Source organism: Carcharodon carcharias, chromosome 3 (genome assembly GCF_017639515.1).
Source record: "Carcharodon carcharias isolate sCarCar2 chromosome 3, sCarCar2.pri, whole genome shotgun sequence".
In the NCBI taxonomy this organism is placed as follows: domain Eukaryota; kingdom Metazoa; phylum Chordata; class Chondrichthyes; order Lamniformes; family Lamnidae; genus Carcharodon; species Carcharodon carcharias.
The window spans coordinates 15480257-16020261 of NC_054469.1; the positions used below are offsets into that span (position 1 = coordinate 15480257).

A 540005-nucleotide genomic window follows, 5' to 3' on the forward strand; every position below is an offset into this window, starting at 1 on the left:
GAGACTTAGAACAGAGAGACTTTTTTCCCCAAAGATTGAGAGTCTGTGGAATTCATTTCCGAGGTTGGAGGCTGGGCAGACACTACGTCCACATTCGATATTTCATTGGACTGATGGATGGAGGCAAAGAAGATAAAGGAATACTCGCTGGTCGGAATAGCCGTAAATACCCTAAAAGCTCCAAATGAACCCATATTTCTGTATAGGAGAATGCATACTGGAACTACATCAAAGCATTGACGGACTGTCGGATCTGAATCACGTAGCCTGAAGGAGTGTAAGGTATACATATTGAGTTCCTTCGCGGATTTAATAGTTGTAATTAGTCCTGAGTAGCACCAATACTTATGTCCAAGGGCAGGGAAATGCAAGTGGCCTCAACTTCTAAAACCCTTGAGCAGACAAAGACTTAATATCTGAGGCACTGAAGTAAATGGACAGCCCCTTAGACAGGTGTAGGTTGTTTAATCCCAGTTTTAAAAAGTCGTGCGGAGGAACAGATTAACTTGAGCACCTCACATCTAAAGCATCAGGAAAATATATATCAATCAGATATACTGACCTATCTTGATCACTGAACTCGAAATTAAACAAAGGACCTGGGTCAAAAGCGCTGAAGAAATCTGATACAGATACAGTTCCGACAGTGAGCTTAAAATGATCATGCACATCCGAAGCACAAACTATAGTATCACTTTTATTCTTTTGTGGGATGTGGATGCCGCTGGGTCCTTCTAGGTGGTAGTGGTCATGGGTTTGGAAGGTGCTATCGAAGGATCCTTGGTGAATTCCTGCAGTGAATCTTGTAGATGGTAAGCAGTGGTGGAAGGAGTGAATGTTTAAGGTGGTGGATGGGCTAATTTGTCCTGGATGATGTCGAGCTTCTTCAGTGTTGTTGGGGCTGCACTCATCCAGGCAAGTGGGGAATATTCCATCACACTCCTGACTTGTGCTTTGTAGATGGTGGACAGGCACTGGGGAGTCAAGAGGCGAGTTATGCGTTGCACGATTCCTAGCCTCTCACCTGCTCTTGTAGCCACAGTATTTATATGGCTAATCCAGTTCAGTTTCTAGTCAATGGTAACCCCCAGGATGTTGAAAGTGGGGGATTCAGTGATGAGTATCAAGGAGATGGTTAGCTTTGCTCTTGTTGGAGACTCCATTTCCTGGCACTTGTGTGGCACAATTGCCACTTGTCAGCTCAAGCCTGGATATTGTCCAGATCTTGTTGCATTTGGACTTGGACTGCTTCAGTACCTGAGGAGCTGAGAATGGTGTTGAACATTGTGCAATCATCAGCGAACATCCCCACTTCTGACGGTAGGAAGGTTATTGATTTTTTAAAAAATTTGTTTATGGGATGTGGGTGTCGCTGGTGGGACCAGCATTTATTGCCTATCCCGAATTGTCCTTGTTCATACATTGCTGTGGATGTGGAGTCTGGGGGCCAGACCAGGTAAGGACAGCAGATTTCCTTCCTTAAAGGACATTAATGAACTGGATGAGTTTTTACAACAATCGGCAGTGATTTCAAGACCATCATCAGACTTTTAATTCCATATTTTTATTGAATTCAAATTTCACCATCGAATTCGAACCCATGTCCCCACAGCATTACCTTGGGTCTCTGGATTACCAGTCCAGTGACAATACTGCTATACCCCATGGTGAAACAGCTGAAGCCTAGGAAACCTGCCTGAGGAACTCCTGCGGTGATGTCCTGGAGCTGAGATGACTGACCTCCAACAAGCACAACCATCTTCCTTTGTGCTAGATATAACTCCAACCAGCGGAGAGTTTTGCCCCTGATTCCCATTGACGCCAGTTTTGCTAGGGCTCCTTGATGCCACACTCGGTCGAATGCAGCCTCGATGTCGAGGGCAGTCACTCTCGCCTCACCTCGGGAGTTCAGCTCTTTCGTCCATGTTCGAACCGAGGATGTAATGAGGTCAGGAGCTGAGTGGCCCTGGCGGAGCTCGTTGCTGCTTCACCTTACACGCCAGAACCACTCGTGTGAGAACTGAATCGTGTGATTAATGCATCACTTCCTGCGATGACCTACATATTAGCATAGACAGTTATTTAAATGATTATAGGCAGAATTTTTGCCCTCGGTTGGCAGGCGGGCCCCACCGGTTCAGCGGTGGGTGGGCAGCTGAACTCCGCTGCCAAAACAGGGCCCACTGTCATTTTGAGTTATGTGCTTCCTGTGCAGGGGGAGGGAGGGAATCCCCAGCTGTCAAAGTGCGCTCTTTCACGCATGCATGCGAAAGAGCGCACTGCTCCCTGAGACAAGGTGCTGTCTCAGGAAGACTAGTGACAGTCTAAAAAACTTTAAAAATAGAAAAATTAAAAAATTATTAACATGTCCCCCTCATGTGACAATATCACACGAGATGGGACATGTTAATAAATATCACATAAAATTTATTAAAGTTTTTAAAAACGGACATGAAACCTCATCCCGCCAGTGGATGAAGTTTCATGTATTATCAGAAGCCCGCTGGGGCTCCTGGCCTGCCCGCCAGCCTTAAGGTTAGACAGGCAGGTCTTTAATTATCTTAATTAGCCTCTCAATGGCCTCAATTGGCCACTGACATGTTGGCGGGCGGACAGCTGATTTCGCTGTCCGCCCGCTTTCCTAGAATTTAAAAGGACCAAGATGACATTGGGGATTCCTCCCGACATCATCCCGCATCATTTTCCCCTCGGCAAGTGGGCCCCGCCCCCAAATCGCCGGCAGGAAAATCCTGGCCCATGTTTAACTTGCTAAGAAATACATTGTCACACCAGCAGGGGGAGGTAGTGGTGTAATGGTAATGTCACTGTGCTAGGGATTTGGAGGTCCAGGTTAATTCTCTGGGGGAAAAGCTTCAAATCCTTCCACAGCAGCTACCAGAATTTAAATTCAATTAATAAAAAAAATTGGAATATAAAGCTCATCTTAGTAACGCTGAGCATGAAACAATCATTGATTGTTGTAAAAAAACCCATCTGGTTCACTAATGTCCTTTAGAGAAGGAAATCTACTATCCTTACCTGGTCTGGCCTACATGTGACTCCAGACCCACAGCAACATGGCTGTCTCTTAACTGCCCACTGAAATGGCCTAGCAAGCTACTCAGTTGCAGCAAACCACTACAGGTGCCAGGTGGACTGCAGCAGTTCAAGAATGTGGCTTGCTACCACCTTCTCATGGGTAGTTAGGGATGGGCAACAAATGTTGGCCTTGCCAGTGCTGCCCACATTCCATGAAAGAAGGTGTTAAAGGAGATGGGACAAAGGCAGGTACGTGAATTTGAAGGGGCTAAATAGCCTGCTCCTGTTTCAATGTCCCACCCAGGACTTGATCCCATGCAAACAGTTTGAGTATGGCAACAATCACAGGTCCAACTGAAGAGCCTTTTTTGTCATATCGCTTTGCTGGCCATGGATAAGAGCAATCTAACATACATTATTAAAACTGGCTTTCAAAAGCTTTTTATTCTTTCACAGGATGTGGGTGTCGCTGGCTAGACCAGTATTTATTGCCCATCCCTAATTGTCCTTGAGAAGGTGGTGATGAGCTGCCTTCTTGAGCCGCTGCAGTCAATGTAGGTACACCTACAGTGCTGTTAGGGGAGTTCCAGGATTTTGACCCAACGACAGTGAAGGAACAGCGATATATATTTCCAAGTCAGGATGGTGAGTGGCTTGGAGGGGAAATTGCAGGTGGTGGTGTTCCCATCCATCTGCTGCCCTTGTCCTTCTAGATGGTAGTGGTCGCGGGTTTGGAAGGCGCTGTCGAAGGAGTCTTGGTGAGTTGCTGCAGCGCATCTTGTAAATGATGCACGCTGCTACTACTGTGCATCGGTGGTGGAGGGAGTGAATATTTGTGGATGTGGTGCCAATCAAGTGGGCTGCTTTGCCCTGGATGGTGTCAAGCTTCTTGAGTGTTGGAGCTGCACTCATTCAGGCAAGTGGGGAGTATTCCATCAGACTCCTGACTTGTGCCTTGTAGATGGTGGACATGGAGTCAGGAAGTGAGTTACTCCCTGCAGGATTCCTAGTCTCTGACCTGCCCTTGTAGCCACAGTATTTTTATGACTTGTCCAGTTCAGTTTCTGGCCAATGGTAACCCCCACGATGATAATAGTGGAAGAGTCAATGATGGTAATGCCATTGAACATCGAGAAGCGATGGTCTCTCTTGTTGGAGATGGTCATTTTCTGGCACTTGTGTGGCCTGTATGTGATTTGCCACTTATCAGCCCAAACCTGAATTTTGTCCAGGTCTTGATGCATATGGGCACAGAGTGCTTCAGTATCTGAGGAGCGACCAATGATGTCGAACATTGTGCAATTTTCAGAGAATATTCCCAAATGATGGAAGGAAGGTCATTGATGAAGCAGCTGAAGATGGTTCGGGCTAGGACACTGTCCTGAGGAACTCCTGCAGTGATGTCCTGACACTGAGATGATTGACCTCGAACAACCACAACCATCTTCCTTTGTGCTAGGTATGACTCCAACCAGTGGAGCGATTTCCCCCTGATTTCCATTGACTTCAGCTTTGCTGGGGCTTCTTGATATCACATTCGGTCAAATGCGGTCTTGATGTCAAGGGCAGTCACTCTCACCTCTGGAGTTCAGCTCTTTTGTCCATGTTTGGACCAAGGCAATAGTGAGGTCAGGGCCTGAGTATGTGTTAAAGTCCCATGCAAACAACATGCAGAAAGGATCATAGCTCCTAAAGAATTCAGAGGGATTTTATATAACATAAGTGGCCATTTCCCATATTGGGGTTTAATGTCTCCTTGAGGAACTGGTCCCTAGAGATCTCCTTTTTTGTGATCCTGATCAATAATTAGTATTAAATAATCCTGACCCAGATCTGTAATTTTTCTGATGTCAGGAGAAAAACTGTTCCCATTAGCTGATGGTACAAGGTCTGGGGGGTGGGAACACAGGTTTAATGGTTTGGTAAAGATATACAGGGGGGACTTTTTGTTCATTCATTCCCGGGATGTGGGCTTCGCTGGCTGGACCAGCATTTATTGCCCATCCCTAGTTGCCCTTGAGAAGGTGGTGGTGAGCTGCCTTCCTGAACCGCTGCAGCCCATGCGGTATAGGTACACCCACTGTGCTGTTAGGGAGAAAGTTCCAGGATTTTGACCCGGCGACAGTGGAAGAACGGCGACATAGTTCCAAGGAAGAACTATTCTTCCAAGGAAGAATATTTGAGGAAGAACTGTTTCTACACAGCGAGTGGTAATGACCTCGAATTTGCTGCCTAGGTGGGTGGTGGAAGCAGACATGGTCAATGCTTTTGATGGGAAATTGGATGGATACTTGAGGGAAATAAATCTGCAGGGATACAAGGATACAGCAGGGAAATGGGACTGACTGGATCGCTCCAGAGAGAGCTAGCATAGAGTCGATGAACCGAATGGCCTCCTCCTGACTCTATATGTGGAATTTTACGGTCCCCTACTGGCAAGTTTGCAGATGGGGCGGCCCATAAAATTCCCTGGATGGGAATTCCCTGGATGGGCCTTCCCTTATGCCCTCCTGCCCGCCCTGACCTGTCCGCAATTTTATAGTGGGACAAGGCCTAGGTCGGCGGCCTGCCCTTGCCCCAGTTGAGGCCCTTAAATGGGAATTTAATGTCCACCTAAGGGCCATTTCCTGCCCAGGGAGGAAGACTGGCAAGGCACCCTGCTCAGGCCTCAGGTGAGAATTGGGGGGGGACACCTCCTTCAAAGGCCACCTTTCCACATTGGCCCCCCCCCAAGGTCTGCATGCCTAGGGTTCTCCCTCCCCTGCTGGCTTCCATCAAGACCGCCTCCCCTCTCCCCACCTCCCTGGGCCTCACCTCCCCTCTCTGCCGTGAGAACCACCCCGCTCTTTCCTGCTCCTGGACTCTGGGACTTTGAATCTGGGGAATGCTTTTAGTCCCAGTTTTGGCCACTGCTGCTCCTGGCGCTGCTGGGACCACAGAGCAGCCAGCCAATCCGATTGGCCGGCAGCTCTCTGAGGCGGGTCTTTCGACTGAGTGCGGGGCAGAAGACCTGTCCCGAGCCAATTATGAACTTAAAACAATCACTAAGGAAAAGGTACTGGGAAAGCTATTGGAACCAAAGGTTGGCCATCCCTTAGACCTGATGGTTTTCATTATGGTTCTCGAAAGAAGTGGCTGCATAGATAGTAGATGCAGTGATTGCGATCTTCCAAAATTCCCTAGATTCCGAAAAAGTCCCAGTGGATTGGAAAATTGCTAATGTAACACTTTTATTTAAGAAAGTAGGGAGACAGAAAGTAGGAAACTATAGGCCAGTTAGCCTAACACCTGTCACATTGAAAACGCTAGAATCCATTATTAAGGAGGTAAAATCAGGACATTTAGAAAATCATAATTTAATCACACAGAGTCAAGATGGTTTTGTGAAAGGTAATTCATGTTTGAGTAATTTATCAGAATTCTTTGAGGAAGTAACAAACAACATGGATGAAGGGGAACCTGTAGATGTGATGTAATTGAATTTCCAAAAGGCATTCAATAAAGTCCCACCTCGAAGGTTATTTCATAAAATAAGGGCTCATGGTATAGCGGGTAACTAATTATCATCATGGAGGATTGCTTGGCGAGCAGGAAGCAGAAAGTAGGGATAAGTGGGTAATTTTCCGGAGTGCCACAGCGATCAGCGCTGGAGCCTCAACTATTTACAATCTATATCAATGACTTTGATGAAGGGGCTGAAGGTATTGTAGCTAAATTTGCTGAAGATGCAAAGATAGGTAGGAAGTAAGTTGTCAAGAAGAGGTATAGAGTCTGCAAATGGATATGGATAGGTTAAGTGAGTGGGCCAAAATTTGACAGATGGAATATAAACATGGGAAAATGTGAACTTGTCCACTTTGGCAGGAAGACTAGAAAAGCAGCAAATTATTTAAATGGAGAGAGATTGCAAAACACTTTGGCACAGAGGGATCTTTGTGTCCTGGTACAAGAATCACAGAGAGTCGGTTTGCAGGTGCAGCAAATGATTAAGAAGGCAAATGGAATATTGTCATCTATTGCAAGGGGATTGAATATAAAAGCAGGGAAGTTTTGCAGGGCATTGGTGAGACTACGGATGGGATTTTCTGGCCCCTCCCTCCGCCAGGATCGTCTGGTCCCACTGCAAGTCAATGAACTTTTGGCTGACTCTCCCGTGAATGGTCCCTCCACAACGGGGCCAGAAAACCAGGGCCCACATCGGGAGTACTGTGCACAGTTTTGGTCTCTTTACTTAAGGGGTATAATGGGAGACTGATAACGAAGGTAAGAGCCCAAGGGATCCAAGGCAATTTGGCAAATTGGATCCAGAATTGGCTGAGTGACAGGAAGCAGAGGGTGATGGTGGAGGGCTGTTTTTGTGATTGGATGCCTGTGCCCAGTGGGGTTCCACAGGGATCGGTGTTGGGTCTCTTGCTGTTTGTGGTACATGTAAACGATTTAGACTTGAATGTAGGAGGGTTGATCAGTAAGTTCACGGATGACACGAAAATTGGTGGGGTAGTAAACAGTGAGGAGGATCGCCTTAGATTAGAGGAGGATATAGGCGGGCTGGTCAGATGGGCTGATCAATGGCAAATAAAATTTAATCTGGATAAGTGTGAGGTGATGCACTTGGGCAGTACAAACAAGGCATGGGAATACACGGAGTGGTAGGACCCTGGGAAGTACTGAGGATCAGAGGGACCTTGGCGTACATGTCCACTGGTCCCTTAAGATAGCGGGACAGATTGATAAGTTAAGAAGACATATGGGATACTTGCTTTTATTAGCTGAGGTATAGAATATAAGAGCAGGGAGGTTATGCTGGACTGTATAAAACGCTGGTTAGGCCACAGCTGGAGTATTGAGTGCAGTTCTGGAATCCGCATTATAGGAAGGATGTGATTGCACTAGAGAGAGTGCAGAGGAGATTTACCAGGATATTGCCTGGGCCGGAGAGTTTTAGTTATGAGGAGAGATTGGGGTTATTTTCCCTGGAGCAGAGGAGATTGTTGTGGGACATGATTGAGGTGTATAAAATTATGAGGGGCCTAGATAGGGTAGACAGGAAGGAACGGTTTGGTGGAGTGATCAGTAACCAGGGGGCATAGATTTAAGGTAAGGGGCAGGAGGTTTAGAGGGGACGTGAGGAAGAATTTTTTCACCCAGAGGATGGTGGGAATCTGGAACTCACTGCCTGAAAGGGTGGTAGAGGCAGAAACCCTCATAATATTTAAGAAGTATTTGGATGTGTTCTTGCGATTCCATGGCATAGAAGGCTATGGGTCTAGTGCTGGAAAATGGGATTAGAGTAGTTAGGTACTTGTTTGACTGGTGCAGACCCGATGGGCCGAAGGCCCTTTTTTTGTGTTGTAGACCTCTATGATTCTATGACGCTATAATTGCATTATAGGAGCAGTTCAGAGAAGGTTCACTCGACTGATTCCTGGGATGAAGTGGTTGTCTTATGAGAAAGGTTGAGCAGGTTGGGCCTAAACCCGTTGGAATTCAGAAGAATGAGAGGTGATCTTAGTGAAACATATAAGATCCTGAGGGGACTTGACAGAGTGGATGCTGAGAGGACGTTTCCCCTTTTTGGGGAGAACCAAGGGACAAAATTTTTAAAAATAGGGGTGTCCCATTTAAAACTGAGGTAAGTAGAATTTTTTTCTTTCAGAGGGTCAACGGTCTGTGGAGTTCTCTTTTTTAATTCATTCATGGTATGTGGGTGTCGCTGGCTAGGCCAGCATTTATTGTCCCAGAGAGCAGTGGGGCTGGGTCATTTAATATGTTCAAGGCTCAGTTAGACAAAGTTTTGATCAGCAAGGGAGTCAAGAGTAGTGGGGGAACAGACAGGGAAGTGGAGTGGAGACCACAATCAGGTCAGCCATGATCTTATTGAATGGCAGAGCAGGCTTGAGGGGCCGAATGGCCTACTTCTGCTTCAAATTCTTGTGTTCCTGTGTTCAATTCATGCTCCTTAAATGGCTGGGGTGGGGGTGTTGGGGGGGGCAGCCGATATCAGTTTGGAATTGAAAACCTCCCAGATTCCAGATAAGATTGTAACTTCAAGTCAGTTACAGTCATAGGGTTAGCCGCAGAGGGGAAGAGGGTTGTGTGCTGCATAAACACCGGCAATGGAACAACTGGACGAATTGCCTGTTTCCGCTCTGTATGTTGCCTGTAATTCTTTGTAATCTATGAAAATGTAACTTCGAATACATTGAAGATATTTATGATATAGATAAAGTATTCACTTGGCGCTTCCAATCGTTACACATACATTCAAAGCACCAAGTAAACCCAATATTTACATCTAACACGGAGAATATACCTTGTACAATACTAAAAGACAAAAATAAATGTTATATCTGTTTGCATTTATATAGCGCCTTTCGTGGACTCAGTACATCCCACCCAATGTGCTTGACAGCCGATGGAGTTACTGTTGGAATGTAGGGAAACACAAGATATATATAAAACACATAAAATGTTCACTTAGTGCTTTCAGTGATTACAAATCCATTCAAAGTTCCAGATAAACCCAATACTTACATACAATATTCGGAATACACATATGAATTAGGAGCAGGAGTAGGTGACTCAGCCCCTCGAGCCTGCTCTGCCATTCAATAAGATCATGGCTGATCTGATTGTAACCTCAACTCCACATTCTCGCCACGCCCAATAACCTTTCACTCCCTTGCTTATCCAGAATTTACCTACCTCAGCCTTAAAAATCTTCAAAGACTCTGCTTCCATCACCTTTTGAGGAAGAAAGTTCCAAAGACTCACTACCCTCTGAGAGAAAAAATTCTCCTCATCTCTGTCTTAAATGGGTGACCCCTTATTTTTAAATAGTGACCCCCTAGTTCTAGATTCTCCCAGAAAAGGAAACATCCTCTCCACATCCACCCTGTTAAGACCCCTAAGGATCTCATATGTTTCAACTGAGTCACCTCTTACTCTTCTAAACTCCAGTGGATAGAAGTCTAATTTGTCCAACTTTTTCTCACAAGGCAACCTTCCCTTTCAGGTATTGATCTCTTGTAAACCTTCACTGAACTTCCATTTACATCCTCCCTCAAACACAGATGTGGACGCACCAGTGCCTTGCACAAATAAAGCATAACCTCCCTACCTATGTATTCATTTCCCCTCACAATAAAGAATAATATTCTATTAGCTTTCCTAATTACCTGCTGTACCTGCAAACTAACCTTTTGTGATTCATGCACTCGGACACCCAGATCCCTCTGCACCTCCGAGCTCTGCAATCTCTCACCATATATCGTATTATATTTAAGGCAGAAAGTTAATGCAGTATCCGATTATCAGGGGAAATGTGATAGATATAATATCATCAAATGATGTATGCACAGGCCTACCCATAGGGAACAAATCCTGCAGCTGAATGGATAGTTCCCACACTTGCCAGATATTAGCTTTTCATGGAATCGGCGAACTGTGGGCATTTAATGGGCATTGCCAGGCAGTTTGCAAGAGAAGAGGCCTTGATTGGGCTACTGTGTCACCAGATGCAGCCCATCTGGTAAACTGGAGGTGGGCGGGTTGGGTGGGGAGAATGTTTGGGAAAATTGAGATGACTGGAAAGGGGATGTGCTGGGAAGGTGGTGGTGTGGGGGGTGGGTTGGAATGATGGGGAGTGCAAATTGAAAATGGAGGTGCAATTAATGAGGGGGGGACAACTCGGAGGAGGGGGTGACTGGAAAGAGAGGAGGCAATCAATATGGGGGGACAATCAGGAGAGAGGCAACTGGGAAGGAGGGTGATTAATAATGGGGCAATTGGGAGAGGGTGAGTGACAGGGAAGAAGGAATGAGGTGTGGTGGGGGCTGGGGGAAGGGAGCGCCCTGGAAGGAAGGGTGGGGGGAATCAGGAGAGTGGATAACATAGAAATTAGGAGCAGGAGTAGGCCATTCGGCCCTTCGAGCCTGCTCCACTATTCATTATGATCTTGGCTGATCATCCAACTCAACAGCCTGCTCCCGCTGGGAAATGGGAATGGTGATGACGAGGTGCGGGGGAGGAGGGGTTAATCAGGAAAGCTTGGTAGGAGGACTGCACTTCCATGATCCAGATTCACTGAAGCATTTTTAACAAATTTACCTTTTAGATGGTGCCTATAGAGGTCCCTTTAAAGCCAACTGGTTAGGCCATACTCTGACCTGGTTTACCTGGGTGCAGCTCATGTTAGCTCTCTCTGTCTCAGCCAGGGAAACCAATACTGTGAAGGGTTGTCCCAAATAGACATTCAGGCCGCTTATTTGTAGACGCACATTGTTTAAGGCATGGACCCTAGACAGCTGTTTATTTCTGCCTGTGCCCAAACAGGTGGATTGTACACTTCAAGCTCGTATTGAGCAGTCACTTCCTGCCCATCATATTCAAGTTGCCTGAGAGACAGGCATGATGCCACTGAATTTTTCTGCCACAGTGTTTGCATCAAGCTTCCAGTAATTACAAAGCACGAGTAAACCCAATATTTCTATCTAAAACAGGGAATACATATATCGATATCTAAAGCATCAAGGGAGTATATGATCTACAGCTAAAGGCCCTTTATAAGTGCTGTCTCACTTCATCTCGAAAGCACTGAAGGAATATGAGATTTAGGTATTAAGTTTACCTGATGTTCCAAATAGTTACACACAGTCATGCAAAGCACTGAGTAAACCCAATATTTATATTCAAAGCGATATTTCTTTTATTCTTCAATGAGATGTGGGCATCACTGGCAAGGCCAGCATTTGTTGCCCATCCCTAATTGCCCTTGAACTGAGTGGCTTGGTAGGAAGGGCAGTTAAGAGTCAATCACATTGCTGTGGGTCTGGAGTCATATGTAGGCCAGACCAGGTAAAGATGGCAGATTTCCTTCCCTAAAGGGCATTAGTAAATCTGATGGATTTTTACAATTGACATCATTGCTGAGACAACTGTACAGGGTGTTGGTGAGGCTGCACCTGGAGTACTGTGTATAGTTTTAGTTCCCGTATTTAAGAAAGGATGTACTGGCATTGGAGGCAGTTCAAAAGAGATTCGCTAGGCTGATTCCTGGGATGAAGGGGTTGACTTATCAAGAACGGCTAAGCAGATTAGGCCTTTACTCATTCGAGTTTAGAAAAATGAGGGGTGATCTTATTGAAATGTACAGGATTCTGAGGGGGCATGACAGGGTAGATATTGAGAAGGTGTTTCTGCTAGTGGGGGAATCTCAAACTAGGGGACATAGTTACAGAATAAGGGGACACTCATTTAAAACTGAGGTGCGAAGGAATTTCTTCTCTCAGAGGCAGTGAATGTCTAGAATTCTCTATCCCAGAGAGTTGTGGAGGCTCGATCATTGAAAGTATTTAAAGAGGAGGTAGATAGATTTTTGAAATATCGGGGAGTTGAGGGCTAAGAGGAATTGACACAAAAGAGGAGTTGAGGCCTGGGGATCAGCCATGATCACATTGAATGGCAGGGCAGGCTTGAGGGGTTTTACTCCTGCTCCTATTTCTTAGGAATTAGTTTTCAACTCCAGGTTTCTTCATTGGATTCAAATTTTGCCAGTTGCTATGGTGGGATTTGAACCCTATGCCACCATCTCCCCATATGAGTACAGAGAATGAGCACATAGGGCTGGGTACTTTGGTCAATGGCAAATGAATGGCATTGGCTATTTCTTACACTTGCACTTGTTTGTCGGCTTTTCATGGGCTTTTGCATTGAAAATTCCTGTGAGACAATTGTTCAGAAATAACAGTGGCCTCTAAAGAGCGTGCGTGAACAGGTCAAGCAACTGTGCATCTCCTTAACCTATCAGATTAAATAGTTATTAATGAGCCGAACAGAGTCTGCACCCGGAATATTGAATTAGATACAGAAAGTAAAATAAAGAGGCGGAAAAGGAAAATTGGATTAGGAGAAGGAAAAAACAAAAAAAACTTAAAAATATAACTCCAACAATAATTTAAAATTGTTGAAAAAAGAGACACACTATCAAAGTGTTTTGTCTTCCAATCATCAGGGTAGACTCAAGAAAACCAAATTTCAAAGGGAAGTACAATTTATACTGCATGGGAAAGGAGTGCTGGTTGGCAAGTGACTCTGATTGGTCAAGATGTTGCCATGGAGAATGCACCAGGGAACAGTTAATTCCCAAGCTTTTGTTTAATTGAAAAAGGCACAATGCCTGGTCCTATTCTTTCTGTTTGCAGAGGACAAGGCCTTGCATATGAATACATGTAGCTTTTAGCAAGCATAAGTGAGCCACATTGTGAATTTGACTGATAATTTTAAATTGGTTGTAATGTAATTCATGGTACACTCAGGATTGTTCAGTAAGTACTGTCCAAATCGCAGAATCAAATCTAATGTTGAACGCTATGGGCAGAATCGTCCCAGATTTGCACTAAGTGTGGTAGCGGGCGTGAAAAAAGACGTTTTACCCACTGGCTGCAATGGCGGGTTTTTGCGTCGTATTGTTCCCTTCCCGGCACATCCGACCTCATTAATAATACTTTCATGGGAAACACCTCAGATCGCTGGCAGGCAGACTCGGACTTGCCCACCACACCATGACCTCAGCGCTTCCTCTCTACAGGCTCCATACTTAAAGTGCACCAGAGCGCAACCTACTTCATGTGTACAGACCAGGACTGCTCCAGGCAACAGAAGGCCCCAAAAGCAAAGGTGATAGCAGCCCCCAAATTTAGTGACGCCATGGGTGCCTGCTGGATGCAGTAGAAGGCCGCTGAGATGTCCTCTACCCCCCACTCTGATCACAGGAGGTCCATGAAAGTCACCACTCCGGCCTGGGAGGCGGTGGCAGTTGTGGTCAGTGCCACCGGAGCACAGAGGAGGTCAGCCATCCAGCAGGAAGAGTATGAATGATCACATCCGTTTCGACAGTGTAAGTCAACCACCCCATCAACATATACACCCACAAACCCATCACACATCCACAGGGATCTCACACCTCGAGAGGCAACACCACTAACTCTCACACACACACCTTCACATCTCCATCAGGCTCATATCCTCTGGAGCTCATGTCCTCATCCTGTCCATGGCTCCACTCACCACACAAATATTCCACACATCCTGCTCACACTCTCTGCATCTGTTTCCATGCAGGAGAAGCTGGCTCAAAGCAGTAGGGAGAGCTCCCAGACCAGGGGTGGAGTGGCCCACATTCGACCCCTCACTCACTTTGAGGAGCGTTTCATTGTGCTGGCTGGTGAGGATGTGGACTGTGCCTGTGACTACTGTGAAGTCGGCGGTGAACACCCACATGAGGATCCTGCAGCACATCAGCCCTCTCTCAATGCAACTGTGAGTGCTCTCTCTCCTGCTTTTGACTCTGCTGCCATGCACTCATTATCTCTACTTCAGTTCACGAGGAGCTCTGCCAAGTGACCAACACCCTCAGCCAGCCAGAACCTCAGCTCCATCCACATCCTCACCTCCAGCCAAGAGGACACCTCCTCCATTGAAGAGCTGGAAATAAGCAGCCTGGAAGACCCGTCACAGCGCTTACCCACACCCTCTACTAGCGCAGAGACACACACCTCAGTGGGACTTAGATCTAGAGCAGGCGCGGGTTCACAATCTGGTGATCACTGCAAGGACACATGTCCGCAGCAGGAGGAGGCAGGTTCAGCCGAGCTCCCCGGCACTCGGAGGACAGCAGGGGAAATAGGCATCTGTGAGGTCCGAGTCAGATGATGAGCCTCTCAATTCATCCTTCCAACTCATCGTTGGAGCGTCAGCAGAAGGCGGGGAAACATCATGCAGAACTGTTGGAAGCCCTCAGCAGAGTGGCACGCTCAGAGGAGTGTGCCCACTTGCTCTCTAATGAAGTGCCCACCATGGGAAGGATGGCGGATGCCATGGAGACCCTGGTCTAGCAGAACACAGAGATGTGCACTGCATTGCGTTAGCCATGGGTGAGCCCCTGCAGTGGCAATGTGAGAGGGAAACGGGGCACCTTTACGTCGCTCCAGGTGCTCCTCCTCCTCTAGGAGTCAGGCCGGGGCCCTCAGGCACCCGAAGGAAGGAAGAATATCGACTGGACACCTCTGGGTCGTCCGCTCAGGAATCCCGGAGCCTGTCCGCTCCCTCAAAGCCCCCATCTGCCTGTGGCCCCCTCAACCTCATCCTCTCACTGCAGAGGGAGGAGCTGGCCCACAGGAGGACAGCCCAAGCAAGCTGGGGCCCTCAAGGCCCTGGATTTCCAGAGGATGCACACAGAAGTCACCAGAGGTAACAGGGCCAACCATTGCACAGGGTGTCTCCACCCCTGCTGCGGATGTCAGGGCAGCACCTAGAAGAAGTGGTAGGCCTAGAAAAGTTAATAAATTTTGATCACAAGAGGTTGCAAAGGTGAACACATTTTGTCACTTAATAATCTGGAAATATACTTTCACTGAATAATGTGTAATGGTGTCTTTCAGCTTCATTTATGGCTAGTCCTCCCCCTGCATATCTCCCAACACCAGCAGTTCAGCTGTGTGCAGCCAGACCACAAGTGACTCTGGAGGGAGAAGTGTGTGTGCGGCAGGGCCTTTCGGAGTTTCATGCAATCACTCTCCCACACACAGGGAGCCTTCCTCCATCACACTTATCTCACTGTCCCGAGCATTTTCAATGCTGCCTGCTAGGGTTCACTTTCAGTTGTCCATCGGAGCTGACCAGCATCTCCACCCACCCAATGACCACACTCCCAAGCAGCACCTGTTCCCGTCCAACACGAGGCTCTGCTCACTTTCCATTCCTGCAAAATGGTAGTTGTCAAGTTTATTGTTAGCTCCCCTGTCCTTTCCCTCATCACTATGGACCCCCCTGGCATCACCTTCCACCCCCCCACCTTAAACCCTTGTCATTCCACATGAACACACACGTACCCTATCTTCCTGAAAATTCCACCTCCATCCACATTGAACTCCCTGACCTCCTCCTTTCCACCCCCAAGGTCCACGTCTGCTTCCGAACCCCCACCAACCACCCTCGCCATCGCTCCTACCACTACTGACACACCCTCACCCTCCCAACCTACTGGTTCCCTCTTCCCCCTCTCACACTCATCATCCGCTCCTCTCACAGCCACCCTCAGTTCTCTCCCCAGGAGGCAGTCATCGGCTGCACAGACACCTTCCTTGCACGTTCACTTGGACATCCTCCCCCTACTCCCTCCTCCATCCTTTCTCCCTCGTCCACCCTTACTCCATCCTCTCCCCAGACACCCACCCCTCCGAACTCCCTCCTCCCCCCAGACACCTTCCCCCCCACCGAACTCCTTCCTCCCCCTGGACACCCCCAAACCCTCGCACTCCCCCCTCTCACTGGGCATCTACCCTCCCCTGAGCTCCCTCCTCTACCCAGACACCTTCCCCCCCCCGAACTCCCCCCTTACACCTACCTTCTCACTTGCAGCATTCTCCCCTGTTACACTGTCCTCCCCCCCCATAGTCCCTCTTACAACCCGTACTCACCCCTCCCCCCAGACATCCTCCTTCCCCCTCCCCACCTCACTCCACCCCTCACCTCCCCCCCCGACACCTTTGTCACCCCTCCCAACCTCGTCCCTCCCAGGTCACCTCCCTCTCCCACTCACAGTTGGACCTTCCTCTCCCCCCTCCCCTTCGCTGATCACCCACAGCAGCCCATGGCCAAGGCCCTGATGTTCTGAAGCAGACCCGAAGCATCAATGGAGACCTGCTATTTTCTGAGTGGGTCTTTGTGGTGGAGCCGTGCCAATGAGGATCCACCCAGCCTGCGAAGCCCGTGTCCCTCCAGGGGTCCGGTAGCTGTTGGGCTCCAGCATCTTCTACACCTCGGACGTCCGCCATCTGAGCGAAGCCCTAACGGTCACTCCCGACTTCTGCACGTCAGGAGTTGTCCAGATGTGTTCTGGGTCAGTGTGTTTTCCCCCTGGTAAATCGAACGCGGGATGGGGTGGGGTTGGGGAACGATTCCGGTCGGGCCTAACTTTACAGCCCATTACCGGGATGCAAATCGGGTTCACACCGGCCTCCAGCGGGATTGGCCTTCTGCCATGGCGGACACCATCGGATGATCCCACTCGGATTTCATGCCGGCGTGAAACTGATTTCTGCACCTCACGCCGAATTGTACCCCCCCAGCCCACCATGACACCCACCACCCACCATGACCCCCGCCACCCGCCATGACCCCCGCCACCTGCCATGACCCCTGCCACCCTCCATGACCCCCGCCACCTTCCATGACCCCCGCCACCCACCATGACCCCCGCCACCTGCCATGACCCCCACCACCCACCATGACCCCCACCACCCACCATGACTCCCACCACCTACTATGACCCCCACCGCCCACCATGACCCCCACCACCCACCATGACCCCCGCCACCTGCAATGACCCCCACCACCCACCATGAGCCCCACCACCCACCATGACTCCCACCACCCACCCTGACCCCCACCACCCACCATGACCCCCGCCGCCCACTATGACTCCCACCACCCACCATGACCCCCGCCACCCACCATGACCCCCGCCGCCCACTATGACCCCCACCACCCACCATGACCCCCGCCGCCCATATGACCCCCACCACCCACCATGACCCCCGCCGCCCACCATGACTCCCGCCGCCCATATGACCCCCACCACCCACCATGACCCCCGCCGCCCATATGACCCCCGCCACCCACTATGACCCCCACCACCCACCATGACCCCCGCCGCCCATATGACCCCCGCCGCCCACTATGACCCCCACCACCCACCATGACCCCCGCCGCCCACTATGACCCCCACCACCCACTATGACCCCCACCACCCACCATGACCCCCGCCGCCCATATGACCCCCGCCGCCCACTATGACCCCCGCCACCTGCCATGACCCCCACCACCCACCATGACCCCCGCCGCCCACTATGACTCCCACCACCCACCATGACCCCCGCCACCCACCATGACCCCCGCCGCCCACTATGACCCCCACCACCCACCATGACCCCCGCCGCCCATATGACCCCCACCACCCACCATGACCCCCGCCGCCCACCATGACTCCCGCCGCCCATATGACCCCCACCACCCACCATGACCCCCGCCGCCCATATGACCCCCGCCACCCACTATGACCCCCACCACCCACCATGACCCCCGCCGCCCATATGACCCCCGCCGCCCACTATGACCCCCACCACCCACCATGACCCCCGCCGCCCACTATGACCCCCACCACCCACTATGACCCCCACCACCCACCATGACCCCCGCCGCCCATATGACCCCCGCCGCCCACTATGACCCCCGCCACCTGCCATGACCCCCACCACCAACAGGACCGGACGTCTCCGCTCTATGTTTTGAGTTTTGCGAGCACAGTCTTGTTGATTATGGTCAGTTCTCTGCCTGCTCTGAACAGCCGAAGGGACAAGCTGTTTGATACAATCCACCAGTTGTTGGGACGTACGGCCTATATACCTGGCATCACACCAGAACGGACATTCATACACCATGTTACTGATTTGTGTGGGAGGCAGAAAGTCTCTGTGGCTTTGACAACACCATCCTGTTAGTGGAGAATACGACTCATGTTCTTACTGCAAGGTGTAGCAGCATGAAACAGCAAGAATTTTGAGATGCCTTACCTTTCCAGGTCATCTGAGGTGGACTGGGCACTTTTCAGGAGTTTATGCGGCTGCCTTAGGCTCCTTCATGAGTTGGCAGGATACACAAAGTGCAACGATCTGGTCAGAGTAGCCATTCTCCTGAGGGAGAGCCCTATTTTGGCACCAAGCTCACACGGTGAGCAAATGGCTTGGGCCCTGTTTACGAGACTGCCGATATGGCCTGTCTTATATGCTGCACGTATCTAGGCCGTATGTCACAACAGCTGGTGGATCGTATCAAACAGCATGTCCCTTCCGCTAATGTAAATGATCTTGGAATACTCCAATACTAAGGGGTTATGTGCGTACTCACACATAAAATTTGTGATCTGCCTCCACCACACTCTCAGTCAACACCTTCCAAATCCTAACCACTCGTTGCGTAAAAAAGTTTTTCCTCATGTCATTGCTTCTCTTGCCAATTACCTTAAACCGGTGCCCTCGAGTTCTGGATCCTTCCGCCAAATCCCGTTCTGTGGATGTCTGGGTATTAATCATGCAAAAGCGCCACGCCCAGGATGAGGAACATCGGTTACTTGGTGAAGCTGGGGCTGTTCTCCTTGGGGAAGAGAGGATTAAGGCGTTCAAAATCACGAGGGACCTGGACAGAATAGAAAGGGAGAAAATGTTTCAATTGGCAGAAGGATCCAGAACTCGAGGGCACCGGTTTAAGGTAATTGGCAAGAGAAGCAATGACATGAGGAAGAGCTTTTTTACGCAACGAGTGGTTAGGATTTGGAAGGTGTTGCCTGAGCGTGTGGTGGAGGCAGATTCAGTCGAGGTTTTCAAAAGAGAATTGGACAATTACCTGAGGAGAAAATATTTGCAAGTTGACAGGAAAAAGGCCAGAGAGTGGGACTGAGTGAATTGCTCTTGCTAAGAGCAAACACAGACATGATGGGCCAAATGGCCTCCTTCTGTGCTGTAACCATTCTATGATTCGATGATTCTATAGCACAGAGATATTGAGTTGACCCAATAATTATGTCTGGGGCAGAACACCTGACAAAAATGTTATTTTTTAAAATTATTTCATGGGATGTGGGTGTCGCTGGCAAGGCCAGTATTTGTGGCCCATCACTAATTACCCTTGAACTGAGTGGCTTGCTAGGCCATTTCAGAGGGCAGTTAAGGATCCTTGTTGTGGGTCTGGAGTCACATGTAGGCCAGACCAGGTAGTTATGATAGCTTGTAGGGCATGTCACTAGACCAATAATAAACAACTAAAAGTGAGTTAAAATTCCACTGTTAAAAAGTGTAGAAATCAATAGCTGGTGTCAGTGAAAGTGACCATGACACCGTTGTTTTCTCATTAAAAGCCCCACTGGATTGCTGCCGCTCTGCCAATCTTACCCGATCTGGGTGTCGATGTGACTCCAGCCCCGCCCCCCAACATTGGTCGGCTCTTAACGGTGCCCCAAAATGTCCGTGCGAGCCTCTTAGCGGTACCACTGCCTTCTCAGGACAGCGAGAAATGTGCAGTGAGTGCCGGCATTGCAGCAATGGCACAGCACGGGAATGGAAATAAAATGGAAACTCTAGTCGAGGTGCCCCATTTCCCTCTTGCGTTGCCACTGCAGGAACTCACCCATGGCTCCCACAATGGAGTGCAGGTCTGCACACATCTCTGCGTTCTGCTGGACCAGGGTCTCCATGGCATCCACCATCCTTCCCATGGAGACCTTCATACGCGCACACCTGGGCACCACTTCATCAGGGAGCAGCCAGACGCACTCCTCTGACTCACATACCACTCTGTTGAGGGCTTCCGACAGCTCTTTGTAATGTTCCCCCGCCTTATGCTGACTCTCCACGATGAGCTGGAAGGCTGATTCCAGAGGGTTGTCATCTGACTTGGATCTCACAGATGCCTCTTCCCCTGCAGTCCTCGGCGTGCCGGGGAGCTTGGCCGAACCTGCTTTCATGCTCCTCCTGCTGTGGACACGTGTCCGTGCGGTGCCCATCAGATTGTGAACCCGAGCCTGCTCTAGATCTAGGTCCCACCGAGGTGTGTGTCTCTGCGCTGGTGGAGGGTGGGGGAAAGCGCTGTGACGGGTCTTTCAGGCTGCTTATTTCCAGCTCTTCAATGGAGGAGCTCTCCTCTTGGCTGGAGGTGAGGATGTGGATGGAGCTGAGGGACTGGCTGGCTGAGGGTGTCAGTCACTTGCCAGAGCTCCCTGTGAACTGAAGTAGAAATAATTAGTGCAAGGCAGCAGAGTCAAAAGCAGGAGAGAGAGCACTCATAGTTGCATTGAGAGAGGGATGATGTGGTGCAGGATCTTCATGTGGGTGTTCACTGCTGACTTCGCCATCGCCCTAGGCATAGTCCATGTCCTCACCAGTCAGCATGATGGCACACACCTCACAGTGAATGAGGTGGCTAATATGGGCCACTCCACCCCTAGTCTGGGACCTCTCCCTGCTGACGTGAGCCAGCTTCTCCTGCACGGAAACAGATGGAGAGAGTGTGAGCAGGATGTGTGGGATGTTTGTGTGGTGAGTGGAGCCATGGACAGGATGAGGACACGAGCTCCAGAGGATATGAGCCTGATGGAGATGTGAGGGTGTGTGTGAGAGTTAGTGGTGTTGTCCCTTGAGGTTTGAGATCCCTGTGGATGTGTGATGGGTTTGGGAGTGTGTGAGTTGAGAGGGATGAGAAGAGTGACTTACCCTGGTGGAACGGATGAGCCCATTCATCCTCTTCCTGCACTGGGTGGCTGTCTTCTTTTGCAGGGCGTTGGCACTCACCACCACTGCCCCCATCTCCCACGCTGGATTGGTGACCTTGCTTGCTGGTCTCCACCCAGAGCCGGTGGGGGGGTAGAGGATATCACCGTAGGCCTCCACTGCGTCCGGTAGGTGCTGGAGGGAGGTGTCGCTAAATTTGGAGGCAGCACTTTTCTTGCCTTTGGCAGCCATCACTTCCCAGCAGCTTCCTATCCCTTGAAGAGCGCCGGCTCTTTGCAGGGGCGGCCTTTAAATATGGCGCCCGGGGTTACCGAAGCCCTGAGGTTACGGCAGGGCGGGCGAATCAGAGGCTACCCCGGCCTGTTTCCTGGGGATGAATTCTTAGTGAGGTGGGAGGCGCTGGGAACAGGATGTTACAGCGTGAAAAGCCACCATTGAGGCCAGTGGGTAAAACGTCCTTCTTGCATTTTGTGCGAATCTGGGATGATTCTGCCCTGGAGCTCCATTCCGCATCCCCACCGCCCCCAACCCTGGTAGGAGGGAAAAAAATTCTGGCCAGTCACGGAGCAAGGTAAGTTTTCAGGTCACAGCTGCCATGGAAGTTCAGACTGCTGCCAGTTTGGTGCTGAGGGCTAGCAATGAAAATGGATCTATAAGACCAAAAAGACATAGGAGCAGAAATTAGGCCATTCGGCCCATCGAGTCTGCCCCGCCATTCAATCGTGGCTGGTAAGTTTCTCAACCCCATTCTCCCGCCTTCTCCCCATAACCTTTGATCCCCTTACCAATCAAGAACCTATCTATCTCGGTCTTAAATACACTCGATGAGCTGGCCTCCACAGCCTTCTGTGGCAATGAATCCCATAGATTCACCACTCTAGCTAAAGAAGTTTCTCCTCATCTCTGTTCTAAAAGGTCTTCCCTTTACTCTGAGGCTATGCCCTCGGGTCCTAGTCTCTCCTACTAATGGAAACATCTTCCCCACGTCCACTCTATCCAGGCCTTTCAGTATTCTGTAAGTTTCAATCAGATCCCCCCTCATCCTTCTAATCTCCATCGAGTATGGACCCAGAGTCCTCAAATGTTCCTCATATGTTAAGCCTTTCATTCCTGGGATCATTCTCATGAACCTCCTCTGGACCCCCTCCAGGGCCAGCACATTCTTCCTGAGATACGGGCCCCAAAATTGCTCACAATATTCTAAATGTGGTCTGACCAGAGCCTTATAAAGCCTCAGCAGCACATCCCTGCTTTCATATTTTAGACCTCTCGAAATAAATGCCAACATTGCATTTGCCTTCCTAACTACCAACTCAACCTGCAAGTTAACCTTAAGAGAATCCTTGACTAGGACTCCCAAGTCCCTTTGCACTCCAGATTTCTGAATTCTCTCCCCATTTAGAAAATAGTCTATGCCTCTATTCTTCCTACCAAAGTGCATGACCTCACATTTACCCACATTGTATTCCATCTGCCACTTCTTTGCCCATTCTCCTAACCTGTCCAAATCCTTCTGCAGCCTCCCCACCTCCTCAATACTACCTGTCCCTCCACCTATCTTTGTATCATCTGCAAACTTTGCCAGGATGCCCTCAGTTTCTTCATCTAGATCATTAACGTATAAAGCGAAAAGATGTGGTCCCAACACTGACCCCTGCCGAACTCCACTAGTCACCTTATCCCCACTCTCTGCCTCCTGCCAGACAGCCAATCTTCTATCCATGCTAGTACCTTGCCTCTAACACCATGGGCTCTTATCTTATTGAGCAGCCTTCTGTGCGGCACCTTGTCAAAAGCCTTCTGGAAGTCCAAGTAGACATCCATTGGCTCTCCTTTGCCTAACCTACTTGTTACCTCCTCAAAGAATTCTAACAGATTTGTCAGGCATGATCTCCCCTTGATGAAACCATGCTGACTTTGCCCTATTTTACCATGCACTTCCAAGAATTCTGAAATCTCATCCTTAATAATGGACTCTAAAATCTTACCAACGACTGAGGTCAGGCTAATCGGCCTGTAATCTCCCGTCTTTTGCCTCATTCCCTTCTTAAACGGGGGGGTTACATTAGCGATTTTCTAGTCCTCTGGGACCCTCCCTGACTCGAGTGATTCCTGAAAGATCACCACTAACGCCTCTACTATCTCTTCAGCTATCTCCTTCAGAACTCTGAGGTGTAATCCATCTGGCCCAGGTGATTTATCCACCTTCAGATCTTTCAGTTTTCCTAGCACCTTCTCCTTGGTAATGGCCACCATACTCACCTCTGCCCCCCGACTCTCTTGAACTTTGGGGATGTTACTCGTGTCTTCCACTGTGAAGACTGACGCAAAGCACCTATTCAGTTCCTCCACCATTTCTTTGTTCCCCACTACTACTTCTCCAGCGTCATCTTCCAGCAGCTCAATGTCCACTTTTGCCTCTCTCTTACCCTTATATATCTAAAAAAACTCTTGCCATCTTCTTCTATATTACTGGCTAGTTTACCCTCATATTTAATCTTCTCCTTCCTTATTTCTTTTTTAGTTGTCCTCTGTTGGTCTTTGTAGACTTCCCAATCCCCTGGTTTCCCACTGCTCTTCGCCACATTGTATGCTTTCTCTTTAGCTTTTCTGCTGTCCTTGACTTCCCTTGTCAGCCATGGTTGCCTCGTCCTCCCTTTAGTATGCTTCTTCTTCCTAGGGATGAATTTTTGCTGTGTCTCCCAAATTACGCCCAGAAACTCCTGCCATTGCTGTTCCACTGTCTTTCCTTCTAGGCTCAACTCCCAGTCAATTCTGGCCAGCTCCTCCCTCATGCCTCTGTAGTTGCCTTTATTCAACTGTAATACGGTTACATCTGATCCCAGCTTTTTCCTCTCAAATTGCAGGGTAAATTCTATCATATTATGGTCACTTCCTCCTAAGGGTTCCTTCACCTTAAGCTCCCTTATCAAATCTGCCTCATTACACATCACTAAATCTAGAATTGCCTGTTCCCTAGTGGGCTCCACCACAAGCTGCTCCAAAAAGCCATCTCATAGACATTCCACAAATTCCTTTTCTTGGGATCCACTACCAACCTGATTTTCCCAGTCTACCTGCATATTGAAATCCCCCATGATCACTGTAACCTTGCCTTTCTTACATACCTTTTCTATCTCTTGGTGTATCTTGTGCCCCACATCCTGACGACTGTTCGGAGGCCTGTACATAACTCCCATTATGGTTTTTTCACCTTTGCGGTTCCTCAACTCTACCCACACAGATTCTACATCATCTGACCCTACATCATTTCTTGCTAAGGATTTAATTTCATTTCTTACTAACAAAGCAATCCCACCCCTCTGCCAACCTGCCTATCTTTTCGATAGGATATTTTCCTTGGATATTTATCTCCCTGTCCTGATCCCCTTGCAGCCATGTCTCCGTGATGCCCACCACATCATACCTGCCAATTTCAACCTGCACCACAAGCTCATTTACCTTATTTCGTATGCTGCGTGCATTCAGATACAACACCTTCAGTCCTGTATTTCCCGTCCCCTTTCTCATTGTCGTCCCTTTATCTGCTGTGCTTGAAGTTATATTCCTAGCCCTTTCCAAACACTCTGTCCTATTTTGTGTTCTGGAGACTTTAATAGCCTCTCCTGGGCTCTCCTTTCTTTTCAGCTTTTTCATAATTTTCCATAAAGTTGAATCCACCTGCCCCTCCCCCCCCCCCCCCCCCCCCCCCCCCCCCCCCCCCAACATTCTAACCTGCTGCTTTGTTTCCCATTAGTCATACTTCTTGGAGTTTTACCCTTCCCTCCTCCCCAACTTTCTAGTTTAAAGTCCTGTTGACCACCCTATTTACCCTTTTTGCTAGAACATGGTCTGAGATCGGTTCAGGTGGAGACCGTCCCAATGATATAGATCCCTCCTGTTCCAATATTGATGCCAGTGCCCCACAAAATGGAACCCCTCTTTCCCACACCACTCCTTTAGCCACGTGTTTACTTCCCTTATTCTCGCGTCCCTATGCGAATTTGCATGTGGCTCGGGTAGTAATCCGGAGATTATAACCCTGTAGGACCTTTTCTTTAATTTAGTTCCTAGTTCCTGATAATCTCCAAACAGATCCTCTTTCCTACTCTTACCTATGTTATTTGTCCCGACGTGGACCACAACAACTGGATCCTCCCCCTCCCTCTCCAATATCCTTTCAAGCCGGTCAGAGATGTCCCTCACCCTGGCACTGGGCAGGCAACATACCATGCGGGACTCTTGATCCTGCTTACAAAGGATGCTATCAATTCCCCTAATTATAGAATCCCCTACAACTACCACTTGTATTTTTGCTCCCCCCTCTTGAATGGCCTCCTGTGCCACTGTGCTGTGGTCAGCTGGCTCATCCTCCCTACAGCCCTGTTCCTCATCCACATAGGGAGCAAGTACCTCGTACCTGTTGGACAAGGTCAAGAACTGAGGCTCCTCTGTTCCTGAACACAGGATCCCTCTACCTGCCTCACTTGCAGTCACACCCTGCTGACCCTGACCACTGACCGGACTTGAGGTACTTAATCTACTGGGTGTGACCGCCCCCTGATACAAAGCATCCAGGTAACTCTCCCCCTCCCGCATGTGCCGCAGCGTCCGGAGCTCGGACTCCAGGTCATCAATTCTGAGCCGGAGTTCCTCCAGCAACCAACACTTGCTGCAGATGTGGTCACTGCGGCTCGCAATGGGATCTGCCAGCTCCCACATCATACAGCTACAGCACATCACCTGCCCAGCCATCACTACTTAGATAATTAATTTATTAATTAGCGTTACAGTATTTTTTTTTCAAATTTGTTGCAGATTTCCTACCAACCAATCAGGTCACAGCTTTCCTGTGATGTCACTTATAATCTAATATCTATCTAAAGTCATAAGATCATAAGAAATAGGAGCAGGAGTAGGACATTCGGCCCCTCGGGCCTGCTCAGCCATCCAATAAGATCATGGCTGATCTGATTGCGGCCTTAACTCTGCTTTCCTGCCTGTCCCCCATAACACCTCAACTCCTTTGTCAATCAAAACTCTGTCTAACTCGGCCTTGAACAGATCCAATGACCCAGCCTCCTCTGATCTCTGAGGGAGAGAATTCCAAAGACTGACGACCCTCTGAGAGAAGAAATTTCTGCTCATCTCCACCTTAAATGGAAGACCCCTTATTTTATAACTGTGCCCCCTAGTTCTAGATTCCCCCACGAGAGGAAACACCCTCTCAGCACCTCGCCTGTCCAGCCCCCTCAGAATCTTACCTGTTTCAACAAGATCGCCTCTCATTCTTCTAAATTCCAGTGAGTATCGGCCCAACCTGCTTAACCTTTCCCCATGAGGCAACACCTTCTTCCCAGGAGTCAACCTGGTGAACTTTCTCGGAACTACTTCCAATTCAAATTTTTCTCTCCCCAAATAGGAAGACCAAAACTGTACACAATATCCTAGCTGCAGCCTCACCGCTGCCCTATACAGTTGTAGCAAGACTTCCCTACTTTTATTCTTCACCCCCCCCCCGCCTTGCAATAAAGGCAATTATTCTATTTGCCTTCCTAATCACTTGCTGTATCTACACACTAACTTTTGTAATTCATGTACAAGGACACCGCAGCATGTTTCAGTCTCCCTCTATTTAAATAATATTCTGCTTTTTTATTCTACCTGCCAAAGTGGACAATCTCACATTTCCCACATTATACTCCATCTGCCAAATTTTTGCCTATGTATATCCCCCTACAGACTAAACGCTGAATATAGGTTTCTGTTTAAATCACTGTTTAAATGTAGCATCTGCCAACAATATATTGAAGAAATATAAGCTTCCCCTGTCTCTCTCTCTCCTCCCATCTCCACCTTCTATCCTCACCTTTTCCATTTCTCCTTTCTGCTCCTCTATTTTTCTCACCTCTTCTCTCTTTATTCCCCTCCCCTCCTCGTATCCCATTCCCAATCCTCCTCCTCTATTCCTCTCATCCTTCTCAATTCCTCTTCTTTCTTCCCTTTTTCCCTCTTTCCCTCTCCCTTCATCTCCTGTCTCCTCCCGTCTCCTCTCACTATCCCATTTCCACTCCTCCTCACCTCCCTTTACCTTTTCTCTACTCCCCACTCCTCTCCTCCAATCTCCTCTCCTTTCTCTTCTCTCCTCCCCTCCTCTCCTCTCATCCCCTTCTCTCCTTTCCTATCCTCCCCATATTCTTGTTTCCCCTCTGCTTTCTCTCCTCCTATCCTCTCCTCCCCTTTCCTCTCCTACTCTTTCCTCTCTCCGCTGCTCTCCTATTCGTTCCTCTCCTCTCCTCCCCTCCCCTTTCTTCTCCTCCCTTTTCCTCTCCTCCCCTCTCCTCTCTCTTTCCTTCTCTCTCCCTTTCTCTCTTCCTCTCTTCCCCTCACCTCTCTTCTCATTCTCTCTTCTATCCCTTTCCCTATCCCCTCCTTTCTGGTCCCCTTCCCTCCCCTCACCTTTTCCCTTCTTTCCCCTTTTCCCCCTCACCTTCCCTTCTTTTTCTCTGCTCTCCCTTTCCTCTCCGCTGCTTTCCTCCTTTTTGGTCAGTCCTCTGCTCTCTCTCTCTCTACTCTCTTTCTTGACCTCTCCTCTCCGCTCCCCTCTCCCCATTGCTCTCCCTCTCCACACTTACCAAACAGACCATCAGATCTTGTCATTGAGGAAGTGACACTTGCAAGACTGCCACCCAGGTGCTGCATTCAGTGCCGAGTCCCTACAGACCCTGAACCTAATAAATAGACTAGCCCACCAACTGATGTAATTGAGTAATGTATTCATTTGCATTTCATTCTTGATGGAAAATTAGACTTCTGACCTTTACCTTTGTGAATTCGTGCTGGATTGTGTTGGGTCTAGGTTGGGGATCATTGGCTTTTCCTTTGTAGCTGTCACTCACACTTTCTAATGAGTTTTCCCAAATTGTCTCGACCACATTAATGTTGGGGTCATTGATTTGTAGACTTGGAGCTGAAACGCCCTTTTTTTTTGAACACGGTGGATACCAACCATTGCTTTTCTCACTCGACAGAGAAAAGAGGATAGGGCATAGAAATAGTCAAATTTAATACCTTTTTGCATTGTTTTAAACTGCTGTAGAACTCGAGAAACAAAGAAAGACTTGCCAGGAAGAAATGCAAAGTGACACATTTTAGTCGGAAGGAGGAGAGGCTATATCAACTAATGAGTAATTTTAAAGGGAGTGTAGGAATAGACAGACCTAGGGCTGTACATACACCTAATGTGGTATAATAAAGTCAAGAAGGCTGTTGTAAAAACAAGTATATAGGACTCCTGGCTCACAGACGCAAGGAAATTATGTTAAATCTTGATGCAACTCTGGATAAGCACCAGTTGGAGTATTGTGTTTAGTTCTGGACATCACTCTTTAGGAAGAGCCCTTACATTGGATGCAGAGGGGATTTACTAGAACTTATAAGGGATGAAAGACTTAGGTTAAATGGAGAAACTGGAGAATCTGGGGTTTTTCTCCTTTTAAAATTTTTTTCATAGGATGCAGAGGTCGCTGGCTAGGCCAGCATTTATTGCCTATCCCTAATTGCCCTTGAGAAGGTGGTGGTGAGCTGCCTCCTTGAACCGCTGCAGTCCATGTGGTGTAGGCACTCCCAAAGTGCTGTTTGGGAGGGAGTTTCCAGATTTTGATCCAGCGACAATGTAGGAACGGGAATATAGTTCAGGATGGTGTGTGACTTGGAGGGAATGTGCAAGTGGTGGTTTTCCCATGCATCTGCTGCCCTTGTCCTTCTAAGTGGCAGCGGATGCAGATTTGGAAGGTGCTGTTGAAGGAGTTTGGTGAGTTGGTGCAGTGCATCTTGTAGGTGATACACACTGCTGCCGTTGTGTGTGTTGGTGGTGGAGGGAGTGAATATTTAAGGTGCTGGATGGGGTGCTGATCAAGTGGGCTGCTTTTTTTGGAATGCTGTTGAGCCTCCTGAGTGTTGGAGCTGCACTCATCCAGGTAAGTGGAGAGTATTCCATCACAATCCTGACTTGTGCCTTGTAGATGGTGGACAGGCTTTGGGGAGTCAGGAAGTCAATTACTCACCATAGAATTCCCAGCTTCTGACATGCTCTTGTAGCCACAGTATTTATATGACTAGCCCAGTTCAGTTTCTGGCCAGTGGTAACCCCCAGGATGTTGATGGTGGAGGATTCAGTGAAGGTAATGCCATTGAATGTCAAGGGTAAATGGTTAGATTCTCCCTTGTTGGAGTTGACCTTTGCCTGGCACTTGTGTGGCACAAATGTTACTTGCCACTTGTCAGTCCAAGCCTAGATATTGTCTGGGTCTTTCTGTATTTGAACATGGACTGCTTCAGTATCTGAGGAGTTGCAAATGATGCTGAAAGTTGTGCAATCACCAGCAATATCCCCACATCTGCTGTTACGATGGAAGGAAGGTCATTGATGAAGCAGCTGAAGGTGGTTGGGCCGAGGACACTACCCTGAGGAACTCCTGCAGTGATGTCCTGGGACTGAGCTTATTGACCCCCAACAACCACAAGCATCTTCCTTTGTGCTGGGTATGACTCAAACCAGCAGAGCTTTCCCCCCGATTCCCACTGACTTCAATTTTCCTTCAGCAGACAAGTTGAGGAGGAGGTATAATAGACTTGTTCAAAATCATGACTGGGTTTGATAGCGTAAATAAAGAGAAATTGTTTCCAGTGGCAGGACGGTCAGTAACCAGAGTGCATAGGTTTAGAGTGATTGGCAAAAGAAGCAGAGGTGACTTGAAGGATTTTTTTAATATCGTGAGTTGCTGTGATCTGTAATGTACCGCCTGTAAGGGAAGGCAGATTCAACAGGAGCATTCAAAATGAATTGGAAAATCCTTGACTGGATAAAAAAAAACTTATAGAGCTATGGGGAAAGATCAGGGGAGTGGGACTGATTGATCAGCTGTACCACAGAGCCAGCACAGGCATAATGGACGAATGGTCTACATTTGTGCAGCATCATTCTACAACCCTCTTTCTACAGCACCTTTCCAACACCCCAAAAAGCTTCAAAGCTAATGAAGTACTTTTTAAAAATACTGTTACAACATAGGAAAGAGGACAGCCAATTTGAGCACAGTGAGATCCCACAATCAACAATTCGATAATGACTGTTTTTAGGTGTTCGTAATCTCCTCCAACCCCACAACACTCCAAGATAACTGCGCTACTCTAACTCTGGCCTCTTGCGCATCCCCAACTTTAATTTCTCCACTACTGGTGGCCAAACCTTCAGTTGCCTGGACCCCAAGCTCTGGAATACCCTCCCTTCAGCTCTCCGTCTTTCTACATCACTTTCCTCCTTTGAGACACTCTTTCAAACTGATCTCTTTGACCAAGATTTTGGCCATCTGACTTAATGTCTCCTTATGTGGTTCAGTGTCAAGGTTCGGCCCAGATTTTTGTCCCCAGGCCAGGAGACAGGAACCTGACCTTTAAAAATGACTGCCTGCAGTTTGGATTTTCATTCTGGGGGTGCTGGGCGTGGAGACGGACTGGAGGGGAAGGCCTGCCTCTGTGCTCCAGCAATTTGTTGATTTTATTGAAAAAGAAATTATAACAAAACACAGCTATCCAGCTCTCTCCCCTCACCCCCTTCACCCCATACACTCCCTATCCCCCATCCATGCTAGCCTATGACACCTCATGCCCCTCATAAACCTCCATGGCCCCATATACCCCTATGCCTCTCATACACTTTAAGTCCCATTACAATGGCCTTTTCTAGCCCCATGCCAACTTGATGCCAACCCATGACCCCCACCAACCACCTAGCTCTTACCCTCTCGGTGCCAACTCACCTAGTACCTATGGCAGTTCTTTGACTGTTCCTTGACAGTTTTGACAGTTCTTTGATAGCTTTGATAGTTCCTTGACGGCTTTGACAGTTCTCTGACAGCTTTGGCTGTGCCTCGGCAGCTGACAGCCCTTTGACAGTTCCTTGACAGCTTTGACAGCGCTGGCAGTTCCTTGACAGCTGACAGTCCTTTGACCGTTTCTTGACAGCTTGACAGTCCCAATGGGTTTGTGCGTAAATGTTCATAATCATGTCCACATTTAACAATCCCAAAGGGTGTCTTACCTCCCCCAAAGATATCCCGGGACCATATCCAAAGGGGTTACCTGTAGGAGGTTTACCACAAACCATTCCTCAGTAACTTCTCTAACCTGGTTCTCAGTTAAAGTAGACATCCACAGGTGTACAGGGGTTGTCATAGGTCTTCCTGTAACCAACTCCTGGGGGGAATATCCAGTTCCCTTGGACTTTTCTGTCCTGTTTTAAGCACCAGCGATAGAATTTCATCCCATTTCCCCACCTCCCCCCACCCCCCCTTTGGGCCATTAACTCTTGCCCCGGTGCAGTTTTAATTGTGTGACTCATGCGCTCCACTACCCCGGATGATTGTAAGGCACATGCCACTTTCCCTCAATCCCTAGCCGCTGTAGAGTGTGTGGCATGACCTGAACGGTGAACTGACTTCCTTAATCGGATCCCACGATGTGCGGTAAACCCCCACCTGTAAAATACAGAATCATTGCAGTATCTTGTAATCCAGAATCTTGTAATCCAGAATCACCATTTCTTTGTTTGTAATTTATCCAGTTGGAGTAATCCCTTTTTTTAAAAATATCCCACTGGGGTTGAAACACTTGTAGAGTTGGCAGCTCCAGTTCAGTAACTTGTGAGGACAGTTTTTGGTACATTTTATTTACACCTTGCTGTATCGAGCAGTTCATCAGCAATTACAGACTCATCAGTGCGAAGACCAATACATGTGATATAATCCTAATCCACGGATAAATGTTCACATTCATTCCCCAGTTCCATAAATCCTCCCACCGTGTGGTAACCTTGATATCATTTTATTTTAATTCACAGACTCATTATGTTGCTGCAAGTGGAAATATGCTTTCTGGGATTTAGCAATGCTCATTCTCTCTCAGTTCTTTTAGTTTTCTGGCAGCTCTGGGATATCATAACCGAATCTTTCCCCGTAATCAATCGTCTTTTCACCCTGATCTTTACACTTATTTCTGTGATATTGTGATGCTAAATACCCACCAATTGCCGATCACCAATTCTTGACAGGCATTTCTGGGGAAAACAGAAAGTTCTTTCTGGAGCAGGGCACAGATTTTCATATCCATAATTATATCCTTGTTCTATAGCGGTAACACGGTATTCCCCCCTCTCCTGCACATGCAGTTTGTGCCGGCTTCAAATCAACTCGAATAGCTTCCACTGTACATAGAACCATAGAAAAGTTATAGCACAGAAAGGAGGCCATTCGACCCATCCTGTCCATGCCAGCCCGAGGACACCCAGGTGCCCTTTCTAATCCCACCTTCCTGCACCCGGCCCATAGCCCTGCAGTTTACAACACTTTAGGTGCAGATCCAGGTGCTTTTTAAAAGTGTTTAGAGTTTCTGCCTCTACCACCAACTTGGGCAGCGAATTCCAGACACCCACTACCCTCTGCGTAAAAAATTCTTCCTCATGTCCCACCTACACCTTCTGCCACTTATCTTGAATCTATGTCCCCGGTTCTAGAATTCTCCACCAAGGGAAACAATTTTATCCTGTCCACTCTATCTATTACCCTCATAATTTTATACACCTCAATCAAGTCACCTCTCAGCCTTTGTTCTAAGGAAAATAACCCCAAACTATCCAATCTCTCCTCATAGCTACACTTTTCTAACCCTGGCAACATTCTTGTAAACCTCCTCTGCACTCTCTCCAGAGCTATTACATCCTTCCTGTAATGTGGTGACCAGAACTGCACACAATACTCCAGTTGTGGCCTCACCAGCTGACTCTGCTTGGAACGCCATCCTCCCTAAGAAATATATAGGGCAGAATTTTTCTCTTGGTGGGCAGGGGTGGTTGGGAAGCTGACTCCCGCCTGCGATCGGAACCCGACCGTGATTTCACACACTAGCGAGCCAATTATGGCCCGCCCAATGTGAAACGCGAGGGGCAGCGCTGAGCGCTGGCTGTGTGGGCGTTGGTGAGGAGGGTGAATTGGCCGAGCGCGAGCTTCACGCATGTGCACGAGTTAGCGCTAGACAACTATAGGGACCCCACCCGGTATTGAAAGGGTTAGTGGAGAAATTGAATTAAATGCTTAGGCCTAAGAGAAAAATACTGCAACCTTGAAGAACAATAGCATCTTGTCTGACCACTATAACAGGATGAGCCTTGAGACATTCCATGTGTCTCTCTCTTTCTTGGGCCGAATGTAATCAAAGTTGTGATAGTCAAATTATAAACAACTGCACTTGTGGTGTAGGAATGGAAATTTACGGGAACATGGATTGGTCAGTAAACTTATGCAAATAAGTGGATTGAGATGTACAAAATTTAATGATTGGTTGTAAAATGCTTTTAAGCAAGTCTTTGTGTATTCTGCTTGGAGACGGCACAATAGCTCTCGTTGTATTGTTCTCCCTTGCGCACAAGTAATAAATGGGGTTTCTATGTATTAATGATGCCTCGGTGTGATTAATCTCCGACAGCACTTCATAATCTCCCTGAGGCCTGGAGCTGCTTCAGGGAGATGAAGCGTTGTTAAAAAAAAATAAAGAAAATAAAAATGTAATAAAACATGTTCCCTCATGTGACTCTGTCACATGAGCAGGGACATTTCATTCATTCAATTGTAAAACTTTTATTTTTATTTGCTTTCGGAAACCTCATCCCGTCCGTGAATGAGGTTTCCAAAAAAATGCAAAGGCCGCTTTGCCTTTCTCTTGCCCGCCAACCATTAGGTTGGACAGGCAGTAAAAAAATTAAGGTTAATTGAAAATTAACTTTGGGTTAATTGATTATTTGATGGCCTTAACAGGCCTTTTAATTGTTGGCGGGCACGCTGCCGATTCCGGTGCACGCCTGCTGACCGAACTATCGCATGACTACGCATTGGCGTCGGCATGCTCGGCTGATGTCAATGCGCATCATTTCAGGCTCGAACGGTTTGGGCCTGACCCCTCCCACTGAGCGAAAATTTCTGCCCATAATTTCCTGAATGGAATTTAGCTTGCCATTTGGACCAACATAACTGCATATAATTATCAGGCGGGCCTGTTATCATTATTCTCAGATCGTCTCCTGTGTTATCCCACCTTTTCCCATTCGCCATACTCCCCAACTTATCTCAGAGCAACATGTGGAAAGTCTAAGGGGAAGAGTAGTATCGGACTCTGACATAAGTATCTTCCATCAGCTCATAGATTAAACATACTCCTTTTCCTTCCTTTATTCGCCAAACTTGTCGAGTCCCTCAAAGAGAGCAACTGCCTGGACAATCACCTTTAATCTCCCTCATGGTATTCCCACATGTGTACCCTCCCCGGCTTCCCAGGAATTACTTGGGGTTCGGGAAAAGCGAAATTGTGGTCACTGAGGCTGGACCAATCAAAGAAATTGCCTTTCCAATCTGGATGACCTCTTTCAGAGTATGGATGGCTATTAACAGGTGACTGATCATTAACGTTTGGGCCCACATCTTTGACTGGTCGTCAATCCAGATTTCTCCAAAAAAATAAAACAAAACACATTGAGGCTCTGTGGATGAAATTGTGCTTCTGGGCACAGGCTAGCAATTAAGGTTAAGAACATTGTCTTTCTCTCTCCTGTGGCCTCTGTTAACCCTACCACTTCTTCGTGGGAGTGAATCATCTGAGTCCTCTCCCATTAAGCCCTGTCCAGAAAGGCAAAACACCGGCAGACATATACGTTATGAATCTGTAAGAGGGTGTGAGAGTCCCTTCAGCGTATCACTTAGGTTCGGAGTCATACTCTGGATGTAACAGGAATGAGTGACAATGCCAAGTAATGCATTAAATAAAAATTTTATTGAATAATGATGATAATAATGATATGACAATTATAATTGATAATATGAAAAGAGAAAGAAGCAAAAAGAAAATAAATAATAACTTCATTAAAAATAGAAAGTGCTTTATCTATATCAGAAGAAAAGGAGAAAGACAGGTTTTTTTAAAGCATAAACGATAACCCCAACTTAGTCTATTCCACGACAGGATATTAAGTTAGTAAAAATTCCCCTTGGTATATATGTTACTAAGATTCTGAGTAGCCTTCTGGGGTGGACTCTTCGGCCAGTCACTCCGATGTCCCTTCCTCCCATAGTCTTCAGTGGGTGACTATTCCACTCCGACTGCAGCCCAAATCCTAGAAGCAATCTCTCTTTAAGCCAAATTTCTGGCTCCATTCCAGCCCTTTGAGACTTAGTTCACATTTTCTCAAAACAATGACTGGAAAAATATGAATCCTTATCCTTATTCTCCTCTCAGTCACTGAAAGGCTTTGCAGACTTCACAATCCAAGTTATTTACGCATCTTTTGTTGGTATAGAAACTAGGAGCAGGAGTAGGTCATTCGGTCCTTCAAGCCTGCTCCGCCATTCATTATGCTCATGGCTGATCATCCAACTCAATAGCCTGCTCCCGCTTTCTCCCCATACCCTTTGACCCCTTTGGCCCCAAGAGCTATATCTAATTCCTTCTTGAAAACATACAATGTTTTGGCCTCAACTACTTTCTGTGGTAGCAAATTCCATAGGCTCATCACTCTCTGAGTGAAGAAATTTCTCCTCATCTCAGTCCTAAATGGTCTACCCCATATCCTCAGATTGTTACCCCTGGTTCTGGACTCCTCCACCTTCGGGAACATCTTTCCTGCGTCCACCCTGTCTAGTTCTGTTAGAATTTTATGGATCTCTACGAGATCCTCCTTCATTCTCCTGAACTCCAGTGAATATAATCCTAAACGACTCAATCTCTCCTCATGTGTCAGTCCTGCCATCCCAGGAATCAGTCTGGTAAACCTTCGCTGCACCCCTTCTATAGCAAGAACATCCTTCCTCAGATAAGGAGACCAAAACTGCACACAATATTCCAGGTTTGGTCTCACCAAGGCCCTGTATGATTGCAGCAAGATATCCCTGCTCCTGCACTCGAATCCTCTCACTATGAAGGCCAACATACCATTTGCCTTCTTTATTGCCTGCTGTACCTGCATGCTTACCTTCAGAGACTGGTGTACGAGGACACCCAGGTCTCGTTGTACATTCCCCTCTCTCAATTTATAGCCATTCAGATAATAATCTGCCTTCCTGTTTTTGCTATCAAAGTGGATAACCTCACATTTATCCACATTAAACTGCATCTGCCATGCATTTGCCCACTCATTCAGCTTGTCCAAATCACACTGAAGCATCTGTGCATCCTCCTCACAGCTCACCCTCCCACCCAGCTTTGTGTTATCTGCAAATTTGGAGATATTACATTTAGTTCCCTCACCTAAATCATTAATATATATTATGAATAGCTGGGGTCCCAGCACTGATTCCTGCGGTACCCCACTAGTCACTGCCTGCCATTCGGAAAAAGACCCGTTTATTCCTACTCTTTGTTTCCTGTCAGCCAGTCAGTTTTCTATCCATCTCAATACACTACCTCCAATCCCACGTGCTTTAATTTTACACGCTAATCTCTTATGTGGGACTTTGTCGAAAGCCTTCTGAAAGTCGAAATAAACCACATCCACTTGCAGTCCCTCATCACTCTACTAGTTACATCCTCGAAAAATTCCAGTAGATTTGTCAAGCATGATTTCCTTTTCGTAAATCCATGCTGACTCTGTCCGATCCTGCCACTGTTTTCCAAGTGCTCAGCTATTACATCTTTTATAATGGACCCTAGAATTTTCCCCACTACTGACATCAGGCTGACTGGTCTATAATTCCCTGTTGTCTTTCTACCTCCCTTTCTAAATAGCGGGGTTACATTAGCTACCCTCCAATCTGTAGGAACCTTACAGAGTCTACAGAATCTCGGAAGATGACCACCAACACATCCACTATTTCTAGGGCCACTTCCTTAAGTACTCTGGGATGTAGATTATCAGGCCCTGGGGATTTATCGGCCTTCAATCCCATCAACTTCCCCAACACCATTTCCCTACGAATACTGATTTCTTTGAGAAATGTTAGAAGTGTTAGAATCAATCATTAAGGAGATTATAGCTGGACACTTAAATAAACTCAAGATAATTGGGAAGAGTCGGCATGGTTTTGTGAAAGTGAAATCATGTTTAACCCATTTATTGGAGTTCTTTGAAGGAGTAACTTGTGCTGTGGATAAAGGGGAGCCAATAGACGTGCTGTACTTGGATTTCCAGAAGGCATTTGATAAAATGTCACATCAAAGGTTATTGCAGAAAATAGAAGCTCACGGTGTAGGGGGTAATGTATTAGCCTGGATACAAGATTGGTTTGTTGGCAGAAACAGAGAATATACATAAATGAGTATTTTTCTGATTGGTAGGATGTGATGAGTAGAGTCCCACAGGGGTCTGTGCTGGGTCCTCAGTTTAAAATTTATATCAATGACTTAGATGAGGGGAATAAAGACATGGTAGCCAAATTTGCAGATGACACAAAGATAGGTAGGAAAGCATGTTATGAAGAGGACATAAGGAGATAGTTTGAATGAGTGGGCAAAGATCTAGCAAACGGAGTTTAATGTGGGAAAATATGAAGTTGTTCACTTCGTCAGAAAGAATAAAAAGGCAGAGTATTGCTTAAATGGAGAACGGCTGCAGAATTCCAAGCTACAGACGGATCTAGGTGTTCTAGTGCATGAGGAACAAAAAGTTAGTATGTAGGTATACCAAGTAATTAAGAAGGCTAATAGAGTGCCAGCCATTATTATGAGAGGAATTGAACAAAAAAGTAAGGATGTTAAGCTTCGGTTATACAGGGCACTGGTGAAACTACATCTCAAATATTATGTGCAGTTTTGGTCTCCTTATCTAAGGAAGGATGTAAATGCTTTGGAGGCGGTTCAGAGGGGATTTACTAGATTGATACCTGGAATGAGCGAGTTGTCTTATGAGGAAAGGTTAGACAGACTGGCCTTGTTTCCACTGGAGCTTAGATGAGTGAGAGGTGACATTATTGAAGTATATAAGATCTTGAATGGTATTGACAAGGTGGATGTGGAAACGATGGTGGGTGATCCAGAACTAGTGGGCACTGTTTTAAAATTAGGGATTGCCCTTTTAGGACCGAGATGAGGAAAAAATTTCTCTCTCAGAGGGTTGTGCGACTTTGGAACTCTCTGTGCCATCAGGCGGGGTCATTGGATATTTTTAAGGCAGAAGTAAATAGATACTTGTTAGGCAAGGGAATCAAAGGTTATTGGGGAGTAGCTGGGAATGTGCAATTCGAAACACTAAGAGATCAATCATGATCTTAATGAATGGCGGAACAGGCTTGAGGGGCCGAATGGCCTATTTCTGCTTCTATTTTGAATGTTCGTAAGGCCACTCTTGTCTTGGCATGTAGTTCAAGGGTTACTGGGGTCAAAATACAATAAAAACAGTTTCACTTTTTAAACAATGGAAAAATGTCTCTTTTTTTTAGTGGCGCATTTAGAAAAAACAATGGGCAGAATTTTGCCCTTGGTAGGCGTGTGGGCCCCACTGGCTCGGTGGCGGGCGGACAGCCGACCCCCGCCGCTGAAACGGGGCCCCCCGCCATTTTGAGTGGGCGGGCCAATTAAGGCCAGCCCAGCGGCCTTCCCGACAGGAAGCGCAGTGCTATGCATAATAACTATCAAGCTGCAATAATCTGCTCACTGACGCCCTGTTTGGGTTCCACCAGGGCCACCCAGCTCCTGACCTCATTACAGCCTTAGATCAAACATGGACAAAAGAGCTGAAATCCCGAGGTGAGGTGAGAGTGACTGCCCTTGAAATCAAGGCAGCATTTGACCGAGTGTGGCATCAAGGAGCCCTAGCAAAACTAGAGTTAATGGGAATCAGGGGGGAAACTGTCCACTGGTTGGAGTCATACCGAGCACAAAGGAAGATGGTTCTGGTTGTTGGAGGTCAATCATCTCAGCTCCAGGACATCACTGCAGGAGTTCCTCAGGATAGTGTCCTAGGCCCAGCCATCTTCAGCTGCTTCATCAATGACCTTCCTTCCATCATAAGGCCAGAAGAGGGGATGTTCGCTGATGATTGCACAATGTTCAGCACCATTCGCTACTGCTCAGATACTGAAGCAGTTCATGTCCAAATGCAGCAAGACCTGGACAATATCCAGGCTTGGGCTGACAAGTGGCAAGTAACATTCACGCCACACAAGTGTCAGGCAATGACCATCTCCAACAAGAGAGGATCTAACCATCGCCCCTTGACGTTCAATGGCATTACAATCACTGAATCCCCCACTATCAACATCCTGGGTTACCATTGACCAGAAACTGAACTGGACTAGCCATATAAATACTGTGGCTACAAGAGCAAGTCAGAGGCTGGGAATCCTGCAGTGAGTCATTCACCTCCTGACTCCCCAAAGCCTGTCCAGTACCTTCTAGGCACAAGTTAAGAGTGTGATGGAATACTCTCCACTTGCATGGGTGGATGAGTGCAGCTCTAACAACACTAAAGAAGCTTGACACCATTCAGGACAAAGCAGCCCACTTAATTGGCACCACATACACAAACATTCACAACCGTCAACACCGAGGCAGAGTGGCAGCAGCGTGTACCATCTGTGTACCAAGATCGACTGCAGGACTTCAACAAGGTTCTTTTCCAAGCCCACGACCACTACCATCTAGAAGGACAGGGGCAGCAGACACATGGGAACATCACCACCTGGAAGTTCCCCTCCAAGCCACTCACCATCCTGACTTGGAACTCCCTCCCTAACAGCACTGTGTGTGTACCTACACCACATGGACTGCAGCGGTTCAAGAAGGCAGCTCACCCCCACCTTCTCAAGGGCAATTAGGGATGGGCAATAAATGCTGGCTTAACCAGCAACACCCATATCCCATGAATGAATAATAATTAAAAGTCTGTACCATGGAGAATACAGGTGAGATAGGAACAGAACTCGGTTATGCTGCAGATTGGAAGTCATAACGAGTCGTGCCAAGTGAGAATCAGGGAAGCAGGCAAATGTACACGAATTGAGACAAAGGGCTGGATTTTCGTGGAGCCAGGCCAACTCTGGAGACTTTAAAAATGGCCTGCAGGAAACGGATATGGAAGTTCCGCCCCATTTCCAAAAGATCCTTTTTTTTGCTGACAGGAAGAATGTGGTGGGGCATGAATTGCACAGACAAGGAACCTGAGCTCTGCAGGGCCATTTGCTGAGTTCAAACAGATCCCATTTTCACTGTTCAAACAGCCTTAACCCATAGTGCGGGTGTCACAAATTTATGGAGTTGGCGTAAATTCTCTTGAAGGATGGATACAATTTGTTTAAGTGTCATGATCTGAGGATTTTAAGATCTCGGCCTTTTAAATATGAAAAGGATAGGCTGAAGCTACAAGTTAGATTTCAGAAAACGCCCTCTGCTGGATCACTTTCTGGTTCAGGTTAGAAAAAATACATTACCATCTGTTCCTGCAATTTCAATAGAGTTCTTTGTTGACATTTCCCAAGAGCTGTTTTTGGAGAGGAGGTCATTATGAATGACTGACTGAGTTTCAAAAGCTACAAAGCCCATTTTGATTGACAGTTTAAAAAAGCTTTTAAAGAATTAGCTGTCTTTGATTTGGTTACTGAAAAGAGGTGTGTTTGTTTTAATAACAGATCGAACATTTGAGGGGATTTAAAATCTTTGAATGTGTTTCATGAATGGAAGTTTTTTTCAGTATCAAATGTGTAAAAGTGAGAGCTGTACTAGATTGTTAGAAGTTTAATTGTTTTTTCATCTCCACATGGCTCCTGAGGTCTGCCCATAGTGAATTCTGTGTAAGTGGCTATAGAGGTGGTATGTTAGTATGAAGTGGCATGGAGGGGATATGGATATAAGCGGGCATGGGAGGGTGAGTAGGGGGCATGAGTTTGCATGGAGGAGGCATAGTGAATAGGTGGGGTGAGGGGGTATGAGGGATGAGAGCAAGAGAGCCAAACAGCTTCTAAAAACAACTTGGATGAATGGGTTAATGTTGTCTTACCTGACAAAACAGATGACAAAATCATGAATTTACATTTCATTATCCTAATTTACTGATAAAGCAATCAGAAACATCTTAATAATGAGTACACAAGGTACTTAGATATTATTAACAAAGATTACAAAGGCACTTTAAGTCATGTCAAATTAACTCAATATCAGCTTGCGATCATTAATCATGGCTTACGGAACAGCATCTCATCCATCAGTTAGATACTTTACAGTCTTCTAGACTCAACATTGATTTCAGTAATGCAAAAGCAAAATCCCTGTGACGCTGGAAATCTGAAATAAAAACAGAAAATGCTGCAAATACTCAGCAGGTCAGGCAGCATCAGTGGAGAGAGAAACAGAGTTAACATTTCAGGTTGATGACCATTCATCAGTTATTGATTTTAGTGACTTCAGATCACAATTATTGCCTGCATTTTTGTCAGACGGCAGGCACCAATAATGCTGTTGCCACTGACACCTCCTCCAACCCCTTCTTGCTTTTCTACTTGCCCCATTACCATCTCCTTTTGCTTTGCATCTTCATCTCTTTTGTCATTTGATCCCTCCTACCCTCTACCCTACCCTCAGACCTTTTCCTTTGCTCTACCCCTCTTCCCCATTTCTCTGCTTCTGCACTGGGACAGCCTCCTTGAAGCCAGATCCACCCACAGACGTTCAGGGAAAGCTCGTGTAAAATCAACTTTGATGGACTGGACACTGTGTCTGGAGGGCCAATAACTGTCTCGCCAGCAGGCCCTGTTTTCTCAACTTTCAAATGGCCAACGTTCTAGGGGAGGACAAAGAAAACTCTTCAAAGACACCCTGAAGCTCTTCTCGAAGCGTGGCAGCATTGACCTTAATGACTGGCAAGAGCTTGGTACCAATCTTTCAGAATAGTGACAACTTGTCCATCAAGCTGCATCTCGTTTTGAGTCCCAATGTCTTAATAATGAGGCAGGGAAGGAAAGGCTGTACTCTGAATCTGATTACATCCTGCCCCGTGGTCCCAAAGATCTCTGGGCTGAGAATCAGCCTGTCCAGATACACAAAGACCCAGGGCAGAAACCTGCAACCTTGAATAGATGTCATCCCCAAATCCAGGGACAGTCAATGATGCCAAAGGCTTGCTTGGACATTGATCTGAAACGTTAACGCTTTTTCCCTCTCCACAAATGTTGCCTGACCTGCTGAGAATTTCCAGAAGTTCCTGTTTTCATTTCAGAGTTCCAGTACCTGCAGTATTTTGCTTCAATCCGCTAATCATTGCCAATTTGCTATTGTGTTCAATGTGCAGCATAGCCACTAAGGAGTGCTGCGCCATTGGAGGTACTGTCTTTCTGGTCTTTCTGACAGTGCAGCACTCCCACAGTACTGCACTGAAGTTTTACGCCCACCTGTCTGGAATGGGACAATGAACTCACAACTTTATTACTCGGAGGTGAGAGAGTTCTACCGCTGAGTCACAGCTGACACAGCCTAGTTTCCTGTGTTGCCTCATCAATCATAAAAATGAAATAAAACAAGATGAATTCGTTAAGGCTTAATTGGCAAGGAAAGTACATGTTGCCCGAGCAGCTGAGAGATCAAACTCATTCCAATTCTAATATGAAGTGCCGTCTGCACAAACTGACAAGTTTCATTGAAAGAATTTGATCTTACTGGTTTCCATTGCATCTTCAAAAATGATTCCTTCAAACAATTCTAATTTAACTCTGAATGGTTTGGGTGATTTTACATTTCTGTTGCTCTCATGTTCCGAGATCCAGTTCATCGGATTAGGTGGGTTCAGAGACAATAGTGCCAGTTAAGTTTCCGATCTAGGGCTGGAATTTTCCAGTCCCATCCGTGACAATGCCCACCTTAGGTGGGAATGGAGGACAGAACATTCAACAATTTATCTAATAAAAATGCACTGACCTTCGTCTTCTCGAAAACCTCCATAGAACTTGTGGTACAGGAACGGTTAAATGTGGTAAGCTGTGGTACAGGAATGGTTAACTGTGGTAACTTGAGGTACAAAAATGGTTAAATGTAGTAACTTGTGATACAGGAATGGTTAAATGTGGTAACTTGTGATACAAGATTGGTTATATGTGGTAACTTGTCATAGAAGAATGGTTAAGTGTGGTAAATTGAGGTACAAGAATGGTTAAATGTGGTAACTTGTGATACAGGAATGGTTAAATGTGGTAACTTGAAGTACACGAATGGTTAAATGTGGTAACTTGTCATAGAAGAATGGTTAAGTGTGGTAAATTGAGGTACAAGAATGGTTAAATGTGGTAACTTGTGACACAGGAATGGTTAAATGTGGTAATTTGTGGTACAAGAATGGTTAAATGCGGTAACTTGTCATAGAAGAATGGTTAAGTGTGGTAAATTGAGGTACAAGAATGGTTAAATGTGGTAACTTGTGATACAGGAATGGTTAAATGTGGTAACTTGAAGTACACGAATGGTTAAATGTGGTAACTTGTCATAGAAGAATGGTTAAGTGTGGTAAATTGAGGTACAAGAATGGTTAAATGTGGTAACTTGTGATACAGGAATGGTTAAATGTGGCACCTTGTGATACAAGAATGGTTAAATGCGATAATTTATGGTATAAGAATGGTTAAATGTGGCAACTTGTGGTGCAAAAATGGCTAAATGGTTTTCCAGCAAATACATCACCAGTGGTTAAGGGTGAGTGAATAACTGACCCATGCTAAGCTTGTTGTGCCTGTACTGGCTCAACAAGTCCCATTCCCCTGTATTTTCCCCATAACCCCACAAATATTTCCTTGAAATATTTACCCAGTTCTCTCTTGAAAGCTGTCATTGAATGTCCTTCCACCAAACTTTCAGGCATAGCATTCCAGATCACTTGTTGCGTCAAAAATAACCTCTTCATTCCACCCCTCCACCCCTTGATTCTTGTTCCAGTTTCCTTAAATCTGCGTCCTCTGCATACCAGTGGAAATAGTTCATTCTTATTTACTCTTATTTGAACATTAATCTCCCCTTAACCTTCTGTACTCGAAGGAGAACAATCCTGGCTTCTCCAGCCTCTCCACCAGCTGGCACTATTCTAGTAAATTTCCTCTGCCTCCTCTCTCAAGCTTTGACATTGTCCTCAGGTGTGGTCCCTAGAAGCCTCCAGCTGAGATCTACATTGATTGACAAAGGTTTAGCATAGCTTCCTTGCTTTTGTAGTTGGTAGCTCTATGATTAAAGCCCAGTATCATATGTACATCTTTAACTGGCTTTTCATGTTATCCTGCCACCTATGAAGATTTGTATGTGACCTCCAAGCTCCCCTGTTCCTGCTCCCTCTGCAAAATTGTATAATTTAGTTTATATTGGCAGCCCTCATCATGCTTCCAAATGATTCATTTCATTCTTCTTTGCATTAAAGTCCTTTTGCCATGCGCCTGACTATATCATTCTGATGTCTGTTACAGTCCCTCGCTGTTTATTACTTTTCCAAGGTTTGTGTCATTTGCAAGCTTTAAAATAATGCCATGTCAAATGTGCAGGTTATTAACGTATAGTCAAGAAGAGCAAGATATAGTTAAGATATCGAGCCCTGGATGGCAACAATTGTCCATGTCCCTCAAGTCTGAAAAGAAGCAACTCTCTGCTTTCAGTGTTAACATTTCGAGTCCGTATGACTCTTCATCAGCACTAAAGAGAAGTAGAAACATGTGACACATTTGCACACATTTCTACTTCTCTTTAGCTCCGAAGAAGAGTCATACAGACTCGAAACTTTAACTCTGTCTTCCTCTCCACAGATGCTGTCAGACCTGCTGAGTTTTTCCTGAGTTTTTCCAGCAATTTTTGTTTATGTTTCAGATTTCCAGCATCCGCGATATTTTGCTTTGGTCTCTGCTTTCTGTTTCTCAGCCAACGCTCCATACTGCCACTGCCCATGATCTTCATTGTTAGTGTGTTAGATCAGTCCGAAGCTGCATAAAAGAGTGGGCTGGTAATCCAGAGCCCCAGGCTAATGCTCTGGGGACATGGGTTCAGATCCCACCATGGCAGCTGGTGGAATTTAAATTCGATGAATTTTATAAAATCTGGTATTGAAAGCTAATTGAAATTACCATTGATTGTTGTGAAAACCCATCTGGTTCACTAATACCCTTTTAGGGAAGGAAATCTGCTGTCCTTACCTGGTCTGGCCTACATGTGACTCCAGACCCACAGCAATGTGGTTGACTCTTAAACGCCCTCTGAAATAGCCTAGCAAGTCATCCAGCTCAAGGGCAATTAGGGATGGGCAACAAATGCTGGGCTTGCCAGCAACACCCACATCCCATGAAAGAAAAATAATTTAAAAAACAGTAAGGTTAGACTGGAGGGCTCCTTATCGGCCAGTATGGGCACGATGGGTAGGGTGACCAGATTTTTAAAAGTCAACCCTCCCCACCCCCCAACTCCGTCACGACAGGAACAGCCTTTCAGCTCCTCAGATGCAGCACCTTCTCCGTTTTTATCGTTGTACCACCAGAAACAAGTGAAGTGATCATAAGCCGGTGTCTCATCTTTTCGAAGTCAATTCCCCACCAAGTCCAGAGGAAACCTTGCTCTGCAGACATGAACAAAACGGACAAGTGTCCCCTCTCTTCCTGCTGCCTATGTTTTGCCTTCCTCACCTGGAAGTGCTTTCCATGCATTGTCTGGAAATGTAATGTCGCATGGAAGGGCTAAGTGGCACACAGTGCTAACTGCTGGGCAAAGTAGCACATGGTGCTAACTGTAGGGCAAAGTAGCACATGGCACTAACTACAGGGCAAAGTGGCACATGGTGCTAACTGTAGGGCAAAGTAGCACATGGCACTAACTACAGGGCAAAGTGCCACATGGTGCTAACTGCTGGACAAAGCAGCACATGGCACTAAATGCATGGCAAAGTGCCACATGGTGCTAACTGTGGGGCAAAGTGGCACATGGCACGAACTGTGGGGCAAAATGGCACATGGTGCTAACTGCGGGGCAAAGTGGCACACGGCACTAACTGTGGGACAAAGTGGCACATGATGCTAACTGCAGGGCAAAGTGGCACACGGCACTAACTGTGGGACAAAGTGGCACATGGTGCTAACTGCAGGGCAAAGTGGCACATGGCACTAACTGTGGGGCAAAGTGGCACATGGCACTAATTGTGGGGCAAAGTGGCACATGGTGCTAACTGCATGGCAAAGTGGCACATGGCACGAACGGTGGGGCAAAGTGGCACATGGTGCTAACTGTGGGGCAAAATGGCACAGGGCACTAACTGTGGGGCAAAGTGGCACATGGTGCTAACTGCGGGGCAAAGTGGCACATGGTGCTAACTGCGGGGCAAAGTGGCACATGGCACTAACTGTGGGGCAAAGTGGCACATGGTGCTAACTGCAGGGCAAAGTAGCACATGGTGCTAACTGCAGGACAAAGTAGCACATGGTGCTAACTGCAGGGCAAAGTTGCACATGGTGCTAACTGCGGGGCAAAGTGGCACATGGCACTAACTGTGGGGCAAAGTGGCACATGGCACTAACTGCGGGACAAAGTAGCACATGGTGCTAACTGCAGGGCAAAGTGGCACATGGTGCTAACTGTGGGGCAAAGTGGCACATGGTGCTAACTGCGGGGCAAAGTGGCACATGGCACTAACTGCGGAACAAAGTAGCACATGGTGCTAACTGCGGGGCAAAGTGGCACATGGTGCTAACTGCGGGGCAAAATGGCACATGGCGCTAACTGTGGGACAAAGTGGCACATGGTGCTAACTGCAGGGCAAAGTGGCACATGGCACTAGCTGTGGGGCAAAGTGGCACATGGTGCTAGCTGCGGGGCAAAGTGGCACATGGTGCTAACTGCGGGGCAAAGTGGCACATGGCACTAACGGCGGGACAAAGTAGCACATGGTGCTAACTGCGGGACAAAGTGGCACATGGTGCTAACTGCGGGACAAAGTAGCACATGGTGCTAACTGCAGGGCAAAGTTGCACATGGTGCTAACTGCAGGGCAAAGTTGCACATGGTGCTAACTGCAGGGCAAAGTGGCACATGGTGCTAACTGCGGGGCAAAGTGGCACATGGTGCTAACTGTGGGACAAAGTGGCACATGGCACTAACTGTGGGGCAAAGTGGCACATGGTGCTAACTGCAGGGCAAAATGGCACATGGTGCTAACTGTGGGACAAAGTGGCACATGGCAATAACTGTGGGACAAAGTGGCACATGGCACTAACTGCGGGACAAAGTGGCACATGGTGCTAACTGTGGGACAAAGTGGCACATGGCACTAACTGTGGGACAAAGTGGCACATGGCACTAACTGCGGGACAAAGTGGCACATGGTGCTAACTGTGGGACAAAGTGGCACATGGTGCTAACTGCGGGGCAAAGTGGCACATGGTGCTAACTGCATGGCAAAGTGGCACATGGTGCTAACTGTGGGACAAAGTGGCACATGGCACTAACTGTGGGACAAAGTGGCACATGGTGCTAACTGTGGGACAAAGTGGCACATGGCACTAACTGTGGGACAAAGTGGCACATGGCACTAACTGCGGGACAAAGTGGCACATGGTGCTAACTGTGGGACAAAGTGGCACATGGTGCTAACTGCGGGGCAAAGTGGCACATGGTGCTAACTGCATGGCAAAGTGGCACATGGCACTAACTGCGGGACAAAGTGGCACATGGCACTAACTGCGGGACAAAGTGGCACATGGTGCTAACTGTGGGACAAAGTGGCACATGGTGCTAACTGCGGGACAAAGTGACACATGGTGCTAACTGTGGGGCAAAGTGGCACATGGTCGTGATCTATTTGGATGGCAGAATAGGCCTGACTGGTTTACTTCTGTTCCTAATGTACCACAAGTTCTGTGCAAATCATTTTTCCTTTAAGATTGAAGTCAGTTCATTAGTTTTTGCATAAATTGTGAACTTTCTTTCCCACTGTGTTGGGATCCCCGCTGATGTTATTACTGACAAGTCAGGTCCCAGAATGGAAACCGACTTATAGACCATAATTTTTTTTATTTCCACTGTGCAGGGTACTTACTGTAACAGATTCACAGGAGTCTGCTGTTAATTTTTTAACAAAAGGATAAAACATTTATTAAGCAAGTATTACAGACAGCAAAAAGGCTGGAAAGATTTCAACACAGACACCAAGGAAAAAATTATTCAAACTCACGCTAACCCTTTTATCCCAGCAATACACTTACAGACCCAACCCTCCAGTGAAGAGCTACCACTATTTCCACACCAAGGCTAGAACTGGTTCAGTTACAAAGACGTTTATTTCCCAGTAGACTTCTGAACATTCACTAGAAGCCCTTCCACAATTGGAACCTCCCTTAAGATATCCAGAAAACTCACTCTAAATTCACAATAACTTTAACTTTAGAGCAATGCATGAGTTCCTTAACAGTCTGGCGTCATTTCCAGCCAGAGAGAGTCTTACACCTTTTCTATCTTCATTCTGTGACCAACACAAACCAAAAGCTATGTTTCTTGTCTCTCCCTGTATTTCTGTGGGTTTCTCACTGATCCCCTGTTGCTAGGCAACAGCGCAAGTTTTTTTTCTACTGTTTGTGTTTGTTTTAACTTCCCTAAACTACCAACCCCTTGGTAACCCATCTCTTTACTTCAAGTGTCGTAAAACCTCATTAAAATTACATGTTTGCAAACAGGCCCCCAGGCATGCTAGCTCCATCTCACAAAATCTCTAAACTGAACCCAAACCCAGGTTTCACCTTCCTTAACACCAAATAAAAAAAAACAAATTAAACTTAAAGCTATAGCTTGTTCCTAACACCCACAAATACAAATGCAACTTGCCTAGAATATATCTAGTTCCTAACAATTGTTTAAGTCAAATCCGAAGCTCAGCTCACAATTTTCTCTGAACCCAAGAGTCCCACTTAAATCTGGTAAATGGAACATGTGGGCAAAGAAAAAATAAAATGACCCAGATTTTTAGGAGTTGAGTTAGATTTGTGTGAATAATGTCCAAGTTATTGGATACTTCGTGGAATATAGTGAGATGAGATTATAATGAACTTGTCAATTTAACTGGACAGTATTTCTTATTATCGTCCGAATACCTTTGATCTTTTCTCTTCCCAGACGGGATATAACCTCTAGCGAAATTATCTCATTTCATTGTGACAAGGTGGAGGACACTAGCTGTGGCTTAATCTCTCTTTCTCTCTCTCTCTGTCCAGTCTTTGGCCTCCTATCATTGTGTCAACGCGAGCTTCAGTAACAGGATCTTCAGAGGCAGTCTGAGCAGGCTAGGGCTCTTTTCACTTTTAAAAAAAAAGGCTGAAGGGTGACCTGATTGAGGTCTTTAAAATTAGGCAGGGATTTGATAGGGTGAACATAGAGAAGGTGTTTCCTCTTGTGGGGGAGGCCAAAATCAGGGGCCATGGATATTAGAATAAATCCAATAGGAGGTTCAGGCAGTGGCTAGAATGTGGAACTCCCTGTCACATGGAGTTGTTGAGGTGAACAGCAAAGACGCATTTACGAAAAAGCTGGATAAGTGCACGAGGGAGAAAGGAATAGAAGGATGGGCCCTAACTTCCGAGCTCCCCAGCGTCGGATCGGGAGAGGGGGGCTGGTACCCCAAAGACGGGCTGGGGAATCCTTCTCGGAAGTTCCCGGGTAAGGGTTTGCATGGCAATTGCCCGGAAGTGCTAACTTCCCCTGGGAAATTGCCTGCTCTGGGAACCATCCAAAAACGAGGCCTAAATCACAAACTTCGGGCCCTTTAAGCTTACCTACCTTACGGCAACTAGCACCATAAAAAAAACGGGGGCCTGGCCTCCTCGAATCCGCCGGAGCTGCTCTTCGCTGAGACTGGCGAGGAGCCTTTCAATGCAGGCCTCAAGCAGCTCCGGCGAATGGAAGCGTCAGCGTAATATTCAAGGGCAGGAAAGTAGGTATTTATTTCTTCTAAATCCTGCGGGCCATCTCTTTCCAACGCTAGTTGGAAGTTATGGCTCAATATGCTGACGCGGTTAGATGAACTAGGTTAGGAGGAGACTTGTGTGGAGCATGAACACTAGCATGGACCACTTGGTCAGAATGTCCTGGTTCTGTGCTTTACAGTCTATGTAATTCTATGTATCCCCACCTCTTTCTTGTAGGTTCTTCTGCTCCCCCCCCCCCCACCCCCCCCCCCACCCCGGTCTGATGTGGACATCCCTAATTGCCCTTGAACTGTGTGTTATTCATCCATTTCAGAGAGTAGTGAAGAGTCAACCACATTGCAGTGGGCCTGGAGTCACGTGTGGGCCAGACTGGGTAAAGTTGGAAGATTTCCTTCCCTAAAGGACATCAGTGAACCAGATGGGTTTTTACAGCAATTGATGGTAGTTTCATGGACTAGCTTTATATTCCATACTTATTAATTGATTGACTTCAAATTCCACCAACTGCCATGGTGGGGTTTAAAGGCATGACCTGTAGAGCATTAGTCCAGGCCTCTGGATTACCAGTCCAGTGACATTGCCCACCCTCCCCTGCATGTTGAACTTTGATCTTCAGACCTCAGCCTATTTTCCTTATGGCAAGTTGATATGAGGGAATGGACTGAGGGTTGGCAGAAAGGACTCTTGGCCTCTCAGCATCTAGAGGAAGCCCAGGTTGGAAGTTGTTTGCCAGAAAGCTGTTTTGGCTGGGGATAGGGATGCCTCTATTTTTAATTTCCACATTCTTGATTTCAAACCCCTCCATGGCCTTGCCCCACCCTTTCTCTGTAATCTCCTCCACCCCAAAACCCTCTCAGCTATATGTGCTCCTCCAATGCTGGTCTCTTGCATATTCCCAATTCTACTCACTCCACCACTGGTGACTGTCTTTAGCTGTGTTATGACACAGCTGATGTATATCGCTGAGCAAGCCAAATTCCAGAGGGAAACCTGTACTGATCATAACCATTTTTTTGTGTATTTTGAAAATGAGGGGAAAACTACTGATTCCAGAAGCATAGAATCCCAGTAACACTTCTGGATTTTAAAAATTGAAAGATTTATTAAGAAGAAGGGAAAAAATAACTTAAGCACACATTTGAAGCAGTCTTACAAAATATTCCCCAAACAAACCCCACTTGGTCAGAACACACAAGTAAACTACTTGGCAACAGCTCCCTCATAGATTTTTAACCATAAAAATCCAGTAATATTACCCAAGGCAAAAGCTGCTGCTACTTTAGTCAAGCATACCACTCGCCTTCTCAGTCTCTTCCATTCTGCTGTGGAAACCTAAAAGAAAAATTTGGGAAGAGACTTGTTTCTGAAAACAAAGACTTTTCTGGCTTGAAATTGGATGGCTGCTTCAAATTCAAATCCTTCACAACTTTTCTCAGCAGGATGTCTCCTCCACACAGCCAACACAACTCAACTAAATATCTTTCCTTAAATATCTTTTTGTTCCTTTCATCCTAGACTCCACTGTCCTAAGCATTTCTTTGAACCCAACCTTTCTAAAATAAAAAAATCTTTCATGTTTTCCTGTTGCCTCCACCTTCAAGTCAAATAAAATTTAATAAGCTTCCCTTGTTTACTTATGAAACCTTTGTAAATTGTAAAAGTCCCTTAAACTCTCTTTGAAATTTAACAGCTCAAAAGTTAAGTCCTTACCTATCACCTAATGCAAATTTTAAAACCCAACTGTCATGAGGATATTCTATAATGTTTCTGGAAATTACTTTAAATTGGACATGTAGTAGGGTCTGTGTCTGTGAGTGTGTGGGTCTTAATTGGATTAAAGCCAGCTAGTCTAAGTGCTTTGATGTATATTAGTTTTGAGATGTAAACAGTAAGGTAAAGGGTGCATTTGCATTTTGTTGAATAAACTATTCAAAAACTGGGGGGTGAAATCTTGAGATATCAAGCAATATGTTTGTATTGCTAATAAAATTGGTACTGTGAAAGGGGTTTTATTGTTAGGAGAGGTGGAGTTCAAAGGGCCTGGTGATACAATGAGAGTTTACATTCAAGGGGAAGGCTATGTATATATAGAAGAGTTTTGTGTGTGGGTCAGAGGGATGTGAGATCTAAGCCACCTGTAAGCCTACAACTATCTGCAAAGGAAACAAATTGAAAGAAACCTCATTTTGAATTTGTAAGATAAAATGTGCTTTGCCTGGTGTCTGTTTAGGTCTATGGGTTACTGTTCTCTTGGTGAAGATTTACATAGGAGTGATTAATTTGGGGATTTGTCTAATAGTTATTATGGTAGTAATTTGTAGATGTGTATGTGTTTAATACCTTGTAAAATTAATAAATGTTTAATTTAATTTATATAAAAAACCCTTGGAGACTTGATGGTTTCATTTCTGAATTCAGAGCTGCATTTCAAACATACCAATTGAAAATATAGGTTATGACATTTGTTTAAAGTTTTCCTCTGGGATTTTAAATAACTCAGCCTTTACCAATTGCTGTGTCATAACACCAATCTATTTACTAGTAATTCCAACTTTTCCATGGTCCCTCATTGCAAATGCATGCATCTAGCATCTTTACTTTTCATCTCTCAGTTCCCATAGTCAAGATGTCTTTATGAACCTTCCCCCCAGTTTAACTAATCATGGTCACACATGCAGACGCACACACACACACACACACACACACACACACACACACACAGGTACGCACACACAGACCCACACACACACACACACACACACACACACACACTCACAGACACACACACAGACCCACACACACATATACACACACACACACACACACACATATACAGATGCACATACACAGACCCACACACACAGACACACGCCCACGCACACACATACACACACACACATATACAGACACACACACAGACCCACACACAGACACACACACACACACGGATACAGACACACACACACACACAGACCCACACACACAGACACAGACACGCACACACACACACACATACACACACAGACAGACACAGACACAAAAAAGAACACCCATCTTCACAGCTGTCGGGGTCTGGAATTCCCTCACTAAACCTCTCCACCTCTCTATCTTTCTCTCTTTTCCTTCAAAAGCAGTCCATGACCAAATGCAGCAAGACCTAGACAATATCCAGGCTTGGGCTGACAAGTGACAAGTAATATTTGTGCCGTACAAGTGTCAGGCATTGACCATCTCCAACAAGAGAGAAGCTGACCATCATCCATTGACATTCAATGGCATTACCATCACTGAATCCCCCACTATCAACATCCTGAGGATTACCATTGACCAGAAACTGAACTGGACTAGCCATATAAATACTGTGGCTACAAGTGCCGGTCAGAGGCTAGGAATCGTGCAACGAGTAACTCACCTCCTGACTCCCCAAAGCCTGTCCACCATCTACAAGGCACGAGTCAGGAGTGTGATGGAATAGTTCCCATTTACCTGGATGAGTGCAGCTCCAACAACACTCAAGAAGCTCAACACCATCCAGGACAAAGCAGCCCACTTGGTTGGCACCACATCCACAAATATTCACTCCCTCCACCACCAACGCACAGTAGCAGCAGTGTGTACCCACGACTGCTACCATCTAGAAGGACAAGGGCAGCAGATACATGGGAACACCATTTGAAACACTTTTACTACAGCCTGGATTTTGCGGTCCATCTGTGGTGGGAATCGTTGCAGAAAATTTGATCAACCAGCCAAAGGTCTGTTGTCTTCGGGCGGGAATTTCCGGTCTTGCGGTGGGCGGGATCGGAAAATCCCAGCCCATGTTAAGAGATGTTACATAAATACAAGTTGTTATTTAACAGTGCTCCAATTCTCCTTTCCGTTGGCTTCAACTGGATGCTGAGAGAACGTTTCTCCTTGTGGAGGAATCTAGAACCAGGGGGGTTGAGTTTAAAGGTAAGGGGTCTCCCATTTAAGATGGGGGGTGAGGAGGATTTCTTATCCTAGAGGGCCACTAGTGTTTGGAATTCTCTTCCCCGGTGGAGACTGGATCGTTGAATATATTGCAAAGCTGAGTTAGACAGACTTTTGATCCAAATGGGAGTCGAGGGTTATGGGGGACAGGCAGGGAAGTGGAGTTAAGGCCACGATCTTATTGTATGACTGAGCAGACTCGAGGGGCCAACCAGCCTCCTCCTGCTCCTATTTCTTATGTTTTTATGTTCTTAAGGCACAGCAGGCAACTGATTTTCTGTGAGCTCATTCCACACGACTGGGTTCTGGTATGGTCCCTCTTATTGGTGTGTTCTTGGCGTGGTTACTTGGTTACTAGACAGAGTGTAGTCATACTCTGGTACTTGCTTAACGCTTGTTTATTAGTACTACATCTAAACAGGTTATAGGGTAGGCATGTTGCTCCTGGGCCTGGTGGTCCAACCCCACTGTATCTCTCTCTCTCTCTCTCGAGAGAGAGAGAGAGAGCCTAACACGTGACCGACTGATTTCAGTGATACATCATCATCTACGTCATACGTTAGCATATCCCATCTGTTAACCCTTTCTACGACAGCTTAGACCAATTCTGCCCTCCGAAACTTTAGAGCTACCAGAGAATCCATTGACATTACCACTGGAGTTGCTTGACAGAGCAGAATGGATTGGAAAATGTGGACATAGGATTTTGCAATGGGGAGAATGCCATTAAAAGCCGTGTCAACAGGAGGCAAGGTTTGTAGAAGGGAAAAGATTTTTAGCATTAAAGGTGTTGAAATGTCCTAACAATCCTTGACAAATTTGCTGCAGAATCTACATTTTTCACATCGTGGAACATGGTTGTCTAGCAACAGGAGTTTGCCTTGAAGTGCCAAAGGATAATGCTGTGGCTGGCTGTGCTCAAGAAGCTCAAAGTTGCCTGCAACAAGAAAGAAGGTTCATTTACTTACCGCTGGCTGTAGAGTCCGCCAAGTGGAGTAGGAGTACTTCTCCAGACCCCACATTAAACCAACCTCCCACACAATCAGAGAATTGTTGCAGCACAGAAGGAGGCCATTGGGCCTGCTGTGTCTGCACAGGCTCTCCAAAGGAGTAATTTACCTAGTGCCACTCCCCTGCCTTCTCTCTGTAGCCCTGCACATTCTTTCCTTTCAGATAATCCACTCCTTCTATTGAATGTCTCGATAGAACCTGCCTTTGCCACACTCTCAGGCAGCGCATTCCAGACTTTAACCACTTGCTGCGTGAAAAAGTTTCTCCTCATGTTTCCATTGCCTCTTTTGTCAATGACCTTAAACCTGTGCCCTCTGGTTCTCGGTCCTTCCACCAATCGGAACAGCTTCTCCCTATCTACTCTGTCCAGACCTCTCATGATTTTGAATAACTCTATCAAATCTCCTCACAACATTCTCTTCTCCAAGGAAAACAGCCCTGACTTTTCTGCATAACTGAAATTTCTCATCCCTGGAACCATTCTCGTGAATCCTTTCTCCAACGCCTTCACATCTTTTCCAAAGTGCGCTGCCCAGAACTCCCAATCGCTACTGCTCCCTAACTCCCAGACTTCAGGAACCCTCGCCCTGGATCTTTATCACCAAGCCCTGAGATCCCAAACCGCACCCCATTTCCCGCCAAACCTCTGGATTCCCCATCCCTGACCTCAGATCTCCTGACCTGACCTCCGAAATCCTGACTCCGATCACTTGTCCCGAGATGCTTGCCCTTTCTCCTTGCCCCAGCCTGACCTTCCCCTGGCCCATAGAATCCAGACCTCTGATCGCCTTCCCACCGCCTCCCAATCTCTTTCTCTGTTAGTACCCAGTCCTCAGCCCTGAAACTGCTGCCAACTGACTCTATAACCTCCCCTTCCACCCACTGATGGAACCCCTCTCTCCAGCTCCAGGTCACCCTCCCCCTCCCCTCACCCAACAACTGCTCACTCCCTCTTTCCTTATTTCTACTTAACAACACACAACTACAAAAGCAGTCCTCAAGGACAACATTGGTGACCGGTAACTCCTGCAGATAGCTGATCCTGCAAACAAAACGTAAGCCCTGTACAAATACAATCTGTAATAATTAACCCATGTAATCAATATTCAGTGTCATTCTGTTTGGGCCAGTGCATCAGACAGTGACTACACTGGAAACCAGGCGAGACAAGATGAAAATCTTAGTGAATCTACTCCTCTGTGCTGGAGTAGTCACGGTGACTGTTGCCGTTCCGGTTCCGCAAACTCCACCGATGGACCAGGAAGCAGTTTCTTCTGCTATGGCTTCACAGGAGGAGGAGAGAGCCACGAACAGAACTTCATGTGTGTTCAACGCTTTGAAAAAGGTGCAGTGTGCAGATCTAGCAATGCGACAAAAAAACTGGGCCCCAATTCCACACCAATTTGCATTTACAAACAAGACATGGGAGAGCAAAGTTACAGTGAAATTGCAGAGAGGTGCATCAATTATAGTGATAATGGGGGTTTTAATCATTCTCATATAAACTGGGATAGAGATACTGTAGAGAGCAGAGAGAGAGATGAGTTTCTGAAATGCATTCAGGAAAATTTTCCTGTTGAGTACGTTTATGACCCAACAGGGTTCTGGGGAACAAGATGGGTCAAGTGAATTAAATGTCAAAGGACAATTCAGGAAGGTGGTCTGCCCTGACTTCACATGATGTCAAGAAACAGCTGAAGATACTGGATAGTGCAAAGCTATGGGCTCTGACAATATTCCGGCAATAGTACTGAAGAGTTGTCCTCCAGAACTTGCTGCGCCCCTAGCCAAACTGTTCCAGTACAGCTACAACACTGGAATTTATCCGTCTATGTGGAAAATTGCCCAGGCATGTCCTGTACACAAAAAGCGGGACAAATCCAATCTTGCCAATTACTGCCCCATCAATTACTTCCTTCCATCCTCTCGATCATCAATAAAGTAATGAAAGGGGTCATCATCAATGTTATCAAGCGGCATTTGCTTAGCAATAACCTGCTCACTGATGCCCAGTTTGGGTTCCACCAGGGCCACTCAGCTCCTGACCTCATTACAGCTTGGTTCAAATATAGACAAAAGAGCTGAACTCGTGAGGTGAGGTGAGAGTGACTGGCCTTGACATCAAGGCAGCATTTGACCGAGTGAGGTATCAAAGAGCCCTAGCAAAACTGGAGTTAATGGGAATCGGGGAAAATTCTGCACTGGTTGGAGTCATACCTAGCACAAAGGAAGATAGTTGTGGTTGTTGGATGTCAATCATCTCAGCTCCAGGACATCACTGCAGGAGTCCCTCAGAAGAGTGTCCTTGGCCCAACTGTCTTCAGCTGCTTCGTCAATGACCTTCCTTCCATCATAAGGTCAGAAGTGGGGATGTTCACTGATGATTGCACAATGTTCAGCACCATTCGCGACCATCTCCAACAAGAGAGAATCTAACCATTGACCCTTGATGTTCAATGGAATTACAATCACTGAATCCCCTACATCCTGGGGTTACCATTGACCAGAGACTGAACTGGACTAGCCATATAAATACTGTGGTGACAACAGCAGGTCAGAGGCTGGGAACCGTGCAGCAAGTAACTCACCTCCTGACTGCCGAAAATCTGTCCACTATCTACAAGGCATAAGTCAGGAGTGTGATGGAATACTCTCCACTTGAGTGCAGCTCTCACAACACTGAAGAAGCTTGACACGATCCAGAACAAAGCAGCCCGCTTGATTGGCACCCCATCCACAAATATTCACTCTCTCCACCACCAATGTACAGTAGCAGCAGTGTGTACCATCTACAAGGTGCACTGCAGAAACTCACCAAGACTCCTTCGACAACACCTTCCAAACCCATGACCACTACCATCTAGAAGGACAAGGGCAGGAGATAGAGGGGAACACCACCATCTGGAAGTTCCCCTCCAAGTCACTCACCATCCTGACTTGGAAATATATCGCCGTTCCTTCACTGTCGCTGGGTCAAAATCCTGGAACTCCCTTCCTAACAGCACTGTGGGTGTACCTACACCACATGGACTGCAGCGGTTCAAGAAGGCAGCTCACCACCACCTTCTCAAGGACAATTAGGGATGGGCAATAAATGCTGGCCCAGCCAGCGAAGCCCACATCCCGTGAATGAATTAAATAAAAGAACTCCCGGCCCAGTCAGAGGGCTCAGCAGCCTCAACAACACCACTGCCATCAGTGGCCATTGTTGACGCATTTTGACCAGGGATGAATGGTGGGACGCCCTCGAGGAAAGGTAAATTTGGTTGGGAGAAGCCAGGGTGAGGCAGGCAGGCATGGTAATCGGGAACTTGTGAGGCCGGTGATGCACCAACCACGGCATTGCCATGAGGACGGCCATCGTTGTCAGTGTGTCCCTCCGTGGGCGGTGCAGCACCCATCAAGGAGGGCTTCCCCACCCAAAACCCGCTGGGTAGCCACCAGGATTTACCTGGCGGTCTCCCCATGTGGCAGTGGGCCCTCCCGACATGGGTAAAATGGCCGAGCCGCCAAGTTTCCCACCCCCAGCAATATAGTATGGCAGCGGGAAGACGTCTGACTCTCCTCCTGACGCCTTCCCCTGCCACATTGCCAGCCCCCTCCCCACTGCTTCTCAGCACATTGGCAATGGGCTGGGAACATTCAGCCCAGAGATGAAGCTGGAAAAGGGTGCATATGGCAGGTGAAAAACAGAAAACGCTGGACAATCTCAGCAGGTCTGACAGCGCCTGTGGAGAGAGAAAGAGAGTTAACGTTTCGAGTCTGTGTGACTCTTCTTCAGAACTAAAGAGAAGTGGAAATGTGATGGAATTTATACTGTTTAAGGGGGTTGGAGCAGGTGGAGCTGGATAGAAGGCCAGCGATAGGTGGGGACAAAGGAGAGATTGACAAAGATGTCACAAACAAAAAGACAAAGGGAGTGTTAACGGTAGTGATAAGGGCTAAAGGAGGTGCTGGCAGTGGTGTAAAGGTAAGAAAGCAGAATGTGTTAATAGCAGAACAAGGGTCAGCGCTCTGTGAAAGAACAACAAGGAACACGGAACAGGTGGCCCTTTTGGGGGTGGGGGTGGGAGAGGGGGTGGTGGGGTTGGGGAAAACAGGATAGAGAAAGGGTTAAAAAGGGGGAATAAAAAAGGGGATAAAACAATGAATAAATGAATATAAATAAAATTCAAAATAAGTAGATGAAAAGTAAAAATACATTTTAAAAAAGGGATTAAAAAAGGTAAAAACAAAAAAACTGCGGATGCTGGAAATCCAAAACATCTCCAGACCATGAACTCTCTCCTCTATCTTCATCCCTTTTTTAATCCTCATGACCCCTCGACAGATGGGATTGTATTAGCATGGCTCGAGGATTGGTTAATGGACAGAAACAGGTCATTTTTGCATTGGCAGTCTGTAACTTGTGGGGTACCACAAGGATCAATACTTAGACATCAACGCAGTTCCTTTGTCCATCCTTCTCACTGCTTGCTTTTAAACCTAACTCTGTATTGTCAGCAAACATGGATATATTACACTCAGTCCCCTCATCTACACCATGGATATAAGCTGTAAACAGTTGATGTCTAAGTATTGATCCTTGTGGTACCCCACAAGTTACAGACTGCCAATGCAAAAATGACCTGTTTCTGTCCACTAACCAATCCTCGAGCCATGCTAATACAATCCCATGAACCCTAATTTTTTGTAATAATCTCTTGTGCTGCGCTTTATCAAATGCTTTTTGAAAATCCCAATACTCTATATCCACTGGTTCCCCCTTATCCACTCTACTAATTACAACCTTAAAACACTCAACAGTTTTGTCAACCCATGTTACTTCTGTCCAATCATATGATTTTCTAAGTGTCCTGTTACCACGACCCTGATAGTAGATTTTAGCATTTTGCCAACCACTGATGTCAATATAACTGGCCTGTAGTTCCCTGTTTTATCTCTCCCTCCTTTCTTGAATAGCAGGATTGTGTTTGCTACCTTCCAATCCATGGGAACTGTTGTATAAACTAAGGAATTTGGGAAGATCAAAACCAATGCATCCATTATCTCTGCAGTTTCCTCTTATAAACCCCAGGCAGTCAGGTCCAAGCATTTTGTTGGCTTTTAGTCCCATTAATTTTTCCGGTACTATTTCTTTTCCAGTGCTAATTTCTTTCTGTTCCGTATTCTCACTTGACACTTGGTTCCCCAATATTCCCAGAATGTATTTTCTGTTTTCTACAATGAAGACAAATACGAAGAATTTATTTAGTGTCTTTAACATTTCCCTATTTCCCATTAAAATTTTGCCTGTCCCTGTTTCTAAGGGACCCATATTTACTTTTGCTAATCTCTAAAAAGTAGGGACGTTTTATTTCAGCTGTACAGGGCCTTATTGAGACCACATCTACAATACTGTGTACACTTTTGGTCTCCTTGTTTGAAAAAGATATAATTGCATTAGAACATAGGAACATAGGAGCAGGAGTAGACCATTCAGCCCATCGAGCTTGCTCCACCATTCAACACGATCATGGCTGATCATCCACTTCAATGTCTTTTTCCCACACTATCCCCATATCCCTTTATGTCATTGGTATTTAGAAATCTATCAATCTCTGCTCTAAACATACTCGATGACTGAGTTTCCACAGTCCTCTGAGATAGGGAATTCCAAAGATTCACCACCCACTGAGTAAAAAAATTCTCCTCATCTGGGTCCTAAGTGGCTTCTCTCTTATTTTGAAATTGTGTCCCATGGACTCCCCAGCCAGGGGAAACATCTTAGCTGCATTGACCCTGTCTATCCCTTTAATGAGATCACCTCAGAAGCAGTACAGAGAAGGTTTACTCAACTCATTCCTGGGTTGAGGGGCTTATCTCATGAAGAAAGGTTGAGCAGGTTGGGCCTCTCCCCATTGGAGTTCAGAAGGATGAAAGGTGATCTTATTGAAACATAAAATCCTGATGAGATTTAATAGAGTGGATACCAGGAAGATGTTTACACTTGTGGGAGAGACTCCAGCTAGGTGACACAGTTTAAGAATAAGAGGTCTATTGTTTAAGATGGAGATTAGGAGAAATTTTTTCTCTCAAAGGGTTATCAGTCTGTGTAATTCTCTTCCCCAGAAAGTAGTTGAGGCTGGGTCATTGAATCTATTCAAGACAGAGTTAGACAGATTTTTGATGAACAGGGGAGTCAAGGGTTATGGGGACAGATGGCAAAGTGGAGTTGAGACCACAACCAGGTCAGCCATGACCTTATTGAATGGAGGAGTAGGCTCAAAGTGCTGAATGGCCTACTCCTGCTTCTAGGCCATATGTTCCTTTCTACATACTATCGAAGCCTTTATAATCTGTTTTCATTTCTCTCGCTAGTTTACTCTCATTCTATTTTCTTTATTGTCATCATTTTGGCCATCATTTTCTGAATACTAATATCCTTTCAATCCTCAATTCTTTTCCATTCACCTCATACCTGCCTTTACTTCTTTTGTTAGCCACATTTCCCATGGGGTTTTTAATTCCTTAAGGAAATGTATTATATGTTGCAAATTCTGAATCAATTTTTTAAATGTTTCCCATCGCTTATCTACCGTCACATTTTTGAATCTAGCTTTCCAACCCACCTAGGCTAACTTAAAATCATGGAATGGTTACAGCACAGAAGAAGGCCATTTGGTCCATCGTGTCCATGTTGGCTCTCTGCAGAGAACAGCACCACTCCAGTTCTACTCCCTGGCTCTGCTGCAAATCTTTTCTCTTCAGATGATTATCCAATTCCCCCCTGAATGCCCTCATTGAGTCTGCCTCCACCGATAATTGATTTAAAATATATGAACTAGGTTTATACACAGAAAGCAGGCTCCCCGCACCCAAGCGTCAACATTGCCTCTGCCTAGTGGACTCGCCCTGCTTTAATTTTTCTGGTGATAGCCCTTTAACTAGTATAACGCAGGACTTCCGTCCACCTCCAGCAGGAAGCCCCACCTGCCAGCCAATTGGAGGCACCAGTAGTGCCAGTGGTCACTGCCAGTACTGCAGGTAGGCTAAGACAGTGACATTCAGTGATGGACCTGGGCATTCAGGTATATTCAGGATCTTGCTGACAGGTGAGAGGGAAGCGGGAGGCATGTTGGACAGGGCAGGGTGTCAAGGGTGGACATGAGGAGGCAAAGCTGTGGGGAGAGAGGGCCCGGCAAGAGACACCTTCTTCCCTTTAACTGGTCAGCAACCAGCAAGATTAAACCTGCTGGACTGCACATTGAGCACCAGCCTCTCCCGCTGCCTGTTAAATCAGAGCGGGGGTGGGGTGAAGCCCTTAATTGGATATTAACTGCCCACTTATGGGCCTCAATTGGACCAGGGATGAGCAACACACCCTGACTCCCTCCCCCACCACTTACAAAATTGGGGTGGGTGTTGGAGGGTTGGACAGGCCAGTGGCAGGCCTGCTGCCAATGGTGCTTTGCCCCAATTTATGAGTCCACCCGTCCACTTTCCCGCCCGCAGGTGGCCCATAAAATTCAGTCCATGGTGCTAATAGGGAATATCTATACACCTCAGATTATGCACACTCATAATTCTTTAACCCACTTTCAAATTGCCGGTGCCTAATAGCCCTTGAGAAGGTGGTGGTGAGCTGCCTTCTTGAACCGCTGCAGTCCATGTGGTGTAGATACACCCTCAGTACTGTTAGGGAGTGAGTTCCAGGATTTTGTCCAATTGTGGGCCCCTTTAGAAATCAAAATGTTAGCTCATCCATTTCCCTTTCAAAATACCTGCTTTTATCTCATCCCTTTGATAATTCAAACCTTGCAGTCTGACTGGCTTCAGTTTAATTAAATTAGTCACGCACACAACACACACACACACACACACACACACACACACACACACACACACACACACACACACACACACACACACACACACACACAGGCTCCACAAGCCTGCCTACAGTAATATTAGGAAAAAAAATGATACTTCCTTTACACCATATAAATACTGTGGCTACAAGAGCAGGTCAGAGGCTAGGAACGCAGCAGTGAGTAACTCACCTCCTGACTCCCCAAAGCCTGTCCACCATCTACAAGGCGCAAGTCAGAAGTGTGATGGAATGCTTTCCACTTGCTTGGATGAGTGCAGCTCCCACAACACTCAAAGAAGCTCGACACGGTCCAGGACAAAGCAGCCCGCTTGATTGGCAGCACATCCACAAATATTCACTCCCTCCACTACTGATGCACAGTAGTAGCAGTGTGCACCATCTACAAGAAGCACTGCAGATACTCACCAAGGTTCCTTCTGAACCCATGACCATCTAGAAGGACAAGGGCAGCAGACACATAGGAAGCCCATCACCTGGAAGTTCCTCTCCATGCCATGCACCATCCTGACTTGGAAATACATCGCTGTACCTACACCACAGGGACTGCAGCAATTCAAGAAGGCAGCTCACCATCACCTTATTGAGGGTAATTAGGGATGGGCAAAAAATGCTGGCTCAGCCAGAGTAGTCTAGATAAATAAAAAAAATTATTCATTGACACTGAATAACGACAACCTTAGTTCCATTCTGGTGGGTCTCCTCTGCACCTTCTTTGGGGCCTTGGCATCATTTCTAAAGTGTGGGACCCAGAATTGGACAAAATCCTGGAACTCCCTCCCTAACAGCACTGTGGGTGTACCTACACCACAGGGACTGCAGCAGTTCAAGAAGGCAGCTCCCCAGCACCTCCTGATGGGCTATTAAGGACGGGCAATAAATGCTGGCCTAGCTATCCCATAAATGAGTTAAAAGAATAGTCTGTTAGCCTTCATTACAAAGGGGTTGGAGTACAAGAGTAAAGAAGTCTTGCTACAATTATATGGGGTATTGGTGAGATCACATCTGATGTGTACAGGTTTGGTCTCCTTTCAAAAGAACAAATAAATTTATTTTGGAGGGAGTGCATTGAAGCTTATCTAGATGGTTACCTATGTTATGGCATGGCTGATGGTAAATGCCGAGCTGCTCAAATCCCATTGGGGCAAGCTTGAAACAGCTGCCAAAATGGTTTTTGCAATTTGTATAGTATGAGGAGTGGTTCTAGAATCAGGAAATGATGTCCCTGACTAGTTGTGATGATTTTATTGTAAAGTAAGCAAAAAAAACCCAAATAAAATACAATTACACTTAAACACACAACTTAAACATGAACACACAGTGAACAGTACTTTAAAACGGTTCCACAAATCTTAACTACCCTCAGAGCTAACCTTCCCCTTTTCTGTTCAGCAACTATCCCTATAGATTTTAGGATCTATAGAAGTCCAATAATCTTTTATGACACAATGCTTTTACCTTGAGGTGTCCTCTGAGGCTGATAGCAACTGGTTCTTTCAGCCTGGCCTTGTTCACACTGTCTTCTAGGAGTTCTGACCAGCTACCCTGCTGTCTCTGGGAGAGCTAACCCCTCCCATAGTTTTCAGCATTCCCTCAAATGCATTCCTTTCCTTTGATCTCTCTATTGTTTCAGTTAGTCTCTTCAGAAATGCTTTCTTCCCAGAATTGAGCAAATCATTCTTTAGCTCTGAAACTTGTAAAAATAAACTTACCCTATCTTTACCTCACTTCATTACCCTTTTTACAACCTGCATATACCCACTTTGCAAGGGTCTAAAGCCAATTGTAGTTTTGAATTGTGTTGTTTTAGTTCAGTCGTTCTAGCTCTTAATCCAATTACAGCCTGACTTCCAGTAAATAAGAAAATATGCCAGGGTTATTACCAGAAGAAAAATATTGCAATTTCTTATTTTCTTGACACCTGGAAGGGCGGGATTATCCTATGAAGAGTGATTAAGTAGATTGGGCTATATTCCCCAGTGTTTAGAAGAATTTGAGGTGATTTCATTGAAACATATAAAATTCATAAGGTCTTGACAGGGAACAGATGTTTTTTCCTGGCTGGAGAGCCTAGAACTTGTGGGGCACAGTCTCAGCATAAGGGGTTGGCCATTTAGGACTGAAATGAAGAGAAATTTCTTCACTCAATGGGTTGTGATTCTTTGGAACTCTCTATCCCAGAGGGTGCTGGATGCTCCATTGCTGAGTATATTCAAGACAGAGATTGGGATATTAAGGGAATGAAGGGATATAGGGATAGTGCTGGAAGGTGGAGTTGAGGTAGATGATCAGCCATGATCTTATTGAATTGCGGAGCAGGCTTGAAGGACAAAATGGCCCACCACTGCTCCGAACACTTATGTTCCTAAGATGCTGATATATGACTGGATATTTCATCTGTTTGTTGCTTTAGATCTACAGAAACTCACTTAAATAGGCACCATTAGCACTGACATGCCTCAGTTCTGACTGCTTTCACATTACCAAGGCAACCAGCCTGGCTTTGCTCCTATTACCTTAATGTTGAGGCAACCAGTTGAATTTAACACAACAGAAAAACAAATGAGAAAATCCAGTTCTGCTAATACAGACAAAGGCTAATCCTTAGACCAGTCATAGGAAATTAAATAAGAAAGGCCATGGGTGATGTTTTAAACTCACTTAAAACCCATTCACTTATACAGTTATAATCAGGCTCTATATATGGTTTTCTTGCAGATTGTTCCAGAATTGACCTTTGAGGATAATTGTATGCGTTTCCGTTTTGGTCTTATCTGCCGTTTGAAACCTGGTTCACTCAAGGTAACTGACCTTTTTGTTTTCCATTGGAAATAGTATAGGATGTCAACAGTCTTTTCTCACCTCTCCAAATCAATGGTGATCATTACACTGGCTGATGTGTAGCTCAGGCTAAAAGCTACTTATTTGCATTTCTTAAGAAAAGTAAAATTATACAGAAGCAAAAAAGGGAGAGATTGCATTAAATATTACTTTAATTTCCATTGGTACGTTAACAGGCTCTCTGAGTTCAAGATAAAAAACAATTCAGAATATTTATCATCGCATTCCCAAAATCCAGAGAAGAAAATCAGTACAGACTTGATGGCTAAATGACTGAATTCTGTGCTCTAAAATTCAATGACTCTGTCCACTGGAACACCCAGTCTCCACGCACAGAAAAGCAGCGTGAAAAATACATTAAAATCTATGATTTCTGTTCTAATTCTCAGTTTGAGCAAGTTTTTTTGTTTACTAATAAATGCACATACAGCAATGACAAGGTGATTTTTTTTTTATATTTTAGCAACTGAATCAGAAAATCAAAGTTGACAGAGTGGAAACTGAGCCCATGGAATAAGAAGCCTGAGTATGCTCACTGTCACCTACGAACATAACATTCGAATTAGATGTGGCTTCATTCCCTGGGTTGGTATATAACAGCTGTTATCTGATGTGTTAATGTTCCTCGAGGTCTAGGAAGGCCACAGAAGCACTGTGTAAACAAGGGAAGAATTAATAAAAGAGTGTTTCTCGTGTACACAAAGTTGGTTTCACTTTTTGCAGCCCAATCATTTTCTTTCCCGCACAGTATAGTTTCAGCAGAAAGACACAGAATGTACAGCACCAGAAACAGGCCATTTGGTCCAATTCAGTCCACGCCAGTCTACTCCTACCCATCTTCATTGAACCGCCATTAGTTGGCCAGCCATTGTTGAAGCGCGCACTGAAAAGCTCAGTGCCGCCAGCGTGGGGGCAGGAGGAGGGCGAGCAAAATCATCAATGCTGGCGCAGGACGAGCACTGACAGAGAGCTCCCCGAAGGCAGAGAGCTGTCTCAGGGAGTTGAAGACCCGAAACCCAGGAAATTAAGCTTTTATAATCAGGAAAAAATGTCCAAGCATCACAAACGGGGACCTGAACATATAGATTATAAAAATGCTGTCCGCTGATTTCCATTTTCATTTTATTTAATCTCTTCCCACCCTTGGATGAGGTTTGCTGAAAAATGTAAAGGCCGCCAATTCATCTGTCCATCACCTGTCAGGTTGGATGTGCTACGTAAAATGATAGGCATTTGCGCCGCTCAGTTGCCCTCTTAATTGTCGGCGGGCGCGCTTCCGACTTTTGTGCTTGGCCACCAATCGAAATATCGCATGAACGTGGGATGACGCCTGTCGTTATCTCACGCGATTTCACGCCCGATCGAGTTGGGCGTGCGCCGCCCGATCAGCGTGAAATTCAGCCCTACGATGTGACCCTGATCACAGAACGCAAATGAGCTGCCGTCGGCCAGACAGGAGTCAGATATTCTCAGAAGCGATGTGAAGATCTATGGAGCTTCCTCGCTGCAGGTCGTCATCATCCTCCTACAATCAAGCAGCTATTGTTAGGCAAGGGAATCAAAGGTTATCGGGGGTAGATGGGAATGTGGAATTCGAAATACAAACAGATCAGCCATGATCTTATTGAATGGCGGGGCAGGCTCGAGGAGCCGAATGGTCTACTCCTGTTCCTCTTTCTTATGTTCTTATGTTGTTATTAGGGTCTCCATTGCGTTGCCATGTCAGGAGAGTATGTGCGCTGCCATAAACCAAACAGGTGTCAAACGTTTATAGATGCAATGTGAGGATCTTATAGCTCATGAGTTTGGAAGGTGCTGTCTAAGGAGCCTGGGTGAATTCCTGCAGTGCATCTTGTAGATGGTACACACTGCTGCTACTGTGCGTCGGTGGTGGAGGGAATGAATGTTTGTGGATGTGGTGCCAATCAAATGAACTGCGTTGTCCTAGATTGTGTCAAGCTTCTTCAGTGTTGTAGGAGCTGCACTCATCCAGGCAAGTGGGGAGTATTCCATCACACTCCTGACTTGTGCCTTGTAGCTGGTGGACAGGCTTTGGGCGGTCAGGAGGCAAGATTACTAGCCTCTGACCTGCTTTTGTAGCCAGGGAGTTCTAGGATTTTGACCCAGTGACAGTGAAGGAACGGTGATATATTTCCAAGTCAGGATGGTGAGTGACTTGGAGGGTAACTTCCAGGTGGTGGTGTTCCACCGGATCCAGTCCAGTTTCTGGTCAATGGTAACCCCCAGGATGTTGATAATGGGGGATTCAGTGATAATGCCATTGAACATCAAGGGGCGATGGTTGGACTCTCTCTTGTTGGAGATGGTCATTGCCTGACATTTTTGTGGCGCGAATGTTACTTGCCACTTGTCAGCCCAAGACTGGATATTGTCCAGGTCTTGCTGCATTTGGACATGGACTGATTCAGTATCTGAAGAGTTGTGAATGGTGCTGAACATTGTGCAATCATCAGTGAACATCCCCACTTCTGACTTTATGACGGAAGGAAGGTTATTGATGAAGCAGCTGAAGATGGTTGGGCCGAGGACACTATCCTAAGGAACTCCTGCAGTAATGTCCTGGAGCTGAGATGATTAACCTCCAAAAACCACAACCATCTTCCTTTGTGCTTGATATGACTCCAACTAGTGAAGAATTTTCCCCCTGATTCCCATGGACTCCAATTTTGCTAGGGCTCCTTGATGTCACACATTGTCAAATGCTGCTTTGATTGTCAAGGACAGTCACTCTCACCTCACTTCGGAAGTTCAACTCTTTTGTCCATGTTTGAACCAAGGCTGTAACGAGTTCAGGAGCTGAGTGGCCCTGATGGAACCCAAACTGGGCATCAGTGAGCAGGTTATTGCTAAGCAAGTGCCGCTTGACAGCACTGTTGATGACCCCTTCCATTACTTCACTGATGATTGAGAGTAGACTGATGGGGTGGTAATTGGCCGGGTTGGATTTGTCCTGCCTTTTGTTTGCAGGACATACCTGGGCAAATTTCCACATAGCCGGGTAGATGCCAGTGTTGTAGCTGTACTGGAACAACTTGGCTAGGGTTGTGGCATGTCCTGGAGCACAAGTCTTCAGTACTATTGCCGGAATGTTGTTGGGGCCCATAGCCTTTGCAGTATCCAGTGCCTTCCGCCGTTTCTTGATAGCCTGTGGAGTGAATCGAATTGGCTGAAGACTGGCATCTGTGATGCTGTGGACTTCAGGAGGAGGCTGAGATTGATCATCCATTTGGCACTTCTGGCTGAAGATTGTTGCAAGTGCTTTGGCCTTATCTGTAGCACTGCTGTGCTGGGGTCCTCCACCATTGGGATGGGGATATTTGTGGAGCTTCCTCCTCCAGTGAGTTGTTTAACTGTTCACAACCATAGAGCTTTGATCTGATTCGTTGGTTGTGGGCTCTGTCTGTCACTTGCTGCTTATGCTGTTTGACATGCAAGTAGTCCTGTTTTATAGCTTCACCAGGTTGACACCTCATTTTTAGCAATGACTGGTGCTGCTGATGGCCCACAGCGCCTCATGGATGCTCAGTCTTGAGTTGCTAGATCTGTTCGAAATCTACCTCATTTAGCACAGTGATAGTGCCACACAACACAATGGTGGTTATAAAAACAAAAAACTGTGGATGCTGGAAATCCAAAACAAAAACAGAATTGAATTACCTGGAAAAACTCAGCAGGTCTGGCAGCATCGGCGGAGAAGAAAAGAGTTGACGTTTCGAGTCCTCATGACCCTTTTTGAAGGGTCATGAGGACTCGAAACGTCAACTCTTTTCTTCTCTGCCGATGCTGCCAGACCTGCTGAGTTTTTCCAGGTAATTCTGTTTTTGTTTTACATTGGTGGTTATCCTCTATGTGAAGGTGGGACTTTGTCTCCACAATGACTGTGCAGTGCTCACTCCGTCATGTGCAGATGCATCTGCAGCAGGCAGGTTGGTGAGGATGAGGTCAAGTATGTTTTTCCCTCTTGTTGGTTCCCTCACCACCTGCAACAGACCCAGTTTGGCAGTTATGTCATTTAGGACTCTGCCAGCAACAGTGCTACCAAGCTACTCTTGGTGATGGACATTGAAGCTTCCCCACCCAGAGAACATTCTGCACCCTTGCCACCTTCAGTGCTTCCTCCAAGTGGTGCTCAATCTGGAGGAGGACTGATTTATCAGCTGAGGGAGGTACATGGGTGATCAGCAGAAAGTTCCCTTGCCCATGTTTGACCTGATGCCATGAGACTTTATAGGATCCGGAGTCGATGTTGAGGACTCGAAGGGCATCTCCCTCCATACCACTGTGCCGACACCTCTGCTGGGACAGGACATACCTAGGGATGGTGATGGTGGAGTATAGGACATTACCTGTAAGGTATGAATTCATGAGGCTCTTGCTTGACCAGTCTGTGGGACAGCTCTCCCAATTTTGGCAGTAGCCCCCAGATGTTAGTAAGGGGGACTTTACAGGGTTGACAGGGCTGTAATTGCCATTGTCATTTCCAGTGCCTAGGTCAATGCCAGGTGGTCTGTCTGGTTTCATTCCTTTTTTGTAGTGGCTTCTTAGGCCATTTAAGAGTCAACTATTGACAATGGTTTCATGGTCATCATTGGACTTTTAATTCCAGATTATTATTGAATTCAAATTCCACTATCTGCCGCGGCAGGATTCGAACCCAGCTCCCCAGAGAATTACCCTGGCTTTACTGGACTACTCGTCCAGCGACAATACCACAACGCCATCACCTCTCTGATATCACTATTCCTTCACTGTCGCTGGGTCAAAATCATGGAACTCCCTCCCTAACAGCACTGTGGGTGTACCTACACCACATGGACTGCAGCGGCTTGCCACCACCTTCTCAAGGGCAACTAGGGATAGGCAATAAATGCTGGCCCAGGCAGTGAAGCCCACATCCCGTTACTGAATAAAAAAAAAACTACGCTATCTGAGTGGAGGGGAAAAAATTTGGCTCAGGAAGGCATTGAGCAAGCTGCCTTGAAACAGATTCACCCCTCAAATTATGACAGAGGAGATGTCATTGCCGCTTTAAATTGCTGCCTGTGGTCCCCACACTGGCCCAAAATGCGCAGGCGCGCTACCGTTGCTACCCAGGTGCTTCCCTCAGCAACGGTGTTGCCGCAACCAAACTCTACTGTCAGTCTGAGCTTTGACCGTCAGATCAGTGAACCAATGGGAGCGCAGAATTGGCAGGCTGTCTCCACCTTCAGCCAATAGACGTCTGGAGAAGGGAACGGGGCGGGACATCCGCTAGCAAGTGTTGTTCCCCGATCGGGAGGGAGAGAGAAAAGTTGGCGCAGCTGAGCCGGGGCCGGCCCGGTGCAGGAGGAGAGAGAATAACGGCTAGTAACAAGCCCAGGCCTCCGGGATGGACAACAGCAACGTCGAGGAGACGGCGGCAGCTCTTGTGAGGGAATATCTGAGCCGCAAGGTGGGTTCGCCGGCAGCGGAGCGGCTCAGAGCCAGGGAGAGAGTTTTGGTGGGAGGGAGATCGAGGGAGATTAGGGGAGGGGAGATTGGGGAGGGGGGAGATGGGGGGATTGGGGAGTGGAGGGGGAGAGAGGGGGGAGGGAGATTGCGGGGGAAGGAGAGGGGAGAGGGATTGGGGGAGGGGGAGGGGATAGGGGATTTGGGAGGGGGGGCGGGGGGTGATTGGGTGGGGGAGGGGGGGCGGGGGGTTGATTGGGTGGGGGAGGGAGGGAGGGGGGTTGATTGGGTGGGGGAGGGAGGGGGGGGTGATTGGGGGAGGGAGGGTGGGGGGAGGGAGGGGGGGTGATTGGGGGAGGGAGGGTGGGGGAGGGAGGGGGGGTGATTGGGGGAGGGGGGGGTGATTGGGTGGGGGAGGGAGGGAGGGGGGGGTGATTGATTGGGGGAGGGAGGGGGGGGTGACTGATTGGGGGAGGGAGGGAGGGGGGGTGATTGATTGGGGGAGGGAGGGAGGGGGGGTGATTGATTGGGGGAGGGAGGGAGGGGGGGGTGATTGATTGGGGGAGGGAGGGAGGGGGGGGGTGATTGATTGGGGGAGGGAGGGAGGGGGGGGTGATTGATTGGGGGAGGGAGGGAGGGGGGGGTGATTGATTGGGGGAGGGAGGGAGGGGGGGGTGATTGATTGGGGGAGGGAGGGAGGGGGGGGTGATTGATTGGGGGAGGGAGGGAGGGGGGGGGTGATTGATTGGGGGAGGGAGGGAGGGGGGGGTGATTGATTGGGGGAGGGAGGGAGGGGGGGGTGATTGATTGGGGGAGGGATTCCACTATCTGCCGCGGCAGGATTCGAACCCAGCTCCCCAGAGAATTACCCTGGCTTTACTGGACTACTAGTCCAGCGACAATACCACAACGCCATCACCTCTCTGATATCACTATTCCTTCACTGTCGCTGGGTCAAAATCATGGAACTCCCTCCCTAACAGCACTGTGGGTGTACCTACACCACATGGACTGCAGCGGCTTGCCACCACCTTCTCAAGGGCAACTAGGGATAGGCAATAAATGCTGGCCCAGGCAGTGAAGCCCACATCCCGTTACTGAATAAAAAAAAACTACGCTATCTGAGTGGAGGGGAAAAAATTTGGCTCAGGAAGGCATTGAGCAAGCTGCCTTGAAACAGATTCACCCCTCAAATTATGACAGAGGAGATGTCATTGCCGCTTTAAGGACTGGGGGGTGATTGATTGGGGGAGGGAGGGGGGGGTGATTGATTGGGGGAGGGAGGGAGGGGGGGTGATTGATTGGGGGAGGGAGGGAGGGGGGGTGATTGATTGGGGGAGGGAGGGAGGGGGGGGTGATTGATTGGGGGAGGGAGGGAGGGGGGGGTGATTGATTGGGGGAGGGAGGGAGGGGGGGGTGATTGATTGGGGGAGGGAGGGAGGGGGGGTGATTGATTGGGGGAGGGAGGGAGGGGGTGTGATTGATTGGGGGAGGGAGGGAGGGGGGGGTGATTGATTGGGGGAGGGAGGGGGGGGGGTGATTGATTGGGGGAGGGAGGGAGGGGGGGGTGATTGATTGGGGGAGGGAGGGAGGGGGGGTGATTGATTGGGGGAGGGAGGGAGGGGGGGTGATTGATTGGGGGAGGGAGGGAGGGGGGGTGATTGATTGGGGGAGGGAGGGAGGGGGGGTGATTGATTGGGGGAGGGAGGGAGGGGGGGTGATTGATTGGGGGAGGGAGGGAGGGGGGGTGATTGATTGGGGGAGGGAGGGGGGGTGATTGATTGGGGGAGGGAGGGAGGGGGGGGTGATTGATTGGGGGAGGGAGGGAGGGGGGGTGATTGATTGGGGGAGGGAGGGAGGGAGGGGTGATTGATTGGGGGAGGGAGGGAGGGAGGGGTGATTGATTGGGGGAGGGAGGGAGGGGGGGTGATTGATTGGGGGAGGGAGGGAGGGGGGGGTGATTGATTGGGGGAGGGAGGGAGGGAGGGGTGATTGATTGGGGGAGGGAGGGAGGGAGGGGTGATTGATTGGGGGAGGGAGGGAGGGAGGGGTGATTGATTGGGGGAGGGAGGGAGGGAGGGGTGATTGATTGGGGGAGGGAGGGAGGGGGGGTGAGTGATTGGGGGAGGGAGGGAGGGGGGGTGAGTGATTGATGGGGGAGGGAGGGAGGGGGGGTGAGTGATTGGGGGAGGGAGGGAGGGGGGGTGAGTGATTGGGGGAGGGAGGGAGGGGGGGTGAGTGATTGGGGGAGGGAGGGAGGGGGGGTGAGTGATTGGGGGAGGGAGGGAGGGGGGGGTGAGTGATTGGGGGAGGGAGGGAGGGGGGGGTGAGTGATTGGGGGAGGGAGGGGGGGGGTGAGTGATTGGGGGAGGGAGGGAGGGGGGGGTGAGTGATTGGGGGAGGGAGGGAGGGGGGGTGAGTGATTGGGGGAGGGAGGGAGGGGGGTGAGTGATTGGGGGAGGGAGGGAGGGGGGGGTGAGTGATTGGGGGAGGGAGGGAGGGGGGGTGAGTGATTGGGGGAGGGAGGGAGGGGGGTGAGTGATTGGGGGAGGGAGGGAGGGGGGGGTGAGTGATTGGGGGAGGGAGGGAGGGGGGGTGAGTGATTGGGGGAGGGAGGGAGGGGGGGGTGAGTGATTGAGGGAGGGGGGGGTGAGTGATTGGGGGAGGGAGGGAGGGGGGGTGAGTGATTGGGGGAGGGAGGGAGGGGGGGTGAGTGATTGGGGGAGGGAGGGAGGGGGGTGTGAGTGATTGGGGAGGAGGGAGGGGGGGCTGAGTGATTGGGGGAGGGAGGGAGGGGGGGTGAGTGATTGAGGGAGGGGGGGGGTGAGTGATTGGGGGAGGGAGGGGGGGGGGGTGAGTGATTGGGGGAGGGAGGGAGGGGGGGTGAGTGATTGGGGGAGGGAGGGAGGGGGGGGTGAGTGATTGGGGGAGGGAGGGAGGGGGGGGTGAGTGATTGGGGGAGGGAGGGAGGGGGGGCTGAGTGATTGGGGGAGGGAGGGAGGGGGGGTGAGTGATTGGGGGAGGGAGGGGGGGGGTGAGTGATTGGGGGAGGGGGGGGGGGGTGAGTGATTGGGGGAGGGAGGGAGGGGGGATTGTGGGAAGGGGAGACGCGTGTGTGATGGGGAGGGGGAGGGAGGGGGAATTGGGGATGAAGGGGGTATTAAGGGGAGGGGGCATTGGGGGGATTAGGGGGAGGGGGAGGGGGGATTAGGGGGAAGAGAGAGGGGGGCATTAGGGGGAGGGAGGGGGGAGGGGGTGCTTAGGGGGTGGGGGAGGAGAGGGGGTGCTTAGGGGAGGGGGAGGAGAGGGGGTGCTTAGGGGAGGGGGAGGAGAGGGGGGATTGGGGAGGAGGGGGGATTGGGGGGATTGGGGAGGGGAGATGTGTGTGGGATGGGGGAGGGAGAAGGGGGGATTGGGGAAGGGAGAAGTGGCGGGGGGGGGGATTGGGGAAGGGAGAAGTGGCGGGGGGGTTTGGGGAGGAGGGAGGGGGGATTGGGAGGGAGGGAGGGGGGATTGGGGGAGGGAGGGGGGATTGGGGGGAGGGAGGGAGAGGGGGAGGAGACGGGGGGATTAGGGGGAGGGAGAGGGGGGATTAGGGGGAGGGGGGATTGGGGGATTAGGGGGAGGGAGAGGTGGGGAGGAGAGGGGGGGATTGGGGAGGGAGGCGAGGGGGGGATTGGGGGGAAGCGGAGGAGGGGATTAGGGGGAGGGGGAGGGAGAGGGGGGATTGGGGGAGAGGGGGGGATTGGGGGGGGAGGGGGCATTGGGGGAGGGGAGATGGGTGTGGGATGGGGGTAGGGAGAAGGGGGGGATTGGGGAAGGGAGAAGTGGTGGGGGGGATTGGGGGAGGAAGAGGGGGCGAGGATTGGGGGAGGGAGGGGGATTGGGGGTGTGGGATGGGGGAGGGAGGGGGGATGGGGAGAGGGGGGATGGGGAAGAGAGGGGGAGGCAGAGAGTGGGGAGTGAGGAGAGTGGAGAGAGTGGGATGTGGGGGAGGGGAGACGGGGTGATGGGGAAGGAGGGTGTAGGGGAATGGGATGGGGTGAGGGGAGGAGATTGGGGGGCAGGGAGGCGTTGGGCAATTGGAGGGTGGGGAGGGGGAGGCGATTGGAGTATTGGGGGAGTGGAGAGAGTGGGGGTATTGGGGGCATGGAGAGAGGGGGGAATTGGGGGTGTGGAGAAAGGGGGGTATTGGGGGGGTGGAGAGAGGGGGGTATTGGGGGGGTGGAGAGAGGGGGGTATTGGGGGGGTGGAGAGAGGGGGGTATTGGGGGGGTGGAGAGAGGGGGGTATTGGAGGGGTGGAGAGAGGGGGGTATTGGGGGGTGGAGAGAGGGGGTATTGGGGTGGCGAGAGGGGGGTATTGGATGGCGAGAGGGGGGTATTGGGTGGGTGGAGAGGGGGGTATTGGGGAGTGGAGAGGGCGGGTGGGGGTATTGGGGGGTGGAGAGGGGGGGTATTGGGGAATGGAGAGGCGGGGGTGGAGAGAGGGGGGTATTGGGGGGGTGGAGAGAGGGATGGTATTGGGGGAGTGGAGAGAGGGGGGTATTGGGGAGTTGAGAGGGGGGGTATTGGGGGGTGTGGAGAGAGGGGGGGTATTGGGGGGTGTGGAGAGAGGGGGGGTATTGGGGGGTGTGGAGAGAGGGGGGTATTGGAGGGGTGGAGAGAGGGGGGAATTGGGGGGGGTGGAGAGAGGGGATATTGGGCGGGTGGAGAGAGGGGGGTATTGGGGAGTTGAGAGGGGGGTATTGGGGGGTGTGGAGAGAGGGGGGGGTATTGGGGGGTGTGGAGAGAGGGGGGGTATTGGAGGGGTGGAGAGAGGGAGGATTGAGGGGTAGAGAGAGGGGGGATTGGCAGGGTGGATAGAGGGGGGATTGGGGGTTGGAGAGGGAGAGATAAAGAGGGGAGAATTGGGGATCGGGGATTGGGAATAAGGAGAGACAGAATCACACAGTACAGAAGAGGCCCTTCATCGAGTCTGTACCGACACTTGAGAAACACTTGACCTACCTACTTAATCCCATTTGCCAGCACTTGGCCCATAGCCTTGAATGTTATATGATGTGCTCATCCAGGTACTTTTTAAAGGATGTGAGGCAACCCGCCTCCACCACCCTCCCAGGCGGTGCATTCCGGACCGTCACCACCCTCTGGGTAAGAAAATTTTTCCTCACATCCCCTATAAATCTCCTGCCCCTCACCTTGTGCCCTCGGATCCTAGTCTCTCCTACTAATGGAAACATCTTCCCCATGTCCACTCAATCCAGGCCTTTCAGTATTCTGTAAGTTTCAATCAGAAAATATTCTATGCCTCTATTCTTCCTATCAAAGTGCATGACCTCACACTTCCCCACGTTGTATTCCATCTGCCACTTCTTTGCCCATTCTCCTAACCTGTCCAAGTCCTTCTGCAGCCTCCCAGCCTCCTCAATTCTACCTGTCCCTCCACCTATCTTTGTATCATCTGCAAACTTAGCCAGGATGCCCTCAGTTCCTTCAACTAGATCATTAATGTATAGAGTGAAAAGTTGTGGCCCCAACACTGACCCCTGCAGAACTCCACTAGTCACCGGCCACCATCCTGAGAAGGAACCCCTTATCCCCACTCTCAGCCTCCTGCCAGACAACCAATCTTCTATCCATGCTAGTACCTTGCCTCTAACACCATGGATTCTTATCTTACTGAGCAGCCTCCTGTGCGGCATCTTGTCAAAGGCCTTCTGGAAGTCCAAGTAGATACCATCCATTGGCTCTCCTTTGTGTAACCTACTCGTCACCTCCTCAAAGAATTCTAACAGATTTGTCAGGCATGACCTCCCCTTGATGAAACCATGCTGACTTTGCCCGATTTTACCATGCACTTGCAAGTATTCTGAAATCTCATCCTTAATAATGGATTCTAAAATCTTACCAGGTCAGGCTAATTGGCCTGTAATTTCCCGTCTTTTGCCTCTCTCCCTTCTTAAACGGGGGGGTTACATTAGCGATTTTCCAGTCCTCTGGGACCCTCCCTGACTCCAGTGATTCCTGAAAGATAACCACTAACACCTCCATCATCTCTTCAGCTATCTCCTTCAAAACTCTGGGGTGTAATCCATCTGGTCCAGGTGATTTATCCACCTTCAGACCTTTCAGTTTTCCTAGCACCTTCTCCTTGGTAATGGCCACCATACTCACCTCTGCCCCCCGACTCTCTTGAACTTTGGGGATGTCATCCTGTCTTCCACTGTGAAGACTGACGCAAAGTACCTATTCAGTTCCTCCGCCATTTCTTTGTTCCCCACTACTACTTCTCCAGCGTCATTTTCCAGTGGCCCAATGTCCACTTTTGCCTCTCTCTTACCCCTTATATATCTAAAAATACTCTTGCAATCTTCTTTTATATTAATGGCTAGCTTACCCTCATATTTAATCTTCTCCCTCCTTATTTCTTTTTTAGTTGTCCTCTGTTGGTCTTTGTAGGCTTCCCAATCCTCTGGTTTCCCACTGCTCTTCGCCGCATTGTATGCTTTCTCTTTAGCTTTTATGCTGTCCCTGACTTCCCTTGTCTGCCATGGTTGCCTCATCCTCCCTTAAGTATGCTTCTTCTTCCTAGGGATTTATTTTTGCTGTGTCTCCCAAATTACTCCCAGAAACTCCTGCCATTGCTGTTCCACTGTCTTTCCTTCTAGGCTCATCTCCCAGTCAATTCTGGCTAGCTCCTCCCTCATGCCTCTGTAGTTGCCTTTATTCAACTGTAATACCATTACATCTGATTCCAGCTTTATCCTCTCAAATTGCAGGGTAAATTCTATCATATTATAGTCACTCCCTCCTAAGGGTTCTTTAACCTTAAGCTCCCTTACCAAATCTGCCTCATTACACGTCACTAAATCTAGAATTGCCTGTTCCCTAGTGGGCTCCACCACAATCTGCTCCAAAAAGCCATCTCGTAGACATTCCACAAATTCCTTTTCTTGGGATCCACTACCAACCTGATTTTCCCAGTCTACCTGCATATTGAAATCCCCCATGATCACTGTAACCTTGCCTTTCTTACATGCCTTTTCTATCTCCTGGTGTATCCTGTGCCCCACGTCCTGACTACTGTTCGGAGGCCTGTACATAACTCCCTTATTGGTTTTTTTACCTTTGCGGTTCCTCAACTCTACCCACACAGATTCTACATCATCTGACCCTACATCATTTCTTGCTTTCGATTTAATTTAATTTCTTACTAACAAAGCAACCCCACCCCCTCTACCAACCTGCCTATCTTTTCGATAGGATGTATATCCTTGGATATTTAGCCCCAGTCCTGATCCCCTTGCAGCCATGTCTCCATGATGCCCACCACATCATACCTGCCAATTTCAATCTGCGTCACAAGCTCCTTTACCTTATTTCATATACTGCGTGCATTCAGATACAACACCTTCAGTCCTATATTTCCCGTCTCTTTTCTCATTGTCGTCCCTTTATCTGATGTGCTTGAAGTTATATTCCTAGCCCTTTCCAAACACTCTGTCCTATTTTGTGTTCTGGGGACTTTAATAGCCTCTCCTGGGCTTTCCTTTTCAGTTTTTTCATAATTTTTCATGAAGTTGAACCCACCCCCCAACACGCTAACCTACTGCTTTGTTTCCCATTAGTCATACTTCTTGGAGTTTTACCCCCCCTTCTAGTTTAAAGTCCTGTTGACCACACTATTTACCCTTTTCGCTTGAACATTGGTCCCAAATCGGTTCAGGTGGAGACCATCCCAATGGTACAGATCCCTCCTGTTCCAATACTGTGCCAGTGCCCCACGAAATGGAACCCCTCTTTCCCGCACCACTCCTTTAGCCACGTGTTTACTTCCCTTGTTCTCGCATCCCTATGCCAATTTGCACGTGGCTCGGGTAGTAATCCGGAGATTATCACCCTTGAGGACCTGTTCTTTAATTTAGTTCCTGGTTCCTGATAATCCCCAAACAAGTCCTCTTTCCTAGTCTTATCGATGTTATTTGTCCCGACGTGGACCACAACAATTGGATCCACCCTCTCCCTCTCCAATATCCGTTCAAGCCGGTCAGAAATGTCCCTCACCCTGGCACCGGGCAGGCAACATACCATGCGGGACTCTCGATCCTGCTTACAAAGGAAGCTATCAATTCCCCTAATTATAGAATCCCCTACAACTACCACTTGTCTTTGCTCCCCCCTCTTGAATGGCCTCCTATGCCATGGTGCCGTGGTCAGCTGACTCATCCTCCCTACACCCCTCTTCATCGACACAGGGAGCAAGTACCTCTTACCTGTTGGACAAGGTCAAGAGCTGAGGCTCCTCTGTTCCTGAACACAGGATCCTTCTACCTGCCTCATTTGCAGTCACACCCTGCTGACCCTGACCACTGACCGGACTTGAGGTACTTAATCTACCGGGTGTGACCACCTCCTGATACAAAGCGTCCAGGTAACTCTCCCCCTCCTGCATGTGCCGCAGCGTCCTGAGTTCGGACTCCAGCTCAACATTTCTGAGCTGGAGTTCCTCCAGCAACCAGCACTTGCTGTAGATTTGGTCACTGCGGCTCACAATGGGATCTGCCAGCTCCCACATCATACAGCTACAGCACATCACCTGCCCAGCTATCTCTACTGAGATAATTAATTAATTAGCTTTACAGTGTTTTTTTTTTCAAATTTGATTTCCTACCAACCAATCAGGTCACAGCTTTCCTGTGATGTCACTTTTTCAGTTTTGGCTTCAGTTACTCTTTGCCCCGAGGTCACCGCTCCGGTGCTCCTCTCTCCGAGTCTGCTCCCTAGAGACAAGGCCGCGAATCCCCGAGGTAAGCTAGATTTATACTCACTGCTCCGGTGCTCCTCCCTCTGAGTCTGCTCCCTGGAGACAAGGCCACGAATCCCCAAGGTAAGCTAGATTTATACTCACGAGGTGTTCCTAGATTTATACTCACCGCTCTGGTGCTTCTCCTTCCGATTCTGCTCTCATGATTTTCTCACCAATCAGCTGCTTTTTCTTTAAAATCCACTTTCAGAAGGCAGGTCTGGTGCACTCCTGAAGGCACTGCCTCTTCCTCTCTTTTTTTTAGGTTTGAGGAGGAAGGAAGGATGGAATTGCCACAGCAATGTAATGTCAGACAATCCACTAATGCCTCTGCTGATTTGCTCCCCTTGTATCTGCTAAAAGCCTCTCTTTTCCTTCTCATCGTATCCTGAATATCTCTGGTCATCCATGGTTCTCTGGGCTTGTTACTCCTTCCTATCACCCTAGAGGGAACATATTGAGCCCATTTTGAACTGCTCTTCTGTAGATTTCCCCACAAGTAGCTGTTCCCAGTCTATCTTGGCCAGATTTTGCCTTATTTTACTGAAATCTGCTCTCCCCCAATCCAAAACATTTTTTTGCAACTTTTCTTTGCCCATAACAAGCTTAAATTGTACCATGTTGCTGTTGCCATCACTAAAATGCTCCTCCAAACCACCTCAGCCATCTGTCTGGCTTCATTCCCCAGAATTAGGTCCAGCACTGCGCAGTCCCTTGTTGGACCCTTTACATATTGGCCTAAAAAGTTCTCCTGTACACATTTCAAGAAATCCACTCCATCCAAGCCCTTAACACTATGTCTATCCCAATTAATATTGGGAAAATTAAGATCATCACCTAATATAATTACCCTATTGTTATTGTTTTTACACACCTCTGCAAATTGTGCACATATTTGCTCCTCAATTTCTTGCTGATTATCTGGGGGTCTATAATAAACACCTAACAATGTGGCTGCCCTTTTTTATTCCTAAATTTCACCCACATAGCTTCATTCGATGCCTTCTCCAAGATATCGTCTCTCCTTATTGTAGTAACTGACTCCTTAACTAATAATGCAATGCCTCGTCCTCTTTTACCCCCTCCCCTGTCTCGCCTGAAGATTCTTTATCCCGGAATGTTGAGCTGCCAATCTTGCACCTCCCTCAAGCATGTCTCAGTGATGGCTACTATATCATAATTCCACTTGTCAATCCTCACACTTATTTCATCCGTTTTACCTGTAATACTACTGGCATTAAAGTAGATGCCATCCAGCCTTGCCTTACTTTCCTGAAACTTGATGCAGCTGTACTCCCTCTGACTTGATTGTTTTACTGTGTTATGAATGCTAACATTCCGTGTCCCCTCCCCCTGCTGAATTGAATAAAACTCCTCCCAACAGCACTAGCAAACCCGCCCGCAAGGATGTTAGTCCCGCTCTGGTTCAGAATGTAGACCGTCCCGCTTGTACAGGTCCCACCTTCCCCAGAAATGGTCCCAGTGATCCAGGAATCTAAAACCCTCCCTCCTGCACCAATTCTTAAGCCATGTATTCATCTGCACTATTCCCCTATTTCTGAGCTCACTAGCACATGGCACTGGGAGAAATCCAGATATTACAACCCGAGAGGTCCTGCTTTTTAGTCTACTGCCTAACTCCCTGGATACGAGACCTCATCCCTCTTTCACATTCTTCATCGAGGTTTGATACAACTGAGTGGCTTGCTAGGCCATTTCAGAGGGCAGTTAAGAGTCAACCACATTGCTATGGGTCTGGAGTCACATTTAGGCCAGACCAGCTAAGGACAGCAGATTTCCCAGATGGGTTTTTTTTTACGACAGTTGTTTCATGGGCATCATTAGACTTTCAATTCCAGATTTTTATTGAATTCAAATTCCACTATCCCACAGAACATTGCTCTGGGTGTCTGGATTACTAGTCCAATGACAATACCACTACACCACCGCCTGCCCGAGCAGGATAATTAGGAGCAAGAGTAGGCCACTTGGCGCCTCGAGCCTGCTCAGCCATTCAATGGCTGATCTGGTTGTAAGCTCAACTCCACATTCACCCTTACCCAGGATAACCATTCACCTCCTTGCTTATCAAGAATCTATCTAGCTCTGGATTATAATATTCCACTCTCTTTTGAGGAAGAGTTCCAAAGACACATGATCCTCTGAGAGAAAAAAATTCTCCCCATCTCTGTCCTAAATGGGCAACCCTTATTTTTCAACAGTGACTACTAGTTCTAGAGTCTCCCACATCTCCTTTCCACATCCACCCTGTCAAGACACCTCAGGATCTTATATGTTTCAAACAAGTCACCTGTTACTCTGCTAAATTCCAGCAGGTACAAATCTAGCTTGTTCAACCTTTCCTCATAAGACGACCCTCCCATTCCTGGTATTAGTCTAGTAAACCTTCGCTGAACTGCTTCCAACACATTTATATCCCTCCTTAAATAAGGAGACCAATACCACTGTATACTGTACTCCAGATGTGGTGTCAGCAATACCCTGTACAACTGAAGCATAACCTCCATACTTTAGTGTTCAATTCCCATTGCAGTAAAGTATAACATTCTATTAGCTTTCCTAATTACTTGCGGTACCTGCACACTAGCCTTTTGTGATTCATGAACTGGGACATCCAAATCCCTCAGCATCTTGGGGCTCTGTAATCTCTCACCGTTTAGATAATATGCTTCTTTTTTCTTTTTGACAGTTTCACATTTGCCCACATTATACTTCATTTGCTGGATCTTTGCCCACTCACCTAATCTATCTGTATCCCTTTGCAGCTCCTTATGTCCTCTCCACAACTTACTTTCCTACCTATCTTTGTGCCATCAGAAAATTTAGCAAACATACCTTTGGTCCCTTTGTCGAAGTCATTTATATAAATTGTAAAAAGTTGAGGCCACAGTTGATCCCTGTGGCACATCATTTGTCACATCTTGCCAACCAGAAAATGACCCATTTATGGCTACGCTGCTTCCTGTTAGTTAGCCAATCTTCTGTCAATGCCAATATGTTACCCTCTACACCATGAGCTTTTATTTTCCACAATAACCTTTGATGTGGCACCTTATCAAATGCCTTCTGGAAACCTAAGCACAGTACAGCCACTGGTTCCCCTTTATCCACAGCACCTGTTACTTCAAAGAACTCCAATAAATTGGTTAAACATGATTTCCCTCTCACAAAACCATGTTGACACTGCCTGATTACCCTATATTTATCCACGAGGGGACATAAGTTCAAGGTGAGGGGCAGAGGTTTAGGGGGATGTGAGGAAAAACTTTTTTACCCAGAGAGTGGTGATGGTCTGGAATGTGCTGCCAGGGAGGGTGGTGGAAGCGGGTTGCCTCACATCCTTTTAAAAAGTACCTGGATGAGCAGTTGGCAAGTCATAACGTTCAAGGCTATGGGCCAAGTGCTGGTAAATGGGATTAGGTAGATAGGTCAGGTGTTTCTCATGTGTCGGTGCAGACTCGATGGGCCGAATGGCCTCTTCTGCACTGTGAGATTCTGTGATATGCTTTTTCTTTAAGTTTGATGCTATCTTTCACTTTTTTAGTTAACCGTAGATGGTGCGTCTTCTCCTTGGAATCTTTCTTTCTCGTTGGACTGTATCTAGTCCCCCCTGTATCCTGAAATATCCCATTAAATGTCTGCCACTGCAGAACCAGTGCATCTTTGTGCTGACTTTGCATATGCTCTTGACATGCCTTGCATTTCTTGACGATGACTTCAATGTCACTGTTGATACCTGGCCAATAGTCTTTTCTTTCTCTTGTCATCCGATCTATGCCCACATTGAGTGAGGATGTTGTTGAAGAATATCAAATTGCAAAGATTCCGGTATGATGACGTTCCTGCCTTTAAAAATGATTCCCCTGGAGATGCCTCTCGTCCCGATAAGGCCAAAATGGTCTCATGTTAGTGGATGTTCTGAATTAAATCAGGCCATCCTTCAATGGTGGTTTTCCATAGTTTCTGTAGTGTGGAATCTTGCGCTGTTTCTTCTTGTAGCTGCTGTTATTTGCATTGTGCAAAATGTATCGGATCAGTTGACAGACTTGCAAGCGTGATGTCGCAGCTCCCTTGAAACTGCAAATTTTGTCAAAACATTCTGGATATTTCTGTTACGTCGTGAGCCGAGGTGATAGGCATAGCTTCTGAGGTTGATCTGCCATATGAGGTCTGACTGATTCCATGGATTGTCACCAGTGTGAGATCATGGCACGTGATGCAGAACAGTCGTGACACTGAGGAGGATTGATTTACTTGCACTCCAGGACGAGGCTCTGGCACATGGAATTAGTGAACCCTTGTACGCTGAAATTTGCACAGTAGTAGGTCTCGCCACGGCTTACCATGTCTGTGGATCTTTTAGAATCTGCAAGTTTGTATGTTGGCACTTGCCCCTGTTTCAGTCTTAGCCAATAATGAGTAGTTACCAACTTTCATAGGGCAGATCATTTGAATCTAGGCAAACGCTTGGATGGTGTCATAGCACCTAGGTTTTCCACGAGAGGGTCCCATGTAGCAGACTGGTCAGAAAAGTGAGATCCCATGGGGTACAGGGGAAGGTGGCGAGTTGGATCATAAGTTTGGTCAGCGCCAGAAAACAAAGGGTAATGGTTGATGGATGTTTTTGGTTGATGGATGTTTTTGTGAATGGAAAGTGGTTTCCAGTGGCGTTCCACTGGGCTCAGTGTTGGGGACCCTTTCTGTTTGTTGTATATATTAATGATTTGGACTTAAATGTGGGAGGCACTGCTGCTGCTAATGGTCTTTTCTGCCACATGCCTTGCAAAATTGCTGGAAAGCTGGGCATTTTCTTGGTGCATGCAGCAGACAACATCTCCCACATGTCTTGCTGTGTTTGTGTGTTCTAGTGAATGCGTCTACAATTGGGGTGGTACCTGTAAGCTTCATCGACCTGTGAAGATCGCTTCATATTTGCGTACACCTTGAGTAGTTCTTGATGCTATATGTTTTAGGCTTGTCTGGCAGATCTTTTTGGAATTCTTCCCTGAGAGTGGATGAGACCACCAACTCAACAATTCTGTCTGCTAGCTCTGTGTTTGAAAAATCACAGTACAACCCTTTTCTCTGCATCTACTTATGAAGTGGTCTATGGATTCTGTAGGCTATTGTTGAAATGACATGATCTGTAGTCAATGTCATGATCTGTAGTCAATGACTATGGAAGTAAACCTGATACTGAACTGGTCTTTCAATGTAGTCAGACTTTCATTCCCAATAAACTGCGGATGCTGGTTGAAGGGTCATGAGGACTCGAAACGTCAACTCTTTTCTTCTCCACCGATGCTGCCAGACCTGCTGAGTTTATCCAGGTAATTCTGTTTTTGTTTTTTCATTCCCAATTGATGGGTGAATTTTTATGGCTTGCTTGTCTGTTTGAGACACACCTGAATCAAGGAACCATAGCTCTGTAAGCTTTTTAAACATTTTGAATTCGGATAATGGGCTAGCTAAATCCCAATTCAAACTGGAGAATTTCGTGGACATTTTGACAATATCCCTTTGAGTTTCCTTCTTTTAAAGTACCTGGGATGAGTGTCGCTGTAGCCGCTTTTGCACGTTTCCCAAAGCACTATCTGTTATAATCGCAATCTTACCTGGCTATCTGGGGGAAAGGAAGTGTTTGTTTCTTTTTGCTTTTCTATCTTTTTCACCCTGTAGGAATCTTACTGTAATACAGGGAAAGGAGCTAACTGGTGAGTATCTGGTAAGTGGTTAAGGTCTATTCTATTCTAAGGTTTAAAATAGTATAGAAACTGGAGGTAAAGTTCATAAAATATATAACAAAGCAACATAAATAAGTGCATAATATAATTAAGTAATTAATTAAAACATTAAGGATGGCAGGACGGGTGACGTGTCAAGGCTGCAGCATGTGGGAGCTCCTGGATAACATTGTGATCCAGGGCAAACACGTCTGCAGTAAGCGTTTGCGGCTTGAGGAACTTCAGCTCAGAGTCATTGAGCTGGAGGCTGAGCTGCAGACTCTGCGACACATCAGAGAGGGGTAAAGTTACCTGGATGCTTCATACCAGGAGGCAGTCACACCACTTAGGATAGGGTCTTCTGATTTGGTCAGAGCTGATAGCCATTTTGGAGACGTGGCTGCAGGATGATGAGGATTGGGCCCTGAATATTGAAGGGTATATGACATTCAAGAAGAATAGGAACCTAGGTAAAGGGAGAGGGGTAGTGCTGTTGATGGAGCATTGCATTTATACAATTGTTAGAGGTATTGTCACTGGCCTAGTAATCCAGAGAGGGTGGCAAGGGTGCAGAATGTACTCTGGATGGGGGACTTGAATGTCCATCACCAAGAATAGCTTGGTAGCACGACTACAGACCAAGCCGACCAATATAGCTGCTAGACTGGGTCTGCAGCAAGTGGTGAGGAAAACACATACTTGACCTCATCCTCACCAATCTGCCTGTTGCAGGTTCATTTGTCCATCCATGCTAATATGTTACCCTCTACACCGCAAGCTTTTACTTTCCACAATAACCTTTGATCTGGCCCTGATCAAATGCTTTCTGGAAATCCAAGTACAGTATGTCAACAGGCTCCCCTTTATCCACCGCACATATTACTCCTTCAAAGAACTTGAATAAATTGGTTAAACGTGATTTCCCTTTCACAAAACCATGCTGACTCTTTCCGATTACCTTGAGTTTTTCTAAGTATCAAGCTATAACCTCTCTAATGAATAGCTGGAGCCCAAGCACTGATCTAGGGTGGATGCAGAGAACCGATACAGATAGGGTATTTAAGAAAGAGTGTGTATAATTTTAAAGTTAAAATTAGACCATTTTAGAGAAATGAGGAAGCCCTTTTTCATACAAATGGTATCACCTAAAAATCAATTAGGAGGAACAGTTGGAACTTTCAAGGCCATGGAAGATTTGCATTTATAGGACGTCTTTTGTGAGCTCAGCTTTACAGCCAATGAAATACTTTTTGAAATGTAGTCACTGTTGTAGGAAAATCAGCAGACAATTTGCAGATAGCAAATTCCCGTAAACAGCAATGTGATAATGACCAGGTAATCTGTTTTTATGATGTTGTTTGAGGAATAATTATTAGCCAGGCCACTGGGAATAACTCCCCTGTTCTTGAAAATAGTGTCATGGGATCTTTTACATCCACGTCAGGGAACAGATAGGGTTCCAGTTTAATGCCTCATCCGATTCCTATGTTAACATAGGACGATTGTCTGCCTGGGCAAAGAATACTATTGGTTAGGGTCAATAGAACTGTGTCTCAACATGAATTCCATTTAGCGCCTCAAGCCTGTTCTGCCATTCGATTAGAATGGTTGATCTGTACCTTAACTCCATCTATCTATCTTGGTTCCATAACCCTAAATACTCTTGACGTACAAAAGCCTATCGTCTTGGTTTTGACATTTCTCCCAGGGTATTAAGTTGGTGTTGTGTGGTCTGTGCCAGCTCAAATTTGAGAGATCATTGTAGACTTTTTTTCTCCTTCCAGTTATTTTTTTCTTCATTCTTTCATGGGATGTGAGTATTGCTGGCAAGGCTAGCATTTGTTGTCCCTTGAGCTGAGTGACTTGCTAGGCCATTTCAGAGGGTAGTTAAGAATCAACCACATTGCTGTGGATCTGGAGTCACATATAAACCAAACTGGGTAAGGATGGCAGATTTGCAGATGGGCTTTTACAACAATTGATGACAGTTTCCTTGTCATTATTACTGGGACTAGATTTCAGTACCAGATTTTTTATTAATTGAATTTAAATTCCCACTAGCTGCCATGCTGGGATTTGAACTCATGTTCTCAGAGCCGTTTGCCTGGGTCTCTGTATTACCAGTTCAGTGACATTATCACTATGCCACCATCTCCCCACATTTTTTCTGAATGTAGGAACACAGAAAGTAGGAACAGGGGTATGCCATGTGGCCTCTCGAGCCTGCTCCAAAATTCAGAGAGATCATGGCAGATCTTTGACCTCAGCTCTACTTTTCCCACCTGATCCCCATGTCCATTTTGATTCCCTTTTAAGTTCAAAAATCCATTGACTTCTGCCTTGAATGTACTGAACTGAGCATTCCCAGTGCTTTCGAGTACAGAATTGTAAAGATTCACATGCCACTAAGTGAAGAAATCTCTCTCCATTTCTGTCCTAAGTAGCCTACATTACAACAGTGACTACACTTCAGAAAGTATTTCATTGGCTGTGAAGCTGAGCGCACATATGGTGCTATATAAATCCAAGTCTTCCTGTGAAAGTTCCAGCTGTTCCCCCCCATTTGTTTGAGAACTAGGGGAAATAGCCTCTCAGTATCTGACTAATCAAGCCCTCAGAATCACATATATTTCAACAAGAACAACCCTCAATCTTCTTGAGTACATGTCCATTCTACTCAAATTCTCCTTATAGGAGAATTCTCATTGCATGAATGAATCTATTGAACCTTTGTTACATGTCCTCTAAGACAAATATATCCTTCCTCAGGTACAGAGACCAAAACTGTACACATAACTCCAGGTGTGGTCTCACCAAGGCCTTACATAATTGCAGGAAGACTTGCTGAAGGCTGAAGTACTGGCTCGTGGCTCGTGGCTGATGGCTATTCTGACTATATGATTGAATGTTAAGTAGGAGTCTCAAAGCTAAGCCTGCATCCTTTTTTTCATCATGCACTTTGCAGCAAGTCTACTGGGTAGCATTGAGGATTGTGTGGGAGGTGACCTTTGTGATTTGTGTGGCAGCACTGCATTGGTTATAAATTGTGAAGTATAAGGGAGTTTGAGACTCGAACATTGCGCAGAAAAAGTTCTCTCTAGTATTACTACCCCTGGATGTTGCATGTGGCAAATAACTGTGACTGAACTCTGACATTTCTCCCAGTAAGAAGGGAAAAGAAAATGTTTCTGCAGCCGAATTATTTTCTCTTCCCATTCCTGCAGGGTTTAAAGAAGACTATTTCTGCCATGGACCAGGAGCTTCCACGCACAGAGGGCAGCATTAACACCCGAAATGAACTGAAGAAAGTGCTGCACCTGGAATCACTTTACAAACAGAACAAGGTGAAGAAGGATTGTACTTAACTTGCGGAATGAATGGCAGGAGCTGGAACGAACATCAAAATCCATGCGATCAGTGATGGCTTTTGTGCACTGTCTTAAGACCATAAGACATAGGAGCAGAAATTAGGCCATTTGGCCCATCGAGTCTGCTCCGCCTTTCAATCATGGCTGATAAGTTTCTCAACCCCATTCTCCCGCCTTCTCCCCATAACCTTTGATCCCCTTACCAATCAAGAACCTATCTATCTCGGTCTTAAATACACTCAATGACCTGGCCTCCACAGCCTTCTGTGGCAATGAATTCCATAGATTCACCACTCTCTGGCTAAAGAATTTTCTCCTCATCTCTGTTCTAAAAGGTCTTCCCTTTACACTGAGGCTGTGCCCTCGGGTCCTAGTCTCTCCTACTAATGGAAACATCTTTCCCACGTCCACTCTATCCAGGCCTTTCAATATTCTGTAAGTTTCAATCAGATGCCCCCTCACCCTTCTAAACTCCATCGAGTCTTCATTCATTTGATGATACAGAACTCTGTTGCAAGCTTACTTGCAGGGGTTGCAGGGCTTGTCTGTACCGGTAAAACAGTGGCAAAATACACTTCCCACTGCCACAATATTGAAAGCAAGCTTACATGACTTCATAGAATCCCACACCACAGAATTCGGCCTTTTGGCACACATCGTGCCTCTGCTGACTCTTTGAAGAGTCTCGCCCCTGTTCTTTCCTTATAGCCCTGCAGTTTTCTCCTCTTCAAGTATTTATCCAATTCCCTTTTTGAATGCGACCACTGAATTTGCGTTCCACTGCCCTAAAGCCAGTGCATTCTCGATCAGAACAAGTTTGTTTTGATGGATAAAAAGGTTCCCTCACCAACACCATCTTCCTTTTTTTTATTTAGATAATTTCCTTAAATCTGTGCCCTCTGGTTACAGACCCTTCTAAGTGCCAAGTCCTTGGTTAAGGGTGTGATATGGTTAGAATCTTAACAGCTATGGAGCATTAAGATTCCACTTCTGTGTGCATAGCCTCTTGACATAGAGTAATCGCTTTTCAAATTAACTAGTCTATGTATTTTGTGACCGAGTCAAGAACTAGAGATAGACTACCTGTGCACCTTTCGAAGTGTGATTGTAACATTCTATCATTTAGGTTGTCCAGATGGCTGAACCTATAGCTGGTGATGAGCACATCAGGTTTTCTACTTTTCATTGTTTTCTATTTTTCATTGGTTCCCCACTCTTCCACCAGTTTTTCCAAATGTGTTTGCGATTTGTTTGTCCCTACATTCTTCAAGTATGATTAGCAAACCAAGGAACTGAATAGCGTTCAGATTTTGTATCCCTCCTGGAGTATGGGTAGATGGAAATCAATAACGGTCTTAACATGGACAGAGAAATATATCTTTTGACGACTTACTCTGCATCAAGCTAAGTGATGAAGATAAAGTTTGAAAGAGCCAAGCATGCTTTTTTTGGAGTGATTGAAAGTGCCTTTAAAATAGCAAAAAAGCATTGCAATACCCTTCACAGGAGTATTATCAAACAAAATTTGAGACTGAACTACTTAAACTTAATCTTTGGTCACCTGTTCCTAATATCTACTCTCAAATTTTGTAATAAATACATTAAGTTTTATAATGCCTCCGAAGCTCCTTGGGATGTGTCATTATGTTGAAGGTTCTATATAAAAATTTGTTGTTGTTGAGGGAATTCCAGAGTTTGGGACCAAGGCAGTTGAAGGGCTGCGAATGGAGAGGTCAAAGGTAACCAGGAACTCACAAGAGGCTAGAATTAGAGGGATGTGCATAGGCCAAAAACTATTTGTGGGTGATTTATTTTTGAGACCCATGAATGTTATACTTTGCAATGATGATTGTTGACTCAGCAACCATAGTGAACGTTGCATCTTTTTAAAAAACTATTTTGCAGGCCCAAGTGATGCCTTTAAAGACAATGCTCGAGATTATCACAAAATACTTCCTGGACACTAATGAGAACACGAAGGTTGTGGCACGGGACAATTTTCGAGCACCAGCTATAGTAAGCCAAAGAGCAACAGCAGTGCGTTTTGACAGTACCTTTGTCAATATCTACGACCTTTCTGATGAGGACAAAGGTGGAAGTGTAGCATTTCACGACATGAATAAATCAGAGCCTTGCAGGTACAATAAGTCTGATTCTGGTGCATGACAATTGCTTTATAATACTGGAAAAGTGGCCTTGATTTTCTCCATGGTAAATGGGCTAGTAACAAGAAGATGATAATGTTGGAGGTTAAATTATGATATCAGAACCGTATGGTTATAACCGCAAAAGGTTAGAATCTCTTTAGAAAAGAGAAAGCTAAGGTGATAGAGGTGTTGAAAATTATGAAAAAGTTTGATGGAGTAGACATAGAGATGTTTCCGCTTGTTGGGAAGTCCAAATTAGGTGTTCATAAGTATAAGAAAGGCACGAATAAACCCAATAGGGAATTCAGGAAAGCCTTCTTTATCTAGAGACTGGTTAGAATGTGGAACTCTCTACCAGAGGGAGTAGCTGAGGCCTATAGCATAGGTGCATTAAGAGCAAGTTACTTAAATACATAAGGCAGAAAAGGATGGAAGAATATATTGATAGGGGTTAGCTGAAGTAGGGTGGGAGAAGGCAAATGTGGAGCAAAAACATCAACATGGACCAGTTGAGCTGAATGGCCTCTTTCCATTCTGTAGATTTGTGTAAATCTTGAGGCTTATGGTGGATGAGATTTACGTGGCACCGTTGAAATATGTTTCATCAGCATGTGGCAGAGGCAGTAGTTTTCTGCAAAACTGGCTAAATTAAGGCTTTGGTAACTTGATTGCAGGATGATTATCTAGCAAGAGACATGTCAAAACACGCCAGCCAATTCCCATACTTAGCACCACCACAACTCTCCAAGCTGATATTGCAATCACAAACCAGTTTAGAGATGGGAATTATGTTGCTTTTTTTTATTCTTTGATTGGATGTGGACATTGATGACAAGGCCAACATTTTTTGCCCATCCCTAATTGCCCTTAAACTGAGTGTCTTCATAGGCCATTTGGCCCATGTCCTTGGCCCAACCATCTTCAGCTGCTTCATCAATGACCTTCCTTCCATCATAAGGTCAGAAGTGAAGATGTTCGCTGATAATTGCAGAATGTTCAGCACCATTCGCGACTCCTCAGACACCGAAGCAGTATCCATGCCCAAATGCAGTAAGACCTGGACAATATCCAGGCTTCGGCTGACAAGTGGCAAGTAATATTCATGCCACACAAGCGCCAGGCAATGACCACCCCAACAAGAGAGAATCCAATCATTGCCCCTTAACTTTCAATGGCATTACCATCACTAAATCCTCCACTATCAACATCCTAGGGGTTACCATTGACCAGAAACTGAACTGGACTAGCCATATAAATACTGTGGCTACAAGAGCAGGTCAGAGGCTAGGAATTGTGTGACGAGTGACTCACCACCTGACTTGCCAAAGCCTGTCCACCATCTACAAGGCACAAGTGTGATGGAATACTCTCCACTTGCCTGGATGAGCGCAGCTCCCACAACACACAAGAAGCATGACACCATCCAGGACAAAGCAGCCCGCTTGATTGGCATCTGTGATTCATTCCCTCCACCACCGATGCACAGTAGCAGCAGTGTGTACCATCTACAAGGTGCACTGCAGGAATTCACCAAGGCTCCTTCGACAGTACCTTCCAAACCAAACCAAACTACCATCTAGGTGGACAAGGGCAGCAGATAAATGGGAACACCATCACCTGAAAGTTCCCCTCCAAGCCACACACCATCCTGACTTTGAACTATAACGCCATTCCTTCACTGTTGCTGGGTCAAAATCCTGGAGCTCGCTCCCAGCAGCATTGTGGGTGTACCTACACCACATGGACTGCAGCGGTTCAAGGAGGCAGCTCAGCATCTCCTCAAAGGCAACTAGGGATGGGCAATAAATGCTGGCCTAGCCAGTGAAGCCCACATCCCATGAATGAATAAAAAATAATATTACTGGGTTTTTATAGTTAAACATCTATAAAGGAGTGTTGCTTGGAAGGCGTTTACTTGCGGTTCTGACCGATTAGAGAGTCTTTTAGGGGGAATGTTTTGTAAGACTTAGCTTAATTGTGTAACTGTAATCTTGTGTGCTTAAGTTTTCTTTTATTCCTGTTAACAAAACTTTTACTTTTATTTTTTAACATCCTAAAAGTTTTGCTGGGCTTCTTACTGCTGAGATCAGTACAAAACAACTCGTTTTCAGAATACAGAAAGTGGGTATGGCCCGGTAGCCAAGTTTCTCTCTGGGATTTGGTTTGCACAGCAATTAGCATTGGCTGGGGTCATAACATTACCACTACACCACCCTCTTCCCCTAGTGTTGTTCATTATGCGATTGATTGCAAGTCAGTTGCCACCTCTTCAGTGAGGATGTTGCCATGCATCAGTGACACTGAGTGCAGTCATTGTTGACAACTTCCGTTTCATCTTTGTGTATATTTTTAAGGAAAGTTTCCCATTCTCCAGTCATTTTTCCATGGTTCCAGTAGGACAAAAGCATCGCATCCCTTTTGATCATTTGGAATCGCTCTGTTCCCCTAACTGCAGTCGCATTCTAAGACATATATTTATCCAACTTCAGTATTGCTCCATTAACCTCATAGTGCCTAAGCAGCCATTATACCTCCACTTGATGTTTTGTTGAAATATACACTTGTGAGTAATTTTGTGTGTGCATAGGTCCAACTCATTGTATTTTAATATACGCAAACTGGAATAATTTGGTGCTGCGGACAAGCAATTTGTTTTTTTAAAAAAAACCTGTTCATTCATAGAATGATGCAGTACAGAGAACATTTATGCCTTGCCAGCTCTTTATATAGCACACGAATAGGTCACTTGGCCCAACTTGTCCATGCCAACATTTATGCTCTGACCACATTTCCTCCTATTTTTCCTCATCCAAATCTAACATTGTAACTGTTTATTCCCATCTCTTGTCGAGCTCCCATCTTCATCCCTGTGTGGTCTTGAACCATCAACTTTTCAGTTGACAGCCGAGCACGCTAACTTATATAATATAAAAAACAAAAAACTGCGGATGCTGGAAATCCAAAACAAAAACAGAAATACCTGGAAAAACTCAGCAGGTCTGGCAGCATTGGCGGAGAAGAGCAAAGTTGACGGGTCTGTTGAAGGGTCATGAGGACTCAAAACGTCAACTTTGCTCTTCTCCGCTGATGCTGCCAGACCTGCTGAGCACACTAACTTATTGCACCAGAGCGATATTTTTTGTATCCTTTCAAGAGACGTGGGCGTCACTGGCTAGGTCAGCATTTATTGCCCATCCCTAATGCTTAAAGCTGTTCAGGATTTGCTGTCTTCTCCGAGGATTGAACTAAAGACGTTCAGATTATGAGACTGACGTGCTGCCACTGCGCTAAGAAGCCATTTGCTAAACAGAACGCTTCCGCCCTGAATCGAACCAAGGACCCTATCAGGTGTAATGTGAAAGTGAAAGTTTCACATTTGAAAGAGCTACCTGATTAGTTGCGCTTCTCTGCCTTTCTCTTCGTAGTTATGGGTCAAAGTTGACTATATTTTATTAGCATAACATTCCTGACCAAGACTCTGTTCAATTTCTAGGTTCCCTAATGATTCAGCCGGTTTGGCCTGTATGCCAGTGCCTTCTTCCAAGACTCTACAGAGTTCATTGAAGAAGAAAGATAGATCTCCTGGTCGGAATGGGTGCTCTTCAGGAGGTGAACCAGGACTCCTTCCTGTTAACATCCTTTCATCAGATTCTTCCAGGGCCGGTGTATTTCCTGTGGAGACCAGAGGAACAAATATGGAGTCACCGAGACCACGGTCAGGTCGCATTGTACGTGGCATGATGTCTGGCCCAATCCGCACAGTACAGGAGGTAGGTGATCACTTTATCACTTGGTTGACATCCTAACAATATTCCATCTGGATCCCGGAACGTGACTACACTGCTTTTTGCTTCCTCCCTGCATTATTCTCCCCATTTCACTTGAGGATGGTGATTTTCAGTATAACACAATTCCACCAAGACTGGAAGCCCTTCAGTCATTTACCCAAATAAAGAAAAGAAAGGCTCGTATTTTTATGGCACCTTTTCATGGACTCAGGGTGTCCCACGGCGCTTCACGGCTAATAAAGTACCTTTGAAATGTAGTCACTGCTGTAGAGTGGGAAACGCAGCGGCCAATTTGTCCACAGCAAGTTCCCAAACACAGCAAGGTGATGTCCAGAAAATCAGATTATTTTTAGTGTTACTGATTGAGGGATTAGTACTGACCAGGAATGTTGTCAGGAGCTCCACTCCTCTCTATTCTAACAGTGCCACGGGACCCTTACATTTACCTTAGAGAGCAGACCAGACCTCGGGTTAAAAGTCTCATCACAGAATTGTCATAGTACAGAAGAAGGCCATTTGGACTGTTGTGTCCGTGCTTCACTGCATTGTTTCCAGGAGTTTGAATGCTGCTCAGGTCACCAAGCCACAAGAGAGATCTATTCAAGGTTTGATCATACATTATAACACTTTACAATGATGCCATCAGACTGTACCAATTCAGCAACTTTTCTCAGTATCATGTTTTATCTGTAATTCCAGACTGGATACAATAATTGCTCAGTCTGTTACTATTCCCAACTCTTTTCCAGTAAGTGTAGCAACTGTTAGTTACATCTTAGTTGCCATAGTTAATCCTCATTAGGAAGATGGAACCTATGAGAGTGCAGCACTCCCTCAGTACTGCACTGGAATGTCAGGCTAGGTTTTTAGGAACATAGGAGCAGAAGTAGGTCATTTGGCCCTTCAAGCCTTCTCCACCATTCAATAAAATCATGGCTGATCTGGTTGTGGTCTCAGCTCCACTATTCTGTCTGCCCCCCCATCTCCCCATAACTCTTGAATCCCTTGCCTAACAAACATCTGTCTAACTCCACCTTAAATAAATTCAAAAACCCTGCCTCCATGACTTTCTGGGGATGAGAATTCCACATGTCCAACGACCCTTTGGGAGAAAAAGTTTCTCCTCATTTGTCTTAAATGGGAGATCTCTTATTTTTAAACTATGTCCTCTAGTTTTAGTCTCCCCCACAGGAGGAGACACCCTCTGGGTATTCACCCTATCAAATCCCCTCAGGATCTTATATGTTTCAATAATATCATCTCTCATTCTTCTAAACATCCAGTAGGTATTGGCCGATCCTGTTCAACCTTTCTTCTTAAGACAACCCCTTCGTCCCAGGAATGAGTCCAGTGAACCTTCTCTAAACTGCTTCTAAAGCAATTATATCTTTTTCCTAAATAAGGAAACCAAAACGGCATACACTACTCCAGATGTGGTCTCACCAAGGCCCTGTACAACTGTAGTAAAACTTCCCTACTTTTACATTCCATTCCCCTTGCAATAAATGCCAACATTCCATTTGCCGTCCTAATCACTTGCTGTACCTGCATACTCATTTTTTGTGATTCATATAGCAGGACACCCAGATCCCTTTGTACCACCGAGTTCTGCAGTCTTCCCCCATTTAAATAGTATACCGCTTTTCTATTCTTCCTGCCATCACCCGATTCAAGGGCAAGCTGTGTCCTTTGGTCCTCTGAACTGGACAAGGAGCAATAATTTGTCATGGTTAACAAAGGCGAGGAGTGGGTTGGACATAGGATCCAAATCGGCAGACCAGAGTCCAGATCCAGCCTTGAGCAATCTCCGATTCCTGGTTACAGAGGTTTTATTAAAATGAGTTTAGACAGTCTTAATTCAGTTCTGATGGTGTAAACGCAAAGCAGGAAAATGCTTCTAATTGACATTGGACTGGTAATCTCAATTAGAGAGGACATGTGCAGTCCAGGCTAGACTTCTCAGTATGGGGATGGGCCATTTTGTTGAGACAGGGTTGAGGGTGTTTTATTCTTCACTTAATCAATGCTGAACCTAACCTGGCAATACTTAATGCTGAGACCAGGTGTGGTCTCATTATTACACATTTAGATTGTGTTTGATTCTCCAGCATTGCTCACTTTGATGAACATGTAAAGCTCTGGACCCAAGACCAAACACCCTTACTTCTGTACCGAGACTGTAACATTGGTGCACGTTAACCCTGGAATGTGCTAACCCTTGCAGCCCTCAAATAGACTAACCTTGCAAGATCTTACCTGGCCCTGGAGTTAGACTAACTTTTGCACGCTCTAACCCGGGATTGGAGTTAGACTCACCCTTGCTCGCTCTAACTCGGGACTAGAGTTAGACTAAGACTCGCACGGTCTAACCTGGGACTGGAGTTAGACTAGCCCTTGCATGCTCTAACCCGGGACTGGAGTTAAACTAACCCAAACACACCCAGGACTGGAGTTAGACTAATCCTCAGATGCTCTAACCCTTGAATAATCTTTTCTATTGACTTTTTCCACGTGTGCAGGATTCCTCCAAAAAGCGCCTGATTAAACGGGCCTCTGGATCTAGCCTGGCTTTACATGCAATTGAGAGCGACGTTGACAGTGGCTCTTGTTTCAAGGGGTACGTACGACAGGTTGGCACCTCGTGCGAAAGCGCTACCTGCTCTGACTGGCTTCCCGCTGCTGGCACGCTGATGGTGGATAACATGGCAGATGGCACATCTGCCCAGGACTACCCCCAGAAGAAGCACCCCTGTCTTTATACAGGCAGCCGAAGCAGTCAGAAGCCTCAAGATTTCAGATGGTACCATGAGGCAGCGGATGACCTTTGCGCAGAAAGGCTGTTGGAGCGAGAGAGAGGGCAGGTCCCGAGTGGGCAGGAGAAAAAACTGTCCTCTAACCTCAATGCCAACTTGCCTGAAAAGAGCAGGAAGGTGAAGTTTGCTCCAGATTGCATGAACATTGAGTACGAGGCAAACGAAAGCGATGTTACAATGACAGAAGATCTACATTCCAGGTACGTGCCTCCTGTTTTCATTGCTGTACCTTTTGGTGGATGAATCTATAAGCGTGGATTTGCTTAATGATAAATGAGCCAGGCACACACACACAGATTCCCAGGTTCAAACCCCCTGTTTGGAATCACCTGGGAAACAAGTGGACGCTGACACCAGTTGTGCAGCTCCTTCTGACTAAGGAGTAGAAAAACTGCAAAGAGCTTCTACTAATCAACCCTATCCTAAACCCTAATTACTCCGAGAATATATGTGTGTGTGTGTGTGTGTGTGTGTGCTGAAGCCAGTTGCTGTCCCCACTGCCATAATGAAAATCATATAATTTAACACAGACCAAGTTGCAGACCTGCGACTTTCTTGGTCCTTATCAACTGGTTCTACACTGGCAGTTGGTACGTTCTCAGCTGATATTAATACTGGCCAATTCAGATCCCAGAATGAAACCTAGCTTGATAGGTCCTAACTTTGTTTTCCTTTTAGAATTTAGAGGAAAGTTACTGAACAAATTCACAGAAGTTTGTTGATGAATTACATCACAGAATGAAACATTAATTAAACAAGGAAAATGAACTATAAAAAGGTTGGAAAGATCTCAACACAAACAGAAGAAAATGATTCAAATGTTCACTATTCCTTCAGCCCAGCTATATCTTTATAAACAAATACAAATTTGGAAAGATAAAACAATCTACTATACCTACCTTATACTCTTAATATTCACGGTAAGCATGTGGTACATGTGAACCAACTGGTGAACTGTGGTCAGACACTCCGCACTCCAAAGTAAATGACAGATGTGACCGAAGCAGATTCTTTGGATTTCTAAACAACCCATCTAGACATTTGTCACACGGTGAGCCAAACAGTCTCACTAAAACTGTGTCTTTCTCACGAGGGTTTCCAATCTCCACATTTGAGGAGCCCACCTTGGAATTCTCTCCAAATGTCGCTCCCACTTGGACAGCTTTGAGAAGGATCCATCTCCAGGGTTTCAATCTCGCCTCCCGACATTCCTTTCCCCTGGACCTTGAGTTCACTCAAGCTTCACCTTCCAAGCACACTTTCAGATCTTCGCCCTTGCCAAGCAGAACGTCACTGCTCCAAAGTCCTGCAGTAAGGAGTCACCAACCTATGGCTGCCCTTTTGGATCTTCTAGGCTCCTCTCAAACTTGCTTCACTTCAAGTCTGCTACTTGTAGCTCGGTGTCCAACTCGGAGCCTATTTCTCTACTCTTTTCTCTCAACTTTACTTAACAGGATCTGTTTCTGATCTCTGTCTTTGTCCCTCACCTGGGCCTTTCTTCCATGACCTCTTTCTGATCCCTGTTTTTGTGCCTGAGACATTCTCATGGCACCTCTTTCTGTTCCACTCTCTGGTTTGGGACCTTCTTCTTGGCTTGTGACCTTCTGCCTGGCCCCCTCCCTGTATCCTGCTCCCTGGGACACCTTCTCTCAAATGGCGCTCCGGTTCCAGGACGCCTGACCAGCAGTTTTGGGCCATTTCACTTCTCTCTTTCCTTTTCTTCTGGGCATGTGTGCAGGGCTGGTTCCTGGTCTAAAGAATGTAAAAACCGCCAACTGTGCATATGCGGCCCTTTCCGGGCTGACGCATGCATAGAAGGTCCGAGGCCCTCCAGGAACTGTAGTTCCTGAACTGCGACTACCAATTTAAGTAAGCATTTTGAGCTTCTTCACACAGTGAATGCACCAACTGTCTTATGAATGACTGGGTTCAACAGCTCCTCTTTATCAAGGGCTTTGCTGATTGCTCATGATTGATATGTGGTTTTTACACTTCCTTAATAGCTACAGGGTTCCAGCTTGGCTCAGTGGGTATCTTTGACTCCGAGTGAGCCTCAGGTTGAAGTCCCGCTCCAGACACTTGACCCCATAATCCATACTGACACTCCCATGCGGTACCGAGGGAGTACTCCACTGTTAAAGCTGCTGGTCATTCAGATGAGATGTTAAACCAAGGCCTGCCCTCTCAGGTAGATATTAATAGTCCCATTGCCACTATTTCAATGAAGAGCAGGGGAATAAAAACGGAAAATGCTGGAAAAACTCAGCAAGCCTGGCAGCATCTGTAGAGAGAGAAACAGAGTTAATGTTTTGAGTCCAATATGACTCTTGGAGCTTCCAGTTCATCACACACCATGATGGCTCCATTAACTTTAAAGAAGGTTTTTCCTGAAGCATTTTCTAATTACTTCTGACGTGACCATGGATTTGTGTAAGATGGAGTCTGGAACCGTGTCCTCAATTGAATGGGCTGCTGCATGGTCCTAATTCCCTGATGCAGAGAATCAACTTGCTACACTTCTGCTCAATTTACCACATATGGTGAGTGGCTTGGACAACACTGCTGAGGGAGGGAATTCAGCTCACATATATTCTTCACCAGGCCACTAGAGGGAGCGTTTATCACAATGATGCTAAAACAGCCTTAAGAAATGAATGCAGGTTTTACCTCAGAGATAAAAACAAAAAACTGCGGATGCTGGAAATCCAAAACAAAAACAGAATTACCTGGAAAAACTCAGCAGGTCTGGCAGCATCGGTGTAGAAGAAAAGAGTTGACGTTTCGCGTCCTCATCACCCTACGACAGTTCTGTCGAAGGGTCATGAGGACTCGAAACGTCAACTCTTTTCTTCTACGCCGATGCTGCCAGACCTGCTGAGTTTTTCCAGGTAATTCTGTTTTTCTTTTGTGCAGGTTTTACTTCATTCAACATACACTTCAATGCTACTTAGCCAATTTTACTGCAAAGGAACTTTCTTTTGTCTGAGTGAAAGCTAATGTTAAACTTACATAGAACCTTGGAATACTGTGCACACTTCTATTCTCCATCTTACAAAAAAGTATAGAGAGGCACTGGAGAAAGTGCAAAAAAAGATTTACAAGGATGACATTGGAACTGAGAGGTTATATCTAGAAGGGAAGATTGAAGTGGCCGGGGCTCTTTTCTGTTGAGGGTTGATCTGATTGTCCTTAAATTTATGAAGGAGTTCGGTAAGGTTGATGTTTCCACTTGTTGGGAAACCAGAATGAAGCGCCATAAATAGAAGATTGTCGCAAATAAATCCTGTAGGGAATCCTTTCTCTGGGGAGCTACCACCTTGTTATTGCACTCACCTCAGTTCCCTGTCAAAGCTAGAACTGCCATGTAACCCTGCTGTATATGGACCGTATGTTATTGGCATTGAGTGTGAGAAAGTGAAGCAGCACAAAGAGGAATCCCTGAAGTGAGTCCAGAAGTCTGTGATTGGTTAGGAGGGACCTGATGATTATACTTATTGAGCTAAGTATAGCTTGAAGCCTTCAACTGTTGAGGTCGCAGTGACACTAGTTGGCATGAGTTCCAGTCATGTTGGACTGAATTCATTGTTTGTGGTAGAAGGGAACAAGTGCCACCCTCAATGTGGTCTAATGTTTGTGCAGGGTTTGGTTAGGTAATTGTACAACAATTTTTGGTTAAAGCTATAGCGGTGTGTGAAATTATGCTCTTTTGTCGAGCAAAGAGCTTCGCTGTGAGGAGATATCCAAGATATCTACACTCATCTGAATCTGGAATCTTGTTCATTCTCCATATCTTTGCCCCACTATTGGAACCTGTGTCTTCAGATGCCAAGGCCTAAAGCTCCGAAATTTCCTTCCTCAACCGCTCTGCCTCTCTACCTGTCTCACCTCCTTCTAATTGCTCCTTAAAGCCTACCCTTTTTATTCTTTCATGGGTTGTGGATGTCGCTGGCCAGGCCAGCATTTATTGCCCATCCCTAGTTGCTCTTGAGAAGTGGTGGTGAGCTGCCTTCTTGAACCGCTGCAGTCCATGTGGTGCAGGTACACCCACCGTGCTGTTAGGAATGGAGTTCCAGGATTTTGGCCCAGCGACAGTGAAGGAACGGCGATATATTTCCAAGTCAAGGATGGTGTGTGGCTTGGAGGGGAACTTGCAGACAGTGGTGTTCCCGTGCACCCGTTGCCCTTGTCCTTCCAAGTGATAGAGGTCGTGGGTTTGGAATGTGCTGTCGAAAGAGACTTGGTAAGTTGCTACAGTGCATCTTGTAGATGGTACACACTGCTGCTACTGTGCATTGGTGGTGGAGGGAGTGAATGTTCAAAGTGACCAAACTTTCGTTTATCTGTTCTAATATGTGGCTCAGTATCAAATTTTATTAATCATTCCTGAGAAGTGCCGTGGGATATTTTGCTATGTTAAAGGTGCTATATAAATGCAAGTTGTTACCCATCCCTCTCCTGAGCAGCAACTTGTATCTTTATGTTACCATTTAGGAGAATGACCTGAGCATCTTAACAAGGAAGAGGAGGCTGAGCTTGAGGAAAGATTAGTTGATGTGGAAATTTTGATCCTATGTTAAGAGTGAGGTTTTAGAGAGACCTAGAAGCAGGGAGAGAGAGAGAGCGAGAGGCAGCATGATGAAGTGTTTTGAGGAAAAAGTTGCAAAGTGCAATAGCGTGTCAACCTGCAAGAACAGTGCCTTGTGGTGGAACGGACAACAAGCAGAGTCAGAGTCTGAAGGGGGAAGGCGAAGGTTGATGTGTATGCGTGACTAGTTGAATGGTGGAACATAAATTTGCTAAAGAGGACAATTTCCTCCCTCCCCAGTCCAAACCCAAATCAGTAGGTGGGGTGGGGGGGATCATGCTTCGATTGTGCTGGTGGATATGAGTGTGTTAACTGCTTCAATTTGTAGCTTGGCCACTGTGTGGCAGTATGTCCTGCGTTGTGACATTGCTGAGAGAAGTTTATTGAAAGGAGAGTAATAATGAGTAGGTTTCTGCTGGGATTACGTAGGCTGCGCTTACTGTGGAAACTATTCACAGACTGATTCAGGTCAGACACAGAATTACAATAGAAATGACAACATTCAGTCTATTGTTTATCCTCACAGAGGCAATAATTGGGATTCCACAAGCCTACCCAGTTCCCATATCCCTTTATCCTTTCCCTCAACCACCTAGCTAACCTATTCTTAAATGTTGACTCACAATCTCTGTTCCAGTCGCTAACTCCAAGACTGAATCTCACAGCCTCACAATCCATAGTTTTATTCCTATATCCCCATGTTAAAGACCCTTCAATCATTTTCAACTACTCCATTCCAACCTATTATAATATCATACTTATTTATCCAGCCACCCAAAATCTGTACTGTTCTGGTGGAGAACAATTCCAACTTTTGAGTTTTTTCTCTGTATATCCGCACCATTAGAATGAATCTGCTCCATAACCTCTCGGTTGCCTCAATATATAGGGTGGATGCTGGCTGGAGTGTACTGGAGTCAGGCTGACATTGCAGGGGTTGTCCATGATTGGATGGTGCTGATAGCTGCCTCGAACAGGACGGTGCCATGAAAGCCCAGAGCAATCCCGTTCCTTTGGTTTTTCGATTGGACATTTTCTTTCTTTCCTCTCCCCTGCACCAGGTTTTAATACCCTTGGTTACCCTCCCATTCATTCCATGCCCTTAATCCTCTCCTGGCAGTCTCCTGTGTGATAAATCCATATTCACTTCCTTCAGCCGTGTCCTGATGATTTATCCTACTTGGTGCCAGATGGGAACAGAGTTTGGGATTAGACTTGCTGTTTTCAGTTCAAAGCACTTCATTCACAAGATGTTAGTATCACTGACCAGGCCGGCATTTATTACCCGCCCCTAAACTGGCCATGAGAAAGTGGTTGCGAGCCACCTTCTTGAATACAACTGAGTGGCTTGTGTGAGTTACTCGTCGCATGATTCCTAGCCTCTGGCCTGCTCTTGTAGCCACAGCATTTATATGGCTGGTCCAGTTCAGTTTCTGGTCAATGGTAACCTCCGGGATGTTGATAGTGGGGGATTCAGCGATTCCAATCAGCAATTCAGTAATTCCATTGAATGTCAAAGGGGGGATGGTTGGATTCTCTCTGTTGGAGATGATCATTATTTGGCACTTGTGTGGCACAAATGTTACTTGCCACTTATCAGCCCAAGCCTGAATGTTGTCCAGGCCTTGCTACCTGCTTCAACATCTAACGTAATTAGTATTTAATGTAATAAAATGTCCCAAGGCACTTCACAGGAATGTTGTCAAACAAAATTTGACACTGAGTTGCCTAATTAGGAATATTAAGACAAATGACTGAAACCTTGCTGAAATGGGCAGATTTTAAGGAGTATCTCAAAGGCAGAGAGATTTAGAGAGGGAATTCCAGATCTTAGAGCCTCAGCAGCTGAAGGCGTGGTTGCCCATGATGCTGCAGTGAAAACTGGGGATGAGTAAGAGGCCAGGATGGGAGGATTGCAGATATCTTGGAGGATTGTAGGGCTGGAGGAGATCACCGAATACAAGAATGGGAATTTTAAAATCTAGGCATTGCTTTAACTAGGAGCCATTGTAGGTCAGTAAGCCCAGGGGTGATAGGTGAATAGGATTTTGTGTTAACATACGGGCTGCAAAGTGTAGAAGGGAGAGTGGGGACATAGGAGGCTGGTCAGAAGTGTTGTAGTATTCAAGTCTAGAGATGATAAATGCCTTGACATGGATTTCAACAGCAGATGAGCTGAGGCAGGAGTGGAATTGGCCAGTGTTGTGGAGGTGGAAATAGGTGGTCTCAGTAATGATGCAGAAATGTGGTCAACTTGGGGTTAAGTATGTAGCCCCGGTTGTAAACAGTCTACAGTTCAACATTTTTGAAAATGTTGGTAGTAATTGTTTGGGGGGTGGTGTGGTGGGGGTGAGCTGTTTGAGCTGTTAGAGGAGGAGGCAGTCTTCTCAAAGGGTGACTAGTCCATTTTGAAGAATAGCTGGTTGAATGTGGCAATATGGAGTCACTGGAATCCACAGACCTGTAATCCAGGGAAGAGACTGCAGCTAATCTTTATCAGGATTTATTGACTATTACTGAGTCTGGGTCAGCAATCAGAGAGATGCACTGCAGTTCTCCACAGCGACGTGTGTTTAGAATTCCTGACATTACTAAGATCAGTTGATAACATAATCAACATCCCTTCTCGATAAAAAGCCTAAACAAAATGTAGCAAACATTCTGATAGTGGATAGCAACTTTGCTTTTTTTTTCCCTAATTAGATTTCTCTAATTGCCTTAATTAGACAAATCTTGCTGCAGCTCCACTCCATGCACCATGTGTCTCTCAGATTCCCATAGTTACTTCAAATTCATTTTCTGTTTTATAATTTTTGACATCTGTGAAACTCTGCAGAAATGAACATGGTGCGTCTTTAATTCAAGACACATGCGTGCAGACAGTAGTTTAGTGGTTATGTTCTTAATCCAATAGAATGTGAATTCAAATCCTACCAGTTTAAAAAGCTGGTATCAGTAAAAGTGACTGTGAAGCTGTCAGGTTGTCAAAAATCCAACTAATTCACTAATGCCCTCCCATTTTTGGGAGCCTTCTCTTAGTCAATCTAACCTGCTTGTGACTCCAGCCCCCACACCAATGTGGCTGACTCTTAACTGCCCTCTGAGGTGGCTTCTGCATCAAACTGCTATTAGTGGTTCTCAAGCAACAACTTTATATTGTGCTTTTAGGCTTCACAAGTCTATCATCAAATAGAATTTGACACCACCGTATAAGGTAGCATTTGGACAGGTGACCAAAAGTTTGGTCAAAGGGGTAGGTTTTAACGTGAGTTGTTAAGGAGGAGAGTGCACGGTAGAGAGGCAGAGAGGTTAAGGAGGAGAGATGGGGTAGAGAGACGGAGAGGTTTAGGAGGGAATTCCAGAGCTTAACGCTTCGGCAGTTGAAGGTATAGCCACCGGTGATGAAGCACATAAAATCTGGAATGGACAAGGCCGGAATTGGAGGAATGCAGAGGTCCCTGAAGGTTGCAGGGTTGGGGAAAATTTGTCATCATTGTTGGCTGTGCCCCGATTTGAGGCTGATGTCTATTCAGAGTTGTGAGTTTCTGCTATGGGTCTTCATGTGACTGAACAGGCTGATCCTCGATCCGCAGATCTTATGGCACATGGGTGCCACGAGGTAGTTGGGATCTGGAGTGCAGGAATGGCTTCCATTTCTTTCCTTCCCTGCCGTTGCTCTGCCTCATTATTAAGACGTTGTGACACAGTGATGCAGCTTGACAGACTTGATGCCGTTCTGAACACTTGATTCAGCTCCTCCCGGTCATTGAGTTCAATACTGCAGCACTTCAAGGAAAGCTTCAGAGTGTCTTTGAAATGTTTCCTTTGTACTCCTCTGGAACGCTGGCCATTTGAGAGTTGAAAGCTCAGGACCTGGTGGGGGAGATAGTTTTTGGCCATCCTGACACCATGTCTAGTCCATTTGAAGTTGCTTTTCAGGAGTTTTGCCTGAATGCTTGTGGAACTGGCTTCAAGAAGGACACTGGCACTTGTTTGACGGTCCTCCCATTGAATCCGGAGAATGCTGTGGAGGGATTGTTGATGGAATTTCTCTAGTGCTCTTATGTGTCACTGATACACAGTACAGCAGTGTGGTGATGGCAACTACTCTGTACTCTCGGACTTCTGTTAACTTGTGGAGGTCTTTGTTATCAAACACTCACTGCCGTATATTGTCGAAAGCCTAACTGACGCAGCTGATCCAGTATTGGATCTCCTCGTCAATGGTGCCCTTTGGGGAGAAGCGGCTGCCAAGGTATGGGATGTGCTCAACATGTTCCAGAATCTGTCCTTAAGCATTTTTGGGAGGTGGAATATTCGGCTGACCAAAGGTGTGGGGCAATTTGAGTTTTGGCAACATTCAAGCACAGACCAAGTTTTTTGTATGCAGAATTGAAGAGATTGGGAGTGACTTGTAAATCTTGTGTAAAGTCGGATCAACACTGCAGTCACCCGTAAACTGTAGATCATGTATATCTATGGACGTCCGTTTAATTTTGGCATAAAGGCAGTCAAGGTTAAAAAGGTGTCAGAGATGGGAAGGGGTGAGGCAATGAAGGGGTTTGAATAGATGGAGAATTTTAAAATCTAGAGGTTGCTGTACCATGAGTCAATATAGGTTAGTGAACTAGACTTGGTGCAAATTAGGATATGGACTGGAGAGTTTTGAATGAGCTTAAATTGATGGTGATCAACAGACTGGAGCCCAGCTAGGCAAGCATTGGAATAATTAATTCTAGAGATAACAAAAGCATGGTTGGGGATTTCAGGAGCAGACATGATGGACCAAATGGCCTCTTGTGCCGTACCATAAATCTTGTGTTTCTATGAGCTGAGGGAAGGTTGGAGTTGGGTGATGGTACAGCGCTGGAAATAGTGGTCTTAGTGACCGCACAGATACGTGGTCAGTAGTTCATTTCTGGGTTGAGAATGTCCTGCAGTTTTTTTGAAATGGGTATTGGTAATTGTGGGGTGTGGGTAGGAGTGATGTTATCAGAAAAAGGGCAGTGCTCCCAGAAGGATTTCTGTAATCTCTTTTGAAGAATAGCTAGCTGGATGTGCTTAAAGAGAGTTGCTGGAATCCATAAGAGAGGAGGGCAGAGACTGCTGCTAACCTTTGCTGGGGTTTATTCACCGTTCTTGTGCTCCAGGTCAATTAGCAGAGAGATGCAGTGCAGCCCTCCACAGGACAGTGTGTTTATAATTCCTGACATTACTGAGACCAGTTGATAATATAATTAACATCCCCTTGCAATTAAAAATCCCAAACAAAAATTGCAGCAAATATCCTGATTGCAACCTTACCTTTTTGCACTATCTCTTAACTGTTTAGCCTAATCTTGCTTCAACTCCCTTTCACCCATGATGTCTTTCAGATTCCCATAGTTACTTTAAACTTATTTCCTGTTTTGTTTTGACACCCTGTGTAGCTCAGCAGAAATGTAATTGTTGCAGCTTTATTCCAGCGTGCATGCAAATGCTTTTGGAGTATAGTAGTTATGTTAGTGATCCTTAGGCCTGGACTAGTAATTCGATGGAATGTGAGTTCAGTTCCCATCAGGCGAATTTTAAGAATAAAAAGTTGGTATCAATATATGTGGCCATGAAGCCATTGTTATGAACACAGCTGGTAAACCAATGTCCTTTCTTAGGGAAGGAAATTGCCGCTTTGACCTACGTATGATTCCACAGCAACATAGTTACTATTTTCTACCCTCTGAAGTAGCCTAGCAAGCTACTGAGCTACATCAGACTCCTACCAAGATGCTTCATGCGAACATCTTAGATCAAAATGTAGCACCAATCCCCATGAGTGAACATTGAGGCTGTTGACCGAAAGCTTGGTCAGGAAGATAGGTTTGAAGGAGTGCCTTAAAGGAGGAAAAAGGGACGAGAGGTGTAGAGCAGGAATTCCAGAGTTTGGAGCCTAGACAGCTGAAGACAAAGCTGCTAGTTGTTGAGCAACTAAAATCTCAGGCCAACTACTGATGGGTAATGTATGCTGGTCATGATAGTGATGCTCACATCAAAAGTGTATCCGTTTTAAAAAAATCAGGCAATTGCGCAGCTGTGCTTTGTTTCAGAGAATCCTGCACCATTCTGCAATCATTGCTGTGCTTCCTGCTGTGTCTTGGAATGGTAACATGGCTTCAGCATCCATCCCCTTCCTTGCTCAGGGCTGAGGTCAATACTGCTGTTCTGGGATTTCTGGTAGTTGTAGGGGATTCTATAATTAAGGGAAATGGGGGAATTGATAGCATCCTTTGTAAGCAGGATCGAGAGTCCCTCATGGTATGTTGCCTGCCCCGTGCCAGGGTGAGGGACATCTCTGACCGGCTTGAAAGAATATTGGAAAGGGAGGGGGAGGATCCAGTTGCTGTGGTCCACGTCGGGACAAATAACATAGGTAAGACTAGGAAAGAGGACCTGTTTGGGGATTATCAGGAAATAGGAACTAAATTAAAGAACTGGTCCTCAAGGGATATAATCTCCGGATTACCTCCCGAGCCACGTGCAAATTGGCATAGGGACGCGAGAATAAGGGAAGTAAACACGTGGCTAAAGGAGTGGTGTGGGAAAGAGGGGTTCCATTTCGTGGGGCACTGGCATCAATATTGGAACAGGAGGGATCTGTACCGTTGGGACGGTCTCCATCTGAACCTATCTGGGACCAATGTTCTAGCGAAAAGGGTAAATAGTGTGGTCAACAGGACTTAAAACTAGAACGTGAGGGGGAGAGAAGGGTAAAACTCTAAGAAGTATGACTAATGGGAAACAAAGTAGCAGGTTAGTGTGTAGGGGGTGGATTCAACTTCATGGAAAATTATGAAAAAACTGAAAAGAAAGGAGAGCCCAGGAGAGGCTATTAAAGTCTCCAGAACACAAAATAGGACAGAGTGGAAAGGGCTAGGAACCTAACTTCAAGCACATCAGATAAAGGGACGACAATGAAAAAGGGGACGGGAAATACAGGAGGAAGGTGTTGTATCTGAATGCACGCAGCATACGAAATAAGGTAAATGAGCTTGTGGAGCAAATTGCAATTGGCAGGTATGATGTGGTGGGCATCATGGAGACATGGCCGCAAGGGGATCAGGACTGGGAGCTAAATATCCAAGGTTATACATCCTATCGAAAAGGTAGGCAGGTTGGCAGAGGGGGTGGGGTTGCTTTGTTAGTAAGAAATTAAATTAAATCGATAGCAAGAAATGACGTAGGGTCAGATGATGTAGAGTTGAGGAACCGCAAAGGTAAAAAAACCATAATGGGAGTTATGTACAGGCCTCCGAACAGTCGTCAGGATGTGGGGCACAAGATACATCAGGAGATAAAAAAGGCATGTAAGAAAGGCAAGGTTACAGTGATCATAGGGGATTTCAATATGCAGGTAGACTGGGAAAATAAGGTTGGTAGTGGATCCCAAGAAAAGGAATTTGTGGAATGTCTACGAGATGGTTTTTTGGAGCAGATTGTGGTGGAGCCCACTAGGGAACAGGCAATCCTAGATTTAGTGATGTGTAATGAGGCAGATTTGATAAGGGAGCTTAAGGTGAAGGAACCCTTAGGAGGAAGTGACCATAATATGATAGAATTTACCCTGCAATTTGAGAGGAAAAAGCTGGAATCAGATGTAACGGTATTACAGTTGAATGAAGGCAACTACAGAGGCATGAGGGAGGAGCTGGCCAGAATTGACTGGGAGTTGAGCCTAGCAGGAAAGACAGTGGAATAGCAATGGCAGGAGTTTCTGGGAGTAATTTGGGAGACACAGCAAAAATTCATCCCTAGGAAGAAGAAGCATACTAAAGGGAGGACGAGGCAACCATGGCTGACAAGGGAAGTCAGGGACAGCATAAAAGCTAAAGAGAAAGCATACAGTGCGGCGAAGAGCAGTGGGAAACCAGGGGATTGGGAAGCCTACAAAGACCAACAGGACAACTAAAAAAGAAATAAGGAGGGAGAAGATTAAATATGAGGGTAAACTAGCCATTAATATAAAAGAAGATTGCAAGATTATTTTTAGATATATAAAGAGTAAGAGAGAGGCAAAAGTGGATATTGGGCCACTGGAAAATTACGCTGGAGAGATAGTAGTGGGGAACAAAGAAATGGTGGAGGAACTGAATAGGTATTTTGCGTCAGTCTTCACAGTGGAAGACACGAGTGACATCCCCAAAGTTCAAGAGAGTCGGGGTGGCAAAGGTGAGTATGGTGGCCATTACCAAGGAGAAGGTGCTAGGAAAACTGAAAGGTCTGAAGGTGGATAAATCACCTGGACCAGATGGATTACACCCCAGAGTTCTGAAGGAGATAGCTGAAGAGATAGTAGAGGCGTTAGTGGCGATCTTTCAGGAATCACTGGAGTCAGGGAGGGTCCCAGAGGACTGGAAAATCGCTAATGTAACTCCCCTGTTTAAGAAGGGAGTGAGGCAAAAGACGGGAAATTTCAGGCCAATTAGCCTGACCTCGGTCGTTGGTAAGATTTTAGAGTCCATTATTAAGGATGAGATTTAAGAATACTTGCAAATGCATGGTAAAATCAGGCAAAGTCAGCATGGTTTCATCAAGGGGAGGTCATGCCTGACAAATCTGTTAGAATTCTTTGAGGGGGTAACGAGTAGGTTTGACAAAGGAGAGCTAATGGATGTTATCTACTTGGACTTCCAGAAGGCCTTTGACACGGTGCCACACAGGAGGCTGCTCAATAAGATAAGAGCCCATGGTTATTAGAGGCAAGGATAGAAGATTGGCTTTCTGGCAGGAGGCAGAGAGTGGGGATAAGAGGATCCTTCTCAGAATGATGGCCGGTGACTAGTGGAGTTCCGCAGGGGTCAGTGTTGGGACCACAGTTTTTCACTTTATACATTAATGATCGAGATGAAGGAACTGAGGGCATCCTGGCTAAGTTTGCAGGCTGCCGAAGGATTTGGACAGGTTAAGAGAATGGGCAAAGAAGTGGCAGATGGAATACAACGTGGGGAAGTGTGAGGTCATGAACTTTGGTAGGAAGAATAGAGGCATAGACTATTTTCTAAATGGGGAGAGAATTCAGAAATCAGGAGTGCAAAGGGACTTGGGAATCCTAGTCCAGGATTCTCTTAAGGTTAACTTGCAGGTTGAGTTGGTAGTTAGGAAGGCAAATGCAATGTTGGCATTTATTTCGAGAGGACTAGAATATAAAAGCAGGGATGTGCTGCTGAGGCTTTATAAGGCTCTGGTCAGACCACATTTAGAATATTGTGAGCACTTTTGGGCCTCGTATCTCAGGAAGGATGTTCTGGCCCTGGAGAGGGTCCAGAGGAGGTTTGAGAGAACAATCCCAGGAATGAAAGGCTTAACATATGAGGAACATTTGAGGACTCAGGGTCTATACTCGATGGAGTTTAGAAGGATGAGGGGGGATCTGATTGAAACTTACAGAATACTGAAAGGTCTGGATAGAGTGGACGTGGGGAAGATGTTTCCATTAATAGGAGAGACTAGGACCCGAGGGCACAGCCTCAGAGTAAAGGGAAAACCTTTTAGAACAGAGATGAGGAGAAACTTCTTTAGCCAGTGAGTGGTGAATCTATGGAATTCATTGCCACAGAAGGCTGTGAGTGTATTTAAGATCGAGGTCATTGAGTGTATTTAAGACCGAGATAGATAGGTTCTTGATTGGTAAGGGGATCAAAGGTTATGGGGAGAAGGCGGGAGAATGGGGTTGAGAAACTTATCAGCCATGATTGAATGGCAGAGCAGACTCGATGGGCCGAATGGCCTAATTTCTGTTCCTATGTCTTATGGGATCAGCTAGTTTTTCATCAGGGATTGAACCCGGGATCTTTCTGATCCATGCAGCTCATTTTCACACAGGTTGAGCACTCAGTGACTCGATTATAACAAAACCTCGCTGCATTTACTTTGTAAAGGCTCATAGAATCATACAGCACAGGAGGACATTCAGCCCATTGAGCTTGTGCTGACTCTTTTGGAAGACCTATCCAATTACTCCATCCTCCACTCTTTTCCCCATGTAAAATTTTCCTTTTCAAGTACACATCCAATTCCCTTTCAGGCAGTGCCGGATCATAATGACTTGGTGAATAAAAAGAAATTCCCCTCAGCTCCCCTCCCCAGTCCTGAAATGTTCGTCCTTCAACACTGAGACTAATTTCTGTATTGCCTCTGGTGTGACTGTGCTGGTGTAGCTTATTTATCTCTCCCTTTATTGTATACGAATGTGAACATTCATCCTCTGCCTTTTGATAGAGTTCAGACATGAGCCAGCGTTTGATTTTCAGGAATTTGTATAGCTGACTGAGTTAGTCCTGCAGTCAGCTTCATGGTGTAACTGCAGGTGGCAATTCCATGATGTCTGACAATTCTTTTTTTAAAGAGGAACACTAACAAATAGGCAACCAAGCATCCCAGAAACTCCAGAAGATGCTTGCATTATATGTGACATATAGGGTGCAACAGTAAGGACGCTATGTTAAAACCTCCTTCTAAATGAGTGGCTAGACCTCACCTGGGGTTTTGTGTCCAATTCTGGGCACCATGCTTTGGAAAGGATGTGAAGGCCTTGGAGAGGGTGCAGGGAAGATTGAATAGAATTATCCCAGAGATGGGGGAATTCAGTTATCTGGATATTCTTGAAAAGCTTGGATCATATTCCTTGAAACAGAGAAAGTTTTGGAGAAATTTACTGGAGGTGTTCAAAACAAACAACAACTTATATTTATATAGTGCCTTTAATGAAATACAGTGTCCAAAGGCACTTCACAGAAGCAGTATGAATCAAAGTATGACACCAAACCACATCATGAGAATTATTTCAGATGACAAAAGCTGAATCAAAGTGTCTTAAAGGAGGAAAGTGAGGTGGAAAGGTGCAGAGAAAGAATTTCAGAGCTTGGGGCCTGGGCAGCTGAAAACATGGCCACCAATGGTGGAACAGTTAAAATCACAGGAGACCAGATTTGAGGAGTGCAGTTATCTTGGAGGATTGTGAGATTATAGAGCCAGGGAGGGGGTGAGACCATGGAGGGATTTGAAAACAAAGATGAGAATTTTAAAATGCTAGATCTGGAGCCATTGTAGGTCAATGAGCACAGGGGTGATTGGGGAATGGGATTTGCTGAGAGATAGGACACGGGCAGCTGAATTTTAGAGGGCCTCAAGTTTACAGAGGGTAGAATGTGGGAGACCAGCAAGGTGTGCATTGGAATAGTTGAGTCTAGAGGCAATGACAACAGGAATGAAGGTTTCAGCAACAGATGAACTGAGATCGGGGCAAAGTTGAGCAATGTTATGGAGGAGGCAGTAGGCGGTCCTGGTGATGGTTAGAAGCTCATCTCCGGATCAGATGTGTTACCCATGTTGTGAACAGACTGGCTTAATCTCAGACTGCTGCCAGAGGGAGGAATGTAGGAGTTGGTAGCTTGGGAATGAAGATTGGAGCGGGGTCTCAAACAAGAGCTTCGGTTTTCCCAATATTTCATTGGAGGAGCTTTCTGCTCATTCAGTACCGGATTTCAGATAAGCATTGTGATAATGGAGGAGCCGAGAGAGAGGCAGTGGTGAGGTAAAGCTGGGTGTTGTCGGCGTACATGTGAAAACTAATGCTGTGTTTTCAGATGATGTCACCAAGGGGAAGCACATAGCTGAGAAATAGGGGGGGCCAAGAATAGATCCTTAGAAGGGACACCAGAGTTGGAACCAGGAGAGAAGCCATTGCAACTGATTCTCTGGCTATGATTAGATAGATAAGAATGGACCAGGTGAGAGCAGTCCCACCCAGCTGGACGACAGTCAAGAGGCATTGGAGGCTGGTGTGGTCAACCATGTCAAAGGCTGCAGATGGGCCAAGAAAGGTGAGGAGGAAAATTTTACCTTTGTCATTGTTACATGGTATGTTACTTGAGACTTTGGTAAGAGCTGTTTTGGGACTCTGGCATGGGAGGAAAATTGATTGGAGGAATTGAAACATGGAGTTACAGGAAGATGGGAACAGATTTGGGAGGTGACAAAACGCATTCTAGGACCTTGGAGAAGAAAGGGAGGTTGGATGATAGTTTGCAAGGATGTTGGGATCAGTGGTTGGTTTTTTTTGAGGACTTTTGGGAGGGGGAGGGGGGTTTGATTGAGTAAAATAAACTCTTTCAACTGATTGGAGAGTTGGTAACCAGAGGATCCAGATTTAAGATTATTTTGTGAAAGAACCACAGTGGGGGAAATGACATTTCTTTACACGCAGGTTATGTTCTGGAACGCACTACTGGAAGTGTGGTGGAAAAACAATGCTAACTTTCAAAAAGGAGTTGGATAAATTCTTGGAAAGGGAATTTCTTCACTCAGAGGGTTGTGAATATTTGGAATTCTCTAACCAGAGAGCTCTGGATGATCAATCCTTGTGCATATTGAAGACTGCGATTGATAGCTTCTTGGGCACTAAGGCAATCAAAGGATATGAGGATCAGGTGTGAACTTATTGGGGGATTCGACCTTTAACCTTAAAGTTTGCAGAAGATATTGTTCACACCTACATGTACACAATTATTGCTGCAGAAAAGTTATTTTATTAATACTGAAGAGCAGAAATATAGGGGCAATTTCAGTCCTGTCTGGTCAGCAGAGATCAGGAATGCAACAGCAACAATTGCTTGTGGGATTCACCTATCCATGTCTAGTAACTGATTTCGCAGGATACATAAGAATTGCTATATGAAAAAGTCAACCAGCATCCATCTTTCAGCTCTTCATATGATACAACAATAGTGGAGTTGTTCACAAACTTCTGATCCAAAACTCTGCTGTATTCTAGCTTGCATCAAGTTCCATTTGCCATCCATTTGCCTTCTCACCCAGTCTGACAAGCCTCAACTTTAAAATTCTCATCCCCGTATTCAAATTCCTCCATGGCCTTGCCCTCTTCCTATCTCTGTAGCCTCCTCCAGCCCTACAAATCTCAGATCCCCGCGCTTGTCCCATTCTCACTTCCCATTCATCCCTCACTTCCTTTGCTCCAACTTTAGCTGCTTTGGCAACTAACTTCCTGAATTCCCTTGCTATACTTCTCCATTCTTTTCTCCTTTTAAAATGCTGCTTAAATTCTACCTCTTTAACTAAAATATTTAGTCATCTTTCCTAATGTCCCTTTATGTGGCTTGATGTTAAAACTGTTTGATGCTTCTGTAAAGCACCAGATTGACTAATCACAGCAATCAATCTCTTATAAAAATGTCTACAATAGACCCAGACATGATGTGAAGAAACCAATATCATCAGAAAAGTAGATTACCTGGTCTAACATTAAAAACAGTTTCTAATGTTGAAAACACTCGGGTCAAGCAGCATTGTGGAGAGAGAAGTGGAGCTCACATTTCAGAATGACCTACTCATTCGTCTCATTGCCATTCATGACATATAACTGCACAAATTGTCTGCTGTGTTTGGGCTCATTACTTTTGAAGCAAAGTCACTAATGTAATTTATTGGCTGTAAAGTGCGTTGGCACATTCAGAGGATGTGAAAGGTGTGATATTATGTATACTACTTTAACCTATCTTTGCAGTGGTCAAAATGCTCTTCTGACTCAATCAAGCATTGGAAGGGTGGGGATCTGTTGGGATATTTTTCATGCTGAAGTGAATTTGATGCAAATTTGCACATGCATGCCATTTCTCTTTGGAAATTTTATTAAAGCATTGAATCATAGAACAATACAGTACAGAAAGCGGCCATTTGCCTTATCCTGCCTGTGCTGGCTCTTTAGAGCTAGCTAATCAATCCCACTTGCTGGTTCTTTCTCCATAACCATTCCAATTTTTCTCTTTCAAATATTTATCCAGTTTCCTTTTGAAATTATTTTCTAAAATTCATTCATGGTATGTGACCTTTGCTGGCTGTGCCAGCATTTATTGCCCATCCCTAGTTGCCCTTGAGAAGGTGGTGCTGAGCTGCCTTCTTGAACCGTTGCAGTCGACGTGGTGTAGGTACACCCACTGTGCTGTTAGGAAGGAAGTTCCAGGATCTTGAGCCAGCGATAGTGAAGGAATGGCAATATATTTCCAAGTTTGATGGTGAGTGATCGGGAGGGGAACTTCCAGGTGATGGTGTTCCCATCTGTCTGATGCCCTTGTCTTAGATGGTAGTGGTCATGGGTTTGGAAGGTGCTGTCGAAGGAATCTTGGTGAGATCCTGCAGTGCATCTTGTAGATGATCCACACTGCTGCTACTGTGCTTCGGTGGTGGAGGGAGTGAATGTTTGTGGATGTGGTGCCAATTGAGTGGGCTGCTTTGTCCTGGACTGGTGTCAAGCATCTTGAGTGTTGTGGGATTATTATTGACCCTGCTTACAGGCAGTGCATTTCACATTATTATAACTCACTGTCAATAAAAGTTTCCCCTGGTTCTTTTGCCAGTCACCTTAGCTGTGTTCTCTGGCTACTGACTCTTCTGCTACTGGAAAGAGTTTCCCCTTATTTCTTAACCATTCATAATTTTGACTAACTCAGTCAAGTCTCCTCTTCATCCAGCCTAAGGAGAACAACCCCAGCATCTCCGTTTGCTCTGCTTAACTGAAGTCCCTCATTCCAGGTACTCTATTAGTAAATCTCTGCCTTCTCCAAGGCTTTCACGTTCTTTCCAAAACGTGGTACCGAAAATTGAACGTGCCACTCCAGTTGAGCCCTAATCAATCATTGTGAGCGTGTTATCGTTCAACAGTTTTCTTTGTGTATAGAATCCCTGGTCCTTGTGAAAGAATACACAAGGGACAATGTTAACATGAGGAAAACATATTAATATAAGCATACCAGCATCAGAACACATCCTGATTATCAGTCGTCCTTGCAGAGAAATTGCTGCATTCTCCCTTGAGTTTAATGATATTGCAGCGACCAAAGAATGTTTCTGTTCTCAACTCCTGTCCCACACCTCACTGCATTAAACTGGACATGTGCTGAAGTGCATAACTGAACTAAAGTGCATAACATAACTGAACTGGACTAGCCATATAAATACTGTGGCTCCAAGAGCAGGCCAGAGGCTAGGAATTGTGTGATGAGTAACCCTAAGCCTGTCCACCATCTACGATGCACAAACAGGAGTGTGATGGAATACTCTCCACTTGCCTGGATGAGTGCAGTTCCTACAAGACTGAAGAAGCTTGACACCATCCAGGACAAAACAACCCGCTTGATTGGCACCACATCCACAAACATTCACGCCCTCCACCACCAACGCACAGCAGCAATTTGTACCATCTACAAGATGCACTGCAGGAATTCACCAAGGCTCCTTAGGCAGTACCTTCCAAACCCATGACCATTACCACCTAGAAGGACAAGGGCAGCAGATAGATGGGAACAGCACCACCTGGAAGTTCCCCTCCAAGTCTTGGGCCATCCTCACTTGGAAATATATCGCCGTTCCTTTACTGTCACTGGGTCAAAATCCTGGAACTCCCTTCCTAACAGCAATGTGGGTGTACCTACACCACTTGGACTGCAGTGGTTCGAGAAGGCAGCTCACCACCACCTTCTCAAAGGCAACTGGGAAGGGCAATAAATGCTGGCCGAGCCAGCGAAGCCCACATCTTGTGAATGAATAAAAAAAAAATTCTGCAATCATTTAGTTTATAAAAAAGATCTCTTTTGTAGCTTTTGCACCATCTTGTGTACTTGTGGCTGACCTGAGACTTGGACTTTGAAATTATGCTGCATATGAAAGCCCTGCACATTCATGGGAAATTTTACTCTGGGCAGTTTCAAACACTGATAGTAACCCATTTCATTTAACCTCCAGTTTCCACCCCTCCCCTACCTTCACATGGTCCATCTCCAACACTTCCTTTCCCACCCTTGACGTCTCTATCTCCATTCCTGGTGATAAGACTGTCTACCAATATTCATTACAAGCTCCTACAGCTACCTTAACTGCAGCTCCCCTCACCCTGCTTCCTGTAAGGACTCTAACCCATTCTCCCAGTCCCTCCACCTCCGTCGCATCTATTCCGATGATGCAATCTTCAAAACGGGACTTCTGACATGTCTTCCTTTTTCCTTAACCAAGAGTTCCCCCCCACTGTGGTCGACAGGGCCCTCAATCGTGTCTGACCCATCTCCTGCATCTCTGCCCTCACCTGTTCTCCCCCCTTCTAGAACCATGATAGGCTCCCCCTTGTCCTCACTTTTCACCCCACCAGCCTCCGCATTCAAAGGATCATCCTCCACCATTTCAGGCAACTCCAGCATCTCCCCTTCATCTCCCCTGTCAGCATTGCATAGGGACCGTTCACTCCATGATGCCCTGGTCCACTCCTTCATCACCCCAACTCCTCATCCCCTTCCCATGGCACCTTCCCATGCAATCATAGAAGGTGCAACAGCATCCCCTTTACCTCCTTCCTCCTCACTGTTCAAGGCTTCAAACACTCCTTTCAGCTGAAGCAGTGCTTCACTTGGACGTCCTTCAATTTGGTCCACTGCACTCACTGCTCCCAATGCGGTCTCCTCTTCATTGGGGAGACTAAACGCAGACTACGTGACTGCATTGCGGAACCTTCACTCAATCCACAAGCATGACCAGGACCTTCCTGTTGCTTGCCATTTCAACACATTTTCTTGCTCTCATGCCCACAGGTCCATCCTTGGCCTGCTGCAATGTTCCAGTGAAGCCCAACGCAAACTAAAGGAACAGCACCTCATCTTCCAATTAGGCACTTTACAGCCTTCTGGACTTAGCATTGAGTCCAATGACCTCAGACCATGAACTCTCTCCTCCATCTTTACCCCCTTTTTAATCCAATATATTTATTTATTTATTTTTATTTATTTAGTTTTATTTATTTAAAATTTTATTTAATCTTTATCATCCTATTTTTGTTTATCATTTTTCCCCAAACTAACCCCCACCCACCCAACAGGTCCATCTGTCACGTGTTTCTATATTGTGCTTTCACAGAGCACTGGCCCTTGTTCTGCTATTAACACATTGCAGCCTTAGGTTTATGCCACTTTCATTGACTCCTTTAGTCTTTACACTACCATCAACACTCCCTTTGTCTTGTGTTCCTGACATCTTTGTCAATCTTTCCTGAGCTCCCACCTATCCCTGACCTTCTATTTTGGTCCACCCCCTCATGAGTAGTGTAGACTGCACCATATTTCTACTTCTCTTTAGATCTGAAGAAGAGTCATATGGACTCGAAACGTTAACTTTGTTTCTCTCTCCATAGATGCAGCCAATCCCGCTGAGGCTTTCCAGCATTTTCTGTTTCTAATTTCATATTTCCAGCATCTGTAGCATTTTGTTTTTATTTTAATTTAACCTCTTTTTTATTCATTCATGGATGTGGACGTCGCTGGCTAGGCCAGCATTTATTGCCCATCCCTAACTGTCTTTGAGAAGGTGGTGGTGAGCTGCCTTCTTGAACCGCTGCAGTCCATGTGGTGTAGGTACACCCACAGTGCTGTGAGGGAGGGAGTTCCAGGATTTTGACCCAGCAACAGTGATTTAGTTCTGAGTTAAGGTGGTGTGTGGCTTGCGGGGGAGCTTCCAGGTGGTGGTGTTCCCATGTATCTGCTGCTCTTGTCCTTCTAAATGGTAGCGGTCCTGGGTTTTGAAGGTGCTGTCTAAGAAGTTCCTGCAATGCATCTTGTAAATGGTGCACACTGCTGCCACTGTACGTCAGTGAGGGAGGGGGTGAACGTCTGTGGAAGGGGTACCAATCAAGCAGGCTGCTTTGTCCTGGATGGTGTTGACCTTCTTGAGTGTTGTTGGAGCTGCACTCACCCAGGGAAGAGGAGAGCACTCCACCACATGCCTGACTTGTGCCTTGTAGATAGTGGGCAGGCTTTGGAGGTGAGTTACTCGCAGCAGGATTCCTAGCCTCTGATCTCTTGTAGTCACAGTAGTTATATGGCTAGTCCAGTTCAGTTTCTGGTCAATGGTAACCTTCAGGATCTTGATATTGCGGGATTCAGTGACGGCAATGCCATTGAATGTCAAGGGGCGATGGTTGGATTCTCCCTTGGGGATGGTCATTGCCTTGCACTTGTGTGGCGCGAATGTTACTTGCCACTTGTCAGCCCAACTCTGTATATGGTCGAGGTCTTGCTGCATTTGGACATGAACTGCTTCGGTATCTGAGGAGTCGCAAATGGTGCTGAACATTGTGCAATCATCAGTGAACATCCCCACTTCTGACCTTATGGTGGATGCAAGGTCATCGATGAAGCAGGTCAAGATGGTTGGGCTGAGGACACTATCCTGAGGAGCTCCTGCAGTGATATCCTGGAACGGAGGTGATTGATTTCCAACAGCCACAACCATCTTCCTTTGTGCTTTGTATGTCTCCAACAAGCGGAGAGTTTTCCCCCTGATTCCCTTTGACTCCAGCTTTGCTAGGGCTCCGTGATGCCACACTCGGTCAGATGCTGCCTTGATGTCAAGGGCAGTCACTCTCACCTCACCTCGGGAGTTCAGCTCTTTTCTCCACGTTTGAACCAAGGCTGTAATGAGGTCAGGAGCTGAGTGACCCTGGTGGAACCCAAGCTGGGCATCAGTGAGCAGGTTATTGCTAAGCAAGTGCCGCTTGATGTTGATGACCCCCTTCTACCACTTTACTGATGATGGAGAGTAGACTGATGGGGTGACAATTGGCCAATGGGGTGAATTTGTCTTGCTTTTTGTGGATGGGACATATCTGGGCAATTTTCCACATAGCCGGGTAGATACCAATGTTGTAGCTGTGCTGGAACAACTTGGCTAGGGATGTGGCAAGTTCTGGAGCACAAGTCTTGCCAGTATCTATTGCCTTCATCCGTTTCTTTACATTACATGGAGTGAATCAAATTGGCTGAAGACTGGCATCTGTGATGCTGGGGACCTCCAGAAGAGGCCGAGCTGGATCATCCACTCGGCACTTCTGGCTGAAGATTATAGCAAATGCTTTAGCTTTTGCACTGATGTGCTGGGCTCCACCATCTTTACGGATGGGGATATTTGTGGAGCTTCCCCCTCCAGTGAATAGTTTAATCTTGCACCACCATTCACGACTGGATGTGACAGGACTGCAGAGCTTAGATCTGATCTGTTAGTTATGGAATCGCTTAGCTCTGTCTATCACTTTCTGCTTATGCTGTTTGGCATGCAAGTAGTCCTCGGTTGTAGCTTCACCAGGTTGTAACCTCATTTTTAGGTATGCCTGGTGTTGACCCTGGCATGCTGTCCTGCACTGTTCATTGAACCAGGATTGATCCCGTGGCTTGGTGGTAACTGACAAGTGGGACTATGTCAGGCCTTGAGGTTACAGATTATGTTTGAGTACAATTCTGCTGCTGCTGATGATCCACAGTGCCTCATGGATGCCCATTTTTGAGTTGCTAGGCCTGTTCAAAATCTATCCCAATTCGCTCGTGGTGCCTCACAACATGAAGGAGGGTATCCTCAGTATGAAGATGGGACTTTGTTTCCGCAAGGACTGTGCAGTGGTCACTCCTACCGAAACTGTCATGGACAGATGCATCTTCAGGCAGATTGTTGACGATGAGGTCAAGTATGTTTTTCTCTCGTATTTGTTTCCTCACCACCCGCTGCACACCCAGTCTAGTAGCTATTGACATAGAAGTCCCCCACCCAGAGTAGATTCTGCACCCTTGCTACCCTCGGAGCTCCCCAGGAGTGCGGTTCAACTTGGAGGAGAACTGATTCTGAGGGGTGGCGGTGCGTGGTAACAGCAGGAGGTTTCATTGCCCGTGTTTGAGCAGATATCATGCGATTTCATTGGGTCCAGAGTCAATGTTGAGGGCAACTCCCTCCTGACTGTTTCCCACTGTGCTGCCACCTCTGCTGGGTCTGTCCTGCTGGTGGGATGATGATGTGTCTAAGAAGGTATGATTCCAGAGTATGACTATGTCAGGCTGTTGCTTGACTAGCCTGTGAGGTAGCTCTCTCAGTTTTGGCGCAAGCCCCCAGATGTTAGAAGGACTTTGCAGGGTCGACAGGGGTGAGTTTGCCATTGTTGTTTTCGGTGTATAAGTTATGCCGAGTGTTCTGTCCCATTCCATTCCTTGCTTACCAGACCATTTCAGAGGGCAGTTAAAAGTCAACCACATTGCTGAGGGTCTGGAGTCACATGTAGGCCAGATCAGGTAAGGTCCTAAAGGACATTAGTGACCCAGGTGGGTTTTCATGACAATGGTTTCATGGTCATCATGGGACTTTTATTTCCAGATCTGCCGTGATGGGATTCAAACCCAGGCCCCCGGCACATTACTCTGGGTCTTTAGATTACTCATCCAGTGACAATACCACTATGCCACCCCCTCCCCACCTCTCTTGTGAGCATATTCAATCCTTTCCCTGTTACTCTTAAGTTCAAGGTTTGCATGACAATATTGCAAGGCCTTTTTTGCTTTTGATCTGGAGATTTAAGTGTCCAGCAATGGCCAGTGAAACACTCTGCAGGTGTAAAGCGAAAGGCAGCCTCAGTGATTTGTGTGTGTGAGAGGCAAGTTGGATTTACATATTCTCATAACACTTCATTTTTCAAGTGAGGGGTTTGGAGGAGGGAAACAATACATTGCCAGCTGCTTATAACAACACTGCAAATGCAATTTGTTTTAAAACAGTTTGTTAAATTGAAAAGCCTAGGCTAAAATCCATGGTCTAGAGTGCAAAATAAGACCAAGTTTAAAAGTGTGAAAGAGATGAGGTAAACTGAGACGATTATTAAGAAATGCCATATTTGGATTTTTACAAGAAAACGTATTGTATGCGGAAGAGGGTGCGGGGCCAAGAAGGGACCTGTTTGCCCTTGGTAGGTTAGTGTGTCAAGTATTTTGGTAAGCCCATGACATTGGGACAATAGGTTTTCCCTGTAACCTTTTGAAGGAGAGGAGGAGGAACTAATTGTGCATTGTTAGAATCAGACTTTTAGATGTGACCTTTCTACCCACAAGTGCAGGGGTGCACCTACCTGACAGCAGCCATTGCTGAGCTGGTTACACTGGCTCCAGCCCAGTAGGCAGCCAGATTCAGACCTATGTCCTTTGCTGAAAAAAAATTGCCTGCCTATATCATAATATCATCATTAGACTTTTAATGGCAGATTTTTATTGAATTCAAATTCCACCATCTGTCATGGTGGGATTCGAACCCAGTTCCCCAGAGCATTAACCTGTGTGTCTGGGTTACTAGTTGCCATTGCCTCCCCGGAATGAGCGAGAGAGAGGGAGAGAGAGAGAGAGTTTTTGTGTACGTGAATGAGTGCGTGAGTGACTGTCTGAGTGAGTCTGTGATTGAGTGAATCTGAGTGAGTGACTGTGTGAGTCTGCGGGTAAGAGCAAGAACGCTTAGATTATAATAATGTGGCACTGACATTTGCAGTGAGTTGCCTGTTTACCCAAGTCTTGTTCCTCTGCCTTCTACCAGGCCTGCGGCAGTGCTATCTCAAGGGGAGGGCTAGTCTCATTGCCACCTCATCCTGCACCATTTCTACTTTGCCAACCTTTAAACATGGCTTAGAATTAATATTCCCTGCAGCCCTGTTTGCACGAGTTACCGAACAGATTCTTCCAATGGTTATTAACGATAATCGATTAAGAGAGCAAACTTTGCTACTATTCAAAGGCTAAATGTTTTCTTTAACATTCAGCCTCAGCCTGCCATTACTATTGATCTCCCACATCTCTGCACTCTACTCTAACTAGTGTGGTTAATGTAAACAGAAAATTTAAAAGTGGTAGAAAATGTACTTCGATGAAACCTCCTGCTTTCTGTGAAGAAGCATGCCTTTCTTGGTATGAGGCATTGAGCAGTCGAGCCGATGGCACGTGTTTGTAAACAGAGAGCAGATTGAATTCGTTGTCTCTTGAGCATGGGTTGTAGACTTGAGAATCCTCATTTTACTACAGAGCTGAATATCTTCCTGGGCTCAGTTGGTTGTGCTTTTGTTTCTTTAGTCGGGAGGTCAGGTCCCATTCCAGAAGTTTTAGTTCTCAATCCAGGCTGACATTTCAATACATTTGTGTGTGAAAGCTGCGCTGTCTGAAGTGCCATCTTCTGGATGAAATGGAAAACCAAAGGCCCAACTTGCTGTCTGTTTCGCACAACATTAAACATGAATTTAAAGCAAAATTAATATCAAAGTAATAAATTGGTAACTCAAAGGAAGACAGTAATTAATAAAAATGACTTATAAAAAGTGTCAAGCAGCGGAGCGAACCAATAACAGCTGGAGAGACAGACTAACCCCAGGGAAGAGGTGGGGACCGGGTCTAAGCTAAGGAGTTGGATTTAATTAACATTGGCCTTGCATTCGCCTCTAGTGGCACTCACTCCTCACTAGCCTTGGCAGAATTCACAAGAATGTGGAGGTTGGAAGCAGTTAGTCTTTCAACTTAAGTTTTCTCCTTTCCTGGCCTGCTTTATGTATAGGTTTTTGGGAGGGAAGAGGAGGAGGGGAAGGGTGTATGTGTGTACTGCTCACTCCCAGTCTAAGCGTTTTTGCTCTTACCCACACACTCACACAGACTCTCACAGTTACTCACTCAGACTCTCTCAATCACAGACTCACTCACACAGTCGCTCACTCACTCATTCACATACACAAAAACTCTTTCTCTCTCTCTCTCATTCCGGGGAGGCAATGGCAACTAGTAACCCGGACACCCAGGTTAATGCTCTGGGGAACTGGGTTCGAATCCCACCATGGCAGATGGTGGAATCTGAATTCAATAAAAATCTGCAATTAAAAGTCTAATGATGACCATGAAACCATTGTCGATTGTTGTAAAAACCCATCTGGGTCACTCATGCCCATTAGGGAAGGAAATCTGCTGTCCTTACCTGGTCTGGCCTACATGTGACTCCAGACCCACAGCAATGTGGTTGACTCTTAATTCCCTCCGAACAAAACGAAAGCAATTAGGGATGGGCAATACATGCTGGCCTAGCTAGCTCGTTGGCTAGGCCAGCATGTATTGCCCATCCCTAATTGCTTTCGTTTTGTTTGGAGGGAATTAAGAGTCAACCACATTGCTGTGGGTCTGGAGTCACATGTAGGCCAGACCAGGTAAGGACAGCAGATTTCCCACATCTCATGAATGAATTAAAAAACACTCATGCACACACTCTCACAGACTTGCACCCAAAGACTCTTGCGTGCGTGCAGGCTTGCACACGCACATATTTACTCACTCACGCACATGCTTGGTTGCACGCACGCACACGCTCAGGCTCGCATAGACTCGCCGCAGGATTCCTAGCCTCTGACCTGCTCTTGTAGACACAATACTTTATATGGCTAGCCCAGTTCAGTTTCTGGTCGATGGTAACCCCCAGGATGTTGATAGTGGGGGATTCAGTGACAGGAATGTCATGGGGAGATGTTCAGGTTCTCTTGTTGGAGATAGTCATAGCCTGGCACTTGTGTGGCACGAATGTTACTTGCCACTTATCAGCTCAAGCTGATTCACCTTTTCACCCGTAACAGCAGCCAAGGTTTTATAAGGATGTGGAAATGACCCTGTTTATGGGTTTGAGGGTAGAGTATTGTTCGGTAGTAATTTTTATGTTCTCACTGATCTATATTGGCTCCCAGTCCAGCAACTCGTCGATTTTTAAAATTCTTGTCCATTTTCAAATCCCTCCGTGGGCTCACCTCCTTTATTTGTGACCTGTTCCAGCTGTATACTATCCTCTGAGATCCCTGCAAACCTCCGGTTCTGGCCTCAAATACATCTCTGATTTATCTTTCTTTGTTTCACCATTGGCAGCTTTGCCTTCAGCTGTCTGGACCCAAAGGAAATTCTCTCCCTAAACCTCTTAACCCCTCCTCCTCCTCCTTTTCTCTCACCTTCTTTGAAACATTCTTTAAAACCTCCATAGCTTTTTTGACCAAGCATTTGCACATCCAAATCTAATTATTTGCTTATGTGACTAGATGCCACATTTTGTTTGATAACACTTCTGTGAAGCGTCTTGGTACAATTTATCACATTAAAGGTGTTATGTACAGTAAATATAGGTTGGTGGTATCTTTTATTTCTGAGTTGGTGTTTTTTCTCCCTTTGAGCATGGACAAATGGTTTCTTTTAACCTCTTGGTTTCTCCTTGCCGATTCCTTGCATTACAGTGAAGTAGGCAAAATGTTCCCAGGACTGTCATGCCGTCACCAAAGTTCCTAGTTTATGGAACTCCTGGACTTCTCAGTCTGAGCTTCTTAATGCATTGTTTTGAAGGAAAGCTATCCAAGAAATAGGCGTCACACAACCTGACCAACAAATTGAATCTTGGGCCCTGATTTTTTTTTTTCCTCTGGGCTGGATATGGGTGGGTGGGTGTCTTCATGGCCTAGGTCTTAAAGAATTTAATGTCAGGACTTCATTTTAATTTTTTTTCACCATTGTTTTGGCCGGTAGCCAGCCAGATTGAAAAGCTGCCATGTGTTGGACAGGAAGGCCTGCGACACTAGGTATCAGCCCGGGAGTGGAGTGGAATGAAGAAGAGGGAGGGAGAGATCGCAGATTGGGAGAAAGGGTGAGAAATTATGGGTTTTGTGGCAGCACGATGGTGGTGGGAGCGAACATTGCATGTTTAAATAGTTTACAGGCAGCGGGGGATGCTGTGAGGGAACGGAGAAGCTGTGTGTTAGTGGGGTGTGAGATAGTTGGTGAATTGCAGAGAGGTATATGCAGGTTAGCTTGATGAGGGGGAGGGGGCAGCTGCACTCCTTCTCCTGGCCCCACAAATCCTGGAAAGGCACTTATCTGTTCTATTCATACGTGTCTATTCACGCCTCCCTTTGGTTGCTGGAATTCCTGAGCTCTGGGGAACCTGGCCTGCCGCCATTAGATCTAAATTTAAACCTGAGGCATCAAACTCACATCTTGAGCAGGTTATTCTTCCCCCAATCAACCTCTATTAAAAAGGAATTGGGTGCATTGGAGGTGTGTTGAATCATGTTTCAGACATTCTGAAATTTTAACCTACCTCAGCCATGTCTCTCCTGTCTGCTGTGGGTGTTAAGATTCATCAGTTAGAATTTGGGTTATTAATATGAAAATATGCCTTTTTGTACATATATGGAAGACCAGATCTGACAAAGTACTGTACGTGGTAATTGCTCTGTGAAACCTGCTGCCAGCTATCAATGTACAATGGAGAGACATGGTACAAAAACTAAAAACACAGAATGCAAGAAAAGCTATTGCACTGCATGACTCTCTAATCAGGGGCTATTCATCAAGTTGCACACCAGTGAATTTGTTAAGCCATTTAGTTTCTGTTGCTTTTGATTTGTACACTGTGACACTGGCACGGCAGCTAAGCACAAGTTGTTTGATTATAGTGATTATGTCAAGCGTAAAACAAAACAGTTACTTGAAATCAGATAAATATCCGAAGAAGAGCATTTTTTTATTCATTGAATGCAGAAGTTGCTGCCTGGGCCAGCATTTATTGCCCATTCTTAATTGCCCTTGTTCAGAGGGCATTTTTAAGAGTCTACCACCACTGGTCCAAAGGGGTACCTTTGCCCCAATGGCTCACTGCACAGAGTCACCAACCTTTAGCTGCCTTCTTGGATCTTCCGGGCTTCTTCTTAGCCCTCTTCAATTACTAGAGCTTCTCCCAAGCCCATTTCACTCTGCTCCCTGGAGCCCTTTTCTCTAATTGCAGCCTGTTTTTCTGCCCCTCTCTTTTTCTTGACTTAACTTGGACCGGTTTCTATCCCCTGTCTTTATCCCTTACCTGGGACTCTTCCTCTTGGGATCTCTCCCTGCCTCCTTTCCCTTGTTCCCTGTCTGGGGCACTTGTTGGCATGGTCACCTGACCTGAGTTTTCATGCCCTTCTGCACAAATGCACTGAGCCTGACCTCGACTCAAAAGACTGTAAAGGATGTAGAACTGCACACATGAAGCCCACTGCTGGCCTGTGCATGAGCAGGAGGTCCGAGGTTTATTGGGACTTGGAGTTCCGACCTCCAAGCTCAAGACTAAGGTAAGTTGGGTTTTGTAACAAGAGTCATAATGGACTCAATGTTAACTCCGTTTCTCTCTCCACATGTATTGCCAGAACTGGTGAGTTACATAGAAACATAGAAAATAGGAGCAGGAGTAGGGCATTTGGCCCTTCGAGCCTGCTCCACCATTCATTATGATCATGGCTGATCATCCTACTCAGTAGCCTGCTCCCGCTTTCTCCCCATATCCTTTGGCCCCTTTCATCCCAAGAGCTATATCTAACTCCTTCTTGAAAACATACAATGTTTTGGCCTCAACTACTTTCTGTGGTAGCGAATTCCACAGGCTCACTACACTCTGGGTGAAGAAATTTCTCCTCATCTCAGTCCTAAATGTTCTACCCCGTATCCTCAGACTGTGACCCCTGGTTCTGGACTCCCCCACTATCGGGAACATCCTTCCTGCATCTACCCTGTCTAGTCCTGTTGGAATTTTATAGATTTCTATGAAATCCCCCCTCATTCTTCTGAGCTCCAGCGAATATAATCCTAAACGACTCAATCTCTCTTCGTATGTCAGGCCCGCCATCCCAGGAATCAGTCAGGTAAACCTTCGCTGCACCCCCTCTGTAGCAAGAACATCCTTCCTCAGATAAGGAGACCAAAACTGCACACAATATTCCAGGTGTGGTCTCACCAAGGCCCTGTATAATTGCAGCAAGACATCTCTGCTCCTGTACCTGAATCCTCTGACAATGGAGGCCAACATACCATTTGCCTTCTTTACCGCCTGCTGCACCTGCCTGCTTACCTTCAGCGACTGGTGTACGAGGACACCCAGGTCTCGTTGCACATTCCCCTCTCTCAATTTATAGCCATTCAGATAATAATCTGCCTTTCTGTTTTTGCTACCAAAGTGGATAGCCTCACATTTACCCACATTATACTGCATCTGCCATGCATTTGCCCACTCATTCAGCTTGTCCAAATCACACTGAAGCATCTGTGCATCCTCCTCACATCTCACCCTCCCACCCAGCTTTGTGTCATCTGCAAATTTGGAGATATTACATTCGGTTCCCTCACCTATATCATTAATATATATTGTGAATGGCTGGGGTCCCAGCACCGATCCCTGTGGTACCCCACTAGTCACTGCCTGCCATTCGGAAAAAGACCCATTTATTTCTACTCTTTGTTTCCTGTCTGCCAACCAGTTTTCTATCCATCTCAATACATTACCCCCAATCCCATGCGCTTTAATTTTACACGCTAATCTCTTATGTGGGACTTTGTTGAAAGCCTTCTGAAAGTCCAAATAAACCACATCCAGTGGCTCCCCCTCATCAACTCTACTAGTTACATTCTCTCAAAATTCCAGTAGATTTGTCAAGCATGATTTCCCTTTCATAAATCCATGCTGACTCTGTCCGATTCTGCCACTGTTTTCCAAGTGCTCAGCTATTAAATCTTTTATAATGGACTCTAGAATTTTCCCCACTACCAACGTCTGGCTGACTGGTCTATTATTCCCTGTTTTCTCTCTACCTCCCTTTTTAAATAGCTTTCCTAGCACTTTCAGTTTTCATTTCAGATTTCCAGCATTCATAGCATCTTGCTTTTATTTCAGATCATTACCAACATGATGCATTCCTGCATTAGAGCAACCAGATAAAGGAGCAGGTGGCAGCTACCTGTCTGTGTAGCAACAGCCCTACCTAACACAGTTTATTATAAGACATCTCGAGAGTTATTACATTTCCACGTGTACCCACCGGGCTATTGAAATAAATGAGTGAGAGTGGCATAGCCTGTTTTATAGAGTTTATATATTTATACCAGTTTTGTTCCCCCTCTGCACTGAGCTACATGATCTCAGCCAACGTGTTTGCAAAGCAGGCTGCCGTTCATCTTGATGCTTATCAGATAGGGAGGTACAAATCTGCCAGTGTTCCTCCACTTTCATGCATTGACTTTCATGCTGAAATTGCCACTGCACACAGATTGTGTTCGACTGCGATGGTCCCTGAAGTTGGGCAGCCTCCTGGCAGTTCCCTTCCATATTCGCACGTGCATAATGGGCATATGAACATGTTAATAACACTTTGTGTGGGGGGAATGTTGCTTGGAATGGGTTTAGTGCTGTGAAAAATGAACCTGCATGAGGGTTTAGCTAACAGTAATATGTTGTGCTTTACACCGGCACATTAACACATTGGATAATCCTGGCTATCTTCACATAGAATAACATCTTATTTTTGCTTTCCAGAAAGCCCTCAATGTGTTCTCCCGAAAGTCAACTGATAGAACGACTGCAGATAGGTACTGCTTGTAAATCTTCTGAACCTCCTGTAGATCTGAAGCTACCTTTCACCATATTTTGAAACATTGTTTTAAATAATGTTAAAAGGTTTAGGACAGGCTTGTCCAACGTTTGCGCGTAAAGAGCCACATTTTAATTTTTTTTTCTCACTCAAGGGATGCATGAGCTAATTTTGGAAAGATCAGATTTGGCACAACACTAAGTATGAACTTCGAAAAAAAAAGTTGAGCTATGAAGAAAATAAACAACTCACTGAACCAAAAAAAAGTCAAAGAAATGAATTGGTAATTAAAAAAAAAAAGAGAAATTAATAAAGATGGCCATTAAAATGTGTGTGTGTCTGACTCACGCCCAGGCTCGGACTTCTCATTCACACTCACCCCCAAGCACAGTCTCTCACACATACTGTATGTGGGTTGCATGAGAGTGAGTGAGAACCCTGAGACTGGGAATGAGCCAGACGCATTCACGAACCCTCGCTCTCCTCCCTCCCTCCCTCCCATTCTCTCTTCCCCCTCTGTCTCATTCCACTCTCTCTCTCTTCCCTTCTCTCCCTTCCTCCTTTCGTTCCCTTCCCCCCTCTCGCTCCCTTTCCCCCTTCTCATTCCCTTTCCCCCCCTCGCTCCCTTCTCCTCCTTGCTCCCTTCCCCTCCCCTCACTCCCTACCCCCCTTTCTCCCTACCCCCCTTTCTCCCTACCCCCCTTTCTCCCTACCCCCTTTCTCCCTACTCCCTTTCTCCCTACCCCCCTTTCTCCCTACCCCCCTCGCTCCCTACCCTCCTCGCTCCCTACCCTCCTCGCTCCCTACCCCCCTCGCTCCCTACCCCCCTCGCTCCCTACCCCCCTCGCTCCCTACCCCCCTCGTTCCCATCTCCCCTCGCTCCCATCTCCCCTCGCTCCCATCTCCCCTCACTCCCTTCCACCGCCCCTCGCTCCCTTCCACCCCCCTCACTCCCTTCCACCCCCCCTCGCTCCCTTCCCCCGCTCTTGTTCTTCCCTCATTATAGGCTGACTATCAGCAGCAAATGGGGGAGAGGAACAGCCTGTGATTGGAGGAGCAGCTCTTTGCTGAATCTTGCACTTCACTTACCTGTATTTTGAACTCTGGCTCTGCGAGTAGGATAGCGAGGTAGGGTGGGCAAGATTGTGACCCACACGTTGTATGTTGGACAAGCCTTGTTTAAGAAGTAGGTATTCTGCAATTCTCCACTACTAAGTGACATGGTCTGGGTTGTGTCTTTGATTCCTGTGTGAAGACTTACACAATAAATTCTTGAAAATTAATCAGAGCAAGGCACTGCTACTAATGAGAAGAGCAGTGGCCCTATCTTTCCTGGTATAGCTTTTGTTGTAGTTACACTGACCCAGGCCCTAGGGACAAGATACATACTTGTTTTGTGCTCTGTTTGGGAGTTTGGGAAGCTGCCACATGCAGTCGTGAATGGTGGTGGACAATTAAACAACTCACTGGAGGAGGAGGCTCCACAAATATCCCCATCTTCAATGATGGAGGAGTCCATCACATCAGTGCAAAAGATAAGGCTGAAGCATTTGCTACAATCTTCAGCTGGAAGTGGATGATCCACCTTGGCCTCCTCCAGAGGTCCCCAGCATCGCAGACACCAGTCTTCAGCCAGTTTAATTCACTCCACATGATATCAAGAAACAGCTGAAGGCACTGGATACTGCAAAGGCTGTGGGCCCTGACAATATTCTGGCGATAGTACTGAAGACTTGTGCTGCAGAATTTGTTGCGCCCCTAGCCAAGCTGTTCCAATACAGCTACAACACTGGCATCTACCTGGCTATGTGGAAAATTGCCCAGATATGTCCTGTACACAAAAAGCAGGACAAATCCAACCCGGCCAATTACCGCCCCATCAATCTACTCTCCATCATCAGTAAAGTAATGGAAGGGGTCATCAACACTGCTGTCAAATGGCACTTGCTTAGCAATAACCTGCTCACTGATGCCCAGTTTGGGTTCTGCTAGGGCCACTCAGCTCTTGTCTTCATTAAAGCCTTGGTTCGAACATGGACAAAAGGGCTGAACTCCCGAGCTGAGGTGAGGTGAGAGTAATTGGCCTTGACATCAAGGCAGCATTTGACTGAGTGTGACATCAAGGAGCCTGAGCAAAACTGGATTAAATGGGAATCAGGGGGAAAACTCTCCACTGGCTGGAGTCATACCTGGTTCAAAGGAAGATGGTTGTGTTGTAGGAGGTTGGTCATCTCAACTCCAGGACATCACTGCAGGAGTTCCTCAGGGTAGTGTCCTCGGACCAACCATCTTCAGCTGCTTCATCAATGACCTTCCTTCCATCATGAGGCCAGAAGTGGGGATGTTTGGCACCATTCACGACTTCTCAAATACTGATGCAGTCCATGTTCAAATGTAGCAAGACCTGGACAACATCGAGGCTTGGGCTGACAAGTGGCAGGTAACACTCAACGCCATGCAAGTGCCAGGCAATGATCATCTCCAATAAGAGAGAATCCAACCATTGTCCCATGATGTTCAGTGGCATTACCATCATTGAATTCCCCCTGATCAACATCCTGGGAGCAACCATTGACCAGAAACTGAACTGGACTAGCCATATAAATACTGTGGCTACAAGAGCAGGTCAGAGGCTAGGAATCATGTAATGAGTAACTCACCACCTGACTCCCCAAAGCTTGTCCACCATCTACATGGCACAAGTCAGGAGTGTGATGGAATACTCCCCACTTGCCTGGATGAGTGCAGCTCCCACAACACTCAAGAAGCTTGACACCATACAGGATAAAGCAGCCCGTTGGATTGGCACCACATCCACAAGTTGCACCTGCATGCTTACCTTCAGCGACTGGTGTACCAGTGTATGAGGACACCCAGGTTTCGTTGCCCTCTCTCAATTTATAGCCATTCAGATAATCTACCTTTCTGTTTTTGCTGCCAAAGTGGATAACCTCACATTATACTGCATCTGCCATGCATTTGTCCACTCACTTAGCTTGTCCAAATCACACTGAAGCATCTCTGCATCCTCCTCACAGCTCACCCTCCCACCCAGCTTTGTGTTATCTGCAAATTTGGAGATATTACATTTAATTCCCTCTTCTAAATCATTAATATATATTGTGAATAACTGGGGTCCTAGCACCGATCCCTGCGATACCCCACTAGTTACTGGTTGCCATTCAGAAAAAGACCCGTTTATTCCTACTTTTTGTTTCCTGTCTGCCAACCTGTTTTCTATCCATCTCAATACACTACCCCCAATCCCATGCGCTTCAATTTTACATGCCAATCTCTTACGTGAGACTTTGTTGAAAGTCTTCTGAAAGTCCAAATAAACCACATCCAGTGGCTCCACCTCATCAACTCTACTAGTTACATCCTTGAAAAATTCCAGCCGATTTGTCAAGCATGATTTTCCTTTCATAAATCCATGCTGACTCTGTCCGATTCTGCCACTGTTTTCCAAGTGCTCAGCTATTAAATCTTTTATAATGGACCCTAGAATTTTCCCCACTACTGACGTCAGGCTGACTGGTCTATAATTCCCAGTTTTCTCCCTGCCTCCCTTTTTAAATAGCGGGGTTACATCAGCTACCCTCCAATCTGTAGGAACTATTCCAGAGTCTACAGAATCTCAGAAGATGACCACCAATGTATCCACTATTTCTAGGGCCACTTCCTTAAGTACTCTGGGATGTAGATTATCAGGCCCCGGGGATTTATCGGTCTTCAATCCCATCAATTTCCCCAACACCATTTCCCTACGAATACTGATTTCTTTGAGTTCCTCCCTCTCACTAAACCCTGTGTTCCCCAATATTTCTGGTATGTTATTGGTGTCCTCCTTTGTGAAGACAGAACCAAAGTATGTACTTAGTTGGTCAGCCATTTCTTTGTTCCCTATTATAAGTTCCCCTGTTTCTGACTGTAAGGGACCGACATTTGTCTTCACCAATCTTTGTCTCTTCACATACCTATAGAAACTTTTACAGTCAGTTTTTATGTTCCCTGCAAGCTTACTCTTGTACTCTATTTTCCCCTTCTTAATCAATCCCTTGGTCCTCCTTTGCTGAATTCTAAAGTGCTCCCAATCCCAGTCTGTTGTTTTTTCTGGCCAATTTGTATGCCTCTCCCTTGCACCTAATATTATCTCTAATTTCCCTTTTAAGCCATGGTTTAGCCACCTTTCCTACTTTACTTTTGCGCCAGACAGGAATAAACAATTGTTGCAGTTCATCCATGCGCTCTTTGAATGTTTGCCATTGCCTATCCACCTATCAAACGTTAAGTAACGTTTCCCAATCCGTCATAGCTTACTCGCGCCTCAAACCATCATAGTTTCCTTTATTAAGATTCAGGACCCAAGTCTCAGAATCAATTACATCACTCTCCATCTTGATGAAGAATTCTATCATATTATGGTCACTCATCCCCAAGGGGCCTTGCCTACGTCTTATGGTCTGTGGATATGCATTCCAAGGTGTCTCCCTTCCTCAACCCCTCTCAATATCTTCCCGTTTATTGAGTATTCCTTTGGTTTGTTTGCCCTTCCCAGGTGCATTACCTCACAAATTTCTGGGTTGAATTCCATTTGCCACTTTTCTGCCCAATCAACCAAACCATTGATATCATCCTGGAGACAACAGCTAGCCTCTTCACTATCAACTATATGGCTAATTTTTGTGTCATCTGCCGATTTCACAATCATAACTCCCACATTTATGTCCAAACCATTAATATACACAACAAACAGCAGGAGCCCCAACACTGAGCCCTGTGGAACACCACTGGAAACCGCTTTCCATTTGGAAAAACATCCATTGAGCAACACCCTTTGTTTCCTGTTGCTGAGCCAATTTTGGATCCAATTTGCCACCTTGCCCTGTATCCCATGGGATCTCACTTTTCTGACTAGTCTGCCATGTGGGACCTTGTCAAATGCCTTACTAAAATCCATGTAGACAACATAAAATGCACTACCCTCATCAATCCTCCTTGTTACTCCCCTAAAAAATTCTATTGCGTTAGTAAGACATGAACTTACCCCTAACAAAACCATGCTAACTGCCCCTGATCACCCCATGCCTTTCTAAATGACAGTTTATCCTGTGTATCAGAATTGATTCCAATAATTTGGCCAGCACAGAAGTCAGGCTGACTGGTCTATAATTTTCTGGCCTATTCCTTGCACCCTTTTTAAATAATGGTACAACATTTGCAGACCTCCAATTCTTTGGTACCTCGTCTGTATCTAGTGAGGATTGGAAAATGATCTTCAGAGCATCCGCTATTTCGTCCTTGGCTTCCTTTGACAGCCTGGGCTAGAGTTACAAATTACACACCTGTTTGCGATCCTCCTCTGTATTGGCTACTCTCCCAATTTGGTGTTATCTGCACATTTTTAAATTGCACTTCAAGTTCCTTGGTACAAATCGTTTATGTAAATGGTGAATAGTGGTTCTAACACTGTTATGAAACTATAATAATTTTCATAATATTCTTATGGTTTATTGTAAAATAGGTTTATAGGGTGAGTATGAATGATTCTGTCTGTGTGTGATTTAATTGAGTTGGAGTCAGCTAGACTGCAAGCTTGAAATTATCAGCCAATTCAATTCACCCTACGTGACATCAAGAACGGCTGAAGGCACTGGATACTGCAAAGGTTATGGGCCCTGACAACATTCCAGCGAAAGTACTGAAGACTTGTGCTCCAGAACTTGCCACACCCCTAGCCAAGCTGTTCCAGTACAGCTACAACACTGGCATCTACCTGGCCAGGGATGACCTATACATAAAAAGCAGGACAAATCCAAGCTGGCCAATTACCGCCCCAGTAGTCTACTCTTGATCATCAGTAAAGTATTGGAAGGGTTCATCAACGGTGCAATCAAGCAACACTTGCTTAGCAATAAGCAATAATTGGGGGGAGGCTATGGCGTAGTGGTATTGTTGCTGGACCAGTAATGCAGAGATCTAGGGTAATACTCTGAGGACCTGGGTTCAAATCCTGCCATGGCAGATGGTGGAACTTGAATTCAATAAAAATCTGGAGTTAAAAGTCTAATGATGACCATGGAACCATTGTCAATCATTGTAAAAACCCATCAGGTTCACTATTGCCCTTTAGGGAAGGAAATCTGTCATCATTATCTGGTTTGGCCTGCATGTGACTCCAGATCCACAGCTCTTAAATGCCCTCCGAAATGGCCGAGTGGCCGAACAAGCCACTCAGTTGTAACAAACCGCTACAAAGTCACAAAAAAGGAATGAAACTGGACGGACCACCCGACCTCGACATAGGCACCGGAGACAACAATGGCTATCTCAGCCTTGTCGACCCTGCAAAGTCCTCCGTACCAACATCTGGGATGCCAAAATTGGGAGAGCTGCCTCACAGACTAATCGAGCAACAGCCTGACATAGTCATCCTCACAGAATTATACCTTGCAGAAAATGTCCCAGACACCACCATCACCATCCCTGGATAGGTCCTGTCCCACTGGTAGGACAGGCCCAGCAGAGGTAGCGACACAGTGGTATACAGTCGGGAGGGAGTTGCCCTGGGAGTCCTCAACATCGACTCCGGATCCCATGAAGTATCATGGCATGGACAAGGAAACCTTCTACTGATTACCATGGACTGCCCTCCCTCAGCTAATGAATCAGTACTCCTCCATGTTGAACATCAATTGGAGGAAGTACTAAGGGTGCAGAATGTACTCTGGGTGGGGAACTTCAATGTCCATAACCAAGGGTGGCTCGGTAGCACAACTATTGACTGAGCTGGTCAAGAACTAAATGACATAGCTGCTAGACTGGGTCTGTGGCAGGTGGTGAGGGAGAAACATATTTGACCACACCCTCACCAACCTGCCTGCTGCAGATGCATCTGTCCACCACAGTATTGGTAAGACTGACCACTGCACAGCCGTTGTGGAGACGAAGCCCTGCCTACACATTGAGGACACCCTTCATCGTGTTGTGTGGCATTACTACCATGCAGGATTTTGAACAGATCTAGCAACACAAGACTGGGCATCCATGAGGCGCTGTGGGCCATTGGCAGCAGCAGAATTGTACTTGAACACAATCTGTAACCTCATGGCCTGGCATATCCCCACTCTACCATTACCATCAAGCCAGGAGATCAGCCCTGGGTCAATGAAGAGAGCAGCAGGGCATGCCAGGAACAACATGAGGCATAGCTAAAAATGAGGTGTCAACCTGATGAAGCTATAACACAGGACTACTTGTGTGCCAAGCAGCATAAGTAGCAGCAAATGATAGACAGAGCTAAGCAATCCCACAACCAACAGATCAGACCTTCTAGATGGTAGTGGTCGTGGGTTTGGAAGCTGTTGTTGAAGTTTCCTTGGTGAATTCCTGCAGTGCATCTTGTAGATGGTACACACTGCTGCTACTGTGTGTCAGTGGTGGGGGGAGTGAATGTTTGTGGATGTGGTGCCAATCAAAGGTGCTGCATTGTCCTGGGCAGTGTCAAGCTTCTTGAGTGTTATGAAAGCTGCACTCATCTAGGTGCGTGGGGAGTATTCCATCACTCCTGGCTAGTGCCTTGTAGATGGCACATCACATCCAGTCGTGAATGGTGGTAGACAATTAAACACTCACTGGAGGAGGAGGCTCCACAAATATCCCCATCTTCAATGATGGAGGAGCCAGCACATCAATGCAAAAGATAAGGCTGAGACATTTCTGGCTGAAGGTTGTAGCAAGTGCCGAGTGGTTGATCCATCTCGGCCTCCTCCGGAGGTCCTCAGCATCACAGATGCCATCTTCAGCCAATTCATTTCACTCCATGTGATATCAGGCAACGGTTGAAGGCATCGGGTACTGCAAAGGCTATGGGCCCTGACAAGGTTCGGGCAATAGTACTGAAAAATTGTGTTTCAGAATTTACCACGCACATAGCCAAGCTGTTCCAGTACAGCTACAACACTGACATCTAACCGGCTATGTGGAAAATTGGCCAGGTATGCTCTGTATACAAAAAGCAAGACAAATCCAATCCAGCAAATTACCACCCCAGCAGTCATCAACAGTGCTATCAAGCGGCAATAGCTTAGCAAAATAACCTGCTCATTGACGCCCAGTTTGGGGTCTGCCAAGGCCACTCTGCTCTTGACCTCATTACAGCCTTGGTTCAAACATGGAGAAAAGCCCTGAAACCCTGAGGTGAGGTGAGAGTGACTGGCCTTGACATCAAGGCAGCATTTGACCGAGTATGGCATCAAGGAGCCCTAGCAAAACTGGAGTCAATGGGAATCGGGGGAAAACTCTCTGCTGGTTGAAGCCATACCTAGCACAAAGGAAGTTGGTTGTAGTTGTTGGAGGTCAGTCATCTCAGCTCCAGAACATCACTGCAGAAGTTTCTTCAGGACAGTCTCCTCGGCCCGACTACCTTCAGCTACTTCATCAATGACCTTCCATTGACCAGAAACTGAACTGGATTTTCAATATAAATTCTGTGGCTACAAGAGCAGGTCAGAGGTTAGGAATCCTGTGACGAGTAACTCACCTCCTCACTGTCCACCATCTACAAGGCACTAGCCAGGAGTGATGGAATACTCCCCACTTGCCTAGATGAGTGCAGCTTTCATAACACTCAAGAAGCTTGACACCGCCCTTTGATTGGCACCACATCCACAAACATTCACTCCCCCCACCACTGACACACAGTAGCAGCAGTGTGTACCATCTACAAGATGCACTGCAGGAATTCACCAAGGAAACTTCAACAACACCTTCCAAACCCACAACCACTACCATCTAGAAGGTCAAGGGCAGCGGATATATGGGAACATCACCTCTTGGAAGTTCCCCTGCAAGTCACTCACCATGCTGACTTGGAAATATATCGCCGTTCCTTCACTGTTGCTGGGTCAAAATCCTGGAACTCACTTCCTAACAGCACTGTGGGTGTACCTACACCACATGGGATGCAACAGTTCTAGAAGGTAGCTCACCACCACCTCCTCAAGGCAACTAGGGATTGGCAATTAATGCTGGCCCAGCCAGCGAAGCCCACATCCCGTGAATGAGTAAAAAAAAAATGAGTTGGGTTTAGAAGAGTAGTTGTAATGCTATTGAGTAAACATGGATGAGGCCTTAGCATATAAACTGTGAAGGAAATTTGCATTTTTAGATAAGTGAAGGAGTTGTTTGGATTTCCAAGGGATGGTAGGGTGTTTACAACTGGTAAGATAAGCAAGGCCAAGTCATGTGTTTATTTTTCCCAAAAGGAACGAGGTCATATTGGCAAAATGAAAGATTTTTATATTATGGGAAAAGTAAATTTTATAAAGACATATGGAACAATGGAATGCACAGGTTAAGGAGAAAGAAACATATATAAAGAAGAACGAAAGACCATGTTTGTGGGGGGGGGGGTGTGTTGGGGGGTCTTGGGGGGTGGCCATGTAAGATCGAACAGGTGTGTGTGTGGATCAAACCTGGAAAAAGCCTCCAGCCATTTTTGCAAATGTCTGCTGTGTCCAGTAACTAGAGTTGGAAAAAAGCCTTTGGACATCCACTGTCGAATGGATGATGTGGTAATTTGCTGGCTTGCTTTTTAAATTTAAAATCTAATTTGGAATGTTGCCTTAAAGGGGGTGTGTAGTTGGGAGTTGGGTTAATTACGAATAGTAGAATTTGTTATCGCATTAAGTAACTAGTCTTATGCATGTGCTTGAAATCTTTTGTTAATCAATGTTTTAATTTAATTTTTAAAATCTCTAAGGGTGCTCGTGGACTTCTTACTCCTGAATTCAGTGCCCAAACCGTCTCGTAATAAATACAAATTGCAAAACCGTTCTGATGTCGTGGCCAGGTTTCCTTTGTGGAATTGGTCCACCTGGCACACATCACCTGCCGCGTCATAACAACACTGATCTCTGTATAAAATCACAGCCCTCTTTTTGCCAGTCTGATTAACTACCTTTGACCCTTATTCTCTGTTTCCTGTTTTGTAACAAGCTCCTTATCCGTTCTGTTCCAAGTCCCCCAACTCAATTTTTTTCTGACATGAGTCATTAGTCTACTATGAGATATCTTATCAAAGGCCTTTTGAAAATCCAAGTATATTAGGTTTGTTGCTTTACTCCTGTCTACCCTTTCTATTCTTCAAAGAATAGGTTGGTCAAGCATGGTTTTCCCTTTTGCAATCTGTGCTGACTACTGTTTATATTTCAGTTTCTAGATATTTTTCTATTTCATCTTTGACTAAGGATTCCATTATTTTTCCACTACTGACATTAAGCTATTTGATCTATAGTTCCCTAAACTTGTTCTGTCTCCCTCTTGACGTGTAGGAATCTCATTAGCTGTTCGCCAGTCCTTTGACACTAATCACTTTGCTGCGTGTACTGTTTATATAACATTGTCTCTGCCATAGTTTCCTTAACTTCTTTTAGCCTGCTAGGGCGTGAGTCCAGGGTCCAGAGCAGTGGTTATTTTCCAATCTAAGTTTGAATAGTTTAGCAATTACTTCCACTGCTCCCCCTCCTTTCAATATTAAATGTCTTTATATCTTTTTTGATTTATCCTGATGACATGCCGATCAATTTATTCTCCCTAATAAAATGAGCAAATTAATTCTTAGTAGTTCCACCATTTTGCTGTCATTACCTGCAAATTCATCATTGCCAGAGTTTTTAGCTTGTTGGCCAGGCTCATGCCCAACCCAAACAACTGTAAAATAATGCGTGATGATGTGGGGTGAGCGTCCCAATGCCATCGTGTACTCGTGTGATATTTCAGTTGGCAGTGCGCCTGCTGACAATTAAAAGGCCTATTAAGGCCACTAAAGTAATAATTGAATAAAAGTTTTTGCCGCCCATCCAACCTTATGGTTGGCGGGCAGGCGAAAAGGCCAAGTGGCCTTTAGATTTTTTAGGAAACCTCATCCATGGGTGGGATGAGGTTTCCAACAGCTATTTAAAATAAAATTTAAACATTTCATTAATAGCATATCCCTGCTCATGTGACAGAGTCACATGAAGGACATGCTTTTTTTAAACAATTTAAAATTCTTTATTTTTATGTCTTAAAACCTACATCTCCCTGAGGCGGCTCTGTGCCTGTGGGAACTTTTTCTGCATGCACTTGCGCACATGCTCGCCCTCCTCCCCCACACGGGCAACGCTGAGCACTGCCGCACATGCTTCATGCTGGCGGGCCTTAATTGGCACACCAGCGTGAAATCGTGGTCCGGCTCTGATCGCAGTTGGTGATCGGCTTCCTGACTGCTCTCGCCTGACGAGGGCAAAATCCTGGCCCTAACCCTGTTCTGATTTTTTTTGTTATTTATCCATTTTGACATCTTAATGTTCTTAAGTTGTCACTAGCCCTTTTTATTGCTTTTGACATGATTGGTTCTTTGACAGAGACACCATGCTTACTGAATTGCTGTAATCTATCATAAGTTGACAAAGTTATATTACAAATAAGAATGAATATCTAACGTATGTTTTTCACATTAAAAATAGGTCCTGACCAGAATTATATAAAACTCTCAGCACTGATACAGCCATTGAGATTTGTCAATTGTGAGAAATGGATGAAACTTTAAAAAATATTTTTGGGGAACATTGTGTTATTCTGTGAAGGTTTATGTGTGTGCGTGTGCGTTGGGAGGTAGGTTGTCTGGGGGAGTTAAAACATGAAAAGGATAGAGGTGTTAGGTTTGAGATACAAGTAAATAGGTTACATCTAACATTTGCACATTTAGAAAAGTTGAGAGTTTGTTTGAATATCAATGGGAATTCAGAGGTTACAAGAAACGTGTTTGCATCTTGCAGAAGTTTCATAGGTAAATAGAAGTGGGGATATTACATTTTATTGACCCGAAAGCAAAGATAGAATAGAGACATGAAAGAATTTATACTTGGAAGAATTTGAGTTTCAAAGAGGTGTGAGAACAATGGAACCTGAGATGGAAAGGGGGGAAAATATTTTAGAGTTACTGTAGCTGTGAGCTATAGTTGGGAGGCTGTTTGAGCTGCAGTGGCTAGAGTTGGAGCTGAGTTGGGAGCGGTGGCTCTGGGCTGGGAGCAGAGGCAGGTTTGAATCAGCCATCCAGTCAAGTTAGAAAAGTCTTGGGCTGCATGAAGCAGTCTTATTTGGAAGTTTGGATTCCCACAGCAGGGTGGAAGAGGTCTTGTGGTATGTCTTTAGTAAGGCTACAGCAGTTTGCCTTGGGTAATATTACTGGGCTTTTATAGTTGAACATCTGTAAGGGACTGTTGCCTGGAAGGTGTTTACTTGTGGTTCTGACCAAGTAGAGAGTCTTTTTGGAAGAATGTTTTGTAAGACTAAGTTTAACTGTGTAGCTATAATCTTAGGTGTTTAAGCTTTCTTTTATTCTTGTCAATAAAACTTTTAATTTTTAAAATCCCAAAGGTGTTAATGGACTTCTTGCTGCTGAGATCAGTAAATTGTTGTCTTGTTTTCAGAATCCAAAAATAAAGGTTATGGCCTGTATGCCAAGTTTCCCTCTGGGATTTGGTTTGTGCAGCAATTAAATATCAGCTGTGGTCATAACACCATATCAGTGTTCAGACTACACACAGCCTTTCCCCCAGTCTAACTCTGTCAGTTTATTCTTCTATTCCCTTCTACCTTGTGTCCTTTTCTAGCTTGCTCTTAAATGCATCTATATGCCTATTGATAGCAAATTCCACATTCTAAACATCTCTTGTTAAGGAGATTTCCCCTGTAAGCCTGATAGATTTGTTATGGACCATTTTATATTTTGATTCCTAGGTTTGAACTTTCCCTAGTGAAAACAGTTTCCTTGCATCTCCTTGCCCCGCTTTCCTGTTGCTGCCTTCTCTGATTTCCGCTCTTTTTATTCTTTCATGGAAATTGAGTATGATTGGCAAGTCCAGCATTTGTTACTTGTCCCTAATTGCCTTTGAGAAGGTGGTGGTCAGCTATCTGGTGTAGGTACACCATGTGCCTTCTGCTTCTCTTTTCCTTCCTTCCCTTCCCTCACTCTTCTTTCTTTTCCCTTCTTCCCTTTCTCACCCCCCACCTTCTGGTAGTATAACTTGATTACAGGATGGTGTTTTTGTAGGTGGTTTCCATTATAAATATGGCTATTGAATTTATAGAATCATAGAGCAGTTTGAATTCATAATGGATATACAAAAATAAGGATATTGTGTGAATTTGAATAGGGACTGAATGCTCTCTCTAGCCAATTAGCTCATCCTCTACACACAACCTTGATTCTCCATTTGCAATACCACAGGGTGTGTTCTATAATTCACACCCATCATTCCTCAAGATCAGTTTGTATTTAGTGAGTCAATGTGCAGTGTATCTGTAAAGTTGCCGTATTGCATTAATAAGTATTGTCTTCCTATAATTAGTGTTGATGTTACAGTTAGCATTGGAGTACAGAGCTATGAACTACAGGAATAAGCCATGAGGTCCAAACAGCCCATCTCGTTTTGAGACCATATCAAACTGTTTATTTCTCATTCAATCCTCCTTCCTCCAGAGATGCACGAAAATGCTTCTTGAACTCAGTTATTTTGTCTGCTTCGCTGACTTGTTTTGGTTAATTATCAACAACTATTATCAAGCATTAGTATGGCCTGTTTAGCGTAATGCAGGTCATCTCTCTCGAGTCTGTTAGGGCTGAGAACACATAATAAATATATGTAACTAAATATATATAATTGTTCGGTAAAACATGAAATTTTGTTTGATTTCTTTTGCAGCTGACATTGATGATGATGATTTGGAAGAAGTTGATGAAATTCTACCTGTCAGTTCTCTTCGTAAACACCATATTGACTCAAAACCTATTGACCTTCCTCTTGCAATAGTAAGTTATTTTGTTGGCATTCTTGTAATGTTTTAAATTGATCTGCTATTCATCAACATACACTTTATGCCCTTTGCAAACTCATTTCTGTTTTTAGTGGAGCAATGGCAAAAGTATCAAACTTAACCTCAGTGTTCCTGAGATAGCATGAGAAAAATTGATCCAAGTTTATGTTCCAGATCACCTCGCCAACGCCTCTACTTGAAGTGTGCAGATATCTTGTGAAGTCAGGATCTGGCTATGTTGCCCACTCCCCTGGCCAAATTTACAACCTGTGTTTCAGTCCTAATTTTAACTTAGGCCAGGCAGCCAGAAATTCAGAGGGATGAACGTGTGGCTCGAGGCTTCATTAGATTATCATGGGTGGTCGGTCCTTCCCAATCACCTGTGGAAACTGGCAGCCTGCCGCATATACTTTCATTGTGGCTCCCACACTACGTAAGATAGGTATGCACTCCTTATAGCTAGGTTTTATTCACAGCTTTCACATCCTGTCATGAAACTGTTTTTAAATTGGTGGCAATTGTCAGAAATCATGTATAAAGGCTTGGTAACTTTTGTAGAAGTTCACAAAACAACCATTCAGGGTCTGAGCTCCAGCCTTGGGAGATGGATGTGCACCTTGGACATTCCTGGCCAACCTCTCAACTTGTAACCTCCATACGCTTGAATTCATCCAAAACTCTGCTGCCCATATCCTAACTTTTGCCAAGTCCTGTTAACCCATCATCCCGGTGATTGCGGACCCACATTGGCTCCTAGTTCAGCTTTTTAAAACCCCCATCCTTGTTTTCAATTCCCTCCACAACCTGGCCCCTGCCTATCTCTGTAACCTCCCTCAGCCCTACAAACCCCTGAGATCCCTGTGCTCCTCCATATCTGGCCTCTTGTACATCCTCAGTTTTCATCGCCCCAGCATTGGCTTCCGTTGCCTGGGTTCTAAGCGATGGAATTCTCTACCTCACTGTCCTCCTTTCAGATGCTCCTTAAAACCTACGTTGTTTATCAAGGGCTGGATTTTCAGCTTGGTGTGGAAGCACACGCCTGACATGCGTGATGACGTTGGGCAAGCATCCTGACGTCATCATGCACTCGTGCGATATTTCAGTCGGCGGGTGCACGCGTGAGTTGGCAGCGCGCCCGCTAACAAGTAAATGGGCAGGTAAGCCCATTAATAAATTAGTTAAATTGAATTTTTCCCTGCCCGTCCAACCTTACGGTTGGCGGGCAGGCGAAAAGGCAAAGTGCCTTTTTGGATTTTTGAGGAAACCTCATCCACGGGCGGGATGAGGTTTCCGATGTTAATTAAAAATAAAATAAAAATGATAAAATCTCATTTTTAACATGTCCCTGCTCATATGACAGAGTTGCATGAGGGGATATGTTGACCTTAATTTTAAAATCTTTATTTTGAATGTAGGAATCTTCAGCTCCCTGAGGCAGCTCCCTGCCTTCAGGAAACTTTCACTGTGCTCTCCCCTGGGTCTGCGCTGACTTCCGCACTTCCCCTCCTCACTCCCTACACAGGCAGCATTGAGCGTTTCAACGTGCGATTTGTGGCCATTAATTGGCCAGCCAGTGTGAATTGGTGGTTGGGGCCCAATCGCAGAGCAGCTGGGACCCGCCTGGCGTGCCCCCCCTGACGAGGTAAAAATCCTATCCCAAGTGTATGGTCACTTTTTTAACATCTCCTTAACTGGCTTGCTGTCAGATTCATTTTGATGTGCCTGTGAATTGCCTTGTGATTTTTCTGAATACATAAAGGCTCAGTGCAAGTTGTTGTTGAAGTACCTTGATCATAAAACAGTAGCAAATCAGAAATGGGGAAGTAGGAAACTTAAAAATTCAGATTTTGTTTTATTAGATCAGTCAAGCACTCACTGATCTAGAGCAATTGACCTTGGGTTGTATACTTGCAGCACAGGTGGCAGACCAGACAGCCAAGATCAATTTACGGTGGTGGAGAAGTGCATGTTTGGCCTCTATTACATGGGGGCCTGGTGTCGAATTTGGCTCAGACGCCAGGCCAGCAAGGAGCAATCATTCCACTGACTTACCACTGTTCTGTTTGCAAGACCAATTTCATCGCCCTTCTCCCCAAAACTTGCCATTACCACCCTTCCCACCCCCACCTTCATCACAATGTGAGGTACGTGTTGTGCTGTTGTTTAAAAAAGGATATATTGTGAGCCGATACACTGATTTTAAAGAATTTGCTTTCTCTGATAAATTGGAGAGGTGAAGGAGCAGCGAGAGTAAGAGATTTTGAAGGAAAAAGACAATTTTGGTTAGGTGGAGCAGTTTTAAGAAAAGCTTAATTTGAAAAAGGCTAACAATATAGTGCAAGTCAACAAAGTTTGACAGCAAACAGAATAAAAGTGCCCCACAACAGACTTGTAAGCAAAGTTCTAGCTCAAGAAATAAAAGGGATAGTGGCAACATGGATACAAAATTGGCTGAGTGATAGGGAGCAGAGAGTAGTGGTTAGTGGATGTTTTTTAGGCTGGAGGAAGGCTTGTAGTGGAGTTCTCCTGGGGTCAGTGTTGGAACCCTTGCTTTTCCTGATACATATTAATGGCCTAGACCTTGGTGTACAGGGCACAAGTGAGGAGGGCAGTGTAGAACTTCAAAGGGACATAGACAAGTTGGTGGAATGGGTGGACAGGTGGCAGATGAAGTTCAAAGCGGAAAATGTGAAGTGACTCATTTTGGTAGGTAGAACATGGTAGACAATATAAAATAAAGGGTACAACTCTAAAAGGGTACAGGAGCAGAGGGACCTGGGTGTGTACGTGCTTAATTCATTAAAGATGGCAGGACAGGCTGAGAGAGCAGTTAATAAAGCTTACAGAATCCTAGGCTTTATTAATAGGGGCATGACGTACAAGGGCAAGGAGGTTATTTTGAACTTGTATTAGACACAAGTTCAGCCTCAACTGAAGATCGCGTCCAGTCCTTGGTGCTGTATTTTGGGAGGGATATGAAGGCGTTGAAGAGAGTGCAGAAAAGATTCACAAGAATGTTTCTAGGGAAAAGGAACTTCCGTTACGAAGATAGATTGGAGAAGTTAGAACTGTTTTCCCTGGAGAAGAGAAAGCTGAAAGGAGGTTTGATAGTGGTGTTCAAAATCATGAGGGGCCTGGACAGAGTAGGTAGGGAGAAACTGTTCCCACTCATGAAAGGATCGAGAACCAGAGGACACAGATTTAAAGTAATTGGCAAAAGAACCAAAAGTTCCTTGTTAACCTGTAAATAAAAACTTTTGCCCGAGTTAGAAATTAACGTGCTGATTGCCTTCTGATACACTGCCCACAAATAGCCATTCTTCATATCATTAACCTGGACACTAAGCTTTAAACCAGCTATTTGATTGTAGGAACCATCACAGCCCAAGTAATGTCCCATCCCCACCTAAGGCGCATGCACACACAGCTTGCATACTAAGAACAGTGTGAAAGGCCAGTTGTTGTTTTCCTCCCACTTGCTAGCTCTCGACTGTTGGTTGTTTGTCAGCTTGTACAGTGAGGCCATTTGATCATGGAGAAAATTGCATGATTCTGTTCTTACTCGAGGCCCACTTTATGGCATAATCAGGAATGGTATCCTTGACTTTTCATTTCACTGTCTAATCTGGGGATGTAGAAAGAAAGAGATTTGTATTTATATAGCATTTTTAACAATCTCAAGAAATCCCAAATCGCTTCACAACCAATGAATTGCTGTGTTTTTAAATGTAATCACTGTTGGTGTGTAGGAAACATGGCAGCCAATTTGAACACAGCAAGCTCCCATGAACAGGAAGGTGATTATGCCCAGATTTTTTATTTGCGATGTCAGTTGAGGAGTAAGTATTAGCCAGGACACCGGGGAGAAATACCCTACTTTTCTTTGATATGGTGTCATGGAATCTTGTATGTCCATCTGCGAACAGAGGGGACCTTGGTTTAAGAAAGACTGTACTCCCTCAGCACTACACTGGATGTGGTAAACCTAGGCCATGTATCCAATCTCTGAAGTGGGGTTTGAACTGACAACTTTATGACTGAGCTGAGAGTCTTACCCACAGAGCCACGGCTGAAAACATGAGCCCGGTTTTAATCTCCTGTGATATGCGCTAACCCTCAGTAGAGAACAATCAACAGAATTAGGAGTTTCTTCATCTTTTATTTCCAGATTTACCAGTTAAGTATTGGGAGAGCGGTGTCTGTAGTTCCTAACTTTAACCGCTGCCCTTACAAACTCATATATAGTGTATGCCCGCTCCTGAGCAAAGGATCCATCATGATGGGTGTCTCTGTATTTTATATAAGTGAAGGTTTCATATGGAAGTGGTATTGGTTTAATGGATAGAAAATGAGATGATACCATATTTTTAAGTTTGGGAAGATCACTCTGGGATATTTAAAATCTGATTTCAGCAGTAAAAGGATTTAGCCTTTGGCAAGTCCATTCTGTAATTGACAATCTTTGCATGTGTGTATAAATACACATTTATATTTTGCTGTTGTCGTCACAGACCTGTAGTTTTAATAGCCACTCTCGCAACTGTTTCCCAAGCTACTGTTCATTCTGAAAGGAGATAAGGCAGCTCTGGTGAACTTGTTGGGATTAGTCTCTAAGAACTTTGGTGGGGGGCAGGGGGAGGGGAGAGATGAGTCCAGAACTCTGGAGAATATGCAAATACTGGAAAAAGCACAGTGGGCCAGTCAACATCTCTAACAATAATGGCAGTCTAAAGATTTGGTTGTGCAGTTGAAGGCTCCAACCTGAAATATTAATCCGTCCTCTCTGATGCTGATTGAGCTCCCGGCAATTTCCAGGTTTATGTTTTTTACTTCAGATTTCCAGCATAGGTTTTCGGGCAGATAAAATATTACACATGGTTTGCAAAAATATACAATCTAAATGTGTAGTGACTTGAATTCAGTTAGCATATTGTGCTTTAAAAAGAGATTGAAGTACAATAATAGACCTGTGACTTGCAATGCCCAGACAACAAGACAAAGCAATCAAGAAAGCAAATAGAGTCCTGGAATGTTTAGCTAAAATATTGGAATATAGCTCAATGAAGGTTATATGAAAGCTTTATCATGCTAGAAATATTAGTGGAAAGAATTAAATATAGGCTTGGCTCAATTAGCAGCATTTTCATCTCAGTCACAGGCCTCACTTCCAGGACTGGTGCATGTATTGTGGGCTTCAGTACAGCACTAAGAGTGTGATGCAATGTTAGAGGTATCACCTTTCAGATGAGAAGTCCAGCTATGTCCTGTGATCAGCCTGTTCCTCCCTCAATCAATTAATACAGCAGAGATTAATTGGTCACCTGCTTGGTTGCTGTTTCCAGCATCCTGACAACAGTCATGACTGACTGTGCAAGTATGAAATCCACTGCACATAGAGTGCTTTAGAATTCAAATTTGGCAATGCAACGATGGTAATTTGTAAAGACAGGTTTGTCATTTTGCTTTTATGAGGTAGTCACTTCTATTAAATTAGAGCAAGGAATGTCAAATAACGAATTAATTGTTCGTTCATAGGATCAGAACAGAAGGAAGTCATTCAGCCTATTAAACCTGTTTGGGCTTTTTTGAAAGAGCTATCCAGTTAATCCCACTCTCCCTGCTCTTTCCCTATAACCTTGCAAATCTTCCCCCTTCCAGTATTTATCCAATTCCCTTAAGCAAAATAGGTCTGAATCTACTACCAACTACCAATCCAGATTAAATGACTGTGTTTAAAGAAAAGTTATTCTCATCTCCCTCTAGCTCCCTCTACACCGAAAGTAATAGAAGTAAAATGGAATTAGATGCCATGATTTGTCAGACAGCCATGTATCTGACGGATGAACTTTAATAGGCCAGTTAACAACTTCTCTTGAAATTTTCACGTTTCAAGTAGGCAATTTAACTTATTAAAACAAGTTCCTTCAGAGGGCCAGCACAGATGTGATGGGCTGAATAGCCTCTTTCTGTGCTGCAACCATTCTATGATTCTATGATTTTGTTTGCAGCAGTTGAAAAATCTTCTATTTGGGTCCAGCTTTTCCTGCTTTGCTGAGGAGTGGAAGATACAGAGTTTCACCTTTAATGACCTACCTGAGTTAAGATATGGCATCGTTCAGAAGAAGGTGAATATTTTTCCTTTTTTTTCTTACTGTACCATACCATAAGAAAGCTATGTAATTTAAGAAATAATATTTCTTGTGTGCTGAAAATACCTCAGCTCTGATTGAGCTATGTGAAAACCACACTGTTTCCGAACCAAGAGATAATACTCTGGCACCAACCCCCTCTGTAATTTCCACTCTTGGTATGAGTCCACACGGGAAACCCACGGGTCCAGTGATTATTTGGCTCTCACCCATTCTGTAATAGTTGTCCTTAGCATGAGTTGGTTCTGCTAACCTGCAAGTCTCGTATGACCTGGCACCAGCTTACCCCGTGATTCCCACCCTCTGTGCGAGTTCACACTGGTAAAACCCACAACCTCCATGATCGTCTGACACCAGACAACATGTAATCACCAAGACAGCCTACTTTCACCATGTCATCTTTCTCTGTCCTGCTCAGCTCATCAGCTGTTGAAATGCCATCCACGTGCTTGCTACCTCTAAACTCGACTATTCCAATGATACTCTCCTGGCCAGCCCTTTGCCTTGAACTTTCTGTATCCTTCAGCTCGACCCAAACTTTGCTGCCTGTCTCCTTAAATTAGCACCAAGTTCCCGTGTTCTAAATCTGTCTGACTTATTACATTTTAACATGACTGAAAAATACCTTGCACTGTAATGTCTTTTTGCAGCCAATTAGGTACTTTTGAAGTGTAGACACTTCTGTGTAGGGATGCTATTGCACTAATTGATAATTAATAATAATAAACTGTGGATAAAGGGGAGCCTGTAGATGTACTGTGCTTGGATTTCAGGAAAGCATTTGAAAAGGTGCCACATCAAAGGTTATTACAGAAAATAAAAGCTCATGGTGTAGGAGGTAACATTAGCATGGATAGAACATTGGCTGGCAGAAAGCAGAGTTGGCTTTGTTCACTGACGCTGGGTCAAAACCCGGAACTCCCTCCCTAGCAGCGCTGTGGTTGTACCTACACCTCATGGACTGTAGCAGTTCAAAAAGGCAGCTCACCACCACCACCATCTCGGGGGCAATTAGGGGATGGGCAATAAACGCTGGCCTAGTCAGCGACGCCCACATCCTATGAACAAATAAAAAAGAAACGCATTTTAGAGGGAACATTGGTCATGCATGGTGTGTTCATTGCAACACGCAGTACGCTTCAGATTACCCTGCAGCCACTCCCCTGTGCAACTTTGTGGGAACATTGCTGTACCACCTCTCGCCTTCCCAAATCAAATCTTTAAGCTGAAAGGATCTGCTCCAGGATAAACTGATCTGCTCTGTATCAACAATATCGTGGGTGTGGCCAGGAGCCGAGGAGACCGAGATGAAGTCTCGGCTGTCTTTGTATTTCAAAGTGTTATCTTAAACTTCATTTCAACTATAAAGCTCCCAGAATGACACAGTGCATAGCCAGGGTTTGTTTATTTTGGAAGAACCCAGTAAAAAGGATTGGAGACTGGCCCTGTCACTTGGTCCTGCTGTGCACTGGTGAGATGGACAAAGGCTTTGGCTGTTGCCATGTGAGACTATATAAATGTCCTCTCGCTTCCCATGCTTGAGGACTATGAAAAAGTTATTCATGTTTATTAACCTGGCTGGAGCTGACTGTGCTAGATCATTTTACTTTAAATATCCCAGAGTGGTTGTTTATTTAACTCTTCCTTTGATGACCTGAACTTGAATTCATCACCTTCTGTTCACACAGAACATGCAATACAGAAATAGACCATTTGGCCCATCGTAGTTTTATGCTGGTGTTTATACTCGAGTCTCCTCCCATTCCATTCGTCAGCCTTTCAGTATATATTTTTATTCCTTTAAGAAATAGTTTGCTAATTATGTATAAAAAATGTAGAATTTTGTTTCTTTATTTTCCCCATTGCCACCCACTTTTGTTATTTAATCTCCCCTGTTTTCCACCCTATCAAAGACCTTCCCTTTTGTTCTTTCCTCTTCCCACCACCACCCCACCTGCCTCACCCCACCCCTTTCACAACCTCTGTACTTGCTTAAAACCTGTTACACCTTTAACTTTTTTCAGACCGGATGACAGGATATCGATGTGAAATGTTGTCTTTGCACAGAAGCTGCTTGAGCTGCTGGATATGTCCAGCATTTTCTGATTTTATTGAAGCCCTCTCTAGTATGTCTTTATATTCTAATTCCAGAACGGCCCTACTCTAAAGATGTAATGCTTTGTGTTTCGCACACCAACTATTGTGTAAAACTTCCACATTAATGGCGAATCTGGAACTTAACCTTACAAAGAACCTTGAACTTAAGAAACTGGCTAATCACAACCCATGAAAGACCTTCGCAGAATCAAGAAGGCTTTCACCCCATCACTTTGAACTAGATTGTGGGCTCATGATCTTAATCCAATTCCGGTTCTAATGTCTGATTCAGTAATTTGCTAAATCACTTTGTGTGATAGTATCTCCTCAACTCCCTGGATAAGTGAGACCAACCCAGGGAAAACAATTAGCCAAAAAAAAAATCCTTTGAACCATTTTTAAAAATGAAAAAGTTATTCATAGCATGGCTTCCTCTTCAAGCTCTGTTCAAAATCATTCTTCTCAAACAGCAAGCAATCTGACACTTGCTCAAGATTGTGTTATCTTTCTGTACATACAATTATATCATAGCAATACTGCCCATTGTTTTTTCTACGAGGCTACTTCAGTTCCACTTAATACATTGCCGACCGAGAGGCATTCATGTTGTCAAGGTAGGTTTTAAACCACCACTGATACTCCACTCTTACGACCCCATCATTCAAGGGATTGCTCTCAGTACAAGAAACAATTGTTGCCCAGTTTCAACCTGGCCATCTTCAGAACAACAAAAACTGGGACATATGGAGAAACCTCCTTCCCAGTCACCAGGCCATGAACAGAATAAAATGAAACCTGGCCCTTCTATGCTTCTTTGAGATGCAACTTTCCCAGCTGATAGGGTTCCTAGGTTAGGGTTAATTATAAAAGGAAACCTTCTCCATTCACTGCTCCTGGTCCTTTTTAAGCATTTTTGCTTTAGAAATAACATGAAAGTCGTAAAGTCACATCAACCCTCTCTGCTTCAGAAAAAATAAGTTGTCCTCAAAAGTGTGAAACGGGAAGAAAGGACTGTGCAATTGGTGTTTTACCCTGTGTTTTATATTGAAATACATGTGAAACTGATTCAACGTGTATCTATCAGTACCCAAAGAAAATTGTGGTTCAGAATTTCCAAAAGCCATTGTGCGAGCCCAAAAGACAAATATTTAGGAAAAATTAACTAAATCTGAGAAAGCATTGAAGAATATTTTTGTTAATTGTCACGGTCTTGTTAAGAGGTGGGGATTAGGGAGAAACAATCACAGTTTGGATTTCTTTGACCGATGAATGTTATTGGAATTTGGGTGGTAACTTGGATTTTTCCAGAAGATTTTGATGAAAGAAGAATAATAACTATGTATGCCCTGGTCTCCATGTTTTCCTGTGTTAATATAAACATCAGCATAGTAGCCTCTAGAAAGGAACCACCATTTTTACATTTTTCCTTGTCCTTTAAGAGTGTTTGCTTATTTCAACAGCACAGTTGACAACTTAAAAGGTATCAATTTTTTGACTTGCATTGAATATAAATGGATAATCCTGTTTTTCCCCAACATTAGTACAGCTCCTGGAATCCCATTTGATATAAATAGGATTTGACTTGCCGTGAATCACTGGCTTTGATTAGAACGTTAAACACTCAGGTAACAAAGTAGTGTTTGAAAACAATACTCCAGTATCCTTCAGGTAATCAAGGACCTGCAAGCTGAAAATAAATATTAGTTCAGAACTAGAATGTGCGTGGTAAATTCTTGGTTGTATAGCGATTTTGGGACGTCCAGAGGTTGTGAAAATACAAAGTCTGCCTTTATTTAAAAAGCTAATTCTCTCTGGAATGTTTTTAGGGAGCATGGACTTTCAGATTAAAGGGTCCTTTTATATCAAAAGAATCTTTGTGCAGACTGAAAGTGCTGTGACAGTTTGTGTTCAGGCGATATCTGTACTACACTAGTGTTTAGTGATTCCGATGCTTATGATAACTGCATCCCAATTAACTGCTTTGACCCTTGGATGTTGCAGACCTGTTGCTGGAAAGAGTTGTGGCTTGTATTAACAGCATGTGTCTCAGAACGGTGCGGGCACAAAATGCTTTCTGGAGAGCTAAAAATTACCTTGTTCTTAAAAGTCCATCATAGTTTCCCCATAGTGTCTCAGTGCAATGTTTGTTCAATGGAACTGAGAATGTGGCACACACAAAGGTCTCTGGTTGAATGCCCAGCCTGTACCCAGTTAGCAGGTCTCATGCGTTGTTATGCTGATGAGGAGGGGGAAAAGAATCAGCCAGAGGTTCTACCTCTGCTCAGAGATTGATAGAACCTCCTGTGCTGTTTCTAAGCTGGAGGCCGTTTGTCTCACTGTGCCCATGCTCTTTGATTGAGCTAACCAATTAATTCCATTTCAACCCTTTCCCCATAGCCCTGTAAACCTTCCCACTTTGAGTGTTTATCTAATTCCCATTTGAATGTTACTGTTGAAAATGTTTCCACCATCCTTTCAGGTAGTGCAGGAATATAAGAGCAGGAGTAGGCCATTCGGCTTGTTGAGCCTGCTGTGCCCTGCCATTCATTTAGATCATGGCTGATCATCTACCTCAACACTACTTTCCCACACTATCCCCATATCCCCTTGATGCCATTGGTATTCAGAAATCTGTCAATTTCTGTCTTGAACATGCTCAATGAATGAGCTTCCATAGCCCTCTGGGGTAGAGAATTCCAAAGATTCACCACTCTCTGAGTGAAGAAAGTCCTTCTCAGCTCAGTCTTAAATGGCCTATCCCTTATTCTGAGACTGTGACCTCTCGTTCTAGACTCACAAGCGAGGGGAAACATCCTATCGATGTCTACCCTATCACACCCTGTTAAGAACTTTTAAGTATCAATGAGATCACCTCTCATCCTTTGAAACTCTAGAGAATACAGGCCCCGTTTCCTCAATCTCTCCTCGTAAGGCAATCCACCATCCCAGGAATTAGCCTGGCGAGTCTCTGTTGCACTTCCTCTAGGGGAAGTATACCTCTCCTTAGATAAGGAGACAGAAACTGTACACAATACCCCAGGTGCAATCTCACCAATACCCTGTAAAATTGCAGCAAGACATCTTTACTCCTGTACTCAAATCCCTTGTGGTAAAGGCCAGCATATCATTTGTCCTCCTAATTGCTTGCTGCACTGCATGCTAGCTTTTAGTGACTCATGAACCAGGTCCCTTTAGACATCGACACTGAATTGCATGTCAGAGCTGATGTTATAAGCAAAAAAAAAAAATTAGATTTGGCAAAACATTGCCACAAAAAGACCAGATATATCCAGTAACGGTCGGATGTTGTGGCGGCAGTAATTCAGGAATTGGATGGTGATGACACCATGTTCATCTAAACTCCTTGGCAAAATGGCTGCTTTGAAACTGCTCAAGAATGTGGACTATTACCAGAGCCTGATTACTTAGTTCAGTTGGCCATCCTTCATCTGCTGGGTTTTGACAATGGCAATAAGTTACTCAGTACTATTGTCCCTGCCCCTGTAGGACCAATGCACGTTCTTCCCCCACACTGCATTCCTCCATCTGGACTGCACTGGACTGTCAGCCTGGACTTTGTGCTCAGGTCTCAGGAGTGCAATTTAAACTCTCCTCGGATGGCCATAAAAGATCCTGCGTTACAATTTTGAAGACGAGCAGGGGAGTTCTCCCGGGTAATTCTGACCAATATTCATCACTCTAGCGACAGCATTAAAAGATGTTACCTGACTTTTATTGCATTTCTTTTTGTGGGAGCTTGCTGTGCACAAAATTGGCTGACACACTTCCTATGTTACAACAGTGACTGCCCTTCAAAAGTTTAATTGGCTGTGAAGAGCTTTTCGATACCTTGAGGTAGTGAAATGTGATGTATTAATATAAGTTCTTTTCTATTACACTTAATTTTACTGTTAAGAGAATTATCAGACAAATATGGTTTGATGCTAAGCTACTGGATCATCTGATTTGCCACCTTGAACAGTTCAGGTATCTTATCTTTCTAGGGTGGTCCTTGTGGAGTTTTGGCTGCAATTCAGGCTTGTGTCTTACAAAAGTTGCTCTTCGAGGACCTAGCTAGCAGCAGCTGTGAGGCGCCGTAAGTAAGTGTGTGTGTGTCTGTGAGTGTGTTTCTGTGTGTTTGTATGTCTGAGTGTGTGTATGTGTACACTTTAACAGGAACACTTATAGCATCTAATACTTATAATACTGCTTTGCTGGCATTAACTCAAACAGACTGGTTATCAGGTAATGCGTCCCAGATTCATTTCTTAGAAAGCATTTAGTATTGTTGAACTGTGACCAGGTTTGGATGCACGGTTTTAATCGAAATGTGTGCTTGCAATTATTCAGTAGCTGGGTATATTTCCCTCCCATCACCAACTTGAAGGATGGCCAGCATTACAGACTGCTTAATGTGAAACCCCACATGGAGAAATTATTTCAAGCAGCATGCCATTCAGCATTGCTAGTGTAGACTACGCATGGGGTCTTGAAGACTGAATGAAAGTTTTGTGAGGATCATCTTCAATACACTTGGCTTTCAGCAATGTTTTCAGAAAAGTTGTTTACCTTCAAGTAGCCTTTCGTACTTCAATCTGTCCATTTGTTCCTGGAATTTCCTCCCCAAACCTCTCCAACTCCCTTTTTTCCTCTTCCTCTGAGCTGCTTCTTAAAACCCACCTCTTGGACCAATCTTTTAATCACCTGTCCTAATACCTGTGCGTGGCTTGGTGTCAAATTTTGTTTGATAACAAACCTGTGAAAGGCCTTGGAAACAATTCTAACTACATTAGAAGCATTATATAAATACAAGTTGTTGCAATGAAGTAATTGTTTTTCTCCCCTCCTTCTGCCCCACAGGGATTTGCAGCCGACCAATGCTCAACGATCACAGTGTCTCGCGTTGGCTATTGCAGACATATTATGGCGTGCTGGGGACAGGAGACGAGCAGTAGTTGCTCTGTAAGTACACAGTACGGAAAGGATCAGGGTAGGGTGAGATTTTAATGGTCTCAGCGCACAGCAGGAGCAAGCTGGGCTGAAAGGCCATTCATCTGTTGCCCACTCTTGTCTCTGAGGCAGCAGGCTATGGGCTGAAGGACAAAATGTATGCTGGCACACTCCCAGTGCAGCACTGAGGGAGTGCTGCACTGTCATAGGTGCTGTCCTTTGGATGAGGTATTAAATAGAGGCCTCAACTGATACCAATTGAGCCATGGCTGATATCTGAATAGTAAATTACCAATATTATGAAGGTTTAAAATTAATGGCTCTGTGCACTTTCTGTTCACACTTCCTTGAGCCTCAGGGAAAGAACCAAATTTACAGTATGTAAGTGTGAAGTCTCTATGTAAGGGATTAAACCTTCCTATAAAATAGAACTGTAAAGCGCTATGAGACAATGTGATAAAATGACAAGGTTCTTTTACCCTTGCAGTAGGGCGATAAACATTAATTTGGGGAATGCCCGTTGCATGTTCATCTTTCAGGATAGTGTCTTTGGCCCAAACCTCTTCAGCTGCTTCACCAATAACCTTCCTTCCATCATAAGGTCAGAAGTGGGGATGTTTGCTGATGATTGCACAATATTCAGCACCATTCATGACTCCTCAGACACTGAAGCAGTCCATGTCCAAATGCAGCAAGACCTGGACAGTATCCAGTCTTGGGCTGACAAGTAGCAAATAACATTCAAGCCACAAAAATGCCAGGCAAAGGCCATCTCCAACAAGAGACAATCTAACCATGACCCCTTGACATTCAATGTCATTGCCATCACTGAATCCTCCACTATCAACATCCTGGGGGTTACCATTGACCCAGAAACTGAACTGGGCCAGCCATATAAATACTGTGGCTACAAGAGTAGGCCAGAGGCTAGGAATCCTGTGGCGAGTGACTCACCTCCTGACACTCCAAAGCCTGTCCACCATCTACAAGGCACAAGTCAGGAGTGTGATGGAATACTCTCCACTTGCCTGGTTGAGTGCAGCTCCCATAACAGTCAAGAAGCTTGACACCATCCAGGACAAAGCAGCCTGCTTGATTGCCACCCCTTTCACAAACATTCACTCCCTCCACCATTGACACCCAGTAGCAGCAGTGTGTACCATCTACAAGATGCACTGCAGGAACTCATCAAGCCTCCTTAGGCAGTACCTTCCAACTCATGACCATTAACATCTAGGAGGACAAGGGCAACAGACTCATGGGAGCACCACCACCTGGAAGTTCCCCTCCAAGTCACACACCATCCTGGCTTGGAAATATATCACCGTTCCTTCACTGTCACTGGGTCAAAATCCAAGAACTCCCTTCCAAACAGCACTGTGGGTGTACCTACACCACATGGACTGCAGCGGTTCAAGAAGGCAGCTCACCACCACCTTCTCAAGGGCAATTAGGGATGAGGAATAAATGTTGGCCCTGCCAGCAAAGCCCACATCCAGTAAATATATAAAAAAAGACATATATTGACCCACTATTCCAAATCTTCAGGTATACTGGCAGAGCCCAACAGGAATTGAAGGGCACTCCATTTTGTGCATTGCAACACTGCTTGTTTTACAACTGTAACTCTTTGTTCCAGGTCAACAGGAAGACAGCAATTTATCCCGGCAGGAAAATATAAAGCTGATGGGACAATTGAAACGGTACTTGTTCACGGAAAGTGGTTTTAATTTTTTTACGCAGTGAGTTGTTATGCTGTGGAATTTACTGTCTGAATGGGGAGTGGAAGGAGATTCAGTGGTAACTTTCAAACAGGATTTGGTTAAATAAAAAGTGAAAAAAGAAAGACTTGAATTGTTGAGGTGCCTTTCGTCACCTCAGGAAGTTCCAAAGCCTTTTACAGCTAATTAGGTACTTTTGAAGTGTATTTTCTGTAGGAAACGCTGCAGCCAACATGCACACAATGGCATGCACACTAACAGCAATGTGATGGTGACCAGACAATCTGTTCTGGTGATGTTGGCTTAGGGATAAATATTGGCCAGGATACCAGCAGAAAGCTCCTTCACTGATCTTCATAATAGCGCGATTGGAACTTTTCCATCCACCCTAGGGCAGGCAGGTATTCAGTTTAATCAGTTAGACTCATAGATGGTTACAGCGTTGAAGGAGGCTGTTCGGCCCATCGTTTCCACGCTGGTCAACAAAAAATCTGGCTACACTAATCCCGTTTTCTAGTGCTTGGCCCTTAGCCCTGGCAGCTATGGCAACATAAGTGAATATCTAAATACTTCTTAAATGTTATGAGAGTTTCTGACTCAACCACCCTTTCAGGTAGTGAGTTCCAGACTCCCACCACCCTCCGGGTGAAAAAATCTCTCCACAACTCCCCTCTTAGCCTTCTACCTCTTACCTTAAATCTATGCCCCTGGTTATTGACCCCTCTCCTAATGGAAAAAGTGCTTTCCTATCTATGCCCCTCATAATCTTATACACTTCTACCAGGTCCCCTCTCAACCTTCGCTGCTCCAAGGAAAACAAACCCAGCCTATCCAATCTTTCCTCATAGCTCAGACCCTCCAGCCCAGGCAGCATCCTGGTAAATCTCCTCTGCACCCTCCCCAGTGTAATCACATCCTTCCTATATGTTGGTGACCAGAACTGCACGCAGTACTCCAGCTGTGGCCTAACCAGCGTTTTATACAGTTTCAGCATATCATATGCCTCGGCTAATAAAGGCAAGTATCCCATATGCCTTCTTAACCACCTTATCTACCTGCCCTGCTACCCTTGGGGATCTAAGGATATGCCCACCAAGGTCCCCCCCTTTGATCTTCAGTATTTTCCAGGAACTACCATTCATAGTGTAATCCCTTGCCTTGTTAGCCATCCCCACGTCACATTTTTCTGGGTTGAAATCCATTTGCCACTGCTCTGCCCACCTGACCGGTCCAGTGATATCCTCCTCACTATTTACCACCCTACCAATTTTCGTGTCATTCGCGAACTTCTTGATCATACCCCCTACGTTTAAGTCCAAATCATTTATGTACATGACAAACAGCAAGGACCCAGCACCGAGCCCTGCGGAACCCCACTGGAAACAGACTTACACTTATCCACTTATTCGACAGTGCAGTGCTCCCTCAGTACAGGAGTGTCCACCTAGATTGTTCTAGAGTGGAAGTTGAATCAAAAACCTTCATACTGAAGTGAGAGTGCCACTCCTTGAAGGGGAAGTAATTGGAGAGATTTTGGGAAAGGAGAGGGAAGTGGCTCTAATTGGATAGCACTTTCAAAAGACCTCCGCCTGTATCTTTCAATTTTTTTTTGTTGAGAGGAGCATTTTTGTTTAACCTTTTAAGAAAAAATGTCCGACAGTTTCCCTGTTCAATGCAGCCTTTCGAGCCTGACAGCTTCTGCTACCAGATCTGTGCTAACCCTACCCTAGACATTGCTACTGAGATTGGAATGAAAATGGCGTACAGTGCCTTGAGCATTGTGTTTTGAATCACATTTCAATATCACCAGGAACATGCATTTTTGTGACAACAGCAACTTGTATTTATATACCGCCTTTAACATAATAAAGCATCCCAAGGTGCTTCCCAGGGGCCTTGCCCAAAAATAGATATTTTATCAAAGCTTTTCGTCTTGCACTCATCAGAACAATTCTCAATAATACCAATGTAAGGGAAAACAGCAAATTTATACTGTATGAGAAGACTGTGTTGATTGGTTGGCAAGTGAACTCTGATTGGTAGGGGTGTTGCCATGGAGAATGCACCAGTTGATGGTGACTGACAGTTAACTGCCAAACATTGTTTGAAATTTAAACCAGGCAGCTTGACACTGATTGGTCAAGACATTGCCCTGGGAAATGAACCAGCGAATGTGTGTCAGTTATTTTGTTTAGTCGAAACAGGGGCAATGTGTGTACATGTTCTTTCTGTCTGCAAAGAACAGAGCACGAAATTGTGCCTCAACCTTGTCGCAGTGTGTAGCAACTCCAGAGAGCAATTTTGGAGAATGATATACTGTCATATGTACCATCTTTTGGATGAGACATGAAGCCAAGGCTTTGATTACCCCTCAGACTGACTTGTAGAAGTGCTTTGGGACATTCTTAAGATGGAAAACACAACGTCAGTTTTCACATATACACTGATGACACCCAGCTTTCCTTATCCCACCTCTCTTGATGCTCCACTATTTCTAAATTGTCTGATTCCATGTCTGATATCCAGTACTGAATGAGCAGAACTTTTCCCCAAATAAATATTGGGAAGACCGAAGCCATTGTCTTCGGTCCCTGCCACAAACGTCACTCCCTAACCACTTCAACCCCCACCCTGTTAACTGCCTGACGCTTACCCAGACGTCACAACCTTGGTCTCATATTTGACCTTGAGATGAGCCTACAATCAAACATCCACATCATTACTATGTTTATTTCCATCTCCTGACGCTGCCTCTAGCTCAGGTCATCTGCTGCTGGAACCCTTACTCATGGCTTTGTTATCTTTAGACTTGTTTATTCTAAAGCACTCTGGATAGCCTACCATGCTGCACTTGAGGCTACCCAAAACTCTACTGCCAGTGTCTTAACTAGCATCAAGTCTCACTCAACCATCATGTCTGTTCTCGACAACCTACATTGGCTCCTGGTTAAGCAGCACCTTGATTTTAAAATTCTCATTCTTCTTCTGAAATCCTTCCATGACTTTGCCCCTCCCTATCTCTGTAATCTCATTAAAGGTGCAAAATTGTTGGGATAAGGGCCTGGATTTTACAAGGCTTCGCATTTCCTGCACCCTGACCCAACCCCAACTAAACAGTTGGTAGGGAATCTTCCCACCAAAAGCTGGCTGCCCCCATCTGGGGCAGAAGTCCTGCCTTAGAGAGCTGCTGGCCAATCTGATGGGCTGGCAGCTCTGTAGCCCCATCAGCACCATGTTTGAGTGGTGGCTACTGCCTGGATACAGGCAGTCTCCAAACAAGAGCCAGGCTTCAAGGTATGTCTGGGGTATTGGTGGTGCCTAACTAGGAGACCCCAGTGATGGGGTTGGGGTAAAGGGGGTGGGGGACCAGGTTTGAGAGGCCATGTGGGGTGCTAAAGTGGGGTATGAATTTTGGGGATCCCTCCAGTGGGCACTGGGGATCCCAAAAGGAGATCCATCTCCCTCTTGCCCGACACCAGCCTGCGCAACTAAAACTGCTGGTCTACCCAACTGGTGTAGGTCTTCCCATGCTGCAGGTAAAATAGCGGCGGAGATGGAATGAGGTGCTTGAGGGGCTCAACAGGCCCGAGGGTGGGCATGCTCTTTGACGTCTCTTTCACCCACTGTCATATAGGGAACAGGTCAGGGGCGGGTGGAAAGGTGGAAGGTCAAGCATATTTTATGAGGCCCCCTCCACCATCAAATAGCCTGATGGAGGGGCCATAAAATACAACCTGAGGAGTTTGTCATATGAGGAAAGGTTGAGGAGATTGTGCCTATACTCATTGGAGTTTAGAAGAATGGGAGGTGATCATATTAAAACATAAGATTTTGATGGGACTATGGGACTTGAGAGGGTAGATGTTGAGAGAATGTTTCCTCTTGTTGGGGATCCTAGAACTAGGGGGCATGGTTTTAAAATAAGGGGCCTCCCATTAAAGGAGGAGATGAGGAGGAATTTCTTCTCTGAGGATTGATAGTATTTAGAATTCTCTTCCCTGGTGAGCAGCGGCACGTGGGTCGTTGAATGTACTAAAGGCCGAATTGGACAGATTTTTGATTGACAAGGGAGTCGAGCATTATGGGGGGCAGGCAGGAAAGTAGAATTAAGGCCACCTACAAATTAACCATGATGTTGTTGAATGGTGGAGCAGGCCCGAGAGGTTGAATGGCCTAATCTTGCTATTTCTTATGTCCTCAAAGGTGCTATAAAAAGGCAAGTTCCTTGAACAGATTTGTATAAAATAGCAGCAGTTTTAATACAATTTTTAAGATTCAACAGTTTCCCTTCTTAGAATCCACTGGCGTGCAAAATTATATTTAATCACAGGAGGTGAATGAGGCCAAACAAAACTATTGTAGGGGGCTTCTTCAAACCTTTATCAACTTGTTTTGAAGTAATTAATGACGTACATTTCCTTTCAGATTATACTGAATACCCTGACGAACTTCCAGGACCTGACAACTTTTCTTCAGCAAAATGTTGGCCAGGTTTGAACCACTCATTTACTTCTTGTATTTTGTTGGCTTGAGCACTTACTTTAAAAAAAAATAAAGCAAAAAAACTTACTGAAGATATATAACAGACACCACGGCACCTACTGAGAGAAAAGGTAGCTTCAGGTTTAGGGTGGGAAGTGTAGATGGAATTCAGACAGTAAACTTGGATCTCATATAAAACTACCTGTATGCTAACCTGCACCAAACCCCATTCACCCATCCACCCCTGTGTTTGTTGATCTACATTAGCTTCTGGTCCACCAACAGATCACTTGTAAAAATTCTCAACTCTCTTAAATCCCTACATGAACTCATCCCTCCTCATCTCTGTAACCTCCACCATTCCTACAACCATTCCATAGAAAAATAGCAGGAGTAGGTCCTTCGACCCTTCGAGCCTGCTCCACCATTCCAGAGTTCTGTGTCCTCCAACTTGTGCACCTCCTTCCCTTTGATCCACCGTTGACAGCCATGCCTTCAGCCGACTACTTATAAGCTTGGGAATTATCTGGTTAAACCTTTTTGCCTCTCCACCTCTCACTCCCCTGCTTGAAGCCCTCCTCATAGCCTACCTCTTTGACTAAGCTTTTGGCTGCCTGCTCTAATTTTTCTTTCTTTGTCTCTGTGCTTTTTGTCTGATTATCTACCTACAGAGTGCCTTTGAATGTTTTGAATTAAAGGTGCGACCGAAATGCAAGTTCTTATCTGACTTTATTTCTCAGAGAATCACCGACTGATGTATTTGTTAATTGTGTTTGTTTCAGGTCTCCAGCAGTTGCAGTTTTTCTATCTTTTAGTGGGTCTGGTGGTGTTGGTGAGAGAAGTAAGGAGTATTTGTAGAGTGCATAATGCAGAGACCAGTGAAGCGTGTGGGTATTTGCTGGAAGAAGCTGCAGTTCCCCCCACAGAGCCTGGACAATCGTCTGCAGTGTCATTTTTGGAGTAAATAGTGAAAGAGCCAAGTTTTAATGGTGATGTGTGTGACATCCATTGTGAAGCACAGAGGCCACTGTGTGTACTTTCTTGCTGTTGCTGTTATCAACATTAAGCCATTTTTTTTATGCTTACCTGCAAGATTGAATTGTTCAATTATCTGCTCTTATAAATATTTGCAAGGACCTACTGGAGAAAAGCTTTTCCATAGAACCCGAGAAGTCTACAGCACAGGAGGTGGCCACTCAGTCCAACAACCTGAAAACCAATCCCATTACCACTTCCTTTACTCATAGCTCTGTGTCTTTCATTGCTTCAAATAATGTTTCCTTAAAAAGATGCAAAGTCTCTCCCTCTGGTAAACCTTTTAGTCCTGGTATCGTTCTAGTGAATTTGCATTGCACCTACTCCAAGCCCAATCCTTTCTGAGGTGCAGTGAACACTGTGGTCTAACCAAACTAGTGCCTCCCTGACAGGAATATTTTAAAATTGGAATTTTGCAGGTTTCTGGGGCAGACATAATGCACAATGCCTCTAATGCACAATTGGTGAAGCCACAAGCTCAAATCAATGAGCACTCATGCCTACATCAGCAGATCTTCTCTTACCTTTAGCCTGCATCTTCTCTCTGCAGCCTTTTTCTGTCTTGCTTTACATTATCAATATTATTGTGTTGGTTCTCCCACTGAAATTCCCCTTGATTTGCCTGAGTTTCAAATATAATATCCTATATCGTCCTTGCTCCATTCTCACTGCGTTGAAATCAAAAACTCACCACAATGTCTACTACTCTATCTCTGCATTTCCCAGGACCCCAAAAGCCAGATTTCCTATCTTCCCTTAGATATTCCTGCATCTTGATAGTCCACAGGCAGATCTAATGGGCCGAATTTAATGCCCTCCCTGTGACAAGTTTGGTGGCAGGGGGTGGTCTTTGGGCCCCCACCACCTTCCCGTCTCTGCAACTTAAGAGTCTCATCCTGCTGCTGCTGGTCTCCACCCAGCGGTGGGTGGGGGCTTAGCATGCGGAAGCCCGAAAAGCAAACCCTGTTGGGGTGCTTAGGGGCTCCTGGGGTGTAGGAGGTGGGGGTAATTGAAGTTCCTTCATTCAAAGGCACTCGGTTCCTTATCAAGGGATCCAACATTCAGAAGGGGCGGGCCCACTGAGAGCCACCTCCCTGTCCTTGCTGCTGACCCCCGCATCTCCGTGCCCCTTGCCCCTCCATCTGTGGCCCGGGCCCATCAGTGAACCTAGGTGTCTGGTATGTACAGTACTGGCACCAGCCACCGTTCCCTCAGTAGTGCTGGCAGCAATATGAGCTGCCCGCCTCTGATTGGCAGGTAGCTCTCAGCAGGCAGGAGTTCCCAGAGTCCTTGAACCTGGCGAAGACTTACTGCTGCCCGGTTAAGTGCCTAATTGGCACTTAATTCAGCGGGCCTTCCTGAAAAGAGGCAATACAGGGTTCTTGCTGGCTCCCAAGCTGACGGGCAAGACCCCCGTTGCCTCCATTAATTGCTCTATGTATTAAATTGGTTTTTGACAGTGGCTATCAAATGGCACCTACTCACCAATAACCAGGGTGTCCAATCATCCTGTATCTGAGCAAACTGGCCCGTGTTCCAGGTTGCATGGTACTGGGATGTCCCGTAATTTGGTCCTTTAAGTTTCGAGCATGTACAGTTCCTGATCTTCTCCCATTTGTTCTGACAGCCTTGGCAGTACCCCATCCCACCCCACCCCGTACTCTGGCAGCACATTTCCCCTAGCCCTCCCAGCTCATACAGACCCCTATGGCAGGCCGTCCCTTTAATTTTCTCAGTGAGAGTTGGTCACCCTGCCAGTACCATGTTCACTGTTGGTCACTTTGGGTTCCACAAGGATGACTCAGCTCCTGTCCTCACTGCAGTCAGGTAGAGGCATAGCTTCTTTCATGGGGGAGCACAAGGTTCACTTGCACAAACGGCCTATAACACTGAATCTCGGCAAAACACCTAGCGTAAAAACTTAATAAAGTAACACCCTTCAACAGAACTGGCAACTGATCTTTCTTCTGATACTGATTGACTTGCTAGAGTTTATGAATTTTCTTCAGAGACAATTTTACTGTGTTTTCTGGAAGTTTTTGAGTATATTATTTATTTACAGGCAGTACTCACGCAAGTTAACTGAACTGGAGGTGTACCATGTACTGTGGCCAGGAGGATAAGGGGCAATACACTCATACCGATGGTGAATTGTGCAGCTCACCATGCCACTTCTCATTTTTTGTTTATTCTTTCACGGAATGTAGGCGTCGCTGGAAGGCCGGCGTTTGTTGTCCATCCCTAATTGCCCTTGAACTGCGTGGCTTGCTAGCCCATTTCAGAGAACAGCTAAGTCAGCCACTTGTTATAGATCTGGAGTCACATAAAGGCCAGATTAGGTAAGGATAGCAAATGGGTTTTTATGATGATCGATGATGGTTTCATGGTCACCATTACTTTCAATTCCAGATTTATTAAATGAATTTAAATTCCATCAACTGCATGTTGGTATTTGAACCTATGTCCCCAGAGCACTAGCCTAAGCCTCTGGATTTCTAGTCCAGCAACATTACCACTATACCACCATCTCATTAACTGTTGGTACCTGCTGCCTGCCACTTGAGGGTTCATATTATGTAGAATTGCATATCACTTTATAGCACAAAAAGAGGCTATTCAGCCCAATATGTTTGTGCTCCACATGACCCTCCTCCAACCTGCTTCTTCTCACCATAACAGCAAATGGATGTTACCAGGTGGAGAATTTTAGCTAAGAGGGAAGATTGGGTAGGCTGGGGTTGTTTTCTTTGGAACAGAGAAGACTGAGAGGAGATTAAATTGAGGTGCATAAAATTATGAGGGACCTAGTCTGTGTGGCTAGGAAGGACCTATTTCCATTCGCAGAAAGGTCAACAACCAGAGGGGAGGGGGGCATAGATTTCAAGTAATTGATAGAGGGAAGTTGAATACTTTTTTCACACAAAAGGGCGTGGGGATCTAGAATTCACTGCCTGGAAGGGATTGCAAAGGCAGAAACCCTCTTTGCATTTTAAAAACACATGAATATGTATTTGAGATGTTGTAATCTACAGGTTTATGGATCGAAAGGTAGGATTAGACTGAATAGCTCTTTATCGGCTGGCATGGACTTGATGGACCAAACAGCTGCCTCCTGTATTGCAGATCGTTCTGCATTGTTTGTTCTAAATCCGTGATCGTCAGATGTCTAACGACCAACTTATTCTTCCTGTTGGCTAACAACAATAACCCTGCATTCTGATGGTCCAGCATGTTAGATTAACCTAACTGGATAAACTGCAGGAACCAGCTTGAATAAAGGTGCTTAAACACAGGCAGCCCAGTGTAGGTTTGGGAATCCCCAAGTGCGAGTTCTCCCAACTGACACTGAGCGCTTTTTGATTTTGCTAAGTGGGTTGTGCCTTAGTTCTGAAGGAGTGGGAAAGCAGAAAACCTACAGCTGGGTGTATTTTCTATATAGATTTTCCTTCTGCAAATGCATGGGTTAAAACACCTCCCATCCAAAACAATATACTGCATATAGGCACAAGAATGGCTAAAGACCAGAGAGGCCTTGTGGTCCATCTTGACCAGTCTAATGGTCACAAAAAATATTGTAACATGTCTCAAACTCCTCCATGGATTTCTGTGTGTTGAGCAAATCCAGTGCCTCTGAAATTTGTCAACAGTATCCACTTCTGTTGACTCCAAACTGTCATGCTGGAATGTACTGGTGGTGGAAATACATTCAATAATAACTTTCAAACGGAAAATGCTTGAAAGGAAGAAAGTTACAAGGCTAAGAGGAAAAGCAAGGGGAGTGGGGCTAATTGGTAGCTCTTTCAGAAAGACAGGTATGAGGGGCCAAATGGCCTCCTTTTGTGTAGTAACCTATACGTGGTTACCACATGGTCTGCTCACCGCCACCTTCTCAAGGGCAATTAGGGATGGCAAGAAAAATGCTGGCCCAGCCAGCGATGCCCACGTCCCATGAAAGTATAAAAAAATCCTCTTCAATCATAACATCAGTCAGATCTTTTGCATAGTTTTCAAAGCAGAAGGTAAATTTTGTGTTTTTTGCATTCTAGTTTGAGATTGGACCGTTTGGCTGCATTCTACTGACATTGTCTGCCATTTTATCCAGATCCATTGACTTGTAAGTATTCTGGTGTTTTTTTTATTTGTGTGTTTGGTATATTGAAGCTCCTTTTCATTCTGAAAACTCAAGAATTGGTTATTTTGCTGATCTTGAATGGGATTTAGGCGACAGGTGAATGACTGAAAGGAAAATATCAGTAACTGAGGAACCAGTTGGAAAACATGCTCAAACTTTAAAAGCCACAACTCACAGACTGATCCCAGTGGTTGTAACTGAGTACTGCAGCCAGTGACCTGAGCTGAGGAAGATGTGCCCTGCTCATTATTAGTAGCGAAGCCATAATGTGTTCACCATTCACATACTTATAATTTCACCATGAATAGCAAACAGAGGATGTCATCTCTTCACCTTCTCCCATGTCTTTTTACATTGTGGTAGTGGGGATAATAAATGATTTCACCTTTTGGAAATGTTTCCTCACTCTTTCAAACATAAAATTAAAGATAAAAACAGAATTACCTGGAAAAACTCAGCAGGTCTGTCAGCATCGGCGGAGAAGAAAAGAGTTGACATTTCGAGTCCTCATGACCCTTCGACAGAACTTCGACAGTTCTGTCGAAGGGTCATGAGGACTCGAAACGTCAACTCTTTTCTTCTCCGCCGATGCTGCCAGACCTGCTGAGTTTTTCCAGGTAATTCTGTTTTTGTTTTGGATTTCCAGCATCCGCAGTTTTTTTGTTTTTATAAAATTAAAGATGATGGGCACCTAGCTAGCTTTGCTTTGCTACAGGAATTGCTAGGAACTTTTAATCCTCAAGGTTCAATCTTCACATCAGGGACTTATTTTGTGGTTAACTTTTGTTGAACATCTTTCTGGCAAAGGAAGAAACTGGAACCAGTCTGTCTTCAACATAGGTTTGTTCACAAAACTCTGTATAACATAAGTGCAGCCAACTTTCCCCTTTCACACAGCCTCCCCCAGCACAGGCGGAAATTGGTTCTGAAGTGTGTGCCTGAACCTTTCCCCAATTGGTATCAGCTGCTCTTAACCACAGAGAGAGCATACATTCAGTTGTCATAGAATTTGCAACATTAAAGTATATCCCATTACACTTCTTGAAAATGTTCATAAGTCAAATCAATCGTTTTGGTTGGTGACGATATAAACTGAATGGTATAATTTTAAAGGGGGTGAAGGAAGAGAGGGACCTGATGTTTTGCAGATACAAATCTTTGAAAGGCTGGACATGTTGATAAAATCATTTACAAAAGCATAATGGTTTAATGAATAGAGTTTAGAAGCAAGGAAGTTATGCTAACCATTGAAAATCACTGATCATTCGACCTTAGCTGGGGTATTGTGTCCAATTCTGGACACCTCACTTCAGAAAGGATGTCAAGGCCTTGAAAAGGGTGTAGAAATTTATGAGAATGCTACCAGCATGAAAGGTTGCAATTATCTCGGGAGATTAGAAATTCCGGGATTGTTCTCCTTAAAGCAGTAGGGGGCGATTTGGCAGGTGAGAGGTGGGGAAAAGCGGGAATAATTTTGGGCACCTCACTTCAGGAAAGATGCAAGAGTCTTGAAAAAGGTACAGAGGAGGTTTACCAGGGATGTTACCAGGGATGAGAGACTTCAGTTATAGGGAGAGGTTGGAAAAGTACTCTTGGGTCAGAGAAAGTTAAGAGGTGGCCCAATAGAGGTTTTCTTCATGAAGGATTTTGAAAGAGATAGTCTGTTTCTGTTGCCTCTGGTGAGTGCGTCAATAACAAGAGGCCGTATATTTAAAACCTGATGAAAGATCTAGAGGTCAGATGAGGAGAAAGCTTTCCACTCGAGTTTTTGGCAAATGGAATGCTCTCGCTAAAAAGGCAGTGAAAACTTTTTCTTAATTCATTCATGGGATGAGAGCGTCACTGGCTAGGCCAGCTTTTGTTGCCCATACCTTATTGCCATTGTTCAGAAGGCACTTAAGAGTCAACCACATTGCTGTGGGTCTGGAACCACATGTAGTCCAGACCAGGTAAGGATGGTATTAATGAACCAGGTGGGTTTTTACGACAATTGACAATGGCTTCATGGTCATCATTAGACTTTTAATTCCAGATTTTTAAAAATTAAATTCAAATTCCACCATCTGCCATGGTGGGATTCAAACCTGGGCCCCCAGGGTATTACCCTGGGTCTCTGGATTACCAGTCCAGTGACAGTACCACTACGCCACCGCCTCCCCTGATGCCATAAAAAAGGGGTTGGACAGGTACTTAAGGATGAGGAGCTTGCAGAGATATGGCCCAAAAGTGGGACTGTGTGACTAAACATGACTTCTCTTTCAAAGAGCCAGCATTAGTACAACTGGCCAAGTGGCCTTTTGCTGTACTGTAAGTTTCTATGATTCTTATCTTCAGAAAGGTACAAAGGGAGAAATTGTTTCCATTGACAGGATTGTCAGTAACTGCAGGGCTTAGATTCGGCATCCTCCTGTGCTGTGAATCTGTGCTTCCAAGTACTTCGTATTTTAGTGTATTACTTATTAAAAATTTTAACACCTAGACTTTGGCCAGTTCCATAAGAGAGCCAATGTTGTAATTCTTAAGTTCAGCAACTGCGACACCCATATAATTATAGAATTTATACAGCACAGAAGGAGGTCATTCAGCTCATCACACCATCTCTGGTTCTCTGAAAGATATATCCCCTCAGTCACATTTGCCTGTCCTTTTCTCTTACTCTTCTCATTTTTAATTTTTAAGCATTTCTCAATTTCTAACTTCTGTTTTAAAGGTTATGGATGCTGCATCCACCAGTGTTCTTGCTAAGCCATGTAGGGACCAGGACATGCACAAGTTCTTCCCCGTTGTAACTCCAACAAAAAGGTACCAGGAACAGTTGTGTGTGCCCACGCTGTGGCTGCTGGTCCATGTGCAACTGCTCCTGAGGCCTTTCTGGTTGGCAGCAGCAGTTTGGATCCATGAAAGGGTGTATAGTCTCACACTGCATTGGCATCCCCAATGTAAGCATTTCCCATATGAATTCCAGTGTTAAAATTCAATACTTACATGTCTGTATGTTGCTAATAATACCATCAAGTGGCATTATAATGGAATTCCAGTTTCGGACTTCAGTGCAGTATTTGGAAAAACATGATTTTTTGACAACAATTTATTGCAAATACCAATCTGTGATGGGATCGCAATCTTGATGAGATTTTATGTGAGTGCTACCTCCTTGGGCTGGGTCCAGTCTGTTAAGGCTTTGTGCAGGGTGTTTCTACATAGCCTGGGTAGTTCAACTGGTAGATAATAGGACTCTCAATCCCAAGGTCATCATTTCAAATCCCATTTGGGTAGTTAACTCTTTCTTAAATATTTTAGTTAAAATATTTTTAATTGATTTTTATGATGAAGTGTCTTTAAACTAAATGTTACAATCAATTCTCCATATTGGAAATTGAGAATCTCGTTTACTGAAATCTTCTGATCATATATTTTCATCATTTACTGAATTGCCAGAAGCATGTTTTACAGAGGGAATATTTGCTTAATAATAGATATACTAAATACAAGAACTTACAATTGGTTAAGGACTGCACAGACCTAAAAATGGGTAACTTTAACTTTATTTTTAGTCTGCATAAAGCCAACTTGTTTGTTTTAATGCTGCCAGCTGACACTTTGACAGACACCGAGACTACAACTGAGCATGTGTAGGAAGTGCTCCCCCTAGTGTTGCAGCATAAATAAATACAGCCTTTTACTATAAAGAACAGCCATGCAAAAATAAGGACTTGTGCACTTAAATAAATCGACCAAGCACTGCAAAAAAAAAAAATTTGAGGGTATGTTGTTCTACACCAAAAATTTCCCCTAACTCCTTTTTGTTCTTATCAATTTATGACCACTGGGTATCAGTGCACCAACCTGCAAATCGTTTTTTTTTTACTTCTTTTCACCTTATCAAATCCGCTCAGAATATTAAGTAAGAAATATTCGGAGTTTGTAACAAAGGACATGTAATAATAGCAGGGAACTTTAATCTTCATGTATCCTGGACAAATCAAACTGGCAACAGGACTGGGACCATTGACCATAAGCTCGGTCAAAGTAGCAGGTGATAAGGAGCAACTTAAAGGATTACAGAGCAGCAAATATAGTTTAATAAGAAAATTCCAGAGCTCAGCAGCTGGATTCAAGGATGCCAATTTTTAAGCTATGAAAATTGGGAATGCAGAAGAAGCCAAGATTAGAGGAGCACACAGATCTTGGAGGGATGCAGGACTGGAGGAGGTTACAGAGGCAGATAATTTTTAAGTGGGAGAACATAAAATTAGACTTACATTTGACGTACTGTTAGAACCATATCTTCAAGAATTCTATTCTTTTAAAATTTGGGGGGGACATTGTATTATTTGGACACTTGTTTTTTTTTTTGAACAAAAAGGTCATAAGCTCACCTGTGGACTGGGAACAAGCATGTCTTTTCCAAGAAATCATTTGATTAGCATGCTACTTCAGGGGAAGAGCTATTTGCTTATTTGAACACTTGTTACTTTAATGGCTGGGGAAGAAAAATGTTTTAAAGGCAAAGGCCCTGGTGATTTACTGGAAGAACATTAGTTTTGTTGAAGGGTCATAAGGACTCGAAATGTCAACTGTGCTCTTCTCCACCGATGCTGCCAGACCTGCTGAGTTTTTCCAGGGATTTCTATTTCTGTTTTTGTTTTTAATTCCTCCTCATCTCTGACTTAAATCTACCACCCCTGAGCCTAAAACCATGGCCTCTCATTCTATAATGCCCCAGAAGGGGAAACATCCGCTCCACGTCTACTTTGTCTATCCCCTTTAACATCTTATATACCTCAATTAGGTCTCTAACCCCTAGTGAATATAGGCCTAAACTGCTCAATCTCTCCTCATAAGACAAGCCCCGCATCTCTGGAATCAATCTAGTAAACCTCCTCTGAACCACCTCCAGTGCAACTACATCCTTAAGTAAGGGGACCAAAACTGTGCATAGTACTCCAGGTGCGGTCTCACCAATGCCTTGTACAATTGCAACAACACTTCCCTATTTTTATACTCTATTCCTTTAGCAATAAATGGCCAAATTCCATTTGCCTTCCTTATTAGCTGCTGTACCTGCATACTAGCTTTCAGCGATTCATGCATGATGATACCCAGATCCCTCTGCACTGAAGCATTCTGAAGTTTCTCTCCATTTAAATAATAAGTCGCCTTTTTATTCTTCCAACCAAAATGGATAACCTCACACTTAATCGATGTTAAACTACATCTGCCAAATTTTGGCCCATTCACCTATGTCCATATCCATTTGTAAATTTCTTATTTCTTCCTTGCACCTTACTTTCCAACCTATTTTGGTGTCATCTGCAAACTTAGCTAGAATACCTTCTACCCCTGAATCCAAGTCATTACTATAGATTGTAAATAGTATTAAAAGCCAACTTTTTAATCAGTGGCATTGGTGGGGAATATATACCTGTACCTTTCTACCGACATTGCACTTGGAGTGTGACCTGATGTCTGGGACAGTAACGATAGGCGTTGTCCACAAGTTACCTGTAGACAAAGTTGACTTACTCCTGGGAAATGATGTCTAAAGTCTAATCTTTCTTTAATTTAGCAATTAACTAAAAGTTGCTGTTAGGGTTGGAAGAAGGTGAGTTTTAGTCCAGCCTTAAAACAGGGCATATACAGGCTCTGCTTGTAGCTGCAACTAGTTAAATAGATAACTGGCTTAATCAGGTTTTCAGAGGCTAGGTTCAGAGAGTATAAAAATAGGCTGTCTTATAGTGCTGACTTTGTCTGTGCTGGAGTGCTGTTTTTGACTGCAGTAGAATGCTTCAGTTGAAGTTTGGTGACTGAGGGAGTTGAGGTAGGAGGGGCTTCTTTCTTTTTCTACTTTTCCTCAAAGAAGAGCGGTGGCCTTAATAAGTAGGACCTGTTGAGTAAATTAGAAGTGTAATTTTATAAACAAGTTGCAATACTTGGATTTAACCGAGAAGTGGCAGGCATAAGGGAAATTTAGGGCCCATGTAATAAAGTAATATAAATAATCCAAAGTTAGCGTAAGGGAAGTACAGTTAAGACATAGTAGGGCAGCTCAATTGAGTGGAATGCATGTCCTGCAATATGTACAAAGTCATGGATGCTACCGGTGTCCTTGCTGACTACATGCGCAGGAAGTGCTGTCAGCTGCAGAAACTTGAGCCCCAGGTTTCAGAGCTTGAGCGGTGGCTGGAGTCACTGGTGCATCCTCAAGGCTGAGAGCTAGTGGGTAGCATGTCCAGAGAGGGCCTGGAGATGCAGAGGGAATGGGTGACCACCAGGCAATTCAAGAGAAGTAGGCAGGTAGTGCAGGAGTCCCCTAGGGTCCCACTCACAAATCAGTTTTCCATTTTGGATGGTGGTGAGGGTGCTGGTTCCTCGGAGCAGTGCAATCAGAGCCAAGATCGGCACCACGAGCAGCTCAGCTGTACAGGAGGGAAGGAAGAAAGGAAGAGCTATTGTGATAGGCGATTCATTGGTTAGGGGAACAGACAGGTGTTTCAGTGGCTGTAGACGTGACTCCAGGATGGTAAGTTGCCTCCCTGGCGTCAGGGTCAAGGATGTCACAGAGTGGTTGCAGCACATTCTTCTGGGGGAGGGTGATCAGCCAGAGGTCATGGTCCACATTGGTACCAGCAACTTAGGTAGGAAGGGGGATGTAGTCCTGCAATCAGAATTTAGGGAGCTAGGTAGAAAATTAACAAATAGGACCTCTAATGTAGCAATCTTTGGCTTGCTCCCAATGCCACGTGCCAGTGAGTATAGAAATAGGAGGATAAGGCAGATGAATGTGTGGCTGGAAAAATGGTGCAGGAGGGAGGGCTTTAGATTCCTGGTAGACTGGGACTGGCTCTGGGGGAGATGGCACCTATATAAGCTGGACAGGTTGCACCTGAACAGAGCTGGGACTGGGTTTCTTGTGGGGAGTTTTGCTAGTACTTTTGGCAGGGCTTTAAGCTAACTTGGCAGAGGCTTGGGTACAAGAGAAAATATTAAAGAGGAATACCAGGGTGCACAAAATACTGGGAGGGACGGATAGCACTAGTGTAGAAAATAGTAAGTTAGTGGTAAAGTCGGGGTAAGGGAAAAAGTAATAAAATCTAAATCAGGGTTACTAGGCATGTATGTGAATGCACGGAGTGTAGTAAATAAGATTGGGGAGTTACAGGCAGATTGCCAGAGACCTGGCAGACTGGGTGTTAAATATTCCCAGGTACAAGATGTTCAAAAGAGAAAGGAAAGGAGGAGGGGTGGCAGTATTGGTTAAGGAGAGCATTGCTGGAAAAAGAGGATGTCCTAGAGGGATCAATGACAGAATCAATTCGGCTAGAGCTAAAGAATAAAAAGGGTATAATTACATTGCTTGGCGTAGTCTATAGACCATCAAATAGTGAGAAGAGCATAGAAGAACAAATCTGCAGGGAAATTACAGAGAGATGCAGGCATTATAAGGATAGTTAAAATGGGGGACTTTAATTATCCGAATGTAGACTGGGACAGTGGTAGTGTAAAGGGCGGAGAGGGGCAAAAGTTCTTAGATTGTGTTCAAGAGAATTTTCTCCAGCAGTAAGTGTCCAATCCAACAAGAAGAGATGTACTGTTGGATCTGGTTCTTGGAAATGAGATGGGCCAAGTAGACCAGGTGTCAGTGGGGGAACATTTAGGAGCCAGTGATCATTGTATTGTATGTTTTATGATGATGATAGAAAAGGGCGATAGGCAATCCAGAGTAAAAATAATTAACTGCACAAAAGCCGACTTTGATGGGGCAAGAACAGAGCTGGGCCAGATAGACTGGAATGAAAAATTGGCAGGAAAAGCTGTAGCTGAACAGTGGGCTACCTTAAAAAAAAAAAAATTGGTTTGGGTACAGTCAATGTATATTCCATCGAAAGGGAAAGGTAGGGCAAACAAATCCAGAGCTCCCTGGGTGAAAAAGGATTGAAATTAAGATAAAGAAGAAAAAGTGTGCTTATGACATGTGTCAGGTAGAAAATGCAATTGAGAACCAAGAGGAATACAGAAGGTTCAGAGGGGAGATGAAAAGCATAATAGAGAAGCAAAGAGCGATTATGAGAAAAGACTGGTAGCCAACATAAAGGGGAATCCTAAAGCCTTCGATAGGCATATAAATAGTAAAAGGGTGGTAAAAGGAGGAGTTGGAGTTGATTAGGGACTTAAAAGGGAATTTACACATGGATGAAGGGGCCGTGGCTGAGGTATTAAATGAATACTTTGCATCTGTCTTTACCAAGGAGGTAGATGCTGCCCAGGCCATGGTGACAGATGAGGAAACTGTCACTGGAAGGGTTCAATATTGATAAGGAGGAAGTGTTAAATAGACTGTCGGTACTTAAAGTCGACAAGGCATCGGCACTGGATGAGATGCATCCAAGGATATTGAAAGAGGTGAGAGTAGAAATTGCAGGGACACTGGCCATAATCTTTCAGTCTTCCCTAGACTCAGGTGGTGCCAGAGGAGTGGAGAATTGCCAACATTATGCCCTTGTTCAAAAAAGGTTGTAAGGATAAGCCCAGCAATTACAGACCAGTCAGTTTAACTTCAATGGTGGGCAAGATTTTAGAAACAATTATTTGGGATAGAATTAGTAGTCACATGGAAAAATATGGCTTCATAAGGAAGAGCCAGCATGGATTTTTAAAGGGGAAATCATTTTAACTAACTTGCTGGAATTTTTTGAAGAGATAACAGAAAAGTTAGATGAGGGTAATGCTGCTGATGTGGTGTACATGGACTTTCAAAAGGCATTTGACACAGTGCCACCCAACAGACTTGTGAGAAAAGTTATTGCTCGTGGAATAAAAGGGACAGTAGCAGTGTGGATACAAAATTGGCTGAAAAATAGGAAGCAGAGAGTAATGGTGAATGGATATTTTTCGGGCTGGAGGAAGGTTTATAGTGGAGTTCCTCAGGGGTTGGTATTGGGACCCTTGCTTTTCCTGTTATATATTAACGATCTAGATCTTGCTGTGCAGGGAACAATTTCAAAGTTCGTGAAGGATATGAAGCTTGGGATTGTTGTGAACTGTGAGGAGGATGGTGTGGAACTTCAAAAGGACATAGACAAGTTGGTGGAGTGGGCAGATAGGTGGCAGATGAAATTTAATAAGGAGCAGTGAGAGGTGATGCATTTTGGTAGGAAGAACATGGACAGACAATATAAAATAAGGGATGAAATTTTGAAGGGGGTGCAGGAGCAGAAAGATTTGGGTGTATGTGTGCATAAGTAATTGAAGGTGGCACGACAAGTGGAGAGAGTAGTTAATAAAGCATATAGTATCCTAGGCTTTATTAATAGGGGCATTGAGTACATGAGCAGGGAGTTTATGTTGAATTAATATAAGACACTAGTTGGACCTCAGCTGGAATATTGTGCACAGCTCTGGGCACCACATTATAGGAAGGATGTGAACACGTTGGAGACAGTGCAGAAGAGGTTTACAAAAATGGTTCCAGGGATGAGAAACTTCAGCTATGAGGATAGATCGGAGAGGTTGAAAATGTTCTCCTGGAGAGAAGGCTAAGAGGAGATTTGATAGAGATGTTCAAAATCATGAGGGGTTGGACAGAGTAGATAGGGTGAAGCTGTTCCCATAAAAGGATCAAGAATGAGAGAGTACAGATTTAAAGTGATTTGCAAAAGTAGCAAATGTGACGTGAGAAAGAGCCCTTTCACACAGCGAGTGGTTAGGGTCTGGTATGCACTGCTTGGAAGTGTGGAGGAGGCAGGTTCAATCAAGGCATTCAAGAGGGCATTAGATGATTATTTGAATAGAAGCAATGTGCGAGCGTACGCGGAAAAGGCAGGGCAATGGCACTAGGTCATAGTGCTCTTTTGGAGAGCTGGTGCAGACACGATGGACCGCATGGCCTCTTTCTGTGCCATTAAAGTTCTGTGATTCTGTGATGTAGCTGGAGTGAAAGTAGTAGCTTCTCCCATAATTACAGAAAGCCCAAGTGAGGTTAAAGAGATGGAGCAGTTACAGGATAAGGTTGCAGGAATTTTTCCTTTGTGTATGATGATCCAGGCAATGGCTAAGCAAAGCCCGTCATTGGAAGTCAAAGTGATACCATAGAAAGATATTTGGTCAGCTGAAACTTTCTTTAAAGACTTAGATAGTCTGAAAGTAATGCTTCTCTAGTTGAGGCTCAGCAAGTAGATCCGGAGTTAAGTAAGATAGCACAATCAGCCCAAACTGAAGCTGAGGAAATTCCAGAATGTTCCAGAATATTAAAAATGGGATACTAATGAGCAAGTGGCGACCTCCTCACAGACCTGCAGCTGAAAGATGAACGCTTGTTCATCAGGTAGTGGTACTGCCCAAATATTGTAAAGAGATATTACAGATAGCACATGAAATTCCTGTGAAAGGACATGTAGGGATATGGAAAACTCAGGTGCAAATAAATTGACATTTTTACATGCCAGGGCTTCACAAGGACATGGTGTAGTTTTGTAAAATGTGCCAGATGGTGGGAAAACTACGACCTGCAATCAAAGCGGCACCATTAATTCCTATACCTTTTACAGGGAACCGTTTAGGAGGGTGTTAGTAGACTGTGTGGGACTGTTGCTGAAAACAAAAGCAGGACACCAGTATATCCTTACTATTATGGATATGACAACTCGATTTCCAGAGGCCATCCCTTTAAGAACAATTGCAGCTAAGGTAGAGGTAGAGCCGTTAATCCAATTTTTTTCCTCTATATGGATTATGGGTACAAATCCACTCAGACCCATGTCCCAATTTTATGTCTAAAGATGTTCAAAAAATAAAGAGTAGTTTGGGTATAAAACAATTATAATCCATGGCATATCATCCACAGACACAGGGAGCTTCAGAAAGGTACCATCAAATTCTCAAAACGATGATTAAAGCATATTGTCATGGACATCCCCATGATTGGTACAAAGGACTGGACTCTTTTATTTTGCTACCCAAGATTCACCGAATGAATCTACCAGTTTTAGTCCTTTTGAATTATTTTATCTACAAGAGATGAGAGGTCATTCTAAATTAATCAGAGAAAAATTTTAGGACAGAGGGACGAATCCTCTATGTTGGATTATGTGTCCGTGTTCCAGGACCAGCTCACGGGAGCCTGCAAAGTGGCTCAAGAGCATCTTAGTGTTTCTCAAATAAAGATGAAAGATGAGCAAACAGCGACCCAAATGTTACAAACAGGGGAGGAAGTGTTAGTATTATTGCCTTTACGGGGGAACTTCTGAAAGCACGGTTCAGTGGTCTGTACAAGATTATTAAGGGGGTTGGTAAAGTAAATTATTTGATAGGCACCAGTTCACAGGAAAAAGAATCAGCTGTGTCATATTAATATGCTAAAACAATACAGTCATATGGGGGAGGATAAGAAGGAACAGGTTGTAAGAACATTGGAGGATGAAAGAGAGAGGGTGAGATAGAAGGAGACTTAGACAGTTCAGAAATTGAACCCCCCCAAAATCCTGTTAGGTAACACTGAAATATTAGAACAGTTAGACACCAGGGCAAGAATTTTCCCATTAGTGTGTGGGGGTGGGCCATCGCGATATTTTGTGGGGCAGGTGTGTGTTGATCTCCGATGCACGCTCGCCATTAATTAACGGGCCACTAAATGCCAGCGATTTTTCAGCGCCCTTGCAATCTTCGAGCAGGCGGGTAGGACACATTTGTATAAACCTCAGCCACAGGTGGGATAAGAGGGCTCAATGGGGTCGCGAGTGTGCTTTTCAAATATTGATTTTTCAAAGTTACTGATACTTGCCTGTGTGATCTGCAATACTTCAAAACGCATACCAGCAGTTTGGTCTGGACTCACAACCTTCAGGTCAGCACTCTGCAGTGAGGAATCTTTTTTGGGCCTGCAGGTTTCAGGAAGCCTTCCCTTAGCCTGGGAATAGGATCTGAACTCTCCACTGGAGGCACCTCCTCTGAGGAGGAAGGGAGGGCTGGAAGGGGGAGGAGGCCAGGAGTGCACAAGCAGCCTCCAGGGGAGCCACCTTTGGGAGGACAGGCGCAGGCACAGGGGGTACAGGGTCAAGAGATAGTCCAAGGCAGAAGGGGCCGCTGAAGATGCCACAATCCTGCTGCCAGGGTATACAGGCGGCGAAGCAGCTACCTCAATATGTCTGAGGTGCAGTGCTGAAGGAGGCTCCATCTCTCAAGGGAGACAGTCAACTATATCTGTCAGATGATTGGGCCTGAGATTTCCGCAAACTGTGTGGGTGGACACCCCATGCCAGTGGCTGTAAACGTCACAGCTACCCTCAACTTCTATGCCTCTGACTCCTTCCAGGGGTCGGTGGGTGATCTTTGCAGTGTCTCTCAATCAGCTCCCCACACTCGTGTCAAGCAGGTTACAGACGCTCTGTTTAGACGTGCATTGACCTTCATCCACTTCTGCTGGGACCAGGCAAGCCAGATACAGCGAGCCAGAGGCTTCGTGGCCATTGCTGGCTTTCCCTGTGTCCAGGGTGCGATAGACTGGACACATGTGGCTATCAAGGCGCCAGCAGGTGAACCCAGTGCCTTCATCAACAGGAAGGGCTTCCACTCCATGAACGTGCAGATAGTGTGTGATCACAGGATGCTGATTCTACAAGTCTGTGCAAGGTACCCAGGCAGCTACATCCTCAGACACTCCTAGGTGTCAGGGCTGTCCAGTGCTCCAGCCTGGCTTGTTAGATGGCTGCTGGGTGACAAGGGCTATCCCCTCAGAAGGTGGCTCATGATGCCTCTCTGCCATCCAAGAACAGAAGCTGAACAGCGCCACAATAGGAGCCACGCCTCCACAAGGGCTGTGGTGGAGCCGTTGGTCGTCTCAAGATGCACTTCCAATGCCTGGACTGCTCAGAGGGCACACTCCAGTACCCCCCAGATCGTGTGTCGCTGATAGTGGGTGCATGCTGCGCTCTCCACAGTCTTGCGCTGTGGACGATAAAGATGTAGACGCAGCTGCACACAATGAGTCCAGCAGTGAGTCCGAGGGTGAGCATGCACAGGGAAATGCTGAGGGGGTAGACGCATACTGGGCATACTGCAGGGAGGCAGGGAGACTTTAATCCAACGAATCTTCAGCTAGCACACCACATATGGACCTCCAGGACAAGCCTGGGCTGCAGGCTCCATACTCGATACCTGAGTGCAAAATCTGCCTGGTTAGGAACAGTAACTAAGGGCCTTGTTCAAAAGCTGAATGTCTCACAAAACACTCATAACATTTTTGGAAACCATCCGCCTGCAGAAGAGAGGCACCCTCAACCATGATGACATGTCTGAATTTAATATTACAACCAAAGAAGCTTAAGGAAACAAAATGACAAAGGTGTTAAAATTCACACCAACACATATGGAGCTCATCTCAGGCCAACACAAAAGTACCAGTGATAAACCCGTGATGTGCCTAAGTTGTCTTATGTTTACGTTTATGCTACTTTTTGGTGCTGACCCCTTGCTGGGAGAGGCATCTTGAGACAGCCTGCTCACTCTGTTGCCTTGTTGGCCTTGATGACCTTGGCAGTTGTCCTCTGGCCCGTGGAGCCAGTGCTGGTCCCCCCGGGAGGGAGCTGCCAGTTCCAAAGCTGGCATCTCCCTAGTCGTCGCAGCCTCACCAGATGCAACAGTCTCTGGCAGAGGGGCGGAGGAGCTGCCGCCCTTATCTGGAGTGCCCTGAGAGGACCCCGTAGAGAAGACAGGCAGCTGCTGAGCCGATGTGAGGTCGCTTTGGACCTCCCTGCTCACCATGAATAGATGGGCACCGAGCTGGGAAACTTTGGCAGCTGAGGTCAATGCCGATGTGAGGGCATACTGGTGCGAGCGCATCCCCAGGAAGCCCTGATTGGTCTCCTGGAGGAGCCTCTTCACGAGAGTCACCACTCTCTGTCCATGGAGGATGCATGGCAATCGGCCATGAGGCTCATTGCTTCGGTGATAGTCCACGTAGACTCCTCCACCATGGACACCACGCCAAGTATATCCTCATGTATCTCCACCAGATGCTCCCGCACACCCGGCTGCATTTGCTGCATCGCGGACGACTCCACAGGCACATCATTAGGCACCGACTGAGCATGTGCCTGGTCCCCTGCAGTCCTCCGACTGCTGGCGCCATGGGCACTCTCTGTTGCTGCCAGCTCCTCCAGCGACTGTGAAGTGCCTTCATGGCTGTGCCTTGGGACACTAGCCGACGTTCTAATTCCCACCGAGGTGCTAGTATCTGCGCCGGTACTTGCCTGGCAGAGATGGTGTGACGCTGGTTAGACTTCAGGGTCCTCAGGTGTGAGAGGGGGCCCCTGCTGCTCCTTCTCCCAGCCCTGCTCCGCTGCTGCTGAAAGGAAGAACAAGGACATTGGATCAGTTAACGTGGAGACACTGTCATTGTACATCCCTGTCCCCCAGATCATTATGCGCTCATCCTTCCGTAAGCAATGGTCAAGCCATGTTGCAAACTTCAATCACTGAATATTCAGCACTGCCGTGGCTGTTGGGAGAACAATGCTGACCTCACTGCTGGGCATACGTACCTGGCTGCGGCACCCCAGCCTCACTGACACTGATGGACCTGGGTGCATGGCACCTCTCCAAATCTAGGGCCTCCTGCTCGAAGCAGCTGAGAATCACCAACTGTGCTGGGCCACCACCAGTCCTCACCTGCTTGGCGGCATTATGTGCATTCTTCTCCTGAAAGGAGAGAAGAGCACTGATTAATGCTACTTGTGCCTGGACTCTCTTTGCGGACGGCCCATCCCAACCAGAGTGGGACTATCAGGGCTCCGGTGCCGCCCCCACCCTGCTGCTGCTGAACACTCAACACAAAGATGCTAGGCCTGTCCCCTCGCACGCCAACATTGCCCTCACCCTTCCTGAGCGCAACAGGTCGTTGAAGCGCTTGCGACACTGGATCCAGGTACGCCGCACCACGTCGCAGGAGCTCACCATCTCCTCCCAGGCAGGTTTCGTTATGTTGGGGGGGGCCTCCTCCTGCCGTCCTGGGGTACGAGGACCTCCCACCGTGCTGCTGCCTCCTCGAGGAGGGCAGCAATGCAATCATCCGAAGGTCAAGGGGCACAGTGCCCCCCCTGCCCTACCTTCCTGTCTGGCCCACTCACCGGCAGCGCCCTGGGAACCCCTTCCACTGGCCATGATTCGCGGCCTTTGAAAGGCTGCGGTAACTTTTTAAAACAGGCTGCTGGGTCGCCATTGGACCCAGCATTCATTGCAGTCCCACCGCAGCCTGCCCACTCCCGCTGTCCTCGGGAGCTGCGATTCATGCTGGGCGGACTTAATTGGCCCTCCCATGTAAAATGGCGGCGCGGACCCGATTGCGGGTGGCGATCGGCTTCACGCCCGCTCCCACTCCGCCCACCCAACAGGCAGAAAATTCTGCCCCAGATTTTCATACTTAGAGGCAGGATGAGTTGATCCAGTGAGGTGACTCACAGAATTTGAAGGAATCTGTAAGGATAAACCAGGGAGTACAGCTTTAGCTGTGCATGACATGGACGCAGGGTAATCTTCTCTTTTCAAACACTATCCTTATCATTTAACTTTAGAGAAACAAGCTCAAGTGAAAGCAGAAAATCGAAATATGTTAGAAAATCTCCTCATTGGTCCTAGTCAAAACAGTTGAAGTTCTCCAGTAGTGTTAGTGCCTAAACCTGATGGGTCAACCAGATTCTGCATTCTTTATTATTTTTTAATCTATTTTTATTCATTAACAGGACGTGGCCAGTATTTATTGCCCATCCCTAGTTACCCTTGAGAAGGTCATGGTGAGCTGCTTTCTTGAACCTCTGCAGTCCATCTGTAGTTACACCCATAGTGCTGTTAGGGAAGGAGTTGCAGGATTTTGACCCAGCGACAGTGAAGGAACGGCAATATATTTCCAAGTCAGGATGGTGGGTGTCTTGGAGGCGAACGTCTAGATGGTGATGTTCCCATCTATCTGCTGCCCTTGACCTTCTAGATGGTAGTAGTTGTGGGTTTGGAAGGCGCTGTCGAAGGAGCCTTCGTGAACTCCTGCGGTGCATCTTGTAGATGGTGCACACTGCTGCTACTGTGCGTCAGTGGTGGAGGGAGCGAATGTTTGTGGATGAGGTGCTAATCAAGCGGGCTGCTTTGTCCTGGATGGTGACAAGCTTCGTGAGTGTTGTAGGAGCTGCACTCATCCAGGCAAGTGAGGAGTATTCTATCACACTCCTGACTTGTGCCATGTAGATGGTGGACAGGCTTTGGAGAGTCAGGTGGTGAGTTACTTGTCGCAGGATTCCTAGCCTCTGACATGCTCTTGTAGCCACAGTATTTATGTGGTTAGTCCAGTTCAGTTTCTGGTCAATGGTAACCCCCCAGGATGTTGATAGTTGGGGATTCAGTGATGATAATGCCATTGAACATCAAGGGGCGATGGTTGGATTCTCTCTTGTTGGAGATGGTCATTGTGTGGCATGAATGTTACTTGCCACTTGTCAGCCCAAGCCTGGATATTGTCCAGGTCTTGCTGCATTTGGACATGGACATTATAGAAAGGTTAATGCAACAACAAAAGTGGACTCTTACCCAATCCCTCATACTGAAGATCGTATTGACAGAGTTGGTAGTGCCACGTTCCTTACTAAGATAGAATTAATGAAAGGATACTGGCAAGCACCTTTAACATGACGAGCTAAGGAGATACTGGTTTGCAACACGCTAATTGGGCCATGCCAATGCGGAATAATGCTATTCAAGAAAAAATGCTCCAGCCAATTTCCGAAGACTAATGGATCAAGTTGTAACTAGTGTTTCTAATTGTGTAATTTACTTGGATGATGTATTGACCTGCAGGAACACTTGGAAAGATCATCTTAAGCAATGGGAAACCCTATTTACACAATTAGGGTTGGCAGATCTAGTAATAGGCCTTGTCAGGAGTGAGTTCGCGAAAGTGCGAGTAACTTACCTAGGGTATATCGTAGTGCAGGGGCAAGTGTTGCAAGAACAACAAAAGTACAGGCTTTGATGGAATTCCCTGCCCCTGGGACTAAACAGGAAGTCATGAGGGATTTTAGGGATGCACAGCTTCTATTTTAAGTTTGTGCCAAACTTCACAATAGCTGTTCCAAAAGAAGGCAGAGGTGGTATGGCTAAGAGAGTGCTAGACAGCTTTTGAGAAGCTGAAGGCGATCCTAACTAATGAACCGGTATTAGCCACCCATAATTTTGCCAAGCCCTTCAAGGTGGCAATCGATGCCAGTGACTTGGGGGTGGGCGCAGTCTTATTGCAAGAAGATGAATCAACATCAAAAGAGATACGCCTGGATTGTTACTGGCTCTTAAACATTTGGAGGTACATATACATTATGGCTGTAAAGAAACACCTGACCATAATCCCTTGGCCTTTGTAGAAAAATTTAAGACTTAGAATGATGGACTGTTCTGATGGAGCTTACTAATACAGCCTTGTAACTTAAAGATTGTTAATGTCACTGAAAGTATAATATTATTGCCAATGCACTATCAAGAATGTAATTTTTGTAGAATTATCTGGAAATCAAGAATTCAGAGAAAACTGTACAGATGTGGTATAAGGAATGAATGAGTGAATGCATGTTTGAATTGTATTTTATATATCCTTTCCTGTACACTTTGTAATGAAACACATTTGGAAATTGTGCTTCATTTCTTAAGGGCAGAGGCATGCTAGAACCATATCTTCAAGAACTGTATTTTTCTTTTAAAATTTGGAAGAACTTTGCACTAATTGAATACTTGAGTTTTTTTTTAAAAAGATGATAACTTCACCTTTGGACTGGGAGCAAAAATGCCTTTTCCAAGGAATCACCTGACCAGCATACTACTTGAGGAGGGTTAGGGTTAGAGCTATTGCTTACTTGAACAGTAATTACTTTAATGGCTGGGTGAAAAAAAACTGTTTTAAAGGCAAAGGCTCTAGTAATTTACAAGAGGTCAACTGACGGAGCTAAACTTTAAGTTTTGAACTTGTCTTTTTGAACTCTGTTGGGACTGAACTGAGAAAATGAAAAGCTGCACAGCCCGCATTCTCATTGCCTTGCCTGAAATAAAGTGGTTATCAATATCCAGCCAGGAGTCCTCATCTCAGGAGAACCTGTCTGTTTTTGGAAACCAGAGAGGCTGAGATGTGAAGGATTGATCTGGCTCTATATTTTTCCACGCCGAAGCTCCATTGGTGAGAACCTCCAGGCATGTTCTGAGACTAGCGATCTGCCTTCACATGAGGCAGCACCAGATCAACAATGTTGAAAGCCTGTGAATTTTACTCTTTTTTTCCTTATGAAGTCTTTTCTTCAACCATCCACCTCTGCAGAGACCCTATCTGTTTGTCCTTTGGTTGTTTGAGTGTGTGTGCTGGGGTATTATAAAAGGGATAGATAGTAACTCTCAGATTACAAATTATATGTTAACCAGTTCTTGCAACTAGTTTTAAAAATAAGTTTTTTGTTTTATAACAAAACAATCATTCAGAGTTTATTGAAAGAAGCCTGGTTAAAGTCGCTCTTATTCTGGTTCTAACAGTAGCGAAAACATAGAAAATAGGAGCAGGAGTAGTTAATTCGAACCTTTGAGCCTGCTCCACCATTCAACATGATCATGGTTGATCCTTTATCTCAATGCCGTACTTGCTCCATGTACGCTGTCCCCATACCCCTTGATGCCTTTAGAGTCCAGAAATCTATATACTTCCTTCTTAAACATATTCAGTAACTTAGCCCCACAGCCTTCTGTCGTAGAGAATTCCATAGGTTCACCATCCGCTGAGTGAAGAAGTTTCTCCTCATCTCAGTCCTAAATGGTCTACCCCAAATCCTGAGACTGTTCCGCACCCCCCAGGCCAGAGGAAATATCATCCCTGCATCCAGTCTGACCATCCCTGTCAGAATTTTATGTGTTTCAATTAGATTTCTTCTCATTCTTCTAAACTCCAGTGAATACAGGCCTAGTCGGCCCAATCTCTCCTCATACAACAATTCCAGGAATCAGTCTGGTGAACCTTCGCTGCACTGCCTGTATGACAAGTATATCCTTTCATAGGTAAGGAGACCAAAACTACACACAATACTCTAGGGGCAGAATTTTTTCCTCGTTGGGTGGGCATGCACCCGACCCGAAAGGGAATAAAATATTATGCAATGATGTCAGGTGAGCGACCCGCACTCTCGCGATGTTTCGCTCAGCTTGTGCTCGTGAGAGGTAGCAGCGCGCCCACTGACAATTAAGAGGCCTATTAAGGCCCTTAATCAATTAATTAAATTTAATTTTTTGCTGCCCGCCCAACTGTTTGGGCAGCCTTTGCATTTTTAATGAAATCTCATCCACAGGTGGGATGAGGTTTCGTACAGTAAATAAAAAACAAAAACAAAAAAAAAATTTTTGAAAGTCATTTTTAACATTTCCCTGCTCATGTCACATGAGGGGGCATGTTTTCCTTATATTCGAAATCTTTCATTTTTAATATTAAAATCTTCAGCTCCCTGAGGCAGCTCTGTGCCTTCAGGGAGCTCTCACTGAGTGCACCCCCGCACATGTGCACACTTCAGCACTTGCGCTTCTCCCGCCCTCACTCAGGCAGCTTTGAGGCTACCAGTGCACTTAACGCTGGCTGGCCTTTAATCGCAGGCAGTGGACCGTTGCGTGGCCGCTCCCGGGCCTGCTCACCCGACAAGGTAAAAATTCTGCCCCAGGTGTGGTCTCACCAAGGCTCTGCACAGCTGCAGTAAGACATCCTTGCTCCTGTGCTCAGTCCTCTTGCAATGAAGGCCAACATATCATTTGGCTTTTTAACTGCTTGCTGCACCTGCATGCTTGCTCTCAGTGATTGGTGTATAAGAACACCCAGGTCCCTTTGCACATCACCATTTCCCAATCTATCATCATTTAAATAATACTCTGCCATTCTGTTTTTCCTACTGAAGTAGATAACTTCACACTTATCCATGTTATACTGCATTAACCATGTATTTGCCTACTCGCTCAACCTGTCTAAATCGCCTTGAAGTCTATTAACACCCTCCTCATCGCTCACATTGGCCATTTAGTGAGTGAATTAAATACACTAATTGTGCGGCCTGCGGAGTAATGGAGCTGTTTCAACTGCGCACTCCTCTCGTCCTGGTCGTAACAGCACTGGCTGGATGGAGAGAACATAAAGAAGTCATTTTTACTAATTTAGTTGCTTGATCAACTCTTAATCTTTGCATTCGAGATTGTGTTGCAACTGTTAAGATGCAGTTAACCTCCCTTGTACTGCAACTGCTTATTTGTAGCTTTATCTGATGACCTTCCTGACACTGACAGTTCTAAATTCTTTAGTGGAATCATCTTAAGATTAATGAGAGCAGTAAGAGTTGTACTAATCTGTCGTAGACAGGGCAATGAGGCGCCTCTGAATTCTTGTAAGTTATGTTATTTTTTACCCTGCTGACATTTTCAGATATTAAGGCACCACCTATACTGCATCAGTAAATCTTTCTGATCAACCCCAAACTGAAAGGCAACTCTTGAGTCTAACCTCCTGTGTCCTGCGCTGAAGTTATAATTAACCATTTTTTTGCTGCCACGATTAAATCTATTGAGGGTACTCCTATTCTGTCCTGGCCCTGACAGCACACTTCTTTCATTAAGACCACTTTTTTTTTGCTGTCTATGCCCAAATGTTTCCATACATTTCTGGGCTTGGCAACCTCCATTTATGGAGGTACCCACTCCTAAAATCTATAAATTTGGAGAAGGTTATCTTTCCAGCTCAGTTGGTTTGCGAATCATTCCTCTTTTTTGACCAAATTCATCGCTAAAGGGTTGGAGCCTGTACCAGAGTTGATTTTGTAATTGCTTTATACCATCCAGAAAAATGCCACTGGTGGCTTATTGAGAAGGTTTTCCGTGACCCATATCCTGGAGCTGATATTTTGTGAAACTCATTGCCCATATCCCTTCTAGGGTGGATCACAGTCATAGGGTCTGCAAGGAAGTGCTGCATGTTATTGTGATTTCAGCAGTTGCTGTGGGAGTCCTGAGACTTTGCAGCTTCTTTACAGCCACGCCAGGACCAATATTGGTAAGGTAGATTCACTGTGATTTTTGTTTCATTCCTCCTGGGACCTGGACGGCACTGCTAAATCCACTGGGGTTTAAGTAGCTAAGAGCGCCACCACATCATCTGAGCAAGCCTCTGGCTCATGGTTGAAGGAAAGGAGAAGAGCTTCGTCATGTCCAGCCACTTTTACCGTCATTGCACCACAAGGTTTCATATGAACAAGGAGGAGGAGTAGGCCATTCAGCCCCTCGAGCCTGCTCCACCATTTAATAAGACCATGGCTGATCTGATAATCACAAATCTGCATCGCGCCTACCCCCAATAACCTTTCACCTTGCTTACCAAGAGTCTATCCACCTCTGCATTAAAAATATTCAAAAACTCTGCTTCTACTTCCTTTTCAGGAAGAGAGTTCCAAAGACTCACGACCTCGTGAGAGAAAATTTCGCCTCACCTCCATTTTAAAGGTTTCAAGCTTTGATCTCTTGGAAAACACTGAGAAAGCAGATTTTTCTTGTTCCGCATACTTTTTTGTATATTTATGCTCTTCCTAGATTGTATATAAATATAATTTTCTTTTAAACTGACTTCTAAATATCATTCACAGTATTACACTGTGTAACCAAATTGGATTCAGAAAGAGGGCCATTCATTTCAATAAGCGATGTCTACATCAGCATGCTCGCTCCACTTGATTCATGGGAAACATTAACTGTTATTAAACCTTAACCGGTTTAACAGATCTGGAAACAGAGATAGTCTACATCTCTGATGTTAACAGTGACATTCCAAGACAGTAAATTAATATTATTGTTCTCTTAGTCTGCTGCAAACATGTGAGCAATGCATGGCCTTGCAGTACGGATCCAGTTAAACACTTTATCTTGCTTCTCTTTGTAGTGAAAGTAGGCAAAGATCTGTTGGTGGATGCAAAAAAGGCAGGTAGCTGGGAGATACTGGTCATCCATCTAAGACCTTAAACTCCATTGCACCCACTACCTTAAACACATATGCCCTCCGCCACCTGTGCACCATTGTGGCAGTGTGTACCATCTACAAGATGCACTGCACCAATTCATCAAAGCTCATTTGGCACACCTTCCCAAACCCCACACTCTACCAACTAGAAGAACAGTGACAGCAGATGCATGTGATGCTTAGAGGAAAGCTTACAATTGGAGTTTTTAAAAAATTCATTCCATGAGAATGCAAGTTTAGCATTCATCACAAATCCCTAAATAAAAATGCAAAAGCAAAAAAAAACATAGGAGGGATTTGAAAGCAAAGGTGAAAATTTTAAAATTGCCAGACTAAGTGCCAATGTAGATGCAGTGGTGATAGCTTAATGAAACCTGGTGTGAGTTAGGGTATGACAGCTGAATTTTTTTTTCTTTCACAGGATGTGTATGTTGCTGGCTAGGCCAGCAACTGTTGCCCATCCCTAATCCTTCTTGAGAAGGTGCTGGTGAGCCACTTTCTTGAACTGCTGCAGTCCATGTGGTGTGGGCACACTCATAGTGCTGTTAGGGAGGGAGTCCCAGGATTTTAACCCAGCGACAGTGAAGGAACGGAGATATAGTTTCAAGTTAGGATGGTGAGTGGCTTAGAGGCGAACTTGCAGGTGGTGGTGTTTTCATGCATCTGCTGCCCTCGTCCCTCTAGGTGGTAGAGGTCGCAGGTTTGGAAGGTTCTGTCAAAGGAGTCTTGGTGAATTCCTGCGGTGCATCTTGTAGACGGTACACACTGCTGCTACTGTGCATTGGTGGAGGGAGTGAATGTTTAAGGTGACGAATGGTGTGCCAATCAAGTGGGCTGCTTTGTCCTGGATGTTGTCGAGCTTCTTAAGTGTTGTTGCTGCAATCATCTAGGCAAGTGGGGAGTATTCCATCACACTCCTTACTTGTGTCTTTTGAATGGTGGACAAGCTTTTGGGAGTCAGGGGGAAGTTTCTCAGAATTCCTAGCCTCTGACATCCCTTGTAGCCACAATGTTTATATGGCGGTTCCATTTCCATTTCTGGTCAATGGTAAGCCCCCAGGATCTTGTTAGTGGGGGACTTGGTGATGGTAATGCCATTGAATGCCAAGGGGAAATGGTTCGATTCTCTTTAGCTGGAGATGGTCATTGCTTGGAACTTCTGTGGCACAATTGTTACTTGCCACTTTTCAGCCCAAGCCTGAACGTTGTCAGGTGTTGCTGCATGTGGATACAGACACCTTCAGCATATAAGGATTTGTAAATGGTACTGAACATTGTGCAATCATCAGTGAACATTCCCAGTTCTGCCTTATGATGTAGGGAAGACAGTTAATGAAGCAATTGGGCTTCGGACACTACCCTGAGGAACTCCTGCAGTGATGTCCTGGGACTGAGATGATTGACAACCACAACCATTTGCCTTTGTTCTAGGTATGACTCCAACCTGTGGAGAGTGCTCCCCCTGATTCCCATTGACTTCAGTTTTGTTAGGGTTCCTTGATGTCATACTCGGTCAAATGCTGCCTTGATGTCAAAGGCTGTCACTCTCATCTCACCCTGGAGCTCAGCTCTTTTGTCCATACTTGGGCCAAGACTTTGGTGAGGTCAGGAGCTGAGTGCCCCTCTTGGGATCCAAACTGAGCGTCGGTGAGGTTATTGCTGACTAAGTGCCACCTAATAGTGCTGGTGACTACATTGTCCATCATTTTGCTAATGATGAACAGTGGACTGACAGGGCGACAATTGGCCACGTTGGATTTTTGTGGACAGCACTTATCTGGTCAATTTTCCACATTGCCGGGCAGATGACAGCATTGAAACTCCACTGGAACAGCTTCACGAGGGGTGTGGCTAGTTCTGGAGCACAATTCTTCAGTACTATTACCAGAATGTTGTCAGGGCCCATAGCCTTTGCAGTATCCAGTTCAGCCAATTTTGAATGAACTGAAGTTTATGGAGGGCGGAAGATGTAGGGGTGTCCAGGAGCGCATTGGCTTGTTAAATTTTGAGGTATCAAAGGTATGAATAAGAGTTTCAATACAGATGAACCAAATCAGGGGAGGAGACGGAGCTGAAAGTAGATGTTCTTGGGGATCAGATGTGTGCTAATGTTGCCAACATTCTGATTTAGCTTCAGATATTTGCCCAGGAGATGGAATGGAGTCTGTGTTTGGAGAAGGGAGTTTTTCAGACCAAAGACAATAACTTCTGTTTATCCAGTACATAGTTGGAGGAAATCTTTGCTTATTCAGTACTTCAGTGGATAAGTACTCATGACAACTCAGCGGCAGTGGATGGGTTGAGAGCGGGGGTAATGGATTGGGTGAATTTGGTGTACATGTGGAAACTGACTTTTTTTTTAGATGATGTCACTGAGGGACAGCCTTTGGATGTGAACTATGAGGGTTTCAAACACCACTTCAGAGGCTTGAACAGAAAATCTAGACTGACCCCTCAGTTACACAGCTAAGGTGGTGCTGCACTATCAGAAGTGCCATCTTTTAGATGAAATGTTAAACTGAGACTCTACCAGAACCCCCGGCATTATCCAAATAGGAGAGATCACTCCTGGTGTTCTAGCCAATATTTATCTCTCAACCATCTTAAAAATAGACCTAAAAATAGGTCATCTGGCGATTATTTAATTTGTTGTTTGCAAATTTGCTGTCACATTTCCTGCATTACAATAGTGACTACAAGATGTACTCCATCGGCAGTGAAACACTTGATGTCTCGACGTTGTGAAAGATGCCATATTCACACAAAGGGTGGTAAAAGCATTGACATGCTTGCACAAAAAGCAGTAAGTGCTAACTCAATTAATTTTAATTCTGAGGTCAATAGATTTTTTTTGCCAGCCAAGGGCATGAAAGGATAAGGAGCCATGGTGGGTGGACGGAGTTAGAGTGCAGGTCAGACATGATCCCAGTGAATGGCCAAGCAGGGTGGAGAGGCTGCTCCTATGTTCCTTAGTGCCTAACTACTTTCAGGTCAAAACAGAAAATGCTGGGAAAACTCAGGAGGTCTGGCAGCATCTCAGAGTAAAGAGAGTTATGTTTCAGTTCTGTGACCTTTCCTCAGAGCTTCAGCAGTAAATCATATAAAGAGTTATTAAAAAAGTACAATACAAAATAGGAGGCTGAGACATGATTAGAATTTTAACACACAGCACTGGTCTGTTGCCATTTCATGGGCCAGGATTTTTAGGAAGGCGGGGTTTCCCTTCCTGCCATCTGAGCCAGCCGGTGGTACTGCCTGCCCCAGAGCCATTTAATACTCCAACAAGTGTTAATTGGCTGAAGGCAGGTCTTCAGCTACTCACTCGGGAGGAAATGCCTCCTCAGAGTTGCAGTCATTCAGGCAACTCTCTAGTCTCCTCAGTGCCAGAAGCTGCAGTGGACAGGGCTTCAATTAGTCCCGAGAGCCTAAGTCCGAGGATTCCAGGACCAGGTATGTATTTTGGGGGTCTCAGGGCAGGGAGGGGAGGTGAGGCCCAGGAGGGTGGGCAGAGGGAGGTGGGAATGTTGATGGAGAGGTCAGTGGGAGGGAGGACCTGCGGGGGCCGGACCTTCTGGGGCTGGCGCCTGATGTTAAAAGGACGCTACCGATAGTTAATTTTCAGGCTTCCCTTCTTCCCTTGAACTCCTGCCAGCCTGAAAATTGAGGCTGTGTGGGAAACGGCCCTTAAATGGTCAATAATTGGCCATGTAAGGGCCTCAACTGGGGCCAGGGTCGGCTGGCCGGCTGGCCTAGGCTTCAACCGTCCAAGTGTAAAATTGCAGAGAGGTCGGTGCAGGGTGGACGCCCAGCTGGAAGGCTACCTGAGAAATCTTATCGGCTTCCCTCTCCCCTCTCCAGCCCTGCCTACAAACCTGCCAACAGGGGAACGTATGATTCCGCCCATGTATATTCTGGTAATTACCTGGAAAAACTCAGCAGGTCTGGCAGCATCGGCGGAGAAGAAAAGAGTTGACGTTTCGAGTCCTCATGACCCTTCGACAGAACTTGAGTTCGAGTCCAAGAAAGAGTTGAAATATAAGCTGGTTTAAGGTGTGTGGGGGGGGGGGGCGGAGAGAGAGAGAAGTGGAGGGGGGGTGTGGTTGTAGGGACAAACAAGCAGTGACAGAAGCAGATCATCAAAAGATGTCACAGACAACAGAACGAAAGAACACATAGGTGTTAAAGTTGGTGATATTATCTAAACGAATGTGCTAATTAAGAATGGATGGTAGGGCACTCAAGGTATAGCTCTAGTGGGGGTGGGGAGAGCATAGAAGATTTTAAAATATTTAAAAATAATGGAAATAGTTGGGAAAAGAAAAATCTATATAATTTATTGGAAAAAAAAAAGGAAGGGGGAAACAGAAAGGGGGTGGGGATGGGGGAGGGAGCTCACGACCTAAAGTTGTTGAATTCAATATTCAGTCCGGAAGGCATCCGCAGTTTTTTTGTGTTTATATTCTGGTAATGACCACTGTCTGGAGCTGACTGCTTTTGTCTATTGTTGCCAGGTTTCTCAACCCCTTGTAAATCTGGGCAGCAGTGTTTAAGCTTCAATTGAGCCCCCAGAATGAAGCCACTCCTAGGCTGGATACGCACAGGTTGCAACCTGTTACAAAGGTAGCGGAAGCATACGCGTAGGGTCAGAAGCCCCCTTTAAAAGTTTTAACCACCCTCCCTTGAGCTCCTCCTATCCATTGTGAGGGAGTTAATGTCGATTCCCAGATCCCTAACTGTTGATTAAATCAATGTTATTCAGAACTCAACCCTGTGGTATATCACTGCCAAGGACATTGGCTGATACAGAGGACTCTGAGGTACATGGTGCTAGTCTCTTCCTGGCACTGACTGGTGCCAAGAATGGATCAGCATTGAATCTCGTATAAAATGTACTTACCTATTGATTTCAAATACAAAACTCCTGTAATGCAACAAAGAGATTCCAGTCACATGTTGAAAGGCCTCAGTGAGGCCCCTCAGTACCAAATCCTTTAGGAATATGCACAGACTGGGGGAATCCAAATACAACATAAAATTATACTGTAGTTGCCCCTCTGAAAAATAATTTTATTCAGTGAGTTGTCATGACCTGGAATACATTGCTTGAAAGGGCGGTAGAAGCAGATGCAATAATAACTTCCCAAAAGGAATTGGGTACACTCCTGAAGGCAACAAATCTGCAGGGAAAGAGAAGGGGGGAGTGGGACTAATTGGATAGCTCATTCAGAAATGTATGATGGACCAAATGACCTCTTCCTGCTCTGTTCATTCCATGATTCTATGGAAAATTGAGGGGACCATCAAATCGCAACGGTTGCACTGGATGACGAAACAGGGAGCCAGCACTGATGTTTGTCAGTGCAATGCACTAGAGCATGGACACAAATGAAACATTTTGATGGCAGCTTCCATCATTCCCTTTAACGACTGCTGCTTAAGCCAAATGTAAACCTGGTGCTGAGTGTGTTCAAGGCAGCTCAGTTTTACAAAGAGGGCTTCAGGCAGTCATTGACCAAGATGGTGGATGGTGCACTTCCAGCATGTAATGAGTGTGCTTCACCTGCAATGTCAGGTGCTTAGGTGGCCGTTAGGTACTTGGTTAATGGGCATGATGTCATTGAGTTTCTAGTAATGATATTTTGCTGGTTTAAGATGTGAAAAGGCCCCTAGACTTGTGTTCATTCACATCTTTTGCCTAGTTTTGTGCCTATGCATCAATTATACTTTCCTTGCCGTTCTCTAGAAATGGAGAAAACCCAAAGACCTGTAGCTAATTCAGGAACTGAAATATGTCTTTTTTTTATTTGACTGATATAGGGAATGTTCAGGGATACAATTTTAATAAAGATATTAAGTGTAAGAAGGGGAAAAAAAGAAGAAATACTTGTATTTATATAGTGCCTTTCACAACCTCAGGATGCCCCAAAGTACTTTGTGCCATCGAAGTAGTTTTGAAGTGTAGTCACTATTATAATGTAGGAAACAGGGCAATCAATTTGCACACAGCGAGGTCCCACAAACTGCTATGTGCTAATGACCACATAATCTGTTTTTATTTAAGTGATATTAATTGAGGGACAAATATTGGCCCTTTGAAATTGTACCTTGGGAGCCTTGGTTTAATATCTCATCCGAAATAAGGCACCTTATTGGTAGAAGAGGCGATAGTGGAGGCAATGGATAGGGTGAAAATTGAAAGGGAGGAGGTTCGGGAAAAGCTGGCTATGCTTAGGGTAGATATGTCTCTTGGTCTGGATGGCTTGCATTCCAGGTTGCTAAGGGAAGGTGGGGGTGGAGTAGTGGATGGACTTGCTTTAATTTTTCTAACCTTCCTAGATATGGGGCAGGTGCCAGAGGATTGGAGTGTGGTAAATGTGCACTGTTATTTAGGAAAGGGTACAAGGACAGTCCTAACAATGATAGGCTGGTTAGTCTAACTTTAGTGTTGGGATTTTGAATCCTTAATCAGGGGAAAAAAATCATCAGACACTTAGAGAGGTTTAAGTTAATTTAGGAGAGCTAGCACGGACTTGTAAAAGGAAGATTGTGCTTGACTAATTTAATTGAATGTTTTGATGAAGAAACAGAGAAGGTTAATGAAGGGAATTTGGAGGGTGGTAGACAACAGTGTTCCCAAGGATCAGTATTAGGACCACTGCTGTTTTTGCTACATAGAAATAACTTGGAACTTGGAATGCAGAGTAAAATTTCAAAATTTGCTGATGATACAAAATTTGGAGGAATGCTAATCAGAATGATGCCAATTTCCTGCATCAGGACATAGATAGCCTAGCAGAATGGGCAGACAATTGGCAGATGCAATTAAATGCAGAGAAGTGTGAGGTGATGCATGGTAAAAGAATACGGAGAGGCAGTATAGACTTAATGGCACAGTTCGAAATGCTGTGCGGGAACATGGGGACCTGAGGGGTTCATGTGCATCGATCCTTGAAGTTGGCAGTTGAAGTTGAGAGTGGTTAGCAAAGCATATTGGACCTTGGGTTTCATAACTTCCCTGCTTTTTGTACTATTTATCCTGTATCTATATATATATATATATATATATATATATATAAAGCTCTGGTTAGGCGCCGACTAGAGTATTCTGTCTAGTTTGGTGGTCACCGGACTTAAGGACCGTCACAGCTTTCCGAGAGAGCCTAGAGGGGAGATTTACCAGATTGGTTCCAGGATGGTGATATGTGGGGTTAGTTACAAGATTAAGTTGGAAAGACTGAAGTTGTCCTCAATTGAGCAAAGGCAAATAAGGGGAGATTTGATAGAGGTGTACAAGATTATGACAGACATAAATGAGGGGAAACTCTTCTCATAGCTGATGGTGCAAGGGCTGGGAAACACAGATTTAAGGTTTTGGGCAAGAGATGCAGGGGAATGTGAGGAAGAACTTTTTTTTACACAGGAGCAGTAATGAGGGTGGTGGAAGAACGCACAAATTAAGAGCAGGAGTAGGCCACTCAGCCCCTTCTGCCTGCTCCGCCATTCAGTAAGATCATGGCTAATCTGAATGTAATCTCAACCCCACATTCTTGCCTTCCCCCGACAACCTTTCACCCCCTTCTTAATCAAGAATCTATCCAGCTCTGCCTTAAAAATATTCAAAGACTCTGCTTCCACCACCTTTTGAGGAAGAGAGTTCCAAAGACTCTCATCCCTCAGAGAAAAAAATTCTCCTCATCTCTGCCTCAAATGAGTGACCCCTTATTTTTAAACAGTCTAGATTCTCCCACAAGAGGAAACATCCTCTTCACATCCATCCTTTCAAGACCCCTCAGGATCTTAAAGGTTTCAATTAAGTCGCCTCTTACTCTTCTAAATTCCAGTGGATACAAGTCTAGCCTGTCCTGCATTTGGTCTCACCAATGTCCTGTATAACTGAAGCATAACCTCCCTACTTTTGTAATCAATTCCCCTCACAATAAATGATAGCATTCTATTAGCTTTCCTAATTACTTGCTGTATGTTTATACTAACCTTTTGTAATTCATGCACTAGGACACTCAGATCCCTCTGAATCTCAGAGTTCCTCAATCTCTCACCATTTAGATAATCTCTTTTATTCTTCCTGCCAAAATGAATGATTTCACATCTGCTGACAAATACTCCATTTGCCTGATCTTTGCCCATTCCCTTAACCTATCCATGTCACTTTGTTGCCTCCTTAACATCCTCTTCACAATTTACTTTCCTACCTATCTTTGTGTTGTCAGCAAATTTAGCAACCATTCCATGGGTCCCTTCATCTATGTAATTTATATAAATTATAAAATGTTGAGGCTCCAGCATTGATCCTTGTGGCACACCACTTGTCTTGCTATCCAGAAAAAGACCCATTTATGCCAACTCTCTGCTCTCTTTTAGCTAACCATGCCAATATGTTATCCCCTACACCATGAGCTTTCATTTTCTGCAATAACATTTGATGTGGCACTTTATCTGAGTATAACACATCCATCCATTCCCTTTTATCCACAGCACATGTGACTCCTTCAAAGGACTCCAAAAAAATTGGTTAATCATGATTTCCCTTTTACAAAACCATGTTGACTCTGCCTGATTGCCTTGAATTTTTCTAAGTGCCCTACTATAACATCTTTAATAATAGCTTCTAACATTTTCCCTATGACAGATGTTAGGCTAATTGGCCTACAGTTTTCCACTTTCTGTCTCCCTCCCTTTTTAAATAAAGGAATTTAATTTGCTATTTTCCAATCTAATGGAGCCTTTCCCAAATCTAGGGAATTTTGGAAAATTAAAACCAATACACCAATTACCTCACTAGCCTCTTCTTTCAAGACCTGGGGTGAAGTCCATCCGGACCTGGAGGTTTGTCAGCCTGCAACATCAATAATTTGCTCAATGCCGCTTCCCTGGTGATTGTAATTTTCCTGAGTTCCTCCCTCCTTTCCATTTCCTAATTTATAGCTATTTCTGGGATGTTACTTGTATCCTCTTTAGTGAAGACCGAAGTAAAATACTTGTTTAACTTATCCGCCATCTCCTTACTTTCCATTAGCGGAAAAGATCAATGATATCAAAAGGAATTTGCATGGGCACTTGAGAGAAATAAACTTGGAGTGCTACAGGAATTGAATGGAGGGAGTGGAACTTACCCAGTTGCTCCATGGGGAGCTGGCATGAACGCGATGACCGAATGACCTCCTTTTGTGCCGTAAATGACTCTCTGGCTATATGTTTGCCTTTATTATATAGAATACCGTGTGAATTTTTAGTAGGTGAATGAGTTCATTTGGGACACAGGGACAATTAGCAAGGATGTACTTCCTTAGACCTTCATTCACAATCTGCGTCACTTGAATTTCCTGTGATAAAATTTTATGTAATTAAAGGGTCTGGTTCTATAAGTAGAAATGCAACTTAACTCATTGAAAGTCAGTCTGAATCTAATTTTTTTAAAAAGCAAAATATCTTGAAAAGAGCCATTCCATGACACAATAGGTGGTTGTACAATGCACCATATGTAGAATAGCAGTGGCACAAGTTCTTACAGCATGCTACAGAATTAAACTGGGACATACACCTATAGTTTGGCAGCCAAACTTAGTGAGCAATCTCCTCCGAATGCTGATTTTTTTTAAAGCCAATTTTTTCGTTTAGATTAAGGAAAAGAGCAAGGTACCAGGAGTGCTCATTTGGGCTGCATTAGAGTGCTTAAGTTGGAGTTTGTAGAGAGAGGGACTTTTAAGGGTTAATTTCTAGTCAAAAGTCTAGTCTTTCTTGAATTTAGCAATTAACTAAAAGTTGCTCTTTGGGTTGGGAGAAGGTGAGTTTTAGTCCAGCTTTAAAACAGGGGTTATACAGGCTCTGCTTGCAGCTGCAGCTAGTTAATTGGATAACTGGTTTAAACAGGTTTTCAAAATCTAGATTGAGAGCGCATAAAAGCAGGCCATCTACAGTGCTGCTTTGTCTGCCCTGGAGTGCTGCTTTGGGCTGTATTAAAGTGCTTAAGTTGGGGTTTGGTCAGAGAGGGTGTTCGGTGAACAGGGAAGGAGGTGATCCTTTCATTTTCTACCTTTCCTCAGAAAGAAGAGCAGCGGCCTTGTTAAGTAGGATCTGGTGATTATTTCTTCTGTCCTTCATGTTCTCAAAACTAGAGCAAGTAAAAGTAAAGGGAGTAATTTAAGCATAAGTCATGGCAGGGCAGCACGGGCAAGTGGAATGCTCCTCCTGTGCGATGTGGGAAGTCAGAGACACTTCCAGTGTCCAAAGCGACAATGTGTGCAGTAAGTGTCTGCAGCTGCAGCTATTCAAAATCCACGTTGTGGAGCTGGAGCTGCAGCTGGAATATAGGGAGCTAGGAAATAAATTAAAAAGCAGGGCCTCAAAGATAGTGATCTCAGGATTACTCCCAGTGCCATTTGCTAGCGAGATCAGGGATAGGAGAATAGACCAGTGAATGCGTGGATGGAGAAATGGTGTAGGAGGGAGGGATTTAGATTCCTGAGACCTTGGGACTGATTCTGGGGAAGATGGGACCTGTACAAGCTGGACAGGTTGCACCCCAGCAGGATTGGAACCAATATACTCGCAGGAGTATTCGCTTGTACTGTGGCGGAGGGTTTAAACTAGAGTGGCAGGGAGATGGGAACCTGAGAGGGAAATAAAGGTAGGAATGAAAGACAAAAATAGAAAACAAAAGTGGAAGGTAGAGGAAACAAGGGCTAGCAGCAAATATGGCCATAGTATGAAAAAAGAAATATATAAGTATTTAAAAGACAAGTCTAGAGGCACTATCTGAATGCATGGAGCATTCGCAGTAAGGTAGACGAATTAACAACGGAAATAGATATAAACAGGTACAATATGATTGTGATTACGGAGGCAGGGAACTGAATATCCAAGGGCACTTGATATTTAGGAAGGACAGACAAAAAGGAAAAGGGTGGTGTTGTTAGTTCAGGATGAAATCAGTGCAAGTGAGAGAGGATATTGGCTCAGAAAATCTAGATGTAGAATCAGTCTGGTTGAAGCTAAGAAGCAACAAGGGTCAGAACATATTTGTGGAAGTTATCCAGAGGCCTCCAAACAGTAGTAGTAAAGTAGGGGAAGGCATTAAATAGGAAATTAGAGATGTATGTAGCAAGTGTGCTACAATAATCATGGGTGACTTTAATCTACATATAGACTGGGCAAACCAAATTAGCAATAGTACTATGGCAGGTGAATTCCTCGAGTGTGTATGAGATGGTGTTTTAGACCAGTATGCCAAGGATCGACTAGGGAACAGGCTACACTGGATTTGGTATTGTGCATTAAGAAGAGGCTAATTAATAACCTCGTTAGAGTCATAGAGGTCTACAGCAGAGAAGAAGGCCCTTCGGCCCATCGAGTCTGCGCCGGTCAAACAAATACCTGACCATTCTAATCCCATTTTCGAGCACTAGGCCCATAGCCTTGTATACCATGGCATCGCAAGTGCACAACCAAATACTTCTTAAATGTTATGAGGGTTTCTGCCTCTACCATCCTTTCAGGCAGTGAGTTCCAGATTCCCACCACCCTCTGGGTGAAAAAATACTTCCTCACATCCCCTCTAAACCTCCTGCCCCTTACCTTAAATCTATGCCCCCTGGTTATTGATCCCTCCACCAAGGGGAAAAGTTCCTTCCTGTCTACTCTATCTATGCCCCTCATAAATTTTATACACCTCAGTCATGTCCCCCCTCAATCTCCTCTGCTCCAGGGAAAATAAGCCTAACTCTAGTCTATCCAATCTATCCTCATAACTAAAACTCTCCAGCCCAGGCAACATCCTGATAAATCTCCTCTGCACTCTCTCTAGTGCAATCACATCCTTCCTATAATGTGAATTCCAGAGCTAAATGCAAAACTGTAGCTGTGGCTTAACCAGCGTTTTATACAGTTAAAGCATAACCTCCCTGCTCTTATATTCTATGCCTCGGCTAATAAAGGCAAGTATCCCATTTGACTGCATAACCACCTTATCTACCTATCCCGCTACCTTTAGGGACCAGTGGACATACACTCCAAGGTCCCTCTGATCCTCGGTACTTCCCAAGATCCTACCATTCATCGTGTATTCCCGTGCCTTGTTTGTCCTGCCCAAGTACATCACCTCACACTTATCCGGATTAAATTCCATTTGCCACTGATCAGCCCATCTGACCAGCCTGTCTATATCCTCCTGTAATCCAAGGCTATCCTCCTCACTGTTTACCACCCCACCAATTTTCGTGTCATCCATGAACTTACTGATCAACCTTCCTACATTCAAGTTCACATTGTTTATATATACCGCAAACAGCAAGGGACCCAACACCGATCCCTGTGGAACTCCACTGGACGCAGGCATCCAGTCACAAAAACACCCCTCTACCATCACTCTCTGCTTCCTGCCACTCAGCTAATTCTGGATCCAATTTGCCAAATTGCCATGGATCCTATGGGCTCTTACCTTCGTTATCAGTCTCCCAAGCGGGACCTTATCAAAAGCCTTGCTGAAGTCCAAGTAGACTACGTCAAATGCACTGCCCTCATCTACACATCTGGTCAATTCTTCGAAAAATTCAATCAAATTGGTCAGCCATGACCTCCCGTTAACAAAACCATGCTGACTGTCCTTGATTAATCCCTGCCTCTCCAAGTGCAGATTAATTCTGTCCCTCAGAATTGCTTCCAATAGTTTCCCCAAAACTGAGGTTAGACTGCCTGGCCTGTAGTTCCCTGGTTTATCCTTTCCTCCCTTCTTGAATAACGGTACCACATTGGCTGTCCTCCAATCCTCTGGCACCTCTCCTGTGGCCAGAGAGGTATTGAAAATTATTGCCAGCGCCCCTTCTATCTCCTCCCTTGCCTCACTGAACAGCCTAGGATACATTTCATTTGGGCCTGGAGATTTATCTACTTTTAAGCCTGCCAGACCACTTAGAACCTCCTCGCTTTCTATGCTAATTTCTTTAATTATATCACAGTCCTTCTGCCTGATTTCCATACCCCCGTCGACCCTCTCGCCTGTGAACACTGGCACAAAGTATTCATTTAGAACCCAGCTACGTCCTCTGGCTCCAAATTACCACTATGGTCCTTAATAGGCCCTACTCTTTCCCTAGTAATCCTCTTACTCTTAATGTACTTGTAAAGTAACTTTGGATTTTCTTTTATTTTACCTGCCAATATTTCTTCATGCCCCCTTTTTGCTCTCCTAATTTCCTTTTGAAGTTCCCCCCTACACATTCTATACTCCTCTCGGAATTCCGCTGTTTTGAACCCTCAGTATCTGCCATAAGCCTCCCTTTTTCTCTTTATCCAATCCTGTGTATCCCTCGACGTCCAGGGTTCCCTGGATTTGTTGTTCCCACCCTTTGTCTTTACTGGAATATGTTGGCCCTGTACTCTCCCTATTTCCTTCTTGAATGAGTCCCACTGCGCTGATGCCGATTTACCTAAAAGTAGCAGTCCCTGTCCACTCTGGCCAAATCATATCTGATCTTATTAAAATCGGCCTTCCCCCAATTTAGAACTCTGATTTCTGGCCCATCCTTGTCCTTTTCTGTAACAACCTTGAATCAAACGGAGTTTTGATCACCATCTGCAAAGTGCTCCCCTGCTGATACCTCTACCACTTGCCCGGCTTCATTCCCTATAATTAAGTCCAGGATCGCCCCCTCTCTTGTAGGAGCTTCTACATACTGCCTTAAAAAGTTCTCCTGGATGCATTTTAAGAATTCCACTCCCTCTAAACCTATCACACTATGAATAACCCAGTTAATGTTGGGGAAGTTGAAATCTCTGCTATTTCTACCCTATTATTTTTACACTTCTCTGAAATTTGCCTGCATATCTGCTCTTTTATTTCTCCGACTGTTTGGGGGCCTATAGTACACTCCCAGCAATGTGATTGCTCCTTTTTTGTTTTTCAGTTCTACCCATATGGCCTCATTTGAGGAACCTTCTAAGGTGTCATCCCTCCTTACCGGTGTAATTGATTCCTTGATCAATATTGCGATACCCCCTCCTCTTTTACCTCCTCCCCTGGCTCGCCTGAAGACCCTATATCTTGGAATATTGAGCTGCCAATCCTGCCCCTCTCTCAACCATGTCTCTGTGACAGCAATAACATCATACTTCCATGTGTTAATTTGTGCCATCAACTCATCTGCCTTATTTGTCACACTCCTTGCATTAAAATAAATACAATCCAACCATGCCAACCTCCCTTGCGCCTTCCAGACTCACGTGCTCTCTCTTCTAATTTTGGCTGTGCATCTCCCTCTGCTGAACCTCCTCTCAGGATCCCACTCCCCTGCCAAGTTAGTTAAACCTTCCCCAACAGCACTAGCAGACCTCCCAGTAAGGATGTTGCTTCCATTCCCGCTCAGGTGCAACCCGTCCACCACGTACAGGTTCCATTGCCCAGAAACGGTCCCAATGTCCCAGAAAACTAAAGCCCTCCCTCCTGCACCATCTCTCCAGCCACGCATTCATTTGTACTAACCTCCTATTTCTATACTCACTAGCGCGTGGCACCAGAAGTAATCCAGAGGTTACTACCTTTGAGGTCCTGTTTTTTAATCTGTTTCATAGCTCCCTAATTCTGCTTGCAGGACCTCAGCCCTCTTTCTACCTATGTTGTTGGCACCAATATCTACCACAATCTCTGTCTGTTAGCCCTCCCCCTTTAGAATGCCTTGCAGCCATTCAGTGACATCCTTGACCCTGGCACCAGGGAGGCAACCTGGAATCATGTCTACGGCTGCAGAAATGCCTGTCAGTTCCCCTTACTATTGAGTCTTCTACCACTATTGCTCTTCCCCTCTTTTTCTTACCCCACTGTGCAGCTGAGCCACTGATAGTGCCATGAGCGTGGCTGCACTCTCCAGAGGAACCGTCACTCTCACCGTTTTCCAACGCAGAAAAACAGTTCTCGAGCGAGATGCACCCTGGGGATTTTCTGACTTCCTACCTGACACCTTTCTCCTGACTGATGGTCACCCTTTCCCTCTCGGTCTGCACTTCTGTAAGCTGTGGGGTGACCACATCTGAAAATGTGCTATCCATGAAACTCTCAGCCTCGCGGATGCCCCTCGGTGCCTCCAGCTGCCATTCAAGCTCCGAAACTCGGAGCTCAAGTAGCTGCAGCTGGTGGCATTTCCAGCTCACGTGGTCGGTCAGAGCGCAAGGAGCGTCTAGAACTTCCCACATGTTGCAGGTGGTACATAACACGGGACTGAGCTGCCCTGCCATGCCTCTAGTTGAAAAAAAATCTTTACTTTAAGTTAAATACAGTAAAAAAAAGTTGTTATTTATGCGCTTTAAATAAAAACTAGAACCCTCACCTTTCCTTAGCTTAATCTATTTAAAACTGCAGAAAAACACTTACCCACTACTCAGCAATCAGCTCTCACCTTTGTGCTGATGTCACTTTTTGAAGCGTCCCCGCACTTGCGCTGATTTTGATCTCTCCGCTGCTCTCTCACACTGCCTTGTGATGCCACTTTTGTTATTTTCAACAAGAACTGACTGCAAGACACTCTTCCCAGATTGCTTCACCATGATGCTGACTGCAGGTTACTGTTCTCAGACTGCTTCACCACGATGCTGACTGCAGCACACTCGTCCCAGCCTGCTTCATAGCGATGCTGACTGCAGGACACTCTTCCCAGACTGCTTCATCGCGATGCTGACTGCAGGATACTCTTCCCAGACTGCTTCACCACAATGCTGACTGCAGCACACTCTTCCGAGCCTGCTTCATAGTAATGCTGACTGCAGGACACTCTTCCCAGACTGCTTCACCGCGATGCTGACTGCAGCACACTCTTCCCAGGGTCCTCGTTGTGCAGGGTCCTCTAGGGAACATTGATCATAACGTGATAGAATTCTTCATTAGGATGAAAAGTGAAGTAGTCCTGAATCTGAAACTAGGATCCTAAATCTCGACAAAGCTATGAGGTGTGAATTAGCTAAGATAGATTGGGGAACTTCATTAAAAGGCACGACGGTGGATAGCCAATGGCTAAAATTTAAGGAACGAATGTATGCATTGCAACAGTTATATGTGCCTTTCTGGCACAAAAACACAGCAGAAAAAGTGGTCCAATCATGGCTAAGAAAAGAAATTAAGGACAGTATTAGATCCAAAGAGGAGTCATAGAAAGTTGCTAGAAAAAGTAACAAGTCTGAGGATTGGGAGCAGTTTAGAGTTCAGCAAAGGAGGACCAAGCAATTGATTAAGAGGGAAAAAATAGAGTATGAGAGCAAGGAACATAAAAGTGGACTGTAAAAATTTCCATAAGTATGTAAAAAGAAAATGATTAGGGAAGACAAATGTAGATCTCTTACAGTCTGACATGGGAAAATTTATAATAGAGAACAAGGAAATGGCAGAGCAGTTAAACAACTACTTTAGTTCTGTTTTCACAGAGGAAGACACATATAACTTACCAGAAATGCGAGGGAACCAAGGGTCAAGTGAGCAGGAGAAATTGAAGGAAATTAGTATTACTAAAGCAATAGTGCTGGAGGAATTAATGGATAGAAAGCAGATAAATCCCCAGGGCATGATAATCTACATCCCACAGGAGTAAAGGAGGTGGCTATGGAAATAGTGGATGCATTGGTTGTCATCTTCCAAAATTCTTTAGATTCTGAACCAGTCCCGGCAGATTGGAGGGTGGCAAATGTAACTCCACAACTGACAAAAGGAGAGAGGAAGAAAGCAGGAATTACAGACTGTTTAGCCTTAAATCAGTAGTAGGGAAAATGCTAGAGTCTGTTGTAAAGGATGTGATATCAGGGCACTTAGAAAATATCAATGGGATTAGATAAAGTCAACATGGATTTACGAAAGGGAACTCATGTTTGACAAATCTACTGGAGTTTTTTGAGGACATGACTAGTAAAATAGATAAGGGAGAACTAGTGGATGTGATGGATTTGGATTTTCAGAAAGCTTTTATAAAGCCCCACATAAGAAGTTAGTGTGCAAAATTAAAACACATGGGATTGGGGGTAATATTTTGTCATGGATTGAGAATTGCTTAGCAGACAGGACACAGAATAGGAATACAGGGGAGGTATTGTCACTGGACTAGTAATCCAGAGACCCAGGTCCAGGTTCGAATCCTGCCACAGCAGATGGTGGAATTTGAATTCAATAAAAATCTGGAATTAAAAGTCTAATGATGACCGTGAACCATTGTAAAAACCCATCTGGTTCACTAATGTCCTTTAGGGAAGGAAATCTGCTGTCCTTACCTGTGCAATAAATGCTGGCCTAGCCAGTGACGCCACATCCCATAAACAAATATATTTTAAAAATGTCTTTTTCGGAGTGGCAGGTGGTGACTAGTGGGGTACTGCAGGGATCTGAATATATTTCAATGATTTGGATAAAGGAAACAGATGTAATATTTCCAAGTTTGCTGACAATATGGAACTTGGTGGGAATGTGAGTGGTGAGGAGAATGTTAAGAGGCTTCAAGGCGACTTAGACAAGTTGAGTGGGCAAATACATGGCAGATGCAGCATAAAGTGGATAAGTGTGAAGTTATCCACTTCAGTAGGAAAAACAGAATGGCAAGAGTATTACTTAAATGGTGATAGATTGGGACCTGGGTGTCAAACAAGGCCATTAAACTGTAAAGGAAAAAAAAAATCACTAAAAGCAAGCATGCAGGTACAGCAAGCAATTAAGAAGGCAAATATTGTGTTGGCCTTCATTGTGAGTGGACTTATTGCAGCTGTCTTACTGCAGCTATAAGGGGCTTGGTGAGACCACACCTGGAGTGTAGTGCACAGTTTTGGCATCCTTACCTAAGAAGATATCCTTGCCTTAGAGGGAGTGCAGCGAAGGTTCACCAGACTAATTTCTGGGATGGCAGGATTGTCATGAGGACAGATTGGGCTGACTGGGCCTGTATTCACTGGAGTTTAGGATGAGTGAAGAATGAGAGGGGATCTTATTGAAACGTATTAAATCTGACAGACTGGATGCAGGGATGATGCTTCCTCTGGCTGGGGGGGGGTCTAGAACAACGGGTCACAATCTCAGGATACAGGGTAGGCCATTTAGGACTGAGATGAGGAGGAACTTCTTCACCCAAAGAGTGGTGAACCTGTGGAATTCTCTGTCACAAAGGGCTGTGGAGACCAAATCACTGAATATATTTAAGAAGGAAATAGACATATTTCTGGACTCTAAAGACATCAAGAAATATGGGGACAGAGTGGGAGTATGGAGATAGAGGATCAGCCATGATCACATTGAATGGAGGAGCAGGCTTGAGGGGCCAAATGATTACTCTTGCTCCTGTTTTCCATGTTCCTATTTCTGGGCACTGGTCAAAACCTTGGAGTTTAACACTAAGAATGTAGAATATGTGGGCAGAGCAATTGCCAAGGAACATTTAAAGGATTGGAAAACATTGCTTAGAATATGTGCAGCAAACTTTACTTGCTGTTATTATGCTGATTGATTTGTTCCCACTTTACTGTCATCTTTAACCATTATAAATTGTCATGTCAGTATTTTCCATTCAATCTTCCAAGTCAACTGTAACAATGTAGTTCAGACTGTAGTTACAAGGTGACCCTGTGGGCAAATTTCTGATCTCCCCCTCAATTCTGTTGTCTCTATTTCTAACTTATTGAACGCAAAAAACACTTATGACTTGGAGTATTATGAAAATAATTGTGCTGTGAGTCAGCTCTCTAACACATTGTCGGTTCTTCACGTCAATTATGTCTAAACACTGATCAAAAGTTAAATTTCCCGATTCTGCCTCCCTGCAAGGGAACCAGTCTCAATGGAAGCTTGGGTCGGAAATGAGGCTCCAACACTGCCGTCCTAATTCTCCAACCTGCTGCTGCTTCAAGCTTGGATCTGGCACCGTGGTGTAGGGAGAGCCTTCAGCTAAAATAAAATGGTTTACGTGGACAAAACAAATGGTAAAGCAAATGGCAACAGTAAATGATGCACGTTTCTTAGAACTGGGGCTATATTATGACGAGGTTATTTACAGTTCAACTTGCATAAATCTGACCCTGCTTTTAATCATTGTTGCTGCTGTTGATTGCTAATCCCCCCAAGATTCATTATTTTTAAAATAAGCAGTATGTTTTCATATCCTTTCAATGAAGTATTGGAAACTCCCAAATTTGTGTTCTTTTCAGAAAAGACCATATGAAATGCAGATGTGTTTTTTTCACAAATTTAAGAACGCTAATGCTTATCTCAAAACTTGTGTTATTTTGATAACTAATTGTTTTGTTGTACCTCATGATTTCGTGTAGTCCATATCCTGAGAGTAAAATATGAGAAAAAAATGCTTCCAGCTATTGTGCTTGACCACAAGTAATGTGATGTGGATAGATGATAGATTTGAAGGCAGGTTTAATTTTATTTCAGATAGCTGTGTGTACTCAACAGCTGAAACTGCACTTTGGATTCCTCTCTAGCGTGACATTTAGCATTGCGGTACTGACACCAAATGGAATGTTGGCCTTTATCATAAAAGGGTTGGAGAATGAGGGTAAGGAAGTCTTTATGCAAGTGCATAGGGCTTTGGTGAGACCACAACTGGAGTACTATGTAGAGTTTGGCCTCCTTATTTAAGAGGGTTCATTAGAATGATTCCAAGGCTGAAAGGGCTGTCCTTTGCAGAGGACTTAAGTAGAATAGGCCTGTATTCTATGGATTTTAGAAGAGAGCTGATCAGATTGAAATATACAAAATCTTGGAAGGCTTGATAGGGTAGATGCTGAGATGCTGATATTCCGTGGCTTAAAAGCCTAGAACTAGGGGCCATATTTTAAGGATAAGGGGCCATTGAGGACTAAGATGCAAAAGTTCTTCTCTCAGAGGGTTTGAGATTGCTGGAATTCTCTACCCCAGGGAGCTGTGGATGCTCAGTTGATTGACTATACTCAGGACTGAGATTAATAGATTTTTGGATACTGAGGACATTAAAGATATTTGGGGGTATGGTGAGATTTGGAGATGGGAATTTGAGGTGGATGATCTGCCATGATCATATTGATTGGTGGAGCAGGCTTGACGGGGCAGATGACCTACTCCAACTCCTATTAATGTTTTATGATACAATGGAGCCAGTTCTCCTCTTCCTAATGTCCTGTGAGCAGCTAGTCCTGGTGCATTGGGTGGAAAATATCGCAGATGGGAGACCTGTTATGCTTGGGATCTCTTCCCCCTGTGCACTTGACCTTCCTTGCCAGGTCACACTACCTGCTTTTAAATTTGGTATTAAGAACTTGGGATTCACCTCAAAACATCTCCTGTATTATTTTCCAGGGATTCTTCTGGGCTATGGAGCATTTCTTCCAGAGAAAGTGGGTGTTGGAAGATAGGAGCATAGGAACAGGAATAGGAATAGGACTTTCAGCCCTTGAAATCTATTTCCCCATTTAATCAGATCATGGCTGATCTGTGTCTCAACTCTGTTTATCCCACTTGGTTGGTATGCCTTTATCAAACCAAAATCTATCCAAGCCGGTTTTGAAATTCCACCTCAGTCTCACAACCTTTTAGGAAGGTAGGTTCCAGATTTCCACATGTCTATGAGGGAAATGTGTTTCCTTATTTCACCTTAAGTAAACCTGGCTCTAATTTTAAGGTCCTGCCCTTTCACAGCCTGGCTCTAATTTAAAGGTTCTGGCCTTTGTTGTGGGCACTCCACCCACCACCAGAAGAAATAGTTCCTATCTACTTTATCAAATCCTTTAAACATCTTAAACACCTCAATTAGACCATCACGTAATCTTCCATACTTAACAGAATACAAGCTCAGACTACCCAATCTGTCTTTGTAAATTAAGCCTTGAAGCCCTGGTAACATTCTGCTGAATCCAAGCCATCCTTTTTCTGAGACATGATTCCTTAAGTGAGTACAAGCTTAGATGATACAGCATTTCCTCATAATTCAATCTTTGGACTCCTAGTAACATTCTGATAAATCTGCACTGTACTCCTCCTGAGGTCCATATATGCTTTCTAATGTGGCCATGCCCATCCTCTGTCTAGTTACTATTCTATGGAAACCCAAAAGAACAAAGATGCTTCTCCTACACTAACCCTTTATGCATTGTTGATCTTTGAAATGTGGTCACTCACTTTGGCAGAACAATTTTGCCAGGGGACTATTGACTGGAACAAAGTCAGCCGCAGGTATGTTAGAACAAAGGTGATTAGGAATTGTACCTGCTTTTGACTGATCGCGATACTCCTGTCTGAACCTTAGACAACTGGCTTTAAGAAAACTATGGGGCAAGAAAAGAACAGTAAATGCTTTTAATTCCAGAACAACCCAGTTTCCATTAAGTAAGTTAAAATTCCCTCTCCTACTCCCTTTGCTGTAGCTTGAAAGAAAATTACAGTAATTAGCTCTGGGTGTGCTGATATCAGTAAGAAGACTTCAATAAATATTCTGTTACAGACAGAAATATTTCATCTTTATCACAACTAACTATATGAGAACAAATGATAAGGGATGACATCCATCATAGCTCTTTAGAAGAGATAGACCTGAGGCAAAGCAATAGTAAATGAAACTCAGTATTGAAAAAATTCAAATGATTGCATTTTGTAAGTAAAAATGTGCTTGCTTATGGAAGTTAGATCCCCATGGAGGTCAGTTGACTATCCCTCACCACATTCAATCGTTGCTCAGCAAGACAAATTAGTGCAATAATACTAAAGTGATCAAGCTTGTTACTGTAATAAGAAAGTTGGTATTTGGGAAGCAGGAGATGAAATGCACCAGAGGGTCACCTTCAGCCATTCCAATCATTTGATCTTGTAATTGTTGGAGCATACACCAGGCCATAGGCAGGCTCTGGCTTGCTCTTTGATAAATCGAAGACTTTACTATCCTATAAACTTGATTTTAAAGAGATATTTCTCTTCATGATGCTTGCTTGTTTTTATGCCATCTAATGTACAGTCCAATAAGAGTGTTACTGAAACAATCCTTGGTGTACATCAGACCCAAGGTATTGATATATAGCTAGACGTGGCAGTCAACAATTATCAATCTGCCACAGTCAAAACCGGTTTTAAACAAATATGTCTTTACTTAGAGTGCTAAATGTTTGAAAAAAAATTGACAAGTAAAAACATTATGGTCTTTTGAAATGCAGCTAGAGGTGTGGTGGTGCATTACATTTCACTCGGGGAGAGTTGCTGTGGCAACGTGCACTTTTTACATGCATGTTGTAGTCTGGAGCTTTGGATAATAATAGTAGAGGCTCTAACTTTCTTTCATCACATGGGTGACCAGGAATCTCTCCCGCTCTTCTGATACATGCCAATGGCAGGTAGTAAGGATTTGTAGGTACTGTTACCAAATTTGTTTGGCTGCATTATGAATGCACCTTTCTTGGTCATCAAATCCTTGGGTGGGACTCGAACCCAGAGGTTCTGGCTCAGAGACAAAGATGCTACCCACTGTGCCACAAGACCTCCCATTTGGAGAGTAAGAACGTTAGAAAGATGAACTTCATTGGGCCAAATAACTGCTTTCATCATTGACCTTCCTTATGCTCTTGCCTGCTGTTTTTCTCAGTGAATTTTGTAACCCACAGTGATTTGGAATTTTTGATTTTTTTCTGTGGATCCTGGACAAGTGAATAATTTTTCAGTCATTGAGCCTAGTGTTGTGGGTGCAGTCGCAGTCATTGAATAAGGGGACGATATAGGCAAGGTGTCTTAGCGTCTGGCATCATTACTTCCACAGCTGAATGATCACAAACACTTTTTAAACTGCTACCATTTTGGATTATTTCCAGAGTAAAATCTGACTTTGATGTCCCCAGCAGTACGTTGATTGGAGCCCATGGATACTGTACACAGGTCGGTACCGCTTCTTTCTGGAACTAGTGAGGTGTTAACATGGCCATATTGTGTGCTTTGAATGGCTATGCATATTTTTTGTTTTGAAAAATGAACTTGATCCTGATATGTTGTAAGAATGGACTGAGGAAGCCTGGAGTCATTTCCCTAGCTGGTGCTGTGCTTCTAATCTCAGTTGTGCTGCTGGGAGGCATCTCCCTGAGGTTTAGGGGAAAACTGAAGAAGAACAGTACCAAGCAGTACTCGCAGAGCACCAGTTGGCTACAATATGTATGCCATATATTCATTGGAGTTTAGAAGAGTGAGAGGTGATGTTATTGAAACATCTAGAATCCTCAGGTGTCTTGACAGAATAGATGCTGAGAGGATGTTTCCCCTCGTCTAGGATCTAGAACTAAGGGGCACAGTTTCAAAATAAGGGGTGCTCCCATTAATGGTGGAGATGAGAAGGATTTTTGTTCCCTCTCATAGGGTTTTTGGAATTCTCTTCCCCAGCAAGCAGTGGAGGATTGGTCATTGAAACTATTCAGGAATGGATTTTTGATTGATAAGGGAGTCAAGGGTCATTGAGATACGCAGGAAAGTAGATTTAAGACCACAATCATATCAGTCATGATCTTACTGAATGCTGGAGCAGGCTCAAGGGGCTAAATGGCCTACTCTTGTGCCTTTTCCTTATGTTCATGGAGTGGACTTGGTTGGAACAAGAGCTTGTCTTCTTTGTCAGCAGCATGTCAAGACCAGAAATCTTAAAAACTGTGTTATTTCTCAGTGGCCTTAAAAGTAAATAATGCATGTTTCTTACATATTTTAAAGAAAGTTTAACAAAATCTAATTCTCAGAGAAACTTCTTTTTCCTTTCAAAACGATGGCCTTGATGATGGTGAAAGATTGGTAAATTTTATCCAAGTATTTACAGAAACCAGTTGATCTTGTGTGGAATAATTACAGTGTGCCAAGTATACATGGGCACTTTCCATTGCAAATGATTTTGCTAGTTTTCTAGGTTAGCATGTATGGACTAACCATCCGCACTAAACGAAATTGAACAGTATTAATATCTTAAAGGCATAAGTTTTCCTAAATTATGAGAATTAATGATGGAATAAGTTTTGGGAATTGTGTGATGATGAAAGCTTTTTGATAGATTAATAGATATACAGTTGCCCCAATAAAATTAACTTACTTTTGCGATCTGTCTTACACTCACAATAGCAACAACCCAACTGCCCGGGAACATAATTTAGGAAAACTTGTGCCTTTAAGATACTAATACTACTCAATTTTGTTTAGTGCAGATAATTAGTCCACACCTGCTAACCTAGAATGCTAGAAAAATCTGACCAAAAAGTTAAAAGAAAATGAAACAGCCCCAAAGGATCTAAGAGCTCAATAACAGCTCAATAAATCAATAAGCCTAAAACAATTGAAATAAGGATTTAGACTGAGAGTGCAATGTGGCAGGGGCTTGTCATAACCAAATCTGTAGGTATTTTACCATTCCATCATTTTCACTGCAGTACACAAAAGCACATTTGCCACGAAGAAGGATAGTACTCCAAAATCATGAATTTTGCTTTTTATGGGACTGTGCATCCACCCCCTCATCCCCCCCACCAAAGAATGTTTTGATTTCTGGGAATGTAGGAACAGGAATAGGCCATTTATCCCCTTGAACCTATTCTGCTATTCAGTGAGATCATGGCTGATCTGTGACCTAACTCCACATACCTGCCTTTGCCTGGTATTCCTTCCTACTTTTGGTGGTTAAAAGTCTATCAACCTGTTTTAAAATTAACAATTGCTGTTTGCCGAAGAGAATTCCAAACTTCTACAAACATTTGTATTTTCTAAGTTCACTCCTGAAAGGCCTGGCTCTAAATTTTAGACTCTGCCCCCCAGTCCGAGACCCCCCCCCCCCCCCCCCCCCCCCCCCCCCCCAAAAAGCAGCAGAAATAATTTCCATCCACCTTGTTTGTTCCCCTTGACAACATAATGCCTGATTTAGTGCATTTATTTGCATTTTGGAAATTAGTGCAATTTTTGATGTGAATTTCAATATTTTTATTTAATCACGTTAAAAGCAGCGTCACTTCAACTCCATTCCTATTCTAATTCTAAGTCCACAAGTATTGACAGAAATTGCCAAATGAAGCCAATTAATGTACTCCTACAAGAAAACATGCACTTCATCTCAAAAAGCAGCAACAACACAGAAAATAGACTTTGACAGAGGGCAACAGCTGAGCACGCCCCAGCAAGTTCCTTTGAAGAAAATAGAACAGTTTGGAAGCTTTGTTTTAGCAATTTATTTGGTGCAAAATCTACTGATAATTCAAAATTGAATTTTGCTTGAAAACAGATTCAAATTAACCATTAATTCGAAATACATAGAGTTAAGCAATTTGGTTAATAAAAAACAAGGGAGTTTTTATTGAATGAAAGCAAACCAAGCACTGGGAGGATGTATTTCTAGAGGGATAGAATCGGGAAGGAAAGAATTTATGCTAAAATATATCGAACCTTGCTTAGACCACACTTAAGAGTACTGTGTATAGTTCTGGTCTCTGTTTTATAAAAGGGATATGAAGGCATCGGAGAGGATGCAAAAAAGAGTCGTAGGGATGACACTAGAAATGTGACGTTAAATCTGTCAGGGAAGGATGAGCACGCTGGGTCTCTTCCCTTGAAAAGAGAAGGCCTGGGGTGCCCTGAAGGGGTTTGAAAGAGTAAATAGAGAAGTTGCTTCAACTCGATGGGGAAGAACAAAATCAGTAAGAAATTAAATGGGAATTCAGAAAAAACTTCTTTCCCCAGAGAGTGGTCAGAATGTGGAACTCTACCACAGGAAGTGGTTGGGGTTAATAGATGCATTTAAGGGGAGGCTAGATCAGCATATGAGGGAGAAGGGAATAGATTGTTATGTTGATTGAGTTAGAAAAAGAAAGATGGGAAAAGTTTCTATGGAGCATAAACACCAGCATGAACTAGTTAGGCTGAATGGCCTGTTACTATGCTGTATATCCTATGTAATTTCAGATAACGTCAGTTAGTTACCATCAGAAATGCACTGTCTGAAAAGGCAGTAGAAACTGGTTGGAATAAGAACCTTCAGGAGAGGATTGAATATATGTGGAAGAGGAGGAAATTGGGCAAGGCTATGAAGAAAGATGCATTTGATAAAACTAAAATAGCTGACACAGGCACGATGGACCAATTCATTTCCTTCTGTGCTGTTAAATTCCATAAATGAACAAAAAAGTTAAGCAACTTTCAATTCAAAAGAGTTGACTGTATATGACTTCTTTGTAGATAAACAGTAAGTAAACATCCATGTAGCTGTGACTTTCAGAAAACAATCATCACACTTTGAATTTTCCTGCCTCAAGCGTGTGCATAATAAGCAATGGAGGAAAGGACCATCTGATTGCAGCCCATCCTCCAACCAGCCTGGTTCTCAGGCCTTGGCTCCTTTTTCCCAAAGATTGGATTGGTTGATGGGTCCAGATACCAGTGAAATAAGTTAATTTAACTTGTGAAATTTCAACTTGTGAAATGCTGATACCAACATGAAATGTTGATGCTGGGCATGTATTTGTGTATTATTTACAGAGTCATAATGGCACAGAAGGAGGCCATTAGGCTCATTGGTTTTATGCTGGCTTTCTGTAGAGCAATCAATTCTGTTCCATTTCTCTGCTCTATCCCTGTAGCTTTGCAAGTTTATTTCCCTTAAGTGCCTAACCAATTTACTTTTGAAATCATTGATAGCCTCTGTTTCTACCACCCTCATGGACAGTGTGTTCCAGGTCATTATCATGCACTGCGTAAAAGAAATTTCTACCTCCCATTCCCTTGCAATCCTTGCCCAAAACCTTAAATTTGTGTCACCTCATCCCTGTATGACCAGCTAATGTTTTTCTTTGTCTAACTTATCTAAACCTTTCTAAAGTAATCTATTTCGAGTATGGTGGAGGCAGATTTAATAGATGCATTGAAGAGCATCCTGGTGCTAAGAACTCACCTGTATTTTTATAAAAATTATGTATATATCATCATGGCTAATTCATAACATTTTAAAAAAAAACTGGACAAAGGCTTTAAAATGACTGAAGCCATTGCTGGCAATGACTCAAACAAAAGGAACTTCCTGGCATTTAAAACAGCTGCTACCTCATTATCTCTAAAAAGGTGCTAAAGCCCCCTGTGACTTCAGAGATCAAAACCCAAAAAATTGTACAAAGGCCATTTACATTTCTAAGGCCAGGCCCTGGCTAACAGAGATGATCAGTCTGTGAGGAAAAGGGCCTTGGAACCTTTTTTTGAAATTATTAATGGTTGAAACATTAACCATTTGAAGAATCCAGACAAAGGAATATCCATCCTTTGTCCAAACCAAAGTGGAGAAGTGGGAGTCATATCACATGACCCCCCACCCCCACCTAGCGGGAGAACCAGTTATCTTGCTTTGTGTGGAGCTGCAATGCTCAGAATACCGTTTTCCATCTAGCAGGCAGCAGCAGAAAAAAAGGCTCTGTCCAGGTTTAAATACCTGGCTCCCTATCTACACTGTTTCTACTGGAACTTCTGAACTTCTGTGCAGCACTTACAAGACTAATTCATCTCTATGTGCCTATCCCATCATGGAAGCCATCTCTACTAGAAAGTGGATTGTCCAGAATCAGTCTTCAACCTGCCAACTCTGTGAAAGAATGCACATTGGACTTTGATTCAGGACTCTGGGCTCATGTGAAACAATAATTCTTATTTTCTCTATGGTCTTTGCCCTGTACCTCTTTTCTCTGTGCCACATTTATTGCGTGAATGAAAAGGGGGCCACTTACTACCCTCCTCTCATGTTTGAGTGCTTACAAATAAACCAACCCCTTTAGTCCATCCTTTCTCGAGTTTGCTGTGGGGTTATTAATAGAGAATTGGATCACACCAAAACTGAAGGGTTGGGAAATACTCCACTGCTTATAAAGGGGGGAATCGAAAATCAAAAACACCTTTCTGTTAATGGACAGAGAGAGAGAGGAGAAATCAGTGCTGTTTAAATTAATCCTTTCCGTTTTAGGGGAATTGGATTATCTTCTGGAAAGGAAGAATGTGCAGGGTTCCAGGAGAAGGGTGAATGAGACTAGGCGCATTGCTCATTTGGAGAGCTGGCACACACACGATGGGTCAAATGGCCTCCTTCAGTGCTGTAACAATTCTATGATTTATCTAATCACTCTCTTAATCAGGCCAGTAAGCCCAGTTGGTCATGCATTTATGCTCCATACAAGCTTCTTTACTTCATCTCACCCAAACAACATACCCTTCTATGCATTTCTCCCTTGTGCTTATCTAGCTTCACGTTAAATGCACCCATGCTTTAATCTTATGCAGTAGTTCCAGTGAACCAGCTTGCTGATTAGTGGAATTAAAAAATAAATCTAGTTTATATCGTCAATATGCAGAGGACACAGCTGCGACTCCTGTCTAAATATATAGAAGAAAATCGTTACATGTTTTTGAATTTCCGTCCATTGTCAGCTAATAATGTCTTCTGTAGGCAAGGAGACTTAACAAATAACATCACTTGCATGGATGTGTGTATACCTTCAATTAGATGATCATCTCAGTCTTATAATGGCATTCTTTGTGTATTCAGTGCCCCATTGGAGCCATTAATTATTTCCTCCTTAAAAACACATTTAACTCAGCAGCTTCCCGTGGAGATGCAGTACATTTACACTCAGCAGATGCAGTACATCTAAATTCATCTATACAGAAGGAAAGTTGCAGGTTCAATGCTTTGTCGGTACTGACCTAACGACAGATATAAAGTGATTGGCGCTTGCTGCAGTGAATCCTGGGAAAGGAAGTTTTATTATAATGTATAGATGTTAGGGAAGGCATGCAAATCCCTGCATGTAATGTTAGTTTTAAGGTTTTATGTTTCCCCATAGAACAGTAAGACAATAAGGAAAGGACAAAGCTTGCATTTATATAGCACCTTTCATGACCTCAGGGACTTCCCAAAACATTTTACAATGAAATGTAGTCACTGTAGTGATGTAGGCAACATGGCTGCAGTTTGTACACAGCACATTCCCATATACATTGTGATAATGACCGGATCACCTTCTTTTGGTAACATTGATTGAGAGATAAATATTGGTTAAGACATTGGGCAAAGTCCCTGGTTCTTCTTTGAAATAGGGCCCTGGATCTTTAATGCTCACATGAAAGGACGACAGGGCCTTTGTTTGATGTCTCATCGAAAAGACAGTGCTCCGATACATTGAAATGTCAGCTCGAATTAGATGCTCAAGCCACAACCTTATATGTTAACTGGCAAGAAAGGAACTAAAAGATAGAGATTTTTGTGTGTAATAAATTGGGGCCAGTATCTTATGGAGGTCTTGCTACATCATGTGCCGCTCAGACGGGTCCTTTCCCAGGATCAGGGACCCGGGGACAGAAGTCCTGTCCGCTGAGAGCTGCTGGTCAGTCAGAGGCCGTCAGCTGTCTCGAATGGCAGTGAGAGGCGACGGCTGTTGCTGATACGACATCCAGCTGAGACCTAGGATCGTTGCTGGATCCCAGGTCACAGGTGAGTGATGCCAACAGAGGCGTTGTGGAGTGGGAGTCATGAGGGAGGAGGAGGAAAGGTGTCATCAAACTCTACCCCCGGCCCCCATCAACTCCCTGGAAGCTGGCAAGCAACCCTGGCGGGTGCTTTGAAGGCAACAACCCCACCTACCTGATAAATATGGCCCCCTGCCACCAAACCCATCACAGGGGAGGGCAAAGGATTCCAGCCCAAGGTTGACCAATGGTAAATTTTCCTCTCACCTAGGGGGATAAGGTAAATTGTAGCGTCCAAGTGTTGCTCTCAATGAGATTAGCCAACCAGACAGAGACAAAAGGTTGCCAATTATTTTCAGTGGTCTGATTTTAAATCATTTATATTCTCTTGAGCATGCCCTAACTTGTTCCTTTGTTAGTCCATATTTTGAAAGTAAAGTGACCTTGATTAATTTACCATGTTCCCAGTATTAAATAGTCCACTTAATTAAACCAGTGGAACAGAGATATATTAGTTACCTAATCGTTCTGAGCTGTCAGATGTCAAAGTTCCTTCTACCTTGAATGGATGCCAAACTTACTGGACCCATGAATGTCTTTGCCAGTGTGTTGATTGAAGTTCTCTGCACTCTACCACTTTCATATCTTATATTCTCACTCCATTTAATTGTAGCTTCTAAAATCTAACTAGATGCCGGTTCACAAATGTGGCTTACATTGAACTGTGAAAAGTACCTTGGGTTAGATGTTTTGATGCTCATGAGAGTAATTTTAGGAATAAATTGTATATTCATTCTTGCCACATGCAAGCACAATGTGTATGTCTATCACAAAATCACAGTGCAGAAGAGGCCCTTCGGCCCATCTGTACCGATACGTGAGAAACACCTGACCTACCTACCTAATCCCATTTACCAGCACCTGGCCCATAGCCTTGAATGTTGTGACATGCCAAGTGCTCATCCAGGTACTTTTTAAAGGATGTGAGGCAACCCGCCTCCACCACCCTCCCAGGCAGTGCATTCCAGACCGCCATCACCCTCTGGGTAAAAAAGTTTTTCTTCACATCCCCCTAAACCTCCTGCCCCTCACCTTGAACTTATGCCCTCTTGTCACTGACACTTCAACTAAGGGGAACAGCTGCTCCCTATCTACCCTGCCACTCATAATCTTGTACACTATCTCTTGCTCACTATCTCACATTTGTGCTCTGGGATAAACACGAGAAATGAAATGTACTCACTGGGGAATTTTCAATTTGCCACATTTGTGATTAAGGCCTTTCAAATCCAACTCTCATTCTTAAGTCAATTTCATTCTATATTCCTCGAGTTTTAAAATTTTCACCCGTGCTTTCAAATCCCTCTATGGCCTCCTCCCTCCCTATATGTAACTTCCTCAACCCTCAGAATCTTGCACTCATCCAACTCTGGCCTCTTGCTCATCCCCTCATCATCCTATCATGGCGGCTATGCCTTTAGCTGCCTGGGCCCCAGCTCTAGAGTTTCCTCCTTGAATTTCTCTATCTCTCTGACCTACATTACACTATGAAAAGAAAGGCATGTTTTATCTTGCGTTTGTCCTGAAGAATGCAAGAATGCCAAATTTCAAACAATCACAACAATTTATACTACAGAAGAAAAGAGTGCTTGATTGGTTGACAAGTCAACTTTGGTTAACTGAGGTGTTGCCATGGGGGAAGTAATGGGAACTATAGGCTCCCCAAGCACTCAGGTAATTCAAAATAGGCTCAAAGCTTGAATATATTGCTTTTGTTTGCCGAGAATGGGTTCCTGCATAAGAATGTATGTCACTTCTAACAAGTGTAAATGAACCAAGTTACAAGCTCAACTGATTACCTTAAATTGGTTGTTAGTGTGGCTATTATAGCACTCAGGATTGTTCAGCAAGTGCTGCCCAAACCCAGGATTACATCTAACAGAAGATGTTTTGTTTTGGATTTTGCAAGAGTGCCCTGGTTGAGTATGGTCTCTATGCCTATCAAAAACAATCTAATGAACTCACTGTTTGATTCAATCAGCCAGTTGTTATGATGTATGGTCTATGTACCGGTCATCGCACTGGCTCTGAAATTCATACGTGGCATTACTCAATTGTGTGGTAGGCAGAACATTTTTTTGGACTGATGGCAGCACCCTGTTAGTGGAGAATACAGCTCACGTAGCCACTGCATAGTAACAGTGTGAAACCTGGTGTTCAAATTTTTGAGACACTGCCCTTCAGGGCAATTTGAGGTAGACTGGGAACTTTTCAGCTCCAGATGTGGCAGCCTTTGGCTCATTTGCGGGTTTGCATGATACGCAGCGAACAATGATCTGATTAGGATAGCCATTTCCCATTTTCAACAAAAAGCTTCAGAAGATGTCTCTCTTTTCAGCAATATTCAAGTTTTGTACTGCCAAATGCCATAGCACTATATAAATACAAGTTGTAATTTTTGCAGCTGGATATTTATTGTTTATATTCTGAGGTTTAGAGTTTTAGGTAAGTGACTTTGTCGAACTGTGATTTAATTCTTAATCCACCATTGGTTCTGTTTCTTGAGTTTTGCATGATGCCCTTGTAACAGTCAACATCAGCCAGGCTAAGTTTTTAACCATTCTCCCATTTAGGCAAGGATGTTGTGTGTTCAAGTCCTGCTCCAGAAGTTGAGCAAATAATTTAGGCTTACACCCCAGAACTACCTTAGGATGAGATATTAAACCAAGTTTGTTCAGCTGACGTACCCTACTGCAATATTTGGCAAAGGGTAGGAAGTTCTCCCAAATTCCTGGTCAACATTTCCCCCTCAATAAATACCACCAAGAAATATCATTCAGTGCATGGCTATTTGTGATAATTCCTGTTGCCGGAGAGCGTTCTCTTGTGTCCTACCTGATATTCCTTTCTCAACAATATCACTAAAAGAAACAGAAGCAGATTACCTGATCATTTATCACACAGTATTGCTGTTTGTGGTAGTAGTGGATACTATAAAGGCTATGGACCCTGACAACATCCTGGCAATAGTACTGAAGACTTGTGCTCCAGAACTAGCCGTGCCCCTAGCCAAGTTGTTCCAAAATAGCTGCAACACTAGCATCTACCCAACAATGTGGAAACTTGCCCAGGTATGTTCTGCCCAAGAAAATAGGCCAATTATTGCCCCATCAGTCTACCCTTGATCATCAGCAAAGTGAAGGAAGGTGATGTCAACAGTGCTATCAAGCGACACTTACACAGCAATAATCTGCTCACTGCTCAGATTGGGTTCTGCCAGGCCAGTCAGCTCCTGACTTCATTACCTATATCACATTGTCTACAGCGGTTCAAGAAGGCAGCTCATCATCACCTTCTCAAGGGCAATTAGGGATAGGCAATAAAAATGCTGGCCTAGCCAATGATGTCCATATCCCATGAATGAATAAAAATAGCCTTGCTCCAAACGAAGTGAGAAGAGCTGAATTTCAGAGGTGAGGTGAGAGTGACTGCCCTTGACATCAAGTCAGGATTTGACAGAGTATAGCATCAAGGAACCCTGGCAAAACTGGAGTCAATAGCAATCGGTTGGGGGGTGGGGGGAAACACTCCACTAGTTGGGGGCATACCTAGCCCAAAGGAAGATAGATGTGGATGCTGGAGGCCACTTATCTCAGTCTCAGGATATCACTGCTGGAGTTCTTCAGGGTAGTGTCCTAGGTCCAATATATAGCTGCTGCTTTAATGATCTGCCCTCCATCATAAGGTCAGAAGAGGGGATATTCGCTGATGATTGCAAAATGTTCAGTACCATTCTCAAATCTTCAGATATTGAAGCAGTCTGTGTCCATATGCACCAAGATCTGGACAACATTCAGGCTTGGGTTGACAAGTGGCAAGAAACATTTGTGCCACACAAGTATGAAGCAATGACCATGTCCAACAAGAGAGAATGCACCCATTTCCTCTTGACAATAATTGGCATTACCATCACTGAATCCCCTGCTATCAATATCCTGGGGGGGTTACCATTGACCAGAAACTGAACTGGACTAGCCATATAAATACTGTGGTTACAAGAGCAGGTCAGAGGCTGGGAATTCTCTGGAGTGTAACTCACTCCTGACTCCCCAAAGCCTGTCCACCATCTGCAAGGCACAAGCCAGGAGTATGATGGAATACGCTCCACTTGACTCAATAAGCGTGACTCCAACAGCACTCAAGAAACTCAACACCATCCAGGACAAATCATCCTGCTTGATTGGCACTCCGTGCAACACTTTAAGCGTTCATTCCCTTCACCGCCAACACACAATGGCAGCAGTGTGTATTGTATACAATATGCACTACAGCAACTCACCGAGGTTCTTTCAATAGTCCCTTCTAAACTTACAATCTCTGTCAACTAGACAAACAAGAACAGCAGATGCGTGGGAACACCGCAATCTGCAACTCCTCCTCCAAGGCACACACCATCCTGACTTGGAACCATATTGCTGTTTCTTCACTGTTGCTAGTTCCAAATCCTGGAACTCCCTCCCTAATAGCACTGAGGCTGCACATAGAGCACATGGATTGTAGTGGTTGAAGAAGGTGTCTCACCAGTGCCTTGTCAAGGGTAATTAGGGATGGGCAGCAAATGCTGGCCTAGCTAGCGACACCCACATCTCGCAAAAGAGTAAAAAAAAATGCTCGTCTTTGCAAATCAGTTGCAGCATTTCCTACACTATAACAATGATTGCTTTTCCAAAATACTGTGTTGGCTCAGGCCATGACAGGCAGTAAATAGATGCAAGCCCCTCTTTTTATATAACAACAGTTATGTAAAAACAACACTCCAAGAGCCATGATGTTGAGTGCCTTCAGATGTTTCAACGATGTGATATTTATTCTTTAAATAGAATAAAAAGAATTTTTTTTTTTTTATTGCATTTATTTGTCCTTAGGATGCCCAAGTCTTTGCAGTCAACTGGGATTGTTTTGGAGTTAGTCTCTGTTCTAATGTTGGCTAATGCAGCTGCCAAATTGCCAGCTGCGCTGTGATGAATTAACAGATGATCTGTTTTTCAGTGGTGTCAGTTGAGGGATGAATGTTGGCGAGATCACCCCTGCTGGTCTTTGCTTTTGTGTCAAGCGGGCAACTGAGCTTTGATTTAACATTCTGTCTGAAAGAAAGCACCTCCAACACTTGAGTGTCAGCATAGATTAGGCGCTCAGGTCTTCAGAGTGAGGCTTGAACCCATGACCTCTGACATAGAGCAAAGAATGCTACAGCTGATATGTAAAAACAAAAGAAACATAAGAAATTTGTTGTATTGCTCTTGCAGGAACTTGTGAATCTGTTGTTAACCGGCAAAGCTGTCTCCAATGTTTTCAATGACCTCGTGGAGTTGGATTCTGGCAATGGCAACATCACAATCCTCAAAGGAATTTCAGGACGCAGTGATATAGGACTGCTGTCACTTTTTGAGCACTACAGTATCTGCAAGGTATGTGCCCTGAGACCACAGTGCCCGGAGCATCCCATTGCATGTTATTGAATAGCTCTTGTGGTAACAGTTTCGTATCTGCAAGGTATGTGCCCTCGGCCCACTGGTTTTGATGCAGCAAATGGTGGAAGTATAGCCAGGTAGAGACGCTTTAGTGAGGATCAAGGTGTTGCCATCCATGAGTTAAGTTTCAGTCAAATGCAGGATGTTTATGCAATTATTACACAAGAAGGTCATGGAGGGCCTTGAGTGAACAAAACATCCATGAGGGAAATGCAGAAAGAGCCAGCGTTGAGCTGGGAGACCCACGGGGGGCAATCATGGGCAGGGAATCTAGGAAGCTTATCCCCAATGGCTGTACTTGGTGAGCAAGTTGACAAAAGAAGATGGTTGGATTGGGATTGCTATTTGTAAAGAAGTCAATGATGATGGCTCTTGAAGAAGTAGATAGCCACATTCTTATTCAGTGGGAAGATGGACTAGGAAGGCAGCACAATATTGATGGGCTGGTATTGAGAACAAGAAATGGGGAATTACTCAAGAGGGGAATAATGAAGACGCCAACATGACTGAGCGACAAGGTGGGTAATAAAAGAAGCTGCATTTATACAGCATCTTTCATAACCTTAATGTCCAAACGCACTACTGAAGTGTAGCCACTGTTGTCAAGTAGGAAGTGCAGCAGCAAATTGAGCACATCAAGGCCCCACCAAGGTGCTCAGGAAATGACACAGACTCAACTAAGGCTGAGGAAAGTAACAGGCTCAGGACTGGATCCCAGACAACAGCTGGGAAATCTGCACGCGCTTGGACACAGGGAATGCAGATTGCATAGGCCTAACAGAGATCAGGAGAGACCTGTCCTTGTCATAAATAGAGATGGGGTGGAGATGATATGGAAGAGGCCAAAACTAAAGTCTGAGGCCATGATCACTGCCACCTTTCAGTTCCTCTTTAAGTCACACACCATCCTGAATTGGAAGTATGTTGCTGCTCCTGCATCACCACTAAGTCCAAAATCCTGGAGCTCCCTACATAAGACTTGGAGTGGGTGTACCTACACCACATGGATGGCAGTGGTTCAAGGAGGCGGCTCATCATCACTTTCTGAAGGGCAATTAGAGGTGGGCAATAAATGCAGGCCTTGCCAGCGATGGTCACATCCTCTGAATGAATGAATTAAAAAAATATGTATTTTTTTAATTCATTGCATATATGCAATATTTTGGAGGTGGCAACAAGCAAGCATTTCTGCAGATTAGGTGAGAGAAACAGCAAGGGGAAGAGCTAAGGGCCTTTTGTGGAAGAGCAGGTCAGCAGAGTAAGACAGCAGGCAGCAAGAGCCCACACTGGTAAAACCTAAGTAAGCTGGATGAAAGCAAGAGCAAAACATGTGATAACCACTTTTTTTTGTTGTTTTAAGGCATTTGGGCATTGCTGGCTAGGACAGCATTTATTGCCCATCTCTGATTGTCCTTGAGAAGGTGGTGGTGAGATGCCTTCTTGAACTACTGCACTCCCAGTAGTATAGGTACACCTACAGTGCTGTTAGTGAGGGAGTTCTGGGATTTTGACTCTGTGACAGTGAAGAAACAGCAATATATTTCCAAGTTAGGATGGTGTGTGGCTTGGAGGGGAATCTGTAAATGGTGGTGTTACCGTGCATCTGCTGCTCTTGTCCTTCAATAGAGGCCGTGGGTTTGGAAGGTGCTGTCGAAGGAGCTTTGGTGAGATGGTCAGAAGTTTATTGAAGGAATGTTATCTGGAAGTGCAGTGTAGTTGGTTGAGGGAGATGTGGGTTAGCAGTTTCAAAATTAACCCAGGACCTCCTTGCTGTAGCACGGAGTGTAAACCCATTCTGCTTGACCGAGTGATTTGTGTTTGTTTTGCCCTTCTATACCTCTCTGAATGATAGGCTGTGACAACATCACACTACCAGTATGTCTGCTGCAGTTTTTAGTCCTTTATAGTGGAAGCAAAGTTCTAACCTCACTAATAGGGGAGGAGCTCCAGCCAGATGGTGATGTGAGCTTATCCAACGATAAGCCCTCAACACCATCGTCACATCAAACACAACTTCCCAGCATTGAAGCCAAGTTTTGTGCAGCAGGCCGTTTCCGGTACCTTTAGCAAAATCAATTGCCATCACTGTATGATGCTGTTGCCAGTTCATCTTTCAAAGCTCCGTTCATCAGCACCATTGTCTCCAATCTCCCATTTTCTGCAGTGAAGCCAACAAATCCAGTGAGAAGAAACAGAAAACTCAAAAAAATCTTCAATTTTTCAGTAAGTTTCATATTTGTCCATCAGGTGAGTAAGTAGCAGAGGGGTAAGAATGCATGTCAGATTTATACTGACTGCTTTATGAACATCACTCTCCCCTTTGTCTCTTATTGGATGTTCTGTGTGTCCAACTCATTTTTCTGTCCTTTTATGTCCTTAGCCAGCTCCAATCTCATAGCAAGTGGCTGTTTGAACCTTAGAATGATGCAACATAGAAAGAAGCCATTTGGCCCAACATGCAGATGTTGGTTAAGTCCAGAATTGGGTGCAGTTGTGAGTCTTAATGGAAGAATAATTTTTAAAATATATATTCTGGGTTCATGTAATACGTTAGCGAGGTGCAGGAGGGTAGCTAGCATTAATGGAACCATAATCCCAGCAAGGAGTAGATGCCAACAGAGGTAGGGAGAAAATCAGAACAGGAAGGCATGGAATGCAATGGTCAGAGGAGCTTGAAGATACTGTTGCTGAAATGCTGTGAATAAAATCAGAATGCAAGTAGGCACAGGAGTAGGCCATTCAGCCCCTTAAGCTTACTTCACTTTTTATTCATTGATGGAATGTGGATGTCATTGGCTAGGCCAGAATTTATAGCCTATCCCTAACTGACCTTGAGAAGGTGGTATTGAGCTGCCTTCTTGAATCGCTGCAGTCCCTGTGGTGTAGGTACACCCATAGTGCTGTTAGGGAGTAAGTTCCTGGATTTTGACCCAGTGACAGTGAAGGAACGACGATATATTTCCAAGTCAGAATGGTGAGTGACTTAGAGGGGCACTTGCAGGTGGTGATGTTCCCATGTATCTGGTACCCTTGTCCTTCTAGATGGTGGTGGTCGTGGGTTTGGAAGATGCTGCCTAAGGAGCCTTGGTGAGTTCCTTCAGTGCATCTTGTAGATGGTACACACTGCAGCCACTGTTCGTTGGTGGTGGAGGGAGTGATGCCAAACAAGCGGGTTGCTTTGTCCTGGATGGTGTCAACTTCTTGAGTATTGTTGGAGCTGCACTCATCCAGACAATTGAGGAGTATTCCATCACACTCTTAACTTTTTTTTCCCTCTTTATTCTTTCATGGGATGTGGGTGTCGCTGGCAAGGCCAACATTTGTTTCCCATCCTCAACTGCCCCTTGAACTGAGTGGCTTGCTGGGCTATTTCAGAGGGAAGTTAAGAGTCAACCACATTTCTGTGGGTCTGGAGTCACATGTAGGCCTGACCATGTAAAGATGGCAGATTTCCTTCCCTCAAGGGCATTAGTGAACCAGATGAGTTTTTACGATAATCGATGATAGTTTCATGAGTAACATCACTGAGACTAGCCTTATATTCCGGATTTATTAACTGAATTCACATTCCACCAGCTACCATGGTGGAATTTGAACCCATGTTCCTAGAGCATTAGCCTGGACCTCTGGATCACTAGTCCAGTGACGTTACCAGTACGCCACCATCTCCCCTGCCTTGTAGGTGGTGGACAGGCTTTGGGGAGTCAAGAGGTGAGTTACTCACTGCAGGATTCCTAGTCTCTGACCTGCTCTTGTAGCCACAGTATTTATATGGCTAGTCCAGTTACATTTCTGGTCAATGGTAAGCCCCCAGGATGTTGGTAGTGGGGGATTCAGTGATGGTAATATCATTGAATGTCAAGGGGCGATGGTTAGATTCTCTCGTTGGAGATGATCATTGCCTGGCACTTGTGCACGCAAATGTTCCTTGCCACTTGTCAGCCCAAGCCTGGATATTTTCCGGGTCTTGCTGCAGTTAGACATAGACTGCTTCAGTATCTGAGGAGTCGTGAATGCTGCTGAGCATTGTGCAATCATCAGCGAACATCCCCATTTCTGACCTTATGATGGAAGGAAGGTCATTGATGAAGCAGCTGAAGAAGGTTGGGCCTAGGACACTCCCCTGAGGAACTCCTGCAGTGATATCCTGGAGCTGAGATGACTGACCTCCAACAACCACAACCATCTTCCTTTGTGCTAGGTATGACTCCAACCAGTGGAGAGTTTTCCCCTTGATTCACATTGACTCTAGTTTTGCTAGGACTCCTTGATGCCACACTGTCAAATACTGCCTTGATGTCAAGGGCAGCCACTCTCACCTGACCCCTGGCATTCAGCTTTTTTGTCCAAGCTTGAACCAAGGCCGTAATGAGGTCGAGCTAAGTGGCCCTGGCGGAACCCAAACTGACCATCAGTGAGCAGGCTATTGCTAGGTAAGTGCCACTTGATAGCACTGTTGATGATCCCTTCCGTCACTTTATTGATGATCGAGAGTAGACTAATGGGGCAGTAATTGGCTCGGTTAGGTTTGCCCTGCTTTTTGTGTACAGGAAATACCTGGGAATTTGCCACATTGCAGGGTAGATGCCAGTGTTGTAGCTGTACTGGCTAGGGGCAGGGCAAGTTCTGGAGCACAAGTCTTCAGTACTATTGCTAGAATATTGTCAGGGCCCATAGCCTTCGCAGTATCCAGTGCCTTCAGCCGTTTTTGATATCACATGGGGTGAATTGAATTGGCTGAAGACTGGCATCTGATGCTGGGGCCCTCCAGAGGCTGTTAGATTGTTGAGAGGTTAGATTGGTTAGATTGTGCCTGATTACAACACAAAACTAAATGGGAATGTGAGTGGTGAGAAGGATGATAAGAGGCTTCAAGGCGATTTAGACAAATTGAGTGAGTGGGCAAATACATGGCAGATGCAGTATAACATTGATAAGTGTGAAGTAATTAACTTTGGTAGGAAAAACAGAATGGCAGAGTATTATTTAAATGGTGATAAATTGGGAAATGTTGATGTACAAAGGTCCCTGATTTCTTTGTACACTAATCACTGAAAGCAACGCATGCAGGTGCAGCAAGCAGTTAAGAAGGCAAATGGTACATTGGCTTTCATTGCAAGAGGACTTGAATATTGGAGCAAGGATGTCTTACTGCAGCTGTATAGGGGCTTGGTAAGACCACATCTGGAGTATTGTGTGTAGTTTTGGTCTCCTTACCTAAGAAAGGATATACTTGCCATAGTGGGAGAGCAGCAATGGTTCACCAGACTGATTCCTGGGATGGCAGGATTGCAGTATGAGGAGAGATTGGGCCAACTAGGACTGTGTTCACTGGAGTTTAGAAAAAATTCTGACAGGGCTGGGCAGACTGGATACAGGGATGATATTTCCCCTGGCTGGGTCTAGAACCAAGGGGTCACAATCTCAGGATATGGGGTAGGCCGTTTAGGACTGAGATCAGGAGAAACTTCTTCGCTCAGAGGGTGGTGAACCTGTGGAATTTTCTACCACAGAGGGCTGAGGAGGCCAAGCCACTAAATATATTTAAGAAGGAAATCGATAGATTTCTAGACCCTAAAGGCATCAAGGGGTATGGGGAGAGAGCGGGACTATAACGCTGAGATAGAGGACCTGCCATGATCATATTGAATGGTGAAGCAGGCTTGAAGGGCTGAATGACCTACTCCTGCTTCTATTTTTTCTATGATTTGTACTTTTCCTCAACTGCATTTACCCACCTTTGCTCCACTTTACTTGATACCCTCACCCAAGAGAAATCTATCCATCTCCAATTGACCCCCAGCATCCACAGCCTCTTTGGGCAGAGAACTTCAGATTTCGACAACCTTTTGTGTCCAAGTACATCCTGATTTGACTCCTGAATGGGCTAACCTTAATTTTAAGATTGTCAGCTTATCCGTGATTCCTTTACTAGAGGAAATAGTTTTTCCAGTTATTCTATTTTTTTTATCATTTTGAGCTCATTCCTGGACCTTCTATACATGAAAACCCTTCAGCTCTTCGTCCTATTTTGTATGATCCTCGTCGCAGTTAACAAATCAATGATTTGGTATACAGGGCCATAGAGGAGCCTGTGAATACCCTTTCTCTTGGATAAAAAAAAGTTTTACTTATTTGGAGAATGTTACATATTGAAATCCGAAAACCCTGAAAAGCCAGAGTCTCCCTTCTGGGAAATCCAGAAACTGATGAAAATAGAATTTGCCCCCAAATGAGGGGATGCACAAAAGGCCAGAACTAGAGGACTACAGAGATCTTGGGAGGGTTGCAGAATCATAGAATATTTCAGCAAAGAGGCTATTCAGCCCATCAAGTCTCAGAATCCAATAGTAAAAGGTCCTCTGGGAAAAGGTGATCATAATACAATTGAATTCCTATGAAGTTTGACACTCCAGTCCCAAACAAAAGCCAAGTACGTAGGCATGAGAGGAGAGCTGGCTAAGGTTGATTGGGTAGATAGACTAAAAGATATGACACTGAATAAACAGTAGGAAAAATGATTCAAAATGTTAACAAAAAAACTTCCTTTAAAAACAAAAACTCAATAAGAAAAGATCCACCTGTGGCTTACTAATGAAGTTAGTTTAAAAGAAGAGATTTATAATGTGGCAAAGAATAGTAGCAAGTCTGAGGATTGGAAGTGCTTTAGAAACGAGCAAAGGGCAAGCAAAAAGTTGATAAAAAGGAAAAAATAAAGAAAACTAGCCAGAATGGCCATGGCCAATAGTTTGCCAATGTCCTTTAGGGAAAGAAATCTGCCATCCTTACCTGGTATGGCCTACATGTGATCCAGACCCATACCAATGTGGCTGACTCTTAAATGCCCTCTGAAATGGCCTAGCAAGCCTCTCAGTTGTATCAAACCACTATGAAGTTTAAAAGTAATGAAACTGAACAGACCATCCGGCATCAACCTAGATAGAGAAAACTGTTGTATAGGGTTAATGTGGGACTGAGTACAGTACTGCCCACACAGTGATGTAGGCAAGCACTTGACCTGCACCCAGGGTCAGTGTGTTGTTGGACAGAGCCGCGTGCAGACCTAAGTTTGGAGACAGCTCCAAGTTTGTACCTTTTACTGTATATTTGTAAATAGTTCAAAGAGTTAATAAGGACGTACAGTTAACCTGCTAAAGTCCACAAAGATTTCATCAAACCTACCGAGATGTAACCAACAACCCAGAACATGGTGGCAGCTCGTGGAAAAAAACCAAATCACTAAAATGGAGAGACAAACCAAAATCCTTGAAGACTGAGGAAGAATTCAGCAAAGCAGTCCACCCTGGAAAGAAGCTCCAGAAGCATGAGGCAGAGGAAAATTCGCCAAGAAAAAAGTTCCAGTAAAATTCCTTGCTGTAGATGAAGACTCCATTGCAATTCTTTTGGAAGTCCACCTTCAAATCCCAGAATGCAGAGTCAGTAGAGTGAGCTCAATCTTTTTAAAATTCCAGGCTACAGCAAGCCCTGAGAAACCTTAAAATAATTCAGAGTCAGAAGTGCAGTTTGAAAAAACTCGTCACTAAAACCCAATCCTCGAGTCAGTTTGGCATCTGAGCTCTCTCCAAAATGAAAGAAATAATTAATTGAATCCTCTGGAAGAATCGCGACTTTTTAAGCCCAACTAAAGAGAAGCAGAAGCCAGGATTCGATGAATTTGTGTCTTTAAAGTAAAATATGAAGGAAGAGAACTCTGCAGGCAGCAGTTCCAGGCAACCATTGTTGAAAACTTTTTCAAGCTGAGTATGATCACCTTTGTAGTGGAGCCCGCAAAACTGGTAAGTGCGAGAAATCTCTGTCTCCAGGAGAAGGGCGATGCCATCTTGAAGTTTTAAAAGCTCCTGACGCACAGCAAGAACCTACACTTTTTTTAAAAAAAATATGGCTACGGATCAGAATTCCACTTTTTCAAATGAATTCAGACTTGACCAAGGTCCACATCAATCACAAAATTGGGTGTCCTGGAGAAGAGAATTTTTAAATTGAGGGAGTACATCACGTCTAAGTAGAAAATCAGAAAAAGTCCAGATTAATACCTTTTTATACTGGTTTGGTGAATTTGCTGATGAAGTAATCCTAATGCAGTGCATTGAGTCCTTAACCAGCTTTTCATCTTTAAGTTGTCAAGTGCACAGAACTTAAAAAGAGGTTTAGAAACCCTCTGTAAAAGTACAAAAGGGCAAAAGACGATACCCAAGCAAACCACACAAAGGCACCAGAGAGCCAGGGAGCTTCCAGAAGACCCAAAGATATATCTTTTTGGAGATCCTGACATGTTTCCAGAACTGCAATTGCAGGTGGCAGGACAGTGTGTGTGCAGCTGGCACTGAATGACAAGGACAAAACCCTGCTACAGGTTGAACAAGAAAATCAGAAGTAAAACACACTATAAACTAAAGTCTTCAATTAAGTAAACTGTTCGAAATCTGATTTCTGAGGCATCACAAAGGTACCAGGAGGAAATGACAGCCCTGAATTCCACAGTTGGCAAATAGGAGTGTGAGTTGGGAAAACTCAGCCAGGCATAAAAGCAGACAGAAAATATACTCAAAGAAGTTGTGGCCTTGAAAGACTCTTGGAAGAACTGATATGTTTCCCAGGAACAATACGAGGAGTTAAAAAATTTGAACACTACGTCAGAAGAAGTTGTAGCAGAATTGTCAGTAGTGACAAAGCAATACACTGAAGCATAGAGTGAGAAGGCCAAACAATAAATAGTTGAAAGAACAGCTAATTGTCCTTCAAGATCAAATTCAAAAGCCATACATAACCCTTCAGCAGCATGAAGGAATAAAGACTACTTGGAACAGCAGAATGGTGGAACAGCAGAACAAACTCGATGAGACTCTGTTACATTGTAAGAAAACTCAAGGCAAAGTGATTGAGGCTTCGTAACAAAAAGGAAAATATGTTGAAGGACCTTCGCATGCTACAAGGATCCTTCAGGAGGAAACCAAGAGGGACAAGAAAGAGATTGCAGAGCTAAAGAAAATGGTGGAACATTTGGAAGAAAATTTGGAAATATATCTATGAAGAGATGAGAATTAAGAACCTAGAATGGCAAGAGAAAGTAGAACTTCTCACAAAAGAAATTAAGAGTCTCGGAAACAATTGGCAGAAGTGGCATTACAGAATGTGAGCTTGAAGGATAGCACAGAGGAATTATGTTCTGTGAAACAAAAACTGATCAGTGTGGAGAACCAACTTTCATGTACGAAAGATGAGCTTGTAAAGGAAAAACGGGAACTGATGAGAACACTAGAATGTTGCTCACAGGAAGTAGAACACTCGAAAGAGGAATTGAAATGCTTAAATGACCAACTTGAAGAAGCAATTTCATCAAAGATTCAATTGAAACTTGATGAGCTTCAAGCATCAGAAGCCTTTATTAAACTTTGTGGAAAGTGCCTAGAACAGGAGAAGGAATTGTTGGTGACTCTAGAACAGTTGGTTGGAAGCAGAATTAGCAACCAAAACTGATGAACTTCTTGAACTTTGGTCCAATCTGACCAACATAAGATTGAAATACACTATGTGGAAGAGCAAATCCAGGCTTTGAAAGCAGAAAAGAGAAATTCTATGAAACAGATTGACGGTCTAACGAATGAATTGAAAGAGTCCAAGCAGGAGTCAGTGACCATGGAAGAAAGATTCTGATCAGAACCGAATGCCGAGCTGAAGCTGTCAAATCTATGTCAGAGTTCCGTGGATAGCTCTGAAACAAAGAGAACTCAACTTAGTAGAGCAGTTGCTGAACTAAATGGGAAGTATCATAAGCTCGAAAGACAACTGGAAAAGAAGAAAACACTCAAAAATTTGAGTAAAGTTGTGAAACAAGTCAGATCGTGGGTTCCATTTTTGAAACGTAAGTTTCCACATACGTCGTGATGACGGAACAAGCGAAAGCAATGACAAGGAGATTAATACAATGTATGTCCACCTGTTAGAGTAGCAACCACCAAACAGTCCAACTGACCAGGTGCGGTTCAACATGAAAGAATGGAAGAAAAGGATGAAAGCATACCCAGATGACAAGACAACCCCCAAACTTACAGAACCAGCAGCGACAGAGCCTACCCCTCCTCCAACAGTAGAGCAAACAAGACACGAAAAGGCTATAAGGCCTCCAGGCCGTCTGAACCTTTGTATTCAAGGACTTGAAGGGGCAGATGGAGTAATGACAATGTAATAATAACAATGTAAGACACAAGGTAAACTATGATTACTTAAAATGCATTGGATAAAGACTTGGGGGGAGGTGTAGTATAAGAAGCTGGCACATATAGGGTTAATGTAGGACTGAGTGTAGTACCGTCCACACAGTGATGTAAGAGAGCACATGACCCCAGAGTCAGTGTGGTGTGCAAACCTAATCATGGAGACAGATCCTCACTTGTACCCTTTACTGTATAATTGTAAATAGTTCCAGAAGTTAATAAAGACTTACAGTTAACCACTAAAGGCTATGAAGACTTCATCAAACCTACCAAGATATAACCAACACTCCACAACAGAAACGACAACAGCGAACCAGCCCAGTCAATCCTGCAAAGTCCTCCTTACTAACATCTGGGGGGGTTGTGGCAAAATCAGGTGAACTGTTCCACAGGCTAGTCACTAAATCGTATCTTACAGAAAATGTACCAGATACCACTATTACCATCCCTGGATATGCCCTGTCCTACTGGCAGGACAGACCCAGCAGAGGTGGCAGCACAGTGGTACACAATCAGGAGGGAGTTGCCTTGGAAATCCTCAATATTGACTCCAGACCCCATGAAATTTCAGTGCATCAGGTCAAACATGGGCAAAGAAATCTCCTGCTGATTACCACGTACTGCCCTGCTTCAGCTGATGAATCAGTACTCTTTCTTGTTGGACGCCAATTGGAAGAAGCACTGAGGGTGGCAAGGGCACAGAATATACTCTGGGTGGGGAACTTCAGTGTCATCACCACTGCTCTAAATGGGTTAGTTTGTAAACAGATGTAGCAACTCAAATCTGGGCGTTCATGAGGCGCAGTGGTCCACTAGCAGCAGCAGAATTGTATTCCACCACAACCTGCAACCTCGTGGCCTGGCATATTCCTACTCCACCATTGCCATCAAACCGGTGGATCAACCCTGCTTCAGTGAAGAGTGCAGGACGGCATGCAGCACCAGGTGTACCTAAAAATGAGGTGTCAAGCTGGTGAAGCTACAACACAGGATTACTTGGGTGCCAAACAGCGGAAGCTGCATGCGATAGATGTAACTAAGCGATTCTATAACCAACAGATGAGATCTAAGCTCTGCAGTGCTCCCACATCCAGTCATCATCGGTGGTGGACAATTAAACAACTAACAAGAGGAGAAGCGTCCACAAAGATCCCCATCCTCAATGATGGGGGAGCCCAGTACATGAATGCAAAAGACAAGGTTGTAGAATTTGCAATCATCTTCAGCAAGAAATGCAGGGTGCATGATCTATCTCAGTCCCTCCGGGGGTCCCTAGCATCTCACATGCCAGTCTTCAGCAAGTTAGATTCACTCCGCGTGATATCAAGAAACAACAAAGGCACTGGATACTGCAAAGGCTATGGGCTCTGACAACATTCTAGCAAAGTACCAAACTTGTGCTCCAGAACTAGCTGCGGCCTTAGCCAAGCTGATCCAGTACAGCTACAACGCTGGCATCTACCTGGCAATTTTAAAAAATTCATTCATGGGATGTGGCATCACTGGCTACACCAGCAGCTTTTTCCCACCCCTAATTGCATTTGAGAAGATGGTGGTAAGCTGCCTTTTGGGACTGCTGCAGTCCATGTGTTATAGGCACACCCACGCCCTGTTAGGGAGGAAGTTCCAGGATTTTGACCCAGCAACAGTGAAGGAATGATGATATATTTCTAAGTTGGGATGGTGAGAGCTTGGAGGGGAACTTCCAGGTAGTGGTGCTCCAAGCTACCTGCTGCCCTTGCCCTTCTAGATGGTAGCGGTTGTGGGTTTGGAAGGTGCTGTCGAAGGAGGCTTGGTGAGTTCCTGCAATGCATCTTGTAGGTGGTACACACTGCTGCTACTGTGTGTCGGTGGTGGAGGGAGTGAGTGTTTGTCGATGGGGTGCCAATCAAGTGAGCTGCATTGTTCTGGATGGTGTCAAGCTTCTTGAGTGTTGTTGGAGCTGCACTCATCCAGGCAAGTGTGATTATTCCATTACACTCCTGACTTATGCTTTGCAGATGGTGCACAGGCTTTGGGGAGTCAGGAGGTAAGTTACCCCTTGCAGGATTCCTAGCCTCTAACCTGCTCTTGTAGCCACACTATTTGTATGGCTAGTCCAGTTAAGTTTCTGGTCAATGGTAACCCCCAGGATGATGATAGTGGGGAATTCAGTGAAGGTAGTGCCATTGAATGCCAAGGGGCGATGGTTAGATTCTCTCTTGTTGGAGATGGTCATTTCGTGGCACTTGTGTGGCGTGAATGTTAATTGCTACCTGTCAGCCCAAGCCTGGATATTGCCCATTTGGGCATGGGCTGCTTCAATATCTGAGGAGTTGCAAATGGTGCTGATGCAATCATCAGCAAACATCCCCACTTCTGACCTTGTGATGGAAGAAGGGTCATTGATGAAGCAGCTGAAGATGGTTGGGCCTAGGACACTAGCTTGAGGAACTCCTGCAGTGATGTCCTAGAACTGAGATAATTGACCTCCAACAATCACAACCATCTTTCTTTGTGCTAGGTATGATTCTAGTGGAGAATTTCCCCCTGATTCCCATTGACTCCAGTTTTGCTAGGTTCTCCTTGATGCTACACTCAGTCAAATGCTGCCTTGATGTTAAGGGCAGTCACTCTCACATCACCTCAGGAGTTCAGTTCTTTTGTCCATGTTTGAACCAAGGCTGTAATGAGGTCAGGAGCTGAATGGCCCTGGTGGAACCTGAAGAGTGTCAGTGAGCAGCTGATTGCAAAGCAAGTGTCGCTTGATAGCATTGTTGATCACTTTACTGATGATGGAGAGTAGACAGATGGACAGTAATTGGACAGGTTGGATTTGTCTTGCTTTTTGTGTACAGGACATAACTATGCTGGGTAGATCCCAGTGTTGTAGCTGTTCTGGATCAGCTTGGCTAGGGCGCGGCAAGTTCTGGAGCACAAGTCTTCAGTGCTATTGCTGGAATATTGTCAGGGCCCATAGCCTTTGCAGTATCCAGCGCTATCAGCCTTTCTTCATATCACATGGAGTGAATTGAATTACTGAAGACTGACATCTGTGATGCAGGGGACCTCTGGGGGAGGCTGAGATGGATCAGCACTTCTGGCTGAATATTTTTGCAAATCTGTGGAAAATTCCCCAGATATGTCCTGTCCACAAAAAGCAGGTCAGATCCAACCCTACCATTTACCATCAGTCTCCCCTTGATCATCAGCAAAGTGATGGAAGGTGTTGTCGACAGTGCTATCAAGTGTCACATACTTAGCAATACTCTGCTCACTAATGCTCAGTTTGGGTTCCACCTGGGTTATTCGGCTCCTGACCTCATTATAGTTTTAATCTAAATATGGGTAAAAGAGCTGAATTCAGAAGGTGATGTGAGAGGGACTGCCCTTGAAATCAAGGCAGCATTTGACTGAGTGTGGCATCAAGGAGTCCAAGTCAGTGGGAATCGGATGGTTGGGGTGGGGGGGAGGGGAAATACTATCGAATAGTGGGAGTCATACCAAAGGCAGATTGTTATTGTTGGAGGTCAATAATCTCAGTCCCAGGACACCACTGCAGGAGTTCCTGAGGGTAGTGTCCTAGGCCCAGCCATCTTCAGCTGACTGATTTATTAACATGGATATAGGATTGGTTAATGGACAGGAAGCAGAGAGTGGGGATAAAGATTGGCCAGGATATTAAACTGTTCTTAACATAATTATGTTTATCTCTGAAAATATGGATCTTTCTCTTTTCCAGGTGGGTTCCTTCCTGAAAACTCCTAAGTTTCCAATCTGGGTGGTGTGTAGTGAGAGCCACTTTAGCGTCTTATTCTGCCTGAAGAAGGAGTTGATGAGTGACTGGAAATTTGAGAGACAATTTGACCTCTATTACTATGATGGTCTGGCCAATCAACAGGATGAAATTCGACTCACAGTGGGTAGGTAATCTACAAAATTCCAATTTAGAAGTATTCCTTTGAGTGAAGAACTAGTTTGGTCAGACTCCACCTGGGGCAATGTTCAGTTATGAGCCTTAAAGATACATTGGCTTTGAGGGGGTGCAGAGCCACCAGAACAATACCAGCACTAAAAGAGCTAAATTATGAGGGCAGGCTGCACAGATTGGTGTTCCTGAGTGCAGAAGATGAAGGGGTGATCTAATTGAGGAGTTCAAAATGATTGAAGGATTCGATAGGGTAGATAGAGAGAAGCTAATTCCTCTGGTTGAGTCGTCCAGAACAAGGGGCCATAGCCTTAACATTTGAGCTAGGTCATTCAGGGGTGCTGTCAGGAATCACTTCCTCACTGTAAGGGAAGTGGAAATCTGGAACTCTCCTTCCCAATAAACTCCCGAAGCTGGGGATCAATTGAAAATTTCAAAATTGAGATTGGTTGGTTTTCATTAGGCAATGATACCAAGGGCTACAAGACCAAGGGAGATATTGGAGTTAAGATTTTAATTTAATTGAATGGCGCAGCAGGCCCGAGGGCCTGAATGCCTATTCCTGTGCTGTTTTTAGCTTTTCCCTGTTTGCTTCTAAGGTTGAATCCACGCAAAGAAAAGTAATAGCAGTGAGAACATATTGCAGACACTGGAAAAAAACTACAAGCCAAACTAAGCTGTCTTGCCTCTTTACAGTCTGTCCTGGAGGAGCACCTGTAGGGTTGGAATCTGTACACATCTCAAGGCTAAAAGACTAAATAGGATGGGGCTTTGTTCTCTGCGATGGCTGAGAGGTGACCTGATAGAGGTGCTATAAGTTATGATAGAATTTGATAGGTAGATACAGAGGGAATGTTTCCACTGGTGGGACAGGGCCATAAGTATAAGATAGTCACAAATACATCCGGTCGGGAATTCAAGAGAAGCTCTTTATCCAGACTGGGGAGAATGTGGAACTGCCTACCACATGAAATAATCGGGCCGAATAACATAGATACATTCAAGGCGAAGCTAGATAAACAAACGAGGGTGGATGAAATAGCAGAATTTGTTGATTGGGTAAGTTGAAGTAGAGTTGGAGGATGCACGCGTGGAGCATAAACACCGACATGGACCAGTTGGGCTTTTCCTGTGCGTTAAATTCTTTGTACTGTAACAATATGAACAAATGTTATGATTCAGTATTAATCCACTATGAAACAACAGCACTTAAAAAAAATAAATAAATATGTCCCACGAAACTGAAAGAAGATAAATCTGAAAAGAAGCATTATGAGCCAAGTTGCCAGAGTTCAGGGACGTTCTAGACTAAGGCAAAAGGTTGCTGCAGATTCCAGAGTTGCAATGGAGCAAACCTCAGAACATAGGCTTCATTCTCTCTGTGCACCTTCCTGGCATTACTATCATAGTGCAGGAGGTTAAAAGGTAAATGGGTAACCAACTATACCAGAGTAGTGCAGACAGCAGTGTAACTGAGGCATTTTAACCAGCTCAGTAAAAAAAAGCTCACAGGGGAAATTGCACTCAGTAAAGGTCATATAAACAAATTTGACCAAATCAATTATTGTCTAAGCTCATCAAATCTTTAAGACAGATAGGGACCATTCATCCCCAAGTCACATGAGGCAGGTTGTAAGGTTCCAGCTGTGAGCTAATGGCCATTAATAAAAATGTGAAAAGTAGAAAGGGACCAGACTCTGCATAAACTGGAAAACTGCCAGCGTAAGTAGCCTGTGGAAGAAGATATTTGCCAAATCTCATGATTCACTTGCAGCATTTTTTTGAATGTTCTGTGATTCCTGTCGGAAATGTAATATTTCTTCACGTATTTAAATTTCCATCGCTGAAGTGGGAGAGTCTATTCAAAAGAAAAAGGTTGTGAAGTTCACAAGCGCAGTCAACGCTGCATTCTGTGAGGAAGCACGGGCAGGAAGAAAACAAAGGCAGAAGGCAGTCGAGGCAGAGCAAAAAAAAAGGATGAATTGAGGAAAGAATGACCCCCGGAAAGAGGTGACACAGAGCCCTTGTGAACCCCCTTCACATGAGCATTCTGTTTCTTACCTGTATCTATGGATTTGGAATCAGCATTGAGCAAACCACGCCCCCCCCCCAACACCTCCCACCATCGCTGTAATCTTGCCCAGGACTAGAACCCTCCAACTCTGCGGCCCTCTACTTCTGGCCTCTTGCACATTCTCTATTTTAATTGTTCCAACACTGGCAGCCAGTCCTTCAACTCTCAGCGTCTCTAGTGTTCTCTCCTGCTTTAAGATACTCCTTAAAACCTACCTTTTAGAAGAAGCTTTTAGTCATTTCCCTAATAGCTCATTATGTGGTCGTGTCACTTTTTGTTTGATAATGCTCCTATGAAGTGACTTCGAACGTTTAGTATGTTGAGGGTGCTATATAAATACAAATTGTTTTTGAGCATCAGTCAGATCAGACCATCAATAAACTTGGGTCTCTAGATGGAAAGGTCTGTGCCTAAGATTAGTTATGAACAAGGTCACCATCTAATTATTGACTTGCTTTGATGTTTGCTGCCAGCATCCCCACTCCCAGAAACAATAATGGCCCAAGTTGCTGGAAGAAATTAGACCTGTTCTCGGGAGGCTATCTTTTGTTTACTGGAACATGATGTGAATTCACATTAAGGCGGACTTCTGTCGCACATTTGTTTCCTGATTCCGATTTCTCATCTGATTATGTTGGAACAGCTTGTGCAATTCAAATGGGGCGCTACAGATTTTCTTGCTGATGATTAGTTCTTGCAGTGAAACAAAGCCCCTCGTGGAGGGAGAAAGTTTAGTTTTGAATCAATCTGCAGAATAAACCTCGCCAGTTAAAAGAAAATCTCACAAATCAGCAATCTCAAAAATGAAGAGAAAGGGCAACATTATCAAGAATGACACTTCATCAGTACTTGGGCAAGTGATCTGTTATCACCACTGCCTTCCATGCTTTTTTATATAACATTGCAGTATTTGGACTGTAAACAGCAAATATAAAAATTCCCCACACCATGAGTTCTGATGAAGGGTCCTGCCCAAAATGTTAACCTTTTCTGCCTCAGTTGCTCATTGACCTGCTCTGATATTCCAGCCTGTGTGTTTTTATTAATTTAAACATACAGGATTAGAATTTGTGGGAGGCAGTGGCATAGTGGTTTTGTCATTGGACTGGTATTCCAACGACCCAGGGTAATGAGTGACCCGGGTTCGAATCCCACCACGGCAGATGGTGAAATTTGAATTCAATAAAAATCTGGAATTAAAAGTCTGATGATGATCATGAAACCATGGCCGCTTGATGTAAACACCCATCTGGCTCACTAATGTTCTTTAGGGAAGGAAATCTACTGTCCTTACCAGGTCTGGCCTACATCTGACTCCAGACCCACAGCAATGTGGTCAACTCTTAAATTAGGGATAGGAAATAAATGCTGGCCTAGCCAGCGATTCCCACATCTCATGAACGAATAACAAAAAAGGTACAGAATTAATAACCATAATCTTGGGATCCAACTTACACCACTCTTGTCTTCCAGATGCGTCAGAGGGCTGCTCATTGGAAGGAGATGATGATTTAATTCCTCCACTTGAACTCTGCATCAGGACGAAGTGAGTTAATTGATTTATATCCTGGTTTTTGTATTTAAATGGGATCTCTGCCACATTTAACACTGAAGTCATGGAAACAACTCAGCAGAAATTTCTGGCCTATATGTAGACTTTTAAAACTCTATGCATGATTGTGATTGTATAATTGACATTGTTTCTCCATTGTAGCTGGGTCAAAATCCTAGAATTTCCTACCCGAACAGCACAGAGAATTGTAAAAATAATAGGGTAGTAATAGTGGGGGATTTCAACTTCCCCAACATTAATTGAGTTAGTCATAGTGTGATAGGTTTAGAGGGAGTGGAATTCTTAAAATACATCCAGGAGAGCTTTTTAAGCCAGTACGTACAAGGTCCTACAAGAGAAGGAGCAGTCCTGGACTTAATTTTAGGGAATGAAACCGGGCAAGTGGTAGAGGTATCAGTGGGGGAGCATTTTGCAGATAGTGATCATAACTCTGTTAGATTCAAGGTTGTTATGGAAAAGGACAAGGATGGGCCAGAAATCAGAGTTCTAAATTGGGAGAAGGCCGATTTTCATAAGATCAGATATGATTTAGCCAGAGTAGACTGGGAGCAGCTACTTTTAGGTAAATCTGCATCAGAGCAGTGGGACTCATTCAAGAAGGAAATAGGGAGAGTACAGGGCCAACATATTCCAGTAAAGACAAAGGGTGGGAACAACAAATCCAGGGAACCCTGGATGTCGAGGGATATACAGGATTGGATAAAGAGAAAAAGGGAGGCTTATGGCAGATGCTGAGGCTCAAAACAGTGGAAGCTTTAGAGGAGTATAGAATGTGGAGGGGGGAACTTAAAAAGGAAATTAGGAGAGCAAAAAGGGGGCATGAAGAAATATTGGCAGGTAAAATAAAAGAAAATCCAAAGTTATTTTACAAGTACATTAAGAGTAAGAGGATTACTAGGCAAAGAGTAGGGCCCATTAAGGACCATAGTGGTAATTTGTGCGTGGAGTCGGAAGATGTAGGTAGGGTTCTAAATGAATACTTTGTGCCAGTGTTCACAGATGAGAGGGATGATGTGGGTATGAAAATCAGGCAGAAGGACTGTGATATAATTAAAGAAATTAGCATAGAAAGGGAGGAGGTTCTAAGTGGTCTGGCAGGCTGAAAAGTAGATAAATCTCCAGGCCCGGATGAAATGTATCCCAGGCTGAGTGAGGCAAGGGAGGAGATAGCAGGGGCGCTGGCAATAATTTTCAGTACCTCTCTGGCAACAGGAGAGGTGCCAGAGGACTGGAGGACTGTCAATGTGGTACCGTTATTCAAGAATGGAGGAAAGGATAAACCAGGGAACCACAGGCCAGTCAGTCTAACCTCAGTGTTGGGGAAACTGTTGGAAGGAATTCTGAGGGATAGAATTAATCTACATTTGGAGAGGCAGGGATTAATCAAGGACAGTCAGCATGGTTTTGTTAAGGGGAGGCCATGTCTGACCAATTTGATAGAATTTTTGCAAGAGGTGACCAGATGTATAGATGAGGGCGATGAATTTGACGTAGTCTACTTGGACTTCAGCAAGGCTTTTGATAAGGTCCCACATGGGAGACTGATAACTGATCCGTAGGATCCAAGGCAATTTGGCAAATTGGATCCAGAATTGGCTGAGTGACAGGAAGCAGAGGGTGATGGTCGAGGGGTGTTTTTGTGATTGGATGCCTGTGTTCAGTGGGGTTCCACAAGGATTGATATTGGGTCCCTTGCTGTTTGTGGTATATATAAACGATTTAGACTTGAATTAAGGAGGGTTGATCAGTAAGTTCGCGGATGACATGAAAATTGGTGGGGTGGTAAATAGTGAGGGGGATAGCCTTAGATTATAAGAGGATATAGACGGGCTAGTCAGATGGGCTGATCAGTGGCAAATGAAATTTAATCTGGATAAGTGTGAGGTGATGCACTTGGGCAGGACAAACAAGGCACGGAAATACACGATGAATAGTAGGACCCTGGGAAGTACAGAGGATCAGAAGGACCTTGGTGTGCATGCCCACTGGACCCTTAAGGTAGCGGGACAGGTGGATAAGGTGTTTAAGAAGGCAAATGGGATACTTGCCTTTATTAGCCGTGGCATAGAATATAAGAGCAGGGAGGTTATGCTTTAACTGTATAAAATGCTGGTTTGGCCACAGCTAGAGTATTGCGTGCAGTTCTGGAATCCGCATTATAGGAAGGATGTGATTGCACTAGGGATAGAGTGCAGAGGAAATTTACCAGGATGTTGCCTGGGCTGGAGAGTTTTCGCTATGAGAGATTGGATAGATGGGTTATTTTCTCTGGAGCAGAGGAGATTGAGGGGGGACATGATTGAGGTGTATAAAATTGTGAGGGGCATAGGAAGGAACTTTGCTTCTTGGTGGAGGGATTAAAAACCAAGGGGTATAGATTTAAGGTAAGGGGCAGGAAGTTTAGAGGGGATGTGAGGAAGAATTTTTTCACCCAGAGGGTGGTGGGAATCTGGAACTCACTTCCTGAAAGGGTGGTAGAGGCAGAAACTCTCATAACATTTAAGAAGTATTTAGGTGTGCACTTGCGATGCCAAGGCATACAAGACAATGGGCCTAGTGCAGGAAAATGAGATTAGAATAGTTAGATACTTGTTTGACCGGCACAGATTCGATGGGCCGAAGCGCCTTTTTCTATGCTGTAGACCTCTATGACACAATGGGAGTAGATTCTGTGGCAGTGATTAAAGAAGAAGGCCCGCCACCTTTTCAAGGGCAACCAGGAATGAGAAATAAATGTCCCTTCTCACAGATTCTTTTCAGTGATGCCCACATCACCAGAATGAATTGGAAATAAGTTATGCTTTTCTCCTTCTGTCTGCCCGCCTCTGTTGAAGAAACAAAAGAGTGGGAGGAAGCTATTCAACTCCTCAAGTCTGTTCCATTATTCAGTTAGATCATGGCTGATCCATATGTCAACTCCATCTGCCTGCCTTGGCTCCAAATCCTTAATACCTTTTCTTAAGACATTGGCTTATAGTGTGACACAGTTCCAAAGGGTGATAGCCTTCTGGTATACTGGCAAGAGGCCATTATTCATGTGTTTTTCCTTGGGGGCTCACATTCCTCTGTGCAATATTAGCATATAATATGCTGATTTATATAAAAAAAACCTCTCATTTATTCAGCACCTTTCATTTTCTCAGGCCTTCCCAAAGTGCTTTACAGTCAATGAAGAACTTTTATACCAATAGCACATAGCATGTTCCCACAAATAGCAACAATGTGATCATGACCAGAATTTTTCCTTAAACCAACTTAGCCATTCATTGTCAGACCTAACTGGACATAAAGCATTGTTGGGTCTTATTCTGCTTTGCCAAAGCTCCTCATTATTCTAGGATCATCCTGGAAAGCAAAGATAACCACTGATTTGTAACAGTCCTTCTAGGCAGCTCAGAAGTTTGTCTGTTTATATTACCGCGTGTGCTATATTCATTAACCTCTCTCCCTTGCCTTCTACTCCCCTCGCATCCAACAGATCCGAGGTGCTCATAGACTTCTTTGTCACTAAGATTAGGATTGTCCACCCAGCTACCTTTGCCACTGCCCTCCCTTCCCCTAGCCCGAATCAAAGTACCTCTAAGGTACTATCCTATCCCTATCCAAGCCCTATACTTTCATCTTTCTCCGGCTTCTCTGCTGTCTCCCTTTATTCCTACTCCAAGTTCATCTGGCCCATGAGACCTATTGCCTCCTTCCTTGACCATATCCTGCCAAATTGTTGACCATTCAATTCCCCATCCTGGACTCGTTCCTCTGCCTTTGCTGAAAAAAAAACCCTTGACTCCTCTGTCCTTTTTGCTCCATCTCCAACCTCTCTTTCCTCTCCAGAGTAGTTGAACACGCCGTCACCTCCCAAAGCCTTCCTTTCTTAGAACTCCATGTTCAAATCCCTCCAGTCAGGTTTCTGCCCTGCCACAGTACCAAAATGGTTCTCAGCAAAGTCACAAATTACATATATGACTGTGACAGAGGTAAACTGTCTCATCTCCTCCTTGAGCTGTCTGCAGCCTTTGACAAGGTTGACCACCTCATCCTCCTTCAGCACCTCTCCTCTGTCATCCAGCTAGGTGGACTACTGGGTGGTTCCATTTTTATCTATCCAGTTGTAGCCGGAGAATCACCTGCTGGGTCTTCTGTTCCAACCCTTGCACCATTACCACTGGAGCCCTACAAGGGTCTATCTTTGGCACCTTCATATTTCCCATCCAGATCCTGAGTTCTGGGATGGCAGGATTGACCTATGAGAAGAGAATGAGGAGACTGGGCCTGTATTCTCTAGAGTTTAGAAAAATGAGAGGTGATCTCATTGAAACATACAAAATTCTTACAGGGCTCAACAGGGTAGATGCAGGAAGGATGTTTCCCCTGGCTGGGGCACCTAGACCAGGGCACAGCACCTCAGAATAAGGGGCAAGCCATTTAGGACTGAGATGAAGAGGAATTTCTTCACTCAGAGGCTGGTAAATCTCTGAAAGTGTCTGTCCCAGAGAGTTGTGGAGACTTAGTCACTGAGTATGTTCAAGACAGAGATTGATAGATTTCTAGGTAGTAAAGAGGTGGCCTCTGTGGCCTCACCCTGTCTTTGTAATCAGCTCTTCCCAGATCATTGCTCTCTTCCAATTAATCACACTGCATTTTCAGCTGCTCATGGTCTCTCCCTAAACTCCTCTCTCCTTTAAGATGCTCCTTAAAACATACCTCTTTGTCCATAATTTTGGTCATCTGTTCTAATACCTCCTTATGTGGCTCACCTAAGTGCTATTTAAATGTAAGTTGTTGTTTAATCAGTGCTTTAGGGAAGACAGAGGTTAAAAACAAATTAAAATAATGAACTGAATGCAAAGATTGGGTGAAATTGTGTACATTTAGTAAAAGGTGAGATGATGGTATAGTGGGAATGTCACTGGTCTTGTAATCCAAAGGCCCAGACTAATGCTCTGGGGGCACGAGTTCAAGTTTTAAAGTATTGAATTTAAATTTAGTAAGAAAATTGCTGGAATTGAAAGCCAGTTGCAGTAATGATGCCCATGAAATTATCATTGATCGTTGTAAAAACCCAGCTGGTTCACTTTAGGGAGGGAAATCTGCCATCATCTCCATGTGACTCTAGACCCACAGCAACGTGGTTGACTCTTAACTGCCCTCTGAAATGCCCTAGCAGGTACTCACTGAATGACAGTCAGGGTTGGACAACAGGTGCTGGCCTTGCCAGTGATGCTCACACCCCATGAAAGAATTTTTAAAAAAGTGGTATTTCTCCATTAGAGAGCATACTGAGTGAGAGGGAAATGTCAAATAATAATATACTGGGAGGTGTGTACGATATGGATGTTTTAAAGGATCATAGATTCTTACAGCATAGAAGGAGACCATTCAGCTCATCATGTCTGTGTTAACTTTTCGAAAGAACTTTCCAATTTAGTCCCACCTATCAGCTTTTTTCCCATATCCCTACAAATTATTCCTCTTTAAGCACATCTGCAATCCTGTGGAATATGATTCCACCATCCTTTCAGCAAGGTGTGTTCCAGATCTTACCAGTCCTCTCTGTCAATAAATTTCCCCTTATTTACTCTCTTGTTCTCTTGCCAGTTATTTTAAATCAATGACCTCTGGTTACTTGCCAGAGGAAATATGTCTCCCTACTTGCTCTATGAAATTCCCTTGTAATTTTCTATAGCTTTATTAAGCCTACCTTAACCCTTTTAGCTCTAAGGAAAACAATCCCAGCTTATCCAGCCTCTCCACTTAATTGAAGTCCCTCATCCCAGGTGTTATTCTGGTGAAGCCTCTCTGTACTCTTTCAGAGGCCTTGACAAATTGCACATGATACTCTAGCTGAAAAAAACAAAAAAACTGCGGATGCTGGAAATCCAAAACAAAAACAGAATTACCTGGAAAAACTCAGCAGGTCTGGCAGCATCGGCGGAGAAGAAAAGAGTTGACGTTTCGAGTCCTCATGACCCTTCGACAGAACTTGAGTTCGAGTCCAGGAAAGAGCTGAAATATAAGCTGGTTTAAGGTGTGTGTGTGGGGGGCGGAGAGATAGAGAGACAGAGAGGTGGAGGGGGTTGGTGTGGTTGTAGCGACAAACAAGCAGTGATAGAAGCAGATCATCAAAAGATGTCAACAACAATAGTACAATAGAACACATAGGTGTGAAAGTTAAAGTTGGTGATATTATCTAAACGAATGTGCTAATTAAGAATGGATGGTAGGGCACTCAAGGTATAGCTCTAGTGGGTTTTTTTTTATATAATGGAAATAGGTGGGAAAAGGAAAATCTTTATAATTTATTGGGGAAAAAAAAAAGAAGGGGGAAACAGAAAGGGGGTGGGGATGGGGGAGGGGACTCACGACCTAAAGTTGTTGAATTCAATATTCAGTCCGGAAGGCTGTAAAGTCCCTAGTCGGAAGATGAGGTGTTGTTCCTCCAGTTTGCGTTGGGCTTCACTGGAACAATGCAGCAAGCCAAGGACAGACATGTGGGCAAGAGAGCAGGGTGGAGTGTTAAAATGGCAAGCGACAGGGAGGTTTGGGTCATTCTTGCGGACAGACCGCAGGTGTTCTGCAAAGCGGTCGCCCAGTTTACGTTTGGTCTCTCCAATGTAGAGGAGACCACATTGGGAGCAACGAATGCAGTAGACTAAGTTGGGGGAAATGCAAGTGAAATGCTGCTTCACTTGAAAGGAGTGTTTGGGTCCTTGGACGGTGAGGAGAGAGGAAGTGAAGGGGCAGGTGTTGCATCTTTTGCGTGGGCAAGGGGTTGTGCCATAGGAGGGGGTTGAGGAGTAGGGGGTGATGGAGGAGTGGACCAGGGTGTCCCGGAGGGAGCGATCCCTACGGAATGCCGATAAGGGGGGTGAAGGGAAGATGTGTTTGGTAGTGGCATCATGCTGGAGTTGGCGGAAATGGCGGAGGATGATCCTTTGAATGCGGAGGCTGGTGGGGTGATAAGTGAGGACAAGGGGGACCCTATCATGTTTCTGGGAGGGAGGAGAAGGAGTGAGGGCGGATGCGCGGGAGATGGGCCGGACACGGTTGAGGGCCCTGTCAACGACCGTGGGTGGAAAACCTCGGTTAAGGAAGAAGGAGGACATGTCAGAGGAACTGTTTTTGAATGTAGCATCATCGGAACAGATGCGACGGAGGCGAAGGAACTGAGAGAATGGGATGGAGTCCTTACAGGAAGTGGGGTGTGAGGAGCTGTAGTCGAGATAGCTGTGGGTGTCGGTGGGTTTGTAATGGATATTGGTGGACAGTCTATCACCAGAGATTGAGACAGAGAGGTCAAGGAAGGGAAGGGAAGTGTCAGAGATGGACCACGTGAAAATGATGGAGGGGTGGAGATTGGAAGCAAAATTAATAAATTTTTCCAAGTCCTGACGAGAGCATGAAGCAGCACCGAAATAATCATCGATGTACCGGAGAAAGAGTTGTGGAAGGGGGCCGGAGTAGGACTGCAACAAGGAATGTTCCACATACCCCATAAAGAGACAGGCATAGCTGGGGCCCATGCGGGTACCCATAGCCACACCTTTTATTTGGAGGAAGTGAGAGGAGTTGAAGGAGAAATTGTTCAGCGTGAGAACAAGTTCAGCCAGACGGAGGAGAGTAGTGGTGGATGGGGATTGTTCGGGCCTCTGTTCGAGGAAGAAGCTAAGGGCCCTCAGACCATCCTGGTGGGGGATGGAGGTGTAGAGGGATTGGACGTCCATGGTGAAGATGAAGAGGATCTGGGGATCTCCCTCCCACAGCTTCCAACCTGATAGTTGCCCACCTTCGGCTCATCCGACGCCTCAACAAGAAACTTTTTCTCTTTCTCTCAAGTGCTAAGGAACGCAAGCTCCAACAACTCATCGACACCAACACCCATCTAGGACCCTCCACCCCTGCCTGTCCCTCCGTCCCCACCCCATCTTCCAATCCCAACCCCAGCCGTGTATTCACTATACCCCCTGACCTTCCCCTCTCCGATGCTGAACGTTCAGTGCTCAGCAAAGGACTTAGTTTCATACCCTTACGCCCTCACCTCAATGAATTTCGGGCTCGGCATGATACTGAACTCTTCTTCCGCCGTCTTCGTCTCCGGGCTCACTTCTTTGGGCAGGAGTCCTCTCCCAGTTCAACGGATCCTTTTACCCATCTTCAATATTCTCCCTCCACCTGGACCCCTCCCTCTGGATTCTTACCTTCTCTCGATCTTTTCATTGAGAACTGTCGGCGCGACATTAGTCGTCTCAATTTCTCTGCTCCTCTCACCCATTCTAACCTGTCTCTCTCTGAACTTACTGCACTCCATTCTCTCAGGTCCAACCCTGACATTGTCATCAAACCCGCTGACAAGGGTGGTGCTGTTGTTGTCTGGCGCACTGACCTCTACCACGCGGAGGCTGAGCGTCAACTCGCAGACACTTCCTCCTACCTCTCCCTGGACCATGACCCCACCACTGAACATCAAGCCATTGTTTCCAGGACTGTCACTGACCTCATCGCCTCTGGGGATCTCCCTCCCACAGCTTCCAACCTGATAGTCGCCCAACCTCGGACGGCCCGCTTCTATCTCCTACCCAAAATCCACAAACAGAACTGCCCCGGTAGACCGATCGTCTCAGCTTGCTCCTGCCCCACAGAACTCATTTCTCGTTATCTTGACTCCCTTCTCTCTCCCCTTGTCCAGTCCCTTCCCACCTACATCCGTGATTCCTCTGACACCTTACGTCACATCAACAATTTCCAGTTCCCTGGCCCCTACCGCTTCCTCTTCACCATGGACGTCCAATCCCTCTACACCTCCATCCCCCACCAGGATGGTCTGAGGGCCCTTAGCTTCTTCCTCGAACAGAGGCCCGAACAATCCCCATCCACCACTACTCTCCTCCGTCTGGCTGAACTTGTTCTCACGCTGAACAATTTCTCCTTCAACTCCTCTCACTTCCTCCAAATAAAAGGTGTGGCTATGGGTACCCGCATGGGCCCCAGCTATGCCTGTCTCTTTATGGGGTATGTGGAACATTCCTTGTTGCAGTCCTACTCCGGCCCCCTTCCACAACTCTTTCTCCGGTACATCGATGATTATTTCGGTGCTGCTTCATGCTCTCGTCAGGACTTGGAAAAATTTATTAATTTTGCTTCCAATCTCCACCCCTCCATCATTTTCACGTGGTCCATCTCTGACACTTCCCTTCCCTTCCTTGACCTCTCTGTCTCAATCTCTGGTGATAGACTGTCCACCAATATCCATTACAAACCCACCGACACCCACAGCTATCTCGACTACAGCTCCTCACACCCCACTTCCTGTAAGGACTCCATCCCATTCTCTCAGTTCCTTCGCCTCCGTCGCATCTGTTCCGATGATGCTACATTCAAAAACAGTTCCTCTGACATGTCCTCCTTCTTCCTTAACCGAGGTTTTCCACCCACGGTCGTTGACAGGGCCCTCAACCGTGTCCGGCCCATCTCCCGCGCATCCGCCCTCACTCCTTCTCCTCCCTCCCAGAAACATGATAGGGTCCCCCTTGTCCTCACTTATCACCCCACCAGCCTCCGCATTCAAAGGATCATCCTCCGCCATTTCCGCCAACTCCAGCATGATGCCACTACCAAACACATCTTCCCTTCACCCCCCTTATCGGCATTCCGTAGGGATCGCTCCCTCCGGGACACCCTGGTCCACTCCTCCATCACCCCCTACTCCTCAACCCCCTCCTATGGCACAACCCCTTGCCCACGCAAAAGATGCAACACCTGCCCCTTCACTTCCTCTCTCCTCACCGTCCAAGGACCCAAACACTCCTTTCAAGTGAAGCAGCATTTCACTTGCATTTCCCCCAACTTAGTCTACTGCATTCGTTGCTCCCAATGTGGTCTCCTCTACATTGGAGAGACCAAACGTAAACTGGGCGACCGCTTTGCAGAACACCTGCGGTCTGTCCGCAAGAATGACCCAAACCTCCCTGTCGCTTGCCATTTTAACACTCCACCCTGCTCTCTTGCCCACATGTCTGTCCTTGGCTTGCTGCATTGTTCCAGTGAAGCCCAACGCAAACTGGAGGAACAACACCTCATCTTCCGACTAGGGACTTTACAGCCTTCCGGACTGAATATTGAATTCAACAACTTTAGGTCGTGAGTCCCCTCCCCCATCCCCACCCCCTTTCTGTTTCCCCCTTCTTTTTTTTTTCCCCAATAAATTATAAAGATTTTCCTTTTCCCACCTATTTCCATTATATAAAAAAAAACCCACTAGAGCTATACCTTGAGTGCCCTACCATCCATTCTTAATTAGCACATTCGTTTAGATAATATCACCAACTTTAACTTTAACACCTATGTGTTCTATTGTACTATTGTTGTTGACATCTTTTGATGATCTGCTTCTATCACTGCTTGTTTGTCGCTACAACCACACCAACCCCCTCCACCTCTCTGTCTCTCTATCTCTCCGCCCCCCACACACACACCTTAAACCAGCTTATATTTCAGCTCTTTCCTGGACTCGAACTCAAGTTCTGTCGAAGGGTCATGAGGACTCGAAACGTCAACTCTTTTCTTCTCCGCCGATGCTGCCAGACCTGCTGAGTTTTTCCAGGTAATTCTGTTTTTGTTTTATACTCTAGCTGAAGCCTAACTAATGCCTCCATTCACATAGCTAAGTTTTGCATACCCTTTCTTAATCACTACCTTAATGTGCCCTGTAACAGTCAAAGCTTTGGAGCTGTTTTTGGGATGGCCGGTAGGTTTTTTCTCATAAGTCTCTGGTATTCCAAGTTGTTAAAATCTAACGATGATCACATTTTCATTAAAATATCTGGTATCAACAGGTAATTTGTACTTGAAAATACCTATCCAAGTTACCCGAGCAGATTGCTGAAAGAGACCATGTAAAACGTATTGACCAGCAGCAATGAGATTTGACTTTTAATTCATTTGCTGCCCAGGATAAGGAGCCATCACCTTACAGATAGTTTTTCCAATCAGTTCCACTACTGCCGCAATCCTGAATTGGCCCTAAAATAACAACACTTTATGGGGAGGTGGTGGCAGAGTGTTATTGTCACTGGATTGGTAATTCAGAGACCCAGGGTAATGCTCTGAGCTGGGTTCAATTTGCTGGTGGTCATGGGTGGAATCTGAATTCAATAAAAATCTGGAAATAAAAGTCTAAAGTTAACCATAAAAACCATTGTCGATTGTTGGTAAAACCCATCTGGTTCACTAATGCCCTTTAGGGGAGGAAATCTGACGTCCTTACCTGGTCTGGCCCACATGTGACCCCAGACCCACAGCACTGTGGTTGACTCTTAAGCGCCCTCAGCAAGCCACTCAGTTGTATTAAACCACTAAAAACCATCTATGGACCACCCAACGTCAACCTAGGCACTGGAAACGACAATGGCAAACTCAGCCTTGTTAACCTTGCAAATTCCTCCTTACTAACATCTGGGGGCTTGTGCCAAAATTGGGAGCGTTGTATCACAGACTAATTCAATCAACAGCCTGAATTAGTCATATTCGTGGAATCATATCTTACAGTGCATACTTTACAAAGCAAGGGAGCACTCAATAAATGGGAAGTGAGGAAGTGAGGGACCTTGGAGTGCAAGTCCACTGGTTTTTGAAGGTGGCAAGAAGGCGGTGAAGAAAGCATATGGGGTGTTTTCTCTTATTGGACGAGTTATTGAATACAAAAGCAGGGTTGTAATGCTGGAACTGTATAAAATGCTGGTTAGGCCACAGCTGGAATTTTGTGTCCAGTTCTGGTCACCACATTACAGGAAGGACATGATGGCTCTGGAGAGAGTGCAAGAGGAGATTTACAAGAATAATGCCAGGGCTTGAAAATTGCAGCTATGAGGAGAGATTGGATAGGCTGGGGTTGTTTTCCTTAGAACAGAGGAGGCTAAGGGAGACGTAATTGAGATTTACAAAATTATGAGGGGCCTAGTTAGTGTAGACAGGAAAGACTTGTTTCTCCTGGCTGAGGGGTCAATTACCAGGGGGAATAGATTTAAGGTTATCGGTAGAAGGATTAGAGGGGTTATGAGGAAAAACTTTTTCATCCAGAGGGTGGTGGGTGTCTGGAATTCACTGTCTAAGTTGGTGGTTGAGGTTGAAATGCTCAACTAATTTAAAAGGTACCTGAATCTGTATCTGAAGTGCTGTAACCTGCAAGTCTACGGACCAGGTGCTGGAAAGTGGGATTAAAAGGAGTGGCTAGCTTTTTTCTCTTTTTGGCTGGTGCAGACACGATTGGCTGATGGCCACTTTCTGCACCGTAACTTTTCTATAGTTCTAGACAATGTCCCAGACACCACCATCACTATCCCTGGGTATGCCCTGTCCCACCAGCAGGATGGACCCAGCAGAGATGGTGACGCAGTGGTGTACAGGCGGGAGGGAGTTGCCCTGGGAGTCCTCAACATTGACTCCAGACCACATGAAGTCTTATGGCATCAGGTCAAACCTGGGCAAGGAAACCTCCTGCTGATTACCACGGACTGTGCCCCCTCAGCTGATGAATCACTGCTCTCCCATGTTGAACACTGCTTGAAGGACTGAGGGTGGCAAGGGTGCAGAATGTACTCTGGGTGGGGGACTTCGATGTCCATCACCAAGAATGGCTGGGTAGCACCAATACAGGCTGAGTTGGCCGTGTCCTAAAGGACATAGCTGCTAGACTGGGTCTGCAGCAGGTGGTGAGAGAACTAAGAAGAGGGAAAAACATACTTGACCTTGTCCTCACCAATCTATCTGTCACAGATACATCTGTCCATGATAGTATCGCTAGCGGTGACCAGTGCACAGTCCTTGATGAGACAAAGCCCTGTCTTCACATTCAGGATACCCTCCATTGTGTTGTGTGGCACTATACTAGATTTCAAACAGATCAAGCAACTCAAGACTGGACATCCATGCGGTGCTGTGGGACATCAGCAGCAGCAGAATTATACTCAACCACAATCTGTAACCTCATAGTTCTGCATATTCCCCACTGTACCATTACCACCAAGCCAGGGGATCAGTCCCGGTTCAATTGAAGCGTGTGGGAGGACATGCAAAGAGCAGCACGAGGCATACCTAAAAATTAGGTATCAACCTGGTGAAGCTACAACACAGAAATATTTGCGTGCCAAACAGCATAAGCAGCAAGTGATAGACAGGGCTAAACGATCCCACAACCATGAGACCATAAGACGTCTTATGAACCAACGGATCAGATCAAAGCTCTGCAGTCCTGCCACATCCAGTTGTGAATGATGGTGGACAATTAACTAACTCGCTGGAGGAAGAGGCTCTACAAATATCCCCATCCTCAATGATGGAGGAGTTCAGAGCATCAGTGCAAAAGATAAGGCTGAAGCATTTGCACCAGTCTTCACCAGAAGTGTCGAGTGGATGATCCATCTTGGCCTCCTCTGGAGGTACCCAGGATCACAGATGCCAGTCTTCAGCCAATTGGATTCAAAAAATGGCTGAAGGCACTGAATCTGTAAAGGTTATAGACCCTGACAGTATTCTGGCAATAGTAGCGAAATCTTGTGCCCCAGAACTTGCTGTGCCCTTAGCCTAGCTGTTCCAGTACAGCTACAGCACTGGCACCTACCCTGCAATGTGGTAAATTGCCCAAGTATATCCTGTACAAAAAAGCAGGACAAATCCAACCTGGCCAACTACCGCCCCATCAGTCTACTCTTCATCATCAGTAAAGTGATGGAAGGGGTCATCAACAGCACTGTCAAGCGACATTTGCTTAGCAATAACCTGCTCACTGACGCCCAGTTTGGGATCTGCCAAGGTCATTCAACCCCAGACCCTCATTACAGCCTTGGTTCAAACATGGACAAAAGAGCTGAAGCCCAGAGATGAGGTGAGAGGGACTGCCTTTGACATCAAAGCAACATTTGACTGAGTGTGGCATCAAGGAGCCCGAGCAAAACTGGATTCAGTGGGAATCGAGGAAAACTCTCCGCTGTTTGGGGTCATACCTAGCACAAAGGAAGATGGTTGTGGTTGTTGGAGGTCAGTCATCTCAGCTGCAGGACATCAAGGCATAGATTACAAAAGTAGGGAGGTCATGTTGGAGTTGTATAGAACCTTGGTGAGGCCACAGTTGGAGTACTGTGTGCAGTTCTGGTCGCCACATTATAGGAAAGATGTGATTGCACTGGAGGGGGTGCAGAGGAGATTCACCAAGATGTTGCCTGGGATGAAATATTTAAGTTATGAAGAGAGGTTGGATAGACTTGGGTTGTTTTCGTTGGAGCTGAGAAGACTGAGGGGCGACCTGATCGAGGTGGTTGTTGGAGGTCAGTCATCTCAGCTCCAGGACATCACTGCAGGAGTTCCTCAGGATAGTGAACCAGGCCCAAAACTCTTCAGCTGCTTCATCAATGACCTTCCTTCCATCATAAAGTCAGAAATGAGGATGTTCACTTGAGATTGGTGCTGAACATTGTGCATTTGCAATGACTCGGATACTGAAGCATTATATTTCCAAATGCAGCAAGACCTGGATAATATCCAGGCTTGGGCTGATAAGTGGCAAGAAACATTCGCACCACACAAGTGCCAGGCAATGACTCTGTCCGATAAGACCCATGACATTCGATGGCATTACTGTCATGGAATCCTCCACTATCAATATCTTGGGGGTTACCATTGACCAGAAGCTGAACTAGACCACACATATAAATACTATGACTATAAGACCAGTTTAGAGGATAGGAACCCTGCAGCGAGTAACTCATCTCTTAACTCCCCAAAGCCTATCCACCCAGCCACAAGGCATGTCAGGAGTGTGATGGAATATTCTCCACTTGCCTGGATGAGTGCAGCTCAAACAACAAGCCTCCTTAGCACCTTCCAGACTCACAACCACTACCATCTGGAAGGATAAAGGCAGCAGATACATGGGAACACCACCACCTGGAAGATCCCCCCCTCAAGCCACACACCATCCTGACTTGGAAACATATCACTGTTCCTTCACTGTCTCTGGGCCAAAATCCTGCAACTCCCTCCCTAATAGCACTGTGGGTGTACCTGCACCGCAGTGGTTCAAGAAGGCAGCTCAGCACCACCACCTCAAGGGCAATTAGGGATGGGCAGTAAATGCTGGCCTAGCCAGCGACCCACACATCCTATGAATAAATAAAAAGAAACTGAGTATAAACATGGTGCACTCTCCCTTCTGCCCTCTCTGCAGCTTTTGACATGGCTGATTGCATTCACAGAATCACAGACTCACACAGTGCAAAAAAGACCCTTCGGCCCATTGAGTCTGCACCGACACGTGAGAAACACCTGACCTACTTACCTAATCCTACTTACCAGCACTTGGCCCTTAGCCTTGAATGTTATGACATGCCAATTGCTCATCCAGGTACTTTTTAAAGGATGTGAGGCAATCCGCCTTCACCACAATCTATGCCTCGATTGATAAAGGCAAGTGTCCCATATGCCATTTCACCACCCCACTAACATGCCCCTCTGCCTTCAGAGACCTATGGACACACACACCAAGGTCCCTTTGTTCCTCAGAACTTCCTAGTGTCATGCCATTCATTGAATACTTCCTTGTCAAATTACTCCTTCCAAAGTGTATCACTTCACACTTTTCAGGGTTAAATTCCATCTGCAGATGCCCATTTGACAATCCCGTCTATATCTTCCTGTAGCCCAAGACACTCAACCTCACTGTTAACCACCCGGCCAATCTTTATGTCATCCGCAAACTTACTAATCCTACCCCTCACATAGTCATCTATGTTGTTTATATAAATGACAAATAATAGGGGACCCAGCACAGATCCCTGTGGTACGCCACTGGACACTGGCTTCCAGTCACTAAAGCACCCTCTGTCTCCTACAACTGAGCCAATTTTGAATCCACCTTATCAAATTACCCTGTATCCCATGTGCATTTGCCTTCTTTATAAATCTCCCATGTGGGATCTTGTCAAAGGCTTTGCTGAAATCCATATAAACTACATCAACTGCACTACCCTCATCTATACACCTGGTCACCTCCTCAAAAAATTCAATCAAATTTGTCAGGCATGACCTCCCTCTGACAAAACCACGCTGACTATCCCTGATCAAATCTTGCCTCTCCAAGTGGAGGTAGATCACCTCCTTCAGAATTTTCCCCAGTAGTTTCCCTATTACTGACGTGAGACCCACTTGTCTGTAGTTCCCTGGCTTATCTCTACAAACCTTCTTAAATAGCGGAACCACATTAGCTGTTCTCCAGTCCTCTGGCACCTCCCCCGTGGCCAGAGAGGAATTAAAAATTTGGGTCAGAGCCCCTGCGATCTCCTCCTTTGCCTCCCTCAGCAGTCTGGGACACAAATCATCTGAACCTGGAGATTTGTCCACTTTTAAGCCTGCATTGTTGTCCTCTAACATCTTTCCCCTGTTGTACACTTCTGTGCAACTGCAATGACTTCTTCCCCTGTCCCGAACTGCTATCCCTGGACTCCCCCAGTGTATTGTTGGTCCCACTCAATCCTTGTCAGCTTGTTTCCCCTTGTGATATCGCTCACATAGTGTCAACTTCCACATTTACATCAGTGACACCCAGGTCTCTCTATACAACATATCTCTCAAACTCTCCACTAATTAAATGCTGTTCACTGCTTGTCCAATATACAGTCTTGATCGAGTGTTAACTTACTCAAGCAAAACAATATTGGAAAAACTGAAACCATCATCTTCAGTCCCCGTCACAAACTCTACTCACTGCAATTGACTCCCTTCCCCACACTGGCCATTGTTTAAACTGCACCAGACCATTCAGCTGAGTTTTTGATCTGTAATTTCTGCCTCAGAAACACCACCTATTTCCACCTTCCTCACATTATTTGCCTCCACCCCAACCTCAACTAGTCCACATTGCTGAAACGCTCATGGGTGTCTTCATCTGGATATACTGGCTTTGGAAGGGATGCAGTACAGATTCACCAGGGAATGATACCAGGAATTAAAGATTCAAATTGAGAACATGTTGGATAACCTTGTCTTGCAGTCCATGTAATCAAGAAAGCTGAGGGATGATCTAACCAGTGTTCACAAAATGATGAAAGGATTTGATTGGGTAAGTTTAAAAAAAACTCTTTTCTCTGATGGGGGAATCCAGGACAAGGGGGAATCATCTTAATATTAGAGTTGGCCCATTAGGACTGACATGAGGAAGCACTTTTTCCAAACAAGTTTAGTGGGAATCTGGAGCTTGCTCCCCAGAAAGCTGTGGATGCTGTTGCCGATTGGATTTATCAAGATTGGGATCCAGTATTCTTTGTTGGGCAAGTGTAGTGAGAGATATGGAGTGATGGTGTGCAAATGGAGTTGAGGTACATATCGCCTACAATCTGACGAAATGGCAGAGCAGTTTCAAGGAGCTGAATGGCCTACTTCTGTTTCTAATCTTTCTTTTGCCATAATTTTTTTTTTCTTGCACTTTTGTGAAGCACAGTGGACACTTTCTCCATTAAAGATGCTGATATAAATGCAAGTTGTTGCTGTTTAAGATTAGTCAGCCATTTTGTGAAGATCTTTGAGATGGTTTGAGGTATTATAAATACAGATGGGCGTGTTTCATGAATTGGTAGTGAAACGCAAGGGAAGTAAATTTGAGATACAGCCACCCTAGGCTGCCTGTGCATAGCTTCTGGGGATCACTTAAAGATTAGCAGAGATCTGGAAGCAGGTCACTGTCACCTTGCCCAAAGAGAGCAGGCTAATTTGGAGTTGGAACCTCAAGCTTAAGGGGGAAAATTATTTTCATCTGTAAGGAGGAAGGACTTCCTTTGAATGTACTGCTCATAAAACCATTCCCTATCTTATTCAGGTGGAAAGGAGCATTTGTAGACTGGAATGGAACGGACCCAATCCTGTGAGAAGCTGGACCATAGACTCTGAAGTCAAACCTGGAACGTGTGCCCGAGGGGACTGAGAGGTGCAGGAATCAAACACCAACAACACCTTCGCTTCTGAAGTCTGCAGTTGATAGCAGGATAGGCCTTAAAATGTGTCTGTCATCGGATGGCACCCAACAACACCTCATTCAGTTAATTTACCTCATTTCCTCTGAATGCGTAACGGTGGGGGTTGGGGGGAAATGGAGATTGTGACCTTGAAGGCTGTAAACCTAGGAAAGTAATGAGCTGGCTTACCTGCACGCCTCCCAGGCGAGCTGACAGAACTAGATATTTGGTATGCTACCATGGTTACGCGATTCAGGTTATTTTAAATGATTCCCTGGCACCGGATCTATTATCAATAATTTGAAACCCACAAGTGAAATTCAGATGCTTTCGGAGTGGTTGGGTTTATTGGACGGAGTCACTGCGAGATGTTAATTCCCTCTGGCAGAGGCTTAGTGACTGAATTGTAAGAGATACTGAGACCTCAATTTGAGTTTCTCTCCAAAGTTGACTTGGATTCAACAAAAGCAACTTTTAGAGGGCTGTGCTCAATTTTAATTTTGGCTTTAACCTATTTTAGAAATTACTGAGGTAGGAATTTGGATCTAAACCAAATGTCCCTGGTTCGATGGGAGACTGCAAGCCCACAAATGCTTAATAGTGACTACAGTATAATCACACACCCTTTACCTGTTTTGCCATCGTACTGTCCTAACATTGCTAAATACAATAATGCTTGATGTTTTTTAAAAAAATGGTTTTTAATTAGCTCATTCAATTAATTGTTTAGATCATGCGCTACAACTTATGATTTCCACCCAGATAGTAGAGGTCAAAGGTTGTACCTTGCACCCTAAAGAAGAATGGTCAGCATGAACCAGGAGCTAAGCACTCGAGGCTTTTCTAAGACTAAGCCTCGGGCCCCACTTCAATAACTGAGGCAACTTTGTTGTGCCTCTAGAAGCAGCTGGCTGGCCACTTCACTTCAGTCCAGTATGGGCTAGCTTGCTGACTGGCAGTAGCCCATAGTGGGCGGAGGTGGGTGGGGAAGAGGAGGAGAACGAGAGATGTGGTTTTGGACCAATGGACAATGTATCCTCCAGGCCATGCAGCAACCCGAAGTTCCAGAATTGGCCAAGCATTACAATATTTAAAAAAAATTTGAGGCTCCATTGGCAGTAGAACAGCAGTGGATTACAATAATGCTGTGGAGGTGGGAGGAGCAGGAGCACTCCTCCAAACTTCTCATGAAGTTAACTCAAAAAAAATTATAATGTTTTGGTGGCAGCCTCCAGAACTCCCTTTCAGAACCCATTGATTAAGCCGCATGTTGACCGAGTAATCTTGAGCAGAATAGGCTCAGCAGCCTGTTGTGTTCAGCCCTGCCCAGATTTCAGGTCAAAAACAAAAATACCTGGAAAAACTCAGCAGGTCTGACAGCATCTGCGGAGAGGAACACAGTTAACGTTTCGAGTCCGTATGACTCTTCAACAGAACTCTCAGGTGTTTGGCTTAGGCGTCCATCACTGACACCCAGAAATCCGTTTTCACCAATATTATTATGGCACCTGTAACATTGGCACAATTCGGGCATTGGAACTCGTGCTGCAATAATGTCCATTTTACCCAGTTTCTCCCACCTTGATCTTGCAGACAGTTGGGGAACTGTTACAAAACAAATCTTATTATCTCCATGGACTGTCAGAAAATAGCCAGAATAGCTTAACATGTTTTGTTTCCAAAAGAACCTAAGAGTTTTTAGGAACAAGAAAAAACCCACCAGACCGCTCAGCCTCTCCCCGCTAGCCTATTACAGTTAAATCTTAGTTATCCATTGCGCTCGGGGGGTAGGTGGTGCCAGTTAATCAAAAATACCAGGTAGCAGGGAGTTACATTACCCCAGACACAAGACAAGGTGCTGCTCTGTCTTTGAGAGCAGAGGGGAAGCAGCAGGGCAGTCAAAGGCCCCAGCACAGCAGGGCATCACAGTAAAACCACCACAACTGGAGACCAAGCTGACGCCACAACCTTCAGCTCAGCTTTTAAAAAACAATCCGTGCTGCCAGTTTTACTAACAATTGCTCTGAGCAGTATATCTTTGTCCAGAGATAATAACCAAAACTGATCCAAAAATTTAATTATTTCAATGTAACACGTAAGGACAACTTCTGCAGATTTATAATCAGCTGTTATTATTGTTAGTTTTTTTGTTAAGAATGCATTATCTGAACTCAGAGCTTTTTAAAAAAAAAATCAAGCTGTCAGAAATTCCGGTTGGTAGAGTGTGCTGGTAAAGTGTTGGTAAAGTTTACCATATATGTTTTTTCCATATGCCTTAATAATATTTCTTTCAAGTATCTATCCCTAAATTTGACAGCTTCATGGATTCTGCATCTATGCCCTCTTGGATTGCTCATTCTTATTTGTCTTCATTTTGCTTTTAATCACAGATTAATCTTTAAGAACTTGCATTCTACATGATGTGCAGGTAGATGCAAAATATTCCATGCCATTTTTTTTTTCTCTGATGTCACTTTTTTTTAAAAGTGTCTCTTGGCTAACATTCGTTATTGAAGCAACTGGACCAGCACCATTAAAACAGACGATCGGTCATTTTGAGTTCATAGCTGTCTTTGGGATTTTGGCCTGTACAAGTTAGTTACCATCTTTGGAAAGCTAAAGATTCATCACGTGAAGCCCTTTGGAATGTCCTGAGGCTATGAAAGGAGCTGCATACTCCACATTGTTCTTTTCCTTCTCTCCCTCGTTCCTTTAAAGGATCAACCCCAGCTAGCCATCTTCTCACCATATTCCTCCCAGTGCTGTCATCCACTGCCAAATGCCATCATGCCCCACAACCCGGCCCTCCCCCCCCCCCACCCACTCCCAACCCCACCTCTCCACCCCCTCCCTGGGTAGCCTTAGGCTCACATTACAATTTCTGCTCTTTTCTGTCAGCTCAGACATCACTCCTGCTGGCTTTGGTCTGGCTGCCAGTGCAGCTTTTCATAATAAGTCCTTGGAGTTAAAAACCCGTTTCACAAGCATGCTTCATTTTGAGCTAACAGTCCCTTGTGCAGAGCCCTTCTTGACATGACAAAAACATGTCAACTGTCCCTTATATCAGCTTATATTTTTCTGAGTTTGGTGCATACGCCTTAATTATCTGCATGAAAAAGTTGCTCGCTGTAATTTCCAGCCTCGTTCTATAACTGGTTGTCAAGGGTTTAAAAAGCAGCTAATCCTCCCTTTATATTTGGCTGTGTTGGCTATCCCATTGTCTTTAATTTGTTTGGTGCAACAAATGTGCATGTGTGCACGTGAATATGTGTTTATGTATGTCTGAATCTTCCTGGTTAATACATGGAGCCAAACAATGAGAAAGACCAAGCTATTGTATTATTTTACGTGCAGTAAATTGATGCTGTGAAATTTCTGAAGAATTGCTGTTTTGTTTGCATGACTGAAATGAAATAACTTTTAATTTAATGGAAACCTTTCACTTGTGCCCTGTGCCACATTACATGACAATTATGCGTGCAAAAGCTGCGTAATAAAAATAATCCTGGCATAAATGGGATCGCTTTTTCAAAGACTATTCGGTGCCGGATGATTCGGTTTCCGACCAAGCACCAGATGAATTGCTTATGGGCGTGCAAGGAATGTTAATCCACCGAATATGTGCACTTAACCAAATGCTGCGTTTTGTGATACATTCTGCACACCCAGAATGGCAGAGATTTGAAAGCAGAAGTCAGTTGCTAATGTGTGCAGAAAGTTACTGCCAGCTCTGCCAATCAGGCTGCTTCTATGGATAAGCATTTGTTTTTTTTTTCTTTTGACTTATCCAATTTAACCACAAGGATTTTGGTCAAGGTGTAGCATTGGAACATTTGATAGTTTATCCACTTGAACGATGGAAAAACATTGCAGTGCAGTTACAGAATCTGTGAGTCTAAACTTTGCTTGTGTTCAAAAAGCATGCGAGCTGAGTAACAGTGGGATAAAATACCATTGGTTATGGGTCTGTCAATTAATGGATTGTTTTTATTTGTTCACGGGTTGAGGGCTTCGCTGGCTAAGCCAGCTTTTATTTCCCATCCCTAGTTGCCCTTGTGAAGGTGGTGGTGAGCTGCCTTCTTGAATCGCTGCAAGACCATGTGGTGTAGGTACACCTACAGTGCTGTTAGGGAGGGAGTTCCAGGATTTTGACCCAGCGACACTGAAGGAACGGCGATATATTTCCAAGTCAGGATGGTGAGTGACTTGGAGGGGAACTTCCAGGTGGTGGTGTTCCCATCTATCTGCTGCCCTTGTCCTTCTAGATGATAGTGGTCTTGGGTTTGGAAGGTGCTGCCGAAAGAGCCTTGGTGAATTCCTGCAGTGCATCTTGTAGATGGTACACACTGCTGCGAGTGTGCATCAGTGGTGGAGAGAGTGAATGTTTGTGAATGTCGTGCCAATCAAGCGGGCTGTTTTGTCTTGGATGGTGTCAAGCTTCTTGAGTGTTCTGGGAGTTGTGCTCATCGAGGCAAGTGGAGATTATTCCATCACACTCCTGACTTGTGCTTTGTAGATAGTGGACAGGCTTTGGAGAGTCTGGAGGTGAGTTACTCATCGCACAATTCCTAGCCTCTGACCTGCTCTTGTAGCCACAGTATTTATATGGCTAATCCAGTTCAGTTTCTGTCAATGGTAACCCCCAAGATGTTGATAGTAGGGGATTCAGTGATGGTAATGCCATTAAACATCAAGGGGCGATGGTTGGATTCTCTCTTTTTTGGAGATGGTCATTGCCTGACACTTGTGTGGTGAGAATGTTACTTACCACTTGTCAGCCCAAGCCTGGATATTGTCCAGTTCCTGTTGCATTTGGACATGGACTGCTTCAGTATCTGAGGAGTCGCGAATGGTGCTGAACATTGTGCAATCATCAGCGAACATCCCCACTTCTGACACACTATCCTGAGGAACTCCTGCAGTTAAGTCCTGGAGCTAAGATGACTGACCTCCAACAACCACAACCATCTTTCTTTGTGCTAGGTATGACTCCAACCAGCGGAGAGTTTTCCCCCTGATTACCATTGACTCCAGTTTTGCTAGGGCTTCTTGATAGCACACGATCAAATACGGCCTTGATGTCAAGGCAAGTCACTCTCACTTCACCTCGGGAGTTCAGCTCTTTTGTCCATGTTTGAACCAAGGTTGTAATGAGGTCAGGAGCTCATTGGTCCTGGCAGAACCCAAACTGGGCGTCAGTAAGCAGGTTATTGGTACTTTCCATAACTGATGATGGAAAGTAGACTGATGGGGCGGTAATTGGTCGGGTTGTAATTGCCCTGTTTTTTGTGTACAGGACATATCTGGGCAATTTTCTACATAGCCGGGCAGATGTCAGTGTTGTAGCTGTACTGGAACAGCTTGGCTAGTGGCGCAGCAAGTTCTGGAGCACAAGACTTCAGTTATATTGCTGGAATATTGTCAGGGCCCATAGCTTTTACAGTGTGCAGTGCCTTCAGCTGTTTCTTGATATCATGTGAAGTAAATCGAATTGGCTGAAGATTGGCATCTGTGATGCTGGGGACCTCCAGAGGAAGCTGATATCCACTCAGCAATTCTGGCTGAAGGTTGTAGCAATTGCTTCAGCCTTATCTTTTGCACTGATGTTCTGAGCTCCTCCATCATTGAGAATGGGAATATTTGTGGAAACCTCCTCCTCCAGTGAGTTGTTTAATTGTCCACCACCATTTACGACTGGATGTGGCAGGACTGCAGAGCTTAGATCTGATCCGTTTGTTTTGTTAGGGATCGCTTAGCTCTTTCACTTGCTGCTTATGCTGTTTGGTATGCAAGTAATCCCATGTTATAGCTTCACCAGGTAATGGTGGTAGCAATGGGACCAGTTTGGGGTGATGAATCAAGTATATCACATATATTCAGCTTGGTTTTGTTGCTAACGCTCTTACCTCTGGGTCAGAAGATTGAGGACTTAAGCTCAGTGCCAGGAGTTTAAACTAAAATCATCTGAGAAAGAAAGACTTGCGTTCATACAGAGCCTTTCACAACCTCAGGATATCCCAATGTACTTTACAGCCAATTAACTACTTTTTGAGGTGTAGTCACTATTGTAATGTAGGAAACGGGGCAAACAATTTGCACATGACAAACTCCCACAAATGACAATGTGATGACTAGATAAATTGATTTAGTGATGATGGTTAAGGGATAAATATTGGCCAGGACATCAAGGAGATCTACCTTTGTCTTGAAATAGTGCCATTGGATCTTTTATGTCTACCTGAGAGGGAAGACATGGCCACAGTTTAACTGTAAACTCATCTGGAAGGCAGCATCACCAACAATGCAGCTCTCCCTCGGCACTTGAATGTATCAGCTCCGATTATATGTTCAAGCCTCTGGTGGGACTCAAGCCCACAATCTTTTGACTCAAGTGAGGGGATATCATTGTGTCATGACCAACTTTCCAGTGCTGAGTGAGTGCTGCATTGTTGGAGGGGGCGACTTTCTGCTGAGTTGTTAAATTGGAACATGGTCGGCCCGTTGAGGTGGATCTTTAGATGACCCTATGACCCCATGAGCTCAGGCAAAGGACAGGGTCAGGAATTTTCTCGTAGCTTCTCCCACTATGCTGCCGTAACTTTGGTGATGTTCAATGGAAGCCCTGCTTGCGCCTATGTGATGTCTCCACCAGAGCTGTGTGGAAGACTGAGAGGAGCTCAAAGGAAAGCTAAATCCTAAGATATTTTGGTCGATCTTCCTCCTTCAATAAATACCACCAGAAACTGATCAGCTAGTCACTAATTCACTGAACTCACTGCTGTTTGAATCCTGCTGTGTACAAAAGGGATGCCAAATTTACTGATATAAAAATTGCTTTGAGATAATTGTACACAAAGCACACAGTTGTTTGAGAGACATGAGCTATAGATAAAGTGCACTTCCTACATTATGACAGTAACTTAATTGGCTGTAAAGTATATTGGAATGTCCTGAGGTATAAAATTGCAAGCTCTTTAAGTCTTAAGTGTTTTTGGCAGAACGTGTGTACAAGAGGGTAGGGACCAAATTGATAGCTCTTGTGAGAGAGTCAGCACTCAAACAATGGGTTGATCCTTCTGTGTTGTAGCACTCTTATCATTCTAAAGCACATCATGTTAAAGCACAGCTAAGAAAGAATTTGTTTAATCTCTAAGGGGTGGCAACGTAAATGCATTCATGAAGTGTTCCTTCAAGTTTCCAGGTAGCTGCAGAGGTTCCTCTGATCGACCACTGTAACTTCAGAAATCTGTGGAAAACCTGGAGGAACCGTGCAAACGGGGTTCAGGGCACTTTCTCCGGAGTTTCCTTAGACCACCCTGCAAAGTCACGACAGACAATTAGGAAAAACCTGGAAATTCAAGCTCATAATTCTAGTGTAAATAAGGAGGAACCGTCTCCCTCTGGCAGGAGGGTCGGTAAGCAGAGGACACAGATTTAAGGTAATTGGTTTTAAAAAAAAGGAAGACGAGGCTTTTTTGTACAGTAAGTTGTGATCTGGAATGTACTGCCTGAAAGAGTGGTGGAAGCAGATTCAGTCATTTTCAAAATACGACTGGATAAATACTCAAAAGGGAAATAATTGCAGGGCAGTGGAGAATGAGCAAGGGAATGGAGCTAAACTGGAGTGGGTCCTGCCTTGTACCATTCATTAATAATTCCTAGCTAAATAGTGCATATAGAAATTCTTTAATGGAAAAGATAGTTAATTTTGTGAACAGAAACTGTTCTTCAGACCTGTTCTGTCCAAGAATTTTGCTCTCATTTGTTGCTGTGGATTCCCAACATTTTATAGATTTTTTTTGTGTGATCTCATTTTTCTAATAAATGATTGGCAGTCTCTTTTCAGGGACCGGGGTAGAGTTTGCAGAGGGACCCTGGCATCCATGTCCACAAGGAAAGGTTTTGCCCATACTATTTTGGTTGATAGTGGGAAAGCTAGATAAACACAAGAACATCATTTGCCTGTCAGTAAGATGGCCATAAAATCAGGTACAGATTTCGGCATATGTGTGACTCAGGAAACTCCTGCAGTCATCCATGACAAGTGAGCACTGGACGTGAGGTGTCAGAAAACCCTAACACTCAGCTCATGGAAAATGTGTGGGATAAGCTCCTCGAGCACAGTAGCTTACAGGGCTGTGGACCAAATGCTGGAAAGTGAGATTGGGCTGGGTGGCTTGTATTTCAGCTGGCCCAGGCACGATGGGCCGAGTGGCCTCCTTCTGTGCCGTAAACCTTCTACGACTCTAAAATAGCTCCCAGTAAACATACTTCAGCTAGGCTGGTTTCAGGAGCATGGTGGAGAATATCAAAAAGCAAGGTGGCATAGCCTTGCTGGAGAATTGGTCATTCTTATTGCGATCCTTTAGGTGTCAGCTCATGAAACACAGGCCTTGCAGTTAGGGCTGCTGGAGCCATCTGGATGTGCCCTGGCTTGACTATTCTTTCCCTTGGCGGAGCAGGCTCAAGGGGCTAAATAGCCTACTCCTGTTCCTATCTTCCTTTCCTGGAAATTGGAATTGAGTCACGATAGAACTGGCTGTTTTTCTTTTGTGGAAAGCAGACATTCCAAAGGGCAGTTGGCCTTAATTATTGAAGCCTTTCAGCGGGAAACAGAATGCTTCCTTTTATCTAAATCTCCCCATTACAGAAAGTCAGTGGAAATGTGTGCGTGATTAAATCTTTCTTCAGTGTTCTAATTTACCATGTTGTCTCATACGGTGATTTCATTCATGTTACCCCCTGCACAGGAACAATCTTTTTTGTATGCAGCTTTGTTGTCAGCATGGCTGATTGTACACAAATAAAAATAAGCACAACCACCAAGTTGCTATGGTAAGTTTTAGACTCAGTCTTTGTGGTGGCCTGGTGCCATCTCTACTTCACTCAGCAGATCTGGAACACTTTTGAACAAAGCATTTGACCTTGTTGTCAGATAGCCTTTGAAGTGACTGAACATAGATACACCCCCAGCTTGTTTTTCCTTTATTCTTTCATGGGACGAGGGTGCCGCTGGCAAGACCAGAATTTGTTGCCCATCCCTAATTGCCCTTGAACTCAGTGGCTTGCTGGGGGGTTTCAGAGGGCAGTTAAGCGTCAACCACATTGCTGTGGATCTGGAGTCACGTGTAGACCAGACCAGGTAAGGACGGCAGATTTCTTTCTCTAAAGGGCATTCGTGAACCAGAGGGTTTTTTATGACAATCAATGATAGTTTCATGGTCACCATTACTGAGACTAGCTTTATACTCCAGATTTATTAATTGAATTTAAATTCCACCAGCTGCTGTGGTGGGATTTGAACCCTTGCTCCCAGGGAATTAGCCTGGGCCTCTGGATTTCTAGTCCAGTGACATTACCGCCACGCCACCATCTCCCCATGCATGCTTACTAGGAGCTGACTATTTTAGAATCATAGAACGTTTACAGCACAGAAAGATGCCACTCGGACCATCCTGTCTGTGCTGGCTGAAAAACGAGCCACCCAGCCTAATCCCACTTTCCAGCATTTGGTGTGTAGCCCTGCAGGTTCTGGCATTTGAGGTGCATATCCAGAATGAGTTGGTAAGTGTATTGACACAAGGTTGAACAGAGGAATGTAGCCATGCACAGTACCTGGTATCTGCTGAGTGAATTGATCAGTATGGTAGTAAAGAGTTCAAGATTGATTCAGGGTATGGAAGGATGGAAGTGCTAGGCTTCCTGACCCCCAATCTAACAACTTGTTGAAAATTGCCCATTGGATGACCAGTGACTGAGGACAGGATTGGCGTCAGCTATGATGCCCATGTGCAAAATCTGCTAACCATTTAGATTATGCAAAACTCTGCTGTTCACCCATTTCAACAGTGTTGATTGGTCTACAATGGCTCCTGGTCCAGCAACACCTCAATTTTAAAATTCTGATCCTTGTGTTCACATTCCTCTGTTGCCTTGCCCCTCCCTAGCTCTGCAACCTCTTTCAACTCCACAGCCTGCCAAGAACTTTTCATTAATCTGACCTCTTGTGGGCCCCTGTATCTCCCATCCCTGGTGGCCATGTGTTAGAAGCAGTTCAGAGAAGGTTAACTTGACTGATACCTGGGATGGATAGGGTGGAGGAAGGGTTTGTTATCTTATGAGGAAAGGTTTGACAGGCTAGGCCTGTATCCATTGAAATTTAGAAGATTGAGAGGTGACCTTGCGGAAACAATATAAAATCCTGAGGGGACTTGACAGGGTGGATGCTGAAAGGATGTTTCCCCTTGTGGGAGAGACTAGAACTAGAGGACACAGTTTAAAAATAAGGAGTCTCCCACTTAAGAAGATGAGAAGAAATTTTTTCTGAGGGTCGTGAATCTTTGGATCTGCCATTCCAGAGAGCAGTTGAGGCAGGGTCAATTAATATTTTTAAGGTTTGGTGGGGGTGGGGCAGGGTAACGGTGGCAGTGGGTAAATAGAGTTTTGACTAACGAGAGAGTCAAAGGTTAATGGGGGTAGGCGGAATGTGGAGTTGAGGTCACAATCAGATCAGTCATGACCTTATTGAATGGTGGAGCTGGCTGGAGGTGACAAATGGGCCTTCTCCTGCTCCTAATAGGTATATTGCCTTGACTCTAAATCTATTTCTCTCTCTCTCTCTCTTCCTTTAAAACGCTGCATTAAACCTTTGATCTTTGATCAAGCTTTTGCTCGCTTGGCCCCATACCCACTTCTGGCACTTGCTGTCACGTTTTATCCTCTATTGCGGTGTGCCGAGTGACGTTTTGCTGCTTTAAAGGAGCTATGTAAAGGCAAGTTGTAAGGAATGTGGAAACACGGGACTGAAATCCACCAGAGGTTCCAATGGACCCCTGTCATAATTCTTGACGGAACCCACAATATAGCGGGAGACAGGCGGAAACCCTGGCCGTTGTTCAGGCTCACGCATGCAGAACGAATGCTTGCGAAGTTGCACCACAGGGCGGCCGAGACCCACCCCCAGAACAAACAGCAACAACTAACGCGTTGGAGAGGGAGGGGAGGGTTCAAGGAGGGATATAATTTGAATTTAACCTTCAACTTATATAGTGCGGATAATGCCATCAAAAAGCAACTTTGTGCAGTGGCCAAGGCTGCAGCTGGTTAACTGTTAAACTGCTGAAGCGTCAGTTTCCACAGTCCACACCCACCTCGCAGACAGTTATTGATGGGGCATCTGCCTGTTGTGTCTGCAGGCTTGCCCCTCCAAGTGTAATCTGTTGTATTTTCTTTGTGCTTTGCGTACAAGCACAAAATAGGGGCAACAGATCACCTTTTCTGTTGCCGGCCAGCTGCTCTTGTATTGTTCAGTGTTCTGCCTCAACAAACTTTCTGAAATACGTGGATCCTACGTCGGTTATTTTGAAATATTATTTCATTTATGCATATCGGAATAAATGTTGCTCGTGTTTTGGGTTTCAATACAATGCATTTGATCGCCTGGCGTACCGTATTATAAAGTTGAATCATTATCAAATTACTGCCTGTGTTTTGCCTGCGTAGTAGAACCATAGAAAAGTTACAGCACAGAAGGAGGCCATTCGGCCCATCTTGTGCATGCCAGCCCGAAGACACCCAGGTGCCCTTTCTGATCCCACCTTCCTGTGCCTGGCCCTTGGCCCTGCAGTTTACAGGTACTTTTTAAGAGTTTGGAATTTCTGCCTCTACCACCAACTTGGGCAGCGAATTCCAGACATCCACTACCCTCTCCAATAACAAAGTTCTTCCTCATGTCCCCTCGATACCTTCTGCCACTTGTCTTGAAGCTATGTCCCCTGGTTCTAAAATTCTCCATCAAGGGAAACAATCTTATCCTGTCCACTCTATCTATTCCCCTCAATCAAGTCACCTCTCAGCCTTCTTTGTTCTAAGGAAAATAACCCCAACCCATCCAATCTCTCATAGCTACACTTTTCTAACCCTGGCAACACTCTTGTAAACCTCCTCTGCACTCTCTCCAGAGCTTTTACGTCTTTCTTGTAATGTGACCAGAACTGCACACAATACTCCAGTTGTGGCCTCACCCGTGTTTTATACAATTCCAAATTTATATCCTTACTTTTATATTTTATACCTCTGCCAATGAAGGAGAACATTCCATATGCCTTCTTTACAAATTGAGCTGCGGCTTTCAGGGACCTGTGTATTTGTACGCCAAGATCTCTCAATTCATCTACTCCTCTTAGTATATTCCCGTTTATTGTGTAATCCCTGTAACTGTTTGACCTCCTTAAATGTATGACCTTTCACTTCTCTATATTAAAATCCATCTGCCACTTTACCACCCATTCCACCAACCCATCTATATCGTTTTGGCAATTATGGCTATCCTCTACACTATCCACTACTCGGCCAATCTTTGTGCCTTCTGCAAATTTCCCAATCATGCCCTCCATGTTCACGTCTGTATAACACAACCAGCAAGGGTCCCAACACCGAGCCTGTGAAACACCACTTGAGACAACTTTCCATTCGTAAGGGCATCCATCGACCATCACCCTTTGTCTCCTGTTACAAAGCCAACCTTTTATCCAGTTTGCCACATTACCCTGAATCCCATGGGCTTTTACTTTCCTGACCAATCTGCCATGTGGGACTTTGTCAAATGCCTTGCTAAAATCCATGTACACTACATCCACTGCACTACCTTCATCAACCCTTCTTGTCACTTCCTCAAAGAATTCAATCAAATTTGTGAGGCAAGACCTTCCTTTAACAAATCCATGCTGACCATCCCTGACTAGTCCATGCCTTTCTACATGACAGTCAATCCTAGATCTCAGGATTGATTCTACTAATTTGCTCACCACCGATGTAAGACTAACTGGCCTTAAATTGTTTGGCATTTTCTTTGATCCCTTTTTAAACAATGGAACTCTGTTTGCATTTCTCCAGTCCTCCAGTACCTCCCCTGTATCTAGTGAAGATTGGAAAATCATCCTCAGAGCATCTGCTATCTGCTCCCTGACTTCCTTCAGCAGCCTCAGAAACAATCCATCTGGCCCTAGTGACTTATCAACTTAAGGATTTCAACCCTTCGAGCATTTCCTCTCTCTTTATGACAATCCCGTCCAATATCTCGCAGTGTTCCTCCTGGACTACTATATCTACATCCTCCCTTTCCTTTGTAAACACGGAGACAAAATATTCATATAAAACCCTCCCCACAGCCTCTGGATCTACACACAAGTTTCCATCTTCATCTCTGATAGGTCCCACTTTTTCCTTAACTAACCTTTTAGCATTAATGTATTGGTAAAACATCTTTGGGTTATCTTTAACTTTACTTGCTAATCTTTTTTCACGCCCTCTCTTTAATTTCCTTATTTCCTTTTTTACTTTGTCTCTGCACTTCCTATATTCGTCTAGGCTATCTGCAGTGCTTAGTTCTTTGTGCCTATCGTACGCTTTCTTTTTCTGTTTGATCTTCCCCTGTATTCCTCTAGACAACCAGGGGGGGTCTAGATTTGGCAGTACCACTCATATTTTTGTAGGTGACATGTCTACTTTGTACAATTAGGATCTCGCTTTTTAGTGCTTCCCACTTCCCACCCGGGACCCAACCCCCAGAACAAACAGCAACAGCTAATGCGTTGGAGAGGGAGGGGAGGGTTTTCCACTGTTTTATCCTCCAGCAGTGCTGTCCAGTCCACCTCAGGCCATATTGGATAATACCCCTTCCCAATAGGCGTGAGGAGGAGCAGGCAAGATGTTTTAAAACATCTTGTGCATGCATGAAGTGCTGATAAATTATCCTAACAATTTACCCCAAATCTCTGCATTGTTTTGGTAACTTACTGTTAGAACTGCTTGCACTTTTAGTGTGTTACAGAACTTTTACAGTGCTGGAGTCCATTTGGCCCATCATGTCTGTGCTGGCTTCTTGAAAGAGCTATCCAATTACCTTCACACCCCTGCTCTTTACCTATAGCCTTGCATTCATTTTCTCCTTGAAGTGTTGATCCAATTTCCACTTTTAAAGTTACTATTGAATCTGCTTCCACTTTCCCCTTAGACAAGTGCATTCCAGATCACAACTCGCTATGTAAAAAAAACCTCATTTCCCTAAGATCTGTCCTCTAGTTACTGACTCTCCTGCAAGTGAAAAGTTTCTCCTTATTTACACTATCAAATATCTTCATAATTTTGAATGCCTCTGTCAAATCTCCCCTTAACCTCCTTTGGTTTCAGGAGACACTTGTCCCTATAATTTAGGAATTACATTTCAGGGAGAGGAGGCCAACATTCTTGAAGAGGCACTGTCACTTGATCTGGCCCGAGCACACCAACTCAGAGGCTGGCACGATATCGAGAGCCAGTGTGCAGAGGGATAAAACACCACAGGTGTTAGTTTGCAGGATTGTACACGAGCTCTGCTTGCAGAGGACTCAGATGCTGACCTTGAGATCCTAAGCTACCAATGTTAAGGGCTATGTTGATTTTGGAAATCCCAATGATGTGCACACCCTGGCTTGGAGCTCGAGTTGCTGCTGCAACAGGTGCAGACCTAGTGCAGGAAGGTGCACAGCTCTTCATCAACCTGTACGGGCACGATGGGCCAAATGGCCTCCTATGTCAGAAATTTTCTATGATTTCTATGACATAGCTTGGTGTCCTGCATACATTGCTCCTCAGTGAAGCTCAGCTTACTGCAGTGATCCCTCAAGGACAACTGTTGGCTGGTGCACAGCACCCCCACCATCTCCTCCCATCTTCTCCTGTCCTTTTTACTGCTTCAATGGCAGTCCAAAGGCAGCCCTTAGCAGACCATATCTGACTATAGTGGACCTGTTTAGAAAGTAGCCGAGAAAAAAAACCGTTCAACGCCAACAGAATCTTCTGAGAAGTCTGAATTAAATTTTGTCACACCTCATGAAAGTGGTCACAAACCCTGTTAAGATGGCTGAAGCTTAACTTGTGACTGTGGACATTGAAACTGTGGACAGTATTCAATTCTGTGGCCAATATTTCATTAAACATGGACCTGAATAAGGATACTTCGCAGCCGCCGAACACATGAACTCATTGGCATGATTCAGCTCAAAACCAAACACTGCACTATCAAACACCCTCATAATTTTGAACAGCTCTGTCAAATCTCCCCTTAACCTCCTTTGGTTTCAGGAGAGACCTGCCCTTATAATTTAGAAAACACTGTGCCCCTAGCCAAGCTGTTCCAGTATAGTTTAAACACTGATATCTACCTGGCAATATGGAAAATTGCCCCAGGTATGTTCTGTCCACAAAAAGCAGGACAAATCCCAACCGGCCAATTACCACCCCATCAGGCTACTCTCGATCATTAGTAAAGTGATGGAAGGGGTCATCAACGGTGCTATCAAGCAGCACTTGCTTAGCAATAACCTAAAATAAACTGATGCTCAGTTTAGGTTCCGCCAGGGCCACTCAGCTCCTTACCTCATTACAGCCTTGGATCAAACGTGGAGAAAAGAGCTGAATTTCAGAGGTGATGTTAGAGTGACTGCCCTTGACATCAAGACTGCATTTGACCAAGTGTGGCATCAAGGAGCCCCAGCAAAATTGGAGCCGTTGGGAATTGGGGAAAACTCTCTGCTGGTTGGAGTCATACCTAGCACAAAGGAAGATGGTTGTGGTTGCTGGAGGCCAATCATCTCAGTTCCAGGACATCACTGCAGGAATTCCTCAGGGTAGTGTCCTCGGCCCAACCACCTTCAGCTGCTCCATCAATGATCTTCCTTCTACCATAAGGTCAGAAGTGGGAATATTCACTGATGATTGTATGATGTTCAGCACCATTTGGGACTCCCCAAGTATTGAAGCAGTCCATGTCCAAATGCAGCAAGACCTGGACAAGGTCCAGGCTTGGGCTGACAAGTGGCAAGTAACATTTGCGCCACACAAGTGTCAGGGAATGACCATCTCCAACAAGAGAATCCAACCATCGCCCCTTGATTTTCAATGGCATTGAATCCCCCACTATCAACATCCTGGGGGGGGTTACCATTGACCAGAAACTGAACTGGACTAGCCATATAAATACTGTGGCTACGTTCAGGTCAGAGTCTAGGAATCCTGAGGTGACTAACTCACCTGATTCCCCAAAGCTTGTCCACCATCAACATGACACAAGTCAGGAGTGTGATGGAACACTCTCCATTTGCCTGGATGAGTGCAGCTCCCACAGCACTCAAGAAGCTTGACACCATCCAGGACAAAGCAGCCCACTTGATTGGCACCCTTTCCACAATCATTCACTCCCTCCACCACTGACGCACAGTAGCAGCAGTGTGTACCATCAACAAGATGCACTGCAGGAATTCACCAAGGTTCCTTAGACAGCACCTTCCAAATCCACAACCACTACAGGACAAGGACAGCAGATAGATGGGAGCACCACTACCTGGAAGTTCCCCTCCAAGACACTCACCATCCTGACTTGGAAATATATCGCCGTTCCTTCACTGTCGCTGGGTCAAAATCCTGGAACTCCCTTCCTAAAAGCACTGGGTATACCTACACCTTGTGGACTGCAGCAGTTCAAGAAGACAGCTCACCACCACCTTCTCAAGGGTAGTTAGGGATGGGAAATAAAAGCTGACCTAGCCAGTGATGCCCATGTCTCATGAATGAATAAAGAAAAGGGTAAAACTGCAAGTTGTTTTTTTAATTCTTTCACGGAATTTTGGCGTTGCTGGCTAGGCCAGAATTTTTATTGCCCATCCCTAATTGCCCTTGAGAAGGTGCACAAGCCCTATAAATTGTACTGCTGAAGACTTTGTTTTTTACTTTCTTGCTTTGGATATACTAACACCAAATGGTGCAGTGTTTTCTACAATGCAGTGATTGGTTTTGAGCTGAATCGTGCCAATGAGTTCAAACGTTTGGTGGCTGCAAAGTACCCTTATGGAGGTCCAAATTTAACAAAATATTGGCCAGAGAAGCAATTGCTGCCCACAGTTTAACTGCCCACAGTCACATGTTATGTTGCAGCCCCATCTTAACAGGGTTTGTGGCCACTTTCATAAAGTATGATCTTGCAGTCCGTAATATCCAATATTCTCATGCTTGCACTTAGTGTGACATAAAGATAGCTGGGACTCAGAAATTGGAGGTAAAGTGTTGGAATTTGTAGGTAACATCAAATTAGGGAGTATAGCTAAAAAAGGTGATGGACTGAACCAAAATACAACGACATAAAGTCCAGGATGGTATGGTAGACGGCAAATTGATGAAATGCAAGGTGGCTCATTTTGGCAAGAAGAATAAGGAGGCTACTTATTGCCTGGAAGATAAGAAACCAAATGGCACTTTGGAGAAAAGAGACTTGGGAATACAGATGCATAAATTACAATGGGCAGAATTTTCCCAGATTTGCACTATCTGCAGTAGCAGGCAGGAAAAAGGGCGTTTTACCCGCTGGCCAAAATGGCGGCTTTTCACACCATATAGTCCACTTCTTGCCTTATTAATTATGCAGCCACAGGAAACACACTGTCTCGCTGGCGGGCAGCCCCTGAATCACTGGCAACACCATTACCTCACTCTGGATGCCATTTCTAAACTACAGCTGCCCACACAGTTTTCAATGCTTGCAGCGCAGGACTACTCCAGTGAAGACATGACCCTGAAAGCCAAGAAGAGTTCAGTGACCCATCACTGGGATGCCTGTTGGAGGCCCACTGTGATGTCCTCTACCCCCTGCTTTGGCTGCAGGAGGTCCAGCAATCACACCACTCCAGCTTGGGAGGCGGTGGCAGTGGTGGTCAGTGCCAACTCTGCACAGAAGAGGCTGGCTGTCCAGTGCAGAAAGTGGATGAATGATCTCCTCTGTGCCACCAGGGTAAGGCAACCGTCTCATCATTCTAAACTCTCAAACTCACAAGCCCGTCACACATTCACTGGCATCTCTCTCACTGCCAGCTCAAGGGACATCACCATTCACTCTCTCACACAAACCCTCACATCTCCATCTGCTCTGGAGGCTGCTTCCCCAGCCTGCACCATCTTGAGGCTGCTTGCACAGATCAACATGCGTGTGTGCCCCCACACGCATCCTGGGATACCTCCCTTACCCAGTACAGCTCTCGTCCTGCAGCCTATTCTCTTGTCTGAGGCCACTTCTCCCCCTTCCCCAAAGGGGAAGCCCTAGCCCTGCAGCTGCTGAAAGGCTGAGATGGTGCTGCCTGCGAAGTCTGGCTCTAATGACTGTGAGTGTCGCCCGAGGCAAGGTAGGCAAATAAAACTCGAAGCCCCGGGTGAAGTACAGCTCGCCAGGTGCATGCTGCTATTGTACAGTTGTGAAATGTGTCAGGATGATCCAATGTGGGTGAATGATCCTGGCGGGCAGGGATTATAATGATATGAAGATGTATTAAAATGGCGTTCCTGATGTCCAGCAGCAGGAAATCCGCCTGCCATTGACAGGCAGAGCAGATGATTGCAAACTAATTTCACGACATCGTGAAACCGATTTTTGGCCTTCCCGCCAAATGAAACCATAAGACATAGGAGCAGAAGTAGACCATTCGGCCCATCAAGTCTGCTCCGCCATTTAATGAGATCATGGCTGACTTGCTAATCTTCATCTTCACTTTCCTGCCTTTTCCCCATAACCCTTGATCCCCTTACTGATTAAAAATCTATCTATCTCAGCCTTGAATATACTTAACGACAAAGCCTCTACAGCCCTCTGCAGTAAAGAATTCCACAGATTGACTACCCTCTGAGAGAAGAAATTCCTCCTCATCTCTGTTTTAAATGGGTGACCCCTTACTCTGAGATTATGCCCTCTGGTCCTAGACTCTCCCAGAAGGGGAAACAACCTCTCAGCATCTACCCTGTCAAGCCCCCTAAGAATCTTATATGTTTCAATGTGGTTGCCTCTCATTCTTCTAAACTCCAATGAGTACAGGCCCAACCTACTCAACCTCTCCTTATAAGAAAATCTCTCCATACCCAGGATTAACCTAGTGAAGCTTCTCTGGACTGCCTCGAATGCCAGTATATATTTCCTTAGATAAGGGGACCAAAACTGTTCACAATATTCTAGATGTGATCTAATTAGTGCCTTGAATAGTTTTAGCAAGACTTCCCTATTATTATACTCCATTCCCTTTGAAATAAAGGCCAACATTCCATTTGCCTTCCCTATTACCTGTTGAACTTGTATGCTAGCTTTTTGGGATTCTTGCACAAGGACCCCCAAATCCCTCTGTGCTGCATCTTTCTTCAGTCTTTCTCCATTTAAGTAATACACAGTTCCTCTATTCCTCCTACCAAAGTGCATAACCTCACGTTTTCCCATATTATATTCCATCTGCCAAGTTTTTGCCCACTCACTTAACCTGTCTATATCCCTCTGTAGACTCTTTGTGTCATCCTCACCACTTGCCTTCCCACCTATTTTTGTATCATCCGCAAACTTGGCAATAGTACATTCACTTCCCTCATGCAAGTCATTAATATATATTGTAAATATTTATGGTCCCAGCATTGATTCCTCTGGCACTCCACTACTTACAGGTTGTCATCCTGAAAATGCCCCCTGTATCCCAACTCTCTGTCTTCTATTAGTTAGCCAGTCCTCTATCCATGCTAATATGCTACCTCCAACACCATGGGCTTGTCTTATTAAGTAGCCTTTATGTGGGGTACCTTATCGAACACCTTTTGGAAATCCAAATATATTATACCTACTGGTTCTCCTTTAGCTATCCTGCTTGTTACCTCCTCAAAGAATTCTAATAAATTTGTCAGGCATGATTTCCCCTTTGTGAAGCCATGTTGACTCTGCTTATTCTGATATTATGCATTTCTAAATGCTCTGTTATTACATCCTTTGTAATAGACTCCAACATTTTCCCAATGATGGATGTTAAGCTAACTGGTCTATAGTTACATGTTTTATTTGTCTCCCTCCCTTTTTGAATAAGGGTGTTACATTGGCAGTTTTCCAATCCTCTGGGACTTTTTCCAGAATCTAAGGATTCTTGGAAGATTACTACCAGTGCATCCACTATCTCTGCAGCTATTTCCTTTAATATCCTCGGATGGAACCCATCAGGTCCAGGTGACTTATCGGCCTTTAGCCTCATTAGTTTCCCTCATACTTTTTCTCTAGTGATAGTTATTGTATTTATTCGCCCCCCCCCCCCCTTTGCCCCTTGATTATTTAGTATTTTTGGAATGCTATTAGTGTCTCCTACCATGAAGACTAAATGCAAAGTAGTTATTCAACTCCTCTGCCATTTCCTGCTTCCCTATTATTATTTCCCCAGCCTCATTCTCTAAGAGGTCTATGTTCACTTTGGCCTCTCTCTTCCTTTTTATATATTTAAAGAAGCTCTTACTGTCCGTTTTTATATTACTTGCACGTTTACCCTTGAAGTTTATTTTCTCCCTCTATTTAGTTTTTGGTCACATTCTTGGTTTTTAATTGTTGTTTAATTTTTAATGTTTTATTGTCTACTCACATCCGCCATGATGCCTGACGCCATCCAGGAAAATTCCAGCCTAAAAGTAGCAACACGATTTGCTATGGCCATTAAGAATGCAAACAAAATACTCATGTTCATTTCTAGAAGATTAGAACACAAAAGCAGTGAGGTGATTTTAAACTTAAATAGGGCATCAGTTAGACCACACTTGGGAGTAGTGAACTTGCAGCTCTAATCTCCATTTTACAAAAAGAAGCGCTGGAGAAAATGCACAAAATATTTTTAAGGCCGTTACCAGAAAGGATGGAACTAAGAAGAAGCTTTGAGCAGCCTGGCACTCTTTCCTCTAGAAAAAGGCCAAGAAGAGATTTGATAGAGTTTGTTTCAAGATAATGAAGGAGTTTGGGTGAAAGCGAAGAAGTGATTTCCATTTGTGAATGAGTCCGGAACAAGGGGTCACAGAAATAAAGATCAAATAAAGAATTTCTTTGCACAGCAAGAGTGGCGAGAATGTGGGACTCGTTGCCACACGGAGGTTCGAGGGTTACAGGAGCAGAGCATAAAGACGTAAATTAAAATGTGGCGTTCGAATAATGGCAGAGACCATAAGGCTGAGGAGCAGGCAACATGCTCTGCCGTTCGGTAAGATCATGGCTGATCTGATCTTGGCCAGATGGGCTGAATGGTCTGTCTTCATGCTGTTCAATAAATGTAGCATCTCTTGGTTAGGACGTTTGGAAGGTGCAACTCTTGTGTGTAGAGATCAAAAAAGGGGAGCACGGTGGGTGTACCTACACCATATGGGCTGCAGCGGTTCAAGAAGGCAGCTCACCACCAGCTTCTCAAGGGGCAATTAGGGATGGGCAATAAATGCTGGGCCCAGCCAGCGAAGCCCACATCCCGAGAACAAATTTAAAAACATATATATTTTAGATGTAACGGTGAGGCCACTTTCATTTTCCATCTTACTTGTTCCGAACACACACACAGAGAGAGAGCTGGTCGCAGATGTGAAGCATTTGCCGTTATTTCAGTAAGCCCTTGTTGCAGAGAATTTATTGCAGATAGCCACGCAATGCCGTTTGGTCAATGATTAAGATTTATTACTAACAGTGACTCTCTGTATTCTCGCAGAAATGTAGTTAACCTATGAAGATGCAATTGCAATCTTCGCCAACCTCACCCGCCCCCCCCCCCCCCCCCGACCCCCTCTCCTCCCTCCTGTTTGTTATTGGCATCCGTGTAATAGAGTCACCCCACCCCTTGTTCCACGGTGAGATTTGGCCGCATTTTTTCACAGCCTTTGGGTAGCGTGTTGGAAACGACCTCCAGTGGCTTTAAAAGGCGCAGAAAACCCGACTGTTTTTTTTTACAGTCCGAAGTTGTTTAGAAACTAAAGGCAAAGTGCGTTTTACTACGGACTTGGCTCAGAGTCGCGTTGGGTGTTTGTGCCCTATTCTTTCCCGTGTGTCTCGTACAGCAGGGATTGCACAGCCTCTCTCAGCCCTCCCTCCCTCTGCAACCTCCTCCAGCCCTGCCGCCCTCTGAGATCTCTGCTTTCCTTCAAAACTGGCCTCTTAGACCTCCTCGGTTTCCCTTCAGTCAACCCAAACCCTGGTACTCCTACCTCCCGCCCCCCACGACCCTGCTTTTAGTCGCTTATCCTCGGGTTCCTCTTTGACTCGGAATCGGTTTTGGTCTGATTGCGAATCCACTGAGCACCGTGGGGCCATTTTCCCACCTTAAAAGGTATGCAAGCTGATTTAAGGAATGAAAGCAAAACGCCGCGGATGCTGGAAATCTGAAATAAAAAACAGGAAAATGTGCAGGTCTGGCAGCGTCTGTGGAGAGAGAAACAGAGTTCAGGTTTGGAGTCAGTAATGAGGTTAATCTTTTATGCCATTTTGTTCATTTTTTAAGGACTATTTAATCATTTTCTTGCTCGTCCCACCAGCAGCCATCTGTCCATGTACGAGCCCAGGTAGGCTTTTTTTTTGCCAGTAAGATACAAAACTTGAGTGCAATGCTGCTCTCTTGCACATCCCCAATTTCCATCGTCACCTTCAGCTGCACCTTCAGCTGCCTCAGCCTTAAGCACCGAAGTTTCCTCCCGAAACCTGTCTACCTCTGCCTGATCGTTTAAGACATTTGGCGGAAGGTTTAAGGCGATTGGCTAAAGAAGCAGACGGGTCACAAAGAAAAGCCTTTTTGCGAGAGGTTAGGGTTTGAAATGTGCTGTCTGACAGGACGATGGATGCAGATTGGACAGTGACTTTCAGAGGGGATCCAGAGTCCCTGCCACTTTACCACCCCTCTCCTCACTGTACAAGGCCCCAGACATTCCTTCTAAGTGAAGCAGTGTGTACTTCTTTCAGTCGAAGAGCACACGGTGGGGTAGTGGTTATGTCACTAGTCTAGTAACCTTGAGTGCCAGGCCAATTCCCAGAGACACAGGTTGAAATCTCACCATGGCAGCTGGTGGAATTTAAATCCAGTTAATAAAATCTGGAATATAAAATTAGTCACAGTGACGGTGACCATGAAACTATCATCGATGGTTGTAAAAACCCATCTGGTTCACTAATGTCCTTTTAGGGGAGGAAATCTGCCATCCTTACCTTGCCTGGTTTACATGTGACTCCAGACCCACAGTAATGTGGTTGACTCTGGAATGGCCCTGGCCAGCCATTCGGTTCAAGGGCAATTTGCGCTGGCCTTGCCATTGACACCCAGGTCCCATGCAAGACTAAAGAACAAAAAATAATTTAATCTACGGTATTTGCTGCTCACAGTTCAGTCTTCTCTACACTGGGGAGGCCAAACACAGATTGGGTGGCCGCTTTGCAGAACCCCTCTGTTCAGACCCCAAGTTTCCAGCAGCCTGCCATTTTAATTCTCCACCTTGCTTGCACACCGACATCCCTGTCCTTGCTTTCGAGTGGCAGATGCTCATTATTCTGCCATTCACACCTCCTCTGAACCCATCTTTTGTTTCTTTACTCGTCCCATTACCACTCCCTTTGGCCATTCCCCACCAACTCTTTTGTCGTTTAGCCTCCCATCTTCCACCCTTTCAGAGATCTTGCCCTTTGATCTTTTCTCATGCTCCCCCATTTTATCCTCTCACCAGCTTAAAATCTATTATATTTCTAACTTTCCCCACTTCTGATGAAAGGTCACAAACTGAAATGTTAACTCCGTTTCTCTGTCCACAGGTGCTGCCAGACCTGCTGAGTATTTCCAGCATTTCCTGTTTTCATTTTTTATTTCAGATTTTCAGTATCTGCACCGGCTCTTCGAATGAGTAATTCCTTTACCATTCTCCCCATAACTCTGCACATTCTTCCTTTTCAGAAAACAGTTTATATTTCTTGTTCAAGGACATCAATGCTTCTCAGTGCCTTCTCAGTGAGGGGTCTTTATTGAACTGATCTCAAGCCGTCTGCTTACAGGGACATGTAGTACTGTTGCATTTCAAAACCAAAACATCTCTCTTTTCATACCAAACAGACTTACAAACATCCCCCTTTTCCTAATGAACAAGACAAATTTATATACACGATCATGTGTAACTGTGAGTTACCCAAGTTACCCACTGTTCTTGTGCATTAACAACGGTTTGTTCTACCAGTCAGTCTCTGCTGTGTTGAGGACTTCCAGATCATGTTGGGTTGCTGCTTCTCATTGAATCTGGAAGATTTCACATTTTCAACATCCTTTTTAGATTCTGCTGTTTTTCCATGGTTACATATTGATGTTCAAGGAGCCTTTCAGGGTCATAACTTCTTTGCGTGCCTTTTGAGCCTGCTGCACATCAGGTTGAGTTTTTTTCAACTGCTGCTTTGTTTTGCCAGCTGTGGAACTGAGGGTTATTATTTCCTCCTGTGTCATCTCTGAAATTTATTTATTCAGATTGTGCAGTTTGGTTCATTAAAGACTTCAGTTTATCTTACGTTTACAATGGTATATACTCAGCTGGAATCTTGTCCTTCAAATCTTCCAGATCAGCTCTGATGTGAACAGTTTCCTGTAGAATTGCTTCATTTACCTACAGCTTGTGCATTTCATTGCACTGATGTAGTCTTGTGGTTTACTGAATATTGTCTCCCTCCCTCTGGAGTTTTTGGCTTCCCTCTCTCTGGGGTTTTCTGTCTCCCTCCCTCTGGGCTCTTTTGCTACCCTCTGTTGGCACATTTAGCGTTACCAGTCCAAGTTTTAGATTTGCTTCAGATGAGATGAGTGGTCATTGCGTCCCAGCCATGATCTGGAACTCTAGATCTTCTTTCTTGCTATTGCACTGGGCTGTCGGTCTAATTTGTCCTCTCAGTATGAGTATCATGCATTATATAGTCTCAACCTTATTTTCGAGTGTTTCATTTTTGGATCACCATGTTGATCCACTTTGCACAGGTCTGTGAAGATCATGATGAAGCATGACCACCAGTGTCCATCTGACACTTCTTGTTCACTTGATGCTCTCCCTCTGTGATCATCATTGTAACAGTCACAAACCGTTCATCAGGACAGAACCAACCTCTTGTATGATGCATAGTGCTTCATCAGACTTTTCTGCAAATATCTCTCCTGTGGCCATCTGTATAGGCTTGTTTTGCTTCTTTCTAGCCAAACACTTATGTGCGTAATTATTTTGCTTCTTGTAGTTAAAACACTGCTTGGGTATCCTTTGTGTGATGTCTTTCGCAGTATTTGCATCCTGCCCTTTGTGATTGCCCCGCTCTTACTTCCTGGACTGTCTCTCAGCATAATGTAGCTCCTGGTCTGCTCTGCCATACATGTGTTCTAACTGACGTTTCACAACTTACGCATTTCTACATATGTCTAATGCTTTCTTGAGCATCAGTTTCTCATCTTTCAGTAGATTTGCTCTCATCGCGGGGTCTCAAATGCTTAAGCTCTTTAATTGGATCATCTTGTAGCTGTCTGAAATTCACATGATTCTGCAAGTTGTGTTACTGCAGTCACATACTGATCTATGGCTTCCTTTTCACCTTGAACTCTAGTGTTGAATACATAGCATTCATAAGCAATATTCACTTGGAGTTCAAAGTGTTTATTCAAGACTTTCAAAACCTTTGCCGTCTATTTTCTTTGTTCGTCAGTTAGATTTAGGGTGGTATACAACTTGTAACAGCTTGTTAATTAAATCTGTTGCCATTGCAAGTGGAAAAACTGCCATTTCTGCCACAAATCACCTTTCATTTCTACCGGAGAAGGGGGAGGAAAGTTTACAGCCATATTCACTCACCCAGAATTTTACTTGCGTCCTTCTGTACGTTTTTGATTTTCCTTGTCCTTTATCAACATCCTTTAGCAGACTCGAACATTTCTGTGTGCCTTTCTGAGCTGTGTCTTCTCTGGAACATTTCCAGCATTTAAAACTCTAATTTAAATCCACTTCTGACACCATGTTTCGTGTTTAAAGACAGCAATGCTTCTTGATGTTTTCTCAGTGAAAGGTCTTTATTGAACTGATCTCAAGATGTCTGCTTACAGAGACTGCCTCATGGCAGAGGTCACCTGACCATGGAAAGCCAGACAAGGCATGTATTATTGTTGCATTTCAAAACCCAAGCAGTTTAATTAACTTTTCAGGAAGATATAATAATTTTCATAATGTTGTTGGAATTTATTGTAAAGTAGCGTATTAGTGGGGTCCATGTCCATGGGTCTGTGTGTGTGTGTCTGTGTGTGTGTGTGTGTGGGACTTAGTTGAATTAAAGGCAGCTAGTCTGAAGGCTTTGATGATACCTGGCCAGGAGAAGTTAAGAAACAGTGTGTTTATTTTTCCCAAGAATTACTGGTAAAATTGGTATCATGATAGAATTTATTATTAGGGAGGTAAAAGTCCCAAAGACATGGTGAAACAATAGGAATTTGCATTCAAAATATGTATAAAGGAGTGAAAGCTGTGTATAAGGGCAGGCATTTTAAGATCTAAACAAAGTGTGAAAAAAACCTTCAGTATCTAAGCCTCAAGCTGCTGTCTACAAAGAACTGAAGTTAAGAAAGCTCACTTTGAATTGGATTGTTCAGGGTATTGTGTTTCTTTGCCTGGGTCTTTTAAAATCTGTGTGTCTTACTGTTGTCTTAACGAAAGCGTAACTGAGAGTTAGATTAACTAGGGGATTTAGAAGTTAGCATAGTAGTCATTTATAGATTTATGTGCGCGCTTAAAATAATTTCTTCTATTAATAAAGATTTACTTTATTTTTGTAAGAAACCTATAAGACTAGATGGTCTTATTACCACTGAATTCAAGGCACGTATCTCGAAATAAAAATACAAACTGCAAAACAGTTGTGGCAGTTGTTTCAAACTTCCCTTTGGGATTTAAGTAGCTCAGCATTTACTATTGGCTGTGCCATTTTGAATGCTTTGTTTACATCTGTCTCCTCCACACTCTTAGGCAATGCATTCCAGACCTTAATCGCTTTGCTGTGTGAAGAAGTTTTTTCTCATACCGCATTTGCCAATTACTTTAAATCTGTGCCTCCTTGTTCTCGATCCTTTCACGAGCGGGAGCAGATTATCCCTATCTACTCTGTCCAGACCCCTCATGATTTTGAAAACCTCTTATCATATCTCCTCCCAACCTTCTCTTCTCGAAGGAAAACAGTCCCGACTTCTCCGATCTATCGACATAACTGAAGTTCTTCATCCCTGAACCATTCCTGCGAATCTTGTCCGCACTCTCTCCGGTGCCTTCGCATCTTTCCTAGGGTGGGATTTTCCGACCAGGCAGCAGCGTGCATCCTGGTAGGCGGAACGGGAAAATTCGGAGTGCGGCCATTAACCTGGTTTCCTCTGGCGTAAAGATGGTTTGCAATTTTCCACTCCTGAGCTTCATGGCGGGTTGGGTCACCGGCCACGCCATGTCAGGAATTGCATTGGCATGCATTTGAATATCATGAATGCCCATTAAAATCCCAGCTCGTTGGAAACACACATCCCCCCCCCCCCCCCCCCCCCCCCCCCCCCCCCCCCCCCCCCCCCCACCTCGCACCCCCCAAATCACCGGCGGCTAATTAGACTGGCATGAACCACGACTGCGTGAAACTGACATGCACCTGGCAAACCGCACTTCACTCGCAACCTCGAAGCTTGTGTGCGCAGCACTCGCCTACCTTAGCACTGCGTTTGTGGCTGCCCTGACTCCCTGCTAAGGCAAGACCAGTGGGAAGGTGTGGTGGGGTGGGGTGGGCGGGAAGGCAAAGCCTTGACTTGGAAGGGGCCGGTGAGGCAAGACAGAGGCACAGGACGGAGCTGCAGGTAAAGGCTTGACTCGGGGTGGGGAGCTTGAATGGAGCCTGGGGAGAAGGGGAGGACAGAGATACATGACTTGGGGGGCAAATGACTGGGGAAGGGGTGGACAGACGCACATGACTTGGGGGGCAAATGACTGGGGAAGGGGTGGACAGACGCACATGACTTGGGGGGCAAATGACTGGGGAAGGGGTGGACAGACGCACATGACTTGGGGGACAAATGACTGGGGAAGGGGTGGACAGAAGCACATGACTGGGGTGGGTGGCTGGGGAAAGGGTGGACAGAAGCACATGACTGGGAGGCATGACTGGGGAAGGGGTGGACGGAAGCACATGACTGGGGGGGCAGATGACAGGGGAAGGGGTGGACGGAAGCACATGACTGGGGGGCAGATGACTGGGGAAGGGGTGGACGGAAGCACATGACTTGGGGGGCAGATGACAGGGGAAGGGGTGGACGGAAGCACATGACTGGGGGGCAGATGACAGGGGAAGGGGTGGACGGAAGCACATGACTTGGGGGGCAGATGACAGGGGAAGGGGTAGACGGACGCACATGACTGGGTGGAGGTGGTGGCAGAGGCAATTAGTCAGGACCAGGAAGCAGGATGCAGCCCTGCCCCATGGGCCATTGCGCACCATGTTACAAAGCTATGCTGGGTATGCCTGTCCAGGGCGGGGGAGGGCCTGTCCGTCCTGTGTCAGTCATGCTCAGCTTGGTGTGCAAGGCCTGGTCAGTCCCTCACACCCGTTGGTCCTGGGGGTTGTCGGTACTGGAAGACTGCACACTCACGGTCAGGGGAGGCATCTGCAGCCTGTAGATGGGGAACAGGTAAGACAGTGGGGGGCACTCTGTGGTCTCGTGGAGGAGTTCAAGTACGTTACTATGCATTGGGCTTCAGGATAGGGAGGCTTCACATCGACATGGGGCATTGGGACATCCACAGAAAACGGTTCAGTGGGAGGACAGGGATGTCAACACCAATCATGATGGGCTCCAGGGTTAGAGGGGGAGGAAGCAGAGTGAATGGAGGGAGGGAAGCCTACACATGATGCTCTTCCAACATGATGGGAGGGACTTGGATGGTCACAGTGGGGTTTGGAAGCTGGTCTCATAATAGGAGCGGAGCAGCACCATTTCGACAGCCGATTGAATGACACAGTTGAAAAATAAGCTAGGAAAAGAATCGTAGGGGAGGGGGTCTGAAGGATTGTGGGAGGAGTCGACTACTGCCGATTGAAGGGGCACCCTAATAATTGCCTCTTCAGGACATGGAGAGCAAGGCCCAGCTGAGACATGTTCGAGAGACTCAACTGCCAACTGAAGGCTTTGGGCAACTCATGGTGCATATTTCCTGTGAGAACCCATTAGGGCTTGGGGCCAAATGTTGATTGGGTTTCAATGACCATTTGTCTCTCTCATAGGAACATGCAGAGGTCACAAGCATCCAACGGTAAAGGGGCAACGGTTAAAGTGCATGTGCCAAAAGCTTCAAAGCTGAGAGGTTGAGCCTTTGTACGTCTACCCAAGGGCTTAGCAATGACCCCCGAGCTTGGCAATGGAAGGGGTTCATTGCACATCCCTGTTCAATGTCCTGCAGAGACGAGGGGAGTGTAGGACGGATGGAGCAGGCAACGCTGCCTTTTTTATGGCAATCAGGCAAATGAGGAGGCGAAGAAGGGCCCATCTCTGTCGGGCTGGGCAAAGGGAAGAGCCTCGCTTTGAGGGACATGGGCCCCATGAAGACCCAGGAGCTGAGGCTGACAGACCAATACCGTGGAGACGTTTGGCAGAATCAAGGGTTTACCGAAGGTGCCTCTCATACCTACAGATGAGCCAGAGACAATGCCATAGATGCCTTCATTTGTCAAGGCATGTGGTGGCTCACATCTGCCACATTTTTCAGGAGGATCCGACTGCGCAGGAACTCGGAGGCCATCCATTGCCAGTGGCTCTGAAGGTGATCGCTGCATTGGACTTCTTTGCGAGTGGCTCGTTCCAGGGCTCCACTGGGAACCTCTGCGTCACACCCCAAGCAACTGCTCATAAATGCATCCGAGAGGTTACCGATGCCCTATTTAGCAAGACTGACAATTATGTCCAAAACAAAAACAGAATTACCTGGAAAAACTCAGCAGGTCTGGCAGCATCGGCGGAGAAGAAAAGAGTTGACGTTTCGAGTCCTCATGACCCTTCGACAGAGCATTCCAAGGACGAGGACTTTGTCACGCAAGATTGTAACTACTCACTCTGAGATTGATGTTTTCCATTGAGATGCTGAGAATAGCAGCAAAGGTTTTTATCAATTATGTCCAGTTCACCCTGGATGAAGCTGGCGAGGCTGCCAGAGCAGTGGGATTTGCAACGATCTCCAGCTTCCCACAGGCGCAGGGTGCCCTTGACCGCACGCATGCGGGCTTTGAGAGCTTCCTGGCAGCGGCCACCGTATTCATCGACAGGAAAGGCTTCCACTCTCTCAACATTCAACTGTCTGTAACCACCAGAAGCAGATTATTCGGGTCTGCGGGAGATACCCTGGGAGCTCCCATGACTCGTACGCCTTGAGTCAGTCGCAGGTGCCACAGATATTTGAGGGCCCTCAGCACATCCAGGGTCGGCTCACCGATGATAAAGGCTACCCCCCAAAAGACAAGGCTAATGATGCCTGTTCAGAGACCACTGAGTCACAGACTTGCGTCCATGACTGAGAGTGACAGAGCAGTGTGTCCTAAAGAACGATCTCTTGCTGGTGACTCAGTATGAAGGTGAGGCCTGAACATTATTCTTGCATGAGGGATTGCCTGTGGAGAGATGGCATTGTCTGGATTCAGATCAGTCCTCAGATGTTCACACAAGAACCAGCGATTGCTGATTGAGCTCCTTGTGGCACCTAGCAATGCTGCAGGCATAATGCCACAAGTACACTGAGGTTTGCAGTGCTGCTCCTGCCTCTAGAAGGCTGCCATAGGCAGTGGAATGTTGGTGAGAGGCTTGAAGAGACTACACTATGCCTACTCTGTGCGCAGGTGGAGTTTCTATCCCATAACTGAACGGCCCCATGCTCCAGAGGCTGCCGAGCATTCCAAGGACGAGGACTTTGTCACGCAAGATTGTAACTACTCACTCTGAGATTGATGTTTTCCATTGAGATGCTGAGAATAGCAGCAAAGGTTTTAATATTGAGGCAACACGGAGGGCACAGGTGAAAGAGGCTTGTCCTCATCATCCTGAAACCTTGTGGCTATAAGCATCACATGGGCACACCTGCCATATCTGGCCCATGCTATGGCCTCCTCCTCTTGAACCCCAGCTTTCTCACCCTCATCGAGCTCAGCCCTCTCAATGTCCTCCTCAGAGGGGACATGCAGCTCCTCCATTTCTCAATCTGGCAACTCATTCCTCCCCACCCTGCCCCCCCCCCCCCCCCCCCCCCCACCCCTCCCTCCTATGTAGCACCAGGTTGTGTAGAGCGCAGAGAACCAAGATGATGTGGAGGACCCATTGGGGAGAGCGCTGGAGACCACCACCCGACTGGTCCAGACATCTGAAACACATCTTCAACATGCCACCGGTCTGCTCAATCAAGGAGCATGTGGCGGAATGAGCTGCATTGTAGCCCTCCTCTCTGTGGACCTAGCTAGCACTTGGTAACTCCTGAAATGTCTGCTAGACAGTAACAACTATGTGAGATCAGACTTGAATGAACTTGTTTTGCAAATTTGTATAAATTTTGAGATGTATACCATGAATTCAGTAGTAATAAGACCACCAAGTCTTATAAGTTTTTACAAAACTAGATTAAACATTTATTAATAAGAGAAATTATTTTAAGCACATACATAGATGCATAAATTACTACTATGACATTTTCTAAATCCCCTACTTAATCTGACTCCCAGTTTCACTTCTGTTAAGGCAACAGTAAGACACATAGATTTGAAAAGACCCAGGCAAGGTGACACACAATACACTGAACCAGTTGAATTCAAAGTGAGTTTCCCTAACTTCGGTTCTGTGTAGACAGCAGCTTGAGGCATAGATGCTGAAGGCTTTTCACACTTGTTAAATCTTAAAAATGCCTACCTTTACACACAGCCTTCACTCCTTTATATTTTTTTCCACTTTGAATGCAAATACACATTGTTTCACTATGTCTTTGGACTTTACCTCCCTGATCATAAAGAATTATCATTGTACTAATTTTACCAGTAATCTTTGGGAAAAATAAACACACTGTTTCCTAACTTCACCTGGCTAGGTGTAATATTTCAATCCGTCTTTTGAAAACAATCTAGTCTGGTTTATTTAAAAATGCAAATGTCCTTTTACACCCTATGTTCTAAACTTCCCCCAGATTTACATCAAAGCCTTCAGCTGCTATTAATCCAATTAAGTCTCTCCCACATACACACACACACACACATATGGACACAGATATCACTGTTTTACAGTAAAATCCAATAACATCATTATATCTTCCTGACAATGATGATGCAAACGTTTGTGTGAGAGTATCAGTGGTGATGTCCCTTGTGTTGATAGGGTGTGAGATCTCTGTGGACTGTAACTATGTGAATGCCTGCTGGCCTTGTAAGAGTGTGATTTGAGATTGAGGAGAAGGTTGACTTACCCTGGCGAAGCGATTGAGATTATTTATTCTTTATCTGCGCTGGATAGTGGTCCTCTTCTGGAAAGCATTGGCACTGACCCCATTGGCAACCTCCTGCCGAACCTTGGTGGTGAGGTTGGTGGACCATGGGGTAAAGGACCTCCCGCCGGTCCTCGAGAGCCTGGAGGAGTGCCGCCATTGCCTTGTCGTTGAACTTGGGTGCACAGCATTTGCCTCTTCCCGGGGCCATCCCAGTGCTTGCCATGACAAGTCCTGGGCTGCAGAGAGTGAATGTGTGTGCGGGTATCATTCAAATATGAGCCAATGAGCTAATGGTGGTGCAGACGAAAGATGGCGTCCTGCACATTTTATGCGTACGTAATGAGCTAAAGAGCAGACGAACTGGCGCGGCAACCCGCCACACCAGCGGATGGGAGCCACACCCCATTTCCAGCCCGGCATCGCACTTCACCTCCAGAGTGGAAAATTCCACCCCGCAAGTGTGGTGCCCAGAACTGGACTCAATAATGCAGCTGAGGCCAAACTGGTGACGAGTTATACAAGTTCAACATAACCTCTTTGCTTTTGTACTCTATGCCCCTATTAATAAAGACTAAGATACTGTATGCTTTATTAACTACTCTGTCAACATGCTCTACCACCTTCACTGACTGATGCACACATACACCCAGGTCCCTCCGCTCCTGCACCTCCTTTAGAGTTGTACCCATTATATTATATTGTCTCTCCATGTTCGTCCTACCAGGGTGAATCACCTCACATTTTTCAGCATTGAAATTCTGCCTGCCCCTTCCACAAACGTGTCTATTTCCTTATGAAGCTTTGCACTGCCCTCACAGTTCACAATGTTTTGAATTTCGTGTCTTCTGCAAACTTTGAAATTTTCCCCTACGCACCAAGGTTTAGATTATAAAATATATGTCAGAAAACGCAAGGGTCCCAACTTAACCTCTGGGGGACCTCCGCTACAAACCTTCCTTTAGCCTGAAAAATATCCATTAACCACTGCTCTGGGTTTCCTGTCACTTAGCCAATTTCATATCCATGTTGCTACTGTCCCTCTTGCTCCATCAGCTATAACTTTGCTCACAAGTCTGTTGTGCGGCACTGCGTCAAATACCTTTTGGAAGTCCATGTTCACCACATCAACAGCATTGCCCTCACCGACTTCACTGTCCTTCACCGTCACTGGGTCAAAATCCTGGAGCTCCCTCCCTAACAGCACGGTGGGTGTACCTACACCACAGGGACTGCAGCGGTTCAAGAAGGCGACTCACCCCCCCCCCACCTTCTCAAGGGGCAATTAGGGATGAGCGATAAATGCTGGGCCCGTGAATGGATTAAAAAAAAAACCCTCTCTGTTACCCCTTCAAAAAACTCCAGGGGGCAGGATTTTTAGTTCAGCGGGCATGCGCGATCGGTGGGGGGGGAAGGTGGGGCGGGGGAGGGGAGCTCAGGAACGGCCGGGGGAAAGGGTCGCTGCTGCCCGGCATCGGCACCCCCCCTGACTGCGATTTCATGCTGGGCTGGCCAATTAACGGCCCACTGGCGTGAAGCGTGAGCGGAAACGCTCAGCGCTGCCGGGGTGGGGGTGGGGGGGGGGCAGGCGGGAGGAGGGCGAGCGCTGAAGTCAGCGCGGGACAGCCCAGAATGGAAGCTCCCTGAAGACACAGAGTTGCCTCGGGGAGCTGAAGAACTCAAAAATTGAAAAGCAAAGGTTTTGAAACCCAGACGAACACGCCGACGCGTCAGAATCAGCCACCTAGACGTTGTACATGAGGAAGATCCTGCCTGTACATTTTTTTTTTTGTTTAACAACAGAAACCTCAACCTGCCCCTTGGATGAGGTTTCATCAAAAATGCAAAGTCTGCTGGCAGATTCCCCCCTTCCGTCAACCTTAAGGACGGACAGTCCCACGGAAAATCGGGGACGATTGGGACTTTAATGGGCTCAGTTGCCCTCTTAGTTGTCAGCCGGTGCGCTGACGACTTTGGGCGCGTGCCCGCCGACTGCAGCGGGATGACACTGGGGGACGCTTCCCCAAGCGGGTCAGGCATGCCCCAGCACGCCAAGCTAAAAATCCCGCTCCAGCGAGTTGGTTAAACAATGACTTTCCCTTAACATATCCATGCTGGCTCTCCTTCATTAACCCGCGTTCGTCCATGCGGCTATTCATTTTGTTCTGAATTATCGTTTCTAGAAGCTTCCCCACCACCGAGATTAAACTGACTGGCCTGTAGTTGCTGGGCTTAATCTTTACACCCTTTTTGAACAAGGGAGTAACATTTGCTATTCTCCAGCCCTCTGACAGCACCCCAGAGGTCTAAGGAAGAATGGAAAATTATGGCCTTGCCTCCACAATTTTCTCTCTCACTTCCCTCAGTATCCTTGGATGCATCTCATCTGGTCCTGATGTCTAATCAACTTGAAGTACAGACAGCCTACTTAATACCCACTTAACCTACTTAATAGACCTCATCTTTTACCATGACCTGTGCAGTATCTGCTTCCTTGGTAAAGACAGATACAAAGTATTCTTTTAATACCTCAATAATGCCCTCTGTCTCCATGTGCAAATCCCCTTTTTGGTCCATAATTGGCCCCACTCCTCCTTTTACCACCTTTTTACCATTTATATGCCTATAGAAGACTTTGGGATTCCTTTTATGTTAGCTGCCAGTGTCTTTTCACACTCTCTCTTTGCTTCTCTTATTTGCTTTCTCACCTCCCCTCTGAACTTTCTACCTTCAGCCTGGTATTTTCGACCCGACATCTGTAATAAGCACACTTTTCCCTTCTTTGTCTTAGGCCAGGATTTTCCGGCCCTGCCCATTGCCGGAATCTTCCGGTCCCACCAGTCTCACCACAGGATGGGGCTGGAAAATCTCGTCATCCAGGGAGCTCCGGCTTTGTTTTCCCCACCTTTCCCTTTCAAGGGAATGTACCTCAATGTAGCGCTCCAGTCCCTGAAATGAAACTTGACCCCACAATCTCACTACCCATTGAGCCCCAGCCGACAGTGTACACTAAATCTGGTCACTGAATTGTTTCCAACACTGATGAGGCACAGTAACTGCTCTTGTTCAACCTGCACGGGGAAGGAATTATTCTCAACTTCAGCTTTTATGTTTGTCTTGGTTCTGCAGTCCATGTATCACTCATTCTGACCTCAAGCGTTCTTCTCCTGGCAGTGATCCTGATGTGTGGTGACCTCGTTCGCTCTAGATTGTGCAGACTCCACCCATAGTCTCACTTCCATCTGGCCTGATGTAACTCAACATACCCCCAGAACACACACATACACTCACAGACACACACACGCACACACTGACACAAGCCGAAATCACTGAACTTTGGTGTGAGGAGCATTCCCTGTTTAAATTTCATCCAGGGTGACGGCTGTGGGCCTCAGAGACGTGATCAGGTCAGTCTATGATATAGGAGGAAGAGAGCCTTAATTATTTTGTAGCCCAGTAAATATGGATTGAGAAAAAGCCCTCTTTGTTCCCAAGCACGAACATTTAGCTTCCTCATGGACACTACCCAATTTAATTAGTCTCCTGGAGGAGATGATTAACCACAAGTCAAGCTTGCAAGAATTTTTCACTTCGACCCTTTCATAATGAATCATCAGCTATCCGAAAGTGCAGCCTACATTGAGTTGACTCTGCCCGCTTGTGTCCTGCGGATGACACTTTTTTGGTACCAGTGCACAGGAACCCATGCATTCTCAGAGTAACTGATCAGCCATGTCTGTGCTTTTCATTATAATCTTAAAACCTTTTCTGAAACAGATAGAGTTTCCCTTGCACAAAACAAAAACAGAATTACCTGGAAAAACTCAGCAGGTCTGGCAGCATCGGCGGAGAAGAAAAGAGTTGACGTTTCGAGTCCTCATGACCCTTCGACAGAACTTGTTTCCCTTGCTCCTGACTCAATCCCTCTCCCTGGCAACTGTCTGAGGCTGAACCAGACTGTTTGTAACCTTGGTGTTGTATTTGACTCTGACCTTTCGTACAAACATATGAAATTGGAGCAGGCCACTCAGCCCATTGAGCCTGCCCCGCCGTTCAACAAGATCATGGCTGATCTGATTTTGACTTCAACTCCACATTCCAACTTTGCACATGATAACCTTTCACCTTGCTTATCAATATTCAAAACATTCGAAGACTCTGCTTCCATCGCCTTTTGAGGAAGAGAGTTCCAAAGACTCACGAGAGAAAAACTTCCTTCTCATCTCCACCCTAAATGGGCGACCCCTTATTTTTAAACAGTGACCCCTAGTTCTAGATTCCCCCACACAAGGAAACACCCTCTCCACATCCACCCTGTCAAGACCCCTCAGGATTTTATATGTTTCAATCAAGTCGCCTCTTCCTCTTCTAAACTCCAGTGGATACAAGCCCAGCTTGTCCAACCTTTCCTCATAAGACAACCCGCCCATTCCAGGTACTAGTCTAGCAAACCTTCTCTTAACTGCTTCCAACACATTTAAATCCTTCCTTTATAAGGAGACCAATACTGTACACAGTACTCCAGATGTGGTCTCACCAGTGCTCTGTATAACTGAAGCGTAACCTCCCTACTTTTGTATTCAATTCCCCTCGCAATAAACAAAGACATTCTATTAGCTTTCCTCATTACTTGCTGCACCTACATACTAGCCTTTTGCGATTCATGCACTAGGGCACCCAGATCCCTCAGCACCTCAGAGCTTATGCCATCACTAAGACTGCCCATTTCCACCTCCCTAATATTGCCTTATTTTGCCCCTGTCTCAGCTCAACTGCTATTGATATCCTCCTTTGTGCCTTTGTTATCTCTAGACTTTACCATTCCAATGCATTCCTGGCCTGCCTCCACATGCTACCCTCCATAAATGTGAGGTCATCCAAAGCTGCTCCCTGTGTCCTTACTCCCGCCATGTTCTGTTTACCTAAACCCCCTGCACTCAATGACCTACGTTGGCTCCTGTTCAAGTAATGCCTTGATTTTAAAATTCTCACCCTTGTTTTCAAACCCCCCCAATGGCCTCGACCCTCCCTATCCCTGTAATCTCCTCCAGCCCCCACACAACCTTCTGGCCTCCTGCAGATCCCTGGTTTTAATCAACCACAGGCGACCCTGCCTTCACCTGCCAGGGGGCTAAGCTCTGGAATTCCCTCCCTAAATATCTCCATCTCTCTCCCTCTTTATTCCTTTTAAGACCTGATTCAGCCATTTACTCTAAATGTTGCTCCATGTGCCTAGATGTCTAATTTTGCTTGATAATGTCCATGTGAAGTGCCTTGGTGTGCCCTACTACACTAAAGGTGCGACACAAATACAAGTTGTTGTTGTAAAAGCCATTTTCCTTTCGGATGAGATGGTAAGCCACACCCCCACACAGGTAGAAGATCCCCAAGGCACCATTTCAAAGAAGGTTGTGCGAACATGTGATAGAGGTTCAAGATCTTGAGCAGTCCTGAAGAATAAGCCCAATCTGAAAGGGAACAGACTCTTCATTATGTCTCAATCAAACAGCCTTTTCTCCTCATCTCCAACATTCTTATTAACAATAACAAACGCACTCAGGGAGCGTGTTTTTAAAAACAGATTTTTTTAATCCCCCTGTGATTTTTCTCTCAGCTGGACAGAGGATTGGTTAATGGATAGAAAACAGAGAGTGGGCATTAATGGGGCTTTTTCAGGTTGGCAGGCAGTGATTAGTGCAGTGCCAGGCAGACCAGTGCTGGGGCTTCAGCTATTTACACTCTATATTAAAGACTCAGATAAAAGATGGAGAGTAATGTATCGAAGTTTGCTAATGACACCAAACTAGATGGGAAAGTAAGCTGTGGGGAGACACAGAGAGGTTGCAAAGAGATATAGACAGCTCTGAAGAAGAGTCATACGGACTTGAAACGTGAACTCTGTTTCTCTCTCCACAGATGCTGCCAGGCCTATTGAGTTTTTCCAGCATTTTCTGTTTTTATTTTATATTATATTCTGTATAAGAGATATAGACAGGTTATGAATGGGTGACAAGATGGAGTACAATGTGGAAAAATGTTTTTTATTCTTAGGACCAAAGTTATTCACTTTGGCCACAAGAATAAAAACAAGCAGAATATTTTTTTTATAGGCTTGAAACTTGTAAGGGTTGATGTTCAAAGAGATTTGTGTGTGTTTGCACAAGGACTGTAGAAAGTTACTGGGCAGGTGCAGCAAGCAATGGGGAAGGCAAATGGCATGTAGGCCTTCATTGCAAAGGGATTGGAGTACAAGAATAAAGAAGTCTGTACAGCTGGACAGGGTTTTGGTGAGACCACATCTGGAATACTGTGTGCAGTTTTGGTCTCCACGTTTAAGGAAGGATATACTTACATTGGAAGCAGTACAGTGAAGATTCACTAGATTGCTCTCTGGGATGAGGGGGTTGTCCTACGATGAGGGGTTGAGTAAATTGGGCTGATATTCTCTGGAGTTTAGAAAAATGAGAGGTGATCTCATTACAACCTACAAAATTCTGAAGGGGCTTGTTAGGGTTTCCGCTGGTCAGAGAATCTAAAACACGGGGCCACAGTCTCAGGATTACGGGCCGATCCTTTAGGACTGAGATGAGGAGAAATTACTTCACTCAAAAAGTTGTGAATCTTTGGAATTCTCTACCCCAGAGGGTTGTGGATGCTCCATCACTGAATATATTTAAGGCTGGGGTAGACAGATTTTTGATCTCTCAGGGAATTAAGAGATATGAAGAGCAGGCAGGAAAATGGAGTTAAAGCCTAAGATCAGCCATGATCGTGGCGAATAGCAGAATAGGCTCGATGGGTCATTTGGTCTGCTCCTACTCCTATTTCTTACGTTCTTTTATGTTGTTTGCTGTCATGTCCTAAAGATTAATAAATGCCTGGAGACTCCAAGAGGGTGGCGAACCCCATTTTTTATTTTATTCGTTCACGGAATGTTGGTATCACTGGCATGGGCAACATTTATTGACCATCCCTAGTTGCCCTTGAGAAGGTGGTGGTGAGCTGCCTTCTTGAATCGCTGCAGTCCATGTGGTGTAGGTGCACCACAGTGCTGTTAGGAAGGGAGTTCCAGGATTTTGACCCAGCGACAGTGAAGGAACAGCGATATATTTCCAAGTCAGGATGGTGAGTGACACGGAGGGGAACTTCCAGGTGGTGGCGTTCCCATCTATCTGCTGCCCTTGTCCTCCTAAATGGTAAGTTTGGAAGGTGCTGTCAAAGGAGACTTGGTGAGTTGATGCAGTGCGCCTTGTAGATGGCTCACACTGCTGCTACTGTGCGTCGGGGGTGGGGGGAATGAATAATGAAGGTGGTGGATGGGATGCCAATCAAGCAGGCTGCTTTGTCCTGGATGGAGTTGAGCTTCATGAGTGTTGTTGAAGCTGCACTCATCTAGGCAATTGGAGAGTATTCCATCACACTCCTGACTTGTGCCTTGTAGATGGTGGACAGGCTTTGGGGAGTCAGGAGGTGAGTTACTCACCACCGTTTACTAGCCTCTGACCTACTCTGGTAGCCACAGTATTTATATGGTTAGTCCAGTTTGGTTTCTGGTCAATGGTAACTCCCAGGATGTTGATAACGGGGAACTCAGCAATGATAATGCCATTGAATGTCAAGGGGGGATGGTTAGATTCTCTCTTGTTGGAGAAGGTCATTGCCTGGCACTTGTGTGGTGCGAATGTTACTTGCCACTTGTCAGCCCAAGCCTGGATATTGTCCAGGTCTTGCTGCATTTGGACATGGACTACTTCAGTGTGTGGAGTTGCGAATGGTGCTGAACATTGTGCAATTATCAGTGAACATCCCCATTTCTGACCTTATGAAGGAAGGAAGGGCGTTGATGAAGCAGCTGAAGATGGTTGGGCCGAGGACACTCCCCTGAGGAAATCCTACAGTGATGTCCTGGAACTGAGATGATTGACCTCCAACAATCACAACCATCTTCCTTTGTGCTAAGTATGACTCCAACCAATGGAGAGTTTTCCCCCTGATTCCCATTGACTCCAGTTTTGCTAGGACTCCTTGATGCCACACTTAGTCAATTGCTACCTTGATATCAAGAACAGTCACTCCCATCTCACCTCAGCAGTTCAGCTCTTTTGTCCATGTTTGAACCAAGGTTGTAATGAAGTCAGGAGCTGAGTGGCCCTGGCAGAACCCAAACTGGGTGTCAATGAGCAGTTTATTGCTAAGCAAGTGCCACCTAATAGCAGCGTTGATAACCCCTTTCATTACTTTAGTGATGATGGAGAGTAGACTGTTGGGGCAATGATTGGCCGGGTTGGATTTGTCCTGCTTTTTGTGTACAGGACATACCTAGGCAATTTCCCACATAGCCAGGTTGATGCCATAGTTATTGCTGTATTGGAACAGCTTGTTCTGGAGCACATGTCTTCAGTACTGTTGCTGGAATTTTGCCAGGACCCATAGTCTTTGCAGTATCCAGAGCCTTCAGCCATTTCCTGATATCATTTGGGGTGAATCGAATTTGCTGAAGACTGGCATCTGTGATGCTGGGGACCTACAGAGGAGGCCGAGATGGATCATCCACTCGGCAATTCTGGCTGAAGATTGTTGCAAATGCTTCAGCCTTATCTTTTGCACTGATGTGCTGGGCTCCCCCATCATTGAGGATGGGGATATTTGTGGAGCCTCCTCCAGTGAGTTGTTTAATTGTCCATCACTATTCACAACTGGTTGTGGCAGGACCACAGAGCTTAGATCTGATCTGTTGGTTGTGGGTCCGCTTAGCCCTGTCTATTACTTCCCCCTTTCACTCTTTGCCATGTGAGTTGTTTCACCAGGTCGACACCTCATTTTTAGGTATGCCTGGCACTGCTCCTGGCATGCCCCCCTGCGCTCTTCATTGCGATGAAGCAAGGAGAGCTTGCTCCTGCCTTGATGTGAACTATGCCGTCCTTGCTCTGCATGATTTGCAGGCACAAGTAGATTCGACTCCCCACAAGAGAAGCAGTTCCACCAAGTCTGGTTAAATCACAGAATTTTAACAGCACAGAAGGAGGCCATTTGGCCCATCGTGTCTGCGCCGGCTCTCCGATTGAGCATTATGACCTAGTGCCATTTCCCTGTCTTTTCCCTGTGCCCCTGCACATTGTTTCAGTCCAAATAATCATCGAATGCCCTCTTGAATGCCTCAAGATTTTATCATATGCTGTCCCGTCTCCAAATCTACCTCCCGTCTATCCTCCCCCCATTGGCCACCCGATATGTCCATCTTCATCCTCCCACCACCAGCTGGGAAGTAAGCAGACTCTTCGTTGCCCAGTCAGATCGTTCTTGATCGTTTGTCGAACAGTCTTTTTCTTCCATCCCAACAGACCTGTTCAAAGCACATGAAAAATAAAAAACGTTGTGTAAGGCCCCCTGTGATTTTTTTTTTCTGTCAGTGTTGCTTGCGGTAGATTCCTGGACGTCAGCCTTCAATTCCTGGACACTCCAGGACAATTGTAAAAAGCCTCGCAAAGAGGAAAAGTTCCGGAGATGAGGGACTTCAGTTATGTGGATGTGTCGTTGAAACTGGCCTTGTTCCCTAGAGCAGAGAGGGTTAAGGAGAGATTTGAAGGAGGTGCTCAAAATCATGAGGGGTTTTAACAGAGTCATAGATCCGTAGAGGTCTACAGCATAGAAAAAGGCCCTTCGGCCCATCGAGTCTGTGCCGGTCAAACAAGTAATTAACTATCGCAGTCACATGTAGGCCAGACCAGATAAGGACAGCAGGTTTCCTTCCCTAAAGGGCATTAGTGAACCAGCTGGGTTTTTACAACAATCAACAATGGTTTCATGGTCATCATTAGACTTTTAATCCCAGATTTTCTTTTTGCTGAATTCAATTCCACCATCTGCCACGGTGGGATTCAAACCCGCATTACCCTGGGCCTCTGGATTACTGGTCTAGCGACAAAACCACTAATCCCATTGTCCAGCACTCGGCCCATAGCCTTGTATGCCATGGCATCGCAACTGCACATCCAAATACTTCTTAAATGTTATGAGGATATCTGCCTCTACCACCCTGAGTTCCAGATTCCCACCACCCTCTGGGTGAAAAAAATTCTTCCTCACGTCCCCTCTGAACCTCCTGCCCCTTACCTTAAATCTGTGCCCTGGGTCCCAGAGCATTACCCTGGGTCTCGGGATTATTAGCCTAGCAACTATACGCCACCACCTTCCTGTAAGGATGGGTCTGAATAAGGAGAAACTGTTTCCACTGGCAGTTGGGGGCAGTAACCAGAGCACACGGATTGAAGGAAGTTGCCAGGCGAACGAGAGGCGAGCGGAGGCCAGTTTCTTGTTTCACGCAGCGAGTTACGATGTGGATGCGCCGCCTGAAAGGCTGGTGGAGGCAGGTTCAGCAGTGACGTTCAAAAGGGGATTGGGAGAATGCTTGATGTGAAAATATTTGCAGAGGCATGGAGAAAGAATAAGGGAGGGGGAGTAGCCTGGCCTCCTTTGGTGCCGAAAGATTCTATAAAATTCCCGGAGCAATGTCAGAGATATGGGGCAGAACTTTCTGGGTGACGCGTGCTGACATCAGGCAAGTGTCCCGACATCGCCGCGCGCCAACGCGACATTTAGCTGGGCGGGCGCGCGACGAAGTATGACCCGTGCCCGCCATTAATTAACGGGCTAGTTACGGCCCTTAGCTCGGCAATCGACGCTGACTTTCAGGCGCCCGTGTGTATGGGCGCAACGGGAAGACGGGTAAGTGACTTTTTAATAAACCTCACTCATGGGAGGGATAAGAGGGCCCAGTGGGGTTGTCGATCTGGTCTGTGAAGTATTTGTTGCAGGAAGTTTTTTTAAACTTGCCTGTGTGACCTGCAGCAGTTCAGAACCAATTCCAGCAGCTTTCTCTGTACTTTGAAGCTTCAGCTCAGCGCTCTGCAGTCAGGAATCTTTATCAGGCCTGCAGCTTTCCGGAGGCCTCCCTTTAGCTTGGGGCTATGGGTTCTGACATCTCCACTGGAGGCAGCTCGTCTGAGGAGGAAGGGAGGGCTAGAATAAGGAGAAGGCCGGGACTGGACAATCAGCCTCCAGGGGAACCACCTTTGGGAGTAAGGCGCAGGCACAAGGGGTGCAGGGCCAAGAGGTAGTCCAAGGTGGAAGGGGCCGCAGAAGACGTCACTATCCTGCTGCCAGAGTATACAGAGGGCGAAGCAGCTACCTCATTATGACTGAGGTGCAGTGCTGAAGGAGGCTCCGACTGTCAAGGGATACAATGAATTATATCTGTCAGATGATTGGCCCTGAGATCTCTCCTAACTGTATGGGTGGACACCCCATGCCAGCGGCTCTGAAGGTCACAGCTGCCCTCAACCTCTATGCCTTTGGCTCCTTCCAGGGCTCGGTGGGTGATCTTTGCGGTGTCTCCCAATCAGCTGTCCACACTTGCGTCAAGCAGGTTACAGATGCTCTGTTTAGACGTGCATTGACCTTCATCCACTTCTGCTGTGACCAGGCAAGTCAGATACAGCGAGCCAGAGGCTTCACAGCCATTGCTGTCTTCCCCTGCGTCCAGGGTGCTTTAGACTGTACACATGTGGCCATCAAGACACCAGCAGGTGAGCCCGGTGCCTTCGCCAACAGGAAGGGCTTCCACTCCATGAACATGCAGATAGTGTATGACCACAGGATGCTGATTCTACAAGTCTGTGCAAGGTGTCCAGACAGCTCCCACGACGCCTACATGCTCAGACACTCCCAGATGCCAGGGGTCTTTAGTGCTCTGGCTCGGCTGGATGGATGGCTGCTGGGTGACAAGGGCTATCCTCTCAGAAGGTGGCTCATGAGGCCTCTCCGCCATCCAAGAACAGAAGCTGAACAGCGCCACAATAGGAGCCACGGCACCACAAATGCTGTGGTGGAGAGACCCATTGGTTTTCTCAAGATGTGCTTCAATGCCTGGACCGCTCAGGGTACACACTTTAGTACCCCCCAGATCAAATCTCAGTGATAGTGGTAGCATGCTGCACTCTGCACAATTTTGCGTTGGAAAGGGGGGCTGCAGTGGATGATGAAGACGTTGATGCAGTGGATGTGGCTACACATGATGAGTCCAGCACTGATTCGGAGGATGAGGAGGCACAGGGCAATGGTGAGGGGCTAGACGCTGACCCAGAACTACACCAAGGAGGCAGGGACACCTGGGAGACTTTAATTCAACGAACCTTCAGCTAGCTCCACACAAATGGTTCAGGAGGACCAGCATTGCCTGGCACTTCCATACTCAGCACTTAATTATTACATCTTCGAGGTCTACAGCTGCAAGGTCTTTGGACATAAATCTCAATGTCCACCCAAACACTCAGGACATGAATATAAAACATACAAATGCAGCACAAAGGAGCCACCCTCAGCCCTGGTAACACATCCAGATTTAATTTTATCCATCATATGGTCTAACAAAATGAAGGCAAAACATTTTACAACAGCAATAAATAATAATTCCCTAATCTAGGGCCAACGCAAAAGCACCAGTGAGAAACCCATGGAGTGCCTAACGTGCCTTATGCTTACACTTACAGGTGCTACGTCTAGGTGCTGCCCCATCGCTCGGAGTGGCTTGTGAGACAGCCTGCTGACTCTGCTGTCCTGTTGGCCTCCATGACCTTGGCAGCTGTCCTCTGGCCCGTGGAGCCTGTGCTGGCCCCACCTGGGAGGGAGCTGCCAGTTCCACAGCTGGCATCTCCCCAGTCATCGCAGCCTCAATGGATGCAACGGTCACTGGCAGAGGAGCAGAGGAGCTGCTGCCCTCATCCGGAGTGCCCTGAGAGGAGCTCACAGCGAAGACAGGCAGCTACTGTGCCAACGTGAGGTTGCTTCCGACTTCCCTGCTCACCGTAGATAGATGGGCACGGAGCTGGGAAACTTGGTGCCCAGACCATCTCCCACATTGCCAATGACCAGCTGTGGCCACTGGCACTGTGAGGGCTTGCAGGTCTGAACATATCCCCAGGAGAAGCTGGTTGTCCTGCTGGAAGCCCCTCTCCAGGACAGTCGCCACTCTCTCCATGGAGGAAACATGATGCTCTGACATGAGGCTCATAGCATCACTCATGCTCTGCCTGAATCATCCAGCACAAACACCAAGCGAAGCATCGTCTCATGTAACACTCGCAGATGCTCCCGCACACCTGGACACATTTTCTGCAGCTGCTGCATCGTGGACAACTCCAGAGGCACATCATCACATCCCGACTCAACATGTGCCTGGTCCCCTGCAGTTCTCCAACTACTGGCGCCTTTGGCACTCTCTGTATCTGCCATCTCCTCCAGCGACTGTGAAGTGCCCTCTCCACTGTGCCCCGGGATACTAGCCAATGTTGCAATGCCCACTGAGGTGCTAGTATCTGCGCTGGTGCCTGCCTCGCTGAAATGGTGTGACGCAGGTGACAGTTCAGGCCCCTCAGGTATGAGAGGGGGCATCTGTAATGGAGCCTGGTCGCCAGTCATTGATAATGCTGAAAATAACCACAAGGACAGTGGGTCAGTTAGCGTCCACACAGTGACACACTTCAACCCTTTCCCCCAGGCTCATAATGCGCTCAACCTTCCAGAACCTGTGGAGACGAATATTGGTGGGGTGGCAAATAGTCAGGAGGAAGCCCAAACATTACAGGCGGATACAGATGGGCTGGTCAGATGGCCTAAGGAATGCTAAATGGAAAGTTATATGGATAAATGTGAGGTGATGCACTTGGGCAGGATAGACATGGTACAGGAATACACGAAGAATGGTAGGACCGTGGAAAGTAAGGAGGATCAAAGGGACCTTGCTGGGCATATCAACAGGCCCGTTAAGCGGCACAGGTACATAAGGTGTTTAAGAAAGTAAATGCCACACTTGCCTTTCTTAGGCGAGGAATAGAATGTAGGAACAGGGAGGTCATGTTGCAAGTGCAGAAAACACTGTCGAGGCCACAGCTATAGTTCTGCGTTCAGTTGTGACGTGCGCTTCATGGGAGGGATGTGATTGGAGTGGAGAGTGTGCAGAGGTCGCTGACCAGGATGCATGCTGGCCTGGAGAGTTGGAGTTATGAGGACACATAGCATAGACTGGGGATATTTGCTGTGGAGCACAGGAGGTTGAGGGGTGACATTATTGAGCTTCATAACATTATGAGGGGCATAGATAGGGTCGACAGAAAGCAACGTTTCCCCTTAGCGGAGGGATGAGTAATCTGGTGACATTTATTTCAGGAAAGGGGCATGAGGTTGACAGCTGAGGTGATGAGGAACTCTTGCACACTGTAATGTGGGACTCACTGGCTGAAAGGGTGGTGGATGCAGAAACCCTCCTAAAATGTAATAAGAATTTGGATGTGCAGTTGCAATGCCACGGAATATAAGGCCATGGGGTCAGAAATGGGATAAGGCGACTTTGGAAGGTGCTTGACATGCGCATCTTCGAAGTGCCAAGGGACTTTTGTGTATGACCCATACGTCTGACTCTATCAGTCTGTGAATGAGCAGTGTTGCTACGTTAACGATTCCAACAATCATCAGTGCTTTGGATGGTGGGAAGACAGAGTGGATGTCACTGTGGATCTCAATTATCTGGCCGCTCCACCCCAGCCTCACTGACACCTGTGGGCATGGGCACCTCTCAAGATCCAGGGCCTCCTGCTCGAAGCAGCTCAAAATCACCAGCTGGGCCTGGCCACCTCCAGTCCGCAAACGCTCATAAGCATTGTGTGCATTTTTCTCCTTCAAAACAGAGAAGACCATTCATTGGGGCTAATCGCACACGGACTCTGCATGTGCACGCTACACCCCAACCACAGTGGCCCATCTTAGGCCTCCAGTGCCTCCTCTCCATGCTACTGCTGATCAGTCACACAAAGATAGTACAACTGCTCCCAACCGCCCCCCCCAACGGCCACCTTGGACTCATTCTGCGTCTATCACTTTAAGAAACACACGGTCTTAGCTCCCATGGCAAGGAGGCGCAAATAGGTGTCTTGGTGCTCCCCCGACATCCGCAGCGGAGGTGGAGGCAAACTGCTGACCGCTACGCTCTGCCTCTGATGACCCTGGCGTGTGTCCTCTGGAGGGCCAAGACCTGGAGGCCCTGGCCTGTTTTGGGTATCTTGCTGGGGGCCAGGTGTACCCTCTCGACCTGTGGAGCTGGAGATGATGGGGTGATGGGGTCACAGGAAGAGGGGATTTGGATTGGCTGGACATTCCCAGAATCAACTAGGTGGGCGGCCCGGGGGGTGTTGAGCTGCTGATCCTCCTCCCTATGGGTGCCCAACGGCCCCTGGCAGATTCCTTGAGGAGAAGGGGAAGCTGGAGTGAGAAAGAGCTGCCCAGCACCCCTCTTGCATTGGAGGCCAACTATGGCGATGGAGTTGAGCCCGCGCAGCAGTGCAGGACTGATGTCCTAGACCAAGGTCTCCATTTTGGCCCCCATCCTGTCAGTGTTGACCTTGGTGCGTTGGCATGCCGGCGCTATCACCTCAGCCTGAAGGCGGACGGACCCCTCCATTGTGCCCTGTAATCTGAGGAGTGCAGCGGACATCCCTTCCCTGGTGTTCCTGAGCTTGTCTCTGCAGCTCCAGCAACTGTGACATGACCGAGTCCAGAGGCTCATCACCTGACCTGGGCTCAGCAGATTCCTTGCCTCAAGCAGTCCTCCCGAGTGCCGGTGACCCTGGATGTCCCTGCCTCCGCCTGCTGTGGAGCAGATTGTGCGCCGTGCTCACCAGATCGTGATCCTGAGGCTGCTCCACACCTAGGTCCCACCGTGTGTCGCTGCGCTGGTGGAGGGTGTGGGTGAGCGTCGTGACAGGTCTTCAATGATGCCGCCCTCAGGGTCCTCATCCGAGGTGCTCTCGGCGCTGGGGTCGGGGCCCAGGTTGTCTGAGGGTGACCTGGCAGATGTGCCTGGGGCAGGAAGTGGAGATTATTAGTGCTTGGCAACCGTGTTACGCACAGAGGGATGATGTGGTGCAGGATCCTCATGTGGATGCTTGCTGGTGACCTCACCATCGCCGCAGGAATGGTTCACGTCCTCTCCGGCCAGCTTTAATGCGCAACTCTCGACTGGAGTGAGGACCTTGATGTCCGGCACTCCATCCTCCGGTCTGGGATCTCTCCCGTTGATTGTGCGCAATCTTGTCCTGCATAAAGGCAGGTGGTGAGAGCGCGAGCAAGGCGCATGCCAGGCCAAATGAGATGGATGCCAGGCGTGCGTGTGTGTGCTGAGTGGAGCCACGGGCCGGATGAGGAGGCGAGTCCCAGAGGAGATGAGGTCAGATGGAGATTTGAGGGTGTGTGTGTGAGAGAACGGGCGGTGATGCCCCTTGAGCTGGCAGTGAGTGAGATGCCAGTGAGTGTGTGATGGGCTTGTGAGTGTGTGAGTTGAGAGCGATGAGATGGTTGACTTACCCTGGTGGCACGAATGAGATCGCTCATCCCTTTTCTGCACTGGATGGCCGACCTCTTGTGTACAGCATTGGCACTGACCACCTCTGCCCCTGCCTCCCAAGCCGGACTGGTTTGACTAATGGGCCTCCTGCGGCCAGAGTTTGGGGGGAGGGGGGGGGGGGGGGGGGCGGGGGGTGGGGGTGGTAAAGGACATTGTGGTGGGTGGGCCTGCACGGGAATCTGAAGGCATCCCAGAGAGATGTGTCACTGAATCGGGTGGCCGCACACTTCCTGGCTTCTGGGGAGCAGTCCAGGGCTGGGAGCATCGAGAAGTGTGCACACGGCGCCCTGCATGAGGAAGCAGCGAGGTGACGACGTAGTGGGCAAACTGGAGGCCACTGGTCAGCGAGACAGTGTGGTTTCCCGGTGTTTGTGAGGCTGGAAGGGGACAATACGTCGTGAAACTCCGTCATTACGGCCAGCAGGTAAAACGTCGTTTTTCACACTCACTACTGCACTCAGTGACAATTCCGCCCAATGTCTTTTGTCCTCTGCTAGTATTATTACTTCTAGAATCTGGAATAAATGTAGTCTCACGAACAACCATGAATCCACCAGATTGTCGTAAAAACCCATCTGGGTCACAAATGCCCTTTAGCGAAGGAAATCTGCCATCCTTACCTGGTCTGGCCTGCATATGACTCCAGACCCACAGCAAGGTGGTTGATTCTTAACTGCCCTCTGAAATGGCTTAGCAAACCACTCCGTTGTATCAAACCACTACAGAAGAAAGCACTGTGGGCGTACCTACACCATAGCGCCTGCAGAGGCTCAAGGAAGCGACTCACCACCACCTTCTCAAGGGCAGTAAATGCTGGCTTCGCCAGTGATGCTCACAACCCATGATTAAATAAAACAACAGAAGTATGCACACAGAAACACATACACATAGGACCACACATATACACAGAAGCATATACACGCAGGACTACACACACACATAGAAACACATACACACAGGACCACATATGCACAGAAATACATACACACAGAACCACACACGCACACAGAAGTACATACACACAGGACTATACACACACACACACACACACAAACACATACGCACAGGACTACACATGCACACAGAAACACACACACAGAGTCACACACACCTGCAAAAATGCATACACATAGGCAAATACATATATAGACATGCACAAACACACAGGTGCACATGTCACATACACACAACACACCCAAGCACATACACAAAGACACACACGTACACCAACAGAAACATACACAACACACACACAGACACACACAGACACACACACACATACACATACATGCCGACACACACAGAAGTACACATACGCAGGCTCACACACAAGACAAACACTCGAAGAAACAGGCACACGCAAGCACGCGGTTGAAAATTGACAGTCAGGTGAAGCTCTGAGAAGGGACTGATTAACTGAAATGGAGATAAAACTTAGTAAGTGACTATCAAGCCTACTCAATAACCTTGCCAACCACATACTTTGAAATAGATAACGCCTCGTAAAGACTGGGCTGGCGTATCTGTCACCAAAGTCTTTTAATGAAAATGCAATTTTCGAACATACATCTGCCTATTTCGCTTTTTTTTTTGTTGTTTTGGTTTGACTTTAACACTTCCCTGGGGATGAAACACTTTTTGTTTTCTCTGCTAACCCGTTAGCCATGGGGCACAGTCACAGGCGGGTGTGTGAGAATCTGGGAATGGGCAGGAAGTGTTGTTCAGGGCTAAAGACTACTTCCCTTCCACTAAGGAAAAGAAACACAAGGTACTGTTTTAGATTGGTGCTGCCAGTTCCGAATTGTCGCTCGCTTTCAAAGTCTGTTTCCTGCAAATATCTGTTCTTGCAAGTGTTGCCAACAACTCACCTTTCCCTGCGAGGCAACCTTTGTTCCTCACCAAGGTTATAAATGGGGCAATAATAGAAGTAAGAACAAAAGCAACTGTATATAGCGCCTTTAATGTAGTAAAGTGTCCCAGCGTACTGTACCAGAGAGTTATCAAGTAAGGTTTGACACTGAGCTGCAAGGACAAGCGACCAAAAGCTTGGTCAAAGAGGCAGAAGATTGGGTCAGGGATTATTGTTTTCAAATCTCTCTGTCATCTCACCCTCCCCCCATCCAGGATGAAAAAACAGCAGAAACTGTGAAATAAGAATACTGGCCTGAACTGGTCTGATATACCTTAAAATGGAACACTGGTAAAAACTGGGAAATGGGAGTACTGATCCAAACTGGTTTTGTATACCTTAAAATGGAGCACCTGTAAAAACTGGGAAATAAGACCACTGGTCCGAACTGGTTTTATACACCTTAGGCCAGGGGAGGTGATGGCGTAGTGGTATTGTTGCTGCACTAGTATTCCAGAGACACAGGGTAATGCTCTGGGGACCCGGGTTTGAATCCCACTACATCAGATGGTTAAATTGAATTAAAAACCTGGAATTAAAGTCTAATGATGATCATGAAACCATTGTTGAATGTTGTAAAAACCCATCTGAGTCATCAATGTCCTTTAGGGAAGGGAATCTGCTGTCCTTACCTGGACTGGCCTACATGTTACTCCAGACCCCCAGCAATGTGGTTGACTCTGAAATGGCTTAACAAAACCAAGGGTAATTAAGAGATGGGTCATAAATGCTGGCCCAGCCAGTAATGCCCACATCCCATGAATGAATAAAAGGAAGGGAGCACCAGTAAAAACTGGGAAATAAGAATGATGTTTTTTTACTATTCTCTCTGCACCCTCCTGGTGGAAGGATTGAGAACCAGATTTAAGGCAATTGACAAAAGCACCAAGGGAGACATGAGGAAAACCTTTTTCACCCAGCGAGTGGCTGGGGACTGGAATGCGCTGCCTGAGAGTATGCTGGAGGCAGGATCAATCGAGGCTTTCAAAAGGGAACTGGACTATTATCTGAAGAGGAAGAATGTGCCGAATTATGGGGATAAGGTAGGGGAGTGTACGAGGTGTGTTGCTAATTCTGATCAAATGGGCTAAATGGCCTCCTGTGCTGAAAGAATCCTGTAATTCTGTGAAAATGCTCCTGCAAAAAGTTTTGTGACATTTATTATTATGCAGGCACTATATGTCAAAGCAGGTTGATGTTATTTCTGTGATTTTTAGGGAGCGAATTCCAAAGCACAGGGCGCGGGACAACTAAGAATGAAAGTCTTTTTAAAAAATATTTGTTCAAGAAATGTGGCGTCGCTGGCTGGGCCAGCATTTATTGCCCATCTCTGGAGAAAGTGATGGTGAGCTGCCTTCTTGAACCACTGCAGTCCATGTGGTGTAGGTGCACCCACAGTGCTGTTCGGAAGCAAGTTCCAGGATTTTGACCCAGCGACAATGAAGGAACGGCGATATATTTCCAAGTCAGGATGGTGAGTGGCTTGGAGGGGAACTTCCAGGTGGTAGTTTTCCCATCTATCTGTTGCCCTCGTCCTTCTAGACGGTAGTGGTCGTGGGTTTGGAAGGTGCTGTCTAAGGAGCCTTGGTGAATTCCTGCAGTGCATCTTGTAGATGTACACACTGCTGCTACTGTGTGTTGTTGGCGGAGGGAGTGAATGTTTGTGGATGTGGTGCCAATCAAGCAGATAGCTTTGTCCTGGATGATATCAAGCTTCTTAAGTGTTGTGGGAGCTGCACTCATCCAGGCAAGTGGGGAGTATTCCATCACACTCCTGACTTGTGCCTTGTAGATGGTGGACAGGCTTTGGAGAATCAGGAGGTGGGTTACTCGTTGCAGGATTCCTAACCTCTGACCTGCTCTTGTAGCCACAGTATTTATATGGCTAGTCCAGTTCAGTTTCTGATCAATGGACCCCCCGGGGTGTTGATAGTGGGGGATTTAGCGACAGTAATGCCAAACATTTTTCAGCCAAAGGAGATGCAACATATTAGCAGAATTCCAGATCCTCCATTATCTGTTCAGGTTAACAAAGCTTTATAAATAGTGCATAGATTACAAGAATCAGGGAGTTAAGCTAAACGTGTGTAAAATACCAGTTTGGCCCCAGCTGGTGTATAGTGTCCAGTTTCGGGCACCACGCTTCAGGGAGGAGGGGAAAGCTTTAATTGGAGAGGGTACAGAAGTGATTTACAAGAAGGCTGCAATTGTTGCCAACGCGGTGCATGCGCAGCTCCTACTGTTCCTCCACTACATTTACGGCTTTTCGCAGCCGTGAGCACATTGTATCAGACTGGCCACGGAACCGGATTATCCACAGCTGGATTGAAATTCATTCAATGTCAAAGAAAGAATAAAGCATTTGCACCATTTTATTGCAGGAGTGAGGTGAATAACTTAAAGCAGCAAACTAACTAACAGAAAAGAGACACCCCGGGGCAGCATAATGCCTCCAGAGTTTTCTGCTTCTGAGTTGAAGCGTCTGCAATATTTTTCTTTCCTCTTTTGTGAAATGTTAATGATGGCTCTTTGGCCATTATTCAATATAATTAAAGCGTTAGGAGGGGGAGCTGGTTTACAGCAGCTATTGCTTGGCGCCCATGCTGTTTGAACATTGCTAGTGGGAATGTTATAGGGGGAGGCAGCGGCATTGTCACTGGGCTAGTATTCCAGAGACCCAGGACAATAACCTGAGGACCCCGATTCGAATCCCACCACGGCAGATGGTGACATTTGAAATTCAATAAAAATCTGGAATTAAAAGTCCGATGATGACTGCAGAACCATTGCTGATTATCATAAAAACCCAGAGATAAAAACAGAAACAGAAACAGAAACCCACCTGGTTCACTAAAGCCCTTTAGGGAAGGAAATATTCTGGCCTACATGTGACTCCAGACCCACAGCAAAGTAGCTGATTCTTAACTGCCCTCTGAACAAGGGCAATCAGGGATGGGCAAAAAAATGCTGACTTAGCCCATTCAAATACTGTAATGTGGAAAACATGGCAGTCAATTTGTGCACAGCAGGATCCCATAAGCAGCAATGAAATAAATGACCAGCTCATCAATTTTCGTGGTGTTGGCTGAGGGAGGAATATTAACTGGAACACAATGGAGTAGAGCCCTGCTTTCCTTCGAGATAGTGCAGTAGGAATTGGGCAGGCTCCCGTCCCAGTGCGGTACTGAGGGAGTGCTTCACTGCTGCTGCTGCCACCTTTTGGCTAAGATGTGAAACGGAGACCCAGTCTGCCCTCTTGCGCGGATGTAAAACATCCCATGTTAACTATTTGAAGAATAGTAGTGGAGGCGGGGGTGGGGGGGGGGGGGGGGGGGGGGGGGGTGGGGGGGGTGGTTCTCCCCAGTGCCCTGGACCTATTTTTATCCCTCCGTCTAAAACTGATGATTGGGTTATTGGCTACATCGTAGGAGTGCTCCTCCTTCAAAAGCCACTTCATCACTGGTAAAGTGTGTTAGGGGGTCCTGGGAATGTGGAAGGCACGATAAGAATGCACGTTCTGTCTGTCTCACCCCTTTGACCATTCTTCAGTTGTGCATGAAGGGTTGGCAGGTCATTTCGCTATGGGGGGGTTAGGGGCGGGTGCAATCATAGCAGATACCAATCCTGTCCTCTGGATATTCAGAAACGTGCTGTAACCAATCGGACCACTTGGTTAGTGATCAGGAGGTGGGTCTCCCAATGAGTCAAACCCTGGGGGATCCACCCACGACCTCATGTTAAGCGGAGCTTTGTGTTAGCTGAGGAGACCCCCTTCCCACACGAATGCTTCCCTATGCAACCTGACGTGCCTATCAACACAGTAGATGTCAAAAGCAACAGGTTCAAATGCCAAATGAAAACACAGCAGTAAATGCGTGGAAGAGACTTTATTCATTTCGTTCACGCCTTACAATGGTCTGAACCTGGTAAAAAGGCCGGAACTTCGCACCGATAAATGTCGGGAGTCAACTCTGAAAAAACCCTTTTCTGCTTAGCGTGCTGTTTTTGGATACGTCGTCAATGCTGTTAAACCTGTGTGCTGCAGTGCCAAACCCCGCAACATCGCTGAGGCTTTTGTGACCTCGGCTATGGGAAAAGCCGATCCCCATCCTCTTCCTTGCTGGAGAGAATGCCTGCTTGTCAAACTGTTCCCAGACGTTTGCCTTCTCTTTCTTAAGGGTGGACAAGAACGCTCAATGGCGGAATCGCCCGCTCCTTCGTGATGTCCGCTTTCCCCCACAGTTTTCCACTTGGCGTCATCAACTTCGTCTTCTCTCCGATCGACAACACTTTTGACTTCCCACACAGGTTTGGCCACGCTCGCAGGTGTTGCACAGGGAGAACTCAATGTCCAACGATGGCTTGCCTAGCGCTCCCTGGTTTCACGCTCTTAGAACCATAGAAAAGTTACAGCACAGAAGGAGGCCATTCGGCCCATCTTGTCCATGCCAGCCCGAGGACACCCAGGTGCCCTTTCTAACCCCGCCTTTCTGCACCCGGCCATTAGCCCTGCAGCTTACAGCATTTAAGGTGCAGATCCAGGTACCTCTTAAAAGAGTTTAGAGTTTCTGCCTCTTGTGCGGTCTGATTGGTCAGTACTGTCATATGACAAGCTTGGACAAGTCTGGCTAATCTGGTGTGACCAGGGTAGAATTTCAGCCAATCACAGACATCGTTCTGTGTGGGGTATGCTGTTCAGCTGCTGGGATTGGTTGATGACATTGACATAACCGGAATTTCATGTCTTCTGAATCTGACTCATTGCGATTTCACTGTGGTTGGCAGTTTGACTCACTCCTACTCGAGCTTTCTAGTCTAAAGTGCAGAGACTGCTGCTTCTTGGAATTTTCCCCTTTTGTCCACCTTGAGCTCTGAGGGTACTCCATTGCTCTGCTGACATGAACCCTCATATTCCAATCTTTCCCATTTCCCAGCATATCAAAACCGTGGGACCTATTCATTTTTTCCAACTTCCTGTATTAATGTAACTTCAGGCTTTCAGGAGCCCAAGATCTGCGTTAGTTAATTATGTTTCCTGACATCTCAGCTTCTCTACTCTTTCTTGAACCTCATTTCTTCAATTTTAAAGGAGTCGTAAAAGTTTCCTAATCGATCTACTTCACCCACTCTCTCCCTGGTCCCTTTCTTTTTAACTTCCACTGATTACTGGCGCTGATGCGAATTTCTGCATTTTACAAGATTACTGGATGATTAAAGACTTTAAAAGCCATTTAACCCTAAGTTAGTTCATCAGTTTAGAATTTAGAAATATAAAGAAATTGCAACACAGAAACAGGCCATTCGGTCCCTGCAGTCCATGTTGTTATTTACTCACTCTGTTCCCCTATCCCTTCATCCACATATCCAGTCTAATCTTGAATGCTGACATATTTTCTGCTTCAACCATTAGCCCTGGAAATGAATTCTGCAGCCTCACAACTCTCCGTGAAGAAGAAGTTTCTCTTGACTTCTGTTCTAAATGACCATCTTCAACCACGTCCCCCTAATATTCAATGGCATCGCTGACACCAACATTTGTCGGGTCACCACTGACCAGAAACTGAACTAGACCAGCAGGTCATAGGCTGGGAATTCTGTGGTGAGTGACTCAGCTCCTGACTCCCCAAAGCCTGTCCACCGTCAACAAGGCACAAGTCAGGAGTGTGATGGAATACTCCCCACTCGCCTGGATGAGTGCAGCTCCCACAACACTCAAGAAGCTCGAAAACATTCAAGGCGGAACAGCCCGCTTGATTAGCACCCTGTCCACTACCTTAAACATTCCCTCTCTCCACTACCTGCTCACCGTGGCTGCAGTGTGTACCATCTACATGATGCACTGCAGCAACTTATTAAGAATCCTTTGAAAGCACCCTCCAAACCTGTGACCTCTACCAACTAGAAAGAAAAGGGCTTCAGGTGCATGGGAACACCACCACCACCTACATGTTATTTTTTATTCGTTCACAGGATGTGGGTTTCGCTGGCTGGGCCAGCATTTATTTCCCATCTCTATAGTTGCCCTTAAGAAGGTGGTGGTGAGCTGCATCCTTGAACCGCTGCACTCCATGTGGTGTAGGTACACCCACTGTGCTGTTAGGGACGGAGTTCCAGGATTTTGACCCAGTAACAGTGAAGGAACGGCGATATATTTCCAAGTCAGGATGGTGAGTGGCTTAGAGGGAAACTTGCAGGGTGATGGTGTTCACATGTGTCTGCTGCCCTTATCCAAGCCACCATCCTGACTTGGAAATATATCGCCGTTCCTCCACTGTCGCTGGGTCAAAATCCTGGAACTCCCTCCCTAGCAGCACTGTGGACGTACCCAAACCACATGGACTGCAGCGGCTCTAGAAAGCGGCTCACCACCACCCACTCAAGGGCAATAGGGATGGGCAATAAATGCTGGCCCAGCCAGCGAAGCCCATATCCCACGAATGAATTTAAAAAACACAGAAATCTCCGAGGGAAGAACTCAAAGATACAAAAACTGATAAGAATAGAAATTTTGGAAAAACTCAGCTGGCCAGGCAGCATCTTCGGAGAGAGAAACAGGGTTAATGTTTCGTGTCCGTATGACTCTTTCAGCTGAAGCAGAGTCATAGAGTCGAAACGTTAACCTTGTTTCTCTCTCTGAAGATGCTGCCAGACCTGCTGAGTTTTTCCAGCATTTCCTGTTTTTATTTCAGATTTCCAGCATCTGCAGTATTTTGCTTTTACTCAAAAACATTGACAATCTTTTCTGTTGCTGACGTGTTTGTTACCTTTATCGCTTCTTTGCCCTTTAATCCCCTTTTTAAAACATCCTTACATTACTATTTACACCTGTTCCCAACAGTGACTACACTTCTAACAGTACTTCGCTTGTTATAAAGAGATATCCAATGGTCCTGAAAAACACTAAATATAATCCAGATATTCCTCTTAGTAGTTTTTACTTCTACTCTACTCACAATTTGATTTAAAGTAATGTTACATAGAAACTTAGAAACTAGGAGCAGGAGTAGGCCATTCGGCCCTTCGAGCCTGCTCTGCCATACATCATGAACATGGCTGATCATCCAACTCAGTGGTTAAAAACAAAAAACTGCGGATGCTGGAAATCCAAAACAAAATCAGAAACAGAAATACCTGGAAAAACTCAGCAGGTCTGGCAGCATTGGCGGAGGAGAGCACAGAACTGGAGAGCCAGACCTGCTGAGTTTTTCCAGGTATTTCTGTTTCTGTTTTTGTATCCAACTCAATAGCCTGCTTCCGCTTTTTCCCCATATCCTTTGATCCCTTTTGTCCCAAGAGCTATATCTAACTCCTTCTTGAAAACATACAATGTTTTGGCCTCAACTACTTTCTGTGATAGCAAATTCCACCGGTGCATCATTCTCGGCGTGAGGAGATTTCTCCTCATCTCAGTCCTAAATGGTTTACCCCATATCCTCAGACTGTGACCACTGGTTCTAAACTCCCCCACCCTTCCTGCATCTACCCTGTCTAGTCCTGTTAGAATTTTATAGGTTTCTATGAGATCCCCCCTCATTCTTCTGAACTCCAGCGAATATAATCCTAACCATGTCAATCTCTCCTCATATGTTAGTCCTGCCATCCCAGTAATCAGTCTGGTAAACCTTCGCTGCACTCCCTCTATAGCAAGTACATCCTTCCTCAGATAAGGAGACCAAAACTGCACACAATATTCCAGGTATGGTCTCACCAAGGCCCTGTATAATTGCAGCAAGACATCCCTGCTCCTGTACTCGAACCCTCTCGCTATGAAGGCCAACATACCATTTGCTTCCTTTACCACCTGCTGCACCTGTATGCTTACCTTCAGCGACTGGTGTATGAGGACACCCAGGTCTCATTGCACATTTCCCTCTCTCAGTTTATGGCCATTCAGATAATAATCTGCCTTCCTGTTTTTGCTACCAAAGTGGATAACCTCACATTTATCCACAATAAAATGCATCTGCCATGCATTTGCCCACTCACTCCACTTATCCAAATCACACTGAATCATCTCTGCATCCTCCTCACAGCTCACCCTCCCACCCAGCTTTGTGTCATCTGCTGATTTGGAGATATTACATTTAGTTCCCTCATCTAAATCATTAATATATATTGTGAATAGCTGGGGTCCCAGCACCGATCCCTGTGGTACCCCACTAGTCACTGCCTGCCATTTGGAAAAAGACCCGTTTATTCCTACTCAGGCCCTGAGTTCTGGATTTAATATTTCCATTTTATTCCCTGGCTCATCATGTCTTCATAATCTCCTGGGCCCAACTGGGTGGGTGAGAGGGCAGTTTATTAATTCATGGGATGTGGGCATCGCTGGCTGGGCCAGCATTTATTGCCCATCCCTAATTGCTCTTGAGAACTGAGTGGCTTACAGGCCATTTCAGAGGGCATTTAAGAGCCGACCTCATTGTCACATGTAGGCCAGACCAGATAAGGACGGCAGATTCCCTTCTCTAAAGGATATTAGTGAAACTGATGGATTTTTACAAAAATTGGCAATGGTTTTATGGTCATTGTTAGACTTTTAATTCCAGATATTTTCATTGAATTCAAATTGCACCACCTGCTGTGGTGGGATTCGAGCCCAGGTTGCAGAGCATTACCCTGGGTCTCTGGATTACTGGCCCAGTGACAATACCCCTGTGGGGTAAATGGGTGGTGGATGGTAACATATGATAATGTCACTGGACTAGTAATTCAGAGATCCAGACTAATGCTGTGGGGACATGAGTTCAAATCCCACCACAGCAGCTAGTGGAATTTAAATTTAATTAATAAATCTGGAATATAAAGTTAGTCTCAGTAATAGTGACTATGATTATCATTATATAATTATCAACTATCATTAATTGTCATAAAAACCCATCTGGTTCATGAATGTCCCTTAGGGAAGGAAATCTGCCATCCCTACCTGGTCTGGCCTACATGTGACTTCAGGCCTACAGCAGCATGGTTTACTCTTAAATGCCCTCTGAATTCAGTTTAAGCGCAATTAGGGATGGGCAACAAATGCTGGCTTTGCCAGCCACCATCCCATGAAAGAATAAAGAGGGGAAAAGATATTTATCCCTCAACCAATATCACTGAAGTCAATTATCTGGTCAGTGTCGCGTTGCTGTTTGTGGGAGCTTGCTGTGGGTAAATTGGCTGTTGTGCTTCCTCCATCACGATTATGAGTACGCTTCAAAAGTGCTCCATTGGCTGTGAAGTGCTTTGGGATGTCCTGAGGTCATAAAAGGTGCTATATCAATGCAAGTTCTTCTCTTTTTCTCCTTCCTATCTGTTTTCTCTCCTACTCTTTCTGACTTTTCAGATTAAAGGTCAAGTGATCACGGGACCCATGCAGTCATCCTCTGCGCTCACGATGTTAGGCCTCGATGCAGCCGCACATGGGGAGGACTGAGTGTTGCACAGCTGCCAGTGGAGACACTGTCAACCCTATTGAATAATGTTTCATCCGTGAGTGCCTCCTTCACTTTGTGCGGGATTTGTCACAAGAACTGATGCAGTGGCTCTAACCCCTTAAGCAGAGCACAAGTGACATAGTTCTCAGTATTAAAAAGAGACAGAAAAGCTTCTGCATGAAACCATTAATTCACCTGCTACTGGGAGACGTGCTCCTGTTAGAAATTAAAAAAGATCTATGTCGCCTCCTCCAGTCCCACAGCCCGTCAAGATCTCTGTGCGGCTCCAATTCTGGCCTCTCGCACCTCCCTGATTTTCATAAAACCATACAAACTGAAAGTAGGCCATTCGGCCCATTGTGTTTGTGCTAGGTGCCTGAAAGGGCTATCGAATTAGTCCCACTATTTCCTCATAGTCCTGCAAAGTTTACATTTTTTAAGTATGCATGCAATCCTAACAGCGCTGTGGGTGTACCTACACCACACGGACCCCAGCGGTTCAAGGCTCCCCACCACCTTCTCAAGGGCAATTAGGGATAGGCAATAAATGCTGGCCCAGCCAGCGAAGCCCACTTCACGTGAAAGAGTAAAAATCTCTCTTTTGCAAGTTACCACTGAATCTGCTTCCACCACGCTTTCTGACAGTGCATTCCAGGGCAGAACAATTCATTGCGTTAAAAAAAACTCTCCATCTCCCTCCTGGCTTTTCTTAACATAAATCTGTGCCCTCTTGTTGATGTAATATATTTGGATTTCCAAAAGGCATTCGATAAGGTACCACACATAAGATAAGAGCCCATGGTGTTGGAGGTAGTATATTAGCATGGATTGGAGGACTGGCTAACTAATAGAAGATAGAAAGTTGGGATAAGAGGGGCATTTTCAAGATGGCAGCCTGTAACTAGTGGAGTGTCACAGGGGTCAATGCTGGGGCCACAATTATTTACAATATATATTAGTTACTTGGATGAGGGAAGTGAATGTACTATCCCCAAGTTTGCGGATGACACAAAAATAGGTGGGAAGGCAAGGAGTCTGCAGAGGGATATAGACAGGTTAAGTGAGTGGGCTAAAACTTGGCAGATGGAATATAATGTGGAAAGTGTGAGATTATGCACTTTGGCAGGAAGAATAGAGGAGCTGGATATTACTTAAATGGAGAAAGACTGCAGAAAGCTGCAGCACAGAGGGATTTGGGAGTCCTTGTGCATGAATCCCAAAAAGCTAATGTACAAGTTCAACAGGTAATCAAGTGCAGCAGAAGGAAAAGAGAGGCTTTTAGTAGGTACAAGGGAAGCAAATAAGTGGAGACATTAGCAAAGTACAGAAAGTGCAGGGTGGAGCTTAAGAAAGCAATTCGGAGAGCAAAGAGAGGATATGAGAAAGCTCTGGCTGGTAAAAGTAGGGAAAATCCCAAGATATTCTATAAGTATATCAATGGGAAGAGGATAACCAGGGAAATAGTAGGGCACATTAGGGACCAAGGGGGCAATTTATGGGTGGAGCCAGAGGACATCGCTAGAGTGTTGAACGAATACTTCACATCCGTCTTCACCCTAGAGAATGAGGATGAAGGTATGGAGCTTGGGGAGAGAGACTGCGAGGTTCTTGAACAAATTGATATAGGGAGTGACAGGGTATCGGAGGTGTTGGCAGGCTTATAGGTGGACAAGTCTCCAGGTCTGGATGATTTGTGTCCCAGACTGCTGAGGGAGGCAAGGGAGGAGATTTTGAGGGCTGTGGCCCAAATTTTTAATTCCTCTCTGGCCACGAGGGAGGTGCCAGAGGACTGGAGAACAGATAATGTGGTTCTACTATTTAAGAAGGGTTGTAGAGATAAGCCAGGGGACTACAGGCCAGTGAGTCTCATGTCAGTGGTAGGGAAACAATTGGAGAAAATTCTGAAGGAGAGAATCTATCTCCACTTGGAGAGGCAAGGTTTGATCAGGGATAGTCGGCATGGCTTTGGCAGAGGGAGGTCATGCCTAACAAATTTGATTGAATTTTTTGAGGAGGTGACCAGGTGTGTAGATGAGGGTAGTGTAGTTGATGTAGTTTATATGGATTTCAGCAAAGCCTTTGGCAAGGTCCCACATGGAGGCAAATGCACACGGGATACAGGGTAATTTGAAAAGGTGGATTCAAAATTGGCTTAGTTGTAGAAGACAGAGTGTGATGACAGAAGGATGCTTTAGTGACTGGAAGCCAGTGTCCAGTTACATACTACAGGGATCTGTGCTGTGTCCCCTATTATTTGTCATTTATATAAATGACATAGATGACTATGGGAGGTAGGATTGGTAAGTTTGTGGATGACACAAAAATATTGGCCAGGTGGTTAACAGTGAGGTTGAGTGTCTTGGGCTACAGGAAGATATAGAGGGGATGGTCAGATGGGCAGATAAGTGGCAGATGGAATTTAACCCTGAAAAGTGTGAGGTGATACACTTTGGAAGGAGTAATTTGACAAGGAAGTCTTCAATGAACGGCATGACACTAGGAAGTTCTGAGGAACAAAGGGACCTTGGTGTGTGTGTCCATAGATCTCTGAAGGCAGAGGGGCATGTAAGTGGGGTGGTGAAAAAGGCATATGGGACACTTGCCTTTATCAATCGAGGCATAGATTACAAAAGTAGGTAGGTCATGTTGGAGTTGTATAGAACCTTGGTGAGGCCACAGCTGGAATACTGTGTGCAGTTCTGGTTGCCACATTATAGGTAGGATGTGATCGCACTAGAGTGGGTGCAGAGGAGATCCACCAGGATGTTGCCTGGGATGAAACATATAAGTTATGAAAAGAGGTTGGATACGCTTGGGTTGTTTTCATTGGAGCAGAAAAGACTGAGGGGCAACCTCATCGAGGTGTACAAAATAATGAGGGGCATTGGACCACACCTAGAACACTGTGAACAGTTTCGGTCCCCTTATCTAAGGAAAGATATACTGGCGTTGGAGGCAGTCCAGAGAAGTTTCACTAGGTTGATCCTGGGTGGATAGGGAGCAGCTGTTCCCCTTAGTTGAATGGTCAGTCACAAAGGGATATAAGTTCAAGTTGAGGGGCAGAAGGTTTAGGGGGGATGTGAGGAAAAATCTTTTTACCCAGAGGGTGGTGACGGTCTGGAATACGCTGCCTGGGAGGGTGGTGGAGGCGGGTTGCCTCACATCCTTTAAAAAGTACCTGGATGAGCACTTGGCACATCATAACATTCAAGGCTATGGGCCAAGTTCTGTTAACTGGGATTAGGTAGGTAGGTCAGGTGTTTCTCACGTGTTGGTGCAGACTCGATGGGCCGAAGGGCCTCTATTGCACTGTGTGGTTCTGTGATTCTGTGTGATTCTGTACTAGGGAAGACAAATGGAATGTTGGCCTTTATTTCAAAGGGAATGGAGTATTAAATAGGAAAGCCTTGCTAAAACTATACAAGGTTGGACCACACCTAGAACACTGTGAACAGTTTCAGTCCCCTTATCTAAGGAAAGATATACTGGCATTGGAGGTAGTCCAGAGAAGCTTCACTAGGTTGGTCCTCTGTATGGAGGGATTTTCTTATGAGGAGACGTTCAGTAGGTTGGGCCTGTACTCATTGTAGTTTAGAAGAATGAGAAGTGACGTTATTGAAACCTGTAAGATTCTTAGGGGGCTTGACAGGGTAGAAGCTGAGAGATTGTTTCCCCTTGTGAGAGAGCCTAGGACCAGAGGGCATAATTTCAGAGTAAGGGGTCGTCCATTTAAAACAGAGATGAGGAGGAATTTCTTCTCTCAGAGGGTAGTGAATCTATGGAATTCTTTACTGCAGAGGCTGTAGAGGCTGAGTTGTTAAGTATATTCAAGGCTGTGATAGATTTTTAATCAGTAAGGGAATCAAGGATTATGGGGAAAGGGCAGGAAAGTGGAGTTAAGGATTATCAGATCAGCCCTGATCTCATTGAATGGCAGAACAGACTCGATGGGCTAAATGGCCTACTTCCGCTCCCAAGTCTTATGGTCTCATTATTAACCCTCCTGCCACTGGAAACAGTGTATTCGTGTTTACTTTAAAACCTCTTGTGATTTTGAAAAGCTCTATCAAATCTCCTCTTGACCTTCCTGGCTCTGAGGAGAGCAATCGCAGCATCTCCCATCTCTGCACGTGGAAGTTTCATGTCCCTGGGATTATTTCAGTAAATTTCCTTTGGAACTCTCTCTCTAACCCCTTAATATAAGGTGTGATGCCACTGAACCATTTTTTTTTTGATGGGGGTGTAGTTATTTGTTCTTAGGTATTTACTGCTCATTGTGACAACCCCTGTCTGTTGAATGCCAGGCTCTGAACTACCACAGCAAGAGTGGCCCTTGCTAAACAGATTGTGCACAGTACCGCTCTCCTTATTTAAGGAAGGGTGCAAATGCGTTTGAAGCCGTTCAGAGAAGGAACCAATACCCAGGAATGGGTGGGTTGCCTTTTGAGGAAAGGTTGGACAGGTTAGGCTTGTATCCATTGGAATTTAGAAGAGTAAGAGGTGACTTGATCGAAACCTTTAAGATCCTGAGGGGGTCTTGACAGGGGGGTTATGGAGAGGATGTTTCCTCTTGTGCGAGAATCTAGAACCAGGGGTCACTGTTTAAAAACAAGGGGGTCGCTCATTTAGGACAGAGATGAGGAGAAATTTTTTCTCTCAGGGGGTCATGTGTCTTTGGAGACTCTCTTCCTCAAAAGGCGGTGGAAGCAGAGCCTTTGAATATTTTTAAGGCAGAGCTGGATAGATTCTTGATTAACAAGGGGGGTTGGGGGGGGGGGCGGGGAGCGGTGGGTGAAAGGTTACCGGGGCTGGGCAGGAATATGGGGTTGAGGTTGAAATTAGATCAGCCATGATCTTAATGAATGGCAGTGCAGGCTCGAGGGGCCAAGTGGCCTACTCCTGCTCCTAATCCGTATGCTTATAGGTTCAGGACAGGCCAGCGCCTCTGTGCAGCCAACCTCCCCTGCTGCAGCCTCATTGCAAACCCTTTATGCACTTGTGGAGAGACAGAAACAATGCGACATATTGCCGGGGAGGTGTCCCCTCTACAGACTAAGGGGCAGACTAATCACCTTAAACTCGGCAGATGAATAAATAAATAATAAATGAATAAATAAATTAGTTGTTCTGTTATTGGCTGACTTGACAGTCAAGGGTACAGGTGAAAGAATTGCGCCCCCCCCCCCAAAAAAAAAGGGGAGGAAGGGGAAAAAAACTAACTTGCATTGATATAGCGCCTTTCATGACGTCCCAATGCACTTTACAGTCAGTGGAACACCTTTTGAAGCCTGGTAACGTAAAGGAGGCGGGTGGGGGGGTTGGTGTTGGTGCGGGGGGGAATCCAGTCAGCCGGCGCACAGCAAGCTCCCACAAACGGCGATGCGCCGATGACCAAGGTTTATCTGTTGTTGGGGCGAAGCGTAAATACTGGCCCTGGGGAGCGTGAAGATCTGAGGGCGGGAGGGAGTTGCCGAGGTGGAGATAGACAGGTGTAAGGCTGAGCTGGGCAGGTTTTCTTTTTTCCAGTCGGTGAGGGAATCAAGGGCGGGTGGGGGTAAGGCAGGAAAGTGGAGTTGAGGGTGATCAGGTCAGCCACTGAAGAACGCTGGAGCAGACTCGAGGGGCCGAATGGCCTACTTCTGCATTCCCCCCCCCACCCCCCCTTACTTCTTATGCCAGGGAGCAGAATAAGAGACCTGTTCCCCCTCTGGCAGCTCGGCTCTCACAAGGCAGGAGCGCGAAGGTTCACTAATGCAGGGCAGCTTTTGAAACGCCTCCTTCTTCCACCCACCCACCCATCCCACCTCACATCACATCACAAGGGAAGGAAAGTCCTCTATAAAAACTCCGGCGTCTTGCGCTTTCCGCTAAATTCGCCTTTCCCCCCCGACCCAACTCACCTCGCTTAAAGTCTCCAAAAAAAAATAAATAAATAAAAAAATAAAAATAAATAAAAGAGAGGGAAGGGAGAAAAGTTTCTCTGGAGTTAAAGGGAATCGCTAAAAAGCCCTTGAAGTCAGTCAAGAGATGATCAGAGAGGCGCAGCGCAAGTCCTTCTGGAGGGCTCTGCTGGCCGAGTTCCTGGGGATGACCATCTTCGTCTTCCTGAGCATCGGATCGGCCACCAAGTGGACGCCGGGCGGCTTCCCCGCCGACGTGGTGCAGGTCGCGCTGACCTTCGGCCTGGCCATCGCCACCTTAGCCCAGAGCATCGGCCACGTCAGTGGGGCCCACCTGAACCCGGCCGTCACCCTGGGGCTGCTGGTGGGCTGTCAGGTCAGCATCCTCCGGGCCCTGGGCTACATCATCTCCCAGCTGCTGGGCGCCGTGGCGGCCAGTGCCATCCTCCTGGGTCTGACCCCCAAATCCAGGAACGGGACCCTCGGAGTCAACGCTGTAAGTACCCTTAAAAGGGTAAATACCGGGGGGGGGGGGGGGGGGGGGGGGTGGTGGGTGAGATATCAATAGGTGTGCAGCATTTATAACGTATTGCTGCTTTTATTTATTTATTTAATTATTTTTTTGCTTCGTACCAACCCTTTTAAATCACAATTTAGCATGGTGCTGCACCTTCAGATTAATTCAACCTGTGGACCCCACCCATCATGAACCTCGGTTAATACTGCACCATATTGGGGAGTTGAAGGGGGTGGGTGGGAATTAGACACGGAAGGGAGTGTGTGGCTGTGACTCCCATTCTCAGCTTTGAAAGGGTCGATGGGATTCAAGGTGGACGTTGCCCTTTTAACCAGGTCACGCGAACGAAATCAAAAACAGAATTACCTGGAAAAACTCAGCAGGTCCGGCAGCATCGGCGGAGAAGAAAAGAGTTGACGTTTCGAGTCCTCGTGACCCTTCGACAGAACTTGAACGAAATGCTCAGCATCCCTTCAAACCACCTGCAACTCCCGCGGTGGCAAAATTCACGGTGAATATCAAGTGTAACTTGCACGCCCAGGGATCTGTGCTGCAGGTCGGGGCTGTCAGTGCGAGTGCCTGCCTGCCTTGCAAAGTGTCTGTCACCTCAGTTGCCAGGGAGGGTTCTGCGGAGGGAGGAGGCCATTCGGCCCAGCCGGCCCTGTGCCGGCTCTTTTGACAGATCTGAGCCCCTGCCCCACAGCCTCGCGTGTCTGTCCCTTGATACTGGTAACCGTTACCTCAAATCGCCAGAACTGCCAAAAGCAAAGCCGGAGTGACCCTGTGCTCTTTGCAATCTGGGGCTGAGATGGTGAGATTAACGCCCACACAATGTTCGATAAAAGTCGCTCCGAATGTCACTTAAAATTTCAAGTATTGAACTTAAGCATGACGATTTCTCCTGTACTCAGCTACTACACGCGATTTAAAATACGGCCTCCGCCACATGCTTAACCTGAGCTGGGGTTTAGTATTCACTTAACAATATAGCTAGGATATTTTCCGAGTTTAAAGGTGCACTGGCGCGTACTGTGTAACTATTCACCCTTATTTTTAAATGTTAGGTGTCTGTGTAAATCGTTTACACTTGCCCCTCCGTGCCCTCGCTCCGATTAGCTCCAGTTTACTCACTTGCATTCTGTACCTGTAGAAAAATACATAAAACCTATTCGTCATCAAAATATTGAAACCTGCCCGCTCCACAGAGCGCCTCGAAATCAGATCACCTCCGCGCCGTGAATTCCTGGGTAACTTTTGAAATGGATATAAAAGATAATTTAACACTGGCCATTGCCTTGATTGAACCTCTGGGTTTGTGTGTAATATTCACTGTGCACCCCGATTGGGGGTGCTCGATCAGACAGCACACCTTTCCTTCAGCATTTGAGATTTTCACCTCAAAAATCCCTCCGCTAAGACTTTGAAGACCGTTAAAGAACTGTTTGAGATTTCGAAGCTCACCTGTTTATTTGCACGCAAGAATCCCAATTATTATCTGTTGTGTGTGTGTATGTTAGCGTGTGTGTATTGTGTGTGTGTTAGTGTGTGTATGTTAGCGTGTGTGTATTGTGTGTGTGTTTGTGTGTGTGTATTGTATGTTAGCATGTGTATTGTGTGTGTATGTTAGCATGTGTGTATGTTAGCATGTGTGTATTGTGTGTGTATGTTAGCATGTGTGTATTGTGTGTGTATGTTAGCAAATGTGTATGTTAGCATGTGTGTATTGCGTGTGTGTGTATGTTAGCATGTGTGTATGTTAGCATGTGTGTATTGTGTGTGTATGTTAGCAAATGTGTATGTTAGCATGTGTGTATTGTGTGTGTGTATGTTAGCATGTGTGTATGTTAGCATGTGTGTATTGTGTGTGTATGTTAGCATGTGTGTATTGTGTGTTTATGTTAGCGTGTGTGTGTGTATTCGGGTTTATGTATACTGGTAAATAATTCCTTTCAGTCGCATCCCACAGAGGCTGGAGACTCACATTGCCTGGGTGCAGTGTCTTCTGAGTGACTCATTGCTCAGAACCCCCCCTACCCCCCGCCCCCCACCCCCAGCACCACAAACTTCACACATCACGTGGAGATGAGAGTACAGAGAGCTGCTTTAATATCAAGTCATATAGATTGTATCTGTAGACACGAGCAACTCCTTATCGGACCTTTTGACAGACCTTCGATCATCTCTCAAATTACCCTTTCTCCTCTGGGTCCTAATGCTAACGGCCAGAGATATTCCCTGTTTTAGGGACATGGCTGACTGGGTGGGTGGGTGGGTGGGATGGGGGGGAGGAGTGCATTTAACCCCTCGAGTCTGTCCCGACAGTCAATGACTTCTAACCCTACACCTTAGCTCCATATACCCACCTTTGCCCCATATCCCTTAATACCTTTGGGTAAGAAAAATCCTTCAATCTACCATTTAAAATTATTTAAAAAAATTCGGTCATGAGGTGTGGGCATCTCTGGCTAGACCAGCATTTATTGCCCATCCCTAATTGCCCTTGTTCAGACTCAGCCACATTGATCCAGCATCAATTACCATTTGCGGAAGAGAGTTCCAACTTTTTACAACCCTTTGTGTGAAGAACTGTCTTTCTGACTTGGCTCTGAAGGGCCGGGACATTTTTTTTTCAAATTCTGCCTCTCAGACCTAAACATCCCAAACTGACACACGTAGTTTCTCTCCATCTACCCTGGCTGTTCCCCTCATTTACTAAATTCCAGGGAATGCAGCCCTAGTTTGCGTCTCTGCTCCTCGTAAATTAACCCTTGAAGTTCAGCTATCATTCTCTATCAACAATCTTTCCGAGGTCGATGTATCCTTCCCAAAGTCTGATGCCCAGACTGCTCACCATTCTCCAGGTGTAGTTTTGTATCACAGACACACAACTTCTATGATGTGCTGAAGGCTTTTTTTTGGTAAATGAGTGTCAAAGCGAAAGCTTGGGGGTAGATGGGGTTAAACTCTTGCCCTTTCACTTCAAGCACCTGGGTGTAACCCTGGCTAATGGACATGGTTGTCTGCTCAATGTTAGGTTCTGCCGTGGGAAGACTGGTGAAAGTGCCCAATCTAGCATTAGTTAGCATGAACCTGCAGTTCCTCGTCCAAACCCATGTCATAGCTCCCGAGGCTCGGACGCCACGCGTGATTCATTGAAGTTGGTAGAACTGGGTGGTGGGTGGCGGGAAACAAAATGGGGAGATGGTGGTGTAGTGGTATTGTCGCTGGACTACTAATCCAGAGACCCAAGGTAATGCTCTGGGGACCTGGGTTCAAATCTCACCACGTCAGATGGATTCAATAAAAAAAAACTGGAATTAAATGTCTAATGATGACCATGAAACCATTGTTATTTGTTGTAAAAACCCATCTGGTTCACCAATGCCCTTTAGGGGAAGAAATATGTCCAAGACCCACAGCAAAGATCATTTCTTAAATGGTCTAGCGAGTCAGCGGAATGAAACTGGGTAGACCACCCAACATCGACCTAGGCATCAGAAACAACAACAACAAACTCAGCCCTGTCGACCCTGCAAAGTCCTCTTTACTAACATCTGGGGGCTGGTGCCAAAATTGGGAGAACTGTCTCACAGACTAGTCAAACAACAGCCTGACATGGTCATCCTCATGGAATCATACCTTACAGATAATATCCCAGACACCATCACCATCTCTGGGTATGTCCTGTCCCACTAACAGGACAGACCCAGCAGAGATGGCAGCACAGAGGTATACAGATGGGAGGGAGTTGCCCTGGGAGTCCTCAACATAGACTCTGAAGTCTCATTACATCAGGTCAAACATGGGCAAGGAAACATCCTGCTGATTACCACGTACTGCCCTCCCTCAGCTGATGAATCAGTGCTCCTCCATGTTGAACACCACTTGGAGGAAGCACTGAGAGTGGCCAGGGTGCAGAATGTACTCCGGGTGGGGGACTTCAATGTCCATTGACAAGAGTGGCTCGGTAACATCGCTACTAACCGAGCTGGCCAAGTCCCAAATTACATAGCTGCTAGACTGAATCTGCGGCAGGTGGTGAGGGAACCAACCAGAGGGAAAAATATACTTGACCTCATCCTCACTAACCTGCCTGCCACAGGTGTATTTCTCATGACAGTATCGATAGGAGTGACCACCACACAGTCCTTGTGGAGATGAAGTCCTGCCTTCACATTGAGGATACCCTCCATCGTGTTGTGTGGCACTACCACTGTGCTAAATGGGATAGATTTCAAACAGATATAGCAACACAAGACTGGGCATCCATGAGGCGCTGTGGGCCATCAGCAGCAGCAGAACTGTACTCGAACACAATCTGTAACCTCATAGCCTGGCATATCCCCCACTTTACCATTACCATCAAGCCAGGGGATCAACCCTGGTTCAATGAAGAGTGCAGGAGGGCATGCCAGGAGCAGTACCAGGCATACCTAAAAATGAGGTGTCAACCTGGTGAAGCTATAAAACTGGACTACTTGCATGCCAAACCGCATAAGCTGCAAGTGATAGACAGAGATAAGCGATCCCACAAAGAACTCATCAGATCTAAGTTCTGCAGTCCTGCCGCATCCAGTCATGAATCAACAAATAAACAGCTCACTGGAGAAAGAGGCTCCACAAATATTTCCATACACAATGATGGAGTAGCCCAGCACATCAGGGTAAAAGATAAGGCTGAAGCATTTGCTTCAATCTTCAGTCAGAAGTGCTGAGGGGATGATCCATCTCGGCCTCCTCCAGAGATCCTCAGCATCACAGATGCCAGTCTTCAGCCAATTCGATTCACTCCATGTGACATCAAGAAATGGCTGAAGGGACTGGATGCTGCAAGGACTATGGGCCCTGACAATATTCCGGAAATGGTACTGCAGCCTTGTTCTCCAGAACTTGCCATGCCCCTAGCCAAGCTGTTCCAGTACAGCTGCAACTATGGCATCCAGCCAGCTATGTGGAAAATTGCCCAGGTATGTCCTGTACACAGAAAGCAGGACAAATCCAACCCAGCCAATTACCGCCCCATCAGTCTACTTTCCATCATCAGTAAAGTAATGGAAGGGGTCATCAACAGTGCTATCAAGCGATACTTGATTAGCAATAACCGGACACCCAGTTTGGGTTCTGCCAGGGCCACTCAGCTCCAGACCTCATTACAGCCTTGGATCAAACATGGTCAAAAGAGCTGAACTCCTGAGGTGAGGTGAGAGTGACTGCCCATGACATCAAGGCAGCTTTTGACCGAGTGTGGCATCAAGAAGCCCTAGCAAAACCAGAGTCAATGGGAATGGCAAGCTCTCTGCTGCTTGGAGTCATACCTAGCACAAAAGAAGATGGTTATGGTTGTTAGAGGTCAGTCATCTCAGCTCCAGGACATCACTGCAGGAGTTCCTCAGGGTAATGTCCTCAGCCCAACCATCTTCAGTTGCTTCATCAATGACCTTCCTTTAATTATAAGGTTAGAAGTGGGGATGTCCTCTGAAGATTGCACAATGTTCAGCATCATTCGTGACTCCTCAGTCACTGAAGCTGTCCATATCCATATCCTTGACAATATCCAGGCTTGGACTGACAATTGGCAAGGAACATTCATGCCACACAAGTGTCAGGCAATGACCATCTCCAACAAGAGAGAATCCAACCACTGTGCCTTGACATTCAACAACATTACCATCACTGAATCCCCCAAAAATACTGGGGGTTACCATTGACCAGAAACTGAACTGGACTAGCCATATAAATATTGTGGCTTTAAGAGCAAGTCAGAAGCTAGAAATCGTGCAACATGTAACTCACCTCCTGACTCCCCAAAGCCCGTCCACCATCTGCAAGGCACAAGTCAGGAGTGTGATGGAATACTCCCCACTTGCCTGGATGAATGTAGCCCCCAAAACACTCAAGAAGCTTGACACCATCCAGGACAAAGCAGCCCACTTGATTGGTGCCACATCCACAAACATTCACTCCCTCCACCACCGATGCACAGTAGCAACAGTGTGTACCACCTACAAGATGCACTGCAGGAATTCACCAAGGCTCCTTCGACAGCACCTTCCACACACACAACCACTGCCATCTAGAACGACAAGGGCGGCAGACACACGGGAACACTACCACCTGCAAGTTCCCCTCCAAGTCACTCACCATCCTGACTTGGAAATATATCGCTGTTCCTTCACTGTCGCTGGGTCTTCTCAAGGGCAATTAGGGATGGGCAATAAATGCTGGCCCAGCCAGCGAAGCCCACATCCTGTGAATGAATAAAAAAAAAAATGTGTACCTAGTCTTGCTTGACACTTTTGGAGGCAGCAGGTAGTATATTCTCCCAATTAACCAAAAGTTAATTGAGAAAGCTGTGTCTCAGTGAATAACACACTCAACTCTGAGTCACAAAGCCATCGATTCAAGTCCCACTCATAATCTAGGCTGATACTTCAGTGTGGTCATGAGGGAGGGCTGCACTGTCGGAGGTGCCGTCTTTCAGATAAAACTTTAAACTGAGGCTAAGGCGACAGGAAAGCTCACCTGGCCTGATTTTGGAGAAGTGTAATGTTCTGCCGATATTCATCTCACAGCCACCATCGCTGAAAGCCGATTATCTGGTCATTATTAGATTACTGTTTGTGGGAGTCTGCTGTGCGCAGTTTGGCTGCTGTACCTGCTACACTTCAGAAGTACTTCGTTGGCTGTAAAGTGCTTTGAGGTTAAATACTGAGTTTAAGGAGGCCACAGCATGGAAGGGCTTTTGAGGTAAGTCAGTGATGCAAGGATTGCAAGCCTCTCTTTTACTTCAGTGTGTCTGCTAAGACCGATGCCAATTTTTCCATCAAATTTCTGTTGACCACATTGTAGTACCCACTGAAGCTCCGTGTCGAAAACAAGCTCAATCTGTCTTAAGACCCAACTACCAACAGCACCTTAATACCTGCCACTCCCTGGACAATGATGGCGACACCATTGTTCCTCTGCCACTCCCGCTGCTTGTCCCTAAGCTGTGCTCTCGCCGACGGCACCGTGAGAGTTGCTGGCTACATCAGCAATGGGCTAAGCTGTATCCACCCCCTTGCCCCAGGAGCCTGCCCTTCATCCCTAATTGGATGCTGCTCTCAGAGCCGGGGGCCTGATAATGGCCACCCCATGTAAGATTTGCGCCCTGAGGTTCAGCCTCTCTCCCGAGGCAGTGTCGGTGTCCAGGTTTCCCTGGGGAGGGAGGACACGCTGGCATTCTTGAGGACCTCCGCAACCGGCGGGTGCCAGGGGGTGTTGGGGGGGGGCGGTGGGGGTGGGGCAGGAGTGCATCATCGTCACCCCCGGAGATACGTCATTTCAATTTGATACGTTCCCTTTAAAAAGCTCCTGTTTTTTTTGTTACAATGAGGTAAACCTGCCCCTTTCGAATGGGGCGTTTAACGGGTAATGGGTTGACCATTATTGGGTTTCAAAAAGAGGTAAGATTGCTCGGGAAGTCCCGTTGCTGCTGCGAGTGGGGTCGGCACCCAATAATGGTCCTGATGCCCGAAAAGTTTCAAAGTCTGGAAGATTCGTGTGGTGGTATTGGTTAGGTGATCCTGCGGTTGGGAAATTAAACAGTAAGAGAAAAAATATGTCTGTTTTTTGTCGACAGTTTCTGGCACCATTCCGTTAAACTGTTGGTTTTATTTAAAAGGCCAGAGTCTCCACCCGTGCCTCAGCTCATCCGCTGCTATAACCTTCACCCATTGTTCCTTCAAGACTTTGCCATTCTGTTGCTCTCCTGGCTGATTTCTTCTGTTCTCGCTGAACTGACGCTCACCTAAAACTCTTGTTGCTGTATCTTAACATGCATCTCCAGTCCTCCAACCCTTTGTGATCTTTGTACACCTCCCATACCAACCTCTGCTACAGCCCCCTGATTTTTATTGCTCCCCCAGTTACAGACATATTTAATGGTGACCATGAAACCATTGTTGATTGTCCTGAAAACCTAATGTCCTTTAGGGAAGGAAATCTGCTGTCCTTACCTGGTCTTGCCTACATGTGACTCCAGACCCACACAGCAATGTGGTTGACTGTTAAAAATGCCCCCTGAACAAGGGCAATTAGGGATGGACAATAAATGCCGGCCTAGCCAGTGATGCCCACATCCCACAAACGAAAAAAATAGACATGCCTCCAGCTGCCTAGCCTCTAAGCGTGACACAATTGTTATGTTGCTGGACTAGTAAAGCAGAACACCCTCCCTAACAGCACTGTGGGTGTACCTACACCACGTGGGCTGCAGCGGTTCAAGAAGGCAGCTCACCACCACCTTCTCAAGGGTAATTAGGAATGGGCAACAAATGCTGGCCCAGCCAGTGATGCCCATGTTCCATGAGCTAATAAAAATGAAAAGGCATAACATGCTCATACAGCGCTTTATGCGATCTCTCAGAAGCCTCTGGAGCATTTCATGTTCAATGGTCCCTCTTTCAGAGTGCAGTAACTTTCGTTGTGCAGTCAGATGCAGCAGCAATGATAAACAAGTACCAACCACTAGTCAATCAGCTTTGAGTGTTGTTGGCCGGGACACTGGGAGGACTTCTTTGGTTCATCTTTGGATAATGCCCCTGGCATTCTCAACGTCCTCCTAAACCACTGGAAAATGTAGACTGTACCTTGGTTTCACATCATGGCACATGGCACCATGTCTGAATGCTGCGTTCCCTCAGGATTGCGCTGGTTGGTTAGGTTATATGTATCGTATAAAGGGTTAACAAATGGGATATGCAAATGTATGACGTAGTTGATGATGTACTACTGACATCAATCAATCGTGTGATGGACTCTCGGGAGAGAGATGTTGGAAACGTGCCTACTCTATAACCTGTTTAGATGTAGTATTAATAAACAAGCATTAAGCAGATACAGTCTGTCTCAGAACCAAGTCTAGAGTCCAAGGCAGAAGGACCCAATCTCAGCGGCAGAGATGTTGATGTAAAAAGACACATCAGTGTTAGCAAAGGGACCACAGATGCAACCTTTGGAAGTAGCTTGAGAAATTTTTGGTGGTAGAAGGAGGCTTACTGGAGAGAGGTAATGATAACTGTACCTGGTGAACAGTCCCTACCCTTACCGCATCCGTTTGACTGCCTCGAGCGCCTGCAGAGAACCAGCAGGGGGTGGGGCGGTGTATTATAGAAACCGAATAGCATCAGGTCTTCGTGAAGAAGAGCCAAAGATTCAAGTTAGTTCCTTTCTTTATGCAGTTGGTCCAGTAGCAGACGACATTCTCCTAAGGCAGGTTGTGCAGGAATCCTCCACAGGTTTTAATTTTAACAATACCGCCTTTAATATATTATTTAACCCATCATGGGACCCCATCATCGAGCAGGAAGTTCGACTCCAAGCACTGAATCGAACTATAATTTGGGGTGACTTCAAGGCTCCACGTGACTCTGTTGACTGGGTAGGCCCAAGGGCAGCGAACCCCCAACCCCCCAAACCCCCCCCCCCCCCCCCCCCCCCCCCCCCCCAAGAAAGCCCACCAAGTCATGCAAAAGGGCGTAAAAGTGTGGTGGCAAGATAAACAAGGATAGACGTCAAGGTGGCCCATCAGGGGGCGCAGAATGCAGCAATTCTAGTCGAAGTCAAAGACCAGGAAGAACTTATGAAGCATATTCCTTCCCAGAAATGGGAAGTCTAGAAAACAACGACCCTACAGAGTTCTTAGGGGAAGTAGATAACCTTAATCCAGGCCGCTCATCAATATGGTACAAACTCAAGGCTTTGATACTTCTTTTAACATTGGTACCGGAGTGACTGTTCACATATTGACGATGACCTTGACTGGCTTCAGTCAACGACCCTTTAACCCATCAGACGTCAAGTCACAAGGTCCAGGTGGCGCAGGCCTTCCAATCAAAGCCAGGATTATTGCTCCCCTTAGCTACAAGAGGGTGACAGATCACTGGTTCTACTGGATCACTGGAAAGAACATGGCAGATGGAATATAATTTGGGAAATTATGAAGTTATCATATCATATCATATTTAGTCAGAGGAACAGATGTGCAGAGTATTTCTTAAACGGGGAGAGATTAGAAAGTGCAGATGTACAAAGGGGCCTGGGTGTCCTCGTCAATAAGCCATTGAAAGCTAACATACAGGTGCAGCAAGCAGCTAGGAAGGCTAGTGGTATGTCAGCCTTTGTCGAAGAGGATTTGAGTACAGGAGTAGTGAAGTCTTGCTTCAATTATATAGAAGCTTGGTTAGACTGCTCCTGCAGTACTGTGCAGTTTTGGTCCCCTTACCTCAGAAAGGAAATTATTGCCATAGAGGAAGTGCAATGAATGTTCACCAGACATGTTTTGGGGGATGATGGGACTGTCTTATGAAGAGTACTTTGAAGAACTTGCTGGCTCCTATGTTACCCATTGTAATGAAAGGTCTTGGTTGCCTTCGCCTGTAGATCTCTTCCCCAAAGGGCTGTGGTTGCTCCATTGTTGAATACTTTTAAGGCTGAGATAGACAGAGTTCTGGTCTTTCAAGGAACCAAGGGATGTGGGGAAAGGGCAGCAAAGTGGATTTGAGGCAGAAGTTCAGCCATGATCGTGTCGAACGATGGAACAGGTTTGAGGGGCTGTACTCCCCCGATTTTTAACTTGAGTATTGCTGAAAAAAAGAGACGTCTTTTGTCGAAGGTTTTTACTTTGCACTCATCAGGACAGTTCACAAGAAAATGCCAATGTCAGGGAAAACGACATATTTACACCGCACTTGGTATTCTCCTGAGAATTGTCCTGATGAGTCAAAATGAAAAGCTTCGACAAAAAAAAATGCCTCTATTTCCAGCAAAACTCAAGCTCTGCACCAGCAAAGGGCAATTTTTTATGTTCTTAAAAAATGTCCATACTCAGGGTTTCAAGTCCATTCTCTCTTAGAAGTCAGCATTAAAAGTCCAAAATCCTTCACTTGCAAAGCTTAGTGAGCAAGGTCCACTCACAGGCATGGAGGATGATTCTATAAAAACCTGCAATTATAACTGTTCGGTGCAGGTAATAGAGAACTCGTGAAATCCGGTTGGCTTGTTGGCATCTATAAACCCATTAAACAAGCCACGTGATTACTTTAACTTGTTTATTCTGAAAATTTAGCAATGCGATTTTATCTTTTGTGTTTGTTCCCTATGCCGTGCACAACGCACTGCATCACCTTATTTTTGCCTAGTTTCACAACGTTTTGTCCTTTGCCATCAAGCCTAGTCTGGCAGAGAGGTGCCAGGGTAGAATGGGGGCATATGGATCGAACTGGGCCATCGAGAGCTAGCCAGCCTGATTTGTGTTATTGTTGGCTTAACCAGCATTTAAAATTCACGACCGGGAAAACGATTTCATTGAAAACCAACAAAAGAGACTCAGTTCACAAAACTGACCCTTGTGATTTTTTTTTTCAACTAGACGTTTCTTCTGGCTCAGTCATTCTGTGTGTGACACTCTTTACCTTCCTACTTTAAAACCAATTAAACAAAAGTTAATTCTCTCGTAAGATTTATGGTTTTGTGCATGACACCCCCTCCTCCCCTTCTAAGTTAGGAATTGAAGAACTTCAGCCCTTGAATCCTGAAAGACTCAATTTTAAAATTAACATTCTTGATTTCAGCTCTCTTCCTGGCCTCCTTTCTTTATTCCTTCACAGGATGTGGGCTTCGCTGGCTGGGCCAGCATTTATTGCCCATCCCTAGTTGCCCTTGAGAAGGTGGGGGTGAGCTGCCTTCTTGAGCCACTGCAGTCCATGTGGTGTAGGTACACCCACAGTGCTGTTAGGAAGTGAGTTCCAGGATTTTGATCCAGCGACAGTGAAGGAATGACGATATATTTCCAAGCCAGAATGGTGAGTGTCTTGGAGGGGAATTTCCAGGTGGTGATGTTCCCATGTGTCTGCTGCCCTTGTCCTTCTGGTTGGTAGTGGTTGTGGGTTTGGAAGGTGCTGTCTAAGGAGCCTTGGTGAGTTGCTGCAGTACATCTCGTAGGTGGTACACACTGCTGTATTGTGCATCGGTGGTGGAGTGTATATTTAAGGTGGTAGATGGGGCATTGATCAACTGTCAAGCATAATTGGAGCTGTACTCATTTAGGCAAGTGGGGTGTATTCCATCACACTCCTGACTTGTGTCATTGTAGCTGGTGGAGAGGCTTTGAAGAGTCAGGAAATGAGTTACTTGCCACAGAATTTCCAGCCTTTGACCTGCTCTTGTGGCCACAGTATTTTTATGGCTCGCCTAGCTAAATCTGTCATCAGTGGTAAACCCCAGGATTTTAATGATGTCAAATTCAGCGATGGTAATGCAGCTGAATGTCACGGGGAGCTGGTTAGATTCTCTCTTGTTGGAAATGGGCATTACCTCATAATTGCATGAATGTTACTTGCTGCTTATCAGCCTAAGCCTGTTCAGGTCTTGCTGCATTTGGACATGGACTGCTTCAGTATCTGATCAGTAGTGAATGAAACTGAACATTGTGCAATCACCAGCAAACATCCCCACTTCTGACCTTACGATGGAAGGAAGGTCATTGATGAAGCAGCTGAAGATGGTTGGGCCGAGGACACTAACCTGAGGAACCCCTGCAGTGATGTCCTGGAGCTGAGATGACTGACCTCCTACAACCACAACCTCTGTGCTAGGTATGACTCTAGTGAGCAGTTTACCCCCCCGATTGCCATTGATTTCAGATTTATTATGGCAACTTAATGCCACACTCAGTCTAACTTTACCTTGATGTCAAGGGCTGTCACTTGCACCTCGGGAGTTCAGCTCTTTTGTCCATGTTTGGACCAAGGCTGTAATAAAGTCAGGAGCCGAGTGGCCCTGGTGGAACCCAAACTGGGCGTCAGTGAGCAGGTTGTTGCTGAATAAGTGCTGCTTGTTAGCCCTGCTGGTGACCCCTTCCATCCCTTTGCCGAAAGTCAAAAAATGTCACCTGGAAGCAGTTGCCATGTGTATCCCGGCAACACTCCGAGTGGGTGAAGACTGGCTTTAAACAGCCTCTAGCACTAAGGAAAATTTATAATTTCTTTAAAATATCCATGAATCTGTAATTGAGAGATTGTTCGGGGAACCTAAAACACGGGGGCCGCAGGCTCAGGATAAGGAGCCGATCATGTAGGACTGAGAACGTGGAGAGATTTCTTCATGCAAAGGGATGTGAATCTTTGGAATTCCCTACCCCAGAGGGTTGTAGAAGTCCCATCGTTAAATACATTTAATGCTGGGATAGACAGATTTTTGGTCTTTCGAATCAAGGGAAAATGGAATTGAAGCCCAATATCAGCCATGATCCTATTGAAAGGCGGAGCAGGCTTGATAGGCTGTATGGTCTACTCCTGCTCCCAGTCCTTGTATTCTAACACGGATCTGCCATTTTGCTCTGTGTAGATTCTCTTAACAGCTCTCAATCTCTCCAAACTGAGCAGGCGTTTATCTGCTTGAAGGTCTCCTCCCCTATCACTAGTTAAAGGGGCTAACCCTGCAAATTTCAGGCAGAGGTGCGTTCGTCTTTCTTTCTGTGCTGGTGCAGGGGTGAGTGGAGAAAATGTGCTGAGTGATACCGGTGGAGTTTCGGAAACTTTTGGATTTGCAACGGTGCTGGATCTTGCCAAGGAGCCAGAGGAGTGAGCTGGCCTGTCAGGAGACAGTCTACTTTCAGTTATAAGGGGGATAGTTCCAGTATCTCTTGACTTGCAAAAGTGGACCACAGGTAGCCATAGAGAGGAAGGCCTGACACTAGAGGGGCCTGCCTACCGAGGAACATTAAGTAGCAGTCCCCCTGTCTTCATCTCAGCCAGGAGCAGTGCCTGAGGCACCTCCATTTCACCAGGGTGGTAGTGACTGTACCTCACCTCATTCCACAACTTGATCTGTTGTCAGAAGATCCCCCAGCTGCAGTGATGGGAGTTGAAGTCGTGTTGCAAGATCATTAATCAAGGAACTCTGAATTACCAGCCCAGAAACCTAACCGCTATGCTACCTTTCCCATCTATTGTCATACAGACATAAAAATAGGGACTTCCTTTTGTACCGTGCAGATTTCAAAGCGTCTTTTATGGAAGAATGAGATAGAAGCAGACGTTTTTTATCTGATTCTGAGCTCCAGAGCAAAGGGCTGTTCGTACAAGAAATTTGTATCGGATCCAGAAAAGTTGGCAGGAAATAATCCTTCACTGAGTGCGCTTTGAGGAGGTGGAATTAATCTGCACTCTCAGCGGCAGAAATAGCATCAATATTCAGGATTAGGCTGAAAAGTGGATGAATCAAGTGTCAACACTCTCTTCAAATATTGTCACATTCGGGGATCCCCGCAAATGCTGGCACCCTCCTTGGAATCTCTTCCAAATATTGACAGGTTCTCTGAGATCCCCTGCAAATACTGAATAACTTCCTGGGATCCCCAGCAGTTCTGTGGGAAATCCCTGCAAATAAAATAAACTATCCATTCACCCATCTCACTTACCTACTCACCCACCTCACATGGCTGTAGGTCTGGGAGTCACACAAAGGCCAGACCAGGTAAGGACAGCAGATTTCCTTCCCTAAAGGGCATGAGTGACCCAGATGGGTTTTTAACAACAATTGACAATGATTTCACAGTCATCATTAGACTTATAATTCCTGATTTTTTATTGAATTCCAATTTCACTATCTGCTGTGGTGGGATTCGAACGCTGGTCCCCAGAGCATTACCCTGTGTCTCTGGAATACTAGTCCAGTGATAACACCTCTGTGCTGACAGTCTTTCTCCAGAGAGGCTGCGTTGACCTTTCGATGCTTCAGCCTGGATTGGAAGTTACGGCTCAAAAATTGTAAAAGGGTCCGGTCACTGGCCAGAGAGCCTGAGCCCATTATTTACAGGGAATCCCATGGAAGGTGCCTGTCATTGCTGGGGATCCCAGGAAGTTTATCAGTATTTGCAGGGGCTCCCTGAAGTGTGCCAGTGTTTGCAGTGGATCCCGGAGAACTTGTCAATAGTTGGAAGAGATTCCAAGGAATGTGTCAGTATTTGTGGGAGATCCCTGGACAGTGGCACCTTCCAAAACCCGTGACCTCTAACACCTAGTGGGACAAGGGCAGCAGATAGATGGGAACACCACCACCTAGAAGTTCCCCTCCAAGCCGCTCACCATCCTGACTTGGAAATATATCGCCGTTCCTTCACTGTTGCTGGATCAAAATCCTGGAACTCCCTTCCTAACGGCACTGTGGGTGTTCTTTAATGCTTCAAGAAGATGGCTTAACATTACCTTCTGAAGGGCATTTAAGCATTGATCAATAAAAAATGGCCTTCCAGTGATGCCCATATCCCAAGAACAGATATAAAAAATAATTCAACTGAGCCTGTGATGTGTCGTCTACTTTAATATTGTTGCTACAGTGTGGAGTCCAGAACTGCAGGCTGTACTCTTACTGAGAACCTATTAAAGTTTAATTTAAAGAAATGAAGGCTAGTGCCTTTCACAGTCTCAGACCATCCCGAAATGCTTTAGAGTTAATTATGTAGCTTTGAAATGCTATCACTGTTGCAACATGGGAAATATGGCAGCCAATTTGCGTACAGCAAGCTCCCACAAAAATAATGTGATAATGACCAGATAATCTGTATTTGTGATGGTTTTTAAGGACAGGTCTGGAGAACTCCCCTGGTCTTCTTTGGAATAGCAGCAGGGGATCCTTTAAGTTCATCAGAGAGGAAAGGCGGGGCCTCCGTTTAAGGACTCATTTGACAGACGGCACCTCTGACAGTGCAGCTTTTCACCAGTACTGCAGTGTCAGCCTACATTGTGCGTTACCAGCTCCCAGCTGGTGTACTGACACAAGTTGTGCTATGTTATCCTATGAAGAGGCTTAGTAAACTTTTTGGAGTTTAGAAAATGGGAAGCAACCTCATTGAAACCTACAAAATTCTGAAGGGGCATTTTTTTGATTTATTCACGGGATGTGAGCGTCGCTGGCTGGGCCAGCATTTATTGCTCATCCCTAATTGCCCTTGAGAAGGTGGTGGTGAGCTGCCTTCTTAAACCGCTGCAGTCCATGTGGTGTAGGTACACCCACAGTGCTGTTAGGGAGGGAGTTCCAGGATTTTGACCCAGCGACAGTGAAGGAACGGCGATATATTTCCAAGTCAGGATGAGGAGTGACTTGAAGGGGAGCTTCCAGGTGGTGGTGTTCCCATGTGTCTGCTGCCCTTGTCCTTCTAGATGGTAGTGGTTATGGGTTTGGAAGGTGCTGTCTAAGGAGCCTTGGTGAGTTCCTGCTGTGCATCTTGTAGATGGTATACACTGCTGCTACTGTGTGTTGGTGGTGGAGGTAGTGAATGTTTGTGAATGTGGTGCCAATCAAGTGGGCTGCTTTGTCCTGGATGGTGTCGAGCTTCTTGAGTGTTGTGGGAGCTGCACTCATCCAGGCAAGTGGGGAGTATTCATCACATTCCTGACTTGTGCCTTGTAGATGGTGGACAGGCTTTGGGGAGTCAGGAGGTGAGTTAATCATCACATGATTCCTAGCCTCTGACCTGCTTTTGTAGCCACAGTACTTATATGGCTAGCACAGTTCAGTTTCTGACTTGATGGGGTAAATACTGAGATATTGTTTCTGCCGGTTGGGGGAATCTAAAACACGGGGGACACAGTCTCAGGATAAATGGCTGATCCCATTTAGCACTGGGATGAGGAGAAATTTCTTCACTCAAAGGATTGTGACTCTTTGGAATTCTCTACCCTAGAGAGTTGTGGCTGCTCCATTGTTGAATACATTTAAGGCCGGGACAGACAGATTTTTAGTCTCTCGGAGAATTAAGGGATATGGAGAGCGGGCAGGAAAGTGGAGTCGAAGCCCAAGGTCAGCCAGGATCATATTGAAGGGCAGAGCAGGCTCGATGGGCCGAATGGTCCACTCCTGCTCCTGTTCCTTGTGGTCTTATGCTTGTGTTCAATTTAACGTTTTTCCTGTGAAGGAAACCTGCTGTATTTTTCCCATTCGGGCTAACAGGTGACTCCAGCTCACGTCAATGTGGCTGACTCTTACACGCTGTCTGCAGTGGTTGAGCAAGCTCCTCAAGACCAATGAGGGGGTAAATGCTGGCCTTACCAATGACACCCATCAGCTATTAAAACAATTCTTTCTTCAACTTTACCACAGGTGCCCATGTTTGGGTATGGTGCCTGTCAGTGAGAAGGCAGAATAATGTCACTAACCCGATCATTGGATACTATGGAAGAAAAGGCTAAGTGAGCAATGGAAGAACGATAGAAGTTGCATTTGCGTAGCACCTTCTATGACATCAGCCTGCTCTGAAGCACTTTCCAGCCAATGAGATGCTTCTTGAAGTTGTGCTGAATGTTGTGAGTTAGGAAGCACAATTTACGCACAGCAAGATCCCACAAACAGCAATGGGGTCATGACCAGATAATCTACTTGTCGGTTGCTTGATAAACAATGGCCAGGGTGAACCTGTTCTTGGAAATAGGGCAGTGGGATCTCTTACACCTACCCGAAAGGGCTAATGCAGGCCTCGATTTAATGCTACAGATGAAAGATGGCACCTCCGACAGTGTAGCGTTCTCTCACTACTGCACTATAGTGTGGGTTCAGTTGGCAGTATTGATGGAATGCTTGGAGGATCAATACTGAGGTAGTGCTGCACTGTCAGAGGGTCAGTACTGAGGGAGTGCTGCACTGCCAGAGGGTCAGTACTGAAGGAGTGCTGCGTTGTGAAAGAGTCAGTACTGAGGGAGTGCTGCACTGTCAGAGGGTCAGTACTGAGGGAGTGCTGAATTGTCAGAGAATCAGTACTGAAGGAGTGTTGCACTGTCAGAGGGTCAGTACTGAGGGAGTGCTGCATTGTCAGAGAGGCAGTACTGAGGGAGTGCTGAATTGTCAGAGAGTCAGTACTGAGGGAGTGTTGCACTGTCAGAGAGTCAGTACTGAGGGAGTGCTGCACTGTCAGGGGTCATTACTGAAGGAGTGATGCACGGTCAGAGAGTCAGTACTGAGAAGGCTTTGCACTGTCAGTCAGTACAGAGGGAGCTCTGCAGCATTGGTGGGTCAGTTCTGAGAGAGCGCTGCCCTGTCAGAGAATCAGTACCGAGACAGTGCTGCACTGTCACAGAGTCAGTACTGAAGGAGCTCTGCACCATCAGAGAGTCAGTGCCGAGGGAGTGTTGCATTATCAGAGGGTCAACAATGAGGGAGTGCTGCACTGTCGGAGGATCAGTACTGAGGAAGCACTGTACTGTCAGAAGGTCAGTACTGTGGGAGTGCTGCACTTTCACAGGATCAATACTGACAGAGAGCTGTACTGTCACAGGGTCAGTATTGAGGGAGCGCTGCACTGTCAGAGGGTCAATACAGAGTGAGTGCTGCACTGTCGGACGGTCAGTACTGATTGAGTATCCTACCCTCAGAGAGTCAGTACTGACCGAGTGCTGTCCTGTCAGGTGGTCAGTACTGAGGGTGTGCTGTGCTGTCAGAGGGTCAGTACTGAGGGAGTGCTGCACTGTCAGGGGTCAGTACTGAAGGAGCTCTGCACCATCAGAGAGCCAGTACCGAGGGACTGTTGCATTATCAGAGGGTCAACAATGAGGGAGTGCTGCACTGTCGGAGGATCAGTACTGAGGAAGCACTGCCCTGTCAGAAGGTCAGTACTGTGGGAGTGCTGCACTGTCACAGGATCAATACTGACAGAGAGCTGTACTGTCACAGGGTCAGTATTGAGGGAGCGCTGCACTGTCAGAGGGTCAATACAGAGTGAGTGCTGCACTGTCGGACGGTCAGTACTGATTGAGTATCCTACCCTCAGAGAGTCAGTACTGACCGAGTGCTGTACTGTCAGGTGGTCAGTACTGAGGGTGTGCTGTGCTGTCAGAGGGTCAGTACTGAGGGAGTGCTGCACTGTCGGATGGTCAGTAGTGAGGGAGTGCTGCACTGTCAGAGGGTCAGTACTGAGGAAGTGCTGCACTGTCGGAGGGTCAGTACTGAGGGAGTGCTGCACTGTCAGGGGGTCAGTACTGAGGGAGTGCTGCACTGTTGGAGGGTCAGTACTGAGGGAGTGCTGCACTGTCGGAGGGTCAGTACTGAGGGAGTGCTGCACTGTCGAAGGGTCAGTACTGAGGGAGTGCTTCACTGTCAGAGGGTCAGTACTGAGGGAGGCTGCACTGTCAAAAGGTCAGTCCTGAGGAAGTGCTGCACTGTCAGAGGGTCAGTACTGAGGGAATGCTGCACTGTCAGGGGGTCAGTACTGAGGGAGTGCTGCACTGTCGGAGGGTCAGTACTGAGGGAGTGTTGCACTGTCAGAGGGTCAGTACTGAGGGACTGCTACACTGTCGGAGGGTCAGTACTGAGGGAGTGCTGCATTGTCAGAGGGTCAGTACTGAGGGAGTGCTGCATTGTCAGAGGTTCAGTACTGAGGGAGTGCTGCATTGTCAGAGGGTCAGTACTGAGGGAGTGCTGCACTGTCGGAGGGTCAGTACTGAGGGAGTGCTGCACTGTCAGAGGGTCAGTACTGAGGGAGTGCTGCATTGTCAGAGGGTCAGTACTGAGGGAGTGCTGCATTGTCAGAGGGTCAGTACTGAGGGAGTGCTGCACTGTCAGAGGGTCAGTACTGAGGGAGTGCTGCACTGTTGGAGGGTCAGTACTGAGGGAGTGCTGCACTGTCAGAGGGTCAGTACTGAGGGAGTGCTGCACTGTCAGAGGGTCAGTGCTGAGAGAGGCTGCACTGTTGGAGGGTCAGTACTGAGGGAGTGCTGCATTGTTGGAGGGTCAGTACTGAGGGAGTGCTGCACTGTTGGAGGGTCAGTACTGAGGGAGTGCTGCACTGTCAGAGGGTCAGTACTGAGGGAGTGCTGCACTGTCAGAGGGTCAGTACTGAGGGAGGCTGCACTGTTGGAGGGTCAGTACTGAGGGAGTGCTGCACTGGGAGGGTCAGTACTGAGGGAGTGCTGCACTGTCAGAGGGTCAGTACTGAGGGAGTGCTGCACTGTCGAAGGGTCAGTACTGAGAGAGTGCTGTACTGTCAGAGTGTCAGTACTGAGCGAGTGCTGCAATGTCGAAGGGTCAGTACTGAGGGAGTGCTGCACTGGGAGGGTCAGTACTGAGGGAGTGCTGCACTGTCAGAGGGTCAGTACTGAGGGAGTGCTGCACTGTCGGAGGGTCAGTACTGAGGGAGTGCTGCACTGTTGAGGGTCAGTAGTGAGCGAGTGCTGCACTGTCAGATGGTCAGTACTGAGAGAGGCTGCACTGTTGGAGGGTCAGTACTGAGGGAGTGCTGCACTGTTGGAGGGTCAGTACTGAGGGAGTGCTGCACTGTTGGAGGGTCAGTACTGAGGGAGTGCTGCACTGGGAGGGTCAGTACTGAGGGAATGCTGCACTGTCAGAGGGTCAGTACTGAGGGAGTGCTGCACTGTCGAAGGGTCAGTACTGAGAGAGTGCTGTACTGTCAGAGTGTCAGTACTGAGCGAGTGCTGCAATGTCGAAGGGTCAGTACTGAGGGAGTGCTGCACTGGGAGGGTCAGTACTGAGGGAGTGCTGCACTGTCAGAGGGTCAGTACTGAGGGAGTGCTGCACTGTCGGAGGGTCAGTACTGAGGGAGTGCTGCACTGTTGAGGGTCAGTAGTGAGCGAGTGCTGCACTGTCAGATGGTCAGTACTGAGAGAGGCTGCACTGTTGGAGGGTCAGTACTGAGGGAGTGCTGCACTGTTGGAGGGTCAGTACTGAGGGAGTGCTGCACTGTTGGAGGGTCAGTACTGAGGGAGTGCTGCACTGTCAGAGGGTCAGTACTGAGGGAGTGCTGCACTGTCAGAGGGTCAGTACTGAGGGAGTGCTGCACTGTTGGAGGGTCAGTAGTGAGGGAGTGCTGCACTGTCAGAGGGTCAGTACTGAGGGAGTGCTGCACTGTCGGAGGGTCAGTACTGAGGGAGTGCTGCAATGTTGGAGGGTCAGTACTGAGGGAATGCTGCACTGTCAGAGGGTTAGTACTGAGGGACTGCTGCACTGTCGGGAATACTGCAGGGTCAGTGTTGAGCGTTCAATGTGAGAGAGAGCAGATTGAGAAGGACAGTATTGATTCCTGACAGACACCCTAGTTGCGTCCGTTTCCTTCTGTAAGATAGTTTTTTTATGATTACTCTTCATGTTTTCCCTCTTTTTTTTCCCAGCTAGGCGATGGTGTTACTCCAGTGCAGGGTCTGGGCGTTGAAATTATCATCACTTTCCAGCTCGTTCTCTGCGTCTTTGCGACCACCGATAAACGAAGGACTGATCTCTCAGGCTCTGGACCTCTTGCCATTGGACTGTCGGTTGCTATTGGTCACCTAATGGCGGTGAGTGACATCAGTGGAAAAATCTGGCTGGCATTCGCCAAGCATTCAAGGCTGTGTTTCACTGGTCACCAACTTTCCAGCCAATAACATCACCCGAATTGTAACGTTAAGTTGACCGGCTGCACAGTGGAAGATTCCAGAAGGTTCCAGACTTAAGCAGCACAGAAGGCCATTCAGGCCATCAATGCCTCTGCCGACACATTGAAGGAGTTGCCCAATTAATCTAACCCTGTTGCTTGTTCTACGTATCTTATAAATCTACCCCTGGATGTATCTATCCAATTTCCTTTGGAAGTTACTAGGACAGAGGACTAGGAACATAGGAACACCTGGAAATTAGGAGCAGGAGTAGGCCATTCGGTCCTTCGAGCCTGCGCCACCATTCAATAAGATCGTGGCTGATCTGGTTGTGGCCTCAACTCCACTTTCCTGTCTGCCCCCCATAACCCTTGACCCCCTTATCTATCAAAAATCTAGCTCGGCCTTGAATAAATTTAAAGACTCAGCCTCTACTATTAAATCTGCTTCCGCCACCTTTTCAGGCAGCGCACTCCAGGTCTCGCTGTGTCAGAAGCCTCCCTTTTTAATTTATTCTCGGGGAATGGGTGTCCCTGGCAAGTCAAATATTTATTGTCCATCTCCGGTTGGCCTGCCAAGGCCATGTTGGACCTTCTCCTGCAGTCCGTTGCACTACCCACAACGCTGTTATTTCAGGAATTCTGGGATTTTGACCCAGTGCCGATGATGGAATGGTGTCAGGGGTGGGGGAGCTGTGGTATTCCTCACAGGACTGCTGGTCCCACAGGTCATGGGGTGGGGGAGTTGCTGTTAAAATGACTCTGGTAGATGACACACAGAGGAGGTGGTGGCATTGTGGTATTGTATACTATAAGACCATAAGACCATAAGACATAGGTGCAGGAATTAGGCCATTCAGCCCATCAAGTCTGCTCCACCATTCAATCATGGCTGATAAGTTTCTCAACCCCATTCTCCCGCCTTCTCCCCGTAACCTTTGATCCCCTTACCAATCAAGAACCCATCTATCTCCGTCTTAAATATACTCAATGACCTGGCCGGGGCTAGTATTCCAGAAGACCTAGGGTAATCCTCTGGAAACCTGGGTTCAAAATCCCTCCTTGGCAGATGGTGAAATTTAAATTCAATAAAAAAAAAAGTCTGATGATGACCATCTGGTTCACTAATGCCCTTTAGGGAAGGAAATCTGACATCCTTACCTGGTCTGGCCTACACGTGACTCCAGACCCACATCAAGGCGGTTGGCTCTTAAGTGCCCCCTCAATAAGGGCTGAGCAATATGTTTTGGCCTAGCCAGCGATGCCCACATCCAATGAACGAATAATTTAAAAAAAAACACTGCAGTCACTGCACACTGGCGATGGTGGTGGTGACTGGGTAATGGGTCATGACCTGCTCTGTCGTGACCAGAAACGATGTCTGTGAGAGCATCTAAATCCAGACTGGTGAGTCAGCGGACCAGGCTGAAATAGGAGGCACGATAAAGTTTTCATCCAGAGTGTGGTTTAGAAACTTGAATGGGTCAAGGCGGCCACCATCGATGTCTTTAAGGGGAAGCTCGATGAAGGCTGTGTTTATTTCTGCTGTAAGACCAGGGGGCGCACTTCCTGCACATGCCCAGACGGAATGTCAGAGTCAGTGATGTCATGGCCTGCTTCCAGAATGTGGCAGCACCAGGTTAACTTGAATAATCCTTGGGAGTTCCCCAGTGCACGCAGCGCCCCAACTCAATACTGCCTTAAGACCTGGTAACTGGCATAACATGGGAAACACTTCTCTCTCTCTCTCTCTCTTTCTGCACCCCCCCCCAAACACACCTTAAACCAACTTATATTTCGACTCTTTCTTGGACTCGAACTCAAGTTCTGTCGAAGGGTCATGAGGACTCGAAACGTCAACTCTTTTCTTCTCCGCCGATGCTGCCAGACCTGCTGAGTTTTTCCAGGTAATTCTGTTTTTGTTATGGGAAACAAAATAATTAGCTTTTGAAAGTGGTATACAGAGAGCCCCCACACCGCTCCCCCCACACCACCCCCCCCCCAAACCCTCCCCCACTGCCGCTGTCCTCATTTCAACCGCACCCCCCCTCCTCCCCCCTCGCCGTTTTCCTCATTTCCCCCGTCCGGAAGTGAGGAGAATAGTGACGCGAGCGGGCGGGGGAGGGGATGGGGCCACTGAGGCTTTGGGATGCGCAACGATGATGTAAGCGGCCGGAGAAACCGGGCCTGCGCCAGCGGCTGGAGTCCAGAGCTGACTTCCTTCCCCCATTCGTTTCCAGGAGTTACGGTGCTAGATAAACAGGTGAGGGAGGGAGGATTCGAAAAGGATACGCTGACGGGGTTAGATGACGGAGGGTGAGAGCAGGGCCCTTTGTGAACCGTGAACCTGACATGGAGCAGTTGGGCTGAATGGCCTGTTTCTGCTCTGTAACTTGTGCGTGGATCCTAAAGGTTCAGGTGGATTTGATTTTTTTTTAAAATGGCTGGGCTAGCATGAGGCAGATACAGTTAAATAAAGATGAACCATGAAATAACTCGTCTGGAACTAAAACCAGTGGCACAGAGAAGGTGGTGTGGTGGGGAAACTGGTTAAGTAACTTAAGAAATCTGCCAGCCTTACCTGGTCTGGACGTGACTCTTAACTGCCCTCTGAAATGGCCTAGCAAGTTCAAGGGCCAGTTAGGGTTGGGGAGGCAGTGGTGTAGCGATGTTGTTACTCAGATTCCCACCACGGCAGAACCAAGAAGCCCAATGATGACCATAAAAAGTTGATCGTGGGAAAAGCCCAAACCCACCTGGTTCACCAATGCCCCTTTAGGGAAAGAAATCTGCTCTCCCTCACCTGGTCTGGCCCACACGTGACTCCAGACCCACAGTGTCACTTCTTCCAGGTCAAATGGCCGAGCAAGCTACTCAATCCGAGGGTAGTTAGGGATGGGCAATGAACGCTGGCCTAGCCAGCGATGCCCTACATCCCATGAAAGGAAAGTAACCTCTGGTTATGATGGAACACCATTGAAACCATCAGCGATGAAGGGAAAATAAGATTCTGTTTTGCATCAAGAGAATTAGCATTGCTGCTGTGATGACCAATTTACTGGTGCCCCTCACCCACCCCCCCAACCCCACCAAATTTCAGGTAATTCGTACAGCATTGGTCAGCATATAGATTGGATGAAAATATCAAAGAAAATTGCTGCAGATCGGGCAATATCAAGTCAATGACTTTTCACCTCCACAGTTTTCATTGAGTCACAGCATGTTACAGCACCCAAGGAGGCCATTCAGCCCATCGTGCCGGTGCTGAGCTACCCAATTAGCCCTGCTCCCCCGTTGGTTGCACCACAGCCCTGCAAACCTTTCCCTTTTTGGAATGTATATCCAATTCCCTTTCTGAGAGAGCTGTGGTTAGCACTGTCACAGCGGGAGGCTTGCCTGCCACTTGCGGAGAAACCATCGACCAGCACCTCGGCAGTCGAACGTTAGGGTCACATCACCATGTGCAGCTGGCTCTGCCCTTGCATTGATGTTTATGCCCGTAGGCTAAAAGTCCAGGCAGCGAGCTTACTGTTGGGAGAACTGTGACCAATTCTGACTCATTGCCCCAGGGTCAGTTTTGCCCCAGTAAACACATATTCCACAATTCCCCAGGGTTTGTCTGCAAACCAAGGGAGGGCCTGATTGGCTGGGAGGTATTAGGGGAGGGGAGCTGTAAGCAGAGGCAAGAGACGCTTGGAAAGAAAGGGTTCTGATCCAGTAATTAGGGGAAATGGGGGAAGAGGACCGCTAACATGGGGGATTGGGGGAGGGGCATCAGTAAGTGGGGGGATTGGGGGAGGGGCATCAGTAAGTGGGGGGATTGGGGGAGAGGCATCAGTAAATGGGGGGATTGGGGGAGAGGCATCAGTAAGTGGGGGGATTGGGGGAGAGGCATCAGTATGTGGGGGGATTGGGAGAGAGGCATCAGTAAGTGGGAGGATTGGCAGAGGGGCATCTGTAAGTGGGGTGATTGGGGGAGAAGCATCAGTAAGTGGGGGGATTGGCAGAGGGGCATCAGTAAATGGGGTGATTGGGGGAGAAGCATCAGTAAGTGGGGGGATTGGCAGAGGGGCATCTGTAAGTGGGGGGATTGGGAGAGAGGCATCAGTAAGTGGGGGGATTGGGGGAGGGGCATCTGTAAGTGGGGGGATTGGGGGAGGGGCATCAGTAAGTGGGGCGATTGGGAGAGAGGCATCAATAAATGGGGATTGGGGGAGAGGCATCAATAAGTGGGGGGATTGGGAGATGGGCATCAGTAAGTGGGGGGATTGAAGGAGGGGTACCAGTAAATGGCGATTGGGGAGGAGCATCAGCAAATGTGGGAATGAAAAGAATGCACACCAATGTGTGTTTTATTCTGTAGAAAAGGGAAGGGTGCTGACCTGACACAGGTCTTTATATTTACAAAGGGTTTTGGTAGGGTAGACTTGGAGAAGATTATTTTATTTATAGGGTGGCGGGGTCTATTCATTATATACACAACAAAAACAGAATTACCTGGAAAAACTCAGCAGGTCTGGCAGCATCGACGGAGAAGAAAAGAGTTGACGTTTCGAGTCCTCATGACCCTTCAACAGAACTCATTATATACCCAACAGGGAATTCAGGCAAAACTCCTTTATCCAGAGAGTAATTAGAATGTGGAACTCTACCTCAAGGAATAGTTGAGACAAATGGGATAAGACCATAAGACCATAAGACATAGGAGCAGAAATTAGGCCATTCGGCCCATCAAGTCTGCTCTGCCATTCAATCATGGCTGATAAGTTTCTCAACCCCATTCTCCCGCCTTCTCCCCGTAACCTTTGATCCCCTTACCAATCAAGAACCTATCTATCTCAGTCTTAAATACACTCAATGACCTGGCCTCCACAGCCTTCTGTGGCAATGAATTCCATAGATTCACCACTCTCTGGCTAAAGAAGTTTCTCCTCATCTCTGTTCTAAAAGGTCTTCCCTTTACTCTGAGGCTGTGCCCTCAGGTCCTAGTCTCTCCTACTAATGGAAACATCTTCCCCACGTCCACTCTATCCAGGCCTTTCAGTATTCTGTAAGTTTCAATCAGATCCCCCCTCATCCTTCTAAACTCCATCGAGTATAGACCCAGAGTCCTCAAACGTTCCTCATATGTTAAGCCTTTCATTCCTGGGATCATTCTTGTGAACCTCCTCTGGACCCTCTCCAGGGCCAGCACATCCTTCCTGAGATACGGGGCCCAAAATTGCTCACAATATTCTAAAGGTGGTCTGACCAGAGCCTTATAAAGCCTCAGCAGCACATCCCTGCTTTTATATTCTAGTCCTCTCGAAATAAATGCCAACATTGCATTTGCCTTCCTAACTACCGACTCAACCTGCAAGTTAACCTTAAGAGAATCCTGGACTAGGATTCCCAAGTCCCTTTGCATTCCAGATTTCTGAATTCTCTCCCCATTTAGAAAATAGTCTATGCCTCTATTCTTCCTACCAAAGTGCATGACATCACACTTCCCCACGTTGTATTCCATCTGCCACTTCTTTGCCCATTCTCCTAACCTGTCCAAATCCTTCTGCAGCCTCCCCGCCTCCTCAATACTACCAGTCCTCCACCTATCTTTGTATCATCTGCAAACTTAGCCAGGATGCCCTCAGTTCCTTCATCTAAATCATTAATGTATAAAGTGAAAAGTTGTGGTCCCAACACTGACCCCTGCGAAACTCCACTAGTCACCAGCCGCCATCCTGAGAAGGACCCCCTTACCCCCTTATCCCCACTTTCTGCCTCCTGCCAGATAGCCAATCTTCTATCCATGCTAGTACCTTGCCTCTAACACCATGGGCTCTTATCTTACTGAGCAGCCTCCTGTGCGGCACCTTGTCAAAGGCCTTCTGGAAGTCCAAGTAGATAACATCCATTGGCTCTCCTTTGTCCAACCTACTCATTACCTCCTCAAAGAATTCTAACAGATTTGTCAGGCATGACCTCCCCTTGATGAAACCATGCTGTTCCATCCCTATTTTACCATGCACTTCCAAGTATTCTGAAATCTCATCCTTAATAATGGACTCTAAAATCTTACCAACGACCGAGGTCAGGCTAATCAGCCTGTAATTTCCTGTCTTTTGCCTCACTCCCTTCTTAAACAGGGGGGTTACATTAGTGATTTTCCAATCCTCTGGGACCCTCTCTGACTCCAGTGATTCTAACGCTTCCACTATCTCTTCAGCTATCTCCTTCAGAACTCTGGGGTGTAATCCATCTGGTCCAGGTGATTTATCCAACTTCAGACCTTTCAGTTTTCCTAGCACCTTCTCCTTGGTAATGGCCACCATACTCACCTCTGCCCCCTGACTCTCTTGAACTTTGGGGATGTTACTCATGTCTTCCACTGTGAAGACTGATGCAAAGTACCTATTCGTTCCTCTGCTATTTCTTTGTTCCCCACTACTACTTCTCCAGCGTCATTTTCCAGCGGCCCAATGTCCACTTTTGCCTCTCTTACCCTTTATATATCTAAAGAAACTCTTGCAATCTTCTTTTATATTACTGGCTATTTTACCCTCATATTTAATCTTCTCCCTCCTTATTTCTTTCTTAGTTGTCCCCTGTTGGTCTTTGTAGGCTTCCCAATCCCCTGGTTTCCCACTGCTCTTCGCCGCATTATATGCTTTCTCTTTAGCTTTTATGCTGTCACTGACTTCCCTTGTCAGCCATGGATGCCTCGTCCTCCCTGTAGTATGCTTCTTCTTGCTAGGGATGAATTTTTGCTGTGTCTCCCAAATTACTCCCAGAAACTCCTGCCATTGCTGTTCCACTGTCTTTCCTGCTAGGCTCATCTCCCAGTCAATTCTAGATGCACAAAAAGGAAAATGGTTATGTACATGAGAGAGAGAGAGAAAGGAATAGCAGGATATGGTGATTTAGTGAGGTGAAGTAGTGTTGAAGGAGACATGTGTGGATCATAAACTCCCATGTTTGTAAATGGTGAAAGGCTGTTTTCTCTGTTGTAAAATTCTATCTAACCTGTTTCCTCCATCCATTATGAGCTGTAAGAGTTTTAATAAGGCTCCTCATAATCCTAGATCTATTATCTGATCGTGATTTTATTGCATTCAGGGTACACACTCCTTTCAGTTCCTGCTTGTTCCAGAAAATAAAGCTAATAGCTTTATATTTGAATTCATTTAACTGCATCTGCCACTTATTGGCCCAGTTTGATTTTTTTCCAATGGAATATAGAAACAGGGGAAGGTCACTCAGCCTCATGAGCCAGATATCTGTGACTGGGCAGTGTCATAGATATGGGTTTTAAACTAATTAGTAGGGAGAAGGGATCAAAGGTGGGCAGATGTGGTTTATCAATGAGTAGAGACAAGTTAAGAGAGGAAGACATTAATATGGGGAATTATAAACAGACCATGACAGGAAGGAACAGGGAGTACAAGTCTAAGAGTACATCAACAGATAAGGCCAGAGGTTGAAAAAATAATAAAAGGACAAAACTTAAAGTTCTGTATTTGAATGCATGTAGCATTTGGAACAAAACACGAGCTGATAGTGCAAATAGAGATAATAAGTATGATGTACTGGCCATTATGGAGACATTGCTGCAGTATGGCATAAATTGGAACCTTAATATTGAAGGCTATGTGACTTTTAGGAAAGATAAGAAGTTAGGAAAAGGTGGAGTGATGGCTCTGTTAACTAAAGATGACATTAGCACCACAGAGGAGGGTGATCTAAGTTCAGAAAATGAGGATGTAGCAGTGGTTTGTGTAGAGATGAGGAATGATAAAGGCAAGAAGTCACTTGTGGGTGTGGCATACAGGACCCCTAACAGTAATCACATGGTAGGACAGGGCATCCAAGAGCTTTTCATAAAGGTACACAATTATCGCGGAGGATTTTAATCTACATATAGACTGGAACAACCAGTTGAGCAAAGTTGGCCTAGATAATGACCTCAATGAACGTTTTTGAGATAATTTGTTAGATCAGCATGTTCTGGAGCCAACCAAGGAGCAGGCTATATTAGACCTGCTAATGTGCAACGAGATGGAATTAATTAATAACCTCATATTGAAGGTGCCCCTAGGTAGCAGTGATCATAATATGATAGAATTTTATGTTGTTTGAGGGAGAGAAGAGTGGGTCTAAGACTAGTATTTTAAACTTAAATAAAGACAATTATGAGGGTGTGAAAGTAGAATTAGTGAAAGTGGACTGGTAATTTATGTTAGGGGATAGGTCAATGATAGATCATTGTAGAGTTACAATGGCAGACCTTTAAGGGGATATTTCAGAATACACCGAATAGATACATTCCAATGAGAAAGTGAAATTCCAAGGGGAGGACCCACCATCTGTGGTTAAATAAAAAAGTTAAAGATAGTATCAAGCTTCAAGAAAAAACATATAATTTCGCAAAGATGAGTGGCAAGACAGAATATAAAAAACAGCAAAGAATGACTAAAATATTCATAAGGAGGGAAAAATTATACTATGGGAGAAAGATAGAAATATAAAGATAGATAGCAAGACTTTCTGGAGATATTTTAAAAAAGAGTTAATAAAGTGAGTATTGGTCCTATAGAAAATGTGTCTGGGGAATTAATAATGGAAGATATGGAGATGGAAGATGAATTAAACAAGTATTTTGCATTACAAAAACAAAAACAGAATTACCTGGAAAAACTCAGCAGGTCTGGCAGCATCGGCGGAGAAGAAAAGAGTTGACGTTTCGAGTCCTCATGACCCTTCGACAGAACTTGAGTTCGAGTCCAAGAAAGAGTTGAAATATAAGCTGGTTTAAGGTGTGTGTGTGGGGGCCGGAGAGAGAGAGAGAGAGAGAGAGGTGGAGGGGGGTGGTGTGGTTGTAGGGACAAACAAGCAGTGATAGAAGCAGATCATCAAAAGATGTCAACAACAATGGCACAGAAGAACACATAGGTGTTAAAGTTAAAGTTGGTGATATTATCTAAACGAATGTGCTAATTAAGAATGGATGGTAAGGCACTCAAGGTATAGCTCTAGTGGGGGTGTTTTTTGTTTTTTTTTAAAAAATAATGGAAATAGGTGGGAAAAGGAAAATCTTTATAATTTATTGGGAAAAAAAGGAAGGGGGAAACAGAAAGGGGGTGGGGATGGGGGAGGGAGCTCACGACCTAAAGTTGTTGAATTCAATATTCAGTCTGGAAGGCTGTAAAGTGCCTAGTCGGAAGATGAGGTGTTGTTCCTCCAGTTTGCGTTGGGCTTCACTGGAACAATGCAGCACGCCAAGGACAGACATGTGGGCAAGAGAGCAGGATGGAATGTTAAAATGGCAAGCGACAGGGAGGTTTGGGTCATTCTTGCGGACAGACCGCAGGTGTTCTGCAAAGCGGTTGCCCAGTTTATGTTTGGTCTCTCCAATGTAGAGTATTTTGCATTGCTCTTCACTATAGGGGACACAAGTAACATCCCAGAAATAGCTATAAATCAGGAATTGGAATGGAGGGAGGAACTCAAGAAAATTACAATCACCAGGGATGTGGTACTTGGCAAATTATTGGAACTGTGGGCTGACAAGTCCTTGGGTCCTGATGGATTTCATCCTAGGGTCTTAAAAGAAGTGGCTAGTGAGATAGTTGATGCATTGGTTTTAATTTTCCAAAATTCGCTAGATCTGGGGAAAGTTCTATTAGATCGGAAAATAACGAATGGAACTCTTTTATTCCCAAAGGGAGGGAGACAGAAAGCAGGAAACTATAGGCCAGTTAGACTAACAGGAAAATGTTAGAACCAATAATACTATTAACGATGTTATAGCAGGGCACTTAGAAAAAGCCAAGGCAATCAGGCTGAGTCAACATGGCTTTGTGAGAGGGAAATTATGTTTAACCAATTTATTGGGATTCTTTGAAGGGGTCATATGTGCTGTGGATAAAAGGGAACCAATGGATGTACAGTACTTAAATTTTCAGAAGGCATTTGATAAGGTGCCTCATCAAAGGTTATTGCAGAAAATAAAAGCTCATGGTGTAGGGGGTAACATATTGACATGGATAGAAGTTTGGTTAGGTAACAGGAAACAGAGAGTAGGCATAAATGGGTCATTTTCAGGTTGGCAAGGTGTAATGAGTGATGTGCCACAGGGATCAGCGCTGGGGCCTCAACTATTTACAATTTATATAAATGATTTGGATGAAGGAACCAATGGTATGGTTGCTAAACTTTCTGTTGGCACAAAGATAAGTAGGAAAGTAAGTTGTGAAGAGGATATAGATAGGCTAAGCGCATGGGGAAAGATCTGGCAAATGGAGTCTAATGTGGAGGAAAATGTGAGGTTGTCCGTTTAGGCAGGTTGAATAAAAAAGTATGTTTTCTAAATGGTGAGAGATTGCAGAGCTCTGAGATGCAGAGGGATCTGGGTGCCCTAGTGCCAGAATCGCAAAAAGTTAGCATGTAGGTACAGCAAGTAATTAGCAAAGCTAATAGAATGTTATTGTTTATTATAAGGGGAATTGATTACAAAAGTAGGAGGGCTAGCCTTCACTTGTGCAAGGCATTGGTGAGACCACATCTGGGGTATTGTGTTCAGTATTGTCTATTTATTAAAGAAAAGATGTAAATGCTTTGGAAGCAGTTCAGAGAAGGTTTATACATTAATACCTTGAGCAGGTGGGTTGTCTTATGAGACAAGTTTGGATAGGCTGGGCTTGTATCCGCTGGAGTTTAGAAGAGTAAGAGGTGACCTGATTCAATCAACTAAGATCCTGAGGGGTCTTGACAGGGTGGATGTGAAGAGGATGTTTCCTCTTGTGGGAGAATCTATTCTAGGAGCCACTGTTTAAAAATAATAGGTTACTCCTTTAAGACAGATGTAAGGAAAACAATTTTTTCTCTTGGATGGTTGTGAGGCTTTTGAATTTTCCTCCTCAAAATGTGGTGAGGCAGAGACTTTGACTATCTGTAAGGCAGAGGTAGATAGATTCTTGATAAGCAAGGGGGGTTGAAAGGTTATTGGGGGGGGGCGGGGTAGCAGGAATGTGTAGTTGAGGTTAAAATGAGATCAGCCATGATCTTATCGAATGGCAGAGCTGAGTGGCTTATTCCTACTCCTAATTTGTATGTTGCCATGTAACACCGCTATTCAAGAAAGGAGTGAAACAGAAAGCAAGGAATGAGAGGCCAGTTAGTCTAACACCTGTCATTGATAAAATGCTAGGATCCATTATTATGGAGGTAGTAGCAGGACATTTAGAAAATCATAATACAATCAGGCAAAGTCAACATAGTTTTGTGAAAGGGAAATCACATTTGACAATTTTATTAAAATTCCTTGAGGATGTAACAAGCAGGGTAGATAAAGGGGAACAAGTAGATGTAGAGTATTTGGATTTCCAAAGGGCATTTGACAATGTGCCACATGAAGGATTACTAGAGAAGATAAGATCCCATGGGTTTGGGGGTGATATATCAGCATGGATAGAACATTGACTAACTAACAGGAAACAGAGTTGGGATAAACGGGTCATTTTCAGGATGGCAATCATTAACGAGCGGAGTGCTGGAAGGATCAGCTCACTAATTATGATCTATACTAATGACTTGGGTGAAGGGACCAACTGCATTGCAGCCAAATTTGCTGATGATACAAAGACATGTAGGAGAGCAAGTTGTGAGGAAGAGACAAAGAATTCGCAAAGGGATGTAGACAGGCTAAGTGATTGGCCAAAAGTTTGGCAGATGGAGTATAACATGGAGAAATGTGAGTTTGTCCACTTTGGCAGGATGAACAGAAAAGCACAATATTATTTAAATGGAGGGAGGTGGCAGAATGCTGCAGTACAGAGGGATCTGGGTGTCCTTGTACACGAAGCACAAGAAACCAGAATGTAGGTACAGAAAGCTGTTAGGAAGGCACATGGAATGTTGCCCATCGTTGGAGTGTAAAATTAGTCTTGCTACAGCTCTACAGGGCACTTGAGAGACCACACCGGGGAGTACCACACATAGTTTTATTTAAGGAAGAATATACTTGCATTGGAGGCAGTTCAGGGAAGCTTCACGAGGTTGATTCCTGAATGAAGGTGCTGCCTTATGAAGAAAGGTTGAGCAGGTTGGGCCTATACTCATTGGAGTTGAGAAGAATGAGAGGCGATCTTATTGAAACAAGATTCTGAGGTGGTTTGACAGAGTGGATGTTGAGAGGATGCCTCCCATGGTGGGTGGATCTAGAACCAGGGAGCACAGTTTGAAAATAAGGTCTCTCCCATTTAAGATGGGGAGGAGGAGGAATTTCTTCTCTCAGACGGTTGTTAGTGTCTGGAATTCTCTCCCATGGAGAGCAGTGGAGGCTGGGTCACTGAACGTATTCAAGGCTGGGTTCGACAGGTTTTTGATCGACAAAGGAGTCAAAGGTTGTGGGCGGCAGACAGGAAGGTGGAGTTAAGGCCGCAATCAGATTAGCCACGATCGTATTGATGGGCCAAATGGCCTACTCCTGCTCCTATTTCTCATATTCTTATATCAGTGGGGAAACATTCGCTGAGGTTATCTAATGTCTGTGTCGTTACCTTCTCTCCCTAGATTGGCTTCACCGGATGTGGGATGAATCCTGCCCGGTCCTTCGGGCCAGCTGTCGTTACTGGCGACTTCAAGGATCACTGGGTAAGTAGGTGGCTGTCAAATCAATATTTTGTCAGGCAGGGCCTGACACCGGTCCTGCACACACAGGCCTTGTCTCAGTGGGTAGCAAGCCTTCGCACTGAGACAGAAGCTTGTGCCTTCAAACCCATGGACGTGAACACAAAACCCAGGCTGCCATCCCAGTGCAGCACTGTCGGAGGTGCTGTCTTTCAGATCAGACATTCAGCCAAGTGCCCCCCCACGCCTCCCCCCCCCACACCACCCCATCTTCCCTCTCAGGCAGACCTAGAAGATTCCAATGGCTCATTTTTGAAGGGGAGCAGGGGAGTTACCCCCACCGTCCTGGGGGTCAATGATTACCCATCATCCAACATCACTAAAAGAAATTATCTGATGATTATCCCATCACTGCTTGTGGGATCCCGCTGTGCGCAGATTGGCTGCTGCATTTCCTATGCCCATTCTCCAGGGCTCAGTGTTGGGATCCTCGCTTTTCCCGACATATATTAATGAGCCAGAAGTTGGTGCACAGAGCAGAATTTTCACATTTGCAGATGAGACGTAATTTGGAAACACTGTAAGCTGTGAGGGGGACGGTGTAGAACTTCAAAGGGACATAGACAAGTTGGTGGAATGGTTGGAGAGCTGACAGATGCAGTTCAATGTGGAGAAACGTGAAGTGATTCAGTTGGTAGGAAGAACATGGAGAGACAATGTAAAATAAAGGGTACAACTCCAAAGGGCATGCAGGAGCGGAGGGACTTGGGTGTATACGTGCATAAATTATTGAAGGTGGCAGGACAGGTTGAGACTGCAGTTAATAAAACATACAGTATCCTGGGCTTTATTAATAGGGGCATAGAGTACAAGAGCAAGGAGGTTATACTGAACCTGTATAAAACACTGGTTTGGCCTCAACTGGAGTACTGCATCCAGCTTTGGGCACTACGCTTGAGGAAGGATGTGAAAGCATTAGAGAGAGCGCAGAAAAGATTCACGAGAATGGGTCCAGCAATGAGGAACTTCAGCTACGTAGATAGATGGGAGAAGTTGGGGCTGTTTTTTTCCAGGGAGGAGGGAAGGCTGGGAGGAGGTTTGATAGTGGTATTCAAAATCATGAGGAGTCTGGACAGAGTAGAGAGAGAGAGAAAAACTGTTTCTACATGTGGAATGATTGAAAGCGAGAGAGGGCACAGATTTACAGGAGCTTGTGAAAGGAGCAAAAGCGAAACGAGGTATCAGGTTTTCACGCAGCGAGTGGTTAGGGTCAGGAATGCCCTGCCTGAGAGGGTGGTGGAGGCAGGTTCAATCATTCCAAAGGGAGTTAGGCAGTTCTCTGAAAGGGAAGAATGTGCAGGGTTACAGGGAGAAGGCGGGGAAATGGTACCAAGGGCAACATTTTCCCCCTGTCGGGGGGTATGTGCTGGAACCGGCGCGAGTGGGCAGGTTCCTGATTGGCACCCAGGGAGTGCTACCCCTGTGTGGGTGGGGGAGGGGGGGAATTCCCTGTACTGGGGGTGCGCTCTTTCCCACCTGCGCACAACAGAGCGCACAGATCTCCCTGAGGCTCAGCGCTGCCTCAGGGAGATCGGCTCAGATTTGAAACATTAAATAAAGATGAGAGAAAGATTGCGCTGCCATGTCCGCTCATGTGAGACTGTCACATGAGTTGGGACATTCTCCATAACTTTTACTTTGAAATATTCTGAGATTTTTTTAATCGCTCGTGAGACCTCACCCCGGCCGCAGGTGAGGTTTCACGCTTTCTCTGAAGCCCGCCAGGTTAAGGTTGGACGGGCAGGTCCGTTAATGGTTTCAATTCGTTTTCTAATGGGCTCAATAGGCCATTTATAGGCCGTCGCCCTGAAGATCTAAATGACCCGGGGTGACTCCGGGACACGCGCCTGACCTCACCCCGGGTCATTTTACGCGTTGGCGGGCAGGCCCCGCCCCCGCTCGCCGAGCAGAAGATTCTGCCCGAAGTGAATGGCTCGTTCGGAGAGTCGGCACAGGTGCGATGGGCTGAATGGCTTCCTCTTGCCCTGTAACAATCCTGTGATCCAGTGACAACACTTCCTCTTGTAACTGACTGCCTGTGAAGTCTCAAGGGTGTGTGAAAGGCGTGAAGTAAATGCTAAGCCCTTCCTTACTTTTCCCTTTGAGTAGGTATTCCTCCTTGGAATTCACCCAGTTCCTTGTAGGGGAGAGGGGGCAATTTCTCAAATGTTAGACTCGCAGACATTTACAGCACAGAAGGAGGCCATTCAGCCCATCGTGTCTGCGCAGGTTAACAAAGACCCGACTGCACTAATCCCATTTTCCAGCGCTTGGCTCATAGCCCTGGAGGCTATGGCAACACAAGTGAATATCTAAATACTTCTTAAATGTTACCAGAGTTTCTGACTCAAGCACCCTTTCAGGCAGTGATTTCCAGACTCCCACCATCCTCTGGGTGAAAATATTTCTCCTCAACTCCCCTCTTAGCCTTCTACCTCTTACCTTAAATCTATGCCCCCTGGTTATTAACCCCTCTACCTAATGGAAAAAGTGCCTTCCTTACCACCCTACCTATGCCCCTCATAATCTCATACACCTCTACCAGGTCCCCTCTCAACCTTCTCTGCTCCAAGGAAAACAACCCCAGCCTATCTGATCTTCCCTCATAGCTCAGACCCTCCAGCCCAGGCAGCATCCTGGTAAATCTCCTCTGCACCCTCTCCAGTGCAATCACATTCTTCCTATAATGTGGTGACCAGAACTGCACACAGTACTCCAGCTGTGGCCTAACCAGCGTTTTATATAGTTCCAGCATAACCTCCCTGCTCTTGTGTTCTGTGCCTTGGCTAATAAAGGCATGTATGCCATATGCCTTCTTAACCACCTTATCTACCTGTCCTGCTACCTTCAGGGATCTTTGGATATGCACACCAAGGTCCCTGTAATTTTTAGTATTTTCCAGGGTCCTACCTTTCATAGTGTAATCCTTTGCCTTGTTAGCCCTCCCAAAGTGCATTACCTCACACTTTTCCGGGTTGAATTCCATTGCCACTGCTCTGCCCACCTGACCATGCCATGTATATCCTCCTGCAGTTTACAGCTATCCTCGCTATTTACCACCATACCAGTTTTTGTGTTGTCCGTGAACTTCTTGATCATACCCCCTACATTTAAGTCCAAATCATTTATGTACACCACAAACCGCAAGGGCTCAGCACTGAGCCCTGTGGAACCCCACTGGAAACAGACTTCCGGTCACAGAAACATCCCTCTACCATCACCCTCTGCTTCCTGCCTCTCAGCCGATTTTGGATCCAACATGCCGCTTTGCCTTGGATCCCATAGGCTCTTACTTTCTTGACCAGTCTGCCATGAGGGACCTGGTCGAAAGCCTTGCCTTTTCTGCAGTCAGTGGGACGTCTGGCTCTCACCAGGAGTGCGGTGGGAGGTTGGACGCACGGTGTCCATTGCTTTGTGACCACTTCTTTCAACTGATTGGACAAATCACACTGGCAGGCTCCCAGATGTTCAGTTTGGTGGGTTCTGCTCTTGACCCTGCAATATGATATTGGGACAGTGAGAGGGGGCTTTGTGTGAGACATTTCTTCATGTGGGGGAGTCTGGGCAGCCAGTAGGCTGTGCATCTGGACTGTGTTTATTACAACAACAACTTGCATTGAGACAGCGCTGCCACTTAGTCAAATGTCCCAATGGCAAGAGCATCTTCAAATCAGATTTGACACTGAACTACGTAGGATATAATAAGACAGGTGACCTTAGGTTTTATAGAGCAACTTAAAGGAGGGAAGAGGCGGAGAGGTTTAGGGAGGGAATCCCAGTGCTTAACCGAGGCAGCTGAAGGCATGGCTGCTAATGGTGGAGTGATTGACGTTGGGAACGCTCAAGGCAGCAGAATTAGAGACGCATAGATATCTTGGAGAGTTGTGGGGCAGGAGGAGGTTGCAGAGATAGGGAGAGATACTCCTTCACCCACAGCTATACCTTTACAGATATATACAGATCTGTAAGGATAACACAAGTTACAAAAGCTATCTTATACTCTAATGTCCACAGTAAGCACACAGTTCATGTACCAATAGGCGACCTGTGTCAGCCACACCACACTCTGAAACCAAGTGACAGATGCCACCCCAGACAGGTGCAATAGATCTCTCCTCAACTCCCCCAGATGCTTGTCACACGGTGAGCCAATCAGTCTCACTGAACTCCGTCTTTCACACAAGGCTTTCCAATCTCCACTCTCCAAGAACTTGCCTTGGAATCTTCTCCCAAACTGATGCTTTCTCTCTCTCTCTGATCTCTTTTCTCTCTCTCACTGGCTCCTGATCTGATCCCTCTCTCTCTCTCACTCTCTCTGTTCTCTTTCTCTGGTCTCTCTCTGGCCTCTCTATCCATCTGGTCTCCCTCTCTTTCTCTCTCTCTGGTCTCTCCTGATCTCTCTTTCACTATGGCCTCTCTCTCTCTTGCTCTGGCCCCTCTCTTCTCTCTCTCGCTCTGGTCTCTCTCTGGTCTCTGTATCTGGTAACTCTCTCTTTCTCTCTCTCTCTCCTGGTCACTCTCTCTCTCGCTCTCTTCCTTTGATCTTCTCTCTCTCTCTGGGTCCTGATCTGATCTCTCTCTCTCTTCTGGTCATGCTCTCTCTCTCTCTGGTCTCTCTCTTTTCTCTGGTCTCTCTTTCTCTTTGGTCCCTCTCTCTAGTCTCTCTCCCTGGCCCCTCTCTTGTCTCTCTCTTTGGTCTCTCTCTCCCCAATTTCTCTCTCCAGTCTCTTTTTTTCTCTCTCTCTGGTCTTGCTCTAGTCTCTCTCTGGTAACTCTTGCTCTCTAGTCTATCTCTCTCTATCTGTTAACTCTTTTTCTCTATGGTCTCTCTCTCCCTGGTCTCTCTCTGGCTTCTCTATCTATCTGGACTCTCTTTCACTATTTGGTCTCTCTCTAGTCCCTTTCTTTCTTTTTCTCTTTGGTCTCTCTCTCTCTCTCCCTCGTTTCTCTCTCTGACCTCTCTCTCACTCTCTCTGGCCTCTCTGATTTCTAGTATCTCTCTCTCTCCCTGGTCTCTCTCTCTTTCTGGCCTCTCTGATTTCTAGTCTCTCTCTCTCTCTCTGTCTGGTCTCTTTCTCTCTCTCTGGTCTTTCTCTCTTTCTGATTTTTCTCTGGTCTCTCTTTGGACATCACTGCAGGAGTTCCTCAGGGTAGTGTCCTCGGCCCAACTATCTTCAGCTGCTTCATCTTTGACCTTCCTTCCATCATAGGTCAGAAGTGGGGACGTTCGCTGATGATTGCACAATGTTCAGCACCATTCACAACTCCTCAGATACTGAAGCAGTCCATGTCCAAATGCAGCAAGACCTGGACAATATCCAGGCTTGGGCTGACAAGTGGCAAGTAACATTCGCGCCACACAAGTGCCAGACAATGACCATCTTCTACAAGAGAGAATTTAACCATCGCCCCTTGATATTTAATGGCATTACCATCACTGAAACCCCCACTATCAACATCCTGGGGGTTACCATTGACCAGAAACGAACTGGAGTAGCCATATAAATACTGTGGCTACTTGAGCAGGTCAGAAGCTAGGAATAGTGCGGTGAGTAACCCACCTCCTGACTCCCCAAAGTCTGTCCACCACCTACAAAGCACAAGTCAGGAGTGTGTTGGAATATTCCCCACTTGCTTGGATGAGTGCAGCTCTCACAACACTCAAGGAGCTTGACACCATCCAGGACAAAGCAGCCCGCTTGATTGGCATCAGATGAACTGTAGCAGGTCAAGAAAGAAGCTCAACAACATCTTCTGAAGGGCAGTAAGGGATATGTAACAAATACTGGTCTATATAGCAACACCCACAAGCCATGAAAGAATAAAGGTCTCTCTCTCTGGTCTTTTATTTTCAGTTCAGGATTGGTTGGCACATTCCCCAATGCAACCACTAGAGGGAGTACATTTGTAAAATAATTTCAAAAGGAGAGAAAATACATCAACATTAACGTGTACTCACACTCACACTGACACACTCACAGTGACACATTCGCACTCACACTGACACACTCACAGTGACACATTCGCACTCACACTGACACACCCACACTGACACACCCACACTGACACACTCACACTGACACGCTCACACTGACACACTCACAGCCACACTAACACACTCACACTGACGCACTCACACCCACACCCACACTGACACACTCACAGCCACACTAACACACTCACACACACACTGACACACCCACACCCACACTGACACATTCACACCCACACTGACACACTCACACACTGACACACTCACACTGACACACTCAAACCCATACCCACACTCACACTCACACTGACACACCCACACTGACACACTGACACACCCACACTGACACACTCACACTGACACGCTCACACTGACACACTCACAGCCACACTAACACACTCACACTGACACACTCACACCCACACTGACATACTCACACTGACACATTCACACTCACACTGACACAGTCACACTCACACTGACACACCCACACTGACACACTCACACTGACACACCCACACTGACACACCCACACCCACACTGACACATTCACACTCACACTGACACACTCACACCCATACCCACACTCACACTCACACTAACACACTGACACTGACACATCCACACTGACACACTCACACTGAAACACTCACATACACCCTAACACACTCACACTCACACCCACACTGACACACTCACACCCACACTGACACGCTCACACACACACCCACACTGGCAATCACACCCACACTGACACACTCACACTGACACACTCACACCCACACTGACACACTCATACTCGCACGGACACACTCACACTGACACACTCACACCCACACTGACACAGTCACACTCACACCCACACTGACACACTCACACTCACACAGACAGACTCATGGACACTCGCGCTCACACTGACACTGACACACAGACTGACACACTCACACTGACACTGACACACTCGCTGACACTCACACTTACACCCACACTGACACACCCACACCCACACTGACACACCCACACTGACACACTGATACACACACTGACACACCCACACTCACACCCACACTGACACGCTCATACCCACACTGACACACCCACACCCACACCCACACTGACACACCCACACCCACACTGACACACTCACACTGACACACCCACACTGACATACCCACACTCACACCCACACTGTCACACTCACTGACACTGACACTGGCACACCCACACTAACACTGGTACACATACACACCCACACTCGCACCCACATTGACACACTCACTGATACTCACACCCACACTGACACACTCACACTGACACACCCACACTCACACCCACACTGACACACTCACTGACACTCACACCCACACTGACACACTCACACTGCACACCCAGACTTGCACCCACACTGACACACTCTGACACACTGACACACTCACTGACACTCACACTCACACCCACACTAACATACTCACACCCACACTGACACACTCACACTGACACACACAATCACGCCCACACTGACACACTTGCTGACACTCAAATTCACACCCACGCTGGCACACTCACAGTGACACACACACTAACGCACTCACACCCACACTGACACACTCACACTGATGCACACATTCACACCCACACTGACACACTCACTGACACACTCACTGACCCTCACACTGACACACTCACTGACCTTCACACTGACACACACACTGACATGCACACACTGACACACCCACACTGAGCCGCTCACTGACTCCGACACCGACACCCTGCCTGACACCCACACTGACACAGTCACTGATACACACATTGACACACTCACACTGACACACTCACTGATACAGACACTAACAAACTCACACTGACATACACGCACTGACACACCCACACAGACACCCACACTGATAGACTCACTGACGCATACACTGACACACTCACTGATACATACATTGACACATCCACACTGGCACACTCACGCTGACATACACTGGCACAGCGACACTGACATGCTCATTGACACCCACAATGACACACTCACTGACACACACATTGACACACTCATTGACACACACACTGACACACACTGACACACTCACACTGACACACACACTGACACACTCAGTGACACACACTGACACACTCACTGATCCTCACACTGACACACTCACACTGACATACACACAGACACACCCACATTGGCACACCCACACTGACCCCTCACTGTCACTGACACTGACACACTGCCTGACATCCACACTGACACACACACTGACACCCACACTGACACCCTCACTGATACAGACACTAACACTCACACTGACATGCACACTGACATACTCACATTGATTCACACACTGACACCCACACTGACATGCTCACTGACACCTACACTGATACAGTCACTCAGTCACACTGACACTGACACAAACACACAATTTTTAAATTCATTTATGGGATGCGGGCATTTATTGCCCATCCCTAATTGCCCCTTGAGAAGGTGGTGGTGAGCTGTCTTCTTGAACCGCTGTAGTCCATGTAGTGTGGGTACACCCACAGTGCTGTTAGGAAGGGAGTGCCAGGATTTCGACCCAGTGTCACACTGATACACACACTGACACACTCACTGATACACTGACACACACACTGAGACCCACACTGATACACACACACTGACACATTCACTGATACACTGACACGCACACTGAGACCCACACTGATACACACACACTGACACATTCACTGATACACTGACACGCACACTGAGACCCACACTGATACACACACACTGACACACTCACTGATACACTGACACACACACTGAGACCCACACTGATACACACACACTGACACATTCACTGATACGCTGACACGCACACTGAGACCCACACTGATACACACACACTGACACACTCACTGATAAACTGACACACACACTGAGACCCACACTGATACACACACACTGACACATTCACTGATACACTGACACACACACTCACAAACTTTTAAAAAATTCATTCATGGGATGTGGGCGTCACTGGCTGGGCCCGCATTTATTGCCCATCCCTAGTTGCCTTTGAGAAGGTGGTGGTGAGCTGCCTTCTTGAACCGCTACAGTCCATGTGGTGTAGGTACACCCACAGTGCTGTTAGGGAGGGAGTTCCAGGATTTTGACCCAGAGTCACGCTGATACACTCACTGACACCCACACTGACACCCACACTGACACACTCACTGGTACACACACTGTCACACTGATACACTCACTGACACCCACGCTGACACCCACACTGACACACTCACTGATACACACACTGTCACACTGATACACTCATTGATACACACGCTGTCTCACTGATACACTCACTGACACCCACTACTGACACCCACACTGATATACACACTGACACCCACTGATACACCCACACTAACACACTCACACTGACGCACACACTGATATACACATTGACACACTCACTCCCACTGACATCCACACTGATACTTACACAGGCACAATCACCCACACTGACACGGTCACACACTCACATTCACACACTCACATACACCTACTCTCATTCACACTCACTCTGATCTAGTCAGAGATGCCCAAATCCCATGAACGAGTACAAATAAACTCACTCACCCACACTCTCACTGTCATCGAGGGCAGCCGGGATCAGTAGGGATGTGCTAGGCTTGCCAGCTACCCCACCCCCCACCCCCACCCGCACCATCCCCCACCCTAAGGATTGCCCTAGAGTCTCCAGGAATGAGCATTAATCTCCCAGACACTCTGGGAGACCAAAATCATTGAGGCATTAAAAGAAATGGTGTTTTGTTTCTAATTCTTGGCAGCATCCTTGTTAACGAATTGTGAAATTATTGGAGATGGGGTGTTTGACTGGGAGGATGGTCGAAGGTGGGAGGTTACTGTCATGTTTTTACAATGGTGTAAATCCTTGAGTTTATTTGCAGTATGCAGATATTAGGGGCTGTTGTCTACTCTGTTGCTTAAAGCAAAAGTGAAACTAAAACTGGAGCGCACAATACGCACATTGTTTCCCTCCTGGTGATGTAAACACACACGTGTTCATCCTCTTAGAGGCACAACACACACCTGAGAAACATGAGGTATAGATCATGCCAGAGTTGGCAACCCTGGGTGTACCCGATTGACACTTCACGTTGGCTGGGAGGGTAACAGCGCCATCCAAAAAATCCTGCCCCACACTCTTATGCCCAATGCAGAAGCACTGACTCAGTTATCCTCCATTTTACACCAACGTCCAATGTCAAAGCTACCCCACACCCAGCCCCCTAACCCGCCCCCCAACCCACACCCAGCCCCCTAACCCACACCCATCCCCCACACCCACCCCGCTCCCCCCACACCCACCCCCCACACCCAGCCCACTAACCCACACCCACCCCCCTAACCCACACCCCCTACCCCACACCCACCCCCCACACACACCCCTACGCCATACCCACCCCGCTCCCCCCACACCCATCCCCCACACCGACCCCCCTAACCCACACGCACCCCCCACACCCACCCCCCTAACCCACACCCGCCCCCACACCCACCCCCACACATACCCCCCACACACACCCCTACCCCATACCCACCCCGCTCCCCCCACACCCATCCCCCACACCGACCCCCCTAACCCACACGCACCCCCCACACCCACCCCCCTAACCCACACCCGCCCCCACACCCACCCCCACACCCACCCCCCTACCCCACACCCAGCCCCCACACCCACCCCCCTGACCCACACCCACCCCCACACCCACCCCCCTAACCCACACACACCCCCCACACCCAGCCCCCTACCCCACACCCACCCCCCTAACCCACACCCACCCCCCCCACCCCACACCCACCCCCCACACCCACCCCCCACACCCACCCCCCAACCCCACACCAGCCACCCCTACCCCACACCCACTCCCCTAACCCACACCCACCCCCCACACCCACCCCCTACCCAACACCTGCCCCCTAACCCACACCCACTATCCACACACGCCCCCCTACCCCACACCCACCCCCCCACACCCAACCCCCAACCCCACACCCACCCCCCACACCCACCCCCCTAACCCACACCCACCCCCCACACCCACCCCCCTAACCCACAACCACCCCCGCACCCACCTCCCTAACCCACACCCACCCGCCACACCCACCCCCCTAACCCACACACACCCCCCACGCCCACCTCCCAACCCCACACCCACACCCCACACCCAACCCCCAACCCCACACCCAGCCCCCTACACCACACCCACCCCCCTAACCCACACCCACCCCCCACACCCGCCCCCCAACCCCACACCCACCCCCCTATCCCCACACCCACCCCTCTAACCCACACCCACTCCCCACACCCACCCCCCTAACACACACCCATCCCCCACACCCACCCCACACACCCACCGCCCTACCCCACACCCACCCCTCTAACCCACACCCACCCTCCACACCCACCCCCCAACCCCACACCCACCCCCCACACCCACCCCCCAACCCCACACCCACCCCCCTAACCCACACCCACCCCACACACCCACCGCCCTAACCCCACACCCAACCCCACACCCACCCCACTAAAACACACCCACCCCCTACCCCACACCCACCCCCCAAACCCACCCCCCAACCCCACACCCACCCCCCTAACCCACACCCACCCCACACACCCACCGCCCTACCCCACACCCAACCCCACACCCACCCCACTAAACCCACAGCCACCCCCCCCACACCCACCCCCCACACCCACCCCCCAACCCCACACCCACCCCCCTAACCCACACCCACCCCCCTACCCCACACCCACCCCCCACACCCACCCCCCAACCCCACACCCACCCCCCTAACCCACACCCACCCCCCACACCCACCCCCCAACCCCACACCCACCCCCCACACCCACCCCCCAACCCCACAGCCACCCCACTAAAACACACCCAGCCCCTACCCCACACCCACCCCTCACACCCACCCCCCAACCCCACACCCACCCCCCTAACCCACACCCACCCCCCACACCCACCCCCCAAACCCACACCCACCCCCCTAACCCACACCCACCCCCCACACCCACCCCTCTAACCCACACCCAACCCCCACACCCACCCCCCACACCCACACCCCTAACCCCAACCCACCCCCCAGCCTCACACCCATCCCCCACACCCAGCCCACTAACCCACACGCACCCCCCACACCCATCCCCCTAACCCACACCCACCCCCCACACCCACCCCCCACACCCACACCCACCCACTACCCCACACCCACCCCCCACACCCACCCCCCACACCCACCCCCCACACCCACCCTCCACACCCACCCCCCAACCCCACACCCACCCCCCCACCCCACACCCACCCCCCACACCCACCCCCCACACCCACCCTCCACACCCACCCTCCAAACCCACACCCACACCCCAACCCCACACCAGCCACCCCTACCCCACACCGACCCCCCACACCCATCCCCCACACCCGCCCCCCTACCCCACACCCACCCGCCTACCCCACACCCGCCCCCCTAACCCACACCCACACCCCACACCCACCCCCCTACCCCACAGCCACTCCCCACACCCACGCCCCCTACCCCACACCCACACCCCACACCCACCCCCCAACCCCACACCCCTAACCCACACCCACCCCCTACAACCACCCCCCAACCGCACACACACACCCTTAGCCCACACCCACCCCCCACACCCACCCACCAACCCCACACCCAGCCCCCTACCCGACACTCACCCCCCACACCCACCCCCCTAACCCACACCCAAGCCCCACACCCAACCCCCTAACCCACACCCACACCCCACACCCCACACCCACCCCCCTACCCCACACCCACCACCCACACCCACCCTCCACACCCACCCCCCAACCCCACACCAGCCACACCTACCCCACACCCACCCCCCACACCCACCCCACACACCCGCCCCCCTACCCCACACCCATCCCCCTACCCCACATCTGCCCCCTAACCCACACCCACTCCCCACACCCGCCCCCTACCCCACACCCAACCCCCACACCCACCCCCCTACCACACACTCACTCCCCACACCCACCCCCCGACCCCACACCCACCCACCACACCCACACCCCAACCCCACACCCCTAACCCACACCCACCCCCCAAACCCACCCCCCTAACCCACACCCACCCCCCACACCCACACACCAACCCCACACCCACCCCCCACACCCAGCCCCCTACCCCACACCCACCCCCCACACACACCGCCCAACCCCACACCCAGCCCCCTACCCCACACCCACCCCCCACACCCACCCCCCAACCCCACACCCAGCCCCTTACCCCACACCCACCCCCCACACCCACCCCCCAAACCCACACCCAGCCCCCTACCCCACACCCACCCCCTAAACCACACCCACCCCCCACACCCGCCCCCCCAACCCCACACCCCTACCCCACACCCACCCCTCTAACCCACACCCACTCCCCACACCCACCCCCCTAACCCACACACATCCCACACACCCACCCCCCACACCCAACACCCTACCCCACACCCAACCCCCACACCCACCCCCCAACCCCACACCCACCCCCCCCAAACCCACACCCACCCCCCCCACACCCACCCCCCAACCCCACACCCACCCCCCTAACACACACCCACCCCCCACAGCCACTCCCCTAACCCACACCCACACCCCAATCCCACACCCACCCCCCTAACCCACACCCACCCCCCAAACCCACCCCCCCTAACCCACACCCCCCCCCACACCCACACCCACCCCCCAACCCCACACCCACCCCCCACACCCACTCCCTTAACCCACACCCACCCCCCACACCCATCCCCCAACCCCACACCCAACCCCCTAACCCTGACCCACCCCCCACACCCACCCCCCACACCCACCCCTAACCCACCCCCCACCCACCCCCCCACACCCACCCCCCTAACCCACCCCCCACCCCCCCCCCCACACCCACCCCCTAACCCACACCCACCCCCCACACCCACCCCCCTAACCCACACCCACCCCCCACACCCACCCCCCACACCCCACCCCCCACACCCACCCCCACACCCAACCCCCTAACCCACCCCCACCCCCCCCCCCACCCCCCCACCCCACACCCCCCCCTAACCTACACCCCCCCCTACCCCACACCCCCCCCCACCCGCCCCCCCTACCCACACCCACCCCCCTAACCCACACCCACACCCCACACTCCCCCCTACCCCACACCCACCCTCCCTACCCCACACCCACCCCCCCCTACCCCATACCCACCCCCCCACACCCACTCCCCCTAACCCACACCCACCCCCCAACCCCACACCCACCCCCTACCCCACACCCAGCCCCCACACCCACCCCGCTAACCCACACCCACCCCCCACACCCAACACGCACACCCACCCCCTACCCCACACCCGTCCCCCACACCCACCCCCCAACCCCACACCCACTCCCGTAACCCACACCCATCCCCCACACCCACCTCCCCACCCCACACCCGCCCCCCTACCCCACACCCACCCCCCACACCCGCCCCCCAAACCCACACCCACCTCCCTAACCCACACCCACCCCCGCCACCCCGCCCCCCCCTACCCCACACCCACCCCCGACAGCCCCACACCCACCCTCCACACCCACCCCCCACACCCACCCCCCAACCCCACACCCAGCCCCCTACCCCACACCCACCCCCCACACCCACCCCCCAACCCCACACCCACCCCCCTAACCCACACCCGCCCCCCTACCCCACACTGACCCCCCACACCCACCCCCCAACCCCACACCCACCCCCCTAACCCACACCCACCCCCCACACCCACCCCCGAACCCCACACCCACCCCTCTAACCCACACCCACCCCCCAACACCACACCCACCCCTCTAACCCACACCCACCCCCCAACCCCACACCCACACCCCACACCCACCCCCCTAACCCACACGCACCCCCCACACCCACCCCCCTAACCCACACCCACCCCCCACACCCACACCCACCCCTCTAACCCACACCCACCCCCCACACCCACCCCCCTAACCCACACCCACCCCCCACACCCACACCCACCCCTCTAACCCACACCCACCCCCCACACCCACCCCCCTAACCCACACCCACCCCCTACCCCACACCCACCCCCCTAACCCACACCCACCCCCCACAGCCACTCCCCTAACCCACACCCCCCCCACACCCACCCCCCACACCCACACCCACCCCCCAACCCCACACCACCCCCCCACACCCACTCCCTTAACCCACACCCACCCCCCACACCCATCCCCCAACCCCACACCCAACCCCCTAACCCTGACCCACCCCCCACACCCACCCCCCACACCCAACCCCCTAACCCACACCCACCCCCTAACCTACACCCACACCCCACACCCCACACCCGCCCCCTACCCCACACCCACCCCCCAACCCCACACCCAGCCCCCACACCCACCCCCCTAACCCACACCCACCCCCCACACCCATCCCCCAACCCCACACCCAACCCCCTAACCCTGACCCACCCCCCACACCCACCCCCCACACCCACACCCACCCCTCTAACCCACACCCACCCCGCTTCCCCCCACACCCCACCCCCTAACCCACCCCCCCGCGCCCACCCCCCACACCCACCCCCCTAACCCACACCCACCCCCCACACCCAACCCCCTAACCCACCCCCCGCGCCCACCCCCCACACCCACCCCCCTAACCCACACCCACCCCCCACACCCACCCCCCACACCCGCCCCCCTACCCCACACCCACCCCCTAACCTACACCCACACCACACACCCCACACCCGCCCCCTACCCCACACCCACCCCCCACACCCACCCCCCTAACCCACACCCACACCCCACACTCCCCCCTACCCCACACCCACCCCCCACACCCACCCCGCTTCCCCCCACACCCACCCCGCTCTACCCCACACCCACCCTGCTCTACCCCACACCCATCCCCCACACCCGTCCCCCTCCCCCACACCCACCCTGTTCTACCCCACACCCACCCTGCTCTACCCCACACCCATCCCCCACCCGCCCCCCCTACCCCACACCCACCCCGCTCTACCCCACACCCGCCCTGCTCTACCCCACACCCATCCCCCACACCCGCCCCCCCTACCCCACACCCACCCCGCTCTACCCCACACCCACCCCGCTCTACCCCGCACCCACCCTGCTCTACCCCACACCCATCCCCCACACCCACCCCCCCTACCCCACACCCACCCCGCTCTACCCCACACCCTCCCCCCTACCCCAAACCCACCCCACTCTAACCCACACCCACACCCGCTCTACCCCACACTTACCCCGCTCTACCCCACACATACCCCGCTCTACCCCACACCCATCCCCTCCCCCCCACATCCGCTCTACCCCACACCCACCCTACTCTACCCCACACCCACCCCGCTTCCCCCCACACCCACCCTGCTCTACCCCACACCCACCCCGCTCTACCCCACTCCCACCCCGCTCTACCCCACACCGCTCCCCCCACACCCGCCCATCTCTACCCCGCCACCTGCCAACTGCTTCCCATATCCCTTCCCCTCCTGGACCGGGTCAGCCCTGTTCTCTCGGTGATCTCTCTCTCTCTCTGTGTTATTGTTTTTGTTCCTCCAGTTGTACTGGGTGGGCCCCATGATCGGAGGTGTGGCCGCCGCCCTCGTCTACGACTACTTGCTCACCACCCACTGTGGCGACCTGTCCGAGCGGCTCAAGGTGCTGACCAGTGGCCAGGTGGAGGAGTATGACGTGGAGGGAGAAGAAGACCACGCTAGGATGGAGATGAAGCCAAAATAAAGCTAAGAAAGGAAGATAAAGGAGCTGGGAGACACCCGTCGGCGGAGAGAGAAACCAAAAAAAAACACAACACCAATGGGCCCTGGGATCAGGGTTGGTGGGGGGGTGGTGGGAGGGGTGGGGGAAGGGGGTTTCTCATCTCCGTCTATGTCAGCTCCACACTCTCCCGGGTGGTAAACGTTGATGGATGTAGAATTGAAGAGCTACCCCCTTTTTTTTTTACCTCTACTTTTAAACCTCAGAGACTTGAGCACAAAATCTAGGCATTCCCTCAACACGGCGTACTGACGGAGTGCTGCACTGCCTTGGGGGCTGGGGGGGGCGGTGGGGGGTGGGGGGAGGTGGTGGAGGGTGTGTGCCGTCCTTTGGATGAGGCTTCAAACCCGGGCCCTGATTGCGGTCAACGTGGATACAGCCCCCACCGGAGGACACTCGGCCCTCCCTGCTTCTGCCAGCTCTTCGGAAGAGCTACCCAATTAGACCACTCCCACCACCCCGCCTCCCCCTCCCTATCCCTGCGTCTCTCTCCATCCTCTTCGAGCGTTTATCCCATTCCCTTCCGAGGCGCTATCGCATCTGCTTCCACCGCCCTCTCGCGCCAGCATGTTCCAGGCCGCATCAATCCACCTCTAGCCCTTCTGCCAATCATCCTTCCATAGGTGCATCAACCTGGGCTGGCAGCCTCCATCCAACAGGTTAAAGGGGCCTTGTTGAAATGTCACACTGGCCCCCCCACCCCCGCCTCCCAAGCCTTGTCCAGCCCCTCGTTGCCAGAGTCGAGAGAGGTACAACATCCTGGGGGAGCTGAGAAGGAAGACTTAGATCGAGGCCTGGGTGGGGGGGGGGGTGGGACTTGAACACGGAGCGCCTGTCTCAGAGGGATACGGTTGATGACAATCACACGCAGATGAGGGACTCATCGGGGACCGTGCACTGTTAGGTCGTGGAGCTCTCTGCCCTTTTGAAACAGTTTGTGGTGGGGGGGAGCAGGGTGAGAAGAGTGCCCAGGAGGGGAGGGAGGGGCTGGCATCGAGCAGGAGAGGGTGATGGGACCCGCCAAACCGGGCGAGGGACATTCTAGGACTTTGTTTCAATGGAGACCTTTCCTTTGACCCGGTGAGTTTTTGGCATTTGGAATGTGCCGACTGAAAGGACAACGGCCGGCGAAGCAGGTTAAATAATAACTTTCGAAAATAACTTTTAAGTAATGCTTGAGGGGGAAATGAATTGCCAGGGCTATTGGGGGTGGGGAGGGGGGGTGGTGGGTGGGTGGGGGGTGGTAATAGGAGGGGAGGGGGGGTGCTACAGCCAGTCAGTCATTGATTCATTAGGGCACGGAGCGAGGCCATTCAGCGCATCTAGTCCGTGCCAGACTAACTGGATAGCTCTTTCCAAGGTGGGCAAGATGGGCAGAATGGCCTCCTTACACGCTGCATGACTCCAATTGGAAAGCAATATAGAAAGATGAGCAGGCAGAAATATATAATAAGCTAATTTTACTTATCACTTGTTATTCCCTGTAACTATGCGGAGCGCAGGCACCTTTATGATTATCGCCACCCCGGTGTAATTGTACTGTCCCGCCCCACTGAGACTCCTGGGATTTTCTGCTGGGGTCACCCTGGAGATCTAGGGGTGGGGGGGGGCGGGTGTGGGGCTGTGGGTGGGGGAAATGGGGATCAAGAGATGGGGGCTGGGGTGGAGGAAGTGTATGATGTGGGGGATGCCCATGGGCACGCTCACACGTTGACTACAACGTTGCTATGGGTAACCTAGGCCTCAGGCTTCAACCACTTCCTTTCTTCAGCAGCCTTTTGGTTTCAAACATCGAGGTGGCCAATGGGGACACAGTTCCTGGGAGTGTTTGGTGTAAACTTCTCTTTCCCTCCCCCTGCTTTCTCTCTCTCTCTCGCTCACTCTCTCGCTCTCTCTCTCAAAACAGCCCAGACCTTCTGCTGTAGATAACTCTTATTTTTTTTTGTGTAAAAAGAGGTCACAAAGCCAGAAAATATTGGCGATATAACTGGTTGGCGGTTTAAGGTGTGGACCCCTTGGCTCCATGTTTCAGTGAGGAGTTTACTCCTGTTAAATAAACAGGCTAAATTCTGGGTAAAAATTTTCATTGCTCGAATGATGTCCACTAATATCATTACCACTATCTGAGCAATAATTAAGCAGTCTGCTAGTTCCCTGTGTATATTGTTCTCTCTCATTATATGGATAATATTTATTGGAATAATTCAAGTATCCATTTATGTAATTCAAATAAACTACTATGTACAGTTGTGTGTGTGTGTTTGAGTTTCATTCTCTCCTCTATTCTTTCATGAGGCGTGGGCTTCGTTGGCAAGGCCAGCATTTGTTGCCCATCCCTAACTGCCCTTGAGAACTCAACGGCTTGACTAGGGGCCATTTCAGAGTCAACCACATGGCTGTGGGCCTGGAGTCACATGGAGGCCAGGCCAGGTAAGGTCGGCAGGTTTCCTTCCCTAAAGGGGCGTGCGTGACCCAGGTGGGGCTTTTAAACAGCGATCGCCGATGTTGGCGTGGTCACCGTGACTAAGACCAGCTTTCACACTGCAGCTTTGTTCACTGAATTTAAATCCCACCAGCAGCCATGGTGGGATTTGAGCCTGTGTTCAACAAGCATTATCCTGGGGCCCTGGAGGTGGCGAATCCAGTGACCTCTCCATTGGACCACTGTCTGCTGAACGAGGCCTGTGTGGTTCCCGATGAGAATGAAGAGCAGGAAGACTCTCAGCCTGGTGGCTGGGGTATCGTGCCCAGATACCCCACGCTGCCCTGGCTCCAAACACTATGCCCCCCGCCCCCGACCTTCCCTTCCCTTCGCCACCCCACCCCCCACTCTCCCCCTTCCCCCTGCACTGCTGGGAATCGTCCCTGATTTGCGCTGAGTGCAGTAGCGGGCAGTCGGCTGCAATGGTGGGTTTTGGTGCCCTACCACCCCATTCCCGGCGTGTCCCGCCTCATGCGTTATGGGTCCACGGGAAGCACTCCAGATCGCTGGCTGGCTGGCGGGCGGGTGGGCTCGGAATTCCCCGCCCCGCCGTGATCTCAGCGCTTCCTCGCTCCGGGGCGCCCTACTTAAAGTGCATCAGAACGGGGCCTACTTCATGTCTCCGGACCAGGACTGCTCCAGGCCCCAGAAGCAAGGATTATGCAGCCACCACGTTTAGTGACCCCTCTCTGGGGCGCCTGCTGGACGCTGTGGAAAGCCGGCGCGATGTCCTCTATCTACCCCCACACCACCCGCCCCCGACTCTGGCTGCAGGAGGTCCACCACTCCGGCCTGGGAGGCAGGGGTAGTGGTGGTCAGTGCCACCGGAGCACAGAGGAGGTCAGCCATCCAGTGCAGGAAGAGGATGAACGATCACATCCATTCAGCCAGGGTAAGTCAACCAGCTCATCACTCTCAACTCACACCCTCCCAAACCCATCACACATCCACAGGGATCTCACACCTCGAGGGACAACACCACTAATTCTCACACACACCCTCACATCTCCATCAGGCTCATATCCTCTGGAGCTCGTGTCCTCATCCTGTCCATGGCTCCGCTCACCCGACAATTGTTCCAGGCATCCTGCTCACACTCTCTCCATCTGTTTCCATGCAGGAGAAGCTGGCTCACATCAGTAGGGAGGTGTCCCAGACCAGGGGGCTGGAGTGGCCCACATTAGGCCCCTCACTCACTGTGAGGAGTGTGAGGATGTGGACCCTGCCTGTGGTGACAGTGAGGTGAACAAACGCGAAGAAGGTGGTGAACACCCATGTAAGGATCCTGCACCACATCATCCCTTTCTCAAGGGAACTGTGAGTGCTCTCTCTCCTGTTTTTGACTCTGCTGCCGTGCACTAATCTCTACTTCAGTTCACGAGGAGCTCTACCAAGCGACCAACACCCTCAGCCAGCCAGAACCTCAGCTCCATCCACATCCTCACCTCCAGCCAAGAGGACTCCTCCTCCATTGAAGAGCTGGAAATAAGCAGCTTGGAAGACCCGTCACAGCGCTTACCCACACCCCGCACCAGCGCAGAGACACACACCTCGGTGGGACCTCGATCTAGAGCAGGCTTGGGTTTATAATCTGGTGGTCACCACATGGACACGTGTCCACAACAGGAGGAGGCAGGTTCAGCCGAGCTCCCCGGTACACGGAGGACTTCAGGGGATCAGGCATCTGTGAGGTCCGAGTCAGATGCTGAGCCTCTGGATTCGGCCTTCCAACTCATCGTGGAGAGTCAGCAGAAGACCGGGGAACATCATGCAGAGCTGTTAGAAGCCCTCATCAGAGTGCCACACCAGTCGGAGGAGTGCATCCGCCTGTTCTCTGATGAAGTGGTGCCCACATGTGCACATGTGGAGGTCTCCATGGGAACGATGGCAGACACCATGGAAACCCACCAGATTTCTGGTCCAGCAGAGCGTGAAGATGTGTGTAGACCTGCACTCTTATCGCGGGAGCCATGGGTGAGCTCCTGTAGTGGCAACGCAAGAAGGAAACGAGGCACCTCGACATCCCTCCAGGTGCTCCTTCCCTCAAGGAGTCAGGCCGGGGACCTCAGGCAACCAAAGGGAGGAGGAGCGGCAGCTGGACACCCCTGAGTCATCCACTCGGGAATCTCACAGGCTGTCCTCTCCCTCCGAGTCCACTTTGCCTGTGAGCCCCTCAACCTCATCCTCTGGCACCGCAGAGGGAGCAGCTGGCCCACAGGAGGGCAGCCAAAGCAAGCCGGGGCCCCCAGGACCTCGGCTTTCCAGAGACGCACGCCAAAGTCATCATAGGCAACAGGGCCAACATTGCACAGGGTGTCTCCACCCCTGCTGCGGATGTCAGGGCAGAACCTAGAAGAAGTGGTAGGCCTAGAAAAGTTAATACATTCTGATCACAACTGGTTGTCACTTTATAACCTGAAAATATACTTACTTTCACTGAATATTGTGTAATGGTGTCTTTCAGCTTCATTGACAGGCTACCCGAATACTCCCCCTGTGTCGCCCACCCCCCCAGTGGTTCAGCTACACGCATCCGGACCACGAGTAATTCTGGAGGGGGAGGTGTGTGTGTGTGTGTGTGTGTGTGTGTGTGTGGGGCAGGACCTATCGGAGTCTCGTGCAAGCACGCTCCCACACACACGGAGCCTTCGTCCAGCACACTCATCTCATTTTCAATGCTGCCTGCTGGGGTTTGCTTTCAGTTGTCCATCTGAGCTGACCAGCATCTCCACCCACCCGCTGACCGCACTCCCAAGCAGCACCTGCTCCCGTCCAACACGAGGCTCCGCTCACTTTCCATTTCGACAACGATGGTCATAGTCAAGGTGATGATCAGCTCTCTATCCCCTCCCCAAATCACCCATGCCCTTTCATCACTGTTGCTCCCCCTGGCATCACCTTCCACCTCCCCACTCTCACCTACCAATCAGGAGCTTTCTCCTTCTGGGATGTCCAGGTGAACGTGCATATTCCCTACATTCCCGAGAATACCACCCCCATCCACATTGACCCCCCCCCCCGACTTCTTCCTTCCCACCCCCATGGTCCGCGTCTGCCTCCGAGCCCCCACAACTACTCTCACCGTCCCTTCGGCTGCTACTGTTGCACCCTCACCCTCCCATCCTTCCAGCTCCCTCTGCCCCCTCTCAACACTCACCATCCCCTCCTCTCACACCCACTCTCAGTTCACTCCCCAGGAGGCAGTCATCGACTCCACAGACCCCTCCCTTGCCTGTTCACCTGGACACGCTCCCCCTTACTCCACCCTCTTCTCCCCACTCCCCCCCCCACCACCCCACCGGCCACATTGCTCCCCCTGGACACATTCCCCCCTCTGAACTCCCTCCTGCCCCCAGGTACCATCCATTCCCTGGACTCCGTCCGCCCTCCAATCTCCCTCCTACAGCTGGGCTCCTTCCTCCCCCTCCCCCCCTCCACACACACACACCACCACCAAGGACCGGACACCTTCCCCCTTCTGAACTCCCTCCTCCCCCCCACCGGATTCCTTCCCAGACACCTTCTTCCCCCCCTAACACCCACCTCCCCGATTGCTGCATTCTCCCCCCCGTTACACCCTTCACCTCCCCCCCACCCCCCTCCACAACCTCACACCACACACCCCCCCCACCCCCGGTACACCTTCATCACCCCCCACACCCCCCCCTCGCTGATCACCCACAGCAGCCCATGGCCAAGGCCCTGATGTTCTGAAGCAGACCCGAAGCATCAATGGAGACCTGCTATTTTCTGAGTGGGTCTTTGTGGTGGAGCCGTGCCAATGAGGATCCACCCAGCCTGCGAAGCCCGTGTCCCTCCAGGGGTCCGGTAGCTGTTGGGCTCCAGCATCTTCTACACCTCGGACGTCCGACATCTGAGCGAAGCCCTAATGGTCACTCCCGACTTCTGCACGTCAGGAGTTGTCCAGATGTGTTCTGGGTCAGTGTGTTTTCCCCCTGGTAAATTGGGCGCGGGGTGGGTTGGGGAGGGGGGGGGGTACCAGGATGCAAATCGGGTTCACGCCGGCCTCCAGCGGGATTGGCCGCCCATCATGACCCCTGCCGGGGTGGGGAGAGGGTGGGGGTGTTAGAGGGGGGGAGGTGGGGGGAGGGGGGGAGAAGGTGAGTGGGTGGGGAGAGGGTGGGGTTTGGGGGGGTTGGGGAGGGAGGGGGGTGGGTGGGGAGATGGTGGGGGGGTTAGAGGGGGGGAGGTGGGGGGAGGGGGGAGTGAGTGGGGGAGGGGGGGTAGGGAGGGGGGGGAGGGGGGGTGGGGAGATGGTGGGGAGTTAGAGGGGGATAGGTGGGGGGAGTGGGGAGAGGGTGGGGGGGTTAGAGGGGGGGAGGTGGGGGGAGGGGGGGAGTGGGTGGGGGAGGGGGTAGGGAGGGGGGGAGGGGGGTTGGGGGGGAGGTGGGGGGAGGGGGGAGAGGGTGGGGGAGGTGGGGTTAGGGGGGTAGATGGGGGGGGTAGGTGGGGAGAAGGTGGGGGGAGGGGGGGGAAGGGGAGAGGGTGGGGGAGGGAGTAGGGAGGGGGGAAGGGGGGGAGGGGGGAGGGGGGAGATGGTGGGGGGGAAAGGGTGGGGGGAGGGGGGGGAGAGGGTGGGGGAGGGAGTAGGGAGGGGGGAAGGGGGGGTGGGGGAGGGAGTAGGAGGGGGGAAGGGGGGGTGGGGGGAGGGGGGGAGAGGGTGGGGGAGGGGGTAGGGAGTGGGGGAGGGGGGGAGAGGGTGGGGGAGGGGTAGGGAGTGGGGGAGGGGGTAGGGAGGGGGTAGGGAGTGGGGGAGGGGGGTAGGGAGTGGGGTTGAGGGGTAGGGAGTGGGGGCGAGGGGTAGGGAGTGGGGGCGAGGGGTAGGGAGTGAGGGCGAGGGGTAGGGAGTGGGGGAGGGGGTAAGGAGTGGGGGGGAGGGTGGGGGAGGGGGTAGGGAGTGGGGGAGGGGGTAGGGAGTGGGGGAGAGGGTGGGGAGGGGGTAGGGAGTGGGGGGGAGGGGGGGAGAGGGTGGGGGAGGGGGTAGGGAGTGGGGGAGGGGGTAGGGAGTGGGGGGGAGGGTGGGGGAGGGGGTAGGGAGTGGGGGAGGGGGTAGGGAGTGGGGAGGGGGTAGGGAGTGGGGGAGGGGGGGAGAGGGTGGGGGAGGGGGTAGGGAGTGGGGGGGAGGGGGTAGGGAGTGGGGAGGGGGTAGGGAGTGGGGGAGGGGGGGAGAGGGTGGGGGAGGGGGTAGGGAGTGGGGGAGGGGGTAGGGAGTGGGGGAGGGGGTAGGGAGTGGGGGGGAGGGTGGGGGAGGGGGTAGGGAGTGGGGGAGGGGCTAGGGAGTGGGGGAGGGGGTAGGGAGTGGGGGAGGGGGTAGGGAGTGGGGGGGAGGGTGGGGGAGGGGGTAGGGAGTGGGGGAGGGGGTAGGGAGTGGGGGAGGGGGTAGGGAGTGGGGGGAGGGGGTAGGGAGTGGGGGAGGGGGGGAGAGGGTGGGGGAGGGGGTAGGGAGTGGGGGAGGGGCTAGGGAGTGGGGGAGGGGGTAGGGAGTGGGGGGGAGGGGGGGAGAGGGTGGGGGAGGGGGTAGGGAGTGGGGGAGGGGGTAGGGAGTGGGGGGGAGGGGGGGAGAGGGTGGGGGAGGGGCTAGGGAGTGGGGGAGGGGGTAGGGAGTGGGGGAGGGGGGGAGAGGGTGGGGGAGGGGGTAGGGAGTGGGGGAGGGGGGTAGGGAGTGGGGGAGGGGGTAGGGAGTGGGGGAGGGGGGGAGAGGGTGGGGGAGGGGGTAGGGAGTGGGGGAGGGGGGTAGGGAGTGGGGGAGGGGGGAGAGGGTGGGGGAGGGGGTAGGGAGTGGGGGAGGGGGTAGGGAGTGGGGGAGGGGGTAGGGAGTGGGGGGGAGAGGGTGGGGGAGGGGGTAGGGAGTGGGGGAGGGGCTAGGGAGTGGGGGGGAGGGGGTAGGGAGGGGGGGAGGGGGTAGGGAGTGGGGGAGGGGGTAGGGAGTGGGGGAGGGGGTAGGGAGTGGGGGAGGGGGTAGGGAGTGGGGGGGAGAGGGTGGGGGAGGGGGTAGGGAGTGGGGGAGGGGGTAGGGAGTGGGGGGGAGGGGGTAGGGAGTGGGGGGGAGGGGGTAGGGAGTGGGGGAGGGGGGGAGAGGGTGGGGGAGGGGGGTAGGGAGTGGGGGAGGGGCTAGGGAGTGGGGGAGGGGGGTAGGGAGTGGGGGGGAGGGGGGGAGAGGGTGGGGGAGGGGGTAGGGAGTGGGGGAGGGGGTAGGAGTGGGGGGGAGGGGGGGAGAGGGTGGGGGAGGGGGGGTAGGGAGTGGGGGAGGGGCTAGGGAGTGGGGGGAGTGGGGGAGAGGGTGGGGGAGGGGGTAGGGAGTGGGGGAGGGGGTAGGGAGTGGGGGAGTGGGGGAGAGGGTGGGGGAGGGGGTAGGGAGTGGGGGAGTGGGGGAGAGGGTGGGGGAGGGGGTAGGGAGTGGGGGAGGGGGTAGGGAGTGGGGGAGGGGCTAGGGAGTGGGGGAGGGGGTAGGGAGTGGGGGGGAGGGGGGGGAGAGGGTGGGGGAGGGGGTAGGGAGTGGGGGAGGGGGTAGGGAGTGGGGGAGTGGGGGAGAGGGTGGGGGAGGGGGTAGGGAGTGGGGGAGTGGGGGAGAGGGTGGGGGAGGGGGTAGGGAGTGGGGGAGGGGGTAGGGAGTGGGGAGGGGCTAGGGAGTGGGGGGAGGGGGTAGGGAGTGGGGGGGAGGGGGGGAGAGGGTGGGGGAGGGGGTAGGGAGTGGGGGAGGGGGTAGGGAGTGGGGGGGAGGGGGGGAGAGGGTGGGGGAGGGGGTAGGGAGTGGGGGAGGGGGGGAGAGGGTGGGGGAGGGGGGTAGGGAGTGGGGGGGAGGGGGTAGGGAGTGGGGGAGGGGGTAGGGAGTGGGGGAGGGGGGGAGAGGGTGGGGGAGGGGGTAGGGAGTGGGGGAGGGGGTAGGGAGTGGGGGAGGGGGTAGGGAGTGGGGGGGAGGGTGGGGGAGGGGGTAGGGAGTGGGGGAGGGGCTAGGGAGTGGGGGAGGGGGTAGGGAGTGGGGGAGGGGGTAGGGAGTGGGGGGGAGGGTGGGGGAGGGGGTAGGGAGTGGGGGAGGGGGTAGGGAGTGGGGGAGGGGGTAGGGAGTGGGGGGGAGGGGGTAGGGAGTGGGGGAGGGGGGGAGAGGGTGGGGGAGGGGGTAGGGAGTGGGGGAGGGGCTAGGGAGTGGGGGAGGGGGTAGGGAGTGGGGGGGAGGGGGGGAGAGGGTGGGGGAGGGGGTAGGGAGTGGGGGAGGGGGGTAGGGAGTGGGGGGGAGGGGGGGAGAGGGTGGGGGAGGGGCTAGGGAGTGGGGGAGGGGGTAGGGAGTGGGGGAGGGGGAGAGGGTGGGGGAGGGGGTAGGAGTGGGGGAGGGGGTAGGGAGTGGGGGAGGGGGGGTAGGGAGTGGGGGAGGGGGGGAGAGGGTGGGGGAGGGGGTAGGGAGTGGGGAGGGGGTAGGGAGTGGGGGAGGGGGAGAGGGTGGGGGAGGGGGTAGGGAGTGGGGGGAGGGGGTAGGGAGTGGGGGAGGGGGTAGGGAGTGGGGGGGGAGAGGGTGGGGGAGGGGGTAGGGAGTGGGGGAGGGGCTAGGGAGTGGGGGGGAGGGGGTAGGGAGTGGGGGAGGGGGTAGGGAGTGGGGGAGGGGGTAGGAGTGGGGGAGGGGGTAGGGAGTGGGGGAGGGGGGTAGGGAGTGGGGGGAGAGGGTGGGGGAGGGGGTAGGGAGTGGGGGAGGGGGTAGGGAGTGGGGGGGAGGGGGTAGGGAGTGGGGGGGAGGGGGTAGGGAGTGGGGGAGGGGGGGAGAGGGTGGGGGAGGGGGTAGGGAGTGGGGGAGGGGCTAGGGAGTGGGGGAGGGGGTAGGGAGTGGGGGGGAGGGGGGGAGAGGGTGGGGGAGGGGGTAGGGAGTGGGGGGAGGGGGTAGGGAGTGGGGGGGAGGGGGGGAGAGGGTGGGGGAGGGGGTAGGGAGTGGGGGAGGGGCTAGGGAGTGGGGGAGTGGGGGAGAGGGTGGGGGAGGGGGGTAGGGAGTGGGGGAGGGGGTAGGGAGTGGGGGAGTGGGGGAGAGGGTGGGGGAGGGGGGGTAGGGAGTGGGGGAGTGGGGGAGAGGGTGGGGGAGGGGGTAGGGAGTGGGGGAGGGGGTAGGGAGTGGGGGAGGGGCTAGGGAGTGGGGGAGGGGGTAGGGAGTGGGGGGGAGGGGGGGAGAGGGTGGGGGAGGGGGTAGGGAGTGGGGGAGGGGGTAGGGAGTGGGGGAGTGGGGGAGAGGGTGGGGGAGGGGGTAGGGAGTGGGGGAGTGGGGGAGAGGGTGGGGGAGGGGGTAGGGAGTGGGGGAGGGGGTAGGAGTGGGGGAGGGGCTAGGGAGTGGGGGAGGGGGGTAGGGAGTGGGGGGGAGGGGGGGAGAGGGTGGGGGAGGGGGTAGGGAGTGGGGGAGGGGGTAGGGAGTGGGGGGGAGGGGGGGAGAGGGTGGGGGAGGGGGTAGGGAGTGGGGGAGGGGGGTAGGGAGTGGGGGAGGGGGTAGGGAGTGGGGGAGGGGGTAGGGAGTGGGGGAGGGGGTAGGGAGTGGGGGAGGGGGGTAGGGAGTGGGGGAGGGGGAGAGGGTGGGGGAGGGGGTAGGGAGTGGGGGAGGGGGTAGGGAGTGGGGGAGGGGGTAGGGAGTGGGGGAGGCGCAGGGACATCCGGGAGCTGCAGGAAGAATTGTCCGTGTGTCACAATCAAGCACCTGAAATCGTCCCTCAGTAAAAATGCTGTCCCCGGGTATTTCTTTTTATTTTATTTCCTAACGGAGATCCCATCCCGCCCTTGGACGAGGTTTGGTGAAAAGTGTAATGTCCGCCTGGCCGATGGGCCTGACCCCTGTTGACCCGCCCGGCCGGACGGGACACGGGGAATTGGGGATAATTGTCCCATCGTCGTCTCTTGTGGAATTTCAGTCAGGCTGCCATGAATGGCCAGAGCCAGCAGGTGGCAGTGTCGCACTTTTCCATCCCAGCCCCTATCGCATATGCCACCCAAAGCTCGAAGAGGATATAAACTACCCCCTGGGCCTCTAGTCCCCACCCCCACCCCCACCCCCACCCCAGGCAAGAAGAACATCAGCAGCGACTTGCATTACTATAGCACCTGTACCAAAGGGAAACGACTCAAGCCGCTTCAGGAGGGCATGACAGAAGCAAAGTTTGACCGTGAGCTGCAGGTCAGGACAGGCGTCACCGATGGGGCTGGCTTTAGGAAAGCATCTTAAACGAAGGGGGAGGAACAGGGAAGTTTAGGGAGGTCATTCCGAAGCTCAGACCCTAACCGCCCAATAGCAGAGCAATTAAATTCAGGATGCCCAAAAGAACAGAGGAGTTTTATTTTATTCATTCTCAGGATGTGGGTGTCGCTGGCTGGGCCAGCATTTAGTGCCCTTCCCTAATTGCCCTTGAGAAGGTGGGGGTGAGCTGCCTTCTTGAGCCGCTGCAGTCCATGTGGTGTAGGTACACCCACAGTGCTGTTAGGGAGGGAGTTCCAGGATTTTGACCCAGCGACAGTGAAGGAACGGTGATATATTTCCAAGTCAGGATGGTGAATGACTTGGAGGGGAACTTCCAGGTGGTTGTGTTCCCATATATCTGCTGCTCTTGTCCTTCTAGATGGTAGTGGTCGTGGGTTTGGAAGGGGCTGTCTAAGAAGCCTTGGTGAGTTCCTGCAGTGCACCGATCTCGGAGGGTTGTGGGGCTGGAGGAGGTTACAGGGAAAGGGAGGGGAGAGAACACAAGGATTTGATGATAAGGATGAAGATTTTGAGAGTGAAACGTTGTTACCAGGGTAACCAATGTAGGCCAGCGAGCACAGAGACGATGAGTGAAAGGGTTATGGTGTGAGTTAGGATAGGGGGTAACACTAGTTTCATTAGGGTGAAGTGCAGTAGTCTGGCCCGGAGATTTTGGGAACAGTTGAGTTTGAAGGTGACTGATCTCAGATGATCTCGAAGGAGGAATTACTCTTTCATTCCTCTCTCGAGTACTTATCTAGCTTCCTCTGAAATGCATCTATATTACTCACCTCAACCACTCCATGTGGCAGGGAACTCTACAATCCTGAAAAAAGAGAGACATGTTGAAGCTTTTCGTACAGGCGTTGCCAGAGTCCACTTGCCGACCAATCAGCACTCTCTTCTCAAGCAGTATAAATTGTTGTTTTCCTCTTATACTGGCATTCTTGCGAAGTGTCCTGATGAGTGTGAGACGAAAAGCATCGACATGTCTCTTTTTTCAGCAATACCCAAGCTCTGTACTACCAAACGGTGATTTGAACTCTACATTCTAGCCTCTCTTTGGGTGATGGGTTTTCTCCTGAGTTTCTTATTGGGTTTATTAGTCACCACCTGATCCTTATGGCGGTGAGATTCGGTCCTCCCCGCGGGTGGGTTTCGGGGGGGGGCTGTCGAGGACTTGGCACCTGTTTCCCTTCCCTCCACACATGGGCTGCCCATTCCTTCATCCACGTGCTCAGAGCAAGAGACCTGGTGTGGTGGAAGGCGGTTTGGTTGTGAGACCCACATCGGCGCCCTCGTGGGGACCAGCCACAACCTGCATTTATGTAGCACCTTTAATGCAGCAAAAATATCCCCTAGGTGCTTCACAGGAGCGTTTGCAGACAAAGATCTGACACTGTGAATTAAATAAGGAGTAAGAAGGGGGTGGGGGGTGTGTGTGTGTGTGTGTGTGTGTGTGTGTGTGTGTTCGTGCTATGGTGGAGTAGTGGTAGTGTCACTGGACTAGTAACCCAGGCTAATGCCTCTGGGAGCAAGGGTTCAAATCCCACCACAGCAGCTGGTTGAATTTAAATCCGATTAATAAATCTGGAGTAAAGCCAGTCTCAGTAATGGTGACCACGACAACTATCACCGATTCTTGTGAAAACCCATCTGGTTCACTAAAATGTCCTTCAGGGAAGGAAATCTGCCGTCCTTACCTGGTCTGGTCTGGTCTTGGCTCCTCGTGACTCCAGACCCTTAACTGCCCTCTGAAAGGGCCTAGCAAGCCACTCAGTTCAAGGGGCCTTTAGGGAGAACAAAGGGATAGAATGAACAAAAATAAAAACAGAAGATGCTGGGAAATCCTCAGCAGGTCTGGCAGCAGCATCCGGGGAGAGAGAGAAAAACAGAGTTAACGTTTCAGGTCAATGCCCTTCATCATAACCGAGCAAAGATAGAGTGAAATAGGCTGTGAACAAGTGGAAGGGGCCGGGGGGGGGGGGCCTTGGATAGGGTGGACCAAAACCCTTGGACGCGGAGGGAATTTTTAAAGGAGGGGAGAGATTTATAGGGCTTCGAGGCAAGAGGAAGGGAGCGGGACTAATTGAAAAGCTCCTTCAAAGAGCTGGCAGAGGCACGATGGGCTGAATGGTGTTTCACTGGGCCTGTCAGGACTCAGCGCCTCCCGGTCAGCCTCCCTGACTAAACACCTGGGGAGCCGAAGGAGGAACCATTCGCAGGATTGGGCTCCGCTGGCAGGAACCAGCATTTAATAACGCCCCCCACTCCCCCACTGCCACCCCCACCCCCCCCCCCCCCCCCCACCCCACCCCGGCACCCCCTCACCCCACTCCCCTCTCCATAGACACGCCTGGTAAGATGGGGGTGGTGCTTTCCATCTGAAGTCAGTAGCCTGTACGGGGAAGGTGCTCCCACAGAAACAGGCCCCTAACCCCATTAGGCCCTCCACACTCACTCCGCCAGTACATTTATAACCTAGGGGAATGGAAGAATGAAAGGGGGAAATTGCCTCCCTGAGGTCGATTGTGGATGGGGGACAAGAGTTGGTGAGGCTGACGGCTGATGTACTTCCTCACCTTGGCATTCGAAGGCCTGTGGCGGAAACCCGTTGATCCTGGGGATAAAGCAGCCTCCTCGCGGAACAAGCAGCTCAGGGGGAACCCACTAGCAGCGCACTAAACCTGAGCGGCGTTCCAGGAGGAGGGATGAAAATAATCCCATGAAGACCTGTCACCAATTTGGAGACACTCAAGCTGCTCTATGTAACCGGAATTTACCGATAACTATTCAACGGAGAGATAAGAATGTCAGCAGAATTCCCAAGGTTTTTTGTTCCCAGCAACGGGTAGATAGCTGCTCGGGAATGTTCCGGAATCACGTCCCACTGAACCTCCTGAACCCAGAAAGGGCTTTATACTCTTAGTGTAACGATACTCTTGAATCACAGAATCACATATTCATTATTTTTTTTATTCATTCACGGGATGTGAGCTTCGCTGGCTGGCCCAGCATTTATTGCCCATCCCTAATTGCCCCTTGAGAAGGTGGTGGTGAGCTGCCTTCTTGAACCGCTGCAGTCCATGTGGTGTAGGTACACCCACAGTGCTGTTAGGGAGGGAGTTCCAGGATTTTGACCCAGTGACAGTGAAGGAACGGTGATATATTTCCAAGTCAGGATGGTGAGTGACTTGGAGAGGAACTTCCAGGTGGTGGTGTTTCCATCTATCTGCTGCCCTTGTCCTTCTAGATGGTAGTGGTCCTGGGTTGGAAGGTGTTGTTGAAGGATCCTTGGTGAATTTCTGCAGTGCATCTTGTATATGGTACACACTGCTGCTACTGTGCATCAGTGGTGGAGGGAGTGAATGTTTGTGGATGTGGTGCCAATAAAGCGGGCTGCTTTGTCCTGGATGGTGTCGAGCTTCTTGAGTGTTGTGGGAGCTGCATTCATCCAGGTAAGTGGGGAGTATTCCATCACACTCCTGACTTGTGCCTTGTAGATGGTGGACAGGCTTTGAGGAGTCAGGAGGCAAGTTACTTGCCACAGGATTCCTAGCCACTGACCAGCTCTTATAGCCACAGTATTTATATGGCTAGTGCAGTTCGGTTTCTGGTCAATGGTAACCCCCAGGATGCTGAAAGTGGGGGATTCAGTGATGGTAATGCCATTGAATGTCAAGGGATGATGGTTAGATTCTCTCGTCGGAGATGGCCATTGCCTGACACTTGTGTGGCACGAACGTTATTTGCCACTTGTCAGCCCAAGCCTGGATATTGTCCAGGTCTTGCTGCATTTGGACATGGACTGCTTCAGTATCTGAGGAGTTGTGAATGGTGCTGAACATTGTGCAATCATCAGCGAACATCCCCACTCCTGACCTTATGATGGAAGGAAGGTCATTGATGAAGCAGCTGAAAATGGTTGGGCCGAGGACACTACCCTGAGGAACTCCTGCAGTGATGTCCTGATGATAGTGCAGAAGGAAGCCATTCAGCCCATCAAGTCTGCAATGGCTCTCTTAAAAAACTTTCTACCTAGTCCCACTCTCCTGCCTATACCCCTTACACATCTTTCTTTTCAGGTCTAATCCAATTCCCTCTTGAATACCTCGATTGAACCTGCCTCCACTACCCTTTCAGGAAGTTTGTTCCAGACTCCAACCACCCTCTGGATGAAAAAATTTTTCCTCACATCACATTTACTCCTTTTGTCAATTATTTTCAATCTGTGCCCTATAGTTCATGATACTTTCTTCATTGGGAACAGTTTCTCATAATTTACCCTGTCCACACCCTTAGGATCTATCAAGTCTCCTCTCAGCCTTCTTTTCTCCAAGGAAAACAGTCCCAGCCTCTCCAATCTATCCTCATAGCTACAGTTCTTCATCCCTGGAATCATTCTTGTGAATTTCCTCTGTACTCTCTCCAATGCCTTCACAGCCTTCCTCAAGTATGATGCCCAGAACTGGACGTAATACTCCAGGTGAGGCCCAACTAGTGTCTTATACAAGTTTAACATGACCTCCTTACTTTTGTACTCAATGGCCCTCTTAATAAAGCCTAAGATACCATATGCTTTATTAAATGCTCTCTCAACATGTCCTGCCACCTTCAATGACTCAGGTACATATCCACCAAGGTCCCTCTGTTCCTGCACCTCTTTTAGTTTCTCCCTTTATTTTATACTATCTCTTCATATTCTTTCTGCCAAAATGAATCACCTCACACTTCTCTGCATTGAACTTCATCTGCCACTTATCTGCCCAATCCATCAATATGTCTATGTTCTTTTGAAGTTCAAGACTATTCTCATCACAGTTGACAATGTTTCCAATCTTCGTATCATCTGCAAAATTTGAAATCATGCCCTGCACACCACAGTCTAGGTTATTAATAAAAATCAGGAAGAGCGAGTGTCCCAACACTGATCCCTGGGGAACCCTATTACAAACCTTTCTCCAATCAGAGGAACAACCATTTATCACTACTCTCTGCTTCCTGTCACTCAGCCAATTTTTTATCCAAATGCCTACTTTCCCTTTCATTCCATGAGCTAGAATTTTGCTCACAAGTCTGTTGTGTGGCTCTGTACCAAATGCCTTTTGAAAATCCATATAAACCACATCAACAGCATTTCCTTTATCAACCTTCTCTGTTACCTCCTCAAAAAACTGCAGCAAGTTAGCTAAAGATGCTTTTCCCTTAATGAATCTATGCTGGCTTTCCTTAGTTATCCTGCACTTGTCTAAATGACTATTGCTTTTATCCTGAACTATAGTTTCCAGAATTTTCTCTACCACTGAAGTCAAACTGCCTGGTCTGTAGTTGCCAGATTTATCCTTGCACCCCTTTGTGAACAAGGGTGTAACATTCACAATTCTCCAGTCCTCTGGCACCTCCCCTGTGTCTAAGGAAGACTGGAAGATTATCACTAGTGCCTCTGCAATTTCTACTCACCTTCCTCAGTACCCTTGGATGCATCTCATCCGGTCCTGGTACTTTATCTATTTTGAGTAAAGATAGCCTTTCTAACACCTCCTGCTGTTCAATTGTAAATTCTTCTAGTGTACCAGTTACCTCCCCTCTCACCTCAGCCTGGGTAGCATCTTCTTCCTTTGGAAAGACAGATATAAAGTACTCAGTTAATACCTCCGCTATTTCTCCTCCCTCCACTTGCAAGTCCTCATTTTTGTCCCTAATTGGCCCTACTCTTTCTTTTACCACCCTCTTATTATTTACATGCTTATAGAAGACCTTGGGATTCCCTTTTATGTCCGCTGCCAGCCTCTTTTCATGCTCTCTCCTTGCTTTGCTTATTAGTTTCTTCACTCCCCCTCTGGTCCTTCTATATTCAGCCTGATTCTCCATTGTATTTTCTACCTGACACCTATCATACATGTACCTCTTCCTTTTCATCTTTATCTCTATCTCCTTCATCATCCAGGGTGCTCTGGATTTATTTGTCCTACCTTTCCCCTTTAAGGGAATACACCTTGACATTGCCCGCAATGCGTTTCCCTTGAAGGTGGCCCATTGCTCAGCCAACGTCTTTTCTGCCAACATTTGATTCCAACTCAAAAACAGAATTACCTGGAAAAACTCAGCAGGTCTGGCAGCATCGGCGGAGAAGAAAAGAGTTGACGTTTCGAGTCCTCATGACCCTTCAACAGAACAGTTCAGTTCTGTTGAAGGGTCATGAGGACTTGAAACGTCAATTCTTTTCTTCTCCGCCGATGCTGCCAGACCTGCTGAGTTTTTCCAGGTAATTCTGTTTTTGTTTTTGGATTTCCAGCACCCACAGTTTTTTGGTTTTATCTTTTTGATTCCAACTCACTTGACTCAGATGCATTCCCATCCCATCGAAGCTGGATTTCCCCCAATCAGTTATCCCCACTCTGGATTGTTCCTTGCCCTTTTCCATGATCTTATGGCCAGAATTTTACCTTGTCATGGCGGGTGTGTCCAAACCCACCCTGACGCCATCGTGCACTCCAGCAAGGTCACGGTGGGGCATGCGGAAGTTGGAAACTTGACCCGCCTGCATTTAAAAGGGGCCGTGAAGCCTATTAAAAAGGCGGTTGTGTAGAATTCTACCTTGCCGGTGCGATTTTGTGGTTGGCGCATGGGCAAGATGGGAAGGTAGTCATGTTGGTGCATTTCTCATTCAAGGGCATGATAAAAGGGTCCGGAGCGCTGGCAGTGTGGGTAGTCTAGGCGAGAGTTTGCTGATGGTTCGTTCCTGAGATTTGAAAGCTTTCTCTGTGATTTTTGCCACTTTTTTTTTGCATTGCAGGCTTATTTTTGAGGGCTCATTTCTTCCTCCCCAGCTTTCTTGGAGGATCGCTGCCGAGTGTGCTTATCGGGGCACCATATCCTGTGCCTTCTGCTTCTGTGCCAATGGGGGATTGCCTGCTCCGCTGGAGGGGCCTCACTGGAGGAAGAGGAGGGTGAGGCAGCTCCACAGGCCATGGAGCGTGACTCAAAGCGGCGGACCCGGCGAAGAGCCCGGAGAGGCACAGGGCGAGGGCGTGGAGGTCAACGTGAGGAACGTTCAGGGACCCCAGGGAGGCCGTGATTCAGCACACGTTCGGTTAGGCTGCCGTGGCAACGCTTGGCGCCCAGGCCGAGGGATCCGCCTCCCTTGCCGGACAAACCTATGACCCCCGAGGCCGGTTCACTTCCTCGGTAATAAATTTCCCAGCCCATGTTGTCTATCATGAGCCACTGCTGTGCCCTGCACCAAACGTCAAGGAACGGAAACAAAACCAATATTGATCTCTTCTCGAGAGTCACCAAAAAAAAAGGAAAGTAAAATAATGTGGCCTCAACGTTCACACCAGAGAAATATATAATACTCATGAAAGAAAATAATCTCACCCGTGAAAACCGCCTCTTGCGTTCAGGTGTCTTAAGCTTAGGTTTGCAAGTGCTGTGTCTTGGTGCCCCCTGCCCGCGCTCTCTCCACCCCCACCCCCCCACCCCCCCACCACCCCCCTCGCTGGCACCAGCATTGGAGACCAGCCGGCTGACTCTGCTGTCCTCTTGGCCTTGATGACCTTGGTGGTTATCCTCTGGCTGGTGGAGCCTTAGTGACCAGCGCCTGGGTGAGTGCGTCCATCGCAGTGGCTGGGCACCCCACAGTTGTTGAGGCCTCATCTGATGCCACGGTTACTGGCACTGGGTTGAACCCTGAGAGGTGCCCGCAGATGCCGACATGCAGCTGGTCTGCTATCATGAGCTTGGTTTGGACCCCCCTGCCCACCACTGATGGGCGGGCACCCAGCCGAGAGAGACGAGGTGCCTCACCCATCTCTCACGCTGGCGGTGACCTCCTGAGGGCTTGCAGGTCCCAGCGCAGCCTCAGGTGTCCCGGATTCTGTCCTTGGAGCTGTCTCTCCGTGAGAGTCACCGCTCTCTCGATGGAGGAGGCAGCGTGCTCAGTGCTCAGGACCAACGCAGCGCTCACCTTGAGCAAGACTCCTCCATGACAGAGACCGTGACACGCAGGCCCTCAGGGATCTCCGCCAGACCCTCCCTCACATCCTACTGGACATCCAGCATCTTGCCGCCTGACGGACAGCTCCAGAGGCTCATCGTCTGCCTCAGACGCAGCATGGCCCTGGTTCTCCAGCAATCCTCCGACTGCTGGTGCCCAGGACACACTCTGCCTCTGCCAGCTCCTCAAGCGATGGTGCTGTGCCCTCCCTGCTGTGCGCTACCATCAGAGCTGGCAAACTAATGCCCACTGACATGTTTGTATCTGCGCTGGTGCCTGGTTTGGAGATGGGGAGTGATGCCTCTGCCCGCCGCTCCTTCTCAGGTGCCAAAGGAGGGTCCATGGGGTTCTGGAAGCCTTTGGAGGATGTTATGAGGGGGGGAGACAATATGTCGGTGGCATCAATCATCACATAGTCAATGTGCATGCTCGGTGGCCTGGTGAGACTAGGGAGAACTGCATTGTGGTGCCAGCCTGATTGGAGGATCAATGGGCACTCTCTTGCTTTGAACGTTTCATTTCAGATGAGACCCGTCAACGCATCTCCACACAGCACCATGCCAACTCGGTCTGCACCCTTGCCAATCGCAGAAGAGTGTTAACCTTTTGAGATGCTGGACCTACGTGCAGCGCACCACATCATGTCCGCTGACCTGAGCTACCACTTCTGCCCAGGCCTTCTTGCTGAGGTGTGGTGGCCTCCTCATGCCTTCGCGTGGCATCACAATGTACACCGCCTGGCACTGACTCCCTCCACCAGGAGAAAAGGGGGCAGGGAGCAGTGTGCCCACCGGACTTGCCCTCCCGCCTGGCATGCCCACCGAGCACTGAGGCTATTACAGCAGATCAGCTAGAACTGATTACACTTCTTCTGGGCAGCTCCCTGAGGCTCCTCCCCAACTCCTGGCAGCCTTCGGAGAGCTGCTGACTCTTAAAATCACCCCCCCCCACCCCCGCTGGATCCCCATTGGACCCGGCGCCTGACAAGATCCTGCTCCTGCCCCCGGCCCCCACCCCCATCCGGAACTGGTAGTCCTCTCAGAGGATGTGTCCAATGCCGGGCGGCAGCCAGTGTGAGATCACATTCCCAACGCGATGGCGTCCAGGAGCAGACTCCACATCCGCGGTGAGTAGACGCCCTACAGGTGAGAAATTCAGGCCCATGATGCAATGCTCACCGACCCCTGAAGGCTCTCCCACAAATACAGGTAGAGCAAGTAATTAAGAAGGCTAATGGAATGCTATCCTTTATTACAAGAGGGTTTGAACATAAAAGTAAGGATGTTGTGCTTCAGCTATACAGGGCACTGATGAGACTGCACCTCGCATACTCTGTGCAGTTCTGGTCTCCTTATTTAAGGAAGGATGTAGATGCACTGGGGGCGGTTCAGAGGAGGTTTACTAGATTGATACCTGGAATGAGCTGAGTTGTCTTATGAGGAAAGGTTGGACAGACTGGGCTTGTTTCCACTGGAGTTTAGAAGAGTGAGGGGGTGATTTGATTGAAGTATCCAAAACCCTGGACGGCCTTGACAAGGTGGACGTGGAATGGATGTTTCATCTTGTGGGTAAGACCAGAACTAGGGGGCACTGTTTTAAAATTAGGGGCCGCCCTTTTAGGACAGAGATGAGGAGAATTTTTTTCTCTCAGAGGGTTGAGTGACTTTGGAACTCTCTGCCTCAGAAGGTGGTGGAGGTGGGGTCATTGAATATTTTTAAGACAGATTCTTGTTAGGCAAGGGAATCAAAGGTTATCAGGATTTGATGAGAATGTGGAAATCGAAACACAAGATGATCAGCCATGATCTTATTGGATGACAGAGCAGGCTCAAAGGGCTGAATGTCTAATCCGGCTCCTATTGCTTATGTGTCATTGGCAAGGCCAGCATTTATTGCCCATCCCTAGCTATCCTTGTTCAGAGGGCATTTAAGAGTCAACCACACTGCCTCAGGCCTGGAGTCACATGCAGGTCAGACTGGGGAAGGACAGCAGATTTCCTTCCCTAAAGGGCATTAGTGAACCAGATGGGTCATCATCATCATCAGACTCTTAATCCCTGATTTTTGTTGAATTCAAATTCCACTGTCTGCCATGGTGGGATCTGAACCCAGGTTCCCAGAGCATTATGCCAGGTCTCTGAAATACCAGTGCAGCAACACTACCACTATGCCATCTCCCAATCCCCTGGTAGGGTTTAACAGTTTCCCATAACATACCATAGAATTGGGGTTGTCCACCTAGGCCACACAAACGAAAGCTCAACTCCGAGTTAAAATTGAGGCTAGAGAAAGATGCTCCTTTATTCTGACCTGGCCTTAAAACAGTCCCATCTACCACCCAGATCCCTACATTTCAATGCAATTCCCAAGCAAGTGAAGACAGAACCAAAGTATGTATTTAATTGGTCAGCCATTTCTTTGTTCCCCATTATAAATTCCCCTGTTTTTGACTGTAAAGGACCTACATTTGTCTTCACCAATCTTTTTCTCTTCACATATCTATAGAAACTTTTACAGTCAGTTTTTATGTCCCCTGCAAGCTTACTCTCGTACTGTATTTTCTTCTTCTTAATCAATCCCTTGGTCCTCCTTTGCTGAATTCTAAACTGCTCCCAATCCTCAGGTCAGTTGTTTTTTCTAATTTGTATGCCTCTTCCTTGCATCTAATGCTATGTCTAATTTTCCTTGTAAGGCATGATTTGGCCACCTTTCCTGTTTTACTTTTGTGTCAGACAGGAATAAACAATTGTTGCAGTTCACCCGTGCACTCTTTGAACGTTTGCCATTGCCTATTCACAGTCATCCTTTTAAGTAACGTTTCCCAATCCATCATAGCCAACTCGTGTCTCATACCATTGTAGTTTCCTTTATTAAGATTCAGGACCCAAGTCTCAGAATCAACTACGTCACTCTCCATCTTGATGAAGAATTCTATCATATTATGGTCACTCATCCCCAAGGGGCCTCGCAAAACTAGATTGCCAATTATTCCTTTCTCATTACACAATACCCAGTCTAGGATGGCCTGTTCTCTCGTTGGTTCCTCAATGTATTGGTCCGAAAACCATCCCGTATACACTCCAGGAATTCCTCCTCTGTGGTATTGTTACAAATTTGATTTGCCCAATCTATATGCAGATTAAAGTCACCCATAATTACAGATGTTCCTTTATCACATGCGTCTCTAATTTCCTGTTTAATGCCATTCCCAACATTACCACTACAGTTTGGGGGTCTATAGACAACCCCCACTAACGTTTTTATCCTACTAATGTGGGATCTTTGATATTCACCTGAAGGGGCAGACAATGTCCCAATTGTAAGACGGCACCTCTGAGTCTTTGACACTCCCTCAGTTCTATAAAGGGAGTGTCAACCAGGTTTTGTGCTCAGGCGAGAGGCTTGAACCCACAACCTTCTGATTCAGAGGCATAAGTGCTGTCACCTAGGCTGTTAAAATGGCAGCCATGGCCTGACGACATCATTGGAGCCCAATCTTCATCTTACACGAAGGACCCCCACTGGTTACTGGTGAGGTGTCCTTGCTGCCTGTGGAGAAGAGCAGGTTAAAATTTCAGGGAGAAGCCTGTAAGCGTTCCCAACCAATTATAATGCACAGTAGCAGCAGTGTGTACCATCGACAAGATGCACTGCAGGAACTCACCAAGGCTCCTTCCTCAGCACCTTCCAAACCCATGACCACTACTATCTAGAAGGACAAGGGTAGCAGATTGATGGGAACACCACCACCGGGAACTCCCCTCCAAGTCACTCACCATCTTGACTTGGAAATATATCACCATTCCTTCACTGTCGCTGGGTCAAAATCCTGGAATTCCCTTTCTAACAGTGCTCTGGGTGTAACTACATCACATGGACTGCAGCATTTCAAGAGGCAGCTCATCACCACCTTCTCAAGGCCAGCGAAGCCCTCATCCTGAGAATGAATAAAAAAAACTATCCACCTGCTCCAGATCCAGAGTTGCCAACTCTCCAGGATTGTTTTGGAGTCTGCAGGGATTGCAGATTAACCTCCAGGCCACTGCTGTGGCCAGCGAAGATCAGAATGACATTAAAGACATTTGTATGTCTTTACGTTCAAACTTTCTTTGAGCATTTTCTGTCTGGTGCCAATGAAGATATTGAAGATGGAGAGATGGCGAACAGTCAGAAATCACTTAATTGGATAACTATGAGGCTCTTGGTTTTCAAAATGGTTCCGGAGATGGGGGGGGGTCACCATGAGGTTGACCGTGTCAGGTGACCAATCGCCTGACCTTGTGGCGTTTGGCGGAACCTCCAGGAATACCTCCGACCGGTATTGGTAACTGGATTGTCTTATCTGGAGAGGTTGAGCAGGTTGGGCCTATACTCATTGGAGTTTAGGAGAGCGAGAGGTGATCTTATTGAATCATACAAGATCCAGAGGGGGCTCGACAGGGTGGATGTTGAGAGGATGTTTCCCCTCATGGGGGATTCTAGAACTAGGGGCACGGTTTTAAAATAAGGGGTCTCCCACTTCAGACAGGGATGAGGAGGAATTTCTTGTCTCAGAGGGTTGTTAGTGTTTGGAGTTCTCTTCCCCAGAGAGCAGTGGAGGCTGGATCATTGAATACAATCATGACTGAGTTAGGCAGATTTTTTATTGACAAGGGAGTGAAGAGTTATGGGGGCAGACAGGAATGTGAAGTTAAGGCCACATCAGATCAGCCATGATTTTATTGACTGGTAGAGCAGGTTCCAAGGGCTGAATGGCATATAACTGCTCTTATTTCTTGTGCTCTTGACCCTAACAGGGAAAAGCAAGTTTGTAAAGTGTCCCTATCAGTATCTTAATGGTGCCATAGCACTGGCATGGAAAACATTCCATTCTCCATAACCAGCCTTGCTGACTGTAAAGAGTACAGAGGTCAACACCAACAACTTTCAAGAAGGCGTCTCAAAATAGAGGGAGGGCCATAAGACCATAAGACCATGAGACATAGGAGCAGAAATTAGGCCATTCGGCCCATCGAGTCTGCTCCACCATTCAATCATGGCTGATAAGTTTCTCAACCCCATTCTCCCGCCTTCTCCACGTAACCTTTGCCCATCTGTTTTACTCAGTTTGATGCAGTCACTGTTTATACAATACATTGATAATAGATCATTCACTCCATACCATTCCCCTGACAGATATAATTTAAGTTAATTTTACATGAATAACATTACATCCTCTTGATAATACTGCATCTTTACTCACCTTTACACCATTCATTGCTCTCATTGTATTTGCCGGCCTATAAAGTTTGCTAATAATAGAACAGAGGACTTTGATCTTCTCAAGAACACTGAATGATTTTTGCCCCTTTGTTGAGATAATGTTTCTGCTTATATCAAGGTCAAAACAACAAAAAGTGAACCAGCTTGGTCAGCTTCCAGATCATTGCAATGAGGGGTGTTGAGAATAATATCAGTCATTAAAGTAACTCACAACTCTACACGGAGACAGAAAGGTCGCAATGTCAGTCCTTCAGAATTTTCAGACCTCCCCTTATGTTTAATACAAAATTAAAACAGGAAATGCTGGAAAAACTCAACAGCCTGGCAGCGTCTGTGGAGAGAGAAGCAGAGTTAACGTTTCAAGTCCGTATGACCCTTCTTCAGAGCACCCTTATGTCTACTCCCTCTCAGTGTCTATCAGATCTCCCTCCTGCCTGTTCGCTCTCAGTCTCTATCGTGGAATTGTAGAATAATACAGAGCAGAAGGAGGCCCCTTGATCCATTGTGCTGTGTTCAGCTCTGTGTTAGAGCAATTCAATTAGCCCCATTCCCTTGCCCTTTCCCCATAGATCTGGGAATCATTAACACAGTAAAAACTGTGGAGGTATTTTTCAAAAGTGCAATCAGACAAAACGTGATACAGATTAGGAATGGTGATCAAAAGCTTGGATCAAATATCATATGAACATAAAAAATAGGAACAGGCCATTGGATCGCTCGAGCCTGCTCTGTTATTCAATGAGATCATGGCTGATCAGCTTGTGTTTCAATTTCCACATTCCCATCTACCCCCGATAGCCTTTGATTCCCTTGCCTAACAAGAATCTATCTACGTCTGCCTTAAAAATATTCAATGACCTCACCTCCACCACCTTCTGAGGCAGAGTTCCAAAGTCGCACAACCCTCTGAGAGAAAAATATTCTCCTCATCTCTGTCCTAAAAGGGTGACCCCTAATTTTAAAACAGTGCCCCCTAGTTCTGGACTCACCCACAAGAGGAAACATCCTTTCCACGTCCACCTTCTCAAAGCTGTTCAGGATCTTATACACCAAACAAATCACCCCTCAGTCTTCTAAACTCCAGTTTAGAAGACCAGTCTGTCCAACCTTTCCTCATAAGACAAACCCACTCATTCCAGGTATCAATCTTGTTAACCTCCTTTGAACCGCCTCCACTGCAATTACACCCTTCCTTAAATAAGGAGACCAAAACTGCACACAGTATTCGAGGTGCGGTCTCACCAATGCCCTGTATAACTGAAGCATAACATCCTTACTTTAATGTTCAAACCCTCTCCTGATACAGGTTAGCGTTCCATTAGCCATCCCATTAGACTCCCACATTCTAACACCAATACAAAAAAGTCCAGGGCTATTCACCCTCCTTTAGAGGAGGGTTAACATCACTACCTTCGAGTCCTTGCAAAACACCACGCTGTCCTCCAAGAAAGAGTGGGAATATACAAAAATGGAGTTGTTTGACTTGGGAGTGCTTGATCCTGACATTAGGGGCAGGGTATGAGGAAAGGTTGAACAGGCTAGGCTTGTATCTGCTGGAGTTTAGAACAGTAAGAGGTGACTTGATTGAAACATAGAAGATCCTGAGGGGTCTTGACAGGGTGGATGTGGAGAGGATGTTTCCTCTTGTGGGAGAATCTAGAACTAGGGAGTCACTGTTTAAAAATAAGGGGCCGCCCATTTAAGGCAGAGATGAGGAAATTTTTTTTTGCTTTCAGAGGGTTGTGAGTCTTTGGAACTCTCTTCTTCAAAAGACAATTGAGGCAGAGCCCTTGAATATTTTTAAGGCAGAGCTAGTTAGATTCGTAATTAACAATGGGGTGAAAGGTTATCGGGGGTAGGCATGTGGGATTGAGGTTAAAATCTGATCAGCCATGGTCTTATTGAATGGTGGAGCAGGCTCGAGGGGCTGAGTGGCCTACTCCTGCTCCTAACACATATGTTCACATGCTCGTATGATTCCTGGTGGCTGATGGAGACATGAATTCACAGAATCACAGTGCAGAAGAGGCCCTTTGGCCAATCGAGTCTGCACCGACACGAGAGAAACACCGGATCTACCTACTTAATCCCATTTACCAGCACTTGGCCCATAGCCTTGAATGTTATGACGTGCCAAGTGCTCATCCAGGTACTTTTTAAAGGATGTGAGGCAACCCACCTCCACCACCCTCCCAGGCAGCACATTCCAGACCGTCACCACCCTCTGGGTAAAAAGGTTTTACCTCACATTCCCCCTAAACCTCCTGCCCCTCAACTTGAACTTATGCTCTCTTGTGACTGATCCTTCAACTAAGGGGAACAGCTGCTCCCTATCCACCTTGTCCATGCCCCTCATAATCTGGTACACCTCGATCAGGTCGCCCCTCAGTCTTCTCTGCTCCAACGAAAACAACCCAAGTTTATCCAAACTCTCTTCATAACTTAAATGTTTCATCCCAGGCAATATCCTGGAGAATCTCTTCTGCACCCCCTCCAGTGCAATCACATCCTTCCTATAATGTGGCGACCAGAACTGCACACAGTACTCCAGCTGTGGCCTCACCAAGGTTCTATACAACTCCAACATGACCTCCCTACTTTTGTAATCTATGCCTCGACTGATAAAAGCAAGTGTCCCATATGCCTTTTTCACCACCCCACTAACACGCCCCTCTGCCTTCAGAGATCCATGGAGACACACACCAAGTCCCTTTGTTCCTCAGAACTTCCTAGTGCCATGCTGTTCATTGATTACTTCCTTGTCAAATTACTATTTCCAGAGTGTATCACCTCACACTTTTCAGGGTTAAATTCCATCTGCCACTTATCTGCCCATTTGATCATCCCGTCTATATCTTCCTGTAGCCCAAGACACTCAACCTCACTGTTAACCACCCGGCCAATCTTTGTGTCATCCGCAAACTTACTAATCCTACCCCCACATAGTCATCTATATCATTTATATAAATGACAGATAATAGGGGACCCAGCACAGATCCCTGTGGTACGCCACTGGACACTGGCTTCCAGTCACTAAAGCAGCCTTCTGTCATCACACTCTGTCTCTTACAACTGAGCCAATTTTGAATCCACCTTTTCAAATTACCCTGTATCCCATGTGCATTTGCCTTCTTTATAAGTCTCCCATGTGGGACCTTGTCAAAGGCTTTGCTGAAATCCATATAAACTACATCAACTGCACTACCCTCATCTACACACCTGGTCACCTCCTCAAAGAATTCAATCAGATTTGTTAGACATGATCTCCCTCTGACAAAGACATGCTGACTATCCCTGATCAAACCTTGCTTCTCCAAGTGCAGATAGATTCCCTCCTTCAGAATTTTCTCCAATTGTTTCCCTACCACTGACGTGAGACTCACTGGCCTATAGTTCCCTGGCTTATCTCTACAACCCTTCTTAAATAGTGGAACCACATTAGCTGTTCCCCAGTCCTCTGGCACCTCCCTCGTGGCCAGGGAGGAATTAAAAATTTGGGTCAGAGCTCCTGCAATCTCCTCCCTTGCCTCCCTCAGCAGTCTAGGACACAAATCATCTGGACCTGGGGATTTGTCCACTTTTAAGCCTGCCAACACCTCCAACACCATGTCACTCCATATATCAATTTGCTTAAGAACCTTGCAGTCTCTCTCCCCGAGTTCCATACCTTCATCCTCATTCTCTTGGGTGAAGACAGATATGATGTATTCATTCAACACTCTACCGATGTCCTCTGGCTCCACCCATATATTGCCCCCTTGGTCCCTAATGGGCCTTACTCTTTCCCTGGTTATCCTCTTCCCATTGATTTACTTATAGAATATCGGGATTTTCCCTACTTTTACCAGCCAGAGCTTTCTCATATCCCCTCTTTGCTCTCCTAATTGATTTCTTAAGCTCCAGCCTGCACTGTCTGTACTCCACTAATGCCTCCTCTGATTTACTCCCCTTGTACCTGCTAAAAGCCTCTATTTTCCTTCTCATCATAACCTGAATATTTTTGGATATCCATGGTTCTCTGGGCTTGTTACTCCCTCCTATCACCCTAGAGGGAACATGTTGAGCCTGTACCCTCCCCATTTCCTTTTTGAATGTCCCCCACTGTTCCTTTCTAGATTTCCTCACAGGTAACTGTTCCCAGTCTACTTTGGCCAGATCCTGCCTTATTTTACTAAAATCCACTCTCCCTGAATCCAAAACATTTTTTGCAACTTGTCGATTTCTTTGTCCGTAACAAACTTAAACTGTACCAAACAAAAACAGAATTACCTGGAAAAACTCAGCAGGTCTGGCAGCATCAGTGGAGAAGAAAAGAGTTGACGTTTCGAGTCCTCATGACCCTTCAACAGAACTAGGTGAATCCAAGGAAGGGGTGAAATATGAGCTGGTTTAAGGTGTGTGTGTTGGGGTTGGGGGGGTTTGGGTGGGGGGGAGAGAAGTGAAGGGGGGTGTGTGGTTGTAGGGACAAACAAGTAGTGATAGAAGCAGATCATAAAAAGATGTCACAGACAACAGAACAAAAGAACACATAGGTGTTAAAGTTGGTGATATTATCTAAACGAATTTTCTAATTAAGAATGGATGGTAAGGCACTCAAGGTATAGCTCTAGTGGGGGTGGAGGGGGAGGAAGCGGTTGGGGCCAGGGAACTGGAAATTGTTGATGTGACGTAAGGTGTCAGAGGAATCACGGATGTAGGTGGGAAGGGACTGGACAAGGGGAGAGAGAAGGGAGTCAAGATAACGAGAAATGAGTTCTGTGGGGCAGGAGCAAGCTGACATGATCGGTCTACCGGGACAGTTCTGTTTGTGGATTTTGGGTAGGAGGTAGAAGCGGGCCGTCCGAGGTTGGGCGACTATCAGGTTGGAAGCTGTGGGAGGAAGATCCCCAGAAGAGATGAGGTAAGTGACAGTCCTGGAAACAATGGCTTGATGTTCAGTGGTCTAGGGAGAGGTAGGAGGAAGTGTCTGCGAGTTGATGCTCAGCCTCCGCGAGGTAGAGGTCAGTGCGCCAGACAACAACAGCACCACCCTTGTCAGTGGGTTTGATGACAATGTCAGGGTTGGACCTGAGAGAATGGAATGCAGTAAGTTCAGAGAGAGAGAGAGATTAGAATGGGTGAGAGGAGCAGAGAAATTGAGACGACTAATGTCGCACCGACAGTTCTCAATGAAAAGATCAAGAGAAGGTAAGAATCCAGAGGGAGGGGTCCAGGTGGAGGGAGAATATTGGAGGTGATATATATCGGCCCCCTTCCACAACACTTTCTCCGGTACATCGATGATTACTTCGGTGCTGCTTCATGCTCTTGTCGGGACTTGGAAAAATTTATTAATTTTGCTTCCAATCTCCACCCCTCCATCATTTTCACATGGTCCATCTCTGACACTTCCCTTCCCTTCCTTGACCTCGCTGTCTCAATCTCTGGTGATAGACTGTCCACCAATATCCATTACAAACCTACCGACTCCCACAGCTACCTCGACTACAGTTCCTCACACCCCACTTCCTGTAAGGACTCCATCCCATTCTCTCAGTTCCTTTGCCTCCGTCGCATCTGTTCCGATGATGCTACCTTCAAAAACAGTTCCTCTGACAGGTCCTCCTTCTTCCTTAACCGAGGTTTTCCACCCACGGTCATTGACAGGGCCCTCAACCGTGTCCGGCCCATCTCCCGCACATCCGCCCTCACGCCTTCTCCTCTCTCCCAGAAACATGATAGGGTCCCCCTTGTCCTCACTTATCACCCCACCAGCCTCCGCATTCAAAGGATCATCCTCCGCCATTTCCGCCAACTCCAGCATGATGCCACCACCAAACACATCTTCCCTTCACCCCCACTGTCGGCATTCCGTAGGGATCATTCCCTCTGGGACACCCTGGTCCACTCCTCCATCACCCCCTACTCCTCAATCCCCTCCTATGGCACCACCCCATGCCCACGCAAAAGATGTAACACCTGCCCCTTCACTTCCTCTCTCCTCACCGTCCAAGGGCCCAAACACTCCTTTCAAGTGAAGCAGCATTTCACTTGCATTTCCCCCAACTTAGTCTACTGCATTCATTGCTCCCAATGTGGTCTCCTCTACATTGGAGAGACCAAACGTAAACTGGGCGACCGCTTTACAGAACACTTGCGGTCTGTCCGCAAGAATGACCCAAACCTCCCTGTCGCTTGCCATTTTAACACTCCACCCTGCTCTCTTGCCCACATGTCTGTCCTTGGCTTGCTGCATTGTTCCAGTGAAGCCCAACGCAAACTGGAGGAACAACACCTCATCTTCCGACTAGGCACTTTACAGCCTTCTGGACTGAACATTGAATTCAACAACTTTAGGTCTTGAGCTCCCTCCTCCATCCCCACCCCCTTTCTGTTTCTTCCCCCTTCCTTTTGTTTTTTCCAATAAGTTATATAGATTTTTCTTTTCCCACCTATTTCCATTATTTTTAAATATTTTTAAATCTTTTATGCTCCCCCCACCCCCACTAGAGCTATACCTTGAGTGCCTTACCATCCATTCTTAATTAGCACATTTGTTTAGATAATATCACCAACTTTAACACCTATGTGTTCTTTTGTTCTGTTGTCTGTGATATCTTTTGATGATCTGCTTCTATCACTGCTTGTTTGTCCCTACAACCACACCCCCCCCTCCACTTCTCTCCCCCAACCCAACCACCCCACCCCCCCCGACACACACACCTTAAACCAGCTTATATTTCACCCCTTCCTTGGATTCACCTAGTTCTGTTGAAGGGTAATGAGGACTCGAAACGTCAACTCTTTTCTTCTCCACCGATGCTGCCAGACCTGCTGAGTTTTTCCAGGTAATTCTGTTTTTGTTTTGGATTTCCAGCATCCGCAGTTTTTTTGTTTTTAAGCTGTACCATGTTGTGGTCGCTATCGCTAAAATGCTCCCCCAACACCACCTCAGCCTCCTGTCTGGCTTCATTCCCCAGGATTAGGTCCAGCAATGCACTGTCCCTTGTTGGACCATCTACATATTGACCTAAAAAATTCTCCTGTATATGTTTCAAGAAATCCACTCCATCTAAGCCCTTAACAATATGTCTCTTGCAATTAATGTTGGGAAAGTTGAAATCACCTAATATTATTATTATTTTTACACACCTCCACAAATTATGCACATATTTGCTCCTCAATTTCCTGCTGACTATCTGGGGGTCTATAATAAACACCTAACAACGTGGCTGCCCTTTTTTATTCCTAAGCTCTACCCACAAAGTTTCATTCAATGCCCCCTCCAAGATATCATCTCTCCTTACTGCAGTAACTGACACCTTAACTAATAATGCAATGCCTCCTCCTCTTTTACTCCCTCCCCTGTCTCACCTGAAGATTCTATATCCCGGAATCTTGAGCTGCCAATCCTGCCCCTCCCTCAAACACGTCTCTGTGATGGCTACTATATCACAATTCCACATGCCAATCCTCACCCTTAACTCATCTGTTTTACCTGTAATACTCCAGGCATTAAAGTAGAGGCCATCCAGCCTTGCCTCACTCCCTTGAAACTTATTGCAGCTGTACTCCCTCTGACTTGATTGTTTTACTGTATTATGATGTGTCCCTATTCTGCTAACATTCTGTGTCCCCTCCCCCTGCCGAATTAGTTTAAACTCCTCCCAATAGCACTAGCAAACCCGCCTGCAAGGTTGTTAGTCCCATTCTGGTTCAGATGTAGACCGTCCCACTTATACAGGTCCCACCTTTCCCAGAAACGGTCCCAGTGACCCAGGAATCTAAAACCCTCCCTCCCGCACCAACTCTTAAGCCACATATTCACCTGCACTATTCTCCTATTTCTGAGCTCGCTACCATGTGGCATGGGGAGTAAACCAGAGATTGCAACCGAGAGCTCTTGCTTTTTAGTCTACTGCTGAACTCCCTGAATTCTTCACGCAAGACCTCATCCCTCTTTCTATCTATGTCATTGGTACCAACATGTACCATGACCTCTGCCTTATCACCCTCCCCCTTCAGGATGCCCTGCAGCTGTTCAGTGACATCCTGGACCCTGGCACCAGGGAGGCAACACACCATCCTGGAGTTACGTTGACGGCCACAGTAGCGCCCATCTGTTCCCCTGACTATAGAATCCCCTCTTACTATTGCTCTTCCTCCCTTCCTCCCCTCCTGTACAAACAGGCTGCTTGTGGTGCCAGAAGCTTGGCTCTGTCCGCACTCCCTGGAGGAACCAGCACCCTCATCAGCCTCCAAAATGGAATTCCGATTTGCGAGCTGTGGTGTGAATTGTGGTTGGCAGGGACATAATTTCACACCGCTGACAGGCGAGTTGGTTAGACAGCCTCTTTGGAAAGACTGGATCACGGCCGGGCCAGCTACTGGCCCACAGACGTTGAATGGCAAGTTAAAGTGATTATGAGGTCCGTTAAGGCCCCTTTCCACTGTAAACTGGAATATTCCAGTCAGTCGGCACTGGAAATGTAGCTGTCCATGGTGCTGGCCAGGGAGCTGTCGCATTTTAAAATTATTTTTTGTATCCTGATCCTCCCCTATTGTGATGTGTCTCCTCTCTCTCTGTCTCTCTTCCTCTCTGTCTCTCTCCCTCTCTCTCTCCCTCTCTCCCCCTCTCTCTCTCCCTCTCCCTCTCTCCCTCTCTCCCTCTCTCTCTCTCCCTCTCTCTCTCTCCTTCTCTCCCTCTCTCTCTTTCACTCCCCCTCTTTCTCTCTCTCTCCATCTCTCCCCCTCTCTCTCCCCTCTCTCTCTTTCTCCCTCTCTCTCCCTCTCTCCCTCCCCTCTCTCTCTCTCTCCCCCTCTTTCTCTCTCTCTCCCTCTCTCCCTCTCTCTCTCCCTCTCTCTCTCCCCCTCCTTCTTTCTCTCCCTCTCTCCCCTCTCTCTCCCTCTCTCCTTCTCTCTCTCCCCCCTTTCTCTCTCCCTTTCTCTCTCTCCCTCCCCCTCTCTCTCTCTCCCTCTCCCTCTCTCTCTGGCCCTCTCTCTCCTTCTCTCTCTCCGTCCCTCTCTCTCTGTCTCGTTCTCTCTCTCTCCTTCTCTCCCTCTCTCCTTCTCTCCCTCTCTCTCTCTCACTCCCCCTCTTTCTCTCTCTCTCCATCTCTCCCCCTCTCTCTCCCCTCTCTCTCTTTCTCCCTCTCTCCCCCTCTCTCCCTCCCCTCTCTCTCTCCCTCTGTCTCTCCCCCTCTTTCTCTCTCTCTCCCTCTCTCCCTCTCTCTCTCCCTCTCTCTCTCCCCCTCCTTCTTTCTCTCCCTCTCTCCCCTCTCTCTCCCTCTCTCCTTCTCTCTCTCCCCCCTTTCTCTCTCCCTTTCTCTCTCTCCCTCTCTCCCCCTCTCTCTCTCCCTCTCCCTCTCTCCCTCTCCCTCTCTCCCTCTCTCCCTCTCCCTCTCTCCCTCTCTCTCTCTCCCTCCCCCTCTCTCTCTCTCCCTCTCCCTCTCTCCCTCTCTCCCTCTCTCTCTCACTCCCCCTCTTTCTCTCTTTCTCCGTCTCTCCCCCTCTCTCGCCCCTCTATCTCCCCCTCTTTCTCTCTCTCTCCCCTCTCTCCCTCTCTCTCTCCCTCTCTCTCTCTCCCCCTCTTTCTCTCTCTCTCTCCCTCTCTCCCCTTCTCTCTCTTTCTCCCTCTCTCTCTCCCTCTCTCCCTCTCTCTCTCCCCTCTCTCTCTCTCTCTCTCAAGAAGCTGGACACCACCCAGGACAAAGCAGCCCACTTGATTGGCACCACATCCACAAACATTCACTCCCTCCATCACCTCTCTCTCTCTCTCCCTCTTTCACATGCTTTGGCAGTTTGGATGATGAAGCTACCAATGTGTCATCATTGGTGGGCCTCCTATTGGCCCTCCAGTCTCAGGGGCCAGCCAGCTGTCTCCTAATTGGATGATGAACACACTTCCTGGCTAATAATTGGCTAATCCTGCGAAAACCATGTCAGGAGACCATTGCCGATACGGGATCAGCACAAACATCTGAACCTGAGTCGGGGTCTCAGTCCCAAAGGGAAGTTCCTGCCCTGGGTCTAAAATGGAACACAGGGCCATGAGGAGAAGTAAGAGGCCACTCAACTACCCTGGGCCTGCTCCCCAGAGGCATGGCCAGTCTTCACCTCAACTCCATTTACCCAACTTCACTTCTTCAAAACCCTTAACTGAAAATAATCCATCGATCTTAGACTTCAAAGCACCAATTGTTCCCCAGCATCCTCAGCCTTTTGGGGAAATGATTCCAGATTTCCACAGTCAATTACCCTTTATATGGGAAAAAAAGCACCTCCTGGCTTGTCCCAATTTTAAGATGACCCCTTGTTCTGCTTCTCCTCGCCAGAGGTTGAACTTGCCAAGGATCTCAGCTGAGCATTTTATGGCAATATTGTTCTTCGGTTTGTCAGGATGCAAAGTTCATGGCTGACACAAGCAATAGGGTAATGCAGATAGCAGCAATGTTGAATCCACAGGTGTAAAGGGTCGCAGGACTATTACAGTCCCTACAACCCTCCCGCTCTCTGTAATCCTCCTCCAGTCTCTACACCCTTCCCTATCTCTGTAACTTCCTCAAGTCCCTACATCCCCCCATCTCTGTACCCTCCTCCAGTCCCTACAACCCTCCCACTCTCTGTAATCCTCCTCCAGTCCCTACAACCTTCCCTTTCTCTGTAACTTCCTCCAGTCCCTACATCCCACCCTATCTCCACAACCGCCTCCAGTCCTGAAAACCCTCCTCATCTCTGTAATCTCTTTTATTGTCCTACAGCAGAATGGAGGAAATTATTAGCAAGAGATTTAAAATTTCTCATTTCTGTTTTCAAATCCTACCCCAGTCTCATCCCCACCACCACCACCCCCCCCACCCCCCCCAAACCTCTGTAATCTTCTCCAGTCCAAAAAATCCTCCCTATCTCCGTAACCTCCTCCAGGTCTACAAGCCTTGCTATCTCCACAACCTCCTCCAATCCTGAAAACCCTCCTCACCTCTGTAACCTCCTCCAGCTCCTACAGCCTTCCCTATCTCTGTAACCCCCTACAGTCCCTACAACCCTCCCGCTCTCTGTAATCCTCCTCCAGCCCCTACAACCCTCCCTATCTCTGTAACCTCATCCAGTCCCTACAACCCTCCCTATCTCTGTAACCTCATCCAGTCCCTACAACCCTCCCTATCTCTGTAACCTCATCCAGTCCCTACAACCCTCCCTATCTCTGTAACCTCATCCAGTCCCTACAACCCTCCCTATCTCTGTAACACCCTCCAGCTCCTACAGCCCTCCCTATCTCTGTGACCTCCTTCAGCTCCTACAACCCTCCTTATCTCTGTAATCTCTTTCAGCTCCTACAGCTCTCCTAATCTCTGTAACCTCCTCCAGTCCCTACAACCCTCCCTATCTCCACAACTTCCTCCAGTCCCAAAAACCCTCCCCTATCTCTGTAACCCCCTCCAGTCCCTACAACCCTCCCTATCTCCACAACCTCCTCCAGTCCCAAAAACCCTCCCCTATCTCTGTAACCTCCTCTAGTCCCTACAACCCTCCCACTCTCTGTAATCCTCCTCCAGTCTCTACAATCCTCCCGCTCTCTGTAATCCTCCTCCAGTCCCTACACCCCTCTCTATCTCTGTAACTTCCTCCAGTCCCTACATCCCTCCCTATCTCTGTACCCTCCTTCAGTCCCTACAACCCTCCCTATCTCCACAACCTCCTCCAGTCCCAAAAACCCTCCCCTATCTCTGTAACCTCCTCTAGTCCCTACAACCCTCCCACTCTCTGTCATACTCCTCCAGTCTCTACAATCCTCCCGCTCTCTGTAATCCTCCTCCAGTCCCTACACCCCTCCCTATCTCTGTAACTTCCTCCAGTCCCTACATCCCTCCCTATCTCTGTACCCTCCTCCAGTCCCTACAACCCTCCCACTCTCTGTAATCCTCCTCCAGTCCCTACAACCTTCCCTTTCTCTGTAACTTCCTCCAGTCCCTACATCCCACCCTATCTCCACAACTGCCTCCATCCTGAAAACCCTCCTCATCTCTGTAATCTCTTCCGCTCCTATAGCCTTTCCTATCTCTGTAACCTCATCCAGTCCCTACAACCCTCTCTATCTATGTAACACCCTCCAGCTCCTACAGCCTTCCCTATCTCTGTGACCTCCTCCAGCCCCTACAACCCTCCTTATCTCTGTAATCTCTTTCAGCTCCTACAGCTCTCCTAATCTCTGTAAACTCCTCCAGCCCCTACAACCCTCTCTATCTCTGTGGCCTCCTTCAGCCCCTACAACTCTCCTAATCTCTGTAAACTCCTCCAGCCCCTACAACCCTCCCTATCTCTGTGGCCTCCTTCAGCCCCTACAACTCTCCTAATCTCTGTAACCCCCTCCAGTCCCTACAACCCTCCTTATCTCTGTGACCTCCTACAGCCCTCTCTATCACTGTGACATCCTCCAGCCCTTACAGCCCTCCCTATCTCTGTGACCTATTCCAGCCCCTACAACCCTCCTATCTCTGTAACCTTGTCCAGTCCCTACAACCCTCACAATCTCTGTAACATCCTCCAGCTCCTACAGCCCTCCTTATCTCTGTGACCTCCTCCAGCCCCTACAACCCTCCTTAACTCTGTAACCTCCTCCAGTCCCTACAACCCTCACAATCTCTGTAACATCCTCCAGCTCCTACAGCCCTCCTTATCTCTGTGACCTCCTCCAGCCCCTACAACTCTCCTTAACTCTGTACCCTCCTCCAGTCCCTACAACCCTCCCACTCTCTGTAATCCTCCTTCAGTCCCTACAACCTTCCCTTTCTCTGTAACTTCCTCCAGTCCCTACATCCCACCCTATCTCCACAACTGCCTCCATCCTGAAAACCCTCCTCATCTCTGTAATCTCTTCCGCTCCTATAGCCTTCCCTATCTCTGTAACCTCATCCAGTCCCTACAACCCTCTCTATCTCTGTAACACCGTCCGGCTCCTACAGCCTTCCCTATCTCTGTGACCTCCTCCAGCCCCTACAACCCTCCTTATCTCTATAATCTCTTTCAGCTCCTACAGCTCTCCTAATCTCTGTAAACTCCTCCAGCCCCTACAACCCTCCCTATCTCTGTGGCCTCCTTCAGCCCCTACAACTCTCCTAATCTCTGTAACCCCTCCAGTCCCTACAACCCTCCTTATCTCTGTGACCTCCTACAGCCCTCTCTATCACTGTGACATCCTCCAGCCCTTACAGCCCTCCCTATCTCTGTGACCTCCTTCAGCTCCTACAACCCTCCTTATCTCTGTAATCTCTTTCAGCTCCTACAGCTCTCCTAATCTCTGTAACCTCCTCCAGTCCCTACAACCCTACCTATCTCCACAACTTCCTCCAGTCCCAAAAACCCTCCCCTATCTCTGTAACCCCCTCCAGTCCCTACAACCCTCCCTATCTCCACAACCTCCTCCAGTCCCAAAAACCCTCCCCTATCTCTGTAACCTCCTCTAGTCCCTACAACCCTCCCACTCTCTGTAATCCTCCTCCAGTCTCTACAATCCTCCCGCTCTCTGTAATCCTCCTCCAGTCCCTACACCCCTCTCTATCTCTGTAACTTCCTCCAGTCCCTGCATCCCTCCCTATCTCTGTACCCTCCTTCAGTCCCTACAACCCTCCCTATCTCCACAACCTCCTCCAGTCCCAAAAACCCTCCCCTATCTCTGTAACCTCCTCTAGTCCCTACAACCCTCCCACTCTCTGTCATACTCCTCCAGTCTCTACAATCCTCCCGCTCTCTGTAATCCTCCTCCAGTCCCTACACCCCTCCCTATCTCTGTAACTTCCTCCAGTCCCTACATCCCTCCCTATCTCTGTACCCTCCTCCAGTCCCTACAACCCTCCCACTCTCTGTAATCCTCCTCCAGTCCCTACAACCTTCCCTTTCTCTGTAACTTCCTCCAGTCCCTACATCCCACCCTATCTCCACAACTGCCTCCATCCTGAAAACCCTCCTCATCTCTGTAATCTCTTCCGCTCCTATAGCCTTTCCTATCTCTGTAACCTCATCCAGTCCCTACAACCCTCTCTATCTATGTAACACCCTCCAGCTCCTACAGCCTTCCCTATCTCTGTGACCTCCTCCAGCCCCTACAACCCTCCTTATCTCTGTAATCTCTTTCAGCTCCTACAGCTCTCCTAATCTCTGTAAACTCCTCCAGCCCCTACAACCCTCTCTATCTCTGTGGCCTCCTTCAGCCCCTACAACTCTCCTAATCTCTGTAAACTCCTCCAGCCCCTACAACCCTCCCTATCTCTGTGACCTCCTTCAGCCCCTACAACTCTCCTAATCTCTGTAACCCCCTCCAGTCCCTACAACCCTCCTTATCTCTGTGACCTCCTACAGCCCTCTCTATCACTGTGACATCCTCCAGCCCTTACAGCCCTCCCTATCTCTGTGACCTATTCCAGCCCCTACAACCCTCCTATCTCTGTAACCTTGTCCAGTCTCTACAACCCTCACAATCTCTGTAACATCCTCCAGCTCCTACAGCCCTCCTTATCTCTGTGACCTCCTCCAGCCCCTACAACTCTCCTTAACTCTGTACCCTCCTCCAGTCCCTACAACCCTCCCACTCTCTGTAATCCTCCTTCAGTCCCTACAACCTTCCCTTTCTCTGTAACTTCCTCCAGTCCCTACATCCCACCCTATCTCCACAACTGCCTCCATCCTGAAAACCCTCCTCATCTCTGTAATCTCTTCCGCTCCTATAGCCTTCCCTATCTCTGTAACCTCATCCAGTCCCTACAACCCTCTCTATCTCTGTAACACAGTCCGGCTCCTACAGCCTTCCCTATCTCTGTGACCTCCTCCAGCCCCTACAACCCTCCTTATCTCTGTAATCTCTTTCAGCTCCTACAGCTCTCCTAATCTCTGTAAACTCCTCCAGCCCCTACAACCCTCCCTATCTCTGTGGCCTCCTTCAGCCCCTACAACTCTCCTAATCTCTGTAACCCCCTCCAGTCCCTACAACCCTCCTTATCTCTGTGACCTCCTACAGCCCTCTCTATCACTGTGACATCCTCCAGCCCTTACAGCCCTCCCTATCTCTGTGACCTATTCCAGCCCCTACAACCCTCCTATCTCTGTAACCTTGTCCAGTCCCTACAACCCTCACAATCTCTGTAACATCCTCCAGCTCCTACAGCCCTCCTTATCTCTGTGACCTCCTCCAGCCCCTACAACCCTCCTTAACTCTGTAACCTCCTCCAGTCCCTACAACCCTCACAATCTCTGTAACATCCTCCAGCTCCTACAGCCCTCCTTATCTCTGTGACCTCCTCCAGCCCCTACAACTCTCCTTAACTCTGTACCCTCCTCCAGTCCCTACAACCCTCCCACTCTCTGTAATCCTCCTTCAGTCCCTACAACCTTCCCTTTCTCTGTAACTTCCTCCAGTCCCTACATCCCACCCTATCTCCACAACTGCCTCCATCCTGAAAACCCTCCTCATCTCTGTAATCTCTTCCGCTCCTATAGCCTTCCCTATCTCTGTAACCTCATCCAGTCCCTACAACCCTCTCTATCTCTGTAACACAGTCCGGCTCCTACAGCCTTCCCTATCTCTGTGACCTCCTCCAGCCCCTACAACCCTCCTTATCTCTGTAATCTCTTTCAGCTCCTACAGCTCTCCTAATCTCTGTAAACTCCTCCAGCCCCTACAACCCTCCCTATCTCTGTGGCCTCCTTCAGCCCCTACAACTCTCCTAATCTCTGTAACCCCCTCCAGTCCCTACAACCCTCCTTATCTCTGTGACCTCCTACAGCCCTCTCTATCACTGTGACATCCTCCAGCCCTTACAGCCCTCCCTATCTCTGTGACCTATTCCAGCCCCTACAACCCTCCTATCTCTGTAACCTTGTCCAGTCCCTACAACCCTCACAATCTCTGTAACATCCTCCAGCTCCTACAGCCCTCCTTATCTCTGTGACCTCCTCCAGCCCCTACAACCCTCCTTAACTCTGTAACCTCCTCCAGTCCCTACAACCCTCACAATCTCTGTAACATCCTCCAGCTCCTACAGCCCTCCTTATCTCTGTGACCTCCTCCAGCCCCTACAACTCTCCTTAACTCTGTACCCTCCTCCAGTCCCTACAACCCTCCCACTCTCTGTAATCCTCCTTCAGTCCCTACAACCTTCCCTTTCTCTGTAACTTCCTCCAGTCCCTACATCCCACCCTATCTCCACAACTGCCTCCATCCTGAAAACCCTCCTCATCTCTGTAATCTCTTCCGCTCCTATAGCCTTCCCTATCTCTGTAACCTCATCCAGTCCCTACAACCCTCTCTATCTCTGTAACACCGTCCGGCTCCTACAGCCTTCCCTATCTCTGTGACCTCCTCCAGCCCCTACAACCCTCCTTATCTCTGTAATCTCTTTCAGCTCCTACAGCTCTCCTAATCTCTGTAAACTCCTCCAGCCCCTACAACCCTCCCTATCTCTGTGGCCTCCTACAGCCCTCTCTATCACTGTGACATCCTCCAGCCCTTACAGCCCTCCCTATCTCTGTGACCTATTCCAGCCCCTACAACCCTCCTATCTCTGTAACCTTGTCCAGTCCCTACAACCCTCACAATCTCTGTAACATCCTCCAGCTCCTACAGCCCTCCTTATCTCTGTGACCTCCTCCAGCCCCTACAACCCTCCTTAACTCTGTAACCTCCTCCAGTCCCTACAACCCTCCCTATCTCTGTGACCTCCTCCAACTCCTACAGCCTTCCCTACCTCTGTGACCTCCTCCAGTGTCTACAATCCTCCCTATCTCTGTGACCTCCTCCAGCCTCTACAACCCTGTTTTTCTCTGTAACCTTCTGCAGCTCCTACAACTCTCCATCTCTCCATACCTACTCCAGTTCCTACAGCCCTCCCTATCTCTGTGGCTGGACAGACGGAAGTGAAGTGGTAAGTTCACTGAACTCATAACCCAGAGGCGCAGGCTAATGCTCTGGGGCCATAGGTTCAAATCCCACCACAGCAGCAGGTGGAATTTAAATTCAGTAATAAATCTGGAATATAAAGCTAGCCTCAGTCATGGTGACCATGAAGCTATCAGTGATTGTTGTACAAACCCATCTGGTTCACTAATGTCTTTCAGAGAAGGAAATCTGCTGTTCTTACCTAACCTGGCCTTTTTAAAAATTCATTCATGGGATGTGGGTGTCACTGGTTAGCCCAGCATTTATTGCCCATCCCTAGCTGCCCTTGAGAAGGTGGTGGTGAGCTGCCTTCTTGAACCGCTGCAGTCCTTGAGGTGCAGGTACACCCACGGTGCAGTTAGGGAGGGAGTTCCAGGATTTTGACCCAGTGACAGTGAAGGAACGGCGATATATTTCCAAGTCAGGATGGTGAGTGACTTGGAGAGGAACTTCCAGGTGGTGGTGTTCCCATGTATCTGTTGCCCTTGTCCTTCTAGATGGTAGTGGTCATGGGTTTGGAAGGTGCTGTCTAAGGAGCCTTGGTGAATTCCTGCAGTGCATCTGCTGCTGCTGTGCGTCGGTGGTGGAGGGAGTGAACGTTTATGGATGGAGTGCTGATCAAGTGGGCTGCTTTGTCCTGGACGGTGTCCAGCTTCTTGAGTGCTGTGGGAGCTGCACTCATCCAGTGCAAGTGGGGAATATTCCTGACTTGTGCTTTGTAGATGGTGGATAGGCTTTGGGGAGTCAGGAGGTGAGTTACTTGCGGCAGAATTCTAGCTTCTTACCTACTCTTGTAGCCACAGTATTCATATGGCTAGTCCAGTTCAGTTTCTGGTCAATGGTAACCCCTCAGGATGTTGATAGTGGAGGATTCAGTGATAATAATGCCATTGAACATCAAGGGGCGATGGTTAGATTCTCTTTTGTTGGAGATGGTCATTGCCTGGCACTTGTGTGGTGTGAATGGTACTTGCCACTTGTCAGCCCAAGCCTGGATATTGTCCAGGTCTTGCTGCATTTGGACATGGACTGCTTCAGTATCTGAGGAGTCACAAATGGTGCTGAACATTGTGCAATCATCAGCGAACATCCCCACTTCTGACCTTATCATGGAAGGAAGGTCATTGATGAAGCAGCTGAAGATGGTTGGGACGAGGACACTATCCTGAGGAACTCCTGCAGTGATGTCCTGGAGCTGAGATGACTGACCTCCAACAAGCACAGCCATCTTCCTTTGTGCTAGGTATGACCCCAATCAGCAGAGTTTTCTCCCTGATTCCCATTGACTCCAGTTTTGCTAGGGCTCCTTGATGTCACACTCAGTAAAAAGCTGCCTTGGTGTCAAGGGCAGTCACTCTCATCTCACCTTGGGAGTTCAGCTCTTTTGTCCATGTTTGAACCAAGGCTGTAATGAGGTCAGGAACTGAGTGGGCATCAGTGAGCAGGTTATTGCTAAGCAAGTGCCACTTGATAGCACTGTTGATGACCCCTTCCACTACTTTACTGATGATGGAGAGTAGACTGATGGGGCTGTAATTGGCCGGGTTGGATTTGTCCTACTTTTTGGGTACAGGACATACCTGGGCAACTTTCCGCATAGTCGGGTAGATGCCAGTGTTGTAGCTGTACTGGAACAGCTTGGCTAGGGGCACGGCAAGTTCTGGAGCACAAGTCTTCAGTACAATTGCTGGAAAGTTGTCAGGGCCCATAGCCTTTGCTCAGATTGTGCTCAAATTGGCTTTCGCATCTCTTGCATTACAACGGTGCTTTAAAAATGCTGCACTGGTTACTATGGGACATTTTCAAGTCATAAAAGTTGCTATATAGATCCAAGCCTTTCTTCTTTTTAAAATCCAGTGAGTGTTGAAAATGCGAGTTCTACCACAGCGCTGGGCCATACATCATAGTTTGGATGATATTCCATTGTTACATGTGTCTTCTCCAAGATCAAAAAAAGTACAGTCACTGGGCATCAGAAAATGAAATGGTGATAGCTGGAGTGTTAGTGGTGCTGGGGGAGGGGTTAGCGAGAGGAGCATGGCGATGGAATCAATCATCTGAATTCAAAAGTTCATTTGGTTGAAAGCAATTACTCTGATAATGAAGTTTACATTGTAACACCTGAAGGCAAAACAAACTTCATTATCAAGAGGCTTCGCTTCGAAATAGTTGGTCGGAAATTACCTTTGAATTGAAATTATAATTTTTCTGGCTTTCCCCTTCTGCTCACCAGGCCCTTGTTTATCTCTTCAGCCAAGCAGCGCAGGTAGCTCTCCAGAGCCAAGCAAACAAACTCCCAAAGAGGGAAAATACTTCCTGGGCGATTCTTCCTCTAATCTCACTTGCCATCTTCCCCTCTCATTCTGCAGACTCCAGTAAATGGGTCCGGTGGCACCATTCCTCATTTCCTTCCCCTTGGGCCGCTCACCTTTAAGTCGCTGCTTGCATCGGCCGAGGCCTACAATAAAAGGCTCCGTTCAACGACTGGTGGACAGCACAGGCCAGGTTCTCTCCCTGACTGGAAGCAGATGCAGGAAGGACGTTTCCCCTGGTTGAAAGGCCTAGAACCTAGGGAACACAGTCTCAGAATAAGGGGCAGGCCACTTAGGACCAAAATGAGGAAGAGTTCCTTCACTCAGAGGGTGGTGAAGTTTGGGAATTCTCTGCCCCCAGCGGGCTGCGGAGGCTCAGTCATTGAGTATGTACAAAGCAGCGAGAGATAGATTTCCGGACACCAATGACATCAAGAGATGTGGGAAACTGCGGGCAAATGGCATTGAGGTAGAAGATCAGTCATGACCTAGTTGAAAGCAGGAAGGGGCTGCCTTTCAAGGGGCTGAATGGCCTACTCCTTCCCCTGTTTCCTATGTTTTCCATGTAATATCCTTCATGGTTCCTTCAACGGATCTAATTCTTTTAACAAGCCTCTTCAGTGAAAGCAAGACAAATTATCTGTTCCATTCTGGTAATATGTTTCGCTTTCCCATTCCCTCAGTGGCCCATATCCCTACCTTCATTCTCTTTCTACAACGATAGAATATTTCACTATATTTATTTATATGCTTTGCTATTCACGCTTTGTCTTTCCTAAGATCATCATATTCTCTTTTATCAACCCCTCCACATTGTTTATTTACTCTAGAAAAGAGAAGACAGATCAGGGTGGCCCGATCGGGGTCCTTCGCATAATGAGGGAGTTTGACAGGGTCGATGTAGAGATGCCGTTTCTACTTGTGAGGAGAGATCAAAAACTGGAGGGGGGTGGCCGGGGTGGGGGTGCACAAGTGTGAGGTAGTCACTAATGAATCCAGTCAGGAGTTCGGGAGAGATTTCTAAAATCAAAGAGCGGTTAGAATGTCAAATTTGCTGCCACAAGGAATGGGTGCTTTTAGATAGACACATATAGGAGAGAAGAGTTTGCCTTATGAGGGTTGGGCCTATACTCATTGGAGTTTAGGAAAGTGAGAGGTGATCTTATTGAAACACATAAGATTCTGAGTGGGCTTGATAGCTGAGAGGATGTTTCCCCTCATGGGGAGATCCAGGACTAGTTTCAATGTAAGAGATCTCCCCTCAAACTCATAGATGAGGAAGAATTTCCTCTCTCAGAGGGTCGTTAGTCTTCGGAAGTTCCTTCCCCAGTGAGCAGTGGAGGCTGCTTCACTGAATCTATTCAAGGCTGAGTCGGACAGATTTTTGATCGACAAGGGAGTCAAGGTTTATGGTGGGGTGGGGGGGGTTGGGGTGGTGGGGAAGACAGGAAAGTGGATTGAGGCCACAATCAGATCAACCACAATCTTAACGAATGTCGGCAGACCAGGCTGGATGGACCGAATGGCCTACTCCTACTCCTGTTTCTTATGATCTTATGAATCATGAGCTGATCAGGTTAGTAGAAGATGGTTTGGGCAGAGGCTCCATGTGGGGCATAAACTTTGGGTTTATAGTCAGGTTAAAAGACCTGTTTCTGTCTTGTGTATTCTATGAAGTAATGTTATACACGGCATCAATTCTCTCCTTAAATACAATTTTATCCCCACCCTTTTGTTTATCCTTGGCATCTCATTCTGGGCAAGTTGGTTCTTATTTTTTAATGGAGAATAACTCTTCTGAGTCCAATCGATCACTCCTTAACATATTGCTCAACCTCTTCTGGCTGTGTTGGTATTTATCTCTCTTAGATCTATCCTCATTCCCACATAATTGGCTTTTTGCCCTATCGATTGCCTTGGCATTTGCACGAGTTGTACGATTACCATACAACTTCATTATCTGGCGATCAGCACTCCTTAAATATTGTCACGTGCTTACTTCCCTTATCTGCTATGATATCAGGGTTGGAGATGTTAAATTACAAGGGCAGGTTGCTCAAACTTGGCTTGTATTCCCTAGAGTGTGGAAGATTGAGGGGTGATCTGGTTGAGGTGCTTCAATGTGTTAAAAGGATTTGACAGGGTAGATACAGAGGGGCTTATTTCCTGTGATGAGGACCCTCGGAAAAGTGACATAGGGCTGGATATTTGAGCTTCCAGTCCGGGGGAAGACAAGCTGGGCCGTTTACCGATGTCACATTACCAAATTCTAAAAGCCAGCCTGTTCGCCCGGAATTTTTGTCTTCCGGGGTTGGGGATGGGCTTGGAGTCATGGCTGCCACCTCCTGAGGCAGGTCCCAGACAGGTACAGAGGCAGGTGGATGCTGAGTCAGACAGGATAGAAGGCCCGCCCCCATTCACTGGGACATCGGCCCAGTTCTCTACGTGGCTGTTGGGCCTCCTGGCCCTCACCTCTCACCTCCTTCACTATCTCACCCACCCTTATGCCCTTTTATACCCCCTATATCTCCCATTCCCCCTTATGCCCCCTCTATGCCCACTCAACTGGTAGCCACTATGTACACAACTCATGAACCATATAATAACACTAGAAAAATCTTTGAAATGCTCAGAAATTAAAAACAAAGCCATTCAAATGCCTCTTGAAAAAAAAACTCCCCTCAAAGCTCATAAAACTGTCAATCAAACACAGCCATCGAAACTCCCCCTGGAAAATCACTCTCTCATCTCAAGCTCCCTTATTTTGATGGAATTTCAGGTCCGCTGCCAGCCAGAGGGTCGGAAGACTCCCTTTTTGATCCTCACTGAGATGGTTGGTCTTCTGTTGAAGCAACAGTTAGGCTAGACCAACTGATTGGACAGTTTCTTGGAGCTTTCATCATCTCCCACCTCCGCTCTGCTGCCATCCCCAACCCCCACTCTCCTGCCATTGGTCATCTGACATGCCCATCCTGGTGGTGTTCCGCCTTTCCACATCAAATGGAAAGTTATCCTCATTGGATGATGAGGAGAGATTGGGTTGACTAGGCCTGTATTCACCGGAGCTCAAAAGAATGAGAGGGGATGTCATTGAAATGTATAAAATTCTTACGGGGCTGTACAGACTGGATGCAGAGGTAATGTTTTCTCTGGCTGGGGGTGGGGGGGGAGATCTAGAACAAGGGGTCACAATCTCAGGCTATGGGGTAGGGCATTTAGGACTGAGAAGAAACTCAGAAGACTGAGGGGAAACTTCTTCACCCAGAGGGTGGTGAACCTGTGGAATTCTCTACCGCAGAGGCACATGGAGGAACCACAGATTATATTTAAGAAGGAAATAGATTTCTGGACTCCAAAGGCATCAAGGAGTATGGGGAGAGCGCGGGACTATGGCGTTGAGATAGAGGATCAGCCATGATCATATTGAATGCGGAGCAGACTTGAAGGGCTGAATGACCTACTCCTGCTCCTATTTTTTATGTTTCTACGTTTCTATGATGCTTGGTTGCCAGGCAAGCCGACTTTTAAATCCATTCTTTAATATTTTTACAATGAATAAACAAAGGAAATGAAAATAAGCACACCTTTTTTTTTTTCGATATCCTTGTCTTTATTCTCCCAGGTGTTGCTTATGGGCGTGTCCAGAAGATTAAAGTTTATATCCTGGAGAGCTCAGGATAATTCTGGGAGTTGACAATCTCAGGTTAGGTTGACCAAGGAGGAGTGAGGTAATGGCCCAGGGCTTCCTCCTTTTAACAGCTATGCAGCTAGGAAGTGAACGTATGTGACATTGGTAAGAAGCGTGCCAACGTTCACCATGGGAGCTTGTGCACTAAGGACAGTCACTATAACTAAAGGACACCATTGCACTATATCCCAATTCAAGGTAGCACCTTCAATTGGCAGCACTTCCCAAACCTGCGGCTTCCACCAACTAGAAGGGCTGACCAATGGGCACCATTGCCTCCGAGTGTCTGTCCTAGTCACACTACCCCAACTTATGCATACATGAGTCATTCCTTCAGTGTCGCTGGGTCAAAATCCTGGAACACCCTCCCGAACAGCACTGTGGGTGTACCGACAGTACGTGGGCTGCAAGAAGATTCCAGAAGGCAGTTCACCATCACCTTCTCAATGAGACAAAAGACCATAAGACGTAGGAGCAGAACTAGGCCATTCGGCCCATCGAGTCTGCTCCGCCTTTCAAGTAGATCAGGGCTGATCTGATAATCCTCAACTCCACTTTCCTGCCTTTTCCCCATAACCCTTGATTCCTTTACTGATTAAAAATCTGTTTCTCTCATGCTTGAATATACTTAACAACCCAGCCTCTACAGCCCTCTGCGATAAAGAATTCCACAGATTTACTACCCCCTGAGAGAAGAAATTGCTCCTCAGCTCTGTCTTAAATGGGCAATCCCTTATTCTGAGATTATGCCCTCTTGTTCCAGACTCTTCCACAAGGGGTGCTGAGCTCCTCCATCATTGAGGATGGGAATATTTGTGGAGCCTCCTCCTCAAGTGAATTGTTTAATTGTCCACTACCATTCACAACTGGATGTGGCAGGACTGCAGAGCTTAGATCTGATCTGTTGGCTGTGAAATTGCTTAGTTCTATCTATCACTTGCTGCTTATGCTGTTTGGTGTGCAAGTAGTCCTGTGTTATAGCTTCACCAGGTTGACAGCTCATTTTTAGGAATGCCTGGTGCTGCTCCTGGCATGCCCTCCTGCAGTCTCCATTGAACCAGGTGTGATGAGAGATTTTTTTTTATTTTTTGGGATTATGTTGGTTTCTGTGAAGATAAAGAAAAGTGTGTATGTGTGTGCGTGTGTGTGCATGCGCACCTGTGTGTACGCGGTTGTATGTGTGTGCACGTGTGTGTGTGTGTGTCTGTGTGTGTGTATGTGTATGTGTGTGTGTGTGCCTGTGTGCACGCGCGTGTGTGTGTGCGCGTTCCTGTGTGTATGCGCGTGTGTGTGTGCACATGTGTGTGTGTGTGTGCGCGCCTGTGTGCACGCGCATTCCTGTGTGTATGCGCGTGTGTGTGTGTGCACGTGTGTGTGTACACATGTGTGTGCATGTGTGTGCATGCGCATGTGTGTGTCTGTGTGCACACGTGTGTGTGTGTGCGAATGCATGTATGTGCACGCATCCAGGGTTAGTTCAACAGGGGTAAGGTTACTAGAGACAGCTTGCCTGTGAGGGCTAAGAGATTAAAGGTTCAAGGTGTTAGGTTGATGCATTTGTAATGAGAGGTTATGTGAGGTTGAGTTACAAGTAAGAGAACTGGAGAATTGCAAACATTGCGCCCTTGTTCCAAAAAGGTTGTAAGAATAAGCCCAGCAATTACAGGCCAGTCAGTTTAATGACAGTGGTGGGCAAGATTCTAGAAGCAATTATTCGGGATAAAAGAAAATAAAATAAAATGGAAAAATATGGGTTGATAAGGAAGAGCCAGCATGGATTTTTAAAGGGGAAATCATGTTCAACCAACTTGATGGAGTTTTTGAACAGGCAACAGAAAAAGTCGATGAGGGTAATGCTGCCAATGTGGTACACATGAACCCTCAAAAGGCACTCAATACAGTGCCACGCAACAGAATTGTGAAAAAAGTTATTGCTCATGGGATAAAAGGGACAGTATCAACGTGTACACAAAATTGGCTGAAAGATAGGAAGCAGAGACTAATGGTCAATGGACATTTCTCGGGCTGGAGGAAGGTTTGTAGTGGAGTTCCCCAGGGGTCGGTATTGGGACCCTTGCTGTTCCTAATATATATTAATGATCTAGATCTTGGTGTGCAGAGTTTGCTGATGATACAAAGCTTGGGAGCGTTGTAAACTGCAAGGAGGGCGGTGTGGAACTTCAAGAGGAAATAGACAAGTAGCTGGAGTGGGCAGATAGGTGGCAGATGAAGTTCAATGCAGAGAAGTGTGAGGTGAAGCATTTTGGTAGGAAGAACATGGACAGACAATATAAAATATGGGGTGAAATTTTGAAGGGGGTGCAGGAGCAGAAAGACCTGGGTGTATAAGTGCATAGATCATTGAAGGTGGCAGGACAGGTGAAGAGAGCAGTTAATAAAGCATTTAGTATCCTGGGCTTTATTAATAGGGGCATAGAATACAAGAGAAAGGAGGTTATGCTGAATTTATATAAGACAGTCGTTAGACCTCAGGTAGAGCATTGTGTGCAGTCCTGAGTGGTTGAGTCAGAAACTCTCGTAACATTTAAGAGTTATTTAGATATTCACTTGCATTGCCATAGCCTCCAGGGCTATGGGCCAAGCGTTGGGAAATGGGATTAGTTTTGTCAAATCTTTGTTGACCGGCACAGACTCGATGGGCCAAATGGCCCCCTTCTGTGCTGTAAACATCTATGAGTCTATGAGTCTATCAGCCTATTATAGGAAGGATATGAACACATTGGAGAGAGTGCAGAATAGGTTTACAAACATGGTTCCAGGGATGAGAAACTTCAGTTATGAGGATCGATTGGAGAGGTTGGGACTGTTCCCCTTGGAGAGAAGAAGGCTAAGAGGAGATTTGAGAGAGATGTTCAAAATCATGAGGGGGCAATTAGGGATGGGCAATAATTGCTGGCCTGGCCAGCGATTCCCACATCCCGGGAAGGAATTACCAAGAAGTGGGGGAACAAGAGGATGAAATCGTGAGGAGTGAGATGGGAAATTTGAAAGTAACCCTGGTGATTCCAGAAAAAATTTTACTGTATCAGTTATAAAGTCTGTCTCAGCACAAACATGAAAAGATTAGATAATAATGAGATAACTCTTGCCAGATTTGTTTTATAGCCACAATAGGTTTGTACCAGTAATAGCTCTCTTGTAGAGATTGACTTGTTTCATAAAGCAAGAGGACCTTGCAGGCACCAAGCCTTTTGTTCCCTAAGGAAGTTGAAAGTATAAACTAAAATGAAGTAGGATGGGCCTATATTCAATGGTGTTTAGAAAAGTGGGAAATGATCTTATTGAAACATATAAAACTCTTGAAAGGCTTGAGATGTGGTAAATGTTGCAAGTTTGTTTACTGTAGCAGGAGACACAAGTCAGGAGTGTGATGGAATACTCTCCCCACTTGCCTGGCTGAGTGCAGCTCCAACAACACTAAAGAAGCTTGACACCATCCAGGACAAAGCAGCCCACCTGATTGGCACCACATCCACAAACATTCACTCCCTCCACCACCGATGCACAGGGACAGAAGTGTGTACCATCTACGAGATGAACTGCAGGAACTCACCAAGAATCCTTCGACAGAACCTTCCAAACCCACGACCGCTACCAGCGAGAAGGACAAAGGCAGCAGATAGATGGGAACACCAGCACCTGGAAGTTCCCCTCCAAGTCACTTATCATCCTGATTGGAAATATATCGCCATTTCTTCACTGTTGCTGAGCCAAATTCCTGGAACTCCCTCCCTAACAGCACTGTGGGTGCACCTACACCACATGGACTGCAGCGGTTCAAGAAGGCAGCTCACCACCACCTTCTCAAGGGCAACTAGGAAGGGCAATAAATGCCGGCCCAGCCAGCAATGCCCATATGCCATGAACGAATAAATAAAATAAATTGTTAATTTTAAATCTGATTTACAGATTTTTATTAACCAAAGTTATTTATGGATACGTGGCAAAGACATGTAGATGAAGTTAGGTGGCAGACCAGCCATTATCTCGTTGAATGGCGCATCAGGCTTGAGGGGCTGAATGGTCTGCTTGTGTTGCTGAATCTCAGTATTCCTATGTGAACTTAGGGGAGTTGCTTTTACTCAGTGAGTTGTGTGATCTGGGATGCACTACCTGAAAAGGTGATGGGAACAATTTTTAAAATTAATTTAAGGCATGTGGGGGTCACTGGCTTGGCTGGCTGTTATTGCCCATCCCTAATTTATTCTGGTAGGTCTTGTAATGCCTTCACTGACACATTGCTTCAATTTCCTTTATGCATGTTTCTCGCTTTTAATGCACATTGCACCCATATCTCTTTGGAGCTTTACTTATCTCATTATATAACGCATTGCATGGTGCCAATATTATCAGTAACCTTTGGGAAAAATAAACACACTGCTTGGCCTAGCTTCTCTGGCTAGGTGTAACATCCTACCATTAAATTCACACTACCCTGATTTGTCTAAAATTGCAAATTCTCCTCACCTCACATTCTAAAACTTCAGCCATGTTTACCTATTTAGCATTTCAAACCCAGCTTCTTTTGATGAGTCAAAATCTCTAGATCAGCTGTCTCTAATTCAATTAAGTTACACACAGACACACACACACACACAAACTATCCAAACCCCGCTATTAACTTACTTTTACAATAAGTCACCATAATATTGTGAGAATTATTATATTTTTATATTATATTATACATTGGGCATTTTGTCCACCTGAGGCTACCATACACACATGAACCAGCAGAGAGAGTGTGCTAGGAAGAGGATCCATGTTTAACAGCTGGTGCATTCTAATTCTAAATGCCTCTGGCTGAATATATAACTGCTTCTGTCCCAAGAACTTCACAAATAAGAAGCCACAGTGAATGTTGTCAGTGTGGTGGACAATGAACTGAGAAGCTCATATGGGAGGCCCTTATTGAACAACATTGACTCATAGTGACCCTCTCTTGTGAGGTCACCTACCAGGATCTCACGCCACCTCCTAGGGAGAGCGTGAGGCTATTGTAGATGGCCTACATGCAGGTTGGACATAAAGAAAGAACTTACGTTTCTATTAGCGCATTTCATTACCTCAAAAGTCAATCAAGTGCTTTTATGAACTGTTGTAATGTTATGGTCAATTTTTACGCAGCAAGATCCCACAATATAAAAATGACCAGATAATCTATTTGAGACTGAGGGATAAATATTGTCCAGGACACTTTGCTCTCCTTGGAAGCAGTGCCTTTGGGTCTTTGACACACTCCTGAGAGGGAAGACAGGTGTTTTAACATCTCAGCCGGAAGACAGCACCTCCAACAGTGCAGCCCTCCCTCAGCACTGCACTGGGAGTGTCAGATGAAATTTTGGGCACAGTGTTACTGTAGAGTGGGGCTTAAACCCACAACCTGTAGACGGCAGCCTGAGTAGCTGGCCAAAGATCTGCTTTGGCCACGGTCTCAGAGACAGTTTTAGTCATCAGACCATTCCCTCAGTCAAAATCTAATAGGGTAGGCGGAGGGCTGGGTGGTTGGAAGATGGAAGAAAACATAACATAACAGCGAGGGGAAACAAAGGATTAACACTCTGAGGTGCCAGTACACCAACAATATCATAAAGTAAATGATCATTCAAAAATACTATGGTTTATGATTGTGCTGAGCACTAATTGCCCATATCAATAGATTTCACCCTCTCCATTGACATGCCTTTCTGTTAACTCATCGCTTACCATTGACCAAAGGTGAAGGCCACCCTTTGCCACTTTTTATTGCTCCCTGCATTATCTGCTGACCTGCAATTTTGACAACTTACACTCCCAGCTGGAAGGAGGGGAGGGATGTTGGGGGGGGGCGGGGGGGTGGGGGGGGGTGGGGGGTGGGGAGGGAGGGGCGGGGAGTGGGGAGGTGGGACGGAAGTGGGTGGCACCCATCACACTGACATGCATCTCAGTGGATGGGGGCATTTCAGACCTCAGCTTGCTCCCGACATGAAGAGGCTCAGCTGGGGCTGTGCCTGGTGTGCTATCTTCCTTGCGGGAACTGTGAGTATTCTTGCCCACCGGCACAGCATTGGCTTTCGACACGACCCGGCACCACCCCATGCAGCTTTAAAGGAGGGTCTGAGGGGCTGGGCACTGTGAGGAGAAGTTGAATCAAAGTGTCTTACCTTTGAATATTCTGCACTGTTGAAGGGATCTATTGCGTTCTGGCAATTATCAGAGCACAATCGTTCAAAGCAAAATCACTGGCTTAGCAAAAGCACAGTACAAACATAGATAACAATTTATTGGATTACTAGCTCCGTTTTGTCTGTCCGTCTTTTTTCCTGATTTGGTCAATCAGCTCTTAAAATCCGAGGAAAGGAGCTGTGACAGAAAACCAAAAGGGACTTGAGAGACCGGGGTTCAAGTACTCGAAGTGATCAAGCTGTTTAACCTTGGCTTGCCAATATAGGAATCCACACGCCTCAAACATAATGAGAGATTAGGAAGAAATATATTTTGCTGGGTTTTATTTTGCCTTGAGGCAACAGACGGGAGGAATAGAGGTAACTCGGAGTCAATGTAAATCGATATTTGTTGGGGAGGGGGAGCAGTAAGCTATGGAGGTATTTTAACCTCCCCATGGCTGCATATTTTCTGGGGAGGTGTGGACTATGGGATTCCGATGACCTTACTTCCCACACCAACGACAACAACAATAACTTGCATTTATATAGCGCCGTGAAAGCAGAAAAAAATGGCCCAAGGCTCTACACAGGAGCATTAATTATCGGATAAAAATTTGACACCGTGCCACACACACACACAAACTATCTGGACTGGCGACCTAAAGCTTAGCCAAGCAAGTACTACTAGCAGCTTTTTAAAAGAGAGAGAGAGAGAGAGGGGGGGGGCGAAGATGATTTGGCGGGAGGGAGGAATTCTAAATATTCGGGGAGACAAGAGGGTCTCAACCCGGGCTTGCCAGCTGCGGGACTGGCGTGGTGGCTTTGCCACAGGCAGCCGTCCTCATGGGTAGCTTGTGGACTCGCTGCCAAGTTAAGGACAGAGGGCGGGCTCCTGAATGCAATCAGAGGACTGGCAGCTCCGAAGCCCTCAGCAGCGCCACCTAGAGAGATGGGTGCAGCTTAGGCAGGAAGGGGACCTCGGAGGGGGGTGGGGGGAGGGGTGCCTCCAAGTGGAGGGTCCCTCAGACAGGCATTGAGAAATTAAAATTTTGGATGACCCCGGGGACAGTCGGCCACCGCGGGATTGGGGGAAACCTCTCTGTGGGGGGGGATTGTTGGGGTCTGTGCACACCCCACCCCCCGGACCTCCTTCTTAGGGTATGAGCCTGCAATGATAACCCCCGTGCCCCTGCCTCCCTCCGGCTGCGGGTTGGAGTTGATGCCTTTCGGATGAGACGTTAAACCGAGGCCCTGTTTGCCCTCTCAGGTGGATGTAAAATATCCTGTGGTGCTATCATGAAGAAGGGCAGGTGATCTATCCCCTGGTGTCCTGGCAATTAATTAACCCTCAAAACAACATTATAAATAGCAGTTTATCCGGCCATTATCACGCTGCAGCTGGTGGGATCCTGCTGTGCACAATTTGGCCGCTGTGTTTCCTACCTTCCAACAATGATATTCTTAAAAATTACTTCATTGGCTGTAAAGTTCTTTGAGATATCTTGAGATCAGGAATCTCCAAGAGAGCTGGTGCCGGCCTTCAGCAACACCTTCCAAACCCAAGACCTCCACCATCTAGAAGGACAAGGGCAGCAGATAGATGGGAAGACCACCGTCTGGAAGTTTCCCTCCAAGTCACTCACCATCCTGACTTGGGAATATTTTGCCGTTCCTTCACTGTCGCTGGGTCAAAATCCTGGAACTCCCTCCCTAACAGCACTGTGGGTGTACCTGCACCACATGGACTGCAGCGGTTCAAGAAGGCAGCTCACCACCACCTTCTCAAGGGCAATTAGGGGTGGGCAATAAATGCTGGCCCAGCCAGCGATCCCGGCACCTTGTGAAAGAATAAATTACAAAATAGTTTGAAATGTGGAAACCTCTATTTCAACTGTTCAGTAACTCGATTCCCAGAAGAGCGATGCAAAGCGGATTATGTTTTTTACACTGATGATTATCACGGTATGGAATGTTCTACCAGACACAATGGTGGAAGCTGCAGCAATGATAACTGTGTTTACTCAGGTTGTGTTAATGACAGGCATTAAACTTTGCAATAGACAATTCTCTATCTTATGTGTCAAAAGAAAGAAAGACTTGCATTTTTATAGCACTGTTCATGACCTCAGGAAGCTCTAAAGAGTTTTAATAAAAATTCGTTCATGTGATGTGGGCGTTGTTCACTCGGTCAGCATTCCTTGCCCATAGTTGCCCTTGAGAATACGGTGCTGAGCTGCCTTCTTGAGCCGCTGCAGTCCATGTGGTGTAGGTACACCCACAGTGCTGTTAGGGAAGGAATTCCAGGATTTTGACCCAGCGACAGTGAAGGAACGGCAATATATTTCCAAGTCAGGATGGTGGACAGGCTTTGGGGAGTCAGAAGGTGAGTTATTCGCTGCAGGATCCCTAGCCCCTGACCTGCTCTTGTAGCCACAGTATTTATATGGCTAGTCCAGTTCAGCTTCTGGCCAATGGTAACCTCCAAGATGTTGATTGTGGGGGATCCAGGGGTGGTAATGCCATTGAATATCAAGGGGCGATGGTTGGAGGTGGTCATTGCCTGGCACTTGTGTTTTTTATTATTCATTCATGGGTGTGGGTGTTGCTGGCTGGGCCAGCATTTATTGCCCATCCCTAGCTGCCCTTGAGAAGGTGGTGGTGAGTTGCCTTCTTGAACCGCTGCAGCCCATGTGGTGTGAACCCAGCGACAGTGATGGAAGGGCGATATATTTCTAAGTCATGATGGTAAGTGACTTGGAGGGGAACTTCCAGGTGGTGGTGTTCCCATCTATCTGCTGCCCTTGTCCTTCTAGATGGTAGAGGTGGTAGGTTTGGAAAGTGCTGTCGAAGAAGCCTTGGTGAATTCCTGCAGTGCATCTTGTAGATCGGACACACTGCTGCTACTGTGCGGCGGTGGTGGAGGGAGTGAATGTTTGTGGATGTGGTGCCAATCAAATGGGCTGCTTTGTCTTGGACAGCGTCAAGCTTCTTGAGTGTTGCGGGAGCTGCACCCATCCAGCCAAGTGGGGAGTACTCCATCACACTCCTTTTGTGCCTTGTAGATGGTGGACAGGCTTTGGGAAGTCAGGTATGTTACTCATCGCACTATTCCTAGCCTCTGACCTGCTCTTATAGCCACAGTATTTATATGGCCAGTCCAGTTCAGTTTCTGGTCAATGGTAACCCCCAGGATGTTGATAGTGGCTGATTCAGTGATAATAGTGCCACTGAACATCAAGGGGTGATGGTTGGATTCTCTCTTGTTAGAGATGGTCATTGCCTGGCACTTGTGTGGTGTGAATGTTACTTGCCACTTGTCAGCCCAAGCCTGGATATTGTCCAGGTCTTGCTGCATTTGGACATGGACTGCTTCAGTATCTGAGGAGTTGCAAATGGTGCTGAACATTGTGCAATCATCAGCGAACATCCCTACTTCTGACCTTATGATGGAAGGAAGATCATTGATGAAGCAGCTGAAGATGGTTGGGCCTTGGACACTATCCTGAGGAACACCTGCAGTGATGTCCTGGAACTGAGATGACTGACCTCCAACAACCACAACCATCTTCCTTTGTGCTCGGTATGACCCAACCAGTGGAGAGTTTTCTGTCAATTCCCATTGACTCCAGTTTTGCTAGGGCTTCTTGATGCCACACTTGATCAAATGCTGCCTTGATGTTAAGGGCAGTCAATGTCACCTCACCTCAGGAGTTCAGCTCTTTTGTCCATGTTTGAACCAAGGCTGTAATGAGGTCAGGAGCTGAATGGCCCTGGCGGAACCCAAACTGGGCGTCACTGAGCAGGTTTTTGCTAAGCAAGTGCTGCTTGATAGCACTGTTGATGGCCCCTTCCATCACTTTACTGATAATGGAAAATAGACTGATGGGGTAGTAATTGGTCGGGTTGGATTTGTCCTGCTTTTTGTGTACAGGACATAGCTGGGCAATTTTCCACATAGCTGGAACAGCTTGGCTAGGGGTTCAGCAAGTTCTGGAGCACAAGTCTTCAGTACTATTGCCAGAATATTGTCAGGGCCCATAGCCTTTGCAGTATCCAGTGCCTTCAGCCGTTTCTTGATATCATGTGGAGTGAATCGAATTGGCTGAAGACTGGCATCTGTGATGCTGGGGACCTCCAAAGGAGGCCGAGATGGATCTCTCACTGGGCACTTCTGGATGAAAATTGTAGCAAATGCTTCAGCCTTATATTTTGCGCTGATGTGCTGGGCTCCCCCATCGTTGAGGATGGGGATATTTGTGGAGCCTCCTCCTCCAGTGAGTTGTTTAATTGTCCACCACCATTCATGACTGGATGTGGCAGGACTGCAGAGCTTAGATCTGATCCATTGGTTGTGGGATTGCTTAGCTCTGTCTATCACTTGCTGTTTGGCACGCATGTAGCCCTGTGTTATAGCTTCACCGGGTTGACACCTCATTTTTAGGTATGCCTGGTGTTGCTCCTGGCATACCCTCCTGCACTCTTCATTGAACTAGGGTTGATCTCCTGGCTTGATGGTAATGGTAGAGTGGGGAATATGCTGGGCCATGAGGTTACAGATTGTGTTCGAGTACAATTCTGCTGCTGCTGATGGCCCACAGAGCCTCATGGACGCCCAGCCTTGAGTTGCTAGATCTGTTTGAAATCCATCCCATTTAGCACAGTGGTAGTGCCACACAACATGATGGAGGGTATCCTCAATGTGAAGGCAGGACTTCATCTCCACAATGACTGTGCGGTGGTCACTCCTACCGATACTGTCATGGACAGATGCATCTAGACCCAGCCCAGCAGCTATGTCATTTAGGACTCGGCCAGCTCGGTCAGTAGTGGTGCTACCGAGCCACTCTTGGTGATGGACATTGAAGTTCCCCCACCCAGAGTACATTCTGCACCCTTGCCACCCTCAGTGCTTCCTCCAAGTGGTGTTCAACATGGGGGTGCACTGATTCATCAGCTGAGGGAGGGCGGTATGTAATAATCAGCAGGAGGTTTCCTTGCCCAAGTTTGGCCTGATGCCATGAAACTTCATGGGGTCTGGACTCTATGTTGAGGACTCCCAGGGCAACTCCACCCCGACTGTATACCACTGTGCTGCCACCTCTGCTGGGTCTGTCCTGCCAGCGGGACAGGACATACCCAGGGATGGTGATGATGGAGCCTGGGACATTATCTGTAAGGTATGATTCTGTGAGGATGACCATGACAGGCTGTTGTTTGACTAGCCTGTGAGACAGCTCTCCCAATTTTGGCACTATCCCCCAGGTGTTAGTAAGGAGGACTTTGCAGGGTCAATAGGGCCGAGTTTGCCGTTGTTGTTTCTGGTGCCTAGGTTGATCCTGGGTGGTCTACCCAGTTTCATTCCTTTTTTGGGATTTTGTAGCATTTTGATACAACTGAGTGGCTTGCTAGGCCATTTCAGAGGGCAAGTAAGAGTTAACCACATTGCTGTGGGTCTGGAGTCACATGTCCAGGAAAGGATGGCAGATTTCCTTCCCCGAAGGACATTAGTGAACCTTTCTCGCTTGGTCCTTTTCATATCTATCTAATTATATCCGGAGTATCACTTGTAATGGTTTCTCTTCCTGCTCATACACTGTACCCTCTGGTGTCTCCCAAAAATCTCTCCCTGGACCCCTCCAATTCTCATCTACATGCAGCCCCTCAGTGACATCTAAAAACAGATTTGTTTTGACATGTACACTGAGTACACCCAACTCTACCTCACCACCTCTCTCAGCCCCTCCACTGTAAATGATCAGACTGCTTATCCAATATCCAGTGTTGGATGAGCAGAAATTCTCACCAATTAAAGATGAGGAAGACTGAATCCAATGCATTCGACCCCCTTCACCCACTCCAAAATCTATTCCTGAGTTACTGACTCCATCCCCCCACTGGTAACTGTCTGAGGCTGAACCAGACTGTTTATAACCTCAGTCCCACATTTGACCCCGCCGTCAGATTCCAACCTTGTCCTCATAAGGCCACTTACTTCCACCTCCGTATCATTCCCCAGCGTTATCCCTGCCTTACCTCATCTGCTGCTGAAACCCTCATCATGCCTTTGTTACCCCCTAGGCTCGACTATTCCAATAGGCCTCCCACATTCTACCCTCTGTACAATTGAGGTCATCCAAAAATCTGCTGGCCATATCCTAACTCGCACTAAGGTCCTTTTACCCATCACTCCTGTGCTTGCTGGGTTACACTGGCTTCTGCTTGACCAACGTGTCGATTTTAAAATTCTCATCCTTCTTCTCAAATCCAACCATGACCTTGGCCCTCCCTATTTTTGTAAGCTCCTCTCGCTCTGAGATAATGGTGCTTCCCAAATCCTGCTCTCTGGTGCATTCCCGATTTTAATCGCTCCACATTTGGTGGCTGTGCCTTCAGCTACTTCAGCCCCAAGCTCTGGAATTCCCTCCCTCAAACTCTCCGCCTCTCTCTCCTCCTTTAAGACACTCTTTAAAATCCTCCCCTTTAACTAAGTTTTCATTCACTTGTCAAAATATCTCCTCATGTGGCTCAGTGTCAAATTTTGCTTTTTAATGCTCCTGTTTTGTTGTAGGGGCTATAGAAATATAAGTGGCCTTTCTTTTGTTCGTTCGTGGGATGTGGGTGTGCCTGGCTGGGCCAGCATTTATTGCCCATCACTAGTTGCCCTTACTTCCACCTCTGTATCATTCCCCAGCGTTATCCCTGTCTCACCTCATCTGCTGCTGAAACCCTCATCGTGCCTTTGTTAACCCCTAGGCTCGACTATTCCAATAGGCCTCCCACATTCTACCCTCTGTACAACTGAGGTCATCCAAAAATCTGCTGGTCATGTCCTAACTCGCACCAAGGTCCTTTTACCCATCACTGCCTTCCTGAACCACTGCAGTCCATGAAGTGTAGGTACACCCACAGTGCTGTTAGGGAGGGAGTTCCAAGATTTTGATCCAGCGACAGTGAAGGAATGGCGATATATTTCCAAGTCAGGATGGTGAGTGGTTTGGAGGGGAACTTCCAGGTGGTGGCGTTCCCATCTATCTGCTGCCCTTGTCCTTCTAGGTGGTAGCGCTCGTGGGTTTGTTCTGTTTCTTCAGGATCTGAGAGAGTAGATGGGACCCCAGCTTTAATGTCAGCTGCTCCAACAGTGCAACATTTCCTCTGCACTGCACTGTACCAGCTGATAGTATGAGCTCAAGCCTCTGTAATGGGACTTGCTCCCCTAGCTCCTGACTCAGGAGGAAGAGTATTGTCTTGAGTAATGTCTAGCATCTTGTTAAGCACACTAAAAATGCAGCTGGAGATTAAAATGTGAGAGTTAGATTATTAGAGAGATGATTTTTAAAAAAAATGGACTGAATAGTCTTATTTTCCCTGGGATAATAAAAACAAAATACTACCGTTTCTGGAGATCTGAAATAAAAACAGAAAATGCTGGAAAAAAAACTCAGAATTCTTGGCAGAGCCTGTGGAGAGTGAGAAACAGAGCTAACGTTTCGAGTCTAATATGTCTCTTCGTCAGAAAATTTGCCACCTAAGAATTCTCACACTCAGAAAGTCAAGCCTTCTTTGGGCTGAACATAAACAGGGATTCTAGACAACTTTGCCAGCTGTGCTTAAACAACTGGGGTTAATCGACTAAAGCAACAGATATAGGAATAGCCAACTCAGCGAAGTGAATATGTCCTAACTGCGTTTGTCTCACCTCATTTAGGCCCTGGGTAAGCTGCATCCTGAATGTGAAATTCTAAACGAGATAAAGAGAGACAAAGTACAATGTTTACAAAGCATTAAAGAGATCGGGAATGCTTCGGTACAGGGTAGGTAACTCATGTTACTACAGTTAATCAGCATTTAATGATTTGTGTCAACACACTCCTCTCAATTTCCTGTTCAAACCGTTGGACAATTCAGGAAGCAGAATCCCTGCCCTCTAATTTCTGACCAATCTTTGAGCCAGATAATAAATCACGGCCAGGGTTTTGTGCCCTGGCAGCGCCCGACCCAAACTCGTATGGAATTGCCCTGGAAGGCGCTCCTGATGTCACCTCGCGGTCGGCAGGCCAGGTGCAGGAGTTGGACGCGTGCCTGCCAACAGTTAGAGAGGGCAATTAGGCCCATTAAAACAGTAATTACCTCAAATTTTACCTGGCCGGTGCAATTTTGCAGTCGGCGCATGGTCCACACGGGTAGGAGGACATCTCGTTTTCATTGGAACCTTCATCCGGAGGGGGTGGTGGGGGGATAATAGTCGACCAGAGCCGGGGCAATGTGAGTCAGCAGGAGTTCAGGTGAGAGTTGGTGGTTGATGTTTTTCTGAGAGCTCATTGCATTTTCTGTGTTTTCTGGAGGACTCTTTGGCTTTCTGCTTTCTGTCGAGTGCACCCTGCAGGCCGCTATCCTGTGCCACCTGTATTCCAGCAAATGGGGATTGTCTACTCCACTGGAGGGACCACCTCCTTTGAGGACTAGAGGGCCAGAAGGGAGAGTAGGCCCGATGTCCGCAGGCAGCATCCCAGAGAGCGACCTGTGGAAAGAGAGGTGCAGCCACAATCCCACAACCAACAGATTAGATCTAAGCTCTGCAGTCCTGCCACATCCAGTCGTGAATGGTGGTGGACAATTAAACAACTCGCTGGAGGAGGAGGCTCCACAAATATCCCCATCCTCAATGATGGAGGAGCCCAGCACATCAGGGCAAAACATAAGGCTGAAGCTACAATCTTCAGCCAGAAGTGCTGAGTGGATGATCCATCTCGGCCTCCTCCAGAGGTCCCCAGCATCACAGATGCCAGTCTTCAGCCAATTTGATTCACTCCACGTGATGTCAAGAAACAGCTGAAGGCACTGGATACTGCAAAGGCTATGGGCCCTGACAACATTCTGACAATAGTACGGAAGACTTATTCTCCAGAACTTGCTGTGCCCCTAGCCAAGCTGTTCTAGTACAGCTACAACACTGGCATCTACCCAGCTATGTGGAAAATGGCCCAGGTATGTCCTGTATACAAAAAGCAGGACAAATCCAACCTGGACAAATCACACCTGACCCATTACAACCCTTTCAGTCTGCTCTCGATTATCAGTAAAGTGTTGGAAGGGGTCATCAATAATGCTATCAAGCAGCACTTGCTTAGCAATAACCTGTTCACTGATGCTCCATTTGGGTTCCACCAGGGTCACTCAGCTCCTGACCTCATTACAACCTTGGTTCAAACATGGACAAAAGAGCTGAGCTCCTGAGGTAAGATGAGAGTGACTGCCCTTGACATCAAGGCAGCATTTGACTGAGTGAGCCCTGGCAAAACTGGAGTCAATGGGAATCAGGGGGAAAACTCTCCACTAGTTGGAGTCATATCTAGCACAAAGGAAGATGGTTGTAGTTGTTGGAGATCAATCATCTCCTCTCCAGGGCATCACTGCAGGAGTTCCTCAAGGTAGTGTACTAGGCCCAACCATCTTCAGCTGCTTCATCAATGACCTTCCTTCCATCATAAGGTCAGAAGTGGGGATGTTCGCTGATGATTGCACAATGTTCAGCACCATTCACGACTGCTCAGATATTGAAGCAGTCCATGTCTAAATACAGCAAGACCTGGGCAATATCCAGCCTTGGGCTGACAAGTGGCAAGTAACATTCACACCACACAAGTGTCAGGCAATGACCATCTCCAACAAGAGAGAACCCAACCACCACCCCTTGACATTTCCCTCCAAGTCACTCACCGTTCTGACTTGGAAATATATCTCCGATCCTTCACTTTCGCTGGGTCAAAATCCTGGAACTACCTTCCTAACAGCACTGTGGGTGCACCTACACCACATGGACTGCAGAGGTTCAAGAAAGCAGCTCACCACCATCTCCTCAAGGGCATTTATGGATGGGCAATAAATGCTGGCCTAGCCATGAATGCATAAAAAAACCCCTACAATCTCCATTTCTGCAATATTGCACACACACACACACACACAAGATGGAGGGAACATTGGCCAAGTGTAGAGATAACAAAGACATGGATAAGGGCTTTAGCAGCCGATGAGCTGAGGCTGGTGCATAGTTGGGCGATCTTACAAGGTGGAGAGAGGCGATAGAGTGGGTATGTGGTCAGAATCTCACCTTGGGGTCAAGCACAACACTCAGGTTCCTCACAGAGCCTTGTCTGAAATTAATATCAGACAATATTTACTTGGAATATAGTCGCCAACAATCAGACGAAGTTCAGTTCTGATCAATTTTCCTAATTTGCCTTCTTGGATCCGCTGTTTCTAGGCTGCCGGATGGTGTGGGATGGCGGATTGTGCTGGCCTCAGGCTGCTCATGGAGAGAATGTCAACGTGTCCTGCCCAACTGCTTTCTTACAATTTAGTCCAATATTAGGTAAGGGTTATTAGAACAACAACTTATTTTTATACAGCCCCTTTAACATAGAAGCACCCCAAGGCACTTCACAGGAACGTCATAAACCAAAGTATGATGCCGAGCCATATAAGGAGATATTAGGTCAGATGACCAGACATTTGGTCGGGGTTTTTAAGGAGTGTCTTAAAGGAAGAGAGAGGGGGAGAGGCATAGGGGAGGAACTCCAGAGCTTAGGGCCTAGGCAACTGAAAGCGTGGCCGCCGATGGGGGAACAGTTAAAATTGGGATGCTCAAGAGGCCAGAATTAGGGGAGCAAGGATATCTTGGAGGGTTGTGGGGCTGGAGCAGATTACAGAGATAGGGAGGGTGAGGCCAATTTGAAAGCAAGGATGAGAATTTAAAGTTAAGATGTTGCCTGACCAGGTATTAATGTAGGCCAGTGAGCACAGGGGTGTTAGGGGAATGGGACTCAGTGTGAGTTAGGACCCTGGCAGCAACGTTTCGGATGAATAAAGGTGAGATGGAAGGGGGAGGTACCTCATTTAGGGGGTCCCCTGTGCCCATTCGGGATATCCCACTGGCTCCCCCGCTCCGGCCTCCAAAACCCAACTACCCCCCCTCCCTCCCCCCTTTGCTAGGGTCTCCAATCCCTGCCCAAGCTAAATGCTCAGACTTACCTTTAAGTTTGGTATCCTTGTTCTTCCTTCCTGGGACTGTACATAGTCCCAGCAGCGGCCATTACTTGCAAGAAGAATCTTCTGGGACTACAGTGTTGTCCGTCAGTCAGATTGGATGGCAGCTCTCGAGGGTGGAGCTCCCTGTGTTGGAGGGGTTGAAGTCCCCCCCCGGCAACAGGTAATAATGGCTACCTCCCAAGTATACTAGCGCTGTGGGGCAGCCAGGTTTAGGGTTGGCGTGGTGCTGACTGACTTACTGACCAATGGTTCGATTATGTCCACCCACCCACCCACCATCCCACCCGCCAATTTGAGAGAATGTTCCGGAGTCACCCAACTTTGCCCATTGGGTGTGTGGTAGAGGAAGAAAGTCCGAGGAGCCGGTGCGTGTTTATTCAATGCGGATCTTTAGTGTTTGGGACCCTTCAGGCGATTGACTTTTTGATCTGTTCGACAGGCACAATCACAAGAAACTGTACGACTGAAGGATGGTCTAATCCATTTCCAGCGGACTTGACCACTTGTGTAACTGATGCACCAATACTCATGGCTGAGGTGAGGAGAGTACCATTGAAGAAGCCTTTCTGGCACTTCCAGCCCCTGTCCACAGCGCTGGAATGGACAAAGTCATGAGCAACGTGTTTTGCAGCTCGGTTGTGTTATCTCTCCTCGTCCTCTTCAAGGATGGAGGCACTGGGGTAGTCAAGAGAGGTGATGGAGCCTTCAACCTAGTCAACGCCATCATTCTGTTACAATAGCTCTCTCCCATTGGCTATCTAGGTGCCCTCAGGTGGTTTCATTTGCACCTGTCTGATCATGCCCAGGGCATCTCAGCAGTGGCATCACTCGCCACCCCTCCACATCTTTATCTCCAGGGATCTATCATTGGTCCATTCCTATACCTTATCTACATGTCAACATCGTCCCTCCCTAAAGTGCACCTCTTTCAAGTTTGGCTGCCTGTCCTTTTGTAGCCTCAAGTCACACTCACTCACCACCTCATATCCTCACTGAAATCCCTATCCTCACATTTAAATACTGCTATGTACAAACTGCTCCCTACCTCTGCAACCTCCTCCAGTAACCCCAAGTCCCCACAATCCCACCTAATGTTCCATTCTTCTGATGCCAGCCTCTTCTGAAATCTCGCCTCCCTTCACTCCACCGTTGGCAGCGGGGCGCTCTCAGCTGATTAGGTGCCACTCTTTGGAGCTCTGGAATCCCTCACCTATCCACCTCCCCCTCAGCTCCTTTAAGTGCCCCCTTACCATTCACCACTTTGGCCGAGCTCTTGGCTAAGCAGGCTAAACTTGTTTCATGCATCCCCAGAGAGGAAGAGTCATCCGGACTCGAAACGTCAACACTGTTTCTCTCTCCACAGACTCCGCCAGACCTGCTGAGTTCTACCAGCATTTTCTGTTTGGGTTTCCGATTTCCAGCATCTGCAGCATTTTTGCTTTTATATGGCCAATCAAGAGCCTGGTGAAAAAGAGGATTGGAAATAAAAGTAATGCAAATAATTCAAAAGTGCTGGGAGATTTTGCCTTGCCCTTATACCTGGGTCTGTTGTACACTGATAGATGGAGATTAATCGCTATGATTATTCAACATTGCCCATTATCATTGGATCATGTGACTAACAGGATCATCAAAGGCGAGCTAGAGGGACCTTGGCCTCTGTCTGGCAATCCCTTTGTCCCTGTTATCATTGCTGGAAACAAGCAGCAATACAGGTACCAGTAGTCCCCTGTTAAACTGTTCTCCTAGCGAATAAAACTCCAGTAATCGGGTTGTAGAATAGCGAGGCACAGCTTCAAAAGATTCTCAGTGAGCACCTGCATCCCTATGAGCTTGGTATTTTGCTGATGTTTTCAAGGTTCTCCCTGAAGGATCTGGCTATGATTCATGGGTTGCACAATGAACTAATTCCTAAAGTACCAGGTCACCCTCACTGGCTCAGTGTGTTTATCGTAAATTCATAGAATGGAACAAGGGCAGTTAGGGATGAGCAACAAATGCTGAGCTTGCCAGTGATGCTCACATCCCATGAAAGAACAGCACAAGGAGCCATTCGGCCCATTGTGTTGAATCCTACCCCAACTCCTCAGGGCTTTTCCTTACTCTCTCACGGGATGTGGGTGTCACTGGCTACGCCAGCATTTATTACCCATCCCTAATTGCCCTTGAGAAGGTGGCGGTGAGCCACCTTCTTGAACTGCTGCAGTCCATGTGGTGTAGGTACACCCACAGTGCTGTTAGGGAGGGAGTTCCAGGATTTTGACCCAGCGACAGTGAAGGAACAGTGATATATTTCCAAGTCAGGATGGTGAGTGACTTGGAGGGGAACTTGCAGGCGGTAGTGTTCCCATGTGTCTGCTGCCCTTGTTCTTCTAGATGGTAGTGGTCACGGGTTTGAAAGCTGCTGCCTAAGGAGCCTTGGTGAGTTGCTGCGGTGCATCTTGCCGTGCACACTGATGCCACTGAGTGTCAGTGGTGGAGGGAATGAATGCTTAAGATGGTGGATGGGGAGCCAATCAAGTGGGCTGCCTTGTCCAGGGAAGGTGTGGAGTTTCCTGAGTGTTGTTGGAGCTGCACTCATCCAAGCAAGTGGAGAGTATTAGGCACGCCTAGCATTGACCTCCACAGATATATTGTCCCATTGCCTTCACAATGTTTGTATGTGGGGAGGTCCCCTGATGCCCTATGGAGAGATGCGATCTCTCCTCTTCCCTACCTCCTGCACCAAGGCCTCCTGTGTTGCATCTTGGAGCTCACTCATTGCTGTGCTGCACCATCCTTGTGTCTTTTCCTGTGTGAACTCACCTGGCCCAGTCCAAATGGGCCTCCCCTTTAAGAGGTACAGGATGGCTTTAACTTGTGTTGATGAGCTTTAACTCGTGCTAGCCTCCCACAAGTTTGTACCCCTCCTTGTTCAGTGGGCAGCCCGCTTACCGATGGCTGCCCATTGCAAACATAGCTTGTGTGCTGCCTGCACTGGGAGTGGTGGGTCTGGGTAAATCGGGCATTATGATCACTGTGCCCATTTCTGGTGGTTACCCAATTTTGAGAAACATGTGAGAAACACCTGACCTACCTACCTAATCCCATTTACCAGCACCTGGCCCATAGCATTGAAGTTATGATGTGCCAAGTGCTCATCCAGGTACTTTTTAAAGGATGTGAGGCAACCCACCACCACCACCCTCCCAGGCAGCACATTCCAGACCATCATCACCCTCTGGGTAAAAAAAATCTTTTTCTCACATCCCATCTAAACCTCCTGCCCCTCACCTTGAACTTATGTCCCCTCGTGACTGACCCTTCAACTAAGGGAAATAGTTGCTCCCTATCCACCCTGTCCATGCTCCTCATAATCTTGTACACCTCGATCAGGTCACCCCTCAGTCTTCTCTGTTCTAACGAAAACAGCCCAAGTCTATCCAACCTCTCTTCATAACTTAAATGTTTCATCCCAGGCAACATCCTGGTGAATCTCCTCTGCACCCCCTCCAGTGCAATCACATCCTTCCTACAATGTGGCAACCAGAACTGCACACAGTACTCCAGCTGTGGCCTCACCAAGGTTCTATACAACTCCAACATGACCTCCTTACTTTTGTAATCTATGCCTCGATTGATAAAGGCAAGTGTCCCATATGCCTTTTTCACCACTCAATTAACATGCCCCTCCGCCATTGGAGATTTATGGACACATATGCCAAGGTCCCTTTGCTCCTCAGAACTTCCTAGTGTCATGCCATTAATTGAATTACTCCTTCCAAAGTGTATCACCTCACACTTTTCAGGATTAAATTCCACTGTCACTTATCTGCCCATTTGACCATCCGATCTATATCTTCCTGTAGCCCAAGACACTCAACCTCACTGTTAACCACCCGACCAATCTTTGTGTCATCCACAAACTTACTAATCCTACCCCCACATAGTCATCTATATCGTTTATATAAATGACAAATAATAGGGGACCGAGCACAGACCCCTGTGTACGCCACTGGACACTGGATTCCAGTCACTAAAGCATCCTTCTGTCATCACTCTCCTACTCCTACAACTAAGCCAATTTTGAATCCACCTTATCAAATTACCCTGTATCCCATGTGCATTTGCCTTCTTTATAAGTCTCCCATGTGGGACTTTGTCAAAGGCTTTGCTGAAATCCATATAAACTACATCAACTACACTACCCTCATCTACACACCTGGTCACCTCCTCAAAGAATTCAATCAAATTTGTTAGACATGACCTCCCTCTGACAAAGCCATGCTGACTATCCCTGATCAAACATTGCCTCTCCAAGTGGAGATAGATTCTCTCCTTCAGGAGTTTCTCCAATAGTTTCCCTACCACTGACGTGAGACTCACTGGTCTGTAGTTCCCTGGCTTATCTCTACAACCCTTCTGAAATAGCAGAGCCACATTAGCTGTTCTCCAGTCCTCTGGCACCTCCCTCGTGGCTTGAGAAGAATTCAAAATTTGGGTCAGAGCCCCTGCAATCTCCTGCCTTGCCTCCCTCAGCAGTCTGGGACACAAATCATCTGGACCTGGAGATTTGTTCACTTTTAAGCCTGCCAACACCTCCAATACCTAGTCACTCCATATATCAATTTGCTTAAAAACCTCATAGCCTCTCTCCCCAAAATGATCCAATTAGTTCCACTCATATTGCTATTTCCCACAACCATGCAAATTTTTCCCGTTTTAAATGTTTATCCAAATTCCTTCTGAAAGTTAGTGTTGAATCTGCTTCCACCGCCCTTTCACACTGTGAATTCCAGATCATCAGAACTCATTGCCAAATATTATTTGTTCCCATGTTCTTCTTGGTTCTATTGCCAGATATCACCTTAAACCTGTGTCCTCTGGTTAATGACTTCTGATACTGGAAACAGTTTCTCTGTATTTACTGTTACAATTGTGAGGTTTATAGGACTATTATGTTTCAGGGCTACAATTTTGGGTTTATAACAGTGTTATAGTTTGGAACTGTATCTTTAAATTTTGCGCAGGTGAATTGGGTCATGTGACCTATGATGGCGTCTGCTTGACAGTAAAGCCAGGGTGGTTTAATTGGCCAAAGGAAGATGGTTCCTAAATAGTTGTGTTGTAAATTATCCCTTTATTGCTAAGATGAAAGAGAGTTGAGTTCAAAGATAATTGATTAGCACTTCTACTTATATACAAACCAATGCATTTCCAATTGCCACGGAGAAGGTGATTTGCGATTAGGCTACAGGCTTCCCTATAAATCCAGAAATATCACAGGTAGAAAGTAGTTGCAGTTTTGTCTGCAGCCAGCTGAGAAGTGGAGAGCAAGAGAAATGTAGAATTAGCCAGGCCTGCATGTTAAGCAGAAATGCTGAATCCACTGGGCGAGCGTTTGTTCTCAGAATGAATACTGGATTCATGACGTGTTAAAAGAGGTTGGAAGATTTGCCTAGCTTGGAGCTGAGGAAATAATCTATAGCATTACCCTTACAGAGAAAGGCAATTTAGATTTTAGAAGCTACCCAGTTGGGAAAGTAAAGAGGAAGCCACCCCTTTGGAAGCTGGGAACAAATGTGAACTGTTTGCTATAAGAACTGTACCTCCAGGGAGAGGGAGCGATGCATGATAGGAAAACATTTCTAACATTTAATAAGTTTCTTGGAAAAGAAACAGTGTTTAATCAATAATGTTTTGGTTTGGTCATTTGATACGGTAAACGCTTTTTTCAAAATGTGAAATCTTGGTGTCTTATCCTTTCAGCTAGTAACAGAAGGTCTGAATCTCTCTTCAAAAGTTACATGTCTCTGTGGAGATCATAACATTACTTGATCAAAACTCTTCATGGTTTTGACCAGCCCAATCAACTGTCCCCTTAAACTTCTCAGCTCCAAAAAGAAAGATCCCAGTTTCTTAAGCATCTCCATGTATCCTTGATACCAATCCAGTAAATCTACTCCATGCTCTCTCTTTCTAAAGTGCGTTGCTCAGAACTGAACACCACACTCCAGCTGGGCCCTATGTCTTATAAAGGTTGAGGGTGTCTTCCTGGATTTTTGTTCTCCCTGCCCTCATTTATGAAACCCAGGAATCCTATATGCCCGCTTTAACAGACTTCTCAACTTGTTGCGCCATCTTTAACTCTCTGTCCCTGTACCCCTGGATCATTTCATTTTTTAATCAACTGCCTCATTCTCCCTACCAAAATGAATCAGTTCACACTTCAGCCCAGTTCGCCAGTCTGACTAAGTCCTCCTGAGGTCTGTCACGATCCTCCTCACTGTCGAAATACATTTCAAGTTTTGCATCATCTGCAGGCTTTGGCATTAATGCCCTATACGCCGATGTGCTGCTGAAGGTCTTGTGGGTATTATCCCTGCCTTTGAGCCGCAAGCTCTGCGTTCGAGTCCAGCCCCAGGACATGATGGCCAAGGAAGGTGCGTTCATAACGTGGCCAAACAGCTTGTGCACCAACCTGTAAACCCTGCCAATGCACAGGAGTGGGAGAGGTTCCCGGGCAGCCATGTGCTGGGGAGAATGTTGCAGCCTCTACCCTTCAGTATCCATAGCTCTTGGCTGCAATGTGCTGGTAAAAAGGGTTGTCATGGCAACTCAGGCTCCCTGAGTGATCTGTAACACACCACGGCCCAAGTGTTGGTCATTAATGCTATGCTACGTCCAGGATAGGTGAACTAGAGGGACCATGGTCTTTTTCTTGTGTGGCAGTTCCTACAAGTCTGATAAGCATCCTTTAAAAGCAAACAGCAATATTGGCACCGATTGTTGCCTGTTAAACTGCTCTGCTCCAGAATAAAGCTTCATTAATTGAGTCTGTAGACTAATTAAACCTTACTTAAAAGGATTGTCAATTAGTACCTGTGTCTTCACTGTGCTCTGATGTTTTTTCAATGTTCTCCCTTCGCACCGTGAAGGACCTGGCTGCGATTCATAGGTTCAATTAATTCCCAAAGCACCAGCTCACATGGCTTCACTGGCTCACCGTGTTTGTCCAGCAACGAGAGGAAGACCAAAGTTTGTTTGCTGCTCTATGGGGTGATATTAGGAGTGGGAGAGGCTGGTGGGAGGCTGGTGGGTGGCAGATAAGGCCATAAGATGTAGGAGCAGAAGTAGTCCATTCGGCCCATCTAGTCTGCTCCACCATGATGGTTGGCAGCTGTTGAGAGGAAGGTTGGCAGGTGGAGTAGGGGGAGGTTGCTGCAGGAGAAGTTTATTGAAGGGAGGTTATCGGAGGTTTTCATGGGGGTGTGGTAGGTGGAGGTTGTTGGGTGTGTTGTTGCCGGGGGGGCTTGTTGGAGGGCGTTTTGTTGGAGGGGGTGTTGTTGGCGGGAGGTTTTTGGAGGGGATGTTGTTGGAGTGTTTTGTCAGGGGGGAGGATGTTGGGGGGGAGGATGTTGGGGGGGAGATGTTAGGTGTAGGATTTTGGGGGGAGGGTGCTGGGGAGGAAGTTATTGGAGGGAGGTTGTTGGGGTAGGTTGTTGGGGTAGGTTGTTGGGGGGAGGTTGTTGGGGGGAGGATGTTGGGGGGAAGATTTTGGGGGGAGGGTGCTGGGGAGGAAGTTATTGGAGGGATGTTGTTGGGGTAGGTTGTTGGGGTAGGTTGTTGGGGTAGGTTGTTGGGGGGAGGTTGTTGGGGGGAGGGTGTTAGGGAGAGGGTGTTAGGGAGAGGGTGTTGGGGGGAGGATGTTGGGGAGACGGTGTTGGGGGAGGTTGTTGGGGTAGGTTGTTGGGGTAGGTTGTTGGGGGAGGTTGTTGGGGTAGGTTGTTGGGGGAGGTTGTGGGGGGGAGGTTGTTGGGGGGAGGATGTTGGGGAGAAGGTGTTTGGGGAGGTTGTTAGGGGAGGTTGTTGGCAGAGATTGTTGGGGGGAGATTGTTGAGGGGAGGATGTTGGGGAGAGGGTGTTGGTGGAGGTTGTTAGGGGAGGTTGTTGGGGGAGGTTATTAGGGAGAGGGTGTTGGGGGAGGTTGTTGGGGGACGTTGTTGGGGGAGGTTGTTGGGGGGCGGTTGTTGGGGGGAGGTTGTTGGGGGAGGTTGTTGGGGAGAGGGTGTTGGGGGAGGTTGTTGGGGGAGGTTGTTGGGGGGCGGTTGTTGGGGGGCGGTTGTTGGGGGGAGGCTGTTGGAGAGAGGGTGTTGGGGGAGGTTGTTGGGGGAGGTTTTTGGGGAGAGGGTGTTGGGGGAGGTTGTTGGGGGGCAGTTGTTGGGGGGAGGTTGTTGGAGGAGGTTGTTGGGGAGAGGGTGTTGGGGGAGGTTGTTGGGGGAGGTTGTTGGGGGTGGTTGTTGGGGGGCGGTTGCTGGGGGGAGGTTGTTGGGGAGAGGGTATTGGGGGAGGTTGTTGGGGGAGGTTTTTGGGGAGAGGGTGTTGGGGGGAGGTTGTTGGGGGAGGTTGTTGGGGAAAGGGTATTGGGGGAAGTTTTTGGGGGGAGGTTGTTAGGGGAGGTTGTTGGGGTAGGTTGTTGGGGGGAGGTGGTTGGGGGAGGTTGTTGAAGGAGGTTGTTGGAGGAGGTTGTTAGGGAGAGGGTATTGGGGGAGATTGTTGGGGGGAGGGTATTGGGGGAGGTTGTTGGGGGGAGGTTGTTGGAGGAGGTTGTTAGGGAGAGGGTGTTGGGGGGAGGATGTTGGGGAGAGGGCGTTGGTGGATGTTGTTGGGGTAGGTTGTTGGGTGGAGGTTGTTGGGGGGAGGTTGTTGCGGGGAGGATGTTGGGGAGAGGGTGTTGGTGGAGGTTGTTGGGGTAGGTTGTTGGTGGAGATTGTTGTGGGGGAGGTTGTTGGGGGAAGGATGTTGGGGAGAGGGTGTTGGTGGATGTTGTTAGGGGAGGTTGTTGGGGGCGGTTGTTGGGGGGGAGGTTGCTGGGGGGAGGGTGTTGGGGGAGGGTGTTGGGGGAGGGTGTTGGGGGAGGTTGTTGGTGGAGATTGTTGTGGGGGAGGTTGTTGGGGGAAGGATGTTGGGGAGAGGGTGTTGGCAGATGTTGTTAGGGGAGGTTGTTGGGGGCGGTTGTTGGGGGGAGGTTGTTAGGGAGAGGGTGTTGGGGGGAGGATGTTGGGGAGAGGGTGTTGGGGGGAGGATGTTGGGGAGAGGGTGTTGGTGGAGGTTGTTGGGGTAGGTTGTTGGGGGGAAGTTGTTGGGGGGAGGTTGTTGAAGGAGGTTGTTGGAGGAGGTTGTTAGGGAGAGGGTATTGGGGGAGATTGTTGGGGGGAGGGTATTGGGGGAGGTTGTTGGGGGAGGTTGTTGGAGGAGGTTGTTAGGGAGAGGGTGTTGCGGGGAGGATGTTGGGGTAGGTTGTTGGGGTAGGTTGTTAGGGGAGGTTGTTGGGGGGAGGTTGTTGGGGGAGGTTGTTAGGGAGAGGGTGTTGGGGGAGGGTGTTGGGGAGAGGGTGTTGGGGGAGGTTGTTGGGGAGAGGGTGTTGGGGGAGGTTGTTGGGGGAGGTTGTTAGGGAGAGGGTGTTGGGGGAAGTTGTTGGGGGAGGTTGTTAGGGAGAGGGTGTTGGGGAGGGTGTTGGGGAGAGGGTGTTGGGGGAGGGTGTTGGGGAGAGGGTGTTGGGGGAGGTTGTTGGGGAGAGGGTGTTGGGGGAGGTTGTTGGGGGAGGTTGTTAGGGAGAGGGTGTTGGGGGAGGTAGTTGGGGAGAGGGTGTTGGGAGAGGTTGTTAGGGAGAGGGTGTTGGGGGAGGTTGTTGGGGAGAGGGTGTTGGGGGAGGTTGTTAGGGAGAGGGTGTAGGGGGAGGTTGTTGGGGAGAGGGTGTTGGGGGAGGTTGTTGGGGAGAGGGTGTTGGGGGAGGTTGTTGGGGAGAGGGTGTTGGGGAGAGGTTGTTGGGGAGAGGGTGTTGGGGGAGGTTGTTGGGGGAGGTTGTTGGAGGAGGTTGTTGGGGAGAGGGTGTTGGGGGAGGTTGTTGGGGAGAGGGTGTTGGGGAGAGGTTGTTGGGGAGAGGGTGTTGGGGGAGGTTGTTGGGGAGAGGGTGTTGGGGGAGGTTGTTGGGGAGAGGTTGTTGGGGAGAGGGTGTTGGGGGAGGTTGTTGGGGAGAGGGTGTTGGGGGAGGTTGTTGGGGAGAGGGTGTTGGGGGAGGTTGTTAGGGAGAGGGTGTTGGGGGAGGTTGTTGGGGAGAGGGTGTTGGGGAGAGTTTGTTGGGGAGAGGGTGTTGGGGGAGGTTGTTGGGGAGAGGTTGTTAGGGAGAGGGTGTTGGGGGAAGTTGTTGGGGAGAGGGTGTTGGGGGAGGTTGTTGGGGAGAGGGTGTTGGGGGAGGTTGTTAGGGAGAGGGTGTTGGGGGAGGTTGTTGGGGAGAGGGTGTTGGGGGAAGTTGTTGGGGAGAGGGTGTTGGGGAGAGTTTGTTGGGGAGAGGGTGTTGGGGGAGGTTGTTGGGGAGAGGTTGTTGGGGAGAGGGTGTTGGGGGAGGTTGTTGGGGGGAGGTTGTTGGGGAGAGGTTGTTGGGGAGAGGGTGTTGGGGGAGGTTGTTGGGGAGAGGGTGTTGGGGAGAGGGTGTTGGGGGAGGTTGTTGGGGGAGGTTGTTGGAGAAAGGGTATTGGGGGAGGTTGTTGGGGGGAGGTTGTTGGGGGAAGTTGTTGAAGGAGGTTGTTAGGGAGAGGGTGTTGGGGGAGGTTGTTGGGGAGAGGGTGTTGGGGGAGGTTGTTGGGGAGAGGGTGTTGGGGAGAGTTTGTTGGGGAGAGGGTGTTGGGGGAGGTTGTTGGGGAGAGGTTGTTGGGGAGAGGGTGTTGGGGGAGGTTGTTGGGGGGAGGTTGTTGGGGAGAGGTTGTTGGGGAGAGGGTGTTGGGGGAGGTTGTTGGGGAGAGGGTGTTGGGGAGAGGGTGTTGGGGGAGGTTGTTGGGGGAGGTTGTTGGAGAAAGGGTATTGGGGGAGGTTGTTGGGGGGAGGTTGTTGGAGGAGGTTGTTGGAGGAGGATGTTGAGGAGAGGGTGTTAGTGGAGGTTGTTAGGGAAAGGGTATTGGGGGAGGTTGTTGGGGGAGGGTATTGGGGGAAGTTGTTGGGGGAAGGTTGTTGGAGGAGGTTGTTAGGGAGAGGGTGTTGGGGGAAGTTGTTGAAGGAGGTTGTTCGGGAGAGGGTATTGGGGGAAATTGTTGGGGGGGAGGGTATTGGGGAGGTTGTTGGGGGGAGGTTGTTGGGGAGATTGTTGGAGGAGGTTGTTGGGGGAGGTTGTTAGGGAGAGGGTGTTGGGCGGAGGTTGTGGAGGATGTTGATAGGGGGAGGTTGTTGTGGGGAGGTTGTTAGGGAGAGGGTGTTGGGTGGAAGTTTTGGAGGAGGTTGTTGTGGGGTGGTTGTTGGGGGAGGTTGATAGGGGGAGGTTGTTGTTGGGATGTTCTTAGGGAGAGGGTGTTGGGGCAGGTTGTTAGGGAATGGGTGTTGGGGGAGGTTGTTGGGGCAGGTTGTTAGGGAGAGGGTGTTGGGGGAGGTTGTTGGGGCAGGTTGTTAGGGAGAGGTTGTTAGGGAGAGGCTGTTGGGCGGAGGTTGTGGAGGAGGTTGTTAGGGAGAGGGTGTTGGGGAGGGTGTTGGGAGAGGATGTTGGGGAGAGGGTGTTGGGGAGAGGGTGTTGGGGGAGGTTGTTGGGGAGAGGGTGTTGGGGGAGGTTGTTGGGGAGAGGATGTTGGGGAGAGGTTGTTGGGGAGAGGGTGTTGGGGGAGGTTGTTGGGGAGAGGTTGTTGGGGAAAGGGTGTTGGGGGAGGTTGTTGGGGAGAGAGTGTTGGGGGAGGATGTTGGGTAGAGGATGTTGGGTAGAGGATGTTGGGGAGGGTGTTGGGGGAGGTTGTTGGGTAGAGGATGTTGGGTAGAGGATGTTGGGTAGAGGATGTTGAGTAGGGTGTTGGGGGGAGGATGTTGGGGAGAAGGTGTTGGGTAGAGGATGTTGAGTAGGGTGTTGGGGGGAGGATGTTGGGTAGAGGATGTTGGGGAGGGTGTTGGGGGAGGATGTTGGGTAGAGGATGTTGGGTAGAGGATGTTGGGGAGGGTGTTGGGGGAGGATGTTGGGTAGAGGATGTTGGGTAGAGGATGTTGAGTAGGGTGTTGGGGGGAGGATGTTGGGGAGAGGGTGTTGGGGAGGGTGTTGGGTGTAGTAGAGAGTTTGTTGGGGGGTTGTTGAAGGAGTGTTGTTTGGGGGGTTGTTGGGCAGAGGTTTGAGGTATAGGGAATTCACAGGAAGCATTGAATAAATCAGTGGGTTATTTTTGCATAGTTAGTTGTATAAAATATTGAAGATGGCGAGGGAGAGTGGAATCGATGTTTGACTGATCGTCAAGATTTGTCCAACAAAATGAACATTTGCGTTCCAATTAGTATGGGGGAGGTGGTATGTCGCTAGGTGACTAATAGGAAACGTGGAGTGGTTGGCTGTCATGTGCTAAAATCTCCTGGGAAATGTCCAAACAGAGTTGGCAACTCAGTCCACGGTTACAGAGTCCCTAACCCAGGTCAAAGAATCAGTGGCAGGAGGAGAGGGGAGGGATTTTCTTGACTGACATCCTACCCTGGATGAGCAGAAATTTCTTCCAATTAAATATTGGGAAGACTGAAGCTATTGTCTTCAGCCCCAGTCACAAACTCCCATCCCTCTCCACTGATTCCACTCTCTCTTCCCGAGGCTGGACTGTTAGTAACCTCTCTTTCATAGTTGTCTATGAGATAATCTTCTGACCACCTCCATATGAACATACGAATTAGGAACAGGAGTCAGCCACTCGGCCCCTCGAGCCTGCACCGCCATTCAATGAGATCGTGGCTGATCTAATTGTGACCTCAACCCCACATTCCCACCTACCCCTGATAACCTTTCAACCTCTTGCTTATCGAGAGTCTATATAACTCTGCCTTAAAAATATTCAAGGACTCTGCTTTCAGTGCCTTTTGAGGAGGAGAGCTCCAAGGACTCACGAATCTCTGGGAGAAAAAATTTGCCCCCATCTCTGTCTTAAATGGGCAACCCCCTTATTTTTTTAAACAGTGACCCCTCCCAGTTCTAGATTCTCCCACAAAGAGGAAACATCCTTTCTACACCCACCCTGTCAAGACCCCTCAGGATCTTATGTTTCAACCACCTCCATAACATCGCCACTTCCCCTCCCCTGCCTTAGCTCTTCTGCTGATGAAACCCTCACCCAAGCCTTTGTTACCTTTAGACTCGGCTATTCTGAGGTACTCTCACATCCTTCTTGCTGTCGCTTTGAGTTGTCCAGGGTTCTGCTGCCCATGTCCCCAACTCGCACCAAATCCCATTCACCCATCAGCCCTCTGATGTGCACTGTTCCCAGTTAAGCAATTCTCCAATTTTAAAATTCTCCTCTGTTTTCAAATCCAGTTGTGGACCAGCTCCTTCCCATCTCTGGGATCTCCTCCAGCTCACAACCCCCTGAGGTACCTCACTCACTTTTCCAGGACCGCTTTGTACATTTCAGGGTCGCAGGGAGTTGAAGCCTATCTTGACAGGCAATGGGGCACTAGACGGCGTATGCCCAGGATGCCAGTCCATCACAGGGGGCACACACACACAAACTCTCTCTCTCTTTCTCTGTGGGGGACAATTTACTGGAGCCAACCCACTGAACCAGCACATGTTTGGATAGGGGGAGGAAACCAGAGCACCTGGGGGGGGTGGGGGGGTGCGGTGGGGGAACCCACTGGGACACGGGGAGAACTCCACATGCAAACTCCACGTAGTCAGGCAGACACCTGAGGTTAGGATTGAACCCACGTCCCTGGAGCTGTGAGACAGCAGCGCTAACCATTGCTCCACTCTGCCCCCTCACCCTCCCCTGCGATGCCCCTGCCCTCTAATTCTGGCTACTTCAGCATCCCCGATTTTAACCGCTCCACCATTGGTGGAGGCCGTATCTTCTGCTGCCAACACCTTGAGCCGCTGATTATGTTTCTTATTCCCTTCACCTCTTTGCCTCTCTTCCCTCTTTAAGATACTCCTTAAGGCCTGCCACGTTGAAGAAGCTTTTTGCCACCTGTCCTGACACCTCTTTGTGCCTCGGTGCGATATTCTACTTTAGAATTTATCACCTTGTAGGTGCTATGTTAATATAAGTTGTTGTTGAGACACAATCACCTGCTACGACATCCAATCCTGTGCCCCCTCATCGTTTCTTCAGTTTATTATATCAGCAAGAGGAAGTTGTGAACGGCACTAGAATTTACTGTGCACCTCCCTGAGTGCTCATTATTGGACACTCAGTGTAACCTGTTATTCTTCGATGTAGGTGAGGGATTGTTCAGCGAGGGTGTAGGCCTCCTGTATAAGTGCAGCACAATTGCTTGTTTACTCTTTTGTGAGCTGAAGTGTGATAATCGCTGCAAACCGCTGTTTTAAATCCGGCTGTTCACAGCCTGCGCTGGTGAGAGGGGTTGGGAGAGGAGGGGGGAATTGGGAAGGAAAAATGGAGGGGTGAGAGGGGAGAGGGGGGAGGTCGGGGAGTGGGAGGGAGACGGAGTTGGAGTGGGAGGGGAGGGGGAATTGGGGGTGTGGGAGGGAGAGGGAGTTGGGATGGGAGTGTGGGGGGGGGGTGGGTGTGGGTGGCAGGATTGGGGGTGCGGCAAGGAGTGGGGGGGGAAATGGGAAGTGAGAGGGAGAGGCAGTAGGAGTGGGAGGGAAGGAGAGGAGGATTGGGGAGTGGGGTGGGGGAGAGGGGGCACTTGAGAGTGGAAGAGGGGAAGGAGTTGGGGGATTTGTGGGGATGGGAGTGGAGAAGGAGTTGGTGGGAGGGGAGGGGATGAGTGTGGAGGGGGGAATAAGGGGGTGGGAAAGAGAAGGAAAGGCTTGCTTCGCTATAGTGCCTTTCACTTCTCCAGGACATTCCAAAGCGCTTCACAGCAATGAAGACCCCTGTGACCTGCATCCTAATGCTTGTTTTTAAACTCAGGTGTCGTACTACGGAATAATACGGATAATCTACTCTGTGGGTTACAGCCTGTCACTGGTCATCCTTTCAGTCGCTGTGGTCATCTTGTCAGTCATTCGGTAGGTCTCTTGCACTCAAGCTATTCATTTAAACAGCACTGTGATAAGGCGTAATGGTTGTTTCTACATGAGTATAATCGCTCCCGTTAAATAGACACTGGCATCATCAGGAAGCTTTGGAACAAAATCCATTCTAAAATAGAAGTCAAACTCAAAAAAAGGGGAAAGGGCTTGCATTCACATAGCGCCTCTCCTGACCTCGGGGCATCTCGAAGTGCTCTCGGCCAATGAGAAGCACTTTTTGAAGTGGGGCCCCTGTTGCAGTGTAGGAAATGCAGCAACCAATCTGTGCACTGTAAGCTCCCTTAAGCAGCATTGAGATCGTGACAAGATGATCGGTTTCTTAACCGGTGTTTGTCGAGTGATAAGTATTGGCCAAGACAGGATGGATAACTCCACTGCTATTCTTTGAAATCGTGCCATGGGATCTTTTATGTCGGGGGGGGGGCCTCAGTTTAACATCTCATCCGAAAGATGGCACCTCCGACAGTGTCACACTCCCTCAGAATCGCTCTAGATGATATGCTCAAGTTGAGAGCACATAAAACTGAAATTTTATGAGGCTTGAAGATGATTAATCACAGAATCACACAGTGCAGAAGAGGCCCTTCAGCCCATCGAGTCTGCAACGACACGTGAGAAATACCTGACCTACCTACCTAATCCCATTTACCAGCACTTGGCCCATAGGCTTGAATGTTATGATGTGCCAAGTGCTCATCCAGGTTCTTTTTAAAGGATGTTAGGCAACCCGCCTCCACCACCCTCCCAGGCAGCACATTCCAGACCGTCACCACCTTCTGGGTAAAAAAAGTTTTCCTCACATCCCCCCTAAACCTCCTGCCCCTCACCTTGAACTTATGTCCCCTTGTGACTGACCCTTCAACTAAGGGGAACAGCTGCTCCCTATCCACCCTGTCCATGCCCCTTATAATCTTGTACACCTCGATCAGATCGCCCCTCGGTCTTCTCTGCTCCAACGAAAACAACCCAAGTCTAACCAACCTCTCTTCATAATTTAAATGTTTCATCCCAGGCAACATCCTGGAGAATCTCCTCTGCACCCCCTCCAGTGCAATTACATCTTTCCTACAATGTGGCAACCAGAACTGCACACAGTACTCCAGCTGTGACCTCACCAAGGTTCTATACAACTCCAACATGACCTCCCTACTTTTGTAATCTATGCCTCGATTGTTAAAGGCAAGTGTCCCGTATGCCTTTTTCACCACCCTACTAACATGCCCCTCTGCCTTCAGAGATCTATGGACAGACACGCCAAGGCCCCTTTGTTCCTCAGAACTTCCTAGTGTCATGCCGTTTATTGAATTCTTCCTTGTCAAATTACTCCTTCCAAAGTGTATCACCTCACACTTTTCAGGGTTAAATTCCATCTGCCACTTATCTGCCCATTTGACCATCCCGTCCATATCTTCCTGTAGCCCAAGACACTCAACCTCACTGTTAACCACCCGGCCAATCTTTGTGTCATCCACAAACTTACTAATCCTATCCCCCACATAGTCATCTATGTCGTTTATATAAATGAGAAATAATAGGGGACCCAGCACAGATCCCTGTGGTATGCCACTGGACACTGGCTTCCAGTCACTAAAGCAGCCTTCTGTCATCACCCTCTGTCTCCTTCAACTAAGCCAATTTTGAATCCACCTTATCAAATTACCCTGTATCCCATGTGCATTTGCCTTCTTTATAAGTCTCCCATGTGGGACCTTGTCAAAGGCTTTGTTGAAATCCATATAAACTACATCAACTACACTACCCTCAGCTACACACCTGGTCACCTCCTCAAAGAATTCAATCAAATTTGTTAGGCATGACCTCCCTCTGACAAAGCCATGCTGACTATCCCTGATCAAACCTTGCCTCTCCAAGAGGAGATAGATTCTCTCCTTCAGAATTTTCTCCAAATTTTCCCTACCACTGACATGAGACTCACTGGTCTGTAGTTCCCTGGCTTATCTCTACAACCCTTCTTAAATAGCAGAACCACATTAGCTGTTCTCCAGTCCTCTGACACCTCCCCCGTGGCCAGAGAGGAATTAAAAATTTGGGTCAGAGCCCCTGCGATCTCCGCCCTTGCCTCCCTCAGCATTCTGGGACACAAATCATCTGTACCTGAAGATTTGTCCACTTTTAAGCCTGCCAACACCTCCAATACTATGTCACTCCCTATATCAATTTGCTTAAGAAACTTGCAGTCTCTCTCCCCGAGTTCCATACCTTCAGCCTCATTCTCTTGGGTGAAGATGGATGTGACATATTCATTCAACACTCTACATTGGCTCCACCCCACAGATTTTCCCCTTGGTGTCTAATGGGTCCAACTCTTTTCCTGGTTATCCTCTTCCCATTGATATACTTATAGAATATCTTGGGATTTTCCCTACTTTTACCAGCCAGAGCTTTCTCATATCCCCTCTTTGCTCTCCTAATTGCTTTCTTAAGCTCCACGCTGCACTTTCTGTACTCCACTAATGTCTCTGCTGATTTGCTTCCTTTGTAACTGCTAAAAGCCTCTCTTTTCCTTCTCATCGTATCCTGAATATCTCTGGTTATCCATGATTCTCTCGGCTTGTTACTCCTTCCTATCAACCTAGAGGGAACATGTTGAGCCTGTACCCTCCCCATTTCCTTTTTGAATGCCCCCCCATTGTTCCTCTGTAGATTTCCCTACAAGTAACTGTTCCCAGTCTACCTTGGCCAGATCCTGTCTTATTTTACTAAAATCCACTCTCCCCAACCCAAAACATTCTTTTGCCGCATGTCTATTTCTTTGTCCATGACAAACTTAAATTGTACCATGTTGTGGTCGCTATCATTAAAATGCTCCCCCACCACCATCTCAGCCACCTGTCCGGCTTCATTCCCTAGAATTAGATCCAGCACTGCGCAGTCCCTTGTTGGACCCTCTACATATTGACCTGGAAAGTTCTCCTGTACACATTTCAAGAAATCCACTCCATCCAAGCCCTTAACACTATGTCTATCCCAAATAAAGTTGGGAAAGTTGAAATCACCTAATATAATTACCCTATTGTTATTGTTTTTACACACTTGCACAAATTGTGCACATACTTACTCCTCAATTTCCTGCTGATTATCTGGGGGTCGATAATAACCACCTAATAATGTGGTTGCACCTTTTTTATTCCTAAGCTCTACCCAGAAAGCTTCATTCAATGCCACCTCCAAGATATCATCTCTCCTTACTGCAGTAACTGACTCCTTAACTCATAATGCAATGCCTCCTCCTCTTTTTACCCCCTTCCGTGTCTTGCCTGAAGATTCTATATCCCTGAATGTTGAGCTGCCAATCCTGCCCCTCCCTCAACCACGTCTCAGTAATGGCTACTATATCACAATTCCACATGTCAATCCTCACCTTTAACTCATCCGTTTTACCTGTAATACTCCTTGACATTAAAGTAGAGGCCATCCAGCCTTGCCTTACTCCCCTGAAACTTAATGCAGCTGTACTCCCTCTGACTTGATTGTTTTACTGTGTTATGATGTGTCCCTATTCTGCTAACATTCTGTGTCCCCTCCCCCTGCCGAATTAGTTTAAACTCCTCCCAACAGCACTAGCAAACCCGCCCGCAAGGATGTTAGTCCTGCTCTGGTTCAGATGTAGACCGTCCCACCTTCCCCAGAAACGGTCCCAGTAATCCAGGAATCTAAACCCTCCCTCCTGCACCCACTCTTTAAGCCACATATTCATCTGCACTATTCTCCTATTTCTGAGCTCGTTAGCACGTGGCACGGGGAGTAATCCAGAGATTACAACCTGAGAGCTCTTGCTTTTTAGTCTACTGCCTAACTCCCTGAATTCTTGATGCAAGACCTCATCCCTCTTTCTACCTATGTCATTGGTACCAACATGTACCATGACATTTGCCTTATCACCCTCCCCCTTCAGGATGCCCTGCAGCCGTTCAGTGACAATCCGGACCCTGGCACCAGGGAGGTAACACACCATCCTGGAGTCATGTTGATGGCCACAGTAGCGCCTATCTGTTCCCCTGACTATAGAATCCCCTCTTACTATTGCTCTTCCTCCCCTGCTGTACAGACAGGCTGCTTGTGGTGCCAGAAGTTTGGCTCTGTCTGCACTTCCTGGAGGAACCAGCACCCTCATCAGTCTCCAAAATGGAATACCGATTTGCGAGCGGGACCCCAGGGGACTCCTGAACTATCTGGCTGTTCCTCTTGGACTGCCTGGTGGTCACCCATTCCCTTCCTTCCTCAAGTCCCTTTAGCTGCAGTGTGACCACCTCTCTAACCGTGCTATCCATGATGCTCTCAGACTCCCGGATGCTCCACAGTGTTCCCAGCCGTCGTTCCAGCTCTGAAACCCGAGCTTCCAGGAGCTGCAGCTGGACACACTTCCTGCACACATGCTGGTCCCGGGCACCGGAAATGTCCCCGGCTTCCCACATGGAGCACAAGGAGCACACCATGGGATCAGAAAAATTCTTTGCCTCCCCTCTGTCCTTTGACAGGATAGCAGGTAAAGGGACCAAGTACCCAGAGGATGATGGACAGTTAACACCCCCGAGAAGGAGGTGGATTGATCTCTTGATGAGAAAGTTGCTTGGACCTTTTTTTTCAGGGTCGGTGTGTGAAAATGGAAATTGCAGAATGTCCCCCCACCACCCCCAACTCTACCCCCACCCCCTCCCCCACTAACACCCCTCCCCAACACAGGCAAAGACTTAACATCAATCATTTCAATGGACAGAAGGCTGCAGGCTGGGGTTACACCATTTTATTAATTTTCACCTTCCTGTGCAGCCAAGGGGAGAGCCACCAAGTTATCAAACTGCCCCCTTGTTGTTCCTCAGGGGGCAGCGAGAGACAATCTAGGAGGGAGTATATCTGTGGCCCTGAATGGGGCCGATTCAATGGCCTGAACTATACCATGCGCGTTGGGACCCCCTGACTACGGGGTGAAAAGCAGTTCCCGATCTCTCACTTGCCAACGCTTGGATTGGCTGGCGATCTTATCGCGGGCCGCCTCCTGACCCTCCAGTTAGGGATGGCGGACAGACTCCTTTCCTTACCCCATTCTTTCACCGGTTGGCGGGCGTCGCTGGCAAGGCCGGGGTCTGTTGCCCATCCCTAATTGCCCTTGCACTGGGTGGCTTGCTAGGCCAGTTCAGAGCCAAGCACACCGTAGTGGGTCTGGAGTCACGTGTGGGCCAGACCGGGTAAGGACGGCGGATTTCCTTCCCCGCGGGTGATTGGTGAACTAGACGGGTCTCTACGACAATCGAAGGCGGTTTCATGGCCACCATTACTGATGGCTAGTTTCACAACTCCAGATTTTGTTAGTTGAGTTTAAACGCCGCCAGTTGCGTTGGTGGGGTTTGAACCCACGTCCCCAGGGCATTAGCCGGGGCCACTGGCTCAGTGATGTGTCGCTGCTATGCCACCGACTCACCAGTGATGATGCCCGGCGGCACCTCCGAAGCCTCAGCCAGGTCACTGGGAGAGGTGGATCCTGCTGCGGTAGGCCCGAGACACTTGCGGATCAGCAGGTCCAGGTAAGCAAAAAGGGAAAACACCACCCCCACCCCCCCACCCCCCCCCACCCCTAGTTTGGTGAAGGGAGGGCTGCCTCCCGTTAAGGTTGAAGCCTCCCCGTGCGGTCAGTGGGTCACCGCGCTGTCCGAAAGACGCCGGCGGCCCTTGAGAGAAGGCCCCAAGTTCGGCCATTCAGTGCGCAAATTGGCAGCCCCGCCTCCTTGCAGGGCGCAGATGCACCTATCCGGTCCTGCCGCTGGGAAAGTGTCCCGGTGGTGGGAAGGCATCGAGGAAGCTACTGGGACAAGGCTCACTGCTATTTTACTGCTCCCCCGCCACCCCCCCGCCGACCCCGACCCAGCCCCCTCCCGCCAACACTCCCACCCTCCTCCCAGCTCAGGCGGCCATTAAAATTCTGAAGAAAGAGTCAAGCAACCTCTCCTTGCTCCACCTTTTCTTATCGGGCTCCTCATAATACTTGAGTCAAGCACAACAGGGGAGCGCTGCCGTTAACACAGCGTTGACAGGTGTTGTATGCACTCCGTCTGCCCTCTCAGATCCCACGGACACTATTTCGGAAGGGAGCAGGGAAGCGGGATACTTGACATTTTTGTCCGGAATTCGAACGGCCGCCTGGGCTGGGAGGAGAGCGGGAGTCGGGGTGGGGGGTGGGGGGGTTGGGGAGCAGGAAAATAGCGGTGAGCCGTGTCCAGAATAGATCCCGGTGCCTTCCGGGGTCATTTTCCCAGCGGCTGGACCAGACACCCTGCACGGCCTTACCCTCCGAGGAGGTGGGCTGCAAATTTGCCCACTCGAAAGACCCCCGGGTTTCCTGGACTAATGTCCAGCCCTCAAACGGCACTGTGCAAAGAGCAGATTATTGGATCATTTGAACACGGTGCTGTTTCTGGGGTCTTACAACGGGCTGGAATTAGCCGCTGGCACTTCAACGCTGGCGGCAAAGAGCTTTGGGACCTCTTGGTGTTGGTGAAGGGCGTCACACCATAGAGTTGCGCGGCAGAGAAAGAGGCCACGCTGCCCATATTGCCGACGGGCTGAATGGCCTACCCCCTGCTCCCAAGTCCTACATTCCTAGGCCTTGTGCTGGCCCTTCGAAAGAGCTTCTCCTTTCGTCCCTGACCCTCCCCCACCCCCCCACCGCCCCCCCACCCCGCCCCCATCCTTTGCTCGAAATAATGTCGAATAGAGAGGGGCTAAGGCCTCGGACACGGCCACGCTATCCAAACCCTAACCGGGCCTTGGGGAAAGTGGGAAAAGGAGGAAGTAACTTGCATTTACGTAGCGCCTGTCATGGCCTCGGGGTGCCCCAGTGTGCCTCACAGCCAGCAAAGTGCCTTCCTTAAGCTATTCTCAAGCGAGCCGCGGCGGCCCTTTTATGCACAGCAGGATCCCACGTGAATTAAACGGCCCGTTCGGCAACCTTTGGCCCCGGTGGCTGAGAGGTGCCAGCCAGAAAAGTCCATCGCTGGTCTTCGAAATAGTTTCATGGGGTAGTTAAATCCACGTGAACAGTTTGAGACCTTGGACTGAATTTAATGCCTCCCCCTCCAGCGACTTTTGGGGGGGGGGGGGTGGGGGTAGGGTGGGGTGGGGGGTGGGGAGGGCGGAGATTTAATTGGGCAGGAGGGTGTGGGGTCAGGACCCCAATGCCTGTCTGATGAAGTCCGGGACAGGAAGGCTCGTGGGCGGCCTGCCCAGGAAGATCCTGATCGAGGCAGTGGAGGCAGGTTCGATCGAGGAATTCAAGCCGGTCATTGGATGTTTCGGCTCCAATAATCAGTGCGCAGGGTTAAAGGGGCAAAAGGGCAGGAGGACTGGCACCGAGTCATAACGCTCGCTCGGAGAGCCAGTGCGGACACGATGGGCCGAATGCACCCCCTTCTGCACCATGACAGTTCTCTGATTCTGTGGGGCCCTTAAAGCAAGAAGTTAGTGCCCAGGTAAGGGCCTGATCCCAGTAGCGCTGGTATTCAGTCAGTGAGGGGGCTGGTGGCATAGGGCCGGTGGGGAGTCACCAGGCACAGAGCCCAGAGAGGGAAACCTCATCAGGGCTTCCAAGTGGGGCCCTTCATTCGAAGGCACTTGGGGTTTGTCCGAGGGACCCGACATCAGGGTGGGGGAGGGGCTGTGGGGGGGGGGGGTGGTTGGTGGGTGGAGAGCAGCCAGCCCCGCCTGCCCTTTCTGATGACCCCTCCCCAACTCCCCGCCCCCACATACCTTCTCTGTGACCCACACGCCGTGACTCCCATCCTGTCCTCCCTCACCTGGACCTGGGGGTCCCTTCGTTGACCTTGGGCCTCTGGGCCACTGGTGATGCTGACGGCAATGGAGAGACAGCAGCTCTCAGTGGGTGGGATTCCTGCAAACCCTCCCCCGGCGGGGCGTCCTTAATCCTGGGGAAGGTCCGATGGCTGGCCACTGTAGTGCCTGAAGGGGGCACTTAATTTTTTTTCCATTACCCTTTGATAGGATGTGAGCATCGCTGGCTGGGCCAGCATTTACTGCCCGTCCCTAATTGCCCCTTGAGAAGGTGGGGGTGAGCTGCCTTCTTGAGCCGCTGCAGTCCACGTGGTGTAGGTACACCCACAGTGCTGTTAGGGAGGGGGTTCCAGGATTTTGACCCAGCGACAGTGAAGGAACGGCCGATATATTTCCAGGTCAGGATGGTGGGTGACTTGGAGGGGAACTTCCAGGTGGTGGTGTTCCCATCTGTATGCTGCCCTTGTCCTTCTAGATGGTAGTGGTCATGGGTTTGGAATTCCAATGGGATTTTCCAGTGGAGGCAATGGATGGTCTGGCTGGCTAAGGAGCTGGTGGGCGAGACCCTCATCGCAAACATTAAGTTCCACCCCGTTATCTGTAAGATTCTGCCTCCAGCAGTGCAGCAACAGCCTAGACCGTAGGCCCAAGTCTGTGAGGCAGGGCTTGAACTCACAACCTTTAGCACTCAGGGGAGCCAAACTGTGGGCTGAAAAGGTGAGGAGAATCAAAAATATGTGAATGGGCTTTCAGTATGGGATTTAAACCTGTGGATTGTATATGGACTGGACAATTGAGGTGGGGGGGGCGAGGGTTAGGAGTTCATCTATTATAAAACCCTGCAAAATGCAGTCTTAAAGTAGGGTGGGAAATGATGATGTTATCACGGTAACAAAGTAGGGAGGCAGGGTGAAACACACCCATTTGCCTCTTGAGAATGCTTCTCAGTTTGCCAAGTAATTTAGTCCACAAGTCTGTGTTAACTACTTCCAACATCTCCCACTTCTCATGTCTGGCCCGTGTCCCCTTAGTATGTGAATCCTTTTCTACTGATGTGCTACTGATTCGGGATTGCCTGAGGGTCTATTGCTATTACCATCTCCTGGCACTTTAAACACGGACAATATTTGCATTCGAGGATCCTGGAGCCTCCTCTCCTGTTCAATAGGATCTTGGCTGACCTTTTGCCTCAGTTCCACTTTCCCACCTATTCTGTGAAAGACCAAAAATCTTGTCTAGCCCAGCCATAAATATATGATATGATGGAGCATCCACGAGCCTTTGGGGTAGAGAATGCCAAAGATTCACAACCCTTTGAGTGAAGAAATATCTCCTCATCTCAGTCCTAAGCGATCAGTCCCTTATCCTGACTCCGTGTCCCTGCGTTCTACATTCTCCGGCCGGGAGCAGGGGGAGGTGGGGGGGTGGAGCTGGGGAGCAATCTGTCAGTGTCTGCCCAGTCGAGCCCCTTCAGAATCTTACATTTCAGTAAGATCACCACTCATTCTTCTAAACTGCAGAGAATATAGACACAATTTACTCAGCCTCTCATCATGAGGCAACTTTGTCACCTTTTCTGTATAACTTCACGCGTAAAGAAAATACCAGGTCACGTGGCTTCTCATGTGGGAATCATTCCTAAACTATCTTTCCCCTTTATACTCTCTAGGAGGCTACACTGTACCAGGAATTATATCCACATCCAGCTGTTTATCACCTTCATTCTTCGGAGTTTGTCGGTCTTTATTAAGGACGCGGTTCTCTTCGGCGACGCTGACGTTGACCACTGCACCTTTTCCACGGTAATCACCCTTTGACCTCTGGGATGTGTAGCTAGGCCGAGTTTGCAGCAAGAAGCTGGGCTCAGGATGAAGACTCGTGCGATGTGGGCTGAGTGAGTCTGCCCAACTCGCTTTCCTTTAGCACCTTCAATGTAGTAAATACACTCTAAGGTGCTTCACAGGGGCACGGTCGTAGAGCGACAGAGCCATTACAGCACGACAGGAGGACACTTCGTCTATTGAGTTCACCCTGAGTCTCTACAGAGCAAATCCAGTCAGTCTCAGTCCGCAACTCCATCTCTGTATCCCTGCAACTTTACTTCCCTCAAGCGCCCATCCAATTTTCTTTCGAAATCCTTGACCGTATGGGCTTCCACCACCCTCGTGGGCAGGGAGTTCCAGGCCATTGTCACTCGCTGCGTAGAAAAAGTTCTTCCTTGTCTTCCTCCCCCTGCGCCTCTTGCCCAAAATCTTCAGTCTGTGGCCCGCTTGTCCTTGTACCATCGGCTAATGGGAGCAGATTTTCTTTGTCTACTGCAGGGGTTAGTCTTGGGGTGGGGGGTGCTCACCAAATGGAGAGTTGAAGTCGTAGGTAATTTTAAAGCAGTTTATTAAGAAGCAACGGTTTTATACATATGCTAAATAGGCAGAAAAGATGTACGGCCTGTGACAGGTGGGAATGGCCCACTGGGCCCAGACCTGACAAATGGATGGGGGATGCTGATCTCCGTGACTGGTGGCGGCAGTCTCCTCAGAACAGGTTTACTGATCCCAGGCCAGATGAATGGATGGATGAAGCTGGTCTCCATGACTGGAGGTGACAGTCTCTCCTGCTCTCTCTCAGTCTTCCTGAGCTAGCCGAGGTGTCAGGCCAAAGCCAGGATGGATCACTTTCTGAAAAGCTCTCTCCCGTCCGGAATCTTCTTGAGCCAGCCGAGGTGTTAGACGGGAAAAAAAGCATTGGTCCACCTCGGAGTGGTTTTTCCCGCTTGAGAGTTCAGTTACATACCTATGTCAATCACCTATTCAATTGTCTGTTAGAAAGGGACAGACTTTCAAGGCAATCCCTCCTACCTCACGCCCAGGAGTCCATGAACTAACCTCGCGGCTTAAAACCTGCTCGGACAAAAGCAAAATGCTAAGGATGCTGGAAGTCTGAAATAAAAACAGAATAATGCTGGAAAAAAACTCAGCAGCTCTGGCAGCGTCTGTGGAGGGAGAAACAGGGTTAACGTTTCAAGTCCAATATGATGCTTCTTCAGAGCTAGGCACCTGCTAGGACATCCTGTTTAACCTTCACTCGGACAGCTGGTTTATGGATGGGTCATGAGATCCCACCTTAGCAGATTTCGGTATGTCTTCTTTCAGAGCCTGTGCTAGAGACATGACCCTGGCAGAGATAACAGGCTTCACCAGAGAGTGAGAGAGAGAGAGAGAGAGAGAGAGAGAGAGATTCTAAAATATTCAATACATTTCTGAGGATTTTATAATGTTATCACACAGCGATTATTTTTCACTACCTTATTTAAACTTGTCATAATCTTGTATGCCTTTTTCAAATTTCCCCTCCACCTCCTTTATTCCAAGGGCAACAGCCTCAGCTTCTCCAACCTAACTTGTAGCAAAAGTTTAGTGTGGACAGACACCAATTTGACACCAATAAAGTTAGGAAGAAGTGGGTTTTAAGGAACAACTTAAAGGAGGGGAGATTATTGGGGGAAGTTCAAGAGCCTAGAAATTTGGGTATATGCCAGAGGCCAAAATTGGAGAGGTTACAGAGATTCGATGAAGCTATGGAGGAATTAGAGCACAAAGGTGAGAATTTTAAAATCTTGTTGGTAAGGAAGCGAGTACGGGAGAGTGTGAGGCTCTTGGGTCTAGAAACAGCCAGAGACAGACCAGAATTAAAAGTGCAAGAACAGCGTGGCTTCTTTTATTAAAACAGCTTCTTCAGGCTCTGCTTCTAATTGCAAACGCCCTCTGCTGGTAGTATTCTGTATGGTACCTTCAAGTGAACAAAATGAACATTGCACTTTTCAAAACACTAATACACTACAGAGGGATGGGTGAGTGGGATCTGATGTCAGTTAGGATGTGGGCAGCAGGGTTTTGGACGAGCTAGCAAAGACATGGGTGAGGGTTTCAGCAGCAGGTGGGCTGAGGCAGGCGCAGCGACAAATGTTACAGAGGCGGAAGTAGGAGGTTTTGGGGATGGATGGGAATTGGGGTTGGAAGCTCCATGATTGACTGGCAGCAGCAGCCAATGGGACCTGTTTGCCCATTGATTCACTTTGCGCTCAGGCGTTGACTGATAGCAACAGGCATTGTTGGGGTGGGGAAGGAGAGAAAGGAGGAAGTTCAACCTTTGCCCCTGTGCTCACTGACCACCACCCACCACCCTCCCTATTGACAACATCATGATTTTAGGTTGAATACAAGTCATAGGTTGGGCCCCCATTGAATCGTAAAATGGCTACAGCACAGAAGCAGGCCATTCGGCCCCTCATGTCTGTGCCCCAGTTCAATCGTTGGCACCTGGTCTTGAAGCGATCCCTTTGTTTAATGAACTGGAAGCAATGAAACTTATTTCTGCCCACTGAAACTGGTTGGGGATACAACACATTTTCGTGGCCGGGGCTTGGCATCATATTTGCTGTCCCTGCAGTCGGAGGAGAGGTAAATGTGGTGGAGGCAGATTCAATCCTGACTTTCACAAGGGAATTAGATAAACACCTAAGGAGAAAATTTCAGGGTTACACATAAAGGGCAGGGGAGTGGGACTAGCTGCGTTGCTCTTTTAGAGAGCCAGCACAAGCACAAAGGGACGAATGGCCTCCTTGCTTATGAACAAAAGCAAAATGCTGAGGACGCTGGAAATCTGAAATAAAAACAGAAGGCTCTGGAAATACTCAGTGTTGTGTATGCCTTTGAGCAGTAACAGCAGGCCATTGAATATAAAGGTATTCGGCAGAGCAAGGGTGAATGTGGGACTGGAAAATAGTACTGCCCATGGTATGATGCATTAAGTCATATGATAGTAGACTTTGGGGGTAGAGTCTGGAAGGAGCCATCAGCTGTAAATCAGGAAACAGAAGGGAGGGAGGAACTCAAGAAAATTACAATCACCAGGGAAGTGGTATTGAGTAAATTGTTGGGGCTACGGCCGACATATCCCCAGGTCCGGATGGACTTCACCCTAAGGTCTTGAAAGAAGTGGCTAGTGAGATAGTTGATGCACTGGTTTTAATTTTCCAAAATTCCCTGAATTCAGGAAAGGTTTCATTAGATCAGAAATGAGCAAATGTAACTCCTTTATTCAAAAAGGGAGGGAGACAGAAAGCAGGAAATTACAGATCAGTTAGCCTAACATCTGTCATAGGGAAAATGTTAGAAACTATTATTAAAGAAGCTATAGCAGGGCATTTAGAAAAATTCAAGGAAATCAGGCAGAGTCAACATGGTTTTGTGAAAGAGAAATCATGTTTAAACAATTTATTGTAGTTCTTTGAAGGAGTCCCATGTGCTGTGGATAAAGGGGAACCAGTGGATGTGCTGTACTTAGATTTCCTGAAGGCATTTGATAAGTGTCACAACAAAGGTTTTTGTGGAAAATAAAATCTCATGGTATAGGGGGTAACATATTGACATGGATAGAAGATTGGTTAGCTAACAGGAAGCAGAGAGTTGGCATAAATGGGTCTTTTTCTGGTTGGCAGGATGTGTTGAGTAGTGTGCCACACGGATCAGTGCTGGGGCCTCAACATTTTACAATTTATATAAATTGGATGAAGGGACCGAAGGAGTGATTGCTAAATTTGCTGATGACACAAAGATAGGTAGGAAAGCACTTGGTGGGCCCTTTGTCAGCCTTCAGCACCTGACCCCTTCAGGAAAACAGCATCACTGGTCACAGAGGCTGAAGAGATGGGGGCCAGCCCCACCTTAAAGGTGCTGAGAGCTCACAGAGAGAATGAGGGAACTCTGTGACACCTGCCCACTACATTCTGACAGCAATGACCAGCACCATCGAGGTGCAGGTATCAGTAATGTTTCCAGGGAGTGTGAGGCTGGACCATCCCTGTGGTCTGAAGGCTGCACAGAGCACAGGGAGGAGGCCCTGGACTGAGACTCCTGCCTTTACCTTGTGTAGAAAGGTTTCACATCTGAGTGACAAGAGCACTGCTCATCAGAACAAGGAGCCACAGGCAGGGAGACATTCTTGGGAATTTATTGACACTAGTGAACATTATGTATGAGTGATTAACACCCATGCCCAGGCTGCGTTGGTTTAATTGGTTTTAACTCGAAAGAGTTACATCTCCTTGACCTTCCTAATCCTGCTACTATGTCTTGGTGCTCCTCAGACATCCACAGAGGAAGTGGAGGCAGCCTGCTGACTGCGATGTCCTGTCTGTGATGATCCTGGCGGGTGTCCTCTGAGAATTGGAGGCCCCAGCCTACTTTCAGGGTCCTGCTGTGTGGCAGTGGCACCCTCCTCGGCCTGTGGAGCTGGAGCTGCTGGGATCACAGGAAGAGGGGATTCGGATGGGCCGGACACTTCCGGAGTGACCTGGGTGGATGGCCCTGGAGTGAGCACCTGCTGATCCTCCTCCCTATAAGTGACCCAGGGCCCCAGGCTGACTCATTGAGCGGAAGGGGTAGCCGGAGTGAGATTGGGCTTCCCTGGACCCCCTCTCTCTTACATACAGTTGGAGGCCAATGATGGCATCAGTGATGGAGTTCAGCTCGCGCAGCAGTGCAGGAGTGGCATCCTGGACCAAAGTCTCCGTGGCAGCTGCCATCCTACCAATGTTGACCTCAGTGCATTGACATGCCGACGCTATCATCCCAGCCTGAAGACAGACAGAATCCTCCATCATGCCTTGCAATCTGAGGAGCGCAGCGGACATCCCTTCCTGATGTTCCCGAGCTTGCCTTTCCAGCTCCAGCAACTGTGACATGACCGACTCCAGAGGCTCGTCATCTGACTCGGACTCAGCAACGCCCTGGCCTCCAGTAGTCCTCTGAGTGCCGGGGACCTGGGAAGTCCCCGCGTCCGCCTGCTGTGGATCAGATGGTGTAATGTGCTCGCCAGATTGTGATCCAGTGGCTATTCTAAAGCTAGTTCCCACAGAGGTGTGTATCTCTGCGCTAGTGGAAGGTGTAGGTGAGAGCTGTGATGGGACTTCAGGGAGGGTTTCAGTGGATTCCTCTTCTGAGTTTCCCTTGGGGCTTGACTGGAGGCCCTGGGTCATGGTCTCTCTTGGCTGTCTCTCAGATGTGCCTGTGGAAACAAGGGGAGATAATTAGTGCATGGCAGTGGCCTGTGAAACAGGACACCTCACGGTTATCTGATGGATGTTGCGCTGCTGGATCCTCACTTGGTAGAGCAGCACCAACCTCACCGTCAGCACAGGACCTGTCCAGATCCTCGCCGGTCAGCTGGATGGCTCTGTTTTCAAAGTCCATGAGGACCTCGATGTCAGGCATTCCTCCACCAGTCTGTGACCTTTTCCTCTTTTTGTGGGCCACCTTGTCCGGCAGGAATAGTGGAGAGAGTGTAAGCAGGATGCCTGCCATGCCAAATGATAAGTATGCCTGGCTTGTGAGGGTGGTGAGTGGTCCCATGGACGGGATGAGGACAATGATGGTGAGTGTGAGAGAGTCCCTTGAACCGGCAGTGAGTGAGGGCCCTGTGGGTGTGTGACGGGTTTGTGAGTGTGTGAGTTGAGAGAGATGAGAAGAGTGACTTACCCTGGTGGAACAGAGGAGATCGTTCATCCTCTTGCGGCACTGGGTGGCTGCCTTCTTTTACAGGGCGTTGGCGCTGACGACCGCCTCCCCAAGCCGGGTTGGTGATGTTGCTGCCCCTCCTGCGGCCAGAGCTGGGGGTAGAGGCCATCACGGCGAGCCCCCACTGCGTCCAAAAGGGAGGCGCCATTGAACCTGGGGGCTGCAGTCTTTTTGCCTTTCGGGGCCACGTCTTCTGCGCAGTAGCCCTGGGCTGGGATGCCCTGAGAGGTGTGTGCGTGGCTGCACTATAAATATGGTGCCTGGCGCGATGAAGCGCCAAGATGATAGCCTGGCGGGCGCTTAGTGCAAACCCCAGGATGATGCCACCCCAGGCCGGCAGCTCGTGCAGAGAAAAGGGGGGGCAGGTCCTGTTGTCCCCTCTGCCCCCGACTCTGCTCTGCTCTGTCGGTGCTCCCCAAGGGACGCTGCGGTCCGCACTCCCTGGGCTCAGCTCGGCCTGTGAGTCAGTGACAGGAGGACGTAGATTTAGCAGCGGCGAGGCCAGTCTTGCCTCCCAGGAGCGACCGGCCTGTCGGAGGTCAACAGCTCTTGCGCTCGGTGGTGCCACCTGGAGTCTGTGGCTGCTGCCGGAATAGCAGGTTCTAGGACACTGGAGCGATCCAAGGCACAGGGAAGCCTTGTTGGGGGTGGGGGGACTGGTTCTGGTCACAAAATGCTGGGGGGTGGGGGTGGTCAGCAGCAAGAACAGGAAGGTGGCTCTCAGTGGGCTCCTCCTTCCTGATGTCCAACCCCTCCATCGGGCACAGCTACATAGGTAGAAACCTTTCCCCACAGCAGAGGTATTGATAACCAGAGGGCATAGTTTTAAGGTAAGGGGCAGGAGGCTTAGAGGGGATTTGAGGAAATTTTTTTTCACCCAGGTGTATCTGGAACTCACTGCCTGAAAGGGTGGTAGAGGCAGGAACCCTCACAACATTTATGAAGTATTTAGATGAGCACTTGAAATGCCGTAACATACAGGGCAATGGGCCAAGTGCTGGAAAATGGGATTAGAATAGATAGTTGCCTATTGATGGCCAGCACAGACACGGTGGGCTGAAAGGCCTGTTTCTGTGCTGTACAACTCCATGATTCTATGAGCACCTCCTGCAAGTTCACCTCCGAGGAACTTGCGTACTCACCATCCTGGCTTGGAAATATATCGCCGTTCCTTCACTGTCGCTGGGTCAAAGTCCTGGAACTCCCTCCCTAACAGCACCCATTGGTGTACCTACACCACAGGGACTGCAGCGGGTCAAGAAGGCAGGTCACCACCACCTTCTCAAGGGCAATTAGGGATGGGCAATAAATGCTGGCCCAGCCAGCGAAGCCCACATTCTGCAACTGAAACTAAATTTAAAAAAGCCAGCAGAGCAATGAACTATGGTGCCCACACAGTGAAGTACTAATCAGGTGATATCATGACAAAATTGTGCTGTGTTCTGGCCGGACAACACCTTGAACATTCATTCTTTGGAATCTATAGACATATACTGAGTCTTAGTTTCCCCACTCCCCAAACCCATTGTAATGTAACCTTTAATTATTACCCATCAGCCATTGAGACCATCCAATCCTAATTCCCATTTGATCTTAAGCAGCCAATGGCAGCAGCATTTGTCCTAACTGGCTGGGTCAGGATTCAATCAGAGGTTAAAGGTCAGTGTCTAACCCACCAGGCAACACCTGCCCACCCCACACATCCTGAGGCTTACTTTGCCTCCCTCTGATTGGATAGAATTTGCCGGGCCAGAAGCTTTGTTTTGAATTCTAAGCACCCGTGAGGCTGTCGTTGGTGCGCTGGGAGGTCACTTCCTCAATAACGTTATCTCCCTGTCCTAGCCTTTGCTGACTGTCGTCTGCTGCATGGATGACTAACTCTCAAACGTAGCCCATTTAAGGTCATATGATCAGAAGAAAAAGGAGCAGGAGTAGGCCATTCAGCCCATTGAAACTGCTCCACCATTCAATGAGATCATGGCTGATCTGATTGTGGCCTTAATGTCCAATTTCTCACCTCTTCCCCCATAACCCTCAACTCCCTTGTCAATCAAAAATCTGTCTAACTCAGCCTTGGATAAATCCTATGATCCAGCTTTCCCTGCTCACTGGGGGAGAGAATTCCAAACTCTAACGACCCTCTGACAGAAGAAATTCCTCCTCATCTCCATCTTAAACGGGAGACCCCTTATTTTGAAACTATGCCCCCTCGTGCTCCACGCAGACAAACATCCTTCCAGCATCTTGCCCTGTCAAGCCCCACCTTCTATATTTCAATAAGATCACCTCTCATTCTTCTAAACGCCAATGAGGATAGGCCCAACCTGCTCGACCTTTCCTTGTAAGACAACCCTATCATCACAGGAATTAGCCTAGTGGACATTCTCTGAACTGCTTCCAAAGCAAGTATATATCCTTCGTTAAGTAAATAATTATGCCTATATGAGCACAGGGATGAAGGGAGATTAATTCACCTAGTGGCAGAATGGAGAGGAGGGGGGGATGGGGTGGTCATTTTAACCCTCATGGATACTGTCCCACCTCAGCAAAGATGGTAACTGTACTGTTGACGGACGGGAGCTAACACTGTGGCTGTTCTTTCATTGCAGGTGGGGTGTAAGATATCTGTGGTGTTCTGCTACTTTTGTATGATGACAAATTACTTCTGGCTGCTGGTGGAGGCTCTGTATCTCAACTGTTTGCTGATAGTCTCCTTCTCCTATGGCAAAAGTTACTTCTGGTGGTGGAGTATCCTGGGATGGGGTAGGTACCAGCACGCAGAGGCGACAGGTAAATATAGTACCATGGGGAGATGAAACCTGGCGCGTGTTTAATAAAGGTGGTGCTGTGCGCAGAAACAATTGTGCATTTTTGTAGCGCCCTTCACGGCTTCAAGATGCACCAAAGTGGGTTTTTTTGAACTGGTAGGTGCCGTTGTCACGTAAGAAACTTGGCAGCCGATTTGCACATAGCAAGATCCCACAAACATCAATCTGATAATAACCAGATAATTTGCGATTTTCTTTTTTTGTAATGTTGGTTGAGGGCCAAATACCAGCCAAGGGATGTGTGAGGTTGGGGTTGTGTAGAGAAAGTTTTATTCTGTGACTAACTATGGTACAGCTGACCTGATGTGCTTGACAGGAGAGGCATGGAGACTCGAGTTAGAAAACAGCACTAAGACTGTCCTTTCCAAACACACTACAAAATAACCCAATAAAAAGATGAGCTGCTTGGGTTTCAAATGTTGCTTTGCTTGGCATCTTCATGTACCCCATTGAATAAACTGGTCTGGACATAGGCCCTTCCTATATTAACATCTGTTATTATTAATGGAGGCTAAGACCTGGATTTTTTTTCATGGTCTTGTAAAGTGGAAGTCTCCACAGAGTTCAATGAGGGTCAGAAATTCACCGCGCCATTATAGTACAGAGGGAGGCCATTCAGCCTATCGAGTCCATGCCGTCTCTTTGTGGAGACATCCAGTCTGCCACATTGGCCCCCCTTTTATCCCACTAGGCCTGCAATTTTATTTCCCTCAAGTGCCCATCCAATATCCTTTTGAAATCTTTGATCGTCTCAACTCCCATCAGCCTCAAAGTCAGCCACTTCCAGGTCATCAGCGCTCGCTGCCTAAAAAATGTTCATCCTCACAAATTCTTTCGCAAAACCTTAAATCTGCGTCCTCTAGTCCTTTTACCATCAGCCAACGGGAACAGACTTTCTTTTTCTCCATTATCTAAACCTGTCATAATTTTGTACACTGCTGTCAAATCTCCCCTTTAATCTCCTTTGCCCCTAACAGAACAACCCCAGCTCCTCCAATCTAAACTTGTAGCTAAGTTCCCCTATCCCTGGAACCATTCTGGCAAATCTGCTCTGCACCCTCCCAAGGACCCTCACCTCCTTCCTAAAATGCGGTGACCAGAATTGGACGCAATGCTCTAGCTGTGGCCTAACCGGTGTTTTATAAAGGTTCAGCATGCGTCCCCTCGGTGGGATTTTATGGTCCTGCCACAGCCAATGGGCTTTTGAACGGCTTGCCGCATTTTATGGTCCTACCCTCGCCCCGATGAGGTCATAAAATTCCGCCCCCTGGTCTTTACTCAATTCATGAAGCCCAGGTTCCCGTGTGCTTTGTGAACTGATGTCTCAATATTGTCCTCCTACCTTCAAAGGTCAATGCACCTGAATCCCCAGCTCCCTTTGTCCCTGCACACTCTTCAGAATACTGCCTCTCGCTACCCCATCTGCTCAAACGCAGCACGTCATATTTCCCTGTATTACATTCCATCTGCCATTGTCTGCCCATTCTGCTAGCCTAGCTCTGTCCTGTTGCAGTTGGCCGGTATCACCCTCACTGTTTGCCACACCTGCAGGTTTGGTCTCACTGGCAAATTGTGAAATTTTTACTCTGTATTCCAATATAGTCATTTATATATAGCAAAATAAGCAGTGGTCCTAGAACTGACCTGCGGGGAACACCGCTGTCTAGCACCCTCCGGTCTGAAAAACAGACAGCAAAGATATTGTTTTTACTAAAAACAGGGATTAAAAAAAGTCAAATCAACACTAAAGACAACAAGAGAGCTCAACTTAATGGACCGTGGTTTCAAACCATTTATATGTCAGTGCCCATTCTCCAGGAATTAATCCTTATGAAACAGTCGCATTGGAGAAATAATCATAAGGTCGTTGAAAAAAATCGTGTTTCTTTTTTAAAATGCCTTTGAACACTTTTGTTTATCAATTATAAAAAAATGTTGGACATGCGAAAAATGATAATCGTCCCATGAGAATGGGAGGGTGGTGGAGGCAGGTTGCCTCACATCCTTTAAAAAGTACCCTGATGAGCATTTGGCACGTCACAGCATTCAAGGCTATGGGCCAAGTGCTGGGAAATGGAATTAGGTAGGTAGGTCAGGTGTTCCTCACGGGTTGGTGCAGACTCGATGGGCCGAAGGGCCTCTTCTGCTCTGTGATTCTGCGAGGTGGGCCAGGTGGATCAAGTGTCAGGTGGAGAACAATTAGGGGACAGTGATCATTGTCATAAGAGTTGGGTTGGCTATAGGAAAGGACAAGGAAAAATCCAGAGGTAACTGGGGGAAAGCCAACTTCAATGGGGTAAGAATGGATCTCAACAGAAAAATTGGGATCAAAGGTTAGGAAGCAAAACTGTAACTGAACAATGGGTTGCCTTTAAAGAAGAGATGTTTCGGTCACAGACAAGATAGCGCAAACAAATCCAGAGCTCGCTGGGTAACGAAACAGATAGAGATTAAAACAAAGCAGAAAAAGTGTGCTAATGATCGACATCAGGAGGATAATACATTGTGAAGGAGGTCGAAGATAGAAAGTTCAGAGAGGAAATGAGAAAGTAAATAAGAGAAGCAAAGCGAAAGCATGAAATAAGACTGGCAGCCAATATAAAAGGGAATCTAAAAGTCTTCTATAGGCTTAAGAATAGTAAAGACTGGTAAAAGGAGGAATTGGGCCTATTAGGAAGCAAAAAGGGACTTACACATGGTGGCAGGGGGCACAGCTGAGGTATTAAATGAACTTATTTTGATTTTACCTGATTTTACCAAGGAAGAAGATGTTCACCAGGTCATGGTGAAAGAGGAGGTAGTTCAGACATGAGAAAGGTTTATGGTTGATGAGGAGGAAGAATTGTACTTAAAGTTGATAAGGGCCTATGATGGATGAAATACATCCAAAAATACTGAACGAAGTGAGAGCGGAAATTGTGGAGGCACTGGCCATAATTTTCCAGTCCTCCTTAGTCTCAGGGTGGTGCCAGAGGACTGGAGAGTTGCAAATGTTACACCCTTGTTCAAAAAAGGGTGTAACAATAAGCTCAGCAATGAAAGACCCATCAGTTTAACTTTTGTGGTGGGGAAACCTCTAGAAACAATAATTCGGGACAAAATTAATAGTCACTTGGGAAAGTCCAGATTAATTAAGGAAAGCTAGCTTGGGTTTGCTAAGGGCAAATCATGCTTTTTGATGAGGTAACAGAGTGGGTTGATGAGGGCAGTGCCGTTGATATGGTGTACATGGACTTCCAAAATTAATTTGATAAAGTCCTGCACAACAGACTTGGGAGCAAAGTAAATAAAAGTGACAGTAACAACATGGATACAAAATTAGCTGAGTGACAGGAAACTGAGAGTAGGGGTTAATGGATTTTTTTCGCACGAGGTGGAGTTCCCCAGGACCTCGGTTAGATGTTACAACCCCTGTAATTCCTGACATGCATTAATGACCTGGACCTTGGCACAATTTCAAACTTTGTGGACCATACAAAACTTGGAGGTGTTGTGGACTGTGGACGATAGCGTAGAACTTCAAAAGGACATAAAAGAGGCTGGTGGAACGGGCGGACAAGCAGCAGCAGAGAGGTTATCGATAGGGGCAGAGAGTACAAGAGCAAGGAAGTTCTGTTAAACTTGTATGGAACACTTGTTCAGGCTCAGCTGAAGCACTGCTTCCAATTCTGGGTGCCACACTTAAGGAAAGATGGGAAGGCATAAGAGAGTGTGGGATGTGAGAGTTGCTGCCTGGGTTGAGTGCCGGGAGAAGATTCAGAAGTGACTTTTGAAAGGGAATTGGATAAATACATGTAAAAGGGAAATATATATATGTATAGCTATGGGGAAAGTGCAAGGTGGGAGAGTGGGACTAATGGATTGCTTTATCCAGGAGCAGCACAGGCACGATGGGATGAATGGGCTTCCTTCTGGGCTGTATGATTCTGCGATTGGGCTGATACTTTATGGTTTTGATTATTTCTGATCCTGTCAGACACTGAAGCGAGTCTGACTCCCTCATCTGCAGCCACAGTACATGCTGTGAATATTGATGCATGTGCACAGACGGGATCAGATATACATCCCCCTTTGCTTGATTTTTCAATTCAGCCTCTCCTGAGTTCCTAATCCATCTGAAGCCTGAAAGGTAAGATTAATTCTCAGCCTCTGAGGGTGGTCTAATGAAGAATTTCTTTCCTTCAAGGTGTTCCCACTGTATGTACCATTGTCTGGGTGATTACAAAACTTCTATTTGAAAACACAGAGTAAGTAAAGCGCTTTCATTTAATAGAATTTAAGGCTCAGACTTAAAAGTAAATTAATGAGATGGAAATAAAGCAGGGTCCATAAATCTAAAGTAAGTTACACATAAATCTGATCAGGAATTCAGGGGAAACCTTTTACCCAGGGAATGGTGAGAATGCAGAACGCACTGCCACAGGGAGTAGTTCAGACAAATAGCCTTAATAACGTTTAAAGGGAAGCTAGATAAATATATGAGGGAGAAAGGAATACAATGGTATGCTGATAGGGTTCGATGAAGACGGGTGATGGGAGGTACATGTGGAGTGTTACGACCAGGTTAAAAGGGGTGAATTGCTTCTTCTCTTTGCCCCACTCCTGAGTTAGTGTTTGACCGAGTGTGGCATCAAGGAGCCCTAGCAAAACTGGAGTCAATGCGAATCGGGGGAAAGCTCTCCACTGGTTGGGGTCATACCTAGCACAAAGGAAAATGATTGTGGTTGTTGGAGGTTAGTCATTTCAACTCCAGGACATCACTGCAGGAGTTCCTCAGGGTAGTGTCCTCAGCCCAACCATCTTCAGCTACTTCATCAATGACCTTCTTTACATCGTAAGGTCAGAAGTGGGGATGTTCGCTGATGATTGCACAATGTTCAGCACCATTTGTGACTTCTCAGATACTGAAGTAGTCCATGTCCAAATGCAGTAAGAACTGCACAATATCCAGGCTTGGGCTGACAAGCGGCAAGTAACATTCACACCACATAAGTGCCAGGCAATGACCATCTCCAACAACAGAGAATCCAACCATTGCAGCTTGATGTTCTTTGGCATCACCATCCTGTGGGTATCATTGACCAGAAACTGAACTGGGCCAGCTATATTAATAATGTGGCTGAAACAGCAGGTCAGTGTCTAGGAATCCTGCGATGAGTAACTCACCTCCTGACTCCCCAAAGTCTGTCCATCATCAAAAGGCACAAGTCAGGAATGTGATGGAATACTCCATACTTGCCTGGGTAAGTGTGGTTCCAACAACTCAAGAAGCTCAACACAACCCAGGACAAAGCAACGCACTTGATCAACACCCACCATTTTAAATAGTCACTCCCTCCACCACCAATGCACATTAGCTGAACTGTGTACCATGTTCAAAATGAATTGCAGAAACTCACCAAGGTTCCTTTGACAACACCTTCCAAACCCGTGAACTACACCACCTAGAGCAACAAGGGCAACAGATGCATGGGAACACCACCACCTATAAATTCCCCTGCAAGCGGCCCTGACTTCGAACTGTATCACCGCTCCTTGACTGTCGCTGGGTCAAAATACAAACGTGCGAATTAGGACCAGAAGTAGGCCACTCGACCCCTCGAGCCTGCCCCCTCATTCAATAAGATCATGGCTGATTTGATTGTGGCTTCAACTCCACATTTCACCCTCACCTTTGTCTCCCTTGTTGGTCAATAATCTATCTACCTTTGCCTTAAAAATAACCCTATGACCCTGCCTCCACCGCTCTCTGTGAAGTGAGTTCCAAACTTCAACCCTCAGAAAAAATTCTTCTCAGCTCTGTCTTAAATGGGAGACCCCCTATTTTTAAACTGTGTCCCCTAGTTCTAGTCTCTCCCACAAGGGGAAACATCCTCTCAGTATCCACCCTGTCAAATACCCTCAGGATCTTATATGTTTCAATAAGATCACCTCTCAATCTTCTAAATTCCAATGGATACAGACCCAACCTGTCCAACCTTTCCTTGAGATAATCCCCCCATCCCCAGGTATCAGTTGCATGAACCTTCTCTGAACTGCTTCCAACATATTTATATCCTTTCTTAAATAAGGAGACCAAAACTGTACTCTGTACTCCAGATGTGGTCTCACCAACGTCCTGTACAACTGAAGCAAAATATCCCTACTTTTACATTCCATCCCCCTTGCAATAAATGACAACATTTCATTTGCCTTCCTAATCACTTGCTGCACCTGCATATTAACTTTTACTGATTCATGTACCAAGACACCCAGATCCCTCTGTATCTCAAAGCTCTGCCACCTCTCTCCAGTTAAATAAAATGTTGCTTCTCTATTCTTCCTGCCAAAATGGACAAGTTCACATTTTCCCACATTATAGTCCATCTGCCAAACCTTTGCCCACTCACTTAACCTATCTATATCCCTTTGCAGACTCTTTATGTCATCTTGACAACCTACTTTCCGAACTATCTTTGTGTCATCAACAAACTTAGCAACCATACATTTGGTCCCTTCAGCCAAGTCAATTGTAAATACTTGAGTCCCAGAGACCCTGGAATTCCTTTGCTACCTGCACTGTGGCAGGGAGCGGGGGTCTACACCAGGTGGACTGGTCCTTTGACAGCACCTCCCAAACCCACGTCATCCAGCTTCTAGCAGGACAGGGGCATTGCCTTCGAGTTTCCCTCCAAGTCACACTCTACCTTGACTTGTACACCTTCATGACCATTTATCCTTCACCATTGCTGGGTCCAAATCCTGAGTCAAAACCCTTCCTAGCAACACTGAGGTAGTATCTACACCACATGGAACTTCAGTGGTTCAAGAAAGTGGCTCACCACCACCTTCTCAAGGGCAATTAGGGGTGGGCAACATATGATGCCAGTGACAATCATATCCCATGAAGGAATAAAAAAATCTATGTATTTTGATTTAGTAAAGAAAATTGTTGTTGAATAGCAGAAAATGTACTTATTGTGTTGCCACTGAGTGCGCATATTTTTTTATTCATTCGTGGGTTGTGGGCATCATTGGCGAGGCCAGCACTGATTGCCCATCTTTAATCCTTAAATATGATGGCTACAAGAGCAGGTCAGAGGTTAGGAATCCTACGATGAGTAACTCACCTCCTGACTCCCCAAAGCCTGTCCATCATCTACAAGGCACAAGTCAGGAGTGTGATGGAATACTCCCCACTTGCCTGGATGAGTGCAGCTCCCACGACACTCAAGAAGCTTGACACCATCCAGGACAAAGCAGCCCCGCTTGATTGGCACCCCATCCACAAAGATTCACTCCCTCCTCCCCGGACGCACAGTAGCAGTAACGTGTAGCAGGGGGAGGTGGTGATATGATGGTACTGTCACTGGACTGGTAATCCAGAGGCCCAGGGTAATAGTCTGGGGACCTGGGTTTGAATCCCATCGCGACAGATGTTGGAATTTGAATTCAATAAAAATCTGGAATTAAAAGTCTGATGACCATGAATCCATTGCCAATTGTCGTAAAAACTCATCTGGTTCACTAATGTCCTTTAGGGAAGGAAATCTGCTGCCCTTACCTGGTCTCCAGACCCACAGCAATGTGATTGATTCTTAACTGCCCTCTAAACAAGGGCATTTAGGGATGGGGAATAAATGCCAGCCTAGCCAGTGACGCCCACATCCCATGAATGAATAATAAGAAAAAAAGACACACTGCAGGAACTCACCAAGGCTCCTTCGATAGCACCTTCCAAACCCACAACTGCTACCATCTGGAAGGATAAGGGCAGCAAATAGATGGGAACACCACCACCTGGAAGTTCCCCAAGTCACTCAACATCCTGACTTGGAAATATATCGCTGTTCCTTCATTGTCGCTGGGTCAAAATCCTGGAACTCCCTCCCTAACAGCACTGTGGGTGTACCTACACCACATGGACTGCAGCGGTTCAAGAAGGCAGCTCACCACCACCTTCTCAAGGTCAACTAGAGATGGGAAATAAATGCTGGCCCAGCCAGTGAAGCCCACATCCTGTGAATGAATAAAAAAAATTTGCCCTTAAGAAGATGGTGAAGAACTTGACTTGCTACAGTCTATCTGGTGGAGGTAGAGCCACAGTGTTGTGAGGAAGGGAGTTCCAAGGTTTGACCCAGGAACAGTTTGGATGGTGTGTATGTTGAGAAGGATGAGAAGGATGGTATTCCGATGCGCTTGCTGCCTTTTTTCTTCTAGACGGTAGGAATTGGATATTGCAGTTAAATAGACAGTAGCATAAGCAACGGAAGAAATGCTATACGGAGTTTCCCATTAACATTCTGCAATGTTTCCAGGTGTTGGGATATTATTGAAGACTCTCCATACTGGTGGATAATCAAAGGACCAATTGTGGTTTCTGTTGCGGTAAGTAATACCAAAGTAAAATTGAGCCTTTTAAATAAGAACATAAGACCTGAAGAAATAGGTGGAGTAAACTATACAGTCCCTCGAGCCTACTCCACTATTCAATCATGGAGGGTTTTCTGCCTCAACTCCACATTACTGCCCATCCCCCATCTCCCTCGATTCTGTGAGAGACCAAAAACATCTGTCTATCCCAGCCTTAAATATATTCAATATGGAGAGTCCACAACCTCTGGGGCAGAGAATTCCAAAGTGCTAACTTGGGAATTTGGTGCAGGTGGGAATTCAGTGCAGAGAGGAAGGTTGTGCTGCTTTTTATATCTACTTCAGTCTCCAGAAGCTGGGTGAGCGTTCAAAAGCATTGATTAGGTGATTGATTGGTGACTTTTAAGATTTTACCCCTTTATACAGGGGCAGCAGTTTAAGCTGGTACTGGGGAGATATCAGTATTGCATTAAATTTATAACTAGTTAGAATACTTACTATAACTACAGATAAAAGTTGAGTGATATTTCTAAATTGAAACTTAGTCAAATAAAACATGATAAACATGATAGGGTAGGTGATGTGTTGCAGCTGTAGCATGTGGGAATTGCTAGACACCTATGTTTTACATTCCCTGACCATAGAAAACAATCTCTCAGTGTCTACCCTATGCTGATAGGTGTCTATGTATTTATTTGTATCACTTCATTCACTTAGTCAGTTGTACTATAGGAAATCTTGTGGTTCAATTGGTGACCCCCCTGACTCCAAGGCTTAAAAATGGACATAAAAGGAGTGTTCACGATGGGTGCGGCTAGCAGTCTATCAGGCTGTTCATCAGCCTGAGAATCCTCCTAATACTCCGTATATTCTTTATGGGATAAAAGAGTGTGCCAATACAAAATTAAACATTTGTTCGTGCTCACTGTGGCTGGGTCAAAATCCTGGAGCTCCCAACTCAACGGCACTATGGATGTATCAACATAACATGGACTGCAGTGGTTCAAGAAGGCGGCTCACCACCTCTCGAGGGCAATTAGAAATGGGCAATAAATGCTGGCCTAGCCAGTGAAGCTCACATTCCATGATAAATAGAACAAAGTCAGAAGGCTTCAGCGCACCATTGCGTCCGACTCTCCCAGGGCAGTGCTGAGCGAGTGCCTCACTGTCAGAGGTGCCGTCTTTCAAATGAGATGTTAAACCAAGACCCTATCTAGCCTCTCACCTGGATATAAATAAGCCCATGGCCCTATGGTGAGCCTTCCTTGGTGTCCTGATCTATATTCATCCCTTGACCAAAAGTCTATCAAAGTATTTATTTTATTCTATACTCATTTGAACAAGAGCAGCCTGTTGAATAGCACAGCGGACTCATAGGGCCTGTTACTGCTCCTATTTCTCACACTCTCACGTGTTTTCCTTTTGCAGGTCAATTTTGTACTTTTTATTAACATCATCCGGATCCTGATCCAAAAGTTGATCCCCAACGAGATCCACACAGCTAACTTCGCTCAGTACAGGTGAGGAAACTCTGCAGCTGAAGAGCTGGGCACATGTTGCACAGCTGCGTTACTCACCTTGCCTTTCGATTGTGTGGTTCCAACCTCAAGGCGAGTTCAATCTGACTCCCCTTGACTCCTCTAGCAGCAGTGTGTACCATCTACAAGATGCACTGCAGGAATTCACCAAGGCTCCTTAGACAGCGCCTTCCAAACCCACGACCACTACCATCTAGAAGGTCAAGGGCAGCAGATAGATGGGAACACCACCAGCTGGAAGTTCCCCTCCAAGTCACTCAACATCCTGACTGGGAAATATATCACCATTCCTTAACTATCACTGGGACAAAATCCTGGAACTCCCTCCCTAACAGCACTGTGGGTGTACCCACACCACACGGACTACAGCGGTTCAAGAAGGCAGCTCAACACCACCTTCTCAAGAGCAACTAGGGATGGGCAATAAATGCTGGCCCAGCCAGCGAAGCCCACATTCTGTGGATGAAAAAAGTAATGCAGGTCAACGTGTGGGGTCCAGCCCCAAGGATCTAGATGTGGAAACTACATCTGGCTTCACTGAAACATCTAGGATGATGGCACATTCCTTCCTGTCTTATGCACCTTCTCTAATTCCACTTAACCCTCATCCCACAATCTGGTATGAAGAACAAGCTGCAAATGGTGTGCCCCTGCACCTCTTGCTTTTCACTCACTCCCCCTTACCTCACCCCCAACTCACCCCTGCTACATTTATACTTTCAGAGAGCCAAGAGCTGCTACATGACCAACCTGGTACAGACTCACGATGGAGAGTGAGAGAGTGTGTGAGAGAGAGAGAAAGAGAGAGAGCACACACACAGGCTTGGGAAATAAGCACCACCACTAAACCTCGACAATCACAGCCACCAGCTTGGTTAATAAATAATTATTACAAATTCTCATCCTTGTTTCCAGATCCTTCCATGATCTCACTCCTCCCTATCTCTGTAATCTCCTCCAGCCGCACAACTCTCCGAAATACCTGCACTCCTCCAATTCTGGCCTTTCGAGCATCCCCGATTTTAATTGCCCCACCATTGGTGGCCGTGCCTCCTGTTGCCTGGGCTCCAAGCTCTGGAATTCCCTCCCCAAACTTCCCCACCCCTCTTTCTTCCTGCTAAACCTATCGCTTTGACCAAGCTTTTGGTCATCTGACCTAATATCTCCTGAAATGTCGGTGTCAAATTATGTCTGATAATTCTTGTGAAGCACTTTGACCATTTTAACACATTATTATGGACACTGACTGGGAGGAGGATGGGAAAACCAGTTGATAAATTTAAGCCAAGGGTTATTGCGCAGTTCTGCGGATCCGAGACCCTGGAGTGACTCCAGCTCCATCTGTGACCTGCGCTCCGAGTGACTCCAGCTGCATCTGTGACCTGCGCTCCGGCCCTGGGGAAAGCTGTGAGCAAAGGGTAGATTCCTATAAACGGAAGTGTTTCAACTGCTTGTTCTCTTCTGTACACAGGCGACTGACCAAGTCGACCCTGCTCCTGGTCCCTCTGTTTGGCGTGCACTACATCGTGTGTGCTTTCCCTCCTGATGGCGCCGTGTTGGCAACCAGGCTGTATCTCGACCTCTGCATCGGCTCTTTTCAGGTACGGTGAACTTTGAACTGTCCAGGGGTGGAGGCCTTCAGTGTGAGGAGGGTGGGGCCGACGCCGTGATGCCACTGCGCTCGCTCGTGATGACAGACATACCTCAAAACATCCTTTGTGGCCTTAAAAGCTCTCAGAGCAGAAGGAGGCCACTCAGCCCATCGTCACCGATCTTGAAAAGGACAGACCAACTTGTCACGCTCCCGCTGCACTTTCCCTATTGCTTTGCAGTTTTCTCTTCAAATATTTATCCAATCTTCTTTCGAAGATTATTATTGTATCTGCTTCCTCCATCCTTTCAGACAGTGCTTTCCAGAACTCATGGATGGACTGCAGCGGTTCAAGAAGGCAGCTCACCACCACCTTCTGAAGGGCAATTAGGGACGGGCAATAAATGCTGGCCCAGCCAGCGACACCCACATTCCATGAAAGAATAAAAAAGATTTCTAACTCACTGCATTAAAAACGAATCCTCCTCATGTTGCCTCCGGTTCTTTTGCCAATCACCTTAAATCTGTGTCCTCTGTCACTGGAAACAGTTTCTCCTTATTCACTAACTTTAGCCCTCACAATACGTACATACGAAGATACTAACACGGAGCAGGAGTAGTCCATCCAACCTACTCTGCCATTTAATAAGTTCATGGTTGATCTGATAGTAACCTCAAATCTGCATCCTGCCTACCCCCGATAACCTATCACTGCCCCCCACCCCCTTGCTTACCAAGAAGCTATCCACCTCTGCCTTAAAAATATTCAAAGACTCTGCTTCCAACATCTTTTCAGGAAGAGAGTTCCAAAGACTCATGACCCTCTGAGAGAAAAGATTTCTCCTCATCTCCATTTTAAATGGGAGGCCCCTTATTTTTAAACTGTGATCCCTAGTTCTAGATTCTCCCACAAGAGGAAACATCCTCTCCATATCCGCCCTGTCAAGACCCCTCAGGATCTTACACGTTTCAATCAAGTCGCCCCTTACTCTTCTGAACTCCAGTAGATATAAGCCCAGCCTGTTCAACCTTTCCTCTTAAGACAGTCCACCCATTCCATGTATTAGTCTGGTAAACCTTCTCTGAACTGCTTCCAACACATTTACATTCTTCCTTAAATAAGGAGACCAATACTTTACACAGTACTCCAAATGTGGTCTCACTAGTGCCCTGTATAATTGAAACATAACCTCCCTACTTTTGTTTTTAATTCCCCTCACAATAAATGCTAACATTCCATTAGCTTTCCTAATTATTTGCTGTATCTGCATACTTTCCTTTTGCAATTCATGCACCATGACACCCAGATCCTTCTGCATCTCAGAGCTCTGCAATCTCTCACCATATAGATAATAAGTTTCTCTTTTATTCTTCCTGTCAAGATGGACAATTTCACATTTTACCACATTATACTCCATTTGCCTCATCTTTGTCCACTCACCCAAACATCTATAGCTTTTTGTAGCCTCCTTTATTCCCCATCACAACTTACTTTCCTACCTATCTTGGCATCATCAGCAAATTTAGCAACCATCCCATCCATCCCTTCATCCAAATCATTCATATAAATTGTAAACAGTTCAGGTCCCAGCAATGATCCCTGTGGCACACCACTCATTGTATCATCCCAATCTTAAAAAGACACTTTTATGCCTACTCTCTGCTTCCTATCAGCTAGACAATCTTCTATCCATGCCAATATGTTACCCCCACACTATGAACATTTATTTTCCACAATAACCTTTGATGTTGCACTTTATCAAATGCTTCTGGAAACCTAAGTACAGTACATCCACCAGTTCCTCTTTATCCACAGCACATGTTATTCTTCAAAGGACTCCAATAAATTGGTTAAACATGATTTCCCTTTCACAAAACCATGTTGACTCTGCCTGATTACCTTGAACTTATCTAAGTGCTCTGCTATAGCTTCTTTAATAATAGCTTCTAACATTTGCCCTGTGACAGATGCTAGGCTAACTGCCCTGTAGTTTCCCACTTTCTGTCTCCCTACCTTTTTGAGTAATGGAGTTACATTTGCTATCTTCCGATCTAATGGGACTTTCCATGAATCTAGGGCGTTTCGGAAATTTAAAACCAATGCATCACCTATCTCACTAGACACTTCTTTTAAGACCCTAGGATGAAATCCATCAGGACTTGTCACCCTGCAGCTCCAACAGTTTACTCAGTACCACTTCTCTGGTGATGGTAATTTTTCTGAGTTCCTCCTCCCTTCCATTTCCTGATTTATAGCTGCTTCTGATGTTACTTGTATCCTTGATAGTGAAAACTGATGCCAAAAAAAATGCCATTTCCTTGTTTAACATTATCAATTCTCCAGACTCACTTTCTATAGGACCAATACTCACTTTGTTAACTCGTTTCTAATCTATAGAAACTCTTACTACCTATTTTTATATTTCTGGTTAGCTTTCTCTCGTACTCTAATTTTTCCCTCCTTATTAATCTTTTAGTCACCCTTTGCTGCTCCTTATATTCTGTCCAATCTTCTGACCTTCCACCTATCTTTGCACAATTGTATGCTCATTCTTTAATTTTGACACTGTCCTTAACCTTTCTAGTTAACCACAATTTTGAACACCATCGTTATCAAATCTCCTCTTCACCTTTTCTGTTCCACGGAGAACAATCCCAGCTTCTCCGGACTTTCCACATGACTGAGTTGCCCGAACCTTGGTACCACTCCGCTAAGTCTCCTGTGCATCCAAGCTTGCCAACCCTCCAGGACTGCCCTGGAGGCTCCATCAGTTGAACACCCGGACAGCGCTGTGAGCAATGTCATGGAGAAAACATTCCCGAGGCATTAAATGAGATGTGCGCGTTCTTTATTTATGACTAACATTTCAGTTTAGCAGCTATTTATATATTAGTGATGGAAAATAAATTCAAACCTTGGATTGGTTAGGGCAGTTGGAAGCCAGTGCTGATGTTATACAAGATTTGGGGATACATCCAACAAGAGAAGGGAACACTATCCACATCCTCTACTAGGCCAAGATGCCCTTCTTAGAGAATCTCAAATATTTTGTTAGGCAAGGTGGAAGAGATAGGAGCTCCCTGGAGTCAGATACGGCTGGTACCCGACTGAGAGGATTAAGATGTTGGGGGAATAGAGATAAAAACAGAAAATGCTGGAAATGGTCAGTCAGTCTGGCAGCATCGTTGGAGGGAGAATGTTTCAGGCTGTCACAAAAGGTCATTGACCTGAAATGTTAGCCCCGTTTCTCTCTCCACAGATGCTGCCTGACCTGCTGAGTATTTCCAGCATTTCCTGTTTTTATTTCAGATGTCCAGAATCTGCAATATTTTGCTTTAGCACCAGAGCAATGAGCTCAGGGGGTAACACGCTTGCCTCTGAATCACAAGATTCTGTTTCAAGTCCCCCTCCATGAGCTTTTAAAAATTTATTTTCACGGGGTGTAGGCTTCGCTGGCTGGGCCAGCATTTATTGCCCATCCCTAGTTGCCCTTGAGAAGGTGGTGGTGAGCTGCCTTCTTGAGCCGCTGCAGTCCATGTGGTGTGGGTGCACCCACAGTGCTGTTAGGGAGGGAGTTCCAGGATTTTGACCCAGCGACAGTGAAGGAACGGTGATATATTTCCAAGTCAGGATGGTGAGTGATTTGGAGGAGACTTGCAGGTGGTGGTGTTCCCATCTGTCTGGCTGCCCTGGTCCTTCTAGATGGTAGTGGGCATGGGTTTGGAAGGTGGTCTCTAAGGAGCCTTAGTGAGTTTTTGCCAGATAGTATCCCTGCTGCCATTGTGTGTGTGGTGGTGGGGGGAGAGAGTGTTTGAGGTGGTGGATGGGATGCTGAGCATTAAGCGGTCTGATTTGTCCTATATAGTATCGAACTTGAGTGTTATTGGAACTTCACTCATCCAGGCAAGTGGAAAGCATTCCATCACCTATGTCTTGTAGATGGTGGACAGGCTTTAGGGAGGCCAGGGGGTCAGTTACAGTAAAGGGGAACCAGTAGATGTAATATATTTGGATTTCCAAAAGTTGTTCGATAAGCTGCCACACATGAGGCTACTTAATAAGATAAGAGCCCATTGTGTTGGGGTAGTATATTAGCATAGAAAGAGGATTGGTTAACTAATAGAAGACAGAGAGTTGGGATAAGGGGGCATTTTCAGGATGGCAACCTGTAACTAGTGGAGTGCCACAGGGATCAGTGCTGGGGCCACAATTATTTACAATATATATTAATGACATGGATGAGGGAAATGAATGTACTATTGCCAAGTTTGCGGATGACACAAAAATAGGTGGGAAGGCAAGTGATGAGGATGACACAAGGAGTCTACAGAGGGATATAGACAGGTTAAGTGAGTGGGCAAAAACTTGACAGATGGAATATAATGTGGGAAAATGTGAGGCTATGCACTTTGGCAGGAAGAATAGAGAAGCTGAATATTATTTAAATGTAGAAAGACTGAAGAAAGCTGCAGCACAGAGGGATTTGGGGGTCCTCGTGCATGAATCCCAAAAAGCTAATGTACAAGTTCAGCAGGAATAGGGAATGCAAATGGAATGTTGGTCTTTATTTCAAAGGGAATGGAGTATAAAAATAGGGAAGTCTTGCTAAAACTATACAAGGCACTAGTTAGACCACACCTAGAATATTGTGAACTGTTTTGGTTCCCTTATCTAAGGAAAGAAATACTGGCATTGGAGGCAGTCCAAAGAAGCTTCACTAGGTTGATCCCGGGTGTGGAGGGATTTTTTATATGACAAGAGGTTGAGTAGGTTGGGCCTGTACTCATTGGAGTTTAGAAGAATGAGAGGCGACCTTATTGAAACATAAAAGATTCTTAGGGGGGCTTGACAGGGTAGATGCTGAGAGGTTGTTTCCCCTTGTGGGAGAGCCTAGGACCAGAGGGCATAATCTCAGAGTAAGGGGTTGCCCATTTAAGACAGAGATGAGGAGGAATTTCTTCTCACAGAGGGTAGTGAACCTGTGGAATTCTTTACTGCAGAGAGCTGTAGAGGCTGGGTTGTTAAGTATATTCAAGGCTGAGATAGACAGATTTTTAATCAGTAAGGGAATCAAGGATTATGGGGGACAAGGCAGGAAAGTGGAGTTGTGGATTATCAGATCAACCATAATCTCATTGAATGGTGGAGCAGACTCGATGGGCTGAATGGCCTACTTCTGTTCCTACGTCTTATGATCTCATGGTCTTACTTTCCACAGAATTCCCAGTCTCTTACCTGCTCTGGTGTCCACAGTATTTATGTGGCTGGTCCAGTTAAGCTTCAGGTCAATGATAACCCCCAGGATGTTAAATGGCGAGCATAAAAATCAAGACTGACCCTCCAGCACGGTACTGAGGGAGTGCTGCACTGTCAGAGGCGCCTTCTTTCAGATTAAACCGAGGTGCCACCTGCCTGCTTGTGTGGGTGTAAAAGGATTATTGCACTGTACAAGAAGAGCAGGGACCTCTGGGTGGCTCCTTTCTCGTCTGGCCCAAGTCCTTCTGTGCCGTAAAATTTCTATGACTCTACGATTCTCCCCGGTGTCCTGGCCAATACATCCCTCAATCCACATGGCTAACACAGATTGGCAGGGATTTTCCGACCCCGTCCTCCACAGGAATGGAAATTCCCACCTGAAGTCAATGGGTCCTTGGCTGGCCTGTGACAATTCCTCCTGCGGAAAGTCCCAGCCATTATTCGGTCATTACCACACCATTGTTTGCAGGAGTTGGGCATATCAGCTGCCGCATTCCCTACATTACACAACAGTGTCTACATTACAAAAAACTACTTCACTGGCTGTGAAGCATTTTGGGATGTGGGCGGTGGTGAAAGGCGCCATATAAGTGCAAGCCCTCCCCTTTTTTGTTCACCAGCTCGGCCCGATCGCTCGCCTCACTCTCGCCGAATGAGAAAGGTGATCATTGCGTTGAGTGTTGATCTGCTGCTCTCTGTTCCTTCACAGGGTTTTATCGTGGGAGTGTTGTACTGCTTTCTGAACCAGGAGGTAAGTGAGAAGTTTAATATGACATATCAACTGACAACCTTTCACCCTCCAAAGTAATTCTCAGTTGCACTTCTTGTTGACCGTCCAGTCGAACTGCCTGTTATAATCTTACCTTTCAACAGCCAAACACCACTAGTAACATGTGAAATGCAATACATTGCCAAGACGTGTGTGTGTGTGTGTGTGTGTGTGTGTGTGTGTGTGTGTGTGTGTGTGTGTGTGTGTGTGTGTGACACAATAACACAATGTGGAATGTGTAACGCAGTTTGCACAGGAGGCTTTATCCCGGGATTATTCCTGACCTACTTTGTACCGGCTGCATCCGCCTCATTATTTAAGGGTGCGCAAAGGACTGGGAAACAGGAGGTGGTCATTCAGCCCCTCGAACCCTGTCTCCCTGTTCAATCAGGTCACGGCTGATATGTATCTTAACTCTTATCAGGGATCCATAACTATAAATATTCTTACCTCACAAAAGTCTGTCCAACGCCGTTTTGAAATATTCAATGATTCCCCCCCCACACCCCCAAACCACCACCTCCCCCCCCCCAAAGCCCAACAACTTTTTGGGGGAGAAAGTTCCAAATTTCCAATGACCTTTGTGTGAGGAAATGCTTCCTGTCATCGCCCCTGAACAGACCAGCTCTAATTTTAAGGTCGTATCCCTTAGTTACAGACTCCATTGCCAGAGGAAGTAGTTTCCCTGTAAGTGCCCTGAGCCTGGTTGTGAAGCCTCCATGGTCAAATATCCTGACATGCACTGTCTAAGGTGCTAGGTGAGGGACAGGGGGGAGCAGTGAAAGGCAACTGGGGAGATGAATTTTTCCCCCATGGATCGAGGCTGTTGGTAAACCTTAATACAGATTTGTCCTCAGTGCCAGCAGGGTAAGCTGCACAAAGCAGAGAGAGAGAGAGAGAGGCAACAACGGCGGGTGTTGCATAAAGAGTGATTAAACACACAAGTCCTATCAGAGCCTCATCCTGCTGCAGCTGCTATTCAGCCAGTGGCGGGCAGAGAGACTCGGCATGCGGCGAAGCTGAAAACCAAACCCTGCTGGGTTTCTTCGAACATCAGAACATGAGAAATAGGAACAGGAGTGGACCATTCAGCCCCTCGAGCCTGCTCCGCCATTCAATAAGATCACGGCTGATTTTCTTGTGTTTCCATTTCCACATTCCCAACCACCCCTGATAGCCTTTGATTCCCTTGCCTAACAAGAACCTATCTACCTCTGCCTTAAAAATATTCAATGACCCTGCCTCCCGCTGCTTTCTGAGGCAGAGACTTCCAAAGTTGCACAACCCTCTGAGAGAAAAAATTTTACCCTCACCTCTGTCCTAAAAGGGCGACTCCTAATTTTACAACGGTGCCCTTGGCTTTCTGGCTTCTGAGTGGGAAGGGGGAGGCATTCAGAGGCACTCAGTGCCTGCTCAAGGGACCCTGCATCAGGAAGCGCGAGGGCCTGTCAAAAACCAGTCCCGTGCCTTGGCTGCTAACCGTCCACCCCCTCTCGCCATCACCCACCTGTGGCTCGGATCCCTCGGCGATCCTGGGCCTTGGGTGAGCTGCATTACCGGCAGCAGCCACCACCTCCCTCGGTGGCAATAAAGAGCTGCTGGCCTCTGATTGGTGAGCAGCGCTTGGTGGGCGGGACTTCCGCTCCCAGGGCCCTTGACCCCAGGGAAGGCCTGATGACCCGCCCAGGTAAGATTGACCCTTCATGTGGCAGACCTTCCTGAAAAGAGGCAATGCTGGGGGGGGCTCTTTAACTGGGGGGGGGGGGGGGTGGTGAGACCCCTATTGTCTGCATTAAATTCTGCCCGTAGGGTCATGATAGGAGGAAGCCATTCAGCCCATCAAGTGGATGCCAGCTCTCTGTAGAGTAATCCAGTTGGTCCCATTCTCCGGCCCTGTCACCGTAGCCCTGAAGGTATATTCCCCTCAAGTGCCCATCCAAAAACCTGGAAATGAAGGGTACCAGCAAAACCTGTCCGAACTGGTCTCGTATATCTTAAAATGGAACTCCCGTATTGCTGATTTTTTTGCTGGGATTTGACCATTTTCAACTGGTTTTTCCTTTGTATCCAATTTCCTTTTGAAGCCATTGTTTGCCTCTGCCTCTACCACCCTTGGAGGCAGCGAGTTTTCCCCATTGTGCATTCCGGATCATAACAACTTTGCTGCACAAATAAATTCTCATCTCACCTCCACCCACCCGCACCCCCCCACCCACCCGCTTCTTCATCTTAAATCTGTGCTCTCTGGTTACTTGGCCTCTGGCCACTGGAAACCGTTCCTCGTTATTCACTTTATCAGAACCTCTCGTTATCTTAAGCACCTCCAGTAAATTTTAGAAGGAAGACTGCAAGGTTACAGCTGCCTCCTGGAAAGATTGAATAGGCTGGGGCCTTCTATCTATAACAGAGAAGATTGAGATGGGAGGGTTTGATAGGGTAGACGTAGAGAAGATGTTTCCACTTGTGGTGAATGTAAAACCAGGGATAAGCATAAGATAGTGACAAATAAACTCATGAGGGAATTCAGGAGGAACATTTTTTACCCATAAAGCAGTTAGAATGAGGATCTCATTACCACAGGTAATATTTTAGGGGAATGGTAGGGGGTGGTGGTGGTATAATGATAATGTTACTAGGTTAGGAATCCAGCAGGCTAGGCTTATGCTATGCGGACATAAGTTCAAATCCCACCAGTACACAGTTTAAATTCAATTAATAAATCTGACAGCTATCACTGATTGTCACAAAAACAAAAAGTTCATTAAATCTGCCACCCTTTCCTGATCCGGCCTGCATGTGACTCCAGACCTACAGCAATGTGGTTGACTCTTAACTGCCCTCTGAAATGGCCCAGCGAGCCACTCAGTTCAAGGGCAATGAGGAATGGGTACCAAATGCCGGCCTTGCCAGCCGACACCCACATCCCGTGGAAGAATTTATAGGAAAAGATATTTTTGAGGGGGAGGTAGATACGCAGATGAGGGAGAAAGGAATAGAAGGTTATAAACATACAAATGTTTATGGCACAGTCGGAGGCCACTTGGCCCATCGTGTTCACACTGGAATGCTGATCGGGTGAGATGAAGAGAGACGGGATGAGAATCATGGGGAGCACAGAGGTTGGCCTGACGCAGTCGGGTCATATGACCTGTTTCTATGCTGTAACCTCTGCGTTGATTGATGTAAATTTCCCACTTAACCTTCTCTGCTCTAAGGAGATCATCCTTATTCGCTCCAGTGTCTCCGCTAGATGGATGCGTTGATGTGGCAAAAGTGGATAGAAAATAAACTACATACATAACCTATATATATCAAAAACTGCCCGTAGAGTGAAAGCTATCAGTTACACATGATGATCCTGTAATATTGTGAATTCGTTAAAGGAACAGCCTGCTACTCTTCCAACAGGTACAGACTGAAATACACAGAAGATGGCTGCGGAAGAGACTGAATAGTTATGGGGCTGTGCCAGTCATGGGGAAAAGCCATATGGACACTTGTTGTTGAACTTTAGGTCAAAGGTCGATCCCGTCCGCCAACCCTCCCATTTCCTCCTCGCTTTCACTGTTGAAGAATTCTCCCCCCTCCAACTTACAATGCCTCACTTTAAAGGAATGGCTCTGGAAAATCTCGGCAAATTCCTTTTTTTAACAAATGATTCACTCCGAAAGCCATTGAGCAATCTGGAAGGATCTACAACACACAAGGTGAGAAAAAAAGATCTGTCCAAAACAGCAAATTGTATCAGTCCATGGTATCAGGGAGGATAATGCCATAATTTCCCCCATTGATTCTGGGTAAATATAATGGATGTTGTGTGTGCGCAATTCTGAATGCTGGGAACACAACAACCAAGTTGTGCACAGCAAACTCCCACAAACAGGAAGATGGTAATGACAGGATAATTTGTTTTCATGATGTTCGTTATCTTTTATTCATTCATGGGATGTGGGCTTCGCTGGCTGGGCCAGCATTTACTGCCCATCCCTAGTTGCCCTTGAGAAGGTGGTGGTGAGCTGCCTTCTTGAACCGCTGCAGTCCAGTGGTGTAGGTACACCCACAGTGCTGTTAGGGAGGGAGTTCCAGGATTTTGACCTAGCAACAGTGAAGGAACGGCCGATATATTTCCAAGTCAAGATGGTGAGTGACTTGGATGGAACTTCCAGGTGGTGGTGTTCCCATCTATCTGCTGCCCTTGTCCTTCTAGATGGTAGTGGTTATGGGTTTGGAAGGTGCTGTTGAAGGAGCCTTGGTGAATTCCTGCAGTGCATCTTGTAGACAGTACACACTGCTGCTACTGTGTGTCAGTGGTGGAGGGAGTGAAAAAAAATAAAAACAAAAAAACTGCGGATGCTGGAAATCCAAAACAAAAACAGAATTACCTGGAAACACTCAGCAGGTCTGGCAGCGTCGGCGGAGAAGAAAAGAGTTGACGTTTCGAGTCCTCATGACCCTTCGACAGAACTTGCAAGTTCTGTCGAAGGGTCATGAGGACTCGAAACGTCAACTCTTTTCTTCTCCGCCGATGCTGCCAGACCTGCTGAGTTTTTCCAGGTAATTCTGTTTTTGTTGTGGAGGGAGTGAATGTTTGTGGACGTGGTGCCAATTAAGTGGGCTGCTTTGTCCTGGATGGTGTCAAACTTCTTGAATATTGTGGGAGCTGCACTCATCCAGGAAAGCAGGGTATATCCCATCACATTCCTGACTTGTGCCTAGTGGATAGTTGATAAGCTTTGGGGAGTTAGGAGGTGGGTTACTCATCGCAGATTCCTAGCCTCTGACCCGCTCTTGTAGCCACAATATTTATGTGGCTAGTCCAGTTCAGTTCAATGTGACCCCCAGGATGTTGATAGTGGGGGATTCAGTGTGGTAATGCCATTGACATCAAGGGTCGATGGTTAGATTCTCTCTTGTTGGAGAGGGCTATTGTCTGGCACTTGTGTGGTGTGAATGGTACTTGCCACTTGTCAGCTCAAGCCCGGATGCCGTCCAGGACTTGCTGCATTTGGCCATGGACTGCTTCTGAAGCACACTGAGTCTGAGGAGTCGCGAATGGTGCTGAACATTGTGCAATCATCAGCGAACATCCCCACTTCTGACCTTACGATGGAAGGAAGGTCATTGGTGAAGCAGCTGAAGGTGGTTGGGTCGAGGACACTAACCTGAGGAACTCCTGCAGTGATGTCCTGGAATTGAGATGACTGACCTCCAACATCCACAACCATCTTCCTTTGTGATAGGTATGACTCCTCCCCGATTCCCATTGACTCCAGTTTTGCTAGGGCTCCTTGATGCCACACTCGGTCAAATGCTGCCTTGATGTTAAGGGCAGTCACTCTCATCTCACCTCGGGAGTTCAGCTCTTTTGTCCATGTTTGAACCAAGACTGTAATGAGATTTAGGAGCTGAGTGGCCCTAGCTGAACCCAAACTGGGTGTCAGTGAGCAGGTTATTGCTAAGCAAGTGTAACTTGATAGCACTGTTGATGACCCCTTTCATCACTTTACTGATGATGGAGAGTAGACTGATGGGGTGGTAATTGGCCGGGTTGGATTTGAACTGACTTTTGTGTACAGGACATACCTGTACATAGCCGGGTAGATGCCAGTGTTGTAGCTGTATTGGAACAGCTTGGCTAGGGGCATGGTAAGTTCTGGAGCACACGTCTTCAGTACTATTGCTGGAATATTGTCAGGGCCCATATCTTTGCAGTATCCAGTGCCTTCAGCTTTCTTGATATCACATGGAGTGATTCGAATTGGCTGAAGACTGGCATCTGTGATGCTGGGGACCTCCGGAGGAGGCCGAGATGAATCATCCACTCGGCACTTCTGGCTGAAGATTGTAGCAAATGCTTTAGCCTTTTTTTTTGTATTGATGTGCTGGGCTCCTCCATCATTGAGGATGGGGATATTTGTGGAACCTCCTCCTCCAGCGAGTTGTTTAATTGTCCACCACCATTCACGACTGGATGTGGCAGGACTGCAGAGCTTAGATCTGATCCATTGGTTGTGGAATTACTTAGTTCTGTCTATCACTTGTTGCTTATGTTGTTTGGTACGGAAGTAATCCTGTGTTATAGCTTCACCAGGTTGACACCTCATTTTTAGGTATGCCTGGTGCTGCTCCTGGCATGCCCTCCTGCACTCTTCATTGAACCAGGGTTGATCCCCTGGCTTGATGGTAATGGTAGAGTGGGGGATACGCTGGGCCATGAGGTTACAGATTGTGTTTGAGTACAATTCTGCTGCTGCTGATGACCCACAGCGCCTCATGGATGCCTGGTCTTGAATTGTTAGATCTGTTCAAAATCTATCCGATTTAGCACGGTGGTAGTGCCACACAACACGATGGAAGGTATCCTCAATGTGAAGGTGGGACTTTGTCTCCACAATGACTGTGTAGTGGTTACTCCTACCAATACTGTCAATGCAGCAGGCAGGCTAGTGAGGATGAGGTCAAGTATGTTTTTCCCTCTTGTTGGTTCCCTCACCACCTGCTGCAGACCCAATCTAGCAACTATGTCCTTTAGGACTCGGCCAGCTCGGTCAGTAGTGGTGCTACTGAGCCACTCTTGGTGATGGACATTGAAGTCCACCACCCAGAGTACATTCTGTGCCCTTGCCACCCTCAGTGCTTCTTCCAAGTGATGCTCATCATGGAGGAGCACTGATTCATCAGCTGAGGGACGACAGTATGTGGTAATCAGCAGGAGGTTTCCTTGCCCATGTTTGACCTGATGCCATGAGACTTCATGGGGTCTAGAGTCGATGTTGAGGACTCCCAGGGCAACTCCCTCCCATCTGTATACCACTGTGCCAGCACCTCTACTGGGTCTGTCCTGCCAGTGGGACAGGATATACCCGGGGATGGTGATGGTGGAGTCTGGGACACTATCTGTAAGGTATGTTTCCGTGAGGATGACCATGTCAGGCTGTTACTTGACTAGCCTCTGAGACAGGTCTCCCAGTTTTGGCTCTAGCCCCCAGGTCTTAGTAAAGAGGATTTTGCAGGGTCAACAGGGCTGAGATTGCCGTTGTTGTTTCCGGTGCCTAGTCCGATGCCGGGTGGCCTGTGTGGTTTTGTTCCTTTTTTGAGACTTTGTAGTGGTTTGTTACAACTGAGTGGCTTGCTAGACCATTTATTTCAGAGTCAACTGCATTTACTGTGGATCTGGAGTCACATGTAGGCCAGACTGGGTAAGGACAGCAGATTTCCTTCCCTAAAGGACATTAGTGAACCAGATGGGTTTTCACAACATTTGACAATGGCTTCATGGTCATCATTAGACTTTTAATTCCAGATTTTTATTCGATTCATATTCCACGATCTGCTGTGGCGGGATTTGAACCCGGGTCCCCAGAGCATTAGCCCGGGTCTCTGGATCATTAGCCCAGCAACAATACCACTACAAGGGATAAGTATTGGACAAGGCCCCAGGGAGAACACTCTTGCTTTTTGGAATTGTGTGTCGGAAGCATCCAGGGGAGATGGGGCCAAGTTTACAGCATTCGGCAACTCTCCTTTTCTCCTCAGCAGCACCCTGGGGCTTCCAGACCCAGCAGAGGTGGTGGCACAGTGGTATACAGTCGGGAGGGAGTTGCCCTGGGAGTCCTCAACATCGACTCCGGATCTTCTCATTGGGCCCTTTCATTGGGCCTCTCTCCTCAGGAACACTGCCCGCTGCCCTTAATTGGATGGTGAATGTGGTGTCAGCCAATTAGAAGACAGGGATAGAGTGCACCATGAAGACAAGTGTGGGCTCAGGACCCACGACATCAGATTCTGAGCCCCAGTGGAAAAAATTCAGTCAGATGTATCAACATTCTGGAAAAAGTTGAATTTGGAGACAATTTACAAGCATACAAGCAAGGATGGACAGGAAAGGCCCATCCAGTCCATCTAGCCTGCCGCATGCAATTTTGATCTCTTGTACCTCACATGATATACACTCACCACTGACCCAAAAAGTATATGATCTCCTGGGAAAAGTGTTAAAAAAGCAGGTTAAAAACTGTGGGACAATTTGTTGGGGGGTGGGGTGAAAGAAATTGGAAATTCCTCTCTGATGTAGCCCCAGCTCATTCGGCAATCGGAACTAATTTAAGAGTCTACTCTGCCCCTCCTAATTCTTAGCCAAATGCACTTTTTATATCAGGCGATCTCCACCCCAGAAACCGGTCCAGCTCTTGCTTGAAGGAGTTCAGCTGATCACCATCCATCGCATGAGTTGGTAGCTGATTCCAAAGGTCCACTTTCCCGCCTCCCAACATCTAACTTGGATCTGGCCTTCTTTGTACAGCATAAACGTGACCCCCTGAAGTTCTCTCTAATCATAATCTCATGTGCTTTTTTTTTAAATCACAGGTGGATGCCTCCCGGTCACTCAACTTTCTGAAAGGGAGTAGCATGAAACGTCTGGCCTGTACTGTCGAGACTGAAAGCCGTCTGGAGTTTAACCAGCGATGAGTCCTCTTCCTCTCTCTGAGGATTCCACATTGGAAAAGTTAGAAATCCAGCCTTCCTGTGCTCCTGGGACTCTCTCTCTCTCTTGTTGGGCTGACCTTCATGTTCAATAGCCACCCAATTGATGATTGATTTCCCATGAACTTACGGGCGGACAGTAGCTGTCGTTCGGTGACTGACTCTGATGGGGAGGCGGGGGGGTGCTGTTTTCTTGTCCCATGGGCACTCCCAGTGGGGAGTTTTAACAGGAAAGGAAGTGGTTTGCATTTATATAGTGTCTTTCTCAACCTCAGTCCATCCCAAAGCACTTTACAGCCATTGAATGGCATTTCTTTTGAAATGTGGTCACTGTTGGAATGTAGAGAAATGCGGGCAGCCAATTTGTACACAGTAAGATCCCACAGACAGCCAACTAATTACCCTCAGGAGCAAAGATATTTCCCAAAGATATTTATCCACTAACTATGGTAATGGCTATGCAACAAGACAGTGTTAAAATTGGTTTATATTTGAAAAATAAGCCTAAAATACATCTTACAGTTCAACTAACTGCTTTTATCTTTAAACTGCTCTCCATCCGAGCCTTAACATTGACTGGGCTGCCAGGCAGGTAAAATAACATTGCATCTTAAAAATTTGAATTCATTTTCTGAAGAAGTTTCCAGGGAAGTAGATATTGTCCACCTGGTTTTGTAGGAAGAGACCACTGAAAAGGCTTCACAACGAGATAGAATCTTCTGGAACTAGTGTACTTTTTTTTTAACTCTTTCATGGGCTGAGGGCATCATTGGCAATGCCAGCATTTGTTGCCAATTGCCCTTGAACCGGGTGGCTTGCTAGGGCCATTTCAGGAGGCAGTTAAGAGTCAAGCACATTGCTGTGGGTCTGAAGTCACATGTTGGCCAGCAGGTTTTCTTGGGAGATTAGAGAACCAGATGGGCTTTTAAAACAATCAATGATAGTTCCATGGTTATCATTACTGAAATTACCCTTAAAGCTCCAGATATGTTAACTGAAGTTCAGATGCCTCCTGCTCCCATGGTGGGATTTGAACCCACGTCCCTGTCACATGAACTTCAGTTACTAGTCCAGCGATATTACCACTAAAACCACCATCTCTTCTCATCAAATCATTGTATTGTACGACACAGAAAGAGGCCATGCTGCCCATCTTGCCTGCCCTAGCTGGCTCTTTCTCATTCCCTTGCTTCTTCCTTATCGTCCTGCAAATTTTTCCTTTGCAATAATTTATCAAATTTACTTTCAAGATTTACTATCCAATCTGTTTGCACCATCACTTGAAGCAACGCATTCCAGATCACAACCAGGTGCTGCCTCATTTTTTTTTCTCCTCTTCTCGCTTTTGGTTCTTTTGTGAATTATTTTAACGTTGCATTGGATGTGAAACTGCAGGCGGGGAACGATTGATGTTGGATTTGGGTCTATTTGGCGTTCCAGTGATAGGACCATTATTATGTACTGTTTTTCATCAGCAATTCAGAACAAGGTGTTGTGGGAAACGACCTGTGCATCCAAAGATGATACCAAGTTACGTTGGAGATTTGGGGCTGTAGAGAAAGATCATCTGTCAGAAGCAATCTTGATGCAATGGGAGGTTGAGCCCATATCTGACATTCAGCTGAGCAAAGTACAATCTTATGCATGTGGGAAGGGTAAATGCTGACTCCACATACATGCTTCAAGGGAGAAAAAAGCAATTGAAGTTGATGGTGAAAGAGAGATTAGGATATTTTAGTGCGATGAATCTCTAAAGGCCCATGACCTGTGGCCTGATGTTATTATTAAAGTGGACAGGATGGTAGAGTGTATTTTCAGGTCAATTCGCCATAAAAATGTCATTTTGCCCCTGTACAAGGCCTTGGTCAGGCCTCAGGTAGAAAACTGTGTCCAGCTCTATTCTCCCGATCTGGCGGGTGATAGTGAGGCTTCAGAAAAGGGCAAAAAGGAGAGTTTATGAAATCAATTTGCAGTTTGAACCATCATAATTATGGTTACGATGGTCTCGTTGTGCTCGAAATACTAATTGGAATGTGGAGGAGAGCAACATGTAACATGGACACTGTACCTTCACAAAATGGATCCTGGAAAGTCAGATGACATCTTAGATACTTGGGAAGTTACTTGAAAATGTACATGCAAATTGACTACCCAATCACCATTTCAATGGAAAGACAATGGCCAATAGATCTGTTGGCCCCTTGACTATGGGACTTCAAATACAAAAAGAGGTGAGCTAATCATAACTAGAATGTTGATAGGACACCAATGATTGATCAAAGTGTAGCAATCATATCAGCTCCAACCCATTGTGTGGGAAATGGGATGCATCAATACTGTCATCACATGACGGAAACCAGCTGGAGAGGGGGCCAATATCGTATTAATGCACAAAGGAGCTAGCAAAGCAGTCTGGCACCAGCAGCACAGGGAGATCCCACCCAGTAAAGTAAAAAAGAAGCAAAGAATCCTGCTTTTCAAAGACAGTCATGGAAAAGGGGCTAATTTGTTTTACCTGCATGAATGCATTTTTTTATTCATTGGATGTGGGTGTCACTGGTTAGGCCAGCAATTATTGCCCATCCCTAATTAGCCTTGAGAGCTTAGTGGCTTGCTAGGCCATTTCAGAGGGCATTTAAGAGTCAACCACATTGCTGTGGGTCTGGGATCACATGTAGGCCAGACAGTTAAGGCAGCAGATTTCCTTCCCTAACAGACATTAGCTATGGTGGGGTTCAAACCTGGGTCCCCAGAACATTACCCTGGTTATCCGGAGTACTAACCCAGTGACAATATCACTATGCCACTGCCGACGGCAATATCATTCCAACTCAGGATGGTGAATGGCTTGGAGGGGAACTTCCAGGTGGTGGTGTTCCCATCTGCCTGCTGCCCTTGTCCTTCTAGATAGTAGTGGTTGTGGGTTTGGAAGGTGCTGTCTAAGGAGCCTTGGTAAATTCCTGCAGTGCATCTTTTGTAGATGGTACGCACTGCTGCTACTGTGTGTTAGTGATGGACGGAGTGAATGTTTGTGGATGTGGTGCCAATCAAGTGGGCTGCTTTGTCCTGGATGATGTTGAGCTTCTTGTGTTGTTGGAGCTGCACTCATCCAGGCGAGTATTCCATCCCATTCCTGACTTGTGCCTTGTAGATGATGGGCAGGCTTTGGGAGTCAGGAATTGAGTTACTCCTGCAAGATTCCTAGCCTCTGATCTGCTCTTGTAGCCACAATATTTATATGTCTAGACCAGATCAGTTTCTGGTCAATGTTAATCCCCAGGAAGTTGGAAGTGGGGGATTGAGCGGGGATAATACCATTGAATGTCAAGGGGCTACAGGAACTTGGTTGTAATTTCATCTGGTAAAACCAGAAACGTCCAACCTCCATTTGCCCTCAAAGAACCAGGAGAAGATCCTACATGTTTATACCATTTTCTACTTCCATTTTAAAGACTGGTTAAACAAGTGACTTGATTCTTGTTATTCAGTTAGTAATCTAAGTGCATGTTACATCTCTATAAGTCAACATTTCTTGTGTGTATGTGTGTCTGTGTGTTTGGAGAGTGGGTGTTTATTGCATTTACATTTTTGGGTGCTACGAAAATAAATGTTTATCCTTTATTTTGATTTAACCTTACAAGAAATCCTGTTTCTGTCTGTTCTTTAATGTCACAGCACTCAAAGGGGTTAAAACACTCCTGATCAAGAAATACATCTTATGGTGGTCAGCTGATTGCAACATAATCCCAACCATAACACCAGAGCTGGGACCCCATATATTAAGGAAAGGTAGACAGGGGTTATTTGATTGATGGTGATAAGATAACGAAAGGACTACATTTATGTTTGTCTAGACATATCGGATAGGATTTTCTCTGTGGGCTTTGGGACCCCGATGTCTGGGTCAAATGGGGGCGACCATCCTGCACTCTGTGGGAAACCGTGACCTGGCAGTGATTGGCCAGTTACTGAGCAGAGGGCAGGCTTACCATCCAAGGAAAGATGGTCAGGCTCTTGAAGCTGGAGAGCCACTAGGAGGTCCTCCAGCACTGAAGAAGCAGCAGGCTGCTTTTTCAGGTAAGTTAAAAGGAGGGCACTTGCATTTTGAGGCTCCCCCCTCTCTCCAGCTTAAAGTGAAAATCACCTTTAGCAGCCAGGCCACTGATCTGGAGGGGACCCCTTCCATAGGGTGGCCTGTGGCCTCAGCTGAAGCCGTGCAGGTGAGGGAGGGCCGCAAAGCCTGCCTGGAGTACTGAAGTTCCCCCTCTACCCAGCTGGCCTGCCCCTAGATGGCCCGTGGGGCTTGGAGGTCCACTGGAAAATTGCAGTCAGCCCCCAACAATGGGCCTTGTTAATAGGCCTTTAAAGAGCCTGAGCTGGTTAGCGGCAGGTAACCTCACCCCACCTGCCTCACCGCCCGTCCTGCCTACAGGAAGATGGCCAAACGGTGTGAAATTCTGCAGCCGCCCACCCCCTTGTGGTTAGGGTTAGGGTTGTTTCAACTGAATAGATCAAGGAGGAGGTAGAATTGTTCTTTCGAGTTATGTAAGGCCAGATCTGGGTTAGATGTCAGGAGGTGGCTCTTTTCCCAGAGAGCGGGGAACCTCTGAGATAAGCTGCTGGGTCACACAATGGGTACTCATCGTCTGAATCCCTTCAAGTGGGAGCTGAACATGTATCTGGCTGGGACAGATTCACTCCGTTTAAGGGTATTCGTAACGTTAATCGGGAAAAGAGTGTTTACCTGGACTAATTTTGGCTAGAGAGAAACTTGCCAGATTTCCCCCACTTGGGTTCTTTTTTAATATCTAATCTCTCCCGGGAGATATGTTACAGCGATGCATACGAACATATGTATGAATGTTCGAATTAGGAGCAGGAGTAGGCAACTCGGCCCATCGAACCTGCTCCTCTATTCAATAAGATCATGGCTGATCTGCTTTGAACTTCAACTTCACATTCCTGCCTATCCCTGATAACCTTTCACTCCCTTGCTTATCAAGAATCTACTCAGCTCTGCCTTAGAAATATTTAAAGAGTCTGTCTACTCTGTTTTTTGAGGGGGGAAATTCCAAAGACTCACGACTCTCTGAGAGAAAAAAATTCTCGCCATGGGAATGTGGAATTCAAAACACAAATAGATCAGCCTTGATCTTACTGAGTGGCGGAACAGGCTCAAGGGGCCGAATGGCCTACTTCTGCTCCTATCTCATATATGTTCATCTCTGTCTTAAATGGGTGGCCCCTTATCTTTAAACAGTGACCCCTTGTTCTAATTCTCCCACAAGAGGAAACATCCTCTCCACATCCACCCTGTCAAGACCTCTCAGGATCTTAAAGATTTCAATCAAGTCGCCTCTCATTCTTCTAAACTCCGGTGAGGAGAGAGGAAGTGAAGGGGCAGGTGTTGCATCTTTTGTGTGGGCATGGGGTAGTGCCATTGGAGGGGGTTGAGGAGTAGGGGGTGATGGAGGAGTGGACCAAAGTGTCCCGGAGGGAACGATCCCTATGGAATGCCGACAGTGGGGGTGAAGGGAAGATGCGTTTGGTGGTGGCATCATGCTGGAGTTGGCGGAAATGGTGGAGGATGATCCTTTGAATGAGGAGGCTGGTGGGGTGATAAGTGAGGACAAGGGGGACCCTATCATGTTTCTGGGAGGGAGGGGAAGGCGTGGGGAGTTCCAACTGTGGCCTCATCAAGGTTCTACACAACTCCAACATGACCTCCCTACTTTTGTAATCTATGCCTCGATGTCCTGGAGCTGAGATGACTGACCTCCAACAACCACAACCATCTTCCTTTGTGGTAGGTATGACCCCAACCAGCGGAGAGTTTTCCACCTGATTCCCATTGACTCCAGTTTTGCCAGGGCTCCTTATGCCTCACTCAGTCAAATGCTGCCTTGATGTCAAGGGCAGTCACTCTCACCTCATCTCGGGAGTTCAGCTCTTTTGTCCATGTTTGAACCAAGGCTGTAATGAGGTCAGGAGTTAATTGGCTCTGGCGGAACATTAGCTGTGTGTCAGTGAGCAGGTTATTGCTAAGCAAGTGCTGCCTGATAGCACTGGTGATGGCCCCTTCCAATACTTTACTGATGATCAAGAATAGACTGCTGGGGCGGTAATTGGATTTGTCCTGCTTTTTATGTATAGGTCATCCCTGGCCAGGTAGATGCCAGTGTTGTAGCTGTACTGGAACAGCTTGGCTAGGGGTGTGGCAAGTTCTGGAGCACAAGTCTTCAGTACTTTTGCTGGAATGTTGTCAGGGCCCATAGCCTTTGCAGTATCCAGTGTCTTCAGCCGTTTCTCGATGTCACGTAGAGTGAATTGAATTGACTGATAATTTGATGATCAAGAATAGACTTATGGGGTGGTAGTTGGCAGGGTTGGATTTGCCCTGCTTTTTGAGTGGGCAGACAGGGGCCTTGGTTTAATATCTATCTTAGCTGAAATATAGCCCCTCCAACAGTGCAGCACTGCCTCAGCATTGCACTGGAGTATCAGCTGAGAGGATCTGCTGTCTCTAGACTGGGACTTGAACCAGTACATGACACCCTATCAACATCCTGGGGGTTACCATTGTCAAGAAACCGAACTGGATCAGTCAAATAAATCCTATGGCTGCAAGAGCAGGTCAGAGATTAGGAATCCTGCGGCAAGTAACTCACCTCCTGACTCGCCACAGCCTTTCCACCATCTACAAGGCACAAGTCAGGAGTGTGATGGAATATTCCCCACTTGCCTGGATGAGTGCAGCTCCCACAACACTCAAGAAGCTCGACATCATCCAGGACAAAGCAGCCCGCTTGTTTGGCACCCCATCCACAAACATTCACTCTCCCCACCACCGACGCACAGTAGCAGCAGTGTGTACCATCTACATGATGCACTGCAGGAATTTACCAAGGCTCCCTAGGCAGCAGCTTCCAAACCCACCACCATCTAGAAGGACAAGGGCAGCAGATAGATGGGAACACCACCACCTGGAAGTTCCCTCAAAGCCACTCACCATCCTGACTTGGAAATATATCGCCGTTCCTTCACTGTCACAGCGTCAAAATCCTGGAACTCCCTTCCTAACAGCACTGTGGGTGTACCTACACCACATGGACTGCAGCGGTTCAAGAAGGCAGCTCACAACCACCTTCTCAAGGGCAATTAGGAATGGGCAATAAATTCTGGCCCAGCCAATGATGCCCACATCCCATGAAAGAACAAATGAACAAAATTTTGAAGTGAGAGGCATCCATCGAGCTAACTCTGACATGAAGAAATGTGCTTTCAAATTTGCCACTATTATATGTCACTACTACCTCTTTGTCCAGCCAATTATGTGTTTGGCATGTCATATAGTTGAAAGCTGATGTGCTATGCTCACCCTCCAGTCCTTTAGCTGATGATTGCATTCTAAAGTAATCAACTTTACGCAGAAGTTTACTGCTTGTCTGTTAAGCACAACTTTTTGAGAACTACATCTCAATCTCTTCCAGGCCCCTTTTTGGGGCGGTCAAAACCCAAGTCCAAACAAATTCTATCGTCTGAGCCTTCATAGCTCCAACTTTTGCCTTTGTTGATCTATCGACACTTTTTGCCATAACACTTTTCCTGGCACTAATGTTGAATGTTTCAAAAGTTTTGTGTTTTATTATCTGAGTCCAGGAACTGATTTCTGTTCACTGTGCTTGATTACTTAAACCTGGGTGTTGACTCAGACCAAAGAAAGTAGACACCACAGAAGCTACTAGAAGCTGCTAGTTCTGGGAGCGCCATGGTGCAGACATTTCGTGACTGCAGGGATAGTTTAAAACTCTTGTAAATAAACCTGTCACATACTTAGAAATTGGTGTCATCCCTGCATTGGTATATATAAAATACACAACAAACTGGCAAATGTACAACACTGACCACAGATGGAACCCCCTTTCATGTCAAGCAAAGCCAAGAGTTCACAAACTGTGTAAATTCTTTGCTTCTCTCAGTCTCTCAAACAGGAACACAAGAAATAGGAGCAGCAGTGGACCACTCGGCCCATCGAGCTTGCTCCGTCATTCATCATGATCGTGGCTGATCTTGGGGTCATCTCCATTTTCCCATCTGCTCCCCATATCCCTTAACTCCCTGAGAGACCAAAAACCTATCCCAGCCTTAAATGTGCTCAACACATCACTCTCCCACAAACCTCAGCCTGTTAAATCCCAAGCTGGGCGTAACTTGGTTCTTCCTGGCACTGCCCAAGGGGGAATGGTCCATGGAGTTACTTCTCTTTATTGCTGTGATGCCTCATGTTTTTCTACATTAGAGGTTCTATATAAATGCAAATTGTTGTTGTGACGGTCCCCCGAGCTCGAAAGTAAGGAAAGAGGAGCGCACGTTTCCTGGCTGAATAGGAAGTACATTGACACTGAACGCGCTCTCTGATGTGAACAAACTGCAACTCCATCTCCCGAATGAGGTCTGGTGCCAGGTTCGAAACCAAGTTATTGCCCTGGGAACCATTCCGCGGATTTTTGACCACACGCAGCATTTTTTTTCTGGAAATATAGTCTTCGGTGTGGGAGGGAAGGGTTGCAAGTCCATCTCTCATGGCTTTTATTTTCCAACATCAAAGTGTCATTCGCAACCAGCACATGTGTGTATACTATATATATATAAAATATCCGTGTGTGTTTTATTAACTCATCTTCATTGTTTTGCCAGTCATCCCTTCAAGATAAGAGTCAAAGAAGAGGCCTAATTTTGATGTCGGCTTTTATTACCTCCCACAGCTGAAAGCACTTTACATTCAACCTATGACTGAGGTGAGTTGACAAGTGTAGCAGACAATTTGCAGACGGCCATCTCCTGCAAGCAGCAATGAGGAAAAGGTCCTGTTGATCTGTTTTGTTTTATTTATTTATTCTTTCACGGCATGTCTGCACCCCCTGGCCAGGCCAGCAAAGTTGCCCATCCCTAATTGCCCTTGAACCGAGAGACTTGCCAAGCCATTTCAGAGGCTAGAGAGCCGAGTGTTGCTCTGGAGTCGACTCACATGTCGGCCAGACCAGGTAAGGATGGCAGATCTGAACCCGATGGGTTTTTAACAACAAACAAGTGATGAAAGTAGTCATAGTCACCATTATTGAGGCTAGCTTCCTTACGGCAGATTTTGTTAATTGAATTTAAATTCCACAAGTGGAGCATAGTGTGGTCAAATGTGAAATTGTTCATTTTGGCAGGAAGAATAAAAAAAGCTTATTTTCTAAATGGTGAGAGATTGCAGAGCTCTGAAATTCAGAGGGATCTGGGTGTCCTAGTGCATGAATCTCAAAATGTTAGTATGCACGTACAGTAGGTGATTAAGAAGGCTAATAGAATGATACTGTTTATTGTGAAGGGAATCGATTACAAAAGTAGGGAGGTTATGCTTCAGTTGTACAGGGCACTGGTGAGACCACATCTGGAGTACTGTGTACAGTACTGGTCTCCTTATTTAAAGAAAGATGTAAATGCATTAGAAGCAGTTCAGAGAAGATTTACTAAACTAATACCAGGAATGGGCGAGTTGTCTTATGAGGAAAGGTTGGACAGGTTAGGCTTGTATCCGCTGCAGTTTAGAAGAGTAAGAGGTGACTTGATTGAAACCTTTAAGATCCTGACGGGTCTTGACAGGGAGGATATGAGAGGATGTTTCCTCTTGTGGGAGAATCTAGAATGAGAGGTCACTGTTTAAAAATAAGGGGGTCGCTCATTTAAGGCAGAGATGAGGAGAAATTTTTTCTCTCAGAGGGTTGTGAGTCTTTGAAACTCTCTTCCTCAAAAGGCAGTGGAAGCAGAGTCTTTGAATGTTCTTAAAGCTGAACTACATAGGTTCTTGATTAACATGGGGGTGAAAGGCTATTGGGGGTTTGTGGGAGGTTACAATCAAATCAGCCATGAATTTATTGAATGGCGGAGCAGGCTTGAAGGGCCGAGCGGCCTACTCCTACTCCTAGTTCGTACCTTCCCCAGATGCCATCGTGGGGTTTAAACCCCTAGAGCATCGGACTGGGCTTTAGATTATGAATTCAGTAACATTACTACTGCGTCACTGAGTCTCCCATATTTGAGGCAAACAGCACAGATGAATTTAAGGAGAAAATGGTATAACCACTTGAGAGAGAAAAGAATAGAAGATTATGCAGATGGGGTTCGATGAAGAGGGGATGGAGGAGCCTGGTGTGAAGCAAAAAACCAGCACAGACCAGCTTTTTTTTGGTTCTTTAGTGGGATGTGGAATTCACTGGCTGGGCCAGCATTTATTGCCCATCCCTAACTGCCCTTGAGAAGGTGGTGGTGAGCTGTCTTCTTGAGCTGCTGCAGTCCACGTGGTGTAGGTACACCCACAGTGCTGTTAGGGAGGGAGTTCCAGGATTTTGACGCACTTGGGCCGAATGGCCTGTTTCTCTGCCATAACTTCACATGCATGGATGGCACTTCTGCTGCACTCTCAGCCAAGCTACAGGAGACGTTCTGGCCACTGCGTACCCCGCGATCTTCTAGTTAATGGCCCTTGTTTCGGTCTCCAAATGTGGAAATGTTCACAAAACAAATGTGGCAGATGGACAAGTCATTGCAACCTCAATGTGACTGGGAAAACCATCCCGTCAGTGAGATTGACCATAGGAGCTGGACTGCAGTAGTTCTGCCATACAGCTGCGACAAGAAATAGGACCACAGACCATAAACATAGTCTTCCCATTGAGTGATGTTACCGGGCATGTATCTAATATGATCGTACGCAATGACTGCCTGTGGTTGAAACACTGAATCGCGTGAGGTGGACTTGGTGGAGATGGCGATGCAGTGGTGATGTCACTGGGCTGGTAGTCCAGAGACCGAGGCTAATGATGTGGGGAACTTGGGGCTCAAATCCCACCAAGGCAGCTGGTGGAATATAAAGCTAGTCTAATGGCAACTTCCATCAAGGGAAGAATTCTCCCCCCCCATCATGTTCCTTCCCTTTAGGGAAGGAAGTCTGCCATCCATACTTGTTCTGTCCTACATGTGACTCCTGACCCATAGCAATGTGTTAGACTCTTAACTTCCCTCTGAAAGGGCCTGGGCAATTAGGGACGGGCAACAAATGCTGTCCTTGCCAGTGATGCCCACATCCCATGAAAGAATAAAGTGATCAAGAAAACAGGCATAATGTAATGTAACAGGCTGGAAAAGGCCCCCTTTCTCCATTGGATCACCTCCCGAGCTTTGATCGCTCTCCCCTGTTTGCCATCCCCCGAGTTCCCTGTACAACCAGGCCCCGATCCCCTTCGCCCTCAGCCCCCTTGTCAGGACCCGATAGCCCTTCCCACCCGCCAACCTCCCCACTCCAACTCCTAACTTACCTCCACAACCGACTCCATTGGTGATCACCTTGAGGGACTGTTGCTGTCCCAGCTGTGGCCACCGCTCCCCGTGGCGCTGCTGGGGCCAGAGTGCTGACAGCCGTCTGACTGGCCGGCTGGTCTCCGAGGCAAGACGTCCTCCCCGGGATGGGGGCAGAAATCTCACCACTAGGCAACTAATGCCCTGCCAGACGTTAGATGGCTGCAGGACTGAATTCGCCCAATTCCACTTCCTGTTACACCACCCGCTCGCTCCTATGATGGCTGGAGCCATTTTCTCCCTCGCCTTGCGTGTGTGGAGCTCAGTCGAACCCTCCCTGGCCTTCCACATGGGAAAACCCCCACAGGCCGCAGTGATCTCCGGAGCTAAATTCCCAACAGCTCTCCCAGCTGGCAGAGCTCCACGTTGGGAGTACAAAGTCATCAAAATCTGCACCAGCCAGTCATCCTTCCTCCTGGAAAGACCCATACTTGATGCCAACTGGTTAAGGGACCTCCCTGGCGCTTGCACAGTTCAGGCACATTTCTTCTTTGCCAAGTGAGCCAGTTGGAAGGGGGCACGTGGTCGGGGGGGGGGGGTGACGGGGGGGAAGGTTGTGGGGTGGGGGCCAGAGTGGGGTGGAGTGGAGTGGGGTGGGGGGTAGGGTGGAGTGGGGCAGGGTGGGGTGAGGTGGGGGTGGGATGGGGTAGAGTGGGGTGGGGTGGGGTGGAGTGGGTTGGGAGGTGGGGTGGGGGGTGGGGCGGAGTGGGTTGGGGGTGGGGTGGAGTGGGGGTGGGTGTGGTGTTGGGGTGGAGTGGGGTGGGGGTGGAGTGGGGTGGGGGTGGAGTGGGGTGGGGGTGGAGTGGGGTGGGGGTGGAGTGGGGTGGGGGTGGAGTGGGGTGGGGGTGGAGTGGGGTGGGGGTGGAGTGGGGCGGAGTGGGATGGGGCGGAGTGGGATGGGGCGGAGTGGGATGGGGCGGAGTGGGATGGGGCGGGGTGGGATGGGGCGGGGTGGGATGGGGCGGGGTGGGGTGGGGTGGGGCGGGGTGGGGTGGGGCGGGGTGGGGCGGGGCGGGGTGGGGCGGGGCGGGGTGGGGCGGGGTGGGGTGGGGCGGGGTGGGGGGGGGGGGGGGGGGGGGGGGGGGGGGGGGGGGGGGGGGGGGGGGGGGGGGGGGGGGGGGGGGGGGGGGGGGGGGGGGGGGGGGGGGGGGGGGGGGGGGGGGGGGGGGGGGGGGGGGGGGGGGGGGGGGGGGGGGGGGGGGGGGGGGGGGGGGTGGGGGGGGGGGGGGGGGGGGGGGGGTGGGGGGGGGGGGGGGGGGGGGGGGGGGGGGGGGGGGGGGGGGGGGGGGGGGGGGGGGGGGGGGGGGGGGGGGGGGGGGGGGGGGGGGGGGGGGGGGGGGGGGGGGGGGGGGGGGGGGGGGGGGGGGGGGGGGGGGGGGGGGTGGGGGGGGGGGGGGGGGGGGGGGGGGGGGGGGGGGGGGGGGGGGGGGGGGGGGTGGGGGGGGGGGGGGGGGGGGGGGGGGGGGGGGGGGGGGGGGGGGGGGGGGGGGGGGGGGGGGGGGGGGGGGGGGGGGGGGGGGGGGGGGGGGGGGGGGGGGGGGGGGGGGGGGGGGGGGGGGGGGGGGGGGGGGGGGGGGGGGGGGGGGGGGGGGGGGGGGGGGGGGGGGGGGGGGGGGGGGGGGGGGGGGGGGGGGGGGGGGGGGGGGGGGGGGGGGGGGGGGGGGGGGGGGGGGGGGGGGGGGGGGGGGGGGGGGGGGGGGGGGGGGGGGGGGGGGGTGGGGGGGGGGGGGGGGGGGGGGGGGGGGGGGGGGGGGGGGGGGGGGGGGGGGGGGGGGGGGGGGGGGGGGGGGGGGGGGGGGGGGGGGGGGGGGGGGGGGGGGGGGTGGGGGGGGGGGGGGGGGGGGGGGGGGGGGGGGGGGGGGGGGGGGGGGGGGGGGGGGGGGGGGGGGGGGGGGGGGGGGGGGGGGGGGGGGGGGGGGGGGGGGTGGGGGGGGGGGGGGGGGGGGGGGGGGGGGGGGGGGGGGGGGGGGGGGGGGGGGGGGGGGGGGGGGGGGGGGGGAGGGGGGGGGGTGGGGGGGTGGGGGGTGGGGGGGGGGGGGGGGTGGGGGTGGGGGGGGGGTGGGGGGGGGTGGGGTGGGGGGGGGGGGGGGGGGGGGGGGGGGGGGGGGGGGGGGGGGGGGGGGGGGGGGGGGGTGGGGGGGAGGGGGGGGGGGGGGGGGGGGGGGGGGGTGGGGGGGGGGGGGGGTGGGGGGGGGGGGGGGGGGGGGGGGGGTGGGGGGGGGGGGGAGGGGGGGGGGGGTGGGGTGGGGGGGGGGGGGGGGGGGGGGGGGGGGGGTGGGGGGGGGGGGGTGGGGGGGGGGGGGGGGGGGGGGGGGGGGGGGGGTGGGGGGGGGGGGGGGGGGGAGGGGGGGGGGGGGGGGGGGTGGGGGGGGGGGGGGGGGGGGGGGGGGGGGGGAGGGGGTGGGGGTGGGGGGGGGTGGGGGGGGGGGGGGGGGTGGGGGGGGGGGGGGTGGGGGGGGTGGGGTGGAGTGGGGTGGGGGGCTGGGGTGGGGTGGGGCGGAGTGGGGTGGGGGGTGGAGTGGGGTGGGGGGTGGGGTGGGGTGGAGTGGGGTGGGGTGGGGGGTGGTGGTGGGGTGGGGCGGAGTTGGGGGGTGGTGTGGTGTTGGGGTGGCTCGGTGCGAATGTGCTTTGCTGATGCCGGGAGTCCTACTGAACTAAGTTGCCATGGAAACGAAGGCCACAATCACTCAGCGCTTTGATGAGAAGAAGCAAATAAGAAGTAGTCACGGGCTAATAGATAAACTAATCACGGGAAGGATGGAGTGCCTTTCCTCTCTTTTGAAACTCGGAGATTGGTGGCAGGTAGTTTATGAATGAACGACATTGAATTAAGGACTATTTAATTGGCAGTAACCAAGGGGGCTGCATTAGAATTCTCATGGTGCTACATGAAAAGGTTCCTGTTTAAACCAGTGAGCGGAATAGCACTTATTATGAGGCTGGATTTACTTGCCATTACACCAATGTCAGTATGAAAGGCTCTTGAGATCCGAACTCCCTGCTCCAGTCAATGCTGCCATCTTATTGGTGCTACCATTGTTATGGCTCCTTCAGGGAGGCATGAACAATCCTTTCGGACTGTGAACGAAAGGAAGAAAGAATTTGCATTTATATAGCATCGCTCGCAACCTCGAGGTGTCCCAACCGTGCTTCAAGACGAATGATGTGCTTTTTCTTTGAAGTAATGTCACTGTTGCAATGGAGGGAAACGTGACAGTCAAACACCACTTGCATCAGTTCTTTTAGTGTCATTGGTTAAAGGATACTGAGGGAAACCACCCCCCCCTGCTCTTCTTGGTGCTGAGGGTGGGGCGGTGGAGTAGTTTGGGGCCATATGTCCAAGCCCCACCTTGGGAGCTGGTGGAATTTAAATTCAATCAGTAAACCTGGAACTTAAAGCTTGTCTTAGGAATGACCATGACAAGTATCATTGACTGTCATAAAAACCCATCTAATGCCCTTGAGAGAAAGAAGTCTGCCATTGGTGACCAGCCTGGCTTATATGTGACTCCAGACCTGCAGCAATGTGACTGACTCTCAACTGCCCTTTGAAATGCTGAGCAAGCCACTCAGTTCAAGGGCATTTAGGGATGGGCTACAGTTGCTGGCTTTGCCAGAGATGCCCACACCCATGAAAGATTAAATATTTTTAAAAATCCCTTTCTTTGGCAAGAATGGGAACCCGTATTTGAATTTAAGTTGATGAGTCCCCATTTAAAAAAGAGCCCAGAGACTGGTGAGACTTTATTTTTAAAAGAGCGTGGAGAGTGGGGAGACTTCACTATAAAAAGAGCACGGAGAATGGGGAGACTTCATTTTAAAAAGAGAGCGGGGAGACTTCATTTAAAAAAAAGCACAGAGAGCGGTGAGACTTCATTTTACAGAGAGGGCGGTGAGGCTTCGTTTTACAGAGAGGGCGGTGAGGCTTCGTTTTACAGAGAGGGCGGTGAGGCTTCGTTTTACAGAGAGGGCGGTGAGGCTTCGTTTTACAGAGAGGGCGGTGAGGCTTCGTTTTACAGAGAGGGCGGTGAGGCTTCGTTTTACAGAGAGGGCGGTGAGGCTTCGTTTTACAGAGAGGGCGGTGAGGCTTCGTTTTACAGAGAGGGCGGTGAGGCTTCGTTTTACAGAGAGGGCGGTGAGGCTTCGTTTTACAGAGAGGGCGGTGAGGCTTCGTTTTACAGAGAGGGCGGTGAGGCTTCGTTTTACAGAGAGGGCGGTGAGGCTTCGTTTTACAGAGAGGGCGGTGAGGCTTCGTTTTACAGAGAGGGCGGTGAGGCTTCGTTTTACAGAGAGGGCGGTGAGGCTTCGTTTTACAGAGAGGGCGGTGAGGCTTCGTTTTACAGAGAGGGCGGTGAGGCTTCGTTTTACAGAGAGGGCGGTGAGGCTTCGTTTTACAGAGAGGGCGGTGAGGCTTCGTTTTACAGAGAGGGCGGTGAGGCTTCGTTTTACAGAGAGGGCGGTGAGCTTCGTTTTACAGAGAGGGCGGTGAGGCTTCGTTTTACAGAGAGGGCGGTGAGGCTTCGTTTTACAGAGAGGGCGGTGAGGCTTCGTTTTACAGAGAGGGCGGTGAGGCTTCGTTTTACAGAGAGGGCGGTGAGGCTTCGTTTTACAGAGAGGGCGGTGAGGCTTCGTTTTACAGAGAGGGCGGTGAGGCTTCGTTTTACAGAGAGGGCGGTGAGGCTTCGTTTTACAGAGAGGGCGTGAGGCTTCGTTTTACAGAGAGGGCGGTGAGGGCTTCGTTTTACAGAGAGGGCGGTGAGGCTTCGTTTTACAGAGAGGGCGGTGAGGCTTCGTTTTACAGAGAGGGCGGTGAGGCTTCGTTTTACAGAGAGGCTGTGAGGCTTCGTTTTACAGAGAGGGCGGCTGAGGCTATCGTTTTACAGAGATGGGCGGTGAGGCTTCGTTTTACAGAGAGGGCGGTGAGGCTTGTTTTTCAGAAGAGGGCGGTGAGGCTTCGTTTTACAGAGAGGGCGGTGAGGCTTCGTTTTACAGAGAGGGCGGTGAGGCTTCGTTTTACAGAGAGGGCGGTGAGGCTTCGTTTTACAGAGAGGGCGGTGAGGCTTCGTTTTACAGAGAGGGCGGTGAGGCTTCGTTTTACAGAGAGGGCGGTGAGGCTTCGTTTTACAGAGAGGGCGGAGAGTGGGGAGTACTTCCCTTTAAAAAGAGCACAGAAAGTGGGGAGAATTAATTAAAAAAAGAGAGTGGGGGGACTTCATTTTAAAGAGAGAGTGGGGGGACTTCATTTTAAAGAGAGAGTGGGGGGACTTCATTTTAAAGAGAGAGTGGGGGGACTTCATTTTAAAGAGAGAGTGGGGGGACTTCATTTAAAGAGAGAGTGGGGGGACTTCATTTTAAAGAGAGAGTGGGGGGACTTCATTTTAAAGAGAGAGTGGGGGGACTTCATTTTAAAGAGAGAGTGGGGGGACTTCATTTTAAAGAGAGAGTGGGGGGACTTCATTTTAAAGAGAGAGTGGGGGACTTCATTTTAAAGAGAGAGTGGGGGGACTTCATTTTAAAAAGAGAGTGGGGGGACTTCATTTTAAAAAGAGAGTGGGGGGGACTTCATTTTAAAAAGAGAGTGGGGGGACTTCATTTTAAAAAGAGAGTGGGGGGACTTCATTTTAAAAAGAGAGTGGGGGGACTTCATTTTAAAAAGAGAGTGGGGGGACTTCATTTTAAAAAGAGAGTGGGGGGACTTCATTTTAAAAAGAGAGTGGGGGGACTTCATTTTAAAAAGAGAGTGGGGGGACTTCATTTTAAAAAGAGAGTGGGGGGACTTCATTTTAAAAAGAGAGTGGGGGGACTTCATTTTAAAAAGAGAGTGGGGGGACTTCATTTTAAAAAGAGAGTGGGGGGACTTCATTTTAAAAAGAGCACGGAGAACAGGGGGACTTCATTTTAAAAAGAGCTGGGAGAGTGGGGAGACTTCATTTTAAAAAAAAGCGCAGAATATGTTCAAGACTTGTGGCTATTTTGAATTACCAGGGAGCTTGGGGTTCCTTGTTGCTTCTCCATGGCAACACCTTATCAATCAGAGTCAATTTGCCAACCAATCAGCATTCTTTTCTTCTGTGGGATAAATTGTTGTGATCGTTTGAAATTTGGTATTCTTGTGTTTGTCCTGAGGATCACAAGATGAAAAACTTCAGCAACATGTCTCTCTTTTCAGCAATATCAGCGATGAGAAAGATAGGTGTATGTTTCACGATATTATTTTATAAATTATTCTGTCATGGGATATTGGCATCACTGGCAAGGCCAGCATTTATTGCCCATCCCTAATTGCCCTTGAACTGAACAGCTTGCTAGGCCATTTCAGAGGACAGTTGAGAGTCAGCCACATTGCTGTGGGCCTGGACTCACATGTAGGTCAGGCTGGGTAACAATGGCACCTTTCCTTCCTAAATGACATTAGTGAACTAGATGGGTTTTTATGACAATCAATGATATTTTCATGGTTGCTATTACTGATTAAGTTTCACTTCTGGATTTTATTTGTTAATTGAATTTAAATTCCTTGGTGGGATTTGAACCTGTATTCCCAGAGCATTAGGTCAGGTCTTTGCATTACTTGCCCAATGATATTATCACTATGCCACCTTGAGCCTTTTATGAATTACCAGGGGGCTTGGGCACCTCTGGTTCCCTGCCACTTTCTCCATGGGAACGCCTCAGCCAAACAGAGTCGACCTGACAACAGTTGACATGGCAACCAATCGGCACCCTTTTCTCCTGCAGTATTAATTGCAGTGATTATTTGAAATTTGGTATTCTTGTGTTTGTCCTGATGAGTGCAAGATGGAAAGCCTTGGCAAACATTCAAGTTCTGTGATACCAAGCAGCTGTTTCTCATCTCTCCTCAAGCATGGAAACATCCCAAGTAATCTTGTATTGTGGGGGACCCATGCCCCCTTCACTTGTAGTGAAGTTATTCTGTGAGACCCTCCTCAGGGAGGATAAATAATCGATGTTTAGGAAGATTCAGCACCATGGAGAGGGAGCAGGTGAGTGTGATTGGCTTCTGCGTATACCTGACGGGCTGAATGGTGTTCAGCACAGCAAAGCTCGGCAGTTCTAGCATGCAGTCTGATTCCGCTGTTAGTATGTTCAGAGTTCCTAGGCAGGGGATGAAGAGCTTGTTTCAGCCTTTGCATGGAGCAAGAAAACAAACGACTGAAGAGTCTGTGTTCAAATGCAGAAAGACCTGGACAACATTCGTGTTTGGGCTGAGAAGTGGCAATTAACATTCGCACCACACATGTGCCAGGCAATGACCATCTCCATCGCCCCTTGATGTTTAATGGCATTACCACCGCTGAATCCTCCACTATCAACATCCTGGGGGTTACCATTGAGCAGAAACTGAACTGGACTGGCCATATAAATACTGTGGCTACAAAAGCAAGTCAGAGGCTAGGAATCCTGCAGCGAGTAACCCACCTCCTGACTCCCCCAAAGCCTGTCCACTATCTACAAGGCACAAGTCAGGAGTGTGATGGAATACTCCCCACTTGCCTGGATGAGTGCAGCTCCCACAACACTCAAGAAGCTTGACACTGCCCAGGACAAAACAGCCCATTTGATTGGCACCTCACCCCCACAAATATTCATTCCTTCCACCACTGATGCACAGTAGCAGCAGTGTGTACCATTTACAAGATGCACTGCAGGAATTCACCAAGGCTCCTTTGACAGCACCTTCCAAACACATGACCACTACCATCTAGAAGGACAAGGGCAGCAGATAGATTGAAACACCACCTCCTGGAAGTTCCCCTCCCAGTCACTCACCATCCTGACTTGGAAACATATCACCGTTCCTTCACTGTCCTGGGTCAAAATCCTGGAACACCCTCCCTTACAGCACAAAAACAGAATTACCTGGAAAAACTCAGCAGGTCTGGCAGCATTGGCAGAGAAGAAAAGACCAGACCTGCTGAGTTTTTCCAGGTAATTCTGTTTTTGTTTTGGATTTCCAGCATCCGCAATTTTTTGTTTTTATCTCCCTAACAGCACTGTGGGTGTACCTACACCACATGGACTGCAGCAGTTCGAGAAAGTTCTCACTCCCACCTTCTCAAGGGCAATTAGGGATGGACAGTAAATGCTGGCCCAGCCAGCGATGCCCATATCCCGTGAATGGATAATAAAGAAAAATCTAATCAACAAAGAGCTTTTCTGAAGCATAATCATTGTTGTAATATGGAAAACACAGGAACCATTTCGTTAGATCCCACTAACAGTAATATAGATATGAGCAGATAACCAGGGGAGGCGTTGGTATAGTGGTATTCTTGCTGGACTGGTATTCCAGATACCCAGAGTAATTCTCCGGGGGCCTGGGTTCAGGGACGAGGGTGCTGCATCTGGCACTATTTTCCGATGTGCCCCCATAGCTAGAAGATCCCTTTAAGAGAGCAGGCTGATGACTAAGAGTTGGAGTAATTACCATGTCCCCAGTGCTGGAAGACAGATACGTGACATGGAAAACGATTATATAATGGTCTAGCTCATTACCAGTCCTGACATGTCTGCACTTAATCCACCAGGATTTGATGTAAATCCAGGCATACAGCCCCAAGGTAAGATCTGTTTGTGCACATTTATTCTGTTGGGCCTTATCAGTGAAGCATTCTTGAGGTTTTTAAGCTTAGGACAGAGCATCAATGACTCACATGACTTATACAGAAAAGCTTTAACTAGATTTGGGCCTGATTTTTTTTTTGCCATTTCCACTTGCATTACAGAACAGAGCAGTTGAAATACTGAACGATAATATAATATAGTACTCTTCAGGGTGTGTAAATATGCTATGGCGACTTCGAAGAATGAACTAAAGCCAAGGAGTTTAATGATCAGAACAGGCTGGAGGGGCTGAATGTCCTACTCCTGTTCCGACATTCCTATGAAACAATGATCATCTATAAGTGAGGGTTGGCCTCAACCCGCATTCATATTCCCAAAATGGACAAGCGGGCGCACGACTGGGATTGGAAATGGCCATTCAGCCCCTCGAGCCTGTTCCGCCATTCAACGAGACCCTCGCTGACCTATGTCCTAACTCCATCCCTCGCCCTGTGACCCCATATTCCTCAATGCCCTGAACGAGCGAAATTTGATCGATCTCAGAGTTAAAATGATGAATTGAGTTAGCATCTATTGCTTACCTTTGCGGCAGCCTGAAGGAGCTGTCACGCCCACTGACTACCCTGTTTACATTGGCACAACGGCCACTGCCAACTTGAGAAGGCCCTGAGACAGGGGCAGCCTGGTCACCCTGTTCACGGAAGTAGCCACTTGGAAGGGGCAGGATCATGTGACATATATTGGTCTCCCTGATTTTAATTATGAGCTGTGAATGGGAGGAATTCATCTGTTGCCATAGCTCTGCCGATTCACACCAACTATTAAGAAGCCACTTAAAAAAAGCTTGAGTATATTTTTAACTATTATTTGATATCCGAGCGGGGGGATAAGATTGGGGAGTCCCATTTTCCTGGGTACCCACCCTTGTATCCTGGACAACACCTACCCCAAAAACATTATCATATTGCTGCTGTTTGTGGGGGTGGGGGCGGGGGGGGGGAGTTGCTGTGTGCACATGGGCTACCACGTTTCCTATGTTACAATAATCACGATGGGCAGAATCGACCTAGATTTGCACTAAGTGTTGTAGTTTGAATGGCGGACGCCATGGGGACCCTGGTCCAACAGAATGGAGAGAAGCGCACAGACCTGCACTCCATTGCGCTAGCCATGGCTGAGTCCCTGCAGTGGCAATGTGAGAGGGAAACGGGGCATCATGATGTCCCTCCAGCTGCTCCTTCCCGTCAAGGAGTTAGGCCGACGCCCTTGGCAGCCAAGGCGAGGAGGAGCGGTAGCTGGATACCCCTGGGTCATCCACTCAGGAATCTTGGAGGCTGTCCGCTCCCTCCAGGCCCCTTTTCCATGTGACCCCCTCAACACCGTCCTCTGTCCCTGCAGAGGGAGCAGCTGGCCCACATGAAGACAGCCAAAGCAAGCCGCGGCCCTCAAGGCCTCAGGTCTCCAGAAGACCCACTGCTAATGTCATCAGAGGCATCAGGGCCAACCATTATACAGGCTGTCTCTACTCCTGCTGCGGATGTCAGGGCAGCGCCTAGAAGAAGTGGTAGGCCTAGAAAAGTTAGTAAATTCTGATCACAAGTGTTCGCACTGGTGAACACATTTTGCCACTTTATAATCTGAAAATATAGTCACTGTCACTGAATCATGTGTAATGGTGTCTTTCAGCTTCATTCACAGGCTTCACGAGACCTCCCACTGTAATATTCCATTTCCCTTCCTAATCACTTGCTGCATCTGCACGCTAACGTTTGGTGATTCATGTACCAGAACACCCAGATCCCTCTGTACCGCAGCTTTCTGCAGACTCCCTCCATTTAAATAATATGCTGCTTTTCTAGTCTTCAAGCCAAAGTGAACAACCTCACATTTTCCCACATCAAACTCCATCTGCCAATTTTTTGCCTACTCACTTAACCCATCTATATCTCTTTGCAGACACCTTGACCAGAATTCTACCTTACGAACATGTGATAACGATGGGTGTGCATCCTGACATCATTGCGTACTTGCGCGATATTTCATTCGGCGGGCGCGCGCCAGAGTTGGCTGTGTGCCCACCAATAATTGAAAGGCCTGTTAAGGTCATTAACAAGGTAATTAACTGGAAATTTACGCTGCCTATCCAACCCAATGGTTGGTGGGGCAGGTGAAAAGGCCAAACGGCCTTTATATTTTTTAGGAAACCTCATCCACGAGCGGGATGAGGTTTCCTAAAGTTAATACAAATTAAATAGAAACTTTATCTTGAATTTAAAAACATGTCCCATCTCACGTGACACAGTCACATGAGGGGACATGTTTCATTAATTTTTTTAATTGTCTTTAATCATTTTTAAAAAAAAGCGCTTCCACCTCCCTGGAGCAGCTCCTTGCCTCAGGGAGATTGAAGGGCACTTTCGTGCGCGTGTGTGCGAACTGTGTGCCAGGCCCAGCTCTCCCTCCTCCCCCAGCCCGCGCAGGCAGCACTGAGCACTGCTGCTCGCGATCCACGCAGGGCGGGCCTTAATTGGGGTGAAGCCGATCGCGGGCAGCAGCCGGCTTCCTGACCGCCCCCACCCGCTCACCCCAAGCCCGCCCGACGAGGGGAAAATTCTGGCCCTTCTAACTTGCTCTCCTACCAATTCTTTACATCATCAGAAAATCTGGCTGCTATACTATCTATTCCTTCTTGCAAGTCATCACTATAGATTGTAAATCATTGAGGCCCCACCACTGACCTCTGCAGCACTCCACTAGCTACTGTTTGCCAATCTGAAAATAACTCATTTATCCTGACTCCTTCTTTCCTGTTAGTTAGTCAATTCTCTATCCATGCTAATAAATCACCCGTAACACCATAAGATCTTATTTTGTGCAGTAACCTTTTATGTGACACCTTATTGAATGTCTTTTGGAAATCCAAATGCACTACACCTACTGGTTCCCCTTTATCCAGCCTGTTTGTAACATCCTGTCAAGCACAATTTCCCTTTCACAAAACCATGTTGACTCTGCCTGGTTGTATTATGTTCTGCCACTACCTCCTTAATAATATATTGTAGCATTTTCCCAATGACGGATGTAGGGTTAACTGTCCTCTAGTTTCCTGCTTTCAATGTCCCTCCTTTAATGAATAATGGTGTTACATTTGCAGCTTCCCAATCTGCTGGGATCTGTCTTGAATCTAGGGAATTTTGGAAGGTCACAACCAATGCAGCTAGTATCTCTGCAGCCACTTCCATTAAGACCCTAGAATGCAGGCCCAGGTCCAGGGGACTCATTAATCTTTAGTCCCATTAACTTTCCTAGTACTTTTTCTGCAGTGATTGTGATTATTTTCCGTTCCTCTCTCCTTTTTCCCTCTTGATTTCCTACTATTCTTGGGATGCTTTCTGTGTCTTCTGCAGTGAAGACGGATACAAAATACTTATTCAAAGTCGCTGCCATTTCCTTGTTTCCCATTTTGAATTCCCCAGCTTTATCATCTAAAGGCAAACTTAATGGCTCTTTGCTTACATGCATGTAGCATTCGGAACAAAATAAATGAATCAACGGCACAAATAGAGGTTACTGTGTATGATCTTATAGCCATTTTGGAGACATGGAGACCAAAGCTGGGAACTAAATATTCAGGGGCATGTGACTTTTCGAAAGGATAGGCAGGAAGGAAAGGGTGGTGGGGTAGCTTTGTTAGTCCGAGATGGAATAGGTACGATAGCAAGAGAGGACCTTGGATCAGAAGATGTCGAATCCATTTGGGTGGAGGAAAGAAATAACAAGGGGAAGACAAAATTGGTAGGAGTAGTCTATAGGCCCCTGACAGTAGCTAGACTGTGGGACAGAGAATGAATCAGGAGATAATGAGGGCATGTAGAAAAGGCAGTACATTAATCACGGGTGACTTTAATCTTCATGTAGATTGGCAAAATCAAACTGGCAGAGGTAGCCATGAGCAAGAATTCATAGGCCAGAATCTTCTGGTTGGCGTCCGGGGGCAGGCCACGCGTTCTGACACGTAAAGTGACACACGGTGACACCAGACGTGTGTCCCAATGTCACCGCGCGTCATTCCGATCTTCAGTTCGGCGGGGGCACACTGGAGTCGGCTGGTGCACTCCGAATTGTCAATGGCCTGTTAAAGCCATTAAGTACTTAATTGAATGGATTGTCTGGACTGCCTGTCCAACCCTTAAGGTTGGCTTCGGGCAGGCGAAGAGTCCAGGCGGCCTTCGCATTTTTCATGGAACCTCGTCCACGGGTGGGATGAGGCTTCATGAAGGGTTTATAACTTTAATAAAATTTTTAAATAAAATTCCTAGACATGTCCCAGCTCATGTAACCCTGTCACATGAGGGGACATGTCCGAATAATTTTTTAAATTTTTAGTTTTCCACAATCAAATTAGCACGGAGCTGCCCCAGGGAGATTTCTGCGCTCTTTTGCCTGCATGCACGCGCATTCCCTCCTTCCCCCACCTGCATAGGGAGCGCTGAGCACGGCACTCTGGGCGGGCCTTAACCTAACTCCCGCTCCCGCCTAGCCCACATGACACTGTGAAAATTCTCCCAATAGAGTGTAACCTTAGAACAACATGTTGTGAATCCAACCAGGGATCAGGCTATTTTGGATCTGGTAATGTGTAATCAGGCAGGTTTAATAAACGATCTCAGAGTAAAGGATCTCCTAGGAAAGAGTGACCATAATATGGTAGAATTTAGCATTCAGTTTGAGAGTGAGAAACTTGGATTGGAAACATTTGCGCTAAATTTAAATAAGGGTAATTACAATGGAATGAGGTCAGAGTTGGCTGGAGTGGACTGGGAAAGTAGTTTAGCAGAAAAGATGGTTGATGAACAATGGCAGACATTCAAGAAATTAGTTCATGACTCTCAACAAAGATGTATCCCAGTGAGGATTCAAGGAAGGGATAAACCAACCATGGTTAACCAAGGAAGTTAAGGACAATGTCAAGTTGGAAGAGAAAACATACAATTTTCGGGGGATTGGGAAAGTTTTAAAAACCAACAGAAGATGATCAAAAAATAATAAAGAGGGAGAAAATAATCTTTGAGGGTAATCTAAGTAATATAAAAACAGACAGTAAGAGCTTCTTTAAATATATAAGAAGGAAGAGCGAGGCCAAAGTGAACATAGAGAATGACGTTGAGGAAATAATAATGAGGAACCAAGAAATGGCAGAGGGGTTGAATAAATACTTTGTTTCAGTCTTCATTGTATAAGACACTAATAGCATTCCAAAAATACTAAATAACCAAGAGGCAAAAGGCGGGGAGGAAATAAATACGACAACTATCAGAGATGAAGATGGAAACTTGTGTGTAGATGCAGAGGCTGTGGGAAGGGTTTTGAATGAATATTTTGTCTCTGTGTTTATAAAGGAAAGGGAGGATGTAGATATAGTAGTCCAGGAGGAACACTGCGAGATATTGGACAGGATAGTCATAGACAGGAAGTAATCAAAGGGTTGAAATCCTTGAAAGTTGATAAGTCACCAGGGCCAGATGGATTGTTTCTGAGGCTGCTGAAGGAAGTCAGGGAGGAGATAGCAGATGCTCTGAGGATGATTTTCTAATCTTCACTAGATACAGGGGAGGTACCAGAGGACTGGAGAAATGCAAAAATAGTTCCATTGTTTAAAAAGGGATCAAAGGAAATGCCGGACGATTATAGGCCAGTTAGTCTTACATCGGTAGTGAGCAAACTAGTAGAATCAATCCTGAGAGATAGGATTAACTGTCATGTGGAAAGGCATGGACTAGTCAGGGATGGTCAGCATGGATTTGTTAAAGGAAGGTCTTGCCTCACAAATTTGATTGAATTCTTTGAGGAAGTGATAAGAAGGGTTGATGAAGGTAGTGCAGTGGATGTAGTGTACATGGATTTTAGCAAGGCATTTGACAAGGTCCCACATGGCAGATTGGTCAGGAAAGTAAAAGCCCATGAGATTCAGGGTAATGTGGCAAACTGGATAAAAGGTTTAAAAACAAAAAAACTGCGGATGCTGGAAATCCAAAACAAAATTACCTGGAAAAACTCAGCAGGTCTGGCAGCATCGGCGGAGAAGAAAAGAGTTGACGTCTCGAGTCCTCATGACCCTTCGACAGAACTTGAGTTTGAGTCCAGGAAAGAGCTGAAATATAAGCTGGTTTAAGGTGTGTGTGTGGGGGGCGGAGAGATAGAGAGACAGAGAGGTGGAGGGGGTTGGTGTGGTTGTAGGGACAAACAAGCAGTGATAGAAGCAGATCATCAAAAGATGTCAACGACAATAGTACAATAGAACACATAGGTGTTAAAGTTGGTGATATTATCTAAACGAATGTGCTAATTAAGAATGGATGGTAGGGCACTCAAGGTATAGCTCTAGTGGGTTTTTTTTTAATAATGGAAATAGGTGGGAAAAGGAAAATCTTTATAATTTATTGGAAAAAAAAAGGAAGGGGGAAACAGAAAGGGGGTGGGGATGGGGGAGGGAGCTCACGACCTAAAGTTGTTGAATTCAATATTCAGTCCGGAAGGCTGTAAAGTCCCTAGTCGGAAGATGAGGTGTTGTTCCTCCAGTTTGCGTTGGGCTTCACTGGAACAATGCAGCAAGCCAAGGACAGACATGTGGGCAAGAGAGCAGGGTGGAGTGTTAAAATGGCAAGCGACAGGGAGGTTTGGGTCATTCTTGCGGACAGACCGCAGGTGTTCTGCAAAGCGGTCGCCCAGCTTACGTTTGGTCTCTCCAATGTAGAGGAGACCACATTGGGAGCAACGAATGCAGTAGACTAAGTTGGGGGAAATGCAAGTGAAATGCTGCTTCACTTGAAAGGAGAGTTTGGGTCCTTGGACGGTGAGGAGAGAGGAAGTGAAGGGCAGGTGTTGCATCTTTTGCGTGGGCATGGGGTTGTGCCATAGGAGGGGGTTGAGGAGTAGGGGGTGATGGAGGAGTGGACCAGGGTGTCCCGGAGGGAGCGATCCCTACGGAATGCCGATAAGGGGGGTGAAGGGAAGACAGTTCCTCTGACATGTCCTCCTTCTTCCTTAACCGAGGTTTTCCACCCACGGTCGTTGACAGGGCCCTCAACCGTGTCCGGCCCATCTCCCGCGCATCCGCCCTCACTCCTTCTCCTCCCTCCCAGAAACATGATAGGGTCCCCCTTGTCCTCACTTATCACCCCACCAGCCTCCGCATTCAAAGGATCATCCTCCGCCATTTCCGCCAACTCCAGCATGATGCCACCACCAAACACATCTTCCCTTCACCCCCCTTATCGGCATTCCGTAGGGATCGCTCCCTCCGGGACACCCTGGTCCACTCCTCCATCACCCCCCTACTCCTCAACCCCCTCCTATGGCACAACCCCATGCCCACGCAAAAAATGCAACACCTGCCCCTTCACTTCCTCTCTCCTCACCGTCCAAGGACCCAAACTCTCCTTTCAAGTGAAGCAGCATTTCACTTGCATTTCCCCCAACTTAGTCTACTGCATTCGTTGCTCCCAATGTGGTCTCCTCTACATTGGAGAGACCAAACGTAAGCTGGGCGACTGCTTTGCAGAACACCTGCGGTCTGTCCGCAAGAATGACCCAAACCTCCCTGTCGCTTGCCATTTTAACACTCCACCCTGCTCTCTTGCCCACATGTCTGTCCTTGGCTTGCTGCATTGTTCCAGTGAAGCCCAACGCAAACTGGAGGAACAACACCTCATCTTCCGACTAGGGACTTTACAGCCTTCCGGACTGAATATTGAATTCAACAACTTTAGGTCGTGAGCTCCCTCCCCCATCCCCACCCCCACCCCCTTTCTGTTTCCCCCTTCCTTTTTTTTTCCAATAAATTATAAAGATTTTCCTTTTCCCACCTATTTCCATTATTAAAAAAAAACCCACTAGAGCTATACCTTGAGTGCCCTACCATCCATTCTTAATTAGCACATTCGTTTAGATAATATCACCAACTTTAACTCTAACACCTATGTGTTCTATTGTACTATTGTCATTGACATCTTTTGATGATCTGCTTCTATCACTGCTTGTTTGTCCCTACAACCACACCAACCCCCTCCACCTCTCTGTCTCTCTATCTCTCCGCCCCCCACACACACACCTTAAACCAGCTTATATTTCAGCTCTTTCCTGGACTCGAACTCAAGTTCTGTCGAAGGGTCATGAGGACTCGAAACGTCAACTCTTTTCTTCTCCGCCGATGCTGCCAGACCTGCTGAGTTTTTCCAGGTAATTCTGGATAAAAGGTTTGCTTTGTAACAGGAAACAAAGGGTAATGGTCGATGGATGCCCTTGTGAATAGAAAGTTGTCTCAAATGGTGTTCCACAGGGCTCGGTGTTGGGACCCTTGCTGGTTGTGTTATACATTAACGATTTGGATGTGAGCATGGGGGGCACGATTGGGAAATTTGCAGATGACACAAAGATTGGCCGTGTAGTGGATAGTGTAGAGGATAGCCATAATCTCCAGAATGATATAGATGGGTTGGTGGAGTGGGCAGTAAAGTGGAAGATGGATTTTAACATAGAGAAGTGTGAGTTCATACATTTAGGGAGGTCAAACAGTTTCAGGGATTACAAAATAAATGGGAATATACTAAGAGGGATAGATGAAGTGAGAGATCTTGGTGTACAAGTATACAGGTCCCTGAAGGCAGAAGTTCAAGTAGACAAGGTTGTAAAGAAGGCATATGGAATGCTCTCCTTTATTGGCAGAGTTATAGAATATAAAAGTAAGGATATAATGTTGGAATTGTATAAAACACTGGTGAAGCCACAACGGGAGTATTGTGTGCAGTTCTGGTCACCACATTACAGGAAGGACGTAATAGCTCTGGAGAGAGAGCAGAGGAGGTTTACAAGAATGTTGCCAGGGTTAGAAAAGTGTAGCTATGAGGAGAGATTGGATAGGTTGGGGTTATTTTCCTTAGAACAAAGAAGGCTGAGAGGTGACTTGATTGAGGTGTACAAAATTATGAGGGGAATAGATAGAGTAGACAGGATAAAATTGTTTCCCTTGATGGAGAATTCTGGAACCAGGGGACATAAATTCAAGATAAGTGGCAGAAGGTGTAGGGGGGACATGAGGAAGAACATTTTTACGCAGAGGGTAGTGGGTGTCTGGAATTCACTGCCCAAGTTGGTGGTAGAGGCAGAAACTCTCAACTCTTTAAAAAAGTACCTGGATCTGCACCTAAATTGCTGTAAACTGCAGGGCTATGGGCCGGGTGCAAGAAGGTGGGATTAGAAAGCGCACCTGGGTGTCCTTGGGCTGGCATGGACAAGATGGACCGAATGGCCTCCTTCTGTGCTGTAACTTTTCTATGGTTCTATGGTTCTAACTAGCACTAGAGAAAAATTACTAGGGAAACTAATGGGGCTAAAGGCCGGTAAGTCCCCTGGACCTGATGGGTTGCATCCTAGGATATCAAAGGAAGTAGCTACAGAGATAGTGGATGCACTGTAGGAATCTCCCAAGAATCCTTAGTCTGGAAAACTCCCAGAGGATTGGAAAACTGCCACTGTAACACCCTTATTCAAAAAGGGAGGGAGACAAAAAACAGGTAGCTATAGCTTAACATTTGCCATTGGGAAAATGTTGGAGTTTATTATCAAGGATGTAACAGCAGAGCATTTGAAAATACATAAACTAATCAAGCAGTGTCAACATGGTTCATGAAGGGGAAATCATGCCTGACAAAATCTATTAAAATTCTTTGAGGAGGTAACAAGCAGGATAGATAAAGGGGAACCAGTAGATGTTATATATTTGGATTTCCAAAAAGGGTTCAATAAGGTTCCACACATAAGGTTACTTAATAAGATAAGAGCCCATGGTGTTGGGCGTAGTACATTAGCATGCATAGAAGATTGGCTAACTAATAGAAGACAGAGATGTGGGATAAGGGGGGCATTTTCAGGATGGCAACCTGTAACTAGTGGAATGCCACAGTGATTAGTGCTGGGGCCTCAATAATTTACAATATATATTGATGACTTGGATGAGGGAAGTGAATGTACAATCACCAAGTTTGCAGATGACACAAAAATATGTGGGAAGGCAAGTGATGAGGATGACACAGAGTCTACAGAGGGATAGAGACAGATTAAAGACAAGGCAAAAACTTGGCAGATGGAATATAATGTGGGAAAATATGAGGTTATGCACTTTGGCAGGAAGAATAGTGGATCTGAATTTATTTAAACAGAGAAAGACTGCAGAAAGCTGCAGCACAGAGGGATTTGGGGGTCCTTGTGCATGAATCCCAAAAAGCTAACGGACAAGTTCAACAGTTAATAGGGAAGGCAAATGGAATATTGGCCTTTATTTCAAAGGGAATGGAGTATAAAAATAGGGAAGTCTTGCTAAAACTATACAAGGCACTTAGACCACACCTAGAACACTGTGAACAGTTTTAGTCTCCTTATCTAAGGAAAGATATACTCGTACTGGAGGCAGTCCAGGGAAGGTTCACTAGGTTGATTCTGGGTATGGAGGGATTTTCTTATGAGGAGAGGTTGAGTCGGTTGGGCCTGTACTCATTGGAGTTTAGAAGAATGAGAGGCGGCCTTATTGAAACATATAAGATTCTTAGGGAGCTTGACAGGGTAGATGCTGAGAGGTTGTTTCCCCTCATGGGAGAGTCTAGGGCCAAAGGGTGTAATCTCAGAGTAAGGAGGCTCCCATTTATAACAGTAATGAGGAGGAATTTCTTCTCTCACAGGATAGTTAACCTATGGAATTCTTTACCACAGAGGGCTATAGAGGCTGGGTCGTTAAGTATATTCAAGGCGGAGACAGATTTTTATTCAGTAAGGGAATCAAGGGTTATGGGGAAAAGGCAGGAAAGTGGAGTTGAGGATTATCAGATCAGCCATGATCTCATTGAATGGTGGAGCAGACTCGATGGGCTGAATGGCCTAATTCTGCTCCTCCGTCTTATGGTCTTAAGGATCATTAACTATGAGGCCATTAATTGATTCTGTCTTATTACACGTTGCCAGGTCTAAAATAACCTGCTCCCTGGTTGCTTCCAGAATGTATTGTTCTAAGAAACAGCCCTGAATGCACTCCACGTCCTTTCAATGCCTTAATTTCAGATTCATATTCTGCTTGGATATGTTTTATTGCAGATAATTTAAAAAAAAATCTGATGCAGCATATCCAAGGGAACCATGCCTTTGTGATCCCTGGAGTACTGCTTGCTGCCTCGAAGTGAATCAATTTTCTGAGTCCCGATGCTATAAAACAGAATTATTTAAAACCAAAAGAATGATCTGTATCTATACTTCCCCAACCTCAGGACATCCCAAGGTGTTTTACAGCCAGTTTAGTACTTTTGAATTATCATCACTGTTACAAAGTAGAAAATGTGGCAGCTCATTCATACAGAGGTAGCTCTCACAATACAGATATATTTCTACCATCCAATCCCTCAATTAAACTCCATTCTGTAACTCACTAGCTATAAATGCCACAGCATTGCAACGGCTCTTATCACAACACAATTATGACATCCTATGTGATATGACCATGGTAATCCACCCTTCCTCATCCTTCTCAACCCGTCCACAGCCTTTGACGCTGTGCTCCTCCAATGCCTCTCCATTATTGTCCAGCCTGGGGAACTGCTGGAAAACATGCTGACGTGTTTTACAAAGCGTGCACTTGGTGAGCTGCACTCCGTTCGGGGCTTCGAGGCTTGTTTGCCCACCTTGTTTCGGGCAGCACCCGCAGTCATCAGCACCAGGCTTCGCAGGCAGCGCCACATCACCTTTAGCGGGGGGCTTGCGGGTAGGTCTCTACTTACCGGCTCAGACATAAGCGGGTGGCTCTTCAATGGCTGCTGGGCTAAGCTTGCTTGGGGAAGTTTGCTTCCGGTTCCATACTTACCCATCCATTGATGGCCAGAGAATTGTCATCGTTGGCTTCTCTCATCGCCTCTGCACTGCTATTGCTGGTGTCCTTCGCCCCCACCACCCCCACGCCAGTTCGATAGCAGGTGGGCTCCGATTCACCCGCCATGCTGTCACCTCGCCACTTCATCACGACAGGCACCGCATTTAATGTACAGCCACGCTCAGTGCTTCCAGCCCAGGACTGCAGCAAAGAAAACATGGCCTCGGAAGGCAAGAGGACTTCAGCCCTCGAGCAACTTTTGGATCCGGTGGAGGCCCCGCTGTGATAGCCTCTAAACCCGCTCTGGCTGCAGGAGGGACAGCTACATTACCACTCCAGCTTGGTAGGCGATGGCAGTGGTGATCAGTGCCAATGCTGCACAGGAGAAGTCGGCCATCCAATGCAGAAAGAGGATGAATGATCTCATCCATGCAGCCAGGGTAAGGCAACCATCTCATCCTCTAAACTCACACACTCACAAGCCCATCACACATTCACTGGCATCTCACTCACTGCCAGCTCAAGGGACATCACCACTCACTGTCTCACACACACCCTCTCATCTCCTCTGGAGGCTGCCTCCTCAGCCCTCACCATCTTGAGGCCACTTGCACAGATCAACATATGCCCCCCACCCCCGACACACACTGGGACACCCTCTGTGGTAACCTGATGTGTAATATACTTTTAAGACGAACGTTATGATGGAAGATCACATGATCTTAGTAGCCAGTAGATGAGCTGGCTAGCTCAGTAGTCTGTAGTCAGTAGTCCTTAGCTGGAGCCTGTAATGCAGAGACAGGGTTTGAGTTGAAAGCGCGCAAGTGTAGCTACTGAGTTCCTTCGTAAATAAACAGAACGTGTTCTACCTAAGAACTGTCTGCTGATCTACTCTGTCTACGGTACCAACTTGGCCATCCGGAAACATCCGTGCAGCCTGGGCCTGTTAAGTCCAACCAAACTAGGCGCTAGGATCCAACACCCTCTTTCCACCGTACAGCCAGCCCTCGTCCTGCAGTCTCCTCCCTTGCCTGAGGCCACTTCTCCCCCTTCCCCAAGCAAGCCCTGGCCCTGCAGCCGTTGAAATACCACCCGCTTATCTCTGATCAGGTAGGTAGAGACCTACCCGTGAGCCCCCCCTCCCCCCCCCCGCCCCCCCCGCTAATGGTGATGCGTGGGCGCTGCCTGCGAAGCCTGACGCTGATGACTGCGAGCGCTGGCCGAAGCAAAGTGGGCAAACAAACCTCGAAGACCCGAACGGAGAGCAGCTCACCAAGTGCTCGCTTTGTGAAACACGTCATTATGTTTTCTGGCCGATGTAGCAGACGACCTAGCGCTGGGGGGGGATCGATTCCGGCGGGCTGGCCTCGTAATGATAAGCTGATGGCCGACAATGAGGTTCCTGATGTCTGATGCCAGGAAACGTGGCACGCCATGGCTGGGCTGAGCGGACAATCGCAAACACTGGTTTCACGCCGTCGTGAAACTGATGGCACCACCATACTGTCCGCTAACGCCCGACGCCGGCGGGAGTGGTGGGGGGGCGGGGGGGGGGCTCGGAAAATCCCGGCCAATGTCAGTTTCCGTATGTACATTGGCGACACCCAGCCCTGCCTCGAAATCATCTCCCTCGACCCCTCCACTGTTTCCGAATTGTTGGGCTCCTTATCCAACAGCTGGTGCAGGAGGAGCAGGGATTTCCACCAGTTAAATATCGGGAAGACTGAAGCCCTGGTCTTATTGATCTCCGCTCCCTCACCACTGATGCCACCCTTCTCCCTGGCAACGGTCTGGGGCTGAACCAGGCCGTTCGTAACCTTGGCGTCATATCTGACCCCGAGATGACCTTCCAACCACATATCCGTACCGTCACTCAGGCTGCCTGCTTCCACCTCTGTAATGACTCCTGACTGTGCCCCTGTTTCAGCTCTTCAGCTGAGGGGAGGGGGTGGCATTGTCACTGGCTGCTGGACTAGTATTTCCCAGGAACCCGACGTAACGCTCTGCTTATGAGCCTGGGTTCAAATCCCACCGTGGCAGGTGGCGAAATTTGAATTTGATAAATATCTGGAATTAAAAGTCAAATGACGATCATGAAACCATTGTAAAAACCCATCTGGTTTACTAATGCCCCTTTAAGGAAGGAAATCTGGGCTACACGTGACTTCAGACCCACGGCAATGTGGTTGACTCTTAAATATGTCCTTTTGAATAACGATAATTAGGGATGGGCAGTAAATGCTGATCTAGCCAGTGATGCCCACACCCCATGAATGAATAATTTTTAAAAAAAAGAAACCCTTCATGTTTTGTTACCACTAGCCTTGAGTAGCTCAATGTACTCCTGGTTAGCCTCCCATCTTCCATAAATTTAAGGTCATCCTAAACATTGTTACCTGTGCCCTTACTCACTCCACGTCTCATTCATCCATCACCTCGTGCTTGCTGACCTCCACTGGCCACCAGTTAAGCGACACCTTTTTTTTTCAAAATTCTCATCCTTGTTTTCAAATCCTTGGATAGCCTTGCCCCTCCCTATCTCTGCAATCTCCTCCAGCCCTGGCTGCTTTTGAGATATCCGTGCTCTGTCAATCCTGGCCTCGGATGTTAATCGCTCCACCGCTGTATTCACTTGCCTGGGCCCCAAGCTCTGGAATTCCCTCTGCAAATTTCTTCACCTTGCTACCTCTCTCTCTCTCGTTCTTTAAGGTGCTCCTTAAAACCTACACTAATATCGCTTGGCGCCAATTTATTTTGATAAACCTGCTGTGAAGTGCCGAGGGATATTTGACTGCGCTAGAGGCGCTATATAAATACACCTTAACATCGTCGCTGCTGTTTTAAACCACCTGAACCTCCGATTAGATTCCGGCCTGTAACGCACCTCCCTTATTCTCTCTGCTATGTCTGAATGTGGTCAGATGAAAAAGCAGCTTTTGTAAGGTGCATCGATTAATTAGCATTCAGTTCACGAAGACACTGAAGTTGAATTGATATCGACACAGGATATCGTTGTTGTTAAGCCATCTAAAGTTCCACAAGCTCAAAATTAATTTGCCTAGTTGCAACTGTTGGATTAACAAACCACTTCGGTTATTGATCAGATCACATCAGCTATAGTGCCTCACTATCTGCATCTTTCTCTATTTTTCTCCCATTCTGTTCTCTCTGAGTGATGCATGACAGGCAGGTGCTGGACAAGAAGTAATCTCTGTCTCTCCTTGGTGGGTTTGGAGTTAATTCTTGTTGACTCTGATTTCACTGCTCGTTGGCAATCAGATCTCTCCTCACGGAATCCCAGAATCTCACAGTGCAGAAGAGGCCCTTCGGCCCATCGAGTCTGCCACCGACACGTGAGAAACACCTGACCTACCTACCTAATCCCATTTACCAGTACTTGGCCCATAGCCTTGAATGTTATGACTGATGTGGATCGTTTGAATGCGTGCTATCAATAGGACAATAAAGCAGCATATAGTGCATGAGAATATGTAGAAATGCATAGAACATGGGAACGTGAGGAGGCCATTCAGCCTCTCGAGCCTGTTCTGCTAGTTAATGAGTGGCTGATCTGTATTGTAACTCTGTCCACCCAGCTTGGAGCCCTAGGCTCTAATAGCAAAAATCTTTGCTCACAGGGTGTGGGCTGGGCCAGCATTTATTGCCCATTCCTAGTTGCCCTTGAGAATGTGGCGGTGAGCTGCCTTCTTGAACCGCTGCAGTCCATGTGGTGTAGGTACACCCACCGTGCTGTTAGGGAGGGAGTTCCAGGATTTTGACCCAGTGACAGTGAAGGAGCGGCCGATATATTTCCAAGTCAGGATGGTGAGTGGCTTGGAGGGGAACTTCCAGGTGGTGGCAGGGCCGGGGAGAGTGGGTGCAGGATGGTGCCAAGCATCAGGGCTGGGGGCTGTGGGGGAGCGTGAGGCTGGGGGTTGTGAGATGACCAAGGGCTAGGAGGAACAGGGCTCCATGTTTTAGATGGAGTTTCTCGTTGTCCAGGCTGAGCAGTCAGAGTTGCATACCCGGATGAAAACTAGCGGAGGTGGAGAGTTCATACCTTTTTAAACCTGGTCTGTCAGTGTCCATTCTGCTCGGTTGCTGCGATGCTGCTTCTCCA

General features: G+C 47.2%; 3 protein-coding genes and 1 long non-coding RNA gene across 7 annotated transcripts; all 4 read left to right on the forward strand.

Annotated features, from left to right (window-relative positions):
- Window positions 1-19209: 19209 nt before the first annotated feature.
- On the forward strand, window positions 19210-66700 carry LOC121275771. The gene is made up of 3 exons (XR_005942561.1): window positions 19210-19365; window positions 65898-65981; window positions 66484-66700. It is a non-coding gene; the product is annotated as an uncharacterized LOC121275771 (long non-coding RNA).
- A 4584-nt stretch (window positions 66701-71284) lies between these two features.
- Window positions 71285-265668, forward strand: mindy4 (MINDY lysine 48 deubiquitinase 4). 4 transcript variants are annotated; one of them, XM_041185172.1, is made up of 19 exons: window positions 71285-71472; window positions 89241-89360; window positions 91290-91522; window positions 95025-95301; window positions 97839-98332; window positions 130939-130991; window positions 144745-144851; window positions 150865-150981; window positions 157107-157198; window positions 157963-158064; window positions 159692-159755; window positions 164199-164264; window positions 169337-169404; window positions 214268-214331; window positions 226214-226375; window positions 240395-240575; window positions 244128-244200; window positions 261263-261331; window positions 262085-265668. In XM_041185172.1, the coding sequence occupies exons 1-18, from the start codon at window positions 71410-71412 to the stop codon at window positions 261282-261284; spliced, it is 2358 nt and encodes a 785-aa protein (XP_041041106.1). In that variant the 5' UTR covers window positions 71285-71409; the 3' UTR covers window positions 261285-261331; window positions 262085-265668. The 4 variants fall into 4 exon arrangements, 3 of the variants coding, with proteins under 3 accessions (XP_041041106.1, XP_041041104.1, XP_041041105.1); XM_041185170.1 differs by lacking the exon at window positions 261263-261331; XM_041185171.1 differs by lacking the exon at window positions 261263-261331 and having other exon boundaries at window positions 150868-150981.
- Window positions 265669-328243: 62575 nt separating this feature from the next.
- On the forward strand, window positions 328244-379798 carry LOC121276126 (aquaporin-1-like). Its single transcript, XM_041184136.1, has 4 exons — window positions 328244-328749; window positions 349926-350090; window positions 362717-362797; window positions 379524-379798. Exons 1-4 carry the CDS (start codon window positions 328381-328383, stop codon window positions 379701-379703), a joined length of 795 nt encoding a protein of 264 aa, XP_041040070.1. The 5' UTR covers window positions 328244-328380; the 3' UTR covers window positions 379704-379798.
- A 20684-nt stretch (window positions 379799-400482) lies between these two features.
- LOC121275812 (growth hormone-releasing hormone receptor-like) lies at window positions 400483-499014 on the forward strand. The gene is made up of 15 exons (XM_041183449.1): window positions 400483-400563; window positions 441475-441558; window positions 443550-443561; window positions 446594-446738; window positions 451118-451237; window positions 458110-458165; window positions 459674-459771; window positions 469268-469400; window positions 477782-477935; window positions 482187-482247; window positions 486298-486367; window positions 487781-487872; window positions 489362-489491; window positions 495448-495489; window positions 498916-499014. Exons 1-15 carry the CDS (start codon window positions 400483-400485, stop codon window positions 499012-499014), a joined length of 1377 nt encoding a protein of 458 aa, XP_041039383.1.
- Window positions 499015-540005: the final 40991 nt, after the last annotated feature.

Coding starts and splice junctions, on each gene's coding strand:
- mindy4 (XM_041185170.1), top strand. CDS start 71,410: ATGGACAACAGCAACGTCGAGGAGACGGCGGCAGCTCTTGTGAGGGAA. Junction 150,982..157,106: donor ATGGCATCGTTCAGAAGAAG/GTGAATATTTTT, acceptor TTATCTTTCTAG/GGTGGTCCTTGTGGAGTTTT. Junction 244,201..262,084: donor GAACTCTGCATCAGGACGAA/GTGAGTTAATTG, acceptor TATCTTATTCAG/GTGGAAAGGAGCATTTGTAG.
- LOC121276126 (XM_041184136.1), top strand. CDS start 328,381: ATGATCAGAGAGGCGCAGCGCAAGTCCTTCTGGAGGGCTCTGCTGGCC. Junction 350,091..362,716: donor CTATTGGTCACCTAATGGCG/GTGAGTGACATC, acceptor TTCTCTCCCTAG/ATTGGCTTCACCGGATGTGG. Junction 362,798..379,523: donor GCGACTTCAAGGATCACTGG/GTAAGTAGGTGG, acceptor TTGTTCCTCCAG/TTGTACTGGGTGGGCCCCAT.
- LOC121275812 (XM_041183449.1), top strand. CDS start 400,483: ATGTGTCCAATGCCGGGCGGCAGCCAGTGTGAGATCACATTCCCAACG. Junction 451,238..458,109: donor GGACATGATGGCCAAGGAAG/GTGCGTTCATAA, acceptor TTTCAAATCCAG/TTGTGGACCAGCTCCTTCCC. Junction 469,401..477,781: donor ACCACTGCACCTTTTCCACG/GTAATCACCCTT, acceptor CTTTCATTGCAG/GTGGGGTGTAAGATATCTGT.